This window comes from Cheilinus undulatus, linkage group 9 (genome assembly GCF_018320785.1).
Source record: "Cheilinus undulatus linkage group 9, ASM1832078v1, whole genome shotgun sequence".
Lineage (NCBI taxonomy): Eukaryota > Metazoa > Chordata > Actinopteri > Labriformes > Labridae > Cheilinus > Cheilinus undulatus.
Genome location: NC_054873.1, coordinates 4,831,966 through 5,263,345, shown reverse-complemented (window position 1 = coordinate 5,263,345; position 431,380 = coordinate 4,831,966). Strand labels below are relative to the sequence as shown.

Below are 431,380 nucleotides of genomic sequence, written 5' to 3'. Positions count from 1 at the left end.
GAGCAACATCTTTTACACTAAAGAAGCTTCCTATGTGGCTCTTATTTTAATAAGGAAATGTGGTCTTTTTCTGGTAAGACGGCCAGTATACCATAGCTACACCTAATCTACTCTTTCACCATTGTTTACCAGCTTGCAGTACAGCTAAACCCTGCCCTTCACAACTGCCTCGATCTCCTCAGCCTGCAAGCAAATTCATGCTTTCAACTCGAACTAATGAATCACACCTGGCATGCATCATAACCCTCCTCCACCCCAGCATCTACCTGTAGGCTCCTATGGAGGGTTTAAGATGTAATCTCATCTCTCCTCAAATTCTGCCTATAAAATAAATCTGAGAGGAGTGATGAAGACGAAGTCTGACTCCAGACATGTTATGTAGCAGTAATAAATGCTTGAGTGATGACTAAGTGAGTTGCCTGAAATGAAACCGGTCCAGTCGGTTCTCAGACTGGGCACAATCATTCCAGATTGGAGCTCTGCAAGATGGACCAAACCAGACAACTTCACCTGACACGCCAGATGGATTTGTTTCACACATCAATCTGGAAAACCTTCAATAACAAGCGTCTGGGAAAGGGCAGAGGCTTTGAAAAAAAAACTAGGAGTGTGATTGGATGAACATTCTGTCACATCTTTACAGGCCAATCAGAGCGACAAAACACATGACGTAGCTGCAACCAAGGAATAACGCGAACCATGGTGACTGTAGACACGTCAGTACATGACTTTTGTCGTTTTTGAAAAGAAAACAGCTCACTGCTGTTCTTCTTTTAACAAAGAAATGTTGTCAGGTTCTAATAAAACTGGTGCTTTAGCAGCATCCACGCTAATCTGTTCTGCCATAATTGCACCGGCCTCTTGTTGCTGCTTGCTTACGCCACGACTTCGCCATGCCTCAAAGTACTGCCCTTCGTCGCTGATTGGTCCTGTCACTTTCTAACCGGGCCTAAACAGTTCAGATGGGAGCTTTGCAAGATGGATTCACCAGTGAGAAACACGGAAACAGGTGTATCCATCTGCTTTGCAAAGTTAAAGACAACTAATATGAAACATTATTATCCTCTGAACACTGAATGAGACATTAAGGAGGAATAGTGGACTTATTTACACCACTGTGTCTGCAGAGAGATGCTAGCATGGCTTAACCAAAATCTGTTGTAAGGGATAATAAAGCATGCAATTAATTGAGACTTTAACAAAATAATACATTAATCTGAGTTTATCACAATTAATGCAATTAAGCTTGGCAGCCCAAATCATACATGGTTGACATTTATGATTCAAGATCAGGGAAGCTCTGAAGTGAGAGGAGGCATTAAAGAATCGTATTGATACCACATACTCTGGGATTGTTTAGATAAATAGTCAGTTGCAACAAGCCTAAAATCGGGTCATTCCCCATCATCATGAGGAGGAAAATCTGACCTTGAATTAGGATAAAACCATCTTTGCAGATACAGCCCATATTCTAATAAAGACTCTTAAACATTTGGGTTCATTGTTCAGGAGAAAATAACTGAAAAATGGGAACGTTTTGAAGTCATGGATTAATCTTTGTTTCTAGACTATTTATGGCTGTAGGATAGTGTATTAAACCAAAATAACCAATACTTTTTGTGTTTTGGGTTGGAGAAGAGCGTGTCAGAAAGTGGGCCCTTGTGCGTACAAGTTTTCTGTCTTTGCTTTGTCGACAAAAAGAAAAGGAGATTATCACCAGACTTAAAGCTTTAAATGTGGGTTTAATTCCTGGTTTTGATGCATGAATCTGATCAGAGACACGTATCGTTTCACCTCCGTGACATCTCTGGTCGTCTCTGGTCTCACATCCTGAGATGTAACTGAAAAATAATGAAACTAGTCAGGACTGAAGATAGAATAATTAGCCATTTTTAATATAGCTGGCTGATAGTCAGAGGATAGTCTAGTTCAGTTCGTCCTCTGTGAAGCATCCACAGTCCAATACGAGTTCATGGCGATGCTAACATCGCTGTCTGCAGGTTTCTTCAGGTCAAGGAGGGCCAGGGGGAAGGGTGTCCTGATGGCCCAGTTCAAGTTCAAGGGTCAAGTTTGGGGGTCAACAGGCCTGAGAGGAGTCGAGGACAGGGGTTCACCGGGGGTTTCTTCCAGGTCACATTTAGGATGGATGTTTCCAGAAACAGCTCATGTCTGTTTTCTGCAGGGATTTGTTGCTTAAGTGGAGAGACTTTGAGAGCCCGATCAGACAGGCTGCTCGTGATAGGAATATCACCTAAAACTTAAATAACCTCGTCAAAAATACATCACTACCCCCAACTTTACAACAACAGTAAACGTGTTAAAAATCATCATTAGTTTGAGAAATACTTTTGGAATTCAGAAAGGGTAAGAAGTCACAGGTGAAAAAATACTTTTAGGGCTGAGTTTGGTGGCTGAGAAACCCATAATGTTTGTCTGAATTTTGGGTTGAACTTTGGTTATTTCTACAAGCATAGTAACCCGACTTCACCTTAAAAAAATGGGTGCCATGTTTTGAAAATTGAAAACATTAAACATTTTTTTAAGCAGGTGTCAAGAAAAGGCTATAAGCATGAAGATTTGGACAGCTGGGAGGTGACAACTTCACTTCTGGGCTGGAGACCAAGAACCAGATGCGGAACTGTCTCCGCCTCCATGTGGTCAGACTTTGACCACATTTGTTGAAGTTAAAAGTAGAATGATTTGAGATCCCTTATCTAAAATGGTAGCCTTAAAAAACAGCTTGGAGATTTAGAAGGAGGAAACTTGACATTTTCATTGAGGTTAACTGTTGTATTTGATCACAGAGAAATTTTCTGATGGAGCTTGGACTCGCTTTCTACAAATTTATGACAGAAATTCTGTTGCAAGTTGTTAAGATGTGGAAAATTGCAATCTAAAAGGATGACAGGGAAAGGAGTCTATGTTTTCGGAGCTTGGAGTGGCAATAAGTAGAAAGATCTCAGTTTCTTATGGTTGGATTTAAACAGTTTTTATCGACTAAAAAGTGACAGTCTAAAATGATACACAAATCAGCCTTGAAAAGCCAGCAGCAAGGATTTGGAGATTTTACGTTTGAACTTGACTTTTTATAACAAGGTAAACTGCCAAGAAAGGGAGTTTTTGGGAATATTGAGTACTGTTCAGAGTTGTGTCTGACAGAAAACTTGGGCCTGTTCTAAAAATCTCAGGGGGAACTGTCTGTCCTAAAAATGTCAAAATTAGATGTGCAGATAAAAAAAAACATAAAGAGGACCTGTATATTTTTTTGTTTTGTTTTGATATTTTTGTGAAAAATTGTAATCATAAAGTTGTATATTTTCAAGAAACAAACTCAGAATTGCTGAGTTAGATGAGTCATGGATTTATGATTTTAAAAAATTAAAAAGTTGTTAATTTTTACATTTCAAGTTTTTAAAGTCATAAATTTATGACACTATAAAGACAAAAATTTACAAGAAACTAAACTGAAAACAGTGTTTGGAAAGCCCCCGTTTACAGAAATGCAAACTAATGGCCTGACTATGTGATCATTCTTTTCTAAAATCACAAATAATTCCTTCTTATTCAGCCTTAGTAAGTATTACATCCGGCTCTCAACATCAGAACTTTCACAGTACTCTCAATGCAATTGGCCATTTCCATCTTTGTGATCTCTTTTTGACTTTAAGGTCAATAATTGTGATTTTTATTCAGGAATTTGCTTTTAAACCTTGCAAATTTTGATTTTCTCAAAAATTAATAGATCCGCTTATTTTAGAGTGGCCTTTATAAGCTGTTGTAATAATGTAAAGTTTATACACAGGTTTTTTTGGCAAGAACCTATTATGTATGTCTCGAATTTTGTCAATGAAAAATAAAATTGATGTTTATTATTTGTCCGAGTGGGTCCTGGGGGGCTAAGCATTTCTTAGATACTATTTGGGGCCTCGAGGGACAAAAGGTTGGGGATCACGGTGACAGAAAACCAAACATTTGTCCATGTTTGTCTTAATTTCAGACATGGACACTAACAATTTACAACAGAAAATCTGTTCTAGCTTTCAAGGATGTGGAAAAATGCAGTTTCAATTTGTGATGGGAAAGGTTTCTACGTTTTTGGAGCATGAATTGTTTTATTCAAGAAATGGAAATACCTTGGCCTCTTTTGGTTGGAATTTAAATATTTTTTGGCCTCTGTAAGTCATAATGTAGGACATTTTTGTCTAAATTTTATATTTATCAGCCTTTATACAATCAGCAGGAAGGATTTAGACAAGTGTTCAACTCTGTTAACTGAAAGAAAGCAGGCATAGTGTTACTAAAGCTTTTGGAGGCGTACTTGATAGACGAAATGTTCCATCATGCTTGTCTGAATTTTGGACATCCAAACTACAAACTTAAAACAGAAAATCTGTTAAAAGTTTTAAAGATGTGGGAAACATAGCATTCTTAATGCAGCATGAGAAAGGATTCCATGTTTTTGATTATTTTAGTAGCATAAGCCTCCTTTGGTTGGATTTTGGCTGTTTTTGCAGCCTCTTAAGAGTCATGATCCTGGAAGGTTTTGTCTAAGATGACACCCATATAAACCTTGAAAAAACAGCAGCAAGCATTTGGAGATAATGAAGTTTAAAACCTTTTCTAACAAGATTAACTGCCAAACAAAGGGCATTTGTGCAAATACTGAGCATTTGAGGCTATATTTGATCAACAACCAAATATTTCACCATGTTTGGTTGTATTTTGGATTACACGTTCACAACAGAAAATCTGTAACAAGTTGTAAAAATGTTGAAAAAATGTAAGATCTAAATGCATAAAGGGAAAGGATTTGACCTTTTGGAACTGGGGGTGTTAAGTCTGAATATTTCAGTTTCTGTTGGTTGTATTTTGACCATTTTTGCAGACTAAAAGGAGTCATCATTTAGGATATTTTGTCTGGAATGGCATCCAAACCAGCCTTGAAAAATCAGCTGCAAGAATTTGGAGAATTTCATGTCAGCACAGGAAAGAAGAGGTTAAATTCAGTCATGTGAGATAAGGATTTGGGGAGATTCACAGGGGCAAATCACAGCAATAAGGGGGCAAAAGTTCTGGAATTATAATAATACTTTCCCTCTAACACCCTTCAGACTTAGTAAAGCAGAAATATCAGGGTCTAATTTTAGTTCCTGGCCTGCTGGGGCCACGTTGAGGACCTGATGTTGGGTTTTTGGTGTTTTTGGGAGCAGCAGAGTTCATGTTCAGGCCTGCGGGGGCGACTGCGGGCCGGCCGGGTCGTGCAGCTTCCTGATGTGTTTCTTCAGGTCAAAGTTCCTGCAGAAGCCTTTCCCACAGGTGGGGCAGGTGAACGGCTTCTTGTCGTTGTGCGTGTGCATGTGGAAGGTGAGGTTGTACACCTGGTGGAACGCCTTGCTGCAGATCGAGCACTTGAACTGTTTCTCCCCGCTGTGCGTCAGCTTGTGGTTTTTGTAGTTTCCTGCAGGACGGCAGAGGATGACGAGTCAGTCAATAAGAAAACACAGGACGCTCTTCCACAGATTTAAAGTAGAAGAATAAACAATTTTCAGCTGGCTGGAAGGGTCTGAGGTAAGATAATAGTTTTATTTACATAGCACTTTGAATACAAAACATGGCCCAAAGAGCTTGACAACATGAAATTACAAAACACTACAATTAAGGTTGACAGGGAGGCTGTTCACACAGTTTAGGGACATAAAAACTAAAAGCTGGCTCAACAGATCTTGTGTGCAACACTTTGGGGACTTAAGATGTATGAAAGGTCTAATGAAAGGTTTTTGAAACTTTGTAAAACGGTTACCAAAATTAAGGCCACTAACTAAAATCTCTGTCAAACCAGAACAGGATATTAAAAACTGCCTCCAGTCTCTGCCATTCTGTTTTGGAGCCAACAAGCAGAATTTCTGTTTTTCTTAAAAAATGTGCACTCATCCAACGGTCAGTGCCACTAAGACAGTTAAAAGACAGCTTAATCCACAGTGGTCTGACACGAAGATTAGGGTTCATGCATGACACAAAAGTCATATGCCCAGCCGTGATCAGCTGATGACCAGCTGATTCCAATCACCTCCCAGCTCCCACAGCCAATCACAGCTCTTTCTCTCAAGGCAATGCTCCACTACAATATCCTCACTAATCCCTGCCTGCATCAATGCTGATGTACCATGCTGGCAAAATATCACCTCCTCCACCCCAGCCTCCTCCTTTATAGCGTATTGCTTGTTGTTGACACATGGGGGCAGCACATTTCCCATTATACATGAACGAACTTGTTCTTTTAATGTATGATTTATACAATATACTCCTACATCCATTAGTTTTTACTTTATTTAATGTAAACTATAAGTATGTATGGTCAATCCCTATAAAAATATTCTGCCCCTCGGATGTTTTGCTGTTTAATTGATTTTATAAATCAATCATGGCCAACATAATTTGGGTTTTTTGAAAGGAAAAAAAAAACCTCTTTAATGTCAAGGTGAAAACAGATTTCTACAAAGTAATCCCAGTTGAATAAAAATGTGTAATTCTAAATAAGTGACTGCATAAATATTCACCCCCTTTAGATGTGACAATGGAGATTTACAAGACGGAAAAGATTTCTTCCTGTCAATTTAAAACTGGAAAAATTTAAACTGCATTGGGCAAAGAGGGCGCAATATGTTAGGCCTCTGAGAGCTGATTTTGTGGACAATGCACAGTGAGGGAGCGCTGGTTTCAGCTATTTTTCAGTGATTATGTCTTTTTTCTCTTCTTCTCGATACATGAGTGTCACTTGCAAATTGGAAGATGAAAACTGCCACTTTTGTTTGGATGGATTATTATTATTAATTATTCCTTTTTTCTTGTCATTATTATTATTTTCTTTTCTTCTTCTGCATCACTTTCTCTCAGGATGTAAATAGTTGCCTTTTCCTGGCTCCCTTGAGTAGCCAAAAAAAAAAGTCCAGAAAATGCATGTCAACAAAGATCTGGAATTTGGAGTTAGGTACACAAAGATCTGTTGGAATGTTTGATTATGCATAATCTTGTGAAAATGTACCACTCCACTTTCTTACATGTAAATTTAAGGTCTGTATTACTGGACAATAAACAAATAATAATAAATTAAAATATTCACCCTCTTTAAAGTGACTGACCTAATCAACAGAGGTCCAGCCAATCAGTGCCACAGTTAGTGAAATGGGGATCACCTGAGTGCAGTGAATGTGTCTCAGTGATGTAGTATATAGACACCTGTGTCTAGAAGGTGTAGTCACTGAGTATTCCTGGCTACCATTACACCATGAAGATAAAAGAACACTCCAAGCAACTCAGAGAAAAGATTATTGAAAAGTAGAAGTCAGGGGATGGATGCAAAAAAATCCAAGGCTCTGAACATCCCCCAGAGTTCAGTTAAATTCGTCATATAGAAATGAAAGGAATATGACATGTGTAAATCTGCCTAGATCAGACCGTTGCCACAAACTGAGTGAGCGTGCAAGAAGGAGACTAGTGAGAGAGAACACCAAGACACCTATGACTACTCTGAAGGAGTTCCAAGCTTCAGCAGCTGAGATGGGAGAGACTCTGCAGACAACAACTGTTGGCCGGGTTCTTTCTCCTTTTTCAGTGTTTCTTTCTTTCTCTTCCTTCCGTTCTCAGAACAGTCTCCTGCTATGGCAGCCCATTAGATAACTCTGCATATTTAGGTCTCTGTAAACCATCTCCTGTTGCTACTGAAACAGTCTTGTAGTCCACTGACAGATGCTACTACCTTTCCTTTTCCCTTGACTGAGCGGTTCAGTTACATTGTTTTTATCCTGTCTGGATTATTATTCACATGCATATTCATGTATCCTTTGATTTCTATTGTTTATAGGTTATGCAACACTATTTGCGTATGAAAAGAGCCATGCAAGTAAAGTATGATCGTTTGAAACAGCATTGAAATGTGTAGAATAATATGTGAAAATTAAGATGCCACATAGATTAGCTAAATGGACTTTTCCTATGTTTTTTTTGCATAATTATGAATTATAAAATACAGTTATTTGGCAGATATTCATTAAAATAAACAAAGTAGATCAGATTTGATTAAATTAAAGTATTAACAAACGTTTTAATTCTAAAACAAGAACATGATAATGCCTTGAAAATAAAAGACTAGAACTCGAAATATGTCCTTGCTTTTTTGCGCTTGGTGTTAAGGCTAAATGGCGAAAATAGGAACGTGTTTATGGGTTATTTTCTCACCTTTCTGGTGAAATCCTTTCCCACAAAACTCACACACGAACGGCTTGTATCCCGCGTGGATCCGTGTGTGCGTGTTGAGCGTGGAGCTGCGGTTAAAGGCTTTCCCGCACTGGTTACACTTGTGCGGTTTTTCCTGGAAGAAAAAAACGAGTAAAATTAGATTATAAAGACACAACGGACATAAATATGAATAATATCACGGCTATTTCAAACGTGGCGCAGCAGTAGACGATCTCTGACGTGATTCTTTACTCTGTCGCCTCTTTCTGATATCAAAAATTTAGGGGAACTAATCACTAAAATTAAAGACGTTTAAATTTCCCTCCTATCTTCAGAGTTAGAGCCAAATTTGTAATTAAAGTCGAAACAGCAGAGGATTATTTCCGTGTTGTCCCGGTGGCGCAGCAGGAGGCGCTCGAGCTCAACAAACAATCTGAGCAGAGCGCGAGGAGCAAACGCAGCTTCAGCCAATCAGACGCGATATCTTAATTTGAACATTTCAAACGGATCTACCACTTTAGTAAACATCGACATTTATCAGTGTGTCTCACACAGGAAGGCTGGATCAGAAATGACAGCTGAAATCGTTGAGCATTAATAAGAGCATCAATAAAGTTGTATATAAGTAGAAATAGCAGAAACGAAATTCGATCAAACCTACTGATGTAGGTTGTACTTAAAAGCCCCGCCCACAACAAACGTATAAAAAATGTTATTGGAAACCTCTGCTGTCATTTAATGTTGATTGACCGCTCCTTCAATCAAAAAGCTACTACTGGAAATCAGATAACAAATATATTCACGTGTTTCTGTGCAGGTAACAGGCGGAGAAAGGGGTGGGGAATGGGGCCTAAGCCCTGAATATTTCCCGGAAAGCTTTTAATCTTTAAGGAGGGTTTTTTAATTTATGAGTGTTATGCTAAATAAATGCACAAAGAAATTAGTGATAAACAAGTGGGTCTTGCTGATCTCAACATGGAATTTTAATTCTTAACAATAAACGAAATAAAAAATCTGATCTTTTTACCTCACTGCAGTTAAAAAATTACTTTTAACATGTTCTCAAAAATTCAATTTTTCCATTTCCATTTTTTGTGACTAAAACACACAAAAAATCTGTTACCCTACTTTTGTTTTTTGTGCTCTTGAAAATACAGTTTTAAATGTAAACTTTTCCACCAAATTCCTACCTTACTTATGCAATGTAACTTAAAACTCAAGACACTTGGGGCAGAATTTTATTTTATTTTATTTTATTTTTTTTAAATTGTATTAAAAAAGTGTATACAAGTGTGTGATAAACAAAAAAAAATCTAGGGAATTGCCCCCTGGACTGTCCTTTGTTTGGCTTAGCCCCTGTTATTGAACACATCTGGCTCTGCCCCTGGTAAATATGCATATTTATCTACAATTCAAAATGAGATGGAGCCTTAATTTACAGATGATGGTGTTCTTTAAAACCTAAGGCACCTTGACATCATCACTGAACTTTGAGATAAATTGATTTAATATTAATTTTATCCACAAATGAATAGACATTAATAAAATATATCAGCTAAAGATGGTTCGGTGTTAAAACTGGACCAACAAATTCACCCGTGGGAGATTTTATAAGTGAACTCCCACCATAAACACTGATTCATTTTAAGCTTTGCTCACAGTTAATTTAAAATACCTGATTGGAAGGTTCTCCTGAAACTACTGCAAGCTCCAGGTGGGGTTTTAAATGTTAGATTGACAGTTAAACATTCCTTAAATATCTATTTATTTATACATTCATATTCATGTGCTTAAAGTCTTTTTTTTTTGTTTTTGAAAATATGTAAACATCACAAGAAACCACAGCTAGAAAGTCCATAATTATATCAGTCTTACACTGTATGCAACTATGTTATTATATTATTGCTGTTATAATATTGGTACTATTATATTATATTATATAATTTTGTATTATATTATATTATATTACATTATATTACATATTGCACATAAAAAATTATTACTGGATTACTTTTGCACTAGCCCATGTTCATATCACCACTACTGTATAGGTTATATAACAGGCTGTTAAGTGTTAAGTGTCACTTTAATTGCTATTGACTGCACAGAATGTCAATTATATATTCATCATGTCCTTTTTAGTTTTATTTAGTTTATCTATGTTGTGAATTTTTATTTGAACTCTATTGTATTTTACCACCTTTTGCTTTTATTGTGTTGCTGTAATGCCAGAATTTCCCTTTGGGCATCAATCAAGTCTTGTCTTATCTTATCTTATCTTATCTTATCTTATCTTATCTTATCCCTTCTGTATGATAAGTAAAATATTTTCCAGAGTTTGAAAGTGTTAAGGAGAGTGGTTACAATTCAGGCCAATTTGGTTTACATTGTTAATAATTCCAATGATTCACGTATAACAAATACAAAAATACATGAAATACAAAGAAAAATAAAGCACAGATATTTTTGTCTCCTAATTGAACCATATCAGTGTGATTTCCTGATTATGCTCTTGATGAATCGCTTTTAACAAGCTTATATTTTTTTATTCTAGACCAAAACATTGGGCAGGTAAACAGTCATAAAAAAGACAACCTTGGAAGAAAATGTTTTTTTAGGTGCGATGTTGCACATCATGTCTCATGCCTTTGGTTGTGTTAAGATTGCATATGTATGTTTTTATTCTATTAAGATATTCTATCCACAGAATATGTAAGCTGCTTTCTGTTGTTATGCAGCATCTAGACACAGCCCTGTTCTAGTATTGTTCATTAATGTGCACTGTCCCTTTAAAACAGCTATCATTAGTAGAATAAACAAACTTTGACTTGTTAAACTCATTTGTAGGGGAATATTTTTGTGATATGATTGATTAAATCACTGTCTGCAGTATTGAGGAAATAATCCTCTGTGTGTGTGTGTGAGCGTGTGTTACCTGAGTGTGTATGATCTTGTGTCTGCACAGCGTGCTCGCCTGTCTGAATCCTTTCCCACAAACTTTACAGACGAACGGACGCGCTCCCGTGTGCACGGGCATGTGACGGGTCAGGTTGTAGTGCGCGTTGAACACCTGAAGGAAGGAAATGACAACCGTTAAAGGGTTTACTGTGAGCAGAAGATATTCCTGTCAGGAAAATCTGGAACAGCCATTCTCTAATATAGTGGCAATAATTATGTCATGTATGGAAAAAAAGAACTAATCATTCTATAACATGCACATGGCATAAACATTTCATTAAAAGTTAAGGTAAAGACACATGAAGCACCAAATGAGCTCAAATGATTACACTTAACATCAACCAAAGTGTTCTCAGAATAAGAACAATTTAACTTAATTTGTTCCTGATTAAATGATCATTTCCTGCAGGAACACACACAAAGATCACACCATTTACCTTCCAGAATAATCATGATTGTTTTAGTCAGCCTGCTCTCCAAACTGGAAAAAAAACCCACTTAATCTGCCAGTCAAAGCAGTGAATTTTAACCAAGCTCTGTCCCATTCAAGGATTATAAAAGAGTTATTCCCCTTGAAGTAGAGGTAAATAAATCATTTGTGCTTTAATTATCTATTGAAACAGCACATGTCAGCATCATTAAATTACCTTTAATTGAATTTAAAATGGCATTTATAAAACGGCAGTAACAATAAAAATCTGCACAAATTTCTCTATATTCTGCAGTAACAACCTAGAACAAGATCAATATCTTCAATCATGACCAGAAGCTCCAGGACACCTCTTATTTTGGTTTCTTATCATAAATTTTTTCTGCAGTTTTTTTTAATGTCTGTTCTCATTTGTGCAATTGTTCTGTTTATGATGTCAAATCAAATAAAGATTTGACCATAATTAAAAAAAAAAAAAAAAAAATCAGCACACCAGAAAGACTCTGACTCCTCGACTGCAGAGGTCATCTTTGAGGAAATTTGGCATTTATCACAAAAGTTAAAATCAGATTAATGAGGTTATTAGAGTTCATTTCTTGTGTTGTTCTATCAGACAATTCAACATAAAGATTTTCTTTAAAGAAAGGCCAGTTTCTTATTCTTAGATGATTTTATTCATTTTTATTTTTATTTATTCATTGTTTTGCATTTTATCTCTGAACAATATACAGAATAAATGTTTTATTAAAAGGATTATGCTAAAAGTATGGAAGCTACTTTTTGCAATTATAATATGCACAATCGGAGTTGAATAAGTTAAATAAGACAGATTAGAATAGCATTTAAAGTATCCTGAGCTGGTTGTTTGAGTGTGATGATAATAAAGCTTCTTTTAATCAAAATTTAAAGTATTACTCTACTTTTAATTTATTCTAAATATTATTATTACATTACATTCTTTTCAGTTTGTAGAAAAATAAATAGTCCTGTTCATTTAAAAAGACTGACTGTAAATGTTTATTTAACTTGTAAATGTTTTAATTTGAAATTTTCTTTACTTAAAAATAACCCCTTAAAGCCTGTTGTATCACATTTTATACATACTTTTATGACACCTCTATCTCATCAATATGATCATAAATTACTAAAAGAAAAATTCTGAATACAATCTGATAAATGATAAAAATGCCCTCAAGTGGATTATCAGTCACCAGAAACACCTAATGTATCAAAAGAGATACAAAAAATATTTAAGTTAAATTTTATGGAAATTTGGAATTTTTTTGGATTTCAGTAGAAAGTGAAATAAACATTTCATTTCCAAAAAATGAGAATTTTCTGGCTATCATTTGTGTTTTCAGGCTTTAAAGGGTTAAAATATTCTAGATTTAGAGATCTGAAGTGGTCATATTTAAATACATTTTTAGAAGCGACTCTGAAGGCCAACCCCTCCATCTGCTTTTTGACATAAAAATCAAACTAATGTCACATAATGAATGCTTTCATGTATCTGAAGTATCCAGATAATTTACCACTAACACACCGAGGATGAGGAAAACTCTAATGGATTTAACCCCTCAAAGCCTGAAAACACAAATTATAGCAAGAAGATTCTCATTTTTTGGAACTGAAACGTTCATTTCACTTTCTACTGAAATCCAAAAAATCTAAATTTCCATAAAATTGAACGTATATTTATGTTTTTGTATCTCATTTGATACATGAGGTGTTTTTGGTAACTGATAATCCACATGAGGGCATTTTTATCGTTTATCAGATTGTATTCAGAATTTTCTTTTAGTAATTTATAATCATATTGATGAGATAGAGGTATCATAAAAGTATGTATCAAATATGATACAACAGGCTTTAAGGGGTTAATTGTTTAATGAGCCTAATAATCTGACACTTTGGTTAAACAGAAGTCAGATTATCTAATTAGCTTTGTTTGAGCTCTCTGACTTTCTAAAACAAAGATAAAATCACATAAAGTCAGAATAAATCAGATCTACAGCTTTGCAGTGGATGTGTTTAAATATTATTTAAGAAGGCCGACCCCTCCGTCTGCTTTTTGACATAAAAATCAAACTAACGTCACATAATGAATGCCTTCATGTATCTGAAATATTCAGATCATTTACCACTAACACACACAGGATGAAGACAACTCTAAAGGATTTAATTGTTTAATGAGCCCAATAATCTACCACTTTGGTTAAACAGAAGTCAGGTTGTCCAATTAGCTTTGCGTGATCCCTCTGACTTTATAAAGATAAAATCACACAAAGTCAGAATAAATCAGATCTTTAGCTTTGTAGTTGAATATTATTTGGGAAGCCAATCCCTCTGTCTGCTCACTGAATCACTCACTAAAACACATACCTCATTAATGTTTTTATTAATTACATGCCACGCGTTTTCTGTAATTGAACGTATCTGTTTAATTTTGTGCCTTTTGCTTCCAGTGCAAGCTGAGATAGCAGTGTGAGAGTGAGCTTTATTAACGTCCTAAGACCCTGAGTCCACATATGGGGACATTATGTTTCTTCTTCTCTACATAATAGGAATCATTTTTGCTGTTAGAACTGATGAGATAGATTCAAGGGATTTGCTTGAAATGATGAGATAATTTGCTGTTTGTATATTTTAGGGAATTTGCTTGGAAGTTGTCGAGTTTTTTTTATGGAAATTTAGAGGATATTGTATATTTTGGAGAGCTTTTTGTTTGTTTGTCATTGTTTTTGGGTTTTGTTTTGTTTTTTCTTGCATTTGCATTTGCATATCCAAGGGAATATGGAAAATGTATTACCAAATTTTGGGAGAACTGGATTGGGAATATTTGGGTTTTGGGATTGTCCTTTGAAATTTTAAGGATTTTTTTTTTAATGTTTCCATCATTTTTGTGGAATTTTGGAGAATGTTTTTGAACATTTCCAGAATTTGCCAAGAAATTAGGGATTTGGGGAAATTTGGGGAATTTGCTTGAAATTTTTCAGGAATGTGCATGGAATTTGGGGGATATTTTTATTGGAATTTTCAGGCTTTACGAGGAAGTTTCACTGAAAAATATATAGATGATAAATTTGATGGGAATTTCGATTTTTTGGATTTCAGTTGAAAGTGAAATAAACATTTCAGGCTATAATTTGTGTTTTCAGGCTTAAAGAGGTTACATTTTCTGAGATTTAGAGATCTGAAGAGGTCATATTTAAATATCATTTGAGAAACGATTTGAAGTCCAATCCCTCTGTCTACTTTTAGACATGAAAATCAAACTAACCTCACAGAATGAATGCTTCCATGTATCTGAAGTATCCAGATAATTTACCCCAACACACTCTATGAGGACGTTTCACTGAAAAATTTGAGGACTGTCTAAAGAAATATGTGGACACTTTTCATGGGATACTTTAAAAAATATGTTTAAGAATTTTCTGATAAATTTTAGGTCATTTTAAAACAAATTATGGAGTTTGTTTGGGTTTTGGAAAGGAAAATGTCCAAGAAGTTCCTGTTGAACAAGGCTGATGTATTAAATGTACTAAAAATGCTCTCTAACAGAGAGTCAGGGCTCATGAGGTTAAAGGAACAATACACACTTTATTATAACGCACAGATAGAGAACTATATTTTAATCTCTCTTCCTGCTATTTTAGGTAAAAACAGCACATAAAGGGCCATGAGTCCCTCTTCTCACTCACTGTAAATCATTTTCAAATATTGAGCGTAAAGAAACTATAGCAGAATCTGACATTAAGGATCTAAATCTGAGCTGACACGTGCACAGAAGCCAAATGCATTTGCACAGATGATTGAAATATTTGCAGCATAATTGCTGATTTTTGTTTCTTGCACTAAATCAGTAGAAACGAGGATTTTATCAGCGCTCACTGCACTCCAAACGCAGCTTTAATTCTGTGTTTGGGTCTTTAAACTAAGCATTCATGTCTCTCTGGGTTTTTAACACACAAAGATCCTGATCAAACAGACATGCATGCTTTCTTATTAGATTACAAGTAAACGATGAAGAGTTTGCAATCACTGAAGACTGGCTCCTAGAAGTGAGACTGGAATCCTTCAGCAGAACCAGAGCCCTGGTTAGAACATGAGGAAAATATCCGGACAATATTTAGAGCAGATTTATTGATCTGATTTCATAAATCGATAAGTGATCATGAAGTTTAAACCCCCCTGACTGATCTGTCCCGGTCCAGAGAAACGGATCGTCTCACCTTGCCGCAGACCTCACAGGTGAACACTTTGGGTTTGCTGCCCGGGATCGAGCCGTTGATCCGGGCTGCAGCGGACACGGAGCTCTTGAAGATCTTGTCGGTGAGGATCTGATCCCGCTCCTTCATGAAGTGCTGGATGTGACTCGGAGACACCGGGAACCTCTCCCCGCCCTGCTGCACGCCGCCCGGTTTGTTCCTCTCCGTTATGAACGCTTTGTGCCTCGCGCTCAGCAGGTAGGAGGCCATGGGGTGAAGGTTCACGAGGCCGGCCGGCGGAGGGCACGCGCTGCCGTCCCCGCTGCAGTTCAGGTAGCACACGGTGCTCACGGAGGTGGGGAACGAGGCCTGGTTGACCACCCGGGGTCTGAAGAGTTTGTACTGGGGGCCGCTCTCCTCCTGCTGGCTCTTGTAGTTGAGCCCGAAGCTCAGGAGGTCCGCGGGCCCCACGGAGGACGCGTCCAGGTGTCCCGCGTCCAGCCCGCCGATGCTGACTCGGTGTCCCGGTGCGTCGTATCCGAGCGGCAGCAGCGGGATCATGCAGTGCAGGGAGGACGGACACACGTCGGGTTTCCCCCCGGGAGGAGGCTGGAACCACCCGGGCAGAGGTATCGACCTGGGCTCGGGCGTGCGGGCCATGATCCGGTCGATGGAGAAAGCGAGAGGCTTAGTGCCGGAGGAGAGCGAGTCTGAGCCCGCGGGCTGGCTCCCGTCAGCCGGGGGGGAGCCCAGGATCCCCGCTGGGCGGCGGAGAGGAGCGTCCATCAGCTCCATCAGCATCAACAACACGGAGGAGCTGCTGCAGGGACGCCACGGGTCGGAGCTGCTCCTCAGCGGCCCGCAGGAAAGAGCATCATCTGCCGGGAACCCCCCAGCCAATCTCCGGCCCCGCTCCCGCGCTTATTGACGCGGATCAGGACGCTCGATAACGGCGTGCGGAGAGCCGAGACCTGCCGATCGTTACCGTCCAGAGAGGAGACGGAAAAGGAGATAATTTGTTCAATTCTGCTCCGTGATGCTGTGCAGAGAGAGGAGAGGAGGAGGAGGAGGAGGAGGGTGTCCCTCACTGGGCAGGACTCCTGCTCAAACTGGAAGCTGTTTGGTCAATCCCAGCTCTCCTTCTGCTTTCTCCTGACACCGGATTTTTTTTTCTCTCTCTAATCCGCGGGGTCACGAGCTGTCAGAGGAGCTGTCAGAGGCTCCCTTCAGATTGGGACGCAGCCCTTTTACGCACAGAGCCAGGCGGAGGACGGCGCGTCATGTGGCTCAACCTGAGACAGGAACGGATCGACACGTTCAACCAAGAATGGATTTCCACTCAGAGATGTGAGCCCCGGAGCTACGGCAGAGCGGAGGGGTCAGACACGAGGAGGGAGAATCAGAACAGGAAGAGTTTTTTTTTTTCATTACGCACAGAGAGAAAGAAAAGTTCCAGAGAGAGAGAGAGAGAGAGAGAGAGAGAGAGAGTTGACTTTATTCTTCCTCATTCTCTGTTTTTATTTGTTTTCCTTCAACATTAAAATTCGTCTGGAATTATTTTACATTTTTTCTTCTCATTTCAAACTTTTTGTCTCTCGATATTTTGACATTTTCAACATTTTTCTCTCCGCATCTCTCATCTTGACATTTTTTCCTTTTTTAATTTTTTGACTATTTCTTCGTTTTTTAGAATTTTCTTGATATTTAAAAAGTCTTTCCCCTCAACATTTGAACATTTTTACTCCACATTTCAACCGTTCTTCTTCTCTCAACATTTTTGATATTTTTTTTCTCAGAATTCAATTTTCGACTTTTTTTCTTTTCTTATCTTCTCATTTATTTTTCGATATTTTGACTTTTATTCAAACATTTGAACATTTTTCACATCCTGAGAGAATAAACTGTTTTCCTCAGTATTTTATTTTCTTCCTTGAAATGTTGTCATTTTAAAATCCTCACTTTGAATTGTCCTCATTATTTTTAAGCTCACCCAACATTTTATTTATTTATTTTTCAACATTTTGTCTTTGAATTCTTCAGAATTTGTAATATTTGACTTTAAAACATTTTTATAATTTTTCTAAATTCATAAAATTCCACCTTTTCCTCTAAATGTGATCCTTTTGTCTCCAACACTGCAGATTTTTCTCTTGATTTTTCTAGAAGTTTCACATTTTAGTCTTTTCCTTTTCTGTTTTTCTCAACTTTTGCCTTTTAACTCTAAATTTTTACACATTTTTAAATTTTTTATTCACTTCTACGGTGGCGTACTGCATTCACAAGAAAATAAAGAAAATCCTGTTTTTACGACATAACTCTCATAAAAACAAGATTTTATTTATTCATTTTTATTTTTCTGTTTTTATGGGATACTATCTCGTAAAAACAGGAAATTCAATAAATTCTTCTTTTTACAAGATAGTATCCAATAAAAACAGGAAAATCTTTCATTTATTTTTGATTTCCCTGTTTTTATTTATTTATATATATATATATATTTTTTATTCATTTTTATTTTTCGGTTTTTATGGGATACTATCTCGTGAAAACAGGAAAGTCAAAACTAAATAAATTCCTGTTTTTATGAGATGGTTTTGTCGTAAAAACAGGATTTTTTTATTTTCAGGTGAAAGCAGGACGCCTCCGTACACTTTTCAGATTTTTTGAAATATTCCAGACGTTTTCTTCTTCACAACATTCATTTTTTGTCAACATTTTACTTTTTTCCATCATTGCTGTTTCTTAATGAAATTCTCCTCTAAAAATCAACATTCAGCTTTTTCCTCCTGTTTTGACTTTCTCTCCACACTTCAGATTTTTTCTACATTTTGCTTTTTTATCTCTAAATTTGATTTTTTTTCTTGACTTCAGACATTTTTTGAAACATTTAGATTTCTTCTAGACTGTTTTAAATTTCTTTCTGTGGCCTTTTCTACGACACTGGAGCTTTTTCTCCTGACATTTCAGCATCTGTTTTCTACATTTTTCATGATCGCCTCAACATTTTATTTTTTTTTTCTCGTCTTTTATCCAAACATTTCAGTATTATTCCCATTATCTTGAAATTTTCCCTTGTTTTCTAGACATTAGCTACATTTTGGGTCAATTTTTAGACTTTTTTTCAGACGATTTTTCACATTTTTCTTCTCTTTCTCTCCTAATATTATTTCCTTGTTTCCTGAAATCTTCACGTTTTCTTTCACATTAAAATCTTTCCCCCAGCATGGTGACTTTTGTCTCCACATTCGGACATTTTTCTCCAACATTTCCATTATTTTTTATTTTTTATTTTGTTATTTTGTCGTCTGTCCTCAGACTGGATGATTTAAAGGATGTTAAATCTCCTGAAGGCAGAAACATCCGGCTGTAATGTGTGTCTGTATGTGTCTATAATTACACATGCTTCATGTTTTCAAGTTCTTTTATATTTGGAACTATTTTTATTTGTCATGCCGTAAATCCATGTTTGATATTTTCTGTCCGGACGCCAGAGAATCTTTCACATGTTCTGTTTCCTGTCGTGTCCAGAAAACGGCTGAAAAGCTTCATTTTAAGGTTTTTTTCTGACATGATGAAATAAAATCCTGCTCTTATTATTTCTTTTTTAACGCCCTCTGTTCTCCTTCTGCTCTCTGGAGACGGAGGAGCTGTCCATCAGATTGGGACGCAGCCCTCACAGAGGCCTGAGCTGTCAGCTGGAGACAGAAACGGATCAACACTGAAGACGAAGAAGAAGGGTTTCCTCTCACTGATGCCAGCCTGGGTGGGCTCTGCCTCCCTCGATCTCTCACTTTCACTCCAGCGTCTTTCCTCTTCCGCAGCACAAACATACAGTCTATCACCGACCTTCCCCACACTCTCTGATCGATTCCTCTGCTGAAGGAGCCCAAACATCAGAAATAATCCGCGCGTTTCCTCCCAGAGCGTCCTGTGCGTTCTCAAACGGCTGCGCGTTTTTACGCGCAGAAATGTCAGCGGGCAGAAACGCAGAGTTTCAGGATGGATGGAGGTTCCATCCTGTTAGACATGCGGCAGAAACTGCGCTGAAATCATCCTTCAAATGTGAACAGAAGACGGAGATAAAAAACGAGAACTGAGGGCCGGAAGAGCGGCGAGAGCGCAGCAGAAACACCGAAAAGCAAAGAGAGCAACTTTAAGATTTCTGGTTTTTATGTGCGTGTGAATACGAAAAAATTTGTCCATGACTTTGTAAATGCAGGTGTTATTTCTTTAAGTAGCCTTAACGCACGACTGAACCAATCACGTTTCCCTGCGTTTATTTATTTCCCTGGAAAAGACGTGCGTAAAAACTGTGTAAAAATCTGCAACCAGTAAAGGAGATTAATCCCCTCTGATGGAGACTTCTCAAGGTAAAAAGGAAAAATATTCAACTCTCAAAGGCCGAATAAATTATTCTGATAAATAAATACATATCAAACGAACTCTGCAAAGAAAAGGTCAAATATGGAGCTTTAATATTTATTTATAATCATAATAAAAAGAGTAGGCCTGAGCTTTCTGACACAAAAACGCGAAAAAGATGAATTTTCGATTGCACGAACCAAAAATATCCTATTTTCTGACTGAATCATTCTCATTTATGTTTAAGATTTTTAATTTTGATATTAAAGGTCAGCTGCTGCTCATGCCACACTTCAGACATTTGATCTTTTCCTGTGTCAGTTTTCTACCCACAGGCCTGCAGGCCCACAGCCTGCTGCAGCCACAACTGCTCTACCTTTCCTACACATTCCTCCTCCAGGGCTAAACTAACTGATCTCTGATTTTATTTGATAGGAGTGATGTGATTGAACATCGTTTTAATACAGTTTAAAGCTGATGAGCTGCACAGGGAGCTAAAATGTCCGTCTGTTCTCCCTGGATGGGCCTGAAGCAGCTGCACAAGGTATAAAATCCTCAGCATCCAGTCAGATTGATCACATTCAGTCAGTAATACAAAGATGAGATCAGTAAAGTGTGCAAAGATGCTTTTAGGGCAGGGGTCCTCAAGAACGTTTGCACAAGGGCCAGATTTAGTCTGGACAGGAACTCTGGGGACCGGACTTTCAAATACACAAAAATTAAATAAATATTTGGTCTGATTGAAATATTATTGTAGTAGTATTTATATTTTCTTTCAAAACATTTTAGTCATTGCCAGTGAGATCTATCTCTATTATCTAAAATGCAGCAGGCCACGAGGAGACAGACCTGAATATGTGACACTAATAACCCCTTTTTGCCTTTTTAACCCAATTTATGAAAGATTTGAACCCCTTTTGAAATCACTTCTCCTGCATGTTTTATCCTTTTTTCCTCTTTTTTCTATTTTGCCACTTTTTAACCCCTTTTCATTACTTTTTAAACATTTTTTGCAACTTTAAAACCAGTTTTTGCCACTTTGAACTCATTTTTGATACTTTTTGTCTCTTTAACCCAAATTTGGCCATTTTTAACCTATTTAAACCACATTCCTGCGTGTTTTATCCCCTTTGTGCCACTTTATTTTGATCTATTTTTGCAACTTCTCTTCTATTTTTGCCACATTTTAACCCCTTTACATCACTTTTTTTTGTCATTTGTAACCATTTTTGATCCCGTTGCCCATTTGTTCCTCTTTTACCAATTTTTGCCATGCTTTGACCACTTTTCAAAACTTTTTCTGCCAATTTTTGTCCCTTTTTGTCACTCCACAACCTATTTTGTCACTTATTACCCATTTTTGCCGCTCTCTAACTCCTTTTCACCACTTTTTTATCGGCCATTTTTGCAGCTCCTCTGTCAGCCTTCACCCTTTTTTAAATATCTACTAATGATGACAGCACATTTCTGTAAAAACAGGTCAAATGTTAGTCATTCTAAAACTATTTCAATATTAACTCTCTGTGGGATGGATTTAACAGCTGCAGACATTTAAAGCAGTTGATGATCAGTGTTTTAGGGATTCATCAATGAGAGGAGGTTTATTGGGACTCTTTTAAATGTTGTTTTTCCTTCCATGAATTTAAAGAAACAGTCAAAAACATGATGTAACTCTAAGGTTGTTGACTAATTTTAGAAGACAAGTTTAATCAAAACCCCAGGAGGAATACCTGACACTTTAGTGGAGAATGGTCCAAAACCAATGTTTTCTGGTCACATTTGGAGGATATGGACAGAAGCTCTGGGTGATGAGGACAGGGACAGTGGATCAGTTATTAAAGCAACAACTTGATTTTCATAGATTTGTTTTGATTTGTCCAAGTAGTTCTTTAACTTTAATCTGTATTAATTATGTTATTAACCCCTTAAAGCCTGTTGTATCATATTTGATACATACTTTTATGATACCTCTAGCTCATCAGTATGATCATAAATTACTAAAAAACACTTCTGAATACAATCTAATAAATGATGAAAATGCCCTAAAGCAGATTATCAGTTACCAAAAACACCTAATGTATCAAATGAGATACAAAAAATATACAGTGCTTAACAAATGTATTAGACCACCTCATATTTGTCTCAGAGACCATCCAGCATCATGAAGTGCTTTAATGTGGACTCTTTCATTTTCAGTGAGCTCTACACGTTTTACCATTTTGAACAGGAATGAGGAATTTCAAACTGAATTCACCCAAATTTGAGCCGGCTCACTGGGCTTCTCTGAGCAGTCAGAAATTTATCAAGCATAACATTCAACCACTAAAACTCATTTTTCTGTTCAGAAATGCAAGTAAATAACTATAATTTGACATATTAATCAAGAAATATTAATGTGCTTTACTATTTTTCTGTTTTTTGTAAATCAGTAAATTTGAAAATTCATGGATAACAATAATAATTCTATTTTAGCATTAAAAATATCATTTTGGTAAAAGAGCTTCTACATATTGGTGTATTAACCATTGCAGAAACATAAAAAATGGTTTTGGTAATTACCAATGCTGTTAATTTAGGGCAGCTGTGCCATAAACCTTACTTTGGGTGGTGGTCTAATAGATTTGTTAAGCACTGCATGTTTAATTTGATTGAAATTTGGATTTCAGTTGAAAGTGAAATAAACATTTCAGTTCCAAAAAAAGAGAGTTTTCTTGCAATAATTTGTGTTTTCAGGCTTTAAGGGGTTAACCACAGCCAGGTAATTGTATTCATTTAAGATAAACAAGAAGGATTTCACTGGGCATTCCTCTGCCAGCTATCAGTAAAGAAAAAAGGCCAAATCAGGTCAGTCATTTACATTTTTGTGATTTTTGAGTGAATCTGCACTCATTAAGATGTTAGGAGACGCTTATTTGGAGCGTACATGAATATTCTTCTAATGCAGTGTTACCTCCTAATTCCCTACCCACCCATGTGACATCACATCTATAAGGTTATGGCATTTTTAAATCTGGTATCTCATACTGAATCCGTCTGTTGTTGTTCAAAGGCTTGTAAAAAGTTGTATTTAATCTACTTAAAATGTAATTCTTCTTAGTGCTTTTAGAAAGTATTCAGACGCACTTCACTGTTTTCCATTTTGTTATGAAGCAGTCTGATACACTCACTTACTTTCATTTTTATTTTCATTAATCTCCACTCCATCAGGACAAAGTGAAATCAGGATTTTACATTTTCTGTAAATGTATTAAAAACAGTGAAATATCACACTGATAGCCTTTAAGTATTCAGACCCTTTGCAGCACACTGCAAAATATTTGGTGCTTACCAAGATTTAAAACTTAGATCAAGAAATTTTAGATAATTACCTCCACCAAGGAGGTTATGTGATCGGGTGGGTTTGTTTGTTTGTTTGTTAGCAACATAACTCAAAAAGTCATGGACAGATTTTCATGAAATTTTCAGGTAATGTCAAAAATGGCATAAGGAAGAACTGATTGGATTTTGGGAGTGATCCGGATCACCGTCTGGATCCAGGAATGTTTTTAAGGATTCTTTACTATTGGGAGATAGGGCTAATGGCAGAGGTCTGCGCTGTTACCACTTTACACCAGGAGATGGCAGACATGAGTAACTTCAATCCCAGCAGCATTTTTGGTGTGTTTCCATTCAAAGTTTTGGAGTTTATAGAGTTTGAAAGATGCACGCTGGGTCGAGGAGACGAGTCGGAGTGTAACAGAGAGAAAGAGCGACTTGTAGCCAGAATACTCACAATGCTGGGAGGAATAGAGGAATATTCACCCTCTGCCATGACTTTCAGTCGTCGTGAAACCATGGGTGCTTCCGCCATGACAGTCCACACGTAGTGTAGCCAATGCATTGCCTCACTGTGTCTCCACCCCACCTGAGAGGGAGTATTCGACGAATTAGATTTTGAGAGTGATCCAGATCACCGTCTGGATCCAGGAATGTTTTTAAAGGATTCTGTACTATTGGGAGATAGGGCTGACGGCAGAGGTCTGCACTCTCTGAGTGCTTTTCTAGCTTATCTTGTTTTAAAAGTTATTTCTTATTTTTAGTGTGTAACTTGTAATGACTTACTTATTTCTACATTTAACAATCTTAAGATATCTTATTAAGTCAAATTATCCCGATGCATGGACAGATAATTTCACTAGTTTTGAGTAACTTTTTTCTCAGATTTAGTGTTTTTATCTTGAAATTGGATGGACATAATGTGGAGGTTTTGCGAACTCAAAGCAGCTTTCATGTGTTTTGCACAGAGAAGACTCTTCTGTCTGCAGTGATGGTTGTCCTCCTGGAACTTTATCCCTTCTCCACTCAGGATCTCTGGAGCTCAGTCAGAGTCAACATCAGAGTGGTCTCCTCTCTTACCAAGGCTCTTCTCCCCTGATCGCTCAGTTTGGCTGGGGGGCCAGCTCTTAGAAGAGCCCTGGTTGTGCCAAACTTCTTCTAGGGAACATTCAGTGCAGCAGATTTTTTTTGTAGCCTTCCCCAGATCTGTGCCTGTCGACATCCTGTCTCTGAATTCTGTTGTTCCTTTGGCCTCATGGCTTGGTTTCTGCTCTGATATCATTGTCTGTGAGGCCTTCTGTAGAGAGGTGTATGCCTTTCCAAATCATGTCCAATCAGGTTAATTTAGCACAGGTGGACTCCAATCAAGGCGTGGAAGCACCTCAGCAATGATCAGAGAAATGGGAGGAACCTGAGCTACATTTACGGTGTTTTTTTCAAAGGGTCTGAATACTTATGTCAGTGTAATATTTCAGCTTTTTATTTCTAATATGTTCTGAATGCTCTGTGAGTTCAAGATTTTTCTAGATTAATGTTATTATTTAATCCACTGAAAATGCAGTTCTACTTACGATATGTTATCAGTGGATATGCAATTAACAATTAATTATTTAATTAGAATAATTTTTAAAATGGATTGGTGTTACTAATTGTTCTATTATTGGATATAAAACCTGCAGGATTGTGACAGTCTCATCATGGTTACATTATAATGATAATGGATTATAGTAGGCCTGATAACGGTGTATGTCTACAGCAGCAGGACTCATCCTCGTTCTGTTTGTTAAAAACCTTGCTGCTCTTTTAAAGAGGACACACAGAAGCTGCAGCTGATGGACGCAGCCAGAGGACAGTCTCCAAATAACACGAAAACCTAAAAAAAAACACCCTCCAAAATCTGGCAAGACTAAGGGGAGATAGAGACATTTTAACATTTTAATTTAGTTCTGTTTGTAAAGGGACAATTCACAAGATTAAACATTTCTATTTGATGCCAGTTAGCTTGACACTAAGTCACATCTTCTACTTATGATGAATTATAAATATCTTTAAGTAGAAGAAAAATGGAACAAAAATAAACCAAACAGCCAGGAAAAGACATGCACTATAAGGACAAATTTGTTTGGCTGCCTGACCATTACAGCGACATGGACTGTAATCACAGTGGATTCAAATACGTGGACTGGAATATGGATTTGCCCTCTTTTTGCACCTATAACAGCCTCCACTCTTCTTGGAAGGCTCCCCAACGAGATTTTGGGATTTTCTGTGGAAATTTGCCCTTTTATTCTGTAGATAATGAATCAGCAGGCACTGATGTTGGACCGAAAGGCCTGACTCACAATCTCTGTTCCAGTTCATCCCAAAGGTTTTCAGTGGGGTTGAGGTAAGGGCTCATCAAACCGTGACTCTATAGTTCTTCTTTAGTCATGTTAGAATAGAAAAGGGCCTTTTCCAAACTGTTGCCACAAAGTTTGAAGCATAGCATTGTCAAGAATGTCTTGGTATGCTGAAGCATTAAGATTGGTCTTCACTGGAGATAAGGGGCCTGAAAAACAGCCCCATACCATTATCCCTCTTCCACCAAACTTCACAGTTCAAACAACACAGTCAGGCAGGTAACACTCTCCTGGTATCCTCCAAACCCAGACTCTCCATCTGACTGCCAACTCCACAGTCCAGTGTCGGTGTGCTTTGCACCACTCCATCTGACACTTGGCAGTGGACTCAGTGATGTGAGGCTTGAATGCAGCTGCTCGGCCATGGAAACCCGGTCCCTAACCTCATTCTGGGATTTTAGGTGGTCTTCTGCTGAGTTGCTGTTATTCCTAAATGCTTCCACTTTCTAATAATACCACTTACAGTTAAGTGTGGATAAAATTTCATGAGGTGGCATCCATCACAGTACCAGACTTGAAGTCACAGAGCTCTTCAGAAGACCCGTTTAGGATCACAGATGTTTGCAAATCAAGACTGCATGGCTCGGTGATTGATTTTATACACCTGCAGGAACGAGTCTGTTTGAAACACCTCAATTCAATAATAAACAGGCGTGGTCAAATACCTTTGTCCATATATTATGATGAACAAGTGACCCATACTTTGGGCACTGAAACACCCCCACTCTACCACAGATGCTGGCTTTTTGGCTTCACATCGGTAACAGTCTAGATGGTTCTTTTCCTCTTTAGCCTGCAGGACTGGACGGTCATTATTTCCAAAAACAATTTAAAATCTGGACTCATCAGACCGTGGCACTTTTCCACTTTGGGTCAGGCAATCTCGGAGGAGCATTCCTCAACTTTCCAAGTCTTGTCTTGCCCCTGTCCCAATTTTTTTGGAATATGCTGCAGGCAAATAACTAGTATTAATAAAAAGAATCAGTTTGGGCATTTAATATGTCATCAGCTTTATTCAATTGGAAATATTTGCAAAACATCATATTCTGTTTTTAACCAGACTTTAAACAGTGTCCCAACTTTTTGGAATTGGTGTTTCTATTTCAAAGGAACAGTTGTTTTTTTAGAGGCCCCAAAACTTTAATTCCTAATCAGTTCTAAAACTTTTTAGTGGACGATGGTACTACAGTATCTTAGGACATGATAAAATATTGAGTTGGAGTAAATGGACAGAATAAGTGAGTCGATGAGAGCAGAGATGCTTTAAAAACACTTTTAATAGTGACACTTAGATAAGACACCTGAACAAAAACAGGTGCACAATCAGACAATATAAATATACTTCTTCATATAGGTCTTTGTCCTTTTTGGCCTTTAAACAGCACGGACACAAACTGGATCAGACGCTTTAAACAAACAGCAGGTTGTTGCACACAGTCCATCGAGGCCTACACTGAAGTTTTTTTTATCTCAACGACGACACTCAAACAGACGGCGGTGACCGAGAGAACAGCAGTGATGAGTCGCTCTCTGAAGACTGTCCCGTTTAAAAAGTCTGCACTTTTCCAGCTGGTCGGCATGTTTCTAAGACTTTGATCGATGTTGGATATGATGCACATCAGGCAGTACGACCATATCACTCTACAGTTCAATAATAATCTTCACCACAGTATAAATATCACAATGAACAGAGATGGCAGCAGACCTACGGCTTCAGTTTGTAAATGGGACTGGGGCAGTATTGAGAGTTTGGCTTTTAAAGGTTAGAGTGGACATTTTTAGTCGTCTTGTGTTGGTTTGGTTTCTGTTTAGAGCACAGGTGTCAAACTCAAGGCCTGGGGGCCCAATCCGGCCCGTAAGATGATCTCATATTTCTGTTATAACTGGCCCATCAGTTTCAGGTCTGTAGATTTCCTCATGATTGTGAACTTATCCTTGACGATTTAAGATAACCTTGTTAAGTCACAAAATCTGAAAAAGGAGTAAAAATATTTACATAAGAAGTCAGGAATGTGGAAAAAAAAAAAAAATTGTGTTGTTAATTTCACATTTTCAACTTAGCATCACAATTAGGACTCAAACTTAGGATTTTGACTTTTTATTTCATACTTTGAGCATTTCAACTCATAATTTTGACTTCTCATATAAGATTTTGAGCTTTAAGATTCATAATTCAAATTTTCAAGTGATATTTTGACATTTTTAACCATTTATTTTGTAATTTACCTCATATTTTCAACTCCAAACTTTCACTTCATAATCCCTCAGTGTGACCTTTTGGACTCACAGTTAAAAATTTTGAATCATATTTTACTTTTAATTTCATGATTAAAAAATGTATTTCATATTTTGACCTTTTAAACTCATGATTTTGACTTCTTTCTAATATATTTGCCATAAAAAAACATTATTTTTCAATTTAAATTTCATATTTTGACCTTTTTGAACTAATATATTTACCTTTCTCAGATTGAGAGCCTTTAAAATGATCTTTTACCTTTTTAAAAATTGTTTATCATCAGTGCTAAGGTTTTTTTTTTGTATTCCTTTACCAGTAAAATGAGGTTGACAGTTTATGGTTTAGAAGGTGACCCTGTTAGGCCCTCAGGTTAGTCCTGAATCCAGAATCCAGCCCCTGCTGTGATTGAGGTTGACACCGCTGGTTTAGAGGAACCAGAAAGATTTTTGGTTTATTAAATGTTTGAAAGTGGCCGGCCAGAGGAGGAACATTTCATTTTTTTGCAATTTTTAAGGCTTGTTTATTCATCAGAACTTTTGAAGCTTTAAAAGATTCAAATTAGTAAACTGCAGCAGCGCAGCAGAATTTTCAGAATAAGCTTGGAGTTGTAAGAGTTCCTCTGCAGATATGAGAAGTTGAAACCTCCATCCATCCATTTTCCATACCGCTTATCCCACTGGGGGTCACGGAGGCTGGAGCCTATCCCAGCTATCATTCGGCGATATCTGGGATAGGCTCCACAGATCAAATACACAGTGTTGCTTTAAAAATACAGTCATGCGTCATGCACACTGTTGTGTTGCAGGCTCAGAAATAAATAAGGTGCCCGTTATTTGGCATTGATAATGTTGGCAAGCCTGAATGTTTAGAAAGAGCATGTTCCTAACAGCTGATCTCCACTTCATTGCCCCCCATCTGGCATTTCTGCATCATCTGGACTGCAACCACCCTATAAGATGAACCACACTGTGAATCCCAATAAAGATGTGAAACTTCAGCAGATCACCTGCATTATAAAAAATGATATCTAAGGTGACAAGGCATCAAAGGGCATCAGATCATGTGTTAATAGCTGTACATGTCATCCTGGGACGTCATGTATTTTTATTGTAGAGAACATGTCTGACCTATTAACAGTCTAGTCTACTGGTGTAATATGAAGGTTGAGAAGTGCATGTATTTGACACAGGAATAACCGGAGGTCACGTAAGTTGAACAGGTTATAAAATCAAGCTAGCTTAAAGGGATATTTCAGAATTTTTGAAGTTGGGTCGAATGAGGTTCTTGGCGATAGTAGTGGCATTAGCCTCCAGTGATTTCTCTGAAAGTTGCTCCTGTGATTATTATAGATCTGCGGCATAGTAGCTGTAGATGGGAATGTTTTTTCCACATAGTTTAAAAAGTTTTACTTAAAAACGGGCCAAGAAAATATGTTGGCTTGCCTGTACGCAGTGTTGAATACATACAAAGCACTTCTTTTCTCCCAAACCCCCCCCCCCCCCCCGTGTCAGGCACTAATTTACGATGCAGCTTTCAGCATTTTGTCTCCTTCCGCCTATGAGCACGTTTATCCTCTGATCAGCTGTGTGGGTCTGTGGCCTTCTGCAGGGATAACAACACCACACAAAGCTAAAACAAAGATAACATGAAATCCAGTTACCTGGTAACCTTGCTAAGCAGATGATTTCACTCATTTCCGTGTTTCTAAACAGAATCCATCTTGTAAAGCTCCCATCTGAACCATTCGGGCCTGGTTAGAAAGTGACAGGACCTATCAGCATTGAGGGGCAGTACTTTCAGACGTGGCAGAGTCGTGACGCAAGCAAGCAGCGACAAGAGGCAAGAGGAAATTAGCGTGGATGCTGCTAAAGCAACAGTTTTATCAGAACATGACAACATTTCTTTGTTAAAAGAAGAAGAAAGAACAGCAGTGAGTTGGTTTCTTTTCAAAAATGACAAAAGTCGTGTACTGACATGTCTACAGTCGCCATGGTTAGAGTTGTGCAGCTCTCTATGGAGTTTACTCCTCGGTAGAGGCTATGACGCCACATGTTTTGTTTCTCCAATTGGCCTGTAAAGATGTGACAGACAGAACGTTCATCCATTCACCCTCAGAGTTCTGCCAGTCTCCAAACGCCATCTTCCCAAGCGCCATCTATGGGAGGTTTTCCAGATGGATGTGTGAAACAAATCCATCTGTGTCAGGTTAGTTACCTGGTGGTGTAGGTGTGGAAAATGTGAACCCATGCTGGGGATCCTTCCTGCTCAGAACTTTCAAATGAAGTTTCTCTGCTCTCTCTTTCCGCTGACTCTCCATCTGTTTAAGTTCGTCTTTAGTGTACTCTGGTTCAAACAAATACTCTCTTATATCCACAGTAAACTGCACATCAATCGATTTGAAATTGCTCGTATTATCTTTGTTTTAGCTTGGTGTGGTGTTATTATCCCTGTAGAAGTCCACAGACCCACCCAGCTGATCAGAGGATCAGTACACCGAGGCAGAAGGAGATAACATTTCAAAAGCTGCATCGTAAAGTAGTGCCATTTTTTGGGAGAAATGAAGTGCTTTGCATATTTTTCAACAAAGCGTACAGGCAAGCCAACATTTTTTCTTGGCCTATCTTTATGTAAAGCTTGTTAAACTACGCAGATAAAACATTCCCATATATTGGCTATAGTAGTGGCTAATGCCACTACTATAGCCAAGGACCTCATGCCACCCAACTTCAATAATCCCAAAATATCCCTTTAGGAAAGAAGCCAGGGTATGTTGATCTAGTTTTGGAATACAGACCTAATTTTTACAAACAGATATGGATTAAAAGTATGGGTGCCTGTTGAGTCCAAATATCCCTATTTTAAGTGGTATTTGTCTGCTTTCCTCCCATTTTTGTCCATTGATTTTTAAAGCAGCCATCTTTCTGAATGTTTTGCCATTCAGCCGAACAGAGCAGGCATGTTGAGTGATATCGTTGCCTTCCCTCTATTTCAATCTAAAAATCAAAACACTATCAAGGTCTTATATTGAACACATCAGTACTTTAAGGTTTGGTTTGTTTTAGCGTACCAAAAATGTCAAACTTCTAATTAAATTTGTTTGCTGACAGTAAAAGTGGGCGGTACAACCTTGATGACAAATTAAGAAAACAGAAACCTTACAATTCCAAGCTTTCTGTCCAGAAAAATTTGCCTCTACTGATCATTTTGCTGCTGTTGCTGCAGGTAAAAAGACATCACCTTGCTTATACTGGAGGCTCCAAGCTGCCAGAGAGCTTCGGGGTTTAGAACAACACGCTACAGCAAAACAGAAAAAAGAGCTGCACTGACGGCCATCGCTGAGCTCTACTGTACAAAGTGACATCAATCAGAGTATGGCTGCTTGTGGAGGAGGGCGTGGGCGGGGCTTCCTGTCCTGCAGGTGAGAGAGGGAGGACGAGGTTTGTCTCAGCACCGCACGGAGAGAAAGTCCTTCAGAAGCCTCGCCTCACCTCGACGTCCTGTTTGTAGTACATTCTCACTCGTATCTACAGCAGTGTCCGGGGATGAGCATGGGACAGGTCAGGTAAGGGGGGGTTACTACAGGAGTGTTCGTCCTCACTGATCAGGATCATCATTGGGATTAACGTCATGTAACCTCTAATGGAATAACAGTCATGGGGATTTCCATATGAATTATTAACAGGTTGAACTTTTTCATCTCAAAACTGGGTCAGAGTTGGAAGTTTATAATAGCTTTGCTTTGGGTTCCTTAAAAAGTGATACCATGTTAACTTCCAATGCAGTTGCTTAAAAACTTAAAGGCATATTTTGGTATTTTAGGGTTGGGTTGTATAAGGTACTTGGTGATAGTATGGCTGTTAGCCTCTAGAGATTTCAGAGAGCATTGCCCCTTAAAGTGGCTTCACAGTGTAGCAGAAAGATGTACTGTAGGTTCATCCACTCTATACTGCTTATCCCGTTGGGGGTCACGGGGAGGCTGGAGCCTATCCCAGCAGTCATTGGGCGAGAAGGTGGTGTACACCCTGGACTGGTCGCTGACCTATAGAGACAGACAACAGACTTACCAATTAACCTAACGAGCACGTTTTGGTGGTGGAAGGAAGCCGGACAGCATGCACAGAAAGGCCAGGAAGTGAAACCAGCAATCTTCTTGCTGTGGGACAACAGCGCTAACCTCTGCGCTGCCGTGCAGCCCACAGATGTAGGTTCTTCAGGTAATTTACCAGGTTTAAGGTCCCAAAAACAATGCTGGCTCAGTTGTACTCCATATGCAAATTTTTTTTAAGTCTATCAGAAAGCCTCTGTATTTGAAACTATTTTGCGATTCAAGTTTCGGCTACCAGCTACTCTTCCACCTCAGTGTATCTGATCAGTTGTTTGGTTCTACAGGCTTTGTCAGAGGAAACAAGAAACTAATCTTAAGCTAGTTTTTCAGCTCAGTTTTCCACTTCGACAGCCAACACACTGTTTTCAGAAGGTAAACATATGGTGCCAACTGTAGTTTGACTAACAATCAGCCATTAGAGAGTAAAGCTACTGCCATAAGCTTACTCTGATGACAAATTTCCATTCTGCTCTTCTGGTCAGGGTCGGTTTCTCCAGTTTATTTTCAAAAAATTTAAAAAGGTCCATAAAACAGCAGTGTTCAGCAAGGCAGGGAACTCTGGATGGGGAGTGATGCAGGCTGCAGGCATCCGTTAGTGACTATTCCTAATCAGAAATGTTTTGAAGAGTTGGAACTTAGGACCGGCTTTCACAGCAATACCATGTTAGCCTATGTGACTAAAATCTTGCCCCATAGCTGAAACAGAAGTGCTCTACTTGACGCTGACTGTCTTTTGCTCTGATAGAAGAAAACAACAAGAAACAATTATGGACTCGTCCCTATGTAATAGAGGAGGACGATAACCTCACGACTCTCCATCAGATAGAACTTGAGGTATAAATGTGAGAACATGTCAAGAAAATGAGCCCAGTTAACCTCACCAATACACACAGCTTCACTGTATTTACACATAAACACCAGGGTGGAGAAAAAGTGGGGACTTGTATAATGTCATTCTGGTAAATAATGATACAAACATGAGGAGCAAATGCTCTCCAGTTGGTAGGCATCAGGATTTATGCCATTCACGTCAGGTCAGGGTGTCAAGAGGATGATGCAAGAAAAATTTTGACAAGCTAGTTTTGTTAAATAGTGGTCCTGGGGCATTGTGGACACTTGTATCACACACTGAGAGCGTTTGTAGGTCCTGACACTCATAATCAGGCTCGACATTTGACGATGAGATGTAATGTTAAAGTTGGGCCAAATTCTGGCAGAATTCGTGTTGACTGAGCCGGCCTAAGTCCCACTCATGACAACAGAGGATCTCATGGACATGGGCTAACCCTTTCCACACCTATACCAGCAGGTAAGTTAGGTTCTCTCCTGCTAACCAGTCCCCAGTTAAGTTTCTCTCCTGTCCTTCAATTTAACAAAGCTCCATCTGTAGAAGTGCCTCTGTGTAGATGAGGCCTGCAGACCCAAACGGCTGATCAGACACGTTGAGGCTGAAGAGCACATAGCCTGTAGCCGTAGCTCACATTGCAAAATAGTGCCAAACAGAGAGGCTTTCTGGGGGAAAAATAAAAACGGCTAAACAATTTTCAATATACCAAACAATTGAGCCCAACTTGTTTTTTGTCTCATTTTCACCTAAAACTTGTTAAAGTATGTGGTGAAACTGTATGCACATTTTGAAGAGGATATGCTCTCCAGAATCTCTGGAGGCTAATGCCAACAAAATCGTCAACCTTATACAACCCAACCTCAAAAATACTGAAATATTCCTTTAATACATGCGCATAATGGCTCCAGTCAATAAGCATGTGCAGGGCAATGACCTACAACAACACTGGCGGACTCGTTTTAAAGTCTAGAGTCACTATGATTAGCAGCTCCTCAAAAAGAAGAGTCCGGCCAGTTTCTCCTCCACCATTGTTGTTGACGCTGATTTCCAAAGTCCCACCCTTAATTTTGATTGGATGGGGAGGGAGACGAGAAACTGCCAACCTTAGCAGTGTTTTAAAAGATTTGCTTTTTCATCTAAGAAAAAAAAAATCATGTTGAGAGATTTTTGCTATCAGGACGATAAACTCCATCTACAATATGAGAAAGGTGCTTTGGGTGGGAATCAATCAATCAAAAATTTCTAGAAAACCTGCACTTTGTCTCAGTTGCGAAAATATGTTAATAGCATTTCAATACCAAAACATATTTATGCAGTTTAGACATTGTGCAAGAGTTTTCCTGCAATTTTTGGTGACTGAAAACAACAAATTACCCGACCTAGCTTGGTTTTGAAACAGGTTTTTGATTTAAACTCGTATCATAGTAAAGTTTAAATTTCTGGTATCACAATAACCCTGCTGTTAACCCAGATGAAGGTCCTGGTCTGCTCTTTAGGATGAAACTCAGGTAGTGATCTGTCACAGGAAGGTAAGACGTGTTTATTCAGTCGTCCTCCTCGTCGCTGTCTCTCATGCTGATTCCCTGCAGGCCATCGCCCGCTTTGACTGCCACCGTGGCTTCCTCTACCGTCAGCCGGTTGTAGATGGTCTCATAGCTCTTGTTGTGAAGCGTGCCGTCCAGGACGCCCTGCAGCCTAAAGTCCCTGAAGGTCTTCTGTTGAAGGGGGGTGAAGGGGTGGGAAGGTGGGTGAAGGGGTGGGGGGGGGGGGTGGAGGTAGGTAAATGGAGACGGGAGGGAAAAACAGAGAGTGTCTTAGGAATGCAGCGAGCAGGAGGAGGAGACGACGGCTGCTGTTTGGACAAAAGCGTAAAGACTGAGGCTCAAGGACGAGTCTTTTATGTGTCGGACTGGGAAGGCAGACTGAGGCATGCGAGGGGTTTTTTACCTTCAGTCACAAGCCATTATCACTCATTGTCTTGCTGCTTTCAAGTTGAACTCACACGTCTCTGTACATTAGCAAACTGTGAAAAGACAAAAGTGGCGAGCAGCCTAGTTGAGCAGTTTTCTCTTCCGCGTCTCGCCGCCTCCTCACACTGCTGATGCTGCCTTCAAGGACACTTCAGCACGGTTTGACTCGCCTTTAGTTTTTCTTCCTTGCCTTGGATGTCAGCTCTGACTGTTTTTAAATGAATAAGCCCCAACTCAAGGAGCTTGATAAAAACTCTGTTCAGGCAGTGTGGGACTTGCGGGAATCACTGCAGCTCTTCAAACAGCAGTGAAAAGACAACTTTTAGACCTTGTAGGTAAAATTAAATGGGAATCTAAACACTTCAATGGGTATTTTTAAAAGATTTTTCTCTAGTATACAGCTGGCTACACACTGTAAGACTCCTAGGCCTTCATCAAAGTCTCGATGACCCTGATGAAGGCAACAAGCCATGATGTACTGAATTGAATTGAACAAGCAAAAACGCTGAAACCTATGGCCCAATAAAGTTATTCACTAAAGTAGAAGTGTTGCTGGAGTTTTCTGCCTACTTGAAGACTTTTTCATCTTCCACATACCTTTAAAGGTAGCGATGCTGTGGACAGCGGACAGTGAAAGTAAAGTAGTAAGTCAAGAAAAAAGGCTCGGGTTTTTCCTAAAGCAAACATTTCATAATCAAGGGCTGACCATGAGGTCTCATGACCTTAACAGATAAGGACAGTTTTTACATAATTAGCCCCCTGATGAAAATGATTATAATTTTTTAAAAAGTATTTCCCATGTGCTGTTAGACAGAGCAAGAAACTTTTTAACAACCCTCTTCCTTTATTTTACTGTGCACACAGAAACAAAAGCTACCAGGGTCTGAATGATGATTTCCCTGATACTAATAGTCACTTGTGTCTCCTTTTTTCCTGGATAACAGCCTGCAGTCGCTTGTTGTCGTCTCCTGAGGAATCCCAGCCCATTCTTCTTTGGGCAATCTCTCACGCACCTCCAGATTTGATGGTCTTCTGGCATGGACCTTGGTCCTCAGTTCACCCCACTGATTCTCAACAGGATTCAGATCAGGGCTTTTGTCAATAAGGTTCACTTTTGTCTTCTGGAGGTAGTTCTTCACCAGGAGACACGTATGTTTTAGGTCGCTGTTGTTTTGGAAGACAAAGCGACGACCCAGACCCAGTCCAGCTTCTTCACAATCTTCACATATCCTTCTTTCTTCATGAGTCCTTCTACCTTTGCAAGATTCCCAGTTCCAGACTCACTGAAGCATCCCCACCATCGTGTTTCACTGTGAGTACAGTGTTCTTTGGGTTATACACCTCTCCCTTCTTTCTCCAAACATCACCAACGTCTCTCTGACCAAAGAGCTCTAGTTTGGTTTCATCTGAACAAAGGACATGCTTCCAGTATCAGACTCTTTCTCCAGGTTGTCCTCAGCAGACTTTGGTGGCTTGAAGTTGTCTCTTCTGCAGAAGTGAATGTTCTTCTTGGTCTGTTACTGTCTCTTTGAGACTATAGTCCCTGACTTTGCCAAGTCCTTCACTAGAATCCTGGCATGTGTTCTTGGCTCTTTAGACACACCTCTCACTAGTATTCTTTCCTGAGTCTCTGAACCTTCCTCTTCCTCCCTCTGCCAGGCTCGTTCTGGACTGTGTGGCTCTCTTTGAATTTCTTGATGATCCATCTCAGTCCAGTTCTTGACTGTTGAAAACGATGTGATAACTTTGTAGATCCTTTTCCTGCTTTGTGAGCTCCAACAATTTTATGTCTCCAGTCTAAGCTGCTTTCTCTGGGTTTTGCCATGATGCTTTCTCCAGAGACAGCTCAAACCCTTTCTGAAGTTTTTAGACGGTGTGTAAATGTGAAGATTACCCTCAGTTTAACTTGATTTCACAAGCTCTGAGCATTACAAAGTTAAAGACGCCATTGCACAACAGTGGTTTGTGCTCTGGCTCAACAAAAAGGTCAGTTCTAAAGGAGGGTAAGAATTTAGACCCTGGTACTTTTGGGTTTTTGTGAAACTATTTTGTTTCTGAGTGCAAAGTAAATAATGTTAGTGATGACAATAAAACTAGGATGTTTTGAAAGCTGTGTTAAAAATTCCTTGCTCTTTTTAACAGTACTTACAGAATACACAATTATTATCTGTATCTTTGACTTTCAAAATCTAAACAGTTCTGTTCCGTTAGTGAGAGTGGAACTTTGTGCAAAGCTTGAAGAAACCCTTGGATGTCCCCCATTGAGTCAGGGTGATCCTTGTGTATTCTAAAGTTACACTTACAAGAATGGCCCTGAGAGCAAGGAAAAAAGATGAGTTCCAATGACTGTGACCTTTGTCCTATAACTTTGAAAATCAAATGAGTTAACCATTAGGTCAGGGTGGACATTTGTGCAAAGTTTTGCAAAAACCCGTTGAAGCATTCTGAAGATATGTTCACATGAATGACCTGTACTAAGCATGTACATATGTTAAATTATATTTAAACATACTACACAGACCTGCCTCACTATCATGAGCAGAAAGGAGCTTTAAAGCAAGATAAGAAATTTCAGGTTTATCATCCAATATGCCAAAGCTTTTTTTTTCCGCACACTCATTCCTCACCTTAAACTGCCAATATGTTTGCATGTGCATGCATAAGGCATGGGAGCCATTAAATGGTGTGTTAAGACACACCCACATAGAGAGGCTAAACTACATTGCAGGAGTTAAAAATTGCCCCTATCTGACGTTCTTGCAATACACGTCCAACTTACAATGATAAATTAACCTGCAAAGCTGGCTAGTGGGAGTCACTGTCACCCACCACAGCTGAAATCCACCTGCATTCGCCAGGTTGGCAGGTGGTCAGTGTCAAGCCGTGGCCGTGGGTATTCAGGTAGCTGGCTGGCATGGTGGTACTGACTGGACAGCACACCTGACCTGTGCCTGTCAGCACGCAGCGCTGTCCTTGGTGCTGAAATGTTTGAACGAAACTGGCATCCTATTTTTCATCTGGCTATCCTGTTGTGCTTATTATTGTTAAGAACAGACTTTGGGGCAGAGTGGCCACAGGCAGATAAATAATCCATACTCCGTTGTGACAAGCCTCAGATCACCCCCATCCCTAAAACAAATGCCCAAAATCTTCCAGCGTGTAGCCAGCCTTGCCTTATAGATGCCTATTATCATTATTTCTTACCTTCATTTGCTTACCTTTACAATCTTGATGAGTGTTTTCAGCTGGTACATGTGGAGCTGCAGGTCTAGTCTGTCTGTTAGCCAAATACACACAGCCTTAGTGGAGCCCATGTACCATTGCTGGAAGACAGAGAAAGCAATCATTTTATTTTATTTATTTATTTTCTATTTTTTGTGTTGAAATACAGGTTTAATACACTTTTTGCAGCAGAGATGTTGTGCACTAGACATCATGAAAACATTCAAGGATAACTTTTTTTTTTTTAAATAGTTTACAAAAAATTCTACTTACCTCATTTTTGAAAAATGGGACTGAAGTAAAAATGATCATTTGCTTCAGTACAACAGCTCATATCTAATTTGAAATATGAGTCAAAATAATCACAAATTTATTTTATTTGATCTTTTCCAAAAATGTTCAGCCCTAGTTTTTTTGTCAAATTCATACCTTTCTTTTCTTTTTTTCCCCAAGATTGTTTCAGTTTATTTTTTAATTTAATTTTTTTTTAATATTGCAAGACAAACAATACAGACAAAGACCAAGACATGTAACAAGACAGGACAGGATAGTAAACAAGCAGGCTAGCTTTGCAGTTTTTACAGATTTTAGGAGAGATGAAAAACAAAGCAAAACAAAAAAGGATGGGCTGTGTATATGAAGATGTGTGTGTGTGTGTGTGTGGGGGTGTGTGGGTGCGTGTGTGTGTGGATGTGTGCATGTGTGTGTGAGTGTATATGTGCGTGCATGCAGAAATCTGCATGGAAACGATCATTTTAGAGGAAAAAGCATTTCAGCCAGGAACCCTCTCAGATTCACAGTTTTATTTGGCGGAGGAGACTCTGCTTGAAAGATGCTCCCTGGGTTAGACGAGGAGCATGCTCCGACTTTCCATAGAATGCATAGCTAGAGAGCCAAATATAGATAGAAACATCTATGACAATGTGTATTGAGTACAATTAAATTAGTTAGTTGTTTGTTGTAAAGTAGTTATGTTGCTAACAAACTAACAAAGTAACAAACCCTGCAGATCACATAACCTCCTTGGCAGAGGTAAATATGGCTGTCACAGCTCAACTCTTTGGGTGCCAGAGTTTTTTCTAGAAAATATTCAATTTTGATATCAAGATTTCAGAAGGCTATAGCTTGAAAGTGGTTAGAGATAAAGGCATCCTGTAAATGAGAAAAATCTTCAGAAGACCCAAAGTTTGTGATGGGAGTAAATTTACTCATCTAATTTGCATATTCTGACATCACCAGGCAGCCTCCACCACCATTGGCTGTGCATTTTCTCCCATGGCTTCTTGTCTAGGCTTCTACCACATCTCTACCTCTGCGGTGTTTGTCATTCCCAATCTCCGTCACTAATGTGTTGAACCCCCCCCCACCAAGATAACCGACGACGTCCCCATGTGCCCCCCACCACGGCATTCGCTGATTACTCCCTCCCCGGTGGGGTGGAAACACGGTGAGACGAAGGATTAGTTTTGCCACGTGTGGACTGTCATGTGGAAGCATTGCCTGCCGGTGTCAACAGATGGACTGACAGTCTCACCCATGGTCTCACCGGATGACTGGAAGTCATGACAGAGGGTGAATATTCCTCTATTCCTCCCAGCATTGTGAGTATTCTTGCTACAATTCACTGTCTTTCCCTCTGTTATGCTCCGACTCGTCTCCTCGACCGGGCCGATCACATAACCTCCTTGGCAGAGGTAATGACACACATGACCCATAGTACACTTCAGGGTGGCCACATTCACTACAAAGGCAGCTGTGCATCCAAACAGGAAGTCAGTTATAGTTTTATCTTTGGACAGCCCTAATCTAATTTTAATAAAAGTTATTAAATCCCAGGGTATTTTCAGTTGTTTCAATGGAAAAGAGCCCAGTTAAAAGGGACTTTGTCAGACCTACAAACACTAGCCTGGGAGGAAAGAGCCGATAAAGAGTCACTTCCTGGTGAGGATGGGGCGAGACAAAGGGACCATTGACAACAACATGTGGATTTTGCAAAATTTTTTCCTGGAAAATTTATTAAAATGGAAAAAGGAATTGCCTTTTGAATCCGAGAAATGAGTCTCTAAATGACAGAACTGCTTGTACAAAAAGGCATGACCTCTTCACAGAAACCTATTTCTGAAATAAAAAACCACCAAACCACCAAAGAGAAACCACCCTGAGCAGCATATTCAAAGTCAGCTCTGCATTTTCTTCTGCCTTGCTGTCCTTAAAAAGAACATAAATAAAAGCAACATTATGTTAACAGTGCTGCGGCTGATCTCTGAGCAAGGACGTTTTATAGTTGTCATTTCTGTGTTCTTAGCCGTCAGAGGAGTTCAGATGATCGCCGCTTGCATGCTGACAGCTTCTCAAACGCTGATGACACCACAACGTGGGGTCAGAGGATGTGTGGCGAACTCAAAGAGGGTAAAACATTTTCTTATTCAAAAGGCTCCAATTTACTGCAGAACTCCTGAATGCTGCATGTAAAAGGGAAGAGTTCACGGCTCTGCTTCGACCTTAGAGGAAGAAAAATAAATCTGGTTCCGTCTTTGAAAGATTCATTAAACGCTCTTCCTTTACACCTTCCTCCACCAGGCCACAGCTGCAGGGAAATCAAACGCACCTTTTCTCACCTGCAGAGCGATTCCTCTCTTACAGCAGCATTCATTGCGCTGCTTGTAAAATGCACACATCGGGTGGCTTTATTCAGTTTCCAGTCAAACAAGAATGCTTGGGGAAATTGCTCTGACACAGTAATGACCCGTAATATTCAGATCTGCTTCAAGAGCAGCCGGCAGACTTAATTTCACACTGACAAGAACTGTAATTACCTACCAATTTACCCGAGAAAAACAGTCCAAAGGTTATTTCATGCACTTGACAAAAGCTAAAACACATTCGTGATCATTCCCGGGTCACGCAAATATTTGATTTCATCTATTGTGGGATTGAACTTCGGCCCCCAACATTTTCCTTGTAATTATGGCAGAATAATGAGCCAGTTTATCAGCCAGTCTAAGCAGCAAAGTGTCAACTAAATGCAGGAACATGCATGCTTATTTATGAATTAGAAGCCACATTTTACACCACAGCCCTGTCTTTTCTGTCCACATTAGAAAACATTTTTCAAAGGAAGGTGATTAAGCAACGAATCAAACCTCCATAACTGAGTTATACCTTAGCCAGATTACATTTTTCTTCAGACATATTAAATTCAAAATAATAAGTATGGCCTTTTCTGGATCTGCATCAGCAAAGACTTGAAGAAAATAATCACAATTTAACCTTGGTTGGTCATTCACAGCTCAAGAGAAATTAAGGATTTTAAAGGATTCAAAAGTGGTCCTTGGTTCATGCTTTTCTTCCAACAAAGATTAAAACTATGTCTGTTTTTATTAACGAATTACAGGAAGTATAAAAAGTACCCATCCCCTTGGATGTTTTCCCCTTCTATTGATTTTTTAAATCAACCGTGGTGAGCATTATTCCGATTTTTTTAAAAGAAGCCCTCTTTCATGTCAAAGTGAGAACAGATTTATACAAAGTAATGTTAATGAAACAAAAATGTGTAATTTAAAATAAGTGACTGCTTACATATTCAACCCTTCAAGTCAGTAGTAGAGTCACTTTTGGCTGCAATCACAGCTCTGAGTCTGTGTGGATAGGTCTCAATCAGGCTCAAACATCTGGACGTCGCAATTTTACTCTATTCTTCTTTGCACAACTGCTCAAGCTCTGTTGGCATGCACAGGATCAGGCTTGAACAGCCCTTTTCAAGTCCAGCCACAAATTCGTACTGGATTGAGGTCTGGGCTTTGACTGGGCCCCTCCAGAACATTCACCTTGTCGTCAGCAGAACGAGGGAGTCCCTAGAAGGAGTGTTCGCCAGCACCCCCTCCGCGACTCCAAAAAGGGTCAAAAAGGGTACTCTCAATGCTGTTTGGTGCATACGCACAAATAACAGTCAGGACCCGTTCCCCCACCCTAAGGCGGAGGGAGGCTACCCTCTCGTCCAACGAAGTAAAGCCCAATGTACAGACTGTGAGCCAGGGGGCAATCAGTATGCCCACACCTGCTCAGTGCCTCTCACCAAGGGCAACTCCAGAATGGAAAAGAGTCCAACCCCTCTCAAGAGGACTGGTTCCAGAGCCGGAACTGTGCATCGAGGTGAGACAAACTATATCTCGCTGGTACCTCTCAATCTCAGGCACAAGCTTAGGCTCCTTCCCCACCAGAGAGGTGACGTTCCATGTCCCTAGAGCCAGCTTCTGCAGCCGAGGATCAAACCGCCAAGGTTCCTGCCTTCGGCTGCCACCCAGCTCATACGGCACCCGACCTCTATGGCCCCTCCTACGGGTGGTGAGTCCATGGGAGGGGGGACCCACGTTGCCTCTTTGGGCTGTGACCAGCTGGGCCCTGTGGGCCCCAGATGCTCACCATCGAGCCCCACTCCCAGGCCTGACTCCAGGAAGGGGCCCTAGTGACCCGTGTCCAGGCGAGGGAGATTTGAGCCCATCCCGCTGTTCCTCCATATGAGGTTTTCGAGCCACACTTTGTCTGGTCCCTCACCTAGGATCTGTTTGCCTTGGGAAAACCTACCAGGGGCATGACGCCCCCGACAACTTAGCTCCTAAGATCACTGAGACACACAAACCCCTCCACCACGATAAGGTAGCAGCTCAGGGAGGGCCATTCACCTTGTTGTTTAAAACCATTTCTATGTGGAGTTTGTTGTATTGTTGTACTGGAAAATAAATCCTCTCCCAGGCTGTAGTTCTATTGCAGATTGAATAAGGTTGTCCTATATCTAGCCACACCATTTTACCATCTTTATAAGTCTTCCAGGTACGGCTGCCAAGGAGCATCCCCACAGCAGGATGCTGCTGATATTGGTTACATCTGAGTCCATGTGCTTTAAAGGGATACCGTCTCTGTGATTTTAGGTAAATATGTCCGTTTATAGTCATAAAATTCATCACAATAAATGGCTGCACATGATTCATGGAGGTTCTATCACACCAGGCATTCCTTAAGGTTCAGTTTAAGGCCCATTAGTGCTCTACATTTATGCTATTTTTTCTAGAATTCCTTTAAAACAATGGTATGTTTTTAACATTTCTTTCAAATAGGTTTAATGTCTAAACATCATGCTGTGAGCTAATTTTTCCTTTGCTTATAGCTTTATGTCCTGCCTGTTTATGTTTTTATTTTATAGCTGTCTCTGTGAATCACTTTTTACCTTTGGTTTTTGAAAAGTGCCTGTTAAATAAGGATATTATTGTTATCATTATGCACTGCCTGTGTCAAGGATTCAGTAAACATGGGTTCAAGTATAGCTGCTTTACACTGATGACACCTGATTATACATCACTTTGTACCTATGACTTTCCTACGCCTGCTAAATCAAGCCACACTGCAGGATGTCTAATTGTTCACACTCATTTTATTTTCTTTCTGTGCATCTTCCTTGCAAAAGTCATTGACAAGAGCCCAGACTTTGTCCTATTATCGGCTTTGAAAGCCATCATTGGCTCTTTGTACACATACAAAAATAAAGACAAGCATCTAAATCAGTGCACTGCAGTACATCCTTTTTCATAATCTTTTATGCTCATTTTTATTTCATAAAAAAAGCTTTAATGATGTTTTTTAAAATTTCTATTATGTATGCATGATTTATTTACACAGTCCAATTCTGCTGTGAATGAAATGTTCCATTCTAATAATGTTTTTTCTGACTTCCTGGGGTGATTTTTTTATGCTCAGAGTGAACAGATGTTTGAGGATGAAAAATTACCCTATAATATCTTCTATTCCAGTGATTAATTCATATGATTTCCTTTATTCTCTTTCTCCTCCCCCATCTCTCCAGCGGTGCAGAGAAACCTTTTATTTTCAGTTTCCTCAGAGCAGCTAATCAGCTGCCTGGCAGACGCCTCGCTGATGGCGTTAACTGCCGTTGAAATTGAGAACGAAGATGCTCCTTAATTGAGCTGATTAGAAGACGAGAGTGAAAACAGATGGAGAGAGTAAGTCTGGGGGGGGTCTACATTAAGGATGTCAGAAACATTAACTAGGTGATGATGGGAGGAGGCTGCTTCACTGACGCCATCAGATATGACGCTGTTTGAATATCTGACATTTTCTGGTTTTGGGGAAAACAGAATAAATTTTCAGTAAGTCTAAAATTATTCTTTAACTTTTTGATGAGCAGTTTTTCTTTACAGACCCTGTGAAGTGAAATCCAAAATTTGTCTCTTAACACACTAGATATGTTGGAATCTGGTTGCTGTAAACAGGTGAAAACACTGAGATCTACATGTGACTGAATTCTGGATTCTGGAATTAAAGTTTTTAAAGATGATTTAGGGGTTCATAACTCAGTGACCTGTCATACAACAGACCTAAACACAGATTCATTTCCACTTTGCAGGGTCTTTAAATTATTGTTCAACATATTTTACACAAGCAAACCTTCATATGTATTATGTTGGATCAGAAATACACATCTAAAATCTTAAAGGTCCACACACTTAAATACAAATGTCTGAGTCTGGTGACTGCCATTATAGCCTGTTTCGTGTGTGCAATCTAACAGAGCAATGTCCAAACTTTCCATCCTTTTACAACATTTAGATCTTAAGATATGAAAAAAATATCTTGGCAGACATTCTTACATGGGCACAGGAGGAGGAGAGACCAGGGTAGATTGCTCATGTTTTATTTAGTCTCAGATAGTGTTGGTCTTTGGATGGATAAAATACTAAAAATTAAAGGCAGATGATTTTTTGGCATGTGTTCATCAGATTCATAGAGCTACTATGGATGGTTGTTTAATGATGTCTGGGTGCGGTTAATCAGCATATGTTTTTAAAATCACATTATTTTTCTTCTGATTAATTAATCAAAGGTAATCATGATTTTGGCAGCACCATTAAACTGCTAAACTTTAACAACTATTTTTAATTAGAAAAATTGGCTGTGCCCTTTACACACCAGTGCAACCAAGACACCAACATAAAATAATATGACATGGGCCATCAGTGCCAAAGTCAGCCAATCCATCAATCATCATCATCATCATCATCATCATCACCATCCATCCATCTGCAAAACAACACATCCATCCATCCATCCATCCATCCATCCGCAAAAATATCCACCCGTCTATCCATCCATCTGCAAAAAAACCCATCTATACATCTGTCATCCATCCATCCAGCCAGCCATCTTCAAAAAAAATCCATCCATCCATCTTCAAAAAAATTCAACCATCCATCCATCCATCCATCCATAATGGATTTGCCTCCCTCTCCTTTAAAAACTTTTGAATCCACGTAGCATGAGCCAATTTCATTCTCTGAGCTGAACAGTACATGTGGATGTATGAAGAGGATCGCTGCTGGTGCCTTAAAATAATAAAAACATCCACGCTAGCAGCCTTGTCTGTACAGAGCACAAACAAATGCTGACCTGAGTAGTTGTCATGATCACCTCTTCTTCTTGGCAGACTTACAAACCACACATGCATACCGCCACCAACTATATCAGAGCAGACCAGCAGAGGGGAGGACATGGGGGAGCAATCGTAGCCAGGCATGGTAGGAAACAATCATGCTCGTGAAAATGTAACCATTGTAAAGCCAATGGATTGTCCAGATTCCGTGTCTGTCATTAGGCAGTCCATCTTGCAAAGCTCCAATCTGGAACGACTGCACCAGGGTTGAAAACAGACCTGACTAATCAGTGTTATTTGAGAAGAACAAGAAAGTAGCTACAGGCCTGATTTAGAAATACTGCAACCTGTTAGCAATGGCCGCCTGTGGTGTAGCAGTTAGCTTGGTTGTAGTAGTTTTTTCAGAGCTGGACTACATTTCTTCATCAGAGGAGGAGGAAAGAAATGCTACTGGCTCCAGCAAGCATTAGCCACCCTAGCGGCTACCATGGTGATTTCACTCCAATGCCTACTGCATCATATGCTTCATAGCTCTGATTGGCCTCTAATGAACAAGACGGACAGAACATTTGTCCAGTTTCAATCTGAGGTTCTGCCCTTCCCAAACACTTTTTATGGGTTTTGCTACAATTTCATCAACTTAAAATCAGAACAGAGAAAAGGAGAGTATGTTTCTGTGTAGGGATGCTGACACTGATCACTCAAATGTTTCTTCCAGCAAACAAGACTGAAACAAAAGTGTGACAGTCTAAAATACCTGATCTTGATTTGAAGAGAGATCCACATTCCTTTTAATTGCAGCATACATCCTCATAAACGGCTTCATCAAGGTGATTCGGCTCCTCGAGTGAAGAGGATAAAGTGTGTGTTTGTGTGTGTGAGGGCATTTATTACACTCGTCATCCAACAAACACACTCCCTGGTGAGCACTCATAGACAAATAGACTGACAGGCACATGTGAGCATGCACATGCAAGAAAAAATAACAGCTGGACATGTTCGCAGCTGCGTTGCTTTAACAGACTCCTTTTGGCTCTAATTCTGACAAAAAGCATCAATTTAAAGGGAAAAGTGTCATCAATTAATGAATGTGATTGAATGAGAGCAGATTTACTTTTGAGGTACAATCACTGTATGTCTGAGTGTGTTAAAGGCGAAGCGGACACACTTTGAGGCCTCCCCATCACCTCCTCCTCGGTGCATGACTGGGCGCTTCTGAGCTCCATTAGACTCATTGTCCTCACTCTGTTCACACCCACACTCAGCCACAACACTCCTAACCCTCTGAGGAGGCGGCAGGTGGCAGAAATCCATCGCTCGGCTCCGTGGTGCTAATGTGTGCGAAGGTCTGAGCCGTCATGTCCGCTGCATTGACTCACGGTGGCGAGCTGAGGCGTGTTTGGCAACTCTGTGCTAAAATATTCCTATAAATCTGAAATGTGAAAGGGGGGGAGGGGGGCGATGTGTGGAGATAACCGACAGCGTGGGATGGATAGATGGATGGATAGGCGGACGTGCAGGGAGCTGTTTGCAGCTCCCGCAGAGCTCTCTGTGTTTCCTAAGTGATAAACGGGTCAACAGAAGCAGTCGGTGTTTTCAGCCTCAAAGCGACCCGCTGCTGCTCCCAAACTGGAGAATCAAACCTCACAGCAACAGTACAAACGCCAACTGTGAGGTCCATTTGGAAGGATTTTTATAGGCTGTTTGCTCTCATACAAGCTTTCACCGTGAATCTCAGGAAAAGGAACAGCTAAAATAAAACATTGATGTCAATTTTCTTTACAAATAGGTCACAATCCAACCTTTCATTTTCTTTTACTGAATAAAAGAAGCATAAATTATCGTCAAAGTCTAAATCAGTGGATAAAGCTTTTACAATTAAGCCGTATTGGGAAGGATGTGATGTGGATAAACTAAATCTAAAATTACTATTTGCAACAGCTGGAGTGGCTAATCTAGGGAACCATGATCACCCACTCTGGCTGGGACCCAGCCAAGTAGGGGGCCAGTGGGGGTCAGGAAAATCATGATCCATTGTTTTTGGTAATGTTAACAATGTGGATGGGAACGCTGAACTAAACTATATGGAAATTAATGTCAAACTTCTTAGTTATGCCATGATGTGCACAAATGTCAGGATACTGGAGAAAAAAGAAAAAGAAACTGTGACAGCTTTAAGGGGAAAAATGGTAACACTTTGGCAAAAGAAAGGGAAAAAGGCATAAATGGGTTAAAAGTGTCAAAATAGGCTAAAAGTGCCAAAAAATCTGGCTTCAAGCTGCAGAAATGGATAGTTAAAATGGCAAATAAAAAACAGTTATAAAGGGAAAAGTGGTAAAAAAAATGTCAAAATAGGTTAAAAGTAGCAAAAAAATGAGCAAATATGGGTTAAGAGAGGAAAAAGTTGGCAGAAAAATTGTGAGAAGTGGCTAAAAATATGGCTAATGGATTAAAAGTGGCAAAAATTATTATAAAGTGGCAAAAGTTGGCTTAAAGTGTCAGAAATCAGCAGAAAAAGCGGTGAAAAAATGTTAAGAAGTGGCAAAAATAGATTTAATGGGGCAAAAAAAGGATAAGCAGCAAATATGGGTTCAGAAAAAAAAGTGGTAAAAATGGGCAGAAAAAGGCAAAAAGTAGTTAAAAAGTTGCAAAAATTGGATAAAAGTGGCAAAAAGGCAGAAAAGTGGTTATAAAGTGGCAAAAAAAGGTTAGAAGGGGAAAATAAATAAAGCAGTAAAAATGGGTTAAGCATGCAAAAAAAATGGCAAAAGTGGGCAGAAAATAATGAATAGTTGTTAAAAAGTTGCAAAAATGAGTCAAAAGCGGCAAAATATATTGAAAGTGGAAGAAGTTGTCTTAAAAGGTGGTTATAAAGTGGCAAAAATAGGTTAAGAGGAGTCAAAATGGATGAAGTAGTAAATATGGGTGAAGAAACAAAAAAAAGGGGGCAAAAATGGCATTCATTTAACAACACATTCAAACATAACACAACATAAACTGTGCAAACCACCGTCAGAGTTCATGAATCAAAACAACAAATTTTAAGTGTACCCTACAAAATCACTGCAGATAGTTCTTAAAAAGAGAACATAGAGTAGGCTAAAACATCAGCACTTAGACCCTCTGCAGGAGCTGCAACCTGTCAACCAGCATGCTGCTGACCAAGAGAGGAAGAGCAATCACTGTAACACAGCACATGGCTAATTTAGGTGGTGAATATTCATGTGATCATCACGGACGACGTCAGACAAAGCCTATTTCTGTGCTGGCAAATCAGCAGTATGGGGGGGATTATGAGTTAGTCATTGATGCATGTATAAAGCAAGCCAAAACAAAGGAAACTGCAGACAGCTGAGGCATAAACACTGATGCAGCAACTGGGACAAGGGTGGTCTAATGCCCTGAAAAGAAGAAAATATAGAAGAAATGACTCGTGGACTAAGGAAGAGGACAGTACGTACTGGATATCCTTTAAACAGAACTTGAGGTGCAAATGTGGTAAAATGTCGAGATCAGCCTAGCTTTTCTAGACTAACAGAATTCCTGTTTCCAACCCAGAACTATAAGAAGCTCAGACAAGAGAATTTTGTGTCTCCTTGCATCCACAAATCTGTGTATCATAATTCTGTATCAGAGCCTTTATTCTGCTGACACCCACGACTTATTAGGATAAACTCTCTTTCTCTGTCTGTGTTTGTTTGGAGCGGTGTTATCTTTATTCTGAATTCCAACAGTGAAAATATTTACTGGTAGACATAAAGAGGAAAAGTTTCCTGCAGTGTTTAGAAAGAGGTTATGTTCCGTCTCAGCGTGTTTTTGTCTGAAGAGGCCCTGAACGCAGCCTGTTGACGATAAAAAATTGTTGATCATTATTTTGTTTTGATGTCCTCGAGCTGTGATCCGCCGCAGGCGAGCAGACGGCTGGCTGAGGGAACGTCACAGCCATGACTGCTAACATCTCCACTTTGATTTTCCATCACAAAAACACAATGTTTCAGACCGGGGTCACAGCTCAGGTGCAACGTCTCCATAAACACTCAAAAACCCCTCTTTGTGCTGGTTTACCAAATAGCCGAAGTCAAGAAGAAATGAGGGGGATTTGTCTCCATTGTTTGCTGTTTTTATAACCATAATAATTTAAGAAAAGACATTTCGAGGCTAAAAGTTCCTCTACATTTTATGGTAGAATTTATATAAACTTACAAAACTTGCTTCATTTTACCAGAGAATAACCAGTGACTGCTGTCTTCAATTCTTAATTATGTGAGTGTTGCCTGTGTTTTAGATCGACAGTCCCCTCCAGAATCATTGGAACAGTTAGCCCAACTCCTTTATTTTTGCTGTAGACTAAAAACATTTGGGTTGACATCAAAAGATGAATATGAGACAAAAGATCAACATTTCAGCTTTTATATCCAGGTGGTTATGTCTTGATCTGACACACCAACTAGGAGACAGCATTATTTTAACCCTTTACCTACTGACCCGGTGCCGGCGCTGTGTTTTATATGTCCAGAGTATTATTACCGTAACTCTGTCAAAGTTTGTCCGATCAGAAAAATTCCATCGGCATTGGAAAGCTGAGAATTGTGGGCATGCGCACATATATAGTTCATTACGGTACTCACAACCATATGACCTGGGCATTCATAGCAAAACACCAGAAGTATTGCGAGTCCGCTACACGGATTCTCAAGAAGACGAGTGAGAAAGGAGAGCGAAGGAAGAGATTAAAAGGAGAGCGTGTGAGAATGGTGTTGTGTTTTCAAAAAATAGTGTTAGATAGTGGCATTTGTGCGTGTCTGTCATGTGCAATAACAATATGTTACTTGAGAATGTTGAGAATGCATTTTTCCATCTTTATTTGCACCAATAGTTGCCTATGTATATAGTTATCTTTTGTACTGTGTTTTGCACACCCAGAGTCCTAGACTCAAAAAATGACTGTCCCTTTTCCCAGGAGTACTTGAACTTGACTTTTCAACATCTGGTTAATGATTATTGCACATTATATGGAATTGTCAGCAGTTTAAAAGAAGAAAAACACAAAAAACGATTTTTTTTCACGGCTTTTATGAGAAGAGTCAAAACCCAAATCTGAAACTGAGTGTAGACATTCAGCACTATTTATTATGTGAATAATCAATGAAATAGGACACACCTGGGCAACAAAACACACCTGTCAGCCACATGTTCCAATATTTTTGCTCACATGAAAAATGGCTGAGTTAAAACAAAGACTGCTATCTTCAGTGTTGTATATCAAATCAAGATGTAAATACCTTGAAATAAAAGCTGATATGTTGCTCTATTGTCTCATATTCATCTTTTGACGTCAAACCAAAATATTTTTAATCTACAGCGAAAATAAAGGAATTGTGACAACTGTTCCAACGAATGTGTTCCCCTGATGGTTCTAACCTGTTTTTCTTTAATGTTTGTTGAGTACAAAACTCTCAAGTTGATGGAAATGACAGACTAATCTACAAGTTCAGAACCGCTTTACTTACATCAAACACCTTCTCGATGCAGAGCTCATCCTGGATGCGCTCTCGGAGGATGTCCTGGTTCTGACGTACGAAGGTGATGTAGGTGTCGGCCAGATCCATGCCCGGTTTCTGCAGCAGAGGGGACACAGAGGATTAGTTTGAGAGAAAGATGTGGCTAAATATGGAGAACCATGTCTGACATTCACAGTGAGCGGTTTGAGGAGCCTGGTGTTGAAAATGTGAACATGCCTGATGAAACAAAAGCGGAGGGAACAGCAGAATAATGCCAACATGCAACAATAAACCAGTAAGGTGTTTGTTTCTCTGATTTCTGTAAGGCCAGAGATAAACCTGCTGTTTTACTTCACATTCAAGCATGCATCTCATGAGCATAATGCAAACCTAACTGGGATACTTGAGTAAACTGCTGCATGATGCACACATCTCTATTATGAATTTACAGCTCATATCGATTCAATGGGTCGATATGACTACCTCTAAAACTTTCATTTAGGCACTTGTCTTTGAGGCAGAAAATCAAACCTGATATCTAAGTTTGAAGGGAGACTATGAGTCAGTAGAACAGGACAAAGAGGTAATTCAGTTTCCCTCTCTTTAGAAAAACAGATTTTAGAAGTTGTTACCATCAAGCTGAAATAAAAATCGGTGTCTGGTCATCAGTCTGGACTGCAGCCATCAAATATGCAAGTTCGATTAGCTTGTTTTCTGATCATTTCAGAGGTGGAAAGGACAGACTCTTAGTGTTCAGTACAGTTTATATTAATATGTCATTAAGTTTTACAGTGTCGGCCACATTCTGGAGTAGGGCCGTCAATGAGGGGGCAGAGGGAAACTTTCAGTTGAATACAGGACAAAGACAAGATACTAAAACAGAAAACATTTCAAGTTTTTATGAAAATATGTACATATTTTGCTATTTTTAACCTGCAAGCTGTTCTAAAATAGGTGGGACAGGAGCATGTTTACAGCTGTTTCACCTTTTCTTCTAACTGTAAGTGTCTGAAGGTTAAAGACACTTATTAGCCGTTTTTACACAGAGATGCCGCAATAAAGGCAAAAAGGAATGCCCATCTCTGTTCCACAATGAGCAATTCACACAAAGGTGTAACAGAGCCGTGCACGCTCAAGCTTACACACACACCCGGCGTCCCATAAATGAAATATGGGAAAAATGACATGAACATTCATTTTGATCGATTAGATCCAATAGACTTTTTTTCTTCCATGTTTCTGAGTTGGGGGTCCGACTTTAATGGGATACTTCAACATTTTGGCAAATTCGCCCATTGCCATAATCCCTATAGTCTTAGTAACAGGTTCGTTTCCTTTAGTTGTCGGTGCAAGCTGTTTTTAGATCGGGGGGGACCGATATACCAGCTGCACAGCTAACGCTATGGAAGCAGACGGTATTTTTTGCTTTCCCTCATCAAACTCATCAAATACACAATCCAACAACTTCAAAATGCTCTCGTGGACAACTTGTGACCTGCACATTCACCACGCTATGAAATAATCATGGAACATTTCAAGATGGAGATGTTTTAAAATTAAATGCAAAGCCAGAACTACACTCCAGACATGGCTGCTGCACTGTGTCATTCCGCCCAGTGGTTTACTCAGGAAATAGTGCCGAGTATTTGCTTCATGTGTCGTAATGTTACGTAATTATACGTTATTATTTCATAGGGTGGTGAATGTGCAGGAGTTGTTGGATTGTGTATTTGATGAGTTTGATGGGCGAATTTGCCAAAATGTTGAAGTATCCCTTCAAGCAGTGTCACAGCGCACGTAGTTACGTCGAAGGTCAGAAACTTCAGAGTACCAAGTTCACTTGAACACATCATGGAACTTTTCAGACGCTGCTGTGAGCAGAGATGTGTCTGCTCTCTCCTCTCCTGTACAGAGTGTGATCAGCTCTCTAACCTCACAGTCTCTCCAGTTAATCCACATTATTCATTGTTTCATCCCGCTGTTGTTTTCTCCAATGAAACGCTGCTCGATTAAACCACGCTGGTTTTTAAATTCCCCGTTTATGGGGACAGCAGCGCACACTCACCGTTGTGGAATGCCGTGACGTCCTTTCACACTGGTTGTGGAAAAGTCTGTTACAGCTCTGATACTACCTCTTGATCCGGATCAGAGATGGGGTGAGATCAACCCCCCATTGCAGAACGGTCGCTTTCATACAGAACGGCGTTGCGGAACAAAGCCGTAACAGACATGGAAAAGAGAGGCAGTGTGAAAGTAGCTATTGTTAAAATACCGAAAGTTGAATTCTTTCTCAGTCTTGCTTGATGTACACCTTAAGGCGACCTCACACCTAACGAATTTTCCTCCAATTTCAAAGTTGCAGACAAAATTCCAAAGTCGGGGTAGAAAATGCCGGTGGTCTCTGGGCGACCAAAGCAAACATGTCCACTTAGGTCAGTCCATCTCAGATGAGCTGTGTCTAGGAGAAGTGGACAGGACTTCTGCATGTTTAAAGGGTTGCATGGTAGATGCCAACAATGTGGTAAATGCTGAGGTGTACTGTGTTAACTGACAGTGGTTTTCAAAAGTATTACAGAGTCCACATTGTAATATCAGTTACAGAATGGTGCCAAATTTGACTGCAGCACTGCCTGAGGGATCAGAGGTCTCAGGCATAATATGTCAGTTTCCCGACTTGCCCCCTGCATGCAGAGATGTCTGATATAATGGACTGTAAGATAGGGGAACCTATAACTTGCTTCCTCTAGCACATTGATAAAACATGCTACTATCACCTGTTACCAATTAACCTGCTTACATGTGGAATATTCCAGGTGTCTTTTAAGCATTTCACAGTTTTCTCAACTTTTTATAATCATGATTTTTGCCTTATTTTAGCAGTAGTGCACAGTCTTTTAGACGTGCTGCTTAGGGTAAAAAATCGTCATTAACATGCATATTATGCACAGTTCTAATCAGGAGAGTACTTCCTCCCTAATCTGTCGTGTTCCAGATCTGTTATCATGGTGGATCACGCAGGTTTACACACTGAAAACACATGGGACAAATGTTCAGCATCACCTGCTGCTTTGAGGTGAAAGGAGTAAAAATAATAATCGAACCTCTGTGTGTGTGGAGCTGCAACACCAGAGGAAACTCTGACTGCTGTGGAAGCATCGGTTTGTTCGTCGTGGGGGAGGCCGGAGGCAGGAGAGGAGTGTAAATTTCTGTTCATTCACTCTCCCTGTTGTCAGGGGAGATTACAGCTGTAATGCTTATTGTAATTGCTTTGACATCTTTCACACCAGTTTTCTCTGAGCCGGCATGCGTCAGCCCCTCGGGGGGTTTGTTGTGCTGCTGCAGCGCTGCCGAGCGTGGCATGTAGGGTCCCCCGTGCAAACACAAGGAAATGGAGCCTGGAGAAAACATGGAACCTTTCGGCTTCACTTAAAGGCAAAAGGAAGGTTATAGAGGGATTAGAACTCTGGGACTGTAACCTTTTCTTTATCGGAGATAGCTCACAGGAAACATAAACTGTCACATGCTAATGCTGGAGGAAACTTGACAGTCAGCTGCATCGCTTTTTGTCAGATTTGGGGGATTTGAAAAGCAAAGAGGTGACTGAAGGAGGCCGAACAGATCAGGGGTTCACAGCCATTTCAATATGAGAAATCCTCTGATGGAGACGGATGTTTGCTGCAGTTTGAGATTCTTAAACTTACTGTGAGGAGTTTCAGGTTATGGAGCAGGATCAGTGGAATAGTGTACATTTAGATAAGCTACAAAAGCAAACCAAACCATGAGATACAAGACTTCTGAATGCCTGTCAAGGCTGTCGCAAAGACCGAGTCAGATGCAGTGATCCCCTGAAAAGTCAAAGGAAAGAGCCTTTGTTAGCAATGTCCACATCAGCACCATGTGGGTAGTAATGAGATATTCTGCTGTAAACATTGCAGACACAGGGTGGGATCACCAAACAGATGAGATGTGCTTTTGTTCTGCAGGAGGAACCAGAATCAATATCAATTTTAGTTTCTTGTGACAGTTTTAAGGCTCGTCTTGGTTTTAGATCTTAGCTAAGATTTCAAAAAAACATTATTCACTAGAAATTACGAAATTCCTTTTACTTCCTGTCAAAAAATCCCCCTGGATTTGGTCTCTTGAGAAACTTGGGAAACTTAACTCAGCCTTATGCTGTCATTAGCTTGGACATCTTTGCAAATTAAACACTATGGCTATTGAGCAGATAAGATATATGATCTCTCCAGCGAGCTGTGGGTCTAACCTGGGAAAACCCTCCTGTCCCTGGCTGTGCCTTGAGATCCTGTCCATGAAAATCACAAACAGAGTCAGGCATAAGGGACAGCCCCGTCAACTCCCACCCAACACGCACCGGGAATGTGTCCGACCTGATGGCTTGCCGCAGGGACCCCAGGGCCCTAAATATATCTCTTATCTGGCCTGAGAATGCTTTGGAATCCCCCAGGAGGAGGTGGGAAATGTTGCTGGGGAGAGAAATGGCTGAGTTGACTTTCTTAACCTGCTGGATGGATGAACGGATGACATTTTTTTGGTTAAAGGTTCCATGCCTCCCCTGAAGTCCTGTGGTGCCCCCCAGGCCAGGCCTGCCTCACACTTTGTAAACCACTGGTGTAGATCAATGTTTTTGACTCTCTTTGGATCTGATTGGATAATTAATCAACCAATCGATGTGTCAATTACATAGATGGATCATTACACCTCTTATGTGATGTGCTTTTATTTTGAAGGACATGTCTCCATCTCTGTTCTGTCACATCTTTTGTTCCATCTCAAGACCCAGCTGCCTTATTTCTCATTAAAACATTTGACTGAGTCATTATACCAAATGATTATGATTTTTAAGGATTTTGAGGAGACCAATCAGATTTCAGGGGGCCCTGGTTGGCTCTGGGTACCACTGGCTCCGCCCCTCAAACATCACTGGTGCTGTTTTTTGCTGCTGCAATCCATTAGGGCATTATAAATCAAGAAATCTTTACTATTTATAGTGTTGTCTCAATTAAGTCCTTCAAAAAAAAAACACAAGAACTTGTTGTCAAAATGTTTGTTTACAGTGTTAATGTGGTAGCACTGCCTTGTGCTGACTAAAATAAGAGGAACTAGATCAAGATTGCAATTTCAGCTGAAATTGTGTGGGGATGCTGAGAGTTGAATTGTGGAAGAACTGCTGAAAATAGCCAAAAGCACCAAAATAGCTGAAAATAGCATATAAATAGCATAAAAATAAAATAAAATGACATAAAAGTAGTTGAAGATGGCATTCAATAGCTCAAAAAAGGATTAATAGCTGAATGTAGCCCAAAAAAAGCTAAAAATAGCCAAAAAATAGCTGAAAGTAGCCTTATAATAGCTGAGAATAGCATAAAATAGCATAAAATGGCATAAAGATAGCTTAAAATGGCATTCAATAGCTCAAAAAGGGATAAAAATAGCTGAATGTAGCCTAAAAAAGCTGAAAATAGCCTTAAAATAGCTGAACGTAGCCTTATAATAGCTGAGAATAGCATAAAAGTAGCTGAAAAATTGCATAAAATGTTGTAAAATTAGCTGAAAGTGGCATTCAATGGCTCAAAAAAGGATGAAAATAGCTGAATGTAGCCTCATAATGGCTGAGAATAGCATAAAAGTAGCTGAAAATTACATAAAATGGCACAAAAGTAGCTGAAAATGGCATTCAATAGCTCAAAAAAGGATAAAAATAGCTGAATATAGCCTAAAAAAGCTGAAAGTGACCTTATAATAGCTGAAAATAGGATAAAAATAGCATAAAATAGCATAAAATGGCACAAAAGTAGCTGAACATGGCATTCAATACCTCAAAATAGCCTAAATTAGCTGATTTTGGCTAAAAGTAGCTGAAAATTGCATACAATGGCTGAAAAAATCATAGAAATAGCTGAAAATAGCTATATTTTAAAAACTATAAAAGTTGAAAATGAGAAAAGGCATAGCAGTTGAATGATAAACTGAATTTTTTTAAGTTGAAACGTGTTGATACATCAAAGTATGAAGGAGGAGATAGCCGAAGAATAAAAAACAAAATGGAAGACGCGAATATCAATAGTGTGGATGGTCAGCATCCCCACTAATAATGAAATCGAGCACAAGCTTCATGCTCTGTTGAGGCCCATATTTTATTTTATTTAACAAACATTTTTTTTGGGGGGGGGGCACAAAAATAGGCTGAGGGCCAGATAAAAGCAGCAGTTTGGACACCCCTTGGTTAGTGTATCAGCTAAAATCCTTGCTGTGTAAATGCAGCCTTTGATAGCTACCTAAAAATAAATCAAATCAAAGTGTTCACTGAGAAGAAATATGTAGATGAAAATGCATACCATACCATAAAATATAAAGTTCCTCACAAGTGAATGTTTGAAACTGCATGTTACTTCCTTCCAGCCGTGAAAACCTCCAAACAAAGATGTCTGGTATAGTAGAGGCAAACGCTGATATTGTTCACTGTTTATTATCTATTGTGTGTTCATGTATTGTTTCTTGATTTGTTGGTTGTGTGAATAGTGTGCTGTGAAAAAGAAATTCCCCTTGGGAACAATAAAGTGTAAGTCTAAATAATAAGCAGATTCAATGGTAAATAGATTTTTCTATTAAAAACATCCACTCTCTGTTTGAGGCTTCTCCAATGTGAAGATGTTCTGCCTGTCTCTGTGTCCATCCTCCTGGAACAATAAACCAAAGAAAAGAAGAAATGAAGGCAGATATTTTCTAATAAAATGGTCCCAGCAGCTGTTTGAGAGGCCTTGAACAACGAGTGACAGCCTGAGATCAGTCCGCTGTAATTCAGAGAGACCGCTGGACACATACCAAGGGTTAAAGTGGGGTCACGTGCCTGCAGGGGGATCTGGTGTGTGGAGGAAAAGTGGAGGGCTGGTGTCCATCCAAAGAGAGGAGGGGTCAAGGACGGTGACTGACAGGCCTGTCAGAACACCCATAATCCTCTGGAGTGAGTGGGGGTCTCATCGTGGTCGTATGACGGTCAGAAATGTTGACGAGAATGAACCCCGTCTGTCTCGCCGGGTGAGTTTCAGAACTCGTCATGTTTCCTCCATCAGACACTTCCAGGTCACGTCAACTGGACAGCAGATAGATTTCAAAACTGGATTTATACTTCAGAAGTTTTACCTCCATACTCTGCATCATTACTCTCTGCAGTCTTCATTTAATAAGATGAGGATGTTTCAAAGGTGTATGGATATCTATGGATGTATTCAACTTCTTAAACCATGACATCAGGGCTGTAGCATCCATGCACTGAGAAAAATAGTAGAGATAGACAGTAGACACTGTTGTTCTTAGGGGCTGTCTGTAAAACACTGCTCAAACTGCTCAAGCTCTGTCAGGTTGCACAGGGATCGGGCATGACCGCCCTTTTCAAATCCAGCCACAGGTTCTCTATTGGATTGGGGTCAGGGCTTTGACTTGGCCACTCCAGAACATTGTCCTTGTTGTCTTTAAACCAATTCTGTGTAGCTTTCTCTGTATGCTTGAGCTCATTGTCTTGCTGGAAAATAAATCTTCTCACAAGCTGTAGCTCTCAGACTGAATAAGATGGTTCTCCAGGATCTTCCTATATTTCACCGCATTCATTTTACTCTCTACCTTTACAAGCCTTCCAGGGCCGGCTGCTGAGAAGCATCCCCACAGCATGAGGCTGCCACCACCATGCTTCACAGTGGAGATGGTGTGTTTGGCGTCTTGCCTGATCTCCAAAAATGTCCATTTGGTCTCATCAGACCACAGAACTTTCTTCCTCTTGACCATGGAGTCTCCCACATGCCTTCTGGTGAACTCTAGTCCAGATTGAGTCTGATTTTTCTTCAACAGTGTCTTTCTCTTCACCACTCTCCCATAAAGCTCTGGCTGGTGAAGAACCCGGCCAACAGTTGTTGTCTGCAGAGTCTCTCCCATCTCAGCTGCTGAACCTTGGAACTCCTTCAGAGTAGTCATAGGTGTCTTGGTGGCCTCTTTCACTAGTCTCCTTCTTGCACGCTCATTCAGTTTGTGAGGACGGTCTGATCTAGACAGATTTACACATGTTCAGTGTCTCTGAATTTTTCTTTATACCAGTGATACTCAATGTGTGGCTCTTTTTTGATAATTTGTGACTCTTTTATGTCTTAATTTAAAAAATTATTCCCATTGTTTCCACTTCTTTTTGACACTGTTATCCTGCTTTTTGCAATTTTTGCCCGTTTTTGTCGCCTTTTTGCCACTTTGTGCCCATTTAAGCTGCCTTTTGCAATTAAATGTCACCTTTTTCCCATTTTGCCACACTTTGATGCTTTTTTGTCCATTTTTCCCACCTTTTTACAGATTTTTGCCCATTCTGGTCACTTTTCTCTCATTTTTTGCCATTGTTTTGCCACTTTTGGACCATTTCTGCCATCTGTAATTCATTTTTTTCACCACTTCTCACCCATTTTTGCCACCTTTAACTTGTTTATTGGTCACTTCCCACCCTTTTTTGCCACATTCTGCCCTTTCTTGCCACTTTTTATCCCAGTGTTTGCCAATTTTTGTCCACTTCTGCCACCTTTAACTTATTTAAATTGCCACTTTTCACCACTTAGATTGTGGCTTGGCAAATTTTTTCAACATTTTGGCTCTTTGGCTGAGCAGGGTTGAGTAACACTGCTTTATACTTTTCAATAACCTTTCTCTGAGTTGCTTGGAGTGTTCTTTTGTCTTCATGGTGTAATGGTATCCATGAATGCTGATTAAGTAGGCACTGGACCTTCCAGACACGTATCTTTATTCTACAGTCACTTGAGACACATTCACTGCACTCAGGTGATCCCCATTTCACTAACTGTGAGACAGTCACCTTAAAGGGGGTGAATATTTATTCAGTCATTTATTTTACATTACATATTTTTATCTAACTGATAATACTTTACAGAAATCTGTTTTCACTTTGAAACTGAGGAGATTTTACTGTATTTTTTGTCAAAAAAGTCAAATTATATTGACCATGATTGCTTTACAAAACCAATAAAAGGGTAAAACATTCACTTCTATGTTGTCCACTTCTGATAGAACTGCTGCTGTAGCTGCATCCACAGAGTCAATACGGTTACCAGTAGAAATTTGTTGATGTGACAAATTAAGAGTAGATAAGTAAACAAAAATCGTGTAAGAAAGAAAACCTATTCAGCACTACCTGCATGGGTTCAGCCAGGGTCAGAGTCTGAGAGATATTCACTTCAACATTGAAGATTACATGTCTGTGTCTGTGTGTGTCACTGGCAGCATATTACTGCCCCGGCTGTCACTTGAGACATCAATTTCCCCCTTTTCCATCCCCTCAAGGCTCAATCATCTACCTCTCTTTTCTCTCCGTGTGACGAGGTGACAAAGCAGCCTGACAGATCGGAGACACCGGCACAGTTCCAGCCGCCGAGATTAAGACTTTAACACGAAAGGAAAGAGAGGCGGACAGAAGAAAACACAGACATACAAGCAGCCCGGCGCTCTTGTCACGCTCTGCCCTCTCTGCCTGCTTTGTCTCCTTCACTGTTTCTGCTCTTGTAGCCAAACACCAATAATCCCCCGTGGGCCGGGATAATGGCCACCTGGTTGCTCGTCAACATTTGACAACAGAAAAATAAAGTGTAAAATTAAGCCGTGCTCCTGTTGGGATGCAGACGGGGAGGGAGAAGTGGTTGGAAATAAAGAAGGTGAGATCTGCTGACAATGACGGGGGGAGGAGGGCGGTTAAATGCCAGGTAATTACACCCCAGGACCAGCCCTGTTTCCTGCCTTGGATTCATTTCATGTCGACCAGGTGCATTCAGTGTAAATATGTGTGTGCGTGCTCGTCACAATAAAACCCCTCTGTTATCTAACAGTGCTTATGATGCCAAAATACGGGGGAAAACATCCCTTCTATGTGAATACACAGTAATTGATTAAAAGACACATCAAAATTTAACGTGCATGCACCGTGCGCGTTAACTCCACATGCATTCTTCGTCCCATGCCTCAGAAGCGTTAGAACCGTCCCTGCTAAGCGCCCTGTGTTAAAGATGGTGGAGAGCCAGTGAGGATGATCACCCGTCCAATGTTTGTGTTCCTGCTCTGCCTGTGTGCATATGGTGGATACGAGCTTGTGCGTCTGTCAGTCACTGGTATCTTGGCTGTTTAGTGTTAACACATCAGACCTGCTCAACACGTGTGAGTCGGAGTGAGAAACACAAACACAACTCCAAGTGACGTGCTCGAATCACACGAGACTTCTCTGCCAGAGGAGATCCGGGTACTTACAGGTTTTAGACGGGCAGAGGCAGGGACGGACTGGGACTAAAAAACAGCCCACGATAACTGGTGCGCGGAAACTCATCAACGCCTGGCATTCAACGCTGAAGTTGCTTAAATCAATTAAAGATGATTTCATTCTATGATTCATTCTCATTTCATCTTCCCCCATTTGATACGTAATGATGGAATGGACTTTAAAAAACAGGTTTTATGTATCCAATTGATTATAACAGCATATTATATCATCTATTCCATGCAATCTTAAAATTACTTTATTAATAATCTTAATTAACTTATGCAGTTATCAGTCTTACTGCATAAATAATAATAATACATTTTAATGAAAATACACCACTACAAATGTAACTTCTTTATTCAAATCCTTCAAATATTATAAGTATTATTAGGAAACTGGCATGTTACCAAAACTTAAAAAGTAAAAGCACAACAGTCCCTAACAGTTTTGTACTATTTTTTATATTTCTTAATATTACTGCTGCATGTGTCATTTTAAGCTAAAATGTTCAAAGTGGAGCTGTTTTAACTACTGTAATCATTATTTCATTTCATTTTATTTTATTTCATTTTTTGCATGTACTGAGCTACACAAACTGGGTATAGATAAAAATGTAGCAACCTGAATAACATTTGCTAACATCAGCCCTAGCAAGTTACTCTCTTCTCCCTTCCTCATGTTCCATACCTACATACCCTGTATCTGTCTGTGGAACTTCCACCAGCTCTTCTCTCTGTCCCTCATCATCACAGGTGGCCGTACCATGCTGAGGCTGCACAGCTGTATGGCTCCTGTGAGTCCTGGCCTCAACATTCACTTCTTGGATGCTGCTAACATCAACATGAACTTGTGCTGCAGCGCTGCTGCTGCTGAACATTTCAGTTATTTTGCAACATTTAGCGGCTTCACTCTCTAAATGTCACTATTATTTTCCCTCGCCCCACCCTTTTCTTTGCGTTTTTTACCTCTGTTATCAATATTGTTGCCACTTCCACTACCAAAGATCCACTTTAACTACTCTGCCACTATTACTTTTTCTTCTTCTGCTCCTTCGTCTTTTTCTTTTCAATAATTGCCGTGCACGGGTGGCTGGCAACCAACTTGCATTGCTTTCTACTGGACTGGAGTATGAAACAGTAGATTAGCAGGGGGAAAAAACAGGTGATGATTGCGTGGTAGCCGCCGATTCTCCAGAACACACAGATGGCCAGTCCACCTCTGGGCAGAGGTGTCAAAAGTATTCACATTTATCACTCAGATAGAAGTATAGATACTAGGGTTTAAAAAGACTTCTGTAGAAGTTGAAGTATCAACTCAAGCTTTTTACTCAAGTAAAAGTGTAAAAGTATTGGTTTCAAAACTACTTAAAGTATAAAAGTAATGCAAGAGGGGAAAATGCCATTAAGGACAAAAGTATACGCTGCGCCACAGGGGCCTATAGTGCACTACCCCACCTGCCCAAAAAACATTTTTCTAAAGGCCATAATGACTATAATGTTATATTAAAATGTTAAGGTTGAAAAATGTGGGATGCACCTGTTTTAGCTGCACTTATGCCCATTGAAAATGAACGCATTTTAGTACAATGCAAATACATTCCAGAACCATATATGTGTACTACCAACCTCCTCGCTGGTGCTTGGTTGGGACATTTTGCCCGAGTTCTCTTGAGTCTCTGTCACGGACGTCTTCATTCTAAGCTACATACGTCTGCTATCTCCTTGCTGGAGTGTAACGTGATTTGTGTCGTGTGCAGGTGCGATGGATCGCGTACAAACCAATAGGGTGTCAGAATAGTATTATGTTTATACTTCTCATCCAACCACAATCAAATTCACTCTATCCAGATGACGTGATTTATCTGGATAGACTTTTGGGTTCTTTATTTGTGTTTTTTTGAACAATGACAAACCGGAATGAAAACAAGCTGAAATGAAATAGGAGTAACGAGGCTATTTTTAAAATGTAAGGAGTAGAAAGTACAGATAATTGTGTGAAAATGTAAGGAGTAGAAGTAAAAAGTAGGCTGAAAAATAATTACTCCAGTAAAGTATAGATACCCAGAATTTCTATTTAAGTAAGGTAACGAAGTATTTGTACTTAGTTACTTGACACCTCTGTGTACGGGTTGAAATATGACTAATTCTTCTGTTTGCTGCAGGTTTTATCTGGATAAAAGTCAAGTAGTTCTACTGGGACTCACCACCGATGGTAGGTTTCTACGTTACATAAGGACCGCCTTCTCAGAAAAGATTTTTCAGAGCAGATATCCGTTTGAGCTAATTAAAAGTCGTACAATGCAGATTTTCATCAGTTTGGTGCAAATGTCAGAAATAACCGCAGCATTAATGTGTTTTATAATGGTTCAGTCAGATACTTCAGTGTTCAGATGAAATAAATGTTGAAGTGTTCACTTCTTCTTTAATGACAATAGCTTTGCTTGAAACTGGACATTTTACCATTTCATGAAAATTATTAGCAATTAGTTATTTTGAAATTGAAGGCAGCAACACATCTCAAAAAAGTAGGGACGGGGCAACTTCAGACTGGAAAAGTAAGTGGTACTAATGGAAAACAGCTGGAGGAGCATTATGCAACTAATTAGGTTAATTGGAAACAGGTCAGTAAAATGACGGGGCATAAAACAGTGTTAATTTTGCCGACTAACTTTATGACTAAAAATGTTCATCGACAGCCTTTTCCTCATGACAAAAACTAGACTAAGACTAACAAAAATAGATCTGTGATGACTAAAACTGACAAAAACTAAGTTTAGTTTTAATGTTGTTCACATCTGTGATATTTCTCCACTGTGGGTAAATCTGTCAAAAACAATGCAGCTGTAGCTATTCTGCCTCTCAGCTGTAGAAAGCAGGGACCCGAGGTTTGGCAGAGTGCAGAAAACACACTACCATGAAAATAAACGCTTGGACTAAAAGTAAAGATGTGAGGACTTTTTATGGACTAAAAACTAAACTAAAATGTTTTGAGTTTTTGTCAACTAATACTAGACTCAAACTAAAAAGGGTAGAAAGGACTAAAATGTGACTGAAACTTAAATGCATTTCATTTAAAGACTTAAACTAAGACCTAAATCAAAAATAGCTGCCAAAATAAACACTGGCATAAAGGGAGAACTTTAGAGAGGCAGAGTCACTCAGAAGAAAAGATGGGCAGAGGTTCACCAATCTGTTAAAGTTGGGTCTGAAAATTTTGGAGCGATTTCAGAAAAATGTTCCTCAATGTAAATAAAGACTGAATAACCCACCATCTACAGTCCATAGCATCACCAAAAGATTCAGAGAATCTGGAGAAATCTCTGTGAGCAAGAGATCATCAAGGTCACTACTGGATTTTTATGATCTTCAGGCCCTCAGGGCCCACTGCATTAAAAACAGGCATGATTCTGAAGAAATCACTGCATGGGCTCAGGAACACTTCCATAAACCACTGTCTGTCAACACAGTTAGGAGAAGCCATATGTGAACAGGATCCAGAAACAGCTCCATCTTCTCTGGACCAAAGCTCATTTAAAACAGACTGAGGCAAGATGGGAAACTGTTCTGTGGTCAGATAAGTCAAAATAAGAAATTCTTTTTGGAAACAGACTTGGGCTTTTTTTGAAAACCACTTCCTATTCACTATATACGTGAATACGCCATTTTGTAGTGGTGTCCGTATTCTGAGTGAGCATTGTTATTCACTATATAGTGCACTCATTCTATCCCACAATGCATTTTGAAAAGTACTGAACAGCTGATGGTCAATAGCCCAGCAATACTTACCACCATGCATCGTGGTTGTTGCTCTCAAACATAACGGACGAACGAGAGGAGCACAGGAACACATATAAAAACTTTTTTCATACACTTTTTTCTTTGTTGGTTTTAACCAGAGTATATAATCTGTAAGAAAATGTAAAGGATTTAGAACGGAGTAACCTTTCCCCCTATTAGGATTACAAAACATGAGACCATCAACTCTATATAAAAATAAGTTACAATACACGCAAAAATGTATATTATTTAGCCATTTAAGACATAAACTTTTTTTTATCTATAATTATTTTTAATTTTTTATGAAAACAGGTTACATTTTGTATCAGGGAGTAGGGAATGAGTGAGTGGTTTCGGACACAGCCTCTGTGTCCTCTGGACAAAAGAGGAAATGGACCGTCCACTTTGTTATCAGTGCACTGTTCAAAAGTCTGCATCTCTGATGGTTTGGGGTTGTATTAGTGTCTATGGCATGGGCAGTTTACACATCTGGAAAGACAGAGGTTTTAGAGCAACATGTGCTCCAATGCATACAACGTCTCTGTCAGGGAAGGCCTTGACTATTTCAGCAAAACCACATACCACATCCATCACGACAGCATGGCTTCACAGTAGAAGAGTCTGGGTACTGAACTGGCCTGCATGCAGTCTAGACCTTTCAGCAACAGAGAACATTCAGCACCTTAAGGAGACACAGGACTGGGACAACATTCCTCTCCTAAAACCCCAGCAGTTGGTCTCCTCACTTCCCAGACATTTTCAGACTGTTGGTAAAAGAAGAGGAGCTACACAATGGTAAACATTATCTTGTCCCTGCTTTTGTGAGATGTGTTGCTGCCATCAAATTGAAAATGAGTAAATATTTTTCTAAAACACGCTCATACTGCAGGATGGAAAAACTTGGCCACAGAATGCCTCATACTCAGTAAAAAGGAGAGGGTAAATAAACAGTTCAAAGCGATGGAGTAGTGTCGAAACGTTGGAGTTGTTCTCTGACTTCTGAAGTTCACCTTAAAGTGACTTCCTTTACTCCCTCCAGCCTCACTGGTCACTGGTGTTTGATAGATTCAATCAGAACTACAAAAACTAAATTTAATTTGACAGATAGTTTATCCTTTTTTCTTTTCAACAGCCTGAAGTCCATCGCGAGTATCCCAGCATGCTTTTTGTGGTGAGAGCCCTGAGAAAACACAATGAATGGAACCACATTCTGTAAGCTGTGAGGTCACTTTTAGTAGTTACACAACTATATTTGATTCAGAGTAAAGAAAAACATGTTTTTATTTCTTAGTGCTCCAAAGCAAGCATCAAAACCGGAGAGGTTTGAAATACTTCTCTAAAACGCGCTCATTCTTAAAGGTGAAAAAGAACTTGTTAAAATGTCTCAAACTCACTAAAACGCTTTAGGTGATGGAGAAATGCTGAAATGTTTTTCACTGACACATGAAATAAGCAAAAAAAATGTAAACATAGGAGGGTGAAAGCTTCCTGCTTTTGTGACTAGGTGTCGGAGGGCGGGGCGCTCCAGCAAGAACCACAAGAGCCCCGCCCCCCGCACTATGCCCCATCTGCAAAAGAGGCTTACCTGTGTCAGGTTCCCTCCACACAAAGGACCAAAAGGCTGAGGTAGAGCTTACATTATAATTTCAGGGGACAGAAGCAGCTGAGGAGGAAGTCTGGCAAGTAACCAGAGAGCATGATGGGATAGGTGGGCGGAACCAGGACAGGGCAGAGGATTAGAGAGGGTCAGGTGAGATCTCAGCTGTTAAGTGACTCAGTATAGGATATCCTTGTGTCTGTGTTCACGGTATATTTTTATCAATTGGGCTATGACATCAAGTTCTTTCTATTTACTTTACTTATCATTTAGTAAATAGTCTGTATGACTCCTTAAAGACCTTGTAAAGTGAAATCCAAAGTTTTTGTCTTAACACTCTAGAAATGTTGGAATATGGTTGCTGTAAACATGTGAAAACACTGAGATCTACATGTGACTTAATACTGGTTTTTCACCTCTTTCCTGGCTTGGTTTCATGTGGGCGGGGCCAATATGTGAACTCATGATGTCATGGAGCAGATTTTACTGCCTCATTTTTCATGATTTTGAAGCTTATTTCATAAACTTGGAGATGTTTTAGGCCGGCCACACACCACAGGATTTTAAGCCCGATTTGGGGCAAGATTTGCCTCCCCTGATGCGACTCAACACGATTGTTTTACTGCTCCAAATCACGTCATAGCCTCTAAAATCCCAAATCATAAATATCAAACACGTTTGATATCTATGATTCTAGGTTGTAGTACCGCTGACGGAGTGCCCACAACAACCAATGAGCGCGAGCACACCGGGTAGCGTCACAGCCAGATCATATGTACTTTCATTGCTCACAACCATGAACACAACTTTAACTTAATTTCAGCCAGGATTTAATCCTGAGTCTTTTCCTTGTATTATGATTTTTGCTTCACCTGTAACTCATGCCAGGACAGCTTGTTGCGGAGAGACAGCAAGACGGTATCGACAGACATTGTTTTTTTTTCCTGAAGTCACGTGATCACCGAGGTCATTGGCAGGTTGGCAGGTGTGTGGTCTCCAGTGATCTGACAGTCTGGCTGAGTCGTCTAGTGTGTGCGTTCAGAGGATTAAAGATGAAAAATCCTTGGAAATTGTCCTGAAATCTGTGGTCTCCCACAGTTTAAAAATCGTTCCAGATTTAAAAAATCGTCTAGCGTGTGGCCGGCCTTATTTGACTGAAATTTCACCTGGGGGTTTATAACACAGTGACCTGTCATACAACTAGGGATGGGCATCGAAACCCACGGTCCATTAGGACCCAGTTCTGTGTTTTTGAAATACCCGAAAATCAATAACGTTTCAGCTCATCAATACTGCCATCGAGTCTCACAGGCTCTGTGATGTAACATCATTTTAAGATATAACTGTTGTAAAACAAACATCAGTTCTTTCCAGGGGAATATAAACTAAAAGCACATCAGTACTGTGCATCAGCAGTATTTACCTTCAACTGACGGCTTAAGGAAAAAAGACGGCGATGAGACGAGATGCATGCAATAATGTCCGCCTGCACTGGGATTAACAGGCTCTCATATCCCTCTTTTTAGCTGCTTTAGGACGGTTTTCTTCTTCAGCTGCTCTGATAAATGCTGAAAAGTACTCCAAAACTTAGTAGCAATTCCTGTTTGTTAAAAGTATTAATCCAGTGTAGAAATCTGTGGTGGAATCGGCAGAATTGAAGTTAATTAGCGAACTTAACAAGCTGAAAGACAGAAAATATGATGCGTTCAGGTAACCTCAGTAAATTAGACAACTGTACACTATATGTTATGATCTGTTCATATGCCACATAAAAATGGGAAAATTTAGTTTTTGACAAGAAACCTTAAATACATAAATACATTAGTGAATATGAAGAATGTGTTTACATTTGAGGGTTATACAATAGATGTTGTAGACTGAATCATCCATCCATCCATCTTCTTCCGCTTATCCGAGATCGGGTCGCAGGGGCAGCAGCCTAAGCAGGGAAGCCAAGACTTCCCCCTCCCTGGCCACTTCGTCCAGCTCTTCCCAGGGGATCCCGAGGTGTTCCCAGGGCAGCTGAGCGACATAGTCTCTCCAGCATGTCCTGGGTCCTCCCGGGGGCCTCCTCCCAGTGGGACCTGCCCAGAACACCTCACCAGGGAGCGTCCAGGAGGCATCCGGACCAGATGCCCGAGCCACCTCATCTGGCTCCTCTCAACGCGGAGGAGCAGCAACTCTACTCCAAGTCGCCTTTCAGCTCTTTCTTCACCACGACAGACCAATGCAGAGACTGCATCACTGCCAACGCAGCACCAATCCGCCTGTCAATGTCCCGCTCCATTCTTCCCTCACTCGTGAACAAGACCCCGAGATACTTGAACTCCTCCACTTGGAGCAGGATCTCATTCTCAACCTGGAGAGGGCATTCCACCCAATGTCCGACTGAGGACCACGGCCTCAGATTTGGAGGTGCTGATTTTCATCCCAGCCGCTTCACACTCGGTTGCAAACCGTTCCAGTGAGAGCTGACGGTCTCGGCCTGACGAAGCCAACAGAATCACATCATCCGCAAAAGCAGAGACCTAATCCTGAGGCCACCAAACCGGATGCCCTCAACGCCCTGGCTGTGCCTAGAAATTCTGTCCATGAAAGTTATGAACAGAACCGGTGATAAAGGGCAGCCTGGCGGAGTCCAAGATGCTCTAGACTGAATCATAGCTTTTTAACTCAAGCACTACTCAGCTAAGACCACTTCGAGTGTAAATATTTTTCTCCATCTTGTTTTTCCACCAAACTATAGAAAAGTATCGATAGTGGTATCAATAAGGACTCGGATCAATAAGGATTATCGATAAGGGTATCAATATCAATAAAAATTAACGATCCTATCCCCCCACACAACAGACCTAAATACAGATTTATTTTCACTTTACAGGGTCTTTAACTATGTCCGTCAAAAAAGCTAAGATATTTACTATAAAAGATTAAAACGCTGCACTCTAAATGATGTACTGTAATTAGGTGTGTGACTAGATCTCGTACCACGAATATTGATCTCGTGAGATCAATATTGCGCAGCAGCTCTCCTTACAGAAAACAATACCAAAGTGGAAGTTATAAAAGATCACAAAGATGTCCTGGACTCTTTAAAACTGTTGGTGAGAGATTTTACTCAATAAAAATAAACAAGCTTAAATATGGCAACCAAGACTGTCAATTTTTCTATGCTGTACAGCAGTCATTCTCACCAGCTTTTCTTTCAGAAGTGTGTTACTGAAAACACTCCTTATAAGACAAAAAGTGGCCAGAGGAGGCTGGCAGAGTGGCTCCCAGTCTGTGGGTCTGTACTTTGCAACTATCACCTTAGGAAAAGAGCTAAGCTATCATAACAGGAAAGAGCAGGACTTCATGCTACACATGAATACAGGTGGCACTGACTAAGCTAAACTGAAACTGAATGTTCTTGTTTTAGCTTAATAAGATGTAAAATTGTCACACAGGAAGACGCTTTAAACCTTTTTCCTTCTGAGAGACCCCCGAAAAAGCAGACTGAGTAGCTGCAGCCTGTTTTCTAGATTGTACAGTACTTAAATCAATGCAATTGCCCCAAAGGTTACATTGCAACCATTACAGCCTGAGTCCTGACCTCTGGCTGAACAATCTACCTCTGCATTTCCAAAGATTTTTGTTCCTACTTGTCAGTTAGACCCAGAGGTGTGTGAAATTTGGCCTAAAAGCGGTGCAAAAATACAAGATATGCCTTTTTAGATGGACCTTTGTCATCATGGCTAAAGCCAATAATAGAGGGTCATGATAAGAAGCTATAGTTGAACATGTGTCCGAAATAGAGAGGAAGCACAAGTCTTGACAGTTAGACTTTGTCTTGTGAGGAGGAAATAGTATGAGCAATGGCATAAAAAAGAAAAGGAAAATAGTTATGTTTGCACATGAGAGGAACAAGAAGTGAGCCGTCTTCAGCCTGCAGTGGAGTCTGTGCTGATTAGAAAAGGAGCTTTATGTCAAACATGCAACTGCAGTGTGCAGCAGAAACTCATCCTGTGTACACACACTGTCATTTTCTGCTTCGTTTTTGAAAAGAAAGTGAAACTGGAGAATAAAATTCATTTACTGGTTACATTAACAGTAAAGCTCATAGTAACTGAGCTGAGCCCCCACCTGCAGAGCTTAAATCAAAGAATTGGGAGGATGTGTGGGCGGTGTTTCCCATCATGCCCTTGGGCAGAGTGCTTGGATGTGTTTTATATGTGTTTAGTTGTGTCTGGATGTTCTAGTGTACGGTGATCCCTGCTGGGGTTGTTTTGCTCATGCTTCTGTTGAACTATTGTTTTTGTTTTTAGACACATTTGCACCATGGGTGAAGTTATCCACTAAGTTAGAGTTTCTACCTGTGACTTTTAAGGATGTGGGGGGCATTCACAGGCCATGTGAAGTGATGTCTGAAGTGCATTTATAATAATGATGTGCTAACGCATGCATAGCAGTGTGCTCAGGTAATGCCCAGATGACATGCAAGTGAGGTTTCTTGCAGGCGTGAAATATAAACTCTGCAGCATGTGTAAGTGATACTGGCAAACATATGAATGGATATTATCGTTATAAAAGGCGTTTTGTGCCTTTTTACAGTTTCCTTAATGCTCTCATGTCTAATTTGGTCTAGCGCCAACTCTTCCTCTGAGCCTTCAGCTATTCTCAAACCATTTTGTCTCACCTGGACTTGTTGTCTAAAAAATCCTGTAAAATATCAGCCCTGTGATGCATAGTCAAGCTCCTGACATCATTTTTTTCAGGATCATCTTGGCTTTAAGAATATGCGCTGCAGTAATGTGAGTTGATTTTAAACAAAGTTATCAGACTGTAAAGATAAAGGAAGAACTGAACAGAAATTTAAACATGAGGATTTTTATGTTACACACCGTGAACAATAATGACTAAGACTTTTTTTTGCACAAACTTTCCCATGTCTTGGTGGCCAAAAAGTGAAAAATACTCTTTGAATATTTACATATTTACAAAAAAAGGCCTCTTTCTTCTTAGAATTGGCTCAGTTTTTGCCATTATTGAAATATATTTATTTATTTAACCTTTATTTAACCAGATAATTCCCATTGAGATCAAGATCTCTTTTACAAGGGCGACCTGGCCAAGAGTTCAGCAGCACACGTCATAATAAATAATACATTTCAGTGTCAGATCACAACAATAAGTTAAAAACAAACAATGCGGCTAGCATTCGCTGCTAGCAGCTGAGACGATTGAAAAATGTATTAAAAAATGAATAAAAAGAGGTTTAATGTTGGAGTTACAGGTGTGGGTTTCAACTTTAAAGACCCGATGTAGTCACCCAAGTTTAAGGCTCACCAGAAAGTCTTGTGTAAGAACTGCAGAGGCATGGATAGCGTTATTAGAACGGCAAAACGAAGGACTTCCAGAGGGGTAAAGTAAGTTGCTATGATTATACTGTTCAAAAGTTGTTTAACCTTTTGTAACCTGTGTCATTTCTTGTTGTATGCGATGTTAGTAACAGAGGGTTTAGCATATTTTAACTAGAGTAGCTGTACTTTTACCTGAGTACAACAGTCGTGTACTTTTTCCACCTCTGGATAAAAATAATCAAAAAGACAAGTGAAGCTTGGTAGATTGCTGCTAGCCTAGTTACGTCTGTGCACAGAGGCTGCTATTCTCAAAGCGGCTGGCCTGGGTTTAAAAACGACCTGCGGCCTCTTTACTACAAGCCATTCCCCACTTCTCACAAGTTGCTTCCTCCGTCCTAGCTCTCTGACAACGACGTTAAATCTGTCTGATAAATCTAAAAGGAAAGAAAGAAGCTACAAAGTGCATATATATTACTGAACATCAACAAAGGTGGCACTATCATTGGTCAAAAACATGAAAGTTATTGTGACACATGGCAGAAAAGCGTTTTTCTTTCGTGGTTTTGGATGAAAATCTCCTCCGCAGTGTTTCCTCAGTTTGGATTGAAGCCTGAGGCATTTGGACAAACAGGCTGTAAATCTCTTAAATCCCAGCGGACTCTTAAAAAACTGCCAGATTTCATAAAAAGGGACGAAGAATTTAAAATGTGCAAAAGCCCAAACCACAGAGGAATTGTGCTTGAGTGAATCCGAGCTGTTAATCACTTTGGAAAACGAAGGGTCACTGGTCTTTAAGATCTAATTCTGCAGATTAAACCTCTCTCTCCTTCACACCGCGAACGCCGCCAAACGTTAACGCCTCATCACCTCGACACTTTAACTCCTCGCCGTTCTTGTCGCCGTCTCCTCCTCCTCCTCCTCGTGCTCACTGGCTCGTCACAGCCTCTGATCTTTGCCACGACGCTGCCGTTCATTAACCGCTCGACACCATAATGCTGCCGCCCACAAACCGACACTTCAGCAAAACACATCTCCAAGGACAAGAGTGCAATTAATTAGGCTTGTTGTGTGATCTTTGGCTCCGGAGCCGCAGATGGAAGAAAAAGCCCTCTTTATCTTCACACATGCTTCGAAGCTATGATGACAAACTTCATAAAAAAAAAAAAAAACACAACAAGCACATGACTGAATGCAAAGAGCCGCCGCTTTGCATTTCCAGGCTGCTTTATTCTCCATCCACCGCCTGGAGTGTGTGGATGGAGACACAAACATGGAAACGGACTGTGACGGACAGAGAGAATAATAAACCAGGCAGATCGACAGACTCACAGGGACCTCCACATATTTGGCAGCTGCTTTCACCTTTCAGGAGGGGAAGAAGAAGAATGACACTGAAGTTCAGATGGGAAGATCTGGTTTCAGGCAAATAACAGGCTGCCTCAGTGAGCGGTGAAAGAAGCAGCTCGACGCTCTCTGTTTCAGGAACAAAAAAAACGTTTCTACTTACTGTGAAAGAGAGGATTGAGGAGAAGAATGTGCCTTCATCGTATCTAGAAAGCTTGGAGAGGACGCTGTCCAAAACAGCAGCAAACTGCAGGCAGAGGAGACACATGATTGATGATTTACTGCCTTTTTTATAGTCAATTTTCCCTTCACCAAAAATTAAACACAATGCAGAAAATATTTTAACTCATTTTATGCAATTTCTAAAACAAATCTGGTTTTCTAGCAGCTGTTTTCTAAGGATAAAAGACATAACAAACACTCTTTAAAATAAAATAGAAATAGGTTGAATACCAGGCTGCATTAGGTTTAAATTAGAACAACTAATTTTTTATTAAATTCAAAAAAAAAAAAGCTTGATCAACACTGAGATAGCTTTAAAAACCAGGCTCATAAAAGGTATAAAGAATGACCTTTGATTTAGTTTAATAAAATCAAATACAGTGAGATAAAATAATGTTCAACATTCTCATTACAAATAATAACTATTTAAAAAATCATTTTTGGACAAGCTACAAGTTTAGATGAAGCAACCTTAATCTAAACAATATATAAAAAATAAAGAAATCAAGTGAAAAGGAAAATGAATGAAAAATGACAAAAAACCTAAATCTTAATTAGGGATGTACAATATTGTGATTTGCTGAAATCTGATATTCCAATATTCACAAATTGATTGAAGCTGGTACCAATATGGACACCAATATGTAGTTCACACCTAAAACTATAGCCTAAATCACATTTTTTTTAAGTGGATGAACAAAGAAAAGACTTTAGGTTCTGCCTAAACTCCACATACTAACTCCTGAATATAGTTGATATTTACAGTCATAAAGTCTAATACTTACAGCTGATATTCAGAACCATTCTGGGCTGAATTTACAGCCAGTAGGTCATTATGTAAGGGCAAACTATGTAGATATGTCGATAATGAAAGCTTATATAAGATGACATTTACATCCAATATTGGTCAATATTTACAGCTAGTGTAGGTTGATATTTTCAGCCAATAAAATCTCATTCTTACAGCTGATATTTACAACCATTCTGGGCTGAATTTACAGCCAGTAGGCCATTATGCAAGGGCAAACTATGTAGATATGTTTAGCTGATGCAGGCCGACATTGGCAGTCAATATAGACAATTACTTACAGATTATAAAGGTCAATATTGACAGTAAGCTGATATTTACAGCTGATACTGGTCAGTATTTACAGGATCCAAGGATTATATTAGAGTTAACAAAAATGGTTATTTACAACCATTATTATTCCTTATTTACAGCTGATTTTAGTCGACACCAATATAGGCCTATATACAAGGCAGATATTTGCAGCTGATATCGGCTAATATTTATAGGCTTTATGTTGCTTTTAACTAGTGCTGTCAGGCTAATTAATTATAGGTTTTGTAAAAAAATTAATCACAATTAATTGCATATGTTAATAATTGGAGAAAGATTTCCTTACTGGTATATTTAACAATTTTATCTGTAAACTTTAATAATGATTTTATCTGTTTGTAAGAATTTTACAGATAATCTTTACGTGTTACAATCTAAGTTACAAAGCTGCTTTAGCCGGCTGTGTGATGGCGTTAGAGTGTGATTAATAAGCATACGTTTTAATCGTGTTTTTCACCTCTGTGATAATATATGGAAATCTGTCAAAAATTTTGTCAGAACTACTATTAACAGCTGATATTAGCTGATATTTACAGTCCATTAAGATTGAAAGTAGCAGCAGATAAAGGCCCATATTTACAGGAGATATAGGCGTATATTTACATTTAATATATATATTGATACAGCCAATACAGGTCAGTTTTTTCAGCAATTATAGTCGGATTTTTACGGCTGATAGAGGTCAATATTTACAGGCAATAAAGTCTGATTTTAAGGGTAATCTAGGCTGATGTTTTCAGACGATAAAGCCTGATATTTACTGATGATTTAGGCTGATATTATAGCTGATCTAACCTGAGATTAACGGGAGATATAGGATGATATTTACAGTTCATATAGATTGATATTTACAGCCAATAAAGGCCAATAATTTAAAGTGTTAGGTCTGATATTCAAGGCAAATCTAGGTTGATGTTTTCTGCCATCATAGGCCAATATTTACAGCTGATTTAGGCAATTATTATCATCATCATCATCATTATTATTATCATTATTATTATTATTATTATTATTATTGTTATTATTATTATTATTAATTCATTATTTATTTATTTATCATTTTTTATTTATTTATTTTATTTTTGTTGGTAATTTTCATATCCGCTGACAGCGATATCTTGCCAATAATATCACTGATCCCCAGTCTGAATACAAGCATTGGAATCCATAAACCACATAGTTCATTCAATTTATTCATCAAATAAACATACAAAAAAAAAAAAAAGATAAAACTTAAAGAAATAATTTCATTAAAAAAGGCAAAAATGAATATCCTAACCCTAGAATAAATTTTTGGTAAATACCAAGAAAAAAAAATAAAATAAAATGAGGGGAAATAGAAAACATTAAAAGCAGCTAGAATCTGCAGTGGTTATGTTGTGAGGATTTGATTGGACGATAAAGGGAGATTTACCCTTGCGACGAGGGAAGCAATCATTTCTTTCAGCGCGTCGTCGATCAGCACATCGATTTTGGAGTGGTACTGTTGCTGCAAACCGGGGAGGGGAGACGAAGGAAGAGGTGGAGAAGGAGGGGAGGAAAAAAGCATTATTTATTTTGTTGTTTTCAGAAAAGTGCAGGGAAACAAAAACCAAAAAAATGACTCTTCCACGATACTGAACAACGGCATTGTCTGTGCTGTAAAAGACAGAAAGAAAAACCCACAACACTCGGTGTGAACATCAAGTCTTTACACACACAAAGACACCCACACCCACCCTTCCCGACACGGCGAGGCGTGAAAAACCTTCCCATGCGTGTATCGCCGCTGAGTTAAGCAGCTAATAGGACCATTATGCTGCTGACTGACATTCCCGTCCGCGCTGGAAAAGCGAAGGAATCTGAAGGATACTTTTTGTGCGGCTCCCCTACAATTAGAGCAGCCTTGTATTCCTCTAAAGCACCGGTCCAGCTGCGAGGACCAAAGGCTCACACAAGATTCAATTAATCCGCCATTTCATGTCTCGTTTGGGCCCCCCCCCAAAAAAACATATTCATGGCACCTTTTCCCTTGAAGGGAGGAGGGGAAAAAAAAGGCCGGGGCTGAGTGCTGAATGGCAGCAGCAGCAGGGGAGTTCATCTCTTGGCGACAATGCCCTTTCACTGGCCGTCTAAAGAACACCCAAATTAAAAATTTCAATCAACAAAGCGCACGGATCGCTGACAAATTGCAGGTCCAGGGAGGTCAGCGCCGCCAGCCCTAATTATGTTTTTTTTTTTCCCTCCACAAGTCTGCGAAATGGCAGTTTTCTTTCAGCACGACGAATCTTTTTGGCAAATCTTGAGAGCTTTTCTCTTTTTCTCTTCTTACCTCAATTAACATTGCTGCTTTGGCCCCTTTTACTTCCACAAAGGCCGCCATAAAAAGCAGAAAAAGGAGAAGAAATTGTTTGGTCTTTGCCATGTGCACAGCTAAAACTGAAAAGAACAATAATTACTTTTAAAAACATTTATCTGGTGGTTGAGCTGCAGTTGCCGCTGCTACTTCAGTTCTGTGAGATGTTTTAGATTCTGAACCGGGTCACATTTTCAACACGACCCATCTAACACTATTTAAATGACCTGTGGAATAAAACCACGGCAGACTGATGAGCATCTCCGGTGATTTCACATCAACAGCTGCCTATAAAAGCTTAATTTGCTAATCTAGTACAGTTTCCAGCCTGGCTTGAACACTCGATTATACTCTGACACGAGCATCAGCAGAATCAAAAACGGGCGACTGTTTTGCTGCTGATTGACGCACTTGAAGACAAGTTGGCAGAAACTGACCACGCTAAAGGTCTGGATGGAGTTCAGACATCTCTTAAGACCCTTCATACTGGCGGTCAGGGATCAGAGGTAAGGAGGCCTCATTCACAGCACCTACTGTCGAGTGAACGTGGCCATGCTTCGGCTGAACCTGACACACGGGAAGTCAAGAGTGTCTGCTGGTGTGTCCTTTTCAAATCTGGTGAATTAAAACATCACAGCTGGAATAAAAACAAGCATTGTTTTCCCACTGAGGCTGTCTTCATTTACAGAAACAGCTGAGCAGTATTGTAGCAGCTGCACAACTTAAAGCTCAATGAAGGAAAGATAAACGGCAGTCTGAATGTTAAGAACATAGGAGTTGTTGGTCTACTACTGGTTTGTTTGTGTTATTGCCTGAATACAGGTGTTTCAATCAGACCTGTTTCCACAGGTGTATAAAATCAAGCACCTAGCCATGCAGCTTCCATTAGCAAACATTTGTGATCCTGAATTGGTGGTTCTAAGGAGCTCAGTGACTTCAGAGATGGTACTGTGATGGGTGCCATCTTTGCAATGAGACAGGTTGGGAAATTTCATCCAAGCTGGATATTCTACAGTCAACTCTAATTTATATTAGAAAGTGGAAGCGTTTAGGAACAAAGGCAATTCAGCCATGAAGCAGAAGACAGTCAAATCAGAGTCAAATCAGTGGCCACTTAGTCAACTTCACTCTGCTGATTCCACAGCTGAGGAGTTCTGAACTTCCACTAGCATTAATCCAAACACTAAAACAGTGGGAGCTTCATGAACGGGTTTCCATGACCGAGCAGCTGCATGCAAGCCTCACATCATCAAATCCAAAGCCAGGTTTCTGATGGAGGGGTGTAAAGCAGGGGTTCTTAACTGATTGGCCGCGAAGCTCTTTCCATTGGGTCTCAAATACACTATATTGCCAAAAGTATTCAATCATCCATACAAATAATTTAAATCAGGTGGTCTAATCACTTCCATGTCCAAAGGTGTATAAAATCAAGCACCTAGACATGCAGACTGTTTCTAACAACATTTGTGAAAGAATGGGTCGCTCTCAGGAGCTCAGTGAATTCCAGCGTGGTACTGTGATAGGATGCCACCTGTGCAACAAGTCCAGTGGTGAAATTTACTCGCTCCTAAATATTCCACAGTCAACTGTCAGTGGTGTTATAACAAAGTGGAAGTGATTGGGAATGACAGCAACTCAGCCACCAAGTGGTAATGAAATGACGGAGCAGGGTCAGTGGATGCTGAGGCGCATAGTGCGCAGAGGTGGCCAACTTTCTGCAGAGTCAGTCGCTACAGACCTCCAAACTTCATGTGGCCTTCAGATTAGCTCAACAACAGTGGTAGAGAGCTTCATGGCATCACCAAGTGCAATGCAAAGCATCGGATGCAGTGGTGTGAAGCAGGCCACCACTGGACTATAGAGCAGTGGAGACGCGTTCTCTGGGGTGACGAATGGCGCTTCTCCATCTGGCAATCTGATGGACGAGTCTGTGTTTGGTGCTCGCCAGGAGAACAGTACTTGTCTGACTGCATTGAGCCAAGTATAAAGTTTGGTGGAGGGGGGATTATGGTGTGGGCTTGTTTTTCAGGAGCTGGGCTTAGCCCCTTAGTTACAGTCAAAGGAACTCTGAATGCTTCAGCATACCAAGAGATTTTGGACAATTCCATGCTCCCAACTTTTTGGGAACAGTTTGGGGATGGCCCCTTCCTGTTCCAACATGACTGCGCACCAGTGCACAAAGAAGGACTGTAAAGACGTGGTTTGATGAGTTTGGTGAGGAAAAACTTGACTGGCCCACACAGAGCCCTGATCTCAACCCATTCCGGCACCTTGAACTGGAATAGAGATTGTGAGCCAGGCCTTCTGGTCCAACATCAGCGTCTGACCTCATATGGGCACAAGTTCCCACAGAAACACTCTGAAATCTAGTGGAAAGGCTTCAAAGAAGAGTGGAGGCTGTTACAGCTGCAAAGCAGCATGTCTTTAAATACAATATCATTACAGGCCCTGTTGGGGGGTTAAGTACATTCACCTGCAGGACTGCTTGAACAAATCTACAGTTGCTTGTTACACCTTTTAGTCTTTTAGATCAGGGGTTCTCAACCTTTTCAGCCCATGACCCCCAAAATAAAGGTACCAGAGACCAGGGACCCCCACTGTACCTGAACACAGCCATGCACATTTAAGAATAGTCATGTGGAGACAAGTAAATGCAAAATGTAAATCCTTTTGTTAAAAATATAATTAAACTAGAATGGCCGTCTGAGGCAGCAGACCCACGCCTAAGCAGCGCCACCAAGGAACTGACGCTCCCATTGATTACTATGGTACTCAAAATTTCGAAGTCCAAGAAAAACCAAAGGGGTGCGCGGATTATCACCAAAATCTAATCGATTCTTCCCTGTCACTATCCCAATATTCCCTGAAAGTTTGGTGAAGATACGACTTTCCGTTCTCGAGTTATCTTGTACACATACAAACGAACAAACGAACAAAGATACGGAACCCTTTACATAACCCCCTGCCGATTTCATCGGTGTTGGTAAATATGTTAAAAATAGCAAAAAAATGGTGGGAAAGGTAGTGAAATTAGATTTTATAAGAAGCAGAGATGGGTTAGAAATGCCAGAAATTAGATAAAAGTGGCAAAAAAATCACCAAAAGGTTGCAAAAATGGGTTAAAGTAGCAGAAATGGGCATATTAAGCAGTAAAGGGAATTCAAAAGTGGCTGAAATGGCATTAAAATGGCAAAAATAGGTGGACCTTTTGTGAAATGGGGTGAAAATTGATATAAACTGGCAAAAAGGGTTAGCTGGGGCAGAAATAGTCAAAAACTGGCAAAAAATGACTTTTCAAATGATGAAATGTGGCTTAAAATGGTTAAAGGGGTTAATAGTGGCAATAATGTGTCAATAGAGCCAACAATAGGCAGAGAGTATCAAGATTTGGTTTAGAAGTGGCATAACAGGCAGAAAAAAAGTGTTGGAAATTTAAAATGAACAAAAATGGGTTTTAAGTTGCAAAAATATGTTATAATTGGCAAAATTGGTGGAGGAAAAAATGACAAAAATGGGTTACAATTAGGCAAAATTGGTGTAAAGTGGCAACAGCAGAATTCATACATGTTCTCAGTTTTTTTAAGGCATCTAGAGACCCCCTCTTAGTGACTCGTAATCCCAAATGGGGTCGTGACCCCAAAGTTGAGAATCCCTGTTTTAGACCTCAAAAAAAAAAAGGCTTAAGTAGTGGAATTGTCCGTATGGATCAAAATAAATTCAACCTCATGCAATGTCCTTTAATTTCCCAGCTATAAAATCCACTGGTGACTTTTTCTTCGTACAGTAGAGGAAGACATGTCTGCTCATGTGCCCAGACCTTATGTTTCGCGGCACTGAGCAAATGTGCAGACATGTCTTCCTCCATTTGCACCCACAAGAATAAAGTTCCTCATCATTACTGTAAGCTCGTCTGGTTTGATATCATGTTGATTTTTATACATTGTGGATTAAATTAATGACAAGCAAGTTTAGCATGGTCAAGGCTGCAGCAAATATCACTTCCAGGTACAAAACAAAAAAAGCAGCAGAGGACATATTCAACTAATAGAACAGAACAAAAATGGCCGTTAAAGAAGAGTTCTGGACATTTGAGGCTTTGTTTTTGTAAGTTTGAGATTCAGAGAATTTTCTTTGCCTCCCAGAAACCACCCTTAAATGATCAAATTTGCTAGGTTTAACCATACACTGATGATATAATGCTTTACATAAGTAGAGCTCACTCCAGACCCTGCTTCCTTTTTCACTACTTTATTTACACCTGATCGGCTGCATCAGGTGTGTTCAGCCAATCAAAAGCCCTTCTGGTGAACCACTCAGGTATGGACTTCTTACCAAAGCCATCAAAGAGGCTTGAACTTCTCATGGATAGGTTCAAAGGAAGGGGATTCTCTTCACTCCCAATCTCACTCAAAGCCTCATGGGAAAAAGGTTACATTTCTTTTCAAGACATTTAGCAAAATGCCCAAAATGGCATGTGTGTTAAAATGAGGTGGGGAACTTTTGTGGAAAAATGTGACAGGAAAAATGACAGATGATGAGGCGATGGAGGGACTTACCCATTGTTTGTCAAACTGGGGTTCAAACAATGTCGTGCAGGACACATGGACATGATCGAGGGACATGCAACAAGGAAGAGAGGGCAAACAAGTCAGCCAATCCATAGCTTTAAAAACACTGGTTCAATTAAGAAAATGTCTTAACAAATTTTCAATAAAATATCAAATAGAAACCTGAAAATGGGGGGGGAGGAAATGCAGACTTTATCCCACAAATTCTTTATCCAGTGAAGTCATCATTGTACTATTCTTTACTATTTTCACTGACAGTGTAATAGGTTATACAGGTGCATCTCAAAAAATTATAAAATAAAGAAAAAGTTCTTTATCTGCAGTGAGAGAAGTGAAACTTCCATATATTCTGGATTCATCTCATACAAAGTGAAATATTTCAAGACTTTTTTGTTTTAATCTTGATTACAGCTCATGAAAATCAAAAATCCATTATCTCAGAATGTTAGAATATTACAAAACAGCATAAAAAATAAGATCTATGGGAAAAAAGTGTTGATTATCTGAAGATAGTTAATCCATTACCTTTAACTCACAGTCAACTCCTTCAGATGCTCTTCAGCAATGTCAGATGATTTATTTTTATTTATAATCATACATATATATTTTTTTTTACAAAAATGCTTTTTTTCTGTTTATTTTATTCTGTTTATTTGCTCATCTATATGCATAATAATTGATTTGATTTAAATGAATGGTTTAATATAGTTAATATTACAGATAACAGTAAAAAATCATAAATTTATGAGATGATATACTTCAGATGAATGTTAAAAATACGTTTAAATAATGGCTTCTGTTACTAAATATCATAACTGAATACCAGTATTAGATAGCCGAAAACTTGTAATTAGTCTTTGATTAAATAAATACAAATTAAATACATTTTAGTGTCTGATGGAGTCGACAAAAGTCAAGATACGACGGGCAAAAAAAAAAAAGAAAAAACAAACTTTGGAAAAAAATGCTGAATTAAAAATTCTTTACATAACTGCCTGCTGAGATCTAAACCTACAGAAATATAAACTTCAAATTATTGATGTTCAAAAAGTTTATAGTCAAGTTTAGAGTATGTTTTGTCCCCTTTCTTAAGAATCAGTGATAATTTTCTTGCATGTTCTCTGTGTGCACATCTGATGAAAATAGACAAAAAATAAAGGCTGACAAATCTGACATTTAAAGCCGGCAGTATAAATGTTTGAAATAAACAGATTGATGTGATTTGCAATGGGTAATCTCTGAGGTCAAAGCTTCCATTTTTAAGGTTTTCAGGGGGGGAAACTTTCAAAATAAGACTTAAAAGCGGAGTCAATTTTGTCAACTAAAACTATGACTAAAAATGTTGGTTGACAGCCTTTATTCCATGACAAAAACTAGACTAAGACTAACAAGAATAGATCTGTGATGACTAAAACTGACAAAGTTAAGTGTTCATCAAGATGACTAAATCTAGACTAAAGTGTAATATAGTTTCCATCTGATATTAAAAATCTGTGATATTTCTGCATTGTGGGTAAATCTGTCAAAAAACAATGCATCTGTAGCCGTTCTGCCACTCTACTGTAGAAAGCAGGGACCCCAGGTTTAGACAAGAAAATAAATGCTTGGACTAAAAGTAAAGACTAAAACGTGAGGACTTTTTATGCACCAAAACAAGAATAAAATGTTTTTGAGTAGTCGTCGACTAAAACTAAAATACATTTCGTCTGAAGACTAAGACTGAGACTAAAACTTAATTAACTAAATTAGCTGCCAAAATCAACACTGCTTAAAAGAGCCACAAGTAAACCGTGAATCTTAGTGAGCTGGTGTACTTGCACTCTTTTAACGGGAAGTTTAATGACTTAGACACATCTTGCTTTGAAGGATGAATTTTAATTGCAGTAGTCCTTTTTTAATATTTTTAGGGTTTTCTGAAAAAACAAAAAAACAAAAGGAAATAAAAACACATTTTGGCAAACATTTAGGATTTTTTTAAATATACAGTAGCAGTAAGTTCTTTCAGCTGTGTGACAAGATGTCTTATAAAGGAAAGCCACAACTAGGACGACATAACAAATAAAAGTGACTTAATAGATAATAACTAAGATGACTTAGGTATATAGTGATTAAGGCCTGTAACAAGCGCTCTGATTGGCTGAGGATGTAGGCAATAAGACGCAATGAATCAGCAGGAGAGTAGAGCTAGGCAGATATCACAATTTGACCAAAAAACAACTTGGGCAGTTATGCTACGAAGCTAACGATGTGTTCATGTGTTTGCTCACTGTTTGTCTGAAACTCTGTTAACTGAGCCGCTGCCTGTTTTGGCCAGGACAATTTTAAAAAATAGACTTTTAATCACCTTTAATCATCTCATGGATAAATCATTTTGGCAGTGGCCTTCGCTGATAAAACGACATTTCTCAAGCACAGCAGAGCAGAGCGGCACTTCTGGCACTCACCAGAGACGAACCAGCGTAAACTGTGGAATGACAAAGACTGACTAGACAAAAAGAGATCTGCTGCAGTGTGCAGCTTACATGCAGATCGCTGCACAGACACTGGAGTCTGTGGATTTTAAACTACAAGATTTTCTATACCAACTGTTCCTTGTTATGCTTTTACTTTGTACTTCAGCTAACAATATTTTCCTTCTTGTTTGGGTAAAAACCTTCTTTTATTTTAAAGATATGTATATATTTCTTGTTTTTTTATGCCTTTATTAAGAGAGGAGGACAGTGGATAGATTTGGAAAGAGGCCAGACTTGAACCCGGGCCACCTGCTTACATGGGGCGCGCCTGAAGCCATTTACCTTCTGAGTCTAAGAATGGGGATTTGGACATGTTTTGTTATTATGGCTGTAAAATAGTCAGCAAATGCCCTAAGTCTGAGAGCTTTGGTCCCTTTTCCCAGGAGTACTTGAATTTGACTTTTCAACATCTGGTTAATGGTTATTGCACATAATATGGAATTGTCGGCAGTTTAAAAGAGGAAAAACACAAAAAAGGATTTGTTTTTCATGGCTTTTATGAGTAGAAATTTTGTTATTGCTCATGAAGTTTTGATTTGACATTTGAAATGTGAACCTATACATGTTTAGAACAATCACCAGTCATTTTTTGAGTCTAGGACTCTGGGTGTGCAAAACACAGTGCAAAAGATAACTATATGCATAGGCGACAATTAGTGCAAATAAAAGTGGAAAAATGCATTCTCAACATTCCCCATTAACATATTGTTACTGCACATGACAGACGCACACAAATGCCACCATCTAACGCTATTTTATGAAAACGAAACACCACTCTTGCTCGCTCTCCTTTTACTCTCTTCTTTCACTCTCCTTTTCTCGCTGGTCTTCTGCCAAAGCTGCCGTTTTCGCAGTGCTGTTTGACATTACCGTAATATATATACCACACATCATTTATTGCCGGAAAGCACAGACTGTCAGCGTTGGAATTTTTTAGATTGAACAAACTTTGGAGGAGTTACAGTGTTGAGAATCTGTGTAGCGGTCTCCCAATACTTCTGGTGTTTTGCTATGAATGCCCACATCTTATGGTTGCAAGTACTGTAATGAACCATATATGTGCGCATGCTCACATTTCTCAGCATTCCAACACCATTGGAATTTTTCTGATTGGACTAACTTTGACAGAGTTACAGTAATTATACTCCTTACATATAAAACACAGCGCCAGCGCTGGGTAAGTAGGTAAAGCGTTAAACCAACAGGGCATCTTTGCCCCTGCTTTTATTTTGGAAGAAAATTAGGTGTTTCTGGTACACTGACAGAGCTTAGATTGGTAAAACCATGGAAACAAATAAGGAAACAGTAAAAATATAAATTTGGTAACATAAGGTGCAGATGATCTTTGACCTGTCTACTGAGAGTCTGTGTAATGTGAGATGACATGAAGGAGTAGTGGTGGACTTATTCTCCATCACTGTGAGAGCAGGAACACGCTGCAGTGAGTAGCATTCAGCAGCTGCTCTCCTAAAGCAACCTAACTACTGTACAGTGCACCGAATCGACAAATACCATGCAATTAATGTTGCCTTAAAAAATGCAGTGCATTCATTTCCGACCGTTCTTGGGTTGAGTTGATGCTGAAAGTCCTGATCTATAAAAATTCCATTATCCAAAATCAGTTCCACCTGTTCCAAGCATGAAAAAGCTACATTTTTGCCTTCATACTTTAATTTCATTATGCCTCTAATATACACGGTTAATCAGCTATCATTAAAGTTATTTTCTAAGGTTTTATAAAAGGTGTCAGGATTTTATTTAATGAATCAACGTGGTACCCAGTGACCTGATCATTCTACACTCCGTCTTTGCATTTTAAAAATGTTTTTCACTCTCTTTGCCGTCTGTCTCTGTTTGTCCTTGTATACAGGAGGAGCAGCCTGCGCCTGTATAAAGCTGGTACACTGAGTGCCTCTCTGCAGGCATGTATTCAGTGTATGTGTGAGCAGTAATAAATGGACAGACGGTGTTTTTCGAGCAGCGACGGCTCAGTGGAAGCTGCAGAAGAGAGGAAGCTGAAGGTTAAGAGAACAGCGATCTTAGCTCTCTGTCAAGACTGAAGACGGCCAAGGGTTTCGCTCTCAGCACAGCCAAGGCTGCAGCCTCACTCGGGCTTCACGGTCATCCATTTAACAGCTCGTGTCGAGCGCTTGGCCGCTTCAAGTGAACACAAATACACCTGAACTCCACGACTGCTGCATGTTTGGAGGGAAACGGCCGCGTTTTAGTGTGAGATCTGACAGTTTGACTCCACCTGTTCAGAGTGAGGCTGAAAATAAAAGACCACTAAGGGCTTTAGAAGATGACACACTTTCACTCCTCGAGTCTCTAAAGGTGAGATGCAAGGGGGAAAAAAGTATACTAACATCTCTTTTAACTGATTTAGTTTGATACCCAGCTGAGACTTTTTTTTCTACACAGAAGAAATATTTTTGATCCAGCATGGAGTGGTTTCTTTTCTTCTAATGCCAGGATCAAGCACCAGAAATGTTTGACTATATTTAGTGTAACTGCTGCATTTTAAGGGTTTTAAAGACTTATTATGGAGGGTTTATGCCTTTATTAGACAGGACAGTGGATGGAAAAGGATATCAGGGAGAGGAAGGAACCGTAGGCTGGACTTAAGGGACTGAAGGATGTTTGGAAAAGCCGTGTTTAAAACTCTTCGCTCTGTCTAACAGCACTTAGGAAATACTTTTACAATAGAAAAATATCCTCATCTGTATAGGAGATAATACATGAAAAATTAAAAGCTTTAGGAGCTAAATCTGTGGATATCTCAGCTACAATAAGACTGAGATAGCGTTTTACTGTCTGTGAGTATGGCTATTAAAAAACAAGACTAACGCTGTGATACATGGGAGGAGCGAGCAAGGAAATGTAATTTTTAAAGTAATTTTATAAAATCAGATCTTTTGTCTTTTTACTTTTAAGAATGTATGCACAGAGGCAGATTAGGGACATTAAACAAAAAAAAATTTTGTATGCTTTTTTTAAAATTCTGATAAAAATTACAGAAATTTGACCTTTTTGCAGAATAAAAAAATGCATGCCAATTTTTAATGACCCTAATACTCTTTCATATCTATACACTCACTGCAGTGTAAAAATACTTTTAAAATTGTTCTAAAAATACAATTTTCAGCACTTTGGTGAATAAAATAATATCTCTAACACAAAATTTTGCTTTTTATGTGCTGCATTTGAAAATGCAGAGCTTCAGTTGTAAACCTTTTCACCAAATTCCTACCTTACTTTCGCAATGTTACTTAAAATACAAATTTAAGACTTTTTTGGGAAGCAGAAGTTAAAATTATTGGACTCCAGCATCATGATTTTAGAATAATAATGACACTTTCAGCTCAGTTTGTTCAACCTAAAAAAAGATGTTATCAATTAAGTATTTTTTTAGGTTGAACTACATTACTTTCGCCTAAATGATGTGTAGCATTTTGAATTCAATTTTTTGTTAAAAAGTGCACAAAATAGTGCAGAAAATTGTCCTATACACAAAAAAAATCCAGGGAAGTGCCCACCCCTCTGCCATCTTTAGTTCGGGCTTAGCTCTGGATTTTAAGCATCTCTGGCTCCGCCCCTTCTGTGATACAGTTTTAAACATTTTTCAGTGTCTTCCTCCTTCAGTCTCCTCTTCCTTGGCATCGACACAGCGCTGCATTCAGGTCTTCACTGATCAAATCAGTGCAGGAGGTCTTCTTCAGTCACATAACCTCTTTTCTGAACTTCTGACTCTAAATGTGTTCCTGAGAGCTCAGATTTGATCTGAGGAGAAAGAAAAAGCCCCACAGTGCTGGATCAGGTGAATATGGAGAGTGATCATCACTGATTTGTTGTTGGTTAGAAACTTCCTCACTGAGAGCTCAGTGAGAGCTGGAGCGTTGTCTTGATGAAGACTGAGGCCGTTTTTCCACAGCTGTGGCCTCTTTCTTTAGACTTTTTCTCCGTTTCTCTAGAAGCTGTTTGTAATAGTGTTGATTCATCGTTGAGCCTTCTGGAACCCACTCCTCCAAAATGAGAACAACCAACATGGCCTTGAATCTGGACTGTCTTTGAGGGTCTTCTTCCATCTTTGGTGACGATGGTGTTTTCATTCATTGACCTCTGTTTTGTCTCAGGTTTGTATCGGAAGATCCAAGGCTCATGGCAGGTAATCACTGCTTCTAAAAAATGTGGGTTTCCTTCAGTTTCTTCCTGTCCAACAAATTGTCTGGGACCCTGACAAACCCGGCTGATAGTTCACTTGTTTTGAGATGAAAAGTGCATCTAGCTATTATTGGGATCTGATGTTTGAATTATTCATTCATGGTCCATTTTAACCACTTTTGACACTTATGCTTTATTGCCACATCTTTTTGTTACTTTTAACCCACTGTTGACAATTTTTTTTACTTTTTGTTGCCATTTTAATCCCATTTTTACCCCTTTTTACTCATTTCTGTAACATCTTTCTTCATCTTTCTTGCCTATTTTAGATGCTTTTGCCCATTTTGCACTATTTAACTAATTTTTGCTGCTTTACAGCCATTTTTGACACATTTTGCCCATTTTTTCCTTTTTTCCCATTTTTGCCACTTCTATCCCATTTTTGCTCGTTTGCACCCATTTTTTGTCACTTTTTAAAAAACTTCTTTGCCACTTTTATCATTTTTTTGCCCTTTTTTTACCACTTTCTGCAACTTTTGCCTACTTTAGTCATCTTTTGCTATTTTTTTCCCCAAGTTTTTGCCACTTTTCACCCTCGTTTGCAATTTTTTGCCTATTTTTTGTAAATTTCTGCAGCATCTTTTGAAACTTTTATGCCTGTTTTAGCTGCTTTTTGCTACTTTTTTCCCATTTTCAGCCAGATTTTGCACCATTTTACACATTTTTGTTGTTTTTTTCTCAATTTTTCCCACTATCTGCACATTTCTTGCAATGTTTGTCATTTTGTTGCCACTTTTTGCCTTTTCTAGTCACTTTAAGCCCATTTTGCCCATTTTAATTATGCCACTCTTTGACCACTGTTGCAAATTTTAACCTATATTGCCACTTTTCACCCATTTTTGCTTTGTTTTTTCTACTTCTAACCAATTCATCCTTTTTTAACTATTTTAACTTAATTTAAGTTTTTATAGTACTACAGCTTAAATGAATGAAATTCATGTTTCGTTGCTTTGATTACAGTGGTTATTAGTCAGGTTAAAATAAACTATGGCTGTCACAGCTTAACTTTACAGAAAGCTCCCCCCTTTTTTCCTTGCTACCACCGTACAATGTCAATGAGAAGGGGGATTTAGTGAAGAACATCTTTCATGCACCGTATATGATATAGAAGTTACATATTATAATGACAACAAAAACACACAATGTTCAGTTCTGTCTCTCTGGCAGAGACAGATTTATTTTGCAGAAATGTCAAAACTAAATCACTTTAGTTAAAGTTAAACTTTAAACTGACTGCCTGTGAGAGACATTTCTATGAAAATGATGCATCGTCTCCTTCAGCCGCAGCTGTAAGAATTCTGCACAGAGGCCTGCTGCAGACAGTTTGGTCTGAGCCAGGCTTCTGGATTTTCATATCTGCAGGTCCTGCTTTTATGCTGATAACATTGTGTATCCCTAAATACCTTTTTGGTATATCAAAAAGGTTTTTGCTGGACTTTTAGAGTACAGTCAGGATGCCTGATACTGCATTTTTTTCTGATACAGAACATGCGGATGTTCTCCAACTCTATTTAAAGGGGACATATTATGCAAAAATCACTTTTTCAGGCTTCTCTAATAGAAATATGTGCCCCTGGCCTGTCCAGAATCCCTTCAAGTACCAAAAAAATTCATTCCCTCCTCCCCTCTCTTTCTCCACCTTTCAGAAAATCTATGCTGAAACAAGCCAGCTGAGAGGAGGATCAGGAGAGTTACATCCATTAAGCCACACCCATTTCCTGAGAGGGGCGGAGTCAGGCAGCTTAGTAACATTTAAAGCCACAGAGCAGGGCTGAAACAGAGGCATTAAAGTCCACTCATGTCTGTTTTAAGTAACCTTTATAACAAATTTCTAATGACGATTCACCTGTAAAAAATAGGTGTTCAGACGTTTATCTTCAAAAAGGCAGATAAGGCATGAGTTTACTGTGTGTAGTTTGTTTACTGTGCATTTACCTTCATTGCACAGAGACAAGGAGGATGTAAAGGAGAATGTGAAGTGCTGGGGTATGGTATGTGATTCATGTGATCAAGCAGCCATGTGGCATGCACAACAGAGCCACTCCGACAGAAAAACTTGGCTTTGAATTAAAATAAAGGAGGAAACTAAAGGGAGGCATTGATAAAAGCTGTAGCATGCAAAGATAGTGTTGCTCTCTGCATTATCTGGAGATTAAAAGACTTCAACAGAAGCAGTCAGGTTTAAAATTACTGGTGACTACACAATGCCTATAAATAGTGTTCGTCCCACTGGATGTTTTAAAGATTTAATTGATTTTATAAATCAATCAGTGTTAAAGTAATTTAGCTTTTTTTTAACAAAAAAAAAAAAGAGTACAAAAACACCTTGTAAATGTCAAAGTGAAAACAATTCAACAAAATAATGTCATGAGGGAAAATGAGAGATTGTTAATTGAGAGAATGTTAACTCCCTTTAAAATGACTGACCTCATTCAGCAAATGTCCAGAAAACTGGTGCCAATAACTCACAGTTAGTGAAACTGGGATCACCTGAATGCAGTGAATGTGTCTCAATGGATTGCAGTATAAAGACGCCTCTCTCTGGAAGGTCCGGTCACTGATTACTCAGTATTCCTGGCTACCATTACACCATGAAGACAAAAGAACACTCCAAGCAACTCAGAGACAAGGTTATTGAAAAGTAGAAGCCATGGATGGATGCAAAAGCATTTCCAAGGCACTGAACATCCCCCAGAGTTCAGTTAAATCCATCATGAAGAAATGAAGGAATATGTCACATGTGTAAATCTGCCTAGATCAGACGGTTCTCACAAACTGAGTGAGCGTGTAAGAAGGAGACTAGTGAGAGAGGCCACTAAGATACCTATGACTACTCTGAAGAAGTTCCAAGCTTCAGCAGCTGAGATGGGAGAGACTCTGCAGACAACAATTGTTGGCTGCAGCTTTATGTAAGAGTGGCAAAGAGAAAGACACTGTTGAAGAAAATAGATTCAATCTGGACTAGAGTTCACCAAAACGCATGTGGGAGATACCATGGTCAAGAGGAAGAAATGTTTTTGGTCTGATGAGACCAAAATGGAGGAAAACATGCAGCCAGTCCAGGGTTAAACATCCAAGGGGGTGAAAACTTTTAACAGGCACTGTATGTGTCACCAAGATGTAGGATGGGGATTTTCTGCTTCAACAGATAAAGACTGCAGTAGTTCTTTACCTCTAAGTACCAAATCATTACCTTTAAGCCTAAACTGTGGGTGATATCGCAGGTTTCAGGAGGCTTTAAGCGTTACATCTCTGCTAACTCACCTCCTGCCCAGTGTCCAGCACACAGAGCTTCGAACACTGCTTCTTTGCGTCCATCAGTACGTTGAACATGGTGCAGACTGATAGCGGCACCCGGAAATCTGTAGATTTACTCGCTTTCTGCATTTTGGAATCAAACGCTGATTTTGTTCTGTTGGAGAAACACAAAGAACAGAACAGAATCATCTCAACCCATGATAGGTACAGTAAACAAGAAGGAAGGAGAGGGATTCTTGTCCTCTGAGTCTGACCTTTTAACGCAGGCCTCCATCATGTCACTCGCCATCAGTTTGAGTCTCTGCTCCAGGTGTTTGGCGAACTCTGGCTCTGGCCAGTGGAGGTCCAACACGAACATCTGCAGAGCGTCCAACTTCCAAAACAAATCTTCTGAGGTGGCTGAGCCGTTACTGCAAGGAGAATTCAATTTAGTATCAAAAATGTGAACAAATAATACTCTTAAGAGGACCTGACATAGTTTTCAACATGGCTCAGGGATGTCTTGAGATAATCAGTGTTCCACCAGTCTCTTTTTTTAACAGTGGCCGCCAGTGAAGAGATTGGTGTGGATGGCAGTCCAAGCCTACTGCGTCAAAGGTTTTATCTTGCTCCAACTCCATGCAATATGCAGGTAAAAAGTGTTTTTGCAGCATTTAGTTCTTCCTTTAGAAGCAACAAAATGTTGACCACAGCAAAGAAGTTAAAACTCAGAATTTAAAGGCTGAGCACAGTCATGAAGAACAGAGCTGGCCTCAGATATTCATTCTGTGAAGAATGAATATCTGATAGGTTGACTTGTTGCTCACCAAAAGTTTTTGCTGTGATGTTGAAGAAGCCTAACCTTGCAGAGCAGATGAGATTTGCAAGACTCCATGTCTGTCATCAAGCAAATCCATCAAGCAACGCTCTTCTCTACAACGTTTGTGCCAGATCATTTGAAGAGCACAAAGTGAAACACGGACGGGGTTTCGTTAGACTGTGAGACGATAGCAATGGCTGCTATCAGTGTAGCAATGAGCTCGGATGTAGCAATAGTATAGCAGCAGTTTTATCTGAACTTGACCACAGTTCTTTATGAAAGAGTAAAAACCAGCACTGAAAGCTTTGCATGACAGTCGCAGCTATTTGCTCGTATGTAGCTGTAAAAAGCAGCCGCTCAACCAGACCTCGGCCACATGTCTTTATGATAAAAAGAGCAAAGAGCAACATCAAACGCTTCTCTTGGCAGAGAAGACGTTTTTGAACGCCTCCCAATTGGCTTGTCGCTCTGATTGGCCTGTCACAAATGGAACGTTTGTCCAATCACCTTCCAAGAATTTTTTTAAAAAGACCTGCCCTTTCCAAACACTTTGTATGGGAGCTTTCCCAGATGAATCTGAATGTATCAATGCATGTAGCCATTTTAGCATGCCCAGTCACACAGCATATCTTAACCTACATTAGACTGGTTTCACTAACTTTAATATCCTCAAGGTGAAGTATATGAAAGTGGCCCCACCATCCTTGTATATCTCTGTATTTGGCCCTGAATTGAAAAAGTTTGGACACCCCTGTCTTAAAGGGTTCTATGCAGCCGAAATGACACAAAATAAGATATAAGAGATTGAGGTAAGGTACTGTCATGTGTTGACTCTTGCATATTATGACATAATGACGTATCTGTACCCAGGTCTGGTTGGGCTTCAAGAGAGTGCACACCAGACTGGAGGGGGGCACAATCATGCCTCAGCACAGTATGGAGCAACTGGGCCCTGTGTGGGTGCACCCATGGAGCAAAAAGGCTGATTTTTCGAGTTTGATTTTATGGTGCAAAAGCAGTTAATCTATATAAACTTATCTATAGTGAAAACCAGCAGTGACGTCATGGATCCACACAGTCGTGTCCAAGAAGAAAATAAAGACGCCGGGTGTTCTCAGGTTGTGATTCTTCAACAGGTTCTGGTAGTTTAGTAGCAGAGTTGTTTGCTTGGTGACAGTAAACGCAGCATCAGGCTGAAACACTGACAGATGGACGTCTCCCTGCTTCTCCCCTGTGCACAGGTTCCACGGCAACACATGGCAACGCTCGCCGCCACTGACATCCAAGTGTACAGCGCCCAGCTAGGATGACAGCCACAGGAGGACAGAGGAGGAGGAGGAGGAGGAGGAAGGTGGGGGTGATGGGGGGTTAAAACAAGCACCACTCACTCCCTCACTTTTCTCACTTCGCCTTTAAAAGACTGTTACCTTAACAAGTGGCGAACAGGAATAAACGCTTTGGGCTGAGTCTGCGGTGCAATTAAACGCTCGGTGGCTATCCCCCTCATGTCTAATTAGCAGTGCTCTTCAGTGAGCGCGCTCCGCCCCACTCCCCGGGGAACGGGACGATCCCACTCGCCCGTCTGTGCTCACTAATGAAGTGCCAGCTTTTTTTTTCTTCCTTTTTTACTGCATCGAGGAGGGCCAAGTGAAGTGAGTTAGAGGAACAGTGCGCTCTGTGCTGTGGGAAAGGCTGGGGGAGTGGAATGAGGAGCCTTTTAAAGAAACAACCCCCCCTCTCCACCATCCTCCTGGTCCAACATCCGTGACCCTAGCATGGCCACCAACACTGAAGGTTCAGCTGAAGACTCACTTTCTCTAAAACTTACTGAGATGCACAAAACAAACAAAGGAGTAAGATTCAAATCTAATTGTTTAGCAGCAGGATTTATGGTACAACTTTAGCTTGATGTTTCGCTGGTTCACTTCCCGGTCATGGCCTTTCTGTGTGGAGTTTGCATGTTCTCCCCGTTCACACATGGGCTCTCTCCGGGTATATCAGCTTCCTCCCACCACCAAAAACATGCTCACTGGGTTAATTGGTCACTCTAAATTAGCCGTAATTGTGAATGTGAGCTTTCCTGATAATATTATGTCAGCCCTGTGATTGACTGGCGACCAGTCCAGGGTGCAACCTACCTCTCGCCCAGTTACAGCTGGGATAGGCTCCAGCCCCCTGTGACCCCCAACAGGATAAGGGGTATTGAAAATGGATGGATGGATATATTTTTCCACATTGATTTTACCCCTCACCTTCACAAGCCTTCCAGGGACGACTGTGAGAAGCATCCCCGCAGCATGACGCTGCCACCATCATGCTGTGGGGATGCTTCTCAACAGTCATCCTAGCTCCCTCCAGATGTCTGAACTCTTTAACCAATTGCTAAGGCTTGGCCCAGCCACCCTCCGCAGAAAACTCATTTCAGCTGCTTGCATCTCATTCTTCCAGCCATTACCCAGAATTCATGACCGTAGGTGAGGGTTTGGAGGTAGATCGACCGGTATATTGAGAGCTTTGCCCCTCTGCTCAGCTCCCTTTTCACCAAAATGGTCCGGCCTGCAGTTCTGCCAAAGCTGCACAAATCTGCCTGGCAATCTCATGCTCCCTTTTACCCTCACACGTGAACAAGACCCAGAGATACTTGAACTCCTTCACTTGGGGCAAATACTCGCAGCCCACCTGGAGGGGGCAATCACCAATATCAAATAGCTTTCCATAAAACCCACCTATTTTAGTGCTTTAGAGATTTTTGTTTGGACATGGACCCTAAAAATGGGAAGGGCCCGGTCTAATCTGGCTATTATAACAATGGCAAACTCTAAGTGGACATTTTCTTAAAATTGACTCAGGTAGAGTATGTGAGCACGTGGGTTGGTTCATTACAAACTTGCAATGTCAGCTACTTGACATTGTATTTTTTTCTGTTTTTGTGAATCGGTGTGCATGGGTGTTATTAAAAGCGTTGTCATCTGAATGTGGAACTTCTTTGACACCAATTCTGTTGTCCTAGAGCCCTAGAGCAGGGGTGTCAAACTCAAGGTCCGGGGGCCAAATCCGGCCCGTGGTACAGTTACACCCGGCCCACAAGGTCATATCATATTTTTATTATAACTGGCCCTAAAATATGAGGTATGCAGATTCCCTCCATAAAAAAATGTAAACTTAACCATGATCATATGAAATATCCTTAAGACACAGAAATGTGAAAAAAAGACTAAAATAACTAGATCAAAAGAAATGTGGGAAAACAAATTTATTTGTGTTTTCATTTCATATTTTCAATTTTGCATTGCAGTTATGACTTCCATCTATTATTTGGACTTTAATTTCATATTTTCACCATTTTCAATTAACTATTTTGACTTTTTGTCTCATATATTGATCTTTTCAACTTAGAATTTTCACTTTATCTAACATTTTGACCTTTTCAATCTATGATTTTAGCTTTATATCTCATATTTTAAACTGTCATATTATCATGATCGCTTTTTATCTCAAATTTTGACCTTTCCAATTGGTTATTTTGACTTTTTTTTAATATTTGGACCTTTTCAATTTCATTATTTCAACCTTGATATCATATTTTGACCTTTTAGGTGCACCATTTTAAATTCTAAGTCATATTTTTGCCTTAAAACATGATTGTGGCTTTATTTTTATATATATTTGCCTTTAAAAAGCATTATTTTAACATCTAATTCCAAGTTTTGACCTTTTGAACAAATAAGTTTGACTTTTTATCTCATATTTTGAGCCTTTTAACTTATCATTTTGACTTTTTAAATCTCAAAATCATTTATCATTAGTGCAATTTTTTCTCCATAATTTATTACTGGTGAAAATGATGTTGACAGTTAAATGAAGGCCCTGTTAGCCCCTCAGGTCAGACCTTTATTCAAATCTGGCCCCTAATGTTTGAAACCCCTGCCCTAGATAACTAATCAGTCACCAAATATTGTTTTAATTTCATATTATTCATGTAAATGTTCCCTGGAGCTCTCACCATGTTTACAGATGTGTGCCGCTGACATACAGTACAAGTTAACTTTCCCTCGTTGCATGGTAGTGTTTACAAACGCCAAAAGATGGAGGCTCAGGAGTATGAAATGTTCCACAACACTGAAAACTGAAGATCACATGGAGCACTTATCTATATTTTAAACCTTTGACACAACTGAAAGTGGAAAATTTCTCAACTCACAAGACATCTGGTAGATTTATCCCTTGCAGGCTGAAATGAAAAGCCAAGTTGTGTTATTGTGAGACAGCAAGTCTTTACATTGTGACATGCAGACTGCACAGCACAAAGACTTCACACAAAACCTCAGGAACGGCTGCATGCAGGCAGGGATGCTCTGACAGGAGAGATCTGCCGTCATAAACACAATCTGCAAACGTACAGATTTACATTCAGATGAGGACAAAGCTGCTTTTATTCACTGACTGAATATGGAGATGGATTTATGGATTTATATAATGGATATTTACAAGACAGCACTCAGGACAGTTCAGAAAGAAGGCATGGAGCTCTGAGGGGAGAAGGTTTATCCTGACATAGGGACAGGGCTGAACGATGACATGCAGAGCAAAGTCCAGGCTAAAGGTCTTCATCCATGCCTGACCCCCAAAAACCAGCCAGGAAAATGACTGAAAATGACTACCCTCATATTTCCTTTGTCTTATCAGATGTTCTATCAAAATAAGAGCAAAAAAATAAAAAATGAAATACTTTTAAACTATATTTTTGCACTAGGAATTTTTGACTCCGTCAAATTAGGTATCTACAAGTACACTTGAGGACAAATTATTAGCCCCCCTATGAAAATTATCCTTCTTTCTTCATGGTTCCTTCTACTTTGACAAGGTTTCTAGTTCCAGATGCACTGAAGCATCCCCACAGAATAATCCTCATACCACCAGGTTTCACTGTGGGGACGGTGTTCTTTGGGTGACACGCCTCTCCCTTCTCTCTCCAAACATCATCTCTGTGGCCAAAGAGCTTTAGTTTAGGCCCCGTCCACACGGAGACGAAAACAATATATTGCCATTTTGTTTTGAAAAAGGTTCTCCGTAAAGAAGGCATCATTTCAGGAAATATCCGCGTAAGCACGGAACCACTGAAAACGACTGAAAACGCTGTAGTGCATATGCCAAGTCTGTAAGTGGCGCTGTAACGCTGCCACGGAAATGCACCAAAAGAGAGAAGAAGATCACAGAAAAAGGACACAAACTTTCTTCTAGTTGCGTTTCTGGTTGTTCTCCATGGTGGGTTTAGTAACATATGGTGTTTGCGTTTCACGATGGTTGTAAAGGAGCATCAGATTTTGCTGTACAAGCCATAACAAGCCCAGTAGCTTCTGCAGCACGAACACAACCCTGTAACTGCCATTGTTGTTTTGGCCGGACATGCACAGGCGTCTTAGGAGAGGTACGCTATGTGTGATGTAATTGTTTCAAGAAAGATGCGGTTGGCCGTCCAAACGGAGATGAAACGGTAGTGGTTTACGTATTTGTGTACTCTGGGACCTGTTTTCACAAAGCATTGTTCACAGTCAGCCAAAACATCACTTCCATGTGGATAAAAAGGCCAATCCAACAAAAAAACGTTTGCATATACTCCTGAATTTGTCTCCGTGCGGACAGCGCCACAGTTTCATCTGGCCAAAGGACACGCTTCCAGTATTCATAATCCTTGTCCAGGTTGTCCTTAGCAGACTTCAGTCTGTGCAGGGCTCTAGTGATGATCTTCTTTGAGACTACAATTCCTGACTTGGCTAAGTTCTTCACTAGAGTCTTGGCAGTTGTTTTTGGGTCTTTAGATCTCTCACATCTCTAACTAGTTTTCTTTCCAGGGTCTTTGAAATCTTTCTCTTCCTCCCCCTGCCAGGCTTGTTCTGGACTGTGGCTCTCATTGAATTCCTTGATTCTACTTCTTACTCCAGTTCTTGACTCTTGGAAACGCTATGATAACTTTGTAGATCCTTCTCCTGTTTTTTGTGGGCAAAGTCTAAACTGATTTCTTTTGGTGTTAGCATGGTGCCTTCTCAAGTGACAGCTCAAAACCCTTACTGAGGTTTTTATACTGTGTGTAAACTGGGAAATAACCCCTGTTTTTACAAGCTTTGAGCATTGCAAAGTTAAGGCACGTCATTGACTAACAGTGGTTTTTGCTATGACCCGACTAAAAGGTCAGTTCTAAAGGGGGCTAATAATTTAGATCCTGGTGGATTTTAGTTTTACCGAAATATTTTTTTTCTGTGTGATATTTGGAAAAGCTGTACTAAAAACTCTCCACTCTGTTTAACAGCACTTGGGAAATACTACAGAAAAACTGAAATTGTCATATGGGGGCTAATAATTTTGTCTTCAAGTGTAAAACCCTAGCTAAGAAAACAGCAAAAAGGTTAAAATAAAGAACAAACAACAGACCATAACAAGCAATAACCACATAAACAGGTCAGTCCTTTTTATATTTTTCTTGCAAATAAAACAACCAAGTTTGAAGCCACTCTTTAAGACAAGTTAGCACTTTTGCAAAGACTAAATAGACCTCAAGTTGCAGCTGCTAACGTTGTCAGCATGGTACTAATGTTAGCATGGATTAGCCACAGACAGTGCTAAGAGGAAAGTGTCCTGTTTTGGAGGTTTTTGTGGTTAAATTGGTTAGTTCAGACCTGGAGACTAAACTCCAGCAAACTCAGAATTCTGTCTCTGGTTTGGTTTAAGCTTGATAAATTTTCACTAATCTATACAGTCTTAAATTCTGGTCAGAGGTTAGAGGAAGAGATGGTAGGCAGTAAATCCTCAGACCAAATGAAGACCTTTATCTGGGTGTACTCCCATCGGACTTTATACCTACGTGTTTTCACACAATGGTCCCATCCAGGCCGGCGCTGAGAAGCTGGGCATCGGTGGCAGCGTGAGAGGAAGGCTGGGGACTTTAGGAAGAGGAACGCTGGCGAGATTGTTAGTTAACGACCTGCCAGGTCAGAGCGATCAATGGCGGGAGTGGAAAATGTTTAAAGAATAAAAGAGAAAGAGAAGAAATGGGGAGAGTAACAGTGGGAATTCTTCACACAAGAGAGTGGTAAAATAGAATAGCATTCACTTGTTCTGCCTGCAGTAACTGATCAATGCCAAACACTGATAAAAGACAGAAAAGTCACTGCTTCCCTGCTTTCATTCCATCTGCTTTCACTTCAGGTATGTTTTGTTAAGAGTGCTGCTGTCAGGGCATTGTTCCCGCCTGTAGAGTGTCCTTGCTGTGCGTTGAACATTCAGCTCTGCCTCCTTTTGTTACTCCGTGGTCCTGTGCTCCATCTGGTTTGTTTGCGGTCTCTTATTGTTTCTTTTACATTAGTGCAGCAGCCAGTGTCGCACCTTAACAAATAATGGCCGCTGACAGTAAACAGGTTAGATACGGCTAAAACTTTTCACGCCACAAAAGCTGTTTACGAACTCTCCGATCACAAACAGACCTTTGAATGCACAGATGCTTGCTAAAAGGAAAAGTCAAGTATCTGAGAAGAGCCGCAAAATGCAATGAACAGGCCCCAGTATGGTTGTAAATGTCGGAATGCTTTACCACCACATATAGTGTCACATTTGATCTGCAAAACTCGTGTTGACTGATCCAGCCTTAAACTGCACATCATCGCAGAGCATGAAGAGAAACTCTCAAGTTTTCACCGACAAGAAGATGTAGTTTTTCTATTAACTTCATCTAATTGAATTTCAAAAATCTATACTCGTTGCAGCCTGCCAGGAGGAAGAAACCAGATTTATCAGAGTCTTACTTGACAGACTGCCAGGTCTCCTGCTCGAAGCCACGGTGGATGGACTGAGCGATGGACGACTCCATCAGGTCGATGTAGCGGACCACCAGGGGGACATACAGATCCTGAAGGTGTTTGTGGAACGGCCCATTGCACAGGTGAGCTGAAAGAAGTTAGCACATTTTAACTCCTTTAGAAACTGAATAGCATACATGCACTTTATTTTCACATTTCTTGCTATGATATATCTTTGGGCTTGTGTGCCCTTATTCAGGTGGGACAGTGGATAGATTGAGAATCCAGAGAGAGAAAGAGCAAAGGAATGATAAAAGGAAAGGAGCCATTTGTATCAGGGCCCTATATATGGGGGGGAAACAGACTTCTGTAAAGTCCATTACAAGTGACTGACCTCATTCAACAGAAGCCCAGACAACTGATGCTAGTAGTCTCATATTAGTGAAATGAGGATCACCTGAGTGCAGCAAATGTGTCTCAAGTATTGTAGTATAAAGACACCTGTGTCTGGAAGGACCAGTCACTGGTTAATCAGTATACCTGGCTACCATTACACCATGAAGAAAAAGAACACTCCAAGTAACTCAGACAAAAGGTTTTGAAAAGTATAAGTCAGAGGATGGATGCAAAAAAATGTCCAAGACACTGACTATCCTCTGGAGTTCAGTTAACTCTATTACCAAGAAATGATGGAATATGTCACATGTGTAAATCTGCCTCGATCAGACCGTCCTCACAAACTGAGTGAGCGTGCAAGAAGGAGACTAGTGAGAGAGGCCACCAAGACACCTATGACTACTCTGAAGGAGTTCCAAGCATCAGCAGCTGAGATGGGAGAGACTCTGCAGACAACAACTGTTGGCCAGGTTCTTCAGTAGTCAGAGCTTTATGGGAGAGTGGCAAAGAGAAAGATACTGTTGAAGAAAACTCAGATTCAGTCTGGACTAGAGTTCACCAAAAGGCATGTGGGAGACTCCATGGTCAAGAGGAAGAAAGTTCTTTGGTCTGATGAGACCAAAATGGAGCTTTATGGCCATCAGACAAGACAGCAAATACAGCACATCACCACAAACACACCATCCCCACTGTGGAGCACGGTGGTGGCAGCATCATGCTGTGGGGATGCTCCTCAGCATCCAAAGGTGACTCTACTAAATACTGACTGGAATATTTATGCAGTCACTGATTTTACATTTCATATTTTTATTTAACTGACATTACTTTGCAGAAATCTGTTTTCACTTTGACATTAGAGAGGTTTGTTCTTTGCTTTTTGGGGGTCAAAAAGCCAAATTATATTGACAATGATGGATTTAAAAAATCAATAAAAGTTTAAAACATCCAAGGGGCTGAAAACTTAATAGGGACTGTAAGTGGAAGCTAGAAAAGTAGAAAAAGCAGAAGGGATTTAGCATTACTTATTTCAGTTTTTCTTCAAACTTTAACCATCCTTAGACTACCTCTGGAATCACAGTAATGTCAGAGAGACATCAAAACATTTCTTCAAAAGTTATACCCCTCATGCTGTTGAATTCATACATTTCAAAATGCAAAAATATTTTTCCCTTTTTTTCCAAGACAGAATGACTAGACAACCACTCTATCTTATCCCCCCAATTTTATTTTCTTGCAAGACACCTTCACCTGTCTCTATCAAAGCAATATTATGTCTATTAAACCAACTGATAAATTATTACTCTAGAATGCATTTTATCAGTTTCAACTAGGATATCAGCCAGTATCTGCCCTTATGACCAACAAGAGGCATCTGCTGTGACACATCAATTTAAGGCTGGTACCTCACAGCTGATTCAGACAAGAGATTTATTACTGGGCAAACGATGTGAGTTTCACACCAAGAGAACAAAGTAAAAGCACTGTTGCATCTCTAGTTTTAATGCTTCATTTTTCTTCATCCTCTGATTTTATTATTTTTCATGTTTTACCTTTAGGTCAGAGGGTAGAGCAGCATAACTCGATGCAGCTCTTTTGGATTAAACCGAGTGCACAGGTGTTACTGATACTGTATACCAAACCAAACCCTCCTGGTAGGTCTAGGAGACAGTTAATCAGACAGAGAAGTCCTGAGGGATGATGACAATCCTCAGTGAGGAGAGACACAAAGATAGAGAGAGAAGCCGCTCTCTCCGGGCTTCATTAGTTTTAATTCCTCTCGCTCTGCTCCGCCATGATTAACACTAGCCTTTTCAACCTCTGGAGACCAAAACCAGCCTCCATCAGCACCGCTCGCCTTCACATGCTGACAAGTGAGCATTTAAATAATCTACAGAACAGCAGAGATAATACAGTCGTAATAAAGTCATGTCATCAGAGGTCGTCGGAGCGGTGTCACTGCAGAACATTTCATGAATTTCAAACTAAAAAATGCTTTGAATGCTCCGAGAGAGCAGCACGGAAATTAAAAAGTGACCCTCCAAATGTTTTTCACTTCACCTTGTCACCTGAGAGTGTGATTCCTGCGTTAAATTCCTCCCTCTCACTTTGAAATAATTACAAAAAAAGTGATGGCCTCCTTTTGTGCTGACAGTTTAAACTACGATTTCTCCTCGTCTGCATTTCGGCTCCGTCGACAGCCTCATTACACCCCAGTTTAAGTTGACTCATGTTGTGACACTTGGAATAATTACGCCACTAACACAGGAAGGTAATTAGGAAAAAATAGAAAAGATTTGTGCCACAGAAAAAGGAGATTTGTGGATTCTGCACATAATGAAATGCTGAGTTTTTGTTCCCAACTGTGCCCTTGGGCTGTCTGTCTCTCTGCCTGCCTGTCTGTTACTGTATTCGAGGTTCTTTGGCATCAGACATGTTAAATAACGCCTCGCTCCTCGCCAAATCTCCCCTGGCTGCCGGACAAAACCAGAAAAGCTGAAGGAGAGAGGAAACAATGAAAGGAGACTCTATCCTGCAGTCTGGTTTAAAAAAATCACCAGTGGGAGTGTTTTTTATCACGGAGGGAAATACAAGAACCATCTAAAATACAGCAGGAAAACTCAGAAGTCTGCATTCACATGAAACAAACATTTATTTCTCTGTTTTATGAGTTAGCCTCTGTGTGGCTAAGTGAACAGTTACCTGACAAAGTAAGATGTGCAGTTTAGTGAACTGACAGTACTATTGCAGGGGTGTAGCTAGGGATTTTGGGCCCCCAGAGAGAAAATTACACAGGGCCCCCCTTATCAGGCTAGTTAAGGAACAAATTAATGTATTTTTAAATCATAATTTCCCCATTTGTGAGCAATATTTTTAACATGGTTAAATTGAATTTACTTGCATTATTTTGCAGCACTAGACTACACCATTTCGACATTCTAAGGGAGGATTAGGGCCCCCCAGTATTGTATTTTACTCTATTTGATACAAATAACAGTCTGCTGACTGATTAATTTAGTCACAATTGATTCAATAATGACACTCACTGCAAAGAAAAAAGCCTAAAAACTAGTGCTGTCAATTCATTGAAAAAATTAATCAAGTTAATCACATCACTATGATGTGATTAATCATGGTAATTTTGAGATTTTTAGATGTTCTAATAATCAAGTGTTTATTTTCATTATTTTAACTTTATGTACAGCACTTTGAAATAGCATTTTACAAAAAATATTTTTGTCATTTTTATTATCTTTAACATTAAAACTACTACCGTTTACTTGTATTTTTGGTTGAGATAAATTACTGCAAGTATGGTGTTTAAATTAAGAAATATTAAACAAACTAGAGTTTTTAAACTTATTTGTGGTTTGTAAATCAGAGTGTCTTAATTCACTGAGCAATAATATTTATAAACTGCAGTAGAGCCCAGCAGACAAACACATCAGGTAGAAAATAACTTGTGCTGCTCCACTTTAGTTGCTGTTTTAGCTGTCATACAGTTCACGGATTCTTGTGACAGTACTTCTCGTAGGTGGTCTGTGGTACGGGTCATCAGAGGCGACCTGGATGATGTCTTGAAGCCCCTTGTTGTCGGCGATGTCGATGGTCTGCAGTCTCCGGCGATCCATTAGCAATTGCATTAATCAGCTTAGATGTTGTCGTTTTGGGGACAAATCTAGGTCTGCTCGACTGGGCCAGTGCAATGTGGGAATTCGGGCTGAGCCATCAAGTCCCTGTATGACCAAAGTGAGAGCTGTGTCTGCATCCTAGGCACCGAGCCGGACATTCCTGGTGCAGCCAAGGGGAGGAGGTTTTTCAATTAGGTGAGCTCAGAATTTCACCTCTGCTTTTTGCAGATGATGTGCTTCTGTTGGCTTCTTCAGCCAAGGAACTCCAGCATGCACCAGGGCGGTTTTTAGCTGAGTGCAAGGCTGTTGGGATGAGGGCACCTCCAAGTCTGAGGCCATTGCTCCCTCCAGTTTGTAAGGGTGTCTTGCCTCAAGCAAAGGAGTTCAAGAATCACACATTCTGTTCACCAGTGAAGATAGAATGAGCCATGAGATTGACGGGTGGAGCAGCATCATCAGTGCTGCAGACATTGAACCGTACCATCGAGGTGAGGGGAACTGAGTGAAAAGTCACACTCTCAATTTACTTGTGGATTTATGTTCCAACCTTCACCTATGGTCATGGATTCTGAGTAATTAAGGAGCTGTCAGAATGAGAATTCATCAGGAGGGAGCCTTAAAGATAGGGTGAGGAGCTTGGACGCCCGGATGGAGCTTGAAGTAAAGCCATGGCTCAGCCAGTTCAAGTGGTTCTAAAATCTAAACGGGATGCCTCCTGATTGCCTCCCTGTGGAGGGCACGTCCAACTAGGAGGGGACCCAGGTAGAACCAGGACTTGCTGATGGTATTATACATCTTATTTGGCCTGGGAAAACTTCAAAATCAAACAGGAAGAGTTGGGAGATGGATGTCTGGCCACCTTAATTGCTTGCCGCAATGGCCCAGCCCCAGATGAGTGGAAGAAAATGGATGAAACTATTACAACAAAAGTTTGGTAAACTTTAGAAAATGATAAATCTCAACTGTCACGCTTCGCCACAACTTATCTCCAATTATCACACCTGCTGCAGAGAAGAAAAGCATGCTGCTGCAAACTTGAGTGTCCTCTCCACAGAGTAAATACAGAGGCGTGAAGAAGCCGAGGTGATGACGTGGTGCTAACGTCCTCTGCCGGTACCTGCTGACAGGTAGACAGGTCAGCTGACCCTCCGGCCTCGTCTCTTCTGTTAATTACCTCTCTGCAGGAGCGGGGGAGGCGCTGTTAACCTCGTCTCCTAACGAGCTTTGTTTTCTCTATTCAGTCATCAGTGTTAATGAGCATTATTAAAGGTACGAACAGGGGCTGCTTTCTGCAAAAAACATGAAGTTTAAGAGGCATGAAATAAAAGTAAGATGGAGAGGGCTGCAAAGTTAGTTCCAGATGATTCTTGTATTTTTTATATTTCTGTTTTGATGTTCTAATTTGTTGTAAAAATCCAGTTGATTTTCCTTTTTTTAAATGTAATTTGTCAAAAACTCAAATCAACGTATTTGCATTTAACCTCAACTTTCCACCCTATGATCTCTCTGTCATTATAGAGAACAATAAATAAGTCCAGCTCAGTGCAAATTGTATGAAAGTTAAAAAAGTAGTCTAAATTTTTTTACAGATGTATTTTAAATAGATAGGTTGACTCCAGATGCTGAGGCCTAACACACTAGATAAAAAGAACAAAGATAAACCGTATTCTATGAGCTATATGGAGTAGTAAGCATTAAAATGAATTTTTCTTGTTTTAACCTTTTCTTGTAAAGTGACCTTGAGTACTTTGAAAGGCGCCTATAAATAAAATGCATTATTATTATTATTAAAATAGGTGACCAGGACACAACAGCAGCAAATTCAGAAATACAGGAATACAACAGGTATGGCAGGAACAATACACAATAGCAACATTAAGCATTTCCAAAAATGCAAAAATTACATACAAAAGTACCCAAAATTCATCAGCAGCATCATAAGCTACCAAGATTTAGTAACTACAATATTAAGTGACCAAGATACAATAGCGGCATTATGAATTCAATACAGCTTTCAAAGTTATGAATGCATGAACTTGAACTCATTTTAATGCCACTATTTTTTTGTTGCACTAGACACACACAAGTTCTGTATGACCCTCGACCCATCCCATAGTTTGCAAGATCAGGAAGTGTTGCCATAGTGATGCAGTAGAAGCAAGCGGAAGCCATAAAAGACAGAGACTTCAGAATGGCAAATTCAGCTTTAAAAGGAACCCTGCATGATCAGACAAGTTTATCTTGTTGGATAGATTTCTGTATCTCTCATATGAATATTGAACTAAAAAACAATCTAGGTATCTTCATTTTAAGTAGACAACTCATTAACATTTAAAGCTACAGAAGCAGAAACAGCTCGTTCTGAGCAGGGATGAAACAGAGAGGTTTTTAGACATGCAAAAACTCAAACGTGAGTGTTTTCGAAGGAACAAACTTCACAGGCATGTTTGGGGGACCTTGTATAAATTATTAGTTTGGAAAAGCGTGCTTTATGAATTGAACGCCGCTAATACAGTCATATTTCATATTCTATCATATTATATCCTAAAAATAGAAATGACAGACTGTAAAATGGTGTGATGAAATTTTTATACGAAACAGGAAAAAGTACTGACCCTCAGCTCCAGCTGATTGTAGGTTTGCACCAACACTGACTAATGACTAAATGTGTTGATGAAGAAAAAAACAAAGACACTCACGGTCAGTCCTCAGGAAGTTGTTGTGGAGCTGGAATAAAGGGAAGCTGTCCCATGAGTCCACAGGCTGGACCTGCAGAGCGCCGTCCATGTCGGCTTTGTACAGGGACAGAAACGTCTCGGCGTGTTCGGCCATCAGATCGGGCCACCATGAGAAAGCCTGAGAGACACAGAGGCATCAGGGAATGTCAGAGGAAGTCAACTAGAAGTCCATACTCTTTTACTGGACTGGGCAGTTTTAAGTTTTGATTAAATGTTACCCACTTCAACCTTGGTGTTACCAGACATTAAAAGAGATAAATATAGAAAGATTCAGGAGGCGCAGTCAAAATTATGATGTGTGGATTGGTATCAGATAAGTTAAGAAAAGTTTTCACTCCTGCTCATGACAGTCTGTTGTTCAGTAGGAATATGTGATCTCTGGAGGTCGTGTGTGAAGCCTGACATTTGGTTTCATGGCTCATCCTCAGCCACCAGGGGCAAAAATGACAAACTAGTTAGTCAGCTGTCCTGTTTCCTCTCCCTACTGGGCGTTCTGAGTTATTTCAGTAGGAGTTTCTTTGGGACGTAGTTTTTAAACAAAAACACTGAAATCTTAATTTCTAGGTCTGAAAGCTCATGGCTTTATGATTCTGTTTAAATCGTCCTTAAAGACAAACAACCACAACAGTAGAAAATATTTCTCATTATTAAACCCTTTTAAAATCTTTAATGTCCAACCCTAATTCCAATGAATGTCAGCCAACAGATGCAGGTCTATCAGGGTGTCCCTATTTCTAGAGCAGTGATACTGTCTTTTTCCTATTTTTAGGCCAATTTGCAACTTCTTTTGCCACTTTTATCCCATTTTGCCCTCTTTTTTTGCAACTGTTCATTCAAATAAGCTACCTTTTGCCATTAAGTACCACTTGTTTCCTTTGTTCCAAAATTGTTGCCTCTTCTTTTTGCTACTTTTTCCCCATTTTGCTCATTTCACCATTATTTTGCCACTTTTTGCCCATTTAAGCTTCCTTTTGCCGTTACATACCACTTATTTCCTACTTTTTTGCCCATTTTTGCCAATCTTGACTGCTTTTTGCCCATTTTTGCCACTTTTCACCCATTTTTTAGCCACGTTTTTGCCACTTTTGGACCATTTTTTGCCACCCATTACAAATTTTTTTGTCACTTCTCACCCACTTTTGTGACTTTCTGACAATTTTCCCACTTTTTCTCCCCATCTTTGCCACTTTTCACCCATTTAAGCTATCTTTTGCCATTTAATACCCCTTTTTTCCTATATTTTAGGCCATTTTGCAACTTTTTTGCCACTTTCCAACGATTTTTGCCACTTTTATCCCATTTTTGCCCATTTTTTACCTTTTGCCATTAAATACCACATTTTCTTTATTCCCAAATTGTTGCCTCTTCTTTTTGCCACTTTCTTCCCATTTTGTCCTTTTTCACCATTATTTTGCCACTTTTTGCCCAAGTAAGCTTCCTTTTGTTATTACATACCACTTATTTCCTATATTTTGCCCATTTTAGTCATTTTTTACTTATTTTTTAGCCATGTTTTTGCCACGTTTGAACTATTTTTTGCTACCCATGACTATTTTTTTTGTCACTTCTTACCCATTTTTGCTACTTTCTGACAATTTTTCCACTTTTTCTCCCCATTTTTGCCCCCTTTCATCCATTTTTGCTGCTTTTTGACCACTTTTGCCACCTTTAACTTGTATATATGGCTACATGAAGCCGTTTTGCCACTTTTCACCACTTAGATTGTGGCTCTTGCAAAGGTATTTTTCAACAATTTTGCTCTTTAGTTGAGCAGGGTTGAGTAACACTTTTCTACTGTATAAATATTTATGTCTTATCCTGCTAAAAGTGGCAGAAATCTGAATAAAAGGAGGCAGCTGTGACTGTTAGATGCTTTTAATCTGAAAGGGAATGTATAACAGGCGCAGCAGAACAGTGGCTGCAGTCAGAGGTCTGTCTCTCCAGGCAATAGACGCTAAAGAAGAAAAAGTACAACCAGCCTTGACTTACGCGCTGCTGCACTGAGGTTAGCGTTTGTTTAATATGAGAGAAGAAAAGGCAGAGATGTGTTAGAGAAATGACACAGTCGACACTCTCGCTCATGGCCTTCAGGATGACTCGTCCTTTCAAACATGCCTTTTCAGTTTCTTGATCCTGATAATCAACCCGAAGACACCTGAGCTCCAACACTCTTTCTTCTGTTTTGTTTTTTAGACGAGTATTTCAGTCACCGCTGATTGTAAATAACCTGTTGTCACTCCATCAAGAGAAACAAAGAGGAGACAAGGGAGCAAAGGTAAATGAAGGAAAAGAGGAGTCAAACCAGAGACGTGAGGCAAAGAAAAGATGTTCATTAGAGGAAAGTTTCAAGCAGAAAAACAAGAGTGAAAAAATAAAGAAACAAGGGAAAAAGAAAAATCTGAAAGGAGGAAAAATAAGAGCACAAAAAAAGAGAAAATGAAAAATGTGATAGAATAGCACGGCGGCATCGGGGTTAGCACTGTTACTTCCTGGTCTTCTCACGGGCAAGGCCTTTCTGTGTGGAGTTTGCATGTGTAGGTTCTCTCAAGGTACTCCGGTTTCCTCCCACCACCAAAGACATGCTCATTAGGTTCATTGGTGACTCTAAATCGGTCATAGGTGTGAGTGTGATCGTGTTGTTTGTTGTCAGCCCTGTAATTGACAAGCGACCAGTCCAGGGTGTATCCCGCCTCTAACCCAATGGCATAGGCTCCTGCCCCCCACAACCCTGAACCGGATAAGTGGAAAAGAAGATGGATGGATGGACAAAAAGGAAGGGCTGGAGGAAGTAGAAACAGAGACCTAAAATGGGAGATGGTGAGTCAAAGAAAGATGGAAAGAAGGAGTAATTAAAGGATTAAAGATTTTTGCAGTAAAATATCTATTGAAAAGAATCATAAAAATATTTATTAGTAGAGTTCTTACATTATCGTTCACTAGAGCCCTGCACAGCAGGGGTTTCTTAATTCCACTCCAGAACAATCCCACTGGATTTCTGACCATTACTGTCTACTCCCACCCGCAACCACTGTGTCAAATCCTCTCCACATCCCGCACAGATTCTAATAATCCATGTAAAATATTCAGAATAACAGGCATGCATTTAAGTAAAGGAAGGGTAATAATAATAATGTGTTCACTTGAGCACCGCCTGGATTAAGTTTCCTCTTTGAATGAAGGAAACCCTACGAAAAGAGCCACATCCTCGTCATGCATGATGGTGTCACACATAGATGAAGGAGCAGCTGGGAGCCTCAGACTGATTTGACTTGGTAATAGCAATGTCAAAGTAATATTTACTGGCCTTATGTACACATTATTTAAGCCATACAGAGGTGGAATTGTTCCCCGATCTCTGGAAAGTTTGTGCGTCATAAAAACTGCAGTGCCTTTCCATCAGTTCTCATAGACTGTAGGCTAATCTTTACTCTTTTAACCCCATGCTGTTACCATCCTCATCATTAGTACTTAATGCAATAAGGCCAATTTGCATGGAAAGAGGTGGTTTTCTCAAAATAACTGCATAATTGCTCAGCGTCTCCATGCACCAGTGCATGTTTGCGATGGTTGGCCTACGACACAGTAAAGGCAGCATTAAAGCTGTGCCCTTTGACTTATTTACAAAGTTTTAGAGCATGCACTTTATTGTGGAGCTTTAACAAAGAATCACATCGTTTGGATGCATGGTGACAGACACATTCGCACATGATTTCACAGCATCAGAAACTACAAAGGAAAAATAGCAGCAAATGAACCGTGATTTCTAACACCACGTGTGATAAGAGCACAAAGAATTGCTCTAAAGAGAGCTTACTTTAAGCAGGGATTGTGGAGCAAATACTTTTCCTTGTGGGCTTTTTTCAACAAAGTCCAGTTGTTTTCCAGCTCGGTCAGTTTCACTGTCAGTTATAAGAAAATCCCGAGTCATGGGCACAGTGTAGTTTCTATCTTTAAGAGTATTTAAGAGTGAAGGCTGTCTCCTCTTTGGCACTGTGGCAGAATGAGCTTGTTATACAGGGGCAGTGATGTAATGGCATGTAATGGGGGATAGGGACGGGGCAAAATGGAACCAAAAGATGCAACAAATTTGTTTTTTATGGAAAATATGTACATATTTATGATGTTTTCATGGCACCAGTTTCAAACCAGAACACCAAAGAAGTCTTCTGAGAGAGAACAAGGACAATTGGAGTAATGATATGGCGTGCAAATCCAGACAGACACACTGACGCTGCAAACTAAAGTAGTAGGATATTTTCAACTGTCCGAAAGGCAGAAAAATCCTTATTTTTGTAACTGTAACAGGATGTGTGATCTTATACTAGCTGTCATGACAGAGCTGCTGCTACAGACAGGACCTGTCCATCATCGTCATGACGACAGTGGATGTTAGGTTAAAGACTGCTACAGAAGGAAGACTGCACTGCAGTTGAAAGCTGCCGTTATGTTGCTGTATCTCATTTATGTTTTGTGCTGATGGCTGCTGGAAATCATAAAATATTTCTTTACTAACCCTGCATTTAAACAGGAAAGACCTCATCAAGATTAAAAATTTCTTTTACTGAAGATGAACATTTAAAGGGTGCAAAAATGTTGTAGATTTCTGGTTTTGTGCTTCAAATGTCAGCAGAAGAGATTCATATAAAAACATGCAAAAATGTTTCGCTTGTTCACCAGTTTCCCTATCCCATTTCACTTTGACTTTCTTCTGTTTTCAGTGTTGCTTATTTATTCCCTTCCTCACTGACAGGCTAATGTAACAAAAATTACACATCAAACATCATGTAACAGATGCAGAGAGGCTATTTCCTGTCTGTCTATAGTAATCACATCAAATGGCAGACATGATGTCTGATTCTGATTCTAGCTTTCTTTCTAATCACTTATGACTCATGGAGAACAGACACAGAGCAGAAAAACAGTCACAACATGGCAAAAATACATGCAACAGTTAACTCATATAGCTGTAAACTCACCTCTCTCCCCTTCCCATGAGGCAATGCAAAAACAGGAAATAAAGAACAGTCAGAGAAATAAGAACAAGTTTAAGGCCTCTGCTTTGGATCCCATGAAACTGTTAAAACCCTGTCCAGAGTCTGATACTGGAAGACTGAATTTGCTTTCAAGGGAAGTTTTGTTTAATTTAAAGGGTCATTCCAGTGTTTTAAAACTGGGTCTTGATTTTATAAACATATACAGATGAGGACAAAATTATTAGCACCCCTAAGAAAAGTATTTCCCAAGTGCTGTTATACAGAGCTGAGAATTTTTAACACAGCTTTTCCAAACATCCCAGTTTTATTTTGGATGCAAACATTATTTTACTTTGCACACAGAAACAAAATGATTCTATGTAATTCTATGTATCTATGTAATGCTCAAAGCTGTAAAATCAAGTTAAATTGAGAGTTATCTTCACATTTACACAGTCTAAAAACTTCAGTAAGGGTTTGAGCTGTCACCACAGAAAGCATCATAGCAAAAAACAAAGAAATCAGTTTGAAAGTTAGGAAGATAAAGATTACAGAGACTCGGGGAAAAAAAACTTGCAAGAGATGTGTCTGAAGACCCAGGAACTGAAGTCTGCTGAGGACAACCTGGAGGAAGATTCTGATCCTGGAAGCATGTCCTCAGGTCAGATGAGACCAAACTAGAGTTGTTTGGTCAGAGAGATGTTGGTGATGTTTGGAGAAAGAAGGGAGAGGTTAACCCAAAGATCACCATCCCCACAGAGAAACACAGCAGTGGGAGGATTTACTGTGGGAATGCTTCAGTGAGTCTGGAACTGGAAATCTGGTAAAGGTGGAAGGAATCATGAAAACGGAATGATATGTGAAGATTTAGAAAGAAAACTTCACCCAAAGCTCCTGGTGAAGAACTACCTCCAGAAGACCAAAGTGAACCTTATTGACAGGCCTGACCAAAGCCCTGACTTGAAAATCTTTGGGATGAACTGAAGACCAAGGTCCATGTCTATATAAAATGTACGCATACGCCTTTTAAAAGCATGGTTTAAAATTTAACCAACCCTAAAAGATAAAATATAAATAGAATAAGTTAATTTTTTTGCAAAAAAGGTGAACAAAAATTTGACAATTAAAAAGAATTAAGATTATGAAGTCAGAAATTTACAGGGAACAAATCTTTAATTCAAGATTAAAAAAAAAAAAAAAAATCAGAAATTTGCAGGAAAAATATTTCCACATTTGAAAAGTCGAAATTTTGACGTCAAGTTTTAAAATCGAATAATTTACAATAGTGTAAATTGAAAAAAATACAAGAAACAAAACTGAAAACAGTGGTCGGATTTTTGACTTGAAAATCTCACAAATTTTGAAGTAAAAAATAAATAGAAAAATAAATAAATATATATTTATTAGAAAATATAATATAATTTCATTTTTCTTGAAAATTAACAGTTCCTCTTTATCATTTTTTTTAACTACAGCGGTACTAATGCACCGTTATAATAATGGATAGTTCAAATATAGATGTGGGAACCACTGATTTTCCTGCAATTTCCTCATAGGATGACTGCGCCGAGTACCAAAGTGCCGCGGGTTTGGTCCGACCTAAGGCGAGCAACCTCGCCCACTGGAAGCGAGTCTAGAGTGGCGCACAGCCCAGCTCAGCAGGAAGAGATCACAGGAGAACTGCGAGTTCATGCAGGAATAGTGCAGTGCTTAACAAATTTATTAGACCACCTGTCATATTTGTCTCAGAGACCATCCAGCATCATGAAGTGCTTTAATGTGGACTCTTTCATTTTCAGTGAGCTCTCAACGTTTTACCATTCTGAACAGGAATGAGGAATTTCAAACTGAGTTCACCTTTTTATACCCAAATTTGAGCCGGCTCACTGGGCTTCTCTGAGAAGTCAGAAATGAATCAAGCATAACATTCAACCACTAAAATGAATTTTTCTGTTCAGAAATGCAAGTAAATAACTATAATTTGACATATTAATCAAGAAATAATAATGTACTTTAATATTTTTACAGTTTTTTTGTAAATCAGTAAATTTAAAAATTCATGGATAACAATAATAATTCTATTTTAGCATTAAAAATATCATTTTGGTTAAATAGCTCCTACATATTGGTGTATTAACCATTGCAGAAACATAAAAATTGATTTTGGTAATTACCAATGCTGTTAATTTAGGGTAGCTGTGGCATAAACCTTACTTTGGTTAGGGTTAGGGTGGTCTAATAAATGTGTTAAGCACTGTATGTCAACAGTGGACTATCTACCTTTTGGGGTTAATTTATCATCCTTTCTGGTATAAGTCCATGATATTATTGCTTCTGCCATTGGGTGAGTACATTAGGAAGTTAAAAAGTTGATGTTTGCTTTAAGGATGTGTAGTTTTACACAAAATTCTTTAGCTAAGTATCACCAAAAGTTAACTTTTCCTCATCAATGGCGCCGTTGTAGCTCTGTGACCCACTGACCTCTCAGTGACCCTTTGTTGCAGGGTGAGACATTATGTTGATATAGTGATGATTTACGATTGGGAGTCCGTACATTGTGTTGTATTTTAAAAGAATTGGATATTCTAGGCTTGTGGTTTCCTCTTCTGGAGCTTTCTGATCGATGGGTTATTGATGCAGTTTGGCAGAGGCCATCACTGAAAACAGACCTGCAGCGTATCTCGAACGAAGCGGAGCAACATGTCGGTCCAGGCACGTACCGCAGCCAGTCTGGAGCACCGGCTGTTGAAATGCTCTGATAGACCAGAAAGGGAGCAATTTGCTCCACAGTACGATTCGCCAGCGGTTCACTGCGTGTTTGCTGTATGTGGAAATTGGAGGTTAAACCCTAGTAGAAATAATATTGTTTCCATGTGCAAAGTAAAATAATGTTAGCATCTGAAATAAACTAGGATGTTTGTAAAAGCTGAGTTCAAAATGTCTTGCGCTGTTCAACAGGACTTGTGAAAACTAAAAATTTCATAGGGGGGTTATAATTTCGTCCTGATCAGTAGACCTGACATCTTTGTGAGTCTCTTGCATCAATTTTGGTTATGATTGGCACAATAAAAATTAAGACTGATTGATTAGTTGATTGCAAAGATGGTGACATACCCTAATGTACTGAGGAGCTAAGCATCCCTGAAACTCTGACTCTAAAAAGGACTCTAAGTGTAACAGTTAAACTTCTTCATAGTCTTAATTTGTTGGAGCCAAAGGGAAGTACTTTAAAAATTCAAACACTGGTTCATGAGTCTTGTTTGAGTGGCATTATCATTTTAACCCAGTGTAAACAGAAATTAAACTAAATGAAATGAAATAAAATGAAAATTTGGCATCTTTGTCATGCAGTTCTGACAAAAACATCTAAAATCTGACTGCAACTGTAAATGAGTAAACAACTATACATCCAGCTAAATCTAAGCTGTGACAGATGGTGGCATTGCTCTGTCAAAGAGCCGTTAATTTGCAGAGAACGCCTCGTTTGGAGCCTCGGAGCAGAGACTGAGCGGTCGTCATGGCAGGAGCGGAGCGCGGCGTGTTATAAATAACTCAGAAACAGATGCCTGAGCGCCACGCGGCCACTTAGGAGCTGATCACACCGACGCGTCTCAACACCTATGATTGATCAGTTTTACACCGTGGCATAGACACTCGGCGTGCATATGGGCCGTGGGCGTGGGTTGTTTTCATCGTTCCCCCGCCGCAGATGTTAATGCAGCCGTGTCATTCACCACTTTAGTGTGAGCGCTGCCAACAGAGGCAGAGGAGGAAAATGGGCAGTGCTGCAAAAAGGGATCAAGAATGTTAATGAAATGATCAAGTCACTCAAGGAGTCCCTGCTGCTGTCACTCAGACGCAGAAAAAGAGTCAGAGTCAAACTGTTCTTTGAATAAATCTAGCAAAAACAGAGGAAGGCTGACTCTGTCAGTCAAAAGTTTCTGTAGGATTTCTCTGAAAAAGGTTAATTTAATGGGTTAATTATTGTTTTTACAGTGTGATTTCTTAGAATTAGAGATTCATGAAGAAAAATACATATTTGAGTTAAAAGCTGCACTGAGGTGATTCTTCTCGGTTTGTTTCAGTAAATTGATGTTCATTTATAGAGAACATAAATGATGTCAGCTTTCCTAAACACCATTTTGTTATTAAAGGGATCAAACAGGCTGCATGGGGTTGCAGTGGCTAGTGCTGTTGCCTCACACGTGGCAGAGCTTTTCCAACCATCGGAGTTTTATTTCAGAGGCTCCCATTATTTTACTCTGCACACAGAAACTTTTTTTTTTCATAAAAATCAAAAACTGCCAGTGTCTGAATGATGATCCCCCTGATGCTAACAGTCAGTTATGTCTCCTTTTTCCTGGATAACAGCCTGCTGTCGCTTGTTGTCATCTCCTGAGGAATCCCAGCCCATTCTTCTTTGGCCAATCAACTCAAGCTCCTCCAGATTGGATGATCTTCTGGCATGGAACTACGTCTTTGGTTCAGCTCACAGATTTTCACTGGGATTCAAGTCAGGGCTTTGCTCAGGCCAGTCAATAAGGTTCTCTTTGGTCTTCTGGAGGCAGTTCTTCACCAGGAGACACAGATTTGGGAATTTTTGCTGCTGACTGCTTGAGGTTTTCTTTCTAAATCTTCACATATCTTTCTTTCTTCATGATTCCTTCCACTTTTATTAGATTCCAGTCCATACATTTTAACGTAATCCTCCCACCACCCTGTTTCATTGTAGGGGCGGTGTTCTATGGGTTATACTCCTCTACCTTCTCTCTCCAAACATCACCAACCTCCCTATAACCAAACAACTCTAGTTTGGTCTCATCTGACCAAAAGACACACTTCCAGGATCAGTCTTTCTCCAGGTTGACCTAAGCACACTCTAGTCTGGCTAGAAGGCATCTGTTCTGCAGAGGTGGAGCCTTTAGGACTATTTGCACAGGACTAGTACTACCTGTGGACCTCTGGTAATTTGGGAAATACCCCCTGATGTCAGTGTTTGTTGTGGTGCATTCATTAAGGATAAGCGAAGTCTGTAATATACTCTGATTTACTGACTCTTCTGAAGGAAAAACACAGAGGTGCTGCAGCACAGCATCAATGACAATGCAATATACATTTTTATTTTAAGTTCTTTACAAAAATGCAGTGTAGTGTTCACTGTGTTTTGCAGGTGAAGTTTCCTCCGTGATGCTTACCTGAGTTAACAATTGATATCATTGGCCAAAGTGGTCTTTTTTTTTTCCATTTTTATACTGTTGGACGCTGCCAATGTTCAATAAGCCAGTGATCGATACCCGATCAGAAATGATCAAAAAACCTGACCTAAATTTGCAAAAATCTGCAAAACTTTCCACTTTGTCATGATGAGTTACTGAGTGTACATTAATCCTGTCCTGGATATCTGTTTGATGATTAATGAAATACCTCAGAGTGATGTTCCTCGTTCTGCTGCAGGACTTCGATGCACAGCTCTCCCAGTCGCATCATGTCTTCCAGACGCTTCTCAGGTGCAGCCTGAGCATCCACTGAAGACCCCAGCACCGTGGGAGACAAACAGAAGATGAATAAAAGACTAAAAAGTTAAATCACATAAAATTCAAAAATGACTACACTTCCCATAAACCTTAGCAAACTCTCTGGGTCTAATGAAACTGCTGATGTCCCAGCCTTTTTATGTTTTAGACTAAAAGAGGATGAGGAAGAAGAGAAGCAGCCTCTTTTAAGGAGTTAAGTAGCTCCATTGTGGACACAGTGGTCTACAAAACCTCCTGGAAATGGTGTGTGGATGAAGGTCGTTCTCGTTAGAGTGGTATTTCAAAAAAAAAAAAAAGGAAAACGGTTCATTTACTGAGGATTTCATGCTCTTTTAGAGCAGGAAGTTAGGGTGACTTTGATTTATCAAGGTCTTGGTTCTGATTTGAAAATAGTCAGACATAATTTTAAACCGGACACTAGGGGTGTAAAGATTTACCAGCTCTGGATAATGAAGGGCCTGTAAAGCTGATTATTCTTACAAATCTTACTGACGTATGGTGAGCGTATTTCTTCACTTCCTCTTTGTGCGGCTGCTGTTTTCTTCTTTTTCAGAGCATCAACCAAGCTACAGTTACATTTTTTTCTCTTTGTCCTATTACAAAAAGAAAACTGCTGCTAGGTCAGTAGGTAGGTAGGTAGGTAGGTAGTAAGGCTGGTAAGTAGGTTGTTAGGTAGGTAGGTAGGTCGGTAGGTCAGTAGGTCAGTGGGTATGTTGGTAGGTAGGTCGATAGGAAGGTAGGTAGGTAGGCTGGTAGGTAGGTTGTTAGGTCAGTAGGTCAGTCAGACAGTGGGTAGGTCAGTAGGTGGGTCTATAGGTAGTAATTGGGTAGGTAGGTTGTTAGGTAGGTTGGTCGGTCGGACGGTGGTAGGTCGGTAGGTAGGTCAATAGGCAGGTAGGTAGGCTGGTAGGTAGGTTGTTAGGTAGGTAGGCTGGTAGGTAGGTTGTTGGGTCGGAAGGTCGGTCGGACAGTGGGTAAGTCGGTAGACATATGATTTCAATATGGACCAAACAAACATGTAACTACTTTGTGAGTTTTTTAGTACACACAGGTCTGTGTGTTTTCATAGTATGGTTTCTAGATGTATAAAGGGTGAAGGAATGCTGACTACAAATGGTCAGAAGTATAACATATGTAAGGGTGTGGGCAGCTTTACATGACGTAAGATCATTTCACACACCTGATTAGTGCAAAATACGCATATGAGGTGAGGGAGCCTTTTTACAGTCTTTCAGTTACAGTGAAAAGGATTCATCACTTCTACATCTTCGTACAGTCCATAGATTAAATTCGTCATTAGTATGGTAATAGGTTAATTGGTGCAAATATGCATACGTGATGAGGCATTTCACCACAGTAACTTACGCTACAGTCAGTAGAATACTTAGTGCTAATGTGCATATGAGATGAGTGAGATGTATTCCTGATAATACAGAAGTCGGCGGGCATAGTGAGGTGTAGTCCTGGGGCCAGAGCAGGCTTGAAATCACAATCAGCTTTAGTGGCCAAGTACGCTTACCCAACAAGGACTTTGACTCTGGTTTGCTCTCCTCTCACAGGAATTACACATTATTTACTAACACACACTTGCACAGTATCACAATTATAATTTAGACATGTGCATGCTTTTGTTGGAATTATTCCTAGTGTGGTTAATTGGGCCACTCCAGCTTTGTGCTTCCAGATGTCTTAATTTCCTGTTCATCTGGCCCATTGAAAATAGACATAGATAGTGTGTATCTTAAGCTGAGAAGGGTGTTTTCTGGTTGAAAAAAAGGCTTTTATTTTGAAATAAGTTAGCTCGTTTATTTTATTTACAGGATATAATTAGCTCTATTCTGTGTAAAAATCGAAAGTATTTCTGTACCTTTAAATACATAAGATATTAAAAAAAATAAAATGGGACTTTGGTTTAGAATAATGACTTTAGTGTGTCTTGTGGCCCTCTATGGCAGCAGTAACCTTCACATGAGTTTTTTGACATCTGCTGCATTTGTGCATGAATTTGATCTGATCCACATGGTCACTGAGGGTTTTGTGTCTCTTTGTCACAGATACATTGGCATTATGGAAAAAAAGGCCCTGTCTGCACTCAAACCAAGGATGTTGTGGTAATTCACAGCCCTGACCCCTGCTCTCTGCCTTTGTGTTTAATAATTTTGCAATTAACTTATGTGCAAATTAAAAGTACAAATAAAAAGGAGAATTGGTGGGTAATTACTGAAACAATGACTACAATTTTAAGCTCTCACCTTTGATCTGAGCATACTCCATCAGCTGGCTGTAGTTGATTTTTGCTGCTTTTTCCAGACACTTCTGCACCATTTTCTTCATCTCCTCTGGAGGGACGGGTGTTGTAATGTCCTTCATCAAAACCTGCAACAAATGTCAAAGAACCACCTACATTACAACAGAAAACACTTATTAACAAGGCTAGAATTTCACTTATCACCCTTAAACAGGAGTTCCCTGTGTGCTGCTGCTACCTCAGATGTGTCACGTATTTATAAAGATTTTTTCTGGCTGTTGTGCTTTTATTATAGAGGAGGACAGCTGATAGAGTTGGAGACAGAGATATGGGAGTTGGTTAAGTGCCAGAGGTTGAGGTCAAACCCAGTTCTTCCTGTTTAGCTTGTGTCGCAGTCACATGATCCCAATAACATGGCAAAGTAAGATGCAGGACAGGAAGTGAAAACAACACTTGGAAATTACCGGGAATGGAAGAAAGTAAGCATGCTAAAGCTCTAGATGGACATGGCCACGGCAAATATCAGAAAATATTTATGATGAATGGATGGATGATAGATGAATGAGAGGATGGATGGATGGATGAGAGGATAAATGAATTCAATGGACAGATGGATCAGGGGATGGATAAATTAATGTGAAGATGAAGGAACATGGATGGATGTGAGAATGGATGGATGATGGATGGATGTGTGGATGGATGGATGGATGGATGATGGATGAATGAATAATAGGATGGATGGATGGATGGATGGATGGATGGATGAATAATAGGATGGATGGATGGATGAATGAAGGATGGATGGATGGATGGATGGATGGATTAATGAATGAGAGTATGTATGTATGTATGTATGTATGTATGTATGTATGGGCTCTTTTAATCATAAAGTGAGAAACTCTGGTGTTACAGAAGCTTTTTTCAAGCAAGTCTTGATTTCTCAGCACAGGAAGAAACAACTTGAATAATCACTGTAAAATATGGAGAAAAATATGTACATATATATTTCTATTTATCTGATTAAGATTTTGAAAATTGACAGAACAAAACCAAAATCTATAAACATGATGTTTGATTGAAATACAGTGTTGATAAAATGTAAACAAACTTGGATTCATGTATAGGTGTAAATGTGGAAAACTATGATCATAGCTGTAAAGGTCTACAGGGCATGAGGAAGAACTGTAAGGCTTTTCAGTACTAGTTTGATTGTGACGGTGTTAAGTGGTAAAAGGATATTATCCTTTTACCACCAGTGGTCATCTCCCTATCGACCCATAAGTTTCCAATAGGACTCAACCACTAAGGACTTTTCAACAAGGCATCACATCATGATAGCACCCTCCAAAAAACGGCTCATTTGTGTTAATACTGCCTGAAACGGTCTGAAACCTGTGGAAAATGTTGAGGAGATCTTCAGGTTACATCCCAACCCCTTTGAAGCTGCAGCAGAGGCTGTTTCTGCAAAAACCAGGGTTAAAAAGAGAACTCAACTTCTCCTCACTAGCTTTACACAGCTGCAGCTCTCTAACAGTCGATTTTTGGTCTTTTACAACCTCTGCAGTAGTAAATTGACTGTGAATACAAGTTTCTGTTGCTCTGACTGAAGATATTGAAAAAGATGATGCATTCATGCAAAAAGGAGGGCACTGAGGTTATCCTTTATATATCCATCTATTCATTTGTTTAAAATCGCAGACATAGGACTTGAATGGTGGTTCCATTTGAATGACATTCCCTGGATAAACAAAACAGCCTTTTAAAAACATTTCCACTATATTTTAAGGAGAACTATTGGACTTGACATTATACCACATTTTTATATGACAGCTTTGGCCACCAGTGACTTGAACTGGACACAGGATCATTAGAGGAGCTTAAAGAAAATACTGTTTTATTAGAGATTAAAGACTGTTTGGCTCCACCGCTGTTCTCATGTATTGTGATTCATTAGAGGCAGTCAGGTTGGAGGTATTCTTTCTAGGAGGTCACCAAATGCTTTAAAGTTTTGATTTGTTCTGTATTAAACTAACAGGAGACCCCTGAAGACCTAAAATTCCTCTTCTTCTTTTAATCTTTTTGCATGTGAAAAAAATTGGTGAGAACACATTGAAAACTTAATCATTTTTCTAGACCTTGGGAGTTCAATGATTGAACGCTCTGAAAAGGGGCGATTATTCAGAAAGGCAGCTTGTACTTTTGATTCATGTCCCTGCCAATTCTTGTGAACTTTATTTTCTATGTAGAATTGTAAATGCAGGACTTTTCACCCACAACAAGTCACTTCTACAGAGGAAAATATGAGCATGAGGATCTCAGACATAAATGTGTTATAAACCTGCAGATGTGGTCCACATTTTTTAACTCCTGATGTGAGGTGGAAAGAAAAGAGACATGCTCATGGCGCTGTTTGCATCATCTCTGGGGGCAAGACAGCACTAATTGACAAGAGGATATGGCTGCAGATCTCCAATTTGGGGCGTTTGGCAGCACACCTCTACAATGGGGCAACCTCAACTGTGGGGCAAGAAGTGACATACATCATCCAACAGCAGAACTGTATGAACTAAAACCAAAAGTTTCTGAGGGGGAAAAAAATTGAAACTTATCACACCACAAACTGAGGGAAACCCAAAGAGAAGGTGAGGCACCTGAACCCTACAGATTCGGTTGAGGGCAAGGGGGTGGGGGAAGAAAAAAGAACACCACACAAACTAAGTAAAACCCAAAGAGGGTTAGGGTTAGGCACTTGAACCATCAAGGTTATGGTAAGGGAGGTAAAATTAAAAATACCACACCACAACCTAAGGAAAACTGAAAGAAGGTTAGGGTTAGGCAACTCAACCCGAAAGGTTAGGGTAAGAATATAAGGGATAAAATTTTAAATAACACACCAAAAACTGAGAAAAAACCAAAAAGGGTTAGGGTTAGGCACCCAAAGCCAAAAGGTCAGAGATAGGGTAGGGGTTAGTGGGGTAAAAATGAAAAAAGAACACAACACAAACTAACGACAACCAAAAGAGGGTTAAGTCTGATTTATGCTTCTGTGTCACATCAGTGGCGTAGCTACGCGTAGCCCTCTGTGTCAACGTGGACTCCTACGCCGTAGCCTAATGCGCACCTCCAAAAAATCCTAACAATGCGTCGCAGCGACATGGACCGCAAGGACTGTGATTAGTCCACTCAAAACGTCATTTCTTCATCCAGGTCCCTCAGTGTGCGAACCAGTGTAGTAAATTTACCCGTTCTCAGCCTCGACTCATTTAGTGGTCTACAGACCACCTCAAATGTCTTTCCTGTCACCTGCACTTCAACATTTGCAACAAAAGAATTTGTTTGTCGATATCGATGAGCTCCAACTCCAAACAAACCTGCTCCACCTTGGTCGCCATGACCGAAAGATAAACAAGGATTCCGATGTGACTTCTCTGAAACTGCACACACACACAGCCACACCCCCCTAGCGACATGGCGGTGAACTGCAGAGCGACGCGTTCCCTCGACGCAGAACTTCGAATGGTCAGTGATGCAGAAGCATAAATCAGGCTTTATAGGCACCCAAACCCTATAGGTTAGAGTTAGAATAAGAGGGAGGGGGAAAAAATTAAAATAACACACCAGAAATTGAGAAAAAAACCCAAAGAGGGTTAGCACGTCACTTCCTGCCCCATAGTTGAGATGCTCCATTGTAGAGGTCTTCAACAGAGGAATCCAACACACTCCACCATAGCGGTCTGCAGCCAGGAGCCTCTTCAAATCCAAGGAAATGGTCTTCACTTAAATGGTACATTATGACTCCTTAAATCCCTACTAGTACTTTATTTTATATGCTATTTTTCTACACATACTGGACATGTACTGATGTACGGGAGAAGAAAACCCTCTCATTAGCATCTACACTCGCGGTTCTTTCACACCTAACCCTTCAGACGGTGGATAAGAGTGGATATTAGTCTGTTTTCACCCTCTCCTCATAGGACAGACAGGCCTGCAGTAGCATTGGTGCTAGCATCCTGGCTAACAGTTAGCTCACTTTGGAGCTGTGTTTCAAGCTATTGCCCAATTTAGCTGCATTAATACCATTTTGCTAACCTGACACACCAGATGGATTTATTTCACACATACATCTGGAAAACCTTCCATAGACAGCGTTTGGGAAAGGGCAGAACCTTTGAAAAAAAAAAAACTCAGAGAGTGATTGGATGAAAGTTCTGTCTGTCACATCTTTACGGGCCAATCAGAGCAACAAAACACGTGACGTTGTAGCCCCAAACTGAGGTGCGCCGCTACCGACAAGTAAACTCCATAGAGAACTGCATAACGTGAACCATGGTGACTGTAGACATGTCAGTACACCACTTTGTTGTTTTTGAAAAGAAAACAACTCACTGCTGTTCTCTGTTCTTCCTTTAATGAAAAAATGTCCTCAAGTTCTGATAAAACTGGCACTTTAGCAGCATCCACGCTTATCTCTTCCGCCATAATTGCACCGGCCTCTTGTTGCAGCTTGCTTACGCCATGACTCAGGGCCCAAAAGTACTGCCCCTTGACACTGATTGGTCTTGTCACTTTCTAACTGGGCCCAGACTGTTCAGATGGGAGCTTTGCAAGATGGATTCACCAGTGGGAAACAGGGAAACAGGCGAATCCATCTGCTTTGCAAGGTTAGTTATAACTTTGGTCTGCTCAGTTTATACAATGGTCTTTTGGTAAGAAAAACCTGTGAAGAGCCACTTTCTTAGGATTTATCAATTAAACAACTAAGTTGATGTTGGTTTTTGGCATCAATATGACCTTATAATATTTTGTTAGGGTCTTGGGAGGGCTCAGCTTGTCTTTAAAACAATTAGGGGGGGCTCCAAGAAAAAATGGTTGGGAACCACTGCCGTAAAGAGAGTAAAAATATCTACTACAGACCATACAAACACTAAAAAAATGTGCTTATATTGCAATATTGATAAATATTGATGGTCCTTTTTGCTTTTTGGGCCCCCATAAGGATAATCAGTGGAGTTTCAACAAACATGTTTAAAATGCAGAAGGATGTTTCTGTACCCGTTCCTGCAAAGAGAGCGTTGCCTTCAGGGCCCCATCTGGTCGTCCAAAGGGAAAGCAGTACCTGCAGATGCAAAACATGGGCGGTCATCACATTTAGAAACCACCTCAAGGACAGAGTGAATGAAAAAATTAAAAAAAAAAAAAAAAAAAAAAAAAAAAAAAAGGAGAGGAAGAAGAATAGGAAGATGGAGGCAGCGGCAGAAAAACGTCAGCCAGCGTCAACAGATGGCAGCTTCTTTTCATCTAATTACACCAATGAAGAAGCTTTTCTCCCCTCCGGCTCCGCCTGAGAGCCAGCGAGGGGGTGCACAAGGTTTCACCACGCTAATTGACAAGTGAGCACAACTAAATAAACAAAAGCACGCAGACATATGGGTCAGACTTAAATGGACTCAAACCTGCGGGCAGATGTTCTGTCCTATCCAAGTGACTTGAATAAAAAAATAAAAAATCACAGGTTTCCAGTCCTCACAAAAGAACACTGCTTTCATTATTTTGAAGTAAATAGACACAAAGTAAAAAGCTTAAGGAACAACACCATGGTCAAATGACTTTAACGTTACCATCACTAAGCCCAACTTTGATTTGGTGCTCTTATCCCATTTAAAAACCCTTTTGTTCTTGCAGTGAAATATGAGTGGAAGGGTTGAAGGGCAGACTAGTAGATGAGTTTACACGTTTGGGTTGACATCTCTGAAAAACACTTGATGGCAACCACCTTTGGTAAAATGTGAAAAAGCATCAAAATTCACGAGTGAGTGATTTTAAGATTAATTCCTCAACATCATTAGCAGTGATGGAATTCTTGGAAAATATAGCAACAGCTCTAGATTATAGGCAGTTAACAGTAGGTGTGCTTATTGATTCACGTTAAGTATTTGATATAATTGATCACTCTTTACTTTTGTATTAATGTGGACAGCATGGCATGAGAGGTGTAGCACTACTTTAGTTATTGCAATAATAGGTTTCAATACGTACAAATCAATAAAACTGAATCATGTTTCTAAAGAGTAAACTGTGGACTTCCTAAAGGTTCAGTATTTTAGTTTTCTTATTTATCGATTATTTATACTTTTTCTCAGTGTTACTCAACCCTGCTCAACCAAAGAGCCAAACTGTTGAAAAATACCTTTACAAGAGTCACAATGTAAGCGGTTAAAAGTGACAAAAACAGCTTGAAGTAGCAATACATGTAATAAAAGACGGCAAAAATGGTCAAAAAGCAGCAAAAATTGATGAAAATGGGCAAAAATGGGGATAAAAAGTGGCAAAAGGATGGGTGAAAATTACAATGAAATGAGATAAAGGTGGCAAAAATGGTCAAAAGTGGCAAAAACAAGGCAAAAAAAAAAAGATTGAAAAGTGACCAGAATGGGTAAAAAGCAGTCAAGGATGTCTAAAATGAGCAAAAAGTAGGAAACAAGTGGTATTAATGGCAAAAGGTAGCTTAACTGGGCAAAAAGTGGCAGAAAAAAATGGTGTAAAGGGGCAAAAATTGGAAAAAAGTGGCAAAAAGAAGTGGCTAAAATGGGGAAAAGGGAAACAAGTGGTATTTAATGGCAAAAGATAGCTTAATTGGGCAAAAAGTGGCAGAAAAAAATAGGGAAAAAGGGCAAAAATTGGAAAAAAGTGGCAAAAATGGGCAATAAGTAGGAAAAAAGTGGTATTTAATGACAAAACGTAGCTTAAATGGGTGAAAAGTGGCAAAAATAATGGCATAGAGGTTTTCTGGGGGAATAATATTTAAAATTAAGACATAAAAGAGCCACAAATAAATACAAGAGCCACATGTTGAGTATCACTGCTTTATCTGAATGATCGGATTAAACGGAAACATTAGAGTTTGTGACGTTTGCAGATGACGCTCATTTATTTTGTTCTGAAGGAAACATCAAGAAATTGTGGAAAATGGTAGAAACACAAAGTCCGTTTTCTGGCTCAAATCTATGTAATGATCCTTTAAATGATCCATAGACCACTGTGGCTGATAGATTTGGTAAATTTACCTCACAATGAACAAAAAGACAGCATTCAACTGACTGTTAACTCTCGAAACATCAGCTAACAACAGACTGGACTGAGATGAACTGCTCTGTGATTTTATATTGTAGTGTTAGAGGGGCGGGGTCATTCCCTACTGTGTGCTCGTGACATCATAAGCCCAGATATTGGCCCCGCCAACATGAAACCCAGCCAGAAAAGAGGTGACGGTCTCAATACAAAATTCAGTCACATGTAAATCTCAGTTTTTCACATGTTTACAAACAGATCCCAACATTTCTAGAGTGTTAAGACACAAATTTTGGATTTCACTTTACAGGGTCTTTAAACAATGTTGAAACTGAAAGAATGAAAAAATCATAAATTGTCAGAAATCATCAGGCATTAACTGTGAATAAGTAAATGTTTTCGAACTATTTAACGTGGTTTCTGCACAGATAATAAAAGCAATAAGGCACATACAGTGCGTTCAGAAAGTAGTCAGACCCCCTTCACTTTTTTAAAATTTTTGCATAATACATAAAAATCTCCATTTTACTCCCTTTTATCTACACTCAGCCACCACATCATGGCAAAGTCAAAACAGGATTTTAAAATATCTTGCAAAAAAAAAAAAAAAAAAAAAAAAGTTACATTGACATAAGTATTCAAACCCTGAGATGTTTCTACACCTTGATTGGAGTCCTGTGGTAAATTAAACTGATTGGACATTATTTGGAAAGGCACGCAACTCTCTATAGAAGGCCTCAATGATATCAGAGCAAAAACCAAGCCATGAGGTCAAAGAAACTGCCTGCAGACCTCAGAGACAGGATTGTTTGAAGGTTCCCAAGAGCACAGTGGCCTTCAGAATTCTCAAATGGCAGACGTGACAAAACCAGGACTTATGTGGCTAGACGGACGCTTCTCCTCAGTGCAAAACACACAAAAGCTCATGTGGAGTTCGCCAAAAAGCACCAGGGGGACTCTCAGACTGGGAAACAAGATTCTCTGGTTTGATGAAGGAAACTGGAGGAAACCAGGCACCACTCATCACCTGCCCAATACCATCCAAACGGTGAAGCATGGTGGTGGCAGCATCATGCTGTGGAGGTGTCTTTCATAGAGATTGATGTGACTTTCCAAATCATGTCCAATCAGTTTAATTTACCACAGATGGACTCCAATCAAGGTGTAGAAACATCTCAGCAATGATCAGAGAAATGGAGGAACCTGAGCTACATTTACAGTGGTTTTGCAAACATTTATATCAATTTGATATTTCAGTTTTTTATTTCATTTGCAACCAATTTAAAATTCTGTTTTGACTTTGTCATGATGAGTGAGTATTGATTAATGAGAGAAAAAATGAATTTATACAACTGTAGCATCAGGCTGCAACACAACAAAACTGAAAAGAGTGAAAGGGTCTGAATACTTTCTGAATGCTCTGTTTATGTCTGATGAGTCTTTCATTCTGATGTAATCACAATGTTGCAGTTTTCACACATTTTTGTACGTTTGGTGTGTATTTGGGGTCTCAGTAGTCAGTGAGCGTATTTTAACATCACCAAAACAAACCAAAGTCTCACTACAGAAACTCTTGGAGAGACTCAGACCCAGTGTTTGTGGGTAGAGCTAACCAAACGATGATGAAGTGATCTTCAGCTAAGCTCTTTGCTCTGTTAGACGGACTAATGATCCTTGGAGCAGCTGTAGCTGGAGTTTACAACCTGTGATGAATGTTTAGTGTTTGAGCTCAGCTTTAATCTAAACTAAACTCTGCAAATCCTTCTCTTGTCTCCTCCTACATTAACATAATCCCAGCATTGTCCCTCCATTGTTTACCAGCATTAGCCTCTTGTTGAGGTGAGTTAGTAATGACTCCCGCTGATCGACCCCCCCCCCTCCTGCTTGGCCCCTCTTCTCCTCTCTGGGTCCAGATGGAGGGCCCCTCTCAGGCGTGAAGGGTTTAAAGAGCCGGGCTGGGGGACAGTTAATGGCACAGGTCCATTCAGACGAGTGTTGCTCAAGGTCTCGGGGCTGTCGCTTTCACACCGCGCTCACAATGTCTTCACACGGCTGCGGCGGCGGCGCTGAATAGCAGCACGCAGATGCAGGGAGGTCTCATCAGACGCCGTCAGCACGAGTCCTGCACCTGTTGTGTGCTGCTGCTCGGCTAAAAATACCAGGAATTAAAGGAGCATACCACTGCTTCCTACAGGTTTGGGCTTCTTTCTTTAAATCTCTTCACTGGAAAGAATTGAAAAAGAAAACATGCTGCTGCTTTTTGATGTGAAGACTATTTTTTTTTCAATAATTACAGGCCATTGCTATGTCTTTTCTTTTTTTTTTTTTTTAATAAAATCTAAATAAACCCAAGTTTGTATTTAAAAACAGCATGTACAAACAGCTTTAGTGATTTCAGACTGAAGAAAGTTTGACATGGGTCAGAAAAAAGTCTGTACAACTGCTCTGGGAACAAATTCAGAATTAAACGATTGATTAAAAACACCAGTATTCTTATAATAAAAAAAACAGAAGCAGATCTTATATTGAATGAATGCTCTTTCAGACTGAGCAACGCTCACGTTGTCACTCATGACATTTAAAATGAATTGTTTGATGCAGTGTTGACCAGAAATATGAACTTTTCAATCAATCAAACTTGACTCATAATAGCACTCTAAATACAGAACAATCTAGTATAAAGTGCTTTACATGCAAACAAATGAATAAAAGGGAAAACACGACCTAACCCCACCATGAAATCCATGCACAGCGCTGATGAACATGCCATAAATAGAAGACTCTGCACAAACATATGGACTGAAGAAACGCTGTCTTGACTTTATAGTGAGGAAATACAGGAGGTTAGTTTAACCCTTAGAGGTCCACTGGCTATTTTACCAATGTTTCCATACTTCTCTTTTGACAATATTTACCACACAGAAAACGTATACCATGCTCATGTCTGGTAACATTTGTTTCTGCACTTCCTCAACTTTAAGAAATGAAAACTTTTTTTTTTTTTAAGTTTTTCTTACTGTATTAGATATAGGACCTTCAAAAAACACAAGCCCCTTTTAAAAAAAAAAAAAAAATTTAAAACAATATATAATCATTTTTAAAAAGAAATTACAAAATGTTGAAATTCTGGAAGAAATACCAGTGCTGGTACAGTATGGTCCAGTGTCTCCTATGAGGTACGTTAATTTTAATATCAAATTTAAAGGCTCAATATTTCCTGTTTTACTTGGCCTATGGACATCGAACAATAATGGAAAGAAAGCTTAAAAACCACGCTTTCACAAAGTGATTGCAAGCAAAATGTAGCTTTGTTTTCATGCTATCATGTAACAAAAAAAGGGGATGATGAAAACACGCCGGCGTGATCGTGAACCCCTAAGGGTGGTCCTAAGGGAAGAAAAATGTGTTTCTAAAATCAGTTATAAAAAATTATATATACTTTATATTACAAATATTTCATATTTCTTTATTATTTATAATACAACATGAAATATTTTTCCATTTTAAATGAGTCATTCTTTTAAACTACTTCAGCCTGAAATATATATATCAAATATTATCTATATTTTAGGGATTTTAACCCTTTAAAGGCCAGTATGTCTGCACAGCTCCACTGTTTTTAATAGTACAAAATAACAAAAACTACAATAAAATACACACACAAATGCACACACACTTTTTTATACCCACACCATTACCTCACATTAATAGCAACACACACCTATCGTTTCAGTAGCAAGGCACCCTTGCAGAAAAAAGTAAAAAGTATGAAACTGTTCAGCAAGCTTTGAATAGGTAAAAGTAGCGTCATCTGGTAAACAAATATAAAATATAAAAATTGAAAGCTAGTGGTTCAAAAGTAAATCCTAACATAATGGAATGCATCAGTTTATATAACAATAAATGTGGGATAAAAAATGGCTTTTTCAGTGCTTTTCAATGGGACATTTTTGGTCCTTAGGAGCAAATGTGTAGGTTTTTGTGTAGCTTAGCCATTTTAGGCTAATTTAAGGAACTGAAACGACAATTCTACAATTTAAAAAAATAAAATCAATTTCCTCTGGCAAATTTGAGCTACTGTATATTCATTTAACACAGTTAAAATGGCTTTCAAATTAAAAAAAAAAAAAAAAACCTGAATGGCACAAAATGTCTGAAGGATTTCTTAAGGGTGAATGTTTAGGATAAAATAAAGGAGAAAAAAAGCGTTTGTTTTTAAAACATTTACATTAGGTGCTGCCTTCAGGTCATCAGGTAAGCTGTGTTCAGGCAAAGCACTGTGAGCAGTCGCTGTGCTTTAAAGGAGAACATGTGCCTACAAAAACCCTAGTACAACAATTTATGTTGTCTGTAGTTGCAGCAGAACTTTTAAAGTCTGATAATTAATTTGAGTACACCGTTGAGGGTGAGCTGTTGTGTTTCTGACATTCTTACCTAAAATGCGTGAGCTGGTTCTCCAGCAGAGCCATGAGTCGACTCCTGATGGCCTCAAAGTTATCTTTCTCCTCCATGGTCACCGTCCCCATCCCATCGGGCCTGAACACAGTGGAAACAAGACACAGCTGTTTACGTGTTTCAGATTGCATTTTTTTCTATTCTTTGTCACCAATTAAATAATCAACCAATCTTGCCACTTAAACTCATTTTTGCCACTTTTGAACAATTTTTGCCCAGGGGGTTTTCTACCTTTTTGCCACTTTAAATCATTTTTTTTTGCCATTTCTAGCCACTGTTATGCCACTCATCCTATTTTTCCACTTTTGACCATTTTTTTGCCACATCTGGCCAGTTTTTGCCCCTCAAACCTTTTTATTTTGTCTATTTTGGCTCTTTTTTTTAACCTTTTTTTTTTACTTGCCATTCCAAAACATTGTAACATTTTTTTCTTCCCATTTTTTTTTTACCACTTTTGACCCATTTCTGCCACTGTTTTACCACTTGTGACCAGTTTTGGCCTCTTTTGGCCTATTGTAGCCACTTTTATCCATTATGCCACATGCTGCCCATTTTTTGGCCACTTTAAGCAATTTCTGCCCCTTTTGTACCATTTTTGCCACGTCTATGCCACTTGTCCACTTCATTGCCGCTTTAGGCCCTTTTTTTTTTTTTTACATTTTTATATCACTTGTCCAGTTTTTTGCCACTTTAAACCCATTTCTGCTGCTATTGGCCTACTTCAACCACTGTTCTACCACTTGTCCACCTTTTAATGCCACTTTCCACTTTTGTGCCACTATTATACCACTTTTTAACTCTTTTTGCCACTTCTAGCCACTTTCAACTCATTCTTTTGCCACATTTTGCTATTTTTTGATACTGTAACCAATTTTCCTAACTTGTCACTCATTTCTTGTCTCTTTCCACAATTTTTTTTTGTACTTTCCCCTTACAGTTGTCTCTGATTCTTCTTCATTATTTTGTAGCATTCTGATGTTAGTGAATCTTATGACCTAGCTATGAAGTCTGGCATTACTTACTGGATCATTTATTTCAGTGTGCCCATCCACATTGTTAATTCTGTTTTTAGAAAAGCGGTTTACAAACTTTGTAGAAGGTATGACCTTCTAATGATCTTAATTTAAATTATGTATTAGTATTCAAAAACAAGTATGAGAAATCCCTGCTTTTTTTTTGTTTGTTTGTTTTTCTCCCATCTTTTCTTGTCTTTTTTCCTTTAGAGCAGGGGAGGGGGGAGGCTTGTTTTCTGTTCTCTACTGTTCTTGTTCTCTTTGTCATATGTACACCCAGGGCTTGACATTTACACCTGCCAACTAGCCAAATGCAGGCTGATTTCAGCTGTGGCAGATACCAGATTGACTTCAACTAGCCACTTTGGCCAGTGGAATTTATCAGTGTCACAATCTCAGTATTCTCTGGTGGATAATTGTCTGAGTAAGAATTAGATGAAACCAACTGCATTTCAGATTTTTTGAATAAAGTTAATTAAAAGATAATGTTTTAATTATAGTATAAACTTAGTATCCATTAAAGAAGGAAATGTAGTATGTGTTTCATCTCATACCAGACATACCCAATTTGGCATGTAACACATAGTTTCCAATCGACACAATTGTGGCCAGTGAGAAAAAAGGTTAACATCATGCCCTGTGTACACCTGATGTATAATTTGAAAACTAAAAAATAAAACTAAAAAAAAAAGGAAAGAAAGAAAAGTGGTTTACAGCTGTACAAAATACTGTATTGTTGTACAGCGTTAAAACATAATAATTTTGTTTTGTTTCTCTGAAAAAAGTGGTTATTAATCCAGTTCAAATAAAAAATGGTTTTCACAGCTAAACTACAATGGTCCATGATTTTGCTGACTCCACTGAGCCCCAAGTTTGGCTAGGCCCCAGAAAGCTTTCCCCCTTTTTCCCCTTTATGGGCGGCCATGTATTGAAGCATTAAGATTGGCCTTCACTGGATTTAATGGGCCTAGACCAAACACTGAAAAACAGCCCCATCCCGTTATCCCTCCTCCTCCACCAAACTTTACAGCTGGCACGATGCAGTCAGGCAGATAACGATCTCCCAGCATCCTCCAATCCCAGACTCACCCATGACTGTCAAACAGAGAAGCGTGACTGGTCACTCCACAGAACACGTTTCCACTTCTCCACAGTCCAGTGTCGCTATGCTTTACACCACTTCACCTGATGTTAGGCCCTGAACTTGGTATGTGGGGCTTGCATGCAGCTGCTCAGCCATGGAAACACATTCATGGATTCAGGCTTGCATTAACGCCAGTGGATCAGCAAAGCGTTGGCAACTTTAAGGCATCATGTGTCACTGAATCTGCTCTCAGATATTACGTGGTCTTACACTTGGTGGCTGAGTTGCTGTTGTTCCTAAACACTTCCACTTTCTACAAGTTTCACTTACAGTTGACCGTGGAATTTCCAGGTGGGGTGAAATACCCCCGTGTTTTGGAGCTACTTCTCCAGAAGGTCTAGGCATGAAATCAACCGTAGATTTTTACAGATGAAGATTTCTTTTCAACCAGTGGAGTCGTCTCTCCTGCTCTCAGAGAGAAAGTCACAAAAAGCTCAGCCAACCTTTTCATGAGCACTTACAAACAGAAATTCCAACTACAACTTTGTGAGCATGTTTTTCTCGACTGAAGAACGAGACCTCTCTCTTTGAGGGTGGAGGTTTATTTCTTAAATCAGAATTTCATGTTACAAAAAAAACTGTACACACCCAGAGAATAAGACAGTTTTCTTCTCCACTGCTGTCTGTTTTTTAAAATCTGCAGACCTTTGTCGGAGGTAAAGTGTGAAATTTCCATCAGAGAGACACTTGAAAGAAGAAAGATCAACTGGAAGTGTAGAGTTCTGCTGACTGACAGTTGACTACAGAAAAAATTTAAATTCAAAATTTAGACTTTTGTAGGCACAATCTGATAAAATCCACTTCATGTATGCTGATAAAGAGCTGGTTCTCTATTCAGAAAATGAAATCGAATGTCTTTTTCTCGATTTAAAAGTCTGAATTTGAATAATAAACTGTGAAAACAAAATGTTTAATGCTTTGACACCTCGGCACAGAAAGCTCTTCATGATAAAAGGTCCCAGACGGGAGAAATCACAGAAATGCAGAGGTGAAAGCAGTGAGGAAATCTTCATTTGTCTTACTATATGAAAGCGTGAAAGGAAAGAGTGGAACAGAGTGTAAAGCTTTAGAAAAACAGCTCCTCTGTGTTAGGTTTCTTTCTCGTTTGCTCACAAGTTTAACTGTCTTGTTTTCACCAAACTAAACTGATAAAGCAGCCAAACTCTCCACGCTGACCCCGGAGTCAACCAATCAAACGGAGAGCTGCTCAGGCTCCTCTTCCTCCTCCACAACTCATCGCCGGGCCGCCGGGAGGAGAGTCAACAAAGAGAAAACTGTTAGTTGAGCGCTTCATTAATGTTTGTAAAGCTTTCATTCCCTCCTTGCCTTCCCCTGAATAGGCACTCTGGCAAAAAAGGGGAAAAAATGCAATCAGCACCCAGAGCGACCAGCCTTGACTTTCTGGGCTTTCTGTGCGCGGCTGAAAGAGAAAAGCACCCTCTCCAAACGGCACTCGCGGTCGCTCGAGGGAAGAAGCGAGGAGGTTGTCTGTTAATGAGTTGTTCTTATAAAAGCCTGCACTGGTTCAGCCCCTGACCGCCGTGCCTCGAGTACCAACAACTCCGCCAAGCTCCTTGTGGCGTGTTCCTGACTCTCCAAAGTCGAAAAATATAAAAAAGCGGTGAGAAAAAAGAAGCAGCAGCAAAGAGAGAGAGGTGAGATGATAATACTGAACATCCGCTGATTAACCTAACTGTAAGTTTATTTAAGAATAAATCTAATAATAAAAACCTCCGATACAGAGGAAAGTGTCAGACAGGACATCCGGTTCAAAATAGATCAAATATGTAAAAAACAGGCTGAACAAAAGGACATTTATTCAAACATTTAAAACCCAAAGGCTCCAGTTTTAGGCTTTCTATCCTCAGTAAGATGGCAGAAAATAAAAATCAAACAATGAAAATATCATTGGATGTGTTTCTATTCAATATCATGTCTTTAAATGCCACTAAAATAAGCAAAATGAAATATTTCAACTCTGTAACTTCTCCAGGAATAAACAGTTCTCTAAGTTAATTTGTCTTGCCTTGTTTTAATGCTAAACTACATCAAACCTGACATAGCTCGAATCAAAGCTCCAAAAATAAGAAATAACTGAGGCTAAATCCCAACAACATATAGAAATACGATGTAGTGATGCAATACAGTCATGAACAAGACGTTAAGATGCAAAAAAATGATGAAATACATGAAACTGCATACAAAAAATAAAAAAGATGTAAGGCAGAATGTATAACTCAGTATCACGATCTCACTGAAGTGAAGTGACTCCTATTTTTTTTGCACCATACAAATTATTATGATCCATAGGGTTATGGACAGCCAACACCCTAAAACACTGCACTTAGATAGGTTACAATAGGATAGGTCAGGACAGGATAATACTTATGGCAAGAACAGGAGGAAAGAATGGGAAGGGAAGGGATGGGCTGGGATGGGATGGGATGGGATGGGATGGGACAGAATGGAACAGGATAGGACAGGTTTGGATAGGATAGGTTCGGATGGGTATTGGATATCATGGTAGGATAGGATGGGATGGGATGGGATGGGATGGGATGGGGTGGGATAGGATAGGATAGGATAGGATGGGATAATATATTTGGCAGGGATAGGATGGAATAGGATAGGTTGTGATACGATAAGAAGAAAAAGAGGAAAGAGAAGGGAAGGACAAGATGGGATAATATATATGGTACAGATAGGATAGGATAGGATGGGATAGGATAGGATAGAAAAGGGTAGGATACGATAGGATGTGATAACATCTTTGGTAGGGTTAGGAGAGGATAGGAAAGGAAAGGAAAGGAAAGGAAAGGAAAGGAAAGAAGTGGAAAGGAAAGAGAAGGACAGGATGGGATAATGTGTATATATATATATATATATATATATATATATATATATAGGATGAGATGGGTTAGGATAGGATGGGATGGGATAGAATGGGATGGGATAATATATTTGGCAGGGACAGAATGGTTGGGATGGGGAAAGAAGGAAAGGGATGGGATAATATATATGGTATAGATAGGATAGGATAGGATAGGAAAACATCATTGATAGGGATAGGAGAGGATAAGTTAGGTTGGGATGTAAAAGGAAGCAAAGGAAAAGATGGAAAGGGATAAAATATTTATTTAGTATGTATAGGATGAGATGGAACAGGATGGGATGAGATGGGATGGGAGGAGATGGGATAGGATAGGATACGATAATATATTTAGTTGGGATAGGATAAAATAGGATAGGATGGGACAGAAAAGAAAACAAAAGGAAAGGATGGGATGGGATCATATAGATGGTATGGAAAGGATAGGATAGGAATAGGATAGGAGAAAGAATAGAATAGAATAGAATACAATAGAATAGAATAATATGGCAATGAATCAAATATACATAAAATTAAAGCTATATAAAATACTCAAAAGAAAAATTAGGTGGAATAAAATTTATTTCAAGGCAAACTTGAATATTGTTTTATACATTTTAAATGGAAGGAAATGGAAATTTTCACTCTAAATAAAATGTATTGAACTGACCAATCAAATTACCTAAAATCAACTTTTAAAGAATTGATATTCAAGGGTTTTAAAATACTAGAAAAATCCAAGACATTTTTAAAAACAGACATTGATTGCATGGGACAAAAATGTAAAAATGGGATGAAAACAAACAAAAATATCTACAAATGCTGAAATCAAATAACAGATTTTTCTAAATCTAGTACGTGACAGAGAGGTGGGGCATATTTCTCGTGCTGAGGTTGGTGTTTAAAGGTCGTAGGGTGGCGTTTTGGGGGTCATGAGGTGGAGACGTGTTGCAGAAAGTGCTGCTTGATTGTGTGAGAACATCACCGCCTCTCTTCAGCTCCTCTCTGTTCCATTTGTCCTGTAATGAGAGGCAGCTTTCTCCACACAACAGCACTTGTAAGAACAACTTCTAAACCTTGTTATTCCTCCAAATCTATCAAGTCATTACCGCCCTCCCTCCACCCCCACCCCGCCTCCCACAGCCTCTGTTTAAGCAGCACCAGTAAATCCTGCGGACGCATAAAGCGGCCGAGTTGCTGGGAGGAGCTGGGAGCGTGGAAAGGACAGAAAAGCTGCTTTCATGTCAGAGCAGCCGAGGGCCTCGCTGAGCACAGGGCCCCTGAAAGAGGGACAGTGAGCAGAGCGAGGCCCCTGGTGGAGGCAGAGACGGAATGAGGGGATGGATGGCCCGAGGCTCCAAGCCCTCACAGTTGATGCCAGCTGTCATGTAATCCTGTTTGTTCATCCTCCTCAAACAATCAGTGCTCATTTCAGCGCAAGGTTGTCACGACACCAGAAGTCTCTGATTTGATTCCAGTAAAAACCAAACAATAAAGATACTGCTGTTCATTCACTGGCAGTAGTGAGTCATGTTTTTGTTTTCAGTTATCAGACATTGCAGGCAAAATCAAGCAATCTTTCAAGCAACTTGAAAAAGATGTTTTTTTTTTAATGCTGGCACTGATAATCACTTAAATAACAGAAACTATACCATCATATATCATGGTGCCAAAAAGTGCTTAGCAAAGGGCTTTAAAGACATCATCAGTCTGTTAAAAGAGACTACAGTCTATAGCTGCAATAGAACAGATGATTAGTCAAAATATTTGCTTCTTATCTTCCACCTTTGTGTAATTACCTCCGCCAAGGAGGTTATGTGATAGGGTGGGTTTGATCATTGGTTAGTTTGTTTGTTAGTTCTTTTTTGCAACATAACTCAAAAAGTTATGGACAGATTTTGATTAAATTTTCAGGAAATGCCAGAAATGGCATAAGGAAGAACTGATTCGATTTTGGGATTGATCCGGATCACCATCTGGATCCAGGAATTTTTTAAAGGATTCTTCACTATTGGGAGATAGGGCTAACGGCGGAGGTCTGCGCTGTTACCACTTCATACCAGGAGATGGCGGACATGAGTAACTTCAATCCCAGCAGCATTTTTGGGTGTGTTTCTATTCAAAGTTTCAGAGTTTATAGAGTTTGAAAGACGCACATCTGGTCAAGAAGACAAGTCGAAGCTTTACAGAGAGAAAGATAGCGAATTGTAGCAAGAATACTCACAATGCTGGGAGGAATAGAGGAATATTCACCCTCTAAAAAGCAAAAAAAGGAGCACCCTCCTAACATTAAACTGAAAAGTAGGTGCACAACCACAAAGGTTAAACCAGAAGCAGGAAAGGTCAGCACTCAAAATGTCCTTTTACTGTTTATTTAGGCTTAACAGGCCACACCGGATGCATTTCAACACGTAGGTCTTCTTCAGCTGAAGAAAGCAATTGAAAACAGATTAAAAATTGATAAAAAGATGCTTATTATCAGATCTAAGAATGTGGATTCAATCCTTAAATACCCCCAAAAGTCACAGAAGTTCCAAGCTCACTCTAACGGCGTCCTTTAGATTGCAAAAGTCTTTTATAATGAAGTAATAAGGTAGGTAGGGGAAGGTTCAGATAAGCATTTATGCTTCCACCTGTCCCTTCTCAAACATTGCTGGAGCTCCGTGTTTTTCTTTTTGTTTGGTATGAGAAGTGATATGATTTTCAGTGAGCAATTAATTGTTGTATTTCTCTTGACTTTTTATGTTTGAGATAAAGATCAAATCAAATCAAAATCAAATAAAAAAATGGTGTCCTTTAGATCTAAGGAACCACTGAGGGCAGTAAACAAATGACAAGAAAGTCAGCTTTCAAGGGGAAAAAGAGTGTCTATGACTTATTTTTCAAACGTTATCAAGGTTTATATAAACTTGCCACTTCTTGTCATTTAAAACAACACCATACTCAGAGACCCCAGAAAGTCAGCCAAGTTCTGGGCTCACTTGAAAAAGTTCTTTAAGAGCTACAAATGCATGGAGAGCAGAATCAGAAAGGCACAATGGAGAGCTTTCAAATAAAAAAAAAAGATAATTAAGTGCCTACTACTTACGGTTCAAACGCTACCAAGTGATTTATAAGGGATATGCCTGTGCCAGCTCTAAAGGGTTAAAGGTATAAACCAGCCTAATGTAGATTAAAATATTCTTAGTGACTGAGTGTGCTCACATGGCTATGTAGTGGTTGACAAGGCAATCAGCTAATCAATTTAAGGGCTTTGAGAAGGCCAGTTAAATTTCAGGGGGGCCTGGTTGGCCCTGGTTAGCACCGGCTACGCACCTGGAACACTATTAGTGCCACTATTTAGTGGATGATTATTTAAGGCATCAAAATAACATTATTCAATTGATTGCCAATATGTGTACCGTTCAGTGTCATCTCAGTGTAGTCACAAATTAATAAAAACATCAATAAGTTCTTCTTGTCAAAATGTTTGTTTACATTTGGTCTCACTGCCAGCAAAAGCTTCATGTTCTAATGTGGGCCATATTTTAGTGCAGGTTTATAATTTGCCGTGGGCCAATCAAAAATGGGCTATGGGCTGCATTTGGCCCCCAGGCCATAGTTTGGACACCTCTGACACCACTAGGTGGTGTGACAGTGCATCTGCATACTGTTTGAGCCTGCACCTTGTCTGTTGACGAGCGGTGTCACACAACCCTTGTGTGTGGTCTCTTTCCACAAAGTGGTCCGGTTGTTGTTCAGTAGAATTCTGTCCTGGTTTAGCTCATTAAACCCTGATTTTACTCGTGTTTCCTGTTGTGCTGATGTCTGTCCAGGCTCACTCATTTTGATGTGAAATCTATCTGGTTAGGGAAAATTGCTTAAACTGTTAAGCAAATTTAAGGGATCATACTCAATGTATGTTGACATTTTTCTGCCTATGTTTGGTAAATAAACCAACAAAAGTGTAATTTACAAAAAAGACTTAGACAATGTGTCCCACAGCACTCATCCACAAGCTCTGATAGCACTGCACATAAAAAAAAAAACAATCTAAAACACATCAGCCACGTCTGAGGCATTGACACCAACCACTAATTTTGCTGTTAGTCGTTTTGAATGAACTGTATTTTGGTTTGATACAATAAACGTGAACCAAACCTCAAGGAATGGATGCAAACAGTAACCAAAATATCCAGATTGGAGAAGATGACTTTCTCTTTGGGACTAGGGTAGCAGAAGAGAGTTAAATAGACCTGATCTCTGAACACTGATGGACTTCTTTCTGGTTGCTCCTACTGGCTGTTTAATCTCTTTATTTAATATCTTTATTTTAGATGAGCCTCTACACAAACTGCACATTATTTCTATTTTATTATAGCTTTAATCAACCCTTACTGCAATGAAATGTATCAAGTTTGTATGGCTTTTGAAAGTATTCCTTTACATTTGTTGTTTTTATCTGTAGAATGTGTTTAATAATTAAATTTGCTTTGAATTAAGAGCCCATGGATGCACTGTATGATATCGCTTCTTTATGACAGAATATTTAATTAAGATGCATTTTTATCAATTATGTTCAACAACTTCTTTACAAACAGCCTCTTCAAAAGTTCACTCAACACAATTTATCATTTATTCCAGTAACCTTGGGTTTTAAATGAATGATATTTGGCCCATGAATTTATATTTAGATAAGTTAAATGACTACAAAACCAAAGTTGATGTATTTGACATTCAGGGTGGCTGAGTATTCCACAAATTAAAAATGAAAAAGACCATTTTTTTTTAAATTCAGAAACTTCAACCATGACTGACTAAATAGCAGTTCAGTGTCTTCAATCTTGTAAGCAAGATTACAAGCTACACTTGAACTCCTAACAAGCACCTAGGATGAAATTCTGATACCTATGTGTGAATTTTTCGGCAAGATAGAATTTCACATTTTTCTGTTACTCAAACAATGCCACAATAGTTGACAAAAGTCACAGATTTTTCCAGTGATAATCAACTTTTCATGCTCTCCCTCAAACATATATGACATGGTTATCATCAAACAACTACAATCTGTAGCTTGCACAATGAAACTTTATGTCATCCCTCACAACTAGGAGGCGCTATTATCAGTACAAACATCCCTACATGAATGTGTGCAGGTCTGGACCCTGTTTACACACAGAAAGCTTCAGTCAGAATGGAGTATGCACAGCTGTCTTATGAAACACTTCCTGTAAAGAAAAAAACATGCAAATTCATGCAAAAGCACTTTACAGTGGGTATGACAATGTGTGCATGTGCAATAGTCAAAAATGTTTTTTTTTCTGTTGATTTAGGAGTTAATCAGTGTACGGAAAAGGCATTTTATTTTTCTTATAAATGTCAAAATTGCAAAATATGTCTAAGAAAGAAAAACTATTGCAAAGTATTGTTTAGCCACAAATCACGTGACATGACTAATGGAGGGCTTTTTGACAACTTTCCTCATCAGGGACTCTGAGGTGCACACTGAAGTAGAAGTCCAAAGAATGACTGCCCAGATGAATGAGTAGTTGGTGCAAGTATAACCCTCAAAAATGGCCAAAAAATGCCCACATTTCTGAAGATTTATTTAAAACTGAGGATTTTCTGTTTGGTTAAGTACCATGGCACCACTGGACATACAAGTGACTCAAGTGACTGTAGTATAATGACACCTGTTTCTGGAAGGTCCAGTTACTGGTTCATCAGAATCATGACTACCATTACACCATGAAGACAAAAAAACACTCCAAGCAACTCAGAAAAAAGGTTATAAAAGTATAAGTCAGGGGATGGATACAAAAACATTCCAAGCCACTGAACATCCCCGAGAGTTCAGTTAAATCCATCAAGGAATATGTCACATGTGTAAATCTGCCTAGATCAGACCGTCCTCACAAAATGAGTGACCGTGCAAGAAGGAGACTAGTGAGAGAGACCACCAAGACTCCAATGACTACTCTGAAGGAGTTCCAAGCTTCAGCAGCTGAGATGGGAGAGACTCTGCTGACAACAACTGTTGGTTCTTCACCAGTCAAAGCTTTATGGGAGAGTGGCAAAGAGAAAGACACTGTTGAAGAAAACTCAGAATCAATCTGGACTAGAGTTCACCAAAAGGCATGTGGGAAACTCCAGGGTCAAGTAAAAGAAAGTTCTTTGATCTGATGAGGCCACAATGGAGCTTTTTGGCTGTCAGACAAGACGCTTTGGTTGGCTGGCACAGAGAGTGGTGGCGGCATCATGCTGTGGGGTTGCTTCTCAGCAGCCGGCCCTGGAAGGCTTGTGAAGGTAGAGGGTACAATGAATGCAGTAAAAGATAGGGAAATCCTGGATGAAAATATTACTCCATGTGCAAGAAAACTACGGCTTGGGAGAAAACTTATTTTTCAGCAAGACAACGAGCCAAAGCATACAGAGAAAGCTACACAGAAATGGTTTAAAGACGACATGGTGAATGTTCTGGAGTGGCTGAGTCAAAGCCAAGACCCAAATCGAGAATTTGTGGCTGGACATAAAAAGGGCTATTCCTACAACCTGACACAGCTTGAGCAGTTTTGCCAAGAAGAATGGGGTTGAATTGCAGTGTCCAGCTGTGCAAACCTGATTGAGACCAATCCACTTTTTATGGACACTATTTATAGATAATTTTCTATATCCCCTCAAGCTGCATCTGCCCACCAAATTCCATAAATGTAAATAGAACTGTCTTACATTTGTGTTCCATCTAAGCACGAAACCTATACCAACGGCACGTTGTTTATTCAGAGTTCTAGGTATGAGGCTCTTTAAATACAAATCAGTGCATGTCTAATGCAACAAAAAATGCAAAGTGGGAGAAAAAATCCCATTCCTGATTAAATGAGTCCCATCAAATCTATTCAATTCTCGGGCCCTAAAAACATATTTTTGGGCATGGGACTTTAACTGACTTTAATACTGTAGAATATAGTGTCACGGGATTTTAAAGACCTGACCAAGTGCTTTTAAGAGAGTGCATTCCCTCATGCTAACAATAACAACAACAACAACAACAACAACGACAACAGCAACAACGATAGCAGCAACAACAACAGCAACAGCAAGGACAACAACAACAACAACAACAACAGCAACAACGATAACAGCAACAACAACAACAACAACTACAGCAACAACAACAACAACTACAGCAACAACGACAACAGCAATAATGATAAAAATAATGCAAATGATAAAAATAATAATATAATAATAATAATTATAATAATGATGATAAAAATAAGGACAGTAATAATAATAGTAATAATAACAATAACAATAAAAATAATGAAAATGAAAATAATAACAACAACAACAACAACAACAATAATAATAATAATAATAAAGATATAGATAAATATAAATATAAAAATGAAGATGATGATGATGATGATGATAATGATGTTAATTATATTATTACAATGATTATTATAATAATGATACTGGTAATAGTAATAATAATATGTAATTTCTGACTTACTCAGAGTGCTGCTGTGACACACGTCTGTCTGAAACTCTGCAACTTTTGATGAGCTGACTTGAATTTATTAGCAGGTAAATAAAGTCTAAGACAAACAATGACCACAACATTCATCTTTTGAAGTTTTAATTACATCTCTGGGAAGTTATTAGAATCCTGAGAGCAAATCATGTGTGTGGCAAATTTATTATATTTGCTGATTTTACTACATTTGCAGGCATTTCAAAGATACTGGTGATTTTTGATATTTAGATAGTATGTAGGTATTAGCCTGCAAGTTTTAAAGCATGCATCTGTCTTTTAAATATGTTTAAACAGTTATGCACATTTCAATACAATTGCTCATGAAATAAAATGTATCATTTTAAAACACATGGTAAGTAAAAAGTGTGGAACTATCTGCATTATGCTGGTAACTCCAGAAAAGAAAAATAAAGACAAGCACAGAAAAATGTGTTTTATAGGATATCAGTGGCAGCTCAGATCAGTTTTTTGTTAAAAGCTGAAATATTTTTTCCAACAGTGACAAAGAGAGCTTTCCAAAGATACGTCAGACTCCAATCTCACCCTAAACGTCACTCACACCCTTCATTTCCTCTGAGCCCGATGACAGCGGGAAACAAATCGGACGAGGGAGAAGTTGGCCGGCAGCCAGACGTAAACACAACCCGGTGTAATGTTTGGTTTGGTAGCTCTCCTCTCTGTGCCATTAAATGCAGTCAGATGTGCGTTCATGCCTGGGCTCACACAGGGAGCGGGGAGCAATGCGACAGCTTGTCGGGGTTCAGACACATTGTTGCTGCTAAATGAAGCGAGCGCCTTGGAGGCGAGGCTGCTGTCAGCGCCGCTCTCGGGCTGAAGTGAGGGGGGAGGCGATTAAGGAGGGATGAGAGGGGGACTCAGGTTTGTGTGTTTACACTCAATGTGTCTCAAGTGTAAACGATGAGAACCGTATCCGCCTGCGGGATCCAGCAAACCCTCGCTGTGTGGTTCTGATGTCAGCTGACAGCGGTCGTCACCGGCAGATCCAGCAGAGCGGCGTGGCAGGGTACCGGGGGTGGACGCCACTTCACCTTAAGAGGTGTTGAGAGGATATGAAGCTGAGTGGCAGGTGATCATGTGTGTCACCTTGGTCCTGGGTGTGAAGGCGGGGGGAGGTAAAAGCTGCTGTCACATCCAGCGTTGGGTCGGTGAAGACGACTTGGCGAGGAGGAGATCGGACATGACAGGTGAGAGGGAGGCGAGCGGACTCCCCCCGGCTCTGATAATGCTCCTTTAACCCCGATCTCAGTTCAAACGCACCCGTCGAATCGGACCACACAGATCAGAACAAGACGAAACTGTCACACTCCTCCACCTGCTCGACTTTAACACCTCCGTCACATCGCACATCACTACTGAACAGCACAGCCGGCCTTAATGATCTATTTTACACTCCTAACTCTCATGTAAATGCAGAGACATGCTGACACACCTTCCTTTTCATTTCAGAATATTTAAATGACACTTTGTCTGCCATTATCAGATGGAAAACTCACAGGAAGTGAAAACTTTCAAAGACTGGAAGACTGAGACTTTGGAGAGACATGCAGACGCCAGAAACAGTTTTGATTCTTGTTCAAAATCTGAATTAACTTCCCTTTAAACACCTTAGAGGACTTCCTGTCCATGATCTCTAAACATCTCAATATATAATCTGTAAATAGAGACTAATGGCTCAAAATTATATTCATACTTAAGGTGAGGATCCACTGTCACAGCTTTCAGCTCTGTCTCATTAAAAAGCCATAAAGGATGTATGTTTTATTTTTGGCTTTATTGATATAAACGATTATAAAATGACAAAAAGTCATGTGGTGAGAAAGTAAATTAGAATATACACTCCCCTCTAAAATCATTGGAACAGTGAGACCAGTTTCTTTATTTTTGCTGTAGACTAAAAATATTTGGGTTTGACATCAAAATATGAATACAAGACGAGAGATCAACATTTCGGCTTTTATTTCCAGGTGTTTACATTTGGATCTGATACACAACTTAGAAGATTACCTCTGGTAACAGAAAACCAAAATTTTAGGTTACCAAAAGTATTGGAACAGACAGACTTAAAACAGATTAAAGTGAACAAGACTTAATATTTAGTTGTAAATCCTTGGCTTGCAAAACTGCATCAAGCCTGTGATCCACTGACATCACCAAACTTTAGCATTCTTCTTTTGTGATGCTTTTCCAGGATTTCACCTCAGCCACTTTCAGTTGTTGTTTGTTTTGGGGGGTTTCTCCCTTCAATCTCATCTTTAGCAGGTTAAATGCATGCTCTCTGGGGTTTAAGCCTGGAGACTGACATGGCCAGTCTAAGACCTTCCACACCTTGCCCCTGATGAACTCCTTTTCTGTTTTGCCAGTGTGTTTTGGGTCATTATCTTGCTGCATGATGAAGGATCTCCCAATCAGTTTGGCTGAATATTTCTTTAAATTTGCAGACAAAATGTCTCTGGAGACTTCTGAGTTCATTTGTGCTATCTAAAGGGTCTAAAGACATTCTCATGTTATGAACTTGTCAGAAACTGGTCCAGCATTCATCAGCACAGATAACAGTCTAATATATTAACAGCTGCGAGCCTGAATGGTGGACCAGACTGCAGGGATTTGGCCTCTGGCTGCATGCAGGATTGGTGAGTTTTGTGTAGGTTTGCTTCACCCTTAATGAGGAAAATAATAACTTTATAATCAGTAATAGTAAATACAACACAGAAAACATTTCAGGACTTTCCATACACTGTGAAAGACTGAGTACTTCATCATTTTTGTATTTTTGATTTATTAGTAAAAGATTGATTGAAGTTCTTTTCAAAATAACACTGCGAAATTTGACTTTATATTGATTTTTACTCTTTCTGCAAACAATTGTATTAAAAATCTAATAAACCAGTCTATTTCAGTCTATTTTTAGGCCGTATTGCCCAGCCCTACGCAGGAATTGTACTCAATGTATGTAGAAGTTACTTATGATAATTGCAGCATAGAGGTCAATTTAGAGCTTAAAAGTTCTTTCTGCTGTCCCCCACTTCCTCAACCCCAACAGATATTCAGTCCCGTGATTGCAAACAATGTCAATTTGTTTGAATTGTGATTTCTGTCTTGTTAAGGATGAAGAATGTTACCATGAAAAACTGGTACCACTTTGTCTCCTGGTTTTTAGAACAAAGTTGTCAACAAGAAAGGGTTAGAAGTCTCTAACAAACTTCAGGGTTCTTCCACTAAAATTTACATCTTTATTTGAACTCTAAGTTGTTTGTTGAAGTTTGCTGAATTGAGTGTTTGTGCGGAAAAGCACAGTCTGACGTTCTCATTGTTCTTATGGTCTTGAAGTATCCGTCAAGCACTCTCCTGCTGATCACTCCGTCTCTTTCTCTTTCTCTCCTCTGTGCCTCCAGACGGAGTTTTTCTTCTTTGAGCGGCCCTCCCGGGAAAACTTGAATTCTGTAATTAAGTTTGTTTTTTTCTCCACCTCCAAGGCTGCCAGGCATCCAAAACCTCTTTTTCCCATCCACACCCACTCAGGAGCACTGAATGGGCATCAATTATTCAAATTACAGCTTCAACTGACAAAAAGCCAATTCGGCTATGCCTCCCCCTTCTTGAATTTATCACTGGCGATTTGCTGGAGAAGCTGATCATTACGCTTTCTAATTGACTAAATGGGCTGACAAAGAGAGAGAGCACAGATATCAATAATTACCGGGCGGGGAGTCAAGCAGGGGCTGCTGGGAGTGAAGAGGAAGACTAAACTGCTGGAGTGATGCTGATGATTACAAGTGGTGAAAAGACAACGGCTGATGCTCACATGGAGTCGGTTTATTGGCCGTCAGTGAAGGACTGAAGGTGAGCAAAGATTATCTGCTGGAAAGAGACGATTATCTCTGAAAAATCTGTCATCTCCTCAAATAAACATTACACTATTATCAGAGAGGAACTACAACTCCTTCCTCTAAATCATGATGGAATTCAACAACTCATGTCAAAAATGTGCTCAGGTTCCTCTCTTCCTGGAGCTGTTGCTGAGATGTTTCTACACCTTTACTGGAGTCCACCTGTGGTAAATTAAACTGACAGGACATGATTTCCCGAAGTTCAAGGGCACAGTACAAGGTCTCCGAGAGCATAATGGCCTCCATCATTCTCAAATGGAAGAAGTTTGGCACAATCAGGACTCTTCAAAGAGCTGGTCAGCTAGCCAAACAGAGCAATCAGGGGAGAAGGGTTTTGATTGGTGATGAAACCAAGATTAAACTGTTTGTCCTCAGTTTGAAACATTATGTGTGGAGGAAACCAGGCACTGTTCATTCCCTGCACATTTTCAGCAGCAGGGACAGGGAGACTGGTCAGGGTTGGGGGAAAGCCTAATAGACTGAAGTACAGATATCCTCAATGAAAACCTGCTCCACTGCACTCATGACCTCAGACTGGGCTGAAGGTTCACCTTGACAATGACATAGCCAAGACAACACATGAGTGGCTTAGGGTAGACTCTGTGAATGAGTGGACCAACCAGAGCCCTGACTTGAACCCCATCCAACATCCCTGGAGAGACCAGAAAATGTCTGTCCACGAATGGTCCCCATCCAAGTCTTACATCCATCCACAGTTTAGACAACTGCCCATCTCCTATACCTAATAAAGTGGCATCTCTTCTTACTGGCACACAACCATTAATGCTTTACCATCTGAGGTCAAGCTCCCCTTAGATTCCTGTCTTTATAACGAGCCCGTGTCTGCTGTTGTACCTGTTTCCATGGACGTGGGAGGCGCAGAAGGCGTAGCTGTAGTGCAGCAGCGTGGGGTCGACCAGCGCGTTGTTCTCTGAGTAATCCATCAGATCCTTCAGGTAGCTCAGGTGGCGGTGGCAGCCTCGAACGCCATACCGAGCACAGTACTCGTCCAGAACGAACACTTGACCGGGACTGAACCAACCCTGAAGACAAAACACATAAAAATATAAAACTTTAAAAAGAGATATACTAAAATCATAACAATCCCAATATCTGATAGCAAACAAGAGAGTCTTCTGTATCAGCCTTCAGGGATTTATTGGATTTTAAAACTGTTATTTTAGCTTTATTAGTAATGAAGTATTGAAGAATCAAACATTTTTACAGCCTTGCAGGACTAAAGATCAAAGTTTCAAGCTTCAAGTGTTTGTGTGGACTTGTGGTGTGATTATAAGCTGAATGGTTATTTCAAAACTCTAATTAGAACTAAACAAAGAGAGCGAGAGATAGCTTTTCACCCTTGTGAAAAAGTGAGAGTTGAGCAATGAAAAACTGTGAGGTAGATAAAATACCAATCAAAGGTCAGCATCGGGTGAATATTTGCTGTTAAAGAGAGTCTGCTGATGCTTAAACACTGAACAAAGATTCACATAAACACATCTATACCAGTAATTTAGAAATGTTCATCTTTGAAAATGAACTTTAAGGGACTTTAGGCTCTCCAAGGGCAGCTGCATTGTTGCATTTAGTGTCCTAAGCTGTTTTTCCAAACATACAGAACATAAGGAAATTTCAGCCATGCCGAACCTTAGATCACCCTGAAGTTGTTGTTTCATAGATATTTCACAGCAGGAGACAATTCCTGTCAGCACTCAGCAAAGAACTCATCCAGGAGACACATAATCAAGACATGATTCACAGCATAGACAGTTGAAGATAATACTGAAAGTAGCGAAGCTTTAAAAACATCTACAACCAGGGTTTTTCACACAGGGCTGCAAAAATGAATGACAGAGAAGATCAACCGATCCTCTACCTCAACCTTTAAGCAAAAAGTTGAGCACTTCAGAAGCTAGCAGTAAACCAAATACATCTCTTACTGGTGATGCTTATAAAACTCACCATTGCATCCTTTACAGGATGGTCATTGCTCTCTGTGAGACCTGACTTTTATAAATATTTGTTCATTTACAAGCTCTAATGGAGATGCTTCCTTTCTTACACAATATATATATACAATGCTTAACAAATTTATTAGACCACCACCAAAAGTAAGGTCTATGCCACAGCTGCCCTAAATTAACAGCACTGGTAATTACCAAAATCATTTTTTATATTTCTGCAATGGTTAATACACCAATATGTAAAAGCTCTTTAACCCAAATGATATTTTAATGCTGAAATATAATTATTATTGTTATCCATGAATTTTCAAATGTACTGATTTACAAAAAACTGAAAAAATAGTAAAGCACATTAATATTTCTTGATAAATGTCAAATTATAGTTATTTAATTGCATGCCTGAACAAAAAAATGAGCTTTAGTGGTTGAATGTTATGCTTGATAAATTTCTGACTTCTCAGAGAAGCCCAGTGAGCCGGCTCAAATTTGGGTATAAAAAGGTGAATTCAGTTTGAATTTCCTCATTCCTGTTCAAAAAGGTAAAACGTTGAGAGTACTTTTATGAGTACTTTTACTTCTACTTTGGTAATTATTATTAAGTAACAGTACTTTTACTTGAGTACTGTAACTGTGTACTCGACCCATCACTGCTTATTGTATCGTATTGTATTGTATCATATAGTGTTGTAGCATATCATATTGTGTCATACATAATGTATCATGTTGTAGTGTATCATATCTTGCAATATTGTAGTGTATCGTAGTGTTTTGTATCATTTCATTTCGTATCATATTGTATCGTATTGTTGCATATCCTATTGTATTGTCATATCCTATTGTAGTGTATCATATTGTAGCTTATTCTATCGTATTGTATCGTAATGCATTGTACCGTGTTGTGTTCTATTGTAGTGTATTATATCGTTTCATATTGTAGCGTATTATATCATCTTATATATTGTAGCGCATTGTGTTGTATTGTGTCGTATTGTATTGCTACATATCATTTTTGTATTGTATAGTATTGTAGTGAATCACATTGTAGCTTATCGTATTGTAACATAGCATGGTGTATTGGATTGTAGTATTTTGTAGCTATCTTCATTGTATTGCATCATATCTTATTGTCCATCCATCCATCTTCTGCTTATCTGAGGTCAGGTCAAGGGGGCAGCAGCTTTAGTAGGGAAGCCAAGACTTCCCTCTCCCTCGCCACTTCGTCCAGCTCTTCCCGGGGGATCCCAAGGTGTTCCCAGGCCAGCAGAGAGACATAGTCTCTTCAGCGTGTCCTGGGTCTTCCCCTGCCTCCTCCCGGTGGGACCTGGCCGGGACACCTCACCAAGGAGGCGTCCAGGAGGCATCCGGACCAGATGCCCGACCCACCTCATCTGGCTCCTCTCGACACGGAGGAGCAGCGGCTCTACTACGAGTCCCTCACGGATGGCCGAACTTCTCACCCTATCTCTGAGAGAGAGCCCAGGCACCCTGCGGAGGAAACTCATTTCGGCCGCCCATATCCGCAATGTTTTTCTTTCAGTCACTAACCACAGCTCATGACCATAGTTGAGGGTAGGATCGAGATCGACCGGTAAATCTAGAGCTTCGCCTTTTGACTCAGCTCTTTCTTCACCACGACATACTGATGCAGAGACCGCATCACTGCCAACGCCGCACCGATCCGCCTGTCGATCTCCTGCTCCATTCTTCCCTCGCTCGTGAACAAGACCCTGAGATACTTGAACTCCTCCACTTGGGGCGGGATTTCATTCCCATATCATATTGTATCGAACTTTAATGGCTTACTTTGAAACATGCTACCCCCAACACTGATTGTAACAGACAAAAACATCATGTAGTCTTTTTGTTACAGGTGTGTCAGGTCTGAGGGGTGCTAACTATAAAAAGTCTTTGTTCAGAAATATGACACAATCATGTCATAATCAGTTAGGTTTCAGCTGAAGCAGAGTGACAGTTTGTGGGTAAAACAACCTGATGAGTAAACATGTAACAGTAAAAAAGTTTGCTTCAAACTTCAGAGTCAACCAAACACTTCCTCTCTTCTCTCCACAGGAGGGTCTGAATCAACACGGGTCAGTGTGAAGGTTAAACCAGCCACTACTGAGTCTCTGTTACAGTAAAAAGAAAACAAGACAAAAAGGAAGGCGTGGAGCAGAGAGAACATCCTGAGACATTCATTAGCTCATTCATCCTGTGCATAATCACTAAATTAGGCATAAAACTTACAACGCTAATTAAGAATCCTCACGGAAGAAACATTAACAAATTAGCACCTCCGTGGAGCTGTGACACACCACACATGAACACGACTCCAGGGAGAGGAGGAGAGCTAAATGAACTGTGTCATTTTGTTTCTCTGGCTGATTATTCACATTTGAAATAGAACAGGATCACTCTCTCTGGTAGAATTACATTTCAACTAACTTGAAGTCAGATCTTAATTTGTTCTTTTTCTTTTAATTATCACCACACTTGGTTAAACATGTCCAAAGGTAATGGATCAAACATAAGAAAAATTCAATATCAACACATTATAAGTACTTTAAACATTGCTTTTTTATACTTTTACATCATGATTGATATGACGCTGGCATGGGAACACCAAGTGCTTTATCTCAAAACTGTAAGCTTCATTCACATTAAAATTAGACAAAAAAAAAAAAAAAAAAAAAAAAACGTCAAGGTACCGTATAGATCTGTGTATGAGACAGTTGTCTGCATCCATTTTTCTGGATCCTGCTGAGATGCTTCTACACCTTGACTGGAGTCCACCTTTGGTGAATTAAACTGATTGGACATGATCTGGAAAGGCTCACACCTCTCTACAGAAGGCCTCACGGGCTACATAAAGGTTCTGCTGCACTGAAGTTTCCCAAAAGCACAGTGGCCACCAGTATTCTAAAATAGAAGAAGTTTGGTAGAAGAGCTGATTTCCCTGCCAAACTGGGAAATCAAGGGAGAAGGGTCTTAGCAAGAGAGGTGACAACAAACCTGAAGGTCACGACTGAGCTCCAGAGATCCTGTGTGGAGATGGGACAAAGTTCCAGAAGAACTGCCGCCCTCCACTCATCTGGGATTATGGCAGAGTGGCTACACATGAAAGCCTGCTTGGAGTTTGCACAAACACACCTGAAGGACTCTCAGACTGCTGGAAACAGGATTCTCTGGTCTGATGAAACTACGAGCTATTTTAAACATTATGTCTGGAGGAAACCAGGCACCACTCATCACCTTCCCAATATCATCCCAACAGTGACGCATGGTGGTGGCAACATCGTGCGGTGGGGGTGTTGATAACACAACACGCAACATGGAAGAGGACATACAAGAAGAGGGAAGGGTGGTGTTCTTGGGACTATTTTTAACGGAAAAATCCCGAACTTAAAAAAAAAAAAAAAACTTTGTGATGCTTCAGCAGGTCAGCCATGCTTCTTTGTTCCTCAGTTAGCTCGCTTCTTGACTGGCTACGTTCTATTCCACGTCACAATTCACGGAGTCATGACATTGTCGTGATGGGGTACTGAGTGTAAATTAATGAGAGAAAAATGAATTTTAAGAACTGTAGCATCTGGCTGCAACATAACGATGTGAAAAAATAAAGTGGCTCTGAATACTTCTGAATGCTCTGTATGTCATGCATCAATAAATAGAAAAGCACTCCGGGAGCGCAGACCTCTGCCATTAGCCCTATCTCCCAATAGTAAAGAATCATTTAAAAAATTCCTGGATCCAGATCATTCCCCAAATCTAACTCGCCTATTACTCCCTCCCGGTGGGGTGGATACACAGTGAGGCAAAGCATTGACTTCACTATGTGTGAACTGTCATGGCGGAAGCACTGCCTACCGGTGCCAACAGATGCGCTGACAGTCTCACCCATGGTCTCACCGGACGACTGAAAGTCATGGCAGAGGGTGAATATTCCTCTATTCCTCCCAGCATTGTGAGTATTCTGGCTACAATTAGCTGTCTTTCTCTCTGTTACGCTCCTACTCGTCTCCTCAACCAGGCGTGTGTCTTTCAAACTCTATAAACTCCAAAAGTTTGAATAGAAACACACCCAAAATGCTGCTGGGATAGAAGTTACTCATGTCCGCCATCTCCTGGTGTGAAGTGGTAACAGCGCAGACCTCCGTCATTAGTCCTATCTCCCAAATAGTAAAGAATCATTAAAAAAATTCCTGGATCCTGATGGTGATCCGGATCAATTCCAAAATCGAATCAGTTCTTCCAACAAACAAAGCTAACAAACAAACTAACAAACCCACCCTATCACATAACTTCCTTGGCAGAGGTCATGAAAACAGTATTAAGGCATCCTTTCCAGGCATCTGCAGCAGCTGCTGCTGTTGCTCAGCCAAGAATAAGAAATTAGTCAGACTAATAAAGGATGCTCAACTTTGAAGGCCAGTGTTTCTAGGTGAACAGTGTCACATGATCAAATTTTGAGTCAAACTTGAAATGCTGAAGATTTTTGTTCATTAGTGCATGTCACAGAATGATATTAACATTTTGGGGTTTGGTGTTTTCTGTATGTCTAACAGCCTCACAGACCATTTAAGGACTTGAAACATGGTTTCCAGTAATTCCAGTATTTTCTTTGACTCTGGTAAACATGCTGCTTTCTGTCGGAGTGAACTGGACCTGGCAGATTCCTCGTCTGCAGGCCTTTTAGTGTCTCCCCCTTTTTCCCCTCTCACCCCTTCCCCTCCAGTTTGTTTGTCGTTTCTCAGCTCCCTTTCTTCGTTTTTCGGTCCGTCTGTGAGCTCCGGCTATTAATATCACACCAGAGGGGGGGGGAGGGCTGTCGGCAGGCGTGAAGCGACAAGATGTTCCTCTGTGACAAACAGATGGCAAACTCCAGTCTTGGCGCTGACCGCTCAATTAGCGGCTAACGAGCCGACTGCCTCGTTAGCTCCGTCAGCCGATGCTGCTCGTCTCCGTGTCAGAGCGCCGGCGTCCGTCGCCTGCCTCCAGAAAAAAAAAGAAAAAAAAAAAAAAGATATGACCCCCAGAAAAGTGAAAGCAGCATGAGGCTCCAAATCAACAACAGCTTTGGCTCGTCGCTCCTTACACAAGTCCAGACGTCTGACAGGAGGCCGACAGAGGAGAAAGAAGGGGTTCTTCAGGTTTGACCTCGCAGTTCTGCAACATTTTTGGCTGATAAAATCAGTTTTGGTCCAAAAATTCTAGTGACCTCAACAGTTGGAGGGATGTCAGCATGGCATATGACACACACAGAATGACATGCTTTAGTTTTCAAAAACGGACACTCAGAAAATATACAGAAATACTATTCTTATTTGTGTCATCATTCTGAAATTTGTCTGGAAATAAAGAGACCATGCCGGGGTCTGGACCTCTGGGTAAGAGGAGCTGTTTTTGGAAACTTTATGCATTAGCCTTCTCTAAAAGATTCTCCTCATTTTATTCAGGAAATCTTATTTTTCAGGGATCACCATTACTACTAAATTCCTTTGAGTCCACTAGCTCTGACATTTAGCATCAGCAAACATAAAAATCTAACTTAGCTTTAGCCACGTAAGTTGTGTAGCTATGCTACCTGTGTAGCTTATGTGGTTAACGTAGCCTTGTTGGCTGTAAATCAAGCTATGTCAGCTACATAACTACATTATCTGTGTGCATAACATAGCTTTGTTAGCTCTAGCTGTAGCTATGCTAGCTGAGTTTGAAAGTTTTCATGGAGGACAAGCTTTTTTCCTGTAAGCAGACTGCTTACTTGGCTTTAGTAAACGTTTTGTGATCAGGTTTTGCAGTTCAGGTTTGCGGCTTTAACTTTAGGTGTCCAAGCCCTTACCTCAACCTTCAACCTAACTCTAACTGGAAGTTGAATCAGATTTTATTTTGAAATTTGTGCATGTATTTCCATTCTGACAGGTGTGGTGTCTCACGGTAGCATGCTGACCCTCATTCCAACTGCCTCAGGTAAAGGACTTCAAGTATATCGGCGTCTTGTTCATGAGTGGGGGTAAAGAGAGCGGGACACTTAGAGGCGGATTGATGCAGCATCAGCAGTACTGGGGTTGTTGTATTGGTCCTTTGTAGTGAAGAGGGTGGTGAGTCGGAAGGCAGAGCTTTTGATTTGTCAGTTGATCGACCTCCTAACCCTCACCTATGGTCATGAACTCTGGGTAAAGGTTGGTGGGCCTAAACCTTAGAGATAGGGTGAGGACTTTAGACATACAGAGAGAACTGGGAGTACAGCTCCTGCTCCTTTGCATTAAAAGGAGCCATTTGAGGTAGTTCAGGCACCCCTTAGGGGTCTTCCAGGTTGGAGGGAGACCTTAGGGAAGACCCAGAATGTGCTGGGGAGATAATATATACTGTCTGGTCCAGGAAAACCTTGGAATCCCCCAGACGGAGTTGGAAAGTGTTGCTGGGGAGAAGGATGTTTGGGTTGACTTGCGAAGCCTGCCACTGCTGCGACCAAGCTTTGGATAAGAAGAAGACAATGCATGGATGGATTATCCAGACATCGCGTCATCTTTGATAGTTAGTCTCTTTGTTCCGTCGTTGTAGCACAGGTCAGCCGTGTCATTGCTCGACATTAAAAAGACTTTTCATCCACCAAGTTTTCTGTGTGGAGGAGAAAAGGCTGGCTCAGACTACATGAATTCAGCCAGATTTAAGCCAACTGCGATGTCGCAGCTCGTCGTCAAAACTCGAGCCTGATTTTAGAGTTGGGAACGACAAACGGTCTTGTAGTGTGACATAATTAACAACCTGTCCAAGACTCTTTACAATTCCTCACGACCACGATTCTACAAGACTAGCATGCCAGAATTTTTCGTACATCGTTGTTTAGTCTGACACCCTGACCTGACATTAACGATGTGAATCCTGACGTCTACCAACAGGAGAACATTTGCTCACTATCTTTGCATCATCATTTACTAGATTTACCACTTTTATCCCTGATTATTCCCTAAAACTAATGTGTAAATTTAATTTAATTTCATTTACATTATCACATGCATACCTTAAGTTCTATCTGAAGGAGAGCCAGTCCATGTTGTCCTTCTCTTGATACATCCATACTTATTATCCATAATCCAATCCACAGTTGTTTCTTATTTTCCTTTTTATGAGCAAAAGACCGCTACAATCACACAGAGCACTTCTGTTGCAGAGTTGTGGACACTCTTTGGCCCGCCCCCCGACAACCTGTGAACTGGCACTCAGTCGCGGAGACAGTGGTGACGTCAGCATATGCTTAGCGGTCCGGACCACTCTTGTAGTGTGGCCAGGCTGTCAGCCAAGACGAAAAGATTTTGATTGCATAGTCTGACATGGTGCCATGGTGAAGGACCAAAAGAATCGTGTACTCTGAGCAGGCCTAAAGGGCCTGAAACACATCCCATCTGCCTTCCAAATGTGTATTTTAGTGAATCGTGGCAGCTCATCAGTCGTTCGTTGCGGAACTGATGAATTTTTACTGAATGCACAAACATTGCACCTTGTCTAAAATGGTTAAAAGCATCCTGAAAAGGTTCATACTTCCATATTGTACTGCAACCTAATATCTTATTGTCTGTTTGCTCAATGCTAAACAAAGTGTTTCTGATGTTTAACAGGCAATAACAACTGTCATAGAAAGCATATGAAAACCTAATCTCATCAGCATTCGTCTCTTCATATGAACTGAACCTCTCTCCTGTAGAATGAGTTCATTAACACAAATGTAGCCCAGACTTCATATTCAAAGAAAGAAGCATAGGACTGAACCGTGTGGATGCATAGAGCTGAGCAATTATGGACGTCTATAGAGGCTCTGCAGGAAGTTAATTTGCTGGCAGCATGCTCAGACAGCACAGATGTGTGTGACCCACAAAGTAAAGGTGGAGACTCAAAGTAAAGACATCTCAAGATGTTTTATTGTCTGAAATTGGAGGAGCTGAAGATAGACGGGAAACTAAGTGGGGCAGATTTACGCCGCAGTTATGTGGATTAAAAAGACTGTGTAGAGGTGAATGCTGGTTTTCAGATGTTGTCCACTTCACTGATTATTCTCTATGATCTTATGACCTTATTCCTTCCGCTTCACTAGAGAGAGGTTCAAGGGGGGTGAGGGGTCCCGGGACGACAACAAGCTGCCAGTGATCAATGACGACATCAGCTAAGAGTGAAGCTTTCCTGCAGATATTATCTAAGAGATATCAAAGTTTAGGAAGTTACAAAATATATCCAGCTGAGTTTGGAGAATGAAAACTGAAAATATTTTCAATTTAACTTGGCGAACAATAAGCCACAGTTCCTGATGTCTTTGATTTTAAACAGAAAATTCAAGGGTAGGTCAATCGATGGAGAAAATAGTGAAGGAAACTCACAATCACATATGCAGAGTCCTCTTCTGGTATGTGCTGGTGAATAGTTTGATCTTCTAAAGGGCTTTATGTGACTGCTACTAGCTTTATTTGGTGTTTCGTTGCTCTGATTGGCCCGTAAAGATGTGATGGACAGAACGTTCATCCAATCACCCTTCAAGTTTTTCTGCCCTTTCCCAAACACTGTCTATGGGAGGTTTACCGAATGGATGTGTAAAACAAATCCATCTGGCGTGTCAGGTTGAGATTTTGGGCCATTTAATGGGAGATATAAAAACTTTCCTCTCTTATTTGAGGTAGTAGGTGCTTTAAAGTTGTTGTCACAAAGATTTCAGTACCTCTGTGTTATAACTTGGGATAACTTTTATTCAAAAACTTCCTTCTCCTGGTGTTGCCACATACTCAGACGCATTAGAAAACTATTTAAGGTGACCCCGGTGCTCCAGCAGCAGATTCTCTCTCCTTCAATCATGAGTGAGAACCACACTGTTCCTGTTAGCCGCTCTCGGGGCCCCAGCTACAAACCAAATCTCTGCCTAATTACTGTTGTTGTTGTTGGGTTCAACACTTTGTGAATAAAATATGACCCCGGCTATGACATGAATCCAAACCACTTCTCAACAGATGTCCCCCACGCCGAGGCACTGGCCTTTTCTCAGAGTGTTTGCTGAAAAGGGGCTCAGGCGGGAACACAAAGCTCTCGAGTTTCTCACAAAAGGCTGAGCAGAGCGAGCTGGAGGGGCGGCGTGAATGGATCGGTCTAATTGCAGAGCTGGAAGGAGTCCTGGTGAGGCAGGTAGAGAAATGAAAGAAGCACAGATGTCACTGCGGTGAACATCTCCTCGTTCTGCTGCTAGGAACACAAGGCAACACACGAGTGACCCGACTGCTCAAAACCTGTCTCAGTTCATGTTTCTGCCACTTTTAGTGCTGGATAATGATCCATAGTCTGTTACATTAGACTTCTCCATCATGACAGGCTTAGTCTGGACTGCAAATGTTAGGATTTCTGACATTTGGACTGGAAATCATAATGAGAAAAAGAAAGATTACCTTCAAACTTTGCCATCATTTGTTGGATTCACGGAGATTATACCTAAACTGTCATTTTGGACTTGGTCATGTGAGGAATCCATACCGTTCCCAAGTAGTTTCACTCCCAAAGTCCAGATTGTTTGTGTAGTGTGAGTGCTCTGAACTGTGATCAAGAACGGCACACTTTCTTGACCCTGACATGGATGGAAGAGGTGGGTTTGAACATAGTATGGTTGCTAATGTATGAGCCTTGCAGTGAACCTGGTTTGGTTCTAATATTTGTAACATTATTTTGTTAATAGAATGAATGAAAAGCTGACCCACCCTCTGAAAAGAGAGGAAATAAATCTGCACTAACCCCCACCTTGGACAGAAAGGTGGAGGTACTTTCTATCTCTCACACTGAAACTTCACTCTGAGCACGTTTATTTGCCCATGGACACATGAGGATGAAATTATTAGCTCCCTAAAGACAATTTCATTTTTCAAAATATTTCCCAAATGCTGTTAAACCAAGGAAGGATTTTTTTTAACACAGCTTTTCCAAACATCCTATTTTTATTACGGCTGCTTCCTTTATTGTACCTGGCACAGAGAAAAATAAACTACCATGGTCTAAATTATAAGTGCCCCTGATGCTAATAGTTCTGTCTCCTTTTTGCTGACAAAAGCCTGCAGTTGCTTGTTGTAGTTTTGGTCTCTGACTCGTCTCCTGAGGAATCCCAGCCCATTCTTCTTCGGCCAGTCTCTCTAGCGCCTCCAGATTTGATGGTCTTCTGGCATAGACCTTGGTCTTCAGTTCACCCTACAGATTTCTCATGGCATACAAGTCAGGGATTTGGTTAGACCAGTCAAAAGTTTTACTTTGGTCTTCTAGAGGTAATTCTTCATCAGGGACGGTGTGTGTTTTGGGTTGTTTTCATGTTGGAAGACAAAGTGACAACCCAGACCCAGTTTTGCAGCTGACTGCTTGAAGTTCCCCTCAAAACCTTCACGTCCTTCTGTCATCATGATTCCTTCCACCTTTACCAGATTCCCAGTTCCAGACCCACTGAACCATCTCGACAGCAAAATCCTCCCAAGGCTGTGTTTCACTGTGGGGATTGTGTTCCAGTGTTAATTTTGGCAGCTATTTTTAATTTTAGTCTTTAAATGAAATGCATTTAAATTTTAGTCTAGTTTTAGCAAACGAAGACGCACATTTTTTTTATCTAGTTGTAGTCCATAATAAGTCCTCACATTTTAGTCTGAACTTTTAGTCCGAGCATTTCTTTTCTTGCCTAAATCTGGTACCAAGTCATGGTAGTGTGTTCTCTGCACTCTGCTAAGCCTGGGGTCCCTGCTTTCTACAGCTGAGAGGCAGAATAGATAGAGATGTATTGTTTTTTAATAGATTTACCCACAGTGGAGAAATATCACAGATTTTGAATGTCCGGCAAAAACTACATTACATTTTAGTGTAGTTTAAGTCATCATGACTAAAACTAAACTTAGTTTTTGTCAGTTTTAGTCATCATGGATCTATTTTTGTTAGTCTTAGTCTAGTTTTTGTCATGGAACAAAAAGGCTGTTGACGAACATTTTAGTAATAGTTTTAGTCGACGGAATTAACACTGCTGTGTTCTTTGGGTTATACATCTCTCTTTTCTTTCTCCAAACATAACCAACATCTCTACAACCAAAGAGCTCTAATTTGGTCTTATCTGACCAAAGGACATGCTTCTAAAATCAGAATCTTTCTCCAGGTTGTTCTTAGCAGACTTCAGTCTGGCATGAAGGTGTCTCCTCTGCAGAAGTGGACTTTGGTCTTGGCCTCCAACCCCTCAGTCCATATACAGGGCTCTTGTGATGGTCTTCTTTGGGACTACAATTCCCGACTCAGCTAACACCTCGTTTCCAAAAATGTATGGTTATGAAGGTAAGACAACAGGAAGTCCATTCATTCTTATGAGAGTCTCTGTGATGTCCAGAATACCTGCGAAACTCCTCCCCTCTTTCATATTTTTATCCTGAATGTGCAAGAAGTATGTTAAGAAATTAGCTGCTAATTACTGTATATCAGGGTTTATCAGTCAATAGGAGGTGCTGTAAGATGGTTCTGGTAATGTCAGATATATTCAAACATTTGATTGAACAGTTAGAAGGGATTGTTAGACAAAAAACAGGTTAATATATAAACAGACATTTAAATGGCCTGACAAGTTAGCTTTGCTCGTTCGGCCAGTCATATGTTTCTATATGAAATACATGCTGATCTCTGGTTGGCTTACTTCTTCAATTCAAACTTGATATACAATATTAGTCCTGTTTATCCCAGCTGTTCCAGTAAACACAGATTCCAAGCTGACAATATTATCCTCTCCCTTCTTTCTCCAAACATCACCAACGTCTCTACAACCAAAGAGTCTAGTTTGGTCTCATCTGACCAAAGGACATGCTTCCAGTATCAGTATCTTTCTCCAGGTTGTTCTTAGCAGACTTCAGTCTGGATTGAAGGTGTCTCTTCTGCAGAGGTGGAGCTTTTTCTTGGCCCATTCCTCTGCAGGGCTCTAGTGATGGTCTTCTTTGACTTGGCTAAGTCCTTCACTAGTGTCTTGGCAGTCGTTCTGGGGTCTTTAGACACATCTCTCAGTAGCTTTCTTTAGAGTCTCTGAAATCTTTCTCCTCTTCCCTTTGCCAGGTTTGTTCTGGACTGTGTGGCTCTCTTTGAACTTCTTGACTCTTGGAAACGCTGTGATAACTTTATAGATCCTTCTCCTGCTTTGTAGGAAACAAAGACTGAAGCTCACTTTAGTACCTAGCTTTTTGAAGTTTTTTAACTTGTTTAATTATGACATTAGTAGGCATGCCCTCTCCACTCTGAATGAGCATTAAAATCAAGGCTTATAACCTTGATTTATCCACTCCAGCGGGTTCTGAAGTAGCCCTTACTTGAAGTAAACAGAGGAGCCATGGTGTAAAGAAAGCTTCAGACGTTACAATAAAAAAAAAAACAACAGTTAAAGTGAATATTGTCTCCTCCATGTGGGGTTCACCGTCCTCGCTCAGCTGCACACAACATAACACAGATTGGGCTTGTTTCAGCCCCCCCTCACACAGTTATTTAGGCTTTACCCCTCCTCTCTCCCCCCGTCTATTGAGTCAGGCCAGCAGTTTTCTATGAGGGTCATGTTCCTATTTGGAAAGTATTGATTAGAGCGTTTATCCTCTCAATCAGTGTGAGAGAGCCCCCAGGCTGAACACACACACAGAGAAAGAGAGTGTTTTCAACCTGAAGGCCTGATAACTAATGGTTTCTACAGGAGCTTTTAAATGAATGTTTTAACCTCTAAACTGAGTTATTGGTATAAATCTTCAGCTGATCAGTCACTAAGTGTTGGAAAATATCCAAGACAAGCTGGAAAACAATCTGCAGACGTTTCTAGAGCCCAGATGAACAAACTGATGTCTTTGTTGTCCTCCCTGGAGAGTAAATCCTAAAGATATTCTGTCAGAAAAGACATAAAAAGCAAAATGGTTCAGCATGTAGAGATAAATACTGGTCCTGGATTTTAGAGGAAGCACAGCAAACACAGCTTATTTTATCTGTCTTACACCCTTTCTGTGTCTTTGCATACTTGGTCCTCCTGGCAGGCACTGTTGGAGTTTATTTAAGGATGTACAGTTTTGTTAATTTAAAATAACACTTGCAGAAGCTTTCTCAATGTGCAAAGTCCAGTTCAGACCAAATACAGTATGTGCAATAAGATAAGTCAGACTGCTCTGCAGCCCAAGTTCTCTCACAGGCTATGAGCAAATGAATTGAACATTTTTTTAAAACTGCATTCAATTTAAATGTGGATATGATGGTATAGTCCTGAAGATGCTACTACTGAAGTTAATAGTTGAGAAAAAATGAGCGGTGGCTGTAAGCTCTGTGTTAATGAGAGCTGACCTTGCATTCATTGCCTATAAAAAGTATTTAATAATTTACCCTTTAATTGGTTTTATAAATCAATCTTGGTCCATATGATTTGGCTTTTTTAACTAAAAAAAGACACAAAAATCCTTTAATGTCAACGTGACAACAGATTTCTTCAAAGTAATGTCAATTTCATAAAAATTTGTAATGTAAAATCAGTTTATCAGTATCCCTGGCTACCATTACACCATGAAGGCAAAAGAACACTTCAAGCAACTCAGACAAAAGGTTATTGAAAAGTAGAATTCAGAGGATGGATATAAAAACATTCCCAAGGCCCTGAACATCCCCCTGAATTCAGTTAAATCCATCAAGAATTGAAGGAACGTGGCACATGTGTAAATCTGCCTAGATCAGGCCGCCCTCACAAACTGAGTGAGTGTGCAAGAAGGAGACTAGTGAGAGAGGCCACCAAGACACCTATGACTACTCTGAAGGAGTTCCAAGCTTCAGCAGCTGAGATGGGAGAGACTCTGCAGACAACAACTGTTGGCCGGGTTCTTCACCAGTCAAAAGGCACTTGGGAGACTCCATGGTCAATTAGAAGAAAGCTCTTTGGTGTGGTGAGACCAAAAATGAGCTTTTTAGCCATCAGACAACATGCAAAACACTGCACATCACCACAAACACGCAATCCCCACTGTGAAGCACGGTGGTGGCAGCATCATGCGTTGGGGATGCTTCTCAGCAAGTGGATCTGCAAGGCTTGTAAAGGTAGAGGGTAAAATTATGGCTGCAAAATATCGGAAAATCCTGCAGGACAAACTTGTTCAGTTTACAATAGAACTGAGGCTTGAGAGAAGTTTTATTCCCCAGTAAGACAATGAGCCGAAGCATACAGAGAAAGCTACACAGAAATGGTTTGAAGATAACAAGGGGAATGTTCTGGAGTGGCCTAGACCTCAGTCCAATAGAGAAATTGTAGCTGGACTTGAAAAGGACTGCTCAGACCCAATCCCTGTGCAAATGGAATTCAAATACTATGCATTCATGTATTGAGATTTGGACTCTAACTAATGAACAAGACCACTAAAGACTAATATATCCACATGTATTCACATCAGAAAAGAGGTCTAAAAGTTTAGGTACTCTTCATATAAAGGATACAAAAGCTTCACAAAATACATTTTATAGAATGAGACATTTCCAAGAAAATGATTCAGCTTTTATTTTACATTTCAGTGAAAGACTGAAAAGAGTGACGAACAGAGAGCACAGCCATCAGAAACTCAAACGTCAAACATCATCCAGATCTCTGATGAAGGGGAGAATCTTTGAGCAGAAAAAAGGTCATGGAGGAAGAGAGAGAGAAATAATGTGTTGTAGTGAACGTACCAGGCAGGAGAAGGAGTCATTCATGCGGTGCTGCAGAGTGCTTTTCTGTAGAATGGTGAACAGAGCGGCGTGGTCGAAGCGAGACGGACTTGTGGAGATCAGCTCTTCAACGCCCTGGCGTTGAGAGGGACCAAGACCTGGAATCAAAACACAGAAACGGGAGAGAAATAAAAACTCATGACTTTAGTTCAATGCCAGTTTTCATACATCTGTCTCAAACACATCTGTGGTCTGATAGAGCTCCATGTACGCAGGCGGCATGGGTTCAAGTCTTTCACAGCGTGGCACTCCCCACAAAATTACTGTCATTCTCATAACTAATTAATACAACCTTTCTCAACTGCGATTTTCCAAACAACCCTGCCCTGTATGTTTGACTAAATTTTCTAATAACCTCTAATAACCCATAATCTTATTATTTTTTACAGTCTTATGAATGTGTTAGGACTTGCAAGGTTTATGTAATATTTAAAGAATGTGTTGCAAAATCTTTATTTTTTTGGTTTGTTTTTTAAAAGTTTATTTGAATCATAAAGTAAAATACTGTAATGATAAACTTCATTTTCCCTCTTCATAAGTCAGGGCCTGGGCCCCCTAACTAAAAAAACTCTAGATAAACTAATAAATGCATGTTTCTCACCTTAAAATATCAACCAACTGCAGGACAGAGAGGGCAACATCAGCAACAATGAAAAAGATGAGGGGCTAAACTTTGACCCAGGTAAAAGTCAGAAACTTCTTTCTCTCATTCATGGATCTGATCCACAGGAACACTGTGACACTGCCATGTGTCTCTGTCTACTTTAATACCTTTAAAGCATTTCATACTGAGACCAACAAGGTCAAGAAATTCAAGAAAAGACTAGAGGCAGTGCTCAAAGTTCCTGCATGGTCTGACCGTTTATAATTTATCTTTTTTGTTGAGACGAGCTCACCATCAGACCAAGCAAAGCACTGCGCCTCATTAAAGGCCATCACTTATCAATGATCTCTCCTTCCCTCCACAATGATTATAAACTAACCATTATCCATCCAGATCATCGTTGAGAGGGAAACCTCTGAAAGAGAATTAAAATGACTGGTACAATTGATACAATTTTTCCACTATAAATAGCAACATGTGGTAGTGACTTCTCGATGTAACGACACAGCTCAGATTCATGTACCATGTCATTTAGCAGATGCTAAATCAGCATACATCTGAAAGATAACAGATGTTCATGTTGCTAAAGACTTTGTTCAAGGGTCTACACTGGATACTGATTGAACCGAAGATATCCTGAACCAAAGACAGCAATGGAGACCACTCAGTTATCCAGCCACCATGTAGCCTACCAGCACTAAGTCAGAGACAACTCGTAAAAATAAAAAGCATGCATGAGAGCAGAGACATAACTCTGCAGCAAAATTCATAAAAGACAATCATACTCTGCAAAAATAAAATGAGAATAGGCTTACAGAAATTATCCTTATTCCACGTGGTATTCTGTGCCTTTCATTTGGAGTGGCACTGGGTCATGTTAGGGTGGTACGGTACCAAAAAGAAGATCTGACATCCAGTTAGGTACCAGAGCAGTGTTACTTTCGTTGACTAAAGCTATGTCTAAAACTATACATCAACAGCCGTTTTTTCCATGACAAAACTAGACTAAGACTAACAAAAAAACATCAGTGATGGCTAAAACTGACCAAACTACATTTAGTTTTGGTCAAGATGACTAAAACTAGACTAAAATGTCATGTAGTTTTCGTCGGAAATTCAAAATCCGTGATTTTTCTCGACTGTAGGTAAATCTGTCAAAAAAACATTGTAGCTGTATCTCTTTTCCCTCTCAGCTGTAGAAAGCAGGGACCCCAGGTTTGGCAGAGTGCAGAAAACACACTACCATGATTTGGTACCAGATTTATGCAAGAGAATAAATGGTTGGACTAAAACTGGACAAAATCTTTTTTGAATTTTTATCGACTAAAACTAGACTAAAACTACAAAAGATAGAAATGACTAAAATGTGACTAAAACTAAACTGCATTTCATTTAAAGACTAAAACTAGACTAAAGTGTTTTTGAGTTTTCATCGACTAAAATTAGACTAAAACTAAAAAAGATAGAAATGACTAAAATGTGATTAAAACTAAACTGCATTTCATTTAAAGACTGAGACTAAAATTAAAATAGCTGCAAAATTAACACTGTACCAGAGGTGTTGGCACCCGTTCCACAATGTTAATGAGCTTGAGTGGCATCTGGCTGCTGACCTCTACAGTAGGGTGTTTAGGGTTCATCTGCTGCAGACCTCTACAACGGGGCAGCCTTGACCATGAGGCAGTAAGTGCTGTACTAACCCTTGTTGGGTTTTCCCTTAGTTTGTGGCGTGTTATTTTTATGTTTATCCTCCCATCCCTTACCCTAAACCTAATCTTTAGAGTTTGGGTGCCTAACCCTAACCCTCTTTGAGTTTTCCTTAGTTTTTGGTTTCTTCAAACTTATCTGATCTGGCTCAGTAAATTTTTAATTTTTAAATCATAAAATTCTTCTGCTGTGAGAAAAAGCCACTTACTGTAATCTCTGACAGCAAGTGGGAAATATGTCATTCAGAACGTCATTCTGGTTCCGGTTCCGGTAACGTGCATCACTTCCTGCCCCACAGTTGACATTGCCCCATTGTAGAGGTCTGTCACAGCTGAGCCAAAAACACCCCACCATAGTGGTCTGCAGCCAGATCCTCTTGGCCAGACTTCGGTACTCACCCAAGTCATCACTTCTGGTTACCAGAAGTCCAATTTGGAGTCTCCAAATGGGCATGTTAAAATCCACTTGGATATTTCTACAAAAAAACCCACTACTGAACAGTCATTTTTGGTTTGTTTTATAACCTTTTTTTTTTTTGCTTGCATTCTATCAGGCCTGTGGCTATGGCTCCATTACGTTTTCAAGCTAGGATATCACAGCTATAAGTAGGTAATTTACAATTTAAGAATCTATATCTTTTAATTTATGTAACTGGACGACAACCAGCACTACAGTCATTCTGACACTGGTAGGAGAAACTTCAGAGTCGTTGCTTTCAGGAATTATCAGGGTTTAATTTGTAGTCACAGAGGTTTTATCTGTTTTAATTTGGGTACATCTCAAAATAAAGGGGCCCTGTGGACAGTGTGAAAGTTTAGCTACTTTAGTTAATCCTGACATTATTGTTCTGTAAAAGGAAGCAATAAATAAGATATGGCGGGCCCCGTGCATGTGCTCGAGGGCCCCAAAATTTTTGAGTCCACCACTGGTTAAATGTGATTAGACAGTCCAAACCCAAGACACCAAACAAAAGGATAAATCAAGCCCAATAAACACCTGAAAAATAAAATAGAGGAATATTATAAAGCTAGAAGTATGTAAACAAAAAAGTTAACTTCCAACTGTTAGCAGTTTTAGAGAGGAGTCAGAGCATGGCTTCAGGGTAAACTTTCACATACGTGTGATGACCCACGGCCTCTAGCTGCAACCCAAAGGAGAATTTCCCGCTCTTGATTCTGAATTGATGGCATATAAAAGAGGCTATAATTTACAAATAAACAAAGAAGGCTCCTATAGGGGTATTGTTAGTGTATTCAAGTGTTGGAAGAGGCTAGCTGACACTCAGAGACATAAGAAGAGAGAACAGTACAGACTGAGGGCCTGGATGTTAAACGGAGTTTGTCAGCGGAATGACTTCACAGATTTGTGCTCATGATCCCATCAGCTAAAAAGGTGAAATATAAATGATTCACAACCATCACGCCTCTCTTTGAGCTCGGCACACGCACTCACAGAAGAGTCGACATTGGCAGTGTGGGTTCTCGGCGCTGTGGTTAATGGTTCCCACCTCGGTTGGCTACAGCTCCTCTGTGAAGCTGTCAGAGCTCTCAGCTGACACACAACACTCGCCAACATGGACGACATATGAGGAAAACACTGGGAGTGACTCAGTGAGACGAAAAAGCAGCCAGAAGGAGAGAGGAGAGACAACACGACACAGAAACTGAAGCAGGATTTGTTTCACTAAAGAAGTTTTCACTGTTTGAAAGATGAAACCAAAGTAAAGTTTGATTCTTTTACTTGATTATATACATGGAGAAAATCTCTAACCTACAGCAAATGTTTAAATTGCTGGCACTGCCATCAGCATAGGCTTTGCTTATATTTGTAAAAAAAAAAAAAAAATACAGTGTAGGCTAAAGAACTCATGTACTTTAACATGTAGTTGCCCCCCTTTGCAGCTACAACAGTCTCCACTCTTCTTGGAAGGCTTTCTACAAGTTTTGGAGTGTTTCTGTGGGAATCTGTGCGCATTCATTCTGCAGAGCATCTATGAGGTCAGGTACTGATGTTGGATAAGAAGGCCTGGCTCACAATCTCTGTTCCAGTTCATCCCAAAGGTGCTGGATGGGGTTGAGGTCAGGGCACTGTGTGGGCCAGTCAAGTTCTTCCACACCAAACTCATCAAACCATGTCTTTAAAGTCCTTCTTTGTGCTCTGGGGTACAGTCATGTTGGAATAGAAAAGGATCTTTACCAAACTGCTGCCGCAAAGTTGGAAGCATAGCATTGTCCAAAATGTTTGTATGCTGAAGCATTAAGATTGGTCTGCACTGGAGATAAGGGGTCTAGCCCAAACCCTCTGTCCCTGACACAGTGCAGTCAGGCAAGTAATGCTGTTCAGACATCGGCCAAACCCACAGCCAGAATCCAATTCCACTGCTCCACAGTCCAGTGTCAGTGTGCTTTACAATGCTTCATCTGATGCTTGGCCCTGGACTTGGTGATGTAAGGCTTGCATGCAGCTGCAGCTGGGATGAAATTTTATGAACCGTCTGATTGCAAAGGGTGTATCCATAACAGTACCACACTTAAAGTCAATGAGCTCTGTAGAACGAAACATTTAGGATCACAAATGTTTGTAAAGGGAGACTGCATGGCTGGATGCTTGATTTTATACATTGGGTCTAATCGAAACAACTTCAGTAATTAACAGGTGTGGCCAAATACTTTTGTCCATATAGTGTATCTCAGACTGCACAGACAGACCAACTGTCTGTAATGGTAGAGACAAGAGGTAAAATTGAGCGTTGAAGTTTGTGATCAGGCTTGTAATCTTTAAATAGATCGCTAGAAGAGTTTTAAGCTAGCAGCATGACTAAACATTTGGCTCTGCCGTATTTTCAGTATTTGCTGTTTTTTTAATGCCTTGTGCAATTTGTGCTTAGTTGCAGTATTACAACAGAAAAACGCTGATTCTTCAATGAATGTCAAGATAAGTTACACCTCGTACTTCTTGGTCAAAAACAAGGTCAAACAGTTCATCTCAAACTCCCATTAGTAACAAATAAGCACTGAAAAGAACCTTATACCATTGTGTTTCAAAGTGGAGGTCTTGACCCTTTGGAGGGTCACCAGGGGTCTCTGGGGGGGGGGGGGGGGGCACAGACATGGAGTCATGCATCGGAGTCCGAGGCTCTGAACATCCCCTAGAGTTCAGTTAAATCCATCATCAAGAAATGAAGGAAAATGTCACATGTGTAAATCTGCCTAGATCAGACCGTCCTCACAAACTGAGTGGGCGTGCAAGACAGAGACTAGTGAGAGAGGCCAGACACCTATGATTACTCTGAAGGAGTTCCAAGCTTCAGCAGCTGAGATGGGAGAGACTCTGCACACAACAATTGTTGGCTGCAGCTTTATGTAAGAGTGGCAAAGAGAAAGACACTGTTGAAGAAAACTCAGATTCAGTCTGGACTAGAGTTCACCAAAAGGCATGTGGGAGACTCCATGGTCAAGAGGAAGAAAGTTCTTTGGTCTGATGAGACCAAAACAGAGCTTTTTGGTCATCAGACATGACCCCAAATACACCTTCCCCAGTGTGGGGCATGGTGGTGGCAGCATCATGCTGTGGGGATGCTTCTCAGCAGCCGGCCCTGGAAGGCTTGTAAAAGTAGAGGGGAAGAACAAAGAAAGCAGCAAAATAAAAAAAATCTTATCCAGTTTGCAAGAGACATCTTGGTAGAAGATTTATTTTACAGTAAGACAATGACCTGAAGCGTTCAGCGAAAGCTACATAGAAATGGTTTAAAGACAACAAGAAGAATCTTCTGGATTGGCTGAGTCAAAACCCAGACCTCAGTCCAGTAGAAAACTTGTGGCTTGACTTGAACAGGGCTATTCCCATCCGATCCCTGTGCAACCTGACAGAGCTTGCTCAAAAAATAATGGATTAAAATTGCAGTAGCCAGATGATTTAGCCTGATTGAGACCGATCCACACACACTCAGTGATGTGACTGCAGCCAGGTGACTCTACTAAATACTGACTTGAAGAATATTTATTCAGTCACTTATTTTACATTACATATTTCTATTTAATTGGAATTACTTCGTTAAAACCTGTTTTCTCTTTGATAATTAAACAGTTTTTTTCTTATCTAAAAGCCAGATTATATGAAAACAAGAGGATCTTATGGTATGACTCTGGACTTTCAGTAACATCTGTGACTTAAAAAGTTGAGAAATGTCAGAAAAGTTGTGAGAAAAATGGTGATCAATGTGCATTAAAGCCCCCCCACACCAGAGTTTAAATCCTGAGTCAACATAAACAGGGTTTATTTGTTTGTGCTCATGTTGGAGCGTGTCCCAAAGTGCAGCAGCACGGCTCGTCTATGTGTTTTTATTAGTTGTAGACAATAATGGAGCTCTTCTCACAGCCCGGCCATGCAGCGCCTGAAGCAGCAGATGATGATTTCGGGTCAGTGGCGGAGGAATCAACAGGAAAAAAAGGAAAAATAAAAGAAGCAGAAGAGGCGCAGGGCGTCCCTGCCTGAGCAAACCTGGGTTCATTTCCAGTCCTTTCAGGCCTTCCTGTTAATGGCCCCGCCAAATGAAAAGCCTAACACTCTCCATTCTGCCTTTATCAGGGGAGTACATTTCGGGATGGGAAGTTTCTGAGTGTGACACATGGCCCCACAAAAGACCAAGGCTCGCCGAAGAATGCCGGCGTGGTTTCCACGCCTTCGACGCCCGCGGCCATCGTGTCCGAGACGAGCATTAGTGATCGCTTTTTATTAACGCTGCCATTTTTGTTTTTGTTTGGACGCAGAGAAGCCCGCAAGGACTCTCAGACATTTGTGTTTCGTCCCCCTCCTCCCTCCCTTCTTTCTTCCACGCTTTTGTCAGAGAGGGAAAAAAAAGACAGCAAAAGTGAAATCACCACAATCAACTTCCAATCGACGCTCCTCTCCTTTTCTTCCTGACTGCTTTTCTAGTGACGCCGGCTGCCCTTTGGCTCCTGTCCTGGCCTGCTTTCCCTCTGTCTGATTCCGATGTAGGTCATTCAAAACACCTTCAAAACACGGGATTGTCCTTAATGTAATTTGGAGAAAAAGACAGGGAGTGAAGGAGGCGTCTCTAAAGAAAACGAGACAAAGAGATATAGATTAGTGCTGATAATAAGACGGAGAGGAGGAGGGGAAGTATTGATTGATGTTGATCCATGTCGAGTCCAACTTTCAGCTATTATCTGCCGGGGGGTGGGGTGTTAAAGGAGGGGGTCAGTGTTTGTGGGTGAATGAGTGTGTGTGATGGAAAATATGGATGGATGTCAGTGCTGAAGGCACAGATGGTGCAGACTGTCTGCAGGTTTCTGCACTTTGTATCGTTCAGATTTTTCTCATCACTCACTTTCATTCATTCTAGGAACACTGGAGCTCACATGAACATGCTGTAAACAGCCGTAAATAGAGAATTAAATACTGTGAATAGACAAAAATACACAGTTTATATCAAAACTGTGGTAATCAGTGTGAGTAAATGGCTTTGACCTTGAATCACAGCTCTAAAACAGCATTTAAATGCCGATTTTTTTGACAGAGTTATTGACAACAAAGTCCAGAAAACCCTCCAAACAGGGAGACTGACAAACTAAAAAAAAACAAAAACAGAAAACCCAGTAGTGAAATCAACTTCAACTTCACAAATACTTAGGTTATCACACAGGATGGGTTGGAATGATTCCAACTTTAATTCTTCTGTTTTCAGAAATGTATTTTAATAGATTTTTCTGCTTTTTGATGTCTAGAATATGTACACAGGTATAATAGTTTGCTCCATCAGGCAGCCATAAAACAGGCTGTGATGACTGCAAGAAAGAAATAAAAAGAGCCCATTACTGTGCTGTCAGGGATGTGTTCAAGCAAAAAAAAGCAAGAAAAAAAAAAAAAAAACCTTGAAAGATTGATCAAGTCTTCCTCAAGACTCTTACCGTAGACAACAAGTGTTTTGATTAGTCAGATGTTTTCCTCTCATAAGAGAATCTTTAGAAAAATAACCACGGTTCAAGAAGTTAACCTTGCAAAGCGAAGGATTAGCTTGACTCAGCACGCCTGTCATCGGGTAAATCCATCTCATACAGCTCCATCCACAAAGTTTGTGCAGAACTGAAAACTGAAAATGGTCTGCTTGAAGAGATGGTTTCAGGCTCAGTATGTGCAGCATACCTGCGAAGCACACACCCATACCATAGTCTTAACGGAGCGACCAAATAGATGAAGGAATGAGGGAAAAAATGTGGCGTCACTCTGATAAAATCTCTCGGACCAGTTCATTAAAATGTGGAGCCAATCTGACCAGAGATTGTTTGGAGTGCATTTCCTGTACATTTTAGTGCAGGGGTGTCAAACTCAAGGCCCGGGGGCCAAATCTAGCCCGTGGTACAGTTACACTCGGCCTGCAAGATCATATCATGTTCTTATTATGACTGTCCCTAAAATATGAGGCCTGCAGATTTCCTCCAGTGTAAAAATGTTAACATAACCTAGGTGATATCAAATATTCTTTAGTGATAAAAATGGGAAAAAATTAAAGAGCAAAATTAATTAGCAAAAAAGAAATGTGGGAAAAGAAATGTATTTATGTTTTCATTTCATATTTTCAATTTTGCACTGCACAATTATGACTTTGATCTATTATATGGACTTTTATTTCATATTTTGAAATTTTACATTTATTATTTTGACTTTTTGTCTCATATTTTGACCTTTTCAACTTAAAATTTGACTTTTTATCTCGTATTTTGACTTCGTTGATTTATTATTTTCAATTTTTTTCTCATATTTTGACCTTTTAGGTGCACCATTTTCAATTTTAAGTCATATTTTTTCCTTATAAAACATGATTATGACTTTCTTTTTATATATTTCCCTTTTAAAAGCATTATTTTAACATCTAATTTCACGTTTTGACCTTTTGAAGTAGTAAGTTAGACTTTTTATTTCAGATTTTGAGCCTTTTAACTTATCATTTTGACTTTTTGAATCTCAAAATCATTTAGCATCAGTGCTATTTTTTTCCCCCATAATTTATTACTGGTGAAAAAGAGGTTGACAGTTTGGTTAAAAGTTGACCCTTTTAGGCTCTCAGGTTAGACCTTAATTCAGAATCCGACCCCTTCTGTGATTGAGTTTGACACCCCTGTTTTAGAGGAAAGTCCAAACAGACCATTGTTGTCCAGTCATGAAACATATGTGCACCAGTTTTCATGCATGCCTTTACCCAGTCCTGGTGTGCTCAAGACCACACTATCCAAGACTGAGACCAGATTGCACTGAGACCAAGACTTTTGGGGGTTGAGTCAGAGTCAACACCGAGACCATAAAAATCAACTTTAAAAAAAACATGAAAATATTGAACAGTTAAAGAGCATTCTCTCTTTTATTTTAGTTTTCTTTTTCATAAATTTGATGGATAAAAACAAGGAGTCTGCAACTCCAAGCACAACATGCAACAATCTCAGACTTTACAAAATGTGAATTTGAATTGATTTATTTGATAGGGACGATGCAGTTTAACATAGTTCCATAACAGAGCAGGCATCTGATGTGCTGAGTAAACAGTTCATAAAATGTACAACATTTAACAGCATAAAATGGCACAAGAGTTTACAGAGCAACGGTACAATAAAAACATATCCAAATAAAAAACAACAAATTCTATGAACCAGTTCAAATAGGAAGTTAAAAACATGGCAGACTGATGATGATTACAGCTCTGGTTTGCTTTCAACCAGCACTTGACCTTTGCAGTGAAGGATTTTAAACCTGTGATTAGTTTGATTTCAGTTCGTAATGAATTCCAGAGTTTACTGCCTTTAACAGAGGAGGCTGACTTTCCAAATGTTGACCTACGTTTTTGTATGTTACAGTTTCCATTCACTGTGCTTCTTGTTACTCTGCTGTTCTGTCTTCAAACAAATTTGGATAAGGGATCGGGGGCAAGATTATTAATACATTTAAAAACTAATTTAAGGAAAGAGAGGTGCATGAAGCTCTCAAAGCTCAGTAGATTGTATTTTTTCAAAATGTGGCAGTGATGCTAACGGATGGGTTTTTTGTCCATTATTTTTAGGGCTTTATTGTGCAAGGATGAAAGATTTCTTATTGTTGAAGGTGAACCCTGAGCCCAAACTGTCATACAATATGAGAAATGAGAGAAGATCATGGAGTGCATAAATATCTGAGCTAGATTGCTCCTTACTGATTTAGTGATTTTCTCCACATGTTTATCAAACCTGAGCAGTGGATCTAAAATTACTCCCAAAAATTTGAATTCATCAATTCTTGTATTTTTTTCAGTCTTTATCTTAACACAAAAACTTTCAAGTGGAAACCGTTTCCTTATGGAGAAGCACATCGACACAGTGTTATTTAGATTTAAAACAAGATGATTGAGTTCAAGCCACTGTTGGACTCCGTACATGTGGTTAGTCAAGATCTCTGCTGCCTTGGTAGGTGACTTAGCAGGAGCATAGATGACTGCATCATCAGCATAGAGCTGGATGCCAATGTCTGGACACATTTTGGGCATTATAAAAAGACTATAAAGCAAAGGGCCAACTAAGTTCTTGTAAAAAATAAATTCTTGTATGTATCTAAAAGCCATTAAGTCCAGAATTATTTTGAATATCTGAAAATGAGATGGTTATCTAGATTTGTCAGGCGAATGAGGCCTAAAGCGTTCAGAGGTATTTCTGACTAGAAATAAGATGGACTGATGTCTGGGTTTATAAGGCCCCCAAATTAGCTAGTAATACTTTCTTCAGGTTCAAAAAGATTGCTGCTTATGACCGACTAAAAACATCCATCATGGCCTGGAGGATGAAAAGGGAAACTTTGGGCTCTTCTTTACACAAAAAATGAGGTGTGTGTTGTCTAACATGTTCAGAGTTTTGGCTCAGGGCTGCAGTTTTGGTGGTGATGCTTCTGAAGTGAATCTAGAAGAGATTGAGCTTTTCAGTCCCTCAAAACCAGAATTTCTCCTCTTTTTATCAGGGTATTTTTGGCACAGCACCAGCAAATCTGGCTTAGATGTTAAGTTGCATTTTAGGTAATGTAGACAGCAGGTTTGACACTGAAGTAGAGTCACTTTCTTTTTAGTTTTTAATAAATGTAGAGCTAAATCAGCCGTGTTAACTCAGTGTCCATGCATCTCTTTATCTGATTTATGTCTGTCTTTATCTTTGGATGATATTTTCAACCTGTATTAGGATGTTTGAGTGAGTTTTGATGGGTGGGGGTAGTTTTCAGCGCTTGATCTCTCCATATCCGTCCAGTCCGAGCTCCATCGGTATCATCACGGCATCAGTCACATCAGTGTGACATGCTGCTCTGAGAGGTGGTGGCGGTCGCTGATGGCAGGTTATTGATGCGGACGAAGAGGTGGAGGAGGAGAGCGTTTCAGTTTCAGGTGCACCAGGCTGAGAGATGTGACTTGATCTGCCTGTCGGAGCGTGACGGCGGCGATAAAGATGATGTCAGGGTGAGCAGAGACGAAGATGAAGATGGACAACCTCATGAGTCTCTGTGTGGCTGAGCGCAGTTTCGAAGTGCAGAGCGAAAACAACTCCGGGAAAAGTTAGAGAAGACATGTGAATGCATCCCCAGCTGTTGTGCTGCGTTTAAGTGCGTCATTGAGGTTAAGACAAATGGACAGTTTGGACGTCTCTCCTCAGGATCATCCTCGTTGTCAAACTGACCACCTGCCTCCTCAAAAACCACAACTGACGGGTGTAAACAGCCCAAAAAAACAACTTGAGGGGCAAGTCTTGACCCTGAGCACGCCTGCCTGTTCATATTGAGGATAGAAATCCCAGTCTGAGGGAAAAAAGTAGATCTGAGGTCAAAGTTTAGTGGCAAACTTCTGCACAATCACTCATGAATTTCCACTCTTTTAGACTGGTTTGAACGCTGATCCATTGGAGTTTATTTATGCAGAGTGCCAGTGGCAGGAAGGTCAAATGAAGCAATGTCTGTAGAGTTTCTTCAGCAGTCACATTTTTGAGTTTGTCCTTTTTATAAGAGCTCTCTCCTCAGAGATGAGGAAGGTGCTTAAATCTGCCCACAAAGCACTCTGATTTCTCCGAATTCACGGAATTTACCTTTAGCTTTTCTTCCATGTTCATTTTGCCTGTCAAGTTTGCTTTTATTCCTTACCAATCAGTGCTCGTCTTCCCTTTTCACTCGATTACTTTATACCTAAGTCAAGTCATATTAATAAAGTCAACAAAAAACAGTCTCTGCCTCATCTCTCATTTCTGTTCTTAAATGCAAAAAAAGGTGACAAAGTTGAGAAAATCTGACGATCCCTTCCCTGATCTATCTCAGCTCCTGTGGTTACCTGTCGCTGATGTTGAAAAATGAGTTTCGGCTGCCTGGTAGGCGTCAGCATCATGCAGTTATCTTTAGCATCACTTGGGATCTTTAGCTTATAGCTTTGTGTTGGTCTGCTGCCTTTTTAGGTGTTTGGAAAGACTTGATGCAGAGTCCCCAGCAACGTTCTGGGCAGTTTATACCTCATCGCCACCTTGTCATTTGTGCAATAAATCCAAAGTCATTGTTAAAACCACTCCAGCATTTCCCTCTACCTCCTTCTTGGAGTGGAGCTAACGTGTCAGCAGGGATGAGTACCAAAATCCTGTACCAATTTGGCACCGGTGCCAACATGCCTGATACCTAATGAACAAAATCAAGACAAAGATTTCCATGCTAGATTTTAGTGCCACATTACGTCAATACAAAGACACAAAATGCTTTCCACAAGGTTTAGGAGTGTGTTTATAGGAATTTCTGACCATTCTTCCTGAAGAACATTTGTGAGGTCACACACTGATGTTAAATGAGAAGGCCTGGCTCTCAGTCTCCGCTCTAATTCATCCCAAAGGTGTTCTATCGGGATGAGGTCCGGACTCTGTGCAGGCCAGTCAAGTTTATCCACACCAACACTTCGCACAATGTAGTCAGACAAGTACTGTTCTCATGGCAACCGCCAAACCCAGACTCGTCCATCAAATTGCCAGATGAAGAAGCGTGATTCATCACTCCAGAGAGCGTGTCTCCACTGCTCTAGAGTCCAGTGGTGGCATGCTTTACACCACCGCATCCAACGCTTTGCATTGCACTTGGTGATGTATAACTTGGATGCAGCTGCTCGGCCATGGAAACCCATTCCATGAAGCTCTCTACCACTGTTCTTGAGCTAATCTGAAGGCCACATGAAGTTTGGAGGTCTGTAGTGATTGACTCTGCAGAAAGTTGGCGACCTCTGTGCACTATACAACTCAGCATCCGCTGACCCCGCTCCGTCATTTTACGTGGCCTACCACTTCATGGCTGAGTTGCTGTCGTTGCCGGTGGCTTCCACTTTGTTATAACACCACTGACAGTTGACTGTGGAATATTTAGGAGTAAGGAAATTTCACAACTGGACTTGTTGGACAGGTAGCATCCTATCACAGTACCACGCTGGAATTCACTGAGCTCCTGAGAGCGACCCATTCTTTCGCAATTATTTGTAGCAACAGTCTGCATGCCTAGGTGCTTGATTTTATATACCTGTGGTCATGGAAGTGATTGGAACACCTGATTTCAATTATTTGGATGGGTGAGTGAATGCTTTGGGCAATATAGTGTTTTTCATTTTTTTATTGCTTTTCCAGACATCCTCCCATCGCTGCTGTGTAAAAACTGTGTTAAACAAGAACTTATTAGAAGCTCTTTCTTTGGTGTATGCACATTACAAAGGAGCCCAACAATGGATGTGGAGGGCCCCCATGCCTTTGGGGCCCCAAAATTGCTAAGTCCACCACTGCTTGTTTTGCCAAGTAACATGATTACCACGTTAGCAGCAGTAACACCTTACACCAGGGATTTTCAGACTTTTTTTGCCCAAAATCTCAAGGCACACCATATTAAAACTGATACAAAATAGACTTGTTAAATATATCACAGTCAAGGTGGCCTATAAGGGGAGATAAAAGGGAGAGCTTTCTGGGGCCCAGCCAACTGAGGGATCATAGAGATGGCAAAAAGGCTGTCATAGAGGTGGCAAAATGGGTTAAAAGTGATGGATAAACATGGCAAGATTGGGCAACACAAAGTCAGAAATGGGGAAATTTGTAAAAAAAAAAAAAAGTGGGCAAACAATGGCTTGAAATAGGTGAAAACTTGTTGAATGTGTCAAAATAGTGGCAACATGGGTTACATGTGGTCTAAAAGGGTTAAATGTTGTAAAAATAGGCTAAAAGGGATAAAGATGGGCAAAATTGGGCAAAAAAGTGGTCAAATAATGGCAGAAGTGGGCCAAATTTAGCAAAAAGTTGGCAAATATGGGTTAAAAGTGTCAAAATGATGGCAAAAAAGATTACAAGTGGCAGAAAAGTGACAAAGAAAGGGTTAAAGTTGCTAAAAGGTGGTAAAAAGGGGTTAAAAGTGACAGAAAAAATGGCCAAAAAACAGCAAAATTGGGCAAAAAGTGGCAAAAGGGAAGCAAAAATTGGTTAAATGTGGCAAAAAGTTCCAAAAAAGTGGCCAAAATGGGTTAAAAGTAGTAATGAGAAGTGGTTAAAAAAATGCTAAAAAGCAGCAAAACTGTTTAAGTTGTCAAAAGAAGTGGCAAAAATCGGTAGAAAAATCTGGTTAACTTGGTAAAAAATTCCACGAATTAATAATTTCAACACCAATTTCAACCCAATAATAGCCTGACATGCTTTTCAGCTCTAAATGAGATAACTGTTAGACAAGATGCTAGCACCAATGCTACTGATCCAACACACATACACTGATATCATCAATAAACACCAACTGAGGGGTCCCATTCTCTGGGGGTTTTCAGGGGCCCAGCCAGATCTGTGGGCAGACCTGGTTACAGTACTTGCCTTAAAGTTGTAGTAATAACATATGGTACAAATTCCCACGGCACACCTAGACTTGCCTTAGGGCACACTGGTGTACCTTGTCACACCTTTTGAGTACCACTGCCTTACACTACAGCGTTACGGATAAATTTGATTATAGTAACACCTTCCTTTGTACCGTGTTAAACCCAACACTACTGACCATTAAAGCAGGAATAAGACTGTGAGTCTGATCTTTACATCGGCTGGATGAGCTCCTGTTATACAGGCACTGGTCTTCTTTGAATTACAGTAAAATCTAGCAGTTATTTCATGAAGATTAGAGGTCATTTATGTGACGTAAACTGCATTCAGTAAAGGATTAAAGCATTTATTAATAGAAGAAGTCTCTGAATAGTGCTGTTTAAGGTGTTTAATATGATTTGAACAAAGTCCAGGGCCTGTAAAGAGGTTTACCTGTTTGATCTGTGTTTAATATTTTATTTAAAGCTTTCATTTGTATTCAGAGCTATGTCACTATATGTTCATCTGTGATATTAAAAGACACTGTGTATAATGTTAAATTAAAGGCATTCATAACTACACATTGACTCCTTGGTCTATTGTCTCCCTCAGAAACTCTCCCTCTCTCCGCTGCTGCTTCTCTTTTCTGAAAATGTACTCGTACTCGCCGTGAGCACGTTTTCCAACTTCTAACTCCAGTGGGGTGAAGTAGGACGACCTCTTTTTTTTCCCTCCACAGGTTTCCATGGTGACTCGTAGTATCAGAGCTCCATTGATGATGGCTTTTTATAGTCGTCACGCACGCATACTCAGAGCTGATTGAACGGATCAGCTGTTGTGTCTGCGGGGTTCGGTGGCTCAGAGTTCAGGGTTTCAGCTCCCTTTTTCTCCGTGTGAGGCCCTGACGTGACTTTCACTTGTGCTCAGCTTCATTATTCGCTCTCGCACACCGGTCGATAACATCTGATGCAGCCGCGCGCTCGCTCTTTGTGCTCCGAGATGCTTCCAAAGACTCGCAGCTGAAAACAGTCGTGAACTGGAGACAAACAAAGGAAGGACGCGGCGTCTCTGCTCTTATTGTCTCACCTGCTCGCTACACGTTATTAACCTTCAAACGGGGGAGAAGAATGGCTCGTTTGTGCTGGAAAACACGGCTTTCTCCATGAAGTCAAGACAGAAAAAGATTTTATTAGTGCTAAATAACCCGTCTTTGTGTGCCGGAGCTCGTCAGTGTGTACACATGCAGACGTTAATGTTATTTAACCTCTGCAGTGATTTTTTTTTTTATGAGCATAAATGAACGTGCAGCTTCACCATCATTACAGCGGCGAGAATGACTTTCCGCCAAGCCCACACGCACGAATGGGAGCAGCACTTAGCACCCAGTTAAGAGCTATTTCAGGGACACCTTCTATTTCCTCCTGAAAACAGCATGTCAGCACCTCTCGCCATTAATGCCTCAGTCTGTTCCATTAAACGCTAACGAGCCGCGCGAGAGCGGGACCGCTGCCGCCGCGCCAAATTACACAAATACAGCCGTAATCAACTCCCAGTGTGACGCTCTTCATGTCACAAAGCTCAGGCCAGGAGGAGGCCCGGCGAAACACAAGGCAGTGTCCTAAACAGATAATGAAAGAAACGAAATGTAGATGAGCATGAGGATGAGGGGGAAAGAAACGACAGGGGAGCAAGCAAGGAGATGCAGAATAAACATTAAAGATAAAAGATGGAGAAAGGAGAAAAATCATTCAAAGAGGAAGAATCATGTATTCCACATGTGCCTTTAAGGCTGGAAAGTTGTAGTTCCTGGTTGAATTTGTTATTTTTCATCGTCTCAGCCAGGGGTGTCCAACTCAATCACAGCAGGGGCTTGACTCTGGATTTAGGTCTAACCTGAGGGCCTAAAAGGGTCAACATTTAACCAAAACTGTCATCCTCATTTTAACCAGTGATAAAGTATGAAAAAAAGCACTGATAATAAATCATCTGGAAATTTAAAAATGTAAAAATGATAGGTTTAAAGGCTCAAATCTGAGATAAGAATTACCATTTATCAGTTCAAAAGATCCGAACACAATATCAAAAATAGAAAAATAACATTTGTAAAGAACAAATATATGAGGAGAAAGATGAAATCATAAGCTTGAAAGGTCAAAATATGAGATCATATTTGAAATCAAGAGTTTAAAAGTCAAAATATGACTTAAAATATTAAATTTTAAGTCTGATAGGTCAAAATAAGGGATTAAAAGCCAAAAATTAGGAAGTAAAAATTGTCAGAATATGAGCTTGAATTCAAAATAGTGACTTAAAAAGTTAAAATTATGACTTAAATTCAAAATTGGGAGTGTAAAAGATCAAACTATTTTATAAAAAGTATAAACTATTTATTTAAAATTTTAAAATATGAGTCAAAATATGGGATTAAAATGCCAAGAATTAGGAGATGAAAATGTCAAAATATGAGCTAGAAAGAAATTTAAAATTATGACATAAATTCAAAACTAGTAGTGTAAAAGGTCAAAATGTGATATAAAAAGTACAAATTATTCAATCAAAATGTCAAAATATGAGAAAAAAAATTAAAATTATGTTTTTAAAAGTCAAAATATGGGATTAAAAAGCCAAAGTAAGGATTTGAAAAGGTCAAAATATGACTTAAAATATAAAATTGGTAATCTAAAATATAAAATTGTGGCATATAAAGTTCAAATTCTGAGTTGAAAAGGTCAAAGTATGAAATAAAAAGTAAAAATCACAAGTTTGAGTTGTGATCTTGAGATGCAAAATTGAAAATATGAAATAAAACACGTAGTATTTTCTTTCCTCACATTTTGAGTTTTTATGAAATATCTTTACTTGTCAGATTTTTATGGTTTAACAAGAATATTTCAAATAATCAAGTTAAGTTTACATTTTTATACTGGAGGAAATCTGTAGACCTCATACTGGTGGGCCAGTTATAATACAAATATGATATGATCTTGTGGGCCGGATATAATCGTTCCACGGGCTGGATCACGGATACAGCTTGTGGAGAACGCTTTCCTCCTAAGCATGACAACAAAACAGCCACCCTAGCTTCTTTTTCAGTGGCTTCCTGTGAAATTTAGTATCCTTAAACAATCTTACTAATTGTTTTTAAAGTTTTAAATGGACTCAAGCAATCGTGTCGTTAAATTATTGGTCAGTGTATTTCCTGGCAGTTCCATTTCATTTTCAAAAGTCAAAAAGACGCATCATTTCTTGTTCATTTGATTCCATTTCAGGATTGAAAACAAGAGAATTAACCAGTTTTTCATTATCTGTTATTCAATTATAAATCAAATAATAAATCAACGAATGACACGCGGATTGTTGAGGAGCTCACACCTACTCTAATGATTTACAGAACAAAAACGCCGGCATTGAGTCACACCACTCCTCAGTGATGGGCATGTGATTCTCGGGATGCTTTTCTGAGCACAACACCTGCTGGAGTTTTGTCTGATTCCATTCTTTAATCCAACCTAAATATCCAAAATCAAAATAATAAATTGTAATTTGTTAATTTGATATAATTTCACAAAAAAAAAAAAAAAAAGAGAGAGAGAAAATGAATCGCTTTTTCATTTTTTGATTTGGTTTTAAAAACAGATAAATGAAAACAAGCCTTTTTTTCATTTAGTTGTTCGTCAATTATCATTCAAATATCAAATGAACAAATGATACACAGATTCTGGCTGGGATTTTTTCACATTTCATTCTTTGACCCCAACCTAAATTTTCAAAATCAAAATAACAAGTTGTAATTTGATATAGTTTCAGAAACAAAAATGAGAAAATTAACAGCTTTTTGATTTTTGATTAAGTTTTAAAAACAGATAAATAGAAAACAAGCTTTTTTTTTATTTAGTTGTTAGTCAATTATCACTCAAATATTAAATGAATGAATGATACATGAATTAAAAACCTCCATCTGATTTTTTTTTCATTAATTTGTGTTTTATTGTTTTAATTAAAAACATTAAAATAGAGAAAGAAAATAATGTGAGCCAATGGGGAAAGCTGAACATTTCAAAATAAAAGCCCTCAAATCAAAGTTTAAACTATACTACCTCGTTTTAGGAATGATGTCAGTGGGAAAAGTGCTGGTAAATTAATGGACTATATAAATATTAGGAAGAAAATAATTCAATGTGAATAAATGGTCAGTGTATTTTCTGGTAGTTCAATTCCCTGGTTTAAAGGAGCCTCAGAAATAAGGAGAACAACAGCCATTTTCCCTTTAATTTTTTGTTGTTGTTTCGTACGAAAAAAAAAAAACAAGTCATTTTTCTCAATAAAACCTAGGACATGGGGTACTGAACAGAGCTCACAAAGTCATCTGAAATGGTCCCAGTCTCCTGACAGGATCAGGGGCTCAGAGTTGGTGAGGTTGTCTTTAGACTCGGACCTCTTTGAAGGCCAAACATGAATGGCTTAATAAAACTGTATAATAAATGCTGGTACCACCAGTTTTTTTTCTAATAAATCCAACAGGAAATCTTAAAAAACCCCTGAATATTCAATAACAAAGTTAATTGTAATGATGCAATGATGAGATTCACAACAAAAAATATAAAGAATGGATAAAATGTTAACAATACAGAGGAGAGAAATAAAGACTGGCAGAAAGAAGAGGGATATTTCTTAAATAAAAGGGAACGTAGAAAGGAAGACTTAAGGGGAGATCTAAAGATGGCAAAATGAGTAGAGACAGGAAGAAACAGAAAAAACTAATAGAAACCATGAATACAGAGAATAGAGTGAATAATAAAGGATTTTTGTGTGTGAAGTGACTACACCTACGAAGCACTGCTAACACATACAGTACGAGTTACACACCCGCTTAGCTTTATATTTGCTTTATAATAATCTGACTGAACTGCAACGACGGTTGAGGACATTTAAAGTAGCAGTAATGACTCTGAACTACAGATTTTTGTGTAACAGAAGCCTGCTCCTGATGAGCTAAAGAACAGACGCTTGTTCTGGGTTTTTCTTTCGTTACTTTCATTTTCAGCGTGCATTTTGTCACTCTCTTTGCAGAGAAACCTGCACACCATTCATGTGTTTCTATCTACCTCCAGCTGAGTGTGTGTGTGTGTCTGCAATCAATCTGCACAGGAAAAATAAGAGAAACTCTTAAATCCATAACCTAAACACATGCTACCACAAAGAGCGTAAAAGCTGCACCATTTAAAACAGACTTACGTTGAAATGCATTAAAAGCAGCCCTGAAAAAGGTTAGACTATTCAGGCACATACATCTGCAGGGAGGAAATGCACAAGCAGTGTCCATCTGCACTGATGGAGAATCGCCCACATCTGGTTGTCAGACAGTGAAGGTTCAGCGGTGCATAAAGAAGGACAGGGATGGTTTATGTGGTAGCGTGATGGACAGAATTCTTATTTCTTTAATAGTTAGGTGCATGCTTGGATGGTCATTGGGGCCTGATGACCTTGACCTTTAACCTCCAAAATCTAATCAGTCCATCCTTGAGTTAGAGTGGATGTCTGTGCAAAGTTGTAAGAGAATCTTGCAAAGCGTTCCAGAGAAACTGTGTTCACAAGAAGAGAATGGACGGCCCAGAAACGACCCTGGCCCTGCTGATAAAGTGGAGAATAGAGAACCAACACCTACTGATGGGGGATGCTGGTTTCTGTAGTCCTCCTCTGCAGTTTGTAGTTTTGTTCTGCGGTGGAGGCACCGGTTTGTACGACTGTCCCGTGGCTCGGTACATGGCCTGGACCCACAGCATCCGGTCCTGCTCGTCGTCACAGGCAAACATCACCAGGTCGCCCTCCCTCACCGCGTTGAAGAACACCCGACCTCCCTGCAGACCTGCAGAAATCAAAGATTCAAACGCTCTATATGAAGCTCTATTAACTATCTCACACTGATTGTTGGGACGGTGAAGATTTGGCATGTTGATTGTTTGAATTTGACATTTTAAGCAGATTTGCATAAAGTTCATTACATTTAGCCGTCTGGCTCCAACAGATTATAAGACCTGGGATACGGTTTTGGTTTTTAAGAATTACTCTAAGGTTTTCTTTAGCGTATTGTTGAGATTGCACTTTGTGTTTCTCTCTATTTTAGTATTTTTAACATGATGAAACTTTTATAAAAACAGGGAAATAACTCCATGGAGTTAAGCCTTTGTAGGGCACTCATAGAAATACTTGGAAAATCAAGATCTAAGCCCTAGTTGGTGGTGTCCCCGTTGGTGGACATCAGAAGTGATCAAGAACCTGATGGTCACTCTGACTGAGCTCTAGAGATCCTGTGGAGATGGAACAAAGTTCTAGAGCAGGGGTGTCAAACTCAATCACAGTAGGGGCCGGATTCTGGATTCAGGTCTAACCTGAGGGCCTAACAGGGTCATCTTTTTAACCAGAAACTGCCAACCTTGTTTCACTGATAATAAAATATGGAAAAAAAAAACTTAGCACTGATGATAAACGATCTTGACATTTAAAAAGTTAAAAAGATAAGTTTAAAGACTCACAATCTACAAGAAGTACATTTATTAGTTCAAAAAGGTAAAAATATAACATTGAAATTAAAAAAATAATGTTTTTTTAAATGGCAAATATATTAAAAAGAAGTCAAAATCATGAGTTTAAAAGGTCAAAATATGACATACATTTTTAAATCATAAAATCAAAAGTAAAAACATGATTCAAAGTTTTAAATTGTGAGTCTTAAAGGTCAAACTATTCGATCATGAAGTCAAAGTTTGGAGTTGAAAATATGAGATAAATCACAAAATTATTGGTTAAAAAGGTCAAAATATGACTTAAAAATTAGAATTATGAATCTTAAAGCTCAAAATATTATATGAGAGGTCAAAATTATGAGTTGAAATGTTCAAAGTATGAAATTAAAAGTCAAAATTCTAAGTTTGAATTCTAATTGAGAGATGCAAATTGAAAATGTGAAATTAAAACACAAATAAATTTGTTTTCCCACATTCCTGACTTCTTTTCTAAACATTTTTACTCCTTACTTTTTCAGATTTTGTGACTTAACAAGGATATCTTAAATCATCAAGGATAAGTTTATATTTTTATACTTGAAGAAATCTGCAGACCTCAGACTGATGGGCCAGTTATAACAGAAATATGAGATCATCTTGCGGGCCAGATTAAACTGTTCCACGGGCCAGATTTGGCCCGCAGGCCTTGAGTTTGACACCTGTGTTCTAGAGGGACAACCATCACTGCAGCCCTCCTCTGATCTGGGCGTACTGGCAGAGAAGCTAGACAGTAGTCTCCTCTTAAGTGTAAAACACATGAAAGCCCACTTGGAGAATCTCTGGAGCTCAGTCAGAGTGACTATGGTGACCAGGTTCATGGCCACCTCTCTTGCTAAGACCCTTCCCCACTATTCCTCAGTTTGGCCAGCTCTTGGAAGAGTCCTGGTGGTGCCAAACTTCTTCCATCTGACAATCATGGAGGCCACTGTCCTCTTGGGAAGCTGTGAGGCCTTCTATAGAGAGGTGTGTGTCTTTCCAAATCCTGTCCAATCAGTTTAATTTAGCACAGGTGGACTCCAGTCAAGGTGCAGAAACATCTCAGCAACGATCCAGAGAAATGGGAGGAAGCTGAGCTACATTTACTGTGTTGTTGTAAAAAGTCTGAATACTTATGCCAGTGGGATATTTCAGTTTTTTATTTTTAATAAATTTGCAAAATTTCTAAAATTCTGTTCTCACTTTGTCATTATGGGGCACTTAGTATAGATTAATGAGGAAAAATATACAACTGTAGCATCAGACTACAACAAAACAAAGTTTAAAAAAAGTGAAGGGGATGTGAAAACTCTCTGAAAGCCCCATAAGAAATGGCAGCACTACCAGACTTATGTAATAATTCCAACAGGAAACCTAAAAAAAACACAAACACTGAATACCTAGTGACTTTTTGCAGTGATGAGGCTCACAATAAAAATAAGAACTGGTTAATGCCATTTAAGTTTAATAAAAAATGTTATACTGTTCAACTGACTAAAACTGCCTATTTTTAACAATTTATACCTCTTATATTTCCTTATAACTCCATTAGAAAATCCGAAAAATCACAAATATTAAATGTCTAAATTAATTTAAGTAAGGCTCTCGGTAAAGTTAAAAAGTGATATAAAGCACAAAAGTATAACAAAAGACATTCACACTTACAAAACTATTTACACCATAAAAATAGCTTTAAATAAATAAGTTAATTTAAAATTAAACTGAAATGAAAATTTTAATTTAATTTTTTAATTAAAATTTTAAAATTTATTTAATTTTAAACTAAAATTAAATAGATAAAAATTAGTCAAATTTACCACTGGATCATTTCTTTTTAATTCTTCACAAACCTGTGCCAACATTTAACTTCACTATAGAGCAGTGGTTCCCAACCTGAGGTTCAGGCCCCCCTTGGGGGGTGCCAGAGATCTCAGGGGGTGGGGCAGGGTCTACTCGGTGTCAAAATTAGATGTGCATTCATTTTTAATTATTAACTATTAACCATTAACTTTTGGGGAAAAAGCTGAACATTTTGGTGGGGGGGAATCTAAATATTTGAGATTGTAAAGTTGTACATTTACAAGAATACTTGACATTTCTGAGTTTGAAAATTCTTAAATTTTGATATAAGAAACTTATACATTTCACTCTTTGCCCTCATAAATCAATGGCATGAATTGATGAGAATTCATAGATTTTCCCTTCTTGAAAAGTACTTGATTCTCTTAATTATTTTTTCCTAAAGTGGCCGTAATGCAGCATTATAATAATGGTTAGTTTATACATAGATCTTTTATTAAGAACAAGTGTATGTAAGCCAACTATGTTGGGGTATTCACAGTTGAAAAATAAAAACTGATGTGTAATTCTCCAAGTGGGTCCTGGGGGGCTTAGCTTTTCTGAGATACAAGCAGGAGGGGCCCTAAGGAAGAAGGGTTGGGAACCATTGCTGTAGAGTAATATTATCTTTAATTATAAGGCTATTTGTCAAGAAAATATACTTCTTAATATAGACAATATTTGTATGAATCCAATGCTAAACAGCGCCTAAAACAGACTCATTTCTGAGTCCATGAAGCTCTTTGTTTCCTGTTTATAATCAGTTTTCATATACAAGACGCTCTGTGATTGGATGAATCTGGCCACAGACTTAAGCCACACTCTGATGTATTCACTTTCATTCTATCTGTTCTGAAGGACACTTGGCTGAATAGGATGGAAAAGCTGTGACCTTACTTGTTGCTATAGATATAACTATGGTCAACATCTTGACCCTGTAAGCTATCTTGTTTTTTTATTTTCCCAACTCCTTCAACTGACTTTACATCAAGTCGCACAGATCGTCAGGAAATAACTCTTGAATTCTTCTTCAAGGCAGGCTGCACAGAGATGAGACAGACCGCTCCACCATTTATGGCATTAAGCTCCACTGAGACGTACGGATTAAGAGCAGATTTGATAAAACCACCCATAAAATCTGAGTCTGGATGTTTGGACTCAGAACTCCTGCAGTCTACCAGCTGGGATGTTTGTTTCCTCGGGTTTATGCGTTACCTGGCTGAGGGTCGCAGTAGTCCACTGTGTAACCCTCCAGCTGCATCAGCTCCACCGGCTCGGCCTTCTTCTCTCTGTAGCTGCACATGGCGAACGTGTACTGACTCACCTACAAGTCAAACAGACAAAAAACATAGCACCATGCCCAGCTAGCAGCACTAATGAAACAAAGTACAGGTCAATCCTGGTATCACCAGTTTCTTACCTGAACGAGGACAAAATACCGTTTTTTCCAGCGTTTCCACACTCTCTGTCCCAGAGCGTACAAATACCTGGAAGACAGAAAACACAACCAGCATTTATATTTGTAGGGATTTTTAGGTAAATATGAATAAAAGTGGGCCTAAAGTGAAGTGAAACCAGAATATTAGCGTCCCGTCCATCTAGCCATTCGCTTCCATTTATCCAGGGCCACAGGGTCAAAGTGGCAGCTGACAGGGAAGTCAGCCCGGACACCTCGGCCCATCAACATTCTCCAGCTCTTATGGGGGGATCCCCAGGCCAGATGAGATATAATGTATAAACCCACCAGTGAGTCCTGGGTCTACCCTGGTGTCTACCAGTTAGACGCAACAACTGGAAGACCTCCACAGGGAGGCGACCATGCTGCAATCGTCAGGCAGAGCACATCGCTCCCTCTCTAGCCAATCTAAGTATTTCCACAGCCGGTGGTCCAGACATATTATAAGTACACTATATTGTCAAAAATATTCATTCACCCATCCAAATAATTGAAATCAGGTGTTCCAATCACTTCTATGGCCACAGGTGTGTAAAATCAAGCACCTAGGCATGCAGACTGTTTCTACAAAGAATGGGTCGCTCTCAAGAGCTCAGTGAACTCCAGCGTGGTACTGTGATAGGATGCCACCTGTGCAACAAGCCCAGTGGTGAAATTTCCTCGCTCCTAAATATTCCACAGTCAACTGTCAGTGGTATTATAACAAAGTAGAAGTGACTAGGAACGACAGCAACTTAGCCACAAAGTGGTGACAGAGCGGGGTCAGCGGATGCTGAGGCACATAGTGCGCAGTGGTTGCCAACTTTTTGCAGGGCCTTCAGATTAGCTCAAGAACAGTGGTAGAGAGCTTCATGGAATGGGTTTCCATGGACGAGCAGCTGCATCCAAGCCATACATCACCAAGTGCAATGCAAAGCAGTGGTGTAAAGCACGCTGCCACTGGACTCTAGAGCAGTGGAGATGCGTTCTCTGGAGTGACGAATCGCGCTTCTCAATCTGATGGACAAGTCTGGGTTTGGCAGTTTTGCCAGGAGAACTGTACTTGTCTGACTGCATTGTGCTAAGTGTTAAGTTTGGTGGAGGGGGGATTATGGTGTGGGCTTGTTTTTCAGGAGCTGGGCTTGGCCCCTTAGTTACAGTCAAAGGAACTCTGAATGCTTCAGCATACCAAGAGATTTTGGACAATTCCATGCTCCCAACTTTGTGGGAACAATTTGGGGATGGCCCCTTCCTGCTCCAACATGACTGTGCACCAGTGCACAAAGCAAGGTCCATAAAGACATGGATGAGAGAGTTTGGTGTGGATGAACTTGACTGGCCTGCACAGAGTCCTGACCTCAACCTGATAGAACACCTTTGGGATGAATTAGAGCGGAGACTCAGAGCCAGGCCTTCTCGTCCAACATCAGTGTGTGACCTCACAAATGCGATTCTGGAAGAATGGTCAAAAATTCCCATAAACACACTCCTAAACCTTGTGGAAAGCCTTCCCAGAAGACTTGAAGCTGTTTTAGCTGCAAAGGGTGGACCGAGATCATGTTAAACCCTATGGATTAAGAATGGGATGCCATTTAAGTTTATATGCGAGTCAAGGCAGGTGAGCGAATACTTTTGGCAATATCATTCATTAGGATCATTCAAACTACTAAATTTGCTGTTATTCTCTACAATAAAGAACAGCAGCTTCTTTGAAGGGCATGTCAATTATTCCAAATGAGTGTGCATAACGATAATAGCCAGAAATACCCAGCCCTAGTTAGACACATGCACCAAACATGGGCGAGGATCAAGGTTCAGCAATTAAAAACAAGTCGTAATGAATTTATTTGTCCATTTACTGCAGGTAACGCATAGCTAGAGACATTTACTTAGAATAAAACTCGTGTTTAGAAGGAAACAACTTCAATCATTGACAATATCTAGGGGGGATAGAAGGGTAATACCGCTATGCAAAGAAAAATACATATTGTTTGGATGTGATGCATGACTTGATATAAAGGCAGCTAAAATAACAGAGAAGATTGCATGCATGTTTTTGTGGCACAGAAGATTAAAGGTAACTTTGAAGGAAATTACATAATTACACAGTTTAAGAATATGGTTAAGCAAATAGATGACATTTTTCCAGGATAGTGTGTGGACATTTTAAACACCCAAAGCCTTCCTGCCACTGTAGTTATATTAAGATCTCTGTAAAACTGGACATCTTCCTGCAGAAGTCGCGCCCTCCAGAGTCTTCATGCTCCGTTTAAAGCTCCTCAATTCATGGTACTCCTCTATCACAACACCACATTATGGCGTGATTACTCCCCCAGCTGTGAACACCATTACCACATTAACCCCCCCTCCTCCTCTGAATAAGACGCTAAAAGGAGAAAGTAATGAGTCCAGCGCTGAGAGAGGCCGTGACACAGGCAGCAGCTCATTGAGGACGACTGCAGGAAAATGGAAGAATGACCGGTGTGGCCCCTCGATCGATGGCTGCTCCCGGGCCTCCTGAAGCGTGGGATACAGGCAAGTGCAAGTGAGGAAAATCAATCGATGGCGAGACCTCTTTCTTCAGCCCTGCCGCCCGCCCTCAAAGAAAAGGCCTCCAGTCAAGGCTGTGGCGCGTCTGGACCGAGAATCTGGGCCACGGCGGGTTAACATGTGGCACCGCTCGCCGGCCACTTGTGAAAAATGATTTGTGCAGTGCGTCCTCCTGCAGGGTTTACAACGTCCATTCAGCCGCACGCCGCCGCGCTGATGGACTGAAGACGGCAAAGAGTTCACTGCAGGCATTTAACAGTCCTCGCTGCAAAAAAACATCCATCTTTAACTGGTCATTTAGCTGGATATTCACTTTTTAAGGGAGTTTTATAAGGACTGAGAGGATATTAGACTTTTTGAATCAAAACCAGGGGAAATACAGCTTCTCTGCTTCACACCTAGTCGAAAAAATCCTATCTGGAGGGTATAAAGAAAGCAGAGTAGGGCTGAGAAACAGTTTTACTGAGTATTTATATAGAAAATAAAAACTCCAAATAGTACAACAAATGAGATACTAGAGAAGAGATTCTCAGTATTAAACTCACAAACACAAGAAAATCTTAAAGTGGTTCAGTCTCTAGCTACAACAGAAAAAAGGTTTTCAATGGCTATTTTAAAAATCCGACAAAACCGGCAAAATCCTGCAGTGCAGAGTTCGCATGACTTTTCAGTTCTTATGTTCTTTTATTGATCATGAAATCATTTTTTACCAAGTTAAATTCACCCAGGTCTGTCTTAATCACACGACTATCACATTACCTGGGTTGCCTCTGGATTTAAAATAATCAAAATGAGCTCAAGAAAATAATTTAAGATTTGCAGAAATATTTATCTGAATTTCTAAGGTTAGATTTTCTTTCTTTACGCTAGAAAACATTTTTTTTATTTTCTGCCTTGTATTTATTTTTGTAACTGGATTTATTTTTGCGAACAGTCATCATAAAGCTGAATTAACATCCTGCACGTTGATTAAAATGAGTGTTTTACTTCACATTTGTAGGACTGTGGTGTTTGATTCAAGAAAAACATTTGAATAAAAGTTAGAGGAAGAATAAATAATTTATAATCCTTTAGATTGTATCACTCCTGCTCTGGCCTATTCACACTCTCTCTGTGGATGTTCTGGTTGTTTTTTTTTTTTTTTTTAAGACTGAAGCTCTATGAGGTTTTGCTCCCAGCTTTCTCTGACCTTTAGTTCCGTATGAAACCAAACGTACACTGAGAACCTCGAGGTCTTGTGGTCATTCCAAACACTGGTGGTGGGAGTATCTTTATTAAAGTATCCATATATAGCACCCTTTTGGGTACTGATTACTCTGACAAAGTATCGATAACAAATAAGTACTAAAACATGTCTTGCCACTGCTTCCCTTGACTGTTTTCCAATTTGCCTACTATACTAGCAGTGCTGATTTGCCCAAAATTTAGTATGCAGTATGCGAACAAATGTGAAAGTTGCTGTATACCAAAAATACCCGGATGACGTACTGATTCGGGAAAATTTCACAGTATGCATCGAAACCAGTCTGCTTCACCTCCTGTTACCCACAATGCAAAGCACTGGGTCAGAGTTCGCAATAGCGTAGAGCGGTGGAACTTTCACCGGAGCGGCTGATGGTTACAAAAAGTGATATTACCTTTTATCTTTACAATAGCTAAATAAGTTGTAATAGGGTCACTGTTGTCATAAATGAAGGTTACTGTTTAAAGTATCAATAAATGCTTCAATTTTGCCAATTTTAACATTCTCCAGCTTTTTATAAAGAAAATTGCCATTACGCAGACCTGGGTCTGTCTCCTCACTCATCACTGCTGGCTGTGTCTGACCCTCTCACCTCTTCACCCCCAGCACCTGCTACTGCCACAGGTGAGTTTAAATGAGCGTCACATGCTTAAAATAAAATGATTTACCCACAGTTTTAAAAGGGTGATAATAATTTTGTCTGGCCCATTTTTGAGTTTTGTGTAACATTATGTCAATTTTGTCTTTTTTCTTCTGTTTTTTTTGTGTTGTTCCAATGCACATAAAGGAAATAAACATGTGTATACCAAAAACATTTGTAATTGCAACAATTTCTGGGAGAAATGGTGTATTTTCTGGAAAAATTCCAGGGGTGCCAATACTTTCGTTCATGACTGTATAATATTTGGTACAATAGACTATGATGCAACATGATATACTTTCTACAATGATGATAGAATAAGATTCAACAAGACTTTACAGTCATTAGACTGACATGCAGCACATTACAATGGATGATGGCAAGTCTGAGAGTTAAACATTAAGTATATACCTCAGTAATGGTTAAATACTTTGTAGTAAACATGAAAAACTAACTAAAAGAATATAAAGTAGATGAGTAACTTCAAAAATCATTGCAGATGTGTAAATGAGTGTAAGACAGCAGGATAACTGACCAGGACCTGAACCTGCGCTCCTCCAAACTGAGCTGAACCATCATCCATCAAGGTAGATAGAAAAGAGCATTTAGAATAAATTATTTCAACATGTTTTATTCAAACCTAACAAACATGTTCCTTGAAGTTTGCCTCTGGACTTTATTTCAGGCCATAAATCCTAATAATCCCGGCACTAAATGGCCAACCTGCAAGGATATTTTGGTATGTTTTCCTCGGCTGCGATCACAGTCTGTTTTGGCGTTTCACCTTCAATACGAGCCAGAAACAAAGCGAGCATCTCCATCTTGCTGCTGCTCACACTGATGAGGCGATAGGTAAAACATTCACTGTCAGCTTCTCTCATCTGAAGGATGCATGCCACGACTGTGCTCTTCTTTTAGCGGCCTTTCAGAGAAAGTTTGATTCCATTTAAACATCAGTAAAAGAACAGTGCTTTAGTGCAGCTCTTAAAATCAGACAGGCACTTATGAGAGTTAAAGTTAAAGTCAGTCTTTTAAATTCTGACCCCAATCTATGGTGCATTCTTATAATCTTACTTGTCTTACTTTAGCTACAAAAAGGCATCTGTTGGTCTTTTCTGTGGTTTCATTTCTCTGATCTGAGTTGATTTTTGTGGGCTAAATGACTAAAATGGTGGCACCACACAGCGTTCTTCAACGCTCTGGTATTCTGGATTAAAAGTTCACAGTTAAGACAGCATCAAATCCCCTGATTGGAGGAAACATAAAAGCTTTAACATTCAGCAGATCGAGCCTCAAAGAAATGAGAGCGAGTTAAAAATGAAGACGGGCTCAAAGAGGTGATTCTTAATAGAGAGTAGCACTGACCCCTTGTGGTGTATTTTTGAACTGCACCCTATAATTACCCCTCAGTTTAGCCTCTTAGGTGCTGAGTTTTCAGACTTTAAAAGTGAAGAACAGATTTGGTGGGGTTCAGGAGCTCATTTCTGCAAACTAAACCAATGCATTCTCCAGATCCGAGTGCAAGATCAGGATGTGTCTGGTGAACATTTCAGCTGGAAAGGAAGGTTTAGGTACCACTTCAAATTAGCTGAAGAACTGTACTTACAGGAAATTCTCAAATAAAGTTCGGGGCTATATATAGATTATTTTAGCCCTTCCCCTCGGTTTTGCACATTCACATCGGGTGAAGGGGTATCCCAATTCTGAAACGAAAAAATTTTCAGGACCACACTAGAAACCAAGGGGTACAGTGTGTTTCCCATCATGCACTGCATTCACTTGCATGTGTGTAAATGTAAATATTTGCAGCAGTTATAAATAATTATAGAAAAAACAACTTGTATTTTCTCATACATTTAATCTTTAGCTACTAGGGATGGGAGTTTATTGTATTTTGGGTATGAAAACGAGGGCTATTAACTGTATAAATAATGGAGATCAACACAGAGATCCACGGCATGAAGGAGATCAAATCTAAGACTTTTTCAGAGCTGAACTGAAAAATATAAGTTCCACTTTTTGCAAATGGGGTAAATTGAAAAATCTTTTAGTTTTCTTGGTAAACCTGACGAGGCTGAATTTTCTAATGTAATGTCCTGTTTATGAAACATCTAATGGTTTGGGACAAAGACATTTTTGGGACCCAAATTTGATCATTTCTGGCACATTTAATGCCTCTGTTCTGTCTGTAAAGTGATGTTCATCTGATCATATTTTAGCAGGTGAGCTGACCTGACTATACACAGTTAAAAAGGAGGACGATGCTTTCGTCAGAACAGACCTGTCAAGGCAGAGTGGGCTGGTCACATTTTTGACTGGGCTAATTCGTAGAGAACTGGGTACCAGCACAGAGTTTATTTAACCACAATGAGTGATATTTAACTACAGAGGGGGCCAGAAAGTTGCTGTTATGTTTACCATTTTACAGAGTTGTCTCAATTTGATCCAAAAAAAACCCATATCAATAAGTTCTTATCAAAATGTTTGTTTAGCAGAGTAGAACTGCCTCGTGCTGAAACTTCTGAAGTGCTGAAGTACAGTACAATCAAACATGAATTTTATGTTCTTCTGTGGGCCATTCAAAAATATTACACAGGCCGCATTTTGCCCCCGAGCCATAGTTTGGACACCCCTGTAGTAGAGGATTGTGGAGGCCACTCCATAGTCCTGTCTCTGCACTTCTGTAGCTCCTCTGACCTCATGTCTTGGTTTTTGCTCTGATATCACGGTCAGCTGTGAAGCCTTCTATAGAGGTGTGTGCCTTTCCAAATCATGACAACCAGGTAGACTCCAATCAAGGTGTAGAAACACCTCAGCAACGATCAGAGAAATGGGAGGAGCCTGAGCTACATTTACAGTGTTGTTGCAAAGGGTCTGAATACTAATGTCAGTTTGATATTTCAGTTTTTAATTCTTCATAATTTTCTAAATTCAGTTTTTTCTTAGTCATTATGGAGCTTGATTTATTGATTGGTGTCACATGCAGGGCAGATCTCCACTGTATCTGAGAGAGCATGTGCGGATGTAGAATTCACCTTTATTTACCACATAAAAAAATGTATTTAGATTAAAGTTGTGGTCGATAGAGAAGTCTGACATAGAAACCTGTGAAGTGCAGAAAAGATTTAACAAGTTAGTGAATTATGAGTCAACCAGTGTCGAGTGATAAATATTTGAATTTAAAGCATGTTTGATCATTCTGATGATGCTTTTTTTTCTATAAATATAAGAACCATGCATCGCTGTGGTGTTAGAGGAAATAGAAACACTCCTATAGCCCACATTTGTGAGTTTGAAAATTGTGTTTTACTGCCATCTGTTGGTTTAAATCAAGAACTACACAGCATACATGCTGTATACATGAATGTGACTGTCTTTGAATCAGTATTCTGATGTTAGTCTCTGCAGTATAAGGGCCTGTTCTTAAACACTGTTAACTGGTGAGGAATTATGAGAATTATTTAAAGTTTGAGGAAGCAAAGGTTAGAAAACAAACAAAGCAGAAGGTAAAGGGTGGCTTTAAACCAAAGAAAACTTTTGCTGATTAGTGCTTCATCATTCCAAATAGTTGAAGAGCGAAGGAAATACTTTGGTTTATTGAGCACAGAGTGACTTTTTGCACGCCTGAGGACTGGAAAAACACTTATCAGGCTTTTCTAGCAAAGACATGTGCTCCTGCCCTCCCCCCAAGGAGATTTTTCCCATTTGTCGTGTGGGGACTTAGCCCCGCCCCCAGGTTGGGTTGGCCCTTCCCGCTTGGAAGAAAGCAGGGAGGGCCAGGCGAGGACAGCAGGCAGCTGAGAGGGGGATCAGGAGAGCCACATCTATTTCCTGAGGGGGCGGAGTCAGGGGCAGAGCCATACAGCTCATTAACATTTAAAGCCACAGACACAGAATCAGCTCGTTCTGAGCAGGACTGAAACAGAGGGTTTTTAGACATGCAAAAATCCAATACTGGAGAGTTTCTTAAGCAACAGATGTTTCAGTCATGTTTTGGGAAACTCTGAGACCAATATAAAGTTGTCTTAAAGGGGTAAAATATGTGACCTTTAATGCTATCAAGTATGTGGTAAGGAGGGGATGTAACACAGCAGTACCCCATCATGAGGTGTTTAAAATAACCGCAGTATTGCTGCTGTGGAATGTGGGCATGTTTACAAAAAAAGCCTTAAGAGTCAGTGTTTGTTTCCAGCAGCAGTACCACTGTCTGTGTTTGGAGATGCTAGAAAAGTGCTTGTTGTAGTGCCATTTTAGTCACTCCAAGTTTAAAGATCGCTTTATTTCTTCTTTCTGGAGGATGTAAACAAAATTATGGACCCACTCAAAGAAAGAAGTAAGAAGCAAGTGAATAAAGTTTCTGCAACCAAGTTAAGAAGCTTGAACTCAAGTTAAATCTTATTAACCTGGCTGAATAAACTTTATTGATTGCCTGTCAGGTTCTTGGCCACCTCTCCTACTAACCTCCACTTCTCCCATTCAACAGCAGCACTGGGTCCTCTGGCAAATCGTACTGCAGAGCAAATCCTTCCCTCTCTAGTCAGTTCCACTGCCCACGCTGTGGTCCGCCTCCAGCACGTCCCAGAGGCACCACTCCACTCTGCTTTGTTGGAGATACTTAGCAGGTCTATTTTCAGCACTGGCTGCTGCCAAATTGCATCAATCCACGTAGAGCAGATTGATCCAAACAGCTGGAATGACGTGCAACATATCCGGTCATCTTCAAAATACAACAATGCACGGTCTCCCAATCGTGAATCACCACTACATCAACATTACTTTTCATACTGCAGCATGAGCAAAAGTCATCGGGAAGTCAGTGAGTCACTGAGCTACTACAGTGCCTTTGTGGAGAAAAAGTTTACTTTTGAGTTAAAAAGCCACAGAATTTTACATGAAACCACATTTTCATTGTGGAAAACATTAAACTTTAACTTCATGATGTATTCGCCCATGGCTGAAGCTGTTAAATTATGGAATCATGTGAACAGCAAATCAACCCTAAAAAGGAAAGCTCAGTCAGTAAGAACTTGGGCTGGGAATCGAAGGGTCTCCGGTTCTAGTCATGGTCGGACTTTGTCCTGGCAACTAAAGAGGTGCCAATTCACTTCCAGCGTCAGCGAGAGCAGCAAGGCCATCACTCTGACATCTCTCCATTAGTGCATGTCCTTGGGAATCCTGTGTGTTCACATGTAAGTCAGCCTGTAGCATCATCAACAACAGAGTGTAAACTGTAGATTTCCCTGAGGGAGTTAAAAAAAGCATGTCGAGCAGAATCCTCAACTTTGGGGCTGAGGGGGGTATACTTTGTAAACTGTCAGACAGCATCCTAAATCATCATAGCAGCAGCAGGAATGACTTTCTGATGCCCCCCACACCCCGGTTTTAATACAGGAACTTAACAGGCAGGAAATATTCCAACCCACTGCAGCTGACATGGATGTGAGAGAGTGAGAGAGAGAGAGTGAGAGAGAGAAGATATGACTCGAAACAACTTGAACCCCAGAATGTGAGACTTTTTCAAAGGACAGTTTTCTGTTACAGTCCGTCCTGACTTCACTCGTCCAGTGTGAGGACTCAGACCGTGCACGACCAGCAGACCATATAGTGTGAGCACATAAATCATGCGTAATGGTTGTGTGTCATAAGCGATTCAGTTGCACAGTATGAGCTGACATTCCACCACCACTGTTGGAGAGTCGGATTGAAATCACACAGTGTATGCCCTGTTTAAGGTGTAGTAGGTTTCTATATCCTGATAAATCTGAAACACCAAGGCCAAACTGCTCCACCTCCACCCTGGATGTAAAAATCCGCCTTCCTGATGCCTCTCTCTCTCTCGTGCTTGCACCAATCATTTGATTTAGTTTCTGTTAACTCATTCAGTCATGTAAGACAGAGTCCTGTCAAATGTTTGTTTGTATGGAGTAAAAAAACTGAGCTGGATTTAAATCCAGGATCCAAACTAATAAAATCTTATTGCATCATGTACTTCTCATCCAGAATAACATCCTCTGATTGTGCACAGATTGTTTTTGTTTCCGTGATTAACCAGCAGGTGGAGCTGTCAGCCTGAAAATAATCCATACAATGTCCTGATACAAACACGAACTTTAACTAAAGTCAATCTGTTCCCTTTATTCAGCTGTTACATTTAGAAAATTGTGTTTATTTCAAAGAAAAAGGGGCAGAATTTAGAATTAGAGATTTTATACTTGGATTTCATTGGTTTGTTTGGCCTTTAAATCAATAAAAATAAATAAATAAATCCCTGTTGGATCAAATGTGTTTAATTGGAGTCAAACTGGATTTTGATGGATGAGCAAACATCACATTATCTCCATCAAGCTGGGTTTAGAATCAGATTGATTTGATCTAATTGTATTAAAGTCATTGAGTGGAGGGATGCTGTCTCAGCGGCTCTTTGTTTTGTGAAGTTTTAATATCCCCAGGGATTAGAAGTTTTTAATACTTTTCTGGACTCCAAAAATCTATCAACTTGTTTGATAGTTGCTCAATTAAAAGCTTAAAAGTCAGAGAATCATCAATCAAAAACCCAAGGTATTTATAGGAAGGCACAGACTCAGTCATATCATCATGAAAACATGTTAATACAGGGCAGGATAACCGGCTTTTTCTATGACAGTGTTACTTAACCCTGCTCAAACAAAGAGCCAAATTGTTGAAAAATACATTTGTAACAGCCACAATCTAAGTGGTGAAAAGTCGCAAAAATGGCTTGAAGTAGCAAAAGAATAGGTTAAAGGTGGCAAAATAGGGTCAAAGTGCAGCAAAAATGGGTGAAAAGAGGGAGGAAGAGTGGATAAATGGTCAGAAAGTAGCAAAAATGGGTGAGAAGTGACAAAAAAATGAGTTACAGGTGGCAAAAAATTGTCAAAAAGTGGCAAAAATGTGTCATAAGTGAGTGAAAAGCAACTAAAATAGACAAAAAGCAGTCAAGATTGGCAAAAATGGGTTCAAAATAGGAAACAAGTGGTATGTAATGGAAAAAGGTAGCTTAAATGGGCAAAATGTGACAACAAATGGTGAAAAAGGGCAGAAATGGGCAAAAAAGTGGCAAATAGAAGAGACAAAAATTTGAGGAAAAGGAAACAAGTGGTATTTAATGGCAAAGGGTAGCTTAATTTGAGTTTGAAAACATAAGTTTGGTTTTGTCAGGATTCAGTTTTAACTCTCACAGTGTCCTGTATAGTCAAAAGCTGCCTTTAAGCTACAGAGAGCCTGGTGTTGGTGAAGGAATAGAGCAATAACTGACAATTTCGTCTGCATATACATAAAATAAAAATGAAAAAGAGGGTGACACATTCCCTCCATCTTAAGAGAACTTGTGTTTTAATAGGAGCTCAGGAAACCAGAGGCAAAACTGTACAATTATGATCAAGTTGAAAGTGCAAAATTTTATAAAATTCATACTTAACCCAAAAGTTAAATAAACTGCTTAAATGTATTTATTGCCCTCTTCTACTGCCCTGTGGAAGTCAGCAAAGTTACAGTGAATACATCCTAAAGGGCTGATAAACTTATGGAGTAATAAAAGTTTTTCTTTGCAGGTTTTGGTTTCTCGTAAACCCTCAAAACCATGGACCTGTGACTCATACTCGACTCTATGGATCTTATTTTATCTCAAAAACCTTGACATACATACACCAGCACACTCCCATGTATGCATTTTTAATGAGAGGAATGCAACACGCTATTTCCTCCTCCTTAGTGTCTGCCATCTCTAAAGAAGTTTGATTTGAACCTGCTGCACATTTGTCAACCCCCCTGCAGCTGAAAGAGCACACCGTTAGAATACAACACCATGTCTCACTTACAGAATTCACCCAGGAGGAAAACTGACTTTAACATTGCCCACAAATCTCCCACTAGATTGAATCTAGAGGTTAATTTGTCAGATTTTGCCCCACCATATCCAGAAGTGATTTCCTGTCATGGCCATGAGAAACAAACAAACTGGAGGGTTAAGCTAGAGATCCTTAAGCTTCAGTTGAAACCTAGACCCCATGACTCACCCACTGTGCTTCATGTTTGGCGGCTTATCCATGCGGACGGCAAGTTTGATCTTCAGCTCAGAGTCCTGGCTGTTTTTAGGGACGACCATCCGGTGAAACTCAGCCTGCTTTGGACTGTTTGTGGTTGGATTCAGGATCACCTAAGGAGAGGAACAGAAGAGTGCAGGGATAAGTACAAGTGTACAAATGGTCCAGCGTTTGTAGGTCCTCTTTAGACTCTCTCTATGTAACTGTGCTCATAAAATCAAGCTGTCCATCCATCCATTATCTAGGCCACTTAACCCATTTGGGGTTGAGGAGGGCTGGGGCTAGCTGTCACTGAGCAAGAGGCTGGGTACACTCTGGTACACCCTGCTAATAGGAAGCCAGAAAACGGGAACATGTAAGTCCAGTTGTAGCTTGTCTTCACTGGCTCCCAGTACACTTTAGGATAAATTTTAAAATAGCCCTGTTTGTTATTAAAGCCCTGAATGGACTAGCTCCATCCCCCATAGCTGACCTCCTAAGGATACACGTAACCAGTAGACCACTAAGATCTTTTCATTTGAGCCCTCTAGAAGTCCCTAGCTCTAATTATAAACTTAGAGGTGATCAGGCTTTCTTAGTCATGGCCATGCGACTGTGGAACAGCCTTCCTTTCATAATCAGGGCTGCCTCGTCAGTTGACACCTTCAAATCACGTCTCAAAACTTACTTTTATACGCTCGCATTTGAATCTTCTGATGCCAAATAGTTGTGTCCTTGTTTTGGGCCTGTGGATTTGTGATTGCAAATGATTTCAGATCAAGACTGAAATGAGAAGTTTGTGCTCTCTTGTGGTTCCAAACTTACGAAAATACACCATGTACGGCCAAAACATCTACAAACTGAAAGTACAAAACGTCCCCTATGACTGTTGAACTACCATATCTCATTTAATTATTCAACAGGCAGGTTTTACTGGGACATATTTTTATCTATCTTATACACTGCAGCTAATGAATGGGCTGTTTCTAATTAGTGGACTAATCCATGTACTATTTCAGATCCAGTCTGGGAAAATGCTCAAAGAAAATCTGCTTAATGAGAGAGCCAGCCTAATTATTATCAGAAGTATAATAGAGTATTTGTAACACCCATAAGATTTATGGTTCTTTGCTTTATTTTGTATTTTTGCACTGTTTCATGTTAAGTCTTCTCTGCATCCTCTTTGGATAAAAACAGACTTTTATTTTGAAACTCAATTAAAAGTTGTGACAGCAACTTGACTAAGAAAAGATGAGCTTTCTATGATTAAAGAAGTGAATGTTAATATGAAAAAGAGCAGTAAGAAGTCCAAGTGTTTAATATTAAGTACCTCTGTAGAGGAATTAGGCTGTGACCTTGAATACTGTGTTTTTGATGTTGTTTTAGTCCTTCACAACTACACATAAAATCATCATTAATCATTAATGTCATTAATCACAATTAATTAAGGTCATTGTTAATGAATTATATTAGACATTGCACTTAATAGCTGCTCCTTTGAACACACTCTTAGTAAGCCAGGTCAGCATCTCCCTGCAGACGCAGTGATGTAAAATAAGTCCTCCACTGCTCCTTAATGTCTTATTTCATTTTAAAAACTCCCAAACAGCTCAGTGGATGGGTCAGATGTCAGCTAAACTTTGTGATATCATATATTAACCTTTTAACTGTTTTTTATTTCCTTTTCAATCCATAACAAGTTCCTTTTCCCTGGTTAAGTGCATGTCGTTATCTTTAATCTACCAAAAGTTCCTGATGTTCTTTCAAAATAAAAGTGCACCTGAGTCCAAATTGCCCTTAGTTTAAAACAGCATTTTAAAAAGTCCTCTTCTCTGCTTCAACTTTTAGGAAGTTTTCCCAACTCTTCTTTGTATTTTTTCTTTGACAGCATGGACGACAGCATTTTGGTATCATTCTGCTTGCTTTTTTCCCAAGCCAGAGGGAATGTGCGGGCGGCACTGAGGGTCGCGTGGAGACGGGAGAGAGAGAGAGAGAGAGTGAGAGAGAGTGGCAGTACAGTCCCATTCAATGTGTCCAAGACAGTGGTTTTCAAACTTTTTTCCCCTAAGGCACACCGAAAATCAAGCCGAAGTCTCAAGGTACATCATTTTCATGTCTTTGCAAAATAGCCTCTTAAACACACGCTGCAACTGCAAATCCTTCTGGTTCCAGGGATTCCTGTCATGGCATCCTGACAGTCTGAGAGCGATGAAGTGCAATGCAACTCAACAGCACAAGGTTTCTCCCCCATTACCCCATTTCTGTTTTCCTCTCTGTCACTCATATTGAGATGGACAAGTAACAAGGAAGGAGGATGCACAGTGGATGACAAGGTACCAGGAGTGTCCTACCAGAAGATATTCTTAATTTTCTTCAACTTTGTTCAACTTTCCTCACTCGTCAAACTTGTTAGCTTGTTTTACAAAGTGGAGCCTGTGATGCATGAATATTCTCCATATCATTTAGGTAATTTTATGGTCTGACTTGTGCTAACATGGAGACAAACCTGTGTGACTCGCAGCCGTTAAGAGTCTAATCAGTACAAGGCACCACATTTCCAATTCTCCACTTTCAAAGTGAAAGCATAAGATGTTACATTTTTACATGTAAAAACAGTCAGTATACAGGGCAGAGAACTGCATATTTAACAGATAACAGATGGACAGTGATGCAAGGTCTGACGCTGACATGCAGCTAGAACATGGGATACAGAATCTCTAGTTGCTGTAGTATTAATGTATGGTTATACAAATTCTCAAGGCACACCTAGACTTGCCTGAAGACACACCATTTGAGGTCTGTGCACCAACAGACCGCTCAGCTTCACCAACCTTTATTGAATTGAGGCGTCTTTTCAGTAAAATCTGCATTCAGTCATGTATGTTTACTAATAAGCAAACCACCGCTGTCATTGCATGGATGAATTTCACACACTGAGGGACAAAAGCGGTTTTAAAAATGGCGATGCCCTCTGGCTTCATGATGCAAGCTGACGCAACCCACACACAAGCTATTCTGGGAGGAGCATGAGGAATGATTTTCAGGCGTCACTGGCAGGACCATGCGTCTAATGCTGACATGCTCAGGAGCAGTGCAAAATGCTAGGGGCACTGCACATTTGTGGGGGGGGGGGCATGAGTAATAGTAATGAAATGCAACATACTGCAATGATATTGTAGAAATAGAAATGCAGAAAAGTTCCAGATTCTTGAAACAAATGTTCAAAGAAGAATGTAAATTCAATTTGATGCACACATTTCAAATTTTCAGTGGCTATTTTGCTGGTAAAAAGGGGATAGAAGGGATAAAATAGCATAAAAATAAAGCTTTATTCATCCCAGGACCCTGTGAGTAGGACCAGGCCTCGAGGGTGGTGGTGTACATCGTGGAGGGCTCAGCTGCAGTGATGGGGCAAGGGTCTGGTGCAGGCCTGGACGATCAGGGGTCAATGCAAACAGCATACTGGACTTGACCTGAATCGGTGACTCAGTAAAACTGGCCTGTGACCCTGGGTTCAGAAAATATTGCACTAGGCCGTTGTTCAGTCATGTCCATAGGATCTTGAGAAATTCACCTCAGGAAAACCAGAGTAGTTATCCTCAGATAAAAACAGAAATAAGTGAAGATCTCCAGAAACGCTGGAGTTATCGGTTCTAGTGTCTCTCAAACTGAGATGTTCTTCGCTGTAATCATAAAAGCTGTTGAAGCAGCTCTTAGCTCTGAGATTCTCTCCACCTTTAAACACATTTTCAATGCTCAGCTCTTACATCAGTGTCCTTCAACCGTCTGCTCTCCATGAAAACAGAAACACAGTCTGAACTGTCTCTCACTCAGGATTCTTCTAACACAACCTGGTCTGACTCACGAACATCAAAAATCACAGAACTGAACCTCTAGCTCTCCGTCCTGCACCGTCCAATCAGAATCAGCCAGTAATTAAAACCTTCAGTGATGGTTTTATCACTTCAGGGGATGTTTCAGATGATTTTTATACTTCGTGATGAGCTACTCCTCAGTCATTCTGATCCTGTTTGAAGATGTTTTTGCTCCTCTTGTAATTGGTCTGAAGAGACTCTCAGTCTTTCAGGTTGTGCTTAAACCAAATCAGCATGTCAAAGGCCAAGGGACTAACTTTGATTTCTTGAAGTTTGGCAGGAATTTAAAAGTCTTCTTCACTTTTCAGGTCATCGAGTCAGTCCACAATACTTTTCTATGAAACTATTTTCAGTCAAGAGGAAAAGGAATTTTAATATGACTAGAAACTATCCACCATCAAAAGGGACCATTCTGAGAAAGGCTGTTTAGAGCTGGTTAACGGCACACTGACTGTCCCACCTCCCTAGTCTCCCACAGGCCTGTATTCACACTCCTTTATGATCAAACGGGCCTAAGCATAGAAACATCAGGTTTTAGAGGCTGTATTTAAAGATGGGCTTAGGTATATATGGGTTGAGAACAGTACAGTGCCTATAAAAATTAATCAACCCCTTGGATGTTTTACCCTTTAACAGATTTTACAATTATTTAAATAAATATATAAAATGTAAAATATGTGACCTCATGAATATGCACCCCTTCAAGTCATTATTTAGTATAGTCCCCTTTGGCTGCGAACACAGTGCTGAGTCTGTGTGGATAGGTCTCAATCAGGATCAAACTTCTAGGCACTGCAGTTTTACTCCACTCGTCTTTGCTCAAGCTCTGTCAGGTTGCACAGAAATCAGGCGTGAACAGCCCTTTTCAAGTCAAGCCACAAATTCTCTCTTGTATTGAGGTCTGGGCTTTGACTCAGTTACTCCAGAACTTTCTCCTTGTTGTCTTTAAACCATTTCTGTGTAGCTTTCTCTGAATGCTTCGGCTCACTGTCTTACTCAATCAATATTCTCCCAAGACATAGCTCTCTCACAGACTGAATAAGATTGATTGATTATGAGATTTTCCTTTATTTTACTGCATTCATTTTATCCCCTGTCTTTACAAGCCTTCCAGGGCCAGCTGCTGAAAAGCATCCCTACAGCATGATGCTGCCACCACCATGCTTCACAGTGGGGATGGTGTGTTTGTGGTGATGTCAGTGTTTGGCATCTTGTCTGATGGTCAAAAAGCTCCATTTTGGTCTCATCAGACCAAAGAACTTTCTTCCTCCTGACCATGGAGTCTCCCTCATGCCTTCTGGTGAACTCTAGTCCAGATTGAATCTGAGTTTTCTCCAACAGTGTCTTTCTCTTTGCCACTCTCCCATAAAGCTCTGACTGCTGAAGAACCCAGCCAACAGTTGTTGTCTGCAGAGTCTCTCCCATCTCAGCTGCTGAAGCTTGGAACTCCTTCAGAGTAGTCATAGGGGTCTTGGTGGTCTCTCTTACTAGTCTCCTTCTTGCACGCTCACTCAGTTTGTGAGGACGGTCTGATCTAGGCAGATTTACACATCTGACATTTTTCTTCCATTTCTTGATGATGGATTGAACTGAACTCTGGGGGATGTTCAGAGCCTTGGAAATGTTTTTATGTCCATCCCCTGACTTAAACTTTTCAATAACCTTTTCTCTGAGTTGCCTGGGGTGTTATTTTGTCTTCATGGTGTAATGGTAGCCATGAATACTGATTAACCAGAGACTGGACCTTCCAGACACAGGTGTCTTTATACTCCAATCACTGAGTGGACCTCTATTGAATCAGGTCAGTCACTTTAAAGGGGGTGAATATTTATGCAGTCACTTATTTCACATTAAATATTTTTATTTAATTGACATTACTTTGCTGAAATCTGTTTTAAAACATCCACAGGGGTGAATTAATTTTATAAGCACTGTATGTTAGTTTTAGATAAACAGGAGACAAATGCAGAGTTCAGTCGTGTTCATATATGCATCTTGTGAATACACATCTAAAATTTAGTAAAGTGTTTTGTTTTGTTTTGTGTTTCGTTTTCATATTTCTTTACATTTGAACACAACTATGAATGTCTTAAATTTCCCTGGGGTATTATGATCAGGCTACTTTTCATGTTTAAACTTGCATGAAGAATCATCGCGTTAACCTTGGAGGTGTTTGTGGGTATACATAATAAAATAGAGCTTGGTTTAGAAACTCATAAATAGCTCCAGAGTACTACTATTACTAATAATAATAATACAAAGACAATAGATAAAATTAAGATTCAAAATGTGTTCCTTTATTCATAAACATGTTTTATTGGAAACATGCATATTTGTACTTGATTTTAATCTAAGTACACTGATCTGACTCAGATCATAAATAAATTAACTCCTTTTTGTGTAGCTGTGTTGTTGTGTAGTTTGTGTATTAACTTTCCTGAAGTTAAGTGTAGTGAGACACTCACCCGGCCCAGCTCCTTGTCCTCCAGAGCCAAGACTCCGGTACTTTCTGTGAACAGCTTCACTTTGACCGAGGGCAGAGGATGGGTTGTGGTGAAGTCCCCCTGAGTCCCCCACCTACAAAGAACACAAAGAGGTCCTCTATAAAGCCAGACAGACACAGTGTTGGAAAACTCCTACTGAACATTTGGTGTTCAGTAGGAGTTTGCTTCTAGGTGTGTAGCAGGGTTGCCACAAGCCCCCTGATCATGCTGTGGACATCCTGAGAGCCTGAAAACTACAGGCGGTCTAAAGGCCCAGACAAAAAAGATGCCATTGAGCTTGACCTTGGCTGCTGAGTGACACACCTGTGTGTTGGCAAAGCTTGACTCTGGCCACCATATTCCCCTCTCCAGCCCCAGGCTGTGTCACATTGGGCCCTGCGGTGAATCCATGGCACCCTACATGCTTAAAACTTATGAACAAAACTGTATTTCTTTGATTTTTTTAATGTACCTTGTACTCCAATTTGTGTGTAAGTGAATACATAAACACAAACAAATGTAGGGGTGCCAAGCCACAGTAAAAGCCGGCTTGGACAACATGAATTCAGCTAGATTTTGGCCCAGTTGCAACATTACAGCTCGTCGTCAAACCTCGGGCCCAATTGTAAGTGTCAGGAACAACAAATGGTCTTGTAGTGTGACACAATTAATGACGCCTCATGACCACGACTCGACAAGACTAGCATGTCAGAAATTTTCTTTCATCAGTGTCTAGTTTGACACCCTGATCTGACATCAGCCACTTGAATCCTGATGCCTGCCAACAGGAGAGCATTGGCTCCTCATCTTAGCATCATCATTTACCAGTGTCCCCACTTTTTCTCCCCCTGGGGAACCATTGTGTTTATTTTTGGTGGTTTTCTGCTGGAAAACGATGGGTTGCTCCCTCTGGGTGGAGAGTTTTTTCCCCAAGTGAAGGACTTCAAGTACCTCAAGGTCTTGTTCATGAGTGAGGGTAAAAGGGACCAGGAGATCGACAGGCAGATCGGTGCAGCATCTGCAGTTTTGCTAAGTTGAACAGCATCGTCGGAGTGAGGAAGCTGAGCTGGAAGGCAAAGCTCTCAATTTACCGGTTAATCTTCATCCCAACCCTCCCCTATGGTCATGAACTCTGGGTAATTACCAAAAGAACGAGATCCCACATTCAAGCAATCGAAATGAGACTCCTCAGGAAGGGGTCTGGGCTCAGCCTTAAAGATAGGGTGAGGCACTTGGACATTCAGAAAGATCTCGAAGTAAGGCTGCTGCTCCTTCACGTCGAAAGGAGCCAGTTAAGGTGGTTCGAGCATCTGATTAGGATGCCTTCTGATCGCCTCCCTGTGGAGGTCTTCCGGGCACATCCAACTTGAAGGAGACCCCGGGGTAGACCCAGAACTTGCTGGAGGGATTTTATATCTTATCCAACCTGAGAACACCTCTGAATGCCCTTAGGAGGAGTTGAAAATGTTGCTGGGGAGAAAGATGTCTAGGTTGATTTGCTTAGCCTGCTGCCACTGACCTGACCCCAAAGAAGTGGAGGAGATGGATGGATAGATGGAGGTTATGGCATTTGTAAGTTCTATCTGAAGGAGAACCAGTCCATATTGTCCTCCTCTTGATAAATCCATAACTGTTATCCATAAAAAAATCCATAATTGTTTGTTGTTTTCCCTCTCAAAAGACCCCTGATTGACGACCTTTGACCTGCCCTCCCAACAACCTTTGAACTTGCTTACAGTCAAAAGTAGTGACATCAGCTTACACTGAGCAATCGGGATCGCACTTGTAGTTTGGTCAGGCTGTGGGCCAATATGGGACAAGATTTAGTTGCATAGTCTAACACAGTTCCGTTGTGAACTGTCAAAAAAATCTTGTAGTCTGAGCCGGCCTTAGGAGAGCCACAGAAATTATGTCCAGGCTGTTTGCATGAAAGATGGGAAAGTGAGTTCTGATATCAGGTCATCACTGAAGACATATCATTAATGAGTAATATGGAAGCATGTACCAAAGTGCAATCACTTGGTATCTGAATGCACACAGTAAATTTTAATCTGATGCATAAAGTCTGAACAACCTCAGAGCACTACTGCATTGGAAATTAAACATTGTCTACTCAGTCTGCAGCGGTCTGAACTGGCAGGCTTTCAGGACTGTGCAGAGCAGCACATTGCAATCAGTTGCAACTCTCACCATGTCAGAGTGTACATCTGAGAATGATAGATTTAACTGTTTTGAAAATCCTGCAGAAGACTAACACACATAACATCCACGCCACAAGCTCTTTGAATCAGCAAGCGTATATCCCAAGGAACGAGGCGTTCTCAATCCAAGATGCGACTCTTCAGGAATCATGGGCTGGAAAGTAGAAATCTAAAAGAGGTCGCCCAGTCAGTTTCTGACTGATTTATTAATATCATCACATGAAGTCTGAGTTACATATCCACAGGCAGTAAAGAGTCCCATCAGTGACGGCTGTTATCAACAATCATTTATTGTTGATCTCAGAGAGGCTTTAATGGAGCCGGGAGGATGGAGACACACTCTGGTGATTACACGCTGTCATGTCACAACTGTCTTTTTAAGTGTTTCTCTGTGTGAGCTGCAGAGACGGTGAATGACCCCTCCACTTCTCAAGGGCGGGAAAGAACGCTGAGCTCGGTGAATAGTTTCCTCAGTTTCCAAGGCAACAGTAAGGTGTGTTTACTTCAAATGCACACAAACACACGAACGACGCATTTTCTTAAGTAATGTCAGCCATGAGAGGAAGAGGGACGGAAACAAACAGCTGGGAACGTGTTTATTACCTCTGCTCTTAATGTGGGTGACAGCATGATAAGGGGTGGATACGAATCTTTTATTTTTCTAAATTGACCTTGAGATAAAACAACAAATAAATCTAAAGAGCAGCAGAAAAAGACAGACATATCAAATGCTTGTTTGATTTTGTGGATAAAAGTACAACAAAAAACCCTTAACCTTACAGCAGACACACTAAATGCAGTGATTTGGCTGAAAAGTGATTGGGATGGGAAAAAGTGGTCAGGAGAAGGCAGGAACGGGGATCATTATTTTATCTCAAAACACACAGTTTAATATTAATAAAACCTAAAATATATCTATCAGCATTAGACTCTGTTTGCTGATTGTTTGCAGGCACACACCTCACATGACTAAATGTGCATGATATAAAACATTTGACAGGTGAAGAATGCTGACATTTCAAGCTTTCTTACAAGCTACAACCCAGACGCTGCAGGCAAAACATAAACCAAAGTTTGCAATTTGAGAAAAATTAGATCAATGTTGGTTATTTAGGGTTTAACACAATTAAATGCCAACACCACGTTGCAGAAATGGTAACCACCTCATTCCATCAACAGGACAAACCAAAGTGAATCTTTTTTTACAGCAAAGTAGGGGGGTTGACTTGCTGCTCAGTATGACTAAGGTGTTTCAATAGTAAACTAAAATTGGGTGCTCTTGGAAAACAGGGAAAAAACTGTCCAAGAAAAGGAGAGAAAACCAGGCACTATAAACACAAAAAAGTGCAAATGAGAAGGGAAATATTAAAAAGCCTTTATTGTCATGGCCAAATCATTAAAAAGCCAACATGTTTCGACCGAACCAGTCTTCTTCAGGTCTAACAAACATTTGTCGTGTGGTCACAACTCTATGTAGACTACAGCCAATGAAGGCAGTCGCATGAATCAGAGAGAAGAGAAGCCAGGTGAGAGCCATGTTGCCTTTTTTGATGATTTGGCCATTACAATAAAGGCTTTTTAGTACTTCCTTTCTCATTTGCACTTTAATCTTTTTTACATTTGCTTACAGATAATAGAGCATCTGCAGAAAAAGAGACTGAGAGGATGGCAAACAGAGAAAGAGATATCTTAGATGAATAACCTTTCTATAACTCGATATTTCAAATAGTTTTGGCTATTAGGTGATTAGAATTATTATTATCGATCACGATGTCAGTTTGGCAGAGACACCAAGAAAGAGCGAAGTAACTTGCAGTTGACTGACTTCACTAAATAACTGTCCTGGAAACAACTTCAAAATAAAAGCATGTGAAGTGTGGGCAGCTCAAGATGGGCCTTGAAAAGATTCAGCTTTTACTTTAAAAGGAACCCTGCGTGATCAGACAAGTTCATCTTGTGTCTGGACTGAGAATTTTAAAATTTGAGGTCTCCTCTATTTTTTATTTGCACCATGAGTGGTTATCTGTCCATCTAGACAGGAAAATGATAAATACAGAGCCATATTTACCTTCTTGTAGCAAATATTTACATCCACATCTGCAGAATCTGTTTGAAATCTGTTTCTTGATGAACCAGATGAAGGCCACAAGCTAAAATGCGTCTGTTTAATAGAGTTGTTCCCCAAACGTCGACTCTTTATGAAGCTTTCTGTTTCTGCACAGTTCAGGTAAAGGTAAACACAGTATGAAAGCATTTCTGGTTTGTACTTTTCAAAGTAAAAGCCCCCTTCAGCATTCTTTGGAGAAACTCCCTTCATATGTACATAATACTTATATTTGAAAAGCTCCTGGCAAGCTTCCACTATACACTGAATCTAGTCACTTGTAGGGAGTTTTATTGAGGTAAAACTTGACTGACAGCAGGGAGACAAAACCAACACACAACAAACTCATGTCTGGTATGAAAGCTGTTACGGCAGCAACAGCTGCAAGCAGAAAACCGTCTGAAAAACTGTTACTGCATAGGAACGGCGAAGAGTGCTTGTTGGAAGTACTGCAGAACTGTGACGTCACACTACCAGCCGGACCAAAACATGGCGGTGTCCTAGTTAGTTTATAAGCCCAAATTTACTCAAAATGCAGATATCTAGAGAGTTTTTTAGTTCAATATACATTTGAGAGATACAAATATCTATCCAACAAGATTAACATGTCTGTTCATGCAGGGTTCCTTTTAAAAAGTTCACTGAAAGCATCATTGTTTCTAAATTTCAGACCTATGAGGTGTTGACAAGACTGTGTAGGATTCTTACCGAGTGCCGTCTTTCCATCTTCAGCTCACAGAGCTCTAATTCCCGGTAACTCGTGGTGTTAGTGGTCATTCTCTGTCTCCACAGTAAACTATGCTTACGTTTCATTCATGGCTGAAAATTTAGACTGTTCAGTGCATGTTTTATCTAAATATGAGTGACTTTTGGCACAAAACTGCTGTCAGTTCACAGACTGATCCACTGCAGACACAGCTACTCAACTGTTACTCTCTTTGGGCAGAACGGATCAGCTGTTTTCCACAACTCAGACACAGTATTTACAATATCTGAGGTTAAATGAAGTAAAAGCAAAGTCTACAGCTGTCAGAAAATAAGATACGCCATATACATGACACAGTGTACCCTTTTTTTTGGAGTTCTCCAGGTAGCAACACCGGGTTTCTCAAAACCGGGATACCATAATATCCCGGTTTCTGAAGATGTATACATGCACAAAGAGAAACTGGGATACTCGAGTCCATTTAACACAGTCAATGTGGACCAATTCCTATGAAAAAAAAGGCAGCTCTGAAGGCAAAGGGGGGGTACTAGTATGGTGTACCTAATAAAGTGGCCAATGAGTGTATATTGATAACACTGCAGAAAAATTAGTAAAGTAAAGTTCATCTTTATGCAGATGATACAGTATTATAATTCTCAGCACCCTCACACTGTCAAGCTTTGTCTCAGTCACAGTCTGCTTTAAATGTATGCCAACAAGCTCTAATCGCTCATAAACTAATGCTAAACCCCATTAAAAACAAATATATGATTCTCCCAAGGCAAAGCAAGGTCTGTTTCCTGGAAAAGAGACCTTTGTCTCAGTGCTAAGATAAAAGCTAAATACATAAATTATTAAAGGGACTGCACTTGATTATTAATGAACTTAAAGAAACAGTCGTGGACATCCTCAAATTAACTCTATACCTAATGAAAAGGCCCTAAGTGATTTAAGAGCTGTTACACTTCAGCTGCGGGACTCATAGCAGCGATGGGACGCCAGTATAATCACAGCTAATCACTCTGTCAGTGTAATTATAGATAACTACAATATCATTAAGAGTACGTGGTGTTATTGAAGTTGAAAGGTGCTGGATAATTACAGTGAAGGTTACAGGAGCTGTGGTGAAGTCAGCTCACAACAGAGGTGTTCAGGTGACTCTGAGCTTGTCTAATTGGCTGTTCTGTGAATATGTCGGGCTCACGGCTGACACAAAGGAGACTGGACCAGCAGCTGGAGCAGATAAAGGGCAGTCTCATTATTGGACAGACCCCTACTGTTCAACGGGCCCCAGTGACCAACAAACTGCTACAACATTTATGGGCACGAGTTCCTAGAAAGTCAGCGTAGTCAAACATGTTGGAGAAGAAGAATGTTTTTAAGCTATCTGTGAGCTGAGGGGAGACTGACTCCCATCACTCTTACATAACGTCCTCATCTTCTCTCGGTATCAGCCTTGACTGGAGAAGCAGAAACATGGCTCCAGGCAGGTTATATCGCTTTTTGAGGAAGCCGAGGGTCACTTCTGCCATTATATAAATGTGGAGTTTTTCTGCCTTCGATCCACAGAGAGATGTTTGAATTTCAAAGCTGTGAGCCTCCACTGACTCACTTTCAGGTAAGTGTGTTAAGGAGGCATTCACCGAGGTCTGTGTGTTCATTTCATCTTCAAAAACACCGAGGATAATTCAATAAGGACTCAGGAGACATGGCTCAGCAGACCATGAACATGCAGACTCATAAACAGAGAAATGGTTCTGTGCAGAAAGCTTCAGGTGTCAATCATCAACATCAAAATAACATGACATGTTTTCCGTAAAGTCCAAGTAAAGTGATTTAAAAAACAACAACTTTATTCTAGGTTTGTTGTATGACAGGCCACTGTGTTATGAACCACCAGGCCAAATTTGAGTCATGGAAAACATCTCTAAGTTTAAGAAATTAAGCTTCTACATCATAGAAAAATTATGCTCTGGGAATGTGTGGGCGTGTCAGTTGGATGTGCCAAGGCCACGCCCACTCACAAGAAAGACAGGCCACTATGTTACAACTCTCTATTTTAAGCCACCAGAGAAACAATCACATTTATGTCATGGCTGACAGTTTATAGCTAAAAAGTCTCAAGTTTAATTTTCTCATTCTGTATTTGACTCTTCAGGTATTCCTTATATTTCATATTCTGAGTTATGTGAAGTTAAGTCTCTTTCCTGTTTATGGAATGTCTTTGTTGTTAAGTTGATGTTGAACACAATCCATTAACCTTATGTTTCCCTTCAAAATAAAAGTCTGCAATGATGCTTAGTACTGGAGGCTTTTGTTTTTAATGACTCTGCAAGAATAGAATGTGTCTATTATCAGATACTCTACTAAACGATAGCACCGCACCGCTAACAGACATGAGAAATTGAACTGTATCTGCTTTGAGAGAGACAAAGCCACAACCTGCTTCTTTAAGTCATGCAGGACTAAAGACAAGGGAAATATGGATTAAAATACACCTTCAGCAGGTAAGATATTTTTTTGCTGTTGCATTGGGTTCAAGTAAAAAGTAGCCAAGCATTTCAATTCAATTAGCCCAATTATTTCAATTAGCCTGGCCCCTGGCAAGTAGCTGCCTGGCTCTGTGCCAGAGCAGAGACCAAAGTCTGTTTTCTGTCACAAATCTCTGTTATGATTATTTTAATGACCAATAGGCAAAGGCGGCAGGTAAATTTGGGAAATTTACCTTACAAAGAACAAAAAAAAAAAAAAAAAAAAAAAAAAAAAAAACCACTATATTGCCAAAACTATTCATTCACCCATCCAAACAATTAAAATCAGGTGTTCCAATCACTTCCATGGCCACAGGTTTATCAGGAGCTCAGTGAATTCCAGCATGGTACTGTGATAGGATGCCACCTGTGCAACAAGTCCAGTCATGAAATTTCCTTGCTCCTAAATATTCCACAGTCAACTGTCAGTGGTGTTATAACAAAGGGGAAGCCATTGGGAATGACAGCAACTCAGCCATGAAATGGTAGGCAACTAAGATGACGGAGCAGGGTCAGCGGATGCTGAGGCGTAGAGTGCAAAGAGGTCACCAACTTTTTGCAGAGTCAATCACTACAGACCTCCAAACTTCACGTGGCCTTCAGATTAGCTCAAGAACAGTGGTAGAGAGTTTCATGGAATGGGTTTCCATGGATGAGCAGCTGCATCCAAGCCATACATCACCAAGTGCAATGCAAAGTGTTGGATGCAGTGGTGTACAGCACGCTGCCACTGGACTCTACAGCAGTGGAGACGCGTTCTCTGAAATAATGAATCATTCTTCTCCATCTGGCAATCTGATGGATGAGTCTGGATTTAGCAGCTGCCAGGAGACAGTACTTGTCTGACTGCATTGTGCCAAGTATAAAGTTTGGTGGAGGGGGGATTATGGTGTGGGCTTGTTTTTCAGGAGCTGGGCTTGGCCCCTTAGATCCAGTCAAAGGAACTCTGAATGCTTCAGCATACCAAGAGATTTTGGACAATTCCATGCTCCCAACTTTGTGGGAAAAGTTTGGGGATGGCCCCTTCCTGCTCCAACATGACTGTGCACCAGTGCACAAAGCAAGGTCCATAAAGACATGGATGAAAGAGTTTGGTGTGGATGAACTTGACTGGCCTGCACAGAGTCCTGACCTCAACCCGATAGAACACCTTTGGGGGTGAATTAGAGCAGAGACTGAGAAACAGGCCTTCTCGTCCTACATCAGTGTGTGACCTCACAAATGCGCTTCTGGAAGAATGGGCAAAAAATTCCCGTAACATACTCCTAAACCTTGTGTAAAGCCTTCCCAGAAGAGTTGAAGCTGTTATAGCTGTAAAGGGTGGACCGACGTAATGTTAAACCCTATGGATTAAGAATGCAGCATTAAGGGGGAAGAGTCATAGCGCCCAGTGACATCCTGGGGCACTCTATTTGGCCTGCCCAAATCAAATATAGCTACGACGGAGGCTAACAACTTTCTAGCAGTCTAAACCAAAAAAATCAGTCACATATAGATCTAAGTGTTTTCAAATGTGTACAGCGGTCTTTCCACCGTGGTCTGCCATGTTTTAAAACTGTCCAGTGTTGGCAGCCTAAACAGAACTCACTGTGGTCTGGAGGCCTCAGCCTGGTCTGTCTGCAGCTTCTCTCCTCCCTCCACCTCCATGGTACAGTAAACGATCCGGTTTGGAGCCACAGACTTCAGACCCTGGACCTCCATGATCACAATCTAAAAAAAAGCAGGAAAAATTTTACAAGGCAGATTCCTCCACTAACAAGCCTCTGGTACACACTCTTCATGCTTAAGCTCACACATTGTATGAAGCACTTTACAATTCAGGTAAGTTTCTAACCCATTAAGGACTTCTTATAAAAGAGTGCCTACAACAAAAACTATAGCGCTCTTTCTTAATGTCTGAAACAGTGCACAGAGATGATTTTACCCTGTTGTCTCTTGAATTTGTCCCAACATGGAACGTGAATAAACCTCAGTTATAATGAAACAAACCCCAGTGTCAGCTGCTGCCTTGATGTTAAAATTATAAGCAGATTAAACAACAAACCTCCAGAGTGAAAGACAGCACAACGTCAGACTTGGACAGGATGTCTCCCTCGTCTCCCATGTCTAAGAAGGAGTTATTCATGGAGGAGCGTTTGAGTTTCTGTTTAAAGTCTGGACCTCCTTTAGACACAGGCAGACTCTCCAGGTTGGCCATGAGCAGGTTAACCGATGATCGCAGCTCCTCTACATAAAGGGGCTCCATGTCCGCGGAGACAAACTTTGGGTATCTTCTCTCCTGCAGGAAAACATACAGTCATCAGCATATAGGCTTATGTCATACTAAGATGCACATCTTTACACAGTTTGAGAACTGTTTTGGTATGAAAATAGTAAAATTTATTGCTTGTACAACCCAAAACTCAACCAGACCAGGTGTATGTGTCTACACTCTACTCAGAAACATCTCATTTTACTTAAAGACCCTGTGAAGTGAAATCATTTACACTACAAAATAAAATCACAGAGCAGTTCGTCTCAGTCCAGTCTGTTGTTAGCTGATGTCACTGCCTTCACTGAAAGTTAACAGTCAGTTTAATGCTGTTTTTTTTTTTTTGTTCATTGTGAGGCAGTGTTAATTTCGTCGACTAAAACTATGACTAAAACTATTCGTCAACAGCCTTTTTTCCGATTTTTTTTCCATACATAGCTCTAATGAGACACGAAGAAGAAATAACAATGGTGGAACTTTTTGAGGAAAAGTTGCAGGAGTTGGTTAGAAACGCTGCCTCCGTTTTTGTCTTTTATGCACCAGGTACATTATCAATACCTCCTCCACAGTCACCATGTTTCATAAACTTTTCATAAACTTTTGACTCTGGGCTGCCGCGCCTGGTGGATGTATTGATTAACATCCATGCCAACGTAAAGGACGCATGGAAGTATGTGAGCAGTGACGGTAACATCGTTTGAAAAGGACGTATACATTTTCGTATGTAAAGAGAGTATAAATGGGCCTTAAGAGCACAGCATTAGCTGTCAGGGCTGTGTCTGACATAATTAAGCATGATCTATGGAGCCCTGAGTTACTCAGCCTGTTTTTCTAAAAGAAAAGCTTTAAGACTCACTGTGAATTCTACACTCCCATTAGGGGTGTGAAGGTACGTGTATTCGTACCGTACCGATTCGGTACGGGCCTCTCGGTACGGTACAGACGTGTACCGAACAAATACATGTGGAGCCAAGCTCACATACAGACAGAAAAGCAGAGGGCAACTCACGCTGTCCTGGCAACCACACAACCACAGCAGACAACAGCAAAAGCCTGAATATTCCCAGGTGAAAGTGTCCTGTTTAGGAACACTTTGTTGACCAGTAAAATACAACAGTGGACAAAGACAACAACATTAGCGCTGACATTTTTCAGCAGCTGTGTCGCTAAAAGCACGACGTCCAGCGGACCAATCAAAGCGTTTGAAAACGCTCCACTCAAGAACGCCGCTGTTAGGAGGAGGAACAACAAAAAGTCTCACCAGCCAGTTATGAATTTTCTATTTTTTAAGATCATTTTTTATGACAATTGTGCTTTGGCTCTGAGAATCAAATTAACTTTACCTTCAGCTATCAGCCTCCTCAGGGGAGAGGAGACTCCTTCATGTCTGCAGCTGTGTCACAGGTAAAGTTATCCTCAGATTTCACAAGGTTCTAATGTCTTTATCCGCCAAGATAGGCTGTGAAAAGTTCTCCAAAAATTTGTAGTTGGTCCCATTGGTTAAAAAAGTAATTCAGAGCTGAAGTCCGTGTTGAAATCGGCAGGAAAGACGCTAATTTACATGTTTAACAAGCTAACGAACGGTTGTATAATGATGCGTTCAAGTTGGCTGGGAAATTTGGGTGTTTAAAGAATGGGTATAAATAGGTCAATATATCAATTTTAAAAACCTAGTAAATCAAACATATATTTATTAATTAATATTTTTAACTATTGAAGAACTTTTGGAAGGAGGTTGCTGCATTATTAATAATTTAAATGTAATTTAGACAGCCTATGTATTTTAATACAATTTAATAAAAAAATTAAAATTTTAATTTTATTTGCTTCAATTACAGTACTGAAAACGTACCAAACCGTGACTTCAAAACCGAGGTACGTACCGAACCGAAATTTTTCTGTACCGTTACACCCCTAACTCCCATGTATTAGAAAGTCTGACCTGATGTATCTGCTTACTGTGATAAACTAAAGTAATTTAGCCTGAATTGAATTGAAATCATCCAGACACATTCACCCAGAGTGAAAATCAGCCAACAACTGCTTAACAGAAAAAAAATACTGGAACTATCGCCTGGTTTCACGTCAAAGACTGGTGTTACACTTCAATGACTGACCATGTTAACTGGTGACTTTGTATAACATGTGCCTGGGTTAATAACAGATATCGAAAACTAAAAAAGCCTCTTTGTTTAGTTTTTATTAAATTCATATTTACTAAGTATTTATTAGACATAACAGAAAATGGTGCGTTTTGACAATTTTGTGACAATGACAACCACTGAAACTTTCAGCAGAAAAGTCACCAGTTAACACAGTCACTTGTTTAAACATAACACCTGCTTTCCCACAGCATCATCAACAGTGAAGGCTTTGAATTTTGTTTTCTTTTTTTTTTACTGACGCGTTTCTGATAAATACCTTTCATGCTTAGGCCCACACATTTAATAATAGTAAAATGTGTTTTGCAATCAAAGCACAAATTACTGTTTGTAAAAACATTACAAATATACACTCTTTTTCCACCTTATTTCAGGGGCCCCTACTGTAAATCTGAATATGGGCGAAACTTCCAGTGCTAAGGCGGAAGTACGTAATTCAATGTAATTTAATATAGCAGCTAACAATAGATGCTAACAAAGAATGACAGTTGTTTGATAGAAATTCACCGCAAATTTGTAAATATTGATATATTTTTGAAATCACATGTTCACATTTTTTGTTTTGTAAGCTGTAAGTAAGTAAATAAGGTGGATACTACATTACTCCTTGGGGGTCTACTGCTATAAATGTGGTTTGAACTTCCCGTACAGTAGCAATAATAGCAAAACACGATTCTTCCAAGGGATTACTAAAGTGATTTAGCGTCAACAGTTGTTCTGAAATAAATAAATATTTGCTGCAATAAATACCGCTTCATTTTTGTTAACTCAATGAAGTTAAATGAGCTGAATGTTTAAATAATATTTTCTGTAATGCTCAGTACCTGTTTCTTCAGTTGTGGTACTAATAACATGACAAAGTTAAATATGTATCTTTAACAACAGTGTTTTAAATATGCTCTTCACTGTTTAAATGCATTTAGGATGTAATTCTTTCAATATTAATTCATCATTAATTCAAAACTTGACATTTACCAAACTGAAGAGCTGACAAATTGAGTCATGGATAATTTCATTTAATATAATTCCCACATTTTAAGTGGGATTAGTTGGTGGACTAAGGATTTCAGCAACCCCACAAACTAGAAATGTTATCTGAAGGTGGTGTCCAAACTCATTTAACAAAATGTGATCGTCTCTTTCTGCAATGATATGAAGCTACTAAAGTTAGCTAAATATGATTGTCTAGGTCATCCGAGGTAATGTCATCACTTTGTACTCTTTAGTAGAGGGCAGAAAAATAATAATATTGTCCCGATTGAGGTGAAGCAGTCAAAAGTTACATATTTTAATGTCCAAATTGCTCTAAAAATTGCGTTTCACATCTCTCACTGGAAGTTGCGCCCATATTTCACACAAAGAATCATGGAGACTAGGAATAAGGTGGATAGGAAATAGTCAATGTGTTGCGAATCTGGAGTCAATTTACATTTAAAATAGATTCTGAATCAAATTGTGACCCCCAGAGTCAGAACCAAACTGAATTGAGAGATTCTTAAAGATTTACATCTCTACTGAGCAGCAGGGCTGGTCTCTTCTTGACATGGAAAAGTCTAGTGGGGCCACAACTTCAAAGCAGGATGGATGGGGATGTTGTTCTGGATTTTGGAGGCGACTTGGGTGGCAAAGAATAACTGTGGTCCAACTAGTACGCAACCCTAAACATGAATATGGTACAGCAACAGGACAGCTGCTTCCAGTAGCAGGTACAGCTAAAGAAGACACACCCAATAATAATAATAAAAATCATGAATTTATCTGGCTTTAGAAAGTGTTGGAAACATTGGAGGTAATGGAAGAACTCAACTAAAAATGTACATAACATATGAGTGTCCATATATGAACTAAAAAAAAAAGAACTCAACTAAAAATGTACATAACATATGAGTGTCCATATATGAACTAAAAAAGACATTTCAGTGTAAAATTCTAAGTATTGAGTTTTTTAACTAAATGTAATGAGAGCTGCAAGTGCAGCAGGAACAAAAATAGTCAAGTTTCTTGATATAAAATGATAACTTACTATACAAAATACCTTCAGAAAATGCTTTAACATGCTAGAATTATAAATCCTGGAATAATAATGATAAAAATAAGGACCTTGCATGGGGAAATAAGAGCGATGGGAGATAAAAATTTACCGATTAGAGGTTGTTTTTTCTAATCTGTTTTTTTGGACAAGAGAGATGTGAAACTCTTCTCACAAGTACAGCATGTGCTGATTTAGAGAATACTCACTGAAATAAATTTGTGGAACAAATGTGTGATTTCTGTCTCTTTAACAGTAAAAATACCAATCACTAAATCCTACCTTAAAGTTGCAGAAAAGTTTTATTCTCTTCTTTTGTGACAAAAAAGAGCTGAAAATTACAGATATATTTTTAAAGCTGCCCACATGATGAATCATTTTTTAATGGTAGCCAAAAAATAAAGGTATTTCTCACTCTTGAAATCTTCTCAGCCAGCTGTAACCTCCCGTCCAGCTCTCTTCGGATCTGAGCCGCCTGTTCATCCACGTTATCCAGCTAGAAGAAAAAAAAAAGTTTAACGGGTCAGCCAATCAGACATCTGAAGGGTCCAGCGCTTCAAAGACACAGAAGGTGAAAATCAACACAAAAGACTTACAGGAGGTTCAGGTAATGATAAAATAATCAGCGCTGGGGTAATAATCAAGGACAACAATTAAACAATCAGGAGTGGTGCTCTGAGATTAAAACACTTAATCAGGGAAAACCTCTCAAGCAATCACAAAAGAGAACTATTTCATCATGTTTATTTTATTTGGTCACTAAGGGAATCAAAGCAGCAGGTTGTTCATATGCAGTTCATTTTATGTCCACTAGAGGCTGCTGCTGAAAAACTTTCACCCTATTTAAGGTCAAAGAAAAACCTTGAACTTCTGTGGACTTGTGATTTGACCATTCCTTATCTATTTTTTTTTTTTTTTAAAGAAAATACAGGATATAAAATCTATAAATATCTTCCTCTAGAGCAGGCTGCTGTCCTTTGTTTTCTAAGCCCTGAATTCATCCTGGACTAAGCCTTAAACATGCCGGGATTATATTTTAACCTGGCACGCCACATAGACTGTTTTTTATTTCCATTGCATGGATATATTTCACATTCAACTGAGAAACCTCAAGGGCAAAGCATTTAGAAGGGGTAGGACTTTTAAAAAAGAGTCTGGGAAGGTGATTAGATCATTTTGTCTCATTTGCAGAACATATTCAACTCGGGTGTAACGTCATTCACAGCTCTGACATCCAAGGTAAATGGAACAAAGCTGAAGTCCCCAAATGATGACTCAGTGCAATGTTTTGTGATTTTATGGAAAATGTGTAGCGTTTTGTGATTTTTTTATGGCACCTGTTTTGAAACCAGTACACCCTAGAAGTCTTCTGAGAGGTATCAAGGACAGTTGGAGCAACGGTGTGGCGTGCAAATCAACACAGACATGTTGCCAATTCTAGTCATCAGACAAAGACATGTAGTTGAGGTCTGATTAAATGGTCATTTTTTTTAACATCTGCAGTCATGTGCATAAGTTTCAGGCATGCAGGGCATTAAGCATTAATCATAGGGTCCAATGTGCTTCAACTCGTAGCTGGAGGGGGTGCAGGGCGGCTAGGGTCAAGCTTCGCACATATCAACCCACATGTACAGTTGCAAGAAAAAGTATGTGAACCCTTTGGGATTTCTTGGATTTCTGCATAAATTGGTCATAAAATGTGTTCTGATCTTCATCTAAGTCACAACAATAGACAGTCTGCTTAAACTAATACCGCACAAAAAATCATATGTTTTCATGTTTTTTATTGAACAGAACATGTAAACATTCACAGTGCAGGGTGGAAAAAGTATGTGAATCCCTAGGCTAATGACTTCTCCAAGAGCTAATTGGAGCCTGGAGTCAGCCAACCTGGAGTCCAATCAATGTGATGAGATTGGATGTGTTGGTTAAAGCTGCCCTGCCCTATAAAAAACACACACCAGTTTTGAATTTGCTCTTCTCAAGACACTGCCTGATGTGAACCATGCCTGGCACAAAAGAGCTCTCAGAAGACCTACGATCAAGAATTGTTGACTTGCATGAAGCTGGAAAGGGTGACAAAAGTATCTCTAAAAGCCTTGATGTTCATGTGTCCACGGTAAGACAGACTGTCTACAAATAGAGAAAGTTCAGCACTGTTGCTACTCTGCCTAGGCGTGGTCGTCCTGTAAAGGTGACTGCAAGAGCACAGTGCAGAATGCTCAATGAGGTGAAGAAGAATCCTAGAGAGTCAGCTAAAGACTTACAGAAATCTCTGGCACATGCTAACATTTGTGTTGACAAATCTACAATAAGTAAAACATTAAACAAGAATGGAGTTCATGGGAGGACACCACAGAGGAAGCTACTGCTGTCCAAAAAAAAAAAACATTCCTGCATGTTTGAAGTTTGCAAAAGAGCACCTGGATGTTCCACAGCACTACTGGCAAAATATTCTGTGGACAGACAAAACCAAAATTGAGTTGTTTGGAAGGAACACACAATGCTATGTGTGGAGAAAAAAAGGCACAGCACACCAACATCAAAACCTCATCCCAACTGTGAAATATGGTGGAGGGGCCATCATGGTTTGGGGCTGCTGTGCTGCCTCAGGGTCTGGACGGATTGCTGTCATTGATGGAAAAATGAATTCCCAATTTTATCAAGACATTTTACAGGAAAACTTAAGACACCTTCTAGAGTGGCCCAGTCAGAGTCCTGACCTCAATCTGATTGAGATGCTGTGGCATGACCTCAAGAGAGCGATTCACACCAGACATCCCAAGAATATTGCTGAACTGAAACAGTTTTGTAAAGAGGAATGGTCCAAAATTCCTCCTGAGCGTTGTGCAGGTCTGATCTGCAACTACAGGAAACATTTGGTTGAGGTTATTGCTGCCAAAGGAAGGTCAACCAGTTATTAAATCCAAAGGTTCACATACTTTTTCCACCCTGTACTGTGAATGTTTACATGGTTTGTTCAATAACAACATGAAAACATATGATTTTTTGTGCGGTATTAGTTTAAGCAGTCTGTTTTTGTCTATTGTCGCAACTTTGATGAAGATCAGAACACATTTTATGACCAATTTATGCAGAAATCCAAGAAATCCCAAAGGGTTCACATACTTTTTCTTGCAACTGTATGTTGCTTAGCAGCCAAGGTTGAGCTTGACGGCATCGCCTTCATCTGGGCCTTTTCATCCCTGGTAATACGCACAGAGCTCGCTGGCAGTTTTGGGACATGCACAGCATGGCCAGAGGCTCATGGCAACACTTTGACTCATCAAGATGGCTTCCTACCAAGATAGCAAAAAGTCATTGAATCAACATTGTGATACTGTCAGGCTGAAGATTGTATCTCGGAAACACTTTGGATTAAAAGTGTATGAAAATGTGAGTCGACTCACCAGAAAACCAAACTGATTGGACTTTTACTTCGAATGTTGAAACTCTGCAGCTAGAGTTCTCACCCGCACTAGACCCTGGCAACACATCACTCCAACCCTCATCCACCTCCACTGGCTCCCTATCAAGTCCCATATCAACTACAAAGTCCTCCTCCTCACATACAAATCTCTCCATGCTCTGGCTCCCCAGTACCTTTCTGATCTCCTCCATCCACACACACATCCCGCAACCTTCGATCTTCAGACACCGGCCTACTTTCCATGCCCAAAACCAAACTCCGAACCTATGGAGACAGAGCCTTCAGTGCTGCAGCTCCCACCCTCTGGAACACTCTTCCTGCAGACATCCGTAGCGCTCCATCTCTGGACATTTTCAAAAAACGTCTCAAGCACCACCTGTTCACCACTGCCTACAATCTTCACTAAACCACCCCTTACACTCATCCTACCCCTCACATAATTTGTCCATGTCTATGTGTTCCTGTAAAGCGTCCTTGGGTTTCTTGAAAGGCGCTATATAAATTCAAGATATTATTATTATTATTATTTGAATAACCCAATGTGACTTTACCGTACCTGTCATGTTGTAGTACTGGAGAGCGGTTTTGGTCTTGTCCTCCCCCAAATATACCCCCCCCCCAACATTTCAACATTTAAAAATCATCATCTATACTACACTGATTCAACAACAGTTTTTCAAACATTGAAATGGTAACTGTAACTAAACATTGAAACAACATAGATTTTTCAACCTCAACCAAAAATAGCCAATCTGACCAAAATCCAACACTGAATTAACGTCTTTTGCTATCTGGGTAGACAGGTCTTATTCAAGACATCCAACCGTTACGCCACCTAAAAGGTGTGGCCTTTGTTATTTTTTCAACAGAATATTTTTCCACGACCCTGGTAACATGCAAGGACATCCAGAGCACAACTGGGGTTTCGTCAATCCTTCTCCAACCCAATGGTGCCTGAAGGTGGCTAACTCACCATTGCACGGCTTACTTCAGCCTCATTCTCTGTCCCAAACCTGCCTAAAAGTTCTACACAGTGCTGTACATCTAAGCTAGTAGCTAATAGCTAATAGCTACAGCAGTAGCAAACATTGAAAACACCAGCTCATGGTACAACTTAACCCCATCCGTAACAATCTCAAACTCATGCCAAAGCAGGTCGGCAGAAGACTGAAAGCATCTTTTCTATCATACAAAGCTTTCAATGATGCGGTCCAGTTCTGATAAAACTGCTGCTATGCTACAGCTACATCCTAGCTAACTGCTACACCAGTGGCAGCTATTATTAGCTATCAGCAAACTAAGCTCTGCTCGCAGCTCCGCCTTGTTCTCCTGAAATGATGCTGATTCGTCAAAACCATTTTCTGGTCTGGCCCAAACATTGTAGGTTAGAGCTTTGCATGATGGATTTGCCCGATGACTGACATGGAGCCTGGGAAATCCACCTGCTTTGCAAAGTCAGGTGTATTTTTTTTAATGAAATTCTGGTTCAGAGCTGTAGTAGTGGTTTAGTTTTCGCCTCATAGAAGTGAGTCAGTGTGGTTTGAGAGCTTTCCACAGAGCAGAGATCATCCATGGAGTCATCTGTTTAACTCGATGTCAGCAAGCATCAAACCGAAGATGAAAGCAGAGTAAAAAGCTCAACCAATTTTGCTTACTTTGCAAAAAACAGCTGTCGCCTGGTTCCTTCGCTCAGCGATGAGCAGAGGCGTCTAAATGACAATCAGAGATAAAACGGCTCAGATGGAAGCTGGCCTGGAGCCAAAGAGACGAGCGCAGCCTTCAGAGGCGATAACAGAGAGGAGAGATAAGCTGTTTAATTTGACTCTGTTCCAAAATGAGTCCCAGAGAATCAGTTAACAACCTGCAGTCAGTGTCTCATTTAGTGAGTACAAACTTCCTTTAGTCACACTCAGGAGTTTTCAGGGCTGCAGGCCGAGGAGGAAACCCTGAGCAGGAAGCTAAAAATCAGCAGTTAAGACAAGAGCATGGGTCAGTGTGAGAGCCTCTGGACCTGGACTGGACTGGACCCAGGCTGATTTCATCTGCGTTAAACATTTTAGTCAGAAGCGGACAGCGAGAAAGATCCTCAGCATATTCATTTCCAAACTCAGAGGGTTGTCACAGAGTTTGAAAACTTGGAAAGTTGCAAAGATCAATCAATGTCTGCTTCCAAGACCGGCCATAAGGGAGGAAAGAGTATTTTCTGTTTTTAAATGTAAACCCTTTTATGAGGCCTTTCTGGCAATGTTAACATGGGATGTGATTGGCTATTAATGTCAGACTTTATAGCCATGACCTGCACAAAAGTCCAAATAACAGACAAGGAAAAAAAACTGATGCAGCTTTTTAGGGAACATTTGATCCCAAAAAACACACAATATCAACAGAAATGGATCATCAAAGTCAACTTTAGCAACATGGGCTGGATAGGTCAGTGGGTTGTATCGCTGACTTTGGTACAGGAGATCAAGGGTTCAAATCCAAGTCAGGGAATGATCAGCATCCAGTATGGGCCCTTGGGCAAGGTCCTTAACCCCTGCGACACCTGTCTACCTGACATTTGTATGCTGCTTTGGACAAAGGCTTCTGCTTGATGACTCTGTAACATTGCAACATTGGATTTAGATAACAGATTTATGTAGCTTGCAAAGCTGCATTGTGAGCTTAGCTTTCCCCATGTTAGCTAAGTAGCTACATTACCTATGACTAAGTTAGCTTTAGCCATGTGGATTTAGCTAACATAGCTATGTAGATAACATATCTATGTAGCTTACATAGCTGCTTTGTGAGCTTAGCTTTCCCTGTGTTAGCTACATAGCTAAGTAGCTACATTACCTATGACAAAGTTAGCTTGAGCAATGTGGATTTAGCTAGCATAGCTGTGTAGAAAACAGATATGTGTCACTTATTCATCTGCTTTGTGAGCTTAACTTTCTTTATGTTAGCTACATAGCTCCATTACCTATAGCTAAGTAAGCTTTAGCATCATGTGCTTTGCAAATTTAGCTAAAAGCTAACATTTCTAGATCATGTTAATGCGAAGCTTTTTAGCTTAGCCTTGGTTATGTAACAATAGCTACTTACCTCTGTTATCTGAATAGCTTACACAGCTAAAGGAGCTATGTAAGCAATGCTTTCTGCATTGGCATCGAGTTAGTTTTTTAGGAGGAGAAGTTTTTTTTTTCCTGTAAGTAATCTGGTTTTGTAGGTCAGGATTTCAAATTTTAACTTTTGGTATCCTAACCCTTATCTTGAACCGTACCCTAACCCTAAATGGAAGCTTAAATCAGATTTTATTTCTTACATTTTCAGATGTTTCTCATTTTGAGAAATTTAGACACAGCAAACGATTAAGAAAATATCGTCTATTGTTCCGATTTGAGGGGCAACACTCACTGAAACTGCTGGAAGCTAAAGCCACCACTATCAACAAGTACCTTATACAACCTACTTTAAAAATACTGAAATATCCCTTTAGGATAATAGCGCTTTAAGTGAGTCAACTGCTGATCAAACTCTGTAACACGCGTTAGCTACACAAAAATATTTACAACCTAAAGTACAGAGCAGAAGCAGCCAGCAACAAGTGATGTGAGACCCAAAATAAAGGCCTAACAACACGAGCTGTGAACAGCTTCGTGATAACCTGGCCTATCCAAGTCAAGCCTGTTTAATATGCAATGTGGAAGTACATTTTCTGCATTAAATCATTAGAAATGCTGAAAATATCAGATAATTCTATGAATGCAATTGTGCAGTTGAGTAAATCAGTCTAAATAAGTTAGATGGGATACATCAGTGAGTCCTTTGTCTGAGATTTTGACGCTGATGACTGAATTCAAACACCTGAATCATATCTAGAAGGATTTATACAGAGTTCATGTGAGCATTATAAAAGATACTGATACGCCCAGTTTGGCTGCATGTGCTGGGATTAAGCAGTGAAACAGACGCACATGCATGCACGGATCAGAGCACACAGTGGCGTTGTTACCATGACTTCTATTATGTGATCTTTGTTGGCAGCCTTTCTAATTCTGCCTCGGAGCATTTCTATGACAACCATTCTCCACATGACATTGATACAGACTCAGCACCGTGTCGGCACGTCAGAGAGGAGGCATGCACGCAGGAATGTGTGAGACGCTTTGAAAGACACAAAATGTCACATTAAGATTTTTGATTTGTGTTTCGGTCGATGATTTTTAACCCTCAGACATCACTTTAATTTACGACCCTTTAAAGCCATTAAGGACAAAAATCTCCACTTCCAAAAACCTGCTATAAAAACTCGACAGATTAATATTTTTTCTGCCTTTTTTTTTTTTTTATAAATCTCTTAAACAACTTCAGCTGTGCTCGAAACTACCAAACATTCAATCATTTTTAGGATTTTTAACCCTTTAAATGCCAGTTTGATTACTTAAAGTCAATGTGTTTTTTTTTAATGAAAAAAAGCAAATAAAAAATGCGTTATCTTCCTCAAACCAAATGTTGGATGGCTAGGACATTATTTCTAAATCCAGCGGATATGTCAATGATCAGTCAAAATTTGACTTTGATGCATTTTTAGTTTTTGTGTAGCATTTGTTTTAAAAATTTACTACTACTTAAGGACAAAAACATCCACTCTAAAAAAATGGCAATAAAAATAGTATGCATTCGTATTTTTTTCTGCTTATTTGGGTCAAATCTTTTGATCAACTTCAGTTCTGATCAAAACAATCCAATATTTAATTATTTTCAGGATTTTAACCCTTTAAATGCCAGTTTCATTACAGGATGGTAATATTAAAAAAAAAAACACAAAACATTCATTATTTTCCAGATAACTAATGTTGGGGGGCTGGGGGTTGGTTTTTAAGATCAGTCCTAGGTATGTCAAACATTTTCTAAAATATTGACTTTGATGCATTTTTAGTTTTTGTGTAGCATCAGATTTAAAATTTATCACCTTTTCGAGTAGCTTTTGGACAAAAACGTCGCATTGACTCCCATTCAGACCACATTTTTTGATTTCATTGCCATTGCATGATATAATCATGCATCCTGTAATGTTATGGTTTCATTATTGAGAAAAATAGTAAAATTTGTTTTTAATGTTCATCACTAAAATCAGCCATTTCCCCATTATAGGCCATTATAGGCCTACTTTGTTCTAATGGCTTTAAAGGGTAGTAAATTTTAAATCTAATGTTACACAAAAACTAAAAATGCATCAAAGTATATATTTTGGTTAATCATTGACATGTCCAAGCCGAATTTAGAAATCATACCCCAGCCATCCAACATTTGGTTTGAGGAAGAAATCACGTTTTTTTTTATTTGCTTTTTTCATTAAAAAAAAAAAACACATTGACTTTAAGTAATCAAACTGGCATTTAAAGGGTTAAAATCCTCAAAATGATTGAGTGTGACTTTTTTGTCCTCAATTGCTTTAAAGGGTCGTAAATGTGTTTCACAGTGTTCCCCTGACCTATTAGAGCAATTGAAATTTGAATTTGAAAATTTGCCAAAAAAAACACTTAGTTACAAAAAATTAGACCATATGGACCGACACAGCCAAAATGGTGAGCAAAGAAAGAGGAAAAATTTGCCGGAATGGATAAAAATGTCCCTAGTGATGCCTGAGAGTTAAGAGCAAACTTTACAAGTGCTTTGGTGAAGAGACCGGGTGTAAAGTGGCTTTTTGAAATACATCTGCAAGGACAGGAACACTCTTGTGAAGAAGAGTATTGTGTTTGTTATTTCAGCTACATACAGTAGATAATTAGCCTTACTGTAATCAGATTACATTTGTCTGTAATGCAGCAGTGTAACACATTACTGCTAGTAATCATGTTACTCATACTGTTAAATAATAATCTTACTACTGGTGTTGCTGTAAATCCTCCAACCACACAGAGAAAACAAATTAAGAGCCCTTTTTAATGCAAGCTCACATAACACTGACACATTTGCTCTCGTCCACAGATGTAAAGAGGGAAACAGCAGAGTGGTTCAAATAAGGACATCTTCAGATGAGTGGAGATTTGAACATTACTTTGGATTTTTTGCACAAAAGGTCAAGAATTTGACGATGAAGTGTAATGCAAAACAACTCCACTGCCGTTAACTCTACGTCAAATCTTTCCACTTGCAAAGGCATCAACACAAAGCTAGAAGCGAGAGACCCCCCAGAGGCCAGGCTCAAGATAACTGCATGATGTCAACACCTACTCAGCAACTAAGCCTAGATTTTCAACAAATGCCACAGGTAAGCACAAAAGCTGAGATAAATAGACTTGGGATAACATATATGGAGGAGGAAACGTTCCTTACTGTGGCCTTGCTCTTGGCAGATTTTTCTGTGAGGTGATGTTTTGGTCTGACCTTCACAACTTCGCTGCCTCGTTTATGTACATCTAATTTTTGACAATGTCAGGGTAGACAGGGTCCCACAATACCCCAAAGATTTTTGGCACCCCTCTTAGGGGTCCAGGCCCAAGGTTGGGGACAACTGATCTACATAACATGACAAACTCTTGCTGAAGCAGGTCAGTAGAAGAGCAAAAAACATCTTTTTGACCAAGAAAAGCTTTCTGTGTGGTCCCGGAAATTGTTGCTATCTCCATCTTAGCTAATTGCATCACTGGCAGCCATTGTTTACAGGTTTACTGTACAACTAAGCCTCGCCTCCAGCTTCCACCTCTCCTCAACTAGTACTGATTGGTCCAGTCATTTTCTGACCTGGCACAAATGTTTGAACTTGAAGCTTTATAAGGTGGAACCAGGCCAGTCTCTCTGCTTTGTACGTTACAGAAATCCCACCATCCTTTTCTTTGATTCATTCTTTTTTGTGTGCAGAAAAGTGTCGGCATCAGAGCGAAAAAGCTCTCACATTTAACAATGAAGCGGAGCGACCTGCTGTGCTTAAACACAGCTGATCACAGACTTTATATCTGACTGCGGTGACAGAATAAAGACTGCAATCAAATACAGGCAGGAATCAAAGAATATAAAACAAAGCTATTTAGATTAGAGAGCAGAGAATAGAGAAATCCAACACCAGAGAAGCAGCTCAGACTACAGCGCAGATTTCAGAGGTTTGTATCTCTGCTGTAGGCAGAGCTGCTGGTAATTTATTAAAGCTTCATCTGCCGCCTTCTTAAAGCTAATGAGAGATGACACACAGAGAAACACAGCAGGAATCAATAGACCCTCAGCCAAATAAAACCTTCTGCTTTTGGTGAAAACATCCATGAATAAAAGATCCAAACCTGCTACAACACCTGAGAATGTCTGAGCGGAAAAGGATTTGTTTTAAGAGCACCATGGTGTGAGTTTGTATGTCCAGAGTTTTATTAACAACACCAAACATGTAAAATTATTTTAAATATTTATTCAGGAGCAGATTCATGTGAGGAAAAGACTAAATAACTGAATTCACAGCACCAGCATGACTCGGCACTTTAATTAAGCATTTAGCTCGTGGTCCATGTCACACTCTGGGTATAAATGCGTTGAAATTATGTTGTGTATTCACACTCAGCTTTAAAAGGGGAGTTTAGTGACAGCATAACAACTGAACCAGTGAGAAATAAAGAAGTTATACAGCTGGAGATAAAAACAAACTAAATTATTTAAAGTGCTGTGATCGCTCCGAGGAAATCACATTAAAAGCTTGAGCAGCCGAGACAAACACAGAGGCTATAATGGTACGTTAAACTCTTAAAGGTCATGTTTAAGCACTAAGTCAGACCTTTATCAGCTGTGAACAAAGATACAATGAAAACAATGTTTAGGTTCAGCTGGACTCAAACATCCTTAACATTATTATCTCAGGATCTTTACAATAACATCTACTAAACTTAAAGTTCACAGAGGGCACAGTCTGTGTTGACTTTAGCGGCTGCTTTTAGAGTCTTTTAGTCTTTATACCATGTTCCAAATTATTATGCAAATTAGGTTTTAGAGTCATAAACATTCAGTTTTTTGTTTTTCAATGAAACTCATGGATGGTATTGTGTTTCAGGGCTCTCCAGATCACGGAAATCAATCTCAGACACCTGTGATCTTAATTTGCCAGGTGAGCCCAATTAAAGGAAAACTACTTAAGAAGGACGTTCCACATTATTAAGCAGGCCACAGGTTTCAGCAATATGGGAAAGAAAAAGGATCTCTGCTGCTGAAAAGCCTCAAATAGTTCAACGCCTTGGACAAGGAATGAAAACATTAGATATTTCAGGAAAACTTAAGCGTGATCATCGTACTGTGAAGACATTTGTGTCTGATTCAGAGCACAGACGGGTTCGTGCAGATAAAGGCATAATGAGGAAGGTTTCTGAGAGACAAATTCATCAGATTAAGAGAGCAGATGCTAAAATGTCATTACAAAGCATCAAACAGGTATTTGAAGCTGCTGGTGCCTCTGGAGTCCCACCAACCTCAAGCTGTAGGATCCTCCAGAGGCTTGCAGTCGTGTATAAACCTACTATTCAGCCCCCCCTAACCAATGCTCACAAACAGAAATGGTTGCAGTGGGCCCAGAAATACATGAAGACTCATTTTCAAACAGTCTTGTTTACTGATGAGTGCCGTGCATCCCTGGATGGTCCAGAGGGAGGAGTAGTGGATGGTTGGTGGATGGCCACCATGTCCCAACAAGGCTGTGATGTCAGCAAGGAGAGGGCGGAGTCATCTTTTGGGCCAGAATCATGGGGGGGAGCTGGTAGGCCTCTTTAGGGTCCCAGAAGGTGTGAAAATGACCTCGGCAAAGTATAGAGAGTTTCTGACTGACCACTTTCTTCCATGGTACAAAAAGAAGAACAGTGTCTTCTGTAGCAAAATTTTCTTCATGCATGACAATGCTCCATCTCATGCTGCAAAGAATCCCTCTGTGTCATTCGCTGCTTTGGGCATAAAAGGAGAGAAACTCATGGTGTGGCCCCCATCCTTCCCTGACCTCAACCCTGTTGAGAACCTTTGGAGCATCCTCAAGCTAAAGATCTATGAGGGTGGGAGGCAGTTCACATCAAAACAGCAGCTCTGGGAGGATATTCTGACATCCTGCAGAGAAATTCAAGCAGAAACTCTCCAAAAACTCACAAGTTCAATGGATGCAGTAGTGAAGGTGATATAAAAGAAGGGCTCCTATGTTAACATGGAACTTGGCCTGTTAAGATGTTTTTGATTGAAATAGCTTTGATTTTGGTATATATGACCTCCTAATGCTGCAAATTAGATATATGACCATTTTCAGTTCTTTACAGCCTATAAAATGTTCTGAAACTCTGTTTTGCTTAACAATGTGGAACAGTGCATTTTGAGTTTTTGTTTATAAAAAAAATAATGGAAGGTTTGTTCAATAAAATTTGAATTATTTAATGGTTGATGAGTAGAAAATTATACTGACTGTCATTTGCATCGACTTTTGGGAAAATCAGAGAAAAATATCATTTGAATAATAATTTGGAACACGGTGTAGCCTAATGCTTTTATTTTAAAAAAACTACTGACACGCTTCTACTATACACTGAATTCAGTCGCTTGTAGGGAGGTTTACTGAGGTAAAACTTTGGAGGAATGACAGCTTTGACAGCAGGGAGACAAAACCAACATGCAGCAAACCTGTGGTATGAAAGTTGTGATGGCAGCAACAGCTGCAAGCTGCAAAACATACTGCCAGTCTGAAAAACCAGGTACTGCATAGCTATGGAGAGTGAACGGTTTATGAGCTCAAATTTACTCAAAATGCAGATATCTGGGATATGTAGAGAGTGTTTTAGTGCAATATACATATGAGAGATACAAGTATCTATCCAACAAGATGAACTTGTCTGATCATGCAGAATTTCTTTTAAGAAGAGATGACAGAAGTCCTGTTAATGATGTCAGGCTAATTTGGCAAACGACAAATGCGTAGCCTATATATATAATATTGAGATTATTCAGGTGCTTTTTGTCAAACTTCAAGAGACCTTCATGTGTTTTGCACTGAGGAGAGGTTTCAATCTAGTCGTTCTGCCATAAAGCCCAGATCAGTGAAGGGTTGGGTTGACCTTCTGGAACTTTGTCCCATCTCCACCCAGGATCTCTTGAGCTCAGTCAGAGTGACCATCAGGTTCTTGGTCACCTCTGTCCCTGATTGCTCAGATTACTTCAGTGTGGAGTAACAGTTATAAGCTAAACTTTAAAGAAAGCCCCACATTTAGTTGTGATATTCAGCAACAAGATCAGCTAAATGTCCTATTAATCAGTCTTTATTACAAAATAACACTGGCGAGGAAAACTGCCTTTACAAGCCAAAATCCTTGAGCAGAATCAGACTCTTATGGAACAGACATCTGCTGAAAAAAGCAACCATAATGTTTGGGATTTCTCTGGCCCTAGTCGAGGCACTTGGAGATCTAGATGGTAATAAAACTTTGTCAAAGATAGAGGTTAAGGGCATAAAGGATGAAGCAACGGTAGCCCTTATGTAATTTTTATGTTCAGTGTTTTATTCAAGTCTCAGAGACACACACAGAGTGGACTGCCAGGGATATTTCTCCTGTGGGAACAGCTGATCTGAACACCTGGACTCTTCCTCCTCCACAGCTGTGTCTCCTCCTCTGCTCTATTTTTATCTCCCTCCATCACTGAAACAGAAGTGAGCACCTCTGAGGCTCACTCATGAGTCTGTCACATCCTCCAGCTCCTCCTCCTTTCTTGGTTAAAAGATGATCTGTGAAGAATTGATGAATTATTGAGTTACTCTGACAAGGAGACAGCCTATACTCTGGTTGTTCTCATAGGGCTGAACCATTTAGGAAAACAATCAAAATGTGACTTCTTTCTCTATATTGCAATTTTATCTGCAGTACAAAAACCTGTAATACACATGTAAATATGTAGAGGGGCAGACCCTGTTAAGTTTCACATAAGAGTTACAGTGACTTCTTGTGAAACGTGATAATGAATTACTCGTAAAAAAAAAAAAAAAAAAAAAAGAAATGGCCCAGTTGAGTGACTTCCTGCTGTCACGAGGGGTGCTACATCAAAATGATGAAATAAAACTTTGACTATATAGAGGGGCAGACCTTGATCCTGCACATGGTATTTGAAGGCAATCAGATGTTTGGTATGAGAGTTGCACATACTTCCTGTCAAACTGGCGAGATATTAAAATGCTCACCATCGCCAGTGAGACATCCTCCAATGACACTGATCTGTGTTGTGGCCTTTCTTTCAAAATCAGAGCTCAATCGGTTTAGCATAATCAGAGTAATGAAGATATAACCCATTTGTGTCACTTCCTGTTGCCAGTAGTGGGCGCTATGGGGAGATGCTTGCATGTGAGCGTGTTCAGTGTGATGCTGTTTTCTTGCAAGAAAGAGCAGAAGATCACAGAATATCGTTAACAAAAGTTACAGTAGGTTTAAGTCATTTGGCACCATCAAAAATGCCTTATTTTGAAATAGAGATGAAGCTCCTGGACTTCCTGTTGGGATTTGAGCATGGATCCAAGAGGCTTTTTTGGAGGTCTTACGATGACCCACATGTAGACCAAAATTCATAAGCCTGGGCTGAACGGTGAAGGGGTGCTGAATATTTAAAGGGGAAATTTAAAAGAGTAGAGGCAGAAATGTTAATTGCCAAAAGGGGGCGCTGTGGGAAAGTAATGATATTGATGTATGAATGTAATCAGGATCCATGTGTGATCATCCCTGATAAGTTTGGTAATGGTTGACATCAGTATTAAAAAGTTAGAAAGTAATATTGGTGTATTTTCACCACACACAATTTACAGAAAAGAAGTTTGGGCTGCGGTCATGGCCCCGCCCTGTGGCGAAAACTCACAGTTCACACAACTTTGGATCTCCAGGTTGTCTAGTATGAGCAAAACAATTCTGGAGTCAATCAGATGAAATCCCTCAGACTAGTTTGTTAAAATCTGAAAATTGTGAATCACCCAAAAATGCCAAATTTTGTCCTTTAGTTGTTGGTTGTGCGCTTCCTGCACATTTTAGCAGATTGCCCCAAGAGACTTTTATTCCCGTCTATTCAGGATGCATATGTGTACCATTTTTCATTTAAATAGCTCTTAGACCCCGTCCACACAGAGACAAATTCAGGTGTATACGCAAAAGTTTTACGTCAGATCTGCGTTTCATCCACACGGAAATGGCGTTTTGGATTACTGTAAATGATACTTTTTGAAAACGGGTCCCAGAGTGCACAAATCCGGAAACGACTACCGTTTCGTCTCCGAGTGGACAACTATCTGCATGTTTTTAAACTACTACGTCACACACAGTGTAGCTCACTGAAGACGCCTGCGGGAGTCCGACCAAAACAATAATGGTTGATTACAGGGTTGTGGTCGTGCTGCAGAAGCCACTGAGCTTGTCATGGCTTTTACCGCAAAATCTGACGCTCCTTTACCACCACCACAAAACGCATACACCGGATGTTCTTAAATCCAACGTAGAGAACAACCAAAAGGGCAACTAGAAGAAAGTTTGTGTCAGTTTTCTGTAATCTTCTTCTCTCTTTTGGTGAATTTCTGTGGCAGCAATACAGCGCCACAAACAGGCTTGGCATATGCACTACAGCGTTTTCAGTGCCTCCGTGTTTATGCGGATATTTCCTGAAACAATCCTGTCTTTATGGAAAACTTTTTCAAAACGAAACGGCAATATATCGTTTTCGTCTCCATGTGGACCGGGCTTTACACAGTCCCCTAGCCCAGATTTGGGGCCTCTGTGGGGTCAAGCAAATTGATGGGACATTTCAGTGTTGACAGAGCTAGTTTCTTTTTTTTTTATGATTTATTTTTAGACTTTTTATGCCTTTATTGGCAGAGGAGGACAGTGGACAGAATCAGAAACAGGGATGAGAGAGCTGGGGAGAAAGTACCACGGGCCGGATTTGAACCTGGGCAGACCATATACATGGGGCGCGGCTTAAACAACTAGGCCACCTGTGTGTCGATAGAGCTGTTTTCTGATTATATACACCAGCATTTGAGCCTACTTTGCTCTGCATCTAGGCTTCCATACTTCTACCTACTGATAAGGATTTAAAGACATGTATTCTACATCATAGGCCTGAATTTCAGCCGCGGAAATTGTGCACAAAATATTCAAATCTACAAGGTTTGGTTTTATACTCCTGAAAAAGTTTGCACGAATTTAAAAATGTATAATGATTTTTCACAGAGCCCAGTTATGTCACAAAAACAAATGTTTTGAAAATGAATGATTGAAGAAACAATGTCACTTGGCACTTTGTACTTGGAATAATTGTAAACAGCTCAAACACGCCTTTTTGGTAGCATTTTTCCATGCAGGAATCACTACCTGCCCCCCGTTGGGAGCTCTCCGCTCTGCATCTGCAAAAACGCTGTATAGAGGCATATTTATATCACCCGATCACTGCAGAAAAACTGTGATATTCTGGCACTAGTGACTCTTCAACAGCACCAGGACACCAAGGAAAGTCTTACTTCAGTCTTGTCTTATAAACCTTTACATCCAGTGGTGAATCCTTCCCATTATACCATTCATCCATTTATTCAGTAGAAACAGTGAGGGGGTTTCCTCTGTAGGTGTTGAATGAGCCCTATTTTCTTTTCATCCCCTCTTCACCTCTCTGCTCTTTCTTCTCCTCCTGTCCTCTAATGAAGCAGGACAATAATAGAATCTGTCGTGGCGACAGACACACTCTGGTCGTTCTACAGCACAGGAAGATGTCTCAATGGGCTGTGAAGTAATCTGTAAACAGAGCTATTTATGCTCAGAGCTCATTACAGCAGAGAAATGATCATCAGAGGAGAATCACTGAGGATTACTGGCATGCTGTTTCCTCTGTGGAGTTTAACCAACTTTAAAGACTTCTGGAAGGGCTTTTATAGTCTCCTTATTCAAGTAATAAAAGAAGAGATTTATTCTTTTCCATCCTAACAAACACTTTGCTGTGCTTTAATTTGTCCAAGCTTTGCTCAGCATCCCAAAGTTTACCACATCACTCCTTCTCTCATTCAAACACACATGGCTTTCTAGTTGATTCCATTTAACACCCTGTTACAGCTGCTCAATCAGATTTAGGTCCGAACTTTGACGCTATTCTAAGTTTTCTACATTTGTGGATAATGGCTCTCATCATGGTTGGCTGTAGTCTCAAAGCCTTAGAAATGGCTCTATAACCCATTTCAGACTGATAGATGTAAATGACCGTTTCTCATATGTTCTTGAATTTCTTTAGATACCGCCATGATGTGCTGCTGTTTGAGATCTTTTAGCCTTCTTCACAATGTCAGACAGGTTCTGTTTTAGGAGTTTCTGGATCCAACAAGTCTGGCATTCATCAAAAGTCATTAAAGAGTTAAATAAATTAATTTACTCTGATAAACATTATTTTTGGAAAGATGACTTCAACTTCACTGCAACATCCAGGTCTGATAAGTGCCCTAACCCTGGGGAAAAGGAAGGAAAGAAAGGAAATAGGGAAGAAAGGGAGGACGGAAGGGAGGAATGTATTAAAAGGAAGGAAGGGAGGGAGGAATGAAACAAGAATGGAAGAAAGAAAAGAAATGAAGGAAGGAAGAAGGGGAGGAGTGAATAAGGGAGAAAGAAAATAAATAAAGAAAAGAAGTAAGGAAATAAGGAAAGAAGAAAGGAAAGAAATGAAGGGAGAAAGATGGGGAAGAAGGGAGGACGAATGGAAGAAAAAAATAAACTAGGGAAAGTAAGAAAAACATGGGACACAAGGAAAGGAGTTAAGGAAGGAAGGAAGGAATTAAAAGTAAGGAAGGGAGGGAGGACGGAAGGGATGAAATAAGGAAGGACGAAAGGAAAGAAACAAAGGTAGGAAGAAGGGGAAGAATGAAGAAGTAAGGAAGAAAGGAAGGAAAGGAAATAGGGAAAGTTAGACAGTAAGTGGGAGCAAGGAAAGGAAGCAACATAGGAAAGAAGGATGGACAGAAGGAAGGAAAGAAGGGAAGAAGGAAGGCATTAAAAGGAAAGAAGGGAGAGAGGAAGGAAGGAAGGAAGGAAAGGAAGTAAAGAAAGTAGGGAAAGTTAGAATGTAAGTGGGAACAAGGAAAGGAAGCAACAGGAAGGAAAGACAGACAAAAGGAATGAAGAAAGAAAGAAAGAAAGAAAGAAAGAAAGAAAGAAAAAGAAAAAGAACAAGGTCTGCTGTCTGCCCAGGACTTTCTCATGAACAATGTTTTATCAGATTATGAATACTCCTGGAAGAAAAAGACGAAGAGCCCTCACAGAAAGAAAACATCCTTTAGACTGATCTTTTCCCTGTACGCTGGCCTCTAACTGAGGAGTTTTGATAATTCTGTGACCTTTAGCGTGACCTTTACGTTTCTGCAGACTGAAGATGTCTCCAGACCCCTGCAGGTCAGCAGATCCACTCTTGAGGGAATAAACAGGGCCTGAACCTGTCAGGTCTGAACACAGAATAAACGCTCAGACCGAGGGGGATGACTAATCGTTCAAACTGCAGCGAGGTCAAAGGTCAACTCTTGGACTTTATATTGATATAAATTTCCATCATATTAATAAACACCATACATGAATTCATGTCCACTCTTTCTTAGTTGTATTTGTCTGATGTAGAATAACACGTTTAAATTAGAACAACCTTTAAACAGTATTTAAGAGTTTTGTGGTTACAGTGAATGATTTATTTAGTCTGATTGAAGGGAAAATGATGAATCATAATTATTCCAAAGCCAAAAACTGATCACATGACGGCATTACAGATGCAAAGACGGCTAAATTAAGAAAGCAACTTAAACTGGAGTCATGCACATTGTGTAGAGAAGTACGTTCTGGTCCTTTGATTTTATGTTTCATGAGATAACAAATGTGTGTGTGGTGACACTATCTTGGCTCTTGATCCCATTTAGTATTTATTTCCTTTCATCTATCTTAGATATTAGTTTCTTTTGGCAGAGCCAGAGAAAGCTAATGAACATAATAGGTGTCATTATAATGGTTTGAGCTGCAGTATAAAAACAGCCATTGTTTTATCATGAATTGTGCATTTCAAGCTGAAAGGAAATAATCCGGAACATCCAGCGCTTAGACACTCCACACACACACAGCTGCCAATATTTAGCCTTGAAATCCTCTTTTACCTCATGTCTAAGAAATGAAATGTGGATGAAACAGGGAAAATGTCACTGCTTTTTATGATTTAACCAGAGAAGATTTCAAAGATGACTTGCTAGATTGGTGGATTGCAGGCTGAAATATAACCCTCTACATTTTTGCAGATTTCAAAGTCAGTTCTGGATTAAATTCTTGGTTTTACACGGCCGCTCCACAGTGCATCTTTTATTCAAAGGAGTGTTGTAACAGCAGAGAAACCACCGATGGAGATAAATAAACCAGAGCGCTCTGTGTGTGGTTTCTGTTGATGCATTTCTTCCACGCTGCAGAGAAAAGACGCAGCAGAGGAGCTGTTACTCTATTTTATGGTTTTAATACAAACAGGAGAAGCTCTGCAGTCACAATCATCTGCATCTGTCAGGAGGACTGCTGCTGTTTTCTCTTTAATGTGTGAAACCCCACCGGCTCATCGTAAACATAGAAACTCATGGAGAGTCTCATGATGCTAATTTATGTGTACCGCCACATCCGTTCTCCAGCTACAACATTCACCCTTACTCTGCATGTGACAGAACTAAAGGATGTGGCTGTAGTGAAAACATGCAGACATATGAGTCAGTTTAAATCCATGCAAAGGAGGTTTGCTCATCATTCTGTTTAAATCAAATACAAATATAGAAAGTCACATCTGTTTTCATTATGCTGATTCCTTATAATTACATTATATTATTTGGGGATGAAAGGATCATGTTTTTAGTTGGACTGTAGTCACCAAATCAAAATTTGGCTAACTGAAATTACACCCACTCATCAACCAATTGATAGATAATTGAGGGAAAAAAGCTGCACATTACCTCTAGATCATCCAAAACAGTGGCCGAGCAGTTAGAGCCCATTGGCTGGTAATCTTAATGATTTTCAAAATACACATAACAAGCTGTTTGTAGCATAATTAATCATTTTGACCTCATTATGGTGTTCTTACTAAAAGTTTCCCTGCAAGAAAACTCTAAAATTCACTTAAATAATCTTTAGTGAAAATTTTTAATTTAAATTTGTGGAAAAAGCAGCAAATGATCCAGTAATAACGCCAGGATCTAATTCCTGGACTGCAACTGCTGTTGGACACTGACACTAATTCCTTTATTGGAATATTAGAGTCTATTAGGCAGGAACTAAGCTTTATATGTCCAAAAACAAGTCAGTCTGATTGGAACAACGTGGCAGGAAAGTACTGCAGATAGTCTAACAGTTGTATTGCATGTTTCGATCACCAAACCACTTCACAAAAACGCCACAAAGTCTCATTTTAAGCCTTTTATGCTGAACATGCAATGCACTCAAACCACTACAAAAAACACCAAAATCATTTTTAATATGCATGACATGCAATATTACCACAAAGGAGGCTAACATTATACACACACACACACACACTTCGTCCTCTTCCATAGCCGGCGCTCAGCGTGTGCTGACACCTCTTTGTTTCATATATGCTGCAGGTCCATTTTCAGCACCAGCCACTGCCAAACCTCGTAAATGTGCATGACACATAGAAGTACACACATACACACTTTGTGCAAAAATAATCATTGATGATGATGATGATTTACCCTCAATGAGTTCCAGGTTACAGGTTGGCCCTCCCTGCTTGAAGAAAGTCCCCCCCTTCTCTCCTGATCTTCCTCTCAGCTGCCATCTGAGATGTTGGATAGCTCAGTGTTACCCTGCTGACTTTGATCTGAGAGACTGATGGTTTGAATCCCAGTCAGGTCCTATACTTTGGATAAAAGTGTCTTTAACATTGGGAGTGCCACATCCATTTCCAATGCAAACTATTCAAGTGTCTTTATTTTTTAGAATGGTTAACAAAAATCCTTTTTATATGTATGTTTTTCTTAAAACAAGTGACATTTGGGGTGCAGGTGGCTTTGCGGTTTAAGGCGCGTCCCATGTACTCGGACAGCCCGGGTTCGAATCCGGCCTGAGGCCCTTTACCACACGTCTACCATCCCCCCTCGTCCCTGTTTCTGACTCTATCCACTGTCCTCCTCTATCCAAAAAAGGCACAAAAATGCCCCCAAAAAACCTAAAAATAAAAAGGGACATTCCTCTCAATAAAGCAACTGATAGCAAATTTGCAATGTGAGCAAAACTTGTTCTGCCCTAGTTCATTCTACCAACCATTAATGAAGCTTAGCGTTAGTTCAGGAAGTCATAAGCCCAGTCACAATCAGCTGATAGCAAGCTCCCTCAGCCACAGCTCTCTCGCTGCAGCTGTGTATCTACAGATGATGAATTTCTCACTCGTCCCTGCTTGCATTAATGCTGATGCACGCTGCTGCTGCTGGCAAAGCTTCACCTCCCCCACCCCAGCCTCCTCCTTTATAGTCTAAAGCTTGTTTTACCCTCATATTTAGATTCATGCTACTATGGATTAAATGCTTGTGAAATAGTTTAATTGTTTTCAATCTAATCTTCTATCCATATGGAGGTTTCTAGCAATGCACTGCCTGGAAAGTCAAAGCAGCTGCTTGACCAACCCAGAGAGCATCTTCTGAGCAGAGCCTTCTCTGCCAGGTAAAACTGCACATCCACTTTGAAATAAAATGGTTAAATGTGTAACAAAAGTGTTTCTGACTGAATGTAGGTTAGCTATACTGCTGCAGTATTCCTGCTGTATTCAGTATAAAACAGAGTTCACTGGTGTCTGGGTTTCCTACCTGGCAGGCGTTGTACAGCAACTGGTGTTCAAACTTCCGTATGCCCAGGATCTGCTGGAACATCTCGTACAGCTGCTCCTTACTCAGGATGAGCTCTGAAACGGCGCTCAGGTGAGCCCGCTGAGGCTGTCGCCGCATGTCCTCATCTCCCCTGTAGATGGCATCATACTTGGCAATCCAGGAGCTGAGGACCGTCTCTTTGCTCAGGCCATCGATCTCCGGGAGGCTGCGGACACGCCGCTCGATGTTCTTCTTGAAGACTTCTCGAAAGTCATTGGCTGAGCAACCGCCGCTCTGGACCATCCGAGAAACTCGCTCGCTCTTCAGGAAGCCCTAAAAATTCAGAAAGATACCGAACTTAAGCATTTACAGTCAGGGAGACGATGTTTACTTTGTATGTTGTTTTTACTCAGGCTGCAGATCTGCCCAGTGCTAGACTAAGAAAAAACACTGGCCCCAACATTTTTGGCTTGAAGGTTCTGTTGCTGGGTGGACACAGCACAGCTGTTTAACGGCTTTTACTCCTTTTAACACATTATAGCTTTTAATTTTGATAGCTGTGAAGTACTACAGACAGTATGTTGATTTTAAGAAGCAGGCCATGGTGTTAAAAAAGGCTTAAAGAGCAAAACGTACAGACGGACAGACATTCTGAGAGTCATCCTTCATATTCATATTAAGTCCACATGACTTGATTTCTGAGATGCTGAGCTGTAACTGGCAGACGTTTCCCTGATGACCGGTGAAACATATCCAGCTACCTAGAGAGCACCTACAGCTAACGTAACCCTCATTTAAAGGTAAAAGGTCACCGTGGGTCATGATTATAGACGCTGACCCAGAGCATGGCGGAACGGGCTATGATAACAAGCAGCAGAGCCGCTAACGTTAAAACCAGTCCAAAGACCAATTCGTGCTTCATTTTACCGATTTAGGGCTCTGCGGACGATGCACTCAGACCTTTGACGTTAAGATTGTTTAACCAATCCTTAACAGTTTATCTTTACACCACTAGAAAAAAGGTTTTAAAGGTGTGTCTTAAACAGTGGATTTTTGTTATGTCAAAATAATGACAAAAGTAAAACAACTTAAATTGCATCTTGTATGGGGCACAGATGGCCTAGTGGTTTAAGGCAGTGGTTCTCAACGTTGGGGTCGGGACCCCTTAGGGTCGCAGCACTGAGAGGGGGTCTCCAGATGCCTTAAAAAACTAGGAATATTTTTTAATCTACACTGTTGCCACTTTACAACAATTTTATCAGATTTTAACACGTTTTCATCACTTTTTTCCCACCAACTTTGCCAACTTCAACACATTTTGACACTTCAAACCCATTTTTGTCAGTTTTAAACCCTTTTCAACACATTTTTTTCTGCCTGTTTTTGCCACTTCTAAACCATATCTTGCCACTTTCCACCTATCGTTGGCTCTGTTGACACATTATTGCCACTGTTCACCCTTCTTTACCACTTTTTACACCACATTTCACAATTTACTATGCCCATTTTTGCCAATTTAACCCATGTCTGCCTATTTTTGCCTCAGCTAACCCTTTTTGCCAGTTTATATAAATTTTTCATCCCATTGAACCAAATTTCCACCTATTTTTGCTACTTTAATGCCATATCAGCCACTTCTTTAATCCACTTTTACCACTTAATATGCCCATTAATGCCACTTTAACCTATTTTTGCAAATTCTGGTTATTGTTTTGCCATTTTATCCAATTTGGCACTTCCAACCAATTTCTGCAACTTTTAAACTCCAGTTTCACCACCTTTCCCACCATTTTTTTGCCATTATAAACCCATTTAAGCTTTTTTTGATGCATTTTAATTATGTTTTAAACAAAAGGATTTACATTTTTAAGAGGGCTTCTAGCTGCACAAATGAATTAAAAAGATATGTTTCTTTGATAAGCATATACTAAGCTTAACTTTACAATGGATCATGATTTTGCCTCCAATTTGGCTGGGCACAAGAAAGCTCTCCTATTTTTCCCCGTTATGGGCGGCCTTGTCTCTACATGACTACTCTTGAATGTGCATGGCTATGTTCAGGTACAGTGGGGGCCCCCTGTCTCTGACACCTTTATTTGGGGGTTGCGGGCTGAAAAGGTTGAGAACCACTGGTTTAAGGCGCACCCCATGTACACGGACGGTGCAGGTTCAAATCCGTCCTGAGGCCCTTTATGGCATGTCTCTTCCCCGCTCTTGTCCCTGTTTCCAACTCTATCCACTGTCCTCCTTTTCTAATAAAGGCACAAAAATGCCCAAAATAAATCTTTAGAAATTGCATCTTGTATAATTGCTGTTGAAAAATTGTCCCCACATATAGACAAATATAAACAAGATTATCAATTACAAATTTCTATTCAATAAATAATGGAAAGAAAACTCTCAGCTCATCAAAATAAGTCTGTCTTTTCTCCAGTGCTCTTGGACCGAACCCTCTCTGGGTGGCAGTTTAGAATCAACATGTTTTTTCTGAAAACAAACAACCTCAGAATATTTCTCTTATCTCTAATTTTAGAGCCAATCAGCACTGACTGACTGAGAAACAAAGGCTTTTGTATTATTAACAAACCCCGGGATATATCTGGGATGAAAACCAGACAGTCAGACCCTCCTCTTCACATGTTTTATGAATATGTCCCCATGCTGAGCAGGATGACGCAGAGCTGAGATCACAATGAGCCCAAGAGAAAGAAAAATGTCAGGAGATGACAGCCTGTCGAGTTCCACCTCCTATCGCAGTTACAGCTGAATAAAACACAATTATATTGTTAAAAGGAGACTTGTGTTCCTTTCATTTTAAACTTTCAGCACTTAAGAAAATGACTTGAACTGTTAAATTCTGCTGAATTTATGGAGAGGCTGATGGAAGACTAAAAGCCATTTTTCTAATTCCTGCTCCGACATTTAAAACCTTCCAAACACCCAAAGAGCAGCGAGGAGCGTCCTGACCTCCTGCAGTCATTCAGACGCTCTAATGCTAAACTTCATTCACATTTGGGCTTTTTTAACAGAAGTCCTCTCTCCAAAGCGCTGCTCTCAGAGTCTGAAAGAGGAATAAGTGGCTCAGAGTGAAGCGGCGGCGGTGACGGCGGCTCGGTGTGACATTAAACAGTCTCTCAGCTGCATGCCGTTTCACCTCTTCATGCGAGTCGCTGTGAGACGGCGAACAGCGGAAAATGATTCATCTAATGGAGGGCGAGAGCTCAGAGAGCAGCCGCTGAGGACGGTGGGAAGACACAAACATCAAGCCGGACTCAACACTGAAGGTTTGGAAAAACATTTCAAATATTCAGCTCCTTCCTCCAAAGATGAGCACAAATTCATCACTTTCTTTCATTTATTCATCACCCAGAATTTCTCTGAGATCTTAAACTACAACATCAGCAGTCAGATCAGACAGAGACAAAACCAGACTGTGGGAACTTCTGAAAACTCTGCATAAGTGTCGATGTAAGACGAGATTTGATTTCTTTAGATGTAAAAGAATGTTTAGTTCATTACCACCAGCTGAGGCAGGGTTTCTGGAGCCATGTTAGCAGTCCAAGTCTTCACACACAGGCAGCAGTGAGTGTGTAAAGACACCTGTGTCTGCAAGGTCCAGTCACTGGTTGATCAGTATTCCTGGCTACCATTACACCATGAAGACAAAAGAACATCCCAAGCAACTCAGAGGAAAGGTCTACAAGAAATAGAAGGAATATGTCACATGTGTAAATCTGCCTAGATCAGGCCGTCCTCACAAACTGAGTGAGCATGCAAGGAGACTAGTGAGAGAGGCCACTAAGACTCCTATGACTACTCTGAAGGAGTTCCAAGCTTCAGCAGCTGAGATGGGAGAGACTCTGCAGACAACAGCTGTTGGTTGGGTTCTTCACCAGTCAGAGCTTTATGGGAGAGTGGCAAAGAGAAAGACACTGTTGGAGGAAACTCAGATTCAGTCTGGACTAGAGTTCACCTAAAGGCATGTGGGAGACTCCATGGTCAAGAGGAAGAAAGTTCTTTAGTCTGATGAGACCAAAATGGAGCTTTTTTACCATCAGACAAGACACCAAACACACCATGCTCACTGTAAAGCACGATGGTGGCAGCATCATGCTGTGGGGATGCTTCTCAGCAGCCAGCCTTTGAAGGCTCGTAAAGCTGGAGGATAAAAGGAATGTGCAAACTGTTGAAAAATCCTGGAGGACAATCTTATTCAGTCTGCTAGTCAACTACAGCTTGGGAGAAGATTTGTTGTCCAGCGTGACAATGATCGAAGTATAGAGAGAAAGCTACTGTAATGGGATTTTAGCATCTTTGTCTCACCTCTTTCCCCCGTCACCCCCCACTGTTCTCTTTTCTATGGAGCCTACCCTCTCACAGACATCGGAAAATGATAGGGCTAGGAAGGTGTCGACTTTACTGCATATGTAAACACAAAGCAACGAGGGTGACTGTGCTAGTTCCTGAATAGGTGTTAAACCTGGAGCCCATGACTGAATCAAAAGGTCCTTTTGTGTTTTAAATTGTGATGTCCAGACCACCTGGAAACAAAGCCCTGTGCTGGTGTGGATTCTTCCCAGAAAGAGGGGTGTCAAGCATACTTTAGGGGGGCGTTTCCTCAAGCATAAATGCTCTAGTCCCCCCATGTTCTGGGTCTTTTTGCATACTGACCACTCATGTTTGTGTGATTGCACTTCCTTGCAAGGAATAAAACCTTTTTGTTGGCCAGCAGACGTCTCTTTTTCATTTCTAGGCACCAGCATTTGTCAGGGAGGGACAGGAAAAGCCCGAACATCCTGCCACCAAGCCAGAAACTGGACAACTAGCCATGGCCCGTGATAGGAAGATGCTTGTGGACATTGGCCAACAAATATTCTTTCTACCTGAGATTGCATCCACCACCCTTAGGCCAGACATGGTCCTCTGGTCCCCTTACTCAAGTCTGTGTACATCATAGAACTCACAGTACCATGGGAGGACTCGGTTGAAGAGGCCTATGAGCAAAAAAAAACAAAACCTGCGGTACACAGAAATAGCAGCCAATGCAGAACAACGAGGATGGAAGACAAAACTCTATCCAGTCAAAGTGGGATGCAGAGGATTTGTCGCTACTTCCACCATCAGGCTGCTGAAGGACCTGTGAAGCCATGGACAGCCTCTGCAGCAGATCATTAGATCTGTGTCTGAAGCAGCCGAAAGGAGTAGCCAGTGGATATGGCTCAAGCGGAAGGACCCGTGCTGGGCTCCAACAACAGCAAGGGGACCCACTCACTAACACCACCACCCCCTTCCCCACTTGAGAACCCAGAGCAGACTTCCCCCCCCCATGAACAACATCTGTGCATCTAGTGATTGGGCATGGGACACAAGCTCAGGCTCGATCACCCTGTAGCTGGCCGCCTTTGATGAGGATGTCTAGTGTTTAAAATACTGATGATATGTCCCAAATTTACATCCGTCCATATCTGAGATGCACCTCCAATGGCGCTCTTAACATCGGGGAACTACCAGGAGGATTCCCAATCACTCTTAACATCAAGGAAACCCTCAGGTAAGCGAGGTGCACCTCCAGTGACGCTCTTGATGTTGGGAGCGTCATTGGAGATGCACCTCTGGTGACACTCTTAACATCAGGGAACCACCAGGAGGACTCCCAATCACTCTTAACATCAAGGGAACCCTCAGGTAAGTGCACACCACCTATTGGCACAACGGACAGTTTAACATCACGTCCCGTGTTTCATGATTCTCATCAGCAGCAAAGAAAAATTACCATAACCTTACACAGAAATGGTTTAGAGACAACGAGGTGAATGTTCTGGAGTGGCCGATTCAAAGCTTAGCTCTCAATCCAATAGAGAATTTGTGGCTGGACTTGAAAAGGGCTGCCAGCTGGATAAACTGCATGTCCAGATGTTTGAGCAGAACTGAGACCAATCCACACTGACTCAGTGCTGTGATTGCAGCCAAAGGTGACTCTACTAAATACTGACTTGAAAGGGGTGCAAATTTCTGCAGTTACTTATTCTACATTACATTTCATTTAACCGACATCACTTTGTAGAAATCTGTTTGCACTTTCATATTTAAGAGTTTTTTTTCAATTTTCTTTGCCACAGAAGTCTAATTATATTTTCCAGGATGGGGTAAAACATCCAAAGGGGGTGAATACTTTTTAAAGGCACTGTGTAATGTGGTTGTGTAATTGTGTGCACTGTGCTGCACAATAACTATTAAAATACATTGATTCCTGTTTTATAAAGTGTTTCTGACTGCAGCATGTGATCAGCATCAGTCTGCTCTGAGAGTTTGTAACGCCTCCTCCTGAGAGCGTTAGACCTTCAGAGCGTGAACCAACAGCAGATGGAGAGAAACTGCAGCGCTGCAAGACTAACGACATGGAGAGACATAAGTGACGGCTTTAGAGTCTCAACATCGCAGAAAAGTGCTGTTTTGGTGCCAGAGAAATCAGCAGAGACATTTGAAATCAGCGGGAGGTTGAAGCAGAGAGACGGCACAGAGAGAGAGAGAGAGACATCTTTACTGTGATAAATGGAAACGGGCAAACGTTAAGTGGATGGAGAGGGAGGTGACGGATGCAGCTGCCACCAGAGGAGCCTGCTAACAGCAGCTAATCTGCCTCTCTGCATCAGTCCACACAAACTGCGCAAAACAGCAGAGCATAAAAAGACATTAGACAGTTCCTGCTGAAGGAGGGCACGCAGGAAGGCCAACTATAAAACAGCCTCAACAGGAGAGACTGAAAATGAGGAGACAAACTGAGAGTTTCTACAGGAAGAAAGACGAGGAGGAGAAATGAGGCTGGGTTTGGGTTTATTCCGCGGCACATGTGGGACATGAAGATGTTTTCTTCATCTCAGAGAAACTTGTCAGAGTAAAAGAGACACCGAGCACATCACAATACTTTAAACAAGTAAGAAGTACTGATAAAAACCTTCATTCTGTTTAAGACGTTTCAGAATCAGTTACAAAATCATCAACATCAAAACTAAAGAAGAGCATAAAACCGCTCGTAAAATCATAAGCAAAGGGGACATAACTCCCCAGCACCCAGTGTTGGCTAATATCCTCTCTTCAATAAGCGCAAATTGTCATTTTTGTTTGTTTAAAAAAAAAAAGAAAAAGAAAAAATTATCAACCAAATGCCAGATAATATTGGACTATCATTGTTAGAGGAGCTACAGAGCGTTCAGAAATATTCAGACCCCTTCACTGTTTTCAGGTTTCAGCCTGACGCTACAGTCCTTTAAATTCATTTATATTCTCATCGAACTACCCCATCAGTACCCCATCATATGGAAGCCCACTGACGCCACTGAAAAAAAGAAAAACGTAAAAGTAAGGCAATGCTACAAAAAAAGAATGAAAAAAGAAAAAGTTATGCTAAGTCAAAATTATGACATTAAAAGTAAAAATTAAGAGAAAAAAAATCATAATTATAACATAGAAAGTCAAAATTAAGAGATAAAAAATCATAATTATGACTGAAAAAAGTCAAAATCAAGAGATAAAAGTCATAATTATGACAAATTTAGTTAAAATTAAGAGATAAAAAAATCATAACTATGACATAAAAAGTCACAATTAAGACAAAAAAATCATAATTATAACATATAAAGTCAAAATTAAGAGATAAAAAATCATAACTGTCACGCAGCTACCATTCTTTGCTGTAGCTGTGGTTCCTTTGGTTTTTGTTTGCTGCTCTAAAAACGGTAGCTCATGCATGCAGTGTTTTCCACCAACAAAGAAGAATTGATTTCCAATTTATAGCACTAACATTTAGCATGGCTAAACAAAGCACAATATAAAGTTAAACCAAACGCTATCAAATCGGTGCATAAACACGTGCACTCCAGATACCTATATCTGCATTTTGAGACGTATTTTCAATACTGGTAACCTTGCAAAGCAGATGGATTCGTGCGTTTCTGTGTTTCTCACTGGCGAATCCATCTTGCAAAGCTCCTGTCTGAACCATTTGGGCCCGGTTAGAAAGTGACAGGACCAATCAGCAATGAGGGGCAGTAGTTTCAGGTGCGGCAGAATCGTGATGTGTGCAAGCACACATCACGATTCACGAAGATTGGCCTGTAAAGATTTGACAGACAGAACATTCATCCAATCACCTTCTGAGTTTTTTTTTCAAAGGCTCTGCCCTTTCCCAAATGCTGTCTATGGAAGGTTTACCAGATGGATGTGTGAAAGAAATCCATCTGGTGTGTCAGGTTATGATACTGGTATCGGAATTGGGACAACTTTAACTTTTATCAGGTTAATGGCACTACTGTCGCCGAGTACCTCATACAACTGAACTTCAAAATTAATGCAATATCCCTTTAACACATAGGCAGAACACCAGAATATCTGTCAAATGCTCATCAATACCAACCACTACACCTCCATATCTCTGCAATCAAAATACAAGTGCCGACTGTCACAGTTTAAGGAGAAAATTTACAGAGAAAATTTGCTAATGTCTGTGCCGTGCAATGGAGGGCAATATTTGACTCGTGTGTGCTGTTAAGACACAGTTAATTCCAACAGAGCAGTTCTGTGTGATCTTTTTGTCATTCACAATAAGCATTTTGGGTTAAAAATCTGCATGTTTTTACTACAGCTGTGCATTCAGTTTGTCTCCCTCGTGGTTTTCATTCAGTCGTTTAATCAGACTCCACTATCCACCAACTGTTCAGGCTGAAAGCCGCTAATGTTCACACCACACAAAAACAACAATTAAACACGTTCTGTTCAAAAGGAGGAATTACAACACGGTGACCAAAGAGAAAAATATCCCTTTCTCCATTTTCCTGTCATGATGTGATTGCTTCTTCCTTTGACACAGCAGGCCGTCTCCTCCATCAGCAGACAGTTAATGATGATTATTCAATAAGAGTGACTGGCATGAAGACGGACTAATGGAGGAGCCAGAGCCTCATTAACCAGCACAGATTATTTTTCCATGCCAGTCTGATTACTGCTCTCACTTCGTCTGATTGTTTTCTATCCCAGCTCAAATGGACCGCACACCAATGAAGCTCCCATGTCTGCTTAGAAAGACAAATGATGGCATTTGTGTGATCGCTGGGGTCTGAATTTGTCGGAGCTTTAAGTGGACCAGCTGCTAAAAACGTTAGTAAAGTTCTGAAACAGCCAGCTGGACTGTTGACTTTATTCAAAATGACTTTAACAAGGGTAAGATGTGGACTATTTTTGGAGGTGTATGACTCCACTATCAGAGACAAATGAAAGTGTTGAGGCTAATGAATTAAATAGAGTACAGCGGGTGCAGGTGCTCTGTTTGAGGTATGTGTAAAGGTCAGTCCCTCCTTAGCGGCTCGCAGCATCCTGTCAGCCTGCTGGAAGCTCTGACCCCCCGTCCCAACGCTCTCAGAGCTCGGATCGATAACTCCCCCATCCTCAGCTGTACAGCATGTTGACATAGACCAACCTTTTTTTAAATCTGAGAGCTACTTCAATCCCCCTGAACCTGAACCTGAACAAGCACAGGTTTAAAAAAGGGGGCCATCCCCAAACTGTATGCACAAAGTTGGGAGCATGGAATTGTCCAAAATCTCTGGGTATGCTGAAGCATTCAGAGTTCCTTTGACTGGAACTAAGGGGCCAAGCCCAGCTCCTGAAAAACAAGCCCACACCATAATCCCCCCTCCACCAAACTTTATTTATATTTAGGAGCGAGGAAATTTCACAGTACACAGTACCCCGCTGGAGTTCACTGAGCTCCTGAAAGCGACCCATTCTTTCAAAAATGTTTGTAGAAACAGTCTGCATGCCTAGGTGCTTGATTTTATACACCTGTGGCCATGGAAGTGATTGGAACACCTGATTTCAATTATTTGGATGGGTGAGTGAATACTTCTGGCAATATAGGTTATGTTCAAGAGACACAAGACACCTTTTTCTCTGCTGCATAATGTGAAGCAACGCCCGTTTGTGATGACAGCGTCAGCCAATAATCAGTCAGCCTTTAGCATGCTATAGCATGCAGTCCAAAAAAATATTCAGACTCTTTCTACTGGCATTATATGGTTGTAAATTCAGGTCCTCAGATGTCTCTCCTCTGTCCTCCAAGCAGATTAAGAGTTTTGGGAAAGTCCTTCAGATGGAAGGTCAAAAACTACTTAAGGTTCCAAGGAGCAATAACTGATCATCAACCCACAATTTCCACATACAATGTCTGCGCCGTGCTCTGCAGAGCCATGGCTTTTCTTCGACAAAAGGAGAGTGACCTCACCCACTGGAAATGTGTTTAGAGCCCTGTGGCGCAGATAGAAGCCCTAATCAGTGGACAGAGATCACAGGAGATCCACGAGTTCATGTAGGAATAGTATGGCAACAGCAGATTATCTGACCTTTTTGGAGGTTCATTTATCGTCCCTCTAACAGGATTTTAATTGATTCATTGATAAAACTAAAAAAGGCCTATCCATGGTTTTCTTATCAAAATACCTTTGTATAACCTCCTTAATAACTGCTTTATCATGGTTTTGGTCAATATTTGCAAATCCAGTTTTTACAGCCTCAGAGCAGACAAAGCCTCATACCCCTAGATCTTTGTCCCGGACCCCAGGTTGGGAACCAGTGGCTTACACCATGGGTGAGTACATAAGAAGTACACATAAGAAGTTAATGTTGAAATGAGGATGTGTGGTTTTATTGTCAACGGTGCCATTGTAGCTCGGTGACCCACTGACCTCCCAGACGTTATGTTGATGTAGTGACCATTTAGGATCAGGACTCTGTGTGTTGTATTGTATTTTGAAAGTATCAGATACACTGCACTTCCTGTTTGGAGCTTTCAGATCGATGGGGATTGACATTAACCTTGCAAAGCAGATGGATACGCCCATTTACATGTTTCTCACTGGCGAATCCATCTTGCAAAGCTCTCGTTTGGGCCCGGTTCGAAAGTGACAGGACCAATCAGCATCCAGTGGCAGTACTTTCAGGAGCGTCACAGCCTTTATGTAAGCAAACAGCGAGAAGAGGCCGGTTAAATTATGGCAGGAGACATTGATGTGGACGCTGCTAAAGCGCCCGTTTTATCAGAACTTGACAACATTTCTTTATTAAGAGAAGAACAAAGAACGGCAGTGAGTTGTTTTCTTTTCAAAAACAACAAAAGTCGTTCAGATTCAGGTTCAGATTCAGACGACTTTATTAATCCCCAAAGGGCAATTTAGTTTACATGTACAGACATGTCTACTGTCGCCATGGTTTGCAGTCCTCTACAGAACATTCATCTAATCACCCTCCAAGTTTTTTCTTTCAAAGGTTCTGCCCTTTCCCAAACACCGTCTATGGAAGGTTTACCAGATGGATGTGTGAAACAAATCCAAATGTCAGGTTAGATAGTTAGTAACGTGGTTTGGCAGCAGCTGAAGCTGAAAATAGAACTGCAGGGTATCTCCAGCAGAGTGGCGCCTACTTACTGGTTTCTGAAAAGGGCTGATGAAGACTATTAATGGTTGCTGCCATATTGGAAATGCTGAGCTGCACAGTGGGGATACGTAGCTCACACCACGAAGGCTGCTGGTTCAAATCCTTGTCAGGCAGGGTCTTTCTGTGTGGAATTTGCATGCTCTCTACATGCATGTGTGGGTTCTGTATTGGTACTCTAGCTTCCTCCCACAGTCAGATGATAACTGCGTTAATTAGAGACCCTTAATTGCCTGTACATTTAGGCGTGCATTGTTGCTTGTCTCTTAGTCAGCGCTGTGACTGACTGGCAACCAGTCCAAGATGTGAGCCGCCTCTCACGCACCCCATGACTCTGAACATGATCAGCAGTCTCAATAATCAATGGATGTCACCAACTAACTTTCAATCAATTTAGCAACAGGCAGAGGCATGGAGCTGAGACATGTCATAAGCCTTCTAGCATACAGCCACAACATGCACCTGCAAGTGTAACTCAGCTGCACCCTTAATTCTGTAAATTCATGCAAAATCTGAGCCATAATATGATGGAAATGCACAAGTTAAATAAAAGTAAACTGTTATACAGTTGTTACCAACAAGGAACTGAGCAAAAGAACCCTAGACTGCTGTTACATCAGGCTTTAATTAGGTGCATTTCCTCAGTAAAAAGTGGCATTTAAATATAGGACTCAAAGGGATTCCCTAGCATCAGGAGCCAGCCCCAACAGTGCACTGCAGCACTGGCTTTATTCAAACTGGAACCAGATGGTCTTCCACCCATGACTACAGGAAAAGTTTCAAATTAAGCTCCAGTTCTGCAGCCGTCAAATGATTGTTGTGTAAGAAATAAAATAAAACTAAGGTAAGCATGAACATAGCCATCTGATATCTCACACTGAACTGCTGATCTCTGCACTGAAACACTTTAACGGATGATTTGAGGCCTGACTCCGTTCATCAGTCACACAGCAGCCGTCTCTCCGCCACTCTCTGGGTTCTGTAGGTTCTCCTACGTTCGGCCAGGCGACACAAATGTCAGCCATTATTACTAATGAATCAGTCAGCGGGAGACTTCCTCCCTCCCTGCTGCTTGAATTAATTGGGGCTTTAAAACTTCACTAAATTATTTACACACCAGCGGAGCACCAGGCTGGGAGTCAGGAGATTAAAGACACAGAAACAGTGTTTGCAGGCCTCCAAGTGTAACTTTAGCTGTGTCAGTGCAAAAGAAAGACCAGAAAAAAGAGCCTTATTTATTTCATTTTAATTTTGTGAATGAGGAATATGACCAAAAAAATCTTAAAGAAAAGTCTCAGAAAATCACCAAAGTTTCATAGAAGGAAACCTCCCATACAAAGCATGTCAGAAGGCAAGAGTTCTCTAAAGATTCTAAGAGATGAGTGGACGAACATTCTGTCCATTTCATTCATGACTAGCCAATCAGAGCAACAAGACCTTATAATGTAGACATATGCAGCTCCAGTAAAGCTGAGGGGTTTACCAGGTGGGTGGATGGGTTATAGATGAATGGATGAGTTATGGATGGATGAAAGGATGGGTTATAGATAGATAATAGATGGATGAATGGAGGGGTTATAGATGGATGCACATTTGACAGAAAAACTGTCAAGCTAAGATATGTTTCAGTTTGTAGAGTCATTCTGGTAGAGTATGTTTAGAAAACCATCTAAACAAAAGATGATTACCAAAAATGAAACTGTAGTAACACACGTAATGTTTCGAACATTTTGGATGGACAAAGGGTCTTCATTTGATGCATTCTTGGTTCTGAATGTGAATGTGAAAGAATGTTTGCAATAATAGTAACTAGTGGTGGGACTCGATTAAAAAAATAATCTAATTGATTTGAGGCTTTGTAATTAATTAATCTCAGGTAATCGCATATCAATATTTGACACAAGAAGCAACATTTTTCAGTTGAAATGGATTTTGGTATATGACTGAATCAATGAATAGACACATAAATGAGCTTAAACAACAAAACCGTGTTGATTTTCATCACTGAGTGTTAACATAAAGTGCAATATGAATAAGGAATATTATGATTGCATTGTTTGAAATTTTCTTTCTGCATGGCAGTTCATAATTTGGGTCAGACGACACTATCTGTGGCACTGCTTCTAGCCCCTTATCTTCTACCACCGAGAGTGGTCGACAGTCCACTTCAATCCATGCCAGTGAGTTTGTTAATTTGTCAGTCGTGGACTTACTCATTGTGGCTCTGAACCTGAGTTTCCGTTAGCCGGCATGTGCCGGTCATTGGCCGGTAAAAAGGGTGGAATTCCGGCAGATAAAAATATAACTGGTCAAAATGTCTGGCAGAACATGCAAATGACCAGATAAGTAAATACTGAATACTTTCATATTATATTTTGTGTAACCTAGAAGATATGTTGTGAGAATGCGTTAATATAAACTACAAGTTGTCTAATCTTACTGTGTTTACTGTCCTGCAGTGCTGGAGTTGTTTATCTCCTCAGATGGTAAACACATGGCTAATTATGTATGCATGATGACTTTAAAGCTCTGCGCAGGCTCAGTATTGCTGGGGACTTTGCAGGGAAAGTGGGAAAGTTTGACCAGAGCTTTCTCGTAAAGCAGAATTTTAATGTAAGTGAGGTTTTCCTGGTTAACCAAAGGGTTAATATCATCAGTGGTATGGAGGGATTTTATGTCATCGCTGCAAGTAATAGAGAGGCTGAAACAAAAGGAACTGTTTAGCAGAGCAGCTGAAACACCGATGCAGCAGCAGAGAGAGAGAGGCCTACGCCAGACAGAGTTGTAATGGACTTCGATAAACTACCTATGACCAATCCTCAGATAAAGTTGGATTATAGTCAACACAGAATCACATTGTGCAGAATGGCATGGACCGCTTGGAGCTCATAATGAAGGCTCTGTCTCTCTTCAGAGAGGTTACAGTGATATCATGAGGACTGATATTAGCAGCTGACAGTAAGACTCATTTTTAATTTGAAATGTAGAGTTCTAACACAGTTAACAGTTAACAGAGCACTTTTGTTATGTGTTTGGATGCGTCGTTGTTGTCGGTGGAGGATGGTGTTTGGCTGTTGTAAGCTGCAAAGTTACGATAATGGCCAATGAGCTAACAGGCTAACAGTGCTGATGTGAAGCTAACTGTTGTTGTTGATGAGTTTAACGTGGGCATATATTGTGTAACTGACATCGTGTGTAAGGAAAAGCGCAGCTTTCATTTTGACACTTTAAACCACAAATAAATAAATAAAATAAGAGAGAGATTTATGCATTTTGCTGCTGTTAATGCAGCAAATAATGTTAAAGCAAATGTCCGGTAGTTCCAAATGGCCGTAATTCTTGAGGACTGCTGGTCATTTTGACCGGGGACAAAAAAGTCTAGCAGAAACGCTGCTCTGAACCCAGTCATCTTGTCTAGTGTGGATTGGTGACACTGCCTGCTTGATCTTGGAATGTTGTCTGTGCTAGCTGCAGCATGTTTGGCATTGAGGTGGCAGCGGAGGCGAGAAGAGCTCCAGTGATAGGCAAATTCTTTCTTGCACAATTTGCACACAACTGTGCTTTTATCCAGGTGTCAGACAGACAGACAGACAGACAGACAGACAGACAGATAGATAGATAGATAGATAGATAGAAAAAGAGCATTTCCAAACCAAAAAAAGTTAAAATATAAATCTAAATCATAAACTCTGACGTGTTTGGCATCCAAGGTTGGTGTAATTTTCTCGCTGTGATGAGTGTCAGAAAACATGGCTAATGGCAAAAAGAAGAGATTTTTTAATATGAAAGAGATTTGCTGAGTAAAACCAGGAAATTAACTTCTATTAAAAACAAGGACAGAGTTTTGTATGCTGTCAGTAATTAAGATTGCAGAAATTGACAGCCATGCAACAGTAAAAAGGATGTAAGATTACTCATCTAAACACATAAATCAGCAGTTTCCTCTGTCTCTGATGACATGCACTCTTCCAGGTGTGCTTGAACCCTTTATACTGATAAACTGATGTTTCCATTTAATTCCATGTGTCATGCTGATGAAACTGTTCTGTCTCCACTCTCCTTTAAGTGCTCTGACTTCAGCCGTGGATCAACGCTGCTCATACACTGCTTCATGCATAAAACATGCATCAGCCTGATATTAAAGCATCTCCATCGACTCACAGGCTGGATGTTTTTTATATCAGCATAAAAGTTTAAATTTAATGATAGGGGGAGTTTCATTTTTATCCATCACTAAAAAAGTGAGTCAGCAGAACTGAGACCTCATCTTTCTGAGTCTGAAGGATTATTAAACACAGAGCACCGCACAGACTGATCTGTATCACTGATGAAGGGGAATTTATCGACCTGGAGAGTTACCATGAGGACAATGATCATCTGAAATCTCAATGAGTGGAGTAAACAGTCTGTTTGTGAAGTTAGAAATAATCCTGTGAGTGCCAAGCATTTGGTTGTGATGCAGCCGTAAACAACTCCAAGTCTAAAAAAGTTGGGACACTGCATAACATGTAAATAAAACAGAGTGCAATGATTTGCAAATGTAATACACCCATATATTATTTACAATAGAACAGAAAAACATCTATTTTACCATATCGTGAAAAATATTAGCTCATTTTAAAGTTTATGTTGCAACATATATACAACACACACAAAAATAGTAGGGACAGGGCTGGAAAAGTAAGTGGTACTGATGAAAAACAGCTGTGGCAGCATTTTGCAGCTAAGTAGGTTAACTGGCAACGGGTTAGGAACAAGACTGAGTATGAAAGGAGCCTTTTAGAGAGGCAGAGTCTCTCTAAAGATGGAGACAGGTTTACCAACTTGACAAAAACTGCAGATCCATCCATCCATTTTCTACACTGCTTATTCCATCGGGGGTCGTGGGGGTGCTGGAGCCTATCCCAGCTGTCATTGGGGGAGAGGTGGTGTACACCCTAGGCTGGTCGGCAGTCAATCGCAGGGCTGACAGACAACCAGACACGCTCACATTCACACCTATGCCCGATGTAGAATCACCAGTTAACCTAATGAGCATGTTTTTGGTGGTGGGAGGAAGCCAGAGTACCCAGAGAGAACCCACACGTGCACGGGGAGAACATGCAAACTCCACACAGAAAGGCCCTGACTGGGAAGCGAACCAGGAACCTTCTTGCTGTGAGGCAACAGCACCGCCATGCAGCTCCTAACTGCGGATCGATTTCTGAAAAATGTTCCTCAACCCAAATTGCAATGACACTTATATCCCACCATCTAGAGCATTGGTTCTCAACCTTGGGGTCAGGACCCCCTTTGGGGTCACGAGACACTGAGAGGGGGTCTCCAGATGCCTCAAAGAAACTAGGAATATTTTTTAAATTACACTCTTGCCACTTTACACCAATGTTGCCAAGTTTTAACCAGTTTTCATGAATTTTTCCCACCAATTTTGACACATTTTTTCCATTTAACACCTATTTTTGTCAGTCTTAAACTCTATCCAACACCTTATTTCTGCCTGTTTTTGCTTCTTCTAAATCAATCCTTGCCACTTCAGCTTAATGTTGCCTCTGTTGACCCACTACTGTTACTATTAACCCTTTTTATCCACTTGCATTTTTCCCATTTTAACCCCATTTCACCATTTGATATGCCCATTTCTGCTTCTGTAACCAATTTCTGCCAATAACTGCCTATTTTTCTTTCCCAGTTAACCCTTTTATTCCAATTGATATAGATTTTTCATTTCATCTCCCCAAATTTTCACCAATTTTTCCAGTTTAAAGCCCCTTTAGCAACTTTTTAATTCCCTTTTACCACTGTTTATGCCCATTTTTACCACTGTAACCCATTTTTGCCTTTTTTGCCATTTTATCTAATTTTTTGCCACTTCTTACCCATTTCTGCTACTTTAAAGTCAACTTCACCACATTTTCTAACATTTTTTTGCCATATTTAACCCATTTTAGCAATTTTTAAACCCTTTTAATCCTTTTGTTTAACAAAAAGGATATACATTTTAAGAGGGCTTTTAACTACATAAATGATTTTAAAAAGATATTAATTTCTTTGATAAGAGTGGTTATTTTTTAGATTAAATATGAATATCACAGCTTAACTTCACAATGGACCATGGATTTGCTGACCTCCATAGGCCCCTCCTATTTATCCCCCTTTATAGACGGCCTTGTCTGCTCATGACTATTCTTAATAGTGCATGGCTGTGTTCAACCACCTTCAGGTACAGTGGGGGTCCTTGGTCTCTGGCACCTTTATTTTGGGGGTCAGGGGCTGAAAAGGTTGAGAACCACTGATCTAGAGTATATAATATCACCAGAAGACTCAGAGAATCTGGAGAAATCTCTGATTAGAAGTGGTAGGAATGAAGCAATGTTAAGGTCCTCTTGTGGGTTATAAACAGTTGGTTAAGCTGTGTTGAAACATCACTGGATTGTCCTATAGTCTTGAATGCACCATGCCAGTAGTGCACATGAAGCTGCTGCTGTGTCACCTTTAAATGACATCACATGATGGAGGAGAAGAAGTCAACTCACTGGTTACCAGACTAGCAGGACCCCTACCCACTGACTTTAATGAGACTAGTCATTGCTACCCAACCAAACAAAAACTGACCTTAAAAGAATCTTGCGCTCGCCAATCACTGCAACACCTCCAGGATGAACAAGCTGACTGGCATGCAGGTCAGCTTACCCAGCTTCATGAAAGCCAGTCCTTTCTTCCTGTTTGTTCATCTCTGTCTTTAATACACTGGATGTTAGGGCTAATAGATTGAATTTTTGTTTTTCTTGGATCTTGGGGCCTCTGGCAGCACTGCATTAAAAGCAGGAATGATTCAGTACAGGAAATCACAGCATGTGCATCCAGAAATCATTATCTGTCAGCACGGTGCTATCCACAGATGACAGTTAAAGCTGGACTGAGCAAAGAGGAAGCCATATGTGAACAAAGCCACAAACACCACTGTCTTCTCTGTCCCAACTTTTTTGGAATTGGGGTTGTACAATGTGGAAAGTATATGTTATGTATAATAGCGGTTAATAATGTAATAGTGGTTATTTTACAAGTGCAAACATTTGCAGGGTTGATATCATGATATTGTTTCAAAAGTATTTATAATAATGAACAATGATAAACAGGTTTTTATCATTATAAACGCTGCTTCACTGAATCAAACAGCACCAAATGGCTCAGATTCAACCAGAGAATACTTCTAAGAAACAATATTCTATCGTTAGCTTTACATATGAATCAATAAGGACTGGTTATATAAAATCACATCAACACAATAGGATTCAAGTGAAACTCAATAATAATAATAAGAAACAATAATGAGAACATCTCCCTGTGAAGATAATTGTTCAAAGAAATTGAAGCCCAGGACAAAGCCAACACAGACATCCCTCCAGGAGAAAGAGAAACCTTGACTTGATTTTGTATTTGATCCTTTTATCTGCATGTCAGGACTCAGACACTGAGTGATTATGGAAATGAATCTCAAATAATTAAACTTTTCAAATGTTATCATCAGTTTGGCTGTGACTGCAGGGGAAATTACTTCTGAGAGAGAAACATTTGATAACTGAGACTGAGACCCACATCATCGGCTTGAGGAAATAAAGAGATGTTGAAGTGAGAGTTCCTCTGAAAGGCTGACTTTATCCTCCACCCCCGGTCATCTAAGAAGGTTGAAATGTTAAGTCGTGTTTGGACCAGAAGCAATAAGGCATTTTATGATAGTCATGCAAGTTTAAAAGAAGATTATTTCTGTTAAATAATTTTGGTTAAAAACATATCGAGGGATAATTTGCCTTTTCAGATTGTCTGAAAACCAAACTCAGTTGTGAGTGGGCTCATAAACCCATCTGAATGCTAATAAAGTATGTTATATCACAGCTTTCTTCAGGGACTGAAATAACTTTTCCTTGTGTATAATTTGATAATTTTTTTATTGTTAAAGCTCAGATTTTACCCATCTCACTTTGATCTCCACTTCTAAGACAGATGCCAGCCAAAGGCATTCATTTTAGGCAAGGCAGGTTGTCACTTTTTCCATGTTTATCAGGTAACCCTTAAATTAGACATATTCAGTTTTTGCAGTAATCTGCTCACAAATCACATTGTGGAGCAAATCTCCTCCATTCTAATCAGTCTTTGCATTTGCACAGCATGTACTCCCATCCTCTAGAACACTGATCATCAACCGGTGGCCCGAGGGCCACATCAGGACCCCAAAAGCTTCCTGTCTGGCCCACAGAAGATCATTAAATTCAGAAATGGAGGAAAAGAAGATGATGTCGTTTTAACACTATCTTTTGGCATTTCATGTCCGTAGCTGTTAAATCCACCCCAAATCAATCAATATTGAAAAGGTTTTAGAATGACTTCACATTTGATCTGTTTTTACAAAAAAAACACTTTTCTGCCATTATTGGTAAATATTTTTTAAGGGTTAAAACTGGCAGATATGTTGCAAAAATGGCCGCATAAATATTTGAAAAGGGGTTAGAAGGTGGCAAAAATGGGTTGTGGATCAGCACAAGAGGACAAAAATTGGCAGAAAAAGTGGTGAAAAGAGGTTAAAAAGTGGCAATAATGGGTAAAAGAGGGGGAAGTGGCTGAAAGTATCAAAAAGTGTTCAAAATGGAAAAAATAGTGCAAAAAAGTAATGAAAGGGGGTTATAAAGTGTCAAACTAGATGAAAAGTGGTAAAAATTGACAAAAGAGTGGCACAAAGAAAAAAAAAAGAGAGAAAAGTGGTTAAAAAGAGTTTATAGAATATTGGGTTAGACAGGCAAAAAGTATCAAAAATGAGTTAAAAGTGGCAAAAAATATAGCAAAATGTGTTAAAAAGTGGCACACAGGGGAAATAATTTGCAGGAGAGTGGCTAAAAGGGGTTAAAGGGGGTGAAAAGGTCCAAAACCTGGTTTCAAAGTGTCAAAAATGATCAAAATAAGTTAAGAGTGGCCAAAAATGTTGAAGGAAAGGTCAAATGATGTAGTGAAAAAGGGTTAAAAAGTGTCAAAAAATGAGTTGATATAGATGCTAAATCACAATTTGGGAAGGCCCATTCTGTGAGTATCCTGTCAGTTTAATAGAACACAAGGTATGGACTCTAGAAATCTCATCTCTATCAACATTACATCCATCTTCTGGCATAAGTCTCAGGTCATCAGTTGGTCAGAGTCACAATGCCATCAGGTCAGGTCAGGTTTGGGAGCTTCTGACACTTTCCCATGCCAACTTTGACCCTGTCCTATCAGGCCTGCACCAGGCCAATGCCCCATCTCTCCAGGTATCTTCCCAGCTGGCCCCTCCATGATTCACCAGGCCATCCCATAGGCTTGGCTCAAACCACAGAGTCCAGGGCACCAAACTAGCTGGATCTGGCTCTGGAAAGTGCACCGGTAGCCCATGGAAGCCTAACTGCCCTTCTGGTATCCCGCAACTGACCCTTCCAATCTCCTAGATACATCAACGTCAGACACATGGTCTTACCAACAATGTGCCAAAGGGAAGTCTTCACAAAGGAGTCTAGCAGGCACATCTGGCCATCAGTCAGCATCTAGGCCTCACAAGTATAGTAAGACCAGGAGGACCAAGGATTGAAAGGACCCGCTTTCATCCGCATGCTCAGATACCATAAGTGGCACACCACTTTGCTAAGTCCAACTGTCGGCATGTGCAAGTCCAAATCTGCAGTTAATCTCAGCCACAAAGTTAGTGGGTCAAAGGTTTACGCTGGTAAGGTTGGTGGACTGCTCTACAACTCCCACACTCTCACCGTTCACAGACGCAGATTCAGTGGAAGCCAAGGTGTCCCCAAATGTCTGGATCTTTGTTTTTGCTAATGATGTGTGCATTTTCAATGCTTCAGTCTCCTCACTCAGCAAGTAAGTGGCCCTGATAAGGACATCTACAGTTGCCACAAAGATCACACCATCATCAGCAAAGTCCAGACCAAAATGCTGCTCCACACTGCAACTGTTAGCCGCCCCATATAGGTACTAAAGAGCATAAGAGCCCCCTGCCTCACCCCAGAATCAAGTGGGAAGATGTCATAGAGCCACCACACCTCACAGCACTCTCTGTACCAGAACACAGGTTCTGTGCAGATGGCGTCACGCAGCAAGGCAGAACTCCTCCTTGGAGAGAAGAAGTGATTTCTGCATCGAGAAACTTCACCAAAAAGGTTTTAAGATGTTTATGGCAATACCAAGCGTTCAAAGTGCAAAAATAATGACATCCTTGCTTTTAAAGCAGTGTATGTGTCCAGAAAGTAGCAAAATATTTAGCAAAAAACAGAAAAAGGTTTATAACCTCAAAGCTAGCTAGCTGTGCTGCTTTGTTTACTTCATTCCCTCATGCTTCTCTCCTCCACTTATACAAAAACCTGCATGCACGGAGGAAAGTTTTCAGGATGAGCAGGGGAGTGAGCTCTCTGCTGTGAGAGATGCGTTCAGGGACAATGGGAGAAGCTAAACTCCAGCAAGAAATGCACACTTACAGCTAAAAACTTCCACATAATTTATACTCAATGTCAGATAGTCATTCTATACATCGTGTGTGGGACAAGCCGCGATACATCAAGTATGCCCTTATATTGCCCAGCCCTACCTCCATCTCAAGCCTGAAGAACCAGTCTCACAAAACACTCATGTATGGTCCATTTCCACACAGCAGTCTGGTTTGATTCAGGAGTTTTGTCATGGTTTAGCTCAAACTCTGATCTTGCCCATGTTTCCCTGCTGATGTCCACCTCACCAACCTCGAGCACTCACTCATTGTGATAAGAAATTTGTCCCCTTTAATGTGAACCACAGTAGCTATAGCTTCCTTTTGAGTGCCAGTTTTCTTTCCTTTGTCATTATTCAATCCACAATTAAAAAGCCAAACTGATACCAAATGAAGCAAACAGGTATTTAAAGCTGCTGGTGCCTCTGGAGTCCCACCAACTTCAAGCTGTAGGATCCTCCAGAGGCTTGCAGTCATCCATAAACCTACTACTCAGCCCCCCCTAACCAGTGCTCACAAGCAGAAACAGTTGCAGTGGGCCCAGAAATACATGAAGACTCATTTTCAAACAGTCTTGTTGACTGATGAGTGCCGTGCAACCCTGGATGGTCCAGATGGAGGAGTAGTGGATGGTTGGTGGATGGCCACCATGTCCCAACAAAGCTGCAGCGTCAGCAAGGAGGGGGCCGAATCATGTTTTGGGCCGGAATCGTGGGGACAGAGCTGACAGGACCTTTAGGGTCCCTGAAGGTGTGAAAATGACCTCGGCAAAGTCTATAGAGTTTCTGACAGACCACTTTCTTCCATGGTACAAAAAGAAGAACCGTGCCCTCTGTAGCAAAAATGATCTTCATGCATGACAATGCACCATCTCATGCTGCAAAGAATACCTCTCTGTCATTGGCTGCTATGGGCATAAAAAGAGAGAAACTCATGGTTTGCCCCCCATCCTCCCCTGACCTCAGCCCTATTGAGAACCTTTAGAGAAGCTATAGCTTCTGTTTGAGTGCCAGTGTCCTTTCCTCCATCCTTTGTCGTTATTTAATCCACATTTAAAAAGCCAAACTGATACCAAATGAAGAGCTGCTTGGGAATCAAACAGCAGCTCTCCTGATTTATTTGTGTTTGCTCTTTGCATCAACTTTGTTTTTGGACTGCGTAACAAATTCACCTTCTCTCTTTTTAACCTATTTGTAGGAGCCTCATTTGTTGAAGTGTGGAAGTTCAATTTGTCTCATTGAACAGAGAGAAACCTCGACTCCAACCTCCCACAGCGCTGCCTTTATTGAGGCCATGTGTCATCTTGTCAAGCCTGTAACAGATCATCTACTAGCTTATCTGACAGAGTTTATTCTAAAATCCAATTACTTCATGTACAATAAGAACCTGACGATGTGCAGATTAAAGAAACAAGCGTGGGTTTCCCGTCTGCCTCGAGCCAAGCTGCAGAATCTTTTCTACAGTGGTCCCATTTCTCCTCTCAAACTGCGAATGTCACAGACGAACCGTGACGGAGCGGAGTTATGAAAGTCATCAGTGAGTGAGGGGGACCAAGAAGATCACAGAGGAGACCTAACTAACAGCTGTTTGCTTTGTATCCCGATGTAGGCTCAGACTTGTAAGGAAAACCTCAGAGACGCTGAGTTGGGATGGAAATTTTCTGATTCTGCTGAGTGTCTGATCAGAGAGGTGAGGTAGAAAATCAGAGCGTGGTGATGAAACGCTGCTTTGACCCGGCACTGACGGGGACAAATCCACTTCAGTGTTTCCAAAGGTCCATTCTAAATCACTGAAGTGAGAGCAAACAGGCTGAAAGAATCCACAGAGGTACAAAAGAAGCAAAATAATAACACACAGGAAGACTGTAAAGTGCGTAAAGTGTTAAAGTGAAAAAGGCAGATGGGGGAATGGGATTCAAAAAATTGCAAAAATTGGTTTAATTTGGCAAAAAATGGTGGGAAAAGTGATAAATATGGGTCAAAATGAGGCAAAAATTGTTTTAAGTGGCAATTGGTGGATAAATGATTTGAAATTGATTTTTTATTTAACTAATTTTACGCATATATTAACATAAAACATGGTTTAAATATACAATTTGGAATCATTTTTAAATATTTGTAGTTCTTCTAAGCCATCTGGTGACCCCCTCTCAGTATGTCGCAACCCCAAAGGGGGTCCCAGCCCTGAGTTGCGAACCACTGATTTAGGACCAGGGGTTCCCAAACTTTTCATCCAATGGCCAATAAAGTAATGGTGATGAAGATCAGAGACCCCCACTGTCCTGAAGATTGGATGTAGTATAGATGAACACGGCCGTGTACATTCAAGAATCGTCATGCACAGGACTTTTTCAACATTGCTTTGATTTCAGCATAAATCTCAACATATGACCACAGAAACGGGCAAAATACACAATTTAAACACTCTTTGTTTCTTGAAAGGCATCTCACGACCCTCACTCAGGCCCCGTCCCATTTAGACCACCAAGGGGGTGCAGCAAGGAGCCTGTCGTGGAGTAAACTGATCCTCAGGTGTTGGATCTAGGGCTGTAGTAAACCAAAGAAAAACATGGTCGACCAAAATCACACCCAGGCACCAACCAATCGACTGGTTGCTCAGGTAAAAAAAATTAATGAATTAAATGAATAAATTTTAAATATCACCTTGTTGTGTGCCAGTTTAATCCACACAGGTTCCTTACTGCACCTGCTTGGTACTCTAAATCAGTGGATCTCAACCTTGGGTTCAGGACCCCATCCTGAGACACTGGGAGGGGGTCTCCAGATGCCTTGAAATACTAAGAATATTTTTTAAATTGCACTGTTGCCACTTTCCACAAAATTATACCAATTTTTAACCCTTTTCCATCACTTTTTAACACTTTTTTGCCACTTAAAGCCCATTTTTGTCCCTTTTAAACCCTTTCATCACTCTTTCTGCCTGTTTTTGCCACTTCTAAACCAATTTTTGCCACTTTCTGCCTACTTTTCCCTCTATTGACCCACTATTGCCTCGATCATCCCCTTTTTACACCCTTTTTTGCCCATTCTAACCACAGTTAAGCCATTTTTGCCTGTTTATATCCATTTTTCATCCCATTCCACCCAATTTCCAGCAATGTTTTTTGCAATTTAAAGCCATGTCAGCCACTTTTTAATCCCATTTTTAACACTTTCACCCATTTTTGATTATTTTTCCACTTTCATCCAATTTTTGCCACTGTTAACCCATTTCTTTTTGCTTTAAAAATCCGACTTCACCACCTTTTCTCCATTTTTGCCATTATAAATCAATTTTAGCAACTTTTAACCCACTTCAAATTTCATTTTTAACAAAAGATTTTTTAATCTGAAGAAGGCTAAATGAATAAACTAGAAAAGCACTCAGAGAGCGCAGACCTCTGCCATCAGCCCTATCTCCCAATAGTGAAGAATCCTTTAAAAACAGTCCTGGATCCAGACAGTGATCCGGATCACTCCCAAAATCTAATTTGCCGATTACTCCCTCCTCGATGGGGTGGAGCCATGGTGAGGAAAAGCATTTTGGTAAGTGTGAAAGTCATGGCAGATGGTGAATATTCCTCTATTCCTCCCAGCATTGTGAGTATTCTTCCTACAATTCACTGTCTTTCTCTCTGTTACGCTCCGACTCGTCTCCTCGACCAGGCAGGCATCTTTCAAACTCTATGAACTCCAAAACTTTGGATAAGTTACTCATGTCCGCCATCTCCTGGTGAAAAGTGGTAACAGTGCAGCCCTCTCTCCCAATAGTACAGAGTCCTTTAAAAAATTCCTGGATCCAGACAGTGATCCTGATCAGTCCTAAAATCTAATCAGTTCTTCCTTATGCCATTTCTGACATTTCCTGAAAATCCGTCCATGACTTTTTGAGTTATGTTGCTAACAAACAAACAAACAAACCCACCCGATCACATGACCTCCTTGGTGGAGGTTATAAAGATATTTTTTTCTTTAATAAGAGTGGTTATTATTCAGGCCAAATATAAAATATGGTTTTCACAGCTTAACTTCACAATGGACCATGGTTTTGCTGACCTCCATGGGCCCCCAGTATGGCTGGGTCCCAGAGACCTGCCCCCTTGTGGACAGCCTTGTCTGCAATATTCTTGAATGTGCATGGCTGTGTTCAACCACCTCCAGGTGGGGGTCCCCGGTCTCTGGCACCTATTATTTTGGAGGTCACGGGCTGAAAAGGTTGATAACCACCGCTCTAATGATCCTTAAATGAACCTAACAAACCTTTGGAAGGAGGGTAGTGAGCAGCTGACTGATATAGAGAGACGTGCTGCTGGGGACAGAGGAGCAATGCAGCTCTGAGAATTACAGGTAGAGAAGCACACAAAGCGATGCAGAGTGGGATATTTTCTGATATTTTTACAGCAGTCACACTCAGAAACAACACATCTTCAACTCATCACAGAGTTGCAGGCTTATAATCTCCTTAAAGTGTTCATGTTAGCGTTAGCTTCTCTTACAGACAGACAGAAAGCAGAGGAGATAAAAGACGATGTCTGCTGGTTATTAAGTCCTGACTAGCTCCTTCGTAAATAAACGCTGTATGCTGTCTGCTTTATGCTCGGAAATGACAGTGCAGGCTGGATCAAGTTGCTAATAGTTGCTGATATAAACGAATGACAAAAACAATGATCTGAAGTTATTTTGTAGGCTGTATGAGTTTACCACGCTGGGATCCCAGGTATCAAAGGTATACTGCTTAGCTCTATCAAAAACACACATCAAGTGCCTGAGTAATTACAAACAACCTTACCAGCAGACTGTCTATAAAATTTTAAATATTGTAAAACAGTTGTGTAAAAGTCCGACTTACTCTCATGACTAACGTACTTAAAATCCATGAAGCATTCAACTTTATGTGTGTCCTCTTCGTTTCAACCTCTTCAACTTCTTCTTCTACTCTTGTTTTAAAAATGGTTAAAAAAGGGCAGAGTTGAGTGGGCGATGGCCAACGTTGGGCATTGGGCTCCGCCCCCTACTGCACACTGCATTGAGGGGTTTCTCATTTCTCATAGTGTGCTATTTACTTCCTGCTTCTTGAAAGCGAACATGATGACGTTGGTCAATGGGTGATGACACAGTGAGACATAGCAAACGTCTGATTGGACAACATTGAGTGGGTGATGCCCAATGAGCGTTGGGCGCCGCCCTCTATTGCACATTGAAGTCAGGGTTACCAGCCCTGACCAGCACCTTGGGGGACAGGGGGGAGGGGGGCACGACTCACCAACCAGAGTGATCTTTGTCTGACACAAGCTTTTCGACCAAACAATCGACCAATCGAGTGGAAGCTGCCAGCCCTAGTTGGATCATCTGATATTACATTTATTTTATTCATCAAATCAGCAGGAAGTCACTTCATCTCTTACCAGGTGGTTCAAATAGGCAGCTAATCTGGGAAATATTTCAAACAGACAACAGTTTATTAAAGCATCTTTCAGTAATCAGTTATTAGGAATGGCTCAGTGTAAGATATTACAGCATGTATCAAAAATGTCAGAATTCAAATCTGTGCATTTTCAGCATTTCAAGCTGAGGAAGTGGATTATTTTCCCCCATAGGAAGCGGTGCTTTATGTTGGCCTGTCTTAGACATCCATAAATATCAATAGGGTAAAAAAAATCCACAATTTCTGCCACATTTTCCAGCCCACAATGACCGGAGAAAGTTCCTGCTGATTCAGAATGAGTTAATGTAAAACTATGCAGCGACTGAGGCGATGTAAAGTATTCACAGACTTTTCAGAGGAACAATAAAGAAACAGAGTGAAATATCTCAGACGTCAGCACACGCAGACTTTCTCCCTCTTCTATTAAACATGAGAGAAACAAATGAGTCAACAGAAGAGGCAATAAAAGCTGTGAGCAGAGGTAAATGAAATGCCAGGAATGATTTGCGGCTTCAGTCTGATCCTGATTCCATTTGTGTTTTTTTTATCATCGGAGTTTCTGCTGGACAAAAACAAACACAAAGCTGGAGAAGAGAAAAGTGAACACTTGGGTTTTAGATGTGCTTATTTATCTGCAGGAGGAGGAAATCTGTCCGTCTGTCTGCCAGAGAGTTTACTCTGAAATCTCCAGAAAAGATGAGACGGCAGAGAACTAAATCTTCTTGTGGAGACGGTGAGACTGAGTGGCTGTTGAACAAAGCTGCATGGGATTTACAGCATGGAAACAGTGGTTCAAAGTGTTCAGTAGAAAAGCTTTTTATTTTTAAATGCAGAAACAAAATTAACCAAAAACGTTCAAAATATCTATAAACTTCCAGCTCCTTCCTCAACTCCTGAACTCAGTGGTGTCTGATGTTTAGATCACAGAAAACACCCCCACAGGTTAGAAAGTAATATTTCCAAACTGCCAAAAACATGAAACTTCAAGTAAATTCAGCAGAAAAGGTCAGAACTGATCAGCTGAACGATAAGAAGCGGATGCAAAGTTGCAGTGAAGGCTGAACTTCTCCGCTCTCCTCCTGCAGGTAAACTCACCATCATCTTCCTCTCCTCATCTGTTTCTATAGCACAAACACAGCCCATTCACCTATAACTCCCTCAGATTCATTTATATTACAGTGCATTGCATTTACCCATTCTGCATTATAAAATGAAGCCAAAGATTGCCTGCAAATTCATTTATTGATCACTGAGTCACACAGTTGTTGCATCGCTTGGCGCCATGCAGTGCAGCTTTCCTTTCCCTGACTACTTTGATGGTAATAATCTTATCATTAATGGAAATTCTGAGGAGAAATGTTCATCAACGACCATTTTCCAAGATGGAGACGAGACACTGGCAATAGATTTTTGTAATAAAAACTCTGACATAATCAAAGTTTTCTATTCAGTTAGAAGTGACAGGATGGAAATGTCAGTGGATGGCTGTTGGACGTTCAAAATCAATAGCTATGTTTGCATAAACTGGCACGCCAGATGGATTTGCTCCACACATCCATCTGGTAAACCTTCCATAGACGGCATTTGGGAAAAGGCAGAGAAGGCAGACTCTGAAAAGAACTCAGAGGGTGATTGGATGAACGTTCTGTCTGTCACATCTTTACGGGCCAATCAGAGCAACAAAACGTGACGTCGTAGCCGCTACCGAGGAGGGAACTACATAGAGAGCTGCACAGCGTGAGCCATGGCGACTGTAGACATGTCAGTACACGACTTTTGTGTTTTTTTAAAAGAAAACATCTCACTGCTGTTCTTTCTTCTTCTTTTAACAAAGAAATGTCATCAATTTCTGATAAAACTGGCGCTTTCCCAGCATGACTATAAAACTTCCCAGTCTGATTCACGATATTAAGAGCACATTTTCAATCAGCCTCCACTTTTACTTTTCTTATGACTCAGAAACTCTCCAACAGAGAAGAAAGCTCACAAAGATGGAGAAACAGAATAACAGAGATTATCCATCTCTTCATATAACAATAAAAACTGTAAAAAAGTGTACGATTTTTCTCTGTGGAGAGTGAAAGGCACCATTTTGGACTGAATAGCAGAATTAATACAGAGATTGGTGTAATAACAGTGATCACGCACCTGTGGTGACAATCACAGGGAGGAAATAGACGGCAGCATGAAAAGAGGAGAGAAAAACGGCTACTCATCTGTTTCTATAGAGAAGAAATGGCTCCTTTAAGAACAGAGACCATTTAAACATGGCTGTTTTTGTTTAAAGAAGCTCAGAAGAAAAAGAGGAGAAATTTTATATAAGCATTCCTCTAAAGGTCATTAAACTGTGCCTCTGAGCCACACAAACACTACAGCAGCAGCACTAAGGAAACTAGTATTAAACTACAGTCTAATTATAACAAAGGACTGAGATTATGCAGAGTCAAATATCAGGACATTCACCCTTTAAAACCTACGATATAACACATAAATTTCGTTCCAGAGTACTGTTTCCTTCTAGAAATATCCTTCCTTCTTTTGCGTAAATGTAGTACAAAGCATACACAACAAAAAACAATATAATACAATATAAACCAGGCGATGATTGTGTTGTTTTCTTGCAGGTCACAAGTCGCACTCGTTATTGTTTCAGCATGGTCTTCTGCAAACACACGTATGCTCAAAAGTATCTGGCACACTTAGAGATTTCATTTCACTGCTGTAAATCGTGTCGTTCTAAAAATGCTGTCTTTTTTGCAAATCAAGCACATTTTCATTTTATTTTCATTCTTGCCACAGTACATAAAGGTAAGTGTATTTCAAACCATAGTTATAAACAAACTCAAAATATATTTTTGTGGTTTGAAATGATCTCGTGCAACGTTTTTACAATCACAATTTTCAGGAATACAGCTATGGCATCGCTGTATTTAGGAAAATGTGTTGAAAAAACAAAAACACTTTTCATTTGTCTTGTTGTTTGTTGCTAACCTGACAGGCCAGCTGGGATAGCTTCAATAGGAAATGTCTGAGAAAAGGCAGAGGATTTGAAAAAAACTCGGAGTGTGATTGGGTGAAAGTTCTGTCTGTCACATCTCTATGGGCCAATAGGAGCAACAAAACACATTACATAGCTGCTATGGAGCTGCGCGTGCGCAGCTACTAAGGAATATCACGAAACATGGCAACTATAGACATGTAAGTACTCGACTTTTGTGGTTTTTGGAAAAGAAAAAAAAAACAACTCACTGCTGTTCTTTGTTCTTCTTTTAAAAAAGAAATGTCGTCAAGTTCTGATAAAACTGGCGCTTTAGCAGCATCCTCGCTAATCTCTTCCTTCATAACTGCACCAGCTCTTGCTGCTGCTTGTTTACGGCACGACTCTGCTGCACCTGAACGTACTGCCCCTCGTCACTGATTGGTCCTGTCACTGTCTAACTGGGCCCAAATGGTTCAGATGGGAGCTTAACAAATTGGATTCGCCAGTGAAAAAACAAGAAAACGGGCGTATACATCTGCTTTGTAGGCTAGTTTGTTGCACTTTCCACCATTTTAATTTGTCACTATAGACTTATACATTTCATTAAAATTTAGGCTCTAAGGGTTGTATTGATGTATAGCTGATTCAAATACTAATAAAAATGGCACTATAACATGTAATAATGTAAAGATGTGCTCTGGCGTAGGGCTGCACGATTTGCAAAAATAATCTAATTGTGATTTTTTTCCAAAATATTGTGATTACAATTTAATATACGATTATTCTTGGGTTAATGTTATGTATTTTTCAACAAATTCAAGCAATAAATAATTTCATAAATAAGACCATGTGCATTGAAAACAATGAAATTATTCCAGAAGCATTTAATCCATAGCAGCATGAATCTGAATACGCGGGTGCAACAAGCTTGAGGCTATAAAGGAGGTGGCTGGGGTGGAGGAGGTGAGGCTGGCTACCAGCTGATCACAGCTGGGGTATGACTTTGGTGAAGTAACGCTAGGCTTCATCAGTTCTAGATAGGATGAGATAACTATTTTCGCTCGTATTGCAAATATGATGTCATTTGCTTTGTTTAAGGGCATTATCATTTTTATGTCACTCATTCTGATTAAGAAAAACATACATGGAACACAAAAAAAGGAGGATTTTTGTAAGCCATTATAAAAAAAAAATGACACTTGAATGTAAATATGCTGTAAAAAAATGATTTATTAAACTGGTATTTTGTTGCATTTCAAATTAAAGAAATACTGCAATTTCTGCGATTTGCACATTGCAGCAGGCCATGTTATGATTTAATCTAATTTGTGATTAATGTATTTTTATCACTAGTAAGATGAGTGTTACTAAAGTAGTCACTTGGAACATTAGGGGAGTCAACAATGTAGTTAAGAGACGCAAAATTCTTTCATCACTCAAAAAAGAGGGGACCCATCTGGCTTTTTTACAAGAAACGCATTTAAATGACCTTGAGCATTTGAAGCTGAGAAGAGACTGGGTGGGCCAAGTTTTTCATTCTTCCTTCAACTCCAGAAGCAGAGGGGTTGCAATCCTGTTGCATAAAAGACTGCCCTTTACACTAGATAAATGTATAAAGGACTCTGAAGGTAGATATGTATTAATCTCAGGCTTTTTATACGGTGAAAAGCTTACTTTGGGATGTATTTACTCACCTAATACCTACGAAAACTGTTTTTATTCTAAACTACTGGCTGACTTATCCTCTATTATCTCACCTCTTGTTATTATTGGTGGAGATTTCAACTCCTGCTTGGAACCAGAGTTAGACCATAGTCCTCTTAAATCCTCACGCCCATCTAAAATGGCTTTAGCTACTCGAGAGCTCTGTAATGACCTTAATTTATTTGATACATGGAGGATTATGCACCCAAAAGTGAAAGACTACACGTTTTTTTCCCGTCCACATAATTCGCAGTCAAGAATTGACTATATTTTTTCCTCAAGGCAAGCACTGGACAGGGTTAGTTCTTGTAATATAAAATCAATGACCATTTCAGATCATTCACTAATTAACTTAGAACTCACACCTCCTTATTTTGACCCCTCTACAAGACACTGGAGGCTCCAACCATCCTTGCTCAGTAACCCTAAGTTTCTTACTCTCTTAGAGGAAGAACTGACATTATTTTTTTCCATTAATGACACTCCTGATGTTTCAGCTTCCACACTTTGGGAAGCAGCTAAAGCATATATAAGAGGAGTAGCCATATCTTTCACTTCAGCAAAAAGAAAGGAAGCGCTCAAACAACAACTAGAGCTTGAATCTCAGATTGCTGACCTGGAGAGGGTATATAATCACTCACTCTCCGGATCAGTTCTGAAGAAGCTAGATGCTGCCCGCTCAGCCCTTGATAATCTTCTTACCAATAAAGCAGAAATGGCCATTTTTTATGCTAAGCACCGTCTTTTTGAATCCGCTAATAAGCCGGGAAGACTTCTGGCCCGTTTGGCAAAAGGTAGGGTGGATTCCAATATAATACCTTCACTAAAAGATGACAGGGGGGTTAAACACTTTGAAACTAAACATATGGTTAACATTATGAAACTCTTTTACCAAAAATTATATTCTCCTGAATGCCATGATTCTGCCAGTGACAGGGCCAGTTTTCTAGATCATTTAAATTTGCCGACTCTAAAGGCAGAGGGCAGAGAAGATCTATGTGGTCCAGTCACTAAGGAGGAGGTGTTAAATACAATTAAATTCTTACCAAATGGGAAAGCCCCAGGCCCTGATGGGTTCTGCCCTGAATTTTATAAGAAAATGGCTAAAATAATAGTGGATCCACTCACTAGAATGTATACAGAATCTTTTCAACAGGGAACTTTACCCCAGACACTTAACCTTGCCAATATTTCTCTTATATTAAAGAAGAATAAGCCCTCAGATTGTTGCTCTTCATATAGACCAATTAGCTTGATAGGAGTGGATTGTAAATTGCTGTCAAAACTTCTTGCCAGGAGGTTGGAGGTCCACCTCCCAGCCTTGATAAAACGCGATCAAACAGGATTCATAAAAAATAGGTTTTCACACTCAAACGTTCGGCGCCTTTTAAATGTAATACAATATGCTCGCTCTACTCAAGAAAGAATCCTATGTGTAGCTCTGGACGCAGCTAAAGCATTTGACAGGGTGGAGTTTGACTATCTTTTTGATGTGCTTGAAAGATTCGGACTTGGACCTGATTTTATTAAATGGGTGAGACTGCTGTATAGTGCCCCAGTGGCAAGAGTGTTGGCTAATGGCTGTGCCTCTGACGCCTTTAAACTGGGACGAGGAACGCGGCAGGGATGCCCCCTGTCCCCGCTTCTCTTCGCATTGGCTATCGAACCGCTTGCAGAGGCTGTAAGGTGCTCTAAAGATATCTCTGGTGTATGTCTTGCTGGAACTGTGCATAAGCTAGCCCTATATGCGGATGATGTCATCCTCTTTATGACTCAGCCTGAAATGTCTATTCCTGCCCTTGTTAAAATTATAGATGCATTTGGCAGCTTTTCTGGTTATAGAATTAATTATGACAAATCTGAGGCCTTGCCTTTGGGAGACTTTGGGGACAAAAGTACCTTGTTGAACTTTCCATTTAAGTGGTCTGACTCTGGCTTTACATACTTAGGTGTCAGGGTCTCAGCCGATTTAGGCAGTCTGTTTAAAATGAATTTTCTTCCCATTATTTCTGCCATTAAAAGTGATCTTCTTAGGTGGTATGACCTCCCTCTCTCTTGGTTTGGTAGAGTCAGTTTAATTAAAATGAACATTCTCCCAAGAATCCTGTACCCAATGCAAATGCTCCCACTGAGGATCAATAAATCAGTTTTCACTGACATTGATAAAGCTATTTTGAAATTTATCTGGCATGGGAAAAAATCACGTCTCAGTCTTAAAACACTGAAATTGCCAAGAGAGAGAGGTGGTTTGTCAATTCCGGACTTAACTTTTTATAATTGGTCATGCCACATGCGCATAGTGTCAGATTGGCTGAGACATTTTCTTGATCCCAAGCAGGAGACCCATGTTGATACCTGGCACTGCCCCTCTTTATCTTTAATTGGTCTCATCACAAATAAATTATCTCTTCTTCCAGCTGAGGTACAAAGCAGCCCAATTTTAATGAATACAATCAAAACCTGGGAGAGGATTGTTAAATTTATTCAGAGAAAGGGGTCCTCATCTGTTTTACAACCTATCATCCACAACCCGGCCTTCCCTCCAGGTTTGGGTGCAAATATTTTCCTACACTGGTATGATTGTGGTGTTAGGATTGTTGGAGATTTGTTTGAAGCTGATAAGTTATTATCATTTGAACAAGTCAGAAACAAATATAACATACCCTCTAAACATTTTTACGGTTATTTACAGGTGAGACATTTCATCAGCAGCCTTGACCTACCTGAAACTTTGCCTAAAGCTTCTGACATTGATTCATTTTTGTTACAATTTTGCCTCAATAAAAAATTCATATCCCATGCCTATAGGAAGTTACAGTCTCTCAAGACATTGAACATCAACAAAACTAAACGCGTTTATGGGAGAGGGACCTTGGGATTGAGTTCGGGGAGCAGGCTTGGTCTGATGCTGTAGAGTCCGTAGGGAAAACTTTTTTGTGCAACAGGATATCAGAAAGTCAGTACAGAATCCTTCACAGATTGCAACGTACACCCCAATCCCTTAATATCTTTTATCCTGAGTTGTCTCCCCTTTGCATAAAGTGTAAGAAAGAGGTCGGTTCTTACATCCATTGTATCTGGAGCTGTTCTGAGGTATATGATTTTTGGGTAAAAGTTTCACAGGAATTAAATCTTATTTTTGGTAAGACAATACAGGTAAATTCCAGTTTGTTTCTTTTAAACATAGCAAGTGAGAAACTCTGTTTGACAAATGTCCAACATAAACTTTTGAGCAAGCTTACTGTCTTGGCAAGAAGATGTGTTTTATTTCAGTGGATTAAATCCAGACCTCCAACTATCAGTCAGTGGCATGGAGAAATTCTTAAAGTTTTGCCGATGGAACGTTTAAGTTCAAGGTTGAAAGGAAATGAGAAGTCTTTTGACAAGCTTTGGGGGCCCCTTCTTGACTATCTTCCAGACTGCATCACAGACTTAATAAAGAAGGGATGTTGTGATGTAAACTGGCGCCCCTCATGTACTCTTCAAAATCCTTGAGGTTCTCTAATGTGTATCTTATTTGAATATTAGGTTATTTTATTGTGCTTTATTACCTTTCCTGCTTTGTGGATTCATTGAACCACATTTGATATCCAATTACAGTGATATAGAAATGTCTACGTGGAACCGCCTGTACTAGTACATCATGCTTGTTATAGGGATATTTTGACCATTTCGTTTTATTTTGTATGTATTGTCTGATCCCACTTGGTTTATACTCTGCTTATTTCAGTACTTGCTGTCATGTGTTTTTCGTTTTCTTTTTTCTTTTCGGTTTTCCTCCTTTTTTCCTCTTAAATGTTCAAAATTCAATAAAACATGTTAAAAAAAAAAATAATAATTTGTGATTAATTGCCCAGCCCTACTCTGGCAGACTAGTTCTATGGTAGGTCATAAAACACTGATCATCATAATCTATAATTATTTCAATATGTAACACTGTGGAATAGTAGCAACAAAAAGGTGGAACACTGACATGCAGCACCTAAGATTTAGATTACCTGTTGTTTATCTGTGAAAAAGGACATTTTTATTTTTGTAATTTCAGATATGTTATAAAGAAGAGGATGCTGCTACCTTTGGTTTAGTGCAGTTGTGCATTTCCGTTTTGGAATTTCCCTTTGAGGGACTAATAAAGGAATATCTTATCTTACATACATCTTCCGTTAGAGGATAGAGGAAATTTAATTCAATTATGTCTTTCTTAACACAAATGTAAGTTCTTTATTATGTCTGACTCAGCGAGAACAACAGAAATGTACAAAAAAAAGCCCAAATTCATCAAAATGCATCAATAATCGATTCAGAATCGAATCGTAGCTCTATGAATCATAATCAAATTGAATCATGAGGTGCCTAAATATTCACACCTTGATTAAAAGGGGGAAAATGGGTTGTGGAGTGGCACAGAAGGACAAAAATGGGCAGGAAAAGTGGTTAAAAAGTGGCAATAATGGGTAAAAGAGAAAAAAGAGGCTGAAAGTATCAAAAAAGAGTTAAAAATGGCAAAAAATGAGCAAAAAAAAAGTAATGAAAAGGGGTTGAAAAGTGGCAAAACAGATGAAAAGTGTTAAAAATGGATATAAAAAGGGTGGCACAAAGAAAAAAGAGGGAAAGTGGTTAAAAAAAGGGGTTATAGAATGGCAAAAATTGGGTTAGACAGGCAAAAAGTATCAAAAATGAGTTAACAGTGACAAAAAATATAGCAAAAGACGTCAAAAGTGGCACACGGGAGAAAACTGGAGTGGTAAAATGGGTGAAAAGTTCAAAAACTTGGTTTAAAAATGATCAAAATGGGTTAAGAGTGTCAAAAAATGTTGCAGGAATGTCCAAATGATGTAGTGAAAACCATCAAAAATGAGCACATATTGGTCCAAAATCTCAATTTGGGAGGCCCATTGTCTGAGTTAAAAGAAAATACAAATATTACAACAATATGTTAATTATGCCAAAATATTTATTTAATGTTTGTCCTTTAGAAAGTCCAGCCCCCAGAGTCTCTGTCAAGACTAAATCTGGCCCTTGTACAGGTGTACTTGATGACCCCTGTCATAAAGGGTTAAAGCCATAGTGGTAAAGTGTCGTTTCTGCAAACTTCCAAAGACAGATGATAGGGATATGAGAGCGAATAAGTTTGGATTTGACACCAGTTCCAATGTCCCAGGGATGTAATGAGAATCTGTGGTCAGAGGACAGCTGGAAACGCCACCGCATCTTTCATGTGTCAGACTTACAGCTTCTTCAGAACACCGTCAAGCTGTCGTCGCCTCCTGTTGATCATGAACCTTCCAGAAAAACAGAGAGGAGGCAGAAGAAGGAGCAGCAGCGGGAGGTCATTCAGAGGAGACAGGAGGTGGAAGTTTATCATGTTTGTGTTTCTGCTGGAACGAACCTTTTCATCATGTCTCAGCTCCGCGTGTTAAACCGCTGACATGTGCTGTGTGATTCTCAGACTGTTAGACACAATCAAACTGTTTCTGTAGCAACACAACGTTATGCAGCGGAACAATAAATGATGGTTTTCTTTCAAGATATCTCTAAGAAGACATGCAGCTGATATTTAAGCCTTTCACACCCAACAGAAGCACATCGGAGGAGGGTTTGCATGCTGGAAATTTCAAGTAATGCATCACTGCACCTGTGCAACAGATACATTCATTCTACTAGTAAAACCTGAAAGTAAAATTCATTTTTTTTGAGTCTGTTTAAGTTCCAGCTTACAGCAGCCAACAGTCCTAACATGATCACTCACTACGGTCATTAAGGATGCAGGATATTCTCATCATATCTGTATCAGCAGCTTTAAAAGGTAAATTCAAAGAAAAGTCCACAAATCAGGATAAAGATAGAAGAAAATAAACTTCTTTTGGTGTGTAATTAACTTTTTAACATCCAAACAAGTATAAAATATTAAGGTTAGGAGTATGAAAGGAAATGTGATGAATAAATTAATGGCAGCTTTGAAGCATCCCTGCTGCGTCTGGAGCATCCTTCAGTAAAAGGACATTAAAAGTTAACTCAGAAACTTCAAAAACATCTCTGTGGGGCTCGGGAAGAGAAAATAATGTCTGAAAGAACATGTAGAATAAAAAGACTTGTATGTTCATGTATGGAGGAGAAAAACAGAAGCCTGTGTGCTGACTTCAAACATTGACATACTCCTCCTCAGCTGAGTGTAAATCCACTTTCATGCTGCATTAGCCAGCTTCATGTGAAACTTGTATCAAAGCAAACAGACGCAGACAGATCAGGACTCCCACTCACACGCTGAGGGAAAACTAAGGAAAACATGCATTATAGAGCCTCAGGGCAGAGTGACAGAGCTCCTGGTGTGTTCACGGCCTCTCTGCACACGACAGGTGGGACAGAGAGGCAGAATTCAAACATAGAACAAACACTGAGCTGTGTTTGAGTGATACAGGCATGATGATTTAACACAGCCAGAGCAGAGGGAAGAGGATGAAGAGGAGAAATCCAGCTGACTACAAAACCAGCTTCACAGTTCACCAGGAAACGTGCAGTTTGTTTGTCACCAAGTAAGCAAAATTACAAAACAGTGCGATCAAAAACATTCTGTTTCTTTAAAGATTACTTCAGTTAATAAAGTGTCTTCTCTGCCACTGACTCTTGTTTGGTGGATTGGATGATTGAAGTTTGAACAAACAAGACATACTGGGATTTTAACTACTGCTTATTTAACAAACAGGAGCCTCAGTAGCATGTGGAAGAACCCTGACAGCCACAACAGCCTGGCACATCCTCCTCATGCTGCTCAACAGCCTGGTCACACACTGCTGTGGGATGGCATCCCATTCTTCAACCAGCAACCCACAAACTCATCTCTGCTGCTCATCACACAGATGCATACTCCTTACAAATGTGGCACCATTCATTTAATCCTCTACCTTTACAAGCCTTCCAGAGCTGGCTGCTGAGAAGCATTCCCACAGCAGGATGCTGCCACCATGCTGCTGGAGGGTTTTCTTTTTGACTTCATGGTTCAACGGTGCCAGGAATATCAATTGAATACTGATAATACTTTGTGCAGCCACCCTCTTTAACTTATCTTCATTTCTTTGACAATACGCTGTAGAAATCTGTTTTTACTTTGACATGTATATATTATCAGCTATCACCTAATGAATAGAAGTATACTGTATGCTGTTATAATCACTTGCATAGGTAACAGATGAAGTTGTATTTCTTTCGCAGGTATTCTCTGGTGATCATCAACAGAGTCTGACTTTTTTCTCTCTATTTGTATTCATTATCTAAGGAGAAATTTTACTGAAACAAACAGATGGTGAGAATCACAAGCAGCTGGACTGTGGGCGAGGTATCTGCTGCCATGAAGACCTGCGAGTGTGTCATCTTTCATTCATATCACTGAAAAGTATTTCTGCCAGCTAGGATGAGTTCTATCACAACTTCTCAGGATTCTGTCTACCAGATGTTTAGCAGTAAATATTGGAAATTAAATAGGAGGTGCAGTGTTTGAAACACCTTATTTAAGAAGGTATTTTATCTCAACAATGAACCCATGAAAAAAGAATTTATATTCGGTTCAGGAAGTTAGGTGAGCTCAAATCAAGAGTGTGAACATAAAGTGCTGTGAAAAAGCATTTAACCCCTTCCTGATGTTTTTTGTGTACTTGCCACAGTGAAATGTTAAAGATGATTAAAGATTATTCTCAAATTACACAAAGATAACATGAGCACAGAATGCATGTTTAAATGAGAATTTCATTTATGAAGGTGAAAAAGACAAATATGTAAACATGAGACAAATATGCAAAGAAATGAGAAATAAGGCAGGAGGTGAATACTTTTTTTCCCGCACATCATCAGACAGTTTACTAGGTTCACATGTACAACTGCTCATTTCCTCAAATATCTAATCAGCCAATCACATGACAGCATTCACTGAAGGCCTCAATTTAAGTTGAAGCATCCTTCACACATGACACATCCTGTGAGCGGCAGTTTTCTGCCCTGTTGATGGTACAGTTCAGAGGTGAATAACTATGGAGCTATTATTGTTGAAAAAACTATTTGCAAATGCACACAAAGACCCATACACAGATCTGCAAAATACATAGATCTGCAAATGTGTACACAGAGCTGCAAAGTACATAGATATATTTGTAAATGTGTGCACAAATCCACCTATGCATGCACAGATCTGCAAATATGTTCACAGATATGCAAATCTGTGCACAGATCTGTAAATGTGTGTAAAGATCACCAATTGCATGCAAAGATATGCAAATTTGTACAAAGATCCACAAATGTGTGCACTTGTCTGCAAATATGTAGACCAATTTGTAATTGTGGACTTCATTTGGTTCAACTCAGTCTTTTTTGTTTCTGGTTTTAAAGTCTTTGCACGCATTTGCAGATCTGTACAAATTTATGGATATGTGCATGCACTTCCAAGTCTATCTGTGCATTTCCAAATTTGGGTGTAGGTCTTTATATGCTTTTGCAAATAGTTTTGCAACAATAATAGCTCCATAAAAAAAAAACGCATTGGAGCTGATAGAAAGACAAAAATAACGCAAGTAAGCACTCTTTACAACCAGGGTATGAAGAGTGCACGTCATATTGAACATTGACACACCGATGCTGCTCCTGTCAGCAAAGAACACCAAACTGATAAAAGAATTCAAACAGGTTCACCAAAATTCAACAACAACAGCCTAGAACAGTGATACTCAACATGTGGCTCTGGACCCACATGTGGCTCTTTTGTGATGATTTGTGGCTCTTTTATGTCTTAATCTGAAATATTACTCCCCCAGAAAACCTTAAAAAGGAAAATGTTTCATTGCATGTAACATAAATCAGTTTGTTTTCCACTCTTATACAGTCGGCTTTGTCAAACATAATTGTTTGGTGTTATTTTTGTCTGCATATTTCCATCACCCTTATTTGCAATTTTTTGCTATTTTAATTCTATTTTTAGTGCTTTCAGCCCATTTTTGACACTTTTATCTAGCTTGTTGTAATTTTATACCCTTTTCGTTGCCTTCTTTTGCCACTTTTCGCCCATTTAAGCTGCCTTTTGCAATTAAATGCAAATAATTTCCCATTTTGCCAGTCTTTCATGCTTTTTGCCCATTTTCCCCACCTTTTTTTCAGATTTTTGCCCATTTGATCACTTTTCACTCATTCTTCCTCCATGTTGTTGCCACTTTTGGACCATTTTTGCAAACTGTAACTCATTTTTTGCCACTTTTCACCTATTTTTGCCACTTTCTGCTCTCTTTTGCCACTTTTCTACCAGTGTTTGCTGCTTTAAGCCACTTCTTTTTTTTGCCACTTCTTTTTGTCACCTTTCTCCCCTTTTTGACACTTTTATCCTGCTTTTTGCATTTTTTGCCCCGTTTTGCCATTTCGCGCCCATTTAAGCTGCCTTTTGCAATAAAATGCCACTTTTTGCCCATTTTCCCCACCTTTTTTTATGATTTTTGCCCATTTTAGTCACTTTTCACTTTTTTTATGCAACGTTTTTGCAACTTTCAACTCATTATTTGGTCATGTCCCACCCATTTTTGCCACTTTTCTCCCAGTAATTTGCCACATTTTAACTATTTTTGCCACGTTTGGCTTATTTTAATTGCCACTTTTCAACACTTAGATTGTGGCTCTTGCAAATATATATTTCAACAGTTTGGCTCTTTGGTTGAGCAGGGTTGAGTACCACTGGCCTAGAATAATGTTTCCTGGCCTAAGGAGTCTTGATTTCTGCTCAAATGGTCAACAACACGAAAGCCTCCAACAGCCATTCAAAGACACTTAAACCTCCTTTCTCCACAACTCTGATGATTTGTTTAAACTTCAGCACATCACATGGCATTGGTTGCTGCCAAGTTATTGGCAGCAACCAATGCCGTTTAGCTTATCATTTGTGATCATGAGCAGTTGAACATGTGTACCTAATAAAGTGGTCAGTGAGTGTTGATGACTCGTTAGCTCCTTCAACATCAAAAGCCGCCATAATTAAATGATTTATAATCATGTGAGCTTATTAGAGGTTCAGCTCTCTGAAACATTTATGAGTTAGAAAATAATAAATGCAGATATCCACCACTCTGTGTTAACCTGTAGCCTGGTTTTCAACTATTGATTCCATGTGTTTGGTTTCCCCGCTGCCCTCCATTATCTCATTTTCCACACAGATTAAAGGATTGATGGATGAAAGCTTGAAAGGTGGATGTGGCTCTGAACTGCAGTTCTTGGCAGACCTTGAGCAGCAGATATTGAGTGTGAGAGAGAGAGACTCTGTGCTTAAATAAAGGAAAAGTCTCAGAGCTGGAGGTCTGAGCAGCAGCTTCCTGCTGAGCTCCAGAAATGTCGCACACCTGCAGCACCGAGCACCTGCTGCTTCAAAATGCTCAATTACAGGTCGCACACCTGCCGCTCCAGCACAAAAAAGTATGTCCTTCATAAAAATGAAGCAGTGGTTTATTCCTGCACTGAAGGGGAGCAAGTGCATCTCAATCTTTGACCATTTTCAGACTCGGCATGTGTTCACTCAAGGCATTAAACACTTTAAAGACAGATGTAAAAATAAGAAACCAGCATCTCTTCTTTGGTAATACATCTGTTGTTTTTAGTCTTCAACCATCTAAAATGTCGACACCAGATCAACAATTTTTTCTTAACAAGATAGGGTGTCCTATGTCGCTCTGATCATGAAGCTGAGCCTCGCTTGGAGGATCTTGCTTGTGCACATGAAACCTTCCCATGACGTCGAGCTCCCCTGCCAGCTCTGGGACGCTTTCTCAGGCTTAAACTATATTCAGACAAAATTTAAAATGCAAAATCAAATAATCCTTCTCCAAATATTACATGTTTGAGAATACAGTCATGACTGAACTTTATTTTATGAGAGTATAACTCAACAGTGATGCTCATTTAGTCTTACACCTTTCAGGATTAACGATCCCCTCATCAAATCACAAGGGACAAACTTAAGAAACGAAAAACCAGACAGAAATCCCTGTTGTCTTTGTTATTTTTACATCTGAAGCTTCTTTTTGTTGTCATGACAGCCTTAAAATGTCATTTACAACCAAAACTGCGAAAGTTTTCTCCCAGTGAGCAACATTAAATTAAATCACCTCCCCTCCCTCTATGATCCGTCACATTACTCCCTCAGCAAAGTGCAAGACGGAGACAATTAAAAGCGCTCCAGCTCTCGGAGGGACGACTGATGGATGAGGATTTCATTTTCCATTTCTCCCCTGAGCCACACACACACACACACACACACACACAGAGGCCTGTCTATAGTAAAGGTATGAATTCCTGAAGACATGGTGAAGTGGTCAGAGCAGGTCGATAATGAAAACGTCTGGAGAGGACGGCAGAAAAATAAGCCCACATTTCATCATCGGACTGTCGCTATGGAACAAGAGTTCATTTCCAACAGAGCGGCCTTCAGGAGCTGACATGGAGGAATATACATCAGCTCTAGGGTTACTTGACATTGGCCTGCTGGTCTGTGAAGCTAATATTATAATAATGTGCTTATTCATGAAGCTAACCGGAGATAAATCTGAGGTGAGATATTCCCGTCAATATGTGAAGCATCAAACTCTTGCAGCCTTTTGAGCCCTACTGTAGTTCTTCATGTTTATACGTCATGTAGGGCTGGACATTTTCTGTCATTTCCATTTAATCAGGCATGTTTAAGAAAAAAATAGTTTCAGGCATGCAAGTCAGAATGTGTATTTTCAAAAGACTGAGGTTAAATTAATCCTCTTTGTGCCGTTTTATATTCAATGAAGGTTAAACAGGATTTGCAAATCATCAAATTTAGTTTGTATTCACATTTTACACAGTGTCCCAACTTTTTTGGGACAATGATTTGTAAATTCACTTCCTAAATGTGAAAATTTACATTAAGGCAGTACAATACAAAACAAGTATGCTACACTATATGGACAAAAGTATTCAGCCACCTCACCAGTACACCAACATGGACTGTAATGACATTGTATTTAAATCGATGTACTTTAATGTAGAGTTGGTCCCCTGTTGCAGCTATAACAGCCTCCACTCTTCCTAGAAGGCTTTTCACAGGATTTTGGAGTGTTTCTGTGGGACTTTGTGCCCATTCATTCTGCAGAGCATTTGTGAGGTCAGGCACTGATGTTGGACGAGAAGGTCTGGATCACAATCTCTGTTCCAGTTCATCCCAAGGTGCTTGATGGGGCTGAGGTCAGGGCTCTGAGTGGGCCAGTTCAGTTTTTCCACACCAAATTCATCAACCTGTGTCTTTACAGTCCTTGCTTTGTGCACTGGGGTACAGTCATGTTGGAATAGAAAAAGGTCTTCCCCAAACTGTTGCCACAAAGTTGGAAGCATAGCATTGTTGAAAATGTCTTGGAATGCTGAAGCATTAAGATTGGCCTTCACTGGAGATAAGAGGCCTGAAAAATTATCCTTCCTCCGCCAAACTTCACAGACAGGCAGGTAATGTTCTCCCAGCATCCACCAAACCCAGACTCACCAATCTCACTGCCAAACAAAGAAGCATGATTTGTCACCCCACAGAACATGTTCCCACTGCTCCACAGTCCAGTGTCAGTGTGCCTAACACCACTCTATCCAACTCTTGGCACTGGCCATGGAAACCCATTCATGAAGCTCCTGCTGCACAGTTTTACATCAATGCCAGTGGAAGTTCAGAAGGCAAGGCAAGGCAGGTTTATTTGTAGAGCACATTTCAGCAACAAGGCAATTCAAAGTGCTTCACACAGGACATTAAAATACACTGACAAAGGGAAAAAGAAACACAATGTGAACATTTTAAAATAAACATGTCAAAGGTGATTAAAAACAGCAAATAATACCCACAAAAGATAAAAACCTGGGTTCCTCTCTGTTTCTTTGCTTTTGTTTTTGTCAGAAACAACCTTGGTCCGTAGACTGGTTTCTATCCTAAACAGTTCTGCATTTCTGACCATCAGAAACAACCTTGGTTCGTTGACTGGATTCTGTCCCAGACAGTTCTACGTCTCTGATCATCAGAAAAAACCTTGGTCCATAGACTGGATTCTGTCCCAGACAGTTCTACGTCTCTGATCATCAGAAAAAACCTTGGTCCATAGACTGGATTCTGTCCCAGACAGTTTCACGTTACTGACCTATCCTGGATGCCAGAAACAACCTTGGTCCAGAGACCGGATTCTGCTCCAGACAGTTTCACGTTTCAGAATTCATCTTGCACTTCAAAGCTGAGTTGCTGTTGTTCCTAAACACTTCCACTTTCCAAAAATATCCTGGGTGCTTGATTTTATACACCTGTAGCAACAGGTCTGATTGAAACACCAACTTCAGTAATTAACTCTTTGAGTGCCATTGATGTATATATACGTCAGAGCGTTTTTTCTGCGGCTGGCACAAGGGGGCGCTCTCACGCTCCCTGTGAGTAATTTTGGGGCTTCTGGGATATGTAGTCGGAACACTACAGTCAGAAGAGGCGGTAGATCAAAGCCACAGAGATCAGAGGTGGAGACTCTGGGGTCAAAGAGCAGAGCGATCATTATGGAGGTAATCTAAGCTAAAAGTTCTAAAAATAGACGCTCGAAGAAACTTTAAACTTTTGCCTGAGAAATCGCTTACTCACTGAAACCGACCCTGGACTTAACGACAGCGAATCCAGGAATCAGCGCTTTCATTCATCTGCCTCGGTCGGCCAAGAGGCTAAAGAATGCCGCGAGGTCTCCCCCGTGTGTCGGAGAAATAAGGCAGCCTCTCGCCAGCTGGATGCATACAGCGACGACACTTCAGAGACGGACTTTTCCGACCCAGACTCTGAGGAATGGCTGCCGAGTGAACGGAGCGGATCTTGTCCTCCGTCCCAGAGCGATGGGGGTAAGTTAACATTAGGAAGCCACTGATTATTCAGACAGATCTATCGAATGAAACCATCACTCATGCTCCTGTGATTTCAGAAGCAGACTTGAGAGAAGAGCAAGCCCCATGCAGTTCTGCAACACCGTCTGTTGGCAGAAAAAGAGGTAAGAACAAAAAAAAAGGAAATAGAGAGTTTCTTCTTTCATTTGAGCTATTTGGTGTTTTCAGAGTCACAGTACAAAATATTCTGTGGGTCTTGAAAGATGACTCAAAATGGCCAAAAATGCTGGCACAAGCCACTTTCCATTTTATAAAAGTGCTGGCACTCAATGAGTTAACAAGTATGGCCAAATACTTTTGTCCACTTAGTGTATGTGGGTAAAAAAATGCTGTCATTGGGGATGGGTACAATCAGCCATTTCAACATTTAAGTTTCTTTCTTTCACTCCTTAGCAGATGCTTTGAGGTGCTTTCTACGTTTACAGCAGTGACACCCATCAGTCCTGTGTGTCAGTTCTCAGTTAAATAAGGGTGATGGTAACGTATGACTCAGCTGATAGAGCTGTCTATAGTCACACGCTGTACATCAGCCCTCAGCTCTGCGGCTCTCCTTTTTCCATTCTCATAGCTGTTGTTAGCCGTGATAGTGGTTAGACAAACCCCATCAGCTTTCTTCTTCTCCTTCCACTAACCTTAACGTGAGCATGTCTCCAGTTTCATCATTAGCAGGCTCTAGTATCCTCATCAGGACGTGTGCTAACAGTTTCTCTGATATGCAAGTTTAACACCACAACATGACTTACACTACAAAAGAAAGTGATGTGTAAAAGTCCAGTTTTGACAGACTTCTGTGCCTTCTGCTAATGCTAATGAATAAAGCAGCAGGAGAGCAGTGATAGCGTCCAACAGAACTGCTCTTTGGCATTAGTTCATAAGTCTAATGGATGGAGAGGAGGACATGTGCTTCAGTGTGACACAGTTGACAGGATCAGCCAAAGGACTGCAGGACAGCCAGTAATAACATCGGCAGAGTTCTCTGTCCTCTGGTGAGCGTTAGCGGACGCAGCCGTCGCTGTCAGCTGGGCCAGTAGGTGTAAAGAGGTCTCATTATGGACTAGAGTGTTTGACAGATGGACTGTGTGATACTGTAATCCTTCAGTATGACTAATAGAGCAAACATAAATACAAGGATGTAACTGTATGTACCATCGGCGCCAGTATCCAAGCAAATAATTTGTTTCTGGTACCTCAGCCAAGATTATCAGATTACACAGATGAATCACTGAAGACAGTAATCCCATTAATATCCTCCAAAAGGATTATAAAACAACATTTGTAAGCCCCTCTCATACCTCCCTTCTAACTTAAATTCAAGAGGAAGTATAAGAATATAAGATAGGGTTGAACAATTTTGGGGAATAATCTAATTGTGATTTTTCCCCCAATACTGTAATTGCGATTTGATATGTGATTATTCCTTAACTTTCTTTATTCCTAAACAAGGGCTGAACAATTCTTTTAAAATATTGCATTCTGATTATTCTGAATGAATTATTGCATTGAAGGGTTTTTGTCATTCTCATATTTAACCTCCTAAGACCCAGCATGCACATATGAGGACATTACAACAGAGTCATAATTTCTGCTATTAAAATTTTTGTGATTTTTGTCAGAAATATCCATATAAATGTAAGCAATTTGTTTGAAATGTTGGGATACATTGCTATTTAGATTTTTTTGGGGGGGGGGTTGTTTGGAATTGAGCAAATATTTTCATGAAAATTTAAAGGATATGTTGATAAATTTTTGGGAGTTTCATTGCAAGAATTTGGGCAAATTTGCTTGATTGTTTTGAGGAATTGTCATGGGAAATTGGGACATTAAATTTTTGGGAATCAGGAATTTAGAGGTAGATGTTTTTTTAACTTTTTGGTAATTTTCATAGAAATTGTAGGAATTTATTCTGATGTTTGGATGATTTCAACTTTTTCATGGATTTTTGGACAGTGCATTGGTAATTTTCTCCAGAATTTGCAACAAAATTTTAGGGGAAATGTTTGATATTTGGGGGATTTGCTTGAAAATGGGCATGGATTTTCATGGAATTTTGGGGGGGATGATAAAGCTTCACTAAAAGATTTAATAATTATCTAAATGGGATGGGGGGGGGGGGGGGTATTTTTCCAAGAAAATTCAATTCAAAAAACATCCTGATGTTTTCACTGATCAAACCCTCCTTATCCCAAATAATTAGGAAAAAGTCAAAATGCTTTCAAAACAAAAGCTCAGGTCTCAGGAGATAAATAAGAAAAAAGTACAAAATTAAGAAAGTAGGATTTTTTGTAGACTATTCTAAAAAATAATGGCACTTGAAGGATTGCATGATATGTCAAAGTTTTAAACCTCACAGCCCTCAGTCCCTACAGCCACTCCTCAACTGTTTCCAGGAAATCAATGATTGGATGGCACAAAATTTCTTAAAACTTAATCTACAAAAAACAGAAATACTTCTCTTTGGCCCCAAATTCAAAATCACCTCTGCCCTGCATCAGCCTGTGTCAAACCCTCTGCTGGAAACCTGGGTGTGATTTTTGATTCTTCTTTTACTTTGACAAACAAATAAACTCAGTGGTGAGAGGTTTTTTCTTTCCTTTCTTTTCATTCCTTCAAAGCACAGCTAAAAACATTCTTTTCCTTGGCCTTTGACTCAAATTAGACCGCTCCCTCATATCCCTTTTCTGTTAAACCAACACTCCCGGTATTAACGTCTCTTCACTCGTGTTTATTTTCTAATGTTCTGTGCTGTTTTGTATATTGTTATTTGTACCTTGCCTATCTCTGTAAAGCACTTTGGTCAGCTCGGGCTGTTTTTAAATGTGCTATATAAATAAAGTTGACTTGACTTGACTTAATCTGGTATTTTAACACAAATTTCAGTTCAAAGAAATATTGCACATTTTGCGATTTGTAAATTGCAGCAGGCCGTATTGCTATTTAATCTAATTTTCGATTAATCACCCAGCCCTAGTATAAGACACATTCTAAGTGCCCATTTCTTCATCTAAAAAGTCGACTACATTCTATATAATGGTGAGAAACAAACCGTTGTAAAATGCAGACATGCACCTTCATGACAGCAGCTACAGCAGCCACCATTAGGCACATGGTCTGACATGATTGATAACTTGTTCCCAGTGTTTATAACCAACAGCTGCTTCACTCCACAAATCTCCCTGGGAGGGATGACACCCACAGACTGAAAAAGCACTGGACAAAGTCTGGTTACTGTAGCTGTCTTTTAAAGCCAATCTGTGGCTTAGGCCATAATGACAATGCTGTCTCCAGGTGAGACTCTCTGCAGGACCCAAACAGTCCAAGAAGCCTGCATACTCCGAACCCTTGTCGAACTATTGCCTTACTCCCTGCCACTTTCAGTTGCATGGAGGCAACTTTCTTGTTCACTGGAGAGAACAGCATAGCAGTGCTCAGCCAGGAGCTCGGGAGTATCCCCACACCCACCTGGTGTGTCTCACTCTGGGCAACTGCAGAAAATAAGCGACGAGTGTCTTAGGCATAAGGGAAGGATTCTCCTCTACTGTGGATATACCAGTATGTAAACAGCACCCTAGTTAAGTACTGACTCTGATTTTTAGGGTTTAAGAGATTCACAGAGTGCCACAGGTGCTTTGCAAGGGTCCGGTGTGACCAAAACCTCCTGTATGTGTTAGTATCTTCATTTTTCTGCTGTGTTCAGGTGATGAAAAAGCCTCTTTCTGAAGATATGGTGAATAAAATGCCCAATTCTGCAGCATTCAGAGGTAGCTGCCACTGTTAAAGCTTTGTTTGCCTTTCAGGCCTCATGTGACTGAAAGCTATAAATCCTGGAGAGACTTTTATTCAGGGTTTTACTCTTTAAAAGTACACATGAATATTACATTTCTTTTCTGCAAAGCTCTGTTTGAATACTGTGCAGTCAACCCTTTCGTGACCTTGCAGACTCACTGTTCAATGAGGTGGAGAGAGCAGCAGTGGGTTACTGAACCATACAGAAACCTGACAAAGACATGACTGAGCATACAGAGGTCCTAATGATCAATCACTAACCCACATTACTTTCCAGAGGCCTTCTATGCACCTAGAATAAGGGTTACAGTTCGTCAAACTGATGAAATGCTACATGAATAGCCTCCTAATTAACTGAACTCAACCCGAGCAGTCTTTGTCACACATATTCTCTCATCCCTCCTTCTGCTTTTGGGTTTCTCTGCCTACACGTTCAGTTTGTTAGCAGTCTGTCTGAAAGCCTCAGTGTAGCAGCTTGTTAAAAAGTGTCAAACTTCACTATCACATATGTGAAGTGTTTCCTCTCAGAATAAGTAAAGCCATCCGGCTTTGTGACGAGATGCTGATGCAGCAGAGAAGCTTAGCTTCCTTACTGTAAGGACAGAAAAAAACACACTTGACAATGATGATGCATGCATGTGACGAGGACAATCAGTGTGAAAGCTGTGAAATCCTTTTATCTCCCCAGCTGTCCCACTTCCTGTTGGGATTCCAGTTCAGAGTTCCCTCCTCTGCCGATGATTCACCTCCATCGTGTTCAGCTCTATCGCCTCCTCTGCTCCTTTTCTGAGTCTGAAAATAAACGGAGGATCCCCTTCTTTTTTTGAGTACTGTGGTTGATACAAAAATATACAATAAAGGGAAGTCATGAAATTAAATCTGCCTGACTAACCTGATTCGTAATGCTTTAATTCTTCCAGTCTTCTCAGTTATCATTTCTGCAGGGCTCATTTAGGACTTAAAAAAAGAAACATGGTAAAAATATTTCTGCGTGACTCAATGATCTGATTATAAAACCCATCAACAGTCGGACGAACATCGAAACACAGTTCTATTGTGGACTAAATACGCATTTTAAAAACCCGCAAGTGACTGACCTAATTCAACAGAGGTCCAGACAGCTGGTGCTAGTAGTCTCACAGTTAGTGAAATGGGGATCACGTGTGTCTGAAAGGGCCAGTCACTGGTTAATCAGTATTCCTGGCTACCATTACACCATGAAGACAAAAGAACAGTCTGAGCAACTCAGAGATAAGGCTGTTGAAAACTATAAGTCAGGGGATGGGTATATAAACAGTTCCAAGATACAGAACATCCCCCAGAGCTCAGTTAAATCCATCATCACGAAATGAAGGAATCTGTCACATGTGTAAATCTGCCTAGTTAGACCGTCCTCACAAACTGAGTGAGCGTGCAAGAAGGAGACTAGTGAGAGAGACCACCAAGACACCTATGACTACTCTGAAGGAGTTACAAGCTTCAGCAGCTGATGGGAGAGACTCTGCAGACAACAACTGTTGGCCGGGTTCTTCACCAGTCAGAGCTTTATGGGAGAGTGGAAAAGAGAAAGACACTGTTGAAGAAAACTCAGATTCAATCTGGACTAGAGTTTACCAAAAGGCATGTGGGAGACTCCATGGTCAAGAGGAAGAACACTGCACATCACCACAAACACACCATCCCAACTGTGAAGCACGGTGGTGGCAGCATCCTGCTGTGGGGATGCTTCTAAGCAGCCGGCCCGGGAAGGTTTGTAAAGGTAGAGGGTAAAATAAATGTGGCAAATCCTGGAGGCCAATCTTATTTAGTCTGCAAGAGAACTATGGCTTGGGAGAACATTTATTTTCTACCAAGACGATAAACTGAAGCATACAGAGCATTGCTCTTTGATTTGGGATATCATTTCTATAGAATAAAGATAAAAGTGGTCCAAGGATAGATCCCTGTGGTACTCCTTAGCTGATCTCCTTTAAAGATGACTGGCAAAATAAGGAGGGCTGCACTTTTTTTGATCTCTGACTTTATTGCAAGCAAATCTGAAGATGAAGTGGTACAGAAAGAAGAGGAAAAATCTCTGTAAAAGCACCAAAGAAAGCCAAAAAAGTTCCAGTCTTTGACCTTTAAAACTGTGCTCTGAGTCCTGGGACTGAGATCCTCCATTAGTCTGTTATCAGTACAGTAACAGCAGAGCTCTTTGGTCCCTCTTGTGTGGCTGGAAACTATCCTGAGATCACTTCCAGTGTTTCCTGCCTCCTTCCTCCTCCACAGCTCTCATGACGGAGTGGTTTTTAAGCTCATATGGCACAAAGTAATTAATTTTATGGCTTGTGTTGGGCTGAAAAAGATTGAAAAATCGACCCAGGAGGAGTTTTTCTGAACTCAGTGCCACCAATCTCTTCTTCTTCTTCTTCTAGACTGGCACAAATGTTCTCTTTGATACTTCCTAAAATACTTCCCCTTCTTTTCCTTGCCACGTTTTCTGATTTGTTTCCTAAAATAAGCTCTGCATTTGGATGGAGACCTGTCCTCTGACTCCTCCAGAAACACTGTGACGATCCCTCCCACATCCACTCATGTTTCCCTCTCTCCTGTGTTGGAGGAGGACAGCTGCAGCAGAGATTGCAGTACATTTCCTCACGCCTTTATCTCCATTTTTACTCTCCATCCGTCTCCTATCTGTTGCTCCTCTGCTTCCTCTATCTCCCCCTCATCTTTGTCTTCCCCCTCTCTGTGGGAGCTCCCATCATCAGGGCTGAGATGGAGATCTTATCAGTGGCTCGCAGCTCGTCTCCTTAATCGCCAGCAATTGTGAGACGAGAGGGTGTCACTGAAACTTGGCAGCGTTTTTGTCACTGCAGAGGAACTGACGGTTTGAGTGATCAAAGTGAGATGATTGGTTCATCTCTGTGAGAGCGGATATTAACTCTTCATGTCTCAAATGTCCTCCTAAGATGGTGCCAGAGCATCAACAAGCATGTAAACATTCAGGATAATAACAACAATGGGGATCTGTGCTGGTTTCCATTCTTCATGAAAATGGCAGATGTTCCACGTCACAGCAGAAACACAAGATTATCTATTTTCTGCATCTCATTGTGCTGCAACTCTGAATCATCACTGGTATACAAAATGTTTACTGGAGAAGAAAATGCAGAGTATGAGTGAACAGAAAACACACGATGAAGGTGGAAAAGCACAGTGAGTCTACTCAACAACTGCTCTTAAGAGGAAATGTGTTCTTAAAAACCTCTTACACGGTTCTGAAGAACATTCACCAAAGTTTTCAAATCTGTGATTTGTTCTTAGCCCAGAACAAAATCTAAGAACACTCTGAAGCATTCTTATGAACATTAATACAATTAAATAATGTGCAAAAATACATGATCTAAATATGGTCAATTAAATCAAATGCAATGTTTGTGACCTTCACTGCAAAAAATAATCAAATCTTCCTCTTTGGTGTCACTCAGAGAAGCACGAAATCCAGTTAAGCGCTATCAAAGTATTGTGTTCACAGTTTATTTCAGTATAAATTAGTGATATCTTGCTCCATTCCTGTGTGCCTTCTGTGTTTGCACACTGCTCTGCAGTCTCATGCCCCTATTTGGGCATAAAAGGTTTTATTTTTTTTCTAAATGCCAATTAGGAGAATTGACACAAGCTTCCAGCATAGGTAACAATTCAACAGTCAAAAAATCTGTCAAGAATACCAAATACACTATATGAAAAATATAGTGTATGAAAAATGGACAAAAATATTTGGCCACACCTGTGTAACCCTTTACCTACTGAGCCGGCGCCAGCGCTGTGTTTTTTATGTCCAGAGTATTATTACTGTAACTCTGCCAAAGTTTGTCCAATCAGAAAAATTCCAACAGTGTTGGAAAGCTGAGATTGGTTATGCACACATATATGGTTCATTACGGTACTCGCAACCATATGACGTGGTCATTCATAGCAAAACACCATAGCAAAACACCAGAAGAATTGCGAGACTGCTACATGGATTCTCAACACTGTAACTCCTCGAAAGTTTGCTCAATCTAAAAAATTCCAACGCTGACAGAGAGCTGAGAATCTGTGCTTTCTGGCATCATATGATGTGTGGTATATATATTACAGTAATGTCAAACAGCACCGCAAAAACAGCAGCTTTGGCAGAAGACAAGCGAGAAAGTAGAGTGAAGGAAGAGAGTAAAAGGAGAGCGAGCAAGAGTGGTGTTTTGTTTTCAAAAAATAGCATTAGATGGTGGCATTTGTGCGTGTCTGTCATGTGCAATAACAATATGTTACTTGAGAATGTTGAGAATGCATTTTTCCACCTTTATTTGCACTAATTGTCGCCTATGCATATAGTTATCTTTTGCACTGTGTTTTGCACACCCAGAGTCCTAGCCTCGAACAATGACTGGTGATTGTTCTAAACATGTACAGGTTCACATTTCAAATGTCAAATCAAAACTTCATGAGCAATAACAAAATTTCTACTCATAAAAGCCACGAAAAACAAATCCGTTTTTGTGTTTTTCTTCTTTTAAACTGCTGACAATTCCATATTATGTGCAATAACCATTAACCAGATGTTGAAAAGTCAAGTTCAAGTACTCCTGGGAAAAGGGACCAAAGCTCTCAGACTTAGGGCATTTCCTGACTATTTTACAGCCAAAATAACAAAATATGTCCAAATCGCTGTTTTTAGACTAAGTAGGTAAAGGGTTAATACTGAACTCAGGTTTTTCAATCAGACCCGTTGCCACAGGTGTAAAAAATCAGTCACCTAACAATGCAGTCTCCCTCTGCAACCACTTGTGATCCTAAATGGTCATTCTGCAGAGCTCAGTGACTTAAGGCTGAGGATGTTCCTAAGTGTCTATTTTCCTATTCTCCTGTGTGATCATGGGGGGGAAAAGCTTGTCTGGAGGAGGGAATTTAACTCCTTGTTGTCAGTGTTTTGAACTGTTAGACTGAGATAAGGCTCCGTTGTTGTGGAGAAGTGGATCACATTTGTCCGCTGCTGGGACGTCTTCTCTCTTACATGTCCGACTCTGGCGGGGAGTTTTCAGCAAAAGGTGTGTGCACAGGTAAATCTTGTGTTCTGGGTGGAGTGCCTCTGATATTTTTAAATCCTGGCTTTTCAACAACACTGGGCTCATGTGTTTAGCGACGTGTTGTGTTACTGCTGCCGTTATCTCAGAGTCATCTTACAGCGTATTTTAACGAATACCAAATGAGTTCAACCTCTTCCTTTTCAAAGCTGAATGACTGCCCAGCACTGCAGATCCAGCGCTGTTTCTCATCGTCCATCTCTGAATGCAGCTAACTAACCGCTAACTGGCCACACTGCTCTGCTTACCTTCCTCTTCCTTGCTTCACTCGCCGCTGATACAAAAACATGCATGTGCAGAGGAGTTTTCTGGATGGGGAGAGAAAGAGCTCTCTGCTGTGAGAGATACGTTTGTAACTCTCACAGCAGAGAGCTGTCAGAGATACAAATCCAAGTTTGTAAAATATGTTGTTTTGCAGCAAGTAGACATGTGACTGATTACAAGCTACAAGCTGTCTCTTCTATGTAAATCACTGCAGGCCTGATCAGGAAACTGTTGGTGTAATTATTGAAATGCTAACATGCTTGTTTGAAAGCTAAGTGCATGTCTTTGAAGGATTACATCTGTGCAGATAAGGAGAGACGTCCCATGTGTGCTGAGATTCCTTTCCTGCAAGCCTCAGAATCCCTTGCAGATTTGTAAACCCAAATAGGTAGAAACAAAGATGTTTTTGCTCTGAGAGGAGAATAAAGAAGAGATCAAACTGTCTTGCCTCATAGTAGCTCTTCACTGCATTGCAGAAAGCTTCATCTGCCACGATCTGAGTCTCCCCGTTGAGGAAGGCCAGAAAACGATCTTTTACCGCCTGCAGCTGCTGCTTGTTCACCTGTGAGAGGAAATCGAGAGATGACAGAGGAGAAAGATGGAGTAGGGAGAGAAACGAGGATGTAGGCAGAGAAGGGAGTAATAAATAAGAGAGAAGGGGAGGAAGAGCAGAAGATGATAGCAGGGCAGGATGGATGAGAGAGGGAACAAAAGTACAAGATTAGAGTCATTGTCAAAGTGTGACGGAGTCTGGCATAGTCATTAAAAAGACGAGAGGAGTCACATTATCCAACAAATGCCTTTCATTTAGGAGTCACGGAAAACAAGAGAGGAAGGAGAACCAGTCTGAGTAAGGCTGGAGAAAGATCAGACATGATTGGAGGCTGGTGGAGAGTCTAAGACAGGACAGAACTGTAAGAAGAACAGCTGGTAGTGATGCACTCTATGGCAATTGTTCTCTACCTTTTTAGCCCACAACCCCCAAAATAAAGGTGCCAGAGACCAGGGACCCCCGCTGTACCTGAAGCTGGTTGGACACAGCCATGAACATTCAAGAATAGTCATGTTCAGACAAGGCAGCCCATGAGGAGGGATAAAGATGGAGGTTTGTGGGACCCTGCCAAACTGGGGGCCCACAGAGATCAGCAAAATCATGGTCAATTGTAAAGTTAAGCTGTGAAAACCATATTTAATATTTGACATGAATAATAACCACTCATCAAAGAAACAAATGAAAACTTTTGTTTAAAAAACCTAATTAAAATGGGCCAAGAATTGCAAAAATGGTAAATAATGGCAAAAAATGGTGGAAAAGGTGGGGGATACTTAAATAACATAAATGGGTTAAAGGTTTAAAATTAGATAAAAGTGGCAAAAAATAACCAAAAATGGGTTAGATTGGCAAAAACGCGCACAAAAAGTGGTGAAGGGGGATTAAAAATTGACTGAAATGGCAAAAAAGAAATTGCAAAAAAAAAAGGGGTAAATTAGGTGGAATGGGATGAAATAGATATAAACTGGCAAAAATGGTTAAGCTGTGGTCAAAATGGGCAAAAGGGGGTTTAAAAAGTGGTTATTAGTGGCAATAATGGGTCAACAAAGGCAACAATAGGCAGAAAGCCGAAAGAATTGGTTTAGAAATGGCAAAACTAGGCAGAAAAAAGTGGTGAAAAATGGACAAAAATGGGTTTTAAGTGGCAAAAATGATTCAAAATGGGCAAAATTGGAGTTGAAAAGTGATGAAAAAGGGTAAACATTTGAAAAAATTGGTGTAAAGTGGTTACAGCATAATTTTAAAAATATTCTGAGTTTTTTTAAAGGCATTTGTGTCTCGTGACCCCCAAGGGGGTCCAGACCTCAAGGTTGAGAACCACTGGCTCTACGGTACTGCATGGTTAAACAACACTTTACGCCTCATTTCTGGAGCACAGGGCATCAACACAAACACACCAGAGCCCAGTATACAGAACAGAACATAGACGTAGTGATCATCAGCGAACTATAAATGTTTAGTCAGTCTGACCTGATTTAAAGAACACAAAGCATCACTTCTTTCATCATATCTGATAATAGAGTATTTTTTCTTCAACAACAATTCAGCGTAACTTAAATGTTTTGGATCATCAAATCAAACCAAACCAATTTCTATATCTCACAAAGACAACCCAAGTAAATACAAAATACAGTTTCTAATGATGATTTTATTTATTAAGGGAGAAAAAGCCAAACCTCTCTGGCCCTATGTGAAAAAGTTATTGCCACCCTTGTTTAATCTTAAGTTAACTGTGATTAACCACAGTTCTTGGAAAGCTGAGTTCAGTTTCACTGGCCACACCCAGGCCTGATTACCTCCAGATTAGTTGAATGTAGAAATCACTTAAATAGAAGCTGTCAGACAAAGTGAAGGAGGCTACAAGATCTCATAAAGAAACGCATCATGCCACGATCCAAAGAAATTCAAGAACAAATGAGAAACAAAGTGATTGAAATCTATCAATTTGGAAAAGGTTACAAAGCCACTTCCAAGGATTTGGGACTCCAGTGAACCACACTCAGAGCCATTACCCACAAATGGAGAAAACTGGGAACAGTGGTGAACCTTCCCAGGAGTGATTGGCCATCCAAAATGACTCCAAGAGTGCAACCACGACTCATCCAGGAGGTCACAAAAGAACCCAGAACCACATCCAAAGACCTGCAGGCCTCACTGGCCTCAGTTAAGGTCAGAGTTCATGACTCAACCATAAGAAAGACACTGGGCAACAATGGCATCATGGGAGAGTTCCAAGGCAAAACCACTGCCGACAAAAAAGAACACAAAGGCTCGTCTCACATTTGCCAAGAAACATCCTGATGATCCCCAAGACTTTTGGAGAAATATTCTGTGGACTGATGAGACAAAAGTTGAACTTTCTGGAAGGTGTGTGGCCCGTTACATCTGGAGTAAAAATAACACAGCATTTGATAAAAAGAACATCATGCCAACAGTCAAACATGGTGGTGGCAGTGTGATGGTCTGGGGCTGCTTTGCTGCTTCAGGACCTGGACCACTTGCTGTGATTGATGGACCCATGAATTCTGCTGTCTACCAGAAAATCCTGAAGGCCAACGTCCGATCATCAGTTCATGACCTCAAGCTAAAGCACTCTTGGGTTATGCAGCAGGACAACGACCCAAACATACCAGCAAGTCCACCTCTGAACAGCTCAAAATAAAGAAAATGAAGGTCTTGGAGTGGCCAAGTCAAAGTCCGGACTTAAATCCAATTGAGATGCTGTGGTGTGACCTTAAACAGGCAGTTCATGCTGGAAAACCCTCCAATATGGCTGAGTTAAAACAATTCTGTGAAGAAGTGTGAGCCAAAATTCCTCCACAGCGATGAGAAAGACTCATCACCAGACGCTTGGTTTCAGTTATTGCTGCCAAGGGTGGAACAACCAGTTAGTAGGTTCAGGGGAAATTACTTTTCCACACAGGGACAGATAGGTTTGGATTTTTTTACCCTTTAAAAATAAAATCATCATTTAGAAACTGCATTTTGTATTTACTTGGGTTGTCTTTGTGAGGTATTAAAAGGTGTTTGATGATCCGAAACATTTAAGTGTGATAAATATGCAAAAAACTCAGGAATCAGAAAGGGGGCGAAGACTTTTTCATGACACTGTAATTGACTTCCAGCTGCGCTGTTATCAATGCTGAGTGTTCTTACTATGTTTCTAGGAATCTTTATTTCTTAACAGTATTTCTGTGCTCTCGCCTTTATTTGGCAGGACAGATGCAGAGAAACGGGGAGAGTAGGGAATGACACGCACGCAGAAGTGTGGAGGAATCTGCTCGTTCACAGGGCATCATCTTCCAACACCACACTAACAGGTCTGTGGTCCAATTAATTCTTAATCATGTGGCGGTAACACGATAAAAATCATGGGTGTCAAAAAGCACCCATCTCTCCAAACACTCTACTACCAGTCTGTTTTGAGTCAGGCGCAGTAAATCTTATTTGTTCCGACCCATATTCTCCATCCTAAATTTCAGCTTCTATCCTCAGGAAGATAATAAGGGCTTTCTCAGACCAGACTGAACAGATAAACATTCATTTGTGCCCATGTCCTTTGAATTTCTGAAAAACAGGCCATGTAAGATGTGCCAAGGGGTTGTGTGCTATGCCAGTATGTCACTGCTCCAGTTGCTTTTTATGTGCATGTGGAAAATTGTTAGATGGAATTTCTGCTGCAACAGGATGTAATGTTGTGTCTTGTGTGATTTCTATTTATGCATTTAGTGCTTTTCTAACCATGGGACAGGGTCCAGGACAAATTCACTTATGACAGGTGGTTCCTAAACTTTTTCTATCGAGCCCCTTTGGCAGATAATGATCTTTTCAGGACCCCCTAGCCCACACTGTACGCATGTAAAACATCTAAATGTACGACAAACGTTATTCACAATTTTTGCAAAGGATTTTTTTAGAATTTAGCACAACATAAAACCTAAATTTTGAGTTTTGTAAAACTGACTCTGCAGATGAACAATTCCCCGAAAATAAAAACTTCACGAACATTACGTTTTGCAGTTCTGCAATAATTTCAGTGACAACTGTGGGCTTATTTGGTGCATCTTGGGTGCAGCTGTGAGACTGCCACTCTCGATTAATTTTCAATGCCAAGCTATGGTTTGATTTTGTATTGTAGAGGCTAAAGCCTTTTGCAACATGCTCACACAGGTAGGATTTTGCAAAAAAGTGTGGCAAGGGCTCTTATGCCGAGCTACTGCTACTCCTTTTCCAATCTTTCAAACTGCTGACAATGTCTTGGACTTGAACTTCAATAAAATTGTTAAATCTGAGGAGACTTCAATAAACTGCTCCTCTTCTACAGTGCTGAAGTCATCAGCTGGTGCTGCTTATCCTGGCCTTACTTACCAATCAAAATCAAGAGTGGGCGGGGCTTCTGGCATGAACAGAAGAGAAACCATTCTGACTCGTCTTTCTTCTTCTATTTTCGAGTTTTAAGGTCTGCTGCCTGTGTCAGTTCCGTTACGTTGTCTGCATGTCTTCTCTGTGATATTTTCTTGAAATACATAAATATGAAGCACATAGAGCTATTTTAAATCATCGTTACAGATTCTACTGAGGAAAGTAGGATTTGTTTTTTGTAAGTAGCAACAAACAGTGGCAAGAAGCGATCTGGAAATGAGGTCCTGTCCACTGCAGAAAAACACCACGGTAGCCACATGTCTGCAAAAGGTCAGAACACTTTTGCTGCTGCTGACTGACGACACAGAAGAGCCTGTCTCTTTCCTAGAAAAGTAAAAAAATACATCTTACACCTGTAAGAGCTCTGATTATTTCTAACCTTGTGCTACAAACAGTAGCAGCAATGAGACTCAGTTAAAGGTGTGTTTTTCCCTGCAGCCTTTTTCCCGTTGAGTCTCACCTCCAGGGCTATGACTGCTGCCAATTATCACTGCATTTGCTCCTGATTAAAAAAAAAAGCAGATAGTTCCTTTTGATTGGCATTCTCAAACTTCTTTGTTAAGCAGCACACAGGAGTTGGTGAAGGTCTCTAAACTGTGCTGCACTTTTTATTAAATGTGGCCTAGAATCATTCATTTATTCTAAATATATCCTGTCTCAGTGTTTAAAGATGTATTATTGTCCCTGAGGGGGGATTTGTCCTGGACTCTGTCCTGCAGATACAGAGTGAATAGAAAACATGTAAAAGTAAAGACTGTATGTGACAAATCCAGTAACAGCAGATTAAACACCCTCTGACAGCAGGGTGATAATAACAGCACATTCTAAGACCTATTATTCACATAATAGTCTGGTCTAAAGGTAAAAACTGAAACTCTGATTGAAGCACATATATACCATAGCATATCATATTACAGCACTGAGGTCTCTAATAACAGTAATCCAGACTGAATCGGCCATTAAAGTAATTCAGGGTGATTTTCTTTTTCTTCTAAATGTCTATGCAGCTCTTCCAAACCTTTTTTTATGATGGACAAAAAATGGGTGCTGCATTTTGCATTGCAAACTAAGACTTTGATGCAAATAAAGCACTTTTTATCCTCTTTCTACAACTTACTTCTGTTACACACAGATTTCACTTGCTTATCTTACTCCCAAAGTGATGTGTTTTCAGTCCCATCAAACAGTTCTTCTAGTGAATCACAGGAGCCATCTTTAGTAGTTACTAGTGATGCACGATAAGTATTTTTTTGAACCGATACCGATAACCGATAATTTCCTACTCCTGATGGTTGATAACCGATGATAACCGATAACTTTTTTTTAATTGTGTGATTTTAAAAAATAAGTTTATTCCATGTATTTATGCACATCTGGGGGGTAAGAAGGGGTTAATATGTAGTGAGCAAAGATGTTTAAAACTAAATTTAACATTACATTCTAACACTGACATTATCCCCTTTTCCCTTGGAATAAATTCTTGACAAGTGGTCAAATCTGACATTTCAATTAACTAAACAAGGATTCAGCTGACTCATGTCAAATAAGCCAGAAATAGAGCTGATGTTTTACATAAAGATTAAAAATATGCACTGACATAAGTCATATCAGAGATAGGTTAAGAATGTAAAGTCCACTGTGGTCTGTAACTTCTGTTCCTAACGTTGATCAGACTGAATGAAAGCACATCAAATAGAGCAGGCAGGTATACGTCTATGAAAGCAGCGGCGGATCAGGAGACTGTCAGAATGATTTGTCATTATTAGCATTGCCTTTCGGTTCTGACGAACTTTCTGCATTTTCCAGTGTCTGCTCAATCCGCACTCTGCCTCATCTTAACCTTTGTCCTGGTCCTAATGCCCGCGGCAAACGCTAGCGGCTACTGCCACTTCGTTTTAACGTTGTTAGGATGATGACTTTAAGTGACTTTAAAGACCAGTCAAAGACTTCTTTCCACTCTTCAGGACCTTTGAAGGGCAAATTTTACACACACTGTCGTGTTATCCTCCCAGTAAATAGTGAGTAACTTCGCCGTGTTGTTAGCTCTTAGCACAGAGGCCACATCTCTTCTTCTCTGGTGGTTAACAGTGGGCCGTGTACTGCGGCGCCACTTACTGTTTTGGAATGTGTAGTCTCGTGAGAAAGAAAACAAACGCCTTTATTATCGGTGGATTTTATCGGTTAATATTTTATTATCAGCAAAATTAAAATATGTAAAATACATGCGTTATTGGCCGATAATTTATCGGTGCTGATAATTATCGTGCATCCCTAGCAGTTACCAAAAACCGGGATAAATGAAGTGAGCTGTGGGTCGTGTAGCTGTAGAAAAGCAGCAGTTTTATCAGTCTTCAACCATATTTCTTTATTTAAACAGGAGCAGAGAATCAGACCAAAAGCTTCTCCATGCAAGGATGTTTTGCATGTCTCCTGATAGGCCTCGGCATGAGTTTTATCCACCGACAAGCTCCGCTGTTCATCCACTACAGCAGCACTAGCCTGTATATCTCAGGTTAGTACTGGAGCTGTGCATGCCTACTACCTCATTCTGTCTTGTCGCTCTGATTGGCCCGTCATGAATGTGACAGACAGAAAGTTCCTCCAATCCCTTTCCTCCAGTGCTTTGTACAGGAGAAATGCAAAATATATTCATGTAGAGGAGCCATGAAAGTTGTGTATCAGATCACTTGAATATATGACAAAACATCTGTGTTTTAACCACTACTATCCGTCTCTCAGCTGGGATTTAAAGCTTCCAGTCTGGAGAAATAAACAATTCTAAACAATACCAGCATTTTTCAGAGATGGATTTCTCATCTGAGCCGAGCACTCAGAGCAGAAAATAAAAAAATCATTCCCACAAATGTCATCTGTCCTAGTAATTCTGCCCAGTGAACCACAGCTGACATATAGTGTTGTATGAGAGTTTTAAGTTTTCATGAGGAGCCGGGGCACCAGCTGCATATGTATGAGGCGTCAGGAGGACGGCGGCATCTAGGGGAAAATTAAACCATTATTCTTTCGCTTGTTGCAACACTGCCAGCAACAAAACACATCCAGGAAGTCAAAGTGCCAATTTCCAGCGTCACAAAGTGAGCAGCGACTTATCTCCTGCTGACAGCTTTTTGTGTGGGCTCCACTCGCCTTTTCTGGGTCTAAATGTAGCCTTTAACCACGGGGAGGAAGAGAGGGGGGAATTATGAAAAGCAGCAGGTTGTGACTGTTCAGAATGACTCAACCATCGCTTGAAAATGTGAATCACAGTTCATTACCACTAACTTAATCCAGCTGAATGCAGGGGTTGGAGGGAAATATGGACCAAGTACGACAGCACCAACAGAAAACACTCTCAGAATGACGAGTAAGAAGTGAATCAATTCATCTCCTGCATATAAAATGTACACATAAATGTAGATATAAACCCATTGTGCATCAATAGCCTGAACCTTTCTTTGCAAATGTACCCTTGTCCATATCATCCTGTGCAGACATGTTTCAGGATGCCATGTGCTTCATTAGCTGCATTTAGTAACATTTAGTACATTGAGTCCATTTATTTCTTTTTTGTGTCTGATTTAGCTGCACATTCAAAAGAAATCCAATTTCATGTTGAGTCAATCATGTTTGCACACGGATTCGGACATTTTCATCATTATGCTTTCAGGACAGGTTCCATTTCTGTGTTTTTAACACCGTGCAAGATGTTCAGAAAATATCTGGACTATGCAGAGCAGCGGCTGCAGCTCCCTCTCTTCTCTCTCTCTCTCTTACAGTTAAACTTAACTTTCAACACCTAGTTGTGCTCATTCTGTTTAGTTCAATAATGGACATCATAGGTTAAGGCCAAAAATGTATACTCACAAGAAGGACTGTGCTCTCTTTCTCTAAAACTTGGCACAGAAACGTGACAGCCCACATATATGAAGGGCTCGTCTGTCAAGGAGAAAAAGAACCACTACTTTTTGCCTTTATAATACAGGGCATTTATGCCTGGTACTGCACATTTTTGCAGAGAACCGAAAAATAAACTAGGTGTGCACTAGACACACCTGGTGCGAGAGGTCTCTGTGCACAAGGGTTTATTATTCAGATTATAGACTGGAACAATGATTTAGAAAAGACAGACTTGGTGGGCAAAAGCTTTAAATCCCTATAAACCAGTCTGCAGATCAGTGGCAGACTCAGAATGTTTGATGGGCAGGGGCAGAAATAATAAAAGGGAACCTGCTGTATGCTGTGGGCAGCAGTGCACAAAAAGCTGTGGATAGAAGGGAACCCTAGAAAGCATATTGTTACGTTATGTCCACTTAAAGGGAACCCTAGAAGAAATATTGTCATGTTTCACGCACTTTAAGGGAACCCTAGAAAGCATATTGTCATGTTCTGTCCACTTAAAGGGAAACCTAGAAAGCATATCGTCATGTTTTGTCCACTTAAAAGGAACCCTAGAAATCATATTATCATGTTTTGTCCACCTAAAGGGAACCCTAGAAAGCATCTTGTCATATTTTGTCCATTTGGTTGGAACCCTAGAAAGCATATTGTCATGTTTTGTCCACTTAAAGGGAACCCAATAAAGTATATTGTCAGTTTTGTCCACTTAAAGGGAACCCTAGAAAGCATATTGTCATATGTTGTCTATTTGGTTGGAACCCTAGAAAGCATATTGTCATATTTTGTCTATTTGGTTGGAACCCTAGAAAGCATAGTGTCATGTTATGTCCACTTAAAAAGACACCAGAAAGCATTTTATCATGTTTTGTCCACCTGAAGGGAACCCTGGAAAACACACATTATGTCTTATCCATTTGGTTGCAGCATGAATTTATATATCAGAACACTTCAGCAGTTTAAGGCCATGTTGTGAATCAGGCAGGTTCTCTTAGAAACTTTCTTAAGAACAAATTTAAGGAAAAGCTTCAGTAGATATTCTTGAATGAGGCACAGTGAAAATGCTAATTATTACAGCATATTGTAAAAAAAATACAATAATGTTAGAAAAAGACAGAGAAGCTGACAACAGCTGAGGATAAAAAATATCAAAGGGGGTAAAAATCCTGATCATGTGCACCATCAAAAAGGATCAGATACTTTCTTTGCTATTTAAGGATTTGACGTTCTTACAGGCAAGGCAAGGCAAGTTTATTTGTATAGCACATTTCAGCAACAGGGCAATTCAAAATGCTTCACACAGGTCATTAAAATACATTGACAAAGGGAAAAGGAAACAATGAAAACATTTTGAACAAAACATGTAAATGTGATTAAAAACAACGAAGAAGGAGAGAGGAGAAAGTGTTCGAGACTTTTTCTTGTTATTGCTGGACATCAGGCAGTAAATTTCAGGAGGTGATTTTCCATTCAGACACTGTTTGGTAAATTTGATTCAGTCTTCTCAGTCTTTTCAGAGCAGTCACAGGAACACGAGGTTCTTTGTTCCCCTGAATAAAAAAATCATTTCTTCCTCTGAAGCTCTTTCTGATGAGATTTGAAGCCTCTTTCTCCTTCCCTCTCTTTCTCCAGGTGATGCAGCAGTAATAGCTTTCCTCCTACAAATGCATCCTGCTGCTGAAATGAGGGGCGACAACCAGGAAAGAGGCTGGATCCGGCTGTGAAAAGCATACTGTCAGGTTCCGGCTGAATTTCTCGTCGTGCCTCCCCATCGCTGCGGCTTTGTCCAGGAAATTGATTCATCCTGGAGGGGGGGGGGGTTCATGAGTCGGCGAGTTCGGCTCCGTCAGCGACCGAAAACATCCAGAGTGGAGGTGTTACTTTTCCCTTGGGGGCGGCGCTCTGCATGCTGGACTCAGATTGCCGTTCTTTGAAAACCTGCTGGCTGAGTGGAGCCGCTCGGAGGTCAGAGGGTCAACGTCTTTAAATGGCCAGGCAGCGCTGCGCTCAGATCAGCTCTCGGCCAGAGGAGAGGATTAGCTGCTGGGAGATTTTCATTTCTCTGCAGCTCTGAGAGCCTGACATCTGCAGGAGACAACAAAGCTCTTTCTGCTCCGCCTGGGATGATTGCAGCAACTGAACAGTCAGATTTTTATCCCGTTAAACAAGACACACGACACCTGATTTTAAACTTAATGACATGGATACCAGAGCAACAACACAGAAGTTCTAGGCACATAGTATTAGGTACTTTCTTGTGTAAAAATACCAAAATGTGCAGGAAAATGTCTGGGTGCTGTATGAGTAAAATGTTGCAGACATATTTGTATCATTTAGAGAATTAGCCTCAACATGACTGCAATTTCTGATGAATTCATTCCTCTACAACGCTCCGTCTATACAGGTGTCCTGCAGCGTTTCTCTATCAAGAAGTCAAAGTTCTCAGTTGCCACCTACAGTACGCCTTTTAACAACATTTATTTTTGTATTTTAAATTAAAGAAAGTTATTGTTCAACTGGAAGAACTCACCAACGAAGAGGCAAGACTGAGTTTTACTTCTGCAGAACAAAATCAAAGAAGAAACCCCAGAGAGGAACAAATATCGGTTTTACCGTGTTAATGATATACTTCCATGTGCCGTTTCCATCACAGATGCTGCAGGAGGTTTACGGCTCAGCCGTGCTGTTAGCATTAGCAGCACTGGCTCTTAGGGTGTTTTCACACTAGGCCCAGGTGATTCGAACCGCGCCGCAGCGCGATCCCCCCCCCCTCCCGCCTTCCCCCACAGGCTTGCTTTCACACTAGCAATAGCCGTGCCAGGGCGCACTTGTGTATTTACTCGGTCTGAAACAGCAGGTGGTGGTATGCACGTAGCTGGTTTACAACCCCGCAAAGGAGGAGAAAGTAGAAGAAAATTGTTTTTGTTTTGACCCGGCAAAAAGTCCATCCTACATCCATGGATGATTAAAATCATTTATAAGATGCCAGCAACATTGCTCTTCATATCTGCACATCTACGTGCAGCTCAGAGGATTAAATGGGCTCGCGCTACAAAGATACAGCGGATTTTGAGGTGACAAGAGACTTTAATTGCCTTTGCACCTCCTCTCACTGACTCCAACCTGTGTTCATCTGTAAGGTGAGTCACAACAGACCGTTTATTGACTGGACTCTGATGATTTCCGCCCTTTACTGAGGAAAAATGTGAACAAACTGCCGCGCTGTTTAAAGAAGTGTAGTTTTTACGCTGACATCATAAAACTGATTCGACACTCTGTCCCGTATCCGAGCGTGGTTGCATTCACATCTCATCTGAACCGTGCCAGAGTCCACTTGAATCGCGCCCGAGACCACCTCCCCAAGTGGGCCCGGGCTCAGTGCCCGGGTGCGGTTCGTTTGCATTCACACTACCGAAACAAACCGGACTTTGGGCTCAAGTGCACTCGGATCCGGGACCGGGCCCCTAGTGTGAAAGCCACCTTAGTGTCGAAAATGCTTACATTATTGTGTCTAACATATTTTAAACATCTGAGCCTCTGGACTCATTTTTTTTAACTGAAAGGTCCAGAAAATGTCCTGTGAGTGAGTGATTTTACCAATTTCTCCAGAGTACACAGAACTTTTTATATCAGGCAGTTATTTATGATTTACTTAAGTTAAAAGAGCATTTTAACAATTTCAAATGACGAAAAGCAAAAGAAGGGAAATTGATGAAAGGGTTTTAGTGAGAATAGGTGGAATTACCATAATAACCAAATGCTGGCTGTGAAGAACAACTTTTCAGCTTTCAGAAACTGTCTGAATTTTTCCTGTAGCACAAAGTCTCGTTTATAGGTAATGCAAAATGTGCATTCCCAGTACGTTGCAGGCAAAGCACTGGGTTGTAAAGGGTTAACGACTGCCTGCATTGTTTATAGAGTCCTGAGTTACTCAGCCAGTCCTGTTTTGTGGCATAGTTCCAACAAGGTGTTGCAAACATTCCTCAGAGATTCTGGTCCATATTGATGTGATATTGATGCGATGTGATCACACATTTGCTGCAGATTTGTCGGCTACACATCCATGATGCCAATCTTCCATTCCACCACATCCAAAAGGTGCTCTACTGGATTGAGATCTGGTGGCTGTGGAGGCCGTTCAAGTAGAGAGAACTCATATTCATGTTCAAGAAATCAGTTTGAGACAAATTCAGCTTTGTGACATGGTGCGTTATCTTGCTTGAAGTAGCCATCAGAAGATGGGTTCACTGTAGTCATTTGTTCATTTTTTTATTTCTTATTTGTATGTTTTATTTATTTATTCACTTTAATGTTTTTTTTCCCTTCATTTTTTTATTTTGTTGTTATAATTGTTATTAATCTTCATTTTTTCAATATTTACTAGTGTGGTTTTGTGTACAGTGTACATCTTTGCGTATTTTGGTAATATAACTTTATTTTTGTATATCACAGGTCTTTTAGTTTATATTGTTGTATTTTAAAGTCTATATTTTATAATTTTTTGCTCTTTGTAGAGCTGACTTAAGAGGCATTGCATTTTTTTTCTTTAATTTTTATTTTTTATTGACTATTCATTTATTATTTTATTTTATTGTTTTGTTTTACTTTTTTATTTTTTTTATTTTTTTTGCATTATTTCTTTTTTTCATATTAGTAAGTGTGTTTTTGTGTACAGTGTACATTCCTTGTGCATTTTGGTAATATAATTGTATTAATATCACAGATCCTCTTGTTTGTATTGTTCTATTTTATACTTCTATATCTTTACACTTTTAAATTTTGATTTTTTTGTTTTGTATAGCTGACTTAAGAAGCAATCCGATTTCGTTTTTTATTTCTTTTATTTATTACTTACTATTTTTTAATTAATTATTCATTTATTTTGTGTTATTGTATTGTTTTTTTTATCATTATTTATTGCATTAATAATTTTTCCCATATTTATAAGTGTGTTTTTGTGTACAGAGTGCAGTCCTTGTGTATTCTGGTGATACAACAAATGGATTCTATTCTATTCTGTTCTATTCTTTTCTATTCTATAGGGATGGACATAGTCAGCAACAATGCTCAGGTACGCTGTGGTGTTTAAATGAAGCTCAATTGGTTCTAAGGGGCCCAAATTGTGCAAAGAAAATCTCCCCCACACCAGTACACCACCACCAGCCTGAACTGTTGATACAAGGCAGGATGGATCCATGCTTTCATGTTGTTGTTGCCAAATTCAGACCCTACAGTCTGAATGTCACAGCTGAAACCAAGACTCATCAGACCAGACAACAATTTTCCAATCTCTTATTGTCCAGTTTTGGTGAGCCAATGTGAAAGTTTTTGTGTTGTGTGCTACTATCAACCTCTATAGCAACAGTGCTATGGGCAAAAAAGTTAATATGTTATGTGTATGTGTGTAGGAAAGGAAAAGAAGCAAGCTGGCGTGATAATTATCCTGATTTCAGTCACTAATTCTGCTGTGAACCATTATTATTTCCTCGACCAATGCAAACTTTTGTAATTTGACATACAGAGGCACTAGAAATCAATGTAAATATGCAGGATTTTCCCTCATTATGAAAGCCAAACTTGCAGAAATGATATATTTTGTGTTTTTCTAACATTATTTTCTACTTTAGTTGCCAAACAATGGCACAGCCTAGCCAGTTCTAATGTAGGGTTTAATGTGGACTTCACTTCACTTGGAACAGATCTAATGCACAGCTGCAGCAACAGACCTCAGATTAAAGACTGTGGTCTAAAACTGTTAAACCTGCTGTATTTGCTCTGAAAATAGAGCTTTCAGAAGTTGTTTCCAGGTCAAATACAGATTCTTCCTCGGAGAGATCAACGAGAGGAGGTGATGGAGTTTCAGCACGTCTCTGTCTGTGTGTTTATGTGGTGCACATTAGCGTTTGTTGATGCTCCCAGGCTTTAATTTGTGCCTCTGCCTCTCCACAGAGGACATGATTGGTGGTTATCGAGGATGGTTAGCAGCTTATTTGGGCAACTGCAGGGACCTCCTGATGGCAGATCAATAAACACAAAGAATGTGCCAAGTGTGCGTTTGTGGGTGTGTATCTGTGTGTCCCGTGCCTCTACAGAGAAGCCAACATTTCTCTTCATTCCCAGCAGCACTTAAAGCTGTCAGGAAGCAGCTCTGGAGAGAAAACACAAACCGGGCAAGAGCCAGAAGAATCTGTCACACGTCTCAGATGATTGGTCGGAGGGTAAATGGGTTTGTAAACACGCCCTGTGACCATGAACACAGATACATGGACAGCAGAGAGCCTGGGTACAGGGAGGTCATTATATCAGGCTGTATTTTCATGCTTGGACACTCCTGCCTGGATGTTTTCTAACTAACAGATCTGCTTTTTATTACCAGCTCAGCAACCCGATACATGACGCCCATGAGCAAGGCAACCAGATGGAGTCCATTTCAAAGTTTCGTCCAATTATTATTCTGCTGTTACAAGTTTGTACATATAAACTTCACAGTCATAACTACAGGGTACGGCAACATCATTAAGATGATCTGCAGATTACAAAAATTGACTTCTGAAGTTTCCCCACCATTTTATTGACAAGCAAAGGAGTGAGGAGTAATTAGAGCAATGGTACCCAAGGGACTACAACATGCACAATCATCCAGTTAGTTGGGTTATCTATAATTGAAGTACGTGTCTGGATTCCTTGAAATTTAAGCAGTATGGAACAGCGCACTCAAAGAGTTGGCCAATCAACACAAAAAACTTCAGCCAACTCCATTCAGGTCAACTAAAAACTTTCAGCTGTATGTAGCCCATTCTCAAGCCTGAGACCTGCCCTGTGTGGGTCATGGCCTAGGACAGACCTATGCAAGGATCCCTACCCCCACCCTCAGGCTGGGCCGGGTCAAGTCAGACCAAAGGGGAGTCAAAGACGTCCTGTCAGACATGGCGATATAAAAGCCTCGTCTCCTTCCACTGCATTACAGACAGGTTTGAAAGGTTTTAAAATTTAAAGATACTTCTAATTGCTAAGAAATGGTGTGTAATTTAGACAGTTTAAAGGAGCTTACCTGCATTTTTTCTTATCTTAAAAGGTCTCCTGCGAGTTCATAAAGTATTCAGATGACCTTTAGTTTTTGCAATTTTGTTATGTTGCAGGTACAAGAATATTTCTGCTGCTCTGAAGGTTCCCAAGAGCTCAGTGGCCACCATAATTCTCAGCTGGAAGACATTTGGCACAACCAGGACACTCTGACTGAGCTCCAGAGATCCTGTGTGGAGATGGGACAGTTCCAGAAGGAAAACTATCACCGCAGCCCTCCACTGATCTGGGCTTTATGGACTCTCAGACCAGAACCGCACTGTACATAAAATTGCCCTAATGATAATCGCATAATCACATATTAAATCGCATTATCGGGGGTGGGGGTGGGGGTCACAATTAAACTATTTTGAAACCGTTCAGCCCTACCCTTTACCTTCCTTATAGGAAGCCTTGATCATCATACTGGTGTCATTTTATACATCAAGGGCTGAGTTAAACATTTAAACAGAAATTTAGAGATTTCAAATCATGCCAATCTATGTAATGTATCATGATATTCAGTGCTTAACAAATTTATTACACCACCTGTCATATTTGTCTCAGAGACCATCCAGCATCATGAAGTGCTTTAATGCGGACTCTTTCATTTTCACTGAGCACTCCACATTTTACCATTTTGAACAAGAATGAGGAATTTCAAACTGAATTCTCCTTTCTATACCCAAATTTGAGACGGCTCACTGGGCTTCTCTGAGAAGTCAGAAATTAATCAAGCATAACATTCAACCACTAAAATGATTTTTTCTGTTCAGGAATGCAAGTAAATAACTATAATTTGACATAATCACAAAATATTAATGTGCTTTACTATTTTTTCAGTTTTTTTGTGAATCAGTTTATTTGAAAATTAATGGATAACAATAATAATTATATTTTAGCATTAAAAATATCATTTGGGTTAAAGAGTGTCTACATATTGGTGTATTAACCATTGCAGAAACATAAAAATTATTTTGGTAATTACCAGTGCTGTTAATTTAGGGCAGCTGTGGCATACACCTTACTTTGGCTGGTGGTCTAATAAATTTGTTGAGCATTGTAACTTAAAAATAATGCAATATTAGATTAAGGCCATATTGCCCAGTCCTATGACAACCCTGTCTCTGTGGCTGATAAGAAAAGCACCAGACTGCCAAGAATAAATCGAAAACTCAGATTCAATCTCTAAGAAAAAGAAAAACACTGCATGGATTGCACTGTGCTGAAAAACAAGGAACAAAAACTGCTTTAAAGATTCTGTTTCTATCGAGTCAGACTGAATATAAATCTTGAAATAAATCCTAAAACAAGAAAATCAGACTGACTGAGACATTCCTGTCCATTTATTTTAGAAAAAAGTGCAACTGAAATGTCAGCTATAATTCCTCATCTCTGCTACCTTTCCTTCTCCTGCTCCATCTCTCGTTAGCTTCCACAGGTGTTGTACAGGTGTTACTGTGCTCTTTTCAAAATCACACACTCCTGAGCACAGCTCTTTCAGCCCGACCCGTTCCTAATCATGTCGACTTGGAAGAAGGCTGTTATTTCACTGCTTCTTTTTTCACACTGGTCATCAACACTCTGGCTCTCCACCTCCTCCAGGCGACGCACAAACACAGTCCAGTGAGCAGTCAGAGCGTCGCCACAAATTGACTGATTGTTTTCTTTCTCTCCGAGACGTTTGCTTCACACTGAAATAGTTTTTGCACAGCAGAAGTGACAGGAGGAGAAATTTATGTCCCTCACAGTCGCTCAGACGGCGACTGTGTTCACCAACAACACACACAAACACACTAGAGTTCCTACACCATCACTGGTCCTGGTAATATACAGGTAAGAACGCTGGGTCTACAAGTTCATAGTGAGAACACAGACAGGAAGTTGTGTCTGTTATTTAAAGTTCATGACATCATTGAACAAGATTATAGCAACCAACTTCAGCCGCCTCAGGAGTGACTGGATGCTTTGACATGGAGAACAGTCTTTAAAGGATGATACACACTCACCAACCACTTTATTAGGTACACCAGTTTGATTGCTTGTTAGCTAATCAGCCAATCACATGGCACTAACTCAACACGGTTTAGGCTGGTGGTGGTGTAATGATGTGAGGGATATTTTCTTGGCACACTTTTGGCCCCTTAGTACCACTTGAACATCGTTTAACACCACAGCCTACCTGAGTATTGTTGCTGACCAGGTCTATCCTTTTGTGACCACAGTGTACGCATTTTCTGATGGCTACTCTAGCAGGACAATGCACCATGTCTGTTCACTGTACTCCTAGGCCTCCACAGACACCAGATCTCAATGCAATAGAGCACTTTTGGGATGTGGTGGAATGGGGGATTCACATCATGGATGTTCAGCTGAATCTGCAGTAACTGAGTGATGCTAACATGTCAATATGGACCGAAATCTCCGAGGAATGTTTCCAACTCGTTGTTGAAATGAGGCCACAAATAATTCACGCAGCTCTGAAGGCAAAAGGAGGTCCAACCCGTACAGCAAGGTGTACCTAATAAATTGGTCAGTGAGTGTAGATTAACTGCTCCATCAACAAATATGACAAAATGGGAATTTAACACCGGAAATGACATGTTTGAATGTTTTATACTTTGAAATGTTAGGATAAACCAAAAAGACATTCTGTGTACATTTTGTGTGCAAAAACTAACAAATACTGTTTATTTTCTCTCAAATAATAACTTAAACTTTTAATCCATTCATCTATTAGCTTTACTGACACAGCGTTTACTGCCTGAAGGGACTGAGGTTGCTCTGATGTGACAGCTCACAAAGACAGCAAGGATCCTAGTGTTGAGCTTCCTTGTCCATTAAATTATAATTTAACTCACATGAGATGAAGTTTGGGCAGCTCTGTGGTTAGCACTGGTGCCTCACTGAAAGAGGGTCTCTGGTTCATGAAATGCCTATAGAGGCCTGCTCTGCTTGTTTTGCTCGCTTGTGCACGTTGGCAAGTGCCTGTATGATGAGATTTCTGGCAATAATACCATACACGTAAAATTTTAGGAAGATATGATGGTTTTAAAGAATATATACCACCCAATCCTGGTGTGGATGGATGGATGGATGGATGGAGTCTTAAAGTACGTTAAAAACAGAAAAGCAGATATAGACTCATAAAAAAATTGACTAATTTAATGACAAATTGAAGCTTTAAAAAAAACAACATTTAAGAAATAAAGTGTTAGCACTCAATATTTCCTGCGAGAGGATCCTCTAACCCACTGGTTCCCAGATTGTCAGGCCGTGACCCCTAAAAACAGCGCCAGAGACCGAGGACCCCCGCTGTCCTTGGAGAAGGTTAAAGAATACGATGTTACGCAAACATCACAAAAATTTTAAGTTTTGTATGCATTAGAAATACAGATCTCACTTAATAGCTTTGGCTCTATTTTAAATTGAAGTTTTTAAGAACATTTCTTACAATAAAAGGTAAAATATACCACTTTAAATCATTTTAGAAGCCAGCAACGAAAAGTGTGTTTTAATTTATTTTTTCTCAATAATTAGTGTCATTATTGAATCAGAAGCGACTAATTGAATCGGTCAACAAACTGAAATTTGTATCAAATAGAGTAAAATACAATACTGAGGGGCCTCCATGCTCCTCACTTAAAAATGTCCAAATGGTGCAGTCCAGTGCCACAAAATAATTCTCATAAATGGGGAAATTACGGTTCAAAAATACATTAAAATGCACAGATATTTGTAAAAAGGATGCAGCATTTGTTGCATGGCTAGCTGGCTAAGGGGGCCCTCTGTAATATTCTTTCCAGGGGCCCAAAATCTCTAGCTACACCACTGATCCCACAACCCCTCCTTAGTGTCTTACAACTTCCCCAGGGGTCCCGACCCCCACTTTGGGAACCACTACCCTAATCTAGTTATGGCAATATTGACATACCTGTTTAATTTATTTATCTTTTGAATTTCAAATACGGTTTTTGTCATTAGGATTTAAATGCACATTTGAAAATACGCTCTTGGTATAAAATCTGTGTCGTGCAATAATAGACATTTAAAATAAAGAAGTTGTAGTTCATTTAGAGATCTATCCCTCTTCTTTTCTCATTTGCCTACTATTGTTGCTCTTGAATGAAACGAAAGTGATTAATTTCAAAAGTGCTGAGCTTAAAACAAATCCCTATTGGAGTTCTTGATTAATTGATAGTTGGTTACAAAATGAATCGATTCCTGCTGCTCTGATTCTAACATCTCTAACAAAACAAAGTTTTGGACTTTTTGATTAGAAAGTAAATACATTTAATGAAACAGTTCAGGGTCCAAACTTTTAGTTTCTCTGGCAGTCTGCCCTCGGGCTGTGATACAAAACTAAACTGTTTAATCACAAAAGAAGAGTTTTGTATTTCTACGTGTCAGAGAGGTCAATAATCAGTCAGATTAATTGAATAACTGTTTAGGATCTAGTTATGAAAACCCTACTCTCCACAGCTACACCTTAGAGACACCCTACATGAGGAGAAGAAGTCCTCTGCTCATTTACAGCCACTATCTTTGAATAACAAGTCAATACACCGCACAGACGCACACAGCCCTCTAATGAATTGGCAGAAGAGTAGCACTATGACAAGCTCCCTGATCGTTATGGCAACGGTCCTTCAGGCCCGTGCACAGAGCCAGCATCACTGCTGCAGCCGTTGCCAATCAGCAGAGCTCAGACCAGCTCACAATTACACAACAACTTCATTACCATACCCACAGACATGCTATGAAGGAACCAGAATCCAACAGTGAGTTCACCCACTGAGCTGTCAGAGGTTTAATAGAAAAACCAGAGGATAATGGGTTCATCCTCTGGGGATCAGACATGTGATCAGAATAGTTTTTGACAACCTGTCTCGAGGTGTTTTAAGTGGAAAGGTCAGAGGGATCAGACGGTCTCCAGGATCTCTGCGGTTCAGCCTATCAGGACAAAGAAACATCAATGGAAAATTTTGCAACCAATTCCACCCAGGGTGTGGGTTTATCCACACACGGCCCTGGTCAATCATTATGTTCTCAGGTTGTTCATCAATCCGTCTGTACCATTCTTGTGTAGTGTGTTGTAATGATGACAATCATGGCCACGTCTAGGATGCTTCACAACCTCCTGACAAAGTCTTGTGTTTAGTTTTTCACTCTTCCTGTTAGGATTCATCACAAATGTAAACAAACCAAATGGTGAAGTGAAAGAACAGCGATGAAGTTAGTGTTGGGAGGGGAAACTGAGGCCTTTATGACGTGTCATTGAGGAACAACCCTAACCCTAACACAACAGACAGTAAAAAAGAACATCGACAGGAAATAGCAGAAACGCTTTTGACATTTAAAACAGTGTTATCATCAAGCTAATGTATCATTGTAATCTAATTTATGCTTCTGTGACCACCTGATGTGAAACAGTGACAATCATACAATACATAAAAAGTGTGTGTAGTCTGACCTCAGCTTAGAGCCTCATGGCAAATGTCTACAATGACCTAACCTGTCAGTAAACTTGACCATGCACTGCATTTACGCAAACATCTGTCTTAAAGGTAAAATATGTAGAATATGTAGACTTAAATGTCAAATAAAAAAAGTGGGTATCAAAAATATGAGGGTGCAACTAGCTTTACACTGTAAAAAAAAGAGGTTTGGGTGGAGGAAGTTAAGCTTTACCAGCAGCATCAAGCAGGGATTGCAGTGAGAATGACGTCATATTACGTCAAGGAGGAAATAACTGGGATCAGCTGGCCGTCAGCTGATCAGTGCTTGGTGTGTGACCACTGTGTCCTGCATGAACTAATGCTTAGCCTTATTACCTGAAATATTCCCAACAACAATCCTTAATTTTAAAGCCCCTTATGCTAGATGCTAGATTAAGACTGCTACACACAGTAACTGGGAGGATTTAAAATCTAATTTCTACATAAAACTGCTGTGCCTCGATCCGCCAGCGACTCCTACTGCAGGGCAACATTCACCCTCTGTAGTCCATCAGAGCAGTTCCACTACACATGCTCCAGGTGCAAGTCTATTTTTTGCACTGGCCGCTGCAAAACCTCCTCATTCCACGTAGCAGATTGATCCAAACACCCGGAAAGACATGTAAAGTATCCTGTCAACTTCAGAACACAACATGATGCTTAGACTCTGGAAGAAAACCATCACTTCATCAAGATTACGTCTCATCCTGCAGTGAGAGCAAAAGGTCACTTGGAGGTCAGCAGATCACAGAGCTACAACGGTGCCATTGATGAGGTAGAGTTAACTTTTGAGGTAAAAAGCCCCTCAGAATTTTACATGAAACCACACATCCTTAAAGCAAACACTAACCTTTTAACTTCATAATGTACTTACCTAAGGCTGAAACAATAAAAACATCAAATCATGTCAAAATGAATGACAAACTCTACCACAAAAACCCAAGGCAACATGCTGTTCACATATTATTCCTGTGTGAACTTGCAGATCCCTGCCCCCTTGTCTCTAGCTGATCAGGGCTAAACTTTGTCGCACAGCACTATAGACATGCTTCCTGGTTGCTTGCTGTCAGTTGCAGCAAAAAAAAATAAATGTAAATAGCTACTATTAAATGCAGGTAACCACAACAGGATGCAAAGAACTGCTTACAGTGTGTCAGATTTAATAAAGTGTCCATTGGACTTCTGTTGCAGGGTTATTTTCATTGTCAGTGTCTTGCATTTTGCGCATGTTTCCCACTTGTTTAGTTGTGTTTGTCTACTTGGATGCTGTGTTGGATGTTGCAGCTACTTGGATTTTTGTTGTGCATTTGTATCTTCTGCTGTTGCAAAGCATTTCAGATATGCATGCATCTGAGACACAAGGAAGGGGGAACTGCAGAGTTTTTTCTGCATCTCATTCATTTTTTTTGTGCCACTTAACTAAGTTGAAATAAATGTATTCTTTGTGTTTTGTCACCCAAGCTACCCACAACAAAAATAAGGTGCAATTATTATTATTATTATTAAACCCAACAACCCTGGAAGATTTTGGGCCAAGTGGTGTAAAACCAAGATGAAAATCATTTTTGTATTTTGGAGGAGGGGAGAAATTTGTACCAACCTTGGACAAGAAAGAGATGATCTTGGTGTGTTTTTCAGGACAGGTAAGAATTCAAAGAAAACCGTGGTGGGGTGTTTTTCACTGCATTTAATCCTGCTGTTATTGATAGTAACATGGAGCGTTGGCTAATGTAATAACGCCTCCCAGCATTTATAAACCAGGCTTCTCTGTGTGAGTTATATGAAAGTAAGCATAGCAGGCCTTAGGTGGTTCATTTAGACCACAGGGACTGTGATTAAAGCTGGAAAAGAGATTTAATGTGCCACCTTTGAGTTGTGCTACAGCAGAGTGTGCTGCTGGGTCAAACATCAGTGATATCAGCAACATAAAGCTCAGTGAAGCTGTCAATAAATCTCACTTTGTGCTTCTGCCTGTCTCAGTTTAAAATGTTTACAACCCCTAAATTCAATTTTCTACATTCCTAAGCATCAAACTGATGTCATTACCTCAGAGTTATTCTTTTAACCTCAGCTCAGAGTTATCTACCGCACACAGACATCGGCCCATCTGTGCAGCAGGGAGAGAGAGACACAAACACTTCCTCTTCTTCCTTTAGAAACATGACCAGCTGACCTCTGAAGTCTGTCTGCAGAAAATCAATGTCCACGCTCACTAAACAGCTGACCCAAATACAGGTCTGCTAAAGAACGATTCTCTGTGTGTTTAAGGCTTTATGACTCTACTTTCTGCATGCACACAGCCTCAGGTGTTTGAATAAGGTCAGATCTGAGTCTGTAACAAGCTGCTGAACACAGCGAGACAGATCATATTACAGGAACATTTTGTCTGATGGGAAATAACCTTCACTGCATTTCTGTACAAATGAAAACTCAAATATCTGCTTCCATCAGTTTCTCACTTTCATCTTTCTAATAAATCAGAGCAGCAACTTTCAGAGGGAAATTCAGGTTTAAATCTAACTACAGTGAGGGATGAACAAGTTTGATCTTGTTTAGGCTATAATCATCTTAGATTTCCATCTTATTTATAGAGAAAGAAGAGGCAAGGTGCATCCCTTTTTACCACCAACAAGCATGTTTTTAAATTTAGCCTCCCTCGGGAGCATAATTGGTCAAGTGGTTTAAGGCGCTACCCATCTACGCGGGCGGCCCGGGTTTGAATCCGGCCTGTGGCCCTCTACCGCATGTCTCTCCCCACTCTCTTCCCTGTTTCCGAGTCTATCCACTGTCCTTCCTCTATCAAACAAAGGCATGAAAAGGCCCAAAAAAAATTTCTGTCATTCATTTTTCTGTCTCAATTAGATAGTGGAATAATATCTCAGGACTGGCGACTATTACAGGGCTTTCTGTTGACATCTGCAGCAGGCAACCTGTGGAAAAAATAGGGGGAGTCTGACTAAGACAGACAGAATGTTTGATTGGACGACAGTTCTGTCTATCACTTTCATTATGGGCCAATCACAGCGACAAGACAAAATGAGGCAGCAGGCATGAACAGCTCTGGTCAGTAATGCAAACTCGACTGGTGCTGTTGAGTTTTATAAATAATAAAGTCATCTCCACGGCCAAAAAGGCTTTTAGTGTGTTTTTACTTCTTTCAATAAAGAAATGTGGTCCAGCTCTGATAAAAACAACCTCTATACTACGGGTTATTTGTAGATGGCATCACACAGCAGTGGAGAACTCCAGATGGGGGGCAGAGGGGATTTCAGCATGAAGACAGCATGTTCTGATCTGCCAAGCATGCAAATATAAAAACATTCTTAATAGGGGTGCACCAATCGATCGGCCAAAATCGGAATCGGCACTGATTTCCTTGATTTTGGGGATCAGTGATTGGCCGAAACTTATATAAGATCGGTGGATAAGATTAGTTTCATATGTACCTCTACCTACTAAAATGTGAAAAATGAAAGACTAAAGGAACTGAAATAATTTAGTAGTTTGGACAGCAATGCTCTAAATTTTTCATTTATATTGACAGAACTACCTCCTGTGCAGTTAAAACAACAAGTTTGTATTGTTTCATGGGTACTGTTCAATGTTTTTCAATAAAATAAGATTGGAACATTGAAGGTGTATGCTGTCAGTTATTAAAAAAAAAAAAAAAATCGTTAACGGCCAAAATCGGAATTGGCAGGTCAGGCTTTTTAAAGACCGGTGACTGGTGATCGGCCAGAATATTGCAATCGGTGCACCCCTAATTCTTAAATCTGAAGCTATGATGTCCACTCTGCCTCACTCGAGATGGGAACTCCATCTTTTAAGAGATCTAGATCATTTGGCCCAGCTCAGTAGAGCTGGTTGTTTCGCTCTGAAACAGCTCTTCACTTTATACCAGTTTGGCTTCATAATTGTGGATTGAATAACAACAAAGGATGGAGGAAAGGAAACTGGCACTCTACGGACACAGGTTTTTATCGGCTCACCTCTGATTGGCTCCAGTGGGAACGTCACACCCAGGTGAACGCGGGATGACTTTGGTGTAACATGCCTATCTCATATCGTGCCCGTAACTTGGTGCAACAAAAGGACGCCGGCAGCAGAGGGACGAGCAAGGTTATCTCCTCTGTCATTGTCTCCTCCGTCTGTACCTTCTGCGACTCTTTGCCATCAAATTCCATCCGCCTTCATATCATCAGCCCTCAAATGTCATTCAGTCTGCGCTGAGTTTGTATATTTTGAAAGAGGGACAAAAGTACAAAGTACGGAAAACAGTTGACCACCGTGTCCATGGCTTCCATGCTTCTTTCCATTGTTTACCTAGCCGTGTTTCGGTGCGCTGACGACACATCAGAGGTAAAAAAAACAGCCACGGAGCTCATCTGCTGGCAATTAGACCCGGGTGTGCTGGCAATGGGAAAGGAGCCACTTGCCGATTGTTAGCGGGTTTACCCACGTTTAAAAAAAAAAAAAAAAACGCTTTTACTGGCTAATTTTTGTGGAAAAGCGGTACTATGGTACTTTTAATCTGAAGGTGCCTGGGACAGTTCCATGGTTGTTGCAGTAACATGCAAAGTTGCTTCGGTGTTTAACTTTTCGTTTGTTTCTACTCAATGGCACATCCATTCCAGATCTCAGCTTTGCAAGATGGATTTTCCTTCAACAGTGGGTTTTTGCCAACTGAAACTATAACTACAAAATGTTATCTGACAACATTTTTTCCATGACAGGGACAGAATAAAGCCTAACACACATGCACCATCCAGTGTGCATCAAAATGACCGCCCCTATTATTTATGAGAAACCCCACACCGGTGGTGACATTCTTGGATGCGAGAACAGCTGTTTTGCCCTTCTTGAGTCAGTTAGCACCGTCTTTTGTTGCTTCTTTGATGCAACACTGTCGAGGTTTCTTAAGATCAGCGTCAGATGTCGTCCTGGTCCAGCATTGGTGTGTTTTGGGCTTCAGACTATCACGAAAAATTAATCTTTGAGAACTACAAGTAAGCTCAGTCTTCGTCAAGGAGACTAAATTAAGTTTTCGACCAACTTTTTACTGACTAAAACTGGACTAAATTTTTTTTTTGTGGGGGGGGGTCTTCATCAAAAACTAAAGTGCAGAGGTAGAAATGAATGTGACTAAAACATATAAATGTTTTGATCTTCAGACTAAAATTTTAAAAAGCTGTCAAAAGTAACACAGACGTGATGAGAGGCATGCAATCTGGCCAGTCCATCTGCTTTGCAGGGTTACTTTACAAGTGATTTGAAAGTTTAAGCTTGTGTCAAACTGAGTTACATCGTTCCCCGGTTACCATCCTATTATAATATTTTTAAACTGATAAGACCAAATTTGGCCCTCAATTTCCCCACTCCTCCATCTGAAGCATCACCTGCTCTCCTGTCTCGCAGTGATTTATCATTTCTGCCGTTGTTCTGAAGATTTATAACTCCACACGGCTCATTTCCTGTAGACACATATCACCATGACAAAAAATTAGATTCCACCACCAGGAGGGAAGAAGAATCAATCCTCAGCTGCTGCTCTTATTTCAAACTGTCAGGAATAATCTAAGTTCCATCCTAAACCTCACAGGAAGTCAGACGGACTGTCAAATGTCATTAGACGACAGGAAACGAGCCAAACACAACACCTACCAGGAGTGAATACAAACATAGCAGAGCTGCAGAAGGACAACTAAGAAAAGGTATTTAGAATGATAAATCTCTTGTATCATATTTAACATTCTGGTGCCCTAAAGTTTTGATCAGCTGCTCTGAATCTAACCAATCAGAAAGCAGCTCATGATTAAATAAACAACAGTAACCATGCTGCTGTTTGCCTCATGGTTATCCCACCTACTGTCATAATAAATAGAGCCATCAGATTTATGGTTTGTGATTTCTGTTCTGAATCCAGGAATGAGTCCTTCAGTATCAGAGAGAGGAAACGCCGCAGCGATCACTGCTCTTTCAGCTATTTCCTCCCATTGTTGCTCACTCTTTATGGACGTCGGCCTTCATGGAACAACAGTTCAACGGTGAGAGCCGTGTTTCAACACTCAGGACTCGCTGTCCTTCACTGAGAGAATGTCAGACAGAAAGAGAGGATAAAACAACAGATCAGCTGAGAGCCAGAGCTTCAGTGTTTGTCTTTGAACAGGAACCAACACGGTTCCAGTCAGAGTCAACAGCAGTAAATGTCATAAATCGGGAATGAGGAATGTTCAACCAATCACAGCACTCTTTAACTGCCAGGCTGAGAGGTCAACCTTAACAGATTCTGCAGTAAGGAATGTATAGGTTTAGGAGGTTTGAAAGTAAAACCCCTATTCCAAAAAGTTGGGTCACTTTCAGAAAATGTAAAAAAACGGAATAAAATGATTGTCAAATCTCATAAACCATCCGGATCACCATCTGGATCCAGGAATTTTTTAAAGGATTCTTTACTATTGGGAGATAGGGCTAATGGCAGAGGTCTGCGCTCTCTGAGTGCTTTTCTACTGTGTTACTACTTTACACCAGGAGATGTGGACATGAGTAACTTCAATCCCAGCAGCATTTTTTGGTGTGTTTCTATTCAAAGTTTTGGAGTTTATAGAGTTTGAAAGACGCACGCCTGGTCGAGGAGACAAGTCAGAGCATAACAGAGAGAAAGACAGCGAATTGTAGTGAGAAAACTCACAATGCTGGGAGGAATAGAGGAATATTCACCCTCTGCTATGCCTTCCAGTCATCTGGTGAGACCATGGGTGAGACTGTCAGTGCGTCTGTTGGCACCGTCAGGCAATGCTTCCGCCATGACAGTCCACACGTAGCGAAACCAATGCTTTGCCTCACCATGCTTCCACCTCACCAGGGAGGGAGTAATTAGTGAATGCCATGGTTGGGGGCACATGGGGACGTGGTGGGGGTATCCTGGGGGGGTTTCAAAACACCACGAATAGTGACGGAGATCTGGAATGACAAACACTGCAGAGGTAGAGACGTGGTAGAAGCCTAGAGAAGAAGCCATGGGAGAAAACGCACAGCCAATGGCGGTGGAGGCCACCTGGTGATGTCAGAATATGCAAATTACATGACTGAACTTACTCCCATTACAAAGTTTGGGTCATACTGAAGATTTTATAAAGGATTCTTTACCATTGGGAGATAGGGCTAATGGTGGAGGTCTGCGCTCTCCAAGTGCTTTTGTAGTTCTAGATGTTTTGCTCCCATCAAATTCAAAATATTTTCAAGAAATGGTAAAATGTCTCAGTTTTAACATCTGGTGCGTTGTTTATGTTCTAAAATGGATGAATGGGGTTTCAAAATCAGTGCTTTCTGTTTTTATACATTTTACAAGCCATCCCAACTTTTTTGGAATTGGGGTTGTACAACTACCGCTTAGTGGGGGGGGGGGGGGGGGGGGTCAAGAAGAAAGGGTGGGTGTTTTTTGAGCTTGTACCTCCAGAATCAGTGGGCGTTTGTGCAAAGTAGGGAAACCTTTCAGAACATTTCTATGATATCACGTTCACAAGTATGGCCCTGACGGACAAACTGAAAACCATAATTCCACCAGAGCCTCACTATCAGCTGTGCAAGACTTTTGTAGACTCATAAAGGAGAATTTTTCAAGTCAAAATACATAGTTATAATGTGAGGGACATGAAATCATAAACTTTTTCATGACTCATCCAGGCTACAACTACAAAAAGTTTGGGAAAGAAGAACGAGCCTGATGTTACACTTTAAAGCATGAAGTAGCAGATCGCCATTCCTTCGAGCCACAGGTGGGTTCAGGTGATGATGCTTTTATTGAGAAATCATGGGCGTTTCATTTCGATAGATTTGGCCGTTCACTTAACAGCTGCATGACAGAGCCAACAAACTGTTTGACACTGAAATGGACGAGTCTGAGCGGTGAAAACGGCAGAAAAATAAGGAAGAGCAGCTACGGTGTGATCTGATGGAAGTCTCTCCTTTCTAATGACGGCTGGTGGATTGAGTCAATGAGGCAGAAAAAGCTCTCCGCTGGGTCTCAGCGGGCAATGAGAGGAGAGCAGGAGGAAAATATGAGTGAGAACAGGGAGGAAGAGGAAGAGGAGGGAGAATGTGATCTGCAGAGGAGAGATGATGGCTGTGACTTCACCAGTGGAAAAGATAAAAATAGAAGCGGAGCACTGCCTCGTCTCGTCCGCTGAGGCCATTTGAATCAATTGATCATCGCTGTGAAAGGGAAGTTGGAGTCTTTTATTAGATTAGAGCATCGAGAGAGCTGCAGTCATGGAACCATGATCCCATTCAGAGCACTTCATCAGCAGGAAAATACGTCCCAGAGTCACCTGTTTGAGCCTCATGAGACATCATGACATTTAGAAAGCAGACTGCAGAAACAACTCAGGATATAGAGTCTACAACAGATACTGGAGAGTCTGTAGCTTCACACTTCAGTGGCTGGTTTTGTTTAAGCTGCTTTCAAGTCTCCAAGGTGCTGCAAAAGTGCAGTTCTGATCCTGTAACAACTCATCAATGAATGCAGAAGGATAAGAAAAGGACTGTGTGTTATTTCAGTGTGTAATAAATGTGTGCATTAAGGGAGCAGCGCTGCAGCAAAGACTCTGGGCACGTTATTAAATCTTAATCTGCGTGGAGTAACGGGTAGATTTGAGATGGTTTTGATGACTGAAAGAGAAAAAGAAGAGAGCATGGGGGACAAGGCAGGACCGCAACAGAGTTGGTCTAGGCCAGTGGTTCTCAACTGGTGGGTCAGGACCCAAAAATGGTTTGCGAAGCTCTTTCCAGTGGGTCGTGAATAAGCGCAAGGAAAAAAATGCAGCAAAAGTCTCTAAAAGTGTGTGGACATACAGTTCATCCTTACATTTTTATGAGGTTTTCCAGTGATACTGAGTAAATGTAGGTCTTCTTCTCAAGGTTTCAACTAATCTTTATCACTATCCCCTAATATAAAATTGTTTCCCCCAAGATTACCAAATTTCCATGCTCTCTGAAGAAAACTGAGCAAAATAAAATGTGCACTTATGATGATGCACTTTTCAAACATGTTTGTTTAGTTCTTCTCTTTGTTCATTCATGTTTTCTTCCATTTAGGGTCCAAACTGGAGCATTTTTCATCAAAAACACTTGGTTATGGTTGAATTTTGTCAGAAATATGGGTCAATTGGTCAACAAGGAGACAGTGGTGATTCCAATACCAGTATCAGAAATACGTCTAATACTGCTAAAAATGCAGGTACTGGTATCAGCGAGTGCACGAAGTTTTGCACCGATCCGAAACTGTCTGGTTTAGCTTGTTTTTTTTTTTTTTTTATTTGTTCAGTCATGCTAAATGTTAGCGCTATAAACCGGAAATCAGTTCTTCTTCACTGGTGGACAACACTGCATGCACAGGCTACCGTTTTTAGAGCAGAGAAGAAGAAGCAAAGGACTCACTGCTGCAGCAAATAATGGAGACTGTGTGACAGTTTTTTCCTGAATGTGATCGTTAAAATGCCTTCCAGACCGGCACTGTCGTACACGACAAGAAGTGACACATTTAATCAAAAGTTAAATCACTTTGAACCATAAATTGCTGCATCTAACTTGTCTTTTTTTCTTGAAGCTAGCAGGGGTTCAGATTTAAAAGGGAAGATGTCAAACTAAACTCAGTAATCTGTACAATACGCTGCAAAATTATGCTGAGATGAGGGCAGCAGTTAGACAACACATCGCCAAAGACAGGAGCCCAGGAAGAGCTGAAATGTCAGGATTTAAATTATCTTACAGATACTTGACTAGGGCTGAACTATTTACAAAAATAATCTAACTAGGTTTTTTTTTCCCCAAATATTGCGATTGTGATTTAATCTGCGATTATTCTTAGGTTAGCTTTAAGCTATAAAGGAGGCGGCTGGAGTGGAGGAGGTGAGGCTGGCTATCAGCTGATCACAGCTGGGGTATAACTTCCATGAAGTAACGCTAGGCTTCATCAGTTTTAGACAGAATGAGCTAACTATTTTTGCTCATATTGCAAATGTGATGTCATTTGCTTTGCTTGAGGGTATTATGACTTTTATGTCACCCATTTTGATTGAGAAAAACAAACATTAAACACAAAAAGGAAGATTTTTGTAAACCATAATAAAAAATGACACTTGAATGTTTGCATAATGTGCATAAAATCTCTGCCTCTGCAAAAACTGATTTATTAAACTGGCATTTTTACACATTTCAAATTGAAGAAATATTGCCACTTCTTTGATTTGAAAATTGCAGCAGGTCATATTCTGATTTAATCTAATTTGCAATCAACTGCCAAGCCCTACTTTTGCCTCATAGAATGATTTGCCTGGTCGGGAAACTTGTTGGAAACTTGCCGAATATTTTTGTCTATAGTGTTGCTCTTATAAGATTAATAATGTGCAGTTAATGGATTGTTGTAGCTGAGAAGAAAAACTGGACTCTAAAAAGCAAGAGGACACAGAGATGTGTGGCTTTGTATTCAGTCCATTTATTCTCTGACTTCTGCAGTTAGTGGGTAGTTGGCCAGTTTAACCTTCAGCAGTGTCAGACAGTGTGTGAAGGGTGAATCTATGCCAAAAAGAAAATCATTTCCTCCAAAGTTAAAGCGAGCCACTGTTTCTCCTGAAGAATTGGACAGACTGAAGGCTGAATCGTCTATCATACAGTTAAGAATTACAGCCGTCACAGAAGGTCAGGGTGACGAGCTCAGAAAGACTCGAGTCAGAAAAATATTCTGAAGTGTAGAAAATCATTCTGAACGCTTCAGGAGTCTGACAGATGAGAGCGAGAGAGTGAGACTGATGGACAAGCTGCACAAATGTGGCCTTTATGTTCTGCTTTAATGGAAGCATCTCATGTTCCACTTTTATAAAAGAAAAAGACTCAGAGGACAGAAACTGTCTGAAAGGATGGTTTTCACATAATAACAATCAGGAAGGTCAAGTCAGGCTTTTCCAGCCAAGGAGAGAAAAACACATCTCTGTTTGTTCTTGTTTATATCAGCTTTATGGAAAACAGATGAAGTACCAATGATCCTACAGGTGAGCTAAGACTGGATTTAAAGCACATTTTTAATTATTGTGTTAAAGTTAGAGCCATGGAAAGATGTTCACTGGCACAAAAGCTGTGAATAAACCTGAGGAAGAGCAAATTAAGGACAAGATGAAACTTGCAGTACCAGCCAATAGGGATCAGTGTGATATAAACACATGTTCACATCTTAAACCATGATAGCACTATGATACTAACATAGAGTGGATTCAATGTGAGAACTGAGGCTGCTGTTTGCATTTAAATCCCTTAAAACCATGAATGAATCTGATTTTTTAACTCCTCTGCCTTTGTCGTTTTTCTTTTTGGTGGGAAGCCAAGCTTTGGACTGCCTGAAGGTAAATGAAAAGCATCGATTTTTCTGTGAAACTGCTTTCATCGAGGTTTTAATCAGCTTTTATCACTAGATCTGTTTCCTTTCTTTCTTTTTGTTAAAGATGTTTGTTTAAAGAGATTTTTTTCCAGACAATTAGGGGCAGAAAATCCTGGTAAACGCTAAATATTTGAAGCATTTTGATTTTCAGATCCTACTTAAATTATTCCAGTTGAAATCTGTAATGTTCTGCTGCATTTCTGTTGTTCATTTACATGATAACTGTGTTCTGGGTGCATGAGAGCTGATTGCCTTGTAATTGGGCTCCAGAGTGCAAACTTTAAAACTGGCACCATTTCTGTTGTAGAGTAAACGTTCAATATGCACACAATGTGAGCGAGCATCAGCAACAAAATCACCTTGGTAACTTCGAATTCTAGTGAAATATCCCGATAGAGAGCGACGTAACATAAAGAGTTTTCCCCCCATTGCTGCGTAACGGCCCTGGCTCGTCCCTGAAGCGCCACTCCGCTGCGCTTCGCTGGAGATACGCTGCAGCAGTGTTAATTTTGCAGCTATTTTTTATCCAAGTCTTAGTTTGAGTCTTTAAATGAAATGCATTTGAGTTCTAGTCACTTTAATCATTTTATTCTTTCTAGTTTTAGTCGACAAAAACTCAGAAACATTTCAGTCTTTACTTTTAGTCCAAGCATTTATTTTCTTGCCAGATCATGGTAGTGTTCTCTGCACCCTGCTAAACCTGGGGTCCCTGCTTTCTACAGCTAAGATACAGTATAGCTACAGCTGCATTGTTCTTTGACAGATTTACCCACAGTGGAGAAATATCACAGATTTCGAATGTTAGATGAAAACTACACTACATTTTAGTCTAGTTTTAGCCATCTAGACCAAAAATAAACTTAGTTTTTGTCAGTTTTAGTCATCACTGATCTGGTTTTGTTAGTCTTAGTCTAGTTTTTTTCATGGAAAAAAAGGCTGTCGACTAATAGTTTTAGCCGACTAAATTAACATTGCCAGATTATTATAAATTCACTCCATCTGCTCCATGTCAGATTCCATCCCTGTATCATCCAGATTTCAAGAGAACTCTAAAATGCTCTTTCACTGCAGTCTGGAAATGACTGTTCAAAGTGTTTGACTTCCTTTTAACTCTGACTCAAAAGCTCTCCGACATTGATAAAACAAAATACCAAAGGGAATGAAAAGAGGATCAGATTTCTCTCAGACATGAGGGGGAAAAAGAGGCGTGATCAGAGAGGGATCTATTAAGACCAAAGAAAAGAGATTTCCCAAAGGAGCAGGGTTTCATATTGAACATTAAAGTTTCCGTTAAATTATTTTTGTTCTGAGGAGGAAAATTTGATCAAGGATTCAGTCATTTAGAGAATCAGACTGCCATGAAATGGCCAAACAGACCGGGCCGTCCAGGCAAACCACCAAAAACAACAGATGCATTTTTTCTGTTGTAAAGTGACACTGACAATCTACTACTAAAGTCCTCTCCATTTATCAGAGTATCAAAATGTTCATCACTGTATTGCACACTGAAAGTACCCTATGTAAATTATACATGATAATAATAGAGCAGGTTTAACTTTTCAAGTCCACATGTATGTAAGAGAGACAGGAAAAGAGGACAAAAGACTTGATCATGATAATGAAAGCTTGCAGAAAAAGTACATACTTCTTTGGAATTATCAGAGTTTATGACAGGAAATAAAAATGTTTGGTACTTAAAATGTTTGCTGTTATAAAATTAACATATTTTAATAAAAATGTCCATAATTATGTTCATAATTTCATCAAGGGCCTTCAATTTAAAGAACATTTGCAACATTTAAAAAAATGGTGCTGTGACAAAACACCAGGGGTGGGAATCACTTATGGCCCCACGATACAATACGATATTCAATATAGATTTTAAACATTTTGCAATACAGTGAGTATCGCGATACGATATTTGGCATTAAATCGCAATCTATAGCACTTTTTCAACTATTTAGCTGATTTTAGCATCAGTCTTGCCCTCATGTTTGTTATATTTTGCAAGTATTTTATTTTCATGTAGCACTTCTTGCTAACCTCATGTGTCATGTCCATCTCATTCATGCCCTGCTTTTGTTCTAATGTCCTTCCCCTAGTGCTGCCATGTTTGTCGTACTAACTTTCTCCTGCTCTATGACCATCACCTCTGTCTAACTCACTGGAAAATAGGGGCGGGACAAAAAAATCGATACACTGAAATATCACGATACTTCCTGGTGTGATACTGTATCGATATTTTATTAATTAGCTAATTATTCACTTCGTTGGTGCGGTAGTTTGTGGTATAATTTCACCGCTAGTTGGCTGCAGGCATCGCCAACTGACAGTTGACTCTTGCCTCTTCTCTCTTGAGACAACAAGATCACACGAGATTTCCGGTCTGCGTGAGCCGGTTGCTTGTATCTACCCAGCAGAGCGACTTCTGCTGTATTCATAGTGGATGTGTGGACTTGGCTTCCAAAACATTAAAGACAGCACAAACTTAGACAGGAGTTAGACAGTCGTTTGCATGATATGCCACGCCAGAGTAAAATACTCAGACAACATGACGAATCTACGAGTTAGGCATCATTGCATTAGCGCTAAAGCTAACGGCTAACATCAACAAACAAGCCCACTGAAGCTACCGCTGGTCTCTACTCTTGCAACCATAATCACAGTCGCTTTATTTGTAAGGACCTGTCCCATGTAGTGAATGACTGCTTCGGTCACGAGAAAGAAATGCTGGCCTGTCACGTCATGCCCTCCGCAAAACACAATCCATCAGTCCTTAAAGCTGGACGTGACGATCAGCTTGTCTCCCATATCTCCCTCCACAAACACATTATGTGATGACATAAAAAACTGATATAATACGAAATATAAAAGATTGGAGTACATTCACTCTATAATAATTTATTCCCCTTTTCTTAAAAAAAAAAAATCGCGGTAGCATTTTAATTCAGTGCAACAAATGGGGAAAATCCTCATCTTCAGACTGAACAAAGATAGGTAAAATGCGAGATGATGCAGGACTACATATTTTTTTAAATAGCTTGATTCTACATTGTTAAATTCCATATTAACTTAAAATTACATATATATATATACTACACTCCTATGTATAGACTTTATGCACTTCACATTCAGTATTTAGCTCAGTCTGTGTCAAATTCTGTGAAATTGATACTAAATTGTTGTGAATAAACTGAGAAATCCTGCACTTGACCATTTTACAACTATTTTGTATTCTCTAGTTAGACATATTTTGTGATGTATCGTTATACAATTTTCTTGCAATATATCGATTATCACAGTATTGCTGTATCCTGATAATATCGGTATCGTGGACCATGTATCGCGTATCGTATCGTGAGGTACCCTGCGATTCCCACCCCTGCTGGACAAACAATTGATTTTATTTTTCCATTATCATAGACTTCAGTTCATATTAGCAATTAATTTTTTTTAAAAATCGATACTTGATGGACGAGGCGATACGATATATCACTGGACAAAATATCGCAGTACAATGTTGTATCGATTTTTTCTCCCACCCCTACAAAACACAGGCCTTTTTTATTGAATATGAAACTTTTGTAAACTCTTGCAGCTTTTAAATGTGTTTTACAAATAAAATTAATAGCAGGTTTTGTGACATCGCAAAATTTTGTATTGTTGTTCAAAATATCAAATATATTTCAATATATATTTTGTTGTATCATGATGAAACGGGAGCTTTATACTGGAGTTGTTCCGATTCCAATACTAAATCAAACTTAAATACACACTTTTACACCCTGGCTTTTGGCTAGGGTTGTTCCGATCCCAATACCAGTATCGGAAATACGTCCAATATTGCTAAAAATGCAGGTACTGGTATTGGCAAGTAGACGAGTTTATGCATCGATCTAAAGTATTTGGTTCAACTTTATATTTTGCTTTGTTTAGCCATGCTAAAAGTCAGCACTATAAACCGGGAATAAATTCTTCTTCACTGCTGGAAAGAACTGCATGCACGAGCTACCAGGTATCAGGAAGGAAAAAATGGTATTGGAACATCTCTAATTTACATCCTTACCAGCTACCAGATCAGTTTGTAGATTTCTGTCTGAACAGAAGTTGATCTGGTGACCCTGTCCTTCAGCAGTTTTTAGATCTTGGTCCCAGGTCTTCATCAGGTTACTTCTGCCATGTTTGTTTGCCCCTCTTCTTCATCTACTGATGTCAAACATGAACAGCAGGCAGCAGATGGCATCATCAAATCCATTTGAATTGTGCACATTTGTACGGCTTTCTAAATGAATGCCAGGTATCATTACACACTTAATTATCTATTGAACTCTTTCCCGTCTACTACTGATGACTAATCAGGGTTTAATGACTCTTAATTTCCTGTCTGACTCATTGGAATTGATGCACTCATATATATTGTTTTACCTGACTGTGTTCCTTAAGTTTTTACCTGGCTGAGAGACAAATAAAGTTGTAGAATTTGAAGAGTTTGTGGTGAACTTTATTAAACAACCTGGTTTCAGTCAATCTCTACCCTCCTCTCCATTCTTTAAATCCTCTCTGTCTTAAACCTCTGATGAATCCTGACCAGGCCGGTGCTGGGAATCCTAACGAGGATGTCAATTATTCCCAGAGCAGAAAGGTTGATTTCTGCTTTGCTCTACAAACAACAAACACAACAAAGAGAGGAAATATCTGAAGTTTCTGAGCGTTTGAAGTAAATCAGGTCACTGTGGGCAGCTGCAACATCAACTTAAATTCCCTATGTGAAGAAAAGTGATAAAATGTCGAGTGTGTGAGTCTGTTTCTGTGTTTTTGTGCTTCTTTATCAGCTGGGAGCAGTGGTGCTGTGGGGGACAATCAGCCATGACAAACCTGGAGGACATTTTTTTCCTCAAAAAACTAGAGTTGTTGCAGCCTTATACCTCTACATCCATACATAAGACAAACCAGCTACTCAAACAAGTCTTAAAATTGGTCAGAGGGCATGCCATGCACATGGATCTGCAATAATGTTTTGCACAAACGTGGAAAAAGTCACCATTGAGATAAGCAGACAGCCAGCCTTTCCCTTTTAAGGTGTGTTTGATGCCTTTGTGATGCTCGGCAGGTTTGCTCATTAGTATGGACTTGGTTAAATGGGAGGTTCTGCATGGACTGCATATAAAACCAGCCAGCTTCCGCGGGTGATCGTTATATTTGCTGGATGGAGGGATCAAAGACAGAGAAAACACGAGCTGTTTGCGGCAGAAACCCCGACCCCAGAAGCTCACGTGGCCATTAAGAGTTATGTCCATTAGTGCTGGGACGGTGACACAACCTTTCGTTAATATGCTTCTACTAAGGACACAATGGACTTAAAATAAAATGGCTGAAATGTAGGCTTTTAACTTAGAGGGACTCACAAAAATAAGGACTCTGCTTAAGAAGGACGGTCCACATTATTAATCAGGCCACAGGTTTCAGCAACATGGGAAAGAAAAAGGATCTCTCTGCTGCAGAAAGCCTCATACAATGCAATGCCTTGGACAAGGTATAAAAACATTAGATGTTTCAGGAAACTTAAGTGTGATCATCGTACTGTGAAGAAATTTGTGTCCGATTCAGAGCACAGACGGGTTTGTGGGGAAAAAGGCATAATGAGGAAGGTTTCTGACAGACAAATTCATCAGGTTAAGAGAGCAGATGCTAAAATGCATGACAAAGCAGCAAACAGGTATTTGAAGCTGCTCGTGCCTCTGGAGTCCCACCAACCTCGAGGTGTAGGATCCTCCAGAGGCTTGAAGTCATGTATAATCCTACTATTCAGCCCCCCCTAACCAATGCTCACAAGCAGAAATGGTTGCAGTGGGCCCAGAAATACATAAAGACTCATTTTCAAACAGTCTTGTTTACTGATGAGTGCCATGCAACCCTGGATGGTCCAGATGGAGGATCAGTGGATGGTTGGTGGATGTTCACCATGTCCCAACCAGGCTGCAACGTCAGCAAGGAGGGAGCGGAGTCATGTTTTGGGCTGGAACCATGAGGAGAGAGCTGACAGGTCCCTTTAGGGTCCCTGAAGGTGTAAAAATGACCTCAGCAAAGTTTATAGAGTTTCTGACAGACCACTTTCTTCCATGGTACAAAAACAAGAACTACGCCTTCTCTAGCAAAATTATATTCATGCATGAACTGTCATCTGTATCAACTATTTAGGAAAATCAGTGAAAAATATCATTTGCATAATAATTTGGAATGCAGTGTACATGAGTTCAACCCTCAGCCGTCCACATACCATTTTATTTCCATAACTACTTAAAAACCTATGATACCGCACTCTACCATCAGGGGCTTGATGAAGGCTATGAGCTAAAACATGTCGGTATAAAGTTGTTCTTTAAACCAGTGATTCTCAACCTTGGGGTCAGGACCCCCTGGGGGGTTGAGAGACACTGAGAGTAGGTCACCAGATGCCTTAAAAAAACTAAAAATATTTTTTAAATGACACTGTTGACTTGTAACACCAATTTTACCCAATGTTAACCCTTTTGGCACTTTTTAACACAAATTTTGCCATTTTTAGAACATTTTTGCCACTTAAAACCCATTTTTTGTCATTTTTAAACCCTTTATAGCCACTATTAACCACTTCTTTCACCCATTTTGCGCATTTTCATCAGTTAACCCATTTTTACCAGATTATAGCACATTTTCATCCCAATCCACCTAATTTCCTCCAATTTATTGCACTTTAAAACCATATCTCTTTTACCAATATTTGTGCCAGTTTTGCCACTTTATTCGAATATTTGCTACTTTTAACCCATTTCTGTTTTTTAAAAATCCAGTTTCACCAGCTTTTCCACCATTTTTGCCATTATTAACCAATGTTAGCAATTTCTAACCCATTTTAATTATATTTTTAACAAAAGTTAATTTCATTTAAGAAGGCTATTTACTACAAAAATGAATAAATAAAGATATTTGTTTCTTTAATAAGAGAGGTTATTATTCAGGTCAAATATAAAATATGGTTTTCACAGCTTAACTTCATAATGGATCATGATTTTGCTAACCTCCATGTGACCCCAGTTTTGCTGGGTCCCAAAAACCTCCCCCTTTATCCCTCCTTATAAGCGGCCTTGTCTGCACATGACTATTCTTGAATGTTCTGTGTTCAACCACCTTCAGGTACAGCGGGGGTCCCCTGTCTCCGGCACCTGTATTTGGGGTCGTGGGCTGAAAAGATTGAAAACAAGTATTGCTGGAGATTTCTGTTCTCTTCTAGACTTTCTTCATCCTCCATCCACATTGGAAGTTGGTGAGGTTGTGCCAGATTTATTTGCTTCAGGTCTAATGAGGTAATGTTCCGTGTGCTTTTGAACAGATGAAGAAAGGCCTTTATTGTTATGTATTATTTCCATCCATCCATTCTTCCATTGCCGTGGTAGCAAGCCAAGCAAGTCAACCCAGACACCCCTCTCCACAGTGACATCTTCCAGCCCTTCCTGGGAGCCCTGAGGCGTTTCCAAGCCAGGTGAGATATATAATCCCTCCAGCAAGTTCTGGGTCTGGCTTCAAGTGTCTCACTAGCTGAACGTGTCAGACAGATCTCTGAAAGGAGACCCCGGAGCAGGCCTCCTGATCAGGTACCTGAACCACCTCAACTGTTTCCTTTCTATTTCAAGGAGCAGCTGCTCTACTCAAGTTCCAGCCCCTTTCTCTTGGTGGAGCCCAGCCACCCTCCTGAGGAAATCTCCTTTTGTCTGCTTGTGATCTATTTCTTCTGTCTCTACCTAAAGCTCATAAGAGTTTAAACTAATACAGACTGTAAACGGTAAGCCTTGCTTTCCAGTTACTTGCTCTCCCTGGTGCAGTAAGCCTTACCAATATAACTCCTATTTTTGGAGTTTGTTTGTGAAGGCGGTAGTATTTTTCACCTCAATCCTCAGGTGTCAGTGAAGATTCTCTGCTGTCAAACAAGCATCTTTATTGTCTAAAGATTCAGGAAGAGTGTTAGACGTTTGTCCTTGAATGAATGCTTAATGGAAAGAAAATGTTAAAGGTATTTGAACGTTTTTATGCTTTAAAAGGTTTGTGCTGAGGAGAAAACTCTCACATGCCCGATGTCAGCGTGTCCTTGAACGCACCAACAAAACAGCCTGAGATGTGTGCTGCATCTGTAGTCATCAGAATGAGTTAAAGTGAAAGCACTGACTGTGGAGGAGTATCTCTGCAGGCAGTGTCACAATGTTGATTTAATAATTAAAATGCACATTAACATACCATAAATACATGTGCTTATACAACAACCATGAGGAGCCAATAAAAACAATTAAATCAGCCTTATGTCAAAACTCTTAGAAAGTTTGAGAACGCTCTGACTTCAGAGTAAGGCTGAACGATTTGCGAATCCAACTGCCCCAATATGGCTATTTAATATGCAATTATACTTAGGTCCAAGCAATCATTCTTTATTATAACCTGCACAGTGTTAGATAAATTAAACTAGGGATTAACACTTTCAAAAAACAATCTTATTGTGGTTTTGGCTCACATAATTTAAGCCTGATATCAACCGCTTTATTGAAGGGGCAATCATTGCTTTGTTGTTCTCGTTTTGAATAAGAAAAAAATGAAGGGTTAGGGTTAGGGTCAGAAGACGAAAAGTTGTATTTTTGTTAAAAAAAAAAAAAAAAATCCAAAAAGAAACTTGAATGTTGTATAATGTGTAGAGCAAAAAATCTCAACATGAAAAAAATAAAAAATACACTATGTTGCCCAGCCCTAAAAGCACAGAAACATGGCATTTAGCCAATAGGAAACTTAAAGTGAATCAGCTGATCTCAATGAAATGGCAGCATTTGAGCTAACACTACATACTCCATTTGGTATAGTTATAGAGATGACATAAGATTGTACAAATTCTCATAGCCTGCCTAGACTGGCCTCAAGACACAGCAGTATGCCTTGCCACACCATTTGAGAACCACTGATCTAGAGAATAGAAGCTAAAGCTCACTTAAAGTAATAAATGCAGAGCCATATTTACCTTGTTTTGATATGTGGTGGTGTCAGTCGAACAGCGTTCTTCTCTAAATGTCAACTGTTGCTGGAGCCATCTGTTTTCACATTTTCTATTTTCGTATTCCTTTCCATATAAATGCCCAGTAAATGTGGGGGAACTCAACTTATTTGTACAGGATGCTTTTATTTTGAAATTTTCTTGGCTCAGTTACACAATCAATCAAGTCACATGTAGGAAGATTGATAGGGTAAAACTTACGAAGAAAGATGTTACAGCAACAATGAGCTACAGCTAACATACGCCTGGAATCAAAGCCGTGATTGCGTGCCAGGGCGGACCGGTGCCGCAGACACACCAGGCCACTGAAACTCACCCTGAGAACATGAAGTTTATGACAACGTGCCCTCTTCCACTTGTTGAGTATGAAATCTAAATCTTCAGCTGAGGAGAAATCGAGCTAGTCTGATGATCGACACGGAGAGGGAAAATTAAAAGGTTTAAAAAAGGCTGATTGCATATCCAGGACGGGAAAATTCAATCAGGAGGTGAGTGTGGACTGAGGGGTTCAGCGATGAAAAGCAAACTGATTGCTTATACAAAAGACGCCATCTTTAATTTCACAGTCTGACAGAACCTCCACTCAATTAACAGTTCATGAGAACACAAAAGAACAATAGAAACAGAACTATGACTCTGACAAAATGCCACAAAACACACAAAATGACTGATTATAATGCTAATTTGTTCCTTATGAATATCACACCTACAACTGAAACTCAATCAAATATAAAGACTTTTAAAGTTTGAGTCTGATTCTGCTCATTTTTTTAATTTATGCCTCTTTTTTTGTCTTTAGCAGGAATCTTTTCCAGTAAAGCGGCACAGCATCACCTAAAGAATGACTTTAAAGTTTGGTTTTATAACCAGCAGATCCTCGTATTACTGAGCATGTTCAGGCGTCTTCTGGTCATCTGCTTTTGATTTAATTTTCGTTGTTGTCAGGACGCCGTTGTCTTACCCGTCATTCCAATATTTCATTTCCTCTCCTTGGGATCTTCAAATGCCCCTAGGTTTTATTTTTTTTAGTCTTCTGTTTTTTTACCCTCTCAGATTATTTTTAATCCTTTATTACCGATCCTCTTTCTGTTTTACTCAATTAATTCATTCATTTGTAAACCTAATTATAACAGTCTTGTTTTTTATTTTCACCTAGCTGCTGTCTGTGCCACTGTGCTTTTTCTTTTTATTCACAAGCTGCTCCAAACCAGTTGGTTATTAATAAGCTTCATACTTTTTAATCACTGATCTACAGTCAGAAAGAAGAATGAAGTCATTTTAAACTTACATTGTTGTGGATCACAGTGCAGCCAGCGATGCACATTTAACAGCTTGACTTTAAAGATCATACCACGGTGCCATGCAGCGCCCTGCCAGGCCACAGAGCATGAGTTTCTATGCAGAGGTATGTGCGCTTACGTGTTTGCCAAAATTGGCCCGACATCATTAACAGTTCTATCATTACTTTTAAAGCATTCACACACAGTCTGTGGTGCTCCTGATGGGAAAGGGCACATATTCTCCAGACATTTATTACAAATGTGTGCTCATTACAGAGTACTGTTTCATGGCAGTAATTAAAGCAATACTGTAGATATTTTTAAATACCCCTGTATATGGGATTACCACCCATTCCTAGTTGGGAAAACAGGGAAAAGGGGCAGGAGATATTGATGGGAAAATTACAAAACCAAAGATATGCACAAGTCCCAAATTGTGAGTCCGAGTCAAGTCTCAAGTAGGGATGCGCATGAGGAAATGGTTGAATTCATTTACCAAATAAGCCAGCATGGGATTTATGAGAAATTTAAACTAATACCGATAATTTTTTTAAAAACATGGGCTTGGAATCCCGGTCGATAATGCTCTTTTAAATTGCTCTGAACCTCCCACCACTAGAGGCCACTGGAGCTTCGGTGAATGGCTGCTGTTTTCATGTAGTATGAACAGCATGGTATGACCCCTTTTAAGAAGCAAATGGAAGTAAAGTGGTATGTAGACTGTCAAGGGTTGAACTCACATGAAACTACTCGTGAAAAGGCAGCATACCAAAACATGATATCAATCTGCAAAGAGGAACGAAGGCTGTCAGAGCTAGCCGCTAATGTTAGCCACAATGTAGAATCTATCAGGCTCAGATTATACTCGCTGACACAATGACTGAACGTGAGGAATTTGACTGCTTTCTAGGTATTAACCCCTCTTTAGACTAGTTGGTTAAACACAATTTACATGAGTGCTCAGCTGAATGGGGAAAACGACATCTGGGAACATCCCCAGTCTCAAGTCACTGATGTGTCCGACTTAAGTACGTCTCTAGTCCAAGTCACAAACTTAAGTCCCCATCCCTGGGATATAATTCATAAATTATATCATTAGTCTACTTATGACAGCACAGAGGCGAAGGGGTTAGCGCTGTTGCCTCACAGCAAGAAGGTTCCTGATTCTCTGTCAGGGCCTCTTTGTGTGGAGTTTGAATACTCTCCCCGTGCATGTGTGGGTTCATGGTCATTAGGTTAAATGATCACTCTAAATTGGCATGCCTGGTTGTCTGTCTCTATATGTCAGCCCTGCGATTGACCGGCGACCAGTCCAGGGCGTACCCCGATGACAGCTGGGATAGGCTCCAAGCCCCCAGCAACCCCCATAGGAATAAGCAGTATAGACAATAGATGGACGGTCTAATTGCTTGGTTACTAAGAAAATGCAGATAATAATGAAAGTTTTGAAGTATGTATCTATCAATTCAAAACATACTATTGTTAAGAAACATAAAGAATACAAACCTGATTTTTGTACATTTATGCTTTCAAAATAACTGTCCAAAAAATTAAACTTAAAGGCTTTTCTATGTAAACCTTTTAAGCTTTACTCAGTTCTAAATATTTGCAGCCTTTTATTATTATGTAATTGCATGGCCTTGCACTGCAATTGCAATTAGATTAAATGTGCACTAGTGCAGTGGTTTTCAGTCTTTTTTCACCCTTGGCATACCTAAGATCAAGCCAAAATTTCAAGCCACATTTTTAAAAAAATAGCCTTACACGTTACAGTAAATCTAGTGTATAGCGCATTAGTTCAGGCAAGCTATGGAGTCAAGCACCATGCAATGCTTTGCTGCTCCCTTTTTTTCAACCCTCCTCCACCCCAGCTACTCCTTTATTCTGCCTCTGACCTTATCAGTGTCATAACTGCCAATAAAAAAAACTATTTATAACCACACATCATGAGTGTTTGAGAACCACTGCTCTGGTGTGTTCGTGTAAGACACGGGTGAAAAATTCAAGGCCCGGGGGTCAAATCCAGCCTGTGATGCAGTTATACCCAGCCCACCAGATCATATGATATTTCTATCCAGTATAAAAACGTAAACAGTCTTGATGAAATATAATATCCTTGTTGAGTCATAAAAATTAGAAAATTAAACAGTAAAAATAATTTGATAAAAGTCAGTAACGTGGGGAAGAAATTTCTTTCCTATCTATTTTCAATTTTGCATTTCACAGTTATGACTAAAGGTTATGGTTTTGACTTCATATTTTAACCTTTAGATCTCAAAATTTTGACTTTTATCTCATATTTTTATCTTTTAGATCAATAATGTTAAATTTTGAATCCTATTTAGACCTTTTAAGTCATGATTTTGACTTTTATCTCACGTATTGACCTTTTTCAACTCCGAACTTTAAATTTTATCTCATTTTTTTACCTTAGAAACTCATGATTTTTATTTTATTTCATATTTTGACATTTGAAACTCATGACTTCAATGTTTACCTCATATCTGACCATTAAAAATTATGATTTTGAATTTTATCTCAGTTTTTGACTTATGAAAATTCGTGGTGTCAATATTCTATCTCATATTTTGCCTTTTAAAAACATTATTTTGACTTCAAATGCCATGATTTTACTTTTTCAACTTATAAGTTTGACTTTTTATCTCAGATTTTGAGTTTTTAACTTATCATGTTCACCTTTTACTCGCAAAATCATTTATCATCACTGCCAAGGTTTTACCCCCATAATTCATTTCTGGTGAAAATAAGGTTGGCATTTTATGGTTAAAAATCAACCCTGTTAGGCCCTCAGGTTAGACCAAAGATCAGAAACTGGCCCCAGCTGTGACTGAGTTTGACAAACCCCCCCCCCCCCCCCCCAAAACAGTCCCTTCTCCTCTCCTCTCTGCCCTTTCAGAAAACACTTTAATAAATCAACTCTCTACTTACAGCAAAACATTTCCAACACCTGCAGACATGTCTATGCCTTGTTCACATCACCTTGGGTAAAACAGATGTCTGCTCACCTTTTCGCTGACTTTTGGAGCAACTGCACAACTTCAAATTTGTCTGCTGCTCTGTCTGAGCCTCCAAACCACACTTTCAATTTTTGGGCCCATTAGAAAAGAATAGCCTGTCTACTTTTTCAGCCAAAGCTACTTAACACTCTTTAATGCATTCTTGTCTTGTTTTTCCTTAAGCTTTCTTCAAGCCTTGGACACGGCTTTTTGCCTTTAACTCTGCATGAATAATATTACTGACAGCGCGCCATATCAGTCACGGACAGAGACTAACTTCAGACCTCGGAGCTAACTATTGGACTGACTGACATGTTCCCTCCTTGAAACCTTCCTGTGATTAAAAACTCAGAGCATCATGGCTCTACAGCAGACTCAAGACTGCTGCCAAGCTCTGCTCAGCTGCCAGAGACGAATAATTTCTGAGACCTGGTTTGTAAAGGATTACACCCACCAAAGTGTTTTACTAAGTTTAGTTATGATCAAGGATTTATTTTGATTTGTTCCAGAGAGGTGCAGCTTTTACATTTCTAAAAACCTGCTGCCAAAACACGGGGTGAAGGAGTAGGTGTAATGGCAAAAACTCGGACATGACACAGAGCGTGGGACTGCTTTTCTATTTAAAGCTTAAAAGCTTAATTACTCAGTACCGAGATCACCCATAAAAAGGACACAGTCAAGTAGACATTCTGCATCAAGACAACTCGACTCACAATAACCTGTGGGTGCTATTCAACCACCTTTTCTCCTCAAGAAAACCACAGTTTGCACAGAAGACAAAGGCAGCACAGAGGAGACAAAAAAGTCCCAGGAGTGTCTGCAGGAGGACGACAGAGCGGGCCGCCGTCTCAGCAAACGAGTGACGCGTGGAGCGGCGGTGGAGCCTCCTCCAGGGACTTCATTAGTCACCAGAAGCAGCGAGTGAGACGGCGGGCTGATCTGGCTGCCACACAGGGACATGATGCGAGTACCTCAACCTGTCAATACCTATTTATCTAAGACGACCCAGAAATATCATCATCCTCCAGAGGACGGAGGATGACAGCGGCTGTCTGAGGGTTAGAGGCAGCGAGGAGCTAAACCCCTGTGGCCTGCTCTGAAATGCACTCAGTAGTCTTTTTACTGGTCATACCTTTACAACTGCTTATACCAGGCCCCTTACAGGATTCACTTTTAAGGTTTCTATCCAATGATGTGTGTCAGTGTTGAGGTCATATTTAGCTGTGTTGATCCACTAGACTGTATTTCTTTCACACAGATTATATTCATATTTTCTAGCGCTCTAGAAGCCCTTAAAAATGCAGTTATTTTTATCACATGCTCCTTCAGATGCACTGTGGTTAAGCTAGTCAAAACCAAGCATTTTACTTTTTTACCGGTCCTTTTAGAAATTCCCATTTACAGCTAATTTATTTTTTTCGATCGACACTAAGTTTCTTACATTTATGCACTCAGTTATTGGCACATAAATGCATCTGTGGCGTGGTATGGAGCCAATCAGTCCGTGGCACTGCTGAGGTGCTATGAAGCCCAGGTTGCTCTTATAGCGAGCCTTCAGCTCGTCTGGATTGTTGAGTCTGGTGTCTCTCATCTTCAGCTTGACATTTCTCCAGAGATTCTCTCCAGGGTTCAGGTCGGACCAGTTGTCTGGCCAATCAAACACAGTAACACCATGGTCAGCAAACCAGTTTCTGGTAGTTTTGGCTTCACTGTGGACAGGCACTAAGTCCTGCTGGAAAAAGGAAACCTGTATCTCCATTACACCGCGTTCCACATTATTACGCAAATTGGATTTTAGTGTCATAAACATTCAATTTTGTGTTTTTCAGTTAAACTCATGGATGGTATAGTGTCTCAGGGCTCTCTGGATCACTGACATCAATCTCAGACACCTGTGATCATTAGTTTGCCAGGTCAGCCCAATGCAAGGAAAACGACTTAAGAAGGGTGTTCCACATTAAGCAGGCCACAGGTTTCAGCAATATGGGAAAGAAAAATTATCTTTGCTGCTGAAAAGCCTCAAACAGGGCAATGCCTTGGACAAGGTATGAAAACATTAGATGTTTCAGGAAAACTTAAGTGTGATTATCGTACTGTGAAGAAATTTGTGTCTGATTCAGAGCACAGACGGGTTTGTGGAGAAAAAGGCATAATGAGGAAGGTTTCTGACAGACAAATTCATCAGATTAAGAGAGCAGATGCTAAAATGCCATTACAAAGCAGCAAACAGGTATTTGAAGCTGCTCGTGCCTCTGGAGTCCCACCAACCTCAAGGTGTAGGATCCTCCAGAGGCTTGAAGTCGTGTATAAACCTACTATTCAGCCCCCCCTAACCAATGCTCACAAGCAGAAATGGTTGCAGTGGGCCCAGAAATACATGAAGACTCATTTTCAAACAGTCTTGTTTACTGATGAGTGCCATGCAACCCTGGATGGTCCAGATGGAGGAGTAGTGGATGGTTGGTGGATGGCCACCATGTCCCAACAAGGCAGTGACGTCAGCAAGGAGGGGGCGGAGTCATGTTTTGAGCCGGAATCATGAGGAGAGAGCTGGTAGGACCCTTTAGGGTCCCTGAAGGTGTGAGAATGACCTCGGCAAAGTAAATAGAGTTTCTGACTGACCGCTTTCTTCCGTGGTACAAAAAGAAGAACTGTGCCTTCTGTAGCAGATGATCTTCATGCATGACAATGAACCATCTCATGCTGCAAAGAATCCCTCTGTGTCATTGGCTGCTATGGGCATAAAAGGAGAGAAACTCATGGTGTAGTCCCCATCCTCTCCTGACCTCAACCCTACTGAGAACCTTTGGAGCATCCTCAAGCTAAAGATCTATGAGGGTGGGAGGCAGTTCACATCAAAACAGCAGCTCTGGGAGGATATTCTGACATCCTGCAAAGAAATTCAAGCAGAAACTCTCCAAAAACTCACAAGTTCAATGGATGCTGTTCCAATTCCAATACCAGTATCAGAAACTGACGAGAACACGTGTTCATGTCCACTATCGCCAAGTACCAACCTAACTTAAAAAAATACAGAAATATCCCTTTAACCGAATATGGCTAAAGATTTGTATAGTTCTTTCAACTTAATATAACTGATCATTTAAAAACAGAGTATCTCATACTGAAATATGTGTCATCAGAAAGAGTTGAAGGTATGAAACATTTCTGAGAAGGTCAGAGGTGTGGCAGAGCTTCTGTTTTTGATTAATGTACCCAGAAATATTGACTCCTGATTGTTTTTATAATAAATAAATATCTGAAGCATGGAACTAAAGCTGCAATGGATGAAAAAGCAAACGTGAATGTTTGACTGTTTGTTTAAAGCATTATTTACTGAACATTGTCCACTCTCTATGCAGACGTATTTCTCAGCCACTATTGAATCAGTCACATTCAGTGTACACAGGCCTGAGGCAAACAGGATAGCCTCAAACAAACTGATTTATCCTCTCATATCAAATATAAATAACAGCACAGACATGTAATCACTGAACTCTGTAGATGAACGCCCACACTCTCACTGTCAGACTCATGAAGCTGAGATTCATAAACACAACAATGCAAACACAGCTACCGTCCATACGGCGTATGTGTGACACATTTCTGTCCCTTTACTGAAACATGTAAGGATCAGAGATAAACATGAGCAGATAAATCTCATAGCGGTTTGAATGAAGAAACAGAACTGGCCTCTTTATCAACTTAAATAATAAAAACTCTGCTTTAACTTTATTTTTAAAGTCACAAAGTTCTGACCCAACTTCAATCTCCTTTAGCCCCACATTATTAAACTCATAGAGCTCACTTTAACTCAAGATTTTGGATCAGATAAATATAACATGAGGACAGTGTTTACTTGGCAGTCCTTATCATATAGGGGACATGACTGCCAATGCCAACACCAGTGCATATAAATCTTCTTAACATAGATATGTGCATTTTCTGTTTGCTTAATCTTTTTTGAGAAATACTCGTGTGTGTGTGTGTAGGAAGTCTTGGATCTGCAGCAGGTAATAAATACTGAGCAGAGAGATTACATTACATCTAGCATCGACAACAACACTGCAGAGAAACATTTCACACTTTGTTGTTAGAGATATTTGCACAAGAGACACAAGTGTTTAAATGTTCTTGCTAATTGTCAATTAAAGGCACAAAAGCAGGGCTTATATGTTTGAATATAGCGTCACCTCTGCTGCAAACAAAACTGATGCTTTTATAAGGCTTAAGCTCTGAGCAATTTATCAAAAACTGCAATATCAGTATGGCCTAAGTGTAATATTGCTTTAACCAAAAATGTGTAGTGGAAAAAAAGTGATGTCCCAAAAATGTAAAATAGTGATCCACCAACGTATCAGTGGAGATGTTTAGAGATGTTCCAACACCATTTTTTCCTTCCCGATAACAATTCTGATACCAAGGCGTTGGGTATCGGCTGATACTTCGTACTGATCTGATAGCAGTGTGAATGTTCTGGACCAACTGTGCAGACTAGCAAATTATTTTAGACCTATATTTGACTGAGAACGTGGCTCAACAAATAGAATCATAATATAAAGCTGTTTTTCTGCTGATTTTTGAGTTTTACTGCTAAATATTAAAATAACAATACATGGGGCTGCATCCCAGGCTCTCTCTATCTCCATTATGCTCTATTCAGGCAGCATCACATGATTACAGAACAGCCTGCCATTGGCTGACAGACCCTCACTAAGGGTAAACAATATGGCAGTGAGCATTCAAGCTATCTGTAATAAATGATCATAACTGGATTAAAATGGATGCAAAGATGTTCAACATTGGGTGTGGATTTAATCATTAAAGTCTCCAAAAGTCACACCAGTTCCAATCTCAATGAAAATGCTGCTGCAAGGGACTCAAAGAAATCAGTAGCATTAATGGGAAAGCACAATGGCTAGCTTCAAGAGAAAAAACAATTACGAGGCACCGATTTATGGTTCAAAATTTATTTGTGTATATATATATATACATACACACACATACATATATTATATATACATATATATATACACATACATATATATATACATACATATACAACATATATACACATATATATACATATATACATATATACACATATATACACATATATACATATATACACATACATATACATATATATACATATATACACATACATATATACATATATACACATACATATATATATATACACATATATACATATATATACATATATACACATATATACATATATACACATATATACACATACATATATATACATACATATATATATACACATATATACATATATATATACACATATATACATATATACACATACATATATATACATATACACATATATACATATATACATACATATATACATATATATACATATATACACATATATACATATATACACATATATACACATACATATATATACATACATATATATATATACACATATATACATATATATATACACATATATACATATATATATACACATATATACATATATACACATACATATATATACATATATACATATATACATATATACACATACATATATATATATATACACATATATACATATATATACACATATATACATATATACACATACATATATATACATATATACATATATACACATACATATATATACATATATACATATATACATATATACACATACATATATATATATATACACACATATATACACATATACATACATATATACATACATATATATACATGCATATATATACATGCATATATACATATATATATATATATATATGTGTGTGATTGTGTGTGTCAGATTACTGGCGATATCTGGCGACACATATTGTATTGCCAGATTCTTGCCGATACACACCCCTACTGCTGACTCCACCCCTTTCAAATTTGGCCGTTTGGCACAGTCATGTACAGCAAAAACTTTGTTTCAACAGTGTCTCTCTATGTAGAAACCATCCCTCCTTCTGGAGCTCTTCACAGGGTCATGGCTTCACCTGAAAACAAGCTCAAGCATCCTTTTAAAGAGGGAAAAGGAAAACAGAAAATTGGGTACACTCCAAATCTCAACTGGCAATGTTTCAAGCCAGACAAGGTTTCCTCTCAGTTTCACTTTGGCTTTTGTGTAATCATCAAACAAAGACTGTGTTAGCGAAAGTCAATATTTACCAAATGTTCTCAGGGCTACAGAAACAACACAGCCTGGTAAACAGACATTTAACATCAGTCTGAAGGCAAAGAGAGACTCCAGTGTCTCTGCTAACACTTGAAAGCTTTTGAATAAAACCACCAGAAATGTAAAATGCCTGCAGATGTTTGAATATCAAGGGTTAAAGATCAAGGATTAAACAGAACCTACTGCACAACATGCCATCAGTTAGTATATTTAATGTACTTGAGTACCCTGCTAGTCTGGATCATATTTGGGATGCGGTGTTTAAATGCACACAGAGAAACCTGGGTATTTAAACCCCTGTATTCTTGATAAATACTTGCATATTTATTTCACATCCATGTAGAAAACCTTCCAAACAAAGTGTTTGGGAAGGACAGGACTTTTTAAAAATGGTTGGGAGGTGACTGGAGGAACGTTCTGTCTCTGACACATTCACGACGGGCCAATCAGAGCCAAGATAGTCAGAGGGCACTGTCATAGTTTACGTATGGTGGAGCTTGTTGGTGGATCAAACTCATGCCAGGGCTGATCAGGTGAGGAGCGAAAACATCTTTTCCTCCATGAAAAGCTTTCATTGTGGTTCCTCGCTGTCCAGTTCTGATAAAACTGTCGCTAAACTTTAGCTACATCTGAGCTAATTGCTACACAGGCAGCAGACATTGCTACCATCTTCCAGGTCAACTAAAACCCACCTGTAGCTACCACCTCATTCTCCTCAAATGATGCCGATTGGTCTGTTTCTTTTTCAGACTTGGCACAATTGTTTCCAATCAGAGCGTTGCACGATGGATCTGCCTGATAACAGACATGGAATCTGGCCAGTCCATCTTCTTAGCAAATTAAGAAGACAGCCATAAAAATGGACTTTTCCTCCTCTATTACCTGTTTGGCCTGAACTGATAAAAAATGTTAATAATCAAGTTGACCAACTTGTAATTCTGGTGCCATCAACACAGGGATATGAATTCAACCATTTAGATGGCTAATTGCATGCTTTCTAGTAGGGCTGGGCAATTAATCGCAAATTAGATTAAATTGCCAGATGGCATGTTGCAATATTCAAATCGCTGACAGCGCAATATTTCTTTAACCTGAAAAGTGTCAAAATACCAGTTTGATACAATCTTTTTTTCTTTTTTTTGCTTTATACCAGTGTCACTCAACCCTGCTCAACCAAAGAGCCAAATTGTTGAAAAATACCTTTGCAAGAGCTACAATCTAAGTGGTGAAAAGTGGCAAAAACAGCTTAAACAGCAATAACGGTAAGTTAAAGGTGGAAAAACATGGTCGAACACAACAAAAATGGGTGAAAAGGGGCAAAAATGAGAAGGACAGTTGGAAAAAGGGTCAGAAAGCAGCAAAAATGGGTGAGAAGTGACAAAAAAAATGAGTTACAGTTGGCATAACATGGTACAGAAGTGGCAAAACCGTGGAAAAAAATGAGTAGTGACTAAAATGGGCAAAAAGCAGTCAAGATTGGCTAAAAAAATAGGAAAAAGTGGTATTTAATGACACTAAGTAGCTTAAACGGGTGAAAATGCAGAGAAAAAAGGGTGAAAAGGGGAAAAAAATTGGATTCAAAGTGGAAAAAAATGGGTAAAAAGTTGCAAAAAAAAGTGTCAAAATGGGCAAAACAGTAAGAAAGTGTTATTAAATGGGAAAAGATAGCCCTAATAGTCAAAACAGGGATAAAAGTTGCAAAAGAAGTGGCAAAAATGGGCAAAACAGTATGAAAAAAGTGGTATTAAATGGCAAAAGGTAGCTTAAATGGGTGAAAAGTGAAAAAAATGAGTGGAAAAAGCACAAAAATGTTTCCTTTTGTAAGGATTTTCTGGGGGAATAATATTTAAAATGAAGACATGAAAGAGCCACATGTGGCTCTAGAGCCACGCGTTGAGTATCACTACTTTATACGTTACTCAAACCTTCAAGTATTTTTTTAAATTTTATTTCATTTTTTACAAAAATCTTACTTTTCTTGCTCATGCATTCATTTTTCTTCATCAAAATGAGAAGAATATGAGAAATGATCATCCCCTTCAATAAAGCAATTGATATCAAATTTGCTATGTGAGCCTAAATGGCAGTAAGATATGTTTTTCTAAATTTAGCCATAGTTGAACTTACCTAATATTGTACTTGTTGTAATATAGAATGATTTCTTGCTGGTGTTTGTTGAACAACAGAAAAAATGAGGAACCTAAATAATCCCATTTCAAATTGCAATATTGCAGGAAAAAATTGCAATTAGATTATTTTTGCAAATTGTTCAGCCCTACTTTCTAGTGCATAGGACACTTTTTAAAGAGATAGAATTGACTTTAAAACTCCCTGAGACTACCTCATCATGTGGACTCAGGCTTGGCACCTGTGTACGGTACCTTTGTGATCACACTGACCTAAGTGTAGTGAACTTTAGTACCAAGTATACCCAGGTCCAGACACGGGAACCTAATGTGAAACCGCCCGAAGACAGATACTCCAGTCCGTGTGACGGCCCTCAATATTAAAGTGTATTTCAACATAGAAATGATCCTTTCTGCCGCAGAGAATTAAAGGGAACATATATCAAACTCTGAATCATGTGCATAATATAAAACAACATCAAAAGGTCAAGGCTAAAAAAAACAAGCTGAAGCTAAATATAAAAATCACCTTTTTTCATGGCTATAGAGCCTAGATGTCTGATTAAAAACAACCGTACATGATCTTTCTCTACATTCAGAACACATAGGGATAAAAATGACTAACACAAGGCCATATGATTTCAATATTGAGTCAAACACTAGAGTATAAATATTGAGCTCATTCTGCTTGCACTCCCCCTCGTATCGTCAAACAGTGTTCTGTGTCATCAGTCTGCTGTTCAGTATGCTCCCCCTGTTCTGCTGTAATTCGTTTTATTCAGCTCCGAGCTTGTGTAGGTGAAGATAGAGTCCAACACCATGAGCCAGAGTGTGAGAGGTTTTCCAGTCACGATCAGTTTGAGTGTTTGTGCTCATTCAAAAAGACAAGTCTCTGCAATGCACCCAATTTGTACACCCACTTTCACTGTGGGTGTACAAATTGGGAGTTTCCAGGCCAGGGATGATACAGGTTTTTGTCAGAGCTTGTCAAAAAAGATTAAAATAAACCCCCATGAGTAACTTGAACAAAAAGAACCATAAACAAATGTAAATTTTCTACGGTGATTTGATTAAAAGATGTGCAGATGGCATAGTTCAGTTACACCACAGCAACAAGCCCTTCTCAAACACTCCTGGCATTTTCAAAATAATCTCAAGACATTCAGCCCTCAATATGTTCAGAATCTAGTTATTGACTGCAGGAAAAAAATCATGCTGTGCTCAGAAGGCCTGTATATAGAGGCTGAACTACATGGTGAAACTCATATTTTAGAGCAACACACATAAGCAGGGTTGAGAGACTATCCACCACCAGCAGAGAGAGAGCAACGACTGTGGGAGCATTTCATCCATGCATTTCAACCACTCTTCATTTTTAGAGTCGTAGAGGGCTGGAGTCAATCCCTGCAATTGGTACACTTTGAACTGATTGCCAGTGAATCATAAGGCTGGGGAGTATTTCACAGTTTTAATGTACAGACAGCAAGCCATGTAAAACATAAGGTTAAAGACTGCAGCAACACAGCCAACTATCGTCTATACCTGAAAAGTTGGCGAGCAACAGCAGCTGAGCTTGCTGACTGCTGCTTTTGAGTAAAACATACGCCTCATCTCCTAAACAAGCTCAAAACATCACACTTTCCTGCTTTATTAGGGCTCTGATTGTTGCTTGTACTGGGGAAACTTGTAGAATTTAACAGAATTGCTGTTTTCCTTCTCTGGGTGCCTCAGGGCTTTGTGTGATTCAAGCAGGAAGAGGCTCCAATTATGATCCAAAATGGACTCTTAGACCAAAATAAGACACAAAATAACTGTTAAATAAATACCTTAATGAATGTTAATCATATCTGGTATGGTTCTTTTTTTAATATTAAAAAATATAATGATTTGTTGCCTTAAAAATTACTACAATGTGAGTTTTATCCAACATCCTTCAGCCCTACTGTCTTCATTTGACTCGAGCAGTGGTTCTCAACTGGTGGCTCAGCCAGGATTTACACCCCTATCTTGACAAAGATTCCTCCCAGAATAAAGTGCGTGTGGTGTGTGGATAAAAAAAGACTGCAGAGAGCCTCAGACTGATTCAACTCCTGGTAATGGTTAGTGATGTCAATGTCAATGTAATATTTACCAACCTTATTTACATATCATTTACTTTAAAGTCATACAGAAGTGGAATTGTTTCCTGATCTCTGGAGAGTTTGGGCATCATTAAATCTGCAGCACACCTCCATCAGCTCTCATAGACAGAGGCTAATCTTTCCTCTATTTACCAACCTCACCATTAAATTATTTATGCAATAAGGCCAATTAGCATGGAAATGTGTTTTTTTGCCATATATTACGATCTATACCATTTCTTCAACTGTTTATCTGATTTAGCGTAAGTCTTGTCCTCATGTTTGTCGTATTTTCAGAGTATTTTATTTCCATGCAGCACTTCTTGCAAACCTCATGCATCACGTCCATCCCATTTGTGCCCTGCCTGCTTTCCTAATGTCTTTCCCCTGGTGCTGCCATGTTTTTCGTACTAACTTTCTCCTGCACTGTGACCGTCACCTCTGTCGACCTCACTGGACAAACAATTGTCCAAACAATTGATTTTATTTTTCCATTATCATAGTTCATATGCTTCAGTTCATATTAGCAATTACTTTGAAAAAAATCGATACTTGATGGTTGAAACAATACGATTTATCACCAGACAAAATATCACGATACTATGCTGTATCGATTTTTTTCTCCCACCCTTATAATCAGGGAAGTACTGAGGCTGTGCCATGTGACTTATTAACAAAGTTTTAGTGCATGTACTTCTTTGTGGAGCTTTGACAAAGTGTCACAGTGTTTGGCTGCACAGAGGCAGCCATAGTTTCAAGCATGTTTACGCAGCACGGCCAACTACAACCGACAAATAACAGCAAATAAACCGTGATTCCTAACACCGACGTGTGATACATCTCCTGCATTATCTGGTTTAACGGGAGCATGGAGAAGTACAGTGAAAAATTGTGCAAATCGAGACAGACAGTCAGACATGCCAACCAATTATAGTAGTGAGACAGGATGGCTATAAAGAGACATAAAGAATGGAGACAGAGAGAGAATGGGGGAAACAGCACTCAGGGGTAGATCTGGATTTAAACCTGTGACCAGTGCTTGTAGGCTCTGTATAAAACTGCTCCAACCGAGCTAAACTGGCACCCATGATCCCAAATCTGATAAAAAATCACTGTGATTACTATTTACTCAAAACTGTGCAGCCCTAAACAAACCTGCTGCATATTTTGGAAACCTTCCTGCTCCACCACTCGTTGTAGAAAAGCCTCATTTAGACACAGTGTCAAACCCACTGTACTGTACTATAATGTAATGCAGAGACTTGGAGCTGGCTGAGGGCCGTCTCTGGCCCCAAGGCCGGGCTGACTTGCTGTCTGATGCTCTTCGTGGAGCTCCCTGCTGAGACAGCCCTTCACTTCTCTGAGAGGAAGATGAGGAGGAGGAGAGGTTACATAACTGAGAGGAGCTCCGTCTCAAGGATCCTAACGGGGGGGGAAGGAGAGATGACAAAGGAGGACGGAAGTCGCCTCCAGCAAATCTGTGGCCAAAAACTGAGCCCACCACAAAAAAAAAGAGAGAGAAACAAGCCCCCACATCAGCAGCAGAGGATTCTTCTTCTAGCTGTTTATCTTGTTTGTGTAATAAACAGCTGCCAGGGGATTAGATGTGTGCAGGGAAGGATGATGCGTGGGTCTCCATCATGAGGGGTTTCTGCAGTCATGGTTTCCCTGCTCGCTTTGTAAGACGCTCTTGGAAACAAGACAAAAACAGAAACACCGGGGGAAGACTGGAGGCTTCCTGTGTTTTAGCCTAAGAACAAGTAGGAGTTCCCTTATAAGCTTGTATAAGAGATCTGCAATATAATTTAATTTATACACATTAATTATTATGTACAAACTCCTCTCTAGCTCTGATTCTCACCCCTGACCAGTACAGCCAGACTCTTCTCACATTTTAATCAGAAAAGCCTGGAGGCTGCTGCAGATATCGTAGATTATTCAGAGATGATGCTGAGGAACAGACCCCCAAGGTCAGGTGTTGTAACAGCATTAATGATTTACTCTTTGTCTCTAAAGAGTGGAACAAAAACACAACTCTCCACAGGTAACTGAGTCAGCAGCAGCAGCAGCTCTTCATCCACCTCTGAGGAGAGAAATGACAGATCTCAGAGAGGAAGTTCCATAGAGCTCTGGAGGTTTTCAGCTGAACCTTTTTTCCTCTGTGGATGTGAAAGACAGAAGGGTACACCTTTATAGATTCAGCCTGCAGCCTGTTCCTCTGTAGCAAGATAGAAAGACAGAAAAACCCTCCAGATTCTGGGGGTAAAGATCTAAATCAATTTCCTCAGACTGAAAAACTTTTCTACACTAGAACAGCTCCTTCAGGTCAACTCTTTAATCACCCACGATCATGTTCCTCAGCTGAATAGATGTTGTTTTGTTTGTTTTTGCAGGGTAATTGTCCAACTGAGCCGTAGGCTGTAAACTTGAAGTGTTCCTAGACGATATCAAATTGGTTTGTCTGGCGCTGTTAAAATAAGCAGGGCTAGTGGCGTCTGGCTCCATTCACCTGCAGGCCAACTCTACACGCCTGCACTGAGGGTGATTAAACATCGCTGCCGTTCAAACTGGCACAGCAGAAATACATCTTTATCCCTATTTTAAAGATGCTCCTCCAGTCAGATGCTGATTAATGCTTTCTGTTCATGGTAGTTGTTTTATATCCTGGTAGAAGAGCATGATGGTAGCAGACTTCAACCAGAGCTAGAGCAGATACAGGGGAAAGAAAGCAGGTCACGCTCAAACCAGAGAATTTGACCCGGACTGCAGAACTAAATTATTCACAACAGAACATCCTACTTATTTATCTAGCCAGGAATAACTTACCAAGATTAAAAATCACATTTAAATGAGTATCCTGGACAAAACACAGAATTTCATCGCTGCTTTTCCCAAATGATGTCAATCAATCAATCAATCAAATTTATTTATAAAGCACATTTAAAACAGCAACAGCTGACCAAAGTGCTGTATAAGACAGGGAGTCGCACAGAAAAGTCAGGAATGTGGTTCTGTTGGCCCGACCCAGGCCTGCCCACAGATCTGTCTGGGCCCCTTACAAACCCAGAGAATGTGCCCTCCCAAGTGGTGATTTATTGCTATAAATGTGTGTTGGATCAGTAGCATTAGCGCTAACATCCTAGCCAACATTGGGCTGCATGGCAGCGCAGGGGTTAGCACTGTTGCCTCACAGAAAGAAGGTCGCTGGTTCGCTTCCCAAACGGGACCTCTCTGTGCAAAGTTTCCATGTTCTCCCCATGCATGCCTAGGTTTTCTCCAGGTACTCCAGCTTCCTCCCACCACCAAAGACATGCTCATTAGGGTTAATTGGTAACTCTAAATCGGCCGTAGGTGTGTGTGTGAGTGTGCCTGGTTGTTTGTCTTTGTATGTCAGCCCTGCGATTGACTGGCGACCAGTCCAGGGTGTGCCCCGCCTCCCGCCCAATGCCAGCTGGGATAGGCTTCATCCCCAAGGGGACAGGCGGTATAGAAAATGGATGGATGGATTCTAGCCAACAGTTACTTCATTTTGGAGCTCAAAAGTGACTTTTGAACCAGTTTAAATCACTTTTTCCCACCAATTTTTGCCTTTCACCTCCATTTACCCACTCCATTCTACCATCAGAATTGCATTTCACCACATTTTTCACCCATTTTTGCACATTTTTATATCCCATTCTACCCCTTGCACTACAATTTCTGCAATATGAGCTTTTTTGTCATTTTTAAACATTTTCTTTCACTTCTTCTATCTATGTTTTGCCTATTAACCCATTTTTGCCATTTTAATCAATTCTGTTTTAAGAGAAGGGGGTTCGTATTTTAAGAAGGCTTTCTACTGCAGCATAAATACATCTAAAAAATACTTGTTGCTTTGATAAGAGTGGGGTTTTTTCAGGTAAAAAAAAGGGTTATCACAGCTTAACTTTAAAATGGCCAATGATTTTGCTGACCTCCATGGGCCCCAGAAAGCTCTCCCCTTTATCCCCTAATGGGCAGCCTTGCCGCCATGTGCAAGGGCCGTGTGTAGCTAAGTGCACAGTGGGCAGAATAAGGGTCATCACCTCCAAGGCAGAGACCATGGTTTTCTGCTGCAAAACAGTGGATTGCTCCCTCCAGGTTGTGAGGGAGTCTTTGCCAAAGTGAAGGAGTTCAAGTATCTCTGGGTTTTGTTCACGAGTGAGGGACAGGTAGATTGGTGGCAGTATTGTAGACATTGTACCAGACCATTGTGGTTAGGAGGGAGCTTAACCAGAAGAAAAAGCTCTAAATTTGCTGTTGATCTTCATTCCAACCCTCACCTATGGTCTTGGACTCTGGGTTAATGACTGAAAAAAATAAGTTCACGGGTTCAAGCAGTGGAAATGGCGTTCCTCAACAAGGTGTCTGGGCTCAACTTTAGAGATCCAGATGGAGCTCAAAGTAGAGCGCTACACCTCCGTCTCGAAAGGAGGCAGTTGAGGTGGTTCGGGCATCTGATCAGGACGCCTCCTTCCAGGCGCTTCCAGCTGGGAGGGGACCTCAGGTAGACCCAGGACTTGCTGAAGGGATTTCATGTTTCATCTGACCTGGGATATCTGAGAATCCCCTAAGAAGAGCTGGAAATGTTGATGGGGAGAGGGATGCTGATTTGCAAAGCCTACTGCCACTGCAACCCGAACCTGGATAGACTAGTTATTATTTAAGACTCAGCGCACTGACGTCTTGATGGCAGCGTATTTTTCAAAAAGTGTCAGCGTCCCAAATAATTTTATAAGACCTATATTGATAATAAATTGACACCTATCAAATAGAAACACACCATTTCCACAGACAGACTGAGACTAAATAGGTCAAAGTTCATCATCATATTGTCAGGATTCAACAGGTCATAGAAGCAGCTTTATACCTTAAAAAATGGGTTCTCCATGTCAGTGGATGGTCTTAAAAGGCCATATTTTCATGGTGGATGAATTCACAAACAAAAATGAGTAAAAATTAAAAGTGAACACCCTTTGAAAAATCGTCCATATTCCTGTAATCTAAAAATTCACCTCTGACATCATCAGAGCACTGTGTGAATGATGAAACTCTGTTCTTGCTAGAATGTGAAATATTACACGCATGCATAAAGCAGAGGATGTTAAAATGATTGTGTCCCTTTACTTTAATGACAAATTGGAAAATAAAAATAAACTACAACAGAGAAATAAAGTGTTGGCACCCAAAATTTCCTGGGAGAGGATCCCTAAAACCCCAAATATGGCATAATCTAATGTCATTATTTAACTTCCTTTCCTTGTAACATTAAGAAATGTACACTGTCATCAGAACTTCATTGCACTTTGTAAAATATATTTTCTTTAAAGAATAATACCAATTTTGAATATAGAAGTAGTTCATTTAAGGGACCCAGCTTCTTTTCTCATTTGTCTAGTACTTCTTCTCTTGAAAAAGCCAAAGTGACTGTTTAAAAAATGCAATCTTTCTTATTAGAGTACTCGATTCATCTACAGAAGAATCGATAGAGTATTCGACTACAAAAAGAATCTATTACTGCAGCCCTACAACATTGTTTGGCCTGCTAGTTGCAAACATCCCACCATACAACATGTGAACTGTCTCTTTGCACATGCTCTGTTGCTGTTTTGAAGGCTGGCTTCACATTAGGATCACATCACTGCAAATGAGTACCCTGGCTATCTCTTCTTCTTTCTTCTTCTTGGTGGATTTGTCAAACGTGTATACCACCGTCCATTGCATGGGACGGACTGCATGCAAAACTGTGCTCAGGGAGGGAACAATGTTATTAATGTAAAGCAGACTAGCAAAGGAGAGGGGAGGGGATGACTGCATTTAGTAAAAAACAGTCATGTCTAATATGAAAGCACTCTAGGCAACATGTACCAGGGTCAACAGGTGGAAATCAGCCACTGGCTATGACCTAGGGTTAGGGTTATTTATCTGCAGTAATCTCATCCTGTGAATTAAAGAAGACTGTCTTTTGGAGAGAAAAAAGCCAAACAGGCCTTGTCTCCTCTGAGGATCAGTTCTATGTGGAAACCTGGAGGGGTCAAAGTGCATCCTAGACACGCTTTTAAATCTTACTTGAAAAACCCTGCTCCTAACTTTCATTCAACTTGTTCACTAGGTGCTAGAAAAGTCCTCGATCCTGTTAAAAGAAACAAGAAAAAACAGAACTTAAACAGAAAAATAAGCTGGGAATGTTGTAGTGTTTGAAGACTCTGAAAGCACTTGTGAAAAACTCTGAGAAACGCACACCTGACAGGTTAATATAAAAACTCTCAGGCTGATCCAGGTGCAGGGAAGTAAAACAAACAAAGAAATCTTCTAATTGAACAGCCAAGTCCAATTGGAGGGAATAAATTCAAAGTTCTGCACAGTCGTACTCCTCCTCAAGGCCAGAAAACTGCTCTGACTCGGCTCTTTTGAAGCTTTTATCCCTCCAAAATGTTGCATTGTGTTGCCTCAAAACCTCTCAGTCTCTTGGGCCTTTAAAAACACTCTTATCTGGAATTGCTCTGATATTCTTCTGCTGTTTACAACCAAAGAGGAAAAGGAGTAAAAAAGACGAGATCACTATTGGCTCCTGCATTCACATCATGGTTTAGTTGAAGTTGTGCACAGATCTGGTCAGATACATGGCTCCAGAGGGAGAGCCTGGGAAACTGCTTTCTCAATTCAATATGTAAATAATTGATTAGAATTAGGAGAAAACCTGAGTTTATATGCTCTTTGGGAGATAAACATCCTTCATTTTCTCCTGCCTGCCTCAGGAAAATCCTGGGCTGTTTCCTTCCTCTTGTCTGATTCATTACATTTATCTGCTCCTGCAAGATCTCAGTGGCAAACACTCAGATTACATTTTAAACATGCAGTAGATTCACATTTTCTAACATCTGTGAATTTCTTTATCTACATTCAACCTCGGCCAGAATGTTTAAGGACACAAGAAACGAGTCAAAAACAAGTCTTTTAACAATGAGCTGAGAGGAAACAGTCCAACAGAAAAACTATGCAAACAAGGAAGGACTCAATGTTGCACAGCTGGTTTCTCTGCTTTAGTCTCGAAAGAAAACTTCCTCCAAAGCCTTCAGGTTGACGGTCAGTCTGAATCAACACAGCTCTGCAGAGAGGACTGATGTCAATACAAACCTTAAAAACCCAGTCAGAACATGATACAGCATTCATGTCCCACTGAAGGGTTAAGTATTTTATTATGCTGACAACAGATGAGTCATTTTAGTTTCCCCAGTTCCTCTCCAATTTCAGAAATACCAGAGGATAGCATGCTATTGATTCTCTAAAATTATATCATATTTATGTAACTGTTGTTTTTTGTCTCATGCATCCAACTTTTGGCTTTGGCCCTGTCCAGGAAACCAGCAAAGCTCAAGGAGGAAATCTTTTGCAGCCAAGATAATTATTATCTTTATCTCTATGATGGGCTGCACGGCAAGTGCAGGGGTTAGCGCTGTTGCCACTTCTTGACCAGGGCCTTTCTGTGTGGCGTTTCCATGTTCTCCCTGTGCATGCGTGGGTTCTCTCTGGGTACTCCAGCTTCCTCCCACCACCAAAAAACATGCCCATTACTTTAATTGATCACTCTAAATTGGCCATAGGTGTGAATGTGAGTGTGCCTAATTGTTTGTCTCTATATGTCAGCCCTGCAACTGACTGGCAACCAGTCCAGGGTGTACCCAGTCCACCACGAGCCCCAACAGGGTAAGCGACCCGAGACCCCCGGGACTGGCGGTATAGAAAATGGATGGATCTCCATGAGGTGGCAGTAGGAACCACCTTGTTCCTACTGCTACCTCAGGAAGATACAGATAACAGTTTTAAAGAAAACCAGGCATGATTGTTCGTAAAATGCCCATGTGCAATGCTCCCTCCTTCCTCTCCTTTGCTTTCACATTAGTAGCATTGCTCCATACTTAAAGGGGACATATTTTACCCTTTATAGACCAGTTTATACTGGTCTCAGAGGTCCCCAAAACATGTCTGTGAAGTCTGTTGCTGAAAAAAAACACTCCAGTATTGGATTTTTGTATGTTGAAAAACCCCTCTGTTTCAGCCCTGCTGAGAATGAGCTGTTTCAGTGCCTGTTGCTTTAAATGTGAATAAGTTGTCTGACTCCGCCCCTGACCACACCCCTCTCAGGAAATGGATGTGTCTCGATGGATGTGTCTCTCAAGAGGGGAGGGCGAACCTGGGGGTGGGGCTAACTCCCCATATGACATCATGAGGGGAAAATCCAACAACAGCTTGTTTCAGCACACTTTTTCTGAAAGGTGGAGAAAGAGAGGGAGGGAAGGGATGGATTTTTCAGGCACCTTAGGGGATTGTGAACAGTTTTTGTTTGAAAAACCTGAAAAAGTGATTTTTGCATAATATGTCCCCTTGCAGCAAACTTCACCGTCTGATACTAGGGTGGCAGTATGAATGTAGTTGGTTTTCAAATCTGCCAAGACGATGCATTAAGAGGCAGCCATGGCATGCATGGACATTTGTTTATTCTCTGTGCGGACAAAGGTGTCCATCCTACAGACTAGCATGGATGGATGCTTTAGTTAGTTCTAAGATGCCGACAACAATCCTCTCCCTACTTCCATTTTGGCAAATTTATAAAAAAATAAAAAAATAAATAAATATCACATTGACATAAGTATTCAGACCCTTTGCAAAAACACTGTAAATTTAGCTCAGGTTCCTCCCATTTCTCTGGATCTTTGCTGAGATTATTTTACACCCTGATTGGAGTCTGACTGTGCTAAATTAAACTGATCGGACAGGATTGTTTTGGTTGCGCCTGGCCAAACTGAGTAATCAGGGTAGAAGAAGGTAGAAGTAAAAGAGGTGACCAAGAACCTGAAGGTCACTCTGAGTGAGCTCCAGATCCAGTTTGAAGATGGGACCAAGCTCCAGAAGGCTTACCATCACTGCAGCCCTCCTCTGATCTGGGCTTTATGGCAGAGTGGATGGAGGAAATGCGTGAAAGCTGCTTGGGGTTTGCAAAAAAGCACCTGAAGGACGCTCAGACTGTGAGAAACAAGATTCTCTGCTCTGATGAAACCAAGATTGAACTGTTTGGCCTCAATTCTAAACTTTAGGTCTTGACCACTTCTCACCTGTGCAATAACATCCCTACAGCGAAGAATGGGGGTGGCAGCATCATGCTATGGGGTGTTTCTCAGCAACAGTGAGGGTAGACTTGTCAGGGTTGATAGAAAGCTGAATGTAGCAACCCATGTAAAATGAAACTGAGCCATTTTGCCTGCCAGGGGTGCTATTCATAGAAAAGGGAATTGGAAAAGTGCAGAAATTTCAGTATACCATGTGAACCCTGGTTTCAGGGGTTACAAGAGATGTAGGCAGTCTTTACATTTATTATCCTCTTAATGGAGCCTAACTGCTTGGGATCTATAATGTAAAGATAAAGACCTGACCTCTCCTTTTAACAGAGTTGAAGTCCATTTTGTTTACAGTAATTCTGCTTCATTAGCAGGCAGAGTTGGCCCTGTTATCACTGACATTTTCATCTTCTTCTAAGCACTATAAGAGGCTCAAGGTTCATTTATTTTTCATGTGAACAGCATAGGGTTGTGCAAGAAATGCAGGCTTTTGTTCCTTCATACAATATCAACTTTCAAATGATGACAGCTGCAGATCTGTGAGGTTTCAGTATGCTGTCAGGGGTTCTTTATTAAAAGATGTCAGTCATATTGAAGCTGAAGTGTTTTCTTTAAAGGAGAGCATGATTTCACACCTATCTAATCAAAGAAGGACTATTCTAAATGACTGCAACTGTCTGTGGCATTAAAAGTGTCTATAAAAGGGCTAAGGCATGGTATTAAAGTTGATTTGTGTCATATTTCCCTCACATAAAGAACAAACAGCACTGTCTTTGGATTTTTCTTTCCACAATAAAAACATCCACTGTGATGTTTAATGTGTTTTCTGGGAGGTGAAGCCCTGAGGTGTAAGAGCATCACGAAGCCCAAACTGAACCCGATGGTGGCTGAGTGCAAGCGTGGGCTAACGCTAAGCACCTGCTTGCATCATTAACTCCGCCTCCAGAGCCATGGCAACCAGCAGGAAACAGACATCCACAAAGTTCCTGAGCGGGATTTCAATTATCGCTGTTCTACTTCCTCCTCTAGTATATTAAATTTAGTGTGAGTGTGGGTTTGACACAGAGGAAAGAAAATAGCAACACTTCAAACTTAGGTCTTTGTGTTGTGGTTTACTTCAGGTTGATAAATCTGATTCCTGACAGATCAGCAACTATGATCATATGATTAAGCCCGATTTGAGGTGAGATTTGTGTCCCCCGACGATCGTGGGGGCATATCCTGAGTGGAGCCTCAAAGCAAACGATTATTACTGAAAAGTCCTAATGTGCCCCCCAGACCCTGAACAACAATATATATGAACAACAATGACAGCGAGCAGACGGGGCAGCGTCACCAGCTGGATCATACGTCCTTTCACTGCTCAAACATAAACACAGCTGTGTCTTCAGTCCATCCAGGATTTCATCCTGAGTCTTTCCCTTGTGTAATGATTTTTGCTCCACCTGTAACACATGCCAGGACAGCCTGTTGTGGAGGAACAGCAAGAGGGTATCTACAGACATGCGTGTTTGTTTTTTCTGAAGTCACATGATCACCGAAGGCATTGGCAGGTCGGCAGGCGTGTGGTCTCCAGTGATCTGACAGTCTGGCTGAGCTGTCTAGTGTGTGTTCAGAGGATTAAAGATGTCCTCATGTCTGTGGTCTTCCACGTTTTTAAAATCGTTTCAGATTTAAAAATCCTCTAGTGTGCGGCCGGCCCTAAGAGATCCAGATCATCTGGCTCCACTCAGAAGAGCTGGTTGTTTGGCTCCCAAACGGCTCCTCATTTGGTACCAGTTTGGCTTTTTCAATGTGGATTAAAAAATGACAAAGGATGAAGGAAAGTGGCACTCAAACTGGAGCTAGCTTAAAGAGCCATTTCATAGAACATGCTCATTCGTTAATGGCACGTCATTACTCAGTCATTCACAGCACGAGGTTTATTTGGTGGATAGTACATCACCGTTTGGATTAAAGCATCTTTATGACAAAATCTAGATTGTTTTATTTGCTAAAGGGCTTGCCTCTAAGCTCAGTAAAAGACTCCTCTATGCTCTTGTCTTCCTTCATCTGAATAGGCGATGCCAGACACTAGGGAGTCTGCAGGACCAAGTTAATCGTGATATTGATCGCCTTCACGCCAGGTTATTCAGTTAAACTGCAGTAAAAATCACTTTTTGTGAAGTGTAGGGAATTTTCTGATGATAATTGCAGCATACAGGTCCATTTAAAGTTTAAATATTCTTACTTTGCTTTGTTCAAATTCATTTCTAATGGCTTCCTGATCAGGCATTCAAGACCACATGACTGCAAACAACCTATTAACAAAAAGGAGACTGAAGAAATTTGCTTGGATAAGTTGTGGGGAAGGAGAAGGCTTCAGTGAGCTGATGGAGTTTTTCAAGCTGCAGTAAAAGTCTCCATCACCGGTACATCTGTTTCTGACGACTCTTTATCAAGAAGCATAAATAACTAGAGAGTGCTCAGGTGTTCACTTATAAGGTAAAGCAGTGTTACTCAATCCTGCTCAACTAAAGAGCTAAACTGTTGAAAAATACTTTTGCAAGAGCCACAATCTAAGTGGTGAAAAGTGACAAAAATGGCTTTAAGTAGCAATAAGAGGGGCAAAAATGGGGAGAAAAGGCGGAAAAATGGTCAGAAAGTAGCAAAACTGGGTGAGAATAAAAAAGAGAAGGGGGCTATTTAATGAAAAAGGCAGCTTAAATGGGCAAAAAGGGGCAAAAAATGGTTTAAAAAAAGGGGGGGGGGGGGCAAAAAATTGTTAAAAAAAAGTGGCAAAGAAGAGCCAAAAATTTGGGTGAAAAGGAGAGAAGTGGTACTTTATGGCAAAAGGTAGTTTATTTAGACAAAAAAGTGGCAAAAATGGTGAAAAAAGGGCAAAAATGGGACAAAAGTGGAAAACTGAGGAAAAAAGTGTCAAAAAGAAGAGGCAAAAATTTAGAAAAAAAATAAACAAGTGGTATTTAATGACAAAAGGTAGCTTATTTAGACAGAAAGTGGCAAAAAAAAAATAGATAACAAAAAAAGTGCAAAATGGGATAAAGGTGGCAAACAGAAGTTGCTTAAAGGGGCAAAAATAAGAGAAAATGGCAAAAGGTAGCTTAAATTGGTGAGAAGTGTCAAAAAAAGTTTACCTCTTTTAGTATTTAAAGTCAAGACACAAAAGAGCCCCAAATAATCACAAAAGAGGTAAAGCAAGTGTCTGAGCACTAAAATAGCTATAAATGCTATCCTAACAATGTTCATGCAGATAAACATGATCCAAAAATCAAAGCTGCAAATGAAAGTAAAATATCGACTCTGCTTTTGTCTGAACACCAACACTGGCTTCTTGTTAAAATGTTACAGCAGCTGCAGGGAGCTATGGTGTAGTTTCTGATGTGGATCCTCCATGTCTGACCATGCTGATACACTTAATAAGGTCAATATTAACACCAATACCAATCCAGCAAGCTCTATGGAAGCCTGACTCGTCCCAACTGTGTGGGCATTTCATGAAAAGCACTCGCTGTTCTCAGATCTGCTCCCTGTCATCAGATTTTCCTCTGATGACCTATTCCTCTGCAGATACATCCACTCCTGCCAACCAAGCGTTAATGTGAATTATTGATTTCTCCATCCCGCAGTGAGTCCGAGCAATCTGCCGGGGCGACAGTCAGGGGATTCAAACTGGCAACCCACCACACAGATACGCAGCCCACTGCTGCAGCCCACCGGGGAACTCCACTTCCTAAGCGGCACAGAAAAAAAATCAATGCGATGCTCTGCTCCAGCTTCTAATGCATTCACCGTGTGTTTATGAATCAGCGCAGAAAGACGAAGCAGAACTTCCAGCATCAAATGGCCAAAGATTCAGGGAGGGGACTGATTTCTTCTGCTGGATCTCAAGTTTCTGTCTAATTAAAGTGACATGGGCCTAATATTCTGAACTTACACTTGTGCACAAATAAACTCCCACGTCTCCCTTCTGTCGGAGTAAAACTCATCGCTCACACACGTATGAGCTGAATGGAAATGTCCTGTGTGCTTACTGAAATTAAGCACCATGAGACGCTCATTAACGAACCTCCCAGCGGCACAGAGAGAGCACAGGGAGGTTCTTCAGTCAGAGATGGCTTCGCCGCTCGTTTTATTAGACGGAGCTCGCAGAAATGCAGTCATCTGGATCTAACGTGGACAAACCCAGGGAGAGCTGTTCACCAGATCAGCTGAACGGCTCTTAAATGTTGCACTGCAGAGGCCTAAAATACATCATATAATCTCACAAAGGCAAAACAAAGACCAGAGAAGCACTGAGAAAGAGACTGAAGTACTTCAGACTCAGCACAAAGAAAGGCAAACCTCATTTTAGCAGCAAATAAAAGGTTACCTCTTAAAAAGAGCTGTGATTCTGTGATAGGTTTCAAAGATAAAAGAAAGGTGACATTTTACTTGTGCTTAGGTTTGCAACTGAAGCATGAAGCATGAATACAGAACAACTGAATGTTGTGTTGCACATAAAGATTTAAATAGGATATAGGTTTAAATTAAAAAAATACTCTTATGTCAACGAGGAAACAGATTTCTACAAAGTAATGCCAATCAAATAAAACTATGTAATGTAACATACGTAACTGCATATAAATATTTACCCCCTTCAAGTCAGGGCTTTGGCCACTCCAGAACATTCATCTTGTTGTTTTTAAACCTATTCTGTGCAGCTCTCTGCTTCAGGTCATCGTCTTTATGACAAATAAATCTCTCTGGCTGGCTGCCAAGAAGCATCCCCACAACATGATGCTGACACCACCAAGCTTAACAGTGGGGAGTTTATCCAGCATCCCCCAATCATCGTGTCTTGTCTGACAGCGAAATCAGACCGAAGAACTTTCTCCCTCTTGACCATGGAGTCTCCCACATGCCTTCTGGTGAACTCTAGTCTAGACTGGGTTTTCTCCAACAGTGTCTTTCTCCTTGTCACTCTCCCATAAAGCTCTGACTGGTGAAGAACCCGACCAACAGCTGTTGTCTGCAGAGTCTCTCCCATCTCAGCTGCTGAAGCTTGGAACTCCTTCAGAGTCGTCATAGGTGTCTTGGTGGCCTCTCTCTCTAGTCTGCTTCTTGCACGCTCATTCAGTTTGGTGATGGATTTATCTGAACTCTGGGGGATCTTCAGAGCCTTGGAAAAGTTTTTGTATCCACCCCCTGACTTCTTTTCAATCATCTTGTCTCTGAGATGCTTGGAGTGTTCTTTTGTCTTTATGGTGTAATGGTAGCCAGGAATAATGATAAACCAGTGACTGTGCCTTCAGTCACTTCACTGCACTCACGTATTCCTTATTTCATTAATTGTGGACCTCTGTTGAATTAAGCCACGCAGTTATTTTACATTACATATTTTTTTATTTAATTCACATCATTATTTGCTGACGTTTGTCAAAGAGCTGATGTTGATGTTAAACCGATGCATCCGTGCATCCCTAGAATATACGACATTAACAGTTTTATTAAGTTTGAATAACAAAATATTTAATGCATGTTAGATACAGGGATGGGTACCGAATTCTGTACTTTTATAGGCACCGAGTACCGAGTACCAATTCACATAAAATCAAACGGTACCATGTTTCGGCACCTAAACGCATCCTTGTGACTGCAAGAGAGTGGAAGAGTTGTCAATTTTCCATGCTGGACACGAACGCAGCATTGCACCCACGTGAGTAATGACGTCGGTAGCAGCTTACTGAATCAACAAAACAAGCATGGCTGTTTGCCTCCCTCCCTCTCGCTCTCTCTCGTAGCGAATCCTCACTTTAAACACCGTGATTTGTGCGTTTATCATGTGGATACCAACCATGGAAATATACTAGATAAAGGGATACGTTTGTTCGCTCAGTCACAGAACAGACACTGGATTAAGGCTCGGTGTGGACTGCCTAGTGTGACAGCATCCTTAAGGTTGCTCTCCATCTCTCTAACTCGGCGCAGCTGGCGCCGTATGTTCTGTCAGGACAGATGGCTTCAGAGTGACAGAGCCACAGGCTCGTACTCGCCGCTTATTTCATCGCAGAATGAATCGCCATTTTCTGTTAACTTTTTGCAGAATACAAATATAACATAATGGACCCTGTGTGTGACGTTTATGTTTCTGCGTGGACGGTCATGTGATTGATTGGAGTGAGGAGCAGACTCTGCTCTTACCAGGGAAAGATGACATCTTAGTTTTGTTGGAAAAAGAACTGCATGAGGAAAGAAGATGTGCAGCACATGTAGCTCATGGTAGAGGAAGTAGTTTGTTTACTTTCATTTGTAATACTTTGATCGGCAAAATTTTATACCTTTTATTTTTTTAGTTAGTTATTTTGACTCCATACTCTATTGTTCTTTTGTTTTAAACTTATTCACCCTCCATGGACCCAACGCACATTTTTCTAAGAGGGTACATTAGAGGAATAGGAGGTAGTGGGCTGGGTTTTAATTTGTGCAATATAAAGAAAAAACATTGGGTAGTTATAGAAGTTTAGGTTTGCATGTTGGAGTAAATTTTTAAAACACTTTTTTTAAACACTGATATTTGAGAGTGTTTTGATATTGACAATTCATAAGTTTTGAGGTAATATAGCATTTATTATTGTATATTATTCACACTCAAAAGTACTGAAATGGGTACCATTGTGTGCCCGTATCGGTTCACAGGTACCGGGAATCGGTACCGTACTGGTTCAAATGTGAAAGGTACCCATCCCTAGTTAGATATCAGCTCATTACCAAGAATGAAACTGTTTGGCAGTCCAAATGAAGACAAGATCCCCTCCTTCAGGGCCACCGTACCTTTGTTTCACGCTGGATAGTTTGTTAAGTGAGAATTTCCTTCTTAAAGCAGTTCAACAAGTGCAACAACAAGGTTAAACAGAGCAATATCTACACTGTGCCACTGTATGGGTTCCCTTTGATTTTGTTCAGTTTTGTCTTTAAATGCCCCGTACTATGTATTTACATAAGACACAAACAAAAGCAAAAGCTTCTAACAAATAGATCAAGAATTTGTTGAATTCGGCTCTCATATTAAACACAGTCGTCTGCTTTTTTAAGAAATATTTCACATTAAACACGTTGGTCACAATAGTGACCGCTGCCTCCCAGTGAACGTTACTGTGCGACTACAACATGAAGCAACAGGAGAGTGGGAGAGAAAAGAAGCTATTTTCTTTTTACAGAGCTAAAACACGGGATAAAATTTATGCCGAATAAATAAATGCTTCCTTATTATTCTTAAAAGTAAATTAATTTTCTTGTCTAAGTCATATTAAGCGACAGACAAGAGAGAGAGCTTTAAATTGGGATATTTAGAGCGGAATTTGGGAAGGAGAGTTCCTCCACACCAGACAACAGGTGCATGCCGAGACTCACCTTCTGCTGTCTCCGGGCCATGTCGGTGGGCTGCTTGGCGTTGAACGGGTAGGCTATGCACCGCAGGACGAAGACATAAATCTGCAGTTTAATTTTCCTCTCTTCCTCCTCCTTCTGGATCCTCTCTCTCTCCTTCATCTCCTCCTCTTCACCTGTAGCGCTGCTGTCTTTGTCACCTTTGCCGGGGGCAGCTCCAGGTGCGGCGGGCTGACGCTTCTGGCCGCCCGCCCGGCTGTTGTTCTCTTTGCCCCGTTTCCCCACCGAGGAGCCAGCCGCTTTCCTCGGAGGCTCCTGGACAACTTCTGGGTCGGACTCCCCGCCGGTGTCTTCGCTGGAGGACGGGTCCAACATTGTTCACGGCGTGAAAAAAAAAACTCGGGTACAAACCAGTGGAGGAGGAAAAATAAACAAGAAACAACTGTTTTTCTGCTCGTTTAAGTCGACGTGGCGTTAACGGCTGCACTTTACGCACCGTCGGTATTCCCCTGCTGCTGCCGGGGTTTGAGAGGAATGTCAGTTAGTTTGTGGCGGAGGAGTGGGCGGAGTTTTAACGGTTAACATTTGGAGGTAGTCGCCGCGTGCGCTTCGTTCCGTTGCACCGGGGGGGAATGAGTGCTGGAATGGCAGCGCGCGCCCGCCGCCACTTGCTGCTGCGCGGAGATCGCGCGCTCTCTTCTCGAGCTCACCAGCACACAGGTGAGCAACCTGTAGCTGCAGGCAGAGAGGAGGGAGCAGCGAGAAGATGCCTCACGCTGTCGGTATTTGAAGAACCTTTAGATCTAAGGTGAAAACTTTAAAACAGAATGAAATAAAAGAACACTCGCTCCTTTTTATCAGCACTGACTGAAAGTATGAACGTAAAGCCAGTGGTTTCCAACTGGTGGGTCGGGTCCCAAAAAGGGTCGTGGAACAGCTTACATTGGGTCAAGAATGAGGGCCCTCAAGATAAAGAATCACCAGTCAATGATGTATGGAAGCCCGAAGCAGACATACGGGTGCTTCTAAACAAAGAATAGCGTGTAAAAGTCCCTTCTCCCCCGGTGATTTAATTCAAATAGTGAAACTTCTGTATATTTAAGATTCACCATGATACATTTAAATATTTCAAGACCTTTTTTTTAATTCAACTCTTGATGGTTATGGATCGGTGGTTCTCAAATGTTGTGGCAAGGTACACTAGTGTGCCTTAAGGCAGGTCTAGGTGTGCCATACGTTATTACTACAACTTTATGGCAAGTACTATAACCAGGCCTGCCCACAGATCTGGCTGGACCCCTGAAAAACCCCAGATAATTGGTGTCGTGATTTGTTGATGACACTGGTTGATGATTCATGCTATTTTTAACCAAGTTAAACAATTTTTCTATACTTTCTTGCCACTTCTTTTGACAACTTAAACCATTTTGCTGCTTTTTAGCATTTTTGCCACATCTTATTACTACTTTTGACCAATTTTTGACACTTTTTTTGTTACTTTTTGCCATATTTAACCCATTTTTGCTACCTTTTTGCCACTTTTCGTCCAGTTCTGGCAACCTTTTAGCAACTTTAACCCTTTTTTGAGACTTCTCTGCCATTTGTGATCTATTTTGCCACCTTTTCGACACTTTCAACCCATTTATGCCACCGTTTGGCCAATTTTTGCCCACTTTTGTCTTTGTTTGACCACTTTTTTGCCTAAATTTACCCCTTTTTATCACTTTCAACCCATTTTTACCACCTTTTTACAATATTTAATCCTTTTAGGCCACTTGTAACCCACGTTTTTGGCCACTTTTTTCCATCTCCATGATTCCCCAGTTGGCTCTCCCCTTTATCTCCTTTTATAGGCCACCATGACTGTAACATTATTTAAAAAGTCTATTTTGTATCAATTTAAATATGGTGTGCCCTCAGATTTTGGCTTAACCTTACGAGTGCCTTGGGCGAAAAAAACATTTGAAAATCATTGTTATGTCACGATGTGCTCCCATCACCAAAGAACCTCCATCAGTGGTATGGTGAAGATCTGACCTGCGCCCTCTGCCCAAGTCCAGCATCTCTCAAGCACATCATGACCAGTTGCAAGACCAGCCTCACACAAGGCCGCTACACCTGGAGGCACAACCAGGTCCTCAAGAGCCTGACAGCAGCGCTTGAGATCAGGAGGAGTACAGCCAATTCCCTGCCCCTGAGAGCAAACAATACCATCAAGGCACCAGCATTTGTCAGGGAGGGACAGGAAAAGCCCAAACATCGTGCCACCAAGTCAGATAAAGGCCAAAACACCCTATGACTCAAAGGTACACTACTGATGATGTGTCCCAAACTTACATCAGTCCATATCTGAGATGCACCTCCAATGATGCTCTTAACATCAAGGACCCACCAGGAGGAGCCACCAGGAGGACTCCCAATCACCCTTAACATCAAGGAAACCCTCAGGTAAGTGAGATGCACCTCCAATGACGCTCTTAACATCAAGGAACCACCAGGAAGAACCACCAGGAGGACTCCCAATCACCCTTAACATCAAGGAAACCCTCAGGTAAGTGAGATGCACCTCCAATGACGCTCTTAACATCAAGGAACCACCAGGAAGAACCACCAGGAGGACTCCCAATCACTCTTAACATCAAGGAAACCCTCAGGTAAGTGCTTACCATCTATTGGCACGACCGACAGTTTGACATCACGTCCCGTGTTTCATGATTCTTATGGATGCTGGCTCACAAAATCAAAAAAGCACTATGTTGAAATATTAGAATATCACAAAACATAAGTCCAAATAGGATTTTAATAAGAAATATTGACCTCCTTGATGCACTCAGTACTTAGTTGGAGCTCTTTTTGCACAAATGACTGCATCAATGTGATGGTCACTGACTGAGCTCCAGGGATCCTGTCTGGAGATAGGTTAAATCTCAGAGGGGCACCCATCACTGCAGCCCCCCAACAGTCTGGGAGATCTGTGGCCATCAGAGTGGATATCAGGGCCTCAGACTGGGCCAAAGGTTCACTTTCCAACATGACCATAGCCCCAAGCACACAGCCAAGACAACACAGGAGTGGCTGAGGGTCTATTCAGTGAATGTTCTTGAGTGGCACAGCCAGAGCCCTGTCTTGTACCCTATCTAACATCTCTGGAGGGACCTGAAAATGTCTGTCCCCAGGCAGTCCCCATCCAACCTGACTGAGTTTGAGAGGATTTTCAAAGAAGAATGGCAGAAAATCTCCCAATCCAGGTGTGCACAGCTTGTTCCATCATATTCAAAACCACTTGAGGCTGTAATTGCTGCCAAATGTGCTTCAACTGAGGACTGAGTAAAGGGTCTGAATACTCATATATTTCAGTTTATTATTTTAAAGACATTTTCAAAATTTCTAGAACTGTTTTCACTTTGTCATGATGGGGTAATGAGGATATACATTAGTGAAAAACTACCCTGCCTTTTGTTTGGGACAGGCCTCAATACAAGACAGGTGTTCATTGTTAATAAAAGCTCATTCACAGCAAAGGTTGTAAACATGATTGAATTACATTTTTTCCAAAAGGATATATTATTGTTTTGCTCACAAAATTAGAAAAATAATCCCCAATGAATCCCTGTTTTGATCGTTTTTTTTTGTCAGACAGCCCATCCATGTCAACCTGCTGCACTGGGGGGGAGTGAGGAGGGAGAGACCCTGTTAATATAATCACTAATGACAGCTCTGCTTGTTCATGGAGCTGTTTAAACATATGTTATATCCATCCATCAATTTTCTATACCGCTTATTCCATTGGGGGTCATGAGGGGGATGGAGCCTATCCCAGCTGTCATTGGGCAAGAGGCGGGGTACACCCTGGACTGGTCGGCAGTCAATCACAGGGCTGACATATAGAGACAGACAACCGCTCACGGCCAATTTAGAGTCACCAATTAACCTAATGAGCATGTCTTTGGTGGTGGGAGGAAGCTGGAGTACCCGGAGAGAACTGGCACGTGCATGAGGGAGAACATGCAAACTCCACACAGAAAGGCCCTGACCGGGAAGTGAACCAGGAACCTTCTTGCTGTGAAACAGCGCTAACCCCTGCACCGCTGTGCAGCCCACATGTGATATATTAACACTTAATGCTTAGAGGGCCTCTAGTTGAGATCCTCCTTAATTTGTGAAAGCCTACTAAAAGGGACTGAGCCTTAAACTGAGATATGTTCTTAATTCAAGTGTATATTTTATCATATATTGGTGGAACCTTTTTACATGACATTATTGTTTTACTTTTATCACTAGAAGCCTGCCACACACTGTCTGGTATCTATAGTCTGTTTATGGTTTTATTCTCTTCCAGTCATATCTTTCTGAAGTATTTTGGGCAAAATACTTTAATGTATAAAAAGTTCTACATTGGTTGATTAAGATGCACCTTCAATTTTGCAGGTAGGTAAGGTTATGCTTTTGCCTTTACGTGATACCTCCCTCTGAATAAACAATCTTTGATTTTAAGGCGTTTTACTCCCTCTCAACTATGAGAGCTGAAACAGAAAAACATTTTAAGATCAAAGTCAAATACCCTAAGCACTGATGCAACCACATGCTTAATTCTTATTCAGATTGTATCATTTACAGTTAAATTGGCCACTATTTTACAAATATAAAAATCACCTTTAAGATAAATAAATGTTCTTTTTACCTGTTAAAAAAATCAAAACAACTAGACCATGTTGATTTAAAGAAATGCTGCTATTTGTTCACATAGGGTGCACTGTATTCATACTCTGTGTTAGGACAGAAATGTCTAAGCTGTGTGGATCGAGTCTGTTATTTGTACGCACTCTAACCACTAGAGGTCAGTGTTTCTGTGGTGTATTTTTCACTGAGCAATCACAGGAATGTCTGAACTTCAAAAGGAGATAGGAAATGATCAGAGGTGCATCCTGCATGTGTGTGCAGCTGCTTTTGAGATACAGAAAAAGTGTCAGATTTTGATTTAAGTTGTTATTTTTTAGATGTTTTTGGTCCCGTGTGATAATATCCTAAGCTGTGATTTAGGCGTGGACTAAAGACTGGTTCACTGGTTCTCAACTGGTCTGGCCTCAGGAAAAACCACCATCTCCTTTATAAGAAATCAAAGTAAAAATTTCCAGAAGCTTTCAATCACTCAAATGTATTTAAGAAAAAATGTTGCAGTTTGGACCTAAGCTATAGTGTGTATAATTAGGAGCATAAAATGTGACTATATAATCTAGAAAACAATAAATACATCCTCTCAACAGTCTCTTTAGAAGACCCTAAAGGTCCCCGAGGCTCACATCAGCATCCATTCTTAGTGACCAGTCATCACGGTTTTGTGGAGTTGAACTCTGGAAGGACCGGCGCCCATTCGGGATACGTCTCCAGAGAGAACAACTGAACTCCCCACGTTGATACAGCCAGCAGGGTGGCAAGGACGCCGATCACATTGACACCAAGCCCCGCCTTCACCATGTCCAGGATGTCGATGTGTCCATAGGCGAACACGACGGCGTTGGGTGGGTTGGACACCGGCAGCAGGAAGGAGAAGGATGTGCAGAGGGTGGTGGGGATCAGGACATACAGAGGGTTCACCTGGATGGCTTCAGCCTGGAGAAAAAGACAGAAATACAAATGTCTGTCGGAGTAATGTTATTATCTTTACATTTAACCATTTCATCCTCTGTCATCAGTGATAAAAGCAGAGCTGTCATTAGTCAACCTGGTTGCTTCTCCTCCAAAAATCAGCTTTTCTGACGTCCTCTTACAAAAAATAGAGTAAAAATATAGTTATACAACTTTGAAATGCTACCCATTGTAAAGGGGCGACACACTCTGAACTCTCTGGAGGATAATGGCACTATTATTGCAAAGACCCTTATACAACCTAACTTCAAAAATACCAAAATGTCCCTTTAAGAAAGGACCCTACATTAGTTGCATTGTCCAAACTAAGCCCAGTTTTAACTACGCCTTGTTTTAATCATTATGAATGCCAGTGGGACTGCTAAGAATCTTCTAGTGTCTAGGATATGTGTTTCTAATCTTTATTGACATTAAAAGCCAGTAATATCATAGATTGACTCCTGAGCATTTAAAACCAACAACTGAAACTTCAAAGGTTAGAAACTCTGAACCCACCAGAGGAGAGAGGATGGGGAGGAAGATGGTGATGGTGGCGGCATTACTGGCAACCTCTGTCACCGTTGTAACGATGATGCATGCGACTGTGATGGTGGCCAAGACCGGCAGGTCACCCAGAGGTGTTAGCAGCTCTGCAACCCACAGAGACAGGCCTGACACCTGCAACCACAAACATATAATATGGCCATGAAAACATTAGTAAACCTGCAGTATTTCTATGCATGTTAATGCCATGTTTCAGCCTGCTACTTCTAAGATTTCCCCATGTTACTGTTGGTGAATTTATGTGTAATTCTCATTTCAAAATAGTGTAATTTTGTTTATGTTTACAAAATTGCATTAAGAGACAGAATAAGCAGATCTTGGTCTGTAAAATAGTCCCATTAGAGCTGTTTGTCATGTGTTGTATGAATAATTCACAGTAACTTTAACATAAGTAGCAGCACAAGCATGTCAGGGAGGTTGATTTCACGTTCACTACTCTGTTCGTGGACAAGCCTTTAAATGAAGAATCCTAAATATTCATCATAAAATGTGAAAAAAGTAGCACTTAATTAAACTCCCTGTGATAAAAAGGTAATTATTGTGTGATAAGAAGCTGAAGAAGAGATAATGACTAAACCCTGAGGTGAGATTGTTTTCTAATGAGAGACACCGCTCACCTCTGTGCCTTCAGCGAGAGCAAAACCGCCACCGACCAGCAGGGCGACTTTCCAGGGCATCGAGAGCTGGAACTCTTTCCAAGAAATCATCGTCTCTGGGTGGAGAGATTAAACATGACCTGCTCATCTCATCACTGACAGACAGATGTAAAGAATCAACTCGGGATATCAAACAAATAGTAGACAAAGATAACAGCAGCAAATACCAAATGGAGTCTGGAAAGGCTCCAGTAAACCATGCGAGAGCCATTATCCACAAATGGAGAAAAATTGGAACAGCGGTGGACCTTCCCAGGAGTGGTCGGCCAACCAAAATGACTCCAAGAGTGCAACGACAACTCATCCAGGAGGTCACAAAAGAACCCAGAACACCATCTAAAGACCTGCAGGCCTCACTGACCTCAGTTAGGAACAGAGTTCATGACTCAACAATCAGAAAGACACTGGGCAAAAATGGCATCATGGGAGAGTTTCAAAAAGAAAACTTAGGCTCATCTTTCATTTTACTAAAAACATCCTGATAATCCCTGAAACTTTTGGAGAAATATTCTGTGGACTGACGAGACAAAAGTTGAACTTTCGGGAGGTTGTGCATCTTTACATCTGGAATCAAACTAATACAGTATTCATGAAAAGAACATCGGACCAACAGTCAAACATGATGGTGGCAGTGTGATGGTCTGAATCAGGACCTGGACCACTTGGTGTAATTGATGGCGCCATGAATTCTGCTCTCCATCAGAAAATCCTGAAGGAGAATTTCTGGCAATCAGTTCCTGAAGTCAAGCTCAAGAGTACTTAGGTTATGCAGCAGGACGATGATCCCAAACACACCAGCAAGTCCACTGCTGAATGGCTTTTAAAAAATGAAGGTTTTGGAGTGGTCTAGTCAAAGTCTGGACTTAGATCTGATGAAGATCCAGCCTTAAACAGATCGTTCATGCTGGAAAACCCTCCAATGTGGGTAAATTAAAACACTTCTGCAAAGAAGAGTGGGCCAAAATTCCTCCACAGTGAAGTAAAAGAGTCATCACCACTCAAAAAACCACTCATCAAAAATGTCTACAACTACAACTTTTCTACACATAGGGCCAGGTAGACTTTCGATTAGATTTAATAAACAAAATCAGTATTTAAAAACCGAATACTTTAAAGTTTTCTTTGTCTAGATTAAAATTTGTTGGATGATCTGAGGCATTTGAGTGTGACAAATACGCAAAAAATAAGAAATCAGAAAGGGGGTAATATACTCTTCCACAGCACGGTATATCAAAGGACTCTGACAAAGATTTTTTTTGCCAGAGTTTAAAAGAATATAATATCGGGTAGAAGGTTTAATCTTCAGTGTCCAAGTCATTTAGAGCAGTGGTGCCCAACCATTTTTTCTTGGAGCCCCCTTACATTTACTTAAGAAAAGCTGAGCCCAACAAAAACCCACATAAAAAAGAAAAAGATAAAAGGTTGTCAAAAATCACCATTGATTTTTCATTAATAAAACCCTAAGAAATAAAACTGCACATGTTTTCCTTGCCAAAAGACCTCTGTATGAACTACTGAAAAACTGTTTTATTCCAGTTAATATGTGAAAATCCAATTTAACAGCCTCAGAGCAGACAAATCCTCACACCCAGACCCCAGGTGAGGAACCAATGATTTGGAGCAATGATTCCCAACTTCTTCCCTTGGAGCAATGTTTAAGGCCTTTTATTCTGCTGGTAGGCGTCCAAAAAAGATTGAACCAGAACCCCATATTTGAGAAAGGCTGCTCTACACATGTAGATACCTACCTTATTATGTTAATGTTGTGTGTATTTACCGTATTTCTTCGAGGGTCCGTTGGCAGGTACAATGAAGAAGAGGAGACCCAGCAGCAGAGCAACAGTAGCATCAGTGATGTAGCCTGAGTGACTTCTCAAACAAAGACAAAAAAAACAACATAATATGGTTGATTTTCATCAGCAAAGACAGAAAAATGCAGTTTAAATTCAAGAAAATCTTTAATCCATATATTCAAGATCATAGCATGATCCAAATTACATAGAAGTTTCTAGATCAGTGATACTCAGCGTGTGGCTCTTGAGCCACATGTGGCTCATTTGTGATGATTTGTGGCTCTTTTATGTCTTAATTTGAAATATTATTCCCCTAGAAAACCTTAAAAAAGGAAAATTTACATCAGAAATTATCCATTGAAAGTCACATTAATCAATTTGTTTCCCACACTTACACAAAAGGCATTAATTGTAAACCTCTATTTTCATCTGCATATTTCCACTGGCCTAAGTTGCAATTTTTTGCTACTTTAATTCCTTTTCTACTGCTTTTAGCCCATTTTTGACACTTTTAACTGTTTTTTTGCAATTTTTTGCCCCTTTTTGAAGCCTTTTATTTGCCAGTTTTCACCAATTTAAACTGCCTTTTGCAATTAAATGCCACTAGTTTCCCATTTTGCCATCTATTCATGCTTTTACCTATTTTTCACTCCTTTGTTCTGGTTTTTGTCAATAATAGTCACTTCTCACTCTTTTTTCTCCATGTTTTTGCCACTTTTGGACCATTTTTGCCATCTATAACTATTTATTGTCACTTTCTTCCCTTTTTCTTCCACTTTTCTCCCAGTGTTTGCCACTTTAAGCTCATTTTTTACCACTTCTTCTTGTCACTTTTCTCCCCTTTTTGACACTTTTATCCTGCTTTTTGCTATTTTTATGCCCCTTTCTTGCCACTTCTTGCCCATTAAAGCTGCCTTTGGCAATTGAATGCCACTTTTTCCCCCATTTTTCCCACCTTTTGTTCACTTTTCACTCATTTTTTGCAATGTTTTTGCCCCTTTTAACTCATTTGCCACCTTTAACTTATTTTAATTGCTGCTATTCACCTCTTAGATTGTGGCTCTTGCAAATGTATTTTTCAACAACTTGGCTCTTTCATTGAGCAGGGTTGAGTAAACACTGTTCTAGATAATACACCAATTACATACCATTAACCTCTGTGTTTCCAGCAGTATTTCTGGTAAGGAGAACATCTTGAAGTACTCATAAATTCAGGTTTTATCCTAGCTCCTAAAAATCAAACTAATATGCATGTGACTTCCCTTACCAGTCTGTGGCCCTTTAAAACATAATTTAGCACTCAGAATTTTCAGTATAAGCATTTATACGATGGACACCCTGGTTTTAAAAGTAAGATCACCATTGTTAGAGCTGGGACAAAATCCCAACTTATTACTGGGTTATAACCACCTTATTCTTGACAATACTGGATCATTACCACTAATTACTATACAATTACTGGGTAATTAGGGCCCACTAAAACAAATGCTACCTCAATTTTGTCCAAAAATATTATCAAAAGTAAGAGTCTTGACTGTCTGTCCCACCTCTCCCTGTTCCCATCACTCAAACAGAGTCTCTATATTTTTAGGGATGAATTTCAGAAGCACATTGATCGACATTTGTTGCTCTAGAGAGGGTTTGGAGAGTGGTGTTTTGGTGCAAATGACTCAGAATAAAGTACAGTGGAAAAAAAAAAATAAAAAAAGCAATGACTCACTGTGGGAAGAGAGAAGCCCAGCCCGGTATGAAACCAGGAGCTCTGGTCAACCACAACAAAACCATCAGCAGGAACACTAGACCAGTGAAGATCTCCTGAGGACTGGGCACAAGGGGGGAGAGGTGTCAGGATGGGGGCCTGCACACTTTAAAGACCCTTTTTAAAGACCATTTTTGCACACATCTAGCTGCCTCCACGGTTGAATTGATAAATAAAAACATTACAAACAGAAATCCACATGGAAACAGAAAAGAATGCAAATGAAAACTGCAGACATGTGATTCATTTTGTGCCTTACCTACACTGGAAAAGCTCTGCAAAATAACACACGCACATGTAACATAAATAACACAATAAATCTATCTATGAATAAATAAATGGCTGAAATATAATTGGAGAAATTAATGAGCAAATAAGTGAATGAATGGAGCAAAAGAGGGAGTTAATTAATCGAGCAACATAATCCATAAAATGACTCACTGCTTCAGTGAATAGATGTATAAACATATAAATGATGGGCTGTAGACAGTAATTAATAAAATAAACATAATTTAAACTAATGAATATGTAATTAAAAATATAACTGAACCAGTGAGTGAGTGATCACCTCATTGGTCCCAGTGACCTGTACTCGTCTTCTATCACTCTCCGGGCTGCTCTGTCTCTCTCACTTCTCTTTCTTCCACGTCTCCACAGGATCCTGAAGCTGTGTGAGAGAGCGAGTGTGTTCACTTCACGCACACTGATTACTAAAATGATAGCAGGCAGAGAAATGTTCACAAGGAACTACATAATTGGCCGTGATTGGGTTAAAGCGCACAGTGTGATGGTAACCTGTGCTCATGATTGACCTTTCCGACACCATCACAGAGCTAATGCTAATATTAGCATGGCAATCATGCATCGTATGCAGGTTGTATTACATAAAAGCATGGAGTACAGGGATAATCCAACACAGCGGTTCTTAACTGGCTGGGCGTCAGGACCTACTACCACCTCCTTGTGTAAGATTGTGTCTCAAATTTAAAAATTAAAAACGTCAAATTTATTTCAGGGAATATGTTGCAATTTGGGCTTTAGATGTAAGAAAGCATGATTTAACAAAGAGCCAGGACAGGAAAAAAAGGTTTGAAAAGTGCATTGTTACAGAAGGGCATGCATGCATAGATTATATTTTCCTCCATATTCCCAAGACTGCATAGAAATTTTGCTAGTTTCACAAAATGTACCGCATTATTAACCTTGCAAAGCAGATGGACACACCGTTTGGGTCTGGTTAGAAAGTGACAGCACCAATCAGCGTCAAGGGGCAGCACTTTCAGGCGTGGCAGAGTCGGGACGTAAGCAAGCAGCAACAAGAGGCCAGAGCAATTATGGTGGAGGAGCTGAGCATGGATGCTGCTAAAGCGCCAGTTCTATCAGAACTTGATGACATTTCTTTGTTTAAAGAACAAGAACAGTAGTGAGTCGTCTTCTTTTCCAAAACAACAAAAGTCGTGTACTGACATGTCTGCAGTCACCATGGTTTGAGTTATTTATCGGTAGCTGCTCACACGCACACCTCGGTCACGGCTACGTCACGTGTTTTGTTGCTCTGATTGGCCCGTAAAGATGTGACAGACAGAACGTTCATCCAATCAGACTCCGAGTTGTTTTCAAAGTCTCTGCCCTTTCCAAAACATCTTACATCATCGACTTTATGCCACATTTTTTTTTTCCAAGGCACACATACATGACCTGCTGGAAACAGCCGGACGGTTAAGAACATATATGTAGTGTCTTTGAATGTAATTTAACTCCAGGAAACTTTCACATCAAGAAATCTGTTTCAGCGTCTTAATTCATGTCTTCATGTACTTTCACTAAATCTTACAAAAATGCAAATAGATAAAAAAATAAAGAAATGAGTAAAAATTTTACTCCATAAGCTGTATCTACAAAACAGTAAAGCTTTGTCTTTGTTTCAATGATGAATTTTACTCATTACTCACTAAAAGTTTATCTATATCGCTCATTTGTTGGGGGTCGAGGGGGGCTGGAGCCTATCCCAGCTGTCATTGGGTGAAAGGCGGGGTACTCCCTGATCGCCAGTCAATCCCAAGGCTGACATGTAGAGACAGAAAACCAGGCACACTCACACCTACAGCCAATTTAGAGTCACCAATCAACCTAATGAGCATGTTTATGGTGGGAAGAGGAAGCCAGAATACCTGGTGAAAACCCATGGGAGAACATGCAAACTCCGCCCCTCTGGAAGGTCCTGACCATGAGGCGAATCAGCGAAACTTAATGGTGTGAGGCAGCAGCACTAACCTCCTGTGCAGCCCTGATTTTCCTGTTTTTATATTTCCGATTCCAATTTTTGATTATAGTGTAATTTTAATTTTGGATATAAGTATAGCTTTAATGTGGTAAAAGTTTCACTTCTTTGCTGAAGTTAATGTAATTTTTATGGTAACTATACACAGGGGGTATAAAAGTGGATGCTGGAATTACCTTCAGGATTAATAAAAAATCTATCTCTCTAACATGGAGCTCCAGTAAAGGAATGAAATGTCTCTCTGACACCACGCTGTTACCAGAGATCCACGCTGCTCTGATGAAACTTACCACGCCTGTAGTTACCGTCTTGTTCTACTCAAATGATGCTGTGTGGTCAGGTCATTTATTGACCAGTAAAAAGTATACCAGCTTAAAGCTTTGGAACAGGAAGCCACTTGAAATCTGGCCAGTCCATCAGCTCTGCAGGGTTAACATTTCATTGCAAATATTCCACATATTGTACCCTTAAGTCTAAAGATAAGCATCTATTATGAAAAATGCATGACACACATATTATCTGGGAAAAATAGAGAACAGAGGTCTCTTCACACTCACTCTGAACCGATGAAGAGCCAGCACAGCCACATCCATGTGAGCAGCAGCATGATCACACTGATGGGAAGACACAACAGGAGCCAGTTTCCGAAGTTTACACAGTCACAGTTTGGGTAAATCCTGAATTTAAAGACAAGGTTTGAAGTGAATTAAACTCCTACTCAGAAGCTTTGACTCCTTCTGCTTAAAATTCTAGCTCTATATTTAATGAACACCTTAACTACCTCAAAAAGACTGAGTTATTTTCATTGTATGTTTATGCTTCAAAGCCTTCATAGGATTATCTCCATATCTTTCCCTTCCTTTTGATCTTTTCCCCTTTATTTTGATGCAGCATCTCCTTTTCTTTGTCTCATACCCGCACACCCAGCATGTCAGGCTCTGCACTCACTGTTTGAGGTATTCAGAGAAGATGAGGTTGGGCGAAGTGCCGGGCAGCGTGCTGATGCCGCCGATGTTGGAGGAGTAGGCCACGCTGATGCACATGGCTTTACAAATCATCAGGTCACGTCTACTCCTGCCGGGAGCTGCAGGTGGACTCACTGCAACCTGCAAGACAACACGGAGGGAAAAATTACCATAAAGCAGCACAGAGATAGCAGAAGTATTCATCTCACAAGCCACAGCGTGGTTTTAATTTTATTTTTATCCCTGCAGGACTAAATATAGGATGAAGGATGATTATCTTTTGCTGTTATCAGAATAAATATCAAGCTGGTTGCAAAAGTAAAAGTTTATGCATGTAACGAGTAAAAAAGAGAGATGACAATGGCTAAAGCAGCAGTAGCAAAAGTAGAAGCTGTAGCTGTAAAACATTGCAGTGTCTGTAGCAGCAGCATTAAAAGTGGAAGTAGAAATGGAGCATTCGTGATCATGCATGAAAGTGTATTAGTGTTGCATGTATTGCTTTTGTATGTTTGCACCTGCACCTGAGGAAGTGTCTGAATCTGAACTGTGGTCTCTTCAGGAGCATCTGGATGTTTCTGGTCACTAAAATGTGGAGAAATACATCATTACCGTATTCTGAAAAAGAGCACTATGAAAATCATGAGCCTGGAGTGGATAGGAGAGAACACGAGGGATCTCTGAGCATCTATAAAGATTAAAATATCATAACTCTACATACCTTGAAACCTCTGCCGTCTTTTCTACATGACCATCATTTTCTGCAATGGAAACACACCTTGCTTGACGTCTCTTCATTAAATGCTGTTGTGAAGCAATTTCATGGCAATTAAAAGAAAGAAAATGGTGGAAAATTCCCCTCATGAGCTCCCAGTGTGGTGCCAATGGTCATAATTAAACGGGTAAGTTCTCTTTTCTTTCACTCTAGGATCTGGTGCTGCTGTGACTGAAGCTGCGATGTTGGTGATTTTTTGATGGAACAAATTCGTTCATTTTCAGATCTTTAATATGTGGTAGATGTAGTTAAACCTCATTGATAAAGAGTTCATAAACATTTATTTTACTAATAATAAATGTTCTCCAAGTCGGAAAGTGGTGACAACTAGCAGAAGGGTCATTCCCAACATCCTTTCAAATTAAAAGTCTTGCTTCACTTTATAGTGAAGCTTTAAAAAGGATTAATTAACTAAAAATTTAGACCAAAGTAAACAATTTTGCATTAAAAACAAGTTTAACAGGGCACGCAGATGGCCTAGTGGTCTACAGCGCCACCCATGTACACGAGCAGCCCATGGCCCTTTGCTGCATGTGCCTCCCCACTCTCTCCTGTTTCCAGCTCTATCCACTGTCCTCCTCCTATCAAATAAAGGCACAAAAAGCCCAAAAATAAATCTTACAAAAATGACTAGAATGATAAGTATTGCCTAAACACTGCAGCTATAAAAAAGACACTACAGTCTAAAACAGTCTCTACTACTATTCACATCTAAGAAAGCTAAGCCCCCCTCCGTCCCACTCTGAAAAAGGACACATCTCTTATAATTGTTTTCCTTGACATAATCCCAACATAACAGGCCTACAGACTTGTTTCATCCATTCAATCCATTATTACGACAGTGTATTAAGGCCCCCGAGGAAAAAAGAAAGGCTAATTAAAAAAAAAATAATCAAGTTTAAAAAGTAAATTTGTGAAAAAAAAAAAATTTTATGACTGTAAAAGCGGCAAATATGCTTGAACCCTTGATTAGAATTGTGAGATTACAAAGCCATAAAGTCAAAATCTGACCACTGTTTTCAGTTTGGTTTCTTGTAATTTTTTTTTTTATTTAAACTGCTTTAAAATTATGATTTAAAAAACTTGAAATTTATGAGTTTCTGCCAAAATGTAAGACTTTTTAAACTCTGAAATTTTGTTTTCTTTCCTTGTAAATTCCTGATTTTTTAAACTCTGAAATGTTGTATTTATAAGTCTTTATATCTCAAAAATGTGTTTTTTTTTCAACCCAAATTTTGACTGTTTTGATCAGAAATCAACAGATTCTTCTTATATTTTAAACTTATTGATTAGCCCAAATATGTACAGTGCTTAACAAATTTATTAGACCACCTGTCATATTTGTCTCAGAGACCATCCAGCATCATGAAGTGCTTTAATGCGGACTCTGTCATTTTCAGTGAGCTCTCCACGTTTTACCATTTTGAACAGGAATGAGGAATTTCAAATTGAATTCATCCAAATTTGAGCCGGCTCACTGGGCTTCTCTGAGAAGTCAGCAATTAATCAAGCATAACATTCAACCACTAAAATGATTTTTTCTGTTCAGGAATGCAAGTAAATAACTATAATTTGACATATTAATCAAGAAATAATAATGTGCTTTACTATTTTTTCAGTTTTTTGTAAATCAGTAAGTTTGAAAATTCATGATTCAACAATAATAATTATATCTTAGCATTTAAAATATCGTTTTGGATAAAGAGCGTCTACATATTGGTTTATTAACCATTGCAGAAACATATAAAGTGATTTTGGTAATTACCAATGCTGTTAATTTAGGGCAGCTGTGGCATAAACCTTACTTTTGGTGGTAGTCTAATAAATTTGTTAAGCACTGTAAATTGGACATTTGTTTATAAATATGAACATCTTAAACGTGAACATTTTGGCAGCGTCAAATCAGATCTTTGATTCTTTGATTCAAGCCTAAGTGTGTTTGTCTGATTTGATCAAAAATTTAAGGTCAGTGACTCGCTTAAAACTCAGACACATGCTCATAACCTGTTATGTGTCCTTTGTGTCCATTTGGCTTCTGTTTTAAGGTCAGATTCTGATTTATTGTTTAATTCTGCTGGTGTTGACCCCCACTGTCGACCCATTTTAGTTACCGGTGACAGAACAGAGATTCAGCACCTTGTCTTATGTTAAAAAATCCAAAACAAGCTACAATGGAGGGGATACAAATAAAATCTAGTACTTTTTATGTCTTTTTGGGGTTATCAATCAAAAAAGATCCTTTAAGAATAACGGAGTTATAGATAAATCCAGGTACCATCAAGCTGCAGGTTGGGGTTGTCTTCACCAGTACTTCCTCCTTCGTTGGCCTTCAGGATCTGCTGTAAAACAGCCTCAACAATAGGCATCACCATCGTAACAGCTGAAGTGTTCTGGACCCACATGGAGAGGAATGCACAGCCGGACATGAAGCCCAACATCAGCCTGTAGGGTACAATGTATTTTCTCCTTAGTCAGCACCTTAAAACTGATGATTTTATGGTTTAAACCACCTGATAGAGAGATTTAATACGGTTCTTTAGGGGCTGAAGAATTAAGCAAAAGAAGAAATGTTAAAAAGATGAAGGTGAAGTGGCATGTTGAGGAGTCTTTGTCACATAGATGGTGTTTTCACGAATTTAAACTTTATTTAGAGTAATATTTCTGCAGAGTAATTTCCGTTAAAAAGATAGCATTGTTCACCATGCAGGGTTGACTCCCACCATTGTGACAAGCCTCAAGGCGATCCTGCGGTGGAGACCCCACTTCTCGATGGACGTAGCGAGGCAGGTGACGCCCACCAGCAAGAGGTGAAAGTCTTTGAAATACTCCCTAGCCACCTGGAGGGGAAACAGAGAGAGAAAGAGAGTAATAATAGAACTCCATTCCTTCATCCTCTCCAGGCCTTCAATGTAGGGAAGTCCCATCATGAACTTAACCTCAGTGATGTTTACATGCCCGTACATCTACAGTAGAGAAGGATCCTCCTCCTTACACTGCCAACAAAAGTATGGGCAGTTTTATGAATGTATGCTGTGTTTGGGTCAGTAATGCTGCTGCCTGGGAAGAGATTTTCTATACAAATCCAATGCACCTTGGCATTTTCAGTGCTAAATATCCTTGGTTTAAATATTTCCTTGTTGTTGTTGATGCTCACTGTGCCTTCAGTTGAAAGGAAGATCGACATTAAGCAAGCTCTTCAATGGAACTACTGGCCAACCAAAATCAAGAGGGGGCGTGGCTTCTGATAACATCTTTTATGGTTAAACTAATCATATTGAGAGCACAATCTTCAAGGATCCGGTTCCTTCCAATGCTAGGTGTTATGTTTCTTTGGCAGTGACGGATTGGCCTAAACTTACAAAGCAGATGGATTAGCTGAACTCCATGTCTGTCATCAGGCAAATCTACAACATCCAGACTAATTAGTGTCATTTAAGGAGAACAAGGCTGTAGCTACAAACGGGGTTTAGTTGTACCATGAGCCATTAGCAATGGCTGCCAGTGTAGCGATTAGCTTGGATGTAGCTAAAGTATAGCGGTAGTTTTATCAGAACTAGACCACAGTTCTTTGTAAAATAAAAGCAAAGAGCTTTTCGCTTTTCTCCCGACCTGCTTTGGAATGAGTTTGTGATCATTACAGGTGAGTTTGAGTTGAACTCTAAGCTGGTGTAAAAAATGGCTGCTGGTGGAGTGAATAGCTTGGATGTAGCTGTAGAAAAGCAGCTGTTTAACCAGACCTCGACCACATTTCTTTAAAACAATAGCAAAAAGCCACACTGAAAGCTTCTCTAAGCAAGAAGATGTTTTTGCACGTCTCCCTGTAGCCTGTAGAGCTCAGGTTAGTGCTGGAGCTGCACAAGTCGACTACCTCTGATTGGCTCGCTATGAATGTGACAGACAGAATGTTCTCCCAGTCATCTAAAGTCTATGTGGTGTGTCAGGTTAGGACTGTCTATCTGGAACTAGGAAATATGCTAGAAGAACTGCCAAGCTATGAGCTGTTTTGGCCACTCAGAAGGGCTCATCATTCCACTGATTAAAACAAAAACAGAATAAAATGCAAATATTTCTATTTTTTTCAGTGAGGTTTTTGATTAGAAAGTGTTATTGATGAAGCTAAAACTATTTAAGACTGGCCTTACTTGGTTTAATGAAAATATTTTCTCCCATTCTCCCCAAGTGGCAGCAAAAGTGGAACTAAAATTTACACATTACTCTGCAAAAAGAAGACGAGTCTTCTGGGTATTAAACAGCCAAAGAGAGGAGCAGAGAGAGTACAAGGATAAAGAGGAATGCTGTGCTGGCTGAGGCTGGGAAAAAATGGAAAAATAACAGGGTTTTTTCAAGGTATACCACGATTACCTCTAAGATCATAAAAGGGCGAGCTATCATGATTAAAATTATTCTCTACTTTTGTGCCTGATGTTTAGAAAACTATTTCTGGTGACCTTCTGTAGCATGCACAGTTCTATTGTTGGCCTTAAAAAGCTAAGATTTTTTGGTCTGATAATGACTGCCCTAACTGTGTGTTTGTGCTGAATGTTTCCTGTATATGATCATTACATGTCATAATGGTTTCCCGCCAATAATCCTTCTCAGCATACATCAACTACTACAGTGATTATATTTAATGTTATTTATATGTTCTTGTTGGGCATTTTGGCTTTTTTTAAGATTTATTTTGGGCATTCTTGTGCCTTTATTTGACAGAGGAGGACAGTGGCTAGAGTCGGAAACAGGGATGAGAGCCAGGGAGAGGCACGCGGCAAAGGGCCTCAGGCCAGATTCAAACCCCGGCCAGTCCGCGTACATGGGTCGCGCCATGAATCACTAGGCCACCAGTGCCCCCATTCTGTCTGTTATCTTAATATTTAAACAGCTGGTTTTGAAAAATAGGGCCAGTCTATAGCAAATGCCAGGGCCATCTTATGACCCTAGTCTGACAATATTTCTTGCTGCAATTTCTGGAGAAGCAGGCAAAGTCAACCCAGACATCCCTCTGTCCAGCAACACTTTCCAACTCTTGTTTTCCAGCAGAGAACCATGGCCTTGGACTTAGACTTAGACTTTTGTCTTTCTTCAGGACTACTCCAAAGAAACCACAATTGTTGGGTTTTACTGTTTTAGCAGAGGTTACAGTTGAGATCATCAGTTTATGAGGACAAATATGGGACAACTGACAGTAAGACTTCATTTTTATTCATAATGCAGAGTTTTAAGGTGGTGTCTAGTTAACGGAGCACTGGTTAGCTATTTGTTAGGACGATTTGTTGTTTCAGTGGCATTTGGTAGTTGTAAGCTGCTTAGTTATGGTAGCAGCTAATGAGCAAACGGGGCTAACTTAGAGCCATGGGTGCTAATGTGAAGTTAAGTGTTGCTGTTGTTATGTGTGTAAGGAAAAGCTCACAGTTTTTATTATAATTTTAAAACAACCTACACAAAGATTAATAAAAGAACGCCTTTCTAGAGTTATTTCCAAGGTCTGGTCATAAGTAGTATTTGTCGAGTAGGTTGTAATAACAGGGTAATAGTTACTCTGGTTAACCATCAGGCTCAGTTTCTACTGTCTCTATCTTGGGTCAGGTTTGGGAATGAAATGTGTCCCCAGTCCCTTTAAAGCACAGACAGGAAGCCGTATCACAGTGTGTCTGTTTTGATATGTTGTACTGCTGTTAAATGCAGGTTATTGGTCACATGGCTATCTACAGTAAAGTAAATGTTGATCTGGGCAACCCAAATTCTTAAGGACTGCCAGCCATTTTGGCCGGAGCCAAAAAAAGTCTACTGGAAAGTTTGTCCTGAACATTTCATCTTAATGTTGTGGAGCAGTTTAGTCTGTATTCAGTTTAACAAAGTATGAGTAATGATTTATAAGAGAAGAAGAAAACTTTGACATGCAACCCGCAGACTCACATCTGAAGACTTCATGATGCCAAACAAGGGGAAGAGGGCGGCGGGAAGCATGGCGGTCATGGACAGAGGAATCACTTCTGTCACCCAGTACGTCGCCATCAGAAGCAACACAAAGGCACATTCTGCTTCCTACAAACACAAAATACACAGACATGGAGGCTTTATCTACCAGAGAGGACTTAAATGAAATATAACTGATTTAGTGCCTTAACATAAACAGTTCGACGAGTCAGTTCATTATTCACAAGAAGAAGCAACACAGATTTTTTTTGGAACAAACTGTCCAAATGATCCAGGTGTAAATGCAGCCCTAAACAAGGGTCTTTCATTTGACAGAGCTACTAGCAAGCCCAAGTTTAGGTTTTTGGGGTAGTACTGTTGGGTCAGATCCAGCAGACCAGCCACGCTCCCTGTCTCATCTACTCAATAGTTTCCTTTTTTTCACATCACATGTCAATGTTAAACTGCTGCACTTTCACTCACAACTTTATCACCTAATGCCCTCTACTTCTGGAATGATACAACACATCTGTCTCGAAGATCAGCATCCCAAAATTGTTCACTCCTTTAGTAGCATAAAAGGATGAATGGAATCTCACATCTTCTATTGGAGGCTTTCCTAAAAAGTAATTTGGATTATCTCTACAGTTCAAGGAAAAACTGTCTTACATCTGATGTGGCATGTGGCAGATAAAAAAGAAGATTTAGTTGCTGAGGTTTATCCTGCAAAACAGAAATTCAGCCAGAAAATAAATGTTATGTCCAATCAAAGACCAAGAAGAGGCTTAAAAACACTTTTAAATAAGATTTACAGTGCCTATAAAAAGTACTCATAACCTTGGATGTTTTACCCTTTAATTCATTTTAAAAATCAATCATGAGCAAAATAATTTGGCTTCAATTGAGAGGAATAAAAGCACTTTAATGTCAATGTGAAAACAGATTTCTAGAAGATGATGTCAAATAAATAAAACATGAAAATTGTGACTGAACAAATTCAACAGAGGTCCAGCCAAATGGTGCCAGTTAGTGCAGTGAATGTGTCTCAAGTGACTGTAGTATAAAGCCACCTGTGTCTGGAAGGTCCAGTCACTGGTTAATCAGTATTCATGGCAACCATTACATCATGGAGACAAAATAAAACTCCAAGAATCTCAGAGAAAAGGTTATTAAAAAGTTTAAGCCAGGGAATGATACAAAACATTTCCAAGGCACTGAACATCCTCAGAGTTCAGCTAAATCCATCACAAGTCATGGAAGGAATATGGCACATGTGTAAATCTGCCTAGATCAGACTTTCTCACAGACTGAGTGAGCGTGCAAGAAGGAGACGAGAGAGAGAGGCCACCAAGACACCTATGACTACTCTGAAGGACACTCTGCAGACAACAACTGTTGGCCGGGTTCTTCACCAGTCAGAGTTTTATGGGAGAGTGGCAAAGAGAAAGACACTGTTGAAGAAAACTCAGATTCAGTCTGGACTAGAGTTCACCAGAAGGCATGAGGGAGACTCCACGGTCAAGAAAGTTCTTCAGTCTGATGAGACCAAAATGGAGCTTTTTGGCCATCAGACAAGACACCAAACACTACACATCACCACAAACACACCATCTCTACTGTGAAACATGGTGATGGCAGCATGCTGTGGGGATGCTTCTCTGTAGCTGGCCCTGGAAGGCTTGTAAAGGCAGAGGGTCAAATGAATGCCACAAAATATTGGAAAATCCTCAAGGACAATCTTATACAGTCTGCATGAGAATTACATCTTGGGAGAAGATTTATTTTCCTGTCAGACAATGAGCTGAAGCATCCAGAGAAAGCTACACAGAAATAGTTAAAAGACAAGAAGGTGCATTTTCTGGAGTGGCTGAGTCAAAGACCCAGACCTCAATCCAACAGAGAATTTGTGGCTGGAACTGAAAAGGCTGTTCACGCCTGATCCTGACGGAGGTTGAGCAGCTTTGCAAAAATACAGTAAAATTGCAGCGTCCAGATGTTTGAACCTGATTGAACCTATCCACACAGACTCAGAGCTGTGACTGCAGCCAAAGGTGACTCTTCTAAATACTGACTGGAAGGGGTGAATATTAATGCAGTCCTTTGAGTCATATTACATAGCTTTATTTAATTGACATTACTTAATAAAAATCTGGTTTCCCTTTGACATCAAAGAGTTTTACTTTTTGGTCAAAAAAGCAAAATTATATTGACCATTAATGATTTATAAAATAAATAAAGGGGAGAAACATCCAAGGGGTTGAATACTTCTTATAGGCACTTGTATATATTTTCAGCCTTGTTTACTAGATGTAAATTTTATCATTGCCTTTGCCACACTATATGGCCTTCTCTGGTATGTAAAGGAGACTCACCTTTGTCCCAATAACCAGAGGAAGAGGAAGCAGCAGTAATGGTGTCAGTAAAATCACAAAAGCGCTGCGGTAGAACCATAACCTTCTGCTCAGCCTCCTCAGCATTTCTCAATGTGGTCTATTCCTCTTCTTTTCTGCTGGCTTTCTTGTAATCTCGTGGTCATTAGAGGACTTCACAGCAGCTTCAGCCTGACACAGTTGTGGGTTATGTGTCCATATCTGCAGGAGTTTTCTAGAGCGAGATCTCACATGGTTACTTATTGCTTGTTATCTTTGCAACACAAAAGTGGGACAATAATGTGACACAACCTCTTCTTTATGGCTCTTTAAAGGGCGATGCTAGAGGATTTAACACATGTATAAAAAGTTTGGATTCAGAGAAGCAGTTAGAGTAGAGGAGGAAAAATGTCTACAGCAAGTGATCCAATTTAAAGGTTTTAGACTCAGTACAAAGCTAACAGACAAAACAACATGAGTTGCATGTAACATTAGCAACACTGAGTGCTGCTTATGAGTCAGGATAGACACACCATCTGCTGCCCCAGCATGCAAAGGTAAAGAGGCTGCACAGATGACAAAAACAGCAGTGATTTTGTTGTTTTCATCATGTGCTCATGGAAAGAAATAAAAAACTGGCAAGTTTTCTTACAGCACATTACTGTACTGCATGTTAACATACCAAATCAAGTTGTCACTAATACCTGATTTTTACCAGTCATCTGACACAGTGATCTTGAAAATGTACCTACTGATTCTGACTTTTTTGGTGCCAGATTTAGCTAACTTTGACAGAAACTTTGTAGGGCCATGAGGGGCTTTAACCAAAGGAAGGGACAGCACAAAGAATCTTCTACAATTTTCAATAGCAAGAAGTTTACCAATGCCAAGTTTAAAATGATTATTCCAGTATAACTGATGCATAAAGTGTCAAATCCTCTCTGCCTGACAGAGCAGTCCATGCCAGTAATGTCCCTTTTAATAGTTAACCTCCTGAGACCTGAGCTTTTGTTCAGAGAGCATTTTTAGTTTCTCCCACTTATTAAGGATAAGTAGAGTTTGATAAGTTAAAATATCAGCCTTGACTTTGAAAAGTAATCTAAAATTTCAAAGAAATTTTCAGTAAAAACTCTTAAATGTATTTTCATATCCCATGAAAACTAGCCCAAAATTTCTTGAAACAGCCCAAAATCTTTCAGTGAAACTTCATCATAAACGCTCGATATTTGAATACAAATTTTCCCCAAAAAATCCATGCAAGTCAAAGCAAATCCCTCTTTAAATTTCTTAGCAAATTCTACAAAAGTTACATCCAAAACTCCCTTAAAATGACAGAAACATCAAAAAATCCCTGAAATTTCCATATTTCAAAGGACAACCCCCACCGCAAAATTCCCAATCCAATTCCCCAAAATTCAAAACTAAATTTACCAAATTTCGCATGAAAATGACAAAAACAAAATTCATTCAATTTCCCTAAATCTTCCAAATAAACTCTCCAACATATATATCCTCTAAATCTCCATAAAAATACTTGATAATGTTTAAAGTAAAGTCCTGAAAAATATCCAAACAGCAAATTCTCCCAACATTTCAAGCAAATTCCTTAAACTTAAATGGACATTCCTGACAATTAACTCATTTACTATAATAGAAGAAAAGATGAATATGTTGTAGGAGAGCCAAAATGTCATGTCCTCCTTGTGCATGCATGGTCTTAGGAGGTTAAGCACATAGATTTTCTTATACAGTAGCTCAGTATGTTAGAACCTGGGTAAGGAACCAGACACTTGCCAGTTCAAGTCCTGGTCAGACCATGTTTGGGAATCAGTCTGGTTGCTGGAGAGTTGCTTCATGAGAGGTGCCCATTAATGCAGAATATATAAAGACAATCTGACATTAAATTTAATACTTTTTAAGACCTTTTTATAAGACAGACTTATTCATGCATATAAATCAGCCTGAGAAATGTCAGAATTATGCTCAAATGTCAGCCTTACATATTTGTCATTTTTGCTGGAATGGGTAATAAAGTTCAGCGGGTTTGAATAAACAAGACCTGGGTGCATTAGGTAATAAAACAGAAGCAGAATTCAGTCACAATGAAGCTGTTAAAAAACCTTCCCACGGTGTATGAAGGTTAAATCCAGACTGAGACAGACTAAGAGTGAGTATTATCTCCTTACCTGACTGCCTTTCTGTCGTCTGTGTCTCTCTGTGGGTGTGAGAACGTCTGTATACATCACTACTGTTAAACACTTGAACCAGCCTTACTGATTATAAAATATCGCAGGAGGAGAAATAACTGAAAAAGAGAAAGTAAATCAGCAAGATTTGTCTTTTCTTCTTAACACAGACAGAAAAGTGATTCCTTGAACAACAGGGACACGTTAACTCCTTATCTTTAAGTCCTTAGATGTGTCGTTAAACACCTGTTGACACTATATGTGACCTTAAACCTTCAGATATCGCACTGATTATCAAAATAGGACTGTTACCACAGAAGCTTACCAGAGAGAGGAGGAGGTGCTTTCAGGTCAAGTGGGAGATGTTTGAGGGTAAGATAAAGGACATCTGCATGTTGGCATGGTGGGCCATGCGAGCTAGAAGGGAGGGGGTTGTCTCTGGAGCCATCCAGAGGTGTTACCAGTTGACAACCCTGGTGTAGTTGTCCTTTCGCTTGGTCCGCACAGCTGAGCTGTAAAAGCCAAGGTTAAAGGGCATAAGTGTTGCACTAACAGAAGGTGAACCCTCAGCAAGTCTGGTCTTTTTTCAGACACTGCAATAGCTTCACACTGCAGATTGGAATATATAAACAAAAAAGAGGAATGCACAGTGAGAAGGAAATTAGCTTACAAGATTTCTGTAGCCTCTCTTGGCCTGACGGGAGCAGAGCGGAGCCTGGCGCTGAACTGGCCACCACTGGCAAACCCTGAAGCTACAGTTTTCTTGGATAGTCTGCAAAAAGACTGATCTCTCTGTTATGAAATGTTCAATTTATTACTCTGATAGCACTTTGCAGTTTTAGCTTTATATCATGAGGAAAAAAATGAAGCAAATCATACATAACTGTTAAGTTTCTTTCTCCATCAATTGAACATTAACTTTTTTCTAACATGTTTTTGGTGGGGTGAAATCAAATTTGTCAAGTTTTCTATCACCTCTGAGCTGTTGTGTAGACTTTCCCTGTCTGAGCAAATTTGTCTCATTATTTCTGGACAACAAATCAATGTAGGAATAATTTACAACTCCAGGACTCTGAGGCGTGCAGGTAAAACTGCAGCTGATCCAGCTCACCTTGGACACGGATGTTTTAAGGCCCTCCCCTCTGCTAGGACACTGAGGTCCATCAGGACTAAAATGCCCCACCACAAGAACAGTTTCCACCCCTCTGCTGTCAGTCTAATGAACAGTACTCCGGCCCTCCTCCTACAGGCTCTCATGGCACCTCAGAACCAGCGAGAAGTATGTATATTTAAACAGACTTTATGTGTTACATTAATACTCACTGGACTTTATCTCTTCTGGTCATACCTACACACTGAATGTGTTACACTCAAACAATGCACAATAAGCTTCCTGCACATCTGTATATTTTCTCCTTTTTGCACCTTTTAGCAGTATAGTTTTATTTTGCTTCAATATTTTCTCAAATTCCTTGTGTGTGAAGTGAAAATGTACTTACCAATAAAATCTAATTCTGACATTCCTAAATCTATGTTGAACGCTTTCTGATTTATCGATTGACATCTTTATTTTAAGCACATTAAAATATGAAAAGCATACATTTAACAAAACAAAAAAGACAAATAAAATAAGAGCAATAATAAGAGAAATACACCTGAACCCCATCCAGCGGCTGGATAGCTCAGTGGTTTACATAGTTGACTGAGGAATGGGAGATTGGTGGTTCAGATCCTAGACAGAGTACAAATGTCCAGTGTGGGGCCTTGGGGTAAAGTCCTTAAGCCAGGAACACCTGTCCCAAATGTAAGTCGTTTTGGATAAATGACATTGCAACAATTATATTAATTACAACACTGCACTAAAAGTAGTTCAGCATATGCTAAAGTTCCTTTTTTTATGTAGCTCGACAATTATGCCCTAAATGTCCACCTAGCACACATACACTTCATGGACAAAAGTATTCGGCCACCTGACCATTTCATCAACATGGACTGTAACAACATGGTATTCAAATGCATGTAATTTAATATACCCCCCTTTTGCAGCTTTAACAGCCTCCACTCTTCTTGGAAGGCTTTCCACATTTTGGAGCGTTCCTGAGGAAATTTTTGCCCATTTATTCTGTAGAGCATTGTTACTCAACCCTGCTCAACCAAAGAGCCAAACTGTTGAAAAATACATTTGCAAGAGCCACAATCTAAATAATGGCAGCTTAAATGGATGAAAAGTGGCAAAAGAAAGGAAAAAATTGCAAACAGTAGGACAAAAGTGGCAACAACAGAATGTGGCAAAAATGGGCTAAAAGCAGCAAAAATAAATTTAAAGTGTCAACAAAAATGTAAAAAAGGGGAAATTGCAAATAAAGGCAATGGAAATATACAGTCAAAATAAAGGTTAATATTTAAGTTTGACAATTAATGCCTACTGTATAAGTGTGGGAAACTAACTGATTAATGTGACTGGCAATAGGTAATTTCTGAGGTCAAAGTTTCCCTTCTTTGAGGTTTTGTGGGAGAATAACATTTCAAGTTAAGACATAAAAGAGCCACAGGTTGAGTAACACTGCTGTAGAGCATTTATGAGGTCAGGAACTGATGTTTGACCAGAGGGCCTGGCTTGCAATCTCTGTTCCAGTTCATCCCTAAGTCACTCGATGGAGTTGAGGTCAGGGCTCTGTGTGGGTCACTCAAGTTCTTCCACTCCAAACTCGTCAAACCATGTCTTCATAGTCCTTCCTTTGTGCACTGGGGCACAGACATGCTGGAATAGAAAAAGGGCCTTCCCCAGACTGTTGCCACAAAGTTCAGAGCATAGCATTCTCCAGAATGTCTTGGTATGCTGAAGCATGAAGAGTGGCCTTCACTGGAGGTAAGGGGCCTAGCCCAAACACTGAAAAACATCCCCGTACCATCATCCCTCCTCCACCAAACTTCACGGTTGTGGAATAACCAGCAGGGATAAAATTTCGCGAACCATCTGATTGCAAAAGTGGCAGCCATCACAATACCATGCTTGAATTCACCGAGTTTGCTAGAACGACCCACTTTGTTTCACGAATGTTTGAGACTTCGTGGCCAGATGCTTGATTTAAACACCTGTGGCAGCAGGTCTAGTTGAAAAACCTGAATTCAGGCAAAGTCCAAGGGTGCAAAAACCTTGAAGTGAGTGTTGAAGTATAACTCGTGATGTTAGATTTGATAAGCTTTGTGAAAATATACAAATCATAAAATATAAATCCTTCCAGTGGTTTATGTTTTGGTTAAAAGTTGAGTGGAAGTCAGTAAAATGACAAAATTTGACTTTTTGTGCAGATTAACTGTGAAAATGTGAGAGGGTTTACACCAATCAGCACTGAAATCAGCTCTCATGAGTCATTATAAACTTTATTTTTCATCTCAGACAAAATGTTTTTAAAAGTGAGGGACTGTGTGAATGAGGAGGGAGTGCTATCAGAGGAAAGGAAACCACCGGTGTTTCTTAATGAGCTGAGGAAGGCGTGCTGTCACTGGTGTGCTTGCCTGTCGCCATGGTGATAGGCATGGAGACCAGCTGGTTGCCCAGGGCAGCAGCAGGAGGAGAGTCCAGATACGCAGTCATAGTGGCGATCTGACTGAAGTGGCGGCGGGCGAGCATGTGTTTGCGCTCGATCCTGTGGATGAACGGCGTGGCGTAAGCCTGAAAGACACAAACACATGGGAACCAAAACTTAAACAGCTGCTTTTTCACTCTTTGGCCAGATAAACTAACGTGACACGCCAGATAGACAGCATGAGATATATTCACATTCATCTGTGAAAGCTCCCAGAAGCATTTGGGAAGTGCAGGACTTTTAAAAAAACTCTCAGAGAGTGATTGGAGGAAAGTTCAGGCTGTTATATTAATTCAGAGCTCGTTGCCTTTGTTTACACTTTTTTGCCCTTTTTTATCCTTTTTGCCACTTTTAATCCATCGTTCACTAGTTTTTGCCTCTTTTATCCTGCTTTTTCGCAAATTGCATTTTTTCCATTTTTTGCCCAGTTAAGGTGCCTCTTGCCATTACATGTCCCTTTTTTCCCTTTTTCTCAAACCTTTTTGCTGCTTTTTGCTCATTTTAGTCATTTTCACTCATTTTGTCACATTTTTGCTGCTTTTTTTTTACCATTATTGCCATCTGTAAGTCATTTTTGTCACATCTCACCTATTTCTGCCACTTTTTCTCTGCTTTTTTGTCACTTTTCACCCATTTTTTGCCGCTTTCTGCATATTTTACTCCTGCTCACCCATTTTTGGCCACTTTTTTGCCAGCTTAACTTATTTTTATTGCCACTTTCACCCACCTTCTCTACTTAGATTGTGGCTCTTGCAAAGGTACTTTTCAACAGTTTGGCTCTTTGGTTGAGCAGGGTTGAGTAACACTGCTCTAGGCAGATGTCACAGATGTGACGTGGATTTAACATATTAAAACTATAATTTACCACTGATGAACTACAAAATAAACAGCTATCATCAAGTGTGCTCTCTGTGTTGTTTAGACTGTGAATGAAACAAGAAAAACTGTGATTAATACAAATAAATATTGTTTTAGTGTGAATGTTTTAATGCTTTGCAGCATTCACAGCAGTTTAGAGGAGCACATAAAATCTGTGAATTAAAGCTAGAATGCACTTTTTATCACTATTGTTGAACCATGTAACCTCACACTGAAAATTTTATACACAGCGCAGGCCATCTTCAGAGAATTTATAATAAAAAATTAAGCATCTAGTAGAGCTGTGCTAAAAACATGAGAGCCCATGAGAGTCATTAGGAGAAAGGCCAAAACACCAGAGGACATCAGAGGACAGCGTTTCTCTGCTGAGATGAAGATTCTCAGTAGACCTTTCTAACAGCAGCTAGATGAGTACAGGATGTTCTCTTTGAAAAATGTAGAAATAAGGCAGATTTCATAAATTCTCCTTCAGTCAAACTGCTTTATCAGTTTGAAGAAAAGGAGAGTCAAAAGGTCACAGTGACATTGACCTTAGTCTACAACCATTTCATCCATGGGTCAAAGACGGAGGTTTCATTTTTTTAATACAAATTCAAAGACACGGCTCAACATTTTCCTGGGTTATTATTTCACAGGAATAGAAAGCATGGATGGAGAGAGTCTGATGATTGGATGAGCAACCTGACTACGGAACTCCTCAGGCCATGATGGACACTGGAGCAGAAGAGGAGAAGGTCAGCTTGTTTAGTCTGTAGGTTTTGTCGTGTGGTAAATGGAGCGGGATGCTCTTTCCTTTACAGCACAACATGTGTTCTGTCCCTCCCACCAAAACAGCTCTCACTTCAATTTGAGTGAGGAGCAGAGGGAGCCACTGCATGCAATACAATACAACCCATTCAAGTTCAATTCAAAGGAATTTATGGAGCCAATTCACCAACAACTTAAGATTGCCGTAAAATGAAAACTGAGAATGCTGAAAGTTCAATAAAACACCAGGCAAATTTCAGAACAACGGGACATAAAAATGTAAATATTGAGACCTATAGAGAAACAGGGGATAAAAGAGAATTTTTAGGTCTGATTTTAAAACAGGCAGAGCAGGGAACAGCTGAACATGTGAAGTCAGAGCATTCAGAGATTTGGTACTGCTACTGAAAAGCTTAGGTCACCTTTAAGCGTCAACTTTTACCTCGGGACAGTCAGAAACAGCTGATGGGTGGATCCAATGGTCTGTACTCTGGGTAGTATAAATAGTGCTGCTCATCTCTGGAGAACCAGAGGCTTTCTTAATCTGTTAGCTCTTTAAAACAGGTCTTACAACATTTTTATTTACAGCTTAATTCCCATAGATTCTTTGTTCTCTTGGCTTCTTCATCAAAATTCATACAATATCAGCACGAATCATACATACTTTATTACTTATTTTGTAGTATGGAATGTTAGAAAAGGCTTGATCAAGTGACATTACTCAGAGAACAAGTCAGCAACAGTAGGTACAAGAAAAACTGACCCATTTATTATTAACCAATGGGTTACATAAATTTTGACCATAAACATAAGCACATTCTACAATAGAATAAATCAAAAATAAATTAGACAAGCCTGTCTATACTGCGTTTCTTTCTGTGAGCATGAATGTGTGGGGACAGGGTGTGAAAAGCCGAAATGCTTATCTTCTTAAAAAAGAATCTCCACATCATGCTCAGACTGCAGAAAGTGGAGATGGAGGAGTAGGAAGGGTTGTGTTAGGAATTTAGTTAACTGACTGATTATTATTTGTTTTTGCTCTTGTTATTAGAGTGAGATGTGTATTTTGAAATTGGAGCTGTGGACTCTTAACTTTGAGCAGTTGGACAATAGACAATATTGTGGGTTTTTTTTTCCCTGCCCTCAGTTGTTCCCACCATATACTAGCAGTAAAAAATAACTGAGGTGAACTTCATTTGTTATTTTGCACTTTAAAAGTATGATTTGTTTTTATTGGATTTATTAAGGTCATTTTTCAGGCTTGTCTAGTTTATGTTTGATGTATTCTATTCAATTGTAGAATATGCTTATGTTTAAGGTCAAAATTTATGTAACCCATTGGTTAAAAATAGGCTCGAGATTCAATCAAGCGTTTAAATCCGACATTACTCACTACTGACAGGGGCTCATTATCGATCTTTTCGGCTATAGCTAATGCCTTTATGCCGTCCCGTGGGAGTTTATCACGCTTTCCAAATGTTTCGGACAGCGTCGGTTGTTTGAAGGAGCCAGAGCCTTGTTGTTTCTTCATGGTCTTGTGAAAATCCTCATGCTGTCTTTTTGTGATGCTTCTTCAAATGCCCGATGAGGTTGGTCATATTAAACTTCCCTGGTTCTTTGTCACCACGGGGAACTTGTGCACGACAAGTTTTGCACTCAGCTGCAACGTCTTTATCTGACTTCAACGAAAAATACTGCGACACGGCCGACATCTCTCCTACTCCTTGCTACTGTGTTAGCGGTTAGCACCGGTTACCACTCAAGCACGCTGTTGTTGTGATCATGTGGGCTCTACATGCTGGATCCTGCGGCGCTGCTGGATAGAAATGCTGGAGCGGAGTCTGTAATGGACTGCTTGTATCAGAGTGCTTAAATTGGAGATTTTAGATGTAATTCGATATAATCCCATAGTCGTTTTTTTGCTGATATCGGACCGATATCCGATATCAATATCGGATCAGGACACCTCTAATTTGTTATGTGGGGAAGTGTTGTAATAGGGGACAGGGACGGGAGCAAACTGAAGCAATATGTGCAACAATTTTGGATTTTATAGAAAATCTGCACATATTTATGATTTTGTTAAAGTACCAGTTTTGAACCTGTACACTCCAGATGACTTCTGAGAAGAAACAAGGACAATTGGAGCAACGGTGTGGCTCGCAAATCGAGACAGATACACAGACAGATACGCTGCCAATTACAGAAGTAAAATATATTAAAGAGTATGGTCTGAACCTGACCTCTTTGTAAAGAGTCTTGAAATAACTTTGGCCACAAATCAGTGCTATACAAATAAAGATTGATTAATTGAATCTTCAGGTTGTGCTGGGGTGGATTTTGCCTGGTTTTCTTTAGTATTTTGGATAATAAATACTGATTTATTTATCAGAATCCCCCCCCCCCCAAAAAATGTAAGTGGTTTCCAACCACACTCTTTGTAAATACCCTGATTTCAAGCAAAAAAGAAAAACAGCTCAAAATGGGTAGAAATTAAAATGAAGACAAAAATGTTTATGGGGTCATAGAACCATTTAAGAAAATGTACTTATTCTTCAGGTGGAGGTTCTTCACTTTTAAAAACACTTTTTCACCGAAGAACTAGTAGCATTCTGACTACCTTTTTAAAAAGGTAGTAAAGTAAAGTAAGTAGTCAAAGGTAGTAAATTGTAATCCTGCTTCCTCTAAAAGACTGTCTTAAAAAACTGGTTATTCTAGCTTTAGCAAGATGTTTTGCTCCTCTTAAATCCAATCAGATTATAAGAGATGGAAATCTTCAGTAAATTTAATATCAGGAAACAGAGAAACATTTGTGATCAGACGTCATTATCCAAGTCCAGCCTGTGTTGTAAAAAGCAGAGGAGCAGAGCTCCACGTGTGGAAGTGTAAATGTTTCCATGAACAGACCTTGTGGACATCTTCCACCTCCAGGTGAGCAGATGTCTCTTCTTTGGACAGCAGGATGCAGTTCCAGGGGCTCCAGTCTCTGTGATGCTCCCAGCGGACAAACACCAGGCTGTAGAGGTCTGTGCTGCCGTGGAGGGCGGAGCAGGACGCCCAGATCACATCCACCAGGTACTTCACATCCTCTACCTGAGGGGATATGTCACAGATGGCATATATTTGCAACAAAAGCATCAAAGCAAACTGTGCAGGAGACAGAAATAATCCTCTGAGGTTTGGAGTTACCTGCAGCAGGAAGGGAATCTTGGCCTCCTTGTTGATGCGCAGCTCGTCTGCTCTGAGCCTCTTCAGGATGTTCTTGTAGCACCATAAGTCATTGCGGGATCTGGCTATGTTTTCAAGCCCGCTGCAGCTTCGACACCGATCCCTGAGACGGCCGCCGGCAGTCGGGGTAAACTTGTCAGACTGTAGGTAGCGATTACAGCTTCGGCAGAGGAGCATGTTGTTCTTCAGCACAGAGGGATTCTGGGGAACCTGGGGTGGATTTCAGATTATATACAAATAATTCAAATACAACTAAGTTATAAAGTTTAATCCCAGAACTGCAGAAACTCTTAGTTTACCTTCAGCAGCCTGGCAGCCTCAGGGTTAAACTCTGGTGTTTTGATGTACTGGAGGAGCAGAGTGGAGATCCTCTGCCTCAGGCCCTCCAAGTTCTTTACTTTAACCTTCCGAGCCATCAGGTCCGCCTCCCTGTCAATCAAATCCACAATGTCCCGGGTCAGCTGGCACTCATGCTCCTGTTCAGAAGGTAAGAATAGGTTATTATTCGGTTTCTTAAACTGAGACTCTTATTTTGTAAGGAACAATCAACAATCAGTGTCATAGTTCTATATTTGATTAATTTATGAAAGTGTTTCAAGTAGACTTTTAACAATTTCTTATCTGCATGGGTGACATCTTTCCCGCAGGCTAAGCCAAAAGAAAACACACCTGATGTCTTTGATAAAACTCTGTTATGTTCATCTTAATTTTCTGCAGTTTCGTTATCAGTTTTTGCAGCACTGAGCTTCAAAGCAACACAGGCTAAATATTCCTGGGCATTTTTCTTGCAAGATTATCTTCCAAATAGAATCTAGTTGAAGGTTTTAAGGATAATATACAAATTCAAGACATAAAAAAATCACCAAAAGGTTTTGAATGAACTACACCATTGTAGCTTGACTTCAAGGTAAAGCCTACAAGGCTTCCAGCTCTTATTGTAAAGGGGCTATAACTCATGAAAGGGTTGAAAAAAAATATATATATACATTTGAAGCATGTAATAGCATGGAGGTGGTACTCATTCCTGCAGTATAAAGATATTCTTCAGTGTTTTAACAGAATGTTTGGGTGTGTCTTGAATATCATAAACCGTGTCTTGCTTTCCCTGCCTTTGCTTAGACTTTTGATTTTGGGCTTGTCCCTGCATGGGCTTTGAGAGCTTGTATATAGGAACCTGTAAAACCTCAATCTCTCCACTCTATTGCCTTCTAAAAATGATGCTGAAAATTACAGCTAAGGAAAGAGTGCTTTTGGACATGGAGAGCAGTTAAAATAAGCCAATATGGCTATACTGGCATGCTTGCAGAAATACCTATTATTGTACATTTTCCCTGTAACCTTTAAATTAATAAATATCTAAATCAATGTTGTTAAAATTGTGTGAAACACAGAATAATTGTTGTTGCCTCAGAGCAAGAATATTCCTGGTCAGAATCCCTTGCTTGTCAGCCCTGTGATTGGCTAGTGACTAGTCCAGAATATTCCAGGATAGACCCTGCTTTTCTGCCTCAAAACTCTTCTATAATTTTCTGCAAAATATGCCACTCTGGTCTGTATTTCCTTTGATTTTCAGGCAGATTCATTCCTCCAGAAAGTATTCACAACCCTTTCCGTTTTCAATTGTGTTATGTTGAAGCTACAGTCATTAATCTACACTCAGTACCCCATAATGACAACATGAAAACAGGTTTTAGCAAGTTTATGAAAAATAAAAAAATAAAAAAATCACATTGACATAAGTTTCAGATCCTTTTCAACAACTCTTGAAATTTATCACAGGTTCCTCCCATTTCTCTGGATCTTCACTGAGATGTTTCTACACCTTGGTTGGAGTCCACCTGTGGTAAATTTATTAATTGGACATGATTTGTCAAAGCACACCCCTCTCTACTGAAAGCCTCACAACTGACGATTCATATCAGGGCAAAAATCGAGCCATGAGGTCAAAGGAACTGCCTGCAGAGCTCAGAGACAGGATTGTTCGAAGGCACAAAACCATTCTACACGTACCAAAGGTTCCCAAGAGTACAGCGGCCTCCATAATTCTCAAATGGAAGAAGTTTGGCACAACCAAACTCAAAAAAATCGGGGGAGAAAGGCCTTATTAAGAGAGGTGACCAAGAACCTGATGGTCACTCTGACTTCCAGAGATTCTGTGTGGAGATGGGACAAAGTTCTAGAAGAACAGCCTAACTAGTCTGGGTTTCATGGTGGAGTGGCTAGACAGTAGGCTCCTCTTCAGTGCAAAATACAGGAAAGCCCTCTTTGAGTTTGCAATTAAAGAACCTGAAGGTTCTCAGACTACGAGAAACAAGATTCTCTGGTCTGATGAAACCAAGATTGAACTGTTTGGCCCTAAACTTTATATCTGGAGGAAACCAGGCACCAGTCATCACCTGCCTAATACCATCCCAACAGTGAAGCATGGTGGCAGCTTCACTTGTTGGGATGGGACTTGTTCACTTTTATCAGCTGTTTCTCAGCAGGAAGGACTGGTAGAGTGGTCAAGGTTGAGGGAAAGCTGAGTGGAGCAAAGTATGCCTCAAACCACTAGAACTGTGCCCCGACTCTGCGTCATTCTTTTTTAAAGTTTAAGTTTACAGTCTTTAAGCAATTTTGCCTGATATTGTTTGTCAGACTGGTGTGAGTGAGTGTGCTGTACCTTCACAGTGTGTTTGACCGTCATGAGGGTTTGCAGTCTCTCCTCCTTGCTGACAGTTCTCATATTGGTGTTGTTGTAAAGTTCTTTCAGCTCTCTGGCTCTGATGGTGTGCGGTGTGTCCATCTCAATTACCCGACCGTCGGCTCCTCTCCACTGATGAGGAGCTGCAGACTGAAACATATAATCACACTGTTAGACCCCTACTGTTCTGGTTCCAAAAAACAGTCACGTTAGGATGTGAAAAGCCCAAATATAGAGTCCACATACCACAGAGTGACATCATGATGGCTATATTGTTTTTTATGTACAGTCCATGATTAACAGCATACATTTATACCATAAAACATCCCACATATAGGATTTTAGGTTTCAAAGATAAAGAAGCAGTGGGGGATCAGGGACTTCTGACCTTGTCCAGAAAACTCTTGACAGCTTTGTCATAGTTGATGTTCTGTGCTGCAATGCGATGTTGCCCGATGGCGCTGATGAGCTGAGTCTCCTGCTCCAGCAGCGAGCAGAGAGCGGCTTTCCTCTCAGCTCCTCTCAGGCTGGAGTTGATGTTCTGCTCTTCCTCAATTCTCCACTCTGACACAGACACACAGAGAACATTTTACTCTACAGTTTCAGCTCACAGATTTAGCACAGAGTGAGACCTCCACATGAACAGCCTACTCTCCAGAGCGTGGAACAGCAGATTGAAGTCCTCCCTCCTCTGTGGGTTCATCCTGCGGTGGTGGCGGTCTCTCAGCTGCTCCTCCTTCTCCTCCTTCCTCTTCCTCTCCCGCAGCTCCAGCCAGGCCAGACGACGATCCCGGTCTCTATACAGGCGGCTCACCTCCTGCTGGGCCAGCCAGCGGCGAGCATACGACTGCAGAAGGATGACCTGGATGGGAGACCAAGGAAAGAGAGAGGAACAAATCACCACAGCAGAAATAAAACAAGCTGCAGCGAAAGATACCACATAAAATCATTAAAGGCATGTTTTTATTTTCAGATAACTACAGAATCATATATGCAATATGCAAACATCATGCATTCTGTCTCTTTTTCTTTACACCTCAGTGGAGTACAGAGGTTTGTTCTGAACCTCAATGCTCTATGGTTTACATCATCTTAAGATTTTCTTTGATGCAAAACAAATACAAGATTTATTTCTGAAACTCTTGGGGACAAGAAGTGATTTCTGCACAGGGAAACCTTGCCAAAATGTTCATGTTTGAGCTCTTTACAACTATGCCAAGTGTCCAAAGTGCAGAAATAAAAACATTTCTAAGCTACTTTTGTGACCCCGGAAAATATTCAGGCAAAAAAACAACAAAAAAACCCAAAAAAAACATAAGTAACAGCTGCATGAAGGAATTAAAAATGCCTTTGTCTAAAGCCAACAATGCTCCTGTATGGTCCATTTCAAAAAAGCAGTCGGGTTTGGTTCAGCACAGTTTTGTCACTGTTCAGCACATTAAACCCGTGTTTTGTCAGCTTATTTCCATCCAGCCTAGACTGTTGTGATGGGAAATCTGTCTCTTTTAAAATCCTTTTGGCTCAGATCAGTTGAGCTGGTTGTTAGGCTCCCAAACGGCTCTTCATTTGGTACCAGTTTGGCTTTATAAATTTGTATCAAATAAGGATAAAAGATTAAGGAAAGGAAAGTGGTATTCAAATGGCGGCTAGCTAAAGAGCCCCATATCGAAGAGCTGTTTTGTAGCATATGCTTGTTTGTGAATGGCACATCATGCCTCAGGCACATATCCCATAAGGTTTATTCGGTTGACAGCATATCACTGTTTCAATTAAAAGCATGTTTGTGACAAACTTAGGATTTTATATATATTTATATATATATATATATATATCACAGGGGCTCAGCTAACCTCTTAGCTCAGTAGAAGACTCCTCTAGACTCTTGTCTCCCTTTCATCTGGCTATTCGACACTAGGAGGTTTGCAAGAGCATTTGTCATATTGATTTTCTTCCTTTCCAGATAAATCGGTTTAACTGTGGAAGAAATCACTTTTTTTGTAAAGTGTAGGGATCGTACTCAATGTATGTAGAAATATTCTGATAATTGCAGCGTACAGGTCCATTTAGAGCTATAAAGAACTAACTTTTCTTCATGGCTGTCCCTCACTTCCTGACCCCTAACAGACATTCACACATCATCAGAATCACATGACTGCAAAGCACCTCTATGAGGCTTAAAAGACAGCAAATGATAAACCATGAAACCAAGGTATTTGTCAGAAGATACAGACTTAATCACAGCACTCTGAGACATAGTAATAGAAGGCAAAGTCTGATGATTTTCTTAGTAAACATCATAAGTTATCCTTTTTGTAAAAGGACTCAAAATCAATTTTACTTAATGCAGAGTGTGCTGTGCAGGATCAAAGGTGTATTGTAAGTGCCAGAGAGCCTGATGCTATACAGGAGTGTAGCAATACATGACAGTGTTATTCACATATAAATGAAAATTGCATAAAATAGCTCTGTGTACCTGACCTTTTCCATTATTCAAGGATATATTACCAGAGAACATAAAAAGAATGTAAAAAATCTTTAAGTAGCAGCTCCACACCTGGAAATGATTCTAGAAAAAGACACATCAGATTATGTTTTCCTCAACTGTTAACAAATCTGATTAAACCTGTTCCTTCTTGATTTTGATGGTGAAGTGACATTAATAAGATACAGCATGCCACAAAAGCTGAACTGTTTTCAGCCAAGAGGGCAATGAGGGCAACAACAAATACTATAGACCTGTCAGTACTTTTGTGATCAGGACACTAAAAATGCTGCATTAGCATTCATTTTGTATCCAATGTTGGTTCAATTGATGCAAAAACAGTGGCAATGGACACAGCTCCTAGTAAGCTTAAAATGAGCTGCTGACCCCCTGATTTTTGATCCATTGCCACAGTCAGGATGAAAGTTACACTTCAGTGTCATTTGAAAAAGGCTCATTGGCTTTTTCCATCACAGAAATCATGATATGTAATCTCACAACTCAGTCAGTGTTCACCTACAGCTTTCAGCCTCCTGTCATGGTACTCGTCAGCGGTGATGTAGTTGCCTGGGGTGACCAGCTTGTCATTCATACAGGAGACGTAGCACCCAATCCCAGTCATCTGGGTGGAAGCGTCCACTGCACACTGCTGGACTTGAGACTTCAGCTCTGCAGTCTGATGGAGACAGATACAAAGAGGAGCATCATAACAGGACTGTCATGATTCTCGCATGTCAAACTTCCACAAAATGCATGATAAAATCCATCCATCCATTTTTTCAGGGTTATGGGGGGCTGGGGCCTATCCATGCCATTGGGTGAGAGGTGGGGTACACAGGACTGGTCGCCAGTCAATCGCAGGGCACAAATGACAACATCAAATGTTATTGATATCTGTTTTGATACCATGACAACAACTGGGAACTTGCTTGTTCTCAAATATCAAAGGTATCAATACTTAAATATAGCCAACTTATTTGTGCAGTTTTGACAGTGTCTAGAAGTTGCCTACACTTTTAATGGATTCATTCCTCTCCCATTCATCTGTCTTTAGTTTCTAAAGCTTCAGCACATTTTGATTCAAATTAACCATTAAAATATTGGAGAATATATCATTTCAAAACATCTGACACAGAAATATCAAGGTTGAGAATGTTAAGAACCTTTCATTATTAAAAAAAAAATGAAAAAAGCTTAATAAAACTGGTAAATTTTATTTCATCCATGTCTCTTTCTTTAAAGGCTCTTAAAAGGCTAAGCTTTTCTTGTTTATGACTTCTGCAGATAATAAACTGACTTTAAGGGCTTTATATAAAAATATCCTTCCATCCAAATATGAGGCTTTTGTGATTTTGCAGGCCCTGTGGATGGATGGTGTGCTGATATGGATGAGCTGTGTGATAGAGAACAGCAGGGCAGCTGGGAACATCTCTGGGCCAGGAGATTTTCTAGGCTAGTGACATGGATTTATGATACTTGAGTAGAGTTGAAAATGATCAAACAGAAAAAGAAAGACCAGTTTAATCCCGGAGAAGCCTTTAATCATTGCTGACCTTTAAAATGTCTAAAATCCTCTGGAAAGACGACAGGGCGCTACACACCTTTCACATGCGTGTAGCAGGTGAATGCATTGCATAGATGCCAGGAAAGGGCAGTAATGGGGTAAGATCATACCCCGGGGTATTAAAAAAATTGCCACCGTGTTGCTTTAATTACCATCACAAAGATGATGATGCATAATGAGCAAACATTTATAATAAATGTATTCAAAGTTTGTGTCCATTGCCAATCGCAGCATCATTTCTTGTGCGTGAAGAAGATAGATGAAGATAGATGATATTGGGCTAATTTTGCAAACCACAAACACGCACACATATCTATGCTAAACTTCTCCTTATCCTTTTAATGTGAAATGTAGATAAACTTTAATGGTGTTTGGTGGTTATGTTAGGTGCTGAAGTATTCTGTAATGTTTTTATAGGCTTCCTGTGAGGTGAAACCATGGCTGGATGGAGCACACCACTCAAGTACAACGTAGAAATTAATATAATAAAGGCCCATCTTCCTCTGTTTAAAAACACAGGGAACATTACTTCACATTCCCAGATCCTATATGTCAATAGCAGATTATCATTTCTCATATTAACCCAAGCAGGAGGGCAGGGAAGAGAAAAAAAAAGAGGGCATATATGTGCCACAGATGGAGATGAAAAAGAGACAAACTTTATTTGATCCTCTGTCCTGAACTAGTTCTGTTCACATATTAAGTGTAAGAACAACTCTTCAGCTATAAATCACTTCCAGCGCTCCTGTATGGTTTTCCTCATAAACGTCATTATTTTTAGACCTGCAGCATTTTGATTGGATGAAACACTGGTGGAGGCTAAGATAGAAAGAAATAGAGATGTGACAAAACACTTAACATTACATCCTGCAGCAGCAGCAAAGCAATCTAACAATTTTCCACATGCACATAAAAAAACATCTGGAAGCAGAGACATACTGGAATATTGCACAACCCCTGAGCTTGCACGTGCACGCCGACAAATGCTTATATAATTAGATTTTTGAACACCTGACAGTAATACTGTATACCCCGGTAAAATATGAGGAGGTGTGATGGTGTTAAAAATATATACTGCCCAATCCTAAAAGATGCTTCTGTATCATTTGGTGTACAGTTGACTGACTATTAAAAGGAGGTTCTGTCAGAGCTTTGATTACTGAGGGGCATCCAATAAACTATACAGTACTACACGGCAAACAAGTTTTCTTGTTCGTTTCTGACCCGTCCTGCAGGCCAGTGTATGCTGACAAACAGAAAGTTTTACATCAAAAGAAAACAACCTTTCAAAGCCAGCCAGAACCAAGGGGCAACTTGCAATGACAGATTATCGAACAACTAACCACAATCATTTTTGCTGCTCTTGAGAATCACACATTTCTAGAGTTCATGGACAATACTGGAGAAAGAGGGGTTCAAACTGTAATAAAGAATAAAATATTTAGAAAGAACAGCAAAGATGATGGTGGGGGATAATTGATGTAAATAAGAGAATCAAAAGAAGACATGAGGATCAGGAGGGCAGCAGGCTGCTCTGCTGTGATGTGTAAACAAGCTTTATGAGGGTCAACAGGTCAGCTCATCACCGTGACAACACCAAACACACATACACAACACACAAACACAGGTCTCATTAATGCAGGGCTGAGCCTTCATGTATGTACATCCATAACGAGACAACCGCCATTATTATAGCGTCTGGATTTGTGTGTGTGTCATGTAGAATCTATAGGAGGAGGGTGAAGGTGAGTCATACTCAGATATAGATATAGATCAATAGTTATACTCTTCCTACATCTGATGAGGTAACACACACAACCACACATTTTTAAAAGTGAGGAGAATCAGAAATACATCATTGATCCCTCTGGAGAAATCGGATCAAGTTACAATTCCTGCAAATCAATTCTAGAAATGTTTGCTCCTGTATTAGATCCACTGCAGAGGCTTCCTATAGAATCTAGAGTTGAATTTGAAACCCCTCTTCTCACTCACTCTTGATGCTCTGGTGAAAAGTATTACCTCTAGGAATGCAGGCCTGATCTCAGTATCCTCTAACAGTAGTTACTGGAGATAGAGCCTTCAGTTATCAGGCTCCGTTCCTCTGCAGTCACTGACCAATCAGGGTTAAGGAAGCAGAAATCCTCTTTGAGGAGTGGGCTTCAAACTGTTCTTTTCTTTAATGCTTATAGTTAGGCCTGGTTTAGGCATGGACCAGCCCGTAGTTATGCTGGTAAAGGCTTAGACCAGGGGTGTCCAAACTATGGCCCAGGGGCAAAATGCAGCTAGCAGCCCACCTTTCAAACATCTATGTCAGTGATCATCAACTAGTGGCCCGTGGGGCCACATCAGGCCCCCCACAGCTTCCCATCCGGCCCCCTAGAACATATTTATATTCAGAATCGGTGAGGGGAAGAAAAATGATGTAGTTCATAGGGTATCTGTTGTCTTTTGATACTAAAACAACCCCAAAAACAAGTAACATTAAAAAAGTTTAATCAGGAAGGACTTAACATTTGATCTGTTTTTACAGAAATCCACCTGTCTGTCATGATAAGTTAATATGATGCATGACAAACACAAACTTTTCAGTCCAATCCTGATTGAATATGTAGTTTCCTGTGTCAACTCTCCACTTCAAGCCAAAATATCTCAATCGCCCCCTTGAGGCCGGCTGCAGTATAGGCGATAGGAACTGATCTCACTGTTGACGACTCTAAATTAAAATCAATTTTAAAGGAATTACAAATACTATTAAAATAATAATTAATGACAGACACAGATAGTCACAGATAGTTAATAGAGAAACATCTTTTGTCTTATTTAAACTTATTTAATGGTCTAGCCAGCACAGCACCTTTTAAGACAAACTCTGGCCTTTGTACAACTCTAGTTGATGACCCGTGATCTATTTTCTATACAGCACCATTGAAGCACCGTCATTTCCCTTTGAGAAAGTGCGAGCAATAATGTTACAACAGGAGCTCAACATGCACACACAAAGTCAACTAACAGCTGAAAATAACATCCGTTAACCGCTGAGAATCAACAAACTGTGATGAAAATGTATGAATCACGATTGCATGAACTCATGGACAACAAAAGAAAAAGTCTAGGCTTAGGAACGTGTGCAAAACTAATGCAACCCAGTGCTGACGTTAAAATGTCTGCTGTGCAACTGCAACTTTTCAGGTCTAATATAGATTTCTGCGGTAAAGTCATCTTGCTCAGATGTTTTCAGTCTGCAGTTTTTTTTGATGGGAGCTAACAACTTGAGAAACAAGCATTGCTAATTTTTTTTTAATCTGATTCATCTTTTTGCCTGAATGTATGAAACTTTAAGTTCTAGACATTAATCTAAACTGTTAAATTTAAGAAAAAATGTGTTTTAACATTAAGTGTGATGGATTATTTCCCTGCAAGAAGTTTTAGGATTATGCACATTGATTTTATTTTAATCAGGAATGCCTGGTAGTGGTGAAGTAAGTCTTAAGAGAGATGTATGATTGGGATAGTAATCGTGCATGGAAGTATAAAAAATATTGGCAGTGGTAAAGTTAGCAGTCCAAGTGTATCCTTAACTTTAATACTGTGAAAATGGCTGTAAATACTCTTTCTTATTTGTTAAAATAATTGCTTGACACAGTCAGAAATCAAGTAATTAACCCCAACACTCAGCAGAGAGGTGTGACTGTGACCGTTTGTCTTCTGTCTCCTGGTTCAATGAGCTCATTTGCATTTTTCTCTCTGTAATTACATTGTTTAATTTGCACACGGAGTCGTGTTCTGTCTCACGGCTGAGTGAAAACGCTGTTGTGCAGTAATGAATGACCTTTAAATACACCGCACTCACAGATCCCACCATGTGTCTGTGTGCTTTCATGCGTTTGACTGAACTTTTTTATCACAGTTTTGCATGGTAGTTGTATTTTTGTAACGGAGAGACAGAAGAGATATTCCTGAGTGATGCATTCATACTGAAGTTTTGTTTCTGTACCTGTGTGTCACGGCTAAAGACCACCACTCCTCTGTCAGGCCTCCTCTTTGGCAGTGTCTGGATGGCAGCATGGTGGAACTCCACCCCTGTCAGTCTGTTTTTGTAGCCACCCAGGAAGACCTTCTGCTGGCGGGGGCGCTCGATCTCCACAACCACCTCCTCAAATACGCTCTCATCTGGAAGCCAGAGAGTCAATTACAGAGACCCATAAGCCTTAATCGTAAGGAAGACATTCTAGGGTGAATCGCTGAACAGCACACAAATTGGCAAGGTAAGACTAGAGGGTGAATCTGTATCCTACATAAAGATGTAAGATTCAGTAGTCAGTGACTTCAGATCGCTAAACCCTGCAGTGCCCACGGAGCAGAAAAGTAATCATAAATACCAATGTGAACGTACCTTTATGCACTCTGACAGTGATCACATCTGGCATGTTGTCATGCTCGGGGGGTCGAACAGGGCGCAGCGGGTGTGCTTTTGGATCGATGGAGCTCATTTCCATCCGGGTGGAGCCATGAGGCCGGACACCGAGCTCCATCAGGCTCTGTTGCTCCTCCACCACTCTGCCTGAAAAACAACAGCAGCACCGATCAGAAAAAATAACTTCACCTTTTATGTCATTTTTTTTTCTCATTAAAGTTTGTCAGATTTGACAGAACTTCCAGGGTGTGCTGCTGGAGAGGTAGACGTACCGTCCAGAGAGATCTGCAGCACTTCAGCGGGAACTCTGAGCTCAGAGGCGAGATGACCCTTCAGATCTGTGATGCTGAGACCGATGGCGAACGCCACGGTCATCACATGACCCTCTGGCACCAGCACCACCTTCACTGCGACCACAGATACACATTTAAGGACATGTTTGTAACTTAAACAAATTCTTAGTTTTAGTAATGTTACTGTAAAGCATCATACATACATTACATATATCCCACAGTGTTTGTCGATTACCTTAGAATTGTTGGCTCTAGTTAATTTATTTCTAATTACTAATTTGCCACTCTGTGGGGCTGATGTCTTTGTCACTGTTTATAACATTTTAATAAAATATTGATCCTTATTGTATAACTGCCTTGAACATCTCAGCTCTTCACTGGCTGCTCTTCATTTTTTCCAACATTTGTCCTGTTAAAGTCTAAAACTAGTCGAGTCTGACCTGTGGTTATTGTTTATTTCATTATCTCCTTCTGCTTCAGTATAAAACTAATTCACCTTTGGCAAAGGGATCAGGGAACTTGCCATCCTATCAGCTTTGTTTGTAGGATGCAATTATTTATGTTTGCGTGGTATTGGAATAATTATTCTGAGTCAGGGATGTAAAACGTTTGGGGTAAGCTTAGGGCGTTTGTTGTAGCTCTAGGATGAACCCTGTTTGGAGGAAAGGGGTCAGGATGGTGGAGTGTGGGAGGTGAGAATGTAGGAGGGGGGGTCAGGTTGGAAACCATGGAAACACAGGTAGGGGCATGGCTCATGTGTGGCTCATGGTCACGCTCTTTAAAATTCTGTCATTAGCACCACGTAAAAAATGAACAATAAATCATTTCAAGGATAGGCTAATGGAATATTATCAGTATCAGAAAAATGATGTCAAATGTTTGTCTTTTATATCAGACCTCTTTAATTATAAGAAATTTGGATGGCTAATTTAGTCATTCTCTGAGTTATTCACATCACAAATGCTAAAACACAACCTCTCTGTTTCTTTTACTTACATTGCTCCATCAGTCAATCAATGTTTGTTTTTATACTGCCAATTCCTAACTGAGCAGTGTCTCATATTCATCTTTTAATGTCAAACTCAAATGTTTTCAATCTACAGACAAAAAAAAAGAATTGACCTGACTGTTCTTAAACTTTTGAAAGGGTTTGTAAATTGTCATAAAGCCAAGCATTAACACAAAATTTTAACCCCAAATATCATAAAAACAGCAAAAAATGTCAACTAAAAACTGAATCAAGACTGTAGGATAATCTATTTTTTGATGTAATATTGTGTGATTATGATGTCTTGCATTATATTGTTTCACAAAAGCCAGATCTATTACATCTATTTGGATTTTTTTTTATTTGTGTATTTATTTACACAAGTGGATTTATTTAAAGATATGTCAAGCTTTAACTGTATATTTTCTGTAAACTTATCATACCTGTAGCTGTGGAGTTTCCAATGTTCTCCATCCTCTGAGGCTCTCTAAGCTGCTCAGCATCAACGGGCAGGTCAACTTGAGTGTCAGCTTCCTCCAGTACATCTGTATAGTCCAGCAAGTAGAGATTTTCATGGAATAGAAAACGTTTCTTTTTTTAAGATTTAATATTTAATCTTTGCCTTTATGTGGATACAGAGGAAAGAAAAGGAACATGGGAAGACTGAGGGTTAGTGATGGCATGTGGTAAAGGAACCACAGGTCAGGCTTGAACCCGTGCAGTCCGCATGGAGGACAGTGGCCTTCATATCTGGGGTGCAACCTAACCTCTTGGCTATCAGTTGGCTGTGGCTGACGACATCGGTCAAACTACCTGTTGCTATTGAATTAATTCAATAGCAGTGGTTCCCAACCTTCTTTTCCTAGGGTCCCTCCACACTTGTGTCTAAGAAAAGCTATCCCCCTAAAAGGTCTACGTATAAACTATCCATTATTATGAAGGTGCATTACGGCCACTCTAGAAAAAAAAGAACATTTAAAAATGAAAGGATCTGTTCATTTTCAAAAGAAAACCAGACATTCTCAAATTTAAAAGTTATTTATTTACAAGAATAGAAAAGATTCTTTTGAACTTTAAAAGTCACAAATGAACATAAACCAAATATTGGAATTTTTAAGATTATTATGTCGTTTTTAGTTTGGTTTCTTGTAAATTTTTGAGTTCATACTGTTGTAAATTTTCTAACATAACATCTAACATAAGGATTTAGGAGTTTCTAAACTTGGATTTTTTTTTTTAATTCTCTTAAATGTCCAACTTTTTAAACTCTGATAGTGTTTTCTTGTAAGTATATACCTTATACATTTTTCCCCCAATACTTTGACTTATTTGCTTTTTTTAAACCTCTTTTTATTTGCGCTCCCCTAGGGAAGCCCAGACCCCAGGTTAAGAGCCACTGCCTTTTGATGCATTCCTTATTTCACCTGTTTCACAAGAGTCTACTTTTGTAAGATAAAGGTGCACATGAAACCTTAATTACTTAAATATATATCCAAACAGATGTCCAAACGTATTCATATTCCCTTGAATATTTATACCATCCACACATATTTAAGGGCTTGCACAGATTATGAGAATTAAATTATGTACATTTTCCTCTTTGTGTCAAACAAATATGGCTGAACTTTAAACTTAACCCTCAGTATGAGGTATCAAAGTTGAGTATTTCTTACCAGTTACTATTGAAAGATCAACATCTTCTTCTTTCTGAGGCTCACTTTGTTGGTCAGGGTCTGTATGCAGGTCTAACTGAGGTTCAGCATCTTCTCTGGCCTCCATATTCGCACCTGTCAGTGCAAACACACAGGACAAATATGAACATCACGTTTTCTTTAGGTACACACACTAAAGCTTAGAAATAAGTAAGGAGTCCCTTTTAAAGGAACAGATGACAACCCAAGCCCTAATCAATACTTGGTTTCTGTATCAAAGGTCGATTCTAGTGTTGTAAGAATATGTCTAATACATTATGTCAGTACTAATTTCAATCAGAGCTGCTAAAAACTTTATTCAAAACTTCCCTGCCAGTCTGGACTCGCCTGTGTTCTGTCTATCAGTGTGTTCCTCCTCTCCATCCAGCCCCGGCTCTCTGTCTTCCTCTGGAGGCTGCTCGGGTGTACTTTCACCAGCGTGTGGGTTTGTCGCCGTGTTTTCCTCCTCTTCTCCTTTCACCTCCTCCTCTTTGTCCTCTCTCTGCTCCGACATGCTAGCTCAGACTGCTCCGCTAACGCTAGCTTAGCTCGTTAACTTCTCAGATTTTAAAGTTAACGGAGATGGAGTTTTTAAAGTTCTTCTGAAAATTATCCAGACGTTAAGAGTTCTTGTAAACAGCTGTGAAACGGAAAACACCTGTCATAAAATCGTCTTGTCTAATCCTGTGTCACTTTACCCGTCTTTAACCGTTTAACATCTACGGTAGCTTGGATACTAGGCAAAGCCAGCGTTTACAGGTTGTCATAGCAACAGTGTACGTCACTCAACCTGGCTGTACCGATACCTCTTTGATTTTTCACTTTATTATTTTTTATCCTTTGAATATTTGATTTTAACAGAAAACACAAACTAAAAATGAGCTGTATGGCTCTTTTTGAGTTTTTAATTACACGAGTAACTGAAAATGGTTCAAATTGTGACGTATTTCATTTACGTATTTATATTAAACAGCCCTGGTCAGATATGACCTCTTTTATTTTTACTTCTGCTAATAATTAAAAAATTTCCCCTATAAAGGTGTAAAAACTGTTGTTATGGCAACAAGAGTTCCTATAGCTAATTATTTGTATTTTATTGGAGAATTTTTTAGCAACGATTTTTTTTTTTATTTGTTTGAAACCATTTTTTTCTCATATTAATTGAATTTCGGTCACTTTTGCAACTTCCTGCCTTTAATGGCGAATAAAAACATATACAAATTTTTTAAAAATTACAAAAAATGTATTCGGTTAACATGTTCAATTAAATGTATTCATAATCAATTTATTTAAATATTACTGTAGATATTATATGGTCAGTAAAATTGGTCACAAAGAGATATCTATTTATTTATCTACCTAGTGATGTATTTTGCTTGTTATTTTATTTTTTACCTAACATCTTTCAAGGATTATGTCAATATGTTTCAATTTTCAGAGTACATGACTGTTGTACTTTATTAAAAGTTCAGTTAAAGAAAAATAATCTTTAAAAAGTTGAAATTTAATAAAGTAAAAGTAAAAGTACTGGTCTAGAAATCTACTCAAGTAAAAGTAAAAAGTATTAAATTTAAAGTTTACTTTAAATACTGCTTAGCTTCTGTGAAGTTGTGCAGTGCTTCAATGCAGTGCTAAATTTAACACTTTAAGCATGTCTGTGTTGATGCACACTACAGAAAGTTATACTATATTTTAAAATGAAAATAATAAAATGGCTGAACAAAGCACTATGCAATTTATGCAGCACCAAAGTCACTGGCAGGAACTCTAACTCAGCGGATAACTTCGCCCATGGTGCAAATGTGCCTCACATCAAAAACAACAATCCAAGAAAAACATGACCAAAAGAACCCCAGCAGGGATCACTGTACAACAGAAAACCTTCCAACACATAAAACACGTATAAACCTTCTGCCAAGGGGCATTATGGGGAATTCCACCCCCACATTCCCCCAGATTAAAACTGCAGTGAGTGAAGCTTGGATAAACTGACGCTTTACAGAGTTGAACATTGTCAAATGACTGCGACACTATAGACCATTTCACTCAGGATGGAGTTAAAATCAAACTCTGAAATGTTTAACCTTGAGATATCAGCGCTCCAATTTCCTGCCTCTGAGCTCTGCAGGCACCTTTGAGGCCATGGTGTGGTTTTTGCTCTGAAATGCATTACTTACTGCAAATTAACAATGTGACATAAAATTGATAGAAAGGTTATATAAGCAGTAGCAGTGAAATAGCAACACTATACTGAGGATGCAGGTCAGTGCCCGTTACCTTTAACTACTGCAAACATGAGCACTGCTTAAGTTTGCACAGATGAAATCTGGTTCTGTCAGTGTAGGGATGAGATCTGGTATGTTACTGTCGTTTTAAAGCATACTGTACCATATACATGCTGTACACTGTCAGTATGGAAGCTTTATGTTGAGCTATATGCTGCTATTTTCATATATGGGAGCCAGAGAAGGCGACACGGTGGCCCCTGTAAAACCCCTCTAATCTGCTGCTGGACATCTGCTGGATCTCCAGAGATCACTCAGAGCAGGACGAAGGACGGGGCCCCCGGTGTAAACCTGTCACATGCAGGTACTCGTTTATCTAGCGGAGGTATGACAGGCCTGTTAACACTGTTAGGATGACACAGATTCACATTGAGACTCTTAAACCCTCACTGGGACCAGGGCAGCGAAAAAGATCAGGACCTTCTGATCAGGGATCTGGGGAGGAATGAGATGCAAGGACAGCCACTGTTTTACCAAATAATCTGATACAGTACAGCAAATTTTAACATGATATAAATATGACAGGAACAGAGGTGGAAAGAGACTAATTACATTTACACAAGAGTTACTCTGCTCTTTTTAAGATTCAGATACAGCACATTCAATGCAGATAAATGTATTTCAAGATATTCAACTTGTGCAGAACAGAGTTGCACGCATGGTTTTCTACTACCTTTGAAGACCAATCAGAATCAGCTTTATTGGCCAAGTATGCTTACACATATAGGAATATGACTCTGGTTGGAGTTGCTGTAAATGAAACATTAAATATGAAAAAACTAAGAAAAATATGAAATTTAAAAATTTAAATATGTACAAAATCTTGTTAGGTATTTTAACTAGTATATACTAGACTGTGTGCATTGATGGTATGGTTGCAAGATGTGCAAAGGGTGCAAGGATGATGACTGGACATTGTCTAAATTATACAACCATGTAATAATATGGCAGAGCTACATGGGGTAGATGAAATAGTTTACATAATTTATATTAGTGCAAATGTGCATATGAGATAAGGCATTTTACCATAGTAATTTTTAAAAAATCTAAGTTAGGTAGTAAAGAAACAGGGCAAAATATTTCAGCATTAAATTTTATGTGAAGCAGGGCTAAGGTGCTTGTGAAATTAAAGTTTTATTTTCTAAAACTCTTTGACTATTAAGTGGTCTTTAGAGTGACATTATAAGCATCAATGGAAAAACAATAAAGGACGGGCTTAATTACAATCTTCTTTCCTTTTTTGGTAAAATTTATTTATTTTCTAAACCCAGGGGTCCATATCATAAGCTGGTAAATACTGATTTTGTTTCTGGGCTTTTATGCCTGTATTATAGAGGAAGATAGTGAACAGAGTTGGAAATGTAAATGAGAGTAGAGAATGAGATTGTGGGAAAGGAGCCACAGGTTGGAGTTCAACCTGGCCAGCCTGAATGCATAGGGTATGATCTTATCTTATCTTAAAATAATATATCATTGCTGTTAGCCTTTATTAAATATGTATGGTCCTGGTGTGTATGTTAGCCTGCACCAGGGCTGCCCCTTATCTCTGATTCTGTTTGTGATTTTCATAGACAGGATTTCGAGGCACAGCCAGAAAGAGGAGGGTTTTCTGTTGGGTGATCTCAGAATTCCATCTCTGCTTTTTACAGAGGATGTGGTTCTGTTTGTTTCCTCGGCTGGGGACATCCAGCATGCGCTGGGCAGTATGGAGCCGAGTGCAAAGCGGTCCGAATGAGGGTCAGCATCTCAAAGTAAGAGCACATGGTTCTCTGCTGGAAAACAGTGGATTGCTCCCTCTGGACGGGGAATGAGTCTTTGCCCAAAGTGCAGCAGTTCACTTATCCCGTGGTCTTCAAGAGTGAGGGTAGAATGCACTGGAGACTGACAGACGGACTGGTGCAGCATCAGCAGTGTTGCAGACATTATACCACTGTATAATGGACCACTGGACCACTGTGGTGAAAAGGGAGCTGAGCCAGAAGGCAACAAGACAGTCTGGCTGCAGACCAGTCATTGTCATCTCTGACGGCTTCTCAGAGCGCACATCTGAGACAACATGCATCTTATAGAATAAGAAGGAAGCAAATGCCAACCGTATATAAACACTGACAAAGGAAAAGAGGAAGTGACGTAGTTAGTCGTAGACTTCACATGTACTGGTTCTAAGAAACAGCACACCTGGTCGCCTCCCTGTGGAGCTCTTACGGGCACGTCCGTGTGGGAGGAGACCCCGGGGTAAGCTCAGGACTAGCTGAGGGATTATATATCTCATCAGGCCTGGGAATGCTTTAGAATACCCCAGGAAGAGCGGGAAAATATTGCTTGGGAGAGGGATGCCTGGGCTGACCTGCGTTGCCTGCTGCCACTGCAACCTGGCCTCAGGGAAGGAACTATAATTGATGGAATATGTACTTCATCACTGCATTTGTGCAATATGTAACTTTTCAGAATAAAATAAAGAAAGATAGTCACTCTTAAATTAAAAATTTGTAAGAACTGGCAGAGAAGGAGAAGTCACAAACATGAATTTTTGAAAAAAATTTACAAAATAAAAAAGAACCTTGACATTTTTGGATGACAAGATGTGATGCAGATGAGTTGAAAGATGATGAAAGAATCTGACTAATTTTCCAAATATTTTCTGAGATGAATGAGAGAACCTTGACTTCATGGCTCCACGGTCTATGATTTTCATTTTATATCCATGTGGGTGGAATTTGCAATCCACTTGTATGATTTCATGGGTTTTTGATCTCTTTTTCACTGAACTGGCAGTTTGTTCCGTGGAAATAAAGGGAAAAAATAGAGGGAAAAGAAAAGCACAAAGAAAAGACAAAAGAGCTTAAATCAAGCATATCAAAATCACTAAATTTAAAAAAATGTAGTAACGAGCAGCAAAACAAAAACAGTCTAATCACAGCAGGAAACCATTACAAAATCATTCCTCTATAAAACAGGATTCAGAGTTTGGCGTTGTTTCAGTTTCCCTGCTGCTTTCTCAGCTGACAGTTTACGAGACATCCGTCATCTCATATTTCTGAGGCAAAGAAGCCGAGGAAAAAATAGACTCTATTGATTTTGCTTTCCATGAAACAATAGATGGTCAACTGACTGTCTGCAGGAGTCCACGGCCCATAAGCCCCAGGGGATTGTGGGATCTTGAATGTGGGATCCCCGCCAAACACGGCAAATACCGGGCTTATCTCGCACAATGGCACATGTAACCCTCTATATTTAAGACCAGCAGGCAGGTGTTGGACACGCCCCTCTCTGCGTGAGTCTGCAGAGAGGAAATGAGGTCACTTTGAAATATAAAAACACTGAGAGCTGCGTGAGGAGAGGGACCGGTCAGTGAGAGCTGTTAATACACCTCATAGGTGAGACATTTTTATTTGATCTACAAAGACGTGCAGATATTTGATTTTTGTTCATGTTTGTGTCAGAGTTTGGATTTCTTGTTGCTGGGAGGTGGTGAGTTAGACTGGGTTTGTTGGCAGTAGTCTTGCATCTATCTCTGTCTCCCAGGACAAATACATTAATATGAAAACCTGAGCTCTGCAAACTATTAGCTAATGAACTTTATTTCTCAACCATTATTTTTAACCTAAACTAGCAAACCTTTAAAAAGTGGTGTCTTTTACTTCTGCCTTATTCCCTACTAAACAGGTGTGTAATTATAAAAAAAATTCCTTGAAGGTTTCCTGGAAAGTAGCACGTCATTCACTAAGAAAGAGCATGAAATGTCCACAATTATATAAACTGTTTTCCTTACATAAGCTGAATGATTTGCTGGCATGTAAACAATCTCTCGCTGCTCCCTGGTCAGCTGAACTGCTTTGCTCAAACAATAGGACTTTAGGTTTTCCATGCTTGATCATCTTGAACTAACCCAGCATAAACTTCACTGGTATAATCATAAACTTCCTGGAAAGCTCCATAAAAAAGTGTGATTGATCTGTAAGAAGCATTGCATGGTGGAGAAGAATTTACTCATATTTTAGGATGCTCGGCTACTGTTCCTTCTAATACTGCAACTCCAATCAGGTCTAAGAAATCTCTATACAAGAAGAATAGTTTTAATGTAATAAATGGCCTGAAATGGTTTCAGAATTATCCTGTTTTTCATCTCTAATAGTGTATTGCCTAAATTATGTAACATTTCAGAAATCTGGTATACAGCCAGATCGTTTTGGTGCAAATGTTTGACCTTTAAGGGAATGAGAGCTTGATGATACACAGGAACTTTCTCCAGGAACAAGGAACCTTTAGAGCAGGTGTCATCAAATACATTTGAACAAGGGCCAGATGTAGTCTTGACAGAGTTTCTGGGGGCTGGACTTCCTAATAAAGAAAAATTAAATCGATATTTTGTTCTGATGAACATATTATTTTATTAGTATTTGTATTTTCCTTTAAAACACAGGACATTTTAAGGCTTTACCAGTGAGATCTATCCCTATCTATAATGCCGTAGACCAGAAGGAGACAGGCATGCCCACAGAATTAGCTGGGCTCCTGAAAACCCCAGAGAACGGGCCCTCAACAATCATGATTTAGCAGCAATATGAACTCATGTTTCACACCTTTCACTACTTCACTGCTTCATTCTGCCATTTCTGCAATATTTTGTGCCACTTTTAACCCATTTTAATACTTTTTGCCCCTTTTTTTTCCTCTTTAACCATTTTTTCCATTCTTTAACTCTTTTGAACCACTTTCCTTGCCTGTCTTATCCCTCCTTTATCCATTTAGCCACTTTTTCGCAATTTTTGCCACTTTTAACCCAAGTTTTTACATAATTTTTGCCCATTTTTTCCTCTTATACTAATGTTTTGCCATATTTAACCTTTTTTTCACCACTTTTCCTGCAAGTTTTTGTCCCTTTGTGCCACTCCACAACCCATTTGGATGCTTGTCACCCATTTTTGCCACTCTCTAACTGCTTTCACCACTTTATCTGGCCATTTTTGCCAGTTTTAACACATTTTTAAAAAATATTTACTAATAACGGCTCACACGTGAATTTCTGTAAAAACCGATCAAATGTGAAGTCATTCTAAAATTATTTGAATATCAATTGCTGTTGGGGTAGATTTAACAGCTGTAGACATTTAAAGCCAAAAGACACTCTTAAAATCACAACATTTTCTTTTCCTGCTTTTCTGAAGTTAATGATCTTCTGGGGTCCAGACAGGAAGCTCTGGAGGGCCTGATTTGGCCTCCGGGCTGCCAGTTGATTATCAGTGCTGTAGGGGAACTCTTGGTGCAACCGTTTGCACCAACTGGGCTTTAGGAACTGTGGTGTAACTTTAAAAAGTGGGGCTTAACCAGTGCACTGTGATTGGAGACGGCACAACTGACGAGCTTTGTTTGAATAGACAGAATAATATCTCTTAAATACAAGATGTATCAGGTAGTAACTAGGGTTGTAACAATCCACCGATGTACACTCGAAAGTTTGGGATCACTGGCAAATTTGTTTGTTTTCCAAAGAAAAACATTTTCATGCAGTTCACAAACAGTTATCAGTAACTGTCAGTCCTCTGCATCAGTCTCCTGGTATGGCTGCTAATCTAAGTTAATCATGTTGCACAGCTAAAAACCATTTTACTAATAAGGGAGCAAAAAACTGGGCACTGAAAGACCAGAAGACGGTGTTGTGCACTGATGAGTCCAAGTTTGAGGTCTTTGGATCAAACAGAAGAACATTTGTGAGACACAGAACAAATAAAAAGATGCAAAAACCATCAATCAAGTGAGGTGGAGGCAGTGTGATGGTCTGGGGGGCTTTGGAGGTGGTGGAACAGGAGATTTATAAAGAGTGAAAGAGACCTTGGGGAAGGACAGCCATGCCATACCCTGAGGACAGCACTTGCTTGGAGCCAATTTCATCCTACAACAGGATAACGACTAAAAACACTCCTCCAAAATGTCCAAGAAATATTCAAAGACTAAGCAGTCAGACATAATCCTGACTGTAATGGAGTGGCCAGAACAGTCAGCCAGACTCCACCAAGCCAATCCATCTTGTGGGAGATGCTCCAGGAAGCATGGGGGGGGGGGGTCCCATCAGATTACCTTTAAAATTGACAGCTAGAATGCCTAAGGTCTGCACGGCTGTAATTGCTGCAAAATTTAAAGAACATTTTACATTAAAGACTGATTTCATGAATTTTTCCACAGAAAACAAGAAAACTTCCAAATGATCCCAAACTTTTGAGTAGTAGTGTTGATGCATAGATGGCTTGATTAGTTATCCTATCAGATCAACAGTAAGTCAAATTGTCAATATGGAGGGTATGCATGTGACGTCGAAGCAGCGCGATTCTTTGCTGTTCCAGCCACTGAGTGGCATAAAGAATGGGCTGGAGACAGAAATCAGTGGGGAGTAAACAGTAATAATCAAATAAGTGATAAATAAATCACGACATCTACAGATCCTCAACTGATAGAATATGCTAACAGAAATATTTCACAAGATGAAGCTGAGCTATTACAGTAGCTAGAACAAGCATTCAGTCTAAACTTTACTCCATTCTCCACCTTTTTACTTTAAAGGAAAATTAAGACCAGAAATTTCAGTTGATCAACCAGATGGTAAAACAATATGAAGGTGACAAAGCACTTAATGTCAGTAGATTATGTTTTACAGCTGTAAACATAGTCCCGTCATATCTGATTGACACGGCTGGTTTATATGGCAAAACTAAATAAATTCTCAAATCCATCTTTTTTCTACAGATTAAATAGAGTGAGCTTTGTAAATAAACCTGATTTCTACTTTGTTAAATACTGTAGATATTTCCGTGACTATTTTATGAAGTGAACACTTTAACAGTTTATACAACTCTAAGTAAAAGCTGATAGCTGAACTGTGAGAATTTCCACATTGAAAGTAAAATAAAGGTTTATTTGGAGTGAAAATCAAATGAGACTAAGTAAAAACTCCTGGGTACATTGATCTTTAAAAAAAAAAAAAAAAAAAGGCTACAGTCTGAAGTTTCACAACTAGATTCAACAACCATAGAAAGATCTTTTCACAGCTTACCTGAAGAAAAAATAGGTTAATGAATCACAACAATACCAAAATCAACTGATCTACAGCTTTATATTTACAAAGCTTCCTCGTTAATTCAGTTTCACATCACTAATGATGTGAGCCTTCAGGCTCTGCTTCATGTTTTTGAAATCAGGTCCACATAAACATCAGGAAACTGTGGGCAGATATCAGTGCCAATGGTCCAGGAAACAGCATCAATCTCTGATGGGACCAAACACCCCTAACTTAAAGGTCACATATTTTACGCTTTTAAGACAAGTTTATATTGGTCTCAGAGGTCACCAAAACATAACTGTAAAGTTTATTGCTGAAAAAACTCCAGGATTTTGCATGTCTAAAAACCCCTCTGAGAGCCCTGCTGAGAATGAGCCGTTTCTGTGTCTGTGGCTTTAAATGTTACTGAGCTGTCTGACTCCACCCCTTTAAGGAAATGGATGTGGCTCACCTGCTCCTCCTCTCAGCTGGCAGCTGAGAGGAGGAGCAGGAGAGGAGGGCTGGACTTCCTTCCAAGCAGACAGGGCCAACTGGCAGGTCTAACTCCCCATGTGACATCATGAGGGGAAAATCTGAGAACGGCTTGTTTCAGCACTCATTTTCTGAAAGGTGGAGAAAGAGAGGGGGGAGGGAATGGATTTTTCTGATATTTTAGGGGATTGTGGACAGGCCAGGGGCACATGTTTTTGTAAGAAAAGCCTGAAAAAGTGATTTTTGCATAATATGTTCCCTTTAAGCAGATATTATTCTTTTTTCTCCCATTTCCTCCCACTCCTCATGGAGCAGACAGCCCCGTTCTGCAGCCCTGCTGGGCAGCGAGTTCAGTGCAAACCTTCTATTGTAGTGTGTGAAGCTCCACCTTTTTGGGACAGAAAAGTAAGTTGGGAACCCTGCGGAAGGGTGCCAATAATATGGGGTCAGTTATTGGAGACGCTTGTCAAGTTTTCAGAATGTAAACGCAAATAAACGCATACCACACAAACTGAACCAAATAACCTAAAAGAGAGCTGGATTTTCAAAAAACTGGACTACACAAATCCACTTCAATCTTAACCAGATAAAGCCCCTTTTTCACTGTTTTTTTTTTTTTTTTTTTGCCATTTTTCACCCATTGAAGCATCCTTTTATAATTAAATACCACTTTCCTACTTTTTGCCCATTTTTGCCACTTTTGACTGCTTTTTTACTCATTTTTTGCCTTGTTTTTGCCACCTTTGACTTTTGTCACTTCTCACTCATCTTTTTTTTGCCCATTTTCACACATTTCTTGCTGCTTTATGACCATTTTTGCCATCTTTGGCTTATTTTTATTACTATTTTAAGCTGTTTTTGCCACTTTTCACCTCTTAGATTGTGGCTCTTGCAGAGGTATTTTTCAACAGGTTGGCTCTTTGGTTGAGTAACGCTGCTTTAAGGATTATCAGAGCAGAATTATCAGGTAGTATTGGCAATAAATCCATTACTGAAGCCAAATAACTGATTACCTGGTAAAGACAGATGTTTAAGAACATTTGCAGACCAAAATATCAAAGATATAAACATGTTAAAGATATTAAAAATTTGACATAGATGTTTGAAAATATGGTTAA

At 40.0% G+C, this 431,380-nt stretch overlaps 4 protein-coding genes and 1 non-coding gene across 9 annotated transcripts; all 5 read right to left on the bottom strand.

Annotated features, from left to right (window-relative positions):
* Positions 1–3,478: 3,478 nt before the first annotated feature.
* On the bottom strand, positions 3,479–16,617 carry fezf1 (FEZ family zinc finger 1). Its single transcript, XM_041796177.1, has 4 exons — positions 15,856–16,617; positions 11,171–11,305; positions 8,236–8,368; positions 3,479–5,458 (listed from the first exon to the last, which is right to left on the bottom strand). Exons 1-4 carry the CDS (start codon positions 16,615–16,617, stop codon positions 5,223–5,225), a joined length of 1,266 nt encoding a protein of 421 aa, XP_041652111.1. The 3' UTR covers positions 3,479–5,222.
* Positions 16,618–26,881: 10,264 nt separating this feature from the next.
* Positions 26,882–26,958, bottom strand: LOC121515831. The gene has a single exon (XR_005992419.1). It is a non-coding gene; the product is annotated as a small nucleolar RNA SNORD34 (small nucleolar RNA).
* A 3,124-nt stretch (positions 26,959–30,082) lies between these two features.
* On the bottom strand, positions 30,083–373,553 carry cadps2 (Ca++-dependent secretion activator 2). 5 transcript variants are annotated; one of them, XM_041795900.1, is made up of 29 exons: positions 373,032–373,553; positions 300,288–300,401; positions 244,660–244,992; positions 222,831–222,911; positions 218,018–218,251; positions 217,562–217,683; positions 208,414–208,525; positions 202,068–202,207; positions 189,587–189,653; positions 189,382–189,490; positions 185,454–185,654; positions 164,582–164,718; positions 148,779–148,966; positions 131,450–131,551; positions 125,000–125,063; positions 119,949–120,072; positions 117,587–117,687; positions 112,166–112,174; positions 107,151–107,307; positions 100,433–100,574; positions 92,092–92,247; positions 91,844–91,991; positions 81,834–81,848; positions 76,357–76,431; positions 73,764–73,847; positions 73,586–73,618; positions 51,242–51,349; positions 38,287–38,391; positions 30,083–34,813 (listed from the first exon to the last, which is right to left on the bottom strand). In XM_041795900.1, exons 1-29 carry the CDS (start codon positions 373,380–373,382, stop codon positions 34,643–34,645), a joined length of 3,783 nt encoding a protein of 1,260 aa, XP_041651834.1. In that variant the 5' UTR covers positions 373,383–373,553; the 3' UTR covers positions 30,083–34,642. The 5 variants fall into 5 exon arrangements, with proteins under 5 accessions (XP_041651834.1, XP_041651837.1, XP_041651835.1 ...); XM_041795904.1 differs by having other exon boundaries at positions 34,689–34,813; positions 38,273–38,391; XM_041795903.1 differs by lacking the exon at positions 73,586–73,618.
* Positions 373,554–378,335: 4,782 nt separating this feature from the next.
* On the bottom strand, positions 378,336–395,812 carry slc13a1 (solute carrier family 13 member 1). The gene is made up of 14 exons (XM_041796134.1): positions 395,708–395,812; positions 393,336–393,464; positions 390,123–390,259; positions 389,698–389,864; positions 387,369–387,408; positions 387,166–387,232; positions 386,634–386,791; positions 386,243–386,362; positions 383,973–384,071; positions 383,366–383,467; positions 381,630–381,721; positions 379,814–379,908; positions 379,149–379,310; positions 378,336–378,617 (listed from the first exon to the last, which is right to left on the bottom strand). Exons 1-14 carry the CDS (start codon positions 395,810–395,812, stop codon positions 378,336–378,338), a joined length of 1,755 nt encoding a protein of 584 aa, XP_041652068.1.
* A 5,077-nt stretch (positions 395,813–400,889) lies between these two features.
* iqub (IQ motif and ubiquitin domain containing) lies at positions 400,890–421,192 on the bottom strand. The gene is made up of 14 exons (XM_041796120.1): positions 420,801–421,192; positions 420,435–420,548; positions 419,205–419,306; positions 417,753–417,887; positions 417,460–417,627; positions 417,061–417,236; positions 412,020–412,175; positions 409,669–409,879; positions 409,406–409,581; positions 408,997–409,167; positions 406,634–406,810; positions 406,296–406,544; positions 406,014–406,199; positions 400,890–401,566 (listed from the first exon to the last, which is right to left on the bottom strand). Exons 1-14 carry the CDS (start codon positions 420,964–420,966, stop codon positions 401,369–401,371), a joined length of 2,385 nt encoding a protein of 794 aa, XP_041652054.1. The 5' UTR covers positions 420,967–421,192; the 3' UTR covers positions 400,890–401,368.
* Positions 421,193–431,380: the final 10,188 nt, after the last annotated feature.

What these genes read in the sequence shown, in the direction of transcription:
- iqub (XM_041796120.1), bottom strand. Translation starts at nt 420,966, where the DNA reads ATGTCGGAGCAGAGAGAGGACAAAGAGGAGGAGGTGAAAGGAGAAGAG. An exon ending in TGGAAACTCCACAGCTACAG is followed by an intron (nt 417,888 to 419,204) that starts GTATGATAAGTT and finishes CTGTGGTCGCAG; the next exon opens with TGAAGGTGGTGCTGGTGCCA. An exon ending in GCTGCAGATCTCTCTGGACG is followed by an intron (nt 417,628 to 417,752) that starts GTACGTCTACCT and finishes GTTGTTTTTCAG; the next exon opens with GCAGAGTGGTGGAGGAGCAA.
- cadps2 (XM_041795900.1), bottom strand. Translation starts at nt 373,382, where the DNA reads ATGTTGGACCCGTCCTCCAGCGAAGACACCGGCGGGGAGTCCGACCCA. An exon ending in TGGCCCGGAGACAGCAGAAG is followed by an intron (nt 300,402 to 373,031) that starts GTGAGTCTCGGC and finishes TTCCTCTCACAG; the next exon opens with GTGAACAAGCAGCAGCTGCA. An exon ending in CAACTTCCTGAGGACTGACC is followed by an intron (nt 100,575 to 107,150) that starts GTGAGTGTCTTT and finishes AACTTCTTTCAG; the next exon opens with CTCACCTGTGCAATGGGCCG.
- fezf1 (XM_041796177.1), bottom strand. Translation starts at nt 16,617, where the DNA reads ATGGACGCTCCTCTCCGCCGCCCAGCGGGGATCCTGGGCTCCCCCCCG. An exon ending in CCTGTGAGGTCTGCGGCAAG is followed by an intron (nt 11,306 to 15,855) that starts GTGAGACGATCC and finishes TCCTTCCTTCAG; the next exon opens with GTGTTCAACGCGCACTACAA. An exon ending in ACAAGATCATACACACTCAG is followed by an intron (nt 8,369 to 11,170) that starts GTAACACACGCT and finishes TTTTTCTTCCAG; the next exon opens with GAAAAACCGCACAAGTGTAA.
- slc13a1 (XM_041796134.1), bottom strand. Translation starts at nt 395,812, where the DNA reads ATGCTGAGGAGGCTGAGCAGAAGGTTATGGTTCTACCGCAGCGCTTTT. An exon ending in CGGACCCTCGAAGAAATACG is followed by an intron (nt 379,909 to 381,629) that starts GTAAATACACAC and finishes CTCTCCACCCAG; the next exon opens with AGACGATGATTTCTTGGAAA. An exon ending in TCCCCATCCTCTCTCCTCTG is followed by an intron (nt 378,618 to 379,148) that starts GTGGGTTCAGAG and finishes CTTTTTCTCCAG; the next exon opens with GCTGAAGCCATCCAGGTGAA.